The sequence below is a fragment of the Neovison vison genome, chromosome 2, assembly GCF_020171115.1.
Source record: "Neovison vison isolate M4711 chromosome 2, ASM_NN_V1, whole genome shotgun sequence".
Taxonomy (NCBI): domain Eukaryota; kingdom Metazoa; phylum Chordata; class Mammalia; order Carnivora; family Mustelidae; genus Neogale; species Neogale vison.
This window is the reverse complement of record NC_058092.1, coordinates 208,911,646-209,335,358: the sequence shown is the minus strand read 5'-3', so window position 1 is coordinate 209,335,358 and position 423,713 is coordinate 208,911,646. Positions and strand designations below refer to the sequence as shown.

Below are 423,713 nucleotides of genomic sequence, written 5' to 3'. Positions count from 1 at the left end.
CTAGTTTGTTTCTTTGGCTGGGGAAAAACTGTTTTAAAATGTTTTAAGATAAAGCTCTTAAAGTTCTTTTTCTTTCAAATTATTTTCCTAAAAGTAAACCCCCCAAATGTGCAGAATAGGGGGAGAAGAGGAATTTACTCTCTTTATTTTTATTGCCCTTAATATATATTATCACATTTTATACAATATGACTCTAGTCATATTTCAAGATTAAAGATTTACTATAAAGTTACAGTAACAAAGACAATGTGGCATTGGTTTAAAGACAGACAATCAATGAACAGGATAGAGTCAGACTTCTACATATACGGACAATTGATTTTTTACAAAAGTGCAAGAACAATTCACTGGAAAAAGGGTAGTCATTTCAACAAATGTTGCTAGGACAACCTTGAATATCTTCATGAAAAAAATGAACTTCAAATCATATACAAAAATTAACTCCAAATGTATCATAGATCAAGATGTAAAACCTTTAGTTATCAAACTTCTAGAGGAAAACATAGGAGAAATACTTTTAACCTTGGAGTTGGGCAAAGATTTCTTAGAAATGACCCCAAAAGTGCAGCCATAAGAGAACAAATAGGTAAATGTGGACTTCATCAAAGTCTAAAATCTCTGCTCTTAGTAAGAGATAGTTAGGAGAAGGAAAATGCCCTTCTAAAAAGATTTTTATTTATTTATTTATTATTTAATTTATTTTTTAAAAGTAAGCTCTTTCTCCCAGCATGAGGCCTGAACTCACTACCCTGAGATCAAGAGTTGCATACTCGACTAACTGAGGCACTCAGGCACCCCTAGGAGGAAATACTTTTAAATCAAATATCTGATAAGGGACTTGAGCCCAGAATATATAAAGAACTCTCAAAACTTGAGCCCAGAAATAAACCCACAATTATATGGTCAATTAATCTTCAAAAAGGCAAGAATATGCAATGGAAAAAGGTTTCTTCAACAAACACTGTTGGGAAAACTGGACAGCTACCTGCAAAAGAATGAAACTGGACCACTTTCTTGTACCATACACAAAAATAGACTCAAAATGGATTAAGGACCTAAGTGTGAGACCTGAAACCATAGAAATCCTAGAAAAAACACAGCAGTAATTTTTTTTTTACATTGACTGGAGCAACATTTTTCTAGATATGTCTCTTGAGGCAAGGGAAATAAAAGCAAAAATAAACTATTGGGATAAATGTACTACATCAAAATAGAAATCTTCTGCACAAGAAAGAAAACAATCAACAAAACTAAAAGACAAGCTATGGAATGGAAGAAGAAGATATTTGCAGATGACATATCCAATGAAAGTTAGTATCCAAAATATATAAAGAACACCAAACCCCACAAATAATCCAATTAAAAATGGGCAGAAGACACGAATAGACATTTCTCCAAAACATACAGATGGCCAACAGACACACGAAGAAATGCTCAACATCACTAAGCATCAGGGAAATGCAAATCAAAACCACAATGAGATATCATGTCACACTTGTCAGAATGGCTAAATTCAAAAACATAAAAATGTTGGCAAGGATGTGGAGAAAAGGAACCCTCTCTCACTGTTAATGGGAATGCAGACTGATGCAGCCACTATGGAAAGCAGTATGGAAGGTCCTCCAGTAATTAAAAAAGAACTACCATATGGTCCAGTAAATCCACTACTGGGTTTTTACCAAAAGAATATGAAAACACTAATTCAAAAAGATAGATGCAGCCTTATGTTTATTACAGCATTATGTATAGTGTCCAAATTATGGAAGCAACCCAAGTGTCCACTGATAGATGGGTAAAGAAGGAGTGGTATGTATGTGTATACACACACACACACACACACACACACACACACACAGAGGAATATTACTCAGCCATAAAAAAGAATGAAATCTTGTCATTTGCAAGAACATGGATGGTTCTAGGTTGTATAATGCTAAGTGAAGTAAGTCAGTCAGAGAAAGACAAATACCATATGACTTCACTCAGAAATGGAATTTAAGAAACAAAACAAATGAACAAAGAAAAAAAGAGACAATCAAAAAAGAGACTCTTAACCATAGAGAACAAACTGATGGTTACCAGAAGAGAGGTGGGTGTGGGGATGGGTGAAATAGGTGAAGGGACCAAAGGAAACTCTGAGTTCATTATCTTGGTCGTAGTTTTGATTTCACAGGTATAGCTGTATGATAAAACTTACCAAACTATTCCTTTACATTAAGTTATTTCTTGAAATGGATGGAATGCTTTCTTTATATTTTTGTACTATCTCCTAATAAAAATAAGTATTATATGTATTTAAACATTACTAATTATTTCTCATATGTTTAAGAAATAGCATCAATTAGGACAACAAATTTCTCTCTTAGTTTCAATATTTCTGGAAATTTACATCTCTGGAAAATTTAAACATTTTTTTAAAAAGATTTTATTTATTTATTTGACAGAGAGAGATCACAAGCAGGCAGAGAGGCAGGCAGAGAGAGAGGAGGAAGCAGGCTCCCCGCTGAGCAGAGAGCCTGATGCGGGGCTCGATCCCAGGACCCTGAGATCATGACCCGAGCCGAAGGCAGCGGCTTAACCCACTGAACCACCCAGGCGCCCCGAAAATTTAAACATTTATGTCTGTATAGATGGATGGATGGATGTATTTGGATCTCTGCTGGTGCAAAGCCCAAAGTGGCCCTTGAGCTCATGACCTGAGATCAAGACCTGGACTGAGATCCAAATTTGACTGCTTAACTCAACTGAACCACGCAGGTGCCCTGAACAGTTTAAACTTCTAGTAGTTAGTCTTTCAAAGCCTGGATCTGAGCCCTGGCACTGCTACTCATTAGCTCTAATGTTGAGCAAGTCATTTATCTTTTGTGTGACTCAATTCTGCCCTTGGTATAAAGAGGTAGTTAGGTCTACCTCTTAGGACTAGTTTGAGGGTCAAAGAATAATATATATGAATGTTCTTTACACCCTATTAATGGCAAATCATGTGTAAGAGTTTTGTAAGTTTCATTGCCCGATGACCTAGTTCACACCTTAGGCCTTGAGAGATTATATCAGAATGAAGATAATTCCTTTTTCGTTTTCTAATGGCAGGGGGAGGAGTTGCAGAGAAGTTAGGGTAGGATGCTACAATGAAGTGAGATTTTGAGGCTGGTGACACTGACCACACTCATAAACTCGTGGTTTACAGTTTTAAAAATGTGTTTAGGGGCGCCTGGGTGGCTCAGTTGGTTAAGTGTCTGCCTTCGGCTCAGGTCATGATATTTGCGTCCTGGGATTGAGCCCCACATCAGGCTCCCTGCTCAGCGGGGAGTCTACTTCTCCTTCTCCCTCTGCTTGCCACTCCCCCTGCTGTGCTCTATCAAATAAATAAATAAAATCTTTTAAAAAATGTGTTTAATTTACTGTTCTGCGAAAGCCCAAGGTGTGAGAATCAATGACCTAGATTTTAGGATACAAAGAATGCAAAGAACAGGAGGACAAAGTCAGGCCTACGTGCACGCACACACACCCAAGTGTCAAAGTCTAAGAAGGAAGTGCCCCAGTGGAAAGAATGGGTCTTAGTAATGGTCTCATTTCTTCCCCTCTGAGTTCATCTTGAATGTGACAAGGAGGGCAAAGTCGGAACTCATAAAATTCCTTTCACCCTTTTGGCCGCAGATAGTTTTTCTGAATCCTGGTATGCACCTGGAGTTGGGGCTGTGACAGTCTGTCCCTGTTTGGGGATTCAGACTAGCCCTTGACCCAGAAGAGCCACTTCTGTTCAATCTAGACACTGGGCCAGATGCTGAAAACTTGGATCCTTCTACCCAAACCAAACAGAAGATTCCAAATGGAGGCTTTAGATGGGGCATCATAAGGACGTGTGAGGATCCTGGGGGGAGAAACAATGAAGATCCTTGGAAGGGTGTGGGAAATGACTGTTGCCCAACAGCAGGGAGAGGTGTTTGTTGTTTTGTTGTTTTAATTTCTTTTCAGCGTAACAGTACTCATTGTTTTTGCACCACACCCAGTGCTCCATGTAATACGTGCCCTCCTTAATACCCATCACTGGCTCCCCCAACCTCCCACCCCGGCCTCTTCAAAACCCTCAGGTTGCTTTTCAGAGTCCATAGTCTCTCATGGTTCACCTCCCCTTCCAATTTCCCTCAACTCCCTTCTCCTCTTCATCTCCCCATGTCCTCCATGTTATTTGTTATGCTCCACAAATAAGTGAAACCATATGATAATTGACTCTCTCTGATTGGCTTATTTCACTCAGCATAATCTCTTCCAGTCCCGCCCATGTTGCTACAAAAGTTGGGTATTCATCCTTTCTGATGGAGGCATAATACTCCATAGTGTATATGGACCACATCTTCCTTATCCATTCGTCTGTTGAAGGGCATCTTGGTTCTTTCCACAATTTAGCGACCGTGGCCATTGCTGCTATAAACATTGGGGTACAGATGGCCCTTCTTTTCACTATGTCTGTATCTTTGGGGTAAATACCCAGTAGTGCAATTGCAGGGTCATAGGGAAGCTGGGAGAGGTGTTTTGATTTTAATGCAGCCCATGGTAACTTAGTTGCCCCAGAAAGAAAAGCCAAGACAAGGACATGGGTGCAGGTGGCTTCCTGGGGAAAAGGGCAGGCCTAGGGAGTCTGGCCAAGGAAGGAGGGCAAGCCAAGCCGGTTGTGTGGGTCTCCATTGTGGACAACTGGGCTTTGATGCCAATGGTAACAACTTCTGAGAATATACCTCAAACCGACCATCTGAGGGCTGAAGGGGAGAAGCATCTGTATGTCTTCCTCCATTGAGTTCCACCCAGCATTGGCAGAGGGCTGCCCCAAGGGGTTGCAACAGCCTTGCCCCTCTGTGTTGCACATGAGCTAGTGCTGAGCCCGCTCCTGTAGGCACCCCCACCCACCTCATCAGAGGATCCTTGTGGGGTCCGGGAAGACGCATGGCCAGGCAGGCCAAAGCCTGTGTGGAATTGTGCCCCCAAACAAGGTCGGGACGGAAGGTATGAGCAAGAGGGTGTAAGGCTGTCCATACAAGGGCCCAACACTTAACCCATTCCTGAACAAACTTACGTTCCACAAAATCAAGCAGTACAAATAAAAGAGCTGTGGGGAAAATAGGGTTAGAGGCCGATCACTCCTGATCAACGCACGTCTGTAACTGGAAAGCTACTGCAAATGGTAGTGTGCCCATCAGGGGAGAACTTGGATCGCCCAGGCATCTCCGTGTGGCTGGAGCCATCACAGTGGATATTTCAAATGTGCAGCATGACAGGGTGGGAAAATGCTGGGGGAGCTTTACTTAGGGCTGGCCTGGCAGGTGTGGGAGAGTACAGAGGGCAGTGGGCTCTGAGTGCTGCTCAGTGGGCCCAGGAGACGGTGCCTGGAGCCAGAGAAAAGGGCTCTGGGTGTGAGAGCTTATTTTAAATTTCCCTATAGCTGAAAGGGCTTGTGCCATCAGTGCAGCAGCTGGACTGAGGCTTCCTGCTTTCCTGATGATGCTTATGATTTTCCTCTGGCAACGAGTGACTCCCTTACAGAAGTGCACTTTCTAGCGGAATAAGTGTGTTTCAGGTCTCGCTGTATGGCCAACTGTGGTGCATCCTGGCCAAATATTGGTCTGTTGCAGTGCGCCTGTCGGGGTCGGGGCATTTTATGTCTTATGTCATCTAATCCTCCTCAGACCCTGTGCACTCCGTGCCGTTGGCCATGAGGTCAGGTGGGAAGAGGGCTTAGGGAGCTTCGAGATCTGTAGAGCGGTGGAGTAAGACTAGGAACGGTGGAATAGCAATTTTTACAGTCCTAACTATCTTCTATTATCTTCTTCTTCCTTTTTAAGATTTTATTTATTTATTGGTCAGAGAGAGAGAGAGAGAGAACACATAAGTGGGGAACAGGGGGTGAAGCGGACAGAAGGAGAAGCAGGTTCCTCGCTGAGCAGGAAGCCAGATGCGGGGCTTGATCCCAGGACTCTGGAATCATGACCTGAGCCAAAGGCAGACATCCCACGACTGAGCCTACCCAGGCATCCCTCTTCTACTACCTTCTAATGTAAATCAATGAACAATAAGGGAACAACTGGACTGCTAGAACATAGTTAAATTTACAAACATACAAATATACAATATATGCAAATATACAAAATCCATATAGAAAGAAGAGATTAGGGACCTTTGGCCAGATCATGATTGCAAGGTTCTGGGATCGAGCCCCTCATCGGGCTCCTTGCACAGTGGAGAGCCTGCTTCTCCCTCTCCTTCTGCTGCTCTCTCTGCTTGTTCTCTGTCTCGCTCTCAAATAAATAAAAAATGTATATATTTTTTTTAAAAAGAAGATATTAGAGGAAATCATTGTAGCAGATGTGATCAAGCAAGGATCAACACCTGCGCTCTCTGAAGTCTGTGAGTAAGACCATCAGGAAGTCAGTCACCTCTCTTCCTCGGCGCTGCCTGCAGAACTGGCAGCCGTCTCCCCCTTGGCATCATGGCCGCCCTTGAACCCCTGGTGAAGCTCAAGATTGTTAAAAAGAGGACCAAGAAGTTCATCTGGCACCCATCAGACCAGTAGGTCAAAATTAAGCACAATGGTTGGAAACCCAGGGACATTGAAAATAGGGTCCATAGAAGATTCAAGGGCCGGTTCTTGATGCTCAACACTGGTTATGGGAGCAACAAGAAAACAAAGCACGTGCTACCCTGTGGCTTCTGGAAGTTCCTAGTCCACGGGTGTCAGTCCACGGGTGTCGAGGAACTTGATGGTCTGGGGACATGCAAAAAATCTTCCTGTGCAGAGATTGCTCACAATGTTGCCTCCAAGAACCACAAAGCCAGTGTGCAAAAAACAGCCCAGCCCTGAGTCGCCCAGCCCAATCCCAGGCTGCACAGTGAAGAAAACGAATAGACAGACTGCTTCTGTGCACATCGTACTTGTGTCAGTAAAACCATACAATGACCAAAAAAAGAAAAAGAAGTCAATCACAAATACACAAGAGCACAGACAGTATACAGAAGAGAAAATCCAAATTGTAAGTAAGTGGCAAGCTTTTCAACCATCCCAGTAATCAAGAACATGAATTGGGAATAAAAACAAAGTGCAGTTTGCATCCCTAAACGTGGAAATTCTTTGAAAATACAAAACCCAACAGAAATGAGACTGGAGAAATAGTCATTCCTGGTGGCACGGAGAATTTGTAGAACTGTGTGAAACGTAACAATATATATCAAGGGCGATAAAAATGTATTCTCTATTTTGCATATTCCCAGGGATTTACTTTCAGAAAATAAATTGATAGGGGGTGCCTGTCTGGCTCAGTCAGTACAACACGTAAGTAACTTTTGACCTCAGGGTTAAAAAAAATAAAAAATTCAAACTGTTAGAAAATGATTTGACAGAGAGCATTAATTGCTTAAAAGTATCTTATAACCAATTTCCCCAGTTAAAAAAAAAGGTGGAAATGTTTTAAGTGTTCAAAGCTAGAGAAATGATTGTCAGTAATGTCATCTCTACATGATGGAATTATACAGTTGTTTTTTTTTAAGATAAGACGATGAGAAAAAGACTTACAAAACATCAAATTGATGTGTGTACGTTTGATGAACGAACATCAAAGGAAAGTAGAACACAAATTAGTGAGTGCATAAGCAGTGATCACAGATCTGAGAATTAGGCCCAGGGAGGAGGGAGGGAAAGTTGTTGCTTTAAAAAGCTGGAGGCAGGGCGCCTGGATGGCTCAGTTGTTGGGTGTCGGACTTTGGTTCTGGTCATGATCCCAGGGTCATGGGATCGGGCTCCCTGCTCCATGGGGGAGCCTGCTTCTCCCTCTTTCACTCCCCCTGCTTGTGTTCCCTCTATCACCGTCTCTCTCTCTGTCAAATAAATAAATAAATAAATAAATCTTTAAGAAGCTGGAGGCAGATCTGGAAGTGCAATTAAACCCATTTTGCTGATTAAAAAGAAGAAGAAGAAGAAGCTGGAGGCAGAAATTCTCAGGAAGTGAGCTGTCTCTGCTTTGCCACACACTTTCTAGACCCTCGTGGTCATAGCAATCTAGAGCTTGGCTGGCCTGGGTTAGAGCGAGATGAGTAATACAGCATTGCTCTTCCAATAAAGAGAGACAAAATTTTAATTTTGTGGGGCAAGTGAAGGGGGAAGAGAGAGCAATAGACAGAAGCTGGTGGAGATGAGCAGTGAGGTCAGAGAGGGAAAGGTGGGCAAAAGGCAGAAGGCTGGAGACTTCCAGAGAAGAAATGGCCCATGAAAATGTTGTAGGAGCGACTGTGAGGCAGCAGTGCAGGGGCGAGGGAGTTAACGAGAAGCACAAGACGTGGCAAAACAAAAATGTTTCCAGTGAACTGATGAATTTATGATAATCAGGAGGCTGACCTTTAGGTCGTACAGATAAAGGATAGAATGTAAGAGAAAGTATTAAAAACAGCTACTATATCAGAGTAATAGAACATAACTGTAAGCTTTCAAATTTAGTTAGTATTTATTCATCTGTTCTTGGCATAAAATACTTTAAAAAAAATTATTTATTTATTTCAGAGAGAGAGGGAGAGAAAGAATGAGAGAGAGAGAGAGAGAGAGCCCGAGGGGTGGGGCTGAGGGAGAGGAAGAAAGGGTCCTGAGCAGACTCTGCTGATTGGGGAGACCGATGTGAGGCTCGATCTCATAACCCTGAGATCATGACCTGAGCTGAAACCAATAGCGGGGCACTCAAACATCCAGGCACCACCATACATTAAGAAAAAAAAAAAAAAAAGATTAGCATTATAGAAACTTTAGGCATCTAATATATCAAGGCTACAGAAGAATGTCTTCCCATGAATTTCTGTTTTTTTAAAAAAGATCTTATTTGTTTGTCAGAGAGAGAGTATAAGCAGGGGGAGCAGCAGGCAGAGGGAGAAGCAGACTCTCCACTGAGCAAAGAGCCCGATATGGGGCTTGATCCCAGGACCCAGGGATCACGACCTGAGCCAAAGGCAGATGCTTAACTGACTGAGCCACCCTGGCATCCCTTCCCATGAATTTCTTAGCCATTCCCTCACTTCTCAGAACTTGATTCTTCCTTGCAGATTTTTAGGTGCTTTTATCCTGTTCTCCCCAGCTCACCGTCCACTCAAATCAAGGAAAAAGTACTCTCAGAAATAAATCTAAGTATATGTTCTAAGACTACAGGACAAAGTTGCGATTTTTACCTCAGCAGAGAAAATGGTTGGCATGACTGGCTCTTCATCTGGAAGAAAACAAAGCCAGACTCTCTACTTCATGCCCTGTACAAAAATAAACTCGAAAGGGAGCAAAGGAGCAAATGTCACAAAAAGAAACTTTTGAAGAGATTGTAGAAGACGATTTGTCAAACCTCTGAGGTGAAGGTGGCTACTCTCTTATGTAAGGTAGACTCCAAAGCCATAAAAATGATTTATATGGAAAAATAAATGCAGGTAAATGTCATTCGTTGGTGGTGGACTGTGGAAATCATTTTCATACATTTTAGAGACAATGGATTAACATCCCTAGTGTTTGATGAGTTCTCACCGACCGATAAGGAAAAGACACGTACTCTGTAGAAAAAGGGGGAAAAGATACTATGCTGTTTTCTCTGCTTGTTCTGTAGATCTCTTCTCCACCCTGTTTGCCCGCATCTGTGTCCTGGGAGATGCCCTGTGGGCTGTGTCACTTGGAATCCTTGCTGGCTGCCTTGCCCTTTGATCTGGCTGATGCAAAGAACTGGCAGGAGATTGGAGGGCTGAACGAGAGAAAAGTTGGGATTAGTGTCTGGCCGAAGCTAAGGGCTTCCATCTCCACAGCTCTCAGAGGAGAGTGTTCCCTCCATGGTTCAGTACTCACTGGGCTTACTGGGTAACACTAGTTCCCTTTCTGGTCTCTTTGGCTCTCAGAGGCAGCAACAGATTCCCGCTGTTTGGTCTCTGTGTGCCTTGATGGCTTTTTATCTTGTATTTACCCTTTCCATCCTGCCTGCAGCTCCGACTAGTGCCTTCATGACAGTCTTTTCATTAGAACCATCTGAGGTGAATTCTGTTTCCTGCTGGGATCCTAATAGATACAGGTATGAACCAGCAATACACAGAAAAGGAAATGCAAATCATCAATAAAGATATGACAATATCCTTAACCTCACTTGTACTCAGGGAAATTCAAATTTAAGTAAAAATGGGGGCACCTGGGTGGCACAGTCAGTTAAGTGTCCTGACTCTTGGTTTCAGCTGAGCTTCTGATTTCAGGGTTCTGGGATCGGGCCCGTGTAGGGCTCTGGGCTCAATGCAGAGTCTGCTTAACTTTCTCTCTCCCTCTCCTTCTGCCCACCCCCCAACTCTATCTCTTTCTCAAACACATAAATAAATCTTTTCTTAAAAATATTTTTATTTCTATATTTATTTGAGAGAGAGAGAGAACAAGAGAAAGCATGAACGGGGGGAAGGGCAAAGGGAGAGAGAGAAGCAGACTCCCAGCTGAGCAGAGAGCCAGACATAGGGCTCCACTCCGGGAACCCCGGGATCATGACCTGAGCTGAAGGCAGACATTTAATGGACTGAGCCACCTAGGTGCCCCAATAAGTAAATCTTTGAAAAAAATTAAGGAGCAATGAAGTGGAATTTCTCACCCATTCACAGGGGTCAAAAATAAGATCATTAATGATAATATAAGGGAATGGGGACTTTCCTTCATTGCTGGTGAATGTATAACTTGTTATAGACATCTAAGGAAGTAATTTGGTAATGTATATAAAAATAAAAAACACATATCTTTTGACTCTTTGGGGGCAATTCGTCCTACTAAAACAAAAGTTCTAGGAAGCAAGAGTCTGTGAGCGAGCATGTTTATTGGAGAAACTTCATGTGTACAAAAAAAGGGGACTTAACCTGAAGGCCCACAAATAAAAGAGTAACTAAAAACACGATAATTATCCAATAAGGCATTAGATTGGCAGCCATTAAGGCAATTGGGGCTGGATTTATTGACTTGACGGGTTATTATGAAATAAGCAAATTGCAGAGTATAATGTATAGTTTGAGTACCATTGATGGTTCAATGTTCCTCAAGATCCCCCCTTTTTCCTTCAGTAACAGAACCTCTCATTTTTAACCAGGAACATGACCGACCCGCTAAAGACTCTGTTTCCAAGCTTCTTTTGCAGATAGTTGTGTGCATGGATCTAAATTACGGGAAATGATTAGAAGTGATCTGTGCATCTTGAAAGTCTATTCTTTAAGGGGAAGGCATGCCCTCCTGCCACCATGCTTTCCCTTTCCCTTTCCTATTGACCAGAATATAGACATCATATGAACCACCCCGGGAAATGTGATTGATTTGACCCCCAAGGATGGTGGAGCTGCAAGATGGAAAGAGACAGGATTCTAAGTTGACCTCAGAGCACAGAACCTCCTCACCAGTTTCAGACCAGCCACCTCGGGACTGCTGTGCGAAAGAGAAGTAAACTTCAGCTTGTCGAAGCCACAGATATATCGGTCTTAGCAGAATCTGAAGGCTAATTCAGAGCCATTTAATTTTTGTTAACAGACATTGTAAAACACTTGCATATAGGGGTATATGGAGCTTGGAGAAAGATGTGGATGTATACATACCAAATCATGACCTTGGTTACACAGGGGGTGGGTTGGGATGGAATCAGGATTCTGCATTTTGTCTCCACTGAAGGACAGAATAGTCTTACAACTGTGTTCAAGGCACGTTTTTATGTTGCAAAGAGACTCCCTCAGATTGAGCATAAGGACGAAGAGAGTCACATAGAATCTCAAATCAGGAACCCAAATATAGATGGGCTCACGGAAAATGGAAAGTAGTCAGGAGCCATGGCTGGTTTTTAGTTCCTTCTGTGAACTTCTCTGTCTTTCCCCTTCTGCACGTAGTCTAGAATCAACTGTACCTTGGTAATGTCAAGATCGAGATCGGTGGTTCTCCAAGTGTGGTGCCTGGGCTAGCAGCATCAGAGTCAACCGAAGCCTGTTAGAAATGCATGTTCTGGGGCGCCTGGGTGGCTCAGTCTGTTTAGTGTCTGCCTTCACCTCAGGTCATGATCCCAGGGTCCTGGGATCGAGCCCCATATTTGGTTCCCTGCTCAACGGGGAGCCTGCCTCTCCCTTTGCCTGTTGCTCTCCCTGCTTGCTCTCTCTCTCTCTCTCTGACTTATAATAAATAAAATCTTAAAAAAAAAAAAAGAAATGCATATTCTTGGGCCAACCCTAGACTACTGAATCAGAAACTCCACCAGGCCCAGCAACCTGTATTTTTTTAGAAAGATTTTATTTATTTATTTGACAGAGATCACAAGTAGGCAGAGAGGCAGACAGAGAGAGAGAGGAGGAAGCAGGCTCCCCGCTGAGCAGAGAGCCCCATGAGGGGCTCAATCCCAGGACACTGGGATCATGACTGGAGCCAAAGGCAGAGGCTCTAACCCACTGAGCTACCCAGGCACCCCCAGCAACCTGTATTTTTTTTTTTTTTTTTTTTTTTTAGCAACCTGTATTTTGATAAGCTCTTGAGGTGAGCCTTGTGAACATCAAGGTAGGAGAACCACTGCTCTAGGTGATGTTCCAGCTCCAATACCCTCTCAACTGGCAATTGGTATTGCTTTATTTAAGAGAGAAAGACTCTAGTGAATTTGGTTTATCTTCTTTTTTTTTTTTTCTGGGCCAGGCCAGTCACTGGCTAGCAAATGGATAAGGTCAGTGGTCTATTCTTATTCTAATTAGTCTTTGCAAGAGAGCAGGCTCATAATTTAACTGTTTCCCTGATACTGTACCTTTAGAGAGTGCACATTTTTTTGCTGTTTTCAATGCTACTGCAATGAATATCTTCACACACTCACCCCCCCCCACATGCACACATTCACAGAATCAAAAAGAATGTACACCCTGATGGTCTTATGTCATTTCCCACTTCTTTTAGTGGTATAAGATTGTACTAGTATACTAACATTAAAGGTCATAATTGTGTTTGGTTTTGGGATAACTTAGCAGCACCATGTTTACTTGTTTGTTTATTTTTAAAGATTTTATTATTTTTTTGACAGAGAGCAAGACAAAGCAGAAGCGAGGGGAGGAGCAGAGGCAGAGGGAGAATCAGACTCCCCACTGGGCAGGGAGCCCAATGCAGGGCTTGATCTCAGGACACCATGATCATGACCTGAGTCAAAGGCAGATGCTTAACCTGCTGAGCCAATCAAATGCCCCAACAACATCAATTTAAAAACAAAACAATGCATACTTTGTTTTATAAAGGGAGGGGAACTTTGTGGCAAGTGTCAGATCAGAGGCTTGAAAGGTTCATTTCAGAGAGGTCCTGCCTGTGTTGTGAGTGGCAAATTTGTGTGAAGCACAAAAGTGAAGGGATGAGAAATAATTCATTAAGTAGCCCCATGTAGGGATGATGGCAGGGGTCTCAGGAAGAATGCAAGGCAAGGGCGGGGAGTCAGGGAAAGTTCTGAGTGTTGGGGCAAGTGTCCCCCATCAGAGCCACCAGATGGGCCAGCTAAACCATGCCTGAAGGAATCATGAGACGTCTGGTAGCTTATCGGTTAAAAAGTTCATTTATGTATGCTTTATAGATTTATAACTTGCTTACTTAAAATAATAATAATTATTAATATTATCATTATTGGATTGAGGCAGTGTGTTTGTATACATGTTCAGTAACTTTCTTTTTCTGGAGAACATATGGGATGTGAGGTGGGGAAAAAAGGAGAAAAAAGATGGGAGATAATTTTAACTTCGTGTAGATCATGAGGTTATTATATTTGAGCACTAATTTAGCTCTCTGTAAATGAGAGAACAGGAAACCAGTTCTGAAGCAAGTGAGGGTCCAGAATCCAAGGCAAGCATGCAGGTTGTTAATTGTTGTGCCAAAAGTTTGGAATGCTGTTGCTTTAATTTGCGTTTCTTTGCCAACTAGCAATGACAAGCCTTGTTACCCTTCCGTGTCTGTTTACTCTTAGTTCCCTCAGAGCAATTGTCTTCATTTCCTTTGGTTTTACCAACTGGGTTCTCTTTTTCTTTCCTTTTCCTAGCTAGAATGAGACCTTTCTATTAATCCTCTGTCATATTTGTAGTAAAAATTTTTGATCTGATGGCTTTTTATCACTTAGCATCGTGTTTTTTAAAAGATTTATTTATTTATTTATTTGACAGACAGAGATAAGTAGGCAGAGAGGCAGACAGAGAGAGAGAGGGAAATAGGGTCCCTGCTGAGCAGAGAACCCGATGTGGGGCTCCATCCCAGGACCCTGGGATCATGACCTGAGCCGAAGGCAGAGGCTTTAACCCACTGAGCCACCTAGGCATCCCAGCATTGTGTTTTCAAAGATCATTTATATTGTAGCACATAGCAGTAGTTCATTTTTTTATTGCCAAATAATCCCTCATGTGGATAAAAACACATTTTATTCATTCATTCATCAGTTGATGGACATTTGGGTTGTTTTCACTTTTTTTGGTTATTATGAATAATGCTGCTATGAAATCTGTGTACGGTTTTTATGTGGACATAGGTTTTCATTTGTCTTGGGTGTGTACTTAGGAGAGAGTAGTTGAACCAGATTGTGAAGTTTGTAAAATACAGAATTGTATAAGGTCAAAGTCATTTATAATGCTCCCTGACATCCACCAACTTCCAGTGAGCCAAGTACTTTAATATTTTGGAGCATATTTTTCTGTTTCCCAAGCATGTCCATACATACCCCTTTCTCTTCTTTTCTGTTGTGTATATCAGTTCCTTTTTACTGAGGATAACTTTTCTAGTGCAAGAATATATATCACAATTTTTTTAATCTGATGGACATTTGGGTTGTCTCCACCTCAAGTTATTATGAATGAAGCTGCTGTGAACATTCCTGTACAAGCCACTGTGTGAAGATGGGTTTTCATTGATCTAGGAAGTGGAATGTTTAGCTCTTACGTTTGTTTAACTTCATAAGAAACTACCATACTGTTTTTCAAAATGGTTGAAACCATTTTACATTCCCTCCAGATATAAATATATATATATTTTACATTCCCTCCAGATAATATATATAAATATATATATATTACATAATATATATATTAATTCCTTCCAGATAAATATATATTACTTTCCCTCCAAATAGAAATAAATAAATAAATATATATATAAAAATATATATCTTATTCTTTTTTTAGTAAGCTCTAGGCCAAATGTGGGGCTTGAACTCTTGACCCTGAGATCATGAGTTGCGTACCCTATTAACTGAGCCAGCTAGGTACGGTCTGGTAATACTGATTAAAGCCAAATTCTTACTTTCAAGCAGGTCACCATCCCCAGGATGGAGCCTGGTCTACCCCTTCCCGACCTTTGCTTCCCTATGGATGAGTGATAGCCTAAGTTCCAGGAGGAGGAGGGAGGGAAGGGCAGGGAAGTTGTGGAGCCCCATGAGTTACATGCACTCTCCCTTGGGGGCATGGCCGGGGAGATGATGGCACCATGGGGAAGTAGCCCCAAATTCTTAGCTTTGTTCAGCAAGTGCTAAACAAAGGAAAACACTAAAAGAACATTGAAAAGGAAGTAGATAGGGAGGGCCATTGTCCCCTAAGTGAATGACCCTTTATGCTTGTCTTTTACAGGGTGGAATCCTCAGCGACTTTCTGTTTTCATTACTTGTCCGAGAAATGTGTGTTGAAACTCATTTGCTTCCTCCCTCAGCCCTTTGCCATACATCCCAGCTAAAGAAAAACCAGAAGCTCTGCTGCCAGAAGAGGAAGGCAAAGTGATGGTGACTGTCCCTGGACAATAAAAACTCCCATAAAACTAGTTTAAAGTTGACACAGCCCCACGCATCCAGACTCATTGAGTCTAGAGGGTTTGGGTCTTCCAACTGTTAGGCAAAAGGCCCAGGGGCAGGGGTTGGATACCCTTAGTCCCTCAGCGTTCTGCTGTCTTATTAGGTCATCCCGATGTTGCTGAGGTGGACACCAGGTGCTGCTAGAGCCCCCTGCAGGAAGTGCTGGCAGCAGACAGCCCTCACCCCTGTCAGAGATGGCCTTGGCTGCTGAGAGCTGCCTGCACAGGCTGGCTCACCAGGACTGGAGTAGCGGGAGTGTCACTCCGGAACTCTGTGGAGTTCCGGAACTTCAGTTAGCTGAAGCTGTCTGAGACCTTGACCTCTCTGTCTCCCCACTCTTGCTCCCTCTCTCCCTTCCACGGATGGTAGTCCCACCAGCACCTCTGCATAAGCATTCTGCCCACTGAGGTCCATCTCAGAGTCTGCTTCCTGGAGAACACACCTGGGACAATGATTTAGTACAAAGGAAGCTGTGAACTTGTATGAGCCTATTTGTGTCACAATTCGATATATACTTCCAAACGCATGGAATATTTGTGGAAACTTACAGAAGAAGACTGTTAGCAACAGCTACCTCCAGGAACTAGGACGGGCTTCTTTTAGAGCTTATTCTTTACCATAAGCATGAATTACTTTTTTTTTTTAAAATAATAGAAAACCCTCCAATTTTAAAGTAACATCAGATTGCCTCACACATAGTTGTCATGGCTACCATTTGGGGAACACCTACGTACTGTGTACGTTAGCACGCGTTCTCTAATGCTCTCAACAGTGCAGAGAGGTGGGTGTTGTTATCATCCCATTTTACAGACAAGGGAGCTGAGCTTCAGAGGTGCCAAATAATTGGTCCAGAAGCAGTGGTCTCCAAGCAATGAAGCTGGAACAGACAAGGATTCTAACTCCACTGTTCAGGATGTTTCTGGACTTGGTCAGGGTGTGTGTCTTTCTGTCAGTTCAAATGGTGCCCTCTGTTCTGAATGGAGAGTGTGGTGTGGGGGAAACAGCAACAAACTGACCGTCAAGACCAAGCTTCTGGTCTTGTTGCTGTTACTAGTGACCTATGAGTTATTTATAGTTTATGTGCTGCACTTACCTAGAAAAATCCAAAAGTCATTTTGGTGTAGAAGCAAGATCAAGGGGCACCTTGGTAGCTCAGTCATTAAGTGTCTGCCTTCGGCCCAGGTCACGATCCCAGGGTCCTGGGATTGAGCCCCAAATTGGGCTCCCTGCTCGGTGGGAAGCCTGCTTCTCCCTCTCCCACTCCCCCACTTGTATTCCATATCTCTCTCTCTCTCTCTCTCTCTCTCTCTGTGTGTCAAATAAATAAAATCTTTAAAAAAAATAAGCAAGATCAAAAGGCTGTTAAGTTTGACAGAGTTGGGTCCTCCTAGGTACTGTGTGATTTTTAACAAGTTACTGAACCTCTCTGAGCCACAATTTTCTATTTTTAAAAAATTTTTATTTATTTATTATTTGATAGAGAGAGAGATAAATAGTGAGAAAGGGAACACAGCAGGGTGAGTGGGAGAGGGAGAAGCAGGCTTCCAGCCGACCAGGGAGCCTGATGCAGGGCTTGATCTCAGGACCCTGAGATTATGACCTGAGCTGAAGGCAGATGCTTAAGGACTGAGCCACCCAGGTGACCCGATTTTCTATTCTTTAAAGTTGAGAAAATGAACTCTAAGACTCAGAGTTGTTATATGGGTTAAATGACATAATGGAACAGTACTTACTATATTCTAGGCACTCAAGAGATCATCCCTTCCTCCTTGGAATTTAACCTTTTGTTGTTGTTGTTGTTGTTGTTTTTCAAAGTTTTTATTTATTTATTTGACAGAGAGAAAAAGATCAGAAGTAGGCAGAGCGGTAGGCATAGAGAAAGGGGGAAGCAGGACCCTGAGACCATGACCTGAGCTGAAGGCAGAGGCTTAACCCACTGAGCCACCCAGGTGCCCCTAACCTTTGGTTTTTGAAATAAAGACAGCTGTGCCTCATTTTAGCATAAGTAAAAATACTCAGTTTGCTAAAGAAGATATATTTAATGCATGTGAAAGGACTGGTTTGGGATTCTTTTATGGACCAGCCAAAGAAAGGAACCCTTTTTCTCTTGACCATTGTTTTATCCCTGCAAGCTCCCCACGACTGAAAGATATCCAATACATAAGGACTGTCCTGGGTGGGAAGTGGGAAAGTAAGAGACCCTCCTTGGAAAGTGTGAAGGGGAAAAAAAAATCAATCCCTAGACCTGGGAAGAGTGGTGCTGTGGTGGATTTTGTGGTGGCCTTCCAGAAGGCAGGTCCCTGTGTTGACCCCTGGAAGCTGTGAATGTGACCGAATACAGAGAAAGGATCTTCGCAGATGTAATGTCAAGATGAGATTATCCTGGATTATCTGGGTGGACCCTAAACCCAATGACAAGTGTCCTCATAAGAGACACAAAGGGGAGACACTAGGGGAAGGGGAGAAGTCCAGGATGAGACTGCACTTTGGGTTATATGGCCATCAATAATGCCTGATGCCACCAGACGCTGGGTGGGGAGGGGGGAGGGGAGGATTCTCCACCAGGCCTTCAGAGGCAGTGTGGCTCTGCCAAAACCTCGATTTTCCGCTCTGCCCACACCTAGATTTTGGACTCTTGACCCCACCTGTGAAAGAAAAAATTCCTTTTGTTTCAGGCCATCGAGTTTGTAGTCATTTGTCCCAGGAGCCACAGGAAACCAATACAGGTGCCACAAGACAATCTGAGTGCCAACCGTGGGGAAAGAGTCAAGATTACATGACATCAAAGAAGGACTCATTGGACTAAGTGCTTAGCGACTAGGCAATAGGAATATAGACCTAAGAGATGATGTGTGAGTCTTCTGAGACAAGGGCACACAGAGAGGGAAGTGGGTCAGTTCAGGGCAGGAAGCAAGAGAGGCCGTGCTGACGAAGTGAGAGATATCTGCCATTTCAGATTCTGCCTCAATAATGGTGAAATGGATGTCTCAAATGCTGGGTACACAGAGGGTGAGAACGTTTATGTTAGAACAACAAAAAATAAAAAATATAAAAGGAGATGGTCAAGAGGCAGGATAGGCTTTTTTCTAAGGAGCCAGTAAGCAAGTACTGGGAGGTACTGACCTCTCAGAACCAAAGGTCTGAGAAGGACGCCACAGGCCTCTACTGAGGGATCTCTGAGAGAAATGCATCAAAAGGAAGGGTGTGAACACAGCCTGTGCCCAACAACAGGGGACTGACTGAAAACACAGTGACACAATAGGACATAATGTAACCACTAGGGTTAAGGCTAGAGATTCATAATCACCGAAATGAAAGATGTTCAAGACATATTATCCAGCGCGGAAAGCAAGCGATAAAACAGGAAGTACAAAGTTACCCCTTTCCTTGTGTGTAAAATGGAGATGAAGATAAGAATACTTACTTGGTGGGGAGGTACAAGGATTTAATTAATCAATACACACAGAGTTCTGAGCAGGGCCCGGAGCGTGTAGATGTCACGCGGTATCGTTATTCTCATTGCTTCTTCCAGGTCTTCAGGTCCACAGTTCGGACCCTTGAGGGTCAGATATGTTTTGGAACTTGGAATTTCTCAGATTTTACAAAGGTGCCTAATTATGGGAAACCCTCAGCGTGTCTGAGGCAGCAACTTACAATCAAACCCATGAAAATTTCTGCAGCGGAACCTGAATATTTCCTCTAAGGGGGATGAATATATAAGTTGTGTCACATCAGTTTGGGTCGGGTTGTGTAGCCAAATAAGTTTGCTGCAAACTTAGACAACAAAACCACAAGCAGAACAACCTTGTGCTTCTTCCCAAAGTTTTCTCTTCCTGGAACTATAGGGAAGGGTCTCTGGGCCTGTGTTCTATACAGGCATCAGGAGAGCCCGTGAGCATTGCATTGCTAGAATCTTCCTGTGGGCTGACGAGATTGTAGCTTGTTTTTATCTTTGCCTTTTGACTTTGTTATATTTTAATTTTTTCTGCAGTGAATATTCATTACCTTTTTTGAGGGAGGGCGCCTATAGCTTCCTGAATTTTAATCAATCCAGATAGATTATTTAAATTTAATCTGTCCAGATAAATTTAAAATGGGGGAATATTGTATCGCTCCATGGAACCCCAAAGGTTCTCAATCAGCATCAAATTCATAAATTTCATTTTTGGCCCCAAGGAAATATTTCTCTGGGAAGACAGGATCAATGAAAGACATGGAATGTGATTTTCAGGTCTTTTTCTTGTGTCTTTAAGCCAGTCCCAACAGTCAATGGCCTGGAAGATCAAGCCCCCCAGAAACTTTTTTTTTTTTAATTTTATTTATTTATTTGACAGAGAGAGAAATCACAAGTAGGCAGAGAGACATGCAGAGAGAGAAGGGGAAGAAGGCTCGTCGCTGAGCAGAGAGCCCGATGCGGGGCTCGATCCCGAGACCCTGGGATCATGACCTGAGCTGAAGGCAGAGGCTTTAACCTACTGAGCCACCCAGGCACCCCTGGAAACTTTTTTTTAAAAGATATTTTATTTATCCATTTGAGAGAGAGAGCGCAGAAGCACATAAGCAGAGAGAGCAGCAGAGGGAGAGGGAGAAGCACGCCTCTCATCCATCAGGAAGCCCGATGCGGGGCTCAATCCAGGGACCCTGGGGTCACGACCTGAGCTGAAGGCCATCGCTTAATCAACTGAGCCACTCAAGGGCCCCAAGCCCCCTAGAAACTTTTTTTTTTTTTTAAAGATTTTATTCATTCATTTGACAGAGAGAAATCACAAGTAGATGGAGAGGCAGGCAGAGAGAGAGAGAGAAGCAGGCTCCCCGCCGAGCAGAGAGCCCGATGCGGGACTCGATCCCAGGACCCTGAGACCATGACCCGAGCCGAAGGCAGCGGCCTAACCCACTGAGCCACCCAGGCGCCCCCCCCTAGAAACTTAATAACGTTTTACCTGCTCTTTCCTGATACGGATGTATTAGTTTTATGTTAAAAGGTAAAGTCACAACAATAACCACAAACTGGAAAAAGAAATACTGAGAATGTGGGGAAATGAGGGCCATCTGTGTGGACAGTGTCAATGGAAAGGAAGAAAAAGAAACAGGTGAGGCAGACTTTTCTGACCTTGGGGACTGCTGGTGACCAAGGCAAGCGGTGGGGGGAGAAGCAGGTAGAGAGACAGCCAGTAAGAAGCAGAAAAGACTGAACTGTTTCAAGAACTAGGAAGAAGAAGTCGTTGAGCAAAGCTGTGGTCAAGTGAAGGCGAGAGAGGCAGCTGCTGGAGGCTGAATTTGCAGGCCAGGCAAAATGCAGGCCCCAAAGGGGAAGTGTCCCTGTCGAAAGGTCTGTGGACACTCTGCTGAGTTCCATGGGCAGTGAAACAAGGGGCCCTTTCTGCTCAGTGCCTCTGGCACTTGAACAATTTGAGGGAGGGAAATTACAATTTCAGGAGGAAATTTTAATGTGGGTATATATGGTTTTGAGTGACTGTGAAGTTCTTAGAATGATGAAAACCCAAAAGAATATTAAAAGGATATATGCACGTATTATTTTAAAATATATAAATTATTTCTCTATATTATAAAAATAATATTATCATACGGGGTTGGCTGATAGCTAAGGGACTTCTGCCAGTTGACCAGACTTGGAAAGGGAAGTGGGCCTAAGCCAGTGGGAGTCATAGAAGAAGAGAGGTGGTAGGAACTTGCAGAAAACCTAAATAGAAATGGGGCTTTTAATTAGGCAAGTCATGGTGTGGACCTAATGACACTGAAGGGTAGAAAGTGTCAGGTGAGGAGGACATCACGTACCCACAAAACTCATAGGTCCATGCTATGTGCACGGAGCCTACTCTCAGGACCCAAGTCCAACCGCTAATGGAGGGAGATAGAGGAGCGAGGGTCCCAGAGGAGAAAGATCCTCCCTCCAGAGAAGGTTCCAAGAGCAACAGACCCCTCACAACTCATAGAGGGCTCCCCAATGTGCAGCCCTCCCAACAAAGTCAGCAGACTGCCTGGGAGTCTTTTCTTTTTTTTTTTTTTAAAGATTTTATTTATTTATTTGACAGAGAGAGAGATCACAAGTAGTCAGAGAGGCAGGCAGAGAGAGAGAGGGAAGCAGGCTCCCCACTGAGCAGAGAGCCCGATGCAGGCCTCGATTTTAGGACCCTGACCCTGAGATCATGACCTGAGTGAGCCGAAGACAGAGGCTTAACCCACTGAGCCACCCAGGCACCCGAAGTTCATATTTCTTGCCCAGTTACCAAAATTAGCATGGCCCACGTGAGAATCTGGGCCTACATAGCCACTCTTTTGAAGCCTTGGACTGCCTGAGAGGCAAGATTGAGTAAAGGAGGTCAGAGCAGCCCCTCAAAAAGGGCTGGGGTGCAGGTGTGTGACACGCAGCAGGGCAGAGGTTCTTAAACTAGGCCATGTGGAACCCTGGGCCTAGGTACTTTACAGCGAAATCAGAAGTCTTTGCTGCATTGGCAGATAGAATAGGCTCCTTTTAAAAAAATATTGTTTATTTATTGCTTTAAAATTAATATATTTTTATCAGAAGAATTAAAAGAAGTTATCTGTAATCTTACCTCCACATATTTATGTGCATTGCCTTTCAGGCTTTTTTTTGGTGTGTGTGTGAGTATATTGATCAATCATGCATATACATGGTGAGCTCTATACCCATGGGGGTGCTTAGACTCAAAACCCCAAGATCAAGGGTTGCATCCTTGCCAGCAAAGCACCCCTACTACAAATATATTTTAGCTATATTTATGAATAGTTAACTGTCATTATTATTTAATTAATATTTCTTGAGTGCTTATCAAGATAAAGCACCATTCTTAACGCTTTTCAGATTTTTTAAAAAAGATTTTATTTATTTATTCGACAGAGAGATAGAGATTACAAGTAAGCAGACAGAGGGAGAGGGAGAAGCAGGCCTCCCGCTGAGCAAGGAGCCCGGATGTGGGGCTCGATCCCAGGACCCGGAGACCACAAGCCGAGCCGAAGGCAGACGCCCAACGACTGAGCCACCCAGGCGCCCCCCGTTTTCAGATTTTGAAGCATGTGATTTTCATAATAACCTTATGAGATAGAAGTATTCTTATTCCTATTTAACAGTAAAAGAAACTGAGGAACAGAGAGGTAAAAAAATTTGTCCAAAGTCACACAGTAGTAGGTAGGGAACTGGAATTCAAACCTAGATCTGACTGTGTAGCCTACAGTTTTAGACAATATGTACACTGTATTATATACAGTTTTACATTAAGGTTTTTCATTAAATATTATATTGTATTTCCTACATCACAAAAAAGAATTTACTTTTTGTGTTTGTGCCTCATAAATTTTCATAATTATTTTGTTTCCTGTGACCATTTGTTTACCCTAAAATCAAGGAGAAGAAAATATCTGATTTAGTTTAAACCTATATGTTTATTTGGTATATCTGTATATACATTACATATTTATTTAATATATCAATCTTTTAAGGCGTACAAAAAAGAAAGTGCTGCCCAGGAGCTCCATCCCATAACTAAAAACAAACAAACATATCTTAACAAATTTAAAAGAATAGAAGTTGTATAAAGTATGCAGTCAGACCATAATGGAATTAAACTAGTACGAATAACAGAAAGATAGTTGGAAATTCCAAAATACTTGGAGATTAAAAAACACACTTCCAAAAAATATATGAGTCAAAAAAGTAGTCTCAAGGGAAATTAAAAAAATATTTTGAACTAAGGGATGCAGTGAAACTGTGCTTAGAGAGAAATATACAGCATTATATGTACATTAGAAAAGAAAGATCTAAAATCATTAATGTAAGTTTCTACTTTAGGAAACTAAAGAAAAAAGAGGAATAAAAGCCTAAATCAAGAGGAGGGAAATAAATAATAATTGGAGCAGAAATAAATAAACTGAAAACAGGAAAAAATAAAAAAAAACCAATGAAACCAAATGCTAGTTATTTGGAAAAACAACAAATAAAAATGATAAACCTCTTGCCAGGCTAAATGAGAAAAAAAGAGAAATGACACAAATAACAAATATCAGAAATGAAAGAAGAGTCATCTCCCCTGGACATCAAAAGGATAATAAAAAAGTATTATGAACAAACTCTATGCCCACAAAATTGACAACTTAGATGAAATGAACTAATTTTCTGAAAGGTAAAAACTACTAAACTTACAAAAGGAGACACAGATAACCTGAATAGACCTCTATCCAGCAATGAAATTGAACCAATAATCAGTTACATTCCAAAATAGAAAGCTCCAGGCCCAGATGGGTTTATGGGTGAATTCTACCAAACATTTCAATAAGAAATGGTATCAATTCTCTATAATCTCTTCCAGAAAATAGAAGCAGAGGAAACAGTTCTTTACTTTTCACTTTTATATCAGTTTGCATTTATTCCATTTAGAGGAAACACTTCTTTTTTTTTTTTTTTTTTAGATTTTATTTATTTATTTGACAGAGATCACAAGTAGGCAGAGAGGCAGGCAGAGAGAGAGGAGGAAGGAGGCTCCCTGCTGAGCAGAGAGCCTGATGCGGGGCTCTATCCAAGGACCCTGAGATCATGACCTGAGCTGAAAGCAGAGGCTTTAGCCCACTGAGCCACCCAGGAGCCCCTAGAGGAAACAGTTCTTAACTCATTCTGTGAGGGCAGCTTTACCCTATTACCAAGACTGGATAAATACATTACCAGAAAGGAAGACCCAGGGTGCCTGGGTGGCTCAGTGGGTTAAAGCCTCTGCCTTCAGCTCAGGTCATGATCCCAGGGTCCTGGGATCGAGACCCACACTGGTCTCTCTGCTCCATGGGGAGCCTGCTTCCTCCTCTCTCTCTGCCTTTCCTCTCTGCCTACTTGTGATCTCTGTCTATCAAATAAATAAATAAAATCTTAAAAAAAAAAAAAAGGAAAACCCAGGACTGATTATCTCTCATGAATATGGATGCAAAAATCTTCAACAAAATAACAAATCAAATCCAACAACATACAAAAAGAATTATACATCACAACCAAATGGGATTTATTCCAGGTATTACAAGGCTATGTCAATATTCAAAAATCAATGAATGTCACCCATATCATGAATAGGCTAAAGAATAACAAAATCCAATACCTATATAGTATAAAATTCTCCAGAAATCAAGACCGAAGGAGCACTTCCTCAGCTTGATAAAGAGCACCAACAGAAACTTATAGCTTGAATCATTCTTAATGTGAGAGAACCCATGCTTTCCCTCTGTGACTGGGAACAAGGCAAGAGTCCACCACTGCTATTCAAAATCACACTAGAGGAGAACCTGGCTGGCTCAGTCCATAGAGCACGAGACTCTAGATCTTGGGATTGTGAGAGGAAGCCCCAGGGTTGGTGTAGAGATTACTTAAAAATAAAATCTTGGCGGCGCCTGGGTGGCTCAGTGGGCTAAGCCACTGCCTTCGGCTCCGGTCATGATCTCAGGGTCCTGGGATCGAGCCCCGCATCGGGCTCTCTGCTCAGCAGGGAGCCTGCTTCCTCCTCTCTCTCTGCCTGCCTCTCTGCCTGCTTGTCATCTCTCTCTGTCAAATAAATAAATAAAATCTTTAAAAAAAATAAAATCTTAAAACAAAACAAAAACAAAACTGTACTGGAAGTCCTAGCTAATACAAAAAGACAAAAAAATGAGACAAAAAGTATGCAGATTGTCAAGGAAGAAATAAAACCGTCTTTGCTTACAGATGACAAGATTGTCTATGTAGAAAACCCCGGACTTGACCAAACAAACAAATGAACAAACCTTCCCAGGACTAGTAAACTATGATGACAAGATTGCAAGATGACAAGGTTAATATACAAAAGTCCATCGCTTTCCCAAATAGTAGCAATGAACAATTGGAATTCAAAATTTAAAAATAGTATCTTCTACATTAGGACTAGGAAAAAAGAGAAACACTTAATAACAAAATATACACAGATCTATATGAGGAACACTACAAAACTCTAATGAAGGAAATCAAAGATCTAAAAAAATGGAGGAATATTCCAAGTTCACGGCTAGAGAGTCTCAATATTGTTCAAAGTCAGTTCTTCCCAAGTTGATCTAAGAATTGATTTAATCCCAATCAAAATCCCAGGAAATGATTTTGTCTATATCAACAAACTGATCCTAAAGTTTATATAGAAAACCAGAAGATCCAAAACAGCTAACTCAATGCTGAAGAAGAACAAAGTTAGATGTCTGGCACTACACAACTTTAAGACTTACAACAAAGCCATAGTAATCAAGACAGTGGTAAGGACAAAAAAATAGACAAAAAGATCAATGAGGGGCGCCTGGGTGGCTCAGTGGGTTAAAGCCTCTGCCTTCGGCTCAGGTCATGATCCCAGGGTTCTGGGATCGAGCCCCACGTCGGGCTCTCTGCTCCGCAGGGAACCTGCTTTCTCCCCTCTCTCTCTCTGCCTGCCTCTCTGCCTACTTGTGATTTCTGTCAAATAAATAAAATCTTTAAAAAAAAAAAAATCAATGAAACAGAATAGAGAGCCCAGACATACAGCCACACAAATACAGTTACCTGATCTTTCTGACAAAGGATAAAAGGCAAGTCAGGGGAAAAGAATAGTCTTTTCAAAAAATGGTGCTGGAAAATTGGACAAACATAGGCAAAAAAAGGAAGAAAGAAAGAAAGAGAGGGAGGGAGGGAGGGAAATAAATAAATAAAGAGAAAGAAGAATTTAGACACAGATCTTATAGCTTTCACAGAAATGAACCCAAAATGAATTACAGACCTAACTGTAAAACACAAAACTATAAAATTTCTAGAAGATAATATAGGAGAAAATCTAGGTCGCCATGGGTTTGGCTCTCACTTTTCAGATACAATACCAAAATCATAATCCATGAAAGAAAAAATTGATCAATGGGCTTTATTAAAAGAAAAAATTTTATTTCTGTGAAAGACAATGTTCAGAGAATGAAAATACAACCACAGAATGGGAGAAAATATCTGCAAAACACATGTCTGATAAAGACCTTGAATACAAAATACACAAAGAACACTTAAAACCCAACAATAAGGAAAGAAATAATCTGGTTAAAAAGTGGGCAAAATATCTTAACAGTCACCTCACCAAAGAAGATATACAGATGGGAAACAAGTTTATGAAAAGATAGTCAACATCATATTAATGCATCATAACTAATGCAAGAGGTTAATGACAGAGGAAATTGCATAGGAGTGAATATAGAAAGGGAGAATATGAAAACTCTCTGAACTGTCTGCTTGATTTTTTTGTAAACTTAAAACTGTCCTCGAAATAAGTCAAGCGGACAAAGACAACTATCATATGATCTCCCTGATATGAGGGAGTGGTGATGCAACATGGGGGCTTAAGTGGGTAGGAGAAGAATCCATGAAACAAGATGGGATAGGGAGGGAGACAAACCATAAGTGACTCTTAATCTCACGAAACAAACTGTGGGTTGCTGGGGGGAGGGGGGTTGGGAGAAGGGGGGTAGGGTTATGGACATTGGGGAGGGTATGTGCTTTTGGGTAAATTGGAAGGGGAGATGAACCATGAGAGACTATGGACTCTGAAAAACAATCTGAGGGGTTTGAAGTGGCGGGGGGGGGTGGGAGGTTGGGGTACCAGGCACGGCTTGCATGGAGCACTGGGTGTGGTGAAAAAATAATGAATACTGTTTTTCTGAAAATAAATAAATTGGAAAATAAAAAAATAAAAAATTTTAAAAAAAAGGTCTATTTCCTGAAAAACATAAATGTCTGAGAGTAACAAAAACAAATAAAAAAAGAATATGGGGGAGGGAGGGCTTACCTTACTAAATGTGGCAGAGACAAACTAGGTTCACACTCAATATCCAGCAACGTTTAGTTTAGTCTTTAAGACTTCATTTCTCTGCTTCCCTTACAGACATAGGTATAAATACATTTTTTAGTTGGGACTTCCAGAAAAGCCTGTAAAAATGAAATCAGACAGCTGGCATGTACCCTTCTGGCTCTTCCCCATTCTGTTTCCTGCCTGGAAAAAAGGGATCTATGGCTGGAGCTTCAGCAGCTGTCCTGGAGCACAAGGAGATCCTGAGGTTGAAAGTCACGGCTGAGAGTGGCTGAGCAGAATGATGGAAGTCTGGGTTCTTGATGAGCATGGTGCTGCTATGTGAACCCTGGCCTTATTATATGAGACTTCATTTATGTGATAGAAATAAACTTATTTCTCATTTAAGCTTCTATTATTTGCTATCCATGTTACTAGTTGAATACAATTTCTACCTTGTATACCAGATAATAAAACTTACTGTAAAGCTTGTATAGCTTTACAGCAACTGTATGTAAAGCATAGAAATAAATGATACAAGTAGAATAATAATAATAAAGAGTCCAGAAACAAATTTGAACAAGAACTTAATATGAATAAAGATAACATTTCATTTACAAGGAGAAAGATGGATTACTTAATATATGGTGTTGGCAGAACCGACTATCCATCTGGAAGAAAATATGATGATACTTCTACCCCACATCATATGCAAAAATAAACTCCAGATGGACTAAAAGTCTAAATGTGAAAAATAAAAATATTAGATACAAATGTAAGGAATTATTTTTAAAATTATAAAGTAAAGAAGACTTTCTGATGCAAAAGATAAAACTTAGAAACCCTAAGGGTCACCACCTAAGAGGAAGAGGAGGAGAGAGAATCTTAAGCAGGCACCACACACAGCCCAGAGCCTGATGCAGGGCTCGATCTCACAACCCTGAGAGTGACCTGAGCAGAAGTCAAGGGTCGGTCAGGTGCTTAACCTACTGAGCTACCCAAGCACCCCGTGATATATCATCTTTTAAAAATGAGCATGTTTTTATACAGCAAAAAAAACTATAAACAAAATCGGAAGACTAAATACTTAAAATATACATGACAATGGGGGAATGTTGCTAATGTGCCTTAACTCCTACACACAAAAAAAGGCAATTAAAAACTTGACAAAGCATGTTAACAGGTACTTCCAGAAAAAAGGTGTAAATCATCAATGATATGAAAACATTCTTAACTTCACTGGTATTCAAGGAATGCAATTAGCACAAAAAAGTATAGTATTTTGATCCATCACATTAGCAAAAATAAAAAATATATTGGTGAGACCACCCATGTGAGTATAGAATGTGAATTTCTACAACATGTCTGGAAAATGTTATAATAATATGTATTAAAAATGCACATAGTCCCTAATCCAGAAATACTACTTTGTATAATCTATTCTACAGATAAAAAAAAACCCCAGTACATAAAGAAATATATTCAAGAAAATTTGTTGTAGCATGACTTTGTAGGGGCAAAAAGATGCACCTGAAGAAAAAGAACTTAATGGGAACCCCCATCAGTATAGGAGAGTGGATATATGGGGTGTTATGCAACTTAAAAGAAATGAGTACATATATATGTATATATGTAATGACCTAGTCACATGTCTGGACCAATGGACTTTTTCCTGTTTCTTAAACAACCATTTGAGGACTGTGTTTACCTAAGCAACAGAGGAAACAATTTTTAATTTATTTTACTTATTTATTTTTTTAAAAAAGATTTTATTTATTTATTTGACAGAGATCACAAGCAGGTAGAGAGGCAGGCAGAGAGAGAGAGAGGAGGAAGCAGGCTCCCTGCTGAGCAGAGAGCCCGATGTGGGACTCGATCCCAGGACCCTGAGATCATGACCTGAGCCGAAGGCAGAGGCTTAACCCTCTGAGTCACCCAGGCGCCCACAATTTTTATTTTATTATATAAGAAGTAACCCATGGAAAATTGAGCTAATTGGGACCATATTTCTGATTTATCCCTGTGATGTTTCAGCATTCCCAGGGTGATACTTCAAGGAACTGTCTAGCTGATTAACTTTTTATCAGGCTCGAAATGTAGTGGATTTAGCTTCCCGCGACAGAGGAGCACCTCCTAGGGGACCAACCTTCCCACAGATGACATAACAAATAGAAACACTAACAAGTACCTACAGGCACGAACGAATGCGAAGCAGGCAGACACTGGAGGGGAATCAACATTTAGACCGGAACAGTTCTGAGCTTTTCGGTTTTGCATCTTTTTGCCAGAGCACAGTCCCCACTTTTGCCCTGTGGGGCAGCTCAAATTCAGATAGATCACATGCAGTCCAACGGTCTTGAGGAATCAAAGCAGCTGGAAAGTGAGGGGGGGTTATCTCAGAAAGGAAAGGGAGGGGAGCTCCCAACTCCCCCCAAAGCTCTGCTAACTCCTGAACTATAGCTGTGCAGGGCAGACTCTAATTAAAAGGCTGAGATAGCCAGAATTGATTAAAAAAAAAGAAAGAAAGAAAAATTTAATCATGTGCAGGTTACCTTGGAGATATAAGTGAAGTATCAAGATGTGGGTAGGTTGAAGGTTAAATGGATGGAAAATTATGCTATGTAAACAGTAAGCACAGAATGGTAAGATAGCTTTTTTAGTATCAGATAAAGCAGATGTCAAGCCGGGGGATCACCATAAATAGATAAAAGTTTTTACAGAGTATTGGGGTGCCTGGGTGGCTCAGTCCATTAAGCGACTGACTTTTGATCTCAGCTCAGGTCTTGATTTCAGTTTCCTGAGTTCAGGCCCCACACTGGGCTCCCAACTGGGCACACAGCCTACTTGAAACAACAAAAAGAAGTATTTAGGGGCGTGTAGGTGGCTCAGTTGGTTGGGTGTCTACCTTTGGCTCAGGTCATAATCCCAGAATCCTGGGACTGAGATCCATGTCAGTCTTCCTGCTCAGCGGGGAGTCTGCTTGTCCCTCTCCTTCTGTCCCTCCCCCTGCTCATGCTCTCTCTCTGTCTCAAATGAATAAATAAATGAAATTTTAAAAAAAAAGTATTTAAAGAGTATTTACTAGAGTTAAAAGGCTTAATTCATTAGAGAGATGTAACAGTCTAAATGTGTATGTGCCTAATAATGCCTTAAAATGGAGGTTCTGGAACATGAAAGAAAAATTGACAGAATTAAGAGAATAATTAGAAAATAATTTCCCAGCCACAGCTGGACATTTGAAAGTAGATCTCTCTGCAACTGATAGAACTAGATAAAAATTAGTAAAGACATAGAAGATCAGAATAACACTATGAGAATTGGTCTTGATCTAATTGATAATACACCCAACAACTGCAGAATACATGTTCTTTTCAAATGCATCTTATACACTCATCAAGATAGATTATAAGCTGGGTCATAAAATGAATCTCAATAAATTAAAGAAGTTGAAGTCATACAGAGTCTCCTTTCTGACCATAATGGAATTAAATTAGAGATCAGTAATAATAAGATATATATATATATTTTAAAAAATCCAAATATTTGGAGATTGTCTCACTTTTTTTTAAGATTTTATTTATTTGAGTTGACTCACTTTAAAAAAAAGATTTTATTTATTTAACAGACAGAGATCACAAGTAGGCAGAGAGAGTCAGGCAGAGAGACAGAGAGAAGCAGGTTCCCTGCCGAGCAGAGAGCCTGATGTGGGGCTGGATCCCAAGACCTTGGGATCATGACCCAAGCCGAAGGCAGAGGCCCAACCCTCTGAGCCACCAAGGCATCCCGACTGACTCACTTTTTTTTTTTTTTTTTAAGATTTTATTTATTTATTTGTCAGAGAGAGAGGGAGAGAGCACAGGCAGACAGAGAGGCAGGCAGAGGCAGAGGGAGAAGCAGGCTCCCTGCCGAGCAAGGAGCCCGATGTGGGACTCGATCCCAGGACGCTGAGATCATGACCTGAGCCGAAGGCAGCTGCTTAACCAACTGAGCCACCCAGGCGTCCCTCGACTGACTCACTTTTAAATAACCCATGGTTCAAACAAGAAACCACAGGGAACATTAGAAAATATTTTGAATTATAAAATATATTTCTAAAATAATACAATAATAAAATTATAAAAATAAATATAAAAATACAACATATCAAAACTTGGGAGATGCAACTAAAGCATTGAATTGGGGGAAGTTTATAGCTTTACATTTTTATATTAGAAAAGATAATAGGAATAAAATTAATCACCAAAGTTTCAATCTTAGGAAGCTAGATAAGAGCAAAGTGAACCCAAAGTAAGTGAAAGGAAGGAAATAATAATGAGCAAAAAGCAACAAAATAAAAAACAAACCATGGAAAAATTAACCAAAACCTGGTTCTTCAGAAAAATAAATGACATTTAATAAACAACCATCTAGACTGAGAAAGAAAGAGAGAGAAGTCACAAATTTATCGTATCAGGACTAAAAGAGGGACTATCATTCCATATCCTCTAGAATTTAAAAGAATAATAAGGAAATATTATGAATTACTTCATATTAGTAAAATTTTAAACTTACGGTAAGTGGACAAATTACTTGAAAAGTATACCTTACCAATACGAGCACAGATAAAACGCAAAATCTAAATAGCCCTATGTCTATAGAGGAAACTTATATGGCAAAACCTTCTCACAAAGAACAATTTAGGCCTGGATAGTTTTAACTGTTAATTCTATCAAACACTTAAGAAAGAAATAATACCAAGTTTTCTGTACTAGAAAACAATAAAGTGAATACTCTCAAACATGTTTTATGAGGCCAGATTAACCCTGATACCAAAAACTAATAAAAGATATTACAAAAACAAAATTACAGAACAATACCTACCTTTAACACAGATGCAAAAATCCTTAACAAGATATTAGTGAATTGGCAACATATAAGAAGGCTGATGTATCATGATCAAATTGGGTTTATCCTAGGCATTCCAGACTGATTTAACCTTTTAGGAGCTTATGGTAGATTTAGGGGAAAGAACTGCAAAGTTAAAGCATCAAACCATGGAAAGAATTTCTACATTTGCTTTTTTTTTTTTTTTTTTTTTTAACTGATAGTTTAAAACGTAAGTGGTCAGATATAGCTTCAAAAATCCCCAAGAAATGAAAACCCCACCAGATTTGGAATTAAGGCCAGAATTCTGGTCCTGGTATCACCTCCAACTCAATGGGTAATGTTAGAAAGATCATTTAGCCTGTCTTGGTTTTAGTTTACACATGGGTCCAATAATGACCTTTTAGGGTCTTTCCCAACTGTAACACCTTGAGAGTCTATAAGGCAAAGTCCTAAAATTTTTTATCACAGCTGCCTAGACTTTCTGCTTCATCACCTCAGAAGGCGGAAGTAGAAAATGTGTAAGATATGCTTTCATGCACAGATGAAGCACCATCTGCATGTGGCTTGAAGTGCTGAGGGTTCAAGGGAGACCCCTCCCCACCTTGAAAGCACCCATGTGTTCTGAGGAGGTACTTTTAACGAACTTCCTGCAAGCATCCAAGCTATCATGGTGCTATGTATGGAAAGACCATGGAACTTGAACTCAGACTGAGCTGGGTTTGAGCTCCAGTTCTGCTACCTGCAGAATGATCCTGGAAAAATGTTCCAACATCTCTGAATCTCAGTTTCTTCTTCTGCAAAGTGAAGCTAATATGTGAGATGCAGAATTATTGTGGGGGATAAATTGCAAGAGCATTAGGAAATTTGTGGTTACGGTCAGGTCTCAGTAACTGCTAGGTTCCATTCACATATTGGTCAAGAATTAGGTTGGGCTACACGTGGCAGGACATGTAAATATCCAAGTCTCAGATAAGACAGAGTTGTATGTGTTTCTTTTTCATGTAAAAGAGTTCCGGGGGGAGGGTGCGGAGGGACACCTGGGGCTTGTTTGGGTGCTCCGTGGTCACTAGGGAACTAGGGAACTAGTGATAGACTCTGCTCATCTTTCTGCACCACTGTCCTTAGTGTGTGGCTTCTGTTCACACAATCGCCTCAGAGTCTAAGAGGGCTGTTGGCTCTCCAGTCATCTCGTTCACTTTCCTGGCAGGCATTAAAAGAGGGAGAGAGGCAAAGGGAAACTAAAAAAGAGAGGGTGAAAGGGTTAAGCAACCTCTAAAGAACTTCTCTAGAGAGTCAGTGACTTCCATTCACAACTGGATTCCTCTAGGCTCCAAGAGAAGCTGGGGAATGGAATCCTGAGGCTCCAAACGGGATTCTGTTACTAAGAAACATGGGGAAAATGGATATTGGGTGGGCAACCAGCAGTCTTTGCAACACTGCTTTTCCTTGTTACTAAGGTTAATTTTGGGTTGGGGAACCAGCACAGAATGGCTGGCATGGTCTTTGAATCATAATGCGTGGCAAGGGAGGCAGCTTTTGTGTAACCGATGGATTTCAATTCAAATCTAGTTTTGACACTTATTAACCAAGTGACCATGGGTCAGGCAAATTACCTTATTGGAACCTCAGTTTCTTCACCTGGAAAATGGGCTGACAATAATATGGCTGCCTCACTGGTTTGAGTTAAACATTCATGAAAGCTGAGTAAGTGACATCACTGAATAGTAGCCACACAGCAGATTCCTAAGAATATTTTGTTCTGAAGAACTGGAGATTCAGGGCCATTGCTCAAAAGGGTCCAATGAGGAGTCCTTGGGTTATGACCCAAGGAGTGGCCATTTTGGTTGACTAGGGAAGGAGGTTTCCCTCTTGCAAGAAGGTAGGCTTCTAGGTTCTGTCTGCAAAGCTACCTGATCCTAAAAAGCTATAATTGTCCCCCGATAGTCTGCATTGGGCCCACTGTGTTGGGCTGAGACTGTCTTGAGCGGGTAGAAAGGAAAGTAGATTTTATAATTCTAGAGTGTTGACAAGGCTAAACCAGGTCCTTGGTACCCTGGAACTCTTTCTCCCTGCTTCTATCTGTGATGGCCTCTTGGCCTATCCCCTATCATTCGGTCTACACACACCCCACCCTATGTGTATGAACGTGTGGAGTCTCTCTGAACTGAGCAAAGCAAGGAACGAGTGCCTCAGGTGAAGGTTGTGGGGCCCTGGGCAGGTCACTGGATCTGTGTGATTCGTCTTCACCTATAAAATGGGCAGGTTGGCTTCGATGATTTAAAAGCAAACAATGCTCGTTGAACACCTGTTGTGTTTTGCAGCCTGTGCCAGGGACTGGGGACAGAGTGAAGAAAGAGACAGAGCCTGCCTCTGAGAGGCTGAAGGTCTGATGGGACACACATAGGAAGGTGAGCAGGGAGTTGGGGCCTGCCGGTGCCCTTTCCTGATGCAGGTGCTTCAGGAGCGCCTTCCGGAGCTGGAACTCCCAGCAGAGTAGGGGGATCTTGCAGGTGACAGAGCTGTTGTCTGCCTACCTGCAGTGGGAGGTGAGGCCAGTACTGGCCTGTGACTTGTGTGGTTCTTCAGATCACAGCTGACTGTGCTTTAAGCCTTCACCACATCATCCAGTGGGCAGAAGCATGGACTGCAGAGCCCGGCTGTTGGGGTTCAGAACTTGGCTCTCTGCAATAAACTGGCTGTATGCCCTTGGGTTAAGGTATTTAACTTTTTTATCAATAAAATGTGCATGCCATTTGCATCTTCCTCATATGACAGTTAAGAGAATTAAGATGAGGGCGCCTGGGTGGCTCATTGGCTTAAGCCTTTGCCTTCGGCTCAGGTCATGACCTCAGGGTCCTGGGATCAAGCCCCACATCGGACTCTCTGCTCAGCAGGGAGCCTGCTTCCTCCTCTCTCTCTGCCTGCCTCTCTGTCTACTTGTGATCTCTGTCAAATAAATAAATAAAATCTTTTAAAAAAAGGTTCAACGTAAAAAATAATATTTACTCTATTTATTTTAAAAAAAAGGAGAGAGAATTAAGATGAATTAAGAGTATACTGCTGCAGAATACTCCTCCATCTCTACCCTTTGTCCTGATAATTGAGGTCTTGACAACCAAGAAAAAAGGCTCTGTCTGGTCCTCAGTCCTGAGAGATTATGAAAGAACATCTTGAAGATGTAAGAAACAGGTATTTCTTCCCTACTCCTCATCCCTCTGTTCTTTAGATGACCTATATTCATCTCCCTGGCCTTTCCTGTTTACCAAGCCAACAAGAGGGTAGGGCGGCAGTCATGTTGAAGTTCTCCATTCTGCCTGGAACCCACCTGTGGGCCACCCAGTGCTGGAGGGATTGACTGCAGAGCTTGCCCCTAGACCCAATGCCCACGGGCCAGAGCAGGGATTTTCAGAGGAACAGTCACCCTGCCTTCCATCTTCTGCAAAAACTGTCAAATGGAGATGTAAAAACAGACACCACTTCCTCCAATCCAGCCCCACCTGCTGTATAAGGGACCTGGCTGGAATTGCCAGTATTGGGGGCTGGCTGACACCTCACCGAGGGAATGTTGGCCAAAATCCCAGAGGTCCATGCTGTGGAACAGTGGGAACATTCAGAATTTGGACTCCTGACCCAGCACCAGAGACCTTACCCACAACTGACGGATGCCCACTAAGAGTTGTAAGAAGTCTAGAAATATTCCTTCAGTTCAAAGTCGTCCAGATTCTCTTGGTTAGGAGGCAAGAAAGGGCTTTCATCCCCTAACATCCAGAGCTGCATTCGGATAGGACTCACAAGAGAAATACAGACTGGCTAGGGCCCCAGGCTTGTGAAGAGTGAGGGAAGGTGTCGGAGAGGTAGACAGTGTTCAGGCAAAGTTCTCTGAAGAAGAGGGTAATCCTCAGAGCCCTAGCATTTTCTGAGCTGGGATGCCTTCATTGTGCACATGAGGAAAAGGAGGGCTTATGGAGTCATTTGTGTTAGATCTCATTCTCCCAGACTCCTCAGAGACCCACATTACTGACTACCTTCTCAGAATCCTCTTCCTGGGCCTCCTGCTTATTTTGGTCTGCCTCTTATCTTGTCTTTCTGGTTACTTCAGTCTCCTGAGCATGGTCCTTCCCTCAGGTTCTGCCCTTGAGGCCAGGCTTTTGCTCTTCTCTCCTTCACGCCTCTCCCCCATCCACTCATGCAGCTTCAACCCCAAGGGGGTCGACCCTGGTCAGTTGTAGGCCCTCACCTCTCGTGCAAGGACAGAGGTCCAAAGACACCCCACAGGTCCCACAAACTCAACATTTCCAGACTTCAGCTCATCATTTTCCTTATTCTTGATGGCTTTTATTATGGACAACCCATTTTTGATATCTCATATTCCCCTCCTTCAAGTTCAGTGATTTTCAGTGCCTGAAAATTCCCTATCCTTCAGTCTCAAATTGAAGGCTTTCCAGGCCATATTCATTAATTCACTCATCGAAATACTTTCTGAGTATATTAATATTCTCTAGGCCAGAGTTGGCTCCAAGTGCTAGAGGTTTCATGGTGAAAAAGACAAGTCTGGATCCTGCCTCTGAGGGACTTAAAATTGCATGGAGAGGACACAAATTAACATAAGTAATTGCAGAAACATAGCTATATTATTTCTACTAAAAAATAGTACAGGGCTGCGACAATGCCTGATGGCGGGGAGGGGGGGCTGAGTGGAGAGACTGGGAAGGAGAAGGTGTAGCTAATCTGATCTGGAGGCCAGAGAAGGCCTGAACATGGAAAATAGGTGGAGGTATAGCAGGATTGATCTCATCTCCTCTTTCAGAATTCCAGGTCTGAATAATGGTTCATCAAAGATGTCCACGTCCTTACCCTATCATCCATGAATATGTCATGAGATAAAGGAGATTAAGGTTGTAGATGGTATTAGGGTTGTTGGTCTCCCTTAAAAAAGAGGGATTTTCCTGGATTATTCAGGTGGGATCAATGTCCTTAAAGTGGAAGAGGGAGGAAATAAAAAAGTCAGAGAGAGAGAGATGTGATATCCTAAGCTGGGTCAAAGAGATCTTATGTGGCTGGGTTTGAGGTTTTTGGAAGGGGGGCATAAACCAAGTAAAGTGGGTAGTCTCTAGAAGCTGAAAAAGGCAAGGAAATGCATTCTCTTCTAGAATCTCTAGAAAGGAACACAACCCTGCTGACACCTTGATTTTAGCCCAGCATGACTCCTCTTGGACTTCTGAAATCCAGAGCAGGAAGAGAATAAATTTGTGTTATTTTAAGATGTTAAGTTTTCTGTAATTTTTTATGGCAGCCTAAAAAATTATAATTATAGGCCTGAGCCCTGATAGTTCCCTTTCTAAATCCACTTCATTTATTTCCACCTCTGCCTGAACCCGGTCTTTCCCTCATCTCTGCTCTCCGGATCCATCTAATGGATCCTGCATTTTTGAGGACTCCAAGGGCCCAGGGCTGTTTAGATCAGATATAGGGGCAGGCAGAGGCAGGAGAGCAAAAAGCAGGCAGGTGAGTACAAGGGTCGGTGGAGAGCTCTGGCTCTGGACTCAGGCCTGCTGGAAGCTCAGGGAGCATTTATTCCCTATGTGCATATGAGCAAGGGAGCAAGGTGCTTGGCATGTTTCTTCATCTCAAACATGAAGACATGATAGGTGCCACCTCAAAGGCCTAAAAGGCAGTAACTGTATCATGCATTTGTCACAGGAGATTATCCTTCGTGCCATCAGGAGACCAGGTCCAAGGAATTACAGAAAAATCATTGGAGGGTAATTAAGGGCAACGCTAAGCACCCAGGGCCAGGTGCCAGGGGAGGTTCTTCTTCCTCTTCCTGCCCCCTCCCCTTTCCTGCCAGGGTGGCGGCTCAGGGAGAAAGCTCCAGGGGATGGGGAGATAGCTGTGCCAGCTGTGCTCAGATATACCCCCGCCCCAGGTCACAGAGGTCTGGCCCCTCCACCTTCTCCCTCCCTCTCCCCCACCACCCCTTCGCCTTGGGCTGCCCTTTGGCGGCCAGTCAGGCGGGTTTCGCTTGGAGTGGGACGCACGTGGCGCGAAGCCCCCTTGGCAGTGCGGGGAGCCAGCCGGCGGCTCGGCCCGTGTGGGGTGGGGGTTCTCACTTCCCCTCCCCAACGGCCACGGGTGCAGGTGCCACGGGCAGTGCCCCGCAGGCGGGGCGGGTCCTGTGGACACGCCCCCGCGGCCGGTCCTAGCAGCCGGTCGGGAGGAAGCGCCAGAGCGGCGGCTGGTGCTGCGCTGAGCCCGGCGCCGCTGCCGCCCCGCGCCCCGGGACGCCGCCGGGCCCGGCCCCGCGCACGCAACGAGCGGGGCAGGTGAGCTGCGCCCGGCGCCATGGCAGTCTCAGGTGCGTAGGCGGGCCCGGGCCCCCTCCCGAGCCTCCCCGCTGGCGCGCCCTCTCGCCCACCGCCGCAGCCCGAGCACTCGGCCGCTCCCTGCTCTGCGTCTTCCTCGCGGGATCTGTGCGCTTCTGCTCTTCCCCTCGTTCCCGCTTCCCCGGCATAAACCCAGCTTTCCCATGTGCCCCTTCCCAGCCTGTGGCGCGATTCTCTCCTGCCCCCGCCTGCGCCTCCCCTGTCCCCCGTCTTCTAAGTCTCCTTTCCTCTCTCCGACTGGCTCTAGTTGCTTCTGAGAGTTGTTTCCCCTGTTCCTCCAACTCCGTGAACCCGGGTCCCGTGGAAACAAGGCGGAGAGCCCACTTGCCCACTTCTGGGAAAATGCCTCTCTTAGGGCCCCATTGGGCCAATAGGGGGCGCTCAGGCAGTCAGGAGGGCGGCCCTTGGGCCACCTTCCCAGGCCACCTTCCTCTAACCCTGGGTTTTGCTTTTCATCTAGAATTTCCATAGAAATCTAACACCGTTCCGTTAGCTTTAGTTCGCTTATGTCTTTTGCAGAATTTTGGGGAGTGGGGAAAAGTGAAGTCCACTGGGTAATCTACCCATTGAAAGGTGCCAGGAGTCTCTTTTGATTCTTCTTGGGTTCTTCTCTGGTTCATGGGTTGTACACTTGCCAAAGTTACTCACTCTCTGAGATCCAGGACAAACCATGTGATAATGATAACAGAGACAACTGAGGACCACTTACTACGCACTAGGATAGTTACCGTGCACCCACCTGTGTTTTCAGTGGTGACCAGGACAGCCCGTGTTCTCAGTGGTGACCAGGATAGCCTGGTCTCTGCTCGCAGGGAGTTAGTTTACAGTCCTGTGCAAGAAGGCGATGAGTAAACAGGGAATTGCTAGGTGAGAAGATGAGAGTTACTGTATTTGCAAGTGGGGTTGCTTGTATTTTCCTCACCCATTTTATGATGTTTTAGTAGAGATAACATGTATAAACAGGATGTAAACCTCTTGAAAACTAAAATCTAGTCAGCCGGGAGAAGATACTGTGCTTGAAGGATGTGGGCAGATGCTAGAATGAAGAGCTAGCTGTCCCCATATCCCCTGAGGTCTAGCCTCTCATGGTGCTTTGGAAGCTGGGGCAGGGTGGGGGTGGGTGGGTTTTGGGGATTATTGGGGGTGAGAGGTATGGGGTGGGGGGTAGAGAAGGTCAATGGTAAGAGTTCTATTAGATTTGGTAATACAGGCTCCTTCTTTAAAGGGAGTGGGAAAATGGCTAGCTTTAGCCTGTGGCTCTCCAGGGGGTCTCCAGAGGTTAGAAGAAGCTGTATTGTGGTAACAGTAGTCTCAGAGTCCACACGTTCCCTTCAAAAGCTGAAATAGAGTTATGTAGAGGAAATTCATTCATTCGATAATTATTTATTGTGTGCCTACCGTTTCTAGGCACTGTTGTAGGTATCAGGTGTATATTCAACAGTCAGAACAGACATAAGCCTCTTACCCAGGGAGCTTATGGAATGTGGGCGAAGGCAGGCAATATGCTTGATAAGGAAATTCATGATATGTTAAGTGCGTTGGGAAAACAGTAGAGGGGGTGGAGGGGGCAGAGGAGATTGGGTTTAAATTTTATCTTTTTATTTTTTTAAAAGATTTTATTTATTTTTATGAGAGAGAGAGAGCAAGCAAGCACAAGTGGAGGGGAGGGGCAGAGGGGGAAGCAGGCTCCCTGCTGAGCAGGGAGCCCAATGTGGGACTCAGTCCCAGGATCCTTGGGATCATGACTTGAGCTGAAGGCAGATGCTTAACAGACTGAGCCACCCATGTGGCCTGGGTTTATAATTTTAAAGGAGGTGACCAGATTAGGCCTCATGGAGAAAGGGCCATTTGAGTGAAGATCTGAAAGGTCATGTAGGGGAACAGTGCTCCATTCAGAGGAACAGTAAATGGGTGTATATGGTGTATTTAAGGAACAAGGAGCAGGTGGTGGAATAAGTAGGTGATTGGGGGGAAGTAGGAGATGAGGTCAGTGAAGCTCCCACCTCTTTCCATGGCTGAGAACAGGCCCTGGGCTGTTACGTGCAAGAAATAGCAAGCTGGAAGAGCCTTTGGCTAGAGGAAACAGAGAAAACCACCTTCGTCTAGGGTCCTCTGTGCATGACTCCAGTAGGGCATGGCGGAAGGGGCTAGAAGAGTGTGCTCCTATTCAGATGGGGACTCTAGCTCGGTGACCAGACCTGGGGCTATTTATAGGCTCTGTAGTGGCTTCTGCTGATGTCGATAATGGTTAGAGCTGTCAAACCCTGCTGCTCTCAGCATGCACTGCGGTGAGACACCACTTCAGGTCCTGCAAGTGGGAGTTGGGCCTCTGAAGTCCCGGGGGCTCTCTGAGGTCTGGAGGTGCAAGGACTCATGGTGGCCGTGAGAATACCTCTTGTAAGATATGATAGGGTGCGGCATCACCTGGGCCATTCATTCATGCCATCTTTGGCTCCTCGTCTTCCTCCTCTCTCTACCTCTCTTCCCCCTCCTCCTCCTTTCCCTTATTTAAACTGTTTTATTCAGATATAATTCACATACCATACACTTTTCCCATTTAAAGAATACAATTTTTAAAACCCCCAAACAACAAAAAGTATACAATTCAGTGTTTGTTTGTTTTTAGTATCTTCACAGGTGCAAACATCACTATGTTCCGTTTTAGAACATTTTCATCACCTCAGAAAGAAACTCATTTTGAGAAATGCGTGAAGAGGGGTGCACATTTAAAAAAGAGAGAAACTTTCTTTGCTTTGGCTATCACCCTCTGTTCCCTCCTCCTGCTACATCTGTGTCTGTAGATTTCCCAACTCAGGACTTCCATATGAATGCGATCACACAGTCTGTGGTCTTCTGTGTTTTCTTTCATATAACATAGCATTTCCAAGGTTCATCCGAGTTGTAGCATGTGTCAGCACTTCATTTCTTTTTAAGGCTGAATCGTGTGGTCTTCAAATTTCCTTCTGCTGAAGGGAAAGCATTTGGATTTTACTTTTTCGAAAGACATCTTTGTTTATTGAAATCAAGGAGAATCTTGGCTCCTTGTTTTTGAAAGAGCGTGGGAAGCAAGATGAAATGAAATGGAATGAGCCTACCCTGGCTCCTGATGGCATCTATTGCATTTACGCATGGGAGAGAGGAGACAAAGAAGGCATAAGTGACTTCCCCAAGTGACTGAGTCTGTGGCTGGGTGAAGACCAGAATCCTTTCCGCCGTGTGTCAGCCTTCAGATCTTTGAAGAAAGCTTGCATACTTTTTCTTACCCCTTTTTAAAAAAATTGAAGGTGCGTTTAATTTTTTGTGATAGTAACTCCCATCTGATTCTTGAGTTCTCTCAGTATTCCCATCAAGTCTTTAAACTTGAAAGCTTCAGAGTCTGGAAGCTCTTTCTGTGAGTCCTTACCAGACCCCTTCCCATCCTGATCACCTTCCCTAGCTCACAACCCTTTTCAGTAGGGTGCTCGGGAAAGATGACCGGGGAACTGGAGTCACTTGCAGACTAAAGAAATGGTCTGGGCTGGGTATTTTGAAAAGCTGCCTGCCACTTCCTCCCTCTTCTTTTCTCAGATGGATTCTGAATCTTTCTAAGGAAGCTCTTTTTCAGTCACTGTCTTTCTTAACCACTGCTGTTGCTGTTGCTGCAAGCCTCCCTCCCCCGCCTCCCACCCCACTCCACCCACCCCCGCTGCTACCCTATAGCCCAGGCTGTTCTTAAAGCTCTACAAGGACAAAGACCCACCCTCATTTCTGTTTGGGATTTATGGACACCTCTTGGTTCATGGATTTCATTTCTCTCTTTTTTATAAAAGATTTTATTCATTTATTTGTTTGAGAAAACAGGGTGATAGCATGAGCAGGGGGGAGAGGGAGAGGGAGAAGCAGACTCCCTGCTGAGCTGGGACCCAGACTCGGGGCTCAATCTCAGGACCCTGGGATCATGACCTGAGCAGAAGGCAGAGGCTTAATGGACTGAGCCACCCCAGGCGCCCACATGGATTTCATTTTTCTTTTTCTTTCTTCTTCTTCTTCTTTTTTTTTAACATCTTTAAAATTTATATTCAGTTAATTAACATATAACGTATTATTGGTTTCAGAGGTACAGGTCTGTGATTCTTCAGTCTTTTTTTTTTTTTAAAGAATTTATTTATTTATTTGACAGAAAGAGATCACAAGTAGGCAGAGAGGCAGGCAGAGAGAGAGAGGAGGAAGCAGGCTCCCTGCTGAGCAGAGAGCCCGATGCAGGACTCGATCCCAGGACCCTGGGATCCTGAGCCGAAGGCAGTGGCTTAACCCACTGAGCCACCCAGGCACCCCTGTGATTCTTCAGTCTTATGTAACACCCAGTGCTCATTATATCACATGTCCTCCTCAATGTCTATCACCCAGTTATCCCATCCCCCATCCCTCTCCCCTCCAGCAACCCTCAGTTTGTTTCCTATGATTAAGAGTCTCTTATGGTTTGTCTCCCTCTCCGGTTTTGTCTTGTTTTATTTTTTTCTCTCTTCCCCTATGATCCTCTGTTTTGTTTCTTAAATTCCACGTATCCATGAGATCAGAGATTTCATTTTTCTTAATAAACAGACAAACTGGGAGAATTGATTTGGCACGTGTGAGGAAATGACCTGTGGATAAAAGTAGGGGTTTATCCTTCACGAAAGGGGTGTCCCCGCACAAGAGAGAGTTGCTGACAAAGTGTTTGGTCCTGTGATGTTATTTAGCATATCATGGAGGAACTTTAACTTCCACTTTGGAACTTTTTTTAGAATTTCCCCAGCTTTCAGTTTCAGCAGTGAAGCAAAATTCAAGAAGGTGATAGATTTTCTTGTCCTCATTTACACTGAGGCAAAATTTGCTTAGACTTAGTATACTGGTCTCAAGTCACGGCACAAGTGGGTGACCAAGTAGCTTGTCATATTAATGAGTCTGAGGCACTAACCACTTTGTTTTCAAGTACTTTTGCTCAAAGGAGTGTGTGTGTGTGTGTGGGGGGGGTTGAGTGTCAAATTTAACACCAGGACCCCAGGAATGAGACATTTTCCATGTTTTCCATACAGAAGAGGTTAACCCCATAAGTGTTTTTTAATTTAAATTGTATTTTAAAATTTTTATTTTAGAAGTTTTAGATTTATTAGAAAACTGAAGATGTTAGAGTTCTCATATATCCCATAGTCAGTTTCTGTCATTATTAATATTTGCGCTCCCTTTGATGACTAGAGGTCTTTGACGCCTAGCAGATACTGTGTTGCCCTGGTAACAGAGGAATAGGTCGTGTTGAGGCAGGATTCAGGGTGAAATGAATACTCACTCCCTCCCTGATCCCAGAACTTGTCATTTGAAATTGTTGGTTGACTTTGCTTTGGGTCACTGTCTCCTCATAAAAGTGGCATCTATCATGGCCACATGTTCGGGCATTCTAAAGTTGCTACTTGCTTTTCCTGCTAAGTCAGTCATTGTTCCAAGATCTGAGTTGCTTTTATAAGAGTACTTATTATGCTCTCGGAAATACTCTTCTCTCTTCCTTATTTCTCTACCATCCACTGAAAACATTACCAGTGGCTCATCACTAATGTGTGGGACCACAGCCCGCCTTCCCCAAGATCTTATTCTCCTTCCAGCCCATTTGTAAAAAATTGTTGACATGATTTTTTTTTTAAAGATTTTATTTATTTATTTGACAGAGAGAGATTACAGGTAGGCAGAGAGGCAGGCAGAGAGAGAGGAGGAAGCAGGCTCCCTGCTGAGCAGAGAGCCCGATGCGGGCCTCGATCCCAGGACCCTGAGATCATGACCTGAGCCGAAGGCAGCGGCTTAACCCACTGAGCCACCCAGGCGCCCTGTTGACATGATTTTGCTAGTATATTTGTCAGTATAGGTGGGGGGTGTTGGTGGCTCCTGCTTTTTACTTTTGCATTTTTTTAAAAAAATATTATTTATTTATTTATTTGACAAGATCACAAGTGGGGAGAGAGGCAGGCGGGGGGTGGGCAGCTCCCCACTGAGCAGAGAGCCGGATATGGGGCTTGATCCCAGGACTCTGAGATCGTGACCTGAGCCGAAGGCAGAGGCTTTAAACCACTGAGCCACCCAGGCGCCCCTATTTGTATGATTCTTGACCGAATCCCTGATGGGAGGCAGCAGGTGGACTGGTGGGAGGACTGGACAAGGGACCAGGGGACACCCTGAGGTTCAGTCCTGGCTTCGTGACTAGTTTGCTGGGTGTGAGTTTAAGCGAGTCCCTTCATCTTCCCTGATGAAACATTTCTTTTATCTGTAAATGAGGAGTTTGTGCCAGGTGATCCCCCAAAGCTCTTTTTAACTCACTGTTTCTCTGAGGCTTTGGACTCTGTTTCTGGCATTTATGTCTTATGAGAGGAAGAAAGCCTATGTCCATGGTGAGGGACACCCTACTGATGGTATTTTTTTTTTTAAGATTTTATTTATTTATTTATTTATTTGAGAGAGAGAGAGAGAGAGCATGAGGGGGGGAGGATCAGAGGGAGAAGTAGACTCCCTGCAGAGCAGGGAGCCCCATGCGGGACTTGATCCTGGGACTCCAGGATCAAGACCTGAGCTGAAGGCAGTCACTTAATCGACCTGAGGCACCCAGGTGCCCCCCCACCACCAATGGTATTATGTATATCAAAGCATTAAATCACCCACAGCTGCTGCTTACATTTATGCCTTGTTTCTATTAATGCGAGGAGGATGATACCAGCTACCAATTATTGAAGGCTTACCACACGTCAAGTGCTGTGCTTAGCACTTTATATGAAATATCTAATTTAATTCTCACAAATCACTGATAAATATTGCCATTATATTTCTATTTCCAGGATAAGTCAACTGAGGTTTAGACTATTAAAGTAACATGCCTATGGTGACAAAGCTAACAATTCACAGAGCCAGGATGCCAACTCTGGCCACCTGATTCTGTACCTGTGCTTCTAACCACTGTATTTGGGAAAGAGCCAGGTTCTGGGGCCAAACTGTCTGAGTTCAAATTCTGACTCTGTTGGGGCGCCTGGGTGGCTCAGTGGGTTAGGCCTCTCTGCCTTTGGCTCAGGTCATGGTCTCAGGGTCCTGGGATCAAGCCCCGCATCAGGCTCTCTGCTCAGCAGGGAGCCCGCTTCTCCCCCTCTCTCCCTGCCTGCCTCTCTGCCTACTTGTGTTCTCTCTCTGTCAAATAAATAAATAAAATCTTTAAAAAAAAAAAAATTCTGACTCTGTCACCACGGGTAAAATACGTAAGCTGCCACACCTTTGTTTTCTCATCTTTAAAAGGGGGGCTACTAGTATTCTCTACCTTGTAAGGTTGCTGCCATGATTAAAGTTTACTAGGCAATGTGCTTGGAAGGGCGTCTGGAACACAGGAAGCCCTACATAAAGTGCTTGCTTTTGGTGTCGTCATCGTTGTCATCATCATTGCCGTCATCATCATCTTATCTGGCGTCAGCTGTGAGTGGAAGAGCATGGCAGCAGAAGCGACAGCTTATGGAAAGTTCTAGAAATGGCGTGGCGTCTCGGGGCAGAGACAGGGACCTGTCTAGGTCCGGCTGGAACGCAGCCCGGAAGTAGGGGAGAGGTATGACGGCTCCGGTAGGGACAGACTATGAAAGATGGTGGGGCCAGGACCTCGTCTGCATGCTTTATCGCGCAGGGCGTGGGAGCCCTAAGAAGAGCAGGTGTGTCACCGTGCTTCTCTGCCTCGTTCTCACTTAGGGGCGGTTAGAAGATGCGACATCCTCATCGTGTACAGCCCGGATGCCGAGGAGTGGTGCCAGTACCTCCAGGACCTCTTTCTGTCCAGCCGGCAGGTGCGCAGCCAGAAGATGCTGACTTACAGGCTGAGCCCTGACACCTCCTTCTCGGCCAAGGACCTGAACTTCTTCCTCGGCGCCCGCTGCGTCCTGGTGCTCCTGTCCGCTGAGCTGGCGCAGTGCTTCTGCCGGCCGGCCCTGCTGCCCCCGCTGCAGAGAGCCTTCCACCCGCCCCACCGCGTGGTGCGGCTGCTGTGCGGGGTGCAGGACAGCGAGGAGTTCCTGGACTACTTTCCCGACTGGGCGCACTGGCAGGAGCTCACCTGTGACGACGAGCCCGAGACCTACGTGGCAGCGGTGAAGAAGGCCATTTCTGAAGGTAAGGCTGTCTTCTCAAGGAAAGCTAACCAAGCCTTAAAAAAAAAAAAGAAAAGCTCATCCAGGCCCCAGTTTTCCTGCCTGTGAGCTGCTTCCAATTTATCATCAGGGACCTTAGGACTGTTGCCGAAAACGTGTCACTTTGGACAACGTGTTTAGAGAGAAATACCCTTCTTCTCTATTTCCCACTAGCTGAGCTTCTGTCTTTTGTCCTGTTTCTCCTTTTAAAGTGGGAAGGTTCTGGTCCCCTTGGCCAGGGCTCATGACTTCATTGGCCCCAGGAAGTGTGACCTACACTCTGATGAACAGTAGCGGAAGGCGCGTTCTGGGATGGAGGCATGTCACAGCTCTTCCTCTTTTGCTTTCTATTTTTGCCTCACTGTGGGCTCTGAGTGGGCTCTGTGTTTATCTCTGTTCCCTTGCTATTTGAGGTCTTACATACCTGATGCCAGCCAAGAAGCCTGGACAGTTATGGGTTGATTTAACAGGGCTCAGTTATCCCTGCTGCGACTCATCCTCCCCGTCTCCTCTGATGGGCTGAATCAAGAATCCACTAATTCCCAGTGACCTTCCTCGGTACTTTTATCCAGCAATAGGCTGCTCTAAACCAATAAATAGGGCCAGATCTCTTAGCCTAGTGGGATCCTGGCTAATTTGTGATATAAATGACAAGCATTAATATAAAAGATGTCTCACCTGGATAAGAAATTCTTCTAGGGTTTGCTTTTCTTTACTTCAGAGGATCACAGTGATAGAAAACACACATAATCCAGTCCTACATGATTGTTCCTCGTCGCCTTGAGGGAGTTTTGATCTGCCTAAACTTATAAAGAACTGAAGCACAAGTAGCTATTTCTGCAGATGGGCTTCTGTCTCTGCTGGTCCCTTACAATCTTGTGGACAGGTCACTGTGACCCACCATCCCATCATTCAGGGCTCCGTGGACTTATTGTCCCTGTGCTATCTTCTCATGCTGCATGACCTAACAGATTGCTCTTTAAAATATTCCTGTTATTAAAAAAAATACATGCTAGGAAGGATTCTTTTAATATTGTTTCAAAGAGCCTAATGTTTAGATGCGTGGATAAATCGATCGCCTATAATCATTTACTATTTACTAAGGACTCTGGCTCTGTATCCTCTGAGCCTTCAACTTCAGATGTTTCCGAAAGAATGAAGCGTTCCACAGTGTTTCTGTTCTGTGGTGTTTCTGTTCTGGGAACAAATAACCTGTCATCAGAAAGAGATTATTTTTTTTTTTAAAGATTTTATTTTTATTTATTTGAGAGAGAGAGACAGTGAGAGAGAGAATGAGCGAGGAGAAGGTCAGAGAGCGAAGCAGACTCCCCATGGAGCTGGGAGCCTGATGTGGGACTCGATCCCCGGACTCCAGGATCACGCCCTGAGCCGGAGGCAGTCGTTCAACCAACTGCGCCACCCAGGCGTCCCAGAAAGAGATTATTTTAATGGGAGATTAAAATAAGCTTCTCGGTGGAAACTCTGCAGTTCAGCATCAGTGGATAGGTAGGGACAGATGGAGTTCTAGGAAAGAGAAGGAAGAGTAGTGGCTTATGGCTCTGTGGTGTTAGACTTGTGGACTTTGGGATCTGAGGGGTCTGTGTGTGCCAGGATGGCTTGCTTTTCAGGTATACATAGCCAAGGCCCTTGGTCAACCCAGTAATGTGGTGCTGTATCTCTGGTTTTTACACCGGGCAAGCTTCTTTAACAAACTCCAGACTCAAGAGTCTGGCAGTATGCCAGAGAGAACATTGAGTAGGGATAGGGACACTCCATGGCGCTAACTAGGTGCCCAGTATTGGGCAAGTCACTTACCCTCTCTGGGTTTCCATTTCCTTCCCTGTAAGAGGCCAGAATGAGACTTGATCTGAGATACTTTCCAGGGTTGATAACCGATGATTCCCCAAGGCCAGAGAGTCTCGAACATTTCTGAAGCATCACCTTCTCATCACCATTTCATACATGCTCTGACTCCCAGGAAGCTTAGGGTTAAAACAATGTTTAAGAACAGTACTATCCTAAACTAGGTTTCTGATATGATTATGCCCTTAGTTATATTCTCTATAACTTGTGACAACTTATTCTGATACTTCTCTGGTACACATGAGGTTTTCCTAAGGTTCCTCAAAATAAAAGCACAAAATTAAATTTTCATATACCCCACTACAACAAGATGCCCTTCTCTCATAGAATTAAATACATAAATACACGAGACTTGTATCTTCAACTTTCTGTGTTAAGAAAGAAAATCCCAGTAGGAAATGTAATGGGAAATTGATAATGGGGTTGAATTAATAGTAGGGACAGTAATTATGGAGTTACTGATTGTAGGGTTGTTGAAAGTTATAGGGAGACAAATTTCTGGAAACCTTTCTAATGGAGCATGCAAAGGTGGAACAGATTGTCTTTGGAGGTGGTGAGTTCCACACCCCTGGGAGTATGTGAGTGGAGACTGTCGATGTGCCCTAAAGGGATTCAGCTTTGGAGTCATGGGTGGGCCATGTGACCTTCACAGCCTCTTGACCACAAAATTCCCTTACATGAAATTCCTCTTTTTCAGCAAGAACACATTTCTTCTTCTTCTTCTTCTTCTTCTTTTTTTAAAATTTTAAAAAAGATTTTATTTATTTATTTGACAGAGAGAGATCACAATTAGGCAGAGAGACAGGCAGAGAGAGAGGGAGAAGCAGGCTTCCTGCTGAGCTGAGAGCCCGATGTGGGGCTCGATCCCAGGACCCTGAGATCATGACCTGAGCCGAAGGCAGAGGCTTAACTGCTGAAACACCAAAGCGCCCCTCTTTTTTTTTTTTTTTTTTTAAGATTTTATTTATTTATTGGGGGGGGGGAGGCACAGAGAGAGGAGAATAAATCCTAAGCAGATTCCACACTGAGCACAGAGCCTAGCACGGGGCTCGATCCCACGAACCCGAGATCATGACCTGAGCTAAAGTCAACAGTCAAACACTTAACAGACTAAGCCACCCAGCCAGACGCCCTGGAAACACATTTATATTGTAAATCTTGTCTTCCTCCTATACCAGGTCTCCCTGGGGGTTCTAATTTTCCCCTGAAGAAATAGTGGTCATGTTTCTCCTATGACCTCAGCAGAATGTAAATGTAAAAAAAAGACCTCAAGTTATAATCCCTGTAATCCTTAAAAATGGTAAAGCTCCCAGCATATTTGTGTGTGTGTGTGTATATATGTATATTTTCTTAACACTGAAGTACCTTTTGGAAAAACATGACTACTCATGAAGATATACACTGAGACTATTTGAAATTTAGGCTAAGTTTTAGAATATTTAAAACTTAAAGATTAAAACTTTAGAGAGCAGAGCTGGTAATAAGATATTTATTCCAGAAACTTAGAGTAAATGGTGTTACAGGTAGTCAATTATACTTCTTTTGCTGCTGCATTATCTAAACAAGTGATTCTCAAACTTTCCTGTGTTCAGGAGGACCTGGGGATTTTGTCAGTATGCACATTCTGACTTGGTAGGTCTGGGTGGGGCCCAAGAGTTAGTATTTCTTTCTTCTTCTTCTTCTTCTTTTTTTAAAGTTTTTATTTATTTTAGAGAGAGAATGTGAGAGAGAGATCACGAGCAGGGCGGAGGGGCAGAGAGAGTAGCAGACTCCCTGCTAAACACGGAGCCTGATGCAGGACTTGATCCCAGGACCGTGGGATCGTGACCTGAGCTGAAGGCAGGTGCTTAACCAACTGAACCACCCAGGCACCCAAGATTCCACATTTCTAACAAGTTCCCAGATGATGCTGATGTTGCTGGTCAAGGGTCCACTGGGTATGTGAGCAAGGGTCTAAGCCCCTCATCCTTTGCCAGGTCGGTGGTCAGGTCCCTCTGTAGTGCATGGACCATTTTCTCCAATCTCCACTTTTCTGGAAGTAGAGGCACCATCACATCCAGGAGACTGCTTGATACCTGTCAGTTTAGGTATAAAATTCGGCCACTGTTTGGTGCTTAGGCCAACAGATTTCAGAGCCAAGTTCCTGAGTTCTGTTCCTCTGCCCCTACTCACGGATTCGATGTGTGAGCTCTGGCAACTTCTAGTCTCAGTTTTCCAGATGTAAGTGGTCCTGACATTAGAGGAAGGTTATACGTCCATCACGATCCTTACTGCTTTTTCGTTTGATAGGCCTGCTGATCATAACATTCCACTAAAAAGTGTTTTCGAGGTTTTATTTTATTTCCCACCTCCTCTCCAAATTTGTCAGCTACCTTAAAATTGAGCAGATGTTTTAATTAGAGTCTTTAGCATGTTGGAGCAGGCAGTTTGCTTCCTAGGATCTTCATCTGTAAAATGATGGGGTTGGACCACATGATTTGGAAGGTTTCTTCCAGCCCCCAGCACTGTAATATATCATTATAAGTTTTCCGAGAAGATGGCAAATTACTCAGAACACTGGAATTGATTCTGTTTAGTTGCAAAATGTCTGCAGTGATATATACCCAGTGCACAGAACACTGTACTATTGTTCTGGATTTTTTTTTTTTTAATTTGTTGGGTGATTATTTTAAAATAAGGAAGTGAGAAAAACCCAGGTACAGCATAGAAATTATTTCCTCTTTTTAGTGGAGCTGTATTCTTTGCTGCAAATCTCCCTGGAATACAAAAATAGATTGTTAGTCTGTGTGGGAAAAGACTTGTTAGGTGGTGCTGAGTTTGGTTTCCAAAGTTCTCATCAGTGTGTGTGTGTGTGTGTGTGTGTGTGTGTAGGGGGAAGGGAAGCAGTAAACCTCATTCTTCTAATATTATTCAGTATTATACTGGAGATCTCACCTGCTTCTTTATATGCATTGTTTTCCCTCTGTCTCCCCTGTCCCCCATCATGCTTGTACTTCAGCAGTTCCAGGTGGTACCCAGAATTATAGTGTATTTTGCCTTTTGTTCCCATGGGGAACATTTAGAGGCATATGCGCATATCTGGCCTTCCTTTGAATGTTCTAATCTGAATATTCTACTGGAGTTTAGAAGAAAGATACTTAAAAATGCTTTCAGCTCATCATATGGATTCCAAAATCTTTTCCTAAATATAAAAAGGAATATTGTTTTTCTGAAATGAAGTAAACGTATGTTCATCATAATGTTTAAAAAGGTTTTTAAAAATACCTATAGATTATTCTTCAATTTTCCCCTTTTACAAATAATGTTGCAACATATCTTCCTGCAGCTCTGTGCCTAAATCTTTGTGGGTCTATGGATTTCCTTGCTCCTCTCTCTGTAGACTCCTGGAGACAGAGCGGCATCACTGCTCTGGGTGTCTTCCTACCTGTCTCCCTATGACCTGAATCCCCGTCTCCCTGTGACCTGAATCTGTGGCCTCTCTTACTACAGGTTTTTGTTGTTGTGCTTTAATTTTTTTTCTTTCCCTTTATGCCTGATTAAGTCCATTATTTACAGGTACAGTTTTTCTCATAGAGATACACATGTGGAGAAATGCTTTTTTGACAGTTATTAGGAGTAACGCCGAGGGCACTTTATGTGCATTTATTCTCCTCCTCTCCCCTGCCACGACCCTGCGTGGGTGGATAGTTTTATTGCCATTTCTCAGACGAGAAAACTAAGGTTCAGAGAGTGTAAATGACTTGCACAAAGACGGGAACAGCTCTCTTTGGAACTGAGGGCCTTCAGACTCTAGAATGCTCTCCACGTTGCCTTGCTTGCTCCTAAGTCTCCTTTCACTGCCCTTGTTTTCCATGGGGAGACAGGAGGGATGAAGAAAGCTCATGGAAGAAGCAGTATCAGGGATGAGGAAGCTTCCCTGAGTTCTCTAGACCACTTTGTTTCAAGGGCCGGTGAGTGGGCTCCTGCCCCAGATGTACTGAACCAGACTCTCAGGGGGTTAGTCCCAGGAAGGTGAATTTCCACAGGCCTTGCCCGTTGCTTCTGAGGCACAGCCGTGTTCTGGGGGCTCTGCTCTTTGCCTGGTGCCCTGTTCCTCAGCCTTCTGCTTAGAGGAGCAGGCGGCAGCTGAGGCCCCTGTGATGAGGCGGGTCACGGGGCAGAGGTCCCAGGGGCTTGGAGCTTGGCCACATGCATGACTCGCTTCCACGTCACAGGGAGCAGCCCTCAGAGAAGGGGGGAGGGTCAGACCCTTGTAGCAAAGGGGAAGTCACTGCACCCTCCCTCTCTCCTTCGTGCGGTGGCCATACTGATGGTAAGTCATTCACTTCTGGGGCTTCTGTGGTTCCCTGCAGAGGCTGAGGGGAGAATCTGACCTTTGGCCTCTTGAATCCGACTAATTTTGTTCTGCTGCTCTCCTGCCTAAAGGCTGTGGGTGTTTGGATCTGCTCTTTCTCTGCTGTGGCTTAACCACTCTGCAGTGGGCTCCTGAAGCCTCCCTAAATGTCCCCCTGCAAGGAGACTTTCTCCAGTACCCTCATTCCCTTTCCGCAATAATCTTTGACTCGGGGAAGAAGGTGCCCGGCTGCGGTAGCTGACTGACATCCACCCTGCTGTTCGCTAAAAAGTCACAGCGTGTCCCAGGGTCCTTTGGGTTTCCCTTGCCAGGTGCCCTGCCCGCCCTGTAGAATAAGGTAAGTTCACCCTGGGAGCTGCGCCTTAAACAACTAACAAGGGCGAGTCGACGTGGGGGCCCATGGAACTTTCCCCCCCTGAGGCCTCTGAGGTCCCCACGATTATGAATCTTCCCACAGAGCCGTGAGCCCCAGGTGGCGCGGTACAATTGGCCGCCCTGCAGCTTCGTCAGAGGCCCCGGAGGAGGCTGCCTTCTCCCAGTTCATTAGCTTTCCTGTGGCCCCTGGAGGAAGGTATCTGCAAGTCCCTTTGTCAGCTGTGGTTGGTTGGTTGGTGAGATGCAGTGAAGAGGGAGTGATGAATGTTCAAGTTTCCTCTTCTGGGAAAATATCCTTCACACCTGTCTTTGTCTTGATTTTTCTATCACATGCTGGGATGGAAATACTAGATATAGGAATTTCTCTGGTTACTTTCTTACCCTGTTATTTCAGTATGTTTTTGATCTTGCTTCTTCTGGGACTGTTGGTGGTAGAAAATACTAGAACTCAGGAGGAACCTGACACAGGTTTTACCCTTTTCTGTAGACATTCTTTCATTTGGTCCATGCACTTTCCCTGTAAGGAAGATCTTATTTTTATGCCCATTTTAAAGATGAGGAAAACAAGGCCTAGGCAGGTACAGTGACTTATCCAAAGTCATGCAGCTGCTTGTCCATAAAAGGTCAGGACAAGGACCTTCTGCTATCCAGTCCAAGGCCTACTCATGGCCTTATCTATATACCACAACCAGCTTTTCATCTGATATATATTCCCTGGGCATCTACTATTTCCAACGTCCTGTCCTGGGATAGAGCAAGGAAAAGAGAGATGTAGTCACTGCTGTAATGGGGGCTACGTTCTAGAGCAGTGCTGTCCAAAAAAGGTACAATGTGAGCCACAGGTGGAATTTAAGGTTTTCTTGTAGCTGCAGAAAAAGAAAAAAGTAAAAAGAAATTTTAATAATATGGCTTACTTTTTTTCTTTTTCTTTTTTTAAAAAGATTTTATTTATTTATTTGACAGAGAGAGAGAGATCACAAGTAGGCAGAGAGGCAGGCAGAGAGAGGGAAACAAGCTCCCCACCAAGCAGAGAGCCTGATGTGGCACTCAATCCCAGGACCCTGAGACCATGACCTGAGCTGAAGGCAGAGGCTTAACCCACTGAGCCACCCAGGTGCCCCTAATATGGCTTACTTAAGCCAATATATCTAAAATATTGTCATTTCAACATATAATCAATATGAATAGTATCAATGAGATATTTTACATCTTTTATTTTTTTTTAATACCAAGTCTTTGAAATCTGATACGTAGTTTACACTTCGAGAACACACTGCAAATGTTCAACAGCCAGCTGTGGCCAGTGGCTACCGTACTGGACAGTGTAGATCAAGAACGGTGCTTACTTTTCGGAGAATTGGAACCCTATCAGTTAAAATTTAATACGTTGAATGTCATGTGTGTTAACAATATGCCTATCCTGGTTTTTCCGTTCATTCATGTATTTGGTCAATAAGTCATTTAGAAAGTTTTGAATGAACATCTTTCTGCCAGGTGCTGGCCTATATATAATACCTCTTTATCTTTTTATTTCCTTTCTTCCCTTTCTATATTTTGTTAGCTGTTTAGCTGTATTCCCAGGCTCTAGAAGTTCAGTGTCAGTTGAGACAGCATTAGCTTTGATTAACAACAGATTTCTGTCCTTGAAATGACCAGGTTATCATCCGGACCAGTGAGACTGAATTCCTGGCTACCTAAATAAAGACAATCAAACCAGGGTGTTTGTAGATATATAATTTTAAAAAGTTACATTTATACCAATATATGCACAGAGAGCTTTTTTTCTTGGAAGGATACACAAGAAATTTTTTTAAAGAAGATTTTATTTATTTATTTATTTGATAGAGAAAGAGAGAGATCACAAGCAGGCAGAGAGTGGGGGAAACAGGCTCCCTGCTGAGCAGAGAGCCCGATGTGGGGCTCGAACCCAGGACCCCGAGACCACGATCTGAGCCAAAGGCAGAGGCTTAACCCACTGAGCCACCCAGGTGCCCCAAGAAATTTTTTTTTTAAAGACCTTTTATTTATTTATTTGACAGAGAGGTCACAAGTAGGCAGAGAGGCAGGCAGAGAGAAAGGAGGGAGCAGGCTCCCTCCTGAGCAGAGAGTCTGAAGTGGGGCTCAATCCCAAGACCCTGAGATCATGACCTGAACCGAAGGCAGAGGCTTAATCCGCTGAGCCACCCAGGTGCCCCAAGAAAATTTTTTTTTTTTTTAAGAAATTTTTGATAGTAGTTGCTTTTGGGTGGATGGAAGGCTTTTTGTCTTAGACGTTTCTCTGTCGTTTCCCTTTATCTACTATGTTCGTGTTTTACTTTCAGTTAGGAATTTTAAAGGAGAGAAATGATGGAGTTGTGGGGAATTCCAGGATCCAGAGGAAGGAGTTGGGTTTGTACCCAGCTAATCCAAGTAGGTTGAATTCAGGTTAAATTCGTTTATATGAACTCCTTGGCCTTTTTCTCAGCGTCATGGGACTGATCTTCTGGGTAAGGGGGAGAGATAGGGCATTGGTTTGTTTACTGTTGTGATATCTGCACCTTCACTCACTCCATATGGGCTAAAGCCTGCTGCTTATCATTGAGTCATATTTTTACACTTGTCAAATCAAATCTGGATTGATGTCCTCTTAGGGTGCTACATACTGTCTTTATGATGAGAAGTAAGAAAACATGGGTGTATATTTCACAGACTCTGACACTAACTGCTTTTGCCTCCTTGGGCACATCACTTGGACGAGTCACCCTATATCTGTTCTTATCCTTTTCAAAAACCTGTGAGGTATGTGCTATGGTCAGTGCTGTGAATTGTGTAAGACTGATGAATCACAGACCTGTACCCTTGAAACAAATAATACATTGTATGTTAATAAAAAAGAAAAAAGAGAGAACTCTCAGGTTGATAGAAATACTCTATACCTTGATTGCAGTGGTAGTTCCATGACTATGTACCTTTGTTAAAACTCACAGAACTGTGGGGGCGCCTGGGTGGCTCAGTGGGTTAAGCTGCTGCCTTCGGCTCAGGTCATGATCTCAGAGTCCTGGGATCGAGTCCCGCATCGGGCTCTCTGCTCAGCAGGGAGCCTGCTTCCCTCTCTCTCTCTCTGCCTGCCTCTCTGCCTACTTGTGATTTCTCTCTGTCAAATAAATAAATAAAATCTTTAAAAAAAAAAAAACTCACAGAACTGTGTATACCAAAAGTATGAATTTTACTGTGTGTAAATTATACCTTAATAAACCTGACTTGGAAAAAATTAAAAATAAAATAAAAATAAAAAAATAAAAAGCCGGGGCGACTGCAGGTTAACATCTGAGACTTTTACAGCCAATGAAATCCATGTGTTTCCACTGTGTGTTGTTGAACGTGGCTTACTTTGCATTGCTTGGTCTTGGACAGTTTTCAAAATTCCATCAAGGTTTTATTTCAGCTAACAAGTTGTCCTTCACAGTAGAATTTTAGGCAGAACCTTAAACGACATCATAATAGCTTTCAGTTTTATGGACGTTACTCCAAGTTGAGTCTTAGGAGAATATAACATGATGCTGTGGGAATGAAAAAATGCATGTATTTAATATTTTACACATACTGCTTATTATGGTCCATGTGTGGATTTATGAATGTGGCTCTATAGGAAAATAATGGGGCGGGAGGGGGAAATGGAGGCAAATATGCGTGACAAAATAGGTCTGTTAATTTCCCGATTATTACAGGATGTTTTGACAGCTTTTCAATTTAGTTTCCACTGCCATTCACATGACTGAGAGTGTGTCCGAGATGACCAAGGAAGTAGGATGATTTATGCTATACATGACTCTATCTGCCTGTTGGAGAAATTACTGGAACCACGGGAGGCTTGTCATATGGACTTTTGAGAGGAAGACTTCCTGTTTTAGCTATTTTGCTATAGTTTAGGCAAACAGTGGTTGATTGGTTTTCCAAGACACCCAAGAAATGAGCAAAATCTAATTGATAAAATTGCCTTTTCTGTGGGGGAAAAAGCACTTGGAAGCTATTTTAGTTTCACTGTGTTTATGTTTTTAAAGAAAACACTGCTGATATCTTATGCATGACAAATAGAATATCAATTCCCTATCACTCAGTTCATGGGGGTTGGATGGATGTCTGCATGCATGAGTGCTTTCATGGATGGTTGTCTATTTTCCTTACTCTTGGTAGGGAAACTTACTTTTTTTTTTTTTAAAGATTTTGTTTACTTATTTGACAGACAGAGATCACAGGTAGACAGAGAGGCAGACAGAGAGAGATGGAGAAGCAGGTTCCTGGCTGAGCAGAGAGCCCGACTCGAGGCTCGATCCCAGGACCCTGAGATCATGACTTGAGCCAAAGGCAGAGGCTTTCACCCACTGAGCCACCCAGGTCCCCCATCTTACTTACTTTTGAATGCTTCTGTTAGAGAGGAAGCTATCCCTCTCATGAGTATCCTTCTTAGACGCCTGTGCTACTGGTGTCATTTGGATCATCAACCATTTCCCTAGAGCAGGTTTGTCTTGCATCATGTAGTAGGGATGTAGCTACAGAGAAACTTGAAGCTGATTCAAAGCAAGACAGGGTTGATAGAGTACATCTTTTTTATTGGGTCCATATGTAAAAACAGACCATGTATGACATCCTGTTCCCCAAAAGAATCAGTACACTGTTATAGAAACTAACAATCAGAATCGTTTGCTCCGTGAGGGGGTATGGGGTGTCCCTCCATAGCAGAGATTAAATTGGATGTGTCCTCTTTAAAGGAGATCATCAAAGTGAAGATATCTGAAGAGTTCAAAAGAGACCTCTAGATTTGGCTTAGTCATTTTGGAAATTCCTTGGTACTTTTTTTTCTGGGTTTATGCCTTCTGCGTATGTGTATCTTCCCTATCGCTCTTACAGGGCTAGACTCATACCAGCTTCTTGTTTAAAAGAATGCTGGTTGAACATACATATTTTGTCTGCCAAGTTGCCAGTTTCACAAACAGCCTGCTGGCTCTCTCTCGAACATCTGATAACACAGGAAGTAGAGGGGAGGCTGATGATGAAATGAAAGTGCTCTAATTTTAAAAGTGGACTAAATAAGTTTCCTTTTACATGTACAGCTAATGTCTGAGGCCATAATTGTAGTTAAAGCTTGCAGAAAGTCAGACACCCATCAAAGCTAGCAGACAGAAGAATATTCATGCTAGCTGCTGACCCCCCCCCTTTTTTTTTCTTTTTTTGAGCATGTAAAATGTGGGGAAACATTTCTTGTGCAGGATACAGATTTAGCATTCCTAATAAAGTCAACCTGTTACTTGTTATGGAACAGATTTCCCCTTTCATTTTCTAGAACTTTGTGAATATCATTTCTCAAAGCATTTCTCTGTGTCGCCAGAGGTCTCCGGCTGTAATTGTGAAGTGTTTCTGTGTTAGAAGTTTTTCAGGAAAAATGTTAATACTGAAAGAATTGTGCACTCATTTGGCTGCCTGAATGTTTACTTTTGTTTTGTATTCACTTGGAAATCAGAGTCCCAGGGTTTGTAGAAACCCTTCATTCAGCATCATTTCACCCCAGGCCCTTTTATGGGCTGGGGGTTCATGTGGTTATAAATTGTTCATACTCTGGAAATAAGAATCTCTGATGAGAGAATAGGGACAGAGAGCCTCTGAGTTCACAGGATCAAAATATAGAATATTAATATTAGAAAAAGGAAACTTTGGAATGATCTGACCTATTCCCTTTACTTTAAAATGAACGAAGAGGGACCCAGAGGAATTCGAGGACTTACTAATGTTACACAGTTAGTGGCAGAAATGAGACTTAATTTATGTTTATATTTAAAAATATTTATTGAGTTTATGGAGTGGTTGTCATGGGGGTTGCACTCTGCAAGGTCCTGATGTGATGAAAAAGTGAACTTGATTCCTGCCCTTGCAAAGAGTCTGTGTTTAGGAGAGGGCCATTAAACCACTGTTTGTCCCATTAATTACCTAATGCCAGGTATGTCCAGCGTTATGAGGCAGAAGTCTGAGAGCTCCTTTTGAATAAAAAGGGGACCTGAGATATCTTGAGTGCTTCTTTGATAGTTCCTCAATGCATCCATTACGGAAAGAATGAGCTTCCTGAGCAAAGAATGAGTTTCCTGAGCGTCCACCTTGGAAAAGAGAAGGAAGGCTGTGTCTTCCAATGATGGCAGAAGTTATGCAGTTGGTAGGAGACTCGTGTGGCTCAGTCAGTTAAGCTTTTTTTTTTTTTTAAGATTTTATTTATTTATTTGACACAGAGAGAGAGAGAGATCACAAGTGAGCAGAGAGCCAGGCAGAGAGAGAGAGGGGGAAGCAGGCCCCCCGCTGAGCAGAGAGCCTGATGCGGGGCTCGATCCCAGGACCATGAGATCATGACCCGAGCCGAAGGAAGAGGCTCAACCCACTGAGCCACCCAGGTGCCCCAAGCTTTTTTATTTCATCTCAGATCATGATCTCAGGGTCCTGAGACTGAGCCTCGCGTTGGGCTCTGCACTGGGTGTGGGACGTGCTTAAGATTCCCTCTCCCTCTCCGTCGGCTCCTACCCACTCCTCTCTCTTTTCCTGACTTTAAAAAATAAAATAAAAAAAAAGCTATGCGTATGGTTGCCTAATGATAACACAGAGCCCAGGAAACCATGGCTTTCAGGCAGGTTAGTCATTTTTCTCCGAGTAATGGTTAGACTGTCTAAAATTCTACAGTAGCTTTATTCAAGCACTCCGTTTTAAAATGAGCGTTTTGTTTCTTTCCTTAAATTTGAAGACAGCAGTGATGTTAGGGGTTCTACTTCATCTAAATGTGTGTTGGTTAGAAGGGTGGGCTAAAGATAAGTTGGAAATTAGTAAGGATTAATATAAAATTCAGCACAGGGTTCAAGAAAATAATTGAACAGTTGTGCAAAACAGAGCGAAGGAATAAATATTTTAAGAGTAGCATTTGTAAGAAGATGTAGTGGTTTTAGTTGGAGGTGAGCTAAACGTGGTCGACAGAGCAATGTCACCTTCCAAAAACAGTAAATGCCACAAGAAGGTTTATGAACAGAAGGACTAGGGTCGGAGAAGAGGCTATTCATCTATCCTGTGTTAGTCAGCTTCCCTGGAGGCGTGTTTACTGTTTTAATGGAAGGCACGTACAGATATTCATCTGTCCATCCATCCATTACCGTCCCCCCTCAGTAGAGTGGGGATACCCAGTGCCTGGCAGTGCTGCTCATGTATCAGACCCTCAGGAAACTGTGAAATGACTGAACGGAGTGAAGGCGAGAATTTCAAATTCTGTCACATGATAAGCCTTTAAAGGAAATAAGTTTGTGGAGAAAAGAAGTTTCACTGGAGCCATGGAAACTGCCTTCCGAGTTTTGAAGGCCTGTCCCGTGGGAGGCAGAGGGGTGAGACTTTTCTGTTTCTATGGTGGGAAGGGGCAAGGAGCCATCGAGGAAAGTTGCAGTGATGGCAATGACAGGAGTTTAGTTCATAATCCGAAGACAGGTGATGTTGGGAAAAGGTCAAAATGGATATTCTTTTTTTTTTTTAAGATTTTATTTATTTATTTGATGGACAGAGATCACAAGTAGGCAGAGAGGCAGGCAGAGAGAGAGAGAAGGGGAAGCAGGCTCCCTGCTGAACAGAGAGCCCAATATGGGGCTCGATCCCAGGACCCTGAGATCATAACTTGAGCTGAAGGCAGAGGCTTTAACCCACCGAGCCACCCAGGTGCCCCCAAAGTGGATATTCTTTTTTTTAAATAAACATATAATGTATTATTAGCCCCAGGGGTACGGGTCTGTGAATCACCAGGTTTACACACTTCACAGCACTCACCACAGCACATACCCTCCCAATGTCCAAACCCAACCACCCTCTCCCTACCCCCCTCTCCCCCGGCAACCCTGTTTGTTTTGTGAGATTAAGAATCTCTTATGATTTGTCTCCCTCCTGATCCCATCTTGTTTCATTTATTCTTTTCCTACCCACCAAATCCCCCACATTGCATCTCCACTTTCTCGTATCAGGGAGATCATATGATAGTTGTCTTTCTCTGATTGACTTATTTCGCTAAGCATAATACCCTCTAGTTCCATCCACATCATAGCAAATGGCAAGATTTCATTTCTTTTGATGGCTGCATAGTATTCCATTGTGTGTATATATATATATATATATACACACACACACCACTTATTCTTTATCCATTCATCTGTTGATGGACATCTAGGTTCTTTCCATAGTTTGTCTATTGTGGACATTGCTGCTATAAACATTTGGGTGCACGTGCTCCTTCGGATCACTACATTTGTATATTTAGGGTAAATACCCAGTAGTATTTACCCTACTTTGGGTAGGGTAAATTGCTGGGTCGTAAAGTAGCTCTATTTTCAATTTTTTGAGGAACCTCCACGCTGTTTTCCAGAGTGGTTGTACCAGCTTGCATTCCCACCAAAAGTGTAGGAGGGTTCCCCTTTCTCTGCATCCTCGCCAGCATCTGTCATTTCTTGACTTGTTAATTTTAGCCATTCTGACTGGTATGAGTTGGTATCTCATTGTGGTTTTGATGTGTATTTCCCTGAGGCTGAGTGATGTGAAGCACTTTTTCATGTGTCTGTTTGCTATCTGGATGTCTTCTTTGCAGAAATGTCTGTTCCTGTCCTCTGCCCATTTCTTGATTGGATTATTTGTTCTTTGGCTGTTGAGTTTGATAAGTTCTTTATAGATTTTGGATATTAACCCTTTATCTGATATGTTGTTTACAGATATCTTCTCCCATTCTGTCAGTTGTCTTTGGTTTTGTTAACTGTTTCCAAAGTGGAAATTCTTAAGCAAAGGTCAAAATTTTGTAGTAAATACTTAAAAAAAAAGTAAATAAATAAAAATTTAAAAATTGGGCTTTATTTTGGAAAGCAAAACTAAACATTAAGAAAGTAAGTTAATTTGATCATATGACACAGTTTTGATTGTAAGTTCAGCTATATGCTAATTATTAAGCCACACAAAGACTGAACCAGCTGTTGCTGGGTTTTATATAAGAGAGGTCAAATATAATTTTCTGACAGTTTGACGCTAGCACAAGATAACCTTCCTTAGTTCATATTTGACTTTTTAAAAACGGTTGTATTGGGGTGCCTGGGTGGCTCAGTGGGTTAAAGCCTCTGCCTTTGGCTCAGGTCATGATCCTAGGGTCCTGGATCGAGCCTCACATCGGGCTCTCTACTCAGCAGGAAGCCTGCTTCCTCCTCTCTGCCTACTTGTGATCTCTCTCTGTCAAATAAATAAATAAAATCTTAAAAGAAAAATAAAAACAGTTGTATTGAAATATGATTGACTTTTACCATTTTCAAAGTATCCTCTCAGTCATTATGTATTCTTAAAATTCACTTTTGATTATTAGGCAGCATTCCTGTGGACTTTTCCTGTCAGTTGGTACCCTTACCCATGGGCAGTGGCTTTACATGTGATTCAGTTTTCCAACAATACTTTCATCAACCTCATAAATTTCTGCATCTTTTGCAAAATCTTGAATAACCTGATACAAGCAAATCACATTGCATTCATGGTTTGTAGTAGAGAAATCCTAAATCTGAATGAGAACAAGCAATAAAAACATGACTTAATGGATGAGAATATACACCATGATTAAGCAAGCAGAGATGTTTAAGTGGAGACCAATTTTGTAAATGATCATTTTGTTAGTAAATACTTTTATGTTATGAAAAATTGAATTTTCTATGTTACCATAGCTATGGAGACTTGAGATAGGAATACTGGGAAGATGATAAGGCTGTCGGTTAGAAGCCCCTAACAAGCTTTGTTCCACCAAGCAGATAACTGAGGGAATGAATATTCTGGCACATTTGTAACCCATTCCATTGCTAGACTAGTTGGGAACCTTTACTATTGATGAAAGAATCTTAAGTCACAACAGTCTTGGTTGGTGTGAACACTGGCCCCAAGCCAATGCATGATGTCTAACAGTTTATTTGCAATTAGGTCCCAAACCTCATCTCTCCCACCATTTCCACCCCTACTAGAAAACAAACTGGATTATTCCATTGTAGCATGGCAGAGAGAGAAAGTCCTGGATTACTGGTTTCCAGGAAAAAGAGCTGGGGGTTTGAGGTGGCCATATGCTCTTTGTGAATCTGCAAGGTGTCACGACTGCTTTAAGATGCAGTCTTGAACTGCCCTTCTGGATAGTGGTCAGACTGGACGAAGCGGCAGCTTCTTGTATTATACACAGACTCTGTGTTACCCATCTGGAGTAGCTGTTGGCAGAAGGTGGGTGTGTGGAGAGTTAGGTTGGGGGGGCTGGTATATAGAGGGAACAGATAAGCCAGAACTCTCTTCGTTTAAGGCCAACTTAGAAAGGTGTGGGTATTACTCTAGACTTGTTTGTAAGGAGAGAACCCCAAGTTGGACAAAAGGGAAATTAACAAAGAGGAAGGTCAGGAGTGCAGTTGGTCCTCAGAAATAACCTAGAACTAAGGACTTGAACTCTGCATTACCTCTTCACCTCTCCTTCCTGTGTCTCTCTGTATATTGGTGTCATTTTCTCTTTCTTTTTTTCTCTTAGACAGAGCGCATGTGAGCGAGAGCATGGGTGCGTGCACAGGGGTGGGGGGCGGGGCAGAGGGAGAAAGAGGATCTTAGGCGGGTTCACCCCCAGTGTGGAGCCGGATACAGGGCTTGATCTGATGGCTCTGAGATTAGGACCTGAGCAGAAATCAAAAGTTGGACACTCAACCGACTGAGCCACCCAGGGGCCCTAGGACATTATTTTCTGAGTCCTCCAAGGAGAATTCTACCCCCTAGGAGCTGTCCTACCTTACTCTTTCCAGTCCCAACTCTGAAGAGGAACTGCTATTTATTCTCTGTGGTCCAAAATTTAAAAATCCCCACAGTAGGGTCTAATTCGTTGAATTTGGGCTGGGTGCCTAACTCTAGGCCAGTTAACTGTGGCCAGGGGATTGGAAGACTCTGAATGGTCCATACTGATAGTCTGGATGGTGGGGTTTCTAAAAGCTTGGCAGCTTCCATTCAGACCACTGTCGTATTCTTTTTTTTTTTTTTTTTTAAATTTTATTTATTTGAAGAGAGAGACAGTGAGAGAGAGCATGAGCGAGGAGAAGGTCAGAGAGAGAAGCAGACTCCCCATGGAGCTGGGAGTCCGATGTGGGACTTGATCCCAGGACTCCAGGATCATGACCTCAGCCAAAGGCAGTCGTCCAACCAACTGAGCCACCCAGGCGTCCCCACTGGTGTGTTCTTGCGGAGCAACATTTAAAAAACTGCCCTGACACCTGGGTGGCTCAGTGGGTTAAGCCTCTGCCTTCGGCTCAGGTCATGATCTCAGGGTCCTGGGATCGAGTCCCGCATCGGGTTCTCTGCTTGTCAAGGAGCCTGCTTCCTCCTCTCTCTCTCTCTCTGCCTGCCTCTCTGCCTGCTTGGTCTCTCTCTGTCAGATAAATAAATAAAAATCTTAAAAAAAACCCCAAAACCAAAAACCAAAAAACCTGCCCTGAGGCAGCTGGGATCATCCTTGTGCCTGAGGGGTAGGAGTAAGCAGGGATGTGTCGTCCCAGAATGACAGTATTGGGGGAAACAGTGAGAGTGAGGCTCAGCACTGTCAAATGACTTGCCCAGGGATACCCAGCCAGTTAGGGACAAAAGCCCAGGCCTCTAGCACTGAACTCAGAGTTCTAGCCACTGCCGTTTATCGTCTCCCCCCAAGAAGAAAACGCCAGGCCAAGATGGCGACCTTCAAATGTCTGAATGACAGTTATGTGGAAAGGAGGAAGGTGTTTGGTGATGTTCCAGAGGCAGATAAGGATTCATGGATGGCAGTGACTGACAAGCAGAATTCTGTTAGACTGAAGGAAGAAGGTTAATGCCTGGGTGGATGTAAGGATGGAGTGGGCTGACCGAGGAGGTAGTGCCCAGAGGCCCTGTCCCTGGAAGGCTTCAGGCTACAGTTGGATAAAATCTGCCAAAGATGCTGAAGAAGTATTCCCTGAAGTCCCTTCCAGACCAGAGGCACTGTCAGTGACACACCGGGCCCTGGACTATGCTGCTTTTTACTGTTTTTCTCCAGCATCTGCCAGTTGTGCTAAGTGCTGTGCTGACCATTTTCCAGGGATCATCTCCTCTAACCTTCACTCATAAGAGAGACTTTTGTCATCTCTTTCTGCTCATGAGACACAGAGACACTGCTCTTTTCCCAGTGGCACATGGGACTTCAGGTTTGCTCCCCAACTTCTAGCCTTTTCCAGGTTGGTGGCTTCTCAAAAATGATTTGTTTCCAGCCCCATGTGCACCGTGTCTTCTTCAGGTGCTCTCAAAGTGTGGTTCTCCGAATACCTGTGTCAGAACCATATGTTTTTGGTTTTGATGCAGAACCAAACATTTTGAACCTCATGTTTTTATAAATACTTGTGTTCCCCATATATTTGAACCCCACATTATTTGTTTATATTCATGTACCTCGGCCCTCCCTGTGACCCAATGAGCCAGAATATCTGGGTGGAATGGACTAGGAACATGTATGAATGCTAATGATTCTGGTGGGTACTAAAGTTTGACAACCACTGGTCTAGAGCTTTCTGGGGAAGGGCTGGAGGGGAGATCAGATGCTGAAAATGCTCATATTTATCTAAACATCTGAAACTTTGCTCTGAAGACCATGGGGAGACATTGATGGGCTGAATGTTGGTGTCTGACATGATTGGAATTCATCTTCTAGTAAGTTCAGTCTGGCAGCTCTGTGGGCAGGGCTGGAGGCTAGAGACTGGGCAGGAAAAGAGGGCAGCTTCCAGGGGAGAGGGGATGTGGGCCTGAGCTGAACAGAGGCAGTGGGAATAGAGAAGAAGGGACATTCTGGAGGGTGGAAAGCAGGCAGATCCAGAGGCAAGTAGCTTAGTGCATGAATTCAGGACACAGGAATGAAAGATGTAAAGATGTCTGTATGCGGACGTTCGAAAGTAAGGAAGCACTTTCAGCAGGTGATTAGTTGAAAACTTGATGGAAGAGATGGCACTGAAATAGACTGTTGGTTCTGAGGAGGAATTCGTGAGAACAGGAGGGACTAAATCCTAGGATGAGGGAACTCTATGCACAAGGCAGAGGGGTATAAGCATAGGATGTGTTTGAATTTGGGCTAAGAAGTGGTTGGGGAGGGACAGTGGAGGAAAAGGATTATAAAGATCAACTTGAATCAGCGGGCTAAGGCATTTCAATGTCAATATAAAGAGCTTTGTGCCTTTTGTCTCAGCTTTTTGCTCTTGGGGCAGCAATATGACCAAAATGACATTTGGAGAGATGGTTCCGCCCCACTAAAAGACCGACCCTAGGTGTGTGTTTGTTTTTAATTAAAGCACAGTTGACACACCAGGTAGCATTAGTTTCAGGTGTAGGGCCTAGTAATTGGACAAGTCTGTCATCCGTGCTCACCAAAAATGTAGCTGTCATCTGTCACCATACAACGTTATTATGGTACCATTGACTCTATTCCCAATGCTGTGCCCTTCTTCCCTGTGACTTCTTCCTCCCATAACTGGAAGGCACTTTCCTTCACCCATTTTCTCCACCCTCTAACCCCTGCCCTCTGGCCACCATCAGTTTGCTTTCTGTATTTATTATAGATTTGTTTCTCCTTTTTGTTCGCTTATTCCTTCATTGAGAGCCTACCCTAGTTGCTGAGGCAGGCTTTTCCCCAGAGTCGGTTTTGTGTAGAGCCAAATGTAAATAGATTCTACTTAAAGGAGAAATGGGACCCCTATTACAACCTGATGTGCAGATGAAATCTCCATACATTTTCTTCCATAGGCTCTTATGAGTGTTGTACTGAGTTGTACTGAGATGGAGTCAAGCGCTAGTATCCTCCGACTTCTTGTTCTCTTCTTGTTCTCTGACTCTTATCACCAACCCGCCTTTACTATGAGTAGTTACGCCCCCTAGAGATCTCAGGTGGTCTGTTTATAAAAGGCCTCATCTCTGCTGTGGGTGGGGATGGTGGCTGGCTGGAATGAGCAAAGACCGAGATGTGCCTTCTTGCCTCTTGAACAGAGAGTGGAAATGCTAAGGGGTGTTGGGGTGGGGTGGGGTTGTTCCTAAATTTGCAGTAGCTTCCTGGCACACAGACATACAGAGATGTGGTCAGGGTCTGAAATAGTCCTGGCCAGCAGCCACGTCGTGCTGGGGAGTGAATAACTTGAAAGCTGTGGGTGCTCTTATGGATACTGTAGAGTGCCATTTTGTTCCTAGAAGGGGGTGTGGGGCAGGGGGAAGCCCTGTCTTTTTTTTTTCTCTCTTCTTTACCCCATGGCCCAAGTTGCTTTTCCTTAGATTCTAGTATCCTTGTTTTCCCCTTTCTCTGGATTCCTGTGGGACTCATTTGCTAGGACATCCAGAAGTCATGCTCATTTATCTAATCACTTCTTGAATTTCAGCTTGCTTCTGCCACCAGTAAATTCCTTAGGAGTAGATCCCATGACTCTCATTCCATATGATTCTCCATTGTGCCTAGCACCATGTGGGCACACAGGGATCTCAGTAAGTACTCTTTGCTTGGTTGGCTGTTTGGTTGAAGTGCTGGAGCACAGATTTTAACAGTCTCTTTTTAGCTGAAGGAGTGTTACGATGATTAAATTACTCTCTCAGTGGGGTCACAATTATTAGTTGTCACAAATATGCATTGACTGCCTACATGCTGAATTGTTGAGGGGGAAAAATGCTTTCAGAGCACTCATGATCTAAATAAGGACTCAAATGGAGTTTCACCATTTGCTTCAGGTTATCCTGCTGCCCTCCCATCAATACAGAGTTATTGAGTGCACGGTGAATTTGGGGAGGGCTTGTACTCCAACAGATGCTGGAAAGGCATTACAGAATCTGAGGAAAACATAAGTCCTATTGCCAAGAATTCTCCTGAGCCAAGCCAGCCAGTGGGAAGTCATCTGTTAAAGGTCACTTTGGGCATCTGGGATTTACTATTTATTCCCCCCCCCTTTTTTTTAAGTAGGCTTCACACCCAATATGGGGCTTGAACTTCCAACTCTTGAGATCAAGAGTCAGATGCTCTCCCGACTGAGCCACGCAGGTGCCCCTGGGACTTACTGTTTAACGGGACTGGGCACACAATTTAGCCTTGCCAGTCTCCTCACGACCCAGCCTCTCTTGTCCGAGCTAGCTTCCTAGTGCCTTCCTGCTGCATCAGAGGAGGACTTGTATGCAGGAAAGGTGGTTAAGAGGGAAATCAGTGTCGGCGCCAGGTGGGTGGGAGTTCTAGTCTCTCTGAGCTCTCAGAGGCTCCGCTTCGTTACCTGTAAAGTGGGTGGAAATGTGCAGCTCAGGGGACTCTCAGGAAATGTGTCTGAGAGGATGACTGGAGACACATGGGGTGTGCTCCATCTGCCCCCGTTCCCCAGCCTGCCTCAGCCGGGCTCACCTCGCCTCTGGGTCAGCGTCTGTTTGTTCCCCCACTTTCTATTCTCATGGCCACTGCTTTGCTTTTAAGTCCTGATCATTTGTTGTCACAGAAACTGTATCTTTTATTTTATGGTCATATTTTATTTTATTATTTTTTTGAAAAAGATTTTATTTATTTGTTTGACAGAGAGAGAGAGAGATCACAAGTAGGCAGAGAGAGAGGAGGAAGCAGGCTCCCTGCTGAGCAGAGAGCTCGATGTGGGGCTCAATCCCAGGACCCTGGGATTATACCCGAGCCAAAGGCAGAGGCTTAACCCTCTGAGCCACCCAGGCACCCCCATTTTTTTTTGTTGTTACTTTTGTTAAAGATGTTATTTATTTACTTGACAGACAGAGATCACAAGTAGGCAGAGAGGCAGGCAGAGAGAGAGAGGAAGGGAAGCAGGCTTCCTGCCAAGCACAGAGCCCGATATAGGACTCGATCCCAGGACCCTGGGATCATGACCTGAGCCAAAGGCAGAGACTTTAACCCACTGAGCCACCCAGGCACCCCTATTTTAAATTTTTTTAAATATTTCTTTTTTAAAAATTATTTAAATTCTACTAGCCAACTAGCACATATTTCATTTCAAATGTAGTGTTCAGTAATTTATTAGTTGCGTATAATACCTGGTGCTCAGCCCATCGTGTGCCCCCCTTAATGCCCATTACCCAATTTATTTTTTAAGTTTTAGAAATCTCTTAAAAATGATAAAAATCATACATGTTTGTTATAAAGCATGTTTCTAACAATCAGAAGTCTACAGAGGAAAAAGCAAAAATTTCTGTCTACTTCCCCAAATCTTCATTTGCTTCTGTAGAGGTAACTGCCATAGCAGCTTGGTGTATATCTTTTTTAGAACATTTTTATAAACTTATCAAACCCACATGGGCCTTTTTTCATTATAGATAGAACCATTGTATACGTACTTTTCTCCAGCTTGATTTTTCAATCAAATGATCCTTTCCCGTGAATTTACAACATATATACACATATATATTTTTTATAAAGTAGATTATTGTGTACATTTTATTTTGCAGATAGTCTTTTATCTTAGTTCATAGATTAATTGGGCTTCTTGTTTCCATTTCATACCTCTCCACCAAAATGCCAGAATGGTTTTCCTAAAAACCCAAATGGGGGAATCTTTTTTTTTTTAATTAACATGTAAAGTATTATTAGCCCCAGGGGTACAGGTCTGTGAATCGCCAGGTTTACACACTTCATAGCACTCACCATAGCACATACTTTCCCCAGTTTCCATAGCCCCACCACCCTCTCCCTACCCCCCACCAACCTGGCCACCCTCAGTTTGTTTTGTGAGATTAAGAGTCTCTTATGGTTTGTCTCCCTCCCAATCCCATCTTGTTTCATTTATTCTTTTCCTACCTCCCAACCCCCCCATGTTGCTTCTCGATTTCCTCATATCAGGGAGATCATATGATAGTTGCCTTTCTCCGATTGACTTATTTTGCTAAGCATAATACCCTCTAGTTCCATTCATGTTGTCGCAAATGGTAAGATTTCCTTTCTTTTGATGGCTGCATAGTAGTCCATTGTGTATGTGTGTGTATATATATATATATATATATATATACACCACCTCTTCTTTATCCATTCGTCTGTTGATGGACATCTAGGTTCTTTCCATCGTTTGGCTATTGAGGACATTGCTGCTATAAACATTCGGGTACACGTGCCCCTTTGGATCACTACGTTTGTATCTTTAGGGTAAATACCCAGTAGTGCAATTGCTGGGTCGTAAAGTAGCTCTATTTTCAACTTTTTGAGGAACCTTCGTGCTGTTTTCCAGAGTGGTTGCACCAGCTTGCATTCCCACCAACAGTGTAGGAGGGTTCCCCTTTCTCCGCATCCTCGCCAGCATCTGTCATTTCCTGACTTGTTAATTTTAACCATTCTGACTGGTGTGAGGTGATATCTCATTGTGGTTTTGATTTGTATTACCCTGATGCCGAGTGATGTGGAGCACTTTTTCATGTGTCTGTTGGCCATCTGGATGTCTTCTTTGTCTGTTCCTGTCCTCTGCCCATTTCTTGATTGGATTATTTGTTCTTTGGCTGTTGAGTTTGATAAGTTCTTTATAGATTTTGGATACTAACCCTTTATCTCGTTTACAAATATCTTCTCCCATTCTGTCAGTTGTCTTTTGGTTTTGTTAACTGTTTCCTTTGCTGTGCAAAAGCTTTAGATCTTGATGAAGTTCCAGTAGTTCCCAAATGGGGGAGCCTTTGATGATAAGATAAAGTCCTGACTCCTTAATATGACAGTTAAAAACTCTCTACCATCTTGCCCCAGCTGATTGGCAGTTCCTTTGACGTATTCCTTCAATTTTTGTTGCTGTTCATGGCAGAAGCTTTTTGTCCTTTGGAAAAAACCTTCGTACACCCCAATGTATTAAACAGCTTTTTGTTAACCTTCTTTCCTAGATGAAATGAATTTCACATGTTTATTAACTCCTTGTTGACATGTCTTGAGTGATTCTACATGGCCTACTTCAGACATCGAAATTTGGAGAGCCAGTATTTAAGAGCTTGGTTTTGTCTCTTTTCTGTCCTTTTGCCTGGTGAACATATTAGGTATTCTCTTATTGCTGACCTTTTTCCTTTGTCCTGGAGTTATTATTATGTTTATATGAACATGATCCAAAGACTGTGAAGCCTTGAGGATGGGAACAGGCAGACTAAGTAGATGATGGTTGTATTCACAAGCTAAGCTAGAAAGCAAGCTGCAAAACAAAGTGTGTCCAGGTGGACTATCTCCTGTATCTCGGTCAGAGCCTGGTGCACAGGGAATGCTTGAAAAACTTTTCATCCCTAGAACACGTCAGGTGTGAAAATTTCATCTGTGATTGACTGGGCAGGGGGAGATGAAGTTATTTCCATGGCAAGGGGCCCATCAGTGTGGCCTATCATTTGCCGTCAGTCTAACTTGGGGAGAGGCCTCAGGGAATGTTTGCAGGTGACGATGGTCATCTCCTTTCTTGCTGAACCACAACCTGGCAGATTCTGCTTCTCCTTGGTGCAGGGACCTGAACAGAATGGGGGAGACTGGGAGTATCCTTTTGTTGCTTAATTCACACCAGTGATAGATTTGTGTATCTCAAGTTTGATGACCATGGAATGACCACTCGATAACCACACGGGGATCATTTTAGATTCAATGTCGCGGTCATCTAAGAAACTCTGAAAAAAATCAAGACGTAAATAGCTCAGAAGCTGAATTTGTGGCTTTTGTGGATATATTTATTTATACTTTTCAAAAGCAGTAAGTCTGCAGCTTAAGATACTCAAAATGACATTCTTTGCTTCCTCTGACCACAAAAGCCACACATCTACGTCATTACCAGGAGGTTGTGTTGAGGAGGTTGTGATCTTCCTACTGATCTTTCAAAAAAGCAAAAACAAATGAAAAGCCAAGAACTCCCGTGTCAGTTGCAATGCATGTATCGGCTGGGTTCCTCAGCTCTCACCAAAGGATTTTTACCTTATTCGTGGCTTGTCTTGTTACTTGGCAACATGGTGGGTCTGTCAGAGGGTGTCACCTCAAATGCTCTGATCTCTGATTTCTGTAATCATATTTAGGTTTTCCTTTTTTTGTGTTCCTCGGCACATTCTTTTCTAATACGGCGTGTATCTGGTTGGCTCTTGGCCAGGCATATGGAAGGTACCCATTCTGTCTTAAATTATGCCAGTTGTGCCTTGAAGTTTTTCAAAAAGATTGCGGACACATTCATTGGTCTTTGAATGCATTGGGATTTTTAAGTTATTATTATTTCTTTATAGTTTTCCAGGTAGTTAAGTAGCATGTATCTCCTCACTCCTCCCTCAGCACAGCCTAAGCTCCTCCTCCCATGGTTTTCGTATATACCATGCAGAGTGCCTGATCCCAGATCAGACTTTCTTAATGGATCAAGGTAATTTTTCTCACTGAGCTGGGATCAGACTCAGCATTGGCCTTACTCAGGGTTCTAGGCATCCATCCCCATTCCCCTGGAGTTGAAATTTGAGATGAAACCAGCATCCCATTTCTGTTCTAGCACTTTTCCTACACACCTTATCTTAGTATGTAATATTTTTTACTTCTGGGCATATAAAATATTTTAGCATCTATTTGAAAGTTAACTCCTGGGGTACCTGGGTGGCTCAGTGGGTTAAGCCTCTGACTTCAGCTCAGGTCATGATCTCAGGGTCCTGGGAATGAGCCCTGCAGCAGGCTCCCTGTTCAGCGGGGATCCTGCTTCCCCCTCTGCCTCTGCTTGCTTCTCTGTCTGCTTGTGATCTCTCTCTATGTGTCAAATAAGTAAATAAAATCTTTAAAAAAAGAAAGAAAGTTAAATCCCTATTTCTCTCTTGCTCAGGTTGCCTAACTAGCTATGTCATTGGTATTACATGAGAAAGACCTGCCTTTCTTTGCCTCCCACATCTGACTGTTCATTTGGGGGAGGCTTCTTTATCATTTGGGGTAGAATTCAGCCAGATCTCCTAAGTATCGAAGTTGCCTCATTTTTAGATCCAAGAAAAGACACAGAATTTTCAGAAATCTTAAAATGAATAAAACAACAACAACAACAACAACAAAACAAAACAGAAAAAAAACCAAAACAACGATTAACCATCAGCCTAATTTCTGGTATCCAGGCTGGGGTCATTAAAATGAGTGGCACAGTCATGGGATGGGCATCACCTCCCATATATAGTTACAAACTTGAATGTTCATTTTGAGAAAATGTGTTAAGATTTCCATGACATGCTGGCTTAAAGTGACTGCCATACAATGGAGTTAGAAAACTGAAGATCTTGAGGTCCTGGACAAAGTCTCACTCATCTTTATGAGGTGGAGTTCTCAGCATTTGTTGGCATCTCATACTCAATAAATATTTGATGAATAAGTCAATGAATGATTGTAGAATCATACTTATGGTTTGGCTTTAAAGAAATAAGACCAAATTATTTGGCTCATGGAAAAGGACTTAATTTTACTGTCTCGACTGCCAGTCCATCTGATTTGCCCACCATCTGGGACTCTAAGTAGTAAGAGAGTAAGATGGATACCCCTGATGGGAAGGATACTCACTAATTTGTTAGTGGAGCTAGTGTCATAAGTAAACTTTTTTTTTTTTTTTTTGGTCTTAGTAAAATTTTAGAAAGGTCTCTTTTCTTACCTTTTTCTAAATCTGAAATATATTTCTGACATCTACAAATATTCAGGGCTTTTTGTGGTACTGTACTCTAGAATAAGAAAAAAAAATAGGCCTCTTGGGTGGGGATTATCTTATTATCTCTAGCTTACTCTCCAGTACCTTTGCATTCTCCTACATGGCCTTGAACCACGTTCCCAATTGAGTATCTCCTCTAGTCAACATGTGAATCCTAAAAATCTCAGATTTTCCAATTGCACATTGAATAGTCAAGCCAAACAACATTTTATTTAAACACGATACACTTGTCTCTTTGGAAAATAGCAGAATTTTCTGCCAAAGCTCATAGTTCTTATCTTGGGACATCTTTCAAGGAATAATTGTCACATGAGTGAAGCCTTGTTTTGATTTTAACAATTCTCAGCTTAGGGCTGCATCCCTGACACTTCAATGTACAACCATCAGTTGAGGTAGAAAGCATATGGTGCTTAGTGTCCAGAAACCATTTCAAATGCCTGTTCTTAGAACCTTGTTGCAGTCGGTTTAAACGTACTTTTTCAAGATAGATTTTTAATGTTTATTTTCTGAATAGCTCGGATTTGCAACTGAAGAGAAAAGCAGCTCTTGGAAAAAAAAAGATTATATTAGAGAGGGAAAAGTTGTATCTAATGCTGTGTGATGGTTGCTATGGTGATGATTGAATGTAAATTTCAGTTTATGTAAAATCCTGCTAAGGTTTTGATTGGAGACCTGAGGTGAGGCTTGGTGTCAGTTGGTGAAGTGGCTAAAAAGCATCCATTAATGAGGGGAGAGGGAGGGAAAGATGGGATTACACAGCTCTTTCCCCACCCAGGTATCATTTTGTCACAGACTAATCTCATAATAGTGACTAAAGCAAGACAACACTGGAACATGGAACAAAAAATGGTGCTTCCCTTCTCCCTTGACAGTTTCTTCCTAGAGGAGATCTTCCTGGGAGAGAAGGCAGCTCTTGCCATGTTAAGCTCCAATGTGCCTGTTCCACTGGTTTTAAGTAGGTATTTGGTTGTGGGAAAGGTGATTCCAACACCAGATACAAGAGCTGGGCTGAGTGACCTTTGTAGACCTTCTAGCCTCAATTTCCAGTGTTTGAGTATGTGTACATAGCAGTAAGAAGGGGGAAAAATAGCGGAAAGGTTAATCACATCATGTTACCCTAAAGCTTTCAGGCATTAGAATTGTAAATCTACCTGGAAAGCAGGCTTTTTTGCCTCTTCAGTTAAGCGATTTAATCTAAGAAGGAACAGTCATGGATCTGTGAGTAACCAACCTGATTACAAACTAGCATTTGTTTCTTTGAGTCTTACTCTTCAGCCTACCTACTTAACTCTTTAGTATCTATGTGTAGTTACTCTAAGAGTATCCCCCTCCATTTATTTATTTATGATCTGTAATTATGTGTGTATATTTTTTAAAGAGGATAAACTTGAGAAAGCATACCAGTTGCTTTCCATTCATCCCACCTGTAACAACAGGATCTTCAGGTCTCTGGGCAAAATGCCGAGTTATCACTGCCCACCTGGCTAATTGCAGACCCAAATAATGAAGACAGGTATAGTTGATCTGGCCTATAGGCATTCAGGATAATTTTCAGTGTACTGATTGCAGTTGCTGCTGTGCAGATTCTAAGTAAAATTGGGAAATAACTGAATTTGCCTTTTGAGAAACTTCTGGCTCTTTTTCCTTTTTCCTGCTCTACTATGACTCTGCTTAGCAGTTCCCTTCATATCCAAAGTCACCCATTCTGACTGGGGAAACACCCTTGTAGAGATCCTCTTTTTGCTCAACGAGAAACGCTCCGGTTTCCAGAACAATCTTTCTCTTCAGCATTCTCTCAAACCTTGTCAGAATCCTCTCTCCAAAATGAGAAGGTAACCGAATTAATGATTCTTCTCTAATGATCGTCATCAGAGGAGTGGCTAGTAGATTTTCAGAGCCTCTGGTTTTAGATTTCCTGTCCAGTTTTTCTCTAACCTTGAGGCGAATACAGACATCAAGTTTATTAGGGGTTCAGTTATTTCTCCCCCCTACAAATTCATTTGTTGAAATCCTGCCTCCTAGTAGCTCAGAATATGATTCCTTTGGAGATAGGGTCTTTTTAGGAAGTATTTAATGTTCAAGTAAGGGCAGTAGGATGAGCTCTAATCCAAGATGACTGCTGTCTTCACAAGAAGAGGAGATTAGGACCCAGATGTGTGCATTCACAGAGTAAAGACCAAGTGAGGTAGCTGTGTTCTGAGTTGCCAGGTGACGGAGACGTTTGTTCGAGGTGGAAGTTGCTGGCAGGCAGGAGGGATGGACATTATGGTGGAATTTCCAACATCCTTCCGCCCTGGATGATTAGCGGAGCCGGTGAGTGGATGGCATTCCCCCGGTGACAGGTGATAGCGGTTGGAGCGGTCAGAGGGAAGGGAAGAGTTTATATTCCATGCTTGGGGGAATCTTTCTTTTTCCTCTGGGCCTTGTGGCTGGAGTGAACTTGCAGACACCGCACCTGTTGTGCTTCCAACTTGAGAATGAGGCTTATGTGGCAGGATGATAGGATAGAGAAATGGGAAGAACCTGGGGCCTTGATGGTGTCAATGAACTCTTGTGACAGCCAGCCCTCAAATCTGCCCTGACTGCAAGACTTCCTGCTCTGAGAGATCAAGGTCCTTATCTGCTGAAGGCTTTTGAGTTGGGGTTTCCTTTACTTGCAGCCGATCATCTTAATATTAAGACTGTGCAGGGGTCGGGCTGAAGATAAGGATGAGCTTTCCCAGATAATTTGAAATTCCCATTAGTAAAGTAGACAAGAATGCCGCTTTGCCACTGTAAGTATTCAAGTACAGGTTCACTATGATTTTTAAAAAATCTTTTACTGAGTAGAATTTTGCTCTAAACGATTCTTTAGTGTGTTTCAGACATCATGATCTAAGATTTAAAAATAATTCTCACTAAGGTGTGAATGACCTTGAAGCTGAACCTTTCCTCAGGACATTTGCATTATCCCCAGTGTGATAACTCAGATGAAGTTTTTATTAGTAGCATGTGGAGGTGGGGGAGGTTTTAGTGCATGAGAACCTTCCAGGTGCTCCTTGCCCAGTTCAGATGAGCGAACATTCTTCTCTGCCCCTCATGGGGCCTGTGTCTGCCACCCCCACGTTTGGAAGATTGTTGAACCCTGACCAAAGGGGAAATAAGCCATATTGTGACTATTGGATTTGCAAAACACAACATACAGAGGGCCTACAGTGTGTGGAGAGGAAAAGTGAGAAAGAGCAGGGTCTGGTGCCCTGAGAGCTTCTGGAGTGAGGGGCCCAGGGGCTGAGGGGCATGGCGGGAGTGGTGGACACAGGGCTGCAAGGATTATGGGGAAATATTTTTCTATTTGTTGGAACCCCTTTTGACGTCCACCTTTCATCGTTTGTATTATAAAAATAAGTTTTGTTATTTTAAAATATAATGTTGTAATAGAATGTTGACTGTGCTTTAAAAGAGCCACAATTTCTCCATTTGAATTTATGACCCTGGTTCACAAATGTCCTCATTTGCAAATGAGGAGATTTGCAAACACTCCTGCCTTCTCCTCCGAGAAGTGTGAATCACTTGGGTAGATTTTTTTTTTTATTCTGATCCCAATGTTGATTAGGTTTCTAGTGGTTCCTGTAGTTAAATATAAAATCACGGTGAAAACTGTATTTTGCTCTCATGCCTGTGATTCTGAGGCAGGAAGTGTGCCCTCCTGCTATGTATCATACTTACCCAGACTGCGCTTGTTGGGGAAGGGTGTTTCCAGAAGGTCAGAGGATCACGTGGCTGGTGGGTTGTCACCCAGAGTGTCAGGGCTGGACAGGGCCCCTGAAATCACATTGTGTCATCCACGCTGTCTTAACACAAAGGCGGACAACTGGGAGTAGGAATGTGACTCACCAGGGACAGGTGGTTAATGGATCATTGACCTGAGGGTCGAAGTGTGAGAATGCCCAGGTTTTGCTTCAGCGTATCAGTTTTCAAGCATTTCGATTTGCGAGGAAACCAAATCTGATTGATTTTTCAGTTGGTAAGAGGGATCAATGCAAAGGCAATCAATGCAATGCAAGAGGCAGAGATGTGGAGAAGAAAATTACTAAGCCTGTAAATATGTTTACGTGTAGTGTGGGGTGGGGGGGGACGGCCCAGCCAACATTTCTCCCTAGTGGCAGGAATTCTTTGTCCTGGACATCAGCTATGTCTGGTGTCAGGTTGGCCCTCGTGCTTCCCCAGCTCCAGCTAGGGACCCGGAGGGGAGAAAGAAGCCGCCTTTAGAGCTGGGCTCGGTGCTCCCATTGGAGGCCATGTAAGCAGGAGGCTGGCCTGTTTACTGCCGGGAAGCTTTCTTTCCTTTCACTTCCTGGAGTGACCCTCCCTTACCTCAGTTGGAAAGGCCCACTTCAGCTTGATTGGGAAGGTTCAACCAGTTCCTTTATTTTGTGCCCTTGGCCTTCCAACCTCTGACTTAACAAGGCAGCTTGTGTTGGATTCCAGCTCCAACACAGAAAGTTAACGTTTCCTGAAAAAGTCCCAGTAAAATGGAAACTTAGATACAGTTCGATCAGCTCTGTCAAGCTGTTAATTATTAAACAAAATCAATATTTTTTAGTTTAATTTTGACTCTTTTCAGTTAGAAAAACTGAAGGTCATTCCTTCATAGACAACCCTTACCCCCCAAGAAAAAAAAAATCCCAGTGTGTGTGTTTTCGGTCTCCTTCTGGGAAATGGCAGGTTGGCAAAAAGTCCTCTGAGGCAGTGGTGGAAGTCCTAAGAGTGTTTTCCTGCTTGTCTGGGGGTACCAAGGCCTGAGAGCAGCAAGGCTGTTGAGGCCCAGGGTAGCTGAACTGAGCTTTTGCAGCATAAGTGCTCCAGGTCATAGCCAGCCCAAGAAGTGGGCAGGTGTAGGGGCCAGAAGCCAGTAGTAGCCAGGCAATGACTACTAGCAGAAAGCTGGCCAAGGTTTTAAGTGAACAATTAATTTGTCCCAGAGACAAAGGCAAGCAAAGAGTCCCCCAGCTGGTGCTCAGAATGGACGTAGGGCTGCAGAGTCCTGTCTCTCCGAGCTCAGGGATGGTCCTGTTCTTGGCAGCAGGGAGGTGTGCTGAGCGCCCTGTCTTTGAGAGGCAGACAGCTAGCCGGGGACAGGCTGACAACACTGTAGACAAACCATGGCAAATGGAACAAAAGAGGAGGTGCATGTGGCTCAGGGTGGATTCTGGCCCACCACCACCTCCCCTTGGCCTCCCCTCCAGGAAACAGCCAGATAGGGAAGTCCCTGGGACCTTTCATTTGTAGACAGACTGGTTTGGTTGTTTAAATCGTGATACTGCCTAACCATGGCTCTAGGCTTCTGTCCCTTAGCCCTGTAGTAGACTCACAAGACTCACACGCAAGTACGCAACCATGGGGCTATTTTCATGTCCTGATTGCTAATAGAAGGGCTTCATGATTACTAGTAAATGTAGAGAAATGACAGCCACCTCTTAGGAAGCACTCACTATGCGTCAGGCACAATGCACAACAGTAACAATCCTAAAAGGCTGGGATTGTAATTTCCATGGGGCAAATAAGGAAAATGAGGCTTTGAGAGGTTGCACAATTTGCCTAATGTAACCAGCTGGTAAGAGCTGAGATTCAACCTAGATTTTCTGGATCCGGAGTCCAGCTCTCTTAAGGACTACCCTATTGGTGGCTGCCCTGAAAATGGGTCTGGCAGACCTCCAGCTGAGTGGAATTGACCAAGCACCCCAGGGCTACAATCTGAACCCAAACCAGCATTTGCCCAAGGTTCTGACAACACTCCTGCTCCCAGCTAGCGGCTGAGCTTGGTAGGGCTACTACAGCACGCTGGCACCCAGGAGACGTGGGACTCCTCCAGGGGCCACCTGCAGCTTGAGAACTCCTTGAGAGAGGCTTGCGGAACTTGCTTAGACAGCTAGGGGGTCTAGGACGCTTGCAGTCATCCTTCCTTCCACCTCTTCTTTATCTGGCCTCAGACCACGTGATGATTTCTCTGGCTTTCCTCCCCATTTTCTGCCCCAGGTACTTTCCCTGATGTAATCCTTACATGTTTAATTCCACCTCAGTGTTTGCTTTTCAGAAGACCTGAACCAACACCGTGTGTGTACCATGTCAAATTCCCAGGGCAGCTTGGCTCAGCCTGCGAGCATGAACTGGAGAGTCAGACAATTTCCTGCTTCTCTCCAGATCCTGCCCTAAAAGCCCCATGGCCCAAAGCCCAGTCAGTGTTGGTCCTCCCTGTTGTAGTTTCTCCCTGGTAGTTACTTAGGTGATAAGTCTTATCTTATTCATCGATTCATCCATTCATGGAAGAAGCATTCATCGATTTCACTATGTTCTAGGCTCTGGGGATCAAAAGATGAATGTCAGGGAATCTGGCCTCGAAGGAATCACAGTGGAAGAGTGATTTGGTCAACACATCAACAATACTAATTGCTAAGGACTCTCCAGGGCTTGCTCTCTGTCAGATGTTCTTTGGGCGTTGTATATGAATCAACTCATGATGTACTTACGACTATTGTGGGAGATCTATGGTATGATGATTTCTGTTCACACAAGGGGCAGCTGAGGCAGACAGAAGGAAGTGGCAGAGCTCGGGTCTGGATGCAGGCAGAAAGCTCTTGGACTTATTGATTGCTCTGCTCCATGGCTCCTGACCGTGCTGCTTGTTCTAACCGTGTGTGACCATGCCTGGGGACACAGGCTTCCACTGCAACAGAAAATCCCCTCGACTGCCACCATGGTGAGAACCATCTCACTAGATGATCTGGTGCGCTCGGACACCTCTTTTGTTGTAGAGATTCAACGCTTGCTGCCCGGTGTCTGGGAGTAGCCTGATCTCTGTTGTTTCCTGTCCCCTTGGCTACCAGGAGCATCCCTGGGCCTGGGCCGTCTGACCCTCACTTCCTGGGTCTGGCTCTGGACAGATGCAGCAGTACACTCCTGCCCATTTCTACAGGGGCACTTGTCTTGCAGAATTCTCATTCGGTAAATGAGTAACAACAAAAATAACAAATACTTAACTTTGTCAGGCACTTTTCAGTTTTCCAAAGACTTCTGCATTTGTCACTTAATCCCAATGAGCCTGTGCAGCAGGTCGCGCAGGTATAAATAATCTCATTTTAAAGGAGAGGAAATTGAAGCTTAGGAAAGTCATGATTACCCAGTCAGTGGTAGCGGTGGGACTTGAATCTAGGCCCCTGTGGTTTTGCTGACTGCACTCTTCCAGAACCCCACCAACAGCTGCATTTATATTGCTAGAAAATAGGATATAATAGCTGTAGAGCCTTGCCTTTAGTGGAGCAGGTTTTAATTGCTAGGGTGGGAGGCAATCAGCAGCCCCTGGGTTAAAGGAGTTTCTATTTTGGCCCATAATTATTTAAGCAATTTGGAATGCCATTGTGTTTTTTTGTTGTTGTTGTTTTTGGTTTTGGTTTTTTTTTTTTTTTAAGGCAGTCGCTGAGGAGAAGCCTGTCCCCAGCCCGATTTGACTCTTCTGTGAGTCCAGATGCTGCCTTTCAGATTGAGGAGGGAAAGTTACGCTTCCTAAGAATGGAAAGTGAAACTGACCAGTCCAGTTTCCTGTTCTAGCTGGGTAGAATGCTAACGGCCAGCAACAGCGGGAAAAGTAAACGTCACCTTAGCCTTTCTTGTAAGTGTGACAGCGGAGTGGTAGAGAGGAAAAACAAAAGTTTTCTTCACAATGTCCTAAGCTCATTTCTATTACCAAGGGGTGTCTGGGTGGCTCAGTCGGTTAAGCGTCTGCCTTCAGCTCAGGTCATGATCTTGGGGTCCTGGGATCTGGCCGGGAGTCCACTTCCTGCTCAGCAGGGAGTCTCCTTCTCCCTCTGCCTCCTCACCCCCTCCTGCTCTCTCCAACCCCCTTCTCAAAAAAAAAAAAAAAAGAAAAGAAAAGAAAAAAAAAAAGAAAGAAAGAAAGAGAGAAAGAGTTGCCTTTGGTGTCTCAATTCTTGGCCAGGTGAAAATAAACTGCATTTTTGTGGCCAGCCCTAGACAAAGCCGGTTTTTCTATCCTCACACCAGTAAATCCAGACGTCAATGTCTGTTTAGATTAGAATTGATTTCTGAACCAGGAAACTCAGAAGAGGCTGTTTAAAGAGTAGTTATTAATGGCCTCATTACAAGCCTGTGTCCTGCCATTTGAACGAAATTTACATAGAGAGAGGAAGCACATTTATAAGTATCGGAAAGAGATGAAGAAAGAGGAAATCTTCACAGGGGCTGTGGTACCTCCCGCTTGGTTAGCAACACTGGGGTTTCCTGAACGGTGAAACAGGGGCCTGCAGGCCTCCAGCCCCGAGAGTCCTGGCGGAGACCCTTGTCCCTAGTGGTCGCTTTTGGAACGCAGGTATGGACAGTGCTTCTTAAGGATCTTGATAAACTTGGCCCATGAAAACTGTGCTGGGAGCATCCCCAGAGACATGCTGGGTCCAGGATAAACGTGGCTTTCTGCAGCCCTTCCCAGATTTATGTCAGAGACTGGTTGAGGGCAATTCTGTCTATGGCCAGGAAGCAGCTCACCTAGAGGAATTATTTCTCCAGTGGGGTCCTCTTTCTTGAGATCAGCCATTCCTTCAGCCAGGGAACTAGCTAGGGGATGGGAACCTCGAGTTCTAAATGTGGCTCTACCATTAAACCCGCTGCTGGTGACCGAGGGCAAGTCAGTTCACGTCCTGGTGTGCTCCGTTTTGCCGTCTGCAAAGTGGGAGATAGTCACATCGGTCACGGGTACCTGAGGCCATTGAGAGGAAGAAGTGAGAACAAATTAAGCCTTTCTGAGGCACCAAGTGGTGTGAAAACTCCAAATAACCCCTGGCTTCTTGGGTGGGATTGGAGCAGTTTGGCTCACTTACTCAGGGAAGTTTCTAGAAGGTTGAACCTGGAAGAGGGCTGGAGAGGCCAAGCAAGTCTGGGGGGCGTGAGTCCTGTTGTCAAGGTCTCTTTCATTGTCATGGCAACCTCAGCTGTGGGGCTATTTTTATGCAAGCTGAAGAGCAGGTAGGGTACTGTTGGGGAGGGGAAGGGAAGAGCCCTCATCTTTTGCTTTAAAGCAAAACAAAACTAACACTTTGAATAGTTCACTTAGAGCACTGGGTGAGGGTTAGAGATCTGAGAGACCCGAGGTCTCCTCTCCTCCTGCACAGCAGCTTCCTTGTCCTGAACTTCAGGTCCCTGGAGGAGGGCCAGAGCAATTACCCGGTGAAGGAAGGAGGAAGGATTCCTTGTCCATGTGAGTTGGTGGTAACGACTGGTGTTGAGGTATGTGGAGTCCCGATCCAGAGCCCTCTAGCTAGCACTACGGATCCACTGATGTGTGATGAAACTGGGTAGCCTCAGGAACCTGCAGCTGGCACAGAGCATCGGGATGGCAAAGCAGGTTGGATGTGACAGGTGAGCTGGCGAGTGTTGGGAAACTCAGCGGCACCCACTACCTCAGGCAGCGAGCCTGGGCTTGCAGGAGGAGGGGGCTCCTTCTTGCTCCTCCTTTCTGTTCCTTTCTCCTTGTTTCCAGGGGGGCAGAGTGGCCACCATGGGGCTATCTGAGTTGGGGATATGCCTAGAGGACTCTGCCTTACCTTTTTGGCATCATGGGGATGATGATGGTGAGGAAGGTGACAAGGACAATGACTGATGTCACTTTAGTGAACACACACTAACACTGCTAAATGATTCCCCCTACCCTCGTGACTTTAATGCCAGTAAGATATGTGGCGAGTAAGGCATTCCTCTGACTCTCCTACTGTCATTCGGACTGATGACTGTATGTGCCTTTGCCGGGAGTTGGTGACTTGCGGCTTTGGTGTACTTGTTACTGTGTTGGGAGTTTTTTTTTTTTTTTTTTAAGTGAAAGGGGTTCATTGGACAGGAAATTCAGTACCCATTAACTGAGGTGGGTAAACAAGGCAGGAGAAAGACCCATGGGTGTTGACTAAAATGAATAAGCAGTCTTGATGTTTGCCAGGAAGCGGGGAGAGGGGGAGTGGGTATTGAAACTCAAAACCTGAGTCCCACCATTGCAGGCCTCTCACTTCACCCCAGAACCCACATGCTCTCGCAGGGAGAGCAAAATCTCCCTCATCTGGATCCACACATTTGGAATTTGGGGATGAGGCCAGGCCTGAGGTCTCCTTTCGTGCTTTCTAAGGATATAATAATAACCATGACACTAATTTTCTGAGCTGATATCTTAGAAACCAGATACATGGTAGGAGACATGTTTAGTCTACTTGAGAATCATTTCTTTAAGCATTGTGTGAACCATGCTTGTGGGCCAATTTCAGACATCGGGTTAATTATAGCATCTCGTTTGCTCATGAAAGCAGAGCAGGATGTTGGCTTGGTAACAGTTTGTTAGCCACTGGTTTATGTTGTTATATATTTGGAGGCACTGTTTGCTTAGGGTGTGATGGCTGGTCAGCCACTCCCCTTCTCGATTCTGACTAAGATTTACAGAAGAGCTGACATATTCTGCTTGTGTCTCTGGAATTATTCCAGAGAACAAGCAAAGTTCTTCCACTTTTAGAAAAACGAAGCTGTATTTTCAGTCTATATTTTATAGGCTTTCCTTTTCTCATGAAGTGTTTGCTGACAGGTCTTTGATACACAACCAAAGTCCTTGAACGGCATTCAAGCATCCTTGCTGACCCTCAGGTTCCCTTTCCCCTCTCACCCTATATACAAGGTGCTCCCACATTGCTTCCTGTGGCTCAAACACATCATTTGATGTCAAGCCTTTGTGCCTTTAACCATGCCTTTACCTCTGCCGGGAAACTCGCTCTGACCCCCTCATCAGCATTCTCTGTGTCTTTCGAGGCCTTACTTGCCATTTCTTTGGGGATGTCCTTCCTACTTTGATCCTATGGTGGTCATAAACTATATTTTGTTTATAAATTCCTGCTTATCCCTCATAATTTTTTTTCCCAAGTTATTCCTGTTCTCTTTTGTCTCTGGAAGTTGAGAGAAGCTCTCCCGGGTTTCTGGCCTATGTGGTCCCTCCCACTGTCAGGGAGGCCAGAAATGTTCTCACCCCTACATTTTTTGGAGGTCCTAGGATAGGCTTTGAATCTTGGTTATTCATGGATAGGCAATGAGTATATGTTGAAGGAGTGAGCTGATTTATTTTATTAAATTAAATGGAAATGTACCTTTTTCACTGAAGGGTAATCTCAGCCTCCAAGTGCTATTCAACTTAGTTAAAGTAAGTTAACTTGCCGCCTTCATCCTTCAGGAAGTTGTTCTCAACTTCCTAAACTTCTGTTCTATTTTTCGTGTGGCAGCACTTTTAAACCCTTGGAAACTTAACTTACGTCACTGAGGCGAAGTCAGAGTCTTATCACACAGGCTGGTGCTTGCTGGTAAGGGATTTGATAGTTGTCTCAGGTTTTCCATGTGGAGCCTCCTGTTTCTAATTCAGCTGTCAGCTGCTTCTTCTTCTGTTGCTTCTTCTTTTCTTCTTCTTCTTCTTTTAAGATTTTATTTATTTGAGACAGATGAGAGAGAGCAGGAGCAGGGAAAGGTGGGGTCAGGGAGCAATAGAGGGAGCAGGAGAGGGAGAAGCAGATTCCCCGCTGACGTGGGGCTCCCTCCTGCAGACACTTAACCAATTGAGCTACCCAGGCGCCCCATCAGCGGTAAGCTTCTTGAGGCCAAGACTATAGAGGACACACTCTTGACACTCCCCAGTGGGTCCCATGTCAGACATATTGAGTAGATATTTGCTAGGTGATTTGGAAACTCAGGCTTCAGAACATTTTATGTCTGGCTTTCAGGTATCTTTGTTTTGTAGTTTCATCATGGTGGCTTGGTTAGGATGGGTGAGAATCATAATATGTGAGAAGTTTCATCCTGAGTGGGAAAGCCACTGGAAGTTTCTCCAGACTTCAGGCAACTCTCTGTATTCCTGCCTCATCTGTGTGATGGTTAAATTTGGGTCCCTGACCTAGAATGCAAATACAGAAGGAACATGGCCCCTTTCTTTCATGGACCCTGACACTAGGTTGCTTGGCTATTCATTTCTATATTATTCTAAGAAATCTTTGACTCTTCTTCACTCTTTCTTTTATCACCTACACTGGAAATCTTGGATGCAACTGATGATCTCTTATTTCATTCCAGCCCATAGATATATGTTCCCCAGTGACCACAACTGGACTGGCCCCAGTGAACATTTCTGTCTCATTCCTTTTGGGCCTAGGTTGGCGGAAAGTTGTTTCGTGTCTGCTAAAAATGTGCCTCCTTAATTTCTTTCTTTTTCACTTTCTTTTTCCTTTTCACCTAAAACTTCAAGAAAATAATTCAATATATTTATGCTATAGGCCTTCTTCTTCCCTTCCTCCCTTCACTTTCCCTTACTTTAAAAATCACTAATAAATTTAGCTTAATGTAATGGAAACTGTATAGCATAATTCAGCGTTCCTCAAACTTTGGTCAGTTGAGAACCATCAACATGGTTTTTGGTTTATCTTTTTCAACAGACTTATTTATTTATTTATTTAAAACAATTTTATTGAGATATAATTCATACGCCATGCAGTTCACCCATTTAAAGTGTAAAATTCAATTTTTTCCATATATTACATTACCAGTTTTTATTTTTATTTATTTTTATTTTTTTAAAAAGGTTTTATTTATTTATTTGATAGAGATCACAAGTAGGCAGAGAGGCAGTCAGAGAGAGAGGAGGAAGCAGGCTCCCTGCCAAGCAGAGAGCCTGACGAGGGACTCGATTCCAGGACCCTGAGATCATGATCTGAGCTGAAGGCAGAGGCTTTAACCCACTGAGCCACCCAAGCGTCCCAACTTCCTTAAATTTCTGCCAGTTTTCTCATCTGGGAAATGGGCAGAATCATATCAATCCCTTAGTTGTGATAGAATAGAATCACATATGTTAAGGGTTTTGCCTGGGTCCTGGCATATAGTAAATGCTCAACAAATGTGGTTGTTTTAATGAATGATCCTTGTTTACAGTTTTCTTGGAGCTAAGCATTAACTTACAAGAGAAATTAGCTTGTGTATTCTGAAAAAACTCTCCAAGACCAGCAAACTCCATCCTCCGGCCCTGTACAGGCTGTCAAAAGCCGTGGTCCTGACTGACTGCCAGACAGTGTGCAGGAAAAAGACAGCAAACTTACTGGTCTGAAAACTCAACTGGACAGGAAGAGAATGCAGCCTAGGGTCAGGCCCCTTGAGCTCACAGGATCCCGCTGGTTCCATGGGTGTTCAGTGTCGTGTGATTTAAACCCCATCCTTGGCATGTGCCCGTTGGCCCAGGCGGTAGGTCGCAGCACATCTAACCCAGGGTGTCTTGGCTCAGAATGAGGCAGCCCCACTAGGCATCGGCGAGCTAAAGGCTCAGTCACGTCTCCTTACATGGCCACCACAGCCCCACACCAGGAATAGCGAGTGACAGCTGCTTCCTGCCCTGGACCCGGCCACAAACCAGCAGGGCCTGGACTGGTGGGGACCAGTTCCTGCGGGCTTCCTTCCCTCCTTCAGGCACAGGGTTTCCATCTATAAAATGAGGATAAGATATTAGTTCCAATCTCCCAGCGTCGTGGCGAGTATTAGATGAGATTAAGACTATCAAGCAGTCCCCACAGTATTCAGTAACAGATAACTTCTACTGTTACTATTAGTAGGGAGGGGTCTGTCACCAACATTGTCACCGAGCATGCGGGGCTCCACGGGGCGTGGTGGCCGTCCCCGCGCACACTCATGCGTTGCATTCACAATCTGCAGTTTGTTGACCCAGACAATATAGAGACGCCCTCATAAAGGATAAAAATTATGAACCCTTAGTGTTGACAGATTATTCTGCTGTTCTTAAATATGTATAAACATATTCATCTCCTTATGTTTGCTGTTCCTTCCCAACTCGGAAAGCAAAACACGGGCAAGATACTGATGTCGGTGTGAAATGAATAAAAGGCAGGCGGACTGGGCTTCTTTCGCCGGGTGAGGCTGGCTTATTGCCGCAGCACCGCGAGCGTGGCTTGAGGCTGCGGTGCTCGCTCTGTCCACTGAGGGGGCTTGCTGCGACTCCCCTGGGTTATCCTGGGGCTTGGATCTCCCACCACATTTCTCTGCATGAAGTAGTGTACAGGGAAGCCTTCTGGTGTTCGTGGGGCTCAGACGCCTCCAGTGCATATTGCTCTGCCGCCTCTCTTCTTCCCTCATTGGCCCCTGACCTCCCGTGCAGCACTGTATAGCTGCAGACCCACACGCACACGCAGGCACCACAGTCTTTTGGCAGGACCCAGTTATAACATGGCCATCCTGAGAATCTGGAATGTCTTTGCATCTTACTTCAGAGGCACTGATTCTCATAAGGACTCAATGAAAAGCCTGAGCACAAATTCTCATAAGGATGATATCTGAGGCCTTTTGGCAGATGCCAGTTTGAGAAACGTGGATTCACGTCTGGCCTAAATCTCTGGAGTATCTGGAGCAGACTCCAAAATGAAACACAATATTTAAAAAGACTAATAGGCAAGCCCAGGCCCTGGATGAGAGTGTAATAGGAGTTAAGAAAAACGGTCACTGAATTATCTGGCAGAGAGAGCCAAGTGTGAAATGCACATGTTAGCCTCTTCTTGTCTAATAGGAGAAAACAGGCAAGTTCTCTCAAGAGACAAACTTTTCAGGGCACCTGGGTGGCTCAGTGGGTTAAAGCCTCTGCCTTCAGTTCATGATCTCAGGCTCCTGGCATTGACCCCGCATCAAGCGGTCTGCTCCACAGGGAGCCTCCTTCCCTTTCTCTCTCTCTGCCTGCTTCTCTGCCTACTTGTGACCTCTGTCTTTCAAATAAATAAATAAAATCTTAAAAAAAGAGAGAGAGAGAGAGAGACGAACTTCTGCCTCTGAATCCAACGAGTATTTGCCACATGAATCCTTTATAGATGAGACTCCAGGGAGCCAGAGGCACCAAGTAAGTCTTTGTCTATAATTTCTCTAGAGTTCCTGTGGACCTCATAAAAGCTGAGGAAATACTGTTCAATTTTAAAGCAGTGAGGATACTGTTGGTGCCTTAATAATACTTCACAGTGTGTGTGTTGGGGGGGGGGTTCCTCAGGGTTTTCAGAGCACCTTCTCTCAAACATTTCTTGAGTCCCAGGACAGCGCCCTACCCCAAGGTGGGGAGGGTCATAAGGGGTCTGCATCCTGCAGTGGCCACGCGTGGTGCCGTCTCTCTCTGTCAGGTGGGTGCTCTCAGGGGTGCTCTCATCTGGCTTAGAATTTCCTCCAAGGAAACCTTGGGTTTGCTTTTCCCTGGAAGGTAGTAGTGGGTAAGTGGTGGTGTCAGCGCCTCCAGAGTCGGCCTCAGGAAGGATGGCATCCTGCCTGACTTGCTGAAATGAATTCACTGCTGGGAGCGAATTCATTTCAGGTGACTGAATGGATAGATCTACTGGAAGGAACTGTTTATATGGCCCATCTGAACACTGACGAGTATCTGCCAAGTGCCACACTCTTAGGGTCAATCTCATTTGTGCCAAGCTAGTGACACGATTCGGCACAAGATTCAGTGGCTGCTTTCTCTTTACCCAACCCCCAGTATCTGGGTGCTTTCTCCCTGTGTAAACTCACAGAATGTATGAAAGATGGGTAGGTAGGAAGGAAGGAAGAATAGGGGGAAGGAGGGAAGAAGGGTCATGCACAAGCCAAGCACAGATTTTGTTCTGACCTTTTATATGCATTTCTCTTAATATAGTTGATACCCTACACTAGAAGATATATGGTTTTATATCTTGCTGTGTTGCTTGACATAATGTCATAAGCTTGTACTTTAAAACTCTTTGAAAATAATATTTTGTAAAAAGATTTTATTTATCTGTCAGAGAGAGAGAGAGAGAGAGAGAGAGCGGGCACAAGCAGGGGAAGCAGCAGGCAGAGCCAGAAGCAGATTCCATGCTGAGCAAGGAGTCTGATGCAGAACTCAATCCCAGGACTCTGAGATCATGACCTGAGCTGAAGGCTGACGCTTAACCGACTGAGCCACCCAGGATTCCGAAAATAATATTTTTAAGTATTCTTTCATCAGACAGTGAAGTTGTTTTCCACTTTTCATGGATGCAAAGAATGAATTAGTAGACACCTTGGTTCATTATCTTTGTCTACATTTTGAACATTTATTTTCCTACTTAGAGAAATTTGCAGTAGAACTATATACCAAAGGATACAAACATTTTAAAGACTTTCTCTTTCTCTGTATATGGACACATGCCTTTCCAGAAAGGTCTTACCAATATATACCTCCCTCAGCATCAAACGAGAGTAAGTATCTGTCTTCCTTCACCTTCAGACATTTCCTAATTTAAAAAGGTAGACTAGCGATATGTTATTTTTATGTGCATTTCCATGATAATTAGTGATAATGAAGATTTTTTTTTAGATTGGGAGTTATTTGTATTTCTTCTTCTGTGAATTATCTACTTATTTGGTGTTTTTAAAGAGATTTCTATGATCTCTTCATATAGTAAGAAGATTAGCCCCTTGACATATATATTTATTTCAAATTTTAAACCAGTTTATGATATGCCATTGGATTTTTTGGTAACAACTTTATTGAGGTATAATTCACATAATGTTGTACAAGTTACCCAGTTTTTTCAAAATTTTATTTAAATTCTATTAACACAAAAAAACCCCTCCAAAACCCAAAAAATAGTTTTTATTGACATATTAGCATTAATAGTTTCAGAGGTAGAGTTCAAAGATTCATCAGTTGGATATCACACCCAGTGCTCATTCCATCAAACAAGTTACCCGTTTAAAGTATACCATTTAGTGGATTTTTTAGGCTTTTCACAGACTTGTGCAGCTATCACCACCGTTAATTCTAAAATATTTTCATACCCTCCAAAAAGAAACAGCATACACTTTAGCTATCATACCCCAAGCCCTACTTCCCCACCAAAACCCCAGCCATAGGCTACCACTAATCTACTTTTTGTCTCTATAGATTTGCCTCCTATGGACATTATTATATATTTGGAATCACACAATGTGTGGTCTTTTGTGGCTGGCTTCTTTCATTCAGCATCGTGTTTTCAATGTTCAATATTTTTTTCCTTTTTATGACTGAATAATATACCATGTTTTGTCTATCCATTCATTAGCTGAGGGATGTCTGGGTTGTTTTCACCCTTGGCTATTATGACTAATGCTGCCAAAGCAATACAATTTGGATTTTAGTTTTATAAAACTTTGTTTACTGAAGTTTTAAATTCATACCAACCCTATTGCTTGCCTAGGTTGTATTTCTTTAGTTGTTTAAGATGAACAAATCTTTTCCCAAACCAATGATAAAATTTTCAGTTTTTAATTTTTTTAAAGGATTTTATTTATTTATTGAAGAGAGAGAGAAAGAGTAAGAGAATATGAGCAGGGCAAAGAACAGAGGCAGAGGGAGAAGCAGGTGCCCCTCTGAGCAGGGAGCCCTATGGGGCTCCATTCCAGGACCCCGGGATCATGACATGAGCCAAAGGCAGCTGCCTAATCGACTGAGCCACCCAGATGCCCCTCAACTTTTTAATTTTTAATTTTTTTCATCTTTAAAATTTTTAAGATCTGTTTTATTTTTCACTTTAAATCAAAGCTTTATTTTGGAGTATATGAGAGTTAGGAAGCGTCTAAATAGTCCTTCTGTCCCTTCACCGCCACCCCAAATAGCTAAACTTTTCCAGCACTATCTGCTGAGTCATTCTTCTCACCAACGATTTTCTTTATTCTACACTGATTTCTAATGCTTTCTTTATCACATATTAAGTTTTTATGAGACTAAAGCTTGATTTGGGGGTTATCCCTTGTACTGAATTGCTGTTTAATTTTTTATAAACGTAATATAAAATGGGATTAAATTTTATTGTTTCTTGAATATTAGTAAGAGGCATAAAACCCATATAAAGGGAATTTTCCTAGATAAGAAAATTGGTTATTATAAAGAAGAACATTGTTGCAAATATAATTTAAAATGCAGTGCAAGAAGAGAGGTATGTGACTTATGCTCTGAATTTTATTTGAAAACTGAAAGTTTTTCTTCCATGATTATTGATTTTGTCAGATTTTCTGCTTGTTTTGAGATAATTTTGGTAATTCATATTTTTCTATAAAAATTGTATTGAAATTTTAAAAATTCGTAGCATAAAGCTTTCACATCAGTATGTTTCTAAAATTCTTCTCCTTATATGTCACTGTCGTGTCTTTCTCATTGGTTTACTTATATTTTCTCTATAGTTTCCTTGATATATTTATTAGAGCTTTGACTCTTTGGCAAGCTAATAATAGATCTAATGACTAATAATAGCTGACTAATAATTTGGGAAAAATGAAGAGTTTTTCTTTTTTGAAGCAATGGAAGACTGTACAATGGGTCTGTTCCAAGGAGCTTATACCTGTAAAATAACTTAGAATAGGGAATTGGCAAAAGTTGATGCCTAGCACTGGACCATTCAGGGTAGTGTCTAAACAATTCTGGGGGAATTCCAGGGAACTTCGTGCAGTTTTAAGTAACTGATGGGGTGTTTTAAGTCAATGAGGTAATTTTCTTATCCAGGAAGAACCTCAGAAATGGAAAAAAAAATGGGATGGTTCAGGCATCTAATAAGAAAATATTAATGCTTGATGTGATACTATATTCAGAAGAATGCTATTTATCACTGATCTTTTTGGCTCTTTCCTAAATAGTCTCCCTCACTGGGTGGTTGTTGCTTAGGTGGCATGTACAGCTCTGTTTGTGGGGATGGGTCCTGGCTGTTGTAGGAGTCACACATCAAGGAGAAAAGGCAGCAGAGAAGGAGAAAATGGCCGCTTCTGTTAACATGGCTGGACAACAGGGAGGCAAGCAGCTGCTGCACTTAGCCTTTGAGGGGGATAATTAGCACTGATAGAGGAGTCAGTAGGACTGGAAAGGAAAGGAGAGCTATAGCAGATTGATGGCTCTGATGCCTACTGAAAACCAGCATCAACGCTCCTTGGAACATCCAGGGTTTTTGACCTTGTCTCTTAGCCCTAAATTCTGCTGGGATTCGTGTTGCACAAGCAATGTCAGAGACCTGGCTACTTCTGCCAGGCCTTGTGGGATAGTGAGTCATGGGGGAAATCCCAGAGATGGGAAGAGCAGCAGGAGTGTCCCTCCCGCCCATCACAGTCTGGGACCATGCAGAGGCAACTGTCAGTACAGATGTCAGGCTCTAGAATGAGACCACTGTCTCAGGCTGTGGGGTTTTTAAGCTGCATATCTGGGAGGCCTGGGTCCTCTCCCCAGCCTGAGCAGGTCCTGGAGGTCCTTGTCTCACAGTTACAGCGGTAAGACATGATGGTGCCTTGCCCCCTCAGCCCAGCTCTCCCACCATAGCTTTCATGGTCATGGGAGCATGGCCTGTCCCCTTGATGACCTGAGGTCTAGTCTGCAAGTCTGTGGGTGCAGCTTTCTGGGGGCCTGAGGCACCACACCAACATTTTACTAGGACTGAGTGCTGTGGGCTCTGCCAGAGGCCACCTCCTTCCTGGGAGTCCAGCCTGCAGGAATCAGCCAAGAGAACCCCTGCCTCTCACTAGACCTGCCCTTTTAGATCGTGGACTCTCCAAAGGCAGGCTTGATGCCTCATTCATCTTCATGTCCCCTCAGTGCCTGACATGTTTGGCTGGATCTGTAAGTGGTTTAGGATTGAGGAAGAGGTAGCCCAAGAAAGGAACTGGATGAAACTTCCTTCCCTTAATGATTCTTAACCATTTTGTCCTTCTTGGGAGATCTGATAAAAGCTTTGGACTATCTCCAGAGAAGTATAGACAAGCATTGCACGTGCACACACACACACACACACACACACAGAAAATCTTGCACACAGCCTATCAATTGATGAACCCTCGTTAAGAGCCCCTGCCTCAGAGTTCTGGTAGGTTCCACTTACATCACCTCAGCATCATCTCATTCTGTGCCATGCCCCACACATCTGCCCACCCCCTTCACTTGCTCTGAACCCATGCACAGTATAGGTATTGGCTGGGGTACCGATCTGGAACCCAGTTACTTTGATCCAAGATTTGTTGAGAATGATTGCTTTTCACGGTTGTTCCAAAGTGGTGCCATGGCCTAGCCATGACCCCAAGGAATAATGGCTTCCTGCACAGCACAGGTTTTACTTGATGTTCAAAAGATGACCTTTAAGTGGACAGCCCATGCTTGACCCCACCTGAGGAGAAGGGGCCTTCTTCCCTCGCAGCCACCAAAGCCAGCAGTGCAGGAAGCCTGGAGGTAAAGCTTCCAGAAACCTACTGGTTGAAACGAGACTTGCCAGCCTTGGGCAACATCCTGTTTCAGACTTTCTGGCCTTCTCCACAGTCTTCCTCTTGCTGTCGCCCTACCCTTGTGCCCTAATGGGTAATTGACTTTTTCCCAGTAGGTTGTCTTTCACGGTTGCCTGAGTCACTCCCTCGAGCTTGTATTTATTTGACATTCAGAGCCATTTCCTATTTGGTAATATTTGGGGCTTTCATGGGGTGGAACATGTCCATCAGTTCTCCTTCCTTGTGTTCCCATTCAGTGATGTCCTTTGTCCCATAGATTCTGGCTGTGATTCAGTCACTGACACTGAGACTGAGGACGAGAAGGTCCCTTCCTACTCGAAGCATCAGAACCTGCCACAGCAGACTTCACCTGGGAACCTGATGGTGGTGCAGCCGGACCGTATTCGCTGTGGGGTAGGTGCTCCTGGGGCTGGTGGATCCGTGGCAGTGCACAGTCTTTTCAGTGGTTGCTTCTGTTGCAGTAAAGGGAGTGTAATCTTAGCCTTCCCTCAGGGATTCTCTTGTAGATTAGCTGCCCTGGGATTCCCACTACCTGGGCCCTTAAGCACACCTCACTCCTTTAAATAAGAGAAAGGCGAGGGGCGCCTGGGTGGCTCAGTGGGTTAAAGCCTGTCCCTTTGGCTCAGGTCATGATCCCAGGGTCCTGGGATCAAGCCCCGCATCGGGCTCTCTGCTCAGCGAGGAGCCTCTTCCCCCCCTCTCTCTGCCTGCCTCTTTGCCTACTTGTGATCTCTCTGTCAAATAAATAAATAAAATCTTTAAAAAAAAAAAAGAGAGAGAGAGGTGAGCTCAGGAAAGTGTGTGTCATCCCTCTAAGGCTTAAGTTCATAGATCAGAAATATAGATGTGTGGCAGCTTACCAGACATTTATGCTAACCCTGGAGGGAGAGGCCTGGGTCTGTTCCTGCCCCCCAGGGCTGGAAGGAAATGGGGGGAGGTGCATTTTGAAAGCTTGCTTCTCCATCAGATGACCACTCCCATTCCCCAAGTGGATGCTTTGAAATTTGCTGGCTGCAACGTGCCAGTATTGCTTGCTAAAAGGGCTAAGATAAAAGCCAGAGTATAATGGGACTAACATTTTCAGGATGGGACCTATGTTAACAGGTAACTTGAATGTGATGGCCCAATTGATGCGCCACTGTCATGCAAATTCTACCATAGAACTGGTAGTTTTTTATTATCTTTCGTTTCTTGATGAAAATGTGTGATTTTATTAGTTCAGAGCAGCCTGTGGCTACAAGCTCATAAACATGCTGGGTTTAGATTGCACAGTAAGACAGGATCATTGTATGTAGCCTGCTGGCAAGAGATCATCAAGTGAGCGAGGTGAAATAGAATTCAGGTTGTTCCATGCCTGGGGAAAATCAGCCCTCCAGTAAGGTATTTGTGCCCATTCAAGAAGAGTATAAGAAGCAGACTCCAGGAGGGGTCGTCCAGGCTGACGCCTGTCACATCGTAAGGTCCATGTGTCACCCAAGGGTCTTGGTAAAATTCAGTCTTTGATGGTTCAGTGGGTCCAGAGGGGCCTTATATTCTGCATTTCAAACCGCTTCCAAGGCTGTGTCAGCCTGCCGGCTTCCCATGGAGCAGTCAGGCTCAAGTCCGAATAGCGCTTCTCAGACTATCGGTGAAGACCCCTTTTATTTCGTTCTACAAAATTCCCAATTCTGCCATACACCAGTGCTTTTAAAAATGCCATAAAAGAGAAATGCTATAAATGAAATAAAAAGAGGTACAAGCTGTCGGATTTTAAATTATTACATTAGGTCCAACCGACATAAGATTACTCCCATCAAACTGCTGTAAAGCTTGATAAATGTTCACTCTTGGTCTTTGTAACTCGTTCCTTTGGGACCCGTGGCGGTCAGGCCCAGAGCTGGACTGCAGACCCCTCCCTGCAGGCGCTGGGACTTGGGGAACCAGGAGACTCTCTGCCCAGTACCCTGACAGGGCACCCAGGAGGGGGCGGGGACACTGACTGGCCTCCTGTTCCAGGTGGAAACCACTGTCTACGTCATCGTGAGATGTAAGTTGGATGAGAGGGTGACAACAGAAGCAGAATTTTCTCCTGAGGATTCTCCCTCCGTCCGGGTGGAAGCCAAGCTGGAGAATGAATACACCGTTTCTGTGAAGGCTCCCAGTAAGTAGCCCCGTCTACCTCCGAAAATTAGGCGTCCTGTTCAGGAAGAGATCCACTCTTGCTTTCTTTTCTTGTCCTGTCTTTATTCAGCAGCTGAGAAAAGTGACAGCTAAGATTTGGATTTTGTTGTCATGTTCTATTTAAAGGAAAAGGAAGTCACAGAAACATGCATGTACGAAGGGGGAAAAATGGATATTGTAAAATTTTTATCTGTAAGAAGTTAACATATTAAAATTTTTTGAGGGTTACCCAGGTAACTCAGTTGGTTAAGCGTCTGCCTTCAGCTCAGGTCATGATCCCAGGGTTCTGGGATCGAGCCCCACGTCAGCTCCCTGTTCAGCAGGAGAGTCTGCTCTGCTTCTCCCTTTACCTCTGTCCTTTAACCTTACTTGTGCACTCTCACTCACTCTCTCTTTCAAATAAATAAAATCTTTAAAAATTTTTTTTGAAATTAGAGAAAAATAGAAAAAAGTCATCACACTACTACCCTGTCTTTTGTCCTTTGTTCACAATTTTAAAAACAGAGTTGTTTTCAATATTTGTTCTCTCAGCATCCTTTTGCCCCTTGCTGTTTTTTTCCCCTTAAAGATTTTATTTATTTATTTAACAGAGAGAGAGAGTTCACAAGTAGGCAGAAAGGCAGGCAGAGGGTGAAGGGGAAGCAGGCTCCCCACTGAGCAGAGATTCCCATTGTGGGGCTCGATCCCAGGACCCTGAAACCAAGACCTGAGACCATGACCTGAGCCGAAGGCAAAGGCCCAACCCACTGAGCCACCCAGGCACCCCTTGCCCCTTGATGTTACATGGACCTTCTAACTTTCCATTTTATAATATATTTTTTCTATCATAAAACTTATGTGAACTCAATACTGAAAAGTTAAAGAATGCAGGGGCACCTGGTTGGCTCAGTGGGTTAAAGCCTCTTCCGTCAGCTCAGGTCATGATCTCAGGGTCCGGGGATCGAGCCCCGCGTTGCGATCTCTGCTTGGCGGGGAGCCTGCTTCCTCCTCTTTCTCTGACTGCCATTCTGTCTACTTGTGATCTCTGTCTGTCAAGTAAATTAAAAAAAAAAAAATTGAAAAAAAATTAAAAAAGAAAAAAAGAGAAAACAACGGAAAGTAAATAAATGCAGCCAAGGTAAAGGAAAATAAATAGAAAATTGCCTTTATGCCCCAAAGGAAATCAATGATTTCTGTAAATTTTCTGCATCTATGTACATAGCTTCGTACAGTCTCATAGGCCACTTTTGTTACCTGGAAGATACCTACGAGTATTTGCTCATATTAGTAAGTATTCTTTTACAACATAATTCTTCATGGTTCCAAACTAATCCATTGTATAGATGTATCATAATTTATAAAACCAGTTCCTTGTGTTGAACTTGTATCTTATAATTCATCTTGTTTAAAGCTGCATTATACTCCCTTGAAGTATCATCTTTTAATTTTTCGTTTCCTCATTGTTATGTATTTGTGTCATTTCTGATTTCTTATTGTCTTCTTCCTGTTTTAAATTCTGATATATCAAATATCTTTATGCTTGCATGGATTGAGGAGTATTTCCTCAAGATGGAACCCTTGAAATGTGGTGCATTTTGAAGGATCCTGGAAAGCAGGGCTTCTTTGCTTTCAGAAATACTACTCCTATCTATCAAGTTTGCTGTGTCATGGCCAACCCTAGGCATTATCATTTTTAAATATCTTTGCTAATTGGATATCTTTTGAAAGAGTAGCCCATTATTTTAATTTGCATTTCTTTGATTACCAACGAAGCTATTTTTCCATGTTCTCTACTTGTTGCATTTCCTCTTTTGTGAATCGAATCTTTGTGGTTGGTGTATTTTTAATTTTTCTTTCCCCCTCAAAACCCCTTCCTGTGGTGGAGAAGAGCTAAAGAGCACAGAGTCATGACAGCCACAGAGCCATTGAATCAATTCTCCCAGTCCAGGGCTAAGAAAGCACTGAATTCCGCCAGCTAGGATCTTTTCCCACCTTGCGGCCACCGCTGACCTTTGTAGAAAGTGTTTTATTTATTTATTTTTAAAAAAAGATTTTATTTATTTGACAGACAGGGATCTCAAGTATGTGAAGAGGCAGGCAGAGAGAGAGAGAGGAGGAAGCAGGCTTCCCGCTGAGCAGAGAGCCCGATGCGGGGCTCAGTCCCAGGACCCTGGGACCATGATCTGAGCCAAAGGCAGAGGCTTTAACCCACTGAGCCATCCAGGTATCCCTGTAGAAAGTGTTTTAAACTCAACTCTTCTTGTTTGTCTTGGTCCTGGGCCTACTGGAGCAACCAAAACAGATGAAAATCTTCCAAAAATGAAATTGCCAAACCAACGGGGACAGTTCCTCTGACTCTGGGCCTCTCAGGTGCCAGTCTCCTCACTTCCTACTTCTACCCTTCCCCTCACTTCTCTATCCCACACCTACCTCCCAAATCTTTCTTCCAGCCCCCAGTTAATTTCTTTACCATTAAGGTGAATCCACGGATAGTTTCCCCTGGCCCTTGTTCTTCCTAGGCACCTTCGTGGGTTTTTTGTTTTCTTGTTTTTGTTTTTGTTTTTTTTTCTTCTCCTCAGGCCTCTCCTCTGGGAATGTTTCCTTGAAGATCTATTCCGGGGATTTAGTGGTGTGTGAAACTGTGATCAGTTATTATACTGACATGGAAGAGATCGGGAATTTATTGTCCAATGCAGCAAATCCCGTGGAGTTCATGTGTCAGGTAAGGATGTGGAAAGGAAACCTGCATTTTCTGGACATGTAGTTTCTGCTCGTGGTTCTTTGGCTTTGAATCTGCTGGATGGAAGATGGCTGGATTTAAAATCTGACCTTCCTCACTTTTGTGTTCAGGCCTTTAAAATTGTGCCCTACAACACGGAGACCCTTGATAAACTGCTCACGGAGTCTCTGAAGAACAACATCCCTGCGAGTGGACTGCACCTCTTTGGAATTAACCAACTGGAAGAAGAAGATATGATGACAAGTAAGTCAGAAATTCAGACCAGCTGCGGGGTGATTCTAGTCTGTGAGTTTCAGTATCCAATCCCCCCGTGCTTGGACCCTTTTGGTTTCCTCTCTGCAGCTCATCCTTTGAGAATGGTTCCTTCACTGGCAAGCTAGAGTGATTTCTAAATTGTAGATCTGAATACTTCAGCCCCTTGCTACAAACCCTTTGTGGTTCCCATTTCCTTCGATAAAGCCCAAACTCCTTAGCATGTTTGCAAGCCTTCCCAAGAGGTTCCCACTGCATTTCTGCCCTCATTTCTACGCTATCCCTGGGCTCTGCTCTACAGAAAGTCTGCATTTCTTTCACCTCATGAGAATTCTGCCCTGCCTCTTGCTGCCTGAACTCTGTGGGAATTCAGTTTCCTCCTGTCCTCCTTGGTTGCTGTGCACCTGGCTAACATCTCGTCATTTCCGAACAGCGGCCTAGGTAGCACTTCCTCAGGAAGACCTCTCTGATCCTTTGGTAGGTTCTGTCTATGTGCTGTGGGCTCCCCTAGCATGTCGGGTGTCCTCTGTGTTAGTTCTCAGCTGTGTCTGTCTTCTCTGCAGGCTGTCAGCTCCGTGAGGGCTGAGGCAGTGCCTGGGTGGCTAATTGTAGGCTGGAAACAAACATTTGTTCAGTGAGGGAGGAGCAGTCTCCTGTGCGCATGTGACAGGCTGGATAACGGCTCCTGTGGGGGATGGTGCCTGGTGGGCTGACAGGACGCCTGGTAGGGCGCTTCTGTGGATATTGCTCTTTCTTCACGTTGCGTGATGGAGACTGGTTGCCCCCTGCCCCGTGTCCCATCCTTCCCTAGCCAAGAGAGCCGTAAGAATGGGGTTATATTACCCTTAGGTCCTTCTCCTGGGGTCATTCTTGTGTTGTCTCTCCCCATTTTTCTACTGTGGAATGTTCTTGCATTACTTCCTGCAGTGTTGATATTCTCTGTTCTTACACCTGAGGCTCAGGAAGAGTATTTATAGCCTGCCAATGTGGAGTCCTGGGGACATGTTCAGACTTTCATCCCAAGGATCATTTCCTGATGAATAGGAAGCTGGGTTTGTTTTACTAAGAAAAATCTGCATGTGCGTGTGTGTGTACATAGTAGTGTATATCTGTCTGTTTATCTATCACTGTTGGGTTTAAAAATCAACTTTTAGGGCGCCTGGGTGGCTCAGTGGGTTAAAGCCTCTGCCTTTGGTTCGGGTCATGATCTCGGGGTCCTGGGATTGAGTCCGGTGTTGGGCTTTCTGGTTGGCGGGGAGCCTGCTTCCTCCTCTCTCTCTGCCTGCCTCTCTGCCTACTTGTGATCTTTCTCTGTGTGTCAAATAAATAAATAAAATCTTTAAAAAAAAAAAAAAGAAATAAACTTTTATGAAAACAAAAAAAGGACTTGTCCCAAACTCCACAATGCAAACACGTCTATTTTCTTGGTAGAGTTTAGCTTGCTAAATCCAGATATTAGTAGGCGGAGGAGGTCACGAGGATCCAGTGACCCAAAGGAGTACTTTGTTTCTCCTGAATCAAAAGGTTCACGGACATCCTGCGGTTCAGGTGTGTTAATACCAACACTCAAAACCTGTCCTAGGGACGCCTGGGTGGCGCAGTTGGTTGGACGACTGCCTTCAGCCAGGGCGTGATCCTGGAGTCCCGGGATTGAGTCCCACATCAGGCTCCCAGCTCCATGGGGAGTCTGCTTCGCTCTCTGACCTTCTCCTCGCTCATGCTCTCTCTCACTGTCTCTCTCTCTCAAATAAATAAAATAAAATCTTTAAAAAAAAAAAAAAAAAAACCTGTCCTAAACAAAGAACTCACTGAATACCACCATCTTATTAATCCTCCTAGCCCTTTTGAAATAGTTTGGAAATATCTTCTAGTTCAAAACTAAGGGCCACGGAAAGGCTAATTAACATACCTAGGATGACTCGGCATGCTTTATGAAATTTGGAATAAGAGCTAAGAAGATGGACTTAATTTTTTTTAAATCAGCACAAAGCAATTGTGTAAAAATGCTGTGACATTTGCAGAGAAGGTCAAGACATCATTCCTGTTGTACTTCGTGGCTGCTACTTAAGCTTTTAGAAAATCAGCATATTTTGAATTAGTATTATTTTTCAGGATTCTTTGATCCTTTTAGAGAAAAAAGGTGGATTATTAATTATTATATTTGCTAATTAATTAACATATCATTTCTTCCATCATCCGAGGGCAGAATCTTCAGCTGTGCCTCAAAGGAAACTGTCAGATGTTAGGTCAATCAAACCAGAAGTAATGATTGAGTGCCTGCTAGATGCCATGGTAGGCTTGCCAGCTTTGTCTCCATGAACAAGGGTGCCTATGCCTTCATTCTTATTTGTCCATTGTCTTCCTGAACAATTTTCAGATCAGAGGGATGAAGAGTTGCCCACCTTGTTGCATTTTGCTGCGAAGTATGGGCTCAAGAACCTCACTGCCTTGTTGCTCACCTGCCCGGGAGCCCTACAGGCATACAGTGTGGCCAACAAGCATGGCCACTATCCCAACACCATTGCTGAGAAACATGGCTTCAGGGACCTGCGGCAGTTCATCGATGAGTATGTGGTAAGGTCAAGGTGGGAGAGGCCCCAGGAATGGAAATGCACTCTGTGGTCCTAGGGCCTACCTGTTCAGTAGAGATACATGCCTCTTCTCTGGCAGGGCCAGTTTGTGTGGGCTTAAGAGATGCTCCCTGGAGTCCCATGGACCTGGGTCCACATTCCTGCACCAACATTTGTTGGCCTTGTGACTTTGGACATATCATGTACCCTCTCTTAGTTTCCTAAAGTGCAGAAGGAAGGTAATGCTAGTTCTGCTCTTAGGGTGGTTTTCAGGATAAAAGGAAATAATGGATGTAAAGCATTGAGGTCCACCCAGAGAGATTTGCAGAGACATTTAAAGACTGAATATGCTGCAGGTTGATACTGATCCCTCTTCCCCAGCCCCACCCCATTCCCCAAGACACTTTGATGGGATGCTCCCAGCTGCCTTGCTGCCATCAGATCCAGGTGAACTGTTGGGATTGGTTCTCAGCAGAGACCAGAATGAAGCTCTACACTTGAGGTTTCCCGGAGGCCAACTGGGAGGTCCCCTGTTGTGCTAATGGCCTGTCTCTCTTTCTGAGCCTCTGCTGATCCTAAGAGAGATATGCCCCGTTTCTTGGCTCACCTGGTTTCGGACCTCCAGATCCTCCTTGATCATTGACTTCTGGGAACATCTTCGAGTTCTCATCCACTGTCTAATCTTTGCTCCATGCCCCAGTATCACTTCTCTTGTCTTGGAGACCCCCATCCTTCCTGACTCTCCCCTTTTTTGGTTTTCCTTCATCTTCACGAGTCATAGTGGGGACTCTCAGTCTCTTGCATGGGGCGGAGACCTCAAAGGAACCATAAAGACAATCTAGTCTTGCTCTCTATCTCCATAAAGGAGTGAGCCTACACCTCCCCAGAAACTTAATTCCGTGCTGTTATTTCACAGTCCGCAAGGCAGCGACTCGCTAAGGCATGGAGGGGGGCTCCCCACAGTTTGGGGGTGCATAAGTGTGTTGAACAAGTAGAATAGCCTGCATGTCGTTTTGGCCACATTTGACATAAATGAGGCTAAAGAGTACTCACCGTCCAGGAGTATTTATTCTGCTTTACTTTGAAGTCACAAAAGTATAAAATGCAGCGCATCGTTTCCATGCCAGTAGTTTTTATTGGGGACATTCTGTGTTCACAGTCATGACTCCTAGTTATTGAATCTATTTGATTGGCAAATGCCATGTTTTACTTAATGCTCACTGCAGCGCTTGGAAGTTGACAGTATTGTTGTCTGTTTTTAACAAACAAGGAGAAGGTGGGGCCTTGGAAGGCAGAATAATTGTGCCCGGGTTGCACTCTAGCAAGGGTGGAGATGGGACAGGAACCTAGTTTGATGCCAGTTCTGGGGCTTGTTCTTTTGTTCTACGTAACAGGGAAGTGGAACGATGCCTTTTCAGTTTGCACCAAAATTAATCGGGTTCCCATTTCTCATCCCTTCTTTGCTCTCTAGCCGTACTCACCTTCAGCCAATGTGTCTTCCACATTGCTACCAAAAGGTCCCTGCATGTTTTTATGACCTCTAAGGACTGTCCCGTTTCCTCTTTCCACCACATTGAAACCAAATGCCAGACCTTGAGTCTCCCAACATCTCCCAGCCGTCACCTGGGCCAGTCCTTCAGTCGCATCAAGAAACCAGCAGGTTGTGTCAACACCAGATGAGCTCCCTCGAGGTGGTGTGATGAAAATGAGGATTTTTGTGGGTTGTTGCTGAAATAAGGTTGTGAAACACCAAAATTTCTTACCAGGAAAAGTTGTGCAGAGTTTCAGAGAAGCCAGCTTTCTGCCTTTGCCACCACGGGGATGCAGAAGGACGGGGCAGTCTGTCTGACTGCAGGGCCTTTCGGCTAAAGCTGTCTCTCCTCTGGACACACTGTGTATGAAACCAAGGCAAGCACTTGGCAGCAGCCTGCTGGAAGGAACAGGGACTAGGGAGTGAGCTTCTGAGGGCCATCTGACTACATATCAGGGCAAGAACAACTTAGCGGCCACCATTTCATTTGGATGTCTGTGTTGTTGGTCCGTAAAGGTTACCACCTTGGAGATCATTGATTTCCTTTGGAGGAACCAGGGTGTACTAGAGAGGTCAGAAGGGAGGACTGCATGTCCTTAAGTAAGGTGCTAGTTTTTTCTGAGCTGTGGTTTTCTCATGTGTGAACTAGGGAATATTGCAACTTTCTCAGGCAGCTGTGGAAAGAATGACATGAGGTAATGTACAGGCAAACACCTGGCATCGCACCTGACCCTTAGTAGGTGGTCTTGAGGAAGCCCTTAATTTGTACCCTCAGCTCCTCGGACGTTTACTGCCCATCTCTTGTGTGCATGACTCTGTGCTTAGCATTGGGAGAAGACACAAAGATTAAAACAAAGCACACAAGACAAACAGACTTGGAGTCTGGCCTCCAGGAGCTTGCGGGCTGGTGGGAGAGCTGAACGCTGACCCGTGTGAACCTTTCCTCTTTGCCCGTCCCAAGTGCACAAAGGCCTCCCTCTTCCCAGAAGGCCAGAGTGTCTCCAGGTGCCTGTGAGTCCCGTCTTCTCTTTCAGGAAACTGTGGACATGCTGAAGAGTCACATCAAAGAGGAACTGATGCAAGGGGAGGAGGCTGATGCCGTGTACGAGTCCATGGCCCATCTCTCCACAGACCTGCTCATGAAATGCTCCCTCAACCCCGGCTGCGACGAGGAGCTCTACGAGTCCATGGCTGCCTTTGTGCCTGCTGCCACCGAAGACCTCTGTAAGTAGCACAGCCCAGCCTCCATCCTTCTGCTGAGCCATGACTTTCTTCATTCTCGTGGATGGCAGGGGGGAAGTCCCTGCTTACCCCCGCTCCACCCCAGACAGATGAAGATCCTGTTTTGCACAAAGTCAGGGCTGTCATCATGGGCTGTGACAAGCACACTCCTTCTCCAAACTTCCTTTGCTGTGCCTGCTGAGTGACGGGAGAGTGCAGGCAAGGGCTGGAGGTCAGAGTCGATGGAGGCATTGACTTGGGATCTGAGGGGCGAAGTCTGTAGCTCTTAGCCCTGTCAGTCCCAATGGGCCTTTTTTTGTGGCGAACATTGCATGATGTTCTCTTTGGTACCCTGATGTGCCATTCATAAATAATCTAACCTACCTATGCATGAAAATTTAGAAATCAAATATGTGCCCTGATTGAAATATAAGTTAAAGGAGAGGGAGGGTTCAGATTGCCTGCACATGAGGACATTATGAAATGGTCAGCTGCAGGCACCCACACCCAGAATCATTGCCAACGTTACGGCATCAAATGCTGAGCGACCAATGTGAGTCTGTTATATCTGTGACTCATGTACCTCCGGCAACATTGGCACCCACACCTGGGTTTTCTTAAGTAGTAAGTGATTCTTCACACTCTCCATTTTCATAGTAATTGAATTCCTGGAAAATTCCATGCATTCTAAAACCATGCAGAAATACAAGTTGTAGTTATATGTGAAGCAGTTTAGTTTCTAGGCATAGAAATTTATAAGCAGATATTTTTGATTACCTAGCTCTAATAGATTCATATATAGTAAACTTATTTCTAAAATGTCACATCTTTTTTTAATAATTTTTTATAAACTTATAATATATTATTAGCCCCAGGGGTACAGGTCTGTGAATCGCCAGGTTTACACACTTGACAGCACTTACCATAGCACAAACCCTCCCCAATGTCCATAACCCAACCACCCTCTCCCTAGACCCCTCCCCCCGGCAACCCGCAGTTTCTTTTGTGAGATGAAGTGTTTCTTATAGTTGTTTCTCCCTCCCTATCCCATCTTATTTCATTTTTTCTTTTCCTACCCCTTAGAAAAAACTTCCTCATGTCAGGGAGAGCATATGATAGTTGTCTTTCTCCAATTGACTTATTTTACTAAGCATAATACCCTCTAGTTCCATCCACATCATAGTGAATGGCAAGATTTCATTTCTTTTGATGGCTGCATAGTAGTCCATTGTATATATATACCACCTCTTTATCCATTCATCTGTGGATGGACATCTAGGTTCTTTCCATAGTTTGGCTATTGTGGACATTGCTGCTATAAACATTCGGGTGCACGTGCCCCTTCGGATCACTACATTTGTATCTTTAGGGTAAATACCCAGTAGTGCAATTGCTGGGTTGTAGGGTAGCTCCATTTTCAGCTTTTTGAGAACCTCTATGCTGTTTTCCAGAGTGGTCCCACCAGCTTGCATTCCCACCAACAGTGTGGGAGGGTTCCCCTTTCTCTGCATCCTCACCATCATCTGTCATTTCCTGACTTGTTAATTTTAGCCATTCTGACTAGTGTGAGGTGGTATCTCATTGTGGTTTTGATTTGCTAAAATGTCACATCTGTAGGACAGGATTTTTCTTGTAAATTGTTTTAACAAATTTTGCCCATTTGGGGGGTTAACTTGTTTTTCCAATTGTAAAAGTAATACATTCTTATAAAAGCTTAAAAGAAGAATGTTATAACAGTTATTAAAAGTCTATATGACTCCACCCAAAACCAACCTCTGAAGCACTCCTAACGATTTGTTGGGGATATTTGTCCATATTTTTCTTTGTACCTACTGATATTAAATTAAGAAATACATATGCGTATGTATGTACATTTGTACAGATCTGTACAAATGCATGTGTATATGTAAATGTATATCATAAGCAGTTTTTTTTAACCTATATGTATGGCTAGGGAAATCCTTAGAAGTTACGCGGGGCACAAAACACTTCATAGTCCAGCACAGTGCCGTCCATGGGCAGAGTGTCTGCGTCTCTCCTGCTTCTGCTAAATGACGGTACGTAGTCTCCCCTTAGCCAAGGTCTCACCTTCCCATGGACAGCTGGTCCACAAGCCGAGGATCTTCCCTCTGACCCATCTTCAGAAGGTCAGTGCTAGCTTAATGGTATGTCATAACGTCTACATCATTTATCTCATATGTCAGCGTTTTATCATCTTCTGTCATCACAAGAAGGGTAAATACAGTAAAATATTTTGAGACAGAGGGAAACTAGGTTCATATAACCTTTTTTTCCATAAACCTTTTGTTGCAGCATATTGTTAGAGTTGTTCTATTTTATTCTTTGTTATTATTCATCTCCTAATGTGCCTAGTTATAAATTAGGAACTTCATCATAAGTATGTGTGTATAGGAAAAAATATAGCGTATGTAGGGCTTGGTAGTATCTGTGGTTTCAGGCATCTGCTGGGGGGGGCTTGGCATGTAGCCCCGCGAAGGATAAGGGGAACTTCTGAGCTATCCCTCCCTCCATCGTGGTGACAACCTAAAACCCCTTCTTAGATTTTCCAAGCCTCCCCTAGAGGGCAGTGCCGCTGCCCTTGAGAACCACTGGTCTAAATAATGTTGGACTTCAGTGCACCGTATTGGAGCAGGAGGACCTGCCATGGGACCTCAAAGAACCTTCTTTATATGTCACTACCATTTGCTATGAAACGCTAAGCACTCTGAAACACAGCCTAAAACTTAGGCTTCCTTCCCTCTGGGTTATTCAACAGATTCAAGATAGGCGAGACAAATACCCATCAGTGTATCAGCTTTATTGACAGGGCTTTCTGGGACAGTCTGGATCGAGTATTGCCAGTTTTCAGCTGAGAAGAAGATGGAGGGGCTCTGGGTCCACGGGGAAGGGGGATGGGCTTGAGTTTCCCACCCATGAATGGAAGAGCAGGTACCAAGAAGCTGCCTTGGAGTGGAGGGGTGTGGGCAGGTCAGGGGCCAGAGGCAGACCCTGACACCAGCAGGGCCCTTGACGTGGCAGCCCCAGCACCTGGAAGCTGTGGTCCAGTCATTGTGAGGTGCTTGCTAGTTCAACTGGCTGCCTCTTGGAGAGTGGGGAGAATGCGGGAAAGCTTGGTAGAGGCTCCCTTCCTGCACCTGATGGGGGGGACTGGACATGCTGGTAGAAGCTCTTCCTGGATGAGCCACCACCTGCCCGGGGCGGGGGGGGGGCGGTGAGGAGAGAGGGCATCATCCCCTCATCCACATCCTCTATCTCACTGAATCCTTTAAGCCACATAAGAATGCTTTGATGAACCTGCCCTTTATAAATGAGAAAACTGCAGCACAGAGAGGTTGAACAACAGTCCCAGGGTCTCACAGTGGCTAAGTGACAGAGCTCACCTTTGAGCTCAGATCTCTGTCTCTAGGGCCATATTCTTTATTCTCGGTCAGAAGTCTTCATCAAATGCCATAAGTGTTAGTCCTGGTTTCTTCTGAAGAAGTCATCTAGCCACTACAGCCCCGGCCATGAGGTCAGCTCACCAAGTGGCCTGTGGTGGTCTCGGCACTTGACTTCTATCTGTCTCTCCAACAAGCATTTCTGGAGCATCTCCTGTGTTTTAGCTGCTTGCCACTTCCAGGTGTTGGGGTGATGAGCAGGGCCAATATACTTTCCAATCTGGACCAGAGACCCATTCACAAAAGAACATTTGAAGGACAGTCAGTACCTACTTGGGAGGCCCAAGACTGTGTATCAACATTTCTGCCTTGTGTCCTTACTGTGGGGCAGTTGAAAGGTTAAAGAATGCCCCCACTTCACTACCTGTTTCGTGTTGACACAGAGGCTTAACACTTGTTATCCCCCTGCACGCTCCAGCCCCGTGGAAGCTGCGGGTTTTGCTAAAGGCAGCCACAGCAAGGGCAGTGAGCCTCTCCAGCTCTCCCCAGGGCAGTGGGGGACTAGGGAGAGAGCCTGGTTTGTGGCTGTTGGTGACATGTAAAGTTACAGGGGGTCAGGGGGTTCTACTTGCCCTGGAGCTAGAAGGAGACCACCAATAGGCAGGCTATAGAATTTGGTTGCTTTGTGGCTGGGGAAAAGAAGATCACTGAATTTTTCATTTGTTAGATCATATAAACTCTGAATTTTCTGATGCTAGACCTGATTCGGTTTATGTTTCTCTCTCTGTGGTTTAATCTTGGTAAGGACGACTTACCTATTGGCCCAGGAGGAGCAGAAACTTGGACCTGGGGAGGAACTGTTCCTTTTATTACCCGTGACCCTCCAGGAGAGAAGGCAGTCTAGTTCATTAAAATGCAGGACAAACTGATTAATCTCAGACACGTATTTGCAACACCACCGGGCACAGTAATAGCTTGCAACATCTGCCAGGCCTTTCCAGTAAGCAGACTTTCATCTCATCTGTTATTTTGTCCAAGCTTCCTCGGACTTGGTGAAAAGAATTAGCTCTATTTCACAGGGAAGAAAACTAAGGCTCCAAAATGCAGTAGCTTGTGCCAGTCCCACTGAGGGAAAACTGGGTCAAGAATCTGGGTCTGCACATTCCGGGGGACAAGTCTGTCTGCTGCCCCGGAGGAACAGAGGACTCTCCTGGCCTGCCATCCTAAGATCTGCATTTTCCAGCCCTGGAAGAGACCCTTAGACAGGAGCTCTTTCTAAATGTCCCAAGAGCCATGTTGATCAATGTCCCACCTTCGCTACCATTAAACCCTAGAGGCTGAAAGTAAATGTAGTAAGGAGTGGGCTATGTTAATTCCTGCATTTGTTCCCAGGACGAGCATTACGGAGGGCAGGTTTCAGGCGAGCTCTTTACTGCTTCTTTGGAGGTCACCCAGTGGTGTCAGGACAAATCTGCCTCTTTTCTGCCTTGAGTTTTGGAAAAGGGATAGGAATGAGGTCCCCACAAGCACTAAGTAGGAAGGTTGAAAGGGAAACGGCCCTTGTTGAATGAAGCGGGGTGGGGGCGTGCTGTTGGCTTCTGACCCTGAGATTTTATGGTTCCGCTCCAGGCTCTCCTTCCTTTGAACTTGCGGGGGCGTACACACACGCGTGCACAAGCATGCACACCCACACACTCACACCCTTGACACTCACTGTCTTTAGTTTAGCTATGCTGCCACCAGGTGGTAGCTCCCGGTCTTTGTTACCAGACCTTCAACTTCTCTCCCGGTTCTCTGGAGAATTTTTTGTTCAAGACAGATTTAAACCATCAGCTTCCTAACTTTACTATATAAGAAATAAATCTCCTTATTAGGGGTAAGCATATGCAGATGCTAAATAGAAATGAAGGCTGACCCCAACCCAGTGGGGCCCAGGGAGGCTGAAGGCCCTGGCTGGCTGAGTTCTGATGCTTCTCTTCCTCCCGGTGTGCGAGAACTGTGTCTGGGTTGTAGGCGCTTGGTGAAGGCACACGGTACTGACTGTGTTAAAAGCTAATAAGATAAAATCTCCACCACCAGCAGTGACCCTGCTCCCCTCCGGACCTGGAGAGCCATGGGTCATGCTCTCCTGGGGGCACGGCAAGCAGATGACTTCGCCCTCTGGTTCTGGACCTGCTTCTCTGGTTACCGGCTCCCACCTCAGTTAGGAAGCCCGCATCATCCACAGTGATGTGCGAGAGCTCTGCAAAATAGAAAGTCCTCTTGGGTTTTGTGGGGTGGAGTGGTTTTACTGACCTTCCAGTGCAAAGACTTTCCTGAAAGGTGGTGGCGAGACACCCAGTAGACGGCCTGAGTGCAGGACGTCTCGGGTGGGAGCCGCTCCTCCAGGCTGCCCTCTCCTTCCCTGTCTCTCTCATCTGCTCGTGCTGTTCCCACTGCCTGGATTGCAGCCCGGACACCTCCCTGTCCATATTCACCTGTTTGTTCCTCCCTTCGCATACTGCTGTCATTCCTTCAGCAGTATTTCTCAAACCTCTCGTGTGTTTCAGCCACTGTGCGGGGTGACGGGGAGTCAGTAGACAAGCCGGCATGATCCCTGCCTCCCAGAGCTGTCCTTCTAGCAGAGAGCCGGGCATGAAACAAAAACACCACGGTGCTAAATCTAGAACTGCAAACCCCCCACGGTGGCCCGAGGGGGCAGCTACAGACGTGGAGAGTGAGGGGAAGAGGGTGTGTGACTTAGCAAGTCGTGGAGCGCCCCCCCCCCCACATGCGCACCGAGAACTCTGCTCGTGGGTGGATTCCTGCCCAGCAGAGGGTCTGTGGGCTGGCCCGGAGTGCTGTACGGAGGCACTCGACTGCATAAGACATCCTCCCGACTTCTTGTTTCTCCTAGCCTGTTCGTCTCCAGCTCCTCCTGAGTCGTGACCCATGCCTCCTTAGCCCGTCATTTCAGATTGCTCTTTCCCTTCTCTCTGTGTCTGTCTCCGTCTCTGTCTCTCTCTCCCCGGTGTGTGTGTGACCGCCACTCCCTCTCCCTGTCTCTCTTCCTCCCATCACTTCTCCGTCAGGGTGTGGGGAAGTTGGACGGCCTTGCCGACGACGCCCACGAAAGCTCGTTATCCATCCCCTCCATCCCCCCCCCCCCCCCCCCCCCCCCCCCCCGCTGGTGGAACCAGCCAGGTTTGTCGAATGCTTTCCCAGCCTGCTTCTTGCCCTAAGGCTCTTTTTTGGCTATAAAAATACTGGGTGAAAAGATAATTCTCTTGGCCGGCCTTCAGGGTTTGAGAGCCTTTCCAGGAGAATGGCCTCTCGGCATCTGACATTTTACTATAGTAGATACTGATTGGGTTTTATATTAAATTAACAACACAAAATCTGGATGAGTTTCCACTGCAGCTAAATGATCTAGATTTATGTCCCCTGAGGAGTATTGTATGGGCTTCCTTGAAAATTCATTATTGCTCTCGACTCACTCCTTAATTAAACACCTGCCTAAGCTTTCTCTCATCTGTTCAAGCTCCTTTCTTCCCAGGCGCAGGCTCTTCCTGACTGCCATCACTCCTTTCTGATTGTGCCAAATGAGGTACAGCGTAACAATGCCGCTGGCTCTTCCCCAGGGACTTTGGCCCCTTCGTCTCCTTGTTATATGTGTATCTTTTTCCTTCTGTCTCTGCTGAAGTGAAAGAACTTTGTCCTTTCTCCTTAGTCCAGCATGTTTCTGGGCTTTTTAGTTTTTTTTTTTTTTTTTTTTTTTTGTGGTTTAAACAAACTTTATTGATTTTTTTTCCTCCCAATTTATTTATTTTCAGAAAGACAGTATTCACTATTTTTTTTCACCACACCCAGTGCTCCATGCAAGCCGTGCCCTCTATAATACCCACCACCTGGTACCCCAACCTCCCACCATTTTTAGTTTATTTTTAACGGACAGGTGGTGATGGTTAAGTGCTTGGAATCGGAAGTACAAACCTTGAGCATCCAGAAATGGAGGATTCCTTTACAAAATGTCCTTTGTCCGGAACCACACTTGCAGGTCTTCACCTGAGGAATTTAGGGTGTATCTCAGTCACTCTTGTGGCCCTCACTATATGCCTGATTAGTATGTGCACACGGGGTTGTCACCTTTAGAGCTGGAGAGAGTCTTAGTACTCACGAACTCCCAACAACTGGACACTTTCTTTATTATTACAAAGGTAGGGTCTGTTATTACTAGGACTTACTCCCTAATACAGATATGGCAAATAGTGCCTGAAAAATAATTTCATGTGCCAGTGTCTGTTTGTTGGTATCAAGTGCCTGAGGGGCTGGGCTGAGGATCCTGAGACCAGAAAGAATACTATGACTGCTGAGTGTTTGCCTTGAGTGCATGGAATAGGAGGCCAATGTATGTATTTGCTGTTCTTGGTCTAACTCAAGGACACTTATGTTCAATCCAGTATCAAAAGAATCATTTTATTTAAAATATAAGCGGAACGAAAGTCATTTTGGGGTAACTTCATTTGAGGCAGTGTGCAATGCCTACGTCTGGCCAGGGCTGCTGAGTCCCCATGTGGCCATGATGGACTTGCTTGAGGTGGCCCTAATCCCTGCGTTGTATTGCCTTTGGTAGCCTCATATGGGGAGGAAATTTGGGGCAGGAAATTTGTGCTGATCCTGGGTGCCATCTGTGGTAGGCAGAGTGAGAGCCCCTGAATCCAGCTGGGATTAAGGTTGCTACTCAGCTGGCCTTGACATAAAGGGAATGTCCTGAATGATGGGGGGGGGTGGGCTCACATTAGTCACAGGGGGTCCTTAGAAGTGAAAGAAGGAAGCAGCAAACAGACCACGGATGGTGCCACGAGAAGGACTCAGTCCAGATAAGTGTGCTGCCTGGCACTGCTGGCCTCAAGAGTAGAGGAAGAGAGCCTCGAGCTGAGGAGGAGAGAGAGGCAGCCTCTGGATGCTGGAAGGGGCAAGGAGGCAGGTCCTCCCCTAGAGCTCCTGGAAAAGATGGCAGTCTTCTCAAAACGTTGGTTTCAGCCCAGTGAGACCCATTTCAGATTTTCAAACTACAGAACTATAAGGTAATAAATTTATGCTCTTCTCAGCCACTGTGTTTGTGGTGAATTTTTTATAGCAACAACAGAAAACTAGTACACTAGCTGCCTCAATATAATAATGGCATCCATTAATATCTAGTGCCTCGCACTGTTGCTAAATATTTCATAAGCATTGTCTCCCTCAGCCCCTACGTTTTCCCTATGTGGGGGATAGCAGCATTCTTTACCCCCACTTTACAGACATATACAGCTGTGTGATCTCAAGTATCTTGCCCAAGAACACAGAGCTAGTAAGAGTCAGAGCCGGGCCTTGAGCCTGGTTCTCTCAGATACCAGCGTCCATGCAGGTGACCACCACCTCTGACTGTGATGCCGACCTGCCTTGGTCACTCAGTCAATAGTGTCCTCACCTCTGTTGCTTGTCTGGCTTCAGTTGCTGCTTTCCTCTGACTTATGATGGATGTCATAAGTGTGGATGAGTGTGGATGATTCCCTTGGCTCCAGCCCTTGTCAGGGTCTTGACTCGGGATACCCAGACTTTCTCCTGTGACTGAAAACCACCCTCCTTCTCCTCCCTGCACCCTGCACCCATCCTATTCTTCCGGCCATGCCTCATGTCCTCTGGTTTAATCTCTGGCTTTAAGATCAGCCTCTACTACCATCCTGGCAGCATAGGATGGAACCAGAAGGCACTGAAGAGCTACTAGAATTTCCATGTTCATTGCTGAGCCCACAAATAAAGAACATGATGGACCTCAGGAAAGCACAGGATAAATGGGCACGGGGCCTCCAGCTCAGGTCTGGACTGCATGGGCAGAGCCTTGGCAAAGGAGGAGAGAGGCCTGCAGCTCTGTCCGTCTGGGACTTGGTGTTCCAGAGCCAGGGTCCAGAAAATGCCCAGCATGCCTTGTGTGTGAGCCAGATTTCCACACATAAATCTATTATAAAACACTGGCATTTGTTATCTTAAGATTTCCCCTATGCTCTAAGTATATTCAAATAGAAAAATGTTTTATGGGTGTAATAGATGTAATTCTTCTCTAAGAGATGTAATACATGTGATATTTGAGAATATGTGTGGAAATTCAGATATTACTGAATGTAAGCATTTATTACTCTGATGGAGATTTGACTTCAAACAAAGTTACTGTGAAGAATAAATATAGGGGCGCCTGGGAGGCACAGTTGGTTAAGCATCCACCTCTTGGTTTTGGTTCAGGTTGTGATCTCAGGGTTGTGAGACTGAGTCCTGCATCAGGCTCTGCACTCAGTGGGGAGTCTGCTTAAGACTCTTTTTCCCACTTCCTCTGCCCCTCCCCTGCAACATAAAGCAATAAATCTTTTTTAAAAAGAAAAAAGAAGAAGCACAAATTGAGCATAAACTGTTCTCTGCTTAGGACATTAGCCTGGGAATGGAATTTAATAATAAAGACAACAGTAATAATAGTAGTAGTAATAACCGCTTGCCTTACTTAGCACTTTTCTCTAGGCTAGGCACTGTGCTAAGCATTTGGCCGCCTTCTCACGTAATACTCATGGCAAATCTATGAGATACATACTACTCTTATCACCATTTTACAGACAGGAAGAGAGAAGCTGAGAGGATTTAAAGAACTTGACCCAAGAAAATCATGGGCAAAGAGTTAATGTAACAGCTATCATTTCCCCTTTTGCTCGGGAATTTGACCTTGGCTTGACTTTCCAGCTCTGTTACCCTGGAAACGTGATAAGAGTCAAATGTCAACTATGTTTCTAGGCAACATTGCTTATGATAAAAATGACCCCTAATTGGTTGGTAAATTGCATCTGGAACTGGGAGGAGCTATGTGTGCACTATGAGGACCCAGAAGGGATGGCATACTTTGGGCTTCCCTGAGAGCAGTGACTCTGGCCTGCTCGTGGAGACCCTGGAAGGCTGCCTGGGGAGTGGCCATGAGTAATGTCGCTCCTGTGGGCTGGGAGGCTTTTCACTAGGGTAGCTCCTCCACCTGCCTGACCCGGATCTCCTCTCCTTGCCCATGAACTCCTGGACTGGCGACTGCCCTCGAGGAGGAATGCTGCCTGGCACTGTCCTGCTGGCCTGCGTCCTGCATCCTCCTGAGCAGATTGGTGCCACCATGGCCCCTGGTCATCTTGGGAGGCTGAACCAACAGATGGATCTAAGAAGTCTGCTTGGTGTCAAACTGGTGGGTGACTTAGTCCTCTGTCCAGGAGTGGAAGAATCAAAATTGGAGCCTTGCATTTTGACCCTAGTGTCCAAGCCTCTCCTCACCCTTCCAGCTTGGCTCAGGGAGAAGAAATGACTCTAGAAGGTCACAGGACTTCTATTTAGCAGGTCTAGTTAAGGTGTGATTACAAAGGAAAAAGATCTGTCACGGGTGGCCCATTTAGCTCCACCTGGGTCACAGTACCCAATGTATATGGCTCACAGGTGTCTCTGGAAGGTGATATAGTCCATAGGTGAACAGGAAAGGGTGAATGTAGGTCATCCCTGGGGGCCGTGCTTCTTTAGTTTTCCTGTTGCATTTCCTCCTCTGCTTTTCAAATCTCCACTCCTTCTCTCCCCCCCACCCTTTTTTTAAAGAAGCCCTTTTTATTTTTTACTATTTTTAGACTTAGAAATTGCAGAAATGCCAGTGTATCCCTTTCATCCAGGTTTTCCAGATACTAGCTCTTGTATAACCACAGTGTAATTACTAAAACCAGATCAGCTTGGGGCAGTACCACCAACAGACCTCTAGGCCTTGTTCACGTCGCACTAGTTTTCCCTGCCCTGTAGGGGGGATGCTAGACGCTGATGGGATCTCAGATGCTGAGACTACAGAACATCTCACAACGCACGTGTTTATTTCTCCTTAGTCTCCTCCAATGTGTAAGTGTCCCTCAGTCATTCTTTGTCTTGAATGCTAATCATTTATTTTGTAGACTGCCCCTCGGTTTGGGTTGGTTACCTGTTTTCTGTGAGTACACTGAGGTTGTAAATTTTTGGAAGAATACCATAGAAATGGTGTTGTGTCCTCCTCAGTGCATTGTATCAAGGGATCCTGATGTTGATATGTTTTATTAATCGTACTCATTGTTTTTTCCTTTTTAATGCTTTCATCCACAAAACCCCCAGCATATTAGGATGGGGGTCATCATACTGGGGGCAGAAGCCTGTACCCTTGTGACATTAGCACACCAGGTCCAGCCAGGCCTGGTCATGCTGCAGCCAGTTTCTTCCACATTTTATTTTTCTAAGACTCTTTGTAGCTTCTTTAATTGTGCATCGACCTCTTGGATGTAGAAATCAGTTCTCAAATTGAACTTTGTTAGTAAAAATAGCTAGGCTGTTGGGTGACTATGTTGCCATTGTCAAGGGGAATGGCTGGTTGTGAAACTTACACTCTGGTGTTGCCAGCCTGGGGGTTTGGTTATTGGTGATTGAAATTGTCCTGGTGCTCGACTGTGGGGTTTAAGAAACGAAACAGAGGATCATAGGGGAAGGAAGGGAAAAATAAAATAAGATAAAAACAAAGAAGGAGACAAACTATAAGAGACTCTTAACTATGGGGAAAAAACCTGAAGGTTGCTGGAGGGGACAGACATTGAGGAGGGCACGTGATGTAATGAGCACTGGGTGTTGTATGCAACTGATGAATCACTGACCTCTACCTCTGAGACTAATAATACATGTTAATTAATTGAATTTAGAGAAAAAAGAAAGAAAAGAAATTGTCCTGGCGCTGCTCTACCCAGGTTTTTGGAGATGCTGGAATCTGAGGGGGCTGCGATTTCCTAGAGTGTGCAGCACCAGGCCTGTGGAATTTCTCCCTCCCCTCATCTCTAGGGTGTTTGATCCAAGCAAGTCTTTACTTTGGGATGGATTCCTCTGTGTTTTATTGCTGTGTGAATGAGGAGTTTCAAAAGTAGGCTGGGTCAGGGTCAGATGGCTAGGAGGGTGCGGTTTGGGGTCGGAGTGTTTAGAGGCAGAGTAACACAGTGTCTTTGGCATACACCTTTCGTCCCACCTTTCTAACTCCATGGGGGAAATAAAACCACAGTTCAGTGAGTTGAACAGCAAATTTCAAATAAGTAGAATTTTCTGGACTTGAATTTTTTTTTTAAGATTATTTATTTATTTATCTGACAGAGAGCTCGAAAGCACACAAGTAGGCAGAGTGGCAGACAAAGGAGAGGGAGAAGCAGGCTCTCCGCTGAGCAGGGAGCCCAATGCGGGGCTCGATCCCAGGACACTGAGCCGAAGACAGGCACTTAACTGAATGAGTCACCCAGGCCCCCCTTTTGAATTTTTTTTTTTAAAGATTTTTACTTATTGGGGTGCCTGGGTGGCTCAGTGGGTTAAAGCCTCTGCTTTCGGCTCAGGTCATGATCTCAGCCTCCTGGGATGAGCCCCCCACCCCCATCGGGCTCTCTGCTCATCAGGGAGCCTGCTTTTGCCTCTCTCTCTGCCTGCCTCTCTGCCTACTTGTGATCTCTGTCAGTCAAATAAATAAATAAAATCTTAAAAAAAAAGATTTTTACTTATTTATTTGACAGAGAGAGAGCATGTGCAGAGGATGAGGGAGAGGGAGAAGCAGGCTCCCCCACTGAGCAGGGATCCTGATGCGGAGCTCAATCCAGGGATCCTGGGGTCCATGAGCTGAGTCGAAGGCAGACACTTAACTGACTGAGCCACCTGGGCGCCTTTGGCTTTGAATTTTTTAAAAAAGTGAATTATGTGTCAGTTCTTATCACAAACTTAAGTTTTAAAATTAAAACACCTCCAGGTATGTTTCAGAATCAGTTCCGTCACCCTGATGTCTCTGTGGCTTACGTTATAGAACTCAGTGGTGACAGGAGAGGTTCCTTACTTGGAACTGCAGAGCTTTGGACTAGAGAGTATCAAGGTCCATTACAGCCCATGTGATGTCTTCGCCGTGTCAGGAAACAATAAACCGAAAAGGTAGAAAAAAGGAATTGGTTTTTCTTCTTCATTTTTTGGATAGCATTTAAGGTAACATAAACATGACCCAAGCACTTTATTTCTTTATCCTATTTTTTTCAGTAGATTAAAAAACTCAACTCTAAAAGGGTGAATGGTGAAAAATCCTTCTCCAGTCCTTGTCCCTCATCTTTTGAGTTCTGGGAAACCGCTGATCTTAATTTTTTCCATCTACTTCTCAATTAGCAATAATCGCGCCTCGGATAAACCTCATTGGCTACGATACTGCCACTGCGCAAAGCTTTTTCCATCTACTTCTAGAGCTGCTTTTTGCATATATAAGCAAATACAAAAATAGAATCTTATTCTCCCATTCTTGGAGGCAATAGTTACTATATTGATTTTCTAAAATGTTTTATTTGTTAAAGATTCTGATCGATCAAGAGTATTTCTTTCTTTCTTTCTTTCCTTATTGTCTCAGAGTTTTAAAAAATTACATATCATAGCCTGCCCCGAACCCCCTCTGGAGTCTAATTTTCTTCCTTCCCTCTCCAGCGGTAACCATTACCATGAATTCAATGTTTATCCTTCCCAGCATGTACTGTTTTATAGGCCTTAAAACTTTATATAAACCATATCATACTGAAAACACCAGTCTGCAGATTTTTCATTCAATTTTATGTTTTTTTAATGGTCATATAATTTATATTTTGATTATCACAGGAGTATGAAACTAAGAGCTGTGATATGTAATAATGTAATGTCTGGTCCCTAGAAAGTTTAAAATCTGTCATTTTTTATAATTAAAAAAATCAGTTAATCTGATAATTGACAGGTGAGCCACAATTTATTTTTTTAATAACCTGAAATTATTTTTGCTTTGAAAATCTAATTGTATATATTTGATTTAATTATCTGGATCTTTAAAAAAAGTGTTAATAAAGTTTTTCTCATTTATGAAAGCCCCAAAAGCCACCATAGATAATTTGGAAGACAAAGTTATGTATAAAATAGAAAATAAAATGTCCATAATCTATACTACTTCAGAAATAGCCAAAGGTATGTATAAAATAGAAAATAAAATGTCCATAATCTATACTACTTCAGAAATATGCATTTTGGCATATTCCTCTGTAGTCTTTTTTCCTAGGAATATACAGATATTTTGTTTTGGGACACCTGGGTGACTCAGTCAGTTGAGCATCTGCCTTCCGCTCAGGTCATGATCCTGGGGTTCTGGAATTGAGTCCCACATCAGGCTCCCTGCTCTGTGGGGAGCCTGCTTTTCCCTCTGCCTCTGCCTCTCTCTCTTTCTCTCTCTCTCTGTCATGAAAAAAAAAATCTAAAAAAAAATTTTGTTTCAAAACAAGGATTATGTCATATGACATTTATCATCCTTAACATTACTTCATGACCAGGACCTCTTTTCAGTGACTGTTCTTGGGAAATGTGACATAAATAGTTGCTTTGAAGTCTTTATACAACCACCAGATTTTATTTAGCTGGTCCCCAAAGATCAAAGTGGTAAGGAAATGGCATATCTATGTATATTGATTAAATTCAAACCATTTTATTCTCAAAGTTTACTATTTCAACTTCAGTCTACATATTTTGCCTAAGCAAATAAGTCCTCATTGTGTGATATGACTCAGTGATATGACTCAGTGAAAGTGCAATCTTTGACAATATCAAAGCTCTACTTTTAATATAAGGCTGAAATTTTGCTCCCAAAAAGCATACTTCAGATACTTCAGAGACATAAAGTAATAGGCCCTGTTGGTTACTTGGGTTACAGTAGAAAGCTACTGTGAGACCTGAATGGTTTTCATACCCAGTTTTGGTCTTTGTGGGTTGTTGTTTAATAATGAAAACCAAAGATCAGTGTGTTTCCTCCTTATAAATAATCATGTCCGTGGGTGACCTAGAAATAGAATTCTTTTGCTATGCTGTTGAGATGGCACAATGGTGCTAGGAGTGACTCCAACATCTTCTTTTTAATTGTTGCGTACAGTTCCATTGTTTGAGTAAACCAGTTTATCTGTTCTTTGTTACTTCTGCTTCCCATTGGTGTTTGGTTGTTATAAACAATGCTATATTATCCATTTAAAAATGAAACCCATTGTTTCAAATGAAGACGAGCATATTATCTATACCTTTTGAGTCCTGTGGTCTAGGAAAGGGCCTGACGGTTGTGAATGTTGCTCTCCTCTATACCTCACACTCACAGGCGGTTCTTACTAAGTAGATAGATCGTTGGACAGATGGGTGGACGCGTGCATGCGTGGGTGGGAAGATGGATGGATTCGTGAATTCTTGGATCTCTTGGTTCACGATCTCTTGATTCGTCAAATCTTGTACATCCATCTGTAAAATCTCCTTGCCTATGTGAAAGAACAACATCTAAGCTCTTAGTTTCCTTCTCTTATAGATGTTGAAATGCTCCAAGCCGGTACATCTAATCCAATCCCTGGAGATGGTTTCTCTCGGACCACTAAGGACTCTATGATCCGCAAGTTTTTAGAAGGTAATTCGCAACTGTGAGCAGGGAAGCAAAAAGAGGGAAAGAGAAGCAAACGTAAGAACATTGGCTGGTTCCATGTGACGGTTGCTCCATTCGCGGAATGGGCTGCCACGTACCTGGCATACGGCGTGATTGAAGGCACTCCATCCCCGTGAGGTGCCCATCAACCTGTCACAGTAGGCCAGGAAGGAGTTCATACCACTGGAGCCACTCATTTGGGTAATAAGCTGCATCCAACAAGACCTATTTTAAAATGCATGTGGTTATTTTTATTTGACTAAAGTTTATTGAGTACTAACTATGAGCTACTCACTGCTCTGGATGTTGGGCCAGAGGGCACAGAGAAGAATGAAATGTGATCAAGTGCCCTCAGGAGACAACTTTCTGGAGAAGGTGGAGAACACAAAGGAGTGGATGCAAACATTGTTAAGTTGAGCCTATCTTGCGTCATGGTTAAGAACATGAACTCTGATCTGTATTTAGTTCCCCCTTCAGCTGGCTGGAAAACCTTGGATAAGCTTTCAACTACTCTGGGCCTCCGTGTCCTCAGGTGAATGTTGTGAGAATTAAATGATGTATTGTCTAGGGGGCCTCAGAGCAGGGCTGGGCATAGAGCAAGCAACGAAGGTTTATGATTGTTGTTGTTATTGTCATTATTCTTATCATTGAAGGTCAGAGAGGGAAGGTGTTCAGTTGTGTGGCTGATTTCTTAACTCTGTCCAATCATTTACAGTTAATGGGAGTGGGGTCTGTTGATGAAGTAGGCATAGAAAGCAGGATGCTAAGAGAATGGGGTTCAGGATGGGAGAAGCAGTTTTGACAGTGAAGAGGAAAGAACAGTTCTGAGTAGTGGTAAGTAAACCATAGCCTGGCTAGCTGCCTGTTTTTATAAAAAAGTTTTATTGGAACACTTTATATCCATTCACTTACTATTGTCTATGGCTGTTCTCATGCTATAAAAGCAGAAGGGGACAGACACCTTGGGAATCACTGTCACTAGTAGGGTAGCCACCTGCTCCCCCAGGATGCCTCATTTTGTTAACATCAGACAAGCCTCTCCAGAATTTTTTCATGCCCTTGTACAAGATGTTCAAAGATGAACAGGTGGGAACTTCTCCACTAGTTGGAAACTTTCTTGAAGGGAGAGCATTAGAACTCAGAGCCCCTGGATGAGTTGGGACTCTTGGTCAATGAGTCTTCTGGACCCAGGACACAGGGAAGCCAAGAGTGGTCTCCCCACAGCTCAGAAAAGAGGCAACTAAAAAGCTTCTGATAAATCACTGAATTGGAAATCCTGTAGGAAGAAGGCCCAAGCTTTATGCATTTCTGTATCTCAAACAGGCATTTAATAAAGATCTATTGACAGCAGCGTGGTGCTGGGGAGAAGAAGGAAATGAGAGGAGAACCCCTACTATGTGTAGGCACTGAGCTGGGTGCTTTTCCTCTACTGTCTCACTTTGTCCTCACAGTACATTGTGAATAGGTCTCAGAGGGAAATCAGGCTCAGAAAGGGTATATGAGGTGCCCGAGGTCACACAGCTCACGTGGATGAGGGGCGATGCATATGGTCGGGTCTGCCAAGATTCTCAAACCCACTGCAATCAGGTCCCAGCACAGAGTATCGCACCAGGAAGTGGGCAGCAAAAACCTTATGGCTGTGGGACCCCAGGGACAGAGGGGGAGAGGCAAGCATCTTTCTGATTGATGGATGGCAGAGTGGGGGGCAAAGGTTGCAAAAAAACCCATAGAGCATGGAGGTTGAGACAGGTTCTGGAGCCAGCTTTCCTGGATGCCAACTAGCTTTACATAACTATAGGCCTATTATTTAAATCCTCAAGGGCCCAGCTTCTTCAATTGCGAAACAAGAGTGATTATAGTTCTTCCACAGTATCGTTAACACCGTCTAAGGTGACAATGCGGGTAATATACTTGGAACAGCACTTGGCACAGAGAAGTCCACAGCAAGCATTTGCTGTGGTCATTTTGTTGCTGGAGCCATTGATGGCGATGACTCCTGGCTGCCCTCATGCTGCTGCCCAGGCACCAGAGGGTGGTTCCAAGGGTCCTTTGGCTTTGGGGGCTATGCTCCCTTTTCTCTGGTCCCAGTGGGATGAATAACTGAATGCCAGCAATAAAATTAAGATGATAGAGCCTAGTGCTCACTTCCTTTCACTGCATTGATGGTATCAGTGTTTTCTCAGTTGCTTTGCGTGGGGTTCTCAGTAGCTCATACAGGAGACGGTACAGGGGAAGATCTTTGCTGAAGGGCAGTACTGGGCAAATAAGTTATGGTCACTCACTCTGTTCTTATGACTGTCAATCACCCAGTTTGTTTGGTCATTGCTTTCCGGCACTTTTCTCTGTGTTTCCAGGTAACAGCATGGGAATGGCTGGTTTGGAGCAGGAGCTGCACCATGGAGGTCCAGAAGAAGATGTGTATCACACGGTGGATGACGATGAGGCCTTTACTGTGGACCTGGCCAACAGACCCCCTGTGCCGGTGCCCAGGCCTGAGGCCGGTGCCCCTGGCACTCACCACCTGCCTGACAATGAGCCGTACATTTCTAAAGGCAAGTGTGGCAGGGAGTGATGGTCAGCGGGCTCTTCGGGGCTTCTTGACAAGAATTCCCCTCATCCTCTTAGCTTCTGAACCACTGCGCTGAGACTGTGCTTATCTGAATGGTCTCTAACCAGCCCCAGGAGATGGGGTTAGAGCTCAGGGCAGATTCTGGAGCTGGCCCACGGGCCATGGTCAGGGTCAGTTCTGGCTTTCCCAGACATATTCATGTGCCGTATGAAGACAGACCTCTACTCCAGATGGCAAGAATGCTGGTATATTTTTATCTCCTGAAACTATTACTATTATTAATTTTTAATAGTTGACATTTATTGAAATCTACCAAGAGTACTCCATCTGGAACATGTCATTTCATCTTTACAATAATGTATTAGGTAAAGGCTGTTATCATCTCCATTGTACAGTTGAGGAAGACGGAGACCTACTGGGGTGACTATTACCATGTAGCAGAGTCAGGATTTGAACTCAGGACATGAGATTACACAGTCCTGGCTTTCAGTCACTATGCTAGGCTGTCTACCTACATACACTAATACAAACTGGTGAGAGCCAGGTCTGATTTCTTCACAGTGGTCCCCGGGATGTCAGTTAGATGCTGACGCATTGTCAGTTTCGCTCTCTTTTAAGACTCAATTGTGTTGAGAGGGTTACAGATACTGTAAGAGCTAGGAATTGCCAGATCTGTGCACCTGACCTCCATTCCCTTGTTAATAGCATTAAGAAGTTGTGGAAGGTGTGACAAAAGGAGATCACAAATTGGGAAAGTAACCCTCAACCAGAGCTTCAGGTACAGGGTGACCAGCTACATGTGAAATTCAGACAAACAGCAAATAATTTCTATCTCAAATGTTGCATTTTTTTTTTCAGTTTTGATTTTGAGTCGCACTTCCTTTTATTCTCCAGTTTCAAGGTGCTCCAGGCCCAGCCCACGTTCTTGTCCACGTTACCCTTTTCTTTAATGATCCATCATACCCTCTGGCTGGCTTTGTCTTTCTGGCATTGAGATCCTGTCTGTTTGGGATGCCTTTATTCCATAATCCCTCTAGTTTTGGCACCTTTGCTGCCTCCTACGGGAGGTGTGTTTTACAGAACTGCATACGGTGGCCCAAAATGTGAGCCACCATTTCCATTTTTGCATAAGATTTTGGTCATTTTTCCAGTAAATATCTAAAATATTTTGAAGCCCCTTAGAAAGAAATCTGATTTGGCTTTTACCTAGAATATTCTTTATCTCATAGTTTTTGCAGAAAAAAGTCAAGAACGGCCTGGGAATTTTTACGTTTCCTCAGAGAGCATCCGGAAAGGTAAGTCCCATGTGCTCAGCTTCCTTTCGTATGACCTGAACTTCCGGGTGGCGAGAGCATTCGTGTTTCAATAATTCGCAGGTGTAACGACTCCTCAGCCCTGAAACACAGAGAGGTCCAGGGGACACCTGGCATGGTCTGTACTGATGGTGAGTGGAGAGGAGTAGAGATTGGGGCACCTTAGAATAGTGTACAGATTGATCATACCGAAAATACAAACAGACTAGAATGTATCTGTGACAGCACACAAACCAGTGTAAATAGTGAGATTGGTGCCAACAGGATGAAAGTGGGTGGCTTGGTCCCCAGGCTTTATCTAAGGATACAGCCTTACCTGCTATTTACTTACGCCAGCTGTACTGGCTAGGCAACACTTTCATTCATCTTTTATTTAAGAGACATTTTGCTTGCGGTTGGGTAACATTTTTCTTCCCTTTTTTTCCTCCTCAAAAGACTTTTTCGGGAAGTATGAGGAGATATGCACTCCTTTTTTTCTTAATTAACTTCTATGTACTAAAGAGAGACACTCGGGCGCCTGGGTGGCTCAGTGGGTTAAGCCGCTGCCTTCGGCTCAGGTCATGATCTCAGGGTCCTGGGATCGAGTCCCGCATCGGGCTCTCTGCTCAGCAGGGAGCCTGCTTCCTCCTCTCTCTCTCTGTGCCTGCCTCTCTGCCTACTTGTGATCTCTCTCTGTCAAATAAATAAATAAAATCTTTAAAAAAAAAAAATAAAGAGAGACACTCAGTGTTATCCCATCGAGGATTCTTATGAAAAGGAGACACGACACCATCTACGCTTTGGAAGGCATCCCAAGGACTTAGGTAGCAGGAGAGTGGAATTGATGGGCATATGCTTTTTGCTTTCTCCCCACACCCCTTTCAGCACAATTAAAGACAGCCTTGAAGAAGGCAAGTCTGGGAGAAAGGTTTGTAGGTGTGTATAGACAGATGAGTGAATGGATGGGAAGAACGACAGATGAACTTCTTTGAAGTCCTCTCTCATTTTCCTTCTTGCTCTCTCCCTGAATCACAATGTCCAGAGGGGGTCCTGCTAGAGAAATTCAGATTCAGAGATAGCCCTGTGTGAAATGAGCAGTAAAATGTCGGGTCATCCTCATAAGCCCCAGTGGCCCGATCACGTCTGCAGGGAACTCATTCTCCACGGAACTTAATGGACTCACAGCTGGAGAAAGAGAGGGGTTGCCTTCATATTTCCTGAGAATCTCCAAAGCAGAGAACCATGACTTCGTCATGTGGAGGAGAGGTTGGCAGAAGAACAACCCAAGGAGAACCACTTAGCACCTAATTTATACCTGGTGACACTAGAGCTAGATCCTGGTTCCATTGACATTCCAGTCTTCTTGGGCATTTCATGTCCATGGGTCCACAGTCATGGTGCCCATGCAGTTTGGAGGCATGGAGGAAAGTAAAGGGCCGGAGCGTGTTGGGGAAAGCATCCTGCTTTCCTGTATTTTCTCTTTCTCTGAATTTCCTGTATTTTCTCTTCTGGGAGTGGATTTTAGTCTAAAGCAGCAGTTCTCAACCACTGTGCTGCCTCTCAGAGGATGCTTGCAATGTCTGGGATATTTTTGGTTGTCACAGCTGAGGCAGGGGGGGGCTGTTGGCTTCTAGTGGGTAGAGCAATGGCCTGGGATGAGGCTACACATCCTATAGCGTATAAGATGCTCCCCCCAACAAAGAACTCTCCAGTCCAAGGTGTCAATAGTGTCTAAATTGAGAAATTTAGTCTCAATGACTAATGGCTAATGGCTTCTTGGTCATTCAGGTTTGGGGGGTTCTATTGATGTGCCCAGTGGGTGCTGTTCCTGCCTCCTAAAATGCTGTGGCCTTGTCTACTTTAGTGTAACAGGCTTCGAAATCATTAGCTGCTCCCCCCTCCCTGATTCGTTGTCCTATACCCCCCCTCTTCATTCCACATGGAATCATTCTCTTGAGATGCGTCCTCCTGAGCCCGTGACCAGCCTCGTTAACCCCACTTGCCTGCCTGCCAGGCTGGCATCCTGAGCTTTCATCCTGAGTTTTGCCATCCTTTGCAGAGCCTCTCGTCCGACCATGGAGGGACAGGCCTCAGTCAAGTATATATGACCCTTTTGCTGGGATGAAAACACCAGGCCAGCGGCAGCTGATCACCCTCCAGGAGCAGGTGAAGCTGGGCATCGTCAACGTGGACGAGGCTGTGCTCCACTTCAAAGAGTGGCAGCTCAACCAGAAGAAGCGGTCGGAGTCCTTCCGCTTCCAGCAGGTAACCGGCTGTGTCTGGTGGGTTTCAGGTCCGTTTCATCACTGGGCAAAGGGGAGGATGGGGTCAGCGCTGTCTTGTGTGCTGCTGTAATGGAGCCCCTGTGGCCAGGCCCACGATGGGTGTTTTGAGTGTCATTGTGAATCCATGCGTGTATATGTCTGTCCTCCGTCTTCTGTACCCACATGGGCTGAGAGCTGGATGGCTTTGCCAGTTGTCGTGAGTCTAGAGATCAGGAACAAAGACTTACCTGCCAATCCTAATTTTTCAGCTGCCCCTTCCCTCTGCATGTGGCCCTGTACTTTGGCTTTCTGGCCTTTTTTCTTTGCAGAGCCTTTCTCTCTACTCCTAGGGCCAGCTCTCTCACAGAACCACCACACCTTTGAACTCAGAGAAGTTGGACTGTTCCCAAGAAATAGAACTAAGACAACAAAACAAGTCCCAGACCAAAAATCACCCACATTAGAGCTTGCTCACGCACAAACAGTATTTCTGTAGGCACGTATACAAAAGCAGAGCACCCAAGACTCCTGTTATTTTTGTAAGAATCTACATAACTCCATACGTGTACTTCATGCACAATTTAAAGCAATTGGAAGAACTCAGACTTGACCTTAGGAAGCATATCCATGGTCCAGCCCCTTCGTATTAGAAAGAAGAAGCTGTGCCTAGGGCGTTAGGGGACAGGTCCAAGACCCCTCACCTGGGAAGTGGAGGGAAAGGCAGGATCAGAATGGTTGCTTTTTCTCTCCATCTCCCCATGGTGCTTCCCAGAAGGGGTGTATTCTGTCCTCTGTCCTCAGAAGACCTGACACACCTGCTGTTGGGGGGCCAGCACTCACCTACTGCAGAGATGGAGTCCTGTCTCCCTAGCATGGGATAGTGGGTCATCGAGCAGCGTTTGTCCAGCTGGGCCAGCAGTCTACTGACAATGCTCAGCACTGAATGACCTAACCTCTTCTGGTGCTCATGGTGTGCATTGCAAGCAGAGTACCATTGTTCCCATTTTACAGATAACTGAGGCTTGGAGAGTAGTGAGGCAGAGGAGCCCTTTCTCATGCCAGGGTCTCTGCTCCCTTCACTACACTTTCTGCCTTCTTAGTTCTCCCTGAAAGAGGGTCCCCCGCTCTGCTGGCCGGCCTCCCTCCTCCTGGAGATCTGACGGTGAGGTGGTGCTCCAGTGCTGACAGGAACCCGGGGTCCTCCTCTTTCAGGAGACGCAGGGAAGCTGCGGTCCTATGGGGATAGCCTGGCTTTGGGCAAACAACGTTTTTCTTCCTCCTGGCCAGTCACTGGCCCACGGAGCATGGTAGTTAAGAGCAGCCAGGGTTCCGGGGCCTGGCAGCCCAAGTCACATCCTTGTTCTGTCACTCGGGTTGGATGACCTCGGCCTTTCTGTACCTCTGTTTCCCATCTCACATGTGAAGGGAGAACATTGGACAAAGTAAACCACATAAAGGACTCAGCATGCCGGGCACTCAGTAAATGCAAAGCAGATGTTAGCTGTCTCTGTCTGTATCCAAGAGGCTTCTCCTGGTCCCATGAATGTGCCTAGAACTCTTGGGTGTGGTTGACAACGGGGGCTCATATTTGACTGGCAGGCAATCCCAGCCCGTGGGAGCTGACCCTACTCTGTGCCCTGAGAGCCTCTGGATATTTCTAGAGCATCCCCCATCCCAGGACCGGTGGTTGTGAAGACTGTTCTGGGGGCTGCCCCCATCTTCCCTTTCCTCTATGCCTCTGTCCACTTGTCTGTCTCCTTCACTTCCCCTCCTGTGAGTGGGCACCGCCCAGGTTCCCTTCAGGTCCTTCTCTGTGCAGATGGTCTTGAGTCCGTGTCCCCTTTCCGGTCCCACCTGTGGACCGGTGCAGCCACCAGCTGGGTGTGTCCTGCTGAGGGGCTCACGACTTGTAGCATGTCCAGCAAAAAACCATACCTTGGGGCTGCTTCCCTTTCCTGGCTCCTCATTTCTGTTCACTGCACTGTTACCTTCCAGACTCTGAGGTTGAGACGTTCCATCCCTTGGGCTCTTCTCCCTCACTGCCCTGTCTCCAGCCAGCTGCATGTGTTGCTTGGTCTTGCTCTGTGATGTCCTTCCTCTTGCATCAGCTCCTTCCTTCCTATCCCCTCCGGTGCCAGCTTCTGGCACCTTCGTGGGGCCTGCCACATAGTCTCTAGGTGGTGGATTTTCTTGCTACTCATTCCTCCCACCTCCACTCTGTCAGACCTTAAAGCTGTGCCCAGCCCACACCATCCGTGTTTCCCTGCTGTTTCCTGGACCCAGCTCAGTCTCAGCTGTAGTCGCAGTCCAAACACCCCTCCCACGCTGGTCTCCTTCGGCTCCCTCAGGGGACCTTTCTGGATGTCTAGATGTTAGTCCCTGGGCATTTTCTCTCAGATGTTCAGATACTTTGAGGTAGTTGTTACTAAAATAGCAACAAATTACAGCCCTCACATGTCTATTCAACCTTTGCTCAATGACTGATAGACTCGACTGCCTGCTCTCGGAAAGCTATAAGGCCTGGTGTCTTGGCCTTTAAGAGTGCACAGTCTCTCTGAAGATTCAACACACACACACCCCAAGGCCACACACATGCACAAATGAGCTGGGCCAGGCCGCATATCTCAGGGCCAGGTGGCATCTATGGTCACTAAGGCCTGGGGCGGTCTGGAGAGCCTTAAGGCAGAAGGTGGACCTTGACCCAGACTTGGAATGAACTGATGGGGAAGAATCATCATCCTTCACATTCAAAGGGTCTCAGAGACAGATGGGTGCATGGAGTATTTCCAAACACTACAGGACTGGCTTGGTAAAGGAGCCTACAAGGAGGAGGGCAGAGCGAAGGGGAGACTCTTTGTTGTAGGAAAGGGGTCTGCTCTTCAGGCACAACTTCTACAAGTACTTGAATTTCTCTAGGGGCCGATGGCAAATGCACTCAGTCTCATTTGCATGTTGGAGATGTTATTGCAATGGAATATATCTTGCAAACAGCATAAAATCTGAAAGAAACTCTCAATGCCCAGAGGGTATTATTTCTCGTATATACTTTGAAAATGAACTGAATTTTTTTCCAGGAAAATCTTAAACGGCTGAGAGACAGCATCACCCGAAGACAAAGGGAGAAGCAAAAATCAGGGAAGCAGGCAGGTATGAGCTTTTGGGGTTGCTGCATTGTGGGGTCTGCTGGCACCTGTTGTTTCTAACTCTCCTTTCTGCTGTGGCTGGAATGGGCAGAATGCTTGCCCAGTGCCTATCACCCTATTTACAGTTCTGGGTACCCCACTGTACTCTGAGGTTCTTTTGGGCAATGGCTTTGTCTTTTTTTTTTTTTTTTTTTTCTGCGAGAGGGCATGTGGGGTGTGAGAGGACAGAGGGAGAGGGAGAGAGAGCCCTAAGCAGGCTCCACACTCAGTACAGAGTGCGGGGCAGAGCTCCATCCCATGACCCTGAGATCCTGACCTGAGCCAAAACTAAGAGTCAGACACTTAACCAACTGAGCCACCCAGGGGCCCCTGTCTTGTTTATTCTGTGTCTCTAGTACCCGGCCCATAAGACATGTCACCAAGGAAATGAAAGGATTAACCTCTGCATCTCCCGTCCTCTCATTCAAAGAGGAGGATAAAACTTTCTCCCCAGGCACCTGTCTCTCCCCCTTGGCATTTAGGAAGACATGTTTTTTGAGCAGAGAAAGGAGAAAATCCCATGCATATAGTATCTGTTTCTGAATGAAGCAGGGAATGGCATCCCCGGTGTCCACAGCACACAGTGCTTCAGAAGCCAGGACCCAGCAGTGGCAGGGCTGCTGCCAGATGGAGTAGGGGTCCAATAGCAGGGCCACACATTCCAGATGTGTACACGGAGGACCAGGCCTCTTGGCACCGTTAGCCCTGAGCAGTGATAGGCATTTGCCTACATTGAATATTTCCACCAAGAGCCTCTGGCATGGTGGGTCTCTATGATTTATTTTGGCCAGCCTATGCCAAGTAGAGCTGGCAATAAAAGCCTTCCAGAAACTCTCGGATCTTGAGTAGAGCCCAGTAAATAAAGGACTAAGTTTGTGTATAACTTCCATAGTCTGTCTCCAACTGCCATCAATAGCCTGACTTCTCATGACCCTGGCCAGGCAGGTGACACCCCAGTCTTTAAAAATGACATCTTCCTCCTATGGGCCTCTTGCTCATGCCTTTTCTTTCTCTCCTGTGTGAAGACTCCTGGGCTGCAAGACCCAGGCGGCAGCCCCTGCTCTGTGAGGCCTTCCCGGGCCCCTGCACCCCATTCCCTACATGAGTATTTATAGGACCTACTATCCCTTGCATTCATCCAGCACTTCTCTTTTGCTGCCTTTGATTGCTGTTACTTCATTCCTACATTCAAACCATCAATTCCCAGAGGTTCTGCCTCCAAAGTGCATCTTCAGTCTGATGATTTCTGACGGTCTCCCTTGCCACAGCTGCATGCAGGCTGTCATCATCTCTTCCTGGATGAATGAGGCACCTCTTCAATTGTCTCCCCATGTCTACTCTCACTTCTCTACAGTTAATCCTCCGAACTGCAGCCAGTGACCTTTCAAAATAAAAGATCAGATCATGCCAGTCCCTTGCTCAAAACCTTCCAGGGCTCTGGTCCCACCCAGAGTAAAATCACCCTCCTCACTGTGGCCTGAGAAGGCCTGCGTAGTCTCAGCCCTGAGCTCACCTCACTGACCTCCACTTTCCCTTTCAGCCCTGTGCTCTCATCCCAAAAGGACTCCTTTATTGTTCCTCTAACAAGTCAAGAGCAGCCCTCCCCAGGGCCTTTGCACTTGTCCCTCCTCCACTTTTCCCATGTCTTCACTGACTGGCTCTTTCCTCCTTCAGAGTTTGGCAGTAAGTTCTCTTCAGAGAGGCCTTCTCCACATTTCTTTCCAGAGTGACCCTCTGCCACTCACTGTGATTTTACTCACACTCTTTTCACATATCACAGACTGAAATTATGTGCCTATTCTCCTGGTAATTTTCTAGCCCATTCACCCACCGTCATCTCCTGTAAGCTCCCTGAGGGCAAGAGCTTGGCTGTTCTGTGCTTTGCTGAATCCCCAGAATGTAGGACAGTACTTTGATTGGGCTCAAGGAATCTCTGTTGGAATAAAATGTTTGGTAACACCATTCATTCATTCCACAAACATCTACCTGAGCGCCAGGTTCTCTGCCAGACATAGAGACCCATAAAGCAAGATCTTTACCATTGGGTAATTTATGAGTTAGTCTTTTCCTTGTGTAGGTCTGATTTTCCCAGCTAGAGCCTGCCCCACAATGCCTAGTGCAGTGTTTTGCATATGGCACTAGCCTACTGAATATTAATGATTTTGACCATTTGGGAAAAGGCATACAGAGGTTATAACCATGGCAGAAGGTCAGAGAGGTCATTCTAAGATGTCTGCTTGGGTGGCTAGATTTTACATGTATGCTTCTACTACCGAAACTCACACGTGTTTGCCCTCCTGGCTGAAGAAAGGAGAAAGGAGAGAAGGCAGAAAATCTGGTTCAAGATCTGCATAGTAATCTTCAGGTCAGATCATAGGTTCTAGGTAGAAAAAGGGATGGGGTGTTTTTTTTTTAAATTTTTTAATTTTTTATAAACATATATTTTTTATCCCCAGGGGTACAGGTCTATGAGGTGCTTTTTAAAACTAGAATGCATAAACCCAAAGACAGAAGCCTTGATTAAATGAAACATTTCATACTTAGACACAGAGGCAGCCTCAAAAAAAGCTGTGATTTGGTGGTGTGTGAGTGTTTGAAGTCCCAAGAGTTGTAGTGTTGGAATTACAGGTGTTGGGCAGCGGGGGTCCAGAACTGAGCCCACTGGGTGTCTCACACCTTTACCACCCAGACAATGGAGACGTGGAAGCAAGACCCACACACATGGTAGAGAGTCGAAGGGACCAGAGTGGGCCTTGTGGCATTCAGGGTTGGGGTCAAGTTCCTAGCTGCTGCTTTCCCCAACTAGCGGGAACCAGACAAGATAAGTACCCCAACTGAACCTCAGTCCTCATCTACAAAGTGGCACAAATAAAAATGCCTCCCCCATTAGAGTTTTGTGAGGATTGAACAAGTTAGGGGACAGCTGGGGCCTCGTGCAGATGCCTGGCACATGGACACACCCTACGGACCACACACCTGCACAGCAGCTGGCGTCCCCTCAGTCAGGGCCTCCCAGGGAGCATGCGCTGGGCTGAGACTCGCCATCCAGGGTCCAGTCCTGGAATCCTGGGTTTTGGAACATTATACAAAGTTCACCCAAAGCTAATCAGCTCTGAATAAGTGATACCTGTCAGTGTCGTTACACTAGAATGGTCAAGGTCTACATTTTTTCAAAGGAACATGGTTAAATGCCCTCACTTCCCTTCCCTTCTACTCTTCAAGAGGAAGACCCTCTGGCTAGGTTTGAGGGGGAGGTGTTAAGTATTTTACTTTTATATTAGGGGCTTTGATTAATGTCATAACTAGTAGAAAATCAAACCATATCTAATTTGACACTAGACCGGAACAACTGGGGACCACATTCCCCCATAGGGAGAATGTTCTACCCATCAGCCCCAAGATTTTCCTTTCATGTTCACTTTTTTTTTTTTTAAAAGATTTATTTATTTATTTGAGAGAGAGAGAGCACAGTGGGGAGAGACAAAAAGAGAGCCCCAAGCAGACTGTGCTCCATGCAAAGTCCGACTTGGGACTTGATCTCACAATCCTGAGATCAGGACCCAAGCAGAAACCAGGAGTCAGACTTTTAACTGACTGTGCCACCCAGATGCCCCTTGGTTTTGTTTTTTATTGTGGTAAAATACCCCTAACATAAAATTTATCCTTGATCCTAAATGTACAATTCAGTGGTGTTAAATACACCCATATCATGCAACCATTATCATGATCCATTTCTAGAACGTTTTCTTCCCCGACAAGGATTTGAGAGCAAAGAGCTGATGTGGGAGATGATCCCGGGGAACACAGCGGGAGTGGGGAAGTGAGAGAGGAAGAGAGAGGGGCCCAGCAAAATGCAGTTACCACTGTGGAGACTGGAGCTTCTTGTCCAGGGAGACACTGGGATTCAATGGACAGCACCATGGGAGGGGCCAAAAAGTGGGGGCATTTATATGCCAGCTCCCATGTCTGGGGGAAGCCCCTTGGGGGAGGGGTACTTGTCATCTAGTTTCCAGAGAAAGCCTCGGGCAGTTTGGAAGCTAGACCCTATGCTCCATGTTATATTCACTGCATAGCCCCACTGCTGCTTGTGTGTGCTTGTGGAAGACATCTGGGGTGGGGTAGGGAAATGCAGGGGAAGAGATTAGGATTGTGACAGGTTTAGGGCAACCTACTCTGCTTTGACCATTGCATCTCCTTAAAAAAAAGAAATAATCTGTTTTCCACATTGAGCTTCTGTTTTTATCAGAGGAAAGAGTTCTGCTTTCCCGGGCACCTGCATGGCTCAGTTGGTTAAGCATCTGCCTTCAGCTCAGGTCATGATCCCAGGGTTCTGGGATCAAGCCCCACATCAGGCTCCCTGCTCATCAGGAAGCCTGCTTCTCCCTCTGCCCCTCCTTGTGTTTGTTCTCTCAATCTCTCTCTCTCTTTCTGTCTCTCAAATAAATAAATAGAATCTTAAAAAAAAAGAAAAGAAAAGAACTCTACTTCCTCCCCACCCTTGCCAAAAGAAAAAGAAAAAAGAAAAGCATTTAGAAACCAGTGACACAGGGTAACATCGATCTGTAGGAAAATTAGGGCTGACAAATGGCATTTCTGCTTAAAGGACCTTTTCTAGGAACGGAGCCCATTCTAAACATAAGGGCTGTCTCTGTTTATTTAGAAATCTCATTTGCCTTAGGAAAGAAAAGTGGTAACTATTTTCCTTTGATTTGGGTTAGAATACCAAGGATAATTAAAAAGTAAGATTCTGTTCATAATAACGTGCTAGTCTTTCTTCAGCCTTGGGGAGTTGTTTTGTTCTTGCTGGGATGGTGTAGAACATGGATGGTGTAGCTCAGAGGGGCTGGCACGGCCCATGGCTTGTTGGACACCCCAATGAAGAGAGTCCGTGTTTGTGTTCTGGGTGTGTGTGGGGCTCATCTGTGGCAGGACGGGGAGGAGCAGGCCAGGGGCCAGGCAGCCTGGGCTCCCGTCCCTCCACTCCAATCACTGCATCGCTTTATGATCCAGGACAATCCCTTAAACCACTCTGTGCCTCAGCTTCCTCACCCATGGCTGTACCTGACTTATCAAGTTCACGGGGAAGAAGTGAAATTCAGAGCAGGTATAATGACCCCTGTGGACACACTCCGGGAAAAGTACTGTGCAATATAGTACTGGTTGCTAGTCCTGCCATTGTTTCTTTCTTCCAAGAATATCAGGCTTTGATAAACTGGCTCTACTTGATTTTTTGAACTTCTGACTCCTATTTTTTTTTTCCTGTGTATTTTACTTTCCTTCCTCCTAGAACTGGTTGAGGGTGGGAAATCGCTGCCTCGAAGTGAATTAAGCAGATAAGAACCTCCCTTTAAGAGAGTGTTGTTTAAAAAAAAAAAAAAAAAAAACAGGTCAAAGCTGAAGAAAAAAAATAATAAAAGGCTGCCACCCATTTGGGCCCCAAGATGCTCTGGGCCCACACCCAGGTGCAGAACAGCCAGCGGGTCTCTGCCCACGTGTTTCCAGTCAGGAGGCTGCTTGCCGTGCGCCATGGTAATGAGGAGAGCCTGAGGGTGTGGGAAAGATCTGTGTCACACTGAGACCTAGAAAGCTGGTTTAATACTAGGACCAAACACTGCCCTTGGAACCCGTCTCCAGGATGAGGCATGTGTGCAGTCCACGCAAACCACAGTCCAGCTTTGTGGCATCCTCTGTGTGGAGTGTTTCCCACAGGCTCAGTCTACCCTGTCCTCGAACTTCCTCTTTCCTATGGCTGTCATTTCCCTATTCGCGGTTCTTAGGCAGATTCTGGCTTTGGTTTGAGGAGCCACCTCTGCTCCTGGACTCCCTGAACCCCTGGCCACACCCATCCCACAGCAGAGGAGAGGCGGAGGAGGATGTGGGGCCCTGGAGATAAGAGCACCCGGCTGGAAAGTACACGGAGCTCACACCTCTCCCAGAGGCCCTGCACCCGGACTTGGGAACGATCAGGGCATCACGGGAGCCCTGTGACGCCAGCTCACCTGGTGTTCACACTCTCCCGGGGAGGAAGTAGGCAATGGGCCCCCACAGATATTTTGTTCTGCTCAGTCTATAACCCAGGGTGGGAATCTAGGGAGGACTGAAGATCAACTACTGGGCAGGCTAAGCCAGTCAAGAGACCAGTTTAATGCTGTGCAGAGCGAAGGAATAATCTCTTCCGAAGTCTATCGGGTCCAAAGTCACTGATCAGCCTCACAAGTCTCAGAACCTTTTATGGGGCTGATGGACTTACTTCCATTAGCCCTCTGTCCGTTGCTGTCAGTTGCAGACTGCGCACCTAGCACCCATCATTTGTTGAGGGATTCAGAGGCCGTATGAGTAGTGGTTCGGAGCCTGGACTCCAAGCCTGGGTTCAAGTCCCATCTGTCCCACTTACCAGCCATGTGCTATTCCGCTTCTCTGGAACTAGTTTCCGTTGGGAATGGTGATAATACTGTTTACTTCATGGGTGTTGGGAAGCTCCTAGACCTCTGCTGGTGCATAGGATAACCAGCTATTAGGGTCAACAGTGCTCATGGGCCCTTCTTCTGAAAGGGAAGTACTCCACATCCCACAGCTGGAAAGAGAGAGCTGCCGCCCCAGACCTCTCCCTAGTCTCAGGCTCTCTGCCTGACGTGGAAGCATTAGTCTTGCTTTCTCCCATGCCTCCACCCCTCTCCTCTATCACGCAGTGATGACCACACAGGAGTCTGTGAAGTTTCAGTGTTGAATTGGGCAGCCCCCCCTTCCCACACTCTCTCCCTTCCTTCCCCTCCCCAACAGGCACCCACCAGGTTCGGGCCAGGGAGGGGGGCGGAGAGGGAGCAGATGAACAGTTTGTCCGGTCGCAGGTGCCGCCTCGAAGCTTCTCTCTTTTTCTTCTAATTCCAGACTTGGAGATCACCGTCCCAATTCGGCACTCCCAGCACCTGTCTGGGAAAGTGGAGTTTGGAGTCTATGAGAGCGGCCCCAGGAAAAGTGCCTTTCCCCCAAGGACGGAGCTAAGGCGAGGAGACTGGAAAACAGATAGTACCTCCAGCACAGCAAGTGAGCAGGGGAGGGGGTGTGCCTTCACATCTGCATTCCCAGCGGTGCCTTTGGGCTTTGGGAACAGTCTGTTGTGAGCCCAGCAGACCCCAGCTGGAGCCTGATTTAGGTTTGGGGGTGTAAGAAATGGGGGACATTTAGCCTGTGCAGTTTACCTTTTTTCAGAGAACCAAAGATCTTTTACATCATTATGCCCTAAAGCCAGGTTTGTGTAATAATTTAGTATACTGTTCCTTTTATAACTAGAAAAACCTAGTAATGACACTAGTTAATATTTACGGAGCATTTACTATATGCTAAGCCTCTTCTATATATTCTCTGATTTAATTCTCACAATAGCTCTATGGCATAGGCACCATGACCTGTGTTTACTGAGGAGGAAACAGGAGTCCTCATGCCTTGCCCCAGGTTAAATAGCTAATAAGTGGTGGTTTTAGCATTTGAACTTGGGCAGCCTGGATCTGAGGCCCAGACCCTCAACAACTGTCCCTTCTGCTTCCTCAGCTGTGGTAAGGAGAAGGAAAGGGTGCGAAGTCAGAAACATGAGAAAATGATAGACTCACATTTGAGAATCCTAACCTTATAGAGGATTGAAGATCCAATTAGGAAATGTGGGAGACATTTTGGCTGAAAAGCTTGATGGAGTCTGATTGCAACAGACAACACCTGCTTATGGACATGCAGGAGGTGGGGGCTTTGGTTCCACGTCTAGGACCTCAGACATACCAGCTTCAGCAAAATAGATGGCGTTTCCCTTCTTTTGCACAGTTGAGCATTTTCCAAAGAGCTAGGAAAACAAGGAAAGAATAGGAGACTTGGGACTGAATTTCAGGACTTGTGACTTCCTAAATGTCAGGCAGAGAACCCCCAAATGGATATGAGGGTAGGAAGGTCATCTAAACCCAGGGGTTCTTGATCTTTTCTGCATCAGAGACCGTTTGGGAATCAGATCTGTGCTCTGGATGTTCTTCCCAGAGAAATGCATGGGAGCATGTATGTACACACACATGGGTTGCCCATCCATGGCCTTAGGTTAAGAACCCTGCCCCCGTCTCCCTTCTTACTTTATGGATTGCGCAGGTATAATCCAGAGCAGGAAAGAGTTTTGCACAAGGTCACACAGTCGGTGAAGCCAGGGTGGGAGCAGGCCCCGATCTTCTCTCGGCTTTTCGTTCCTGCCACTGCTACCTGTTGAAACAGACCCAAAGCCTATCACGTGACCACGGGGGACACCTCGACCGGGTAGAAGAGAAAACTCCTCCTTCCATAATGGGGCGTGGTAATGTGTATCCAAAGCCCTCCTGAGGCAATTTAGAGAATTCTGACAAGTTCCGAAATGGGAGAGCTTTTCCCGGTGACGGCAGCTGGCTGAGGAAGCACGAGGCAGGTGGCCCATCTCTCAGATGAGAGGTGGAGGAGCACAGCGGTGCAGAGCCTCTGTGCATTCCGGGGTGGAGAGGAGGGGAAATTTAACAAGACAAATGGGAAGTACTCATTTCAGGTTCAGATTAACTTAAATGATGTTATATGTATGTTTTACTTTAAGGTAAAGATGGAATGGAAAGCATAAGGTTTGCTTTTTACTTTGTGCAACAGTTTATGGCCCAGGGATGGCTACCTCGTCTGGTTAGAGAATGTTATGAAATGCCAGATCAGCGGATTTTACTCCAGTCCCTGCTATCCAGTTTCAGTTATCTATTGCTGTGTAACGAACCACCGTGAAACACAGTGGCTCGAAATGTACCTTTATTTATACTTGATACTGCACTTGGGCAAGACTCGGTGCAGCTGGTTTAACTCCACTCCACGTGGGTGAGTTGGGGTCACTCACTCCTGCGTGTGTCCTCAGCTGTAAGCCCAGCATGGGTGGGACCATCCTAGATGCTCTGTCATCCTTTGGGACCTTTCCCCTTATGGCCTCTAAGTCAGTAGCCTGAACTCCTTATACTTATATGGTAACACAGTCCAGAAAGGGAACATTCCAGGAGGATAGACCCTGATGTGCAGGTGCTTATCGTGCTTTGCCTTGCATCGCACTCACAAATGTCATATTGATCAGAGCAGCTGTCATCTCTTGGGAACCACAGAAGAACAGTTGCAGGTTAAATCTGGTCATAACCAAGATTTTAGTTAAGATATTAATGTTATGTTTAACAGAACACAAATTTTATTACAGAAAGACTTTCAACCTTTTTGTAGATTGTCAGGTCCATGATTTTTAAGGGTCATATTATATTTGGTCACTTTTTCCCCTCATTCATTTATCCACCAAATATTTGAGGGTTGCTCTGTGCATTCTGAGTGAGACTACATTGGAGACACAAAGATGAAAAAGAAACGGAGACCATCTTCAGGGGCCTTGTAGTGGAGTAGAGAAAACATAAAACTAGCATGAGCTAGATGCTTGTCTGTTCTTTCTTCTTGGTGACACAGGCCTAGAAGAGGAAGGCACTGCTGCCCCTCCCACCCTGGGTTAGAGGGGTGGTGACAGGGGCCAGAGCCTCCTACCAACCATGCAGTCCAGAGAGGATGTGGGTAAGAAAGTCAGCCTGGGGAGGGGAGAGGGCCAGGACAGATGAACTGGAGCCAAGGTTCAAAGCCAAACTTGGGAGTTCAAGATTTAGGAATACCCAGGGGAGGCACAATGAGAACTGATGAGTGTGAATTTCTAGGGTCCTGGAGCCAGTGCCTGGACAGCTTTCTGCTCTCTCTCAGTGGACAACTTTCAGAAGGAGGCTGGTTTGTTGTGAGGGAGTGGCATGAAGAATGGTGAAGGACAGGAGGCTTGGCTCCATAGGACTGGGAGGGGTTGCTTCCACTGAGGGAATCTGGAAAGGTTTCCATAGCATTTGCCCTGAGCATTACAGCCTGAGGTTTTAGCCTTGTGGCTAAGGGTAGGATGGGGCCAAGTGGACACTTCTGTGTACAGGTGACTGACTAGAAAGGAAAAGGTCACATGCTCCTTAAAAAGCAAACTCTGAATCCCCTGGCTTATTAAGTATTTTGATATATTATTTTAAATGTCAACATCTATTTCTAAGAAATAATCCAAAATTATAATCTTAACTTGCTCTATTTCAACACACATCTGAATTAATTAGGTCAAAATTGATACCATAATGAAGTTGAAACTAAGACTATTTCCTTATTAACTAATATGATGAGGGACTGTTTTAAGGGAAATTCAGTAAACTCAAGATCTGACAATACTGCTAGTGGCGACAGTGGTAAATTAAAGTCAGGTTTTTTTGTCTTAGTTGACTGACTGTTGTTTTTTTTTGCTCCTGGATCATCACATATTTGAGCTTGTTCTAATTCTCTTTGTCCAGTATGGTTGCCACTTGCCAAATATGGTTATTTAAATTGAAGTTAATTAAAACCATTCCTGATATGCACAAGCTACCATATTGGATAGTATACAATAGAATATTTCCAGAAAGTTCTATTGGATAGAGCTGTCCTAATAAGATAGGTAGGTGATACATTCCCAATTCAAAAACCTTGAGCACCTAAACTCACACAATCATAGTTCCTACTGTGAGCATAAATTATGCTTTGGAGTTTGTATTTTGTCTGTGTCAAACTGGCCCCTTAGAAGGTATATACGTGTGTGTGTGTGTGTATGTGTGTTTGTGTGTGTGATTACATGCTTGCTGTAATTCCTAAATAAGTAAAACACTTCAACAATAAGATGTTTGCAGATTTTAGAAATACCACTGAACAAGTAAGAAAGAGAGCATCTCTGCTTCCTTGTCTGACAAACCAGATCACTAATATCAGATAAGATTTTCACAGGGATTAAGTGCAGTCATGTTTTTAAAGCATATAATGTGTGGTAAGCCCTCAGTAAATGGCGCTGATAAAGCGAAGAAAAAAGAGGTAATAAGAAGGTGAACCATTTCATTTTATGCTGAAAGAAAATCTAAACGCTAATAAAATGATATAAGATGGCAGCATTTTGAAGATCCCGTATTCACAGCTTCTGTATTGTTTCTATCGGTAAAAATAAGTAAGTGCTAGAGTCCTGCATTTTATTTTAGCCTGAGAGATTCCACAGTCCAGCTAATTTTGTCTGTACCCTTCAGGCAGTGCAAGTAACCGATCCAGCACCCGGAGCCTCCTCAGCGTGAGCAGTGGGATGGAGGGGGACAATGAGGTGAGAGTGGGGACCCCACCCCCATTTTTCTTGTCTGAGGGGTCACGCCACTGCAGGAAATAGAAATCCAGATGAAAGAAGTCAGACATGGAAGGTCACATACTGTAGGATTCCATTTATGTGAAATATCCAGAAGAGGTAGAATCAGAGAGACAGAATACCGATTTGGTGGTTACCAGAGGTTGGGGGGAGCGGGACATGGGGAGTACAGTGTTTCCTTTTGGGATGATGAAAATGTTTTGAGACTAGACAGAGGTGGTGGTTGTATAATATTGTGAATGTACTAAGAGCTACTGAATTGTTCACTTTAAAATGGTTAATTTTGGGGTGCCTGGGTGGCTCAGTGGGTAAGGCCTCTGCCTTTGGCTCAGGTCATAATCCCAAGGCCCCTGGGATGGAGCTTCGAATCAGGCTTCCTGCTCAGTGGGGAGCTGCTCCCCACCCCCCGCCCCCGCCTGCCTCTCTGCCTACTTGTACTCTCTCTCTTTCTGTCAAATACATTTAAAAAAAAAAAAAAAAACTTAAAAAAAAATCAAGTGGTTAATTTTATGTTAAGTGAATTCTATCTCAATGAGAAGGGAGAGAGGGAAGGAAGGAAGGAAGGAAAGGAGGGAGGGAGGGAAGGAAGGAACAAAGGGAGGGAGGGAAAGAGGGAGGAAAGGAGAGAAATTGATGCTCTATCTGACTGGTTAAGCTAAGAGGGCATCTCTGAGAAGAAGCAGGAGGACTCTCAGGGAATCTGGGGTTGAGATCACATATGGGGCCGGGATCAGAAGCCGTGAGAAATGGTGGAGCCAAGGCTACTGCTCCGTGTATCCCCAGGGCCACATGCTCTTTTGTCTCTTCTTCCTGGACACACCTGCTTTCTTCTCTCACTGTACACTGGCTTTTTCTGCTCCTCTGCATGCATGGTGGCAAATAGTCCCCTGAGAGACACTAGGCCTCTTAGGAGAGGGTGAGCTACTCCCTTAGACTGAAGTGTCTATTCTGATCCAGGGACGAGTGGCTGGGATGAACAGGAGGGGGTCACTGCCAACCCAGGGGACTCCCCGAGATAGGGTCCTTGGGGTGGGCTACCCCTCCAGTGAGCAGCTACTGTTAATGACCCCATGACTGAGAACCACTCATGGTTCCGCTGTCTCGAAAAGGGACTTGGGTTTAAAAACAAAATTTCTCCAGCTCTCTCTGGCTGGACAGAGCAGGCTTCTCAAACTTTAATATGCGTGAGAATCACCTAGGCTTCTGTGAATATGCAGGTTCTGATCAAGCAGGTCTGAGGAGGAGTGGAGAGCCAGCATTTCTCACAAGCTCTCAGGGGATGCTAATTTGATGGCCCACAAGGGGCTCTCTGAGGAACAAGGGCCATTAATGATAATTTGGGCTCCATTGTCTCCTCAGGGAGTGTAGGCCTCAATGGAAAGCTGACCTGGTTTGCTAGGTTCATTTTCAGTTTGCGGATAACCTTTAGCCAAAGCCTGAGGAGGACTGAGAGGCTTTTGGGAAATGGTGTCCAATTATGCCTGTTGCCTAATGTAACTTTCCCTTTTCTTTCTTGTCCTTTTTTGCTGTAGGATAATGAAGTCCCTGAGGTTCCCAGAAGTCGTAGCCCGGGCCCCCCACAAGTGGAAGGAACACCCGCCGTGCCCCTTGAAAGGCCCCCCAGAGTACCTCCCCGAGCTGCCTCACAGAGGTAACATTGATGCCGAGAAGAAATGTTTTCCTCACTCTCTAAATTCCAGCAGGTGGAGAGTAGGATTTGGGCACCTCTAAGATGACCTCAGAATGAGTCCAGAGTGAACTGAAATGCCTACTTTTGATGCGTTTCGACAGGGACTCTTTGTTAATATGATGCTTTATTCAAAAAATATTTATTTAGAAATACCACTGAACAAGTGGTATCTTTAAAAATCTTTAAAAATCTTTTTTTAAAGATTTTATTTATTTATTTGACAGAGATCACAAGTAGGCAGAGAGGCAGGCAGAGAGAAAGGAGGAAGCAGACTTTCTGCAGAGCAGAAAGCCTGATGTGGGGCTCGATCCCAGGACTCTAGGATCATGACCTGAGTGAGCCGAAGGCAGAGGCTTTAACCCACTTAGCCACCCAGGTGCCCCAAATGCAAATACTTTAAGTAGCAAGTACAATATTTTATCAATGAAGTATGTTGGCAAACACCAACTTTTTGAGTAATTTGTATGTTTGCTTAGAATTCAGCTTCCTCATAACTAATTCCTTTGGCTGTATTGTGGGGACAGTACCTTTTGGGGACCAGGAGATAAGAAGGAGTTGGGGATGAAAATAGAGGTGGTGTGCATAGCTCAGTGTGGTAGGGAGCATGGTTCTAGTGCCACACTACGTGGGGACAGTGTCCAGAAGTCACTTGTGAACTTGGGTGAATTATTTCACTTTCGTGTAACTCAATTCTTCATCTGTAAAATGGGGATAACAATAGAATGTCCTCACAGAGTCATAAGGGTTTGTCTGGGCCCATAGTAAAAGCTCAGTAGAATGAGTGACTTTTCTCATCCGGGAGAAGAATGAGCATATGGAGGTTTGGAGATGGGCATTAGACAGACAAGCTGGGAGTGTTTGCCGGGCTCCAGTATCGGTCTTTGTTCATAATGGTTGTCTGGCCTCTTAGGAACCTTTTCAAGGTCTCGTGGAGTAACAGGAAAAGTGGTCAAAACTAGCTTATGCGTCCATCCATGCAGAAAGGGTCCTTGGGAATGAAAGCCTAGGCTTGTCTTAGGTGTTTATTTCTTTGATGTCTAAAGTATAATGTGGGGGGAATGATTAAAAGGTGGAAGTGGTCTTTTTTTTTTTTTCAACCAGTTTCTTTTTTTTTTTAATGTTAAAACTTAAATGAATCTTGTCAATGTAATTTGTTGAGAAAGTGCAACAAGGAGGCTTTTCTTCTGGTTTTCTGGAAAGAGAAGCTGACTTTGAGCTAGGCGTCTGTCCACTTCTCCCTTTGCTGTTCACCCCTCCTGCGTGTGCTCCCAGTAACATTCATATTCACATACGGACACCTGTTACACAGACCTCCCCCACCCCCGTAATCATAAGCGGTATCAGGTTCACCAGCATGTTTCCTTGGTGTAGACTAGAGGTCACATGGTAGAATGTTAGTCCTGGAAGACCTGTAACAATAATCTGGTCCAGTCCCCTGAATTGGCATAATGTGCTGTTTCTTGAAAGTTATTATACAGTTGATGATTGGGGAGGGGTATTTACGGCGAACTATAGTAATAAATGCTAATCTGTTTTGAGTGTGTACTATGTAATAGGTATTATGTTCGACACACTGAATGCATTATCTCAGTTCCTTCCACAACTCTCAGTGATATTTAGGATTATCCTATTTTGCAAATGTACACACTAGGGCTTGGCCTGGATTGAGACTTGTTCTGTGTGGCACATCTGGGTGTGCCTGACTGGAGGCTGCAGTGTCTTAGTCATTTTGTGACATCTGTTCCAGAAGGTCAAGGTGTCATTAGGAGGAGATCCAAGACCTAAGACCTTTTATTACTGAAGATTGAAGAGTTTGGAGGCAGTTGCTAATTGCACCAAGATGAAAATAGTTGTCAAGTTTGAAAACTATAGCTGTAGGACTTTTGTTAATGGAAGAGAAAAAGAGAACAACCAGGAAAACAGGTTCCAGAAATCAAAGGCTAGAAATTGGGATGCATATAAGTGTGTAAAAAGAGATGGCTGATGAAATTTGGGGGGAGTCTAGAAGCATGTTGTGAAAAAATGGGAGCAAAAAGGAGGAAAACACTTTTATTAAAGAAATGGTGTTTGCAAAGAAATTTGTAATTGAGAGAGCTTGGCATTTGGGTTCCTTTTTGGTGTGAAGAAAGACTTGCAAATATGCAGTTGTTTTGTAAGTATGTATGCAATTCACATAATAAAATGAGGAGATGTTTGAACAAATAATAAAGCCAATAAATGGCTTCCATGCTTGACCCTCTGGCAGACAGGAGGCGAGGCTGACCTTGGGGTTCTCCTCTCCACTTCCAGATCTGGGAATCAGTAACTGTTCTTTACCTGTGTCTCCCGAACGCCTTTGCTCTCACACAGCTCTGGGGGTGCAGTGCTTGTGGGCCGCTCCCAGTCCTGGTGCCTTCCTCTGCTCACCCCGCATGCTGTCCCCAGAACTTGAGCTGTCAGTGAGGACTCCAGGCTTCCACGTCTACCTCAGTCCTCTGTTTCCTACTCTTTGCTGGTGACCTCGACCCAGATGCCCCACAGATATCTCAAACAGAGCCGGGGCAAAACTGAATTCATCCCACCTGCCATTCTCTGCCCCAAACTGTCTTCTTCTGGTAAGTTCCTAGCCTGTGATAATGGCACGGCTCTGCACCAAACCCAGGCGCCACCCACCATCCCTGCCTCCCGGGCAGCTCCCACAGAGTGTGTCTCCAGACTCTGTCCGTTCTGCTGCCCTTTCAGCTCTCAGATCCTCCCCCTCTCCATCTGCCAGTGCCTGTGTTCATCCTCGGAGACTCACACTTACCGCCCTCCTCTATATTGTCACCAGAGTGCGCTTTCTAGATCAGAAATTGCTGATGTGATGTCACTTCCTGGCGTGAAAGCCTTCACATTTAATGCTGTAGTTTATAGCGTGCTCTGGCCCTGTCCAGCCTCAAGTCCCACCTTCTCCTGTATTCACTGATGTTCCACCCCTGCATTCCCAGAGAGCCGTGCCATTTAGAACTGTGTCTTTGCCCAATCTGTGCCTTTTGCCTGGAATGCTGTCTCCCTATTCCCTTCCAATCTCTGCTTAGAAGATTCCTGTACACCCTTTAGGACTCAGTCTAGTCATCACCTCCTTTATGAAGCCTTCCCTAATGTTCCTATGCCTTCTTTTGGTTCTCCAAATACTTCTGTTAGATTTCCTTTTATGTTATGGCCCTTGTGTACATATCTGTTTCAAGTGGATGGTGAGCCTTGAAAGCATAGAAACTGTTTTTGATTAAAACATTTTTTTTCTACTGTCCCCAGTCCCAGTGTGTAGCACAGTAACTGGAACATAGTAGGAACTTAATAAATATTTATCATGTAAGGGAATTAATGGATGGATAGAAAGATTGGTACTGTTTGTGTTAGACTACACATCTCTTAAAAAGTTAGCCATCAGGTCATCTGCCACAGGGCAGGTGGGTCATAGATTAGTGGAAAGAGGCTTCACACTCCCACCTTCAAGTTCTCAATGTATTTCAAAGTCAGGGAAGGTGGATGGTGACAAGAACAGGAGCAGATGCATGATATCTTTGCGCAGCATTTCCTTTGAGGGCCATTAGTCCTTAGAGAATAGACAGCTGACAATATCACACTCTTCACAGGTGAGGTCCTGCCAGTTGACCCAAAAAGCCCCCCAAAAAACAAGAAACAAAAAACAAAAACAAGAAACCCAAATCTTACTGAGCCATCGCTGCTTTGTTTTTAAACACATTTTGCCATTCACTAGCGATTTATCAATCACTAACAATTTGTGCACTCCCCTTTAAGGCAAAGCCAAGGTCCTGTAAAATCAGAACACACTTCTGGAGGCCTCCTGCAGTGCCAGAAGCTAATACTTTAGATGCAGACTTGTAAAGAGGTCTGTGGGGTCCCTAGAAGGGGCTGGAGTGGTCAGGGAGTGAGGGTACTTGGGACAGAAGCTATTTACTAATAGGGAAGTTTAAAAGTATTTCCAACAATGTTATGAGGATACAAAAGCAGACCAGCTAAATAACAGTCCTGCTTTAAAAGAACATTAACCAACATCAAGATTTCTGGGTTCTTGAACCAAACTCATCAGCCACAAGACCTTACTCTCAACAGAGAGGAGAAAGCAACCAGTTTTTAAGTGTCTCTGGGCACTTGTGTTTCCAACTTCAGCTTCCCAGTGTCCTGGAGAGGCTGTCTCCCCACACACCACCCTTTGATTCTGATTACTTCCATGGTTCTGTTATGTCTACCATCAGAAATCCATTTTCCTGAGAGAGGACTTCCAATCTTAGGTTGGGACCGTTCATCAGAATAAAATACAGAAATAATTTGCTTGAAGGCCCACCCAGCTGCAGAATGGGACAGCAGAGAGAGGATAAGGGGCCATCAGGAAATCATGACTATCTTCATTGGTGGGTGATAAATTGCAAGGCTCATGGAGCATACATGGGAAAAAGACTAAGAATGGATCTTTATTTATAATAATAAAATTATTAGCTTTACTTCTTGAGTGCCTACTCTAAGCCACAAACTGTGCTACGTACTTTCCAGTTGTCATCTCCAAACCTCATGCAACACTCCAATGTATGTTATCTGTAGGTACTTCTGTTGGGCAGATGGGAAACATGTGCAGAGAAGTTGAACTTGTCCTTCAGCTGTGTGTGTAGTTGCCTTTGCTCTATGTTCCCACAGGTTCTGAATTTCCTTTATCAAAACAGTGCAGTTTACTGATTGTTCCCATTGACTGTTTTATCCATTACTTTCTTAGCACTCTGAGGGCAGGATCCATGTCAGCTGTACTCACTGCTATATCCTATGCCCAGGAGAAGACACATAGTAGATAAATGGTTTTGAGAGGGAGTGAAGGAGGGAAAGGAGGAAGGTAAGAAGGAAGGAAGGAAGCAAGCAAATAAAGAATCCAGGAAGCCAAGAAGCCTAAGCTTACTCAGGTAATAAGTAGAATTTCCTGACTTTCCTCCAGCTTTCTCCTATAAGCTCTGGTTCATAGGGCAGATTAGGGAGGCAGAAGGAGATGGTCCGTTTGTCTTTTCTGGAGGAAGAGGCAACTACACAAAACCATCTACTTCCGGAGGTCACAGCAGGGCTTTCTGAGCATGTTTGTGGCAGGTCCCTGCCTTGTTCCTCAGATAGCCCTTCCTTTTTAATTCAACTCTTTTGTCGTTTCCTTGACCTAAACGTATCAAAGAACGTTTAGTAAATATTTGATCATTGATTCATTCAGTCTTCAACTACGCAACTCCAGGATAGCACAGTTCAATTACAGCACCTGACAAAGCTCTCTTTCTTGACTTATTGACTTGCTTCCGAGAGAATCAAATATTGGCTTTATGGCACACATGTGGAAACACCAGCCACAATTGTTGAGCCTCTCTGTAAACAGACTCACCCAGGTCTATCTGGAATGGCATTTAGGATTGTTTAAAAACCATCCAGAATAACATGAAGGGGGCTTCTAGGAAAAGCAAATGTGGAGTTGGGATAACACACTTAGTGACTCCATGAGGAAGTAGTTGTGAGAAGCACAGAATTCTTTTTTTTTTTTTTTTTAAGCACAGAATTCTTAATTCTTCTCTCAAGGGACCACCTCTTACAGTATGTCTCCCACCTAGCTGCATATTTGTATCACTGATGTTTTAAAATATAGGCTTTATCATTATCATTATAATAATTATTATTATTTTGAAGATTTTATTTATCTGAGAGAGAGGGTAAGAGAGAGAGAGAGAGAGAGATCATGAGCAGTGGGAAGGGAGAAGCAGACTCCCCGCTGAGCAGGGAGCCCAACTTGATCCCAGGACCCTGGGATCATGACTTGAACCACAGGTAGATGCTTAACTGACTGAGCCACCCAGGCACCCAAGACTTTATTATTATTTAGGTATGATTAGATCGACAGATCAGGAAACAATTGTTCTTGAGAAGATAGTTTGTTGTCCTCCTAGACCCCAAAAGGAGGGGGCCACATTATGCCATGGGGACCTGCTGGGGAAGTATCAGGTTTAGTCCCGGAGAAAGGCGGTGGAGTGGGGAACATGGGCCTGAGCTTTTGTTGTGGTTTCTGCAGGAGGGTGCAAGGAAGGTAGGGTAAGCTGATTTAGGATTAGCTAGTTTGAGTAATTTCAATGGACTCTGGGACAAAGGTTCCTAGTTGTCTGACACCTGGCACTCCTGTGATTAGGGCAGGTGGGTAGTGGCCCAAATGGGAGAACCCATAAAGGGACTGGCTGGTTTGCATATGAACGCGTACTCGTCAGTGAGTTGCTATCCTTAGAAATGAGTTTGCCATGGAGGGGCAGTCCCTCCAGGGTTAGCCAGGCTCCAGGTATCGAAGCATCAGAAAATAAAAGACATGGTTACTATAACTTCTTGCGGGAGGGACACAATTAAAGATTTGTGATGCTTGAGCCTTATCCTCTAGAAGTTAGGAAGGAATGGGTCTAGGAGAGAGCTTGGGCATTAGTATTTCTTAAAGGTCCCCTGGTGATTCTAAGGTGCTGCCAAGGTTGTGATGTACAACCGGCAGGTAGGCCGCTCAGCGGTCCATGTGGTTTCACTAATTACAGAACATGTTCTTTGCATAGTCTACCAAGTTTGCAACCAACCATTGGTGCTTAAGAATGAGTTAATCCATTTAAAAAGTTACTTCATCTTTTATTTCAGGCCTCCAACCAGGGAGACCTTCCATCCTCCTCCTCCTGTTCCACCCAGAGGTCGCTGATTTCACCTCCTAAAACCTGCCGATGTCCGGACTTGGTGACTTGCAATTTCAGCCCATTAATGATGTCTTCGCATTGAGTTTCACGGCGGGACTGCTGACCTTAAGACCTCCTCTCGTGGCTGATGTTGTTGTGGCCCAGCTGGTTTGGGCTTTCCTTGGAGAAGATATTATTAAGGCATGAAGAAGTAAAGGCCTTTATTCACCATCACCAAGTATATTGATCCATATCCTTGTTTGCCAAAAGGATAGACTTAATTGGAATATTTACCTCAAATCTGGCATGTCAGAAGCCTGAAAAGATGGGTCAGAAGTGTACTTTACAAGTGATTTTACCGAAATGCACTTATATTAGGACTTACTTATTTGCTAGACTAACTTCTAGAAGTGGTTATGATTTAAGACTTACAATATTTGTGTAAGGAGATATATCCTGCTTTTTAAATGATTCTTCAACTTTTCTATAGAATCAGGAGGGTGTCTAAATGCCAGACCTGGTCATATAGAACAAACTGAAAAAGACTTTAGAGACGGATTAGTCCTAACTCCTTTTCTGTGGAAGGCAAATCTGAGGTTCCACAGAAATTAAGAGTTTACAATTGGTTAGAGGAAGAGACGTGTTCAGTAGAATCTGGGTCTCTTAATTTCAGTCACCACACTTCAATCTCTAGATAGCCAGTCGCTCTCCCTCAAGAAATGCCCACGTGTAGAAATTCGGTCACCAACTGACTATTGACCTTCCAGAAATATCCTTCTTCCTTATCTCCCAGGCATGGGACTATCAAGTATTTTTTTCAACTTGTGCATTTATACTTCGATATGCTTTCAAAATAGTATTTTTGCCAAGGAACATCTGTAAATGGTTGGGAACCAGAAGCTTGGGATACCAATGACCACATTATTGTTCTGCAGCCTTCATAGGTCTTATTAGTTCTGACCATAAGGAGAAAGAAGGATCCTTGACTCTTTCTCTGCCAAGAGATCAAAAGAGAAAGGAGGAATGTAAAATAGAAACAGTTATCTATTTCCTTATTATTACCAGTAGACTTGGAATATCTGTGCAGAGAATAGAGAGCCATTAATATGTCATAATTGTCATATGTCACTAATATGTCATTAATTCTGAGTCACTGGCACAGAAATCTACCTTTAAAGCACAAATCCTTAATTTGATACTTAAACATACAGTAAAGTTAATATCAGACATATTTCTTTAAAAAACATCAGAAATCTGGTGATTTTTCATGAAATGTATTCTCTATCCCACACAGATATATACAAGCCCAGTATTAGTGATCTATTTAAGTACAGTTTTATTGTGTCCTTTTCTAATGATTCAGGGTTGTTGTTGTGAGTTGTTTTCCAGTTTCATTCATCGGTCCAGCAAACAAGGACTCATATTGAAATTAATAGCTTATGGGTTGTGGGTCTTTTTTCTGACATAAAATACACTATTGGCTGTGGGCATTAAAAGAGTGTTTTGCAAATCACCTACCAAAATGCCTGGCACACTGTAGCAATTCTGCAGTGGTTCCTTTAACCTCCTTCTCACTTATTTGGGAGAAGGAGGATAATGTGGGGTAGGGCGAGAACAAGAAATTATAATGTTGGTATGGTTGTCCTTCCTATTATTTATAGATGATCCTTTAAGCACATTTAATTTTGAGGAAAGCTACACTTTTTTTAATATTCAGTATCTGTAGGCCCCTTCTAGAAGAGGCCAAATTTAGATTTTTGTACATTCTCTGATTAATAAGCATTTAGGTCAATAACACGGCAAAACTTACTACCAGCTAATGGTGTTAGCACCTTCGTATGCACATCACTGTTTGTGCAATACTGGAATATTTGATTACATTTTCTTCTTCTGTGAGAGTAATAGAAAACATAAAATTGAAAATGCTGATTAGAAACTTGGATCTGACAAATGTGATACACTTGAGACATGGGTGGAAATGGTCAGGTGTTCACTGCATATCCAAACTGCTCCATGTTGTAAGGAATGGCTCCAACGATGAGGTAAAATTCTTCATTTCCTGGAAACAGAAGTACCCATTATAACATAAACTTATTCTACTTCCACACAACTTTTATACACATTTTTAGGAATACATTATGTAACAAAACCATGTATTTCAGTACAGTGAGGATCAGAAACGAAATTGTAAGTAGATATCCAAAGAGACTGTTAAAAAAGTTCTCAGTATGATGCTCTGGAAGACAACTCAGTGGTCGCCATCCTTCCCCAAGATTTTATGAGCTGGTTCAATAGAAAGAAGCTATTCGTTATAGTCATGGTCATTGCCTTTGCTTCTAACTGTACAAGGCCTACTGTCCTTCAGCTCCTAGGCCAGTATTCTTCCTTCATCTCGTATTAAAACCTGTGAGAAGACAACCCAACAATATAAGCAACAAAGCACAAAGACTGAGACTATAAGAGGTTGGTGTTGCAATCAAATAATTTAACTTGACATATTTAATGGTGTGAATAATCCCTAATGCTTTGCCATAATTAGGCAAAGTGATAGTATGTAAATTACCTCAGTGAGTAGTTTTACAAGTCAAGCTAAGTACTTCTTCTCCCCTCCACTCTTGCTTTGTTACTAAAAAAGGGAGGTTCTAGCCTTTCCTGTATCACTTCACTAGTTGGGATTTTTAGATCCCGCTCCCATATGCACCAGGGAATGAGATGGTTTTCTGTGGTCCTCTTTCAGAGACTAGTGTGTGGTTTTGCAGCTGATTGGCTGAGGAAGCATTAATAACAGATTTGTCTCAGTCTGAGAACCAACTGTTTTAAGTCATTGCTTCCCAAAGAAAGAATTTAAGAATAATTACAGAGTTTTTTCCATGCCTAGGGCATTTCAGGTAGAACAGAAAAGAGAGGTACACAGCAAGGAATAGCAATGGAAGGACTGTCCCACCCCAGAAGTAAATAACTAGAAAGACAAACATAATGAAGCAGAAAGAAGAAACAGACTTTCAAAGAGAAGGTGATCTGAAACTAGCCCTTCTACAAGGCTTGTCTGGAGCAGCCATAAGGCAAGTAGATCTCCCCCACTTGCCCACCAGAGTCTTAAAAGTTCATATAGAGAGGCCTTAACTGGGTTCAGTCACATATACCATCCAGATGATCTCAACAACACCTTACTCACTCAAGGCTATGTTCTTGGAGCAGCTCCCATTTTGGAAATGGTAGACAGAGTATATTTTCCAAAACAGGGAAGGGGGTGAGGATCCTCTAACTGCTAGGGTACAGTGTGAGGGCCAACTGGCGGTCACACTCTCTCAATTACCTTCTCCAACAGTACCTGATATTGGAAATCAGAAGATATACATTGTTATTTATAGACCAAGACTTTTGAAGATCATGTTCATTAGAAATGAAAATAAAAGATTGAAATGGTGGGTTTCTGGATCATTTACTGGTCATAAGCCCTTTAACTAACTGAGTCTTATGAGGACTACCGTAAAAAGGCTATACAGCCATTGCGGGGGGTTCCCTTTCACTAGCATGTTTTCTCCCATTCCTTTTGGTGTCAGGGAATGGGGTCATTAATCTAGATGAAGAAACTGGTGAAATTAGATATATCAATGATTTTTACTCCCTAGTCTTACAGAAGAGCCCTGTTTTTTTTTTTTAAGATTTTATTTATTTTTGAGAGAGACACAGAGAGAGAGGCAGAGACAGACATAGAAACAGAGAGTGGATGAGATGGGGGAAGGGGCAGAGGGAGAACAGACTCCCTGCTGAACAGGGAGCCCACTACAGGACTCAATCCCAGGACCCCAAGATCGTGATCAGGGCTAAAGGCAGACACTTAACCCACTGAGCCACCCAGATCCCCAGAACAGCCCTGATTTTGATGGTACTTCTGAGTCTTAACTTTTAGGGTAAAGTTGTCAGTTTCCAAAGATATTAGAAGCCACATTCCTTTTCCTCTAGCCAGTTATTTGATTCCTATTCTTTCTTTCCATACCTACCATTATCAGACTTTTATCACCTGAAGCCATTTATCATCATCATTTCCTAGTACCTACCAGAATTCCTGGCACATAGCAGAGCTTGGTGAATAGTTGTTGAGTTAATGACCTTATATGCTCTTCCCACCATTAAACTTTTCCAAATACTCCACCAAAATAGGGGTTCCTCTTTTCTACTTGCCCATTGCTCTTACTGCCTCTGGAACATTTGCACAGCTGGTCACATTTTGTGCGGATCTTTTTTTGTACACTGACCTGCCTGTTCTCTGTTGCATGTGTAATTTCCTGGTTTTAAGTCTACACTCCCCACATGGATGCTTTAAATTCTTCTTGTGTCCTCCCCACCCCCAAGCAGTTGCCAACCCAGTGCTCCCCAGTGGATGCTTGCTGCTTCAGATCTGTGGAGGCTGGTAATGGATGTTCAAGCAAGAAGCGACTCATCCATCTTAATTCAGCACTTACACTGCTTGTTCTTCAATTGTGCATCATCACTCGATTCAAAAGCAGTGATTATTCATTCACGGAGCATTTACTGAGCTTTCACTATGAGCAAGTCACTTTGCTAGGTGCTCTAGGGGATTTACAAAGATGTATAAGATGCCTCCTCTGATTTCTATAGCAATTACTGGTGTACGATTCATTCAGCAATTAATCACATACTGCCTTGTGATGTCTTCTAGACTGGCTAGAAAGTGTTGTGTAAATCCTCTATGCAGTTTGACTTTTCACTTATTAATGTCTTCATTCACTCAGCAGATAGTTTGAGTGTCTATATGTGATGAAAGCTATTCCAGCAGCTGGGGAAGGTACAAAGATGTACAAATGATCATCCTTGCCATCACTGAAGGTCAGAATGTAGGGGCGCCTGGCTGGCTCAGTCGGTTGAGTGTCTGCCTTCGGCTCAGGTCATGATCCCAGGGTCCTGGGATCAAGCCCTGCACCCAGCTCCCTGCTCAGTGGGGATCCAGCTTCTCCCTCTCCCTCTTTCGCTCCCCCTGCTTGGGCTCTTTTTTTCTCTTCCTCTCCCTCTCAAATAAATAAAATCTTTAAAATAAACAATATATTCACATTCCTGAAAACTCTACTGGACTAATAATTGTTAAAGTTTTTTTTTGAAGGTGAGAATGTAGTACAGAAGAGGAGATGATGAGTGGTAACTATGGCATAACATATTGAATGCTTTTGGAGTGCCAGAGAAGGGATGCTCAACTTTTTTTTTTAAAGATTTTATTTATTTATTTGACAGATAGAGATCACAGGTAGGCAGAGAGAGAGAGAGAGGGGAGGAAGCAGGCTCCCTGCTGAGCAGAAAGCCCAACGCGGGGCTCGATCCCAGGACCCTGGGACCATGACCGGAGCCGAAGGCAGAGGCTTTAACCCACTGAGCCACCCAGGCGCCCCGGGATGCTCAACTTCTTGAGGGGGGAGTCATAAAAGGTTTCACAGAAGAGATGATAATTCACTTAGGCCTGGAAGGAGAGTATCTAGTAATTGTCCACTTATTTGTATTCTAGGCAAAGGCACACAAGTATTTAAAAAAACAAACAAACATGGTATTTTGGGGAAATATTGGGATGAAGCCAGGACAGAGATTAGTGGCAGTCGGAGTCTGATAAATTGGTGTCTGATTGTGCAGTTGCCTGTTAACAGGGCTGTCCTTTAGCAAGAAATCCCCCCCCTCATTATATACATAGCACATGGTCATTGTAAAAAAACATCCAAATATTAACAGGTATGTACAAAGAAGAAATTTACCTGGTGTGAATGGCTTGCATCATAAACTTTCAGATTGTTTTCCCTGGGTAGAAATTAGGACCACTTAAAATGATATTCTATTCCAGGCACTGGGTGGCTCAGTCAGTTAAGCGTCCAACTCCTGATTTCAGCTCAGGTCGTGATATCAAGGTCTCAAGATCAAGTCCCGCATCAGGCTCCATACTCAGCATAAGTATTGAGTTCTCTCTCCCTCTGCCTCTGCCCCTGCTCACCCTGTTTCTCTCAAAATAAGTAAATAAAATTTTTAAATGTGATTATATCTATTTTGTCAGCATTTTCATTTAAAAGTATCTTTTGAGGCACCTGGGTGGACAGTTGGTTTTGCATCAGGTCATGATCTCAGGGTCATGAGATCGACCCCTGCGTTGGGCTTTGTGCTCAGCACAGAATCTGCTTCAGATTCTCTCTCCCTCTCCCTCTGTCCCTCTTGCATGCACATGCTCTCTCTCTAAAATAAATAATCTTTAAAAAAAAAAAAAAGTAGTTCTTAATATCACTGCATGCCAGTACATACAGGTCTATTTCGTTTTTAAAAATGACTGTAGAGGTGGAGGTCTACTAGTAGTAAGAAAGACTGATTCTGGAAACAGATTGCTTGGGACTGACTACTATTTCAGCAAACTGCTTAACCTCTCTGCGCTTCCATTAATCGTACCTGTAAAATGAACATATTAATAGGACCTGTTACATAGAGTTTTTCTGAGTATTAAATGAGTCAACAGGTGTAAAGGGCTCAGAATAGTGCCTGGCAGATGAAAATTTTAGCTGTGTTTCCATGATTTATTTAAACAAAATTCAAGGAGTGTTTTAAAATAATTTAAAAAAAATAGATTAATTCTAGACAGAGGGTACACGAGCAGGGGGAAGGGTGGGGGACGATGGAGAGAATCTCCGGTAGACTCCCGTCGGAAGGGTGGGGGACGATGGAGAGAATCTCCGGTAGACTCCCGTCGATCAAGGAGCTGGATATAGGCTGGATCCTAACACCTTGAGGTCATGACACTAGCTGAAATCAAGAGTAGGATGCTTAACGGACTGAGCCACCCAGCTACTACTCAGGGAGTGTTTTAAACAAGAGAGTGATATAATCAGGTTTCTTTTTAGAAAGGTCACTCTGGCACTTGTTGGAGAGGATAAACGGGGAGGGAAGATTGGTGGCAGGGATCCTGTTAGATTGTTGCAATACGTTGAGATGGAGATTGGCTGTTATTGGCAGAAGAAAGGAAAACTAGATTTTGAGGCATTTCTAAGATCAAATCCTACTTGTTGACAAATCCACTTGTTGACTTACGATGGTTGAAAAGGGACTGCCCGACTACAGGTTCCAGCGTTTTGGTGCCGTATTTACACGACAAGCATTTTTAAAGTTCCTGCTACGGGCCTGGCACTGTTCTGGACACAGGATCTCTGCTTAGAAGAGCTCGGGTTCCAAGAGGAGTTGAAGTCTGTGGACAGGAGACCAACGGTATAATCGGACAGATAAATGAGTAAGAATTTCAACAAGATCGATTAGTACGGGCCTGATAAATAGTCAAGTGACTCTAAAACACGTATCCACTCCTGTACGGGTCTAACAATCTCCCACGACGATGAGAGGCGCGCGTGATTCTTTCATGGCGGTGGACGGGAGCCTGCAAAGCGCTATCTGATTTGATCCCCCAAGCTCCAGGGGCTGCGGGTCCCACCCCATTTCACAGCCGAGGAAATCGAGGCCAGGAAAACGTAAAACGTTTTGGCCAAGGTCACAGAGCTCCCAGCGCCCGGACGCGGCCCGAAGCGCGCGCGGGTCAGTACCGGCGCGAAGCTCCAGGCCGAGGCCGTGGGTGCGCGCCGCCGCTCCCGAGCCCCAGGGACGGGCGGCCCGGAGGCCCCAGCGGGCCAGGCGGGCGACCGGGCGGCGCGCGGGTCAGCCGGAGCAGGGGGCCCCGGGCAGCCACGGCTCGCGTCTCCCGGGGGTCGGAGGCGGCCGGCGGCGGTTGCGGGCCCGCGTCGCGAGGCACTTCCGGCGTGTGCCGGGGTGGCCGGATGACGTGGCTGAGTCAGAGGAAGAGGCTGAGAGGCGCCGGGGGGCGGGGGAGGCTCGGGAGCGGGCGGTGACGGCGGCGGCGCGGAGGAGCCAGCGGCTGGGCCCGGGCCCCGTGCGTCTGTCCGCGCCCCGTGGATGCGAATCGGCCGCGGCGGAGGCGGCGGCGGCGGAGGAGGCGGCGGCGGAGGAGGAGGAGTCGGTGCGCCGGCGCCGTGCCGGTGGGAGCGCGGAGGATGAGGCCGCTGCCGGGCGCTCCCGGCGTGGCGGCGGCCGCCGCGCTGTTGCTGCTGCTGCTGCCCCGGGCCCGGGCGGACGAGCACGAGCACACGGTGAGAGCCTCCCCCGGCCGGAGTGGCCGCCCCCCCACCCTCGGCCGGCCCGCCGCCCAGTCCGGCTTGGCGCGGCCTGGAGGGCTGGGCGGCCCCGGCGGAGCCCCGCGGCCGCGGAGGACGCCTTCCGGTTGGGCCTGGCGGAGCAGAAACCCCGGGAGCTGGGAGGAGGCGTTTGTGGGCGCTCCCGGGGCAGGACTCCTCTCCCCAGCGCCTGGGCCTCCTTGTCCAACCCGCACCTAAATGGCGCCACGCTGGAGGGCCTGGGGGCCGGGGGCCGGGGCGAGACCGTGGTGGGGGTCGGCGCTCACTTCCCCGGGGAGGGGCCGCCGCCGCCGGCCGCCGGGCTCGGGGCTGGTGCCCCCGGGGGAGAGAGCTGCGCTCTGGCTACTGGGGGCTACGACACAGCGGAAGATGGATGCATCACGATTACCCGTCATACACTAACCAGGAAATATCCGCCGCTCCTTGGTCCTCACTGGCCTTTATTTTCTCTCCTGCCCAAACCTGATCAAGCCCCTGGCGTGGGGACGGCCCCGATAAACTTGGGGTGAAGAGCAGGTTACACGTGTACGTGCATGCACTCAGTGTGCACGCACTCGTTTCTGGGCCTTGCTTGTAACTTTCTGCGCACCCTTTCCAGCCCCTAGATGAGGCTCCCATCCCGGGGGTCTCCGGGCAGCTTCAGGGGGTCTTGAAGTTCCCAGGGTTCATGTGGGCCGAGAACAGTCCCTTTCGCGTTTGGCTTAAAAAGTGATTGGTTGTTTATTTAATTGGCATTTTCACATCAAAGCCTGGATGTTAACTACTCTTCAAATGACTTTCACTGAGGGCTGTAACTCGATGGTTTTCGGAGTGGTAGGTGCGAACCAGGCAGGGAAGTCTTGGGAACTGAGATGTTGCTTAGCGAGTAATTTTTTTTTTTTTTAAATATCGGAACTCATTAATGACGTGATTTTTCGTGAGAGGTTGTGTACGTACTAGATCTGAAAGATTTGGGTGAGTCTTGCTGTCATTCCTGATAAGTGAGGAAGTGAAGCGATCGTCCTTATTTATTCAGTGACCCTACTTTAGATTTTATTTGTCATCAACCAGACTTTTTCTCTAGTTCCTGGGTTGGCTGAGCTTTTATTTTAGCTAATGGAAGCTCTAAGCTTTTGGCTGTTTTACCTTCAGTCACAGCCAGAAACTTCGTGTGTGTGTGTGTGTGTGTGTGTGTGTGTGTGTGTATGTATTTTTTTTGGAGGCACGAATCTGAAATCAGTGACATGTTTTCGTGCTATATTTGTGACTTCACCTTAAGATAATTTTGTTCATAGTTCAAACAGTAAAATTAAAGAACTGTTTCCTGTTGTTTTCTCTGTCAGGTAAAATCTGAAAGTGTAAGAACATGTTCATTTGCAGTGGGCATCCTTTTAGTCAGTTGTATTGTCACTAATAATTTTTCCAGTTTTTTGAACACTCAAGGAAAGTTACCAGATAAAACTCACAGCCCTTTCTTGGCATACAGGCATACAAGTTTAAGATTAGTATTCTTCTTTTTTATCTTGTGTTTTATATAGACCGTTATAAATAGGGAAAACTATTAATATTTCACAAATTTGAGGTATATAGAAAGGACTGAGTTTAATTTACAGATGTAAAGTATAAATACAGATTGCACTGAAATTTTATTGCCGGGAACATTTCAATTTTTTATACCAGTAATAGAATGTAAAATATATGAGAAATGCTTTTTGAGAGGATATAGTATGTGTGGGGTAATTGCTGGGCAGAAAGATTTAGAATCCATTTCATTTTATTTGTGTCTAGATTGAACTGGTCTCACTTGGTTATATTTTATTTATTAAAGGTTTTATTTATTTGACAGAGAGAGAGACACAGCAAGAGAGGGAACACAAGCAGGGGGAGTGGGAGAGGGAGATGGAGGCTTCCTGCCAAGAAGGGAGCCTGATGTGGATCTCGATCCCAGGACCTTGGGATCATGACTTGAGCCGAAGGCAGACACTTAATGACTTAGCCGCCCAGGTGCCCCATTTTGCTTTTAAAAAGCAAAAATGTTGTAGGAAGAATAACATTAAGCCATAAGTATAAGATTTAAATAAGTGTCTTTTTTTTTTTTTTTTTTTTTGCTATTAGCCAAAATTTTTACTTTTCCCAAGTTTCTTAAAAATATTTTTTGAAAACTGGGCATTCACCTTAGCCAGATAAAAGTACTGAAAAGGTTATGGTCAAGTGGATTTTTTTCCCCAAGAGCATGGAAGTAGCTAATGAAGAAAGAATGATATTGAAGGAGGAGAAAAATTGCCAAGGGAATGGTATTGAGTAGGTGTGTAATAAAAACTTGGGGGGGTTGAATTATGAATTAGAGAGCAATTCTCAGAAGTTAGTTTGCCCTTTAGATTAACTTTCTGTGAAGATAGTTTCCAGAAAGAAATAATAACTATTAGGACTGTTGTTGACAACATGTGCTGGGCACTGTTCTAAGTACTTTACATATATTAACTCTTATTTTAAATATAAATAACCTGTGAGAGAGATAATATATACCCTTTAAAAAAAAAGATTTTATTTATTTATTTGACAGAGATCACAAGTAGGCAGAGAGGCAGGCAGAGAGTGGGGGCAGGGAAGCAGGCTCCACACTGAGCAGAGATCCTCAGTGATGCTGGATCCCAGAACCCTGAGATCATGACCTGAGTTGAAGGCAGAGGCTTAACCTACTGAACCACCCAGGTGCCCCATACCCTTTTTATAGATAGGGAAACCAACATTAGAGAGGTTAAATTATTTGTCTGAGGCCACACAACCAGTGGGGAAGGAGGTAGGATTTGAGCTCAGTCTGAATTAATAGTCTTTTACACTTTCATAGAATATGCTCTGCAGCCCTTCATTGTAAAAATAGGACAGTAAAACACTTGGTATTAAATTGAGTAGTTCTCTGTATTGATAATATTTTTAACTTCTTAAAGAAATTTTTGGGTAAGTCTAGCTCCATTAATGGGTTGTTACTGAAGAAATGTTTGGATAGCATTAAGGAAGGATAGGGCCCATTTAATGGGCATTTGACCTGTGCACTCACATACTATGTGCAAGCATTGGATACTTTGCTTGATTTGATGCTCTTCTGTCACCATCTAGAAATTTTTTTTTTTTTAAAGATTTTATTATTTATTTGACAGAGAGAGATCACAAGTAGGCAGAGAGGCAGGCAGAGAGAGAGGAGGAAGCAGGCTCCCTGCTGAGCAGAGAGCCCGATGCGGGACTCGATCCCAGGATCCTGAGATCATGACCTGAGCCGAAGGCAGTGGCTTAACCCACCGAGCCACCCAGGCGCCCACCATCTAGAAATTTTTATTTATTTATTTATTTTTTAAGTAACCTGTACATCCATCATGGGGTTTGAACTCATGACCCTGAGGTCAAGAGTCACATACTCCACTGACTGAGCCAGCCGGGAACTCCTTAATAAATGTTGAACAAGGAGACCTGCATTTTTATTTTTTTAAGATTTTATTTATTTGTCAGAGACAGAGAGGTCACAAGCAGGGGCAGTGGCAGGCAGAGGGAGCCCGATGCCAGACATGATCCCAGGATATCACAATCATGACCTGAGCTGAAGGCAGGAGCTTAACCAACTGAGCCACCCAGGCGTCCTTTTTATGCACTTTTTAATGCAGAGCTCTTATAATGTTCTCACAAGGATAATGAGAAGGAAATACGCTGTTGACTTCTAGAGGCTATATAGTAACATCTAGAATATATAAAGATGTGTCCTTTCACCTTTCTACACTAGAATCATAAATGGATTGCAGGACAGATTGTTTGGAGTAAAAAAATAAGCGCTTTCATGAAACATAGCCCTTAATATGTGATTAAGGGTCATAAAAAAGACTTTTTAGAGTGAGTCAAGGATGTAGAAGGTGTGGCTTATGCTTATTTGGTTTTCTGAAACTCAGAGAACTTGGAAACATCTATAGTTAGAGTACTGTGTCTCCCAAGATTCCAAAGGACTCTGTTAAAAAGATTTCAAATTGAGAATCAGAATTTTAGAACTCCAAAGTCTTGAGATCATTTAATCCAACACACTCATTTTCCCCATGACCTGAAGAGGCCTACTGACTCTCTAGTCCTTGCTTTTTCTACTTGCCTTGTAGCAATAGTATGTAATAGTATGTAAGGGTGTCAGCACCAAAAACCAATAATGAAGGGCACCAGAATCTTAATGCATTTTATGGTTTGTACTGCAGTCTTGAAGTTTTATGGGTTGTTTCCTTAGGGTCACAAAGTTATTTTTTTTTTTCTTTCTTTTAGTCTGTTAATATACCCCAGTTCTGTGCTTGGCACAGTGGTATTTCATCAGTGCTTGTTCAGTGACTGGAGTAATTAGGGAGCTACTAGGAACAAGAACATGCAGTGTTGGAAGCGAGAAACCCTATTGCTTAAAGCACAGTGAACCAATCGAGACCATTGTTCATTTAAGATGCATAGTGTTTGGGATTCCTTTTGTGACTTAGGGCTCTAATTAGGCTAAACTCCCCATTTCTTCATGGCCCATTGTAGCTCTGGTAGATAGTGTTAGAAGGACCTGATCTGTGCGTAGTTTACAATCAGCCTCTGCTATAAACAGTTATACCACTGAGTGATTTTAGCAATAGTTTGTTTGCTTTCCTTTGGCAAATAGCAGCCTTTTGTCTTTGTTTTTAAAAGAATAGCCCCAAGAGGGGCTCCTGGGTGGCTCAGTAGTTAAGCCGCTCAGTAGTTAAGCGTTAGCCTTCCGCCCAGGTCAAGATCCCAGGGTCCTGGGATGCTCCACTGCACTCCCCACCATCAGGCTCCCTGCTGGGCAGGAAGTCTGCTTCTCCCTTTTTCACTCTTCCTGCTTGTATTCCTTCTTGTGCTGTGTGTCTGTCTGGCGAATAAATAAATAAATAACAATCTTAAAAAAAAAAAAAAGTATAGGAACTCTTAAAACTTATTTGAAGATTTATAGAGAACAAATTCTTTACTACAGGTGAAGCTGTGAGTACTTTAATATAGATCAGTTTTAGGAAATGCCATAATTCGTTGTCCTATTTTCAGCTGTACTCTATGATAGACTCAAAGTTTATTTAGGTACAAAGCTATTTTGAGAAAGAGGGAGAGAGCACAGTTATCTCAAGGGACTATCCCAAAATATACTTCTATATTTTATCATTTATTTGTATTAAAATTGTGCTGTGTTTTAAATAAATAAAAGACATTGAAATTATGATTTCTGAAATACTTTCAGAACTAGATTTTTGCTTTCTCAGATACATAGTTTTAAAACATGCATCTTTTACTTCATCCCATGAAAGTAGTGGCATTTGGGTGCTTATTCTGAGCCATTAGTGCTTTGCCTGTATATATAAATTCTTATTTCTTTATTCAGATTTTACATGAGTACAACAGTAACACTATCTCCTAAAGTGTTCCTCCTGAGAAAAAGTAATTCAAGAAGGGAAACCTCTGTGTCTCCCCTTTTCCAGCACATAAACAGTATTTAAGTAAGAGAGGCCTAACATTGGTGACATCTTGAGAATAAAGGTCATGCCTTTGGAAATTAGAACACAAGTAGCTTCCTAGGAAGGTTTTTTCTTGGGGGCAGATTAAAGTTTCAAATGGAAAAGTTGTTCGCTATTCAGTACTGTCTTTAGTTGCTTTGTACAGCTGTACTTTTTTCATATTTTCTTCATTTAGTTTTTGCTTTTTAGCTAATGAAACTGACTAGGGATTAGAAAAAATGTAGTCCCAAATTTGTAAGCATGATACTAATTAGTTATATTATCTTGGACAAATTATTTAACATCTATGTTCTTTAGTTTGTGTAAGTGTGTAAAATGGGGAAATACTAGGATTTATCTTAAAAATTTTGCGAGGATTAAATATTCATGTAAAGACCATAGAACTATGCCTGACACATAGTATGTGTTTATTAAGTGTTAGTTAATGATACTGTCAGAAAAGATGGTGAGATCATGTTAGGGATTGGTCTGTAAAGGCTTTACCTCATCACAATTGAAGGGTTTGAGAAAGGAGGAATTTGAGTGGTTTTGAAGGATAAGTAGAACTTGGCTAAGTGGAGAGAAGGAGGGCATTATAGATTTGGGAGAATGGCATGAGAAACAAGGTAGGAAAAGAAATGAAGGGAAGACCGTATTATAAGCCATTTTGGCTAGAGTGGACAGCTCAGAAATTCATTTTATCAGTGAGAACTGGAAAATGAAAGGAACGGTGAGGTGAAGAAAGCAGCTCGCCTGAATTGGTCTCCTCTCATTCGGCTGCTTCCCAGGAAGGCCTCATGGAAGGAGCCACCACCGTGCTCAGAGATCCCCCCATTCACTGCTGTGCTTCCTTGGCTTTTTTTCTCCCCTTTTTCTGGTTATGCTCTGCAGGGAAGTTACAAAACTCAATCTTTCTCAGTTTCATTGGCCAGCTCAGAGTTCTTCCAAGGAAAGGATTTAAAAGAGCTTGCTAGGACTTCATGGAGTGTTTTGAAAGTGAATGAGGTTAGCCTTTTAGCCATGAGTAGAGAGAAGAGCTTACCTGTTGCTCTTTTCCCGCAGAGTGGTGCAGGTCAGGGACTGTCTCAGCAGCTTTACGGAAAGATTTTTTTTTTTTTCCTTTTTAAAGAGTTGTTTTAAGTCTTTCGATATTTTCTAATTTCAAGATATTTTTAAGATACATTTTCTGTCTTGAAAAAGAACTCTTCTCTTGGGAGCACTTACTGTCAGGGATAATCAAGAACTGCAATGAAAAGTAATATTTTAAATTCATTGTATTGATCAGGGTAGTGTAAAAGAAAGGGGGCATTTTTGACTTAATGTTAACCCTGACCACACCCCCTGTATGTGTCTGTGTCTGTATATGTATGAAGGTGTGTGTATTAAATATGTACATATATTTCTAATTATTATTTCAGTCCTCTTCCCAAAAGGACTCTGTGGCTACAGAATGGTGTAGGTTTTGTGACCGTGCAGTTTCTGTCATGTCATGACAAGCCTCCTGCCCTGTTCAGGTTTCCCAAAAGGCTAAAATAAGTGACTTCAGAATGTGTAGATGAACATACACTGTGACCCTTCAGTTATATTAATCTTATGTTTCAGTTTGTATAAAATAAACGAAAGCCCTATTTTAACAAGTATTTATGTTCAAGTTTTTGTCTATTTTTAAAGGAATTATGAGTATTGGAATTTATAGAAAGTGTTCTTGTGCTTATTTTTACAAGTAACATTTGAACATTGCTGCGTTCTCAGCAGGATTAATGACAAGGTCCTCATTGATGGGTCCTCTTGTTCATTCAAATCTTAAATGGAAAAAAAATCTTAAGAAAATCTGTTGATTTTCTTTCCTCCTTCCATGTCCATATTAGCGCAGTGAATAATGTTGTTTCTGGGCTCATCATTATTTGATGTGCTATTGGATGTTCGTGTGCTGTTGGACTATGTTTATACAATACCTTCTCTAAAACAAAGTGTATTTTGTTACCTCCTCTTACTTTTTTCTCTAAAAGGGTACTGTTGCAAGCAGTGCCACATATCAGTCAGTACACATACTTCAAGCTTTTTTTAAGTCAGTTGCTAATGAACTTTACATTTCACCATTTGTCAGTGTTTTCCCATCGTATTTATTAAATATTTTTTGTGTACATTACACTGTGCCGAGAGCTTTCTGCCTAGCAAGCAGGTCTGGTTTCTAATACCAGTTCTGGTTAGTTGATAATTGATTGGTTTAGCTCACTGCTTTGAGAATTCTTATGCTATAACCATCTATATTTAGCAGAAGGGAGTACCTTGATTGATTGGTGCTATGTGACCATGAGCGTTGGATGGAAGAGCCGTGGCATGCATAACTGAGTGGCGATGTATGGATATATGAGACCTTTATTCATTCCTTCATATGTGAAGATTATATATAATTGTTTTTCTGAATTCACTTGAAACCACTTATGATTTTCTGTATTTTTATTCATTCTGACTCTTCTCTACCAAGGCAGAATTAATCATTCCTTTATTGTTGCTAGAGTAGCCCTTTACTACCTTAATTTTAACACATATTCATTGTTAAGCATTTACTTGTCTGGCTCCACTATGGATTGTGAACTTCTTAAAGGAAAGGACAGTATTTTATTTATCTGTACATTAATCCTTAAACCATATGGGTTTGAACTGCATAGGTCCACTTACATGCAGTGTTTTTCTTCCATAAATACAGTACAGTATGATAAAATGTATTTTCCTTATAATTTTTTAAACATTTTCTCTTCTCTAACTTACTTTATTGTAAGAATATGGTATGTAATACATATAACATAGTAAAATGTGTTAATTGACTGTTTATGTTGCCAGTAAGGCTTCTGGTAAACAGTAGGCTGTTATTTTGGGGGAGTCAGAAGTTACATAATGGATTTTTGATTGTGAGGTGTGTTGGTGACACTAACCCTGCATTGTTCTGGGGTTAGCTGTGTATCCTTAATACCACTATGCTTGGTATGTGTCTCATATATTCAAAAAGTAGGATAGTTTATTATTTTCTTAATGATCTGGATGATATTTTATATGAACAATGAGATATTTATTATATTTGAAGAAGAGGTGATTAGATCTAAGTCATAGGGTACTGGTGGTGTGAATCAAAAGGAAGAGGTAGAGGCTCTGGGTAAGAGTAGACAAGTCAGTATTTTTTGGAATACAGAGGAACTTGGGGTTTGAGACTCCTGTTTGAGAGAATGGTGGTACCATTAGAAAAACAAAGAGGAAAGAAAGGCTAGATTTGGTTGGGATGAATATGGTTTTGGAGTGATTGGATTTTGATCAAAAACATTTATATAATTTAAATGGAGCACTGGAGGTAAGAATTTGGTAGTTTGGTTAGTTGGATAGCTTCCTCTGTTACATGCTCTGTTGCACCTTACTTTATTATAATTGTTCAGTGTCCATCTTTCCAGTTATCTGAGCTCCATAGCACAGGGAACGTGTGGTTCAAAGCTGTATCCTCAGTTACAAACATAATTTATTGGTATGTGGCAGGCACTCATTAAGTAATTGTTCAGTGCCTTAACTTCTGTACTACTAGTTGACTTAAATTGTATCCAGTGTTGTCTTCAATTTATATTGCTGATTAGGATTACTAGTTTTAAAATTATTTGGATAATTGCTTTTCATAGAATCACAGGAATTTTGAACTTGAGATCTTAGAAATCTTTGGTACATCCCCAATGCTGGAAAGGTGAAGTCACCTACCCAAAGTCATTGAACCGCACTCCAGATTTAGCTACATACAGTATTTGCTGATGGGGAGAACCATAGTTTTTTATTCAAAGAAATATGCATACAGTGTATGTCTTTCCGGCTAATAAAGCAGGGCTGGGAATAGCATGATGGCTTGAATGGACTGTGGGGATTCCATAGTGTGGCTTTCTCTTCCTTTTGTTCAGTCATTTCTCTCCTTTCTAGTACTTTGAACAGTGGCCATGGAAAAGATTAGAAAGTAGATGAAATTTTATTTGTGTTTGCTGGCAACATTAGATTTTTTTTTTTTTTTTAGTTTCTAATGATTAACATGGGTTTCGGGTAAGCTATTGATTTTCTTTCTTCCTTCCATGACCATATCAGCACGGTGAATAATAATGTTTCTGAGTTCATCATTATTTGATGTGCTATTGGACTTTTGTGTGCTATTGGACTGTGTTCATATAATACCTTCTCTAAAACAAAGTTTAAGAAGAATCTGCCTGAGACCACAATCAGAAGATAAAATTTTTAAATTCACTAAGTGTCAGGGCACCTGTGTAGCTTAGTTGTTCAAGCATCTGACTCTTGAACTCAGCTCAGGTCTTGATCTCAGGGTCTTGAGCTCTGATTTTGACTTTATTGTAAAATTCACCAAGTGTCTGTTTTAAGGTGTGGGCATTGGTCATCAGATTAAAGTAAACTTAAAGTATTTTATTTTATAGGTTCCCAGAGACAGTATACTTTTGTTTAGCACAAATAACAAATATTCCCTTAATTTGAATTAGATTTTTAAAAAAAGTATTAAGATATGCTTTTTTTGTTTCAGTATCAAGATAAAGAGGAAGTCGTTTTATGGATGAATACTGTTGGGCCCTACCATAATCGCCAAGAGACATATAAGTACTTTTCACTTCCATTCTGTGTGGGTTCAAAAAAAAGTATCAGTCATTACCATGAAACTCTGGGAGAAGCACTTCAAGGAGTTGAATTGGAATTTAGTGGTCTGGATATTAAATTCAAAGGTAAGTAAACCTTAGTAGTCCTTGTAATACAAGTTAGATTGTAGATCAGGGTTTCTCATTTTAGGCCTTATTGACATTGGAGCCAGATAATTCTTTTTTGTGGGAGGCTGTCCTGTACATTCTAGGATGGTTAGCAGAGTTCTTGGCTTCCATCCAGTAGATGCCAGTAGCACCCTCCAGTTGTGACAACCAGAACTGTCTTCAGGCATTGCTAATTGATCTTAGAGAACCACGGCTCTAGACTCTAAAAAATGTTTAATCTACAAGTTAAATGTATTGCATTTAGAAAAGTATGTTAGTAGCAAAGATTTATTTGGAATATTTGTAAAATAATAATAATTGTTAATAAAATTATATTTCCCTATGCTATTTCTTTCTGAAAAGTGATTTCTGGTAAACTCTCTAGTGACTGGATGTATGTGGTCAGGAAAGGCCTTCATAGATTCACAAGTTTTGGAGGTGCAGGGATATAGTGGAGTATATGGGATACCTAAAAATCTTGTGTAAAGCCTCAAGTCCAAACTGTACCTTTAGCTCAGAATGTATTAATCAGTATGTATTAATTTTACTCCCTCAGTTCTTATAGGGTAGTGTGGTTTTAAATTTTAAGTCAGGGACGCTTGGGTGGCTCAGTCGATTAAGCATCTGCCTTCAGCTCAGGTCATGATCCCAGGGTCATGGGATCAAGTCCCCCATGAGGCTCCTTGCTCAGCGAGGAACCTGCTTCTCCCCCTGCCTGCTTCTCCCTCTGCCCACTGCTCCCCCTGTTTGTCCTCCCCCCTGTCTCTTTTTCTGACAAATAAAAAGTTAAAAAAAATTTGGGTCAAAGACTTGTTAAAATTGGAAGAAATACTCATCTGTTTATTATGCTGGCATCTATTTTATCAGGCCCTTTAAGTATGTTTAAACTTTTAATTTTCCTCTGTGAAATTTGCCAGAGAGTGTATTTCCTGCATAGACATTTTTAACTCAGTGAGCAGAAGCCTGAGTAATTGAATTTTTACAGGATCTTTGATGAGGCATCTTGAGTTTTGAATAGAGCTTGGATCTTGTAATCAGGAGCTTTGAATTTTAATCCTATTTCTTTTACTGTATTGATTTTACTGAAGTTCTTTACTCTAATTTTGACTTCATTGTCTGCAAACGTAAAATACTGACTTCTGGTATTTTTGCACTTTATTAGTTTTTTTTATTTTTGCACTTTTGAGAGGAGGATCTAATTGAGAGATTTTACTTATTTACAGATTTTATTTATTTGAGAGGGAGCACCAGTGAGAGAGAGAGCATCGGGTGGAGTGGAGCTGAGGGAGAGGGAGAAGCAGACTCCCTGCTGAGCAAGGAGCCCAATGTGGGGCTTGATCCCAAGATCCCTAGATCACCAACCTGAGCCTAAGGCAGGGGCTTAACTGACTGTGCCACCCAGCCTCCCTGATCTGAGATGTTTTAAAATAATATTTTAAAGATGTTTAGTTTTGGTTGGTTACGTTTTATTCTTGTGTTTAGAGTATTTTTTTTGTTACCGTTGTTCAAAATCGATATATGTATTTGCGTTCTCCCCCTTTCCACTCCTCCACTATATTCTTTGAGGCTTAATTATAAAATTAAGTTGTAAATTTAAACCACAGGGGCCTGGTCTGTAACTTTATGAATTACTGTAAACATGCCCTGAGGCCTGTGTTTTAATTTAATCAGGTAACCTAAATGTTTAATTGCAAGTAAGGAGAAACTTAAGACTAGATAGTGGGATCTTTGAAATCTCAATCCTGCATTTATTCACTTAAATTTCTCCTTTTTCATGTTTGGTGCATGTTTGGAGGAACCAGAGAGAGCAGATACGTAAAAACTCTGAGTCCTACTTTGCTACCATGGACAGATTTCGTAGCTTTTTGAAATCCTCGCCCTATTTACTAAAGAATAGTCATTCAGCTATCTTCACCTTTCTTTTTTTATTAGTTCCTTGAGGCTGATATGGAAAGATTGGATAGAGAGAAACAGTTTTCATGGGCTATAAAAGTGGGGCTTGCTTTACTTTCTGACTGAGCACCTGACGAAAAGAACAAGAACTAGCCAGGTGTTATTCCCCAAGAGTTGGCGGTTCCTTGGAATCTTGTCAGCTCTGTCCCTCCAACACCGATGTGCTAAGGAGCTACTAAATTAAGTGTCGAGATGAAAAAGTAAATGCTGATTAGAGTTCTCTTTCTGCTGTAGTCCCTTGCTTGCCCTGTTCAAAGACATAGTTGATCATGCTTTGAAGAATGTTTTATGAGGTTTCCTGGTTCTTTGTACTATCACAGAATTTTAAAGGTTGGATGCACCTTAGAGATTGTGTCATCTGATTTCCCCTTAGTGAGGCCCAGAGATGAAATGATTTGCCCAAGTCATATTACAGCATATTAGTAATGCCACAGAAACTAGAACCTTTTGTCCCTATGTGAATTATAGAAATATTTATATTGTTAATTTTTCATCTCTCAAGTATTTGATTTTTAAAGATTCTTCTGAGGACGTAAGAAAATAAAATTCTGGAAGTATTTTGAAACTAGGAAATACTGTACACACACACACACACACGAACGTAGGTATACACACACCTTTTTTTAAATTTAGTAGATTCTGTCAGGCTAAATGGATTGGTATTTCATAAAATGAAGGTCACTAAATAGACTTTTAGGGAACTAGTAATAGTTTTAAGTCTAATGTAGGATGCCTCTTACTTGAGATTTTATGCACAACCTTTTCCCTCACAATAATGTTATATACTTCCACTAGACAAAATACTAAATTCAGCACATTTAGAGAAAATTAAAAAGGCAGAATTAAATGGGGTATCTTTCAGCCAGGCCTGAATTCGTTATCTTCTGATTTTAGAGGGTACTTCTTGGAACTTGACCATTGCGGAAGGAACAAGTCTGAGAGACTTGGAGCATCCTCGTGCTGCCTCTGCCTACCTGTGTTGTTGTGGACAAATTCTTCTACCTCTTTGATCTCATTGTCCTCACTTCTGAAGTGAGGGAAAGTATCTGTTTGATAGAATTGTTTGATTTAAGTGAGGTAATTTATGTAGAACATTTATCAAAGTTCCTCATAAATAGTTTACATTTTAAAAATGGTCATTGATATGGATACTAAATAGCACATAACGTAGGTCTATAGTTCTGACTTAATTTGGTACTAGCAGTTATGAAACATTAAATTAGTTTACTGATTGTAGGATTTGATTTATCCTCAAGTTGTTGCACTAGCCTGCTAGGTACTGTAGTTAGTTACGCCAGGCAGGGACAGTGACATTCTTGCTCACTCTCCTGTCCTTAGTTATGAAGACATTGTAAGCTCTCAATAAATTGTGTAGCACGGAGTTTGTGCCTATCTGTTCTTTAGATAACTGGCACATTGTGATCTTTAGATGATCTGGAATAGTAGTTCCTAACCAGGGGAGGTCTCTGTCCACTCCCCTTCTCCTTCGTGTGAGAACTCTTGCAGTATAATGAAGGATATTATTGAAAAATTGATGGCTTCTAAAGGATTCTTTCCTCCCATTTGTTTTATTGATCTTTTGAGTTTTCTTTGTTTGAATATCCCAACTTAACAGAGGGATGAAATTGTTTTATAAGTATTTCTTCTACTTCTCTGGAGTAAAATGATAAGTGAGAGTACTACAGGTAGAGAGAAATACCAGGAGCTGGTTAGAGTCCTACATGTTTTGAATTCAATGATTCTCTTTCTTGATGATTTTCATCCTCAATGTTATAAGATGTATTTTCAGATGGGGAGTTGGGGCCCAGAGGTAAGTAACTTATCCAAAGATTCACAGATGGAAAGTGGCAGAATAAGGATTTGAACCTAGGGAGCGCAGTGCTAGAGTTTGAGCTTTTTTTTTTTTTTTTTTTTTTTTTTTTGTCTTTTGGATTTTTTTTTTCCAATTTATTTATTTTCACAAAAACAGTATTCATTATTTTTTCACCACACCCAGTGCTCCATGCAAGCTGTGCCCTTTATAATACCCACCACCTGGTACCCCAACCTCCCACCCCCCTGCCACTTCAAACCCCTGAGCTTTTTTTTTTTAAAGATTTTCTTTATTTGAAAGACAGAGATCACAAGTAGGCAGAGAGGCAGGCAGAGGGAGAGGAGGGAAGCAGGCTCCCTGCTGAGCAGAGAGCCCAATGCGGGACTCGATCCCAGGACCCTGGGATCATGACTTGAGCCGAAGGCAGAGACTTTAACCCACTGAGCCACCCAGGCACCCCTAGAGTTTGAGCTTTTAACCACTATGCAGTATGTCCTTCCAGATATCCGTCTGGTGGTAAAGGCCTGATTGCCAAAGAGTGGGGAAAGGGCTGGGGAAGTGGCAGTTTCTTTCATTCAGCCTAAAGATTTTTATTTAAGTTGATCCCCCCACCCTATTTTCAGTCCCTGGATTCTACTCTCCCTACCGTCCCAAATTCTGCAGCCTCTGTGGTGGAGTCCTCTAGGGGAAGGTGCATCTGGTCTACTGTAAGGGGTAGTTGAGGTTCTTCATCTGGCTTTGTAATGAGTGGAGAAGGGGACTTGGGCATCCAGGCCTTCCATAAACATATTTTTATACAGTTCCCCTATGTCTTCAGCCCTCCCATCTGTTCTCGGCTTTTTGATGTGTGTCTCAAGTGTCTCTTGGGTTCTGTGACATCAACCCCCTTTCTTATGTTATGGTTTCCTCTGCTTTGCAATCTTCTGTTCGTTTTCAATTTTCCAAAAGTACGTTGAGATCTTTTCTTACCGTCTTCTTTTTGTCCTTGTGTACTACATCCCTTTTATTCCTTTGTTGACATTTTAATGGAGTTTCAGGAGGGAAGAGACACATACTTGTGGTTAATCTGCCTTGTTTAATTGGAAGTCTGGAAACTCAGTGCCATATTTTGTTTTCCTGGTTTCAACCAAAGTGTTTTAGCCAGGCCAAATAATTTGAATCTTGTACTGAATCTTGAATCTAGATGTTTTGTATTCTTGGTGTTAGCAGTTCCTTAAACCTTGGGCTACCTGCAAATTTGAATAGCATGGGCTTTTTATAAATTCTTATTCAAGCCATTGATAACATTGTTCTACTCCAGGTGTCTTTTCTTCCCCCCAAAGGATGTGTATGTATGTATTTTTTTCTGATTTTGATGTGATATAGGATTGGTGTACAAAATTTAGAAACTACAGAGAAATATAAAGAAGAAAATAAAAATGATCTGGATGTAATTACCATTAACATTTCTTCCATCTTTCCTTCTTTCTTTACATTCATCCACATTATTTAGAATATTTTAAAATTGGGTTCATGCTGTATATATGATTTTAAAAATTTGTAACACATAGTGTTTGGTATTTGTCAGATACTAACTACTTACTAACTCTTAATAAGTTATATGTAAATTAGTTTTTACTCTTCTTATTTTAACATCTATGAGCTTATCTTCATATTGTTATACTTTTAAAAAAATGTGCTTATGTAGTATTCTGCAACTTGGATATTGTAATTTCCCCCATTTCCCAGTTATAAGATATTCTGATTATTTTCCTTCCTTCCTTCTTCCCTCATCTCCCTTCCCTTCTCCTTTCCTGTCTTTTCCTCCCTCTTTCCTCCCTTCCTTCCTTGTCCTTTTTTTCCCTGCCTTTTTTCCTGTTGGAAATAATGCATTTGGCTACCCTAGCACATGGGTATTTTAATGCATCTCTGAGTCTTTTATTAGGATAAATTCTTGGAAGTGGAATTACTGAATCAAAGGATATAAACATTTTTAAGGCAGTTCTTGATGTGTATCGTCAATTAGTCATCTGGAAGAATTGTACTGTTTCTATTGCAGATAGGTTGGTCAGTTAATCAGTACTCATATATATGCTTAACATGACTATACCAGATTTTCCAGTCCATTTTTTTTGGTCATTCAGCAGTTTTAAAATGCTCACTGCCTTCCAGCAGCGTGGTAGGCTCTGGATGTACAAAGTTGAACCAGAAGCTATGGCTTCAGGGGTCCACGGGTTCTCTGAAATTGTACACTTAGTTTTTTGTGAATGGGGGACATTTTGGGAGGGACAGGAAGATATTACTTTCTTTGGATTCTCATAGGGATGTGTGGCCCAAGGAAGCTTAGCAGTGTGAATGTATGGACACTTTTAATCCTTAAAATAACTCTAGGAAGGAGATACCATAGATGTTATCTCTGTTTTATGGCTGAGGGTTCTGAGGTTCACAGAAGCTAAATGAATTTTATTCACATAGCTAATCCGTAGTAGAACCCAGACTAAAACTCAAGTTTCTGCCTTTTTTTTTTTAAATAAATTTGTCTATAGTGACTTCATGAAAAATTGTCCAGTGCTGTTGAATTTAAAGTAGAGCATTTGTGATTTCCATTTTGGTAATGCTATCAAAAGAGGAAGCTAATAAAGCTAGGTGTGATATGTTCTTAGAGAACTCAAATAATACCACATTCTTTTTTCAGTGTTTTCACTGTCTGTTCAGTTTCTAGTCTGGAGTGTTAATTGTGAATAGATGACAGACTTATTGGTAGGTAGTTGGTAGGTAGTTTCCAGGAGCTGCACTTGCTTTCTGCTTGAAAAATCTGTATTAACGGTAGTCACTTTCTACCTCCGGTTTTGTATTTTTCCCCTGTATAATGTTTTTACATTGGTGAAGTGTTAATGGTATCCTCTTCAGAATTCATAGGTGTGTATTTCATCCGAGAAAGATACGCCCTTTTATAATTTAATAGCAGTGATTTATGGCGCTAGAGTTTTCAGATTGTTTTCCAGCTCTGTAGAATGATGAATAATGATTGGGCATATTCAGGCACATTACATTAGTTATCTTCAGAGCGGATCCCTCCTGAGAGAAAAGCTGTTTTAGTTAAGCAACCAGACTGTTCAATTATTTGTGATGTTTGTATTTGCCCACATGTCTGCAAGGGGAATTTCATTAACATATGATCAACCAAGATCCTTTTTCTAGCCTGCCATAAAGATAGGTTTTTCCATTGACACGTTTATTTCCTAGATTTTACATCAGTGAAAGATACTCTTCAAGACCTCTTTGTGAATCATTTTGAGATAACTCTGCTCAGAAATTTCATTTGTTTATATTGGCATTTTCTCCTACACACACAGACACACACGCAGACACCCTGATCATACACACATGCATGTATACGTACATACTGTAATACACTTTGTGTTTTCCTTTGCCAAATAAGTGGGAAATCATCTTAAAATTTGCTAAATTTTTTATTTGTTTAGCGCCTGTAGAATGGGCATAGCTAGGGATGAAAATGATGCAGTTATTATAGACATAGCTCTTAAGACCTGATGATCTTTTGAAGAAGTAAGATACTGGTATGAGGTTGTAAGTGGTGTAGACCTAGGTACCAAAGGAAGGTATGGAGAGAAAGCCATAGGACTTAGGAGAAAGGGACAGGCTGTGGGGTTTGAGAGGTGTGAGAGGTGGGGAATCAAGGATTACTCTGTGGAGGAGAGGGTAGGGGGATGGGATGTATTTTAGGGTGGACATTTGTGGTGGACTTTCCAGCACAGGCAAAAAAAAAAATCCAGAGGCCAGGAGAGCACAGGATGCATGGCATCTGCAGGTAGTGGAGTGTGGCTGGCATATAAGGAGAGAGAATGAGAGATGGTTGGGTAAGAGAGAGCTGAACACAGTTCACCCTGTGAGGATTCTTAAAAGCTTTGCGCAGGTCAGTGCTGTATTGTGGATCTCAGAACTTCATACGTAACACTGCCTCATTGTTAATGGCAATTGTCAGTGACTGCCTGATTTTAGCAGCAAGGGATTTGGTGGCTTTGCAGAGTTTTGCTATGAGGTCTCCCCAGCTGTTTGTTGCTACCGAAGCCTGGACCTCTCCGTGGTTCTCTTTCTTCTCTCGTTGCTGTAGTTGCCTCCTGTCCTTTGTGCATTATCACACTCCATGGAAATCCTATCTGGGGACCTCTTGGTACCAATTCTCCTAGCTCCTGCTGGAAGAGCCCTTTATATATAGCCACCTCATGGCCTAATCCTCCCTCCCTTCTCTTCTCAACCTCAGTTTTTGCCATGAAAATCCTAAATTTCTCCCTGCCTAAAAGGGCCATTGATAAAAAGGAAATCTGTATGGGAGCCATGTTGTTGGAAACAAGAAAACAGTGATCTTCTACTTTGGGAGTAGGAGTATTTCCCTATTCCTCCTTTATGGGACTTTAGTGTTTCCATCTTGGTGTTGTGGTTTTGGGATACCCACTCTGAGCTGAGCTATATTATGGAGAAACTTACTTTCTTGTTGACGGTTAGGGAGACAAGTTGTTAGTGTCTGGAGTTATAACTCAGATTGCTATTTGTCATGGAAATAATGCTGTAGCTGGCCCCTAATCATGGTTCAGGTATAGTGTACATTTAAGAAGTTTTGATCAACATTTAAGAAATTTAAAATTGTTTCTTGGGGGGGAATTGTATTTCAAATTCTAAATAACCAATAATACAGTACAGGAGAACTTAAACAACTGTGCTTTCTTTTTTTGTTGTTGTTAAGATTTATCTTTTATTCTAATTGTGTAAGTCACATACGAAAAATAATTTCAGTGGACATCTAGAGTGTTTGCAGGTTTTTTGGATTTTGTTTTGTTCAGAAACTAATGATCATAAGCACATTTTTTTCCACTGAGAAATAAAGACATATATCAGTGTATAAGCTTAAGGCATATAGTGTGATGGTTTGATTTACATATTGTAAAATGATCACAAATAGGTAGAAAGAAGAAAAGAGTGAAGAAAAAGATTTTCTCCTTGTGATGAGAACTTTTAGGTTTTACTCTTGAAGACCTTCCTATATATCATGCCGCAGTGTTAGCTGGAGTCATCATGTTGTACTTTGCATCCCTAGTGCTTATTTATAAGTATGTTTTTGAGAGGTTTATAGGTTAGAGACCATCTGAACAATATTGTGGTAGCAGTATTTTTGAAAGCAGTCAAGAGTTTAAATGAATCATCTCTAGGGGACTTTTGGGTAATTTATAAACAGTGATACCTGCTAGATAGAGATTTATATTTTAATCTTTCTAATTATGAAGAGTCACTGGGATTCCTCATAGAATCTATGGCCTCTAGTGACTTGTATCTCTAAGAATATTAAAATGAATTTGTATCTCAGAGATATTATAGCTAGAAATCGTTCTATTTAGGATCATAGTTTTGAGTTTTTGTATATGTTAAGTGAAAACTTTATTATGTGTCTTAAGCTTTTTTATTTTTGTTTTTTTAAGCCCGGTTACTCATTTAAAATTATTTCATCAGTGTTCTTCTATAAAAGGGAAAAAATTACATACTGAACCCTCATATACTTATCACCCAGATTCAGCAATTATGAATATAGATTTTAACTTCAGGAGATGTTGGCTTTTTCTTCCTGTAACTATCCTACAAACCAGTATGCTAATTTGCAATTTTTACCTTATACAGATGATGTGATGCCAGCCACTTACTGTGAAATTGACTTAGATAAAGAAAAGAGAGATGCATTTGTGTATGCTATCAAAAATCACTACTGGTACCAGATGTACATAGATGACTTACCAATATGGGGTAGGTATTATATTGTGTGTTATATTTAAAGTTTGGGAATATTTGCATGATAAACATGACTTATTGTAATGAGTCTTAAGGTGTTTGTACTCTGAATCAGTAAATGTGTTTTTGGTATTTTCCACAGAATGATTTTATGGTCCCCTATTACTTGAAGTGGTTTTAACATTGCCAAACCTTGTATGAAACTCCCTCAAAATACGACCTTTATGTAGTATAACTTTTCAGATTCAAGGAATTAAAAGGTATTTTGAACAGAAATATCCTCCCTTCTCCTTTTTTTTTTTTTTTTTTTTTTTTTTGTATCTTATTTTGACTTATTCTACCAAATACAACCAAAGGAACTAAATAGGATTTTGAAGTTTTATTTTGGCTTTCTCTCATGGCGAACTGGTAATATGGTTTTTAGATAAGACAGTCTCCTGAATTACTTGTTTCAGTATTTCCTATGTTATTTTCCAAAACACTATATGTTTAACATTTTTTTCATGGGTTTTTAAGAATTTTATTTTTAAGTCATTTCTACACCCAACATGGGGTCAGACTTAAAACCCCAAGATCAAGAGTCGCATGCCCTACTGCCCCACTGAGTCAGCCAGGTCCCCCTAAAAATTTTTATTGTTTTAGCTCTTACTTATCTGTATTAATGGAGAGGAATTATGGTGTAGTTAATACAAACCTGTGTAAAATCCAAACTTTGTATTGGACTTGATAAATTATTTTATATTTTTTAAGGATATATTTACATGTAGCCTTGCAGGAGAACAATATTAGGGAAAGGAATTACATTTATGTACTGTTGAAATGAGTTAGCAAGTTAGTATAAAGTAAGTGAATATTATAAAAGGGGCAAAAAAACCCACCACCAACAACAAAAACCCCAACCTGGGTAGTTGTTTACTTACTGCAGTTGGCAGGGCATTTGGGGATCACAGTTGCTCTTTGTCCCTTTGTTTCTCATATGGGTGACAGCTTGCAAGACACAGGGCTCTGCCAGATGTGTACTAGTGACTGGGTAGGTCCCAGAGCTGGTTTGGCTGCGTGAAGATGGTGAACTTGTTAAGAATCTGATTAAATTGTTTTTAAATGCAAAGCACCGTGAGCTATCAGACAGTGTGTTTGATCATATTATTCTCTTAGTTTTGTTTTATTTTTTCCTTTGGACACCTGTTCTTATATACAATGAATATTTTAATTCTTAAAATTGTTAGCAGACTACTATATTTGTGAGCAGCAACCTGAAATACTGAAAATATCAGACCAGAGTTTAATGTAGTGCGAAGATGAAATTTGTAAGAAAGTCAATCTCAAGATATAATTGTATGCATCATTGCTACTCTGTTGCATGTTAATTAGGTATAAATAGTAAGCATTTCATATAAATGACTGTAATTAGTATTACATTAACACCAACATTTCTGTGATCAGCACGGGTAGCAAGAAGACGTGCTGAATATTCACTCAAGATTTCTGAGCCTGTAGTTCAAGAGAACCCGTTAGTTAGGGTCTCCTCATTTTTTGGTGAGAGAGCAGGTTCCTCCCGTGCTCTTTTCCATTGCTTTTGGGTTTCTTCTCCGGAACCTTAGGGTTTTTTCAGTTTTTTCTGTGGGTCACCTTAGCAACATGGCAACTGTGCTTTCCTGTCCTAAAATAAATCTTTTTTAGCCCTGGGATTCTAGGGTCTGCCATGTTTAGGAGAGTACATTTGGGTGTCTGAGAATGTCTGAACTATGGGAATTTTTGGCAGAAGGAAAATTCTTATTTGGCTTTTTTGGGGGTAAGTGTTTCCATGTCTTTTAAAAGCCCCGTAGAGAATAGCTTACTAGGTGTAATTGTGTCTCCACTCCCAGAGTTTTCACTGTAGATAGGTAAATAAACCTTGGTGAAATTAATTATTAGAAAGATTTCATTATCCCTCTGCAACCCCAAACACAGTGATTAACTGTATTCCTTGAATTTGTATCAGTTTGAGAGAAATTTTTTTTATTAACTTTGGCTAATAAGCAAATAAGCTTAAGAGGAAGAAATGATCTTTTCTTCCCCTAATACTTTAATGAGATGCATTGACCAAAGAGGGAAGGCCCTAAGGAGTCGCTTTTTAGTGGATGAGGCTCTTGGAAAGTCTGTAGGTTTGATAGATAGATAGACATAGATAACTAGCTGACAGTATGAGGGTACAAGGGGTAGATCTCAACTACCACCTGTTGTCCTGACACTGTTTGGGTGTTCTTTCAGTATCCCAAACTATGGTCAAAATTATCATTTTTGGGGTGGCTGGGTGGCTCAGTTGGTTAAGTGTCTTCATTTGGCTCAGGTCATGATTCTAGGGTCCTGGGATCAAGCCCTGTGTTGGGCTCTCTGCTCAGCAGGCAGTTTGCTCCCCACTCTCCTTCTACCCCTCCCCTCCTGCTTGTGCTCTCTCTCTCTCTCTCTCATAAATAAATAAAAAATCTTCAAAAAAACCCCACCAAAACCAAAATGATCATTTTAAACTAGTGCCTCATTAATATTTGTCCTCAATGCTCCTTTTGTTTTGGTGATTTCCCAAGGATAGGTCCAGTACTTGAAGCATAAAGAGGAGGCATTTTAAGTTTTGTTATTGATACACACATAAGTGCAGCTTACTTAGGAAAGTGTAGATCTCAGGCTGTTAGAGAAAGTACTGGATTGGGTCTCTGGAGAACTTGGTTTTAATTTTAGTTTGACTACTACTAACTGGATGACCGTGGCAGATATTGACTATACTTCCCTGAAATTTTCAGGAATTAGGAAGTAATACGGTGATAATTAGTACAATGAAGGTGATACTCATGACAAAACATGAACTTTGAGGACTAAGTTAGTGATGGATTTTGCTGACTGTTCATGGCATGACCATGGTTTATGTTTGCCAAGTAGTTATTTTTTTTAATTTAATTTTATCTTTTCAGTGTTTCAAGATTCATTGTTTATGCACTACACCCAGTGCTCCATGCAGTACGTGCCCTCCTTAATACCCGCCATCAGGCCCACCCATCCCCTGATCCCCCCTCCCTTTTCAGAATCCTCAGTTTGTTTCTCAGAGTCCACAGTCTCTCATGCTTTGTCTTCCCCTCTGATTGCCCCCAATTCACCTTTCCTTTCCTTCTCCTAATGTCCTCCATGTTACTCCTTATGCTCCCCAAGTCAGTGAAACCATATGATAATTAACTTTCTCTGCTTGACTTATTTCACTCAATGTAATCTCCTTTAGTCTTGTCCATGTTGATTTACAAAAGTTGGGTATTCATCCTTTCTGATGGAGGCATAATACTCCACTGTATATATGGACCATATCTTCTTTACTCATTTGTCTGTTGAAGGTCTGCCAAGTAGTTAATAAAGTGTAGAAGTCCAGCCTGTACTTGTGTCCTTTTCTAATGATGAAGAATATGCTTGTTTATAAAAACTTTTTTAATGGGCTTGTAGCTTCTACCATATTTTAAACATTAAGCGATATTACCTTGTATAAAGTGTTATTTCTTTTGTAGGTATTGTTGGTGAAGCAGATGAAAATGGAGAAGATTACTATCTTTGGACCTATAAAAAACTCGAAATAGGTTTTAATGGCAATCGAATTGTTGATGTTAATCTAACTAGTGAAGGAAAGGTGAAACTGGTTCCCAATACTAAAATCCAGATGTCATATTCAGTAAGTATTAAAATGTATAGAAGAAGAAGTGTTTGTGACCTAATAGTAACAGTTAAGTGTGTTTTACTATTTTAATAAATGAAAATAAGGTAAAACAAAATATTATTAAAACTGTATTTCCTTAATGTATATAAGTAAGCCTTCTAAAAGCAGGGAGATTTGCCTCAGGTCTGTATTACAGAATTTTGGCATTTGCTGGACTTACCATTGGCTACAGCAAAGTTTACCATTGCAATTGAGCAGTTAGAGCTAAGCTAGCCATGTCTTTTCATGGTTACATTTTTAGATTGCAGCATACCTTGTTGTTTCTCTTTCCTTTTTACTGTTGCAGATAGAGATGATGCTGTATTGAAAATTGCTGGATGGGTATAGTTTACCATGTTTTGCTTTATCAGTTGGAATAAGATACTCCTGCAGAGTAAGAGCTTCTCAGAGCTCTTTGCAACTGTCAAGTTAATTCTGTTCCATTAGGATTAAAAATAGTGGAAAGAAGAAAAATCTGATGTAGGTAGCCTCTCTTCTTTGCCAGTTTTTTCCCTGATAACTGGAATGAATCCATTGCTAGTAGCCAGTTTTTGAAAGTTTTTTTTTTCACTCATGCATATGTAACTAGTGCAAATGATATTTATGTAACTGAACTTCTAAAGAAGTTTGATAATTGTAGTAAAACTAACGCGATCTAAAGTCAAAAATGGATAGATTCTTATTTTAATTGGGATAGTTAATTCGTTCTTAACGTATTTATCAGGTCAAAGTATACAAGTCAGCAGTAGTTAATAGTCCTTGAAAACTGAAGTGATCCCTCTAGGTAAAGTTGGAATTTCTGTTAATACACAGAGAAGAAAGTTGGTTAGTTTTTTATCTTAGGTGTTTCTGCCTCTCAAATTGGCAGTAGCTTTCTACCATTTCTCTAGCTTCTTGTTCTAAGTGTCCAGATCTTTACTAATTTTACTCAGGGTTTTGTTATAAGCTTATTAATTTGTTTACTGGCATTTACTTTTAAGTGAAAAAATTTTTTTTCAGGTGAAATGGAAAAAGTCAGATGTAAAATTTGAAGATCGATTTGACAAATATCTTGATCCATCGTTTTTTCAACACAGGGTAGGTAAATTGTGTATTTTGAGACATTGATTATGTGCTCGGTCAGTTTAACAAACACTAACAAGCATCTACCATATGTGGGGCACTGTGCTAAGGCCGTGGAGTTCAGACACATTGGACTTGTGATTTCACATGTAAGCTTAGAGTCCTAGGGTGATAAGAGAGTTTTAGGGGAGCAGTCAAAAGCCCCCTTCATCATGCCTATGCTTTAAACCAATTTTGAGTAACACAGGAAAGATGAAACAAACCAAAAACCAGAATTTTACTTTTATTATTAATGATGCTGATACTGAAAAATGTGACTTATTTTGTAGGCAGGTGGCCATGTTAATATTGAAACTCAGAATTAGACTGACTTCTTGCGCTCGGTGCTGGGCTATTTCAAGCTTCTGTATGTGAGCACCTGCCCTTGAGAAACTTAAAATGTGCAGAAACAGAGCAGAATGTGTGCTTCTAGAAAGGAAGGGATGAGAGTGGAGTGAGACCAGAAACTTTTGCTGGTAGAAGTCTTTTCACATAAGAAGGAATATCAGGACTGGGAAGAAATGTCCCCACTTCCCACCAGCAGACTCAAGATGGAGCTCAGTTCTTACGTCCACTGGCATTGTTGCTGATTTTGTACAGGTGGTAGCTTTGGTTCTTTATAGGAAAAAATGGATTTTATTTTAGTGGTTTCCTCCTTCAAGGATAGAGATGAGAGGACATCGGAAGATAATGGAGTATAAGGGGATATATCCATTCTTCTTTCTTCCTGACTTGGATCTTCTGTCTTCTGATCTGATCTTTTGGACTGGAATGCTGAAGTTTATTGGTAATCTAAGTTTTTGTGGTCTAGTATTCATATCATTGCTGCCAGACTTCACTGGAACCTCTCACTACTTCTAATTTTCCTCTGGGTCCTAGCATGTTACTCCTGGAGCTAAAATTTCCTCCCCAACCTCCTCTACTTCCCCTACCAGCAGAGTGTTCTCTTCAGATGTCGTGTTCATGCAGTCTTGACCATGGTTGAGGTATAGGCACAAAGAACTTAAATGTTTAGATAGTACTCGAAAATACGAGGGCTCTCAACTGACATTTTCTATTGGAATACGTGAGCCTGCCTTGTTTCTCATGCCATTGGGGGTTGATAACTTGAGGGTAAGGCTGCCATTTGGCATTTTCACTAGTAGAACAAGGTCCCATATTTCTCCTTTCAGCAGTTATTAACTGAACACCTGCTATGTGTCAAGCATGGTACTAAGTGGAGTACATTAGAGAATGAAAGTCCAAGATTTGCATTCTCTTGGAGCTTACCCTTCTAGTAGGGGGAGACACGTAATAGACATACTAAGTTAAGGGTATAGTGTGTTCAAAGATACGTCCTTCAAGAAAGAGCAGTGGACCAGGAGTGCCACAGGCGAGGCTAGTTGTAGTTTGACTGTGGTGCTCAGAGTAAGCCCCTGAGATGGACTTTGGAGTCAGCCCCTGAGATGGACTTTGGAGTCAAAACTTGAAGGAGTTGATGGAAATCAGGAATATGGATATGGGGGGTAGTGGAAGATTCATATTCCAGACAGGGGCAATACCTTTGAAAAGCCTATTAGGTGGGAATGTGCTTGGGGAGCTTGAGTAATAGCAAGGAGGCCAGTGTGGCTGGAGCAGGGGGAGGGGAGGAGGGGTGGATGAGGTCAGAGAGCAGTGGGAGCTAGACCATCCATGGCTGCTGGGGAGGCTTTGAATGCAAAGAGTGCCCGGTAGTGTTTTCTTCAGGGAATGACAAATCGCACTTCTTTTTTAAAAGGATCACTCAGCTTATTATGTTGAAAAGAGGCCATGTTGGAGAAGGGGAGAAGCAGGGAAACCAAGAGGCTGTTGCAGCAGTGCAGTGAGAGGGGAAGTGGCTCAAACCAAGGTGTAGTGGGGGAGTTGGTGAGAAGATGTCAGACTGTGAGCATATTGTGAAGGGGAGAGCCGGGTGGGATTTTCTGATGGAGAGCAAGATGAAGAAAGGTTGACAAGAACTCTACAGAGTTTTTTGCCTGAGCAACTATTAGTTAGAGCCACCATCACTGAGGCAGAGAGTCCATATTTGGAGAAGGTGCGGAGGGGAAGCTCAGAGTACAGTTGGGGGCATGTTGGTTTTAAAGTGTCCATCCAAAGACATCCAAATGGAGATACTTAGCACCGAGCCCAGTATATGAATCTGGGGTTCAGGAGAGGGGTCTGGGCTGGAGATACGGATTGTGCAGCCATTGGCATATAAATGGTATTTAATAAAGCCATGAGATGGGATGCAGTTACCAAGGAAGAGTATAAATAGAGTATACAGTAGAAATAGAAGGGGACTAAGGACTGAGTGCTTGGGGGTGGTAAGAAAAGATTGGGAGAGTAGGTGAAACCAGTTCAGGCTCTGGGGAGATCCCAGCAAGGTAGGAATGGAAAGCTTTTGTGGTGTTCTGGAAGCCAAGAGAAGAAAGTGTGTCATGGAGGAGAGGGAGATTAGTTCTGCATTGTTGCTGCTGGGTCAGGTAAGGTGAAAGTGACTTTCAGATTCATTTGAAGTCATCCATAAACTTGATAAAGAGCAGTTTGGGAGTAGTGGTGGGGCAGGATATGAACAGAGCTGGTATAAGAGCATGGAGGAGAGGAGTTGGAGACTGCAAGTTTGGCAGCTAAGGGGAGCAGAGAAATGATGTGGTAGGAAGTAGGAAGGATGGAATCAGAAGGTTTTATTTTGAGATGTAAGAAACACTTTTATACGTGGAAGGGTTCAGCAGCGAGTGCAAAACTGACAGTGCAGAAAAGAGAGAGGAGAATTACTGCAGCCAGTTCCATAAGTAGGCGGGAGGGGCAGGGTCTACTGGTTGACAGTAGAGATGGTTTCTGGTACTACCAACACAGGGTCAAGAGCATGAGCTGGACACACAGTGTTGCTGCCACCCACCTAACCATGGGCACAACACTTGGTTCCTCAGCTTTCTGCCTCCTCCATAATGGAGCACAGATCGTAGTACTGTGCACTGTTGGGATATTCCATTCGATAGTGCACATAAAGGCCTTAGTTCCTCTTTGACACATAGCTGGTGCTTAGTGAGTGGCACCACTCGGGTATGTATTTCTCCAATGTCCTAAAATTTGTGACGAACCCTGGGTGCTGCTTTTGGGTTAGCAACACTAGGGGGTGCTGGAGTCAGCAGTTCATAAGATTAGTAAGCCTTTTGTGATATCTGGTTTCTTCATTATTTTTAAGAAATACTTCCCTTGATATAATAGTTTTGAAATCATAACAACATTTTTTAATTTTTGGAATAAAAGGATATTATAAAATGTCAGGTTAATGGTAGTACCTTATAATGGGTATTGGTTTAAAGTTTATGTCTCAGATTAGAAAATAGCAGAGAGCTTTGTTAGAAAGTTTTGCATTTTAGGTGTATCTTTCTTACTATTAAATAGTAACTATATAAAACTACTTTTCAGAAATTTGACAAATTGAGAGAAGATAAGAAACATAAGTATAATTTTTCTCATCTTTTTTTGGATCATTAATTTCTCAGGGTGAGAACAAAATCAAATCTGTGGGAAAGTCTATAATTACAGAATGCTTTTATAAATCTTGAATGATACTTTAATGATAAAATTAAATCTTAAATAACCCTTTTTTGTAAATATTTCAGAATATAATGCAGTCGTCATTTCCTTTGTAACTTAAGTAGGTAGTCAATAAATAAATTATTAAATATAGGAAAAAATGATTTTATAAAGAGGCAGAGGCAATTGGCTATCTCTTGTTTTTCAGGGAGAGTCACAGAGTTTGTCCCTTGCCAGAAGCCTCAGGGTGGGGAACAGAGCTAGGGCTGCCCTTCACCCTAATGCATATACTTAGCATATTAGCTCAAGTTAAATCTTCTGAATATGTACCTGTAGTTTAGAGCAGGAGTACATCTATGAATAATGGAATATGTAAATGAGAGGTTATAGGAAGAGTGAAGGAACAAAAGATCATGCAAACACTTTGAAAGATGATAATACAACAGTTTACAACTTGTAAATTTTCCATGTGCTTTACATTTATTATCTTATTAGAACCATATAACCACTCCAGAGCATAGATACCACTGTAGATGGGGACCTTTGGCAATTGCAGATGGCTGGGTAAAGGTGCAAATTTAGGGGGTGCTAAATGAGATGGGGGGATAGCACCTCAGGGAATGAAAGAGATGTAGAGTCTAGCAGAAAGACTGATTTAAGAGTGGAACAACTTCTAGGAGATTGACAGAAGGAATAGGAGGCTAGAAGGAAAATGCAGAAAAATAAATGAAACTGGGGCCTTGCTGAGAGAAGAGAAATTTTGGAACTATCCTTCAGGAACTTTTGAGAATTAAAATATAGAAGAATTTGAAGTCAGAGGCACTGAGTTCTGAGATGCACTCAGAGATCGTGTACCTTGTGATTATAAACCAGAATCTGGACATAATTCTATGACATACGGGTGAGTGAATCAAAATCAAGAGTCTTGGGAACACTGGGACATGATGGGATACCTCATTGTTCTTTGTACCATGGAGAGCTCATGTAGAAGGGAGCAAATAAGGGTGGTAATAGAGAAGATGAACTGGATGGAGGAAGTGAAGCATAGCATTCCGGAGGGTGGCTCAGATCCATGGCAGTCAACTATGATGGTTCAGTCTTTGGAATTTTGAAGAGTTTTCCAGGTTGTTGCGCAGTTAGAGGGAAAGAAAGTAACATTTATTGAATATCTACTGCTCTGTGTCAGTCATGGTATCATTCTTTTTATATGTGTTATGAAGCCATACAAATCAGGATAGTATTATTGTCCTTCTTTTTGATATAGGAAAGCTGGGGTCACGTAGCTAGAAATTGGCAGAGTCTGGGTTAAAACCCAGGCCTGTTTGACTTCAGATTCCGTGTTCTTTGTGTGTGGTGCTAAATAACATGTACCGTGTGGTCCAATTGTATTTTATTTGTACAATAAAATTGATTGGGAAAATATATGTGTACGATAATCATGTTTTTAATGCATCTGAAATTTACTGTAAAGAAAGCCAGTCTTTTTGCATAGTGACTACTCAGCCTAGTGTCTCTTAAGTTTGGATATTTATATAAAAGTTAAAAAAAAAAACTTTTTTTTTTTCGCACTAACATGCTACTGTTATCATGAAACCTATGAATTTTGTGACTGATACTTAATGTTCATGATATTTTATTTTCTGTTATTTTAGATTCATTGGTTTTCAATTTTCAACTCTTTCATGATGGTTATCTTCTTGGTGGGCTTAGTTTCAATGATTTTAATGAGAACTTTAAGAAAAGATTATGCCCGGTACAGTAAAGAAGAAGAAATGGATGATATGGTAAGCAAACATTTTACATTGTGTTTATAAAAATGATTTAACTCAGTGTTATTTTGAATGTTGGAATGTAGTTTACATGAGTTTCAGAATTCAGCATTTTCGGGTTTTAGAAAGGTGTAAAACTCCCTAAGGGATCTCTAATCATATATATTAATGTTTCTACATGGTCTGATTACCAGCCCCCTAATCAAATATATTTGTTTTTTTCAGCAAAACATATGAATGTTCACCTTAAGTGAGATAAATAAACAATACAAATAACCTCTTCTTCACTCTCAAGTTTTGCCACCAAGTGAGAATGTGGCAGGCTTCTGAAACAAACTTTCAGTTTTCAGAGCTTTTGATTTCAGAATTGCAGCAAGGAAGTTGTAGAGCTATACTGACATCTTTCTAATACTGTTAAATACTGCATAAAATTTAGGGAGTGGGTGAAAGGTTTAGTTTGCATTTAGTTTAGTAGGGTCAGAGGGGGGGTTTGTTTTCTAAATTCTTCTACGGTATTACAGGTAGTGTTGTAAATAAGTGAAAGTGTGTTCTGTAGAATATATATTTTTTAAGACTTTATTTATTTGCCAAAGACAGACACAGCGAGAGAGGGAACACAAGCGGCGGGGGGTGGGAAAGGGGAGAGGAGCCTGGGATCATGACCTGAGCCACCCAGGAGCCCCCCGTTCTGTAGAATATTAATGGCTGTTGTGTGCAGATATGCCCTGTCATTAAGTAAGTTTGGAAAGGAGTTAGACAGATTAAAATTTTAATATGCAAATGTGCATTGTGAAGTATCACAGTGTAAAATGTAGAAAGTACATTTGGTGCTTCTCAAACACATCTGACCAGGATTACCCCCAGCCCCTAAAAGGCCAGATTATTTTAAGGGACTGATACTTGTCAAGAACTACTATTTTAGATACTTGCTTCTTCAAGTTGAAAAGGAAAAATTGAATACTTTTAAAAAAGTGCTATGGAGGGTGCCTTGGTGGCTCAGTGGATTAAAGCCTCTGCCTTCAGCCTTCAGGGTCCTGGGATTAAGCCCCACATGGGGCTCTCTGCTCTGCAGGAGCCTGCTTCCTCTTCTCTCTCTCTGCCGACCTCTCTGCCTACTTGTGATCTCTGTCTGTCAAATAAATAAGTAAAATCTTTTTTTAAGAAGTGCTATAGATAGTTAAATAATATTTAATAGATAATATATATAACTTTGATATTTTCCTCATATATTTTCTTAGAATCCAGAATATAAAGGACTTTTCTGCATCTTTAGGGCATCTAGTACTGGTTTCAATCTTCTTTTTTTTCTTTTGTTCTCCACCTGGCCCCTCATTATATTTGTGCCACAGGTGTGATGTAAATGTTCAGGGAACCAGTGTGCTCCTCTCTTATTTTGAGCATTTCTTTTTGCTCCTAGACCTTTTCTTTTTTCCATTCTTTGATATTTTCTGAGCACAACTAGGAGCCACCTTCCTGAGGCCCAGTAAATGCCATAATACTTTATAAGTTATTAAGACAGTGATTATTTTAAATTTGAAATGTCTTTTCTAGATATTTTGAAACCCTTTAAATAGGTATAAGTGTGGAGGGAGGGAACTTTTTTTTTTTTAAGATTTTATTTAATTTGACAGAGATCACAAATAGGCAGAGAGGCAGACAGAGAAGGGGAAGCAGGCTCCCTGCTGAGCATAAAGCCTGATCAGGACCTGAGCTGAACACAGAGGCTTAACCCTCTGAGCCACCCAGGCTCCCCAAGGGGGAGGGAACTTTCAACTGGAGTTGTAACTTTTCACCTACTTTATGTATTTTAATTTCATTCTGAATGATTTTCTTTTCTCTCTGCATATATATGTATATAGGATAGAGACCTAGGAGATGAGTATGGATGGAAGCAGGTACATGGAGATGTATTTAGACCTTCAAGTCACCCACTGATATTTTCTTCTCTCATTGGTTCTGGATGTCAGATATTTGCTGTGTCTCTTATTGTTATTATTGTTGCAATGATAGAAGATTTATATACAGAGTAAGTACATGTATTTAACTTTGTTTTTTCTTGTTCTTAAACATTTTAAGTCAGTCAAAATTAAATATTTGCTTATTTCAGTTATCTTAGAATTTAAATAGCATGAATCTTATTATTGCAGATAAATTAAATAATGGATAGTTATCCTCAGCTAGGAGTGTATTTTTCTGTCACGTGCTAAAACTTACTAGCCTAACTGAACATTTTGGTTGGTTACAAAGGTTATGTTTCATTAGAGGTTTGAGCAGAGTTATTTATCAGCCATTGCTGTTTGACGAAATGAATAGGCATTTTCTTGAAAGCTGAAGATGCAGTTAGAGCTTTATGAGACACACAAGGAGTTCACAGTTATTGAATTAGTACTTCATGTTTATCTTCTAAACTGGGAGACTCTCTACAGAGCAGAAGAGAAATAATAAATAATATTTAAGAATTTTATATTTAATTTTAATATTTAACTATTAAATAATAATTAATAGTAAAAAGGGTAGTAGAAAAGGCACATGATGTTAGAAAACTAATTGAATGACTTATCTTACCTTTACATAGTTTCTAGTACATTTTCTTCTTTGAGAACAGAATTGGTTACAAGAAAAGTTTTTGGATTATTAGAAAAAGTTATACATTCACAAAGATCTTGTCGTTTTGAATGGTCCTATAACCTGTGCTCAGAGAGCCACAACCTCAGCGAAGCAGACACGCTCTGAGCCCGGGTGGCTGGGGTTCTCACTCAGGCACTTAAGACACTGCCCCATGAAGTTCTCTCTCAGCATGACAGTTGTTTCCAGTTACATTTCATAATACATTCTTTCTTATATATGCCTGGATTTGGTGGACAAACAGTAAATTGTTGCTGAAAGAATAGCTCTTGATTTTTATGTTAAATATTTAACATTAATAAATTACTCTTTCTTCCTCTAGACCAGAAGCTCCTTGAGAGCAAGGATTTGGTCTTAATTTATCTTTGAATTCTCAAAATACCTACTTAAACATGTGAAAGTTACTCAGTGCTTGTGAGCTGGTGAATGTATTAATCAGTAAGGCTATTTCTCTGTAGTTTTTTTTTTTCTTTCTTTCTCTTTCTTTAAAATTTATTTGACAGACCGAGATCACCAGTAGGCAGAGAGTCAGGTAAGCAGGCTCCCTGCTGAGCAGAGAACCCAGTGCGGGGCTCGATCCCAGGGCCCTGGGATCATGACCTGAGCCGAAGGCAGAGACTTTAACCCACTGAGCCACCCAGGCGCCCCTTCTCTGTAGTTTCTGTTATATTTCTTTAATATAGCCTTTGCAATTTATTTACTGAATAAGCTTTAAAATAATTCTCCAAAACCTAAATTTCAGTGTTTTGGTGGGTAGTTCATTTTTTTGGATATAGTATATTTCAGAGGAACTAAATCCCAAGTACAAGAAAAATAGTTCAAATCTGCTGTAAAGGCATGCTTTTCCTTAAATACTGGATTAAATTTGTCACTTGGGCATTGACATTGACTGTACAGTCACAGTCTTCAGAATTACTAGTGGGCAACCTCTCCTAGAATTCAGATTCTTTCCTTGTTCCTTCTCAGATGTCAAGGTTACAGTTTTGACAATTCATTTTTTAATGCAGAATCTCTTTTGCTTATGCTTTAGAAATAACTTCAGAAATAAGAAACTTTCTAATAAATGGCATTAGCTGGCAAGTCATGCACTGTTATTTTAGTCTGCCATTATTAATGGTCCTTCTGTGTTGTTGCTTATTTGAAGTGAGCATACTTAATCATATCATTAGTATTAAGCCTGTGAGTATTATTTTTATATCAAAGTGACTAACATTGTTGAGGTTCCATTACGTGCTTCATACACATTAGCTGTTTTAATTTTCATGCCAGTCATGTGGAGGGGCTGCTGTTCTCTCCATTCTCCACATAAGAAAAGTAAAGTTCAGAGAGGTTAAGTAATTTGAGATCATACAACTGTTTGTAGGGGTATTAGTAAGCTGGGATTTGAACCTAGGCAGCTTCATTCCACAACTCGTTTCCTAATTTGGTCTGCTCTGGAAGTGAAAATAGAGATAATAAAAATGCAAAGTAGTAAGAAAATATAAAACCTTGCACATGACATTTGTAAGACTCACTCCAGAGTCAGAATGATTCTAAAACATAAAAGGCAGATAATGTAACATGTGAACATTTTTTTGTGTTGGTGATGACCGTAACAATCAGAGAAGAAAAAATAAGTAGTTAAATAGAGGATCAGTATCAGTGTAGAGACCTGTGAGTGTGATATTAACTCCTGAGAAGCCATAGTGTGGGAGAAGCTGTGGGTAAGTCTGGAAAAATACTGCTGCTTTCTTACTTTGGGCGGGCAGTGGTGAGCTAGCAAGTGTAAGCAGCTCCTGAGATGTTTCCCGCCTCGAGTCTTAGAGATGTGAACGAGTAGGCGGTTCCCTATGTCAGCAGATTCAGTGTAGATGAAGATGGTGTATTTTGGGTGGAAAATGCCCATAGAATATTCATAAACGAAGAGATGAAGGGTATGTGTGATTTTTAAAACTGTGACTGATAAAATTCATTTAATGCAGTGTCTCTGGGGATTGCAAGCTTAAATCCCTGCTAGGCATTTTGGACTCTCAGTCACACGAGCATTCCTTTTGAACCCTCTCTGCTGATACTAAAAGCTTCTGACTGGTAATGGACAGGTCTTAAACTAAAGCAGCCTTTCAGTTTTCAGCATGGCTAGGCCCGTGTCAGTCTTCACACACCCAGTTCCAAACAGAGAATGGGTCAGATTTTTTAATGATAATCTGAAAGGAGACAGTATTTGAAGTGTTTGAATTGCTGAAAAGACAAATTTTGCTTTTAAAAACTTTGAGACCCACAATCTTTTAACTTTTTTCTTTTCTTTATTTTTTTTTTTTAAAGTAAGATCTGTACCCAATATGGGATTCAAACTTAGGACCCTCAGACCCAGAGTCACTTGTTCTATTGATTGAGTCCATTAAGTGCCCTGAGACTTAACGATTTGAAACATGGGAATGATATATTCTTAAATTACTACCACATTTATATTTAGCTATATATTGGCAGAAATTAAACACTATAATGTTTTAACTATTAGGTATCATACCCACTTTAAGAAGTTGAGTGTAGGTGTTTGGGCGGAGGAGTGCTACATATTTCAAAACTATATGAAATCTTTGTATTCTACATAGGTATACAGTAAAATATAATAATTTTTTTAATTTGGAAGGTGGTTAATTTATGAAAATTGTATATCTTCCCAGTACACACATGAGTGTGATGTTCTTGTAAATTCTCTTTAAAAGAATATTCTTTAGCTCAGACTGGGGAGATTATATGTTCTTTCTATAGACATTATTTTACCTTCCTAGTTATGCTGAGTTTCAAAAATAGTCTTTACTATTAGTGGTTTAAGTACATTTCTATATTATGGCAAATGATAGTCACTTGTCATCTTAATATTTGTCTTTGCAATTAGGCATTTAAAATATTTTGTTCAGGGGTGCCTGGGTGGTGGCTCAGTGGATTAAGCCTCTGCCTTCGGCTTGGGTCATGGTCTCAGGGTCCTGGGATCGGGCCCCACATCAGGCTCTGCTCAGCAGGGAGCCTGCTTCCCCCCAACCCCCGCCTGCCTCTCTGCCTACTTGTGATCTCTCTCTCTCTGTCAAGTAAAGAAATAAAATCTTAAAAAAAAAATAAATAAAATATTTTATTCAGTTTTATTTAACAGGAGAGTTGGTCTGAATTCTCTAGATGTCATTAGTGGAAGATGAAGTTAGAAATTGTTGATCTGAGGGGTGCCTGGATAGCTCATTCAGTTAAGTGTCTGACTCTTCATTTCAGTTTGGTTTATGGTCTCAGGGTCGTGAGATGGAGCCCTGAGTTGGGCTCTGCCCTGGGTGTGGAGACTGCTTAAGATTCTTTCTCTCCTTCTGCCTTCTGCCCCTTCCCTCCCTTCTCTCTCCCTCTCCAAAAAAAAAAAAAAGGGAAGGAAGAAAGAAAAATTGTTGATTTGGGTTAATGTTGATTTATGGACCTATGGATTTTTAAAAAGTAATTTTTAATAGTATAAAGAAAATGGAATAGGAAGTCTCAGTGTTATACTATTTAAAGTAGTATCACTTATATAGACTATATAACTTCTACTTTATTTTTCATTTCTATCAGTGGGCAAGAATCTTAAGCAATTAAATTATAAAGGGGAATATTCTAATTACTTTTCTTAACAGCTGAATATTCCTATCCATATGATGTGATTGGTTTACAGGATTGCAAAACAATTTTAGTGCCAGCTTCTAATATTTTTGCCAAAGAAATACTAAGTATTTGTTTAGACTATATTATGAAATTTAACTGCAGATTAAAAAAATGAGTATCAGCTTGTGCAATATTAACTAGAAATTCATTCACCAGGCAGCCTTTGGAAATCCTTTACAGTCCAGGATGATATTTTTTGTGTTCTTGTTAAATTTATCTTTGAAATTAAACTAATGTTAATGTGATAGACTCGGTGATATTTTCTTTAAATTGCTGGATTTAACTTACCACATATGTTGTTTCGCCTTTTTAGGAGGGGATCAATGCTTAGTACAGCCATATTTGTCTATGCTGCTACATCTCCAGTGAATGGTTATTTTGGAGGAAGTCTGTATGCCAGACAAGGAGGTAACTTACAAGTTATCACTTTGTATTTTTAATTCTAGATGCTAATATTTTACTACTAGGTATTTGGAATTTAAAAGGGACAGATCAGCCATTGTAAAAGACTTTGTTATCCTGTTTCACATAATCTCCACCAAACCTGCTCTGTGGTCTATCTTTTATGGAATCCCTGCATTTTGTTTCTGAAAATTATGAATAATTAATAAGATTATCTCCATTGTCTGCTGTGAAGTTAGCCCTGAGGAACACATAGGAAAGAGTATGTTCAAGTTATTGATACTATTTTGCTTTAAGGTGCCTAACTCCCTAGATGTGCTCCATGGGAGGCTTCCATGCAGACTGCATAGCATTACAGCTGGATATAAAGGCACATTTAATGGCTATGGTTAAAGTGTCTGGACTGGAAGGAGAATAGGAAGGAGAGCTCTTTATTTCTGTTGACTCTTAAATATTTATCAAAGGATCCTGCACAAAGATTTCTGTTATTCTGTGTCATAATCTTGCCAAGAGCATTTCATCTTAAATACACCCTTCCTTCTTTCCTATTGTCATCTGCAAATGATGGGGGATACACATACTATTAAGGTACTGCTCCTTGGTGTTTCTTTCTTTGATGGCACTCAAGGGTCTTCAGGTTATTTTTGTTTTCCCTGTGACTAGGGTCAGAAAAGTACTGGAAATAGTAGATTTGCATATTTCAGTTTATGAATGAAGGGCTGTTGAAAGACCTTAAAATTATATTCCTAAGGATAGAGACTTTCTTGTGTGATATTCCCAACTCATCCTAAGCAATCAGCATTAAGGAATCCTGCCTTTTGGCAACTAGACTTAAAGGTTATTGGCACTCAGAGCATACATAGGATCATTTAAAATTCCTTCCTGGTATCCTGGTTTACCATTGCTTTTTTTATTGGTCCTCCAAGACTTAATGTGGTATGTACCTTCAGTATAAATAATTCTTCAGATTGTCTGAGGGAGCATCATTATGGATTCTTAATTATTTTAGTTATCTGTTCAGTGTCTATATTTTACCTTCAGATATGGGAAACAGGTCTTATATGGGGCTACCATCCTTAGGAACTAAGGATGCCAAAGGTAACTTCTGCTTTGAATATGACCTGGAAACTAGTTAGGCTGTGACCTCCAGAAAAATCTCCATAGCAGAAACAAATTGTTTAAAACAGGAAATTTATTCGTACTTGGACATAAATTTGCTTTTAGTTTGATTACAAATTAAGAACACAGCCAAACTTACTTAAATCTTTTTTTTTGGAGATAAAGAGAGTGCACAGGTGGGGTGGTGGTTGGGGGAGGGGCAGAGAGAGAGGGAGAGAGAGAATCTTAAGCAGGCTCCATACCCAGCATGGAGCCTGCCATAGGGCTCTATCTCATGACCCTCAGATCATGACTTGAGCTGAAATCAAGAGTTGGATGCTTAACTCACTAGCCACCCAGGTGCCCCTAAAGGTTATTATCTGATTGACAACCCCTTGGAAGGTCTGATCATATACTAATGTTTTTGTCTGAGTGATCCCTAAATACCAGGTCAATGTAAGAGATCAACCCAGAGGGGCACCTGGGTGGCTCAGTGGGTTAAGCCGCTGCCTTCGGCTCAGGTCGTGATCTCAGGGTCCTAGGATCGAGTCCCGCATCGGGCTCTCTGCTCAGCAGGGAGCCTGCTTCCCTCTCTCTCTCTCTCTGCCTGCCTCTCAGTCTACTTGTGATTTCTCTCTGTCAAATAAATAAATAAAATCTTTAAAAAAAAAAAAAAAAGAGATCAACCCAGAAAGTCAAGAATTTTTTAGAGTTATCTCAAGGTTATCTTGAAACTCAAGGTCTCCATGTTGTCCTCAAGGTACTGGATAATCCTCCAGACCCAATTTAAAGCTAGAGGTAGCCTGGAACTTGACCAAAATATCCAAGGGTGTGGTGAGCAGCAGGGAACACAATGCGGATGTCTGGGCTTCTAACTGTACCCAGTGGAATGTGTGATTCTTTTTGATTTTGGAGGGAAAGAAGTAATAGGATTGACTATGAAATTTATAAATACATGTGTGAATCCAAGAAGATAATGAAAAGTATAGGAAAAGAGAGAGCTAGGAAAGAGTTAGAATTAAAGAGGAAAATAATACTGTAATTGCCACCCTTTTTGTGTTGTTCAAATGCTGAATACTGAGTCTTTATGTGGAAAGGAGGGGCTCTTGAAACTTACCTGAGAAAGAAATAAAATAAGAGTTGAAAGTTCAGAATCAAGGAATTTTTCTGGAGGCATGTCAAAGTTTGAGGTAGTAATTCTATGAGATAGATGTTTAAAAGAGCTTTACATAGGACAAAACAGAAATTAGGGTATTGCTTGTTTTGCTTATCCTACTTTCTATTTAGGTCCCTATTGGTTTTGGTTGTGGGGGTGAATTCTAATAGTGATCCAGTAGGAAATCTTTGTGTTTTGTTCCTGAGCGGTATGCAGGTGTTTCCTTGGTAGTGCTCTTGCTTGTACACTCTGCTATATTGGAAAGATAGCTCTGTGTTACTCTCTTGATCAATATGAACGTCATCTAGGATTTTTTATTGCAGAGTTTAAAATTGACATAGTTTCCTTTCTTTGATTATTTAAGTAACAGATGCTCACTGAACAGAATTTTGGCAATACAGAGAGATACAAAGAAATAGTGAAACTGGGGTGCCTGAGTGGCTGAGTTGGTTAAGTGTGTCCCACTCTTGGTCTCAGCTCAGGTCTTGATCTCAGGGTCGTGAATTCAAGACCCGAATTTTGTTTTATTTTTTTAAGATTTTATTTATTTATTTGAGATAGAACAAGAGAGCGATAGAGCACAAGCACGGGGAGCAGCAGGCAGAGGGAGAAACAGACTCCCTCCCAATCAGGGAGCTGGATGTGGGGCTCCATCCCTGGTCTCCAGAATCATGACCTGAGCCGAAGGCAGACGCTTAACTGACTGAACCACTCAGCACCCCTCAAGACCTGAATTTTAAAAAAGAAGGAAAGAAAGAAAGAAAAGAAATAGTGAAACTTATAAGTCTATAGTTTTAGTGACTGAGAGAGAGAGCTCGTGAGATGCACACTGTTGTCCCCCCACTTTTTAAAAAGATTTTATTTATTTATTTGAGAAAGTGAGGGGGAGAGAACACAAGCAGAGGTAGAGGAACAGAGGGAGAGGGAGAAGCAGACTCCCTGCTCACCAGGGAGCCTGATGTGAGGCTCCATCCCAGGACCCTGGATCATGATTTGAGCCAAAGGCAGATGCTTAACCAACTGAGCCACCCAGGTGCCCTATTTTTTCCCTTTTGAAACAAATAAATGTAAATATATGCTTATAATTATAATTATAGCTAGAAGTAAATTTAGAGACCCCTTACACCATTTTTTTTTCCTTTTTAAAGCTTACATGAAACTCTAATATGTAAAACTGTTGAAAATGGACTTGTTCTTGTTGAAGCAGGACTTGGGGCTCTTCCTGCACCAGTGACTTCATGGGCACCTCTAGGAAGCTCCTGGACTCCGAGTACTGTTTGAAAACATTTTTTTAGGCCATCTTGTAGCCTGGCAAGATTGAGTGACTTACCAAAGTTCACAGCAGTCCAGTGGCGGGGTCAGGACAGAACACTGAAATATTTTACCATAGTCCGTTGTTCTTTTCCAGTACACCGACTTCAAAAGCTATATTTTCACCAGACATACTTGCATAGCTAGACTGGTCATTATTAGCCATTGTTCTAAAACAATTATTAGAGTGGCAGATTTTAAGATCTTTATATTAGAATTTTATTTATTTATTTATTTAAGATTTTATTTATTTATTTGGCAGAGACACAGTGAGAAAGGGAACACAAGCAGGGGGAGTGGGAGCAGGGAGCCTGAGCTGGGGGCTCGATCCTAGGACCCTGGGACCATGACCTGAGCCGTAGGCAGACACTTAACTGACTGAGCCACCCAGGCGCCTGTACATTAGAATTTTATTTTATTTTATTTTATTTTAAGATTTTATTTATTTATTTGACAGAGAGAGATCACAGTAGGCAGAGAGGCAGGCAGAGAGAGGGGAAGGGAAGCAGGCCCCTGCTGAGCAGAGAGCCCGATGCGGGACTCGATCCCAGGACCCTGAGATCATGACCTGAGCCGAAGGCAGCGTCTTAACCCACTGAGCCACCCAGGTGCCCTACATTAGAATTTTAAATAAATAATTTGATGCTAAAAACAGTTGGGTACCTTATGAACATCAATATATGACTCTCCTCCCTCCCCACCTCTGATTTTCATTGTTTCCTTTCTCTTTCAGGAAGGAGATGGATAAAGCAGATGTTTATTGGGGCATTTCTTATCCCAGCTATGGTGTGTGGCACTGCCTTCTTCATCAATTTTATAGCCATTTATTACCATGCTTCAAGAGCCATTCCTTTTGGGACAATGGTAAGTTGCTTGAATCTTACTTTGAAACTGGAAAAATGCAGGCGTTCGGATATGAGGCCTGCTGTCTCTCTGAAGTACCTCTTAGTAAGAAGAGGTTTGGTATTTGCAGCCAGTCCCTGCTCAGTCCTGGAAAGTTAGGTGAAGAAGATTTTTTTCTTCATTCTGTGAGCCAGTAAAGAGAAAGTCCAACTTAAAAGTATGACAGGAGAATACTATACCTTTTATCAGAGATGGGAGAAACTGGTGACTACATTGTAGAAGAATAAAGAAAGGAGGGTATTTTAAGGTGATAGGTGGGTGCGTTGGTTGAATTAGGTAGTGAATCTTCTCCAGAACACATTTTCTTTTTTCAGTAGCAGTGTACTTATTTTTAGAATCTCATTAAACATTTATATTGATCATATGTGTTACTTTGGACATTAATATCCGATCTCATTATTTTACCTTTAATTACAGACTTAGAAATATTTTAGATTTTTTAACTACAGTAAAACTGTAGCACAGATATATACCAGTGCTTTATAGAGGTAACCCACAGTTTCCAAATTTTTCCTGTTGTTACCTTTTTACTAAAAGCAGAATTTTTGGCCTGGAGTAGACTTTAGTTTTAATGTACAGGGTAGAAACGTGTGCGCCCATATACACATCTGTGCAAGGTGCAGGATGGTTACTGCTTTTCAGAGAGGCTGTGTAATTTGGTCAAGATCATACAGATCATGGCAGCACTGTAACTGGACTCTTTCTGAATTTGTATCTTACTTTGGTTTTCTTTTAGCTATGCGGAAGTTATCAAATGCTTTCATAAAAGTTCCAGATGATTTTGCTTTATAATCCAGGTTTTTCAAAGACATTGGATATATACTTTTACTAAATCTTTGATACTTCTTAATTAGGAATATTTTTGAAAATTGCCTCAAAATTGAAGAAGTTTTTTTGTTTGTTTGCCTGGGGGGGTTTTTTGTTGTTGTTTTTTACAAGCCAAAATGAGTGATAGGGTAAAGTAATTAATTACATTCAGGACTGGAAAATAATTTACTTGATAGTAGTTCCAGGCCATCAGAAAGTATCTATAAGGAGTTAGGGACCTCTTAAAGATGATCTGCTGAATTAATTACTTTCATAGTGCTTTAAAAATGAAAATTCAGATTCTGCTGTAATTTTCCTCATTGAATTGATGTGGTGAAAATGATATTTTAAAGTTGCTTCATTTTACTAAAATTATAAATTTTACCACTCTTAAATGCGGTTTTAAATGTTAATAGTCAATGTAATTTGCCTTTAGATAACTTAATAACTACTAGAATATAGTTCCAGGCTCCATACTAAGCTAGAGAAGGTTTATAAAATTGGTCTGTGGCGTATAAAAGAATGGCTCTTGGTGTTTAGCAGGCTCCTAGAATACCATGTTCTTAAGTTGCATTCTAATTTGGAGTGAAGGAATGCTAAGTGAAAGATACTCCATTGCCCTCAAGTTTCAGATGTGTGCACTAACATTTTTTTTCTCCTTTTAAAAGTATCAAAATTTGTTTAGAACATGAAACTTAAGAACTTGAGTTAATGTTTGACCTAGTTGTTCATTAAGTGTTTAACTACCGAAATTCGTATTTTTAGTTATTTGACTTACTGACATTATGAAGGAAGTGGTTGTATTGTCTCATTAACTCAATGGTTCTCAACCCTGCGTACACATTAGAATCCTTGGGAATTTTAATAATTTCAGTGCTCACGGCTTCATCCTAAGCCAATTAAAAATTATATTTTTTAATTTTTTAAAGGTTTTCTTTAAATCCAATCACTGGTGTTTACCTGATTCTAGTTCCCAGCATCTGTGGATGGATCTGTCAGCTGAGAGGCTCCCAGAGCATACGTTTCTGAGAAGCTGGATGCCCCTACTTAACTGAACTTCTGGTTTGCAAATCAGTCTTCAGATACTCCTATATGCTCTTCCCCAAGGCTTAGCTGTTTCAGTCCTCCATTCCTTCAATCACTTGGACATCAAGCCATTTCTTTGGGTGATCTTGTCTCTAGTACTCTGTTTTCTCAGATACTCCACAGTGAAAGTTTAAGCCAACCTTGGTAAAAGTGACTTCAGGCTTCTGACTTGCCCTGTCAAGGCACCTGAATAATAGGGATTTTGCCCACTGGGATCTCGAATTTTATTGGAATACTGCTCTTATCATCCAGACTAGCCCAAGATAAAACTGAAAGTGGGCAAGGTTTATCTTTGGACTCCAGCTTCTCTGCTCAAGTGTACGAAATTACACATAAAAGCTGTTAAATCCAAGTCAGATTAAACTTGAACAATTATCAATCTTCTTAGCTTAATAAAGATAAAAGTAGAGGGTGGTGGTAATAATCTGAGCTGATATCTACTGCCCTAGGTTTAAGGGATGGTGCCTAAAGTCAAGAGAGTATTACAAGAAGACTAAAGAGAGCATTTAAATGAAATCTGGGGTCATGGACTCTCCAGAGACTCTCCAGAAGTTGGAGTGTTCTGGCCAGAGGTCTGTCCTGGCTACAGGGGAGAGCATGTACTTGAAATCAGATTGATTCTGAGAAGATAAAACCTTCTTTTTGGGGGAACTTATTCAAGAATGATTTAGGTGTTATACCCAGAGTTTTTGGTCCTGTGAGAGTTTCTTGGGAATGAGGAGGGATTTCTCAGGATGTTCTGAAAACAAGTTTTAAGGCATGAAATCTTCTGTGGGCTGTAAATCTCAGATCCTAGGTTCGATGTTATTATAGGCTTTCAAGGGACAAAGGAGCAGTTTTAAAACTCAAAGTTGCAAAATAGCATAGGAACTAATAACCTTATCTCTAGTCTAATATTAAGCTCAGCATGTACTGATAAATCCTTGACTTATTGTACTTTATTGTTTTTTCTCTCCGTGGCTAGAATAGTTAGTAGAGAAGAAACAGCAATCATGGGTGAACCGTGTTGTATCTGTCATCTTCAGGTCTGTTTTATTTTGAATGGGGGACATCTTGAACATTATCAGAAATATGCCATCGGTTTTAGAAAATTATATTTCACAAATATTTAGGGAAATGCTCTTTCATGATCCAAGTCTTGGACCATAACTGGGAAAATGGCTTTAACAATTGGAGGCTCTCAAAAAGGAAATTCATGATATGTGATCAGAATTTACCACAGTGAGGAAACAGTGGAGGCCAAGATTAATGGACAGGTGCTATTTTATATTTTATGATCTCTCAAAGGTTGAGAATACAGTATACCTAAGTGTAAAAGAATAATAAAGATCTGTAAAAATAGTGTTAGAAAAACTCTGTTAACCAACCTGAACTTCTGACAAATGCTAAGACAAGAATTTGTAAAGATACTTTCATAGCAAGACCACAGGCTCATTACATGGGATCAGTGACATAACAGAGTGAAAGAAGAATGGCTCTAAGCCAGTCTTTCTCTTTCTATTCATTAAATAAAATAGCCTTTAAACAAGAAAAAACAAGAGGAAAATAGTCCCTGATAAGGGGGTAGTGAAGCCTAAGACAGTTAAGGAGATTGATTGATGGTACGGGAGTAGCCAGCCACCTTAGCTGTTTAGTCTGCTGCTTATGTAAGTGACTAGATATACGGAAGATCATGCTGATAAGTAGTGTTTGAAATATCTGTGTAAGGGAACAGAAGCACTATGTAACTGGACATAAGCAAATTTACTTTTCCAGAAGGGAAAAGAAAAAAGTGGATTCTGCCTTACAAAATGTGAACTTGATAAAGCACGAGATTTTAGAATATTATTAAAATTTATCTTTTAAATCACAGAAATAATGAACATTAAGAGCTATTATGGGTTTATTAAAACAAAAATGCTAGAACAACTTCATTTCCCCTTTTTGGTAGGTTTTAGTAGAGAATAAAGGAATATAAAGTATTGATCTTGTTGGACAAGATAGAGAAAAGTAGGTGAACAGTACAGTCAGGTTGATGTGTAATGAAATAATTATATAATTAAAGAATTGGGATGATATTCCTGATAATATGTTACATACTCTTTTGCGGTAGACTTTTGACTTTGGCTAGTTCAAATAATTGTTAATGATTTGTATAAAGGCATTATGATTTGATAATTAAATTGAAAAAGACAGTGAGATTGGATGTGTCGACTACAGTAAAAAAAAAAAAAGTAAAGAAGAAACCACTAAACTTTTCCACAGTGGTTTCGTCATTTTACATTCCCACTAGTATTGTATAGAGTTCCAGTTGCTCCACATGATCTCCAGCACTTGATGTGGTCAGTCTTTTTAGTTTTAGTCATTCAAGTGGATGCATACTGTTGTCTCATTGTGGTTTTAATTTGCATTTTCCTAAAAACTAATCGTGTTGAAGATACTTTTATGTGCTTATTTGTCATCTCTATATTTTTTTAATGAATGTTGTAATCTTCAGCTTGTTTTTAGTAGAAAACAAAAACATCTTGTTGAGTAGAAAAGTTCTTTGTGTATTGTATGTAATAGTCCTTTGCCTTATAGTTATTTTGGAAATATATTCTCCCATTTTGTGGCTTAACTTTTCATTCTCTTAAGAGTATCTTTTGAAGAGCAAGAGTAATTAAGTCTAATTAATTTTTTTTTCTTTATAGTTTGTACTTTTCTGTCCTTTGCCAAAGCAGAGATCAGTAAGCTTTTCTCCTGTGTTTTCTTCTGGAAATTTTATAGTTTGGACTCTTAAGTATGATCTATTTAAGATCAGTGATTTTATTTTTAGTTAGTTTTGTTTATTGTATGAGATAAGAGTTAAGGATTTTATTTTGTTTTGCTTATGGTTATTTAGTTTCAACACCATTTGTTGAAAAAGTTATGCTTTCTTCACTGAATTGCCTTAGTATTTTTGTCATTTAATGTGGATCTATTTTTGAACTTTCTGTTCTCTTTCATGGATTAATTTGTCATGTTTTTCTGCCAGTGTCACACTGTCTTGATTACTATAGATATATAATAAGTTTTGAAATCAGTTCTTTTTCAACTTTGTTTTGGTATTTTCAAGTTCTTCTTCTTTCCATGTAGAGTTTAGAATGACCTTGTCAGTTTCTTAAAAAAAAAAAAAACAAAAACAAAAAACAAAAAAACCTACTGAGATTTTGCTTGGGATTGTATTGAATCTGTAGATCAATTTGGGAAGAATTGACATATTAACAATATTGAGTCTTTAAGTTATAGAATACAGCATGGCTCTTAACTCACTTAGGTGTTTTTAATTTTTCTCTTTTATAGATTTTAGTGCTTACATTTTGTATGTCTTTTTTGAATTTACATCTTTTATTCTATTAGTAAATGACATTTTAAAAATTTCAAACTCAGATTGTTTGTTGATGGTGTATTTAAAAACAATTGATTTTTGTATATTGGCTTTGCATCTTGCAACTTTGTTAACCTCACTTACCCTATTTTCTTTTTTTGTAGGGTCCTAAGATTTTTTTACATAGATTATTATGTTATGTGTGAGTAAAGACACTTGGCATTTCTACCTTTCTAATCTGTATACTTTTTTATTTCTTTTTCTTGCCACATTGCACTGGCCAGAACCTCCAAGTGCAGTGTTGAAGGGAGGCAGTGAGGGCAGACTTTCTTGTCTTATTCCTTCTCTTGGAGAGAAAGCATCCACTTTTGTGCCATCAAGTGAGGTATTACCTGTATTTTTTCTTTGTAGATGCCCTTCATGGTTTTGTTTTGTTTTTTTTTTTAAGATTTTATTTTTTATTTGACAGAGATCACAAGTAGGCAGAGAGGCAGGCAGAGAGAGAGAGGGGGAAGCAGGCTCTCCACTGAGCAGAGAGCCTGATGTGGGGCTCGATCCCAGGACCCTGGGATCATGACCTGAGCCGAAAGCAGAGGCTTTAACCCACTGCCACCCAGGCGCCCCGATGCCCTTCATGTTGATGAAATCCTTCTGCTCCTAATTTGCTGAGAGTGGTTTTTTGTTTGTTTGATTGTTTGTTTTGAATGGTGGTTGGATTTTGCAATGGCTTTCTCTACATCTTTTGAGATAATCATTAACTCATTTTTTAGTCTGGTCATATGGTCAATTAATATTGATTGATTTTTGAATCATAAACTGATTTTTCATTCCTTTGATAAACCTCAGTTTGTTATGATGTACTTACCTATTTTATATGTCGCCGGATTCAATTTGCTAAAGTTTGTTGGGTATTGTGTCTATATTTATGAAAGCTACTGGTCTGTAGTTTTCTTTTTTCCTGGTTTTGGTATCAGGATGATGTTAGATTCATCAGATAGATTTTTAACCTCAAATCAAGTGTTTTTCTGTTAGAGTACTTAGGTCCAAAAAGTGGAGTGAGAAGTTACTTACTAGCATATTGAAAATAATCTCATAAAATAGACTTCTTACGGGCATTTGTGTTTGATTTGTAGATCATTTGCCCTGATTAGTAGATCTTATTGTTGAAATGCTTAAACTGAAGCTCAGTAATTTTTATATAGATTTAAAGGCATAAAATGTATGAGGTAGAAAAAGAGTGATAAAAATTGTCTAGTCTGAGCAGATGTTGAAGAAACACATAATGACCGATAAGACAGTATATTTCCTGAGAATCAACTTACCTGAAAGCAGTTACTGTCTGTCACAATAAATAAAATGCATATTTTTAACATTCTAAAATAGCCCATCTCAGAATGCGTTTTCCCTCATTCCATTCACACCATGGATTTCGTAAAAGGCTGGTCTAGAAGCAGAGCTAGAATAAGAACTAGCCAAATTTTTTGTTTGTGACTGAGATTGGGAAGAGCTGACAAGTTGGTTCATCTTTGGGGTATTAACTACTGATAGGCAGTACTTGTTTCTAACTTGCTTTTATTGTAGATGGTGGAGGTGCTCAACCTGGAGTAAGGTCTTTCCTCCCTCCATTTCCTGCTTTTGCTATTGGTCCAGGAAAGGGGGCTAGGGGAGGGTCCTATATTGGTTTGAGTTCCGGAGTTTTCACAGTGTTTTAGACTAATGTTTTTTTTAACTTTTAGCCACTAAATTTCATTTTACTTTTTTAAAGGATTCTTATTTATTTATTTGGCAGAGAGAGAGAAGGCACAAGCAGGGTGACCTGGAGAGGGAGAAGCAGGCTTTCCACTGAGCAGAGAGCCTGATGTGAGGCTTGAACCCAGGACCCTGGGATCATGATCTGAGCTGAAGGCAGACGGTTAACCAATTCAGTCACCCAGGCGCCCCTACTAAATTTCATTTTAAAATGAAACTTTGTGGAAGCCAAATATAGAAAACAGATATAAGCATGAATCTTTTAGTATTAATAAATTTTGCAAATTCAGTATTTTAACATTCTCAACTTAAGGAAGAGCAATAAAGTTGTGATGAATACAGATCTGATATAAAGGGATATGAATAAGAGTTCAGTCATGTCTTCTTCAGTAACCAATTTATTTGGTTGAATGTCAGTCTTGAGAAAAATTCTGACATCATGGATGATTTAATTCATACGATTTTTTTTTTTAATAGCTTGCCTTAAAATCTCAGAGTACTTCAAGTAAACTCATCCAGAACTTGAACATAAAGGAATAGGAAATTAGTTTCACAGTTCAGTCTCTAACAGTTTCTAATAAATTGCTCACATTTTTTTTTTATCATGTATAAGAAAACAGACAAGAAAAGGGGGAAAATTGGACGAATACCAAACAGTTGATAATGTCTTGATGAGACTTTTTATTGATTATTTTTATGCTTTGAATGAGCACACAGGCGATACATGCTCTCACATCATTTGCCACTTACTTGCCTGTCACACACATGTGCTGTAGTGCATTTGCTTATACAACTTTGGGTGAACAAATGAGTGCAGACCTGAATTGGATTGGTGGGAGGGGAGGGAGAAGAAAAGACCAGTGTAGCATCACGAACCTTCCTAATCAATGACTCATTTATAAGAAGTCCAAATCTGTACTCAGAGTTCTTAGCAGGAGAAACTATTCTCAGATTTGTATGAAAATGAGCTAGCCTGGTTATGATAGCTTCAGTGTGTTCATACTTGGTACAGAAATCATTTGGATCTGTATTTTTTTTTTAACCACACTTAATTTTTTAAAAACACTGTTTTCAAAAGAATATTCGAATTAATTTCTTGTGGAATTTCTAAAGCTCTTCAGTAGGACCTGAGGGGTTTGTAGAACAATTTGAAAACCACTTCCTAGACCATGTCATTCCTCATAGGAATATTTTCTTCAGCTTCTCTTCATTTCTTGTTTGAAATTAGAGTTCTGGTAAATTAAGAGGGAAATATATAGAACTCTGTTACGATGTGTTAACACTTACGGGTCTTGTATACTTAATGATATAGCAAATCTCAATAAGAAAGCAGTCAACAGCAAGAATTGAGACAGAATTCATCCACCAGATATGCATGAGACAAAGTAAAATTTGCAGTATTTTCAATGATTAATATATCTCAAAGCAGCTTATTTTCCATGTTTCACGTTCTTATTTTAGGAGTATAAATTCATATTATTAATAGGCCTGAACTGAGATACCAATAATTTGAGTTCCTAAACTTGATCTTTAAAATGGAATTCCAGGACTCTCTTAACTCTCATACATTTATTCAAGTTTTATCTGGAAGAAAGATGATGACCTTTGGCTTGTTTAAAACACACAAGCACATGCACATACACACACACACACACACACACAAAACACACAAGTATATAATGAAGATGTGGTTTCACTAATGTTGCTTCAAAATAGACTCTCTTCTTGTGTAATAACTGGATTTTCTACCCCAACGCTTCTTCATTTTTCTTAGTTTCTTCACAATTTTCTTTCAACTTTTCTCACTTTTACTTTTTATTAGAACCCTAAAATGTATAATAGAAAGTGATCTCAGAGGCAGTTCAGTCCTCCCATTTTACAAGAGTTCAGAGTGAAGTGGTCTTAACCATATCCTGGCTGGCAAAGAGCTTGAGTGTGTGTCCTTGAGTACCCAGATTTATATAAGGAAAAAGGCACATAAATAATTATTTTCCTAACTGACTGCTTTGGTTCTAGAATTTCTATGTGGTTTTCCCTGTAACGTTAGACTTTGAACTGCTGATGAGCAGAAAAATACTCCTACCGGTTTAGTATTGCCCCGCCTGTGCGTAAACAGAACTATGCTTGTGTGAAATAAGGCAGTGTGGAATAGAAACATGCACGGTCTCTGAGACGGGGAGATCAGAACTGAGGTTTTGGTCTGGCCGCCTCCTAGCTGTGTGGGCATGGGAGGTTACTTAGCCTCTCTTCATTTTCTTCATATGTAGAGTAGGGAAATAACATGCAAAGCTTCCTGAGCTCAATAAAATGCAGCCAAATAGATAAGTTGGTTATAACGAGAAAAGATAAAGGATATGTTAGAAGCATGACAGCTGAAAGTAACATCAGGTGATTAAAAAGGACCGCAGCAGAGAGCACTGGGAGAACGGGGAACACGAGCAGCTGTTGCAGGCGAGAAGCAGTTTGGCTTGTATTTAGTTCAATTCTAATACTTTAAGGCACATTCTTTGCCTCTTTTCATTAGTGTATATCTTATACAATTTTAACCTATATTGAACTTAAACATTTTCTTTTGTGGTCAAATTGTGTTTAAATCTTTAAGTGTCCCCTTTATTTTTATTAATGTTATTCTGAGTAATCATACACATTTTAATTTAATTTACAGGTGGCCGTTTGTTGCATCTGTTTTTTTGTTATTCTTCCTCTAAATCTTGTTGGTACAATACTTGGCCGAAATCTGTCAGGTCAGCCCAACTTTCCTTGTCGTGTCAATGCTGTGCCTCGTCCCATACCGGAGAAAAAATGGTAAAGAGAATGATAAATCTTATGTCATTGTTCCTCACAATATAGAAATTTAAGGCAATTATGTATATGTAAATTTTAGAATTGGCATGTATTTATAAGAATGACTGTCTTAAATTTGAACTTAAGAATTCGTCTTTTTGCTTTTTCCTTTGACCTATATTGTTAGTAGTAGTAATCAATTATATCCTTATTTCACTTTCTGAACATTGGTGTGATTTACAGATAAGTTAAATGCTTTGGTAAGTAAACTAGTGCATCTAGGTGGGTGGGAACTAAAGCTGCAACAGTTTTATTATTGTATATAGGACAAAATTGACCTGCTGCCTATTATTTTTTTAAAGATTTTATTTATTTATTTGACAGATCACACGTAGGCAGAGAGGCAGGCAGAGAGAGGGGAGGAAGCAGGCTCCCTGCTGAGCAGAGAGCCCGATGCGGGGTCTCAATCCCAGGACCCTGGGATCATGACCTGAGCCAAAGGCAGAGGCTTTAACCCACCGAGCCATCCAGGCATCCCCTTGCTGCCTATTTTTGAAAGAAGTTCTGTTGGAACATATCAATGCCTGTTCATTCACATATTATTGGTGACTGCTTTCACACCATGGCGTCAGACAGAGACCGTGTTGCCTTCACAACCTGAAATAGTTACTGTCTGAACCCTCACAGAAAAAGTTTGGCAATCTTGGCTTATAATTTAATTTTCCTTTCCAGATATTTTATTATTCTAAATAAACTGACACACATTTATAGCTACATCTATCATACGGGTTGAGGGATGAATTAGGACTAAGACCAGTTATAATTTCCTGGCTTAATATTCTTTGTCTTCACTTCTGGGAGAGTACAGAATCTCTCAAATACATTCTGTCACATCGTATGCACAAAATCTGTTCTTGAGGTCCTCCTAGAATTCCAGATTAATTCTGACAAAAGGTGATGAGTATTTCTGTGAAATGGCTGAAGACATTCTTTAATTGCAGCAGAATGTACGTAGTTTACAATTTCTTTGACCAATCAGCTTTGAAAGTATGATTCTTGACAGGTTTTTAACTTGAGGGAATTTGTATTTTTTCAAATTCCAGACATAAAATGGAATGTCATTAATGTATTTCTATGTCTTGTAATTCAAATTTAAACAAAATGTGAACTCATATAAATATATTGCCTTTTAAAGTTAGTAAATTAAATGTTTTAGAGCTGATTTATGCTATTCTGCTTTCTTCATTTTCCTAATTCTTACTAGTGGACAAAAGTAGAACAATCTTACCATATATACATTTATTACATTCTCCCTTTCATAAGAATTGTTGCACATTAAACTCTACATATCCATAATAAGGGATATATATTGAAAAGCCTCTGTTCCTAGATATTTTACCTTATTAATAGACATAGTTTGCATTCAGATACTTACATACACAGTCTTTTGTAGAGTTGGAGGTCATTAATAGGAGTGGAGGCTGAATAAAAACAGCGCTTTTAAAGGAGGGTGATCTGTTTTAGTCTTAGGATTGTCCAGGTTCCGTTTTTTTCCTTAGATTGGTGATTGTGAGAAATTCTGTAGTTTGTTTTTTAAAGTCCATTTTCTCTTTCAAATCGAGATTAGACTCGAGGTCACTAGGGCTGGTGAAGGAGAGGAAGGAACAACACCTGACCTTGCAAACCCTGGGTCACAGTTAGTTGGAGGAAAGCTCATGTGTATCTTTATTTTCCATATATCATTACATGGGATCTAAAATCTGGATACTAGATCTGGCTTTCATTGATTGTGTTATCTTGGGCAGATTATTTTTAACCTCTGTGGATCTTGGATTCCTATAAAGGGAGGAAAGAAAACTGGATTAAATGGTTTTTAAGGTTTTGTTTTGTTTTTTCAGCATTCATACTCCCAGTTTCTTCTCAGTTTTGTTTTGCTTTTTTTTAGAGAGGAAGAGAGCAAGAGAGTATATGTGTATGTGTGTGTGCATGTGCACACATGTGCGGGGCGGTGAGCAGAGGGAGAGAGAGAATCTTAAGCAGGCCCAGCAAGGGGCCTGATGTGAGACACGATCTCATGACCCTGAGTTCTGGTCTGAGCCGAAACCAAGAGGCAGACTCTTAACTGACTGAGCCACCAGGCACTCCCCTCTTCTTGGTTTTTTAGTTTGTTTATCCCAGAGATAGTAGTTTAGTGTCTTTTATGTGCCCGATATTGTGCTGGGCACTGGGAATACCTAGAGGAATAGCTTCTGCCTGCCAGAGTTTCTAAACTAGTGAGGTGTGATATGGATGTGATCACACAGTTCCGCATGGTGTGGTAAGTGCTGCCACAGAGTTAGGATCAGGAGGCAGGGCAAGTATCGGGGAAGGACCCACCTCTTTCTGGGGGACTTAAGAAGGATTTTACGGGGAGAACACTGGAGTCAGTGCTTGCAGGAGAAGTATGACGAGAAAAGGCATTCCAGGTGGAGAATTACCAATTGCCTTGTTTGTTGAGTGAATGAATGAGGTTTGAATTTTATTTTTTATTCACTCTTTGGCTCTAGCGTAACCCAGAACTCTTAACACCTTAATTGTATAATTCACAGGCAGAGAAATTATTGAACCAAGGAAAGCATGACCACAGTTTGGGAAACATTATTTCAGATAGGGCTCTAAAGACTTTCCTTTTCCCGTGGCTTTCTATAAATAAGTGCCTGTAAAGTCTTTAGAAGTTTTTGAGAGATGTAGAACAGGAGCAAATATCTAGAGTTTTTCCTGAATTCTGTCAGTAGCAAGAATTTCTATTCCCCAAATTCTTATCCCGGCCTCTTATGCCAGAAAGAACTTTGACTAAAACCTATGGCTGATTTGAATCCTACCTCTGCATTAGAACCTGTTTGAATTTTTTTTTTTTTCTTTTTACTGGTTTGTTTCTATCCCTTGGGTTATTTTTTAAGTACCAAGCATCTGCTTTCTGTTACCTGGATTGATATAGTATAATGTGAAAATCATACTAGAAGTTTATTGCCAATTTTAATCTTTTCCAGGTTCATGGAGCCTGCAGTTATTGTTTGCCTGGGAGGAATTTTACCTTTTGGCTCAATCTTTATTGAAATGTAAGTTGTGGCAATGCATTTATGTTTTGAGGGATATAATTGTAATAAGAGAATTTAGGAGTTGGAGTAGGTGTAGAATCATCAGATGGGAAGGCATCTAACAGAGAATAGTCTGATAATTTCATGGCTCCCGGAAAGGGATCTAACATAATTATTTAACATAATCTACCTAAAAGCAGTTTTCTGCTGTGGTCTCAAATATGCAGGTAAAATTTATGTTTTATGTTATGTTCTAGAGCCTTCTTACCTAACAGGAGAGCTTAGAAATCAAAGAATGAATGCTAAATGAATGCTAAAGAGTACTAAACCTGGTTTTCTGGTTTTTATTATATTTTGAAAGTGTTTCTGAGGGTCTGGGGAACTAGGTAAACCATTACCTATCAGTCAGTCTAGATCTTGACATCTTCGGATACATGTATTCCAAGTCTCCTTCCATAGAAGTCTTCAGGAGTGCTGGAGAATGTGTATGTGTTTGGGGGTGGGAGGTATGCACCTGGGGCCCAGGTACTGTGCTTCATACCTGCATCCCTGGTCACCACTGCAAAATATAGTCTTTTCTTTTCTCAGCTCGTATTCCAGTGTTCCTTGATGAGAATGCTCTGGCATTTTAGGCAGGACACTTCTTTGTATGGGACTTTCTCAAGAACTGCAGTCATACTCCTCTGGTTCTTACCCGCAAAATGCCAGTCATTGTGACTACTCAGAACTCCCTTACACATTTCCAGATGCCTCACTGCTGATTGTCTCCCTACAGTGGACACCTTCTTAACAGACATGATGGGATCTGATAATTCGTTAATTGAAAGTTGGATCATGTAAGGGAATTACAGAAGAAAAAAAAAGATTCATACATAACATTTTATTTTAACTTAAAACAGCTAATGGTACATCTTTCACTCATGTTTTTAAAAATGTAGAGCCAAAGTCTTTGATTTATATCTAGTCAATGTTTCCATCATTTTCCCTTTGACATTCATAACATATCTTCTGTGTTTCCAGTGTTTCTAAAGTGGAACAAGAACATTAAGACCTTTCTTAAGCATTCTAAGTGCAGAATCTTTCTAGATTTATACATTTCTCCCCCAGACTTTAATCATTGTTTCATCCACACCTAATTTCATGTTTTTTTGGTTTGTTTGTTTGTTTTTAAATGTACTTGTATTTTAACCATGCTCCATTTTTTTTAAAAGATTTTATTTATTTATTTGAGAGAGAGACAGTGAGAGAGAACATGAGCGAGGAGAAGGTTAGAGGGAGAAGCAGACTCCCCATGGAGCTGGGAGCCCGATGTGGGACTCGATCCTGGGACTCCAGGATCATGACCTGAGCCGAAGGCAGTCATCCAACCAACTGAGCCACCCAGGCACCCCATGTTGTTTTTTTTTAAGTGACTCACCTTGTTAAATTTCTCCAAAACATTCAACATAATGTTCGTAGGAATCATGCATCCTTTTTGCTTTTACATTTGTCAGTGTATGTCATATTCAATTACATTAAATAATTATACTAACAAGCACAATTGACATAGATTTGGACCACCCCTGGTAGTCACCTGCCAACTGTGAGTGTGCTGTGGGTATTAATCAGTACCATAGAGGGACTGGAGTGTGTGTCACTCTAGCTTGTGGTTTAATAAAGCCTGTTCAGGAACCTCTTCAGTACTTCTAGGCTCATATACTGCTTTGTATCCTCACCCTAACTTGAGCTCTATTTTCCTGTCTTACCCTTGTTCTCAGTACCTTCAGGATCACATCTCTTCCTGCTTTCTCAAGTACTCCATTCCATTAGATAGCCTCTCTGCTGTATCCTTAAGTTCTCTTCTGTTTTGACCACCCTCAAGCCCATTTTCCTCTTGGTAGCCACACTGATCTTTTTAAGGTGTTCATCTGATCACGTCCCTTCTTTACTAAAGACTTTTTCATTTTCATTGAGGTAAGGTTCCAACCCCATGACATAGCCAGTGAGGACCTTCATAACACATCTCTTCTCCATCCACATCTCTTAGCTCTCACCCCTTCACTTGAAGTTCTAGCCATATTCAGTAACTTTGAGTTTTCTAAATACAGTGAATTCCCTTATTTGTAAGCTTTGCCTTTGCTATTCCTATTCCTGGAGCATTCTTCTGGCTCCCCTTACTCCCACATGCCTTATTTGATTCTTCTCGCTACCCCTTCTCTCCAGAGCCCTACCTAAACAAACCGATAAGATGCCCCCTTAGGTGCATTGATAGAGCACTTGTCACAGGGCATTATGACTACCTTCTTACTGGTGATCCCCCCTTATAGTAATGTCCTTGAGGGTAGAAGAGAGTCTGCATCGTCACGATTCTGTTCTCACTGCTCGGACGTGTGGTAGGGCCTCTAAATATCTGTGGAAAGAATAAATGACAAATGAATGAGCTAACTGAACAGAAAAAGAGAAAACAAAGAGGCTAAAAGAAAAGACCCTTTTCTGCTGATGATTTGGGGAATGGAATTAGTGTGAGGGTCTTGTTCTTCATATAAAATGTTTTTTTTCCCCAATTTATTTATTTTCAGAAAAACAGTATTCATTATTTTTTCACCACACCCAGTGCTCCATATAAAATGTTAATGCCATCTCTTACTGTCGTCTGGAAACAGCAGGAAACTTCTTCAAGCTTTCTTTTTCTAATTTTATTTTCCTAATTTTGTACATTATTACTCTATCAAGCCTACTTTTTAAAATTTACTAGGGTGTTTTATAAAATATAAAATACATTGCTCAAGTAGTGTTGCAGCTGCAAAAAAAAAAAAAAGAATGAGGGAATTGCCTTTATTATAAAGATAGGAATTTTTAGCTATTTTTCTTTGCCACATTTTACTCCTTTAAGCATCTAATTTATTCAGTTTGCTTAGAGATGAATGCCCTACTAAAAAATCTGTTCTTGAAAAATTATCCAAGAAAATATTTTTGAGAGATTTTTGGAGGATTTAATAGATAAAAAAGAGTAAGAGAGTTGGAAGTTACTTGAAAGAAAATAATAATTGAAATTCGAGTATGACAAAAATGAGAACTAAGATGTGAGCTATAGCAAAAGCGGGTGATCTTCAAGAATAAAGGCTAGAAACTGCGTTTATTGCATTTTGTTTAGGTATTTCATCTTCACGTCTTTCTGGGCATATAAGATATATTATGTGTATGGCTTCATGATGCTGGTGCTGGTCATCCTCTGCATCGTGACTGTCTGTGTGACCATTGTGTGCACGTACTTTCTACTAAATGCAGAGGATTATAGGTGGTAAGTACTTATATTGGGGAGGAACCTCAGGGGACGATCCTATTTTCAAGTAAGATGCCATTCGAAATGTATTAAGTAGAGTAAAAGATCTGTATAGAAATTATGGTCCTTAGGATGGGAATTATTTTTAGTTACAAATTAAAGATTTTGGAGGAAAAGTAGTAACAGCCAAAAAAAGTTTTTGTACTCCTAGTGGTCAGTGTGTTAAATATTTTTACAAAGTGCCTGATGTGGTAAGAACTTTATGAGGACATTGCTACATTTTTTTTTTTTTGACATTGCTACATTTTGAACAAAAGGCAGTTCTGAAGAAGGAAGTGGTTTATTTAAGGTCACTTATAATAGGGCATCTGACAAAATTCAGGATCTCTCCTTCCAGTTCTTAGGCTTTCTCCTTGTAGATATATTTAAATGCCATCTACCTGCATTTTTAAAAAGATTTATTTGTTTCACAGAGAGAGGGAAAGAGTGCAAGCTTGAGTGTGGTGGGTTTGGCGGGGGGGGTGTGCGGAAGGGGGAAATCTTAAGCAGGCTCTACACCCAGCACAGAGCCCCATACAGGGTTTGATCTCATGACCCGAGATCATGACCTGAGCTGAAATCAAGAGTTGGCTGCTTAACCAGCTATGCCACTCAAACCCCCACATGCATTTGTTTTTAAATACACAGGATTTTCAAGGATGTTTTTATAAAATTCTTGTGTTTAAAATCTGCTTCAGTGCTGTTCATTCAAAAGAGTTACCTCTTTTTCAGGCAATGGACAAGTTTTCTCTCTGCTGCATCAACCGCGATCTATGTTTACATGTATTCCTTTTACTACTATTTTTTCAAAACAAAGTAAGTGGAGACATTTCCTCATTTTGTATTTAGGAAACTGTTGTCATTTAAATAACAGAATTTAAGAATAAAAGGTAGAGCCTAGGGGACGTAGTCATTGGTATCGTCCTAAGCACTGTACGGTGACAGATGTTGGCTCCCCTTGCGTGGGCACAGCGTAATGTATAGACTTGTCCAGTCAGAGCTGTGTAGTCACTGTGTGTACACCTGCAACTCATGTAACACCGTGTGTCAACTAACTGTACTTCAGTTTTTAAAAATAAATGTAGAATCTAAGGCCCTCTTTGATAGTAAAAATGGATATACTATATATATATATTTTGTCTTATTTCAGGATGTATGGCTTATTTCAAACATCATTTTACTTTGGATATATGGCGGTATTTAGCACAGCCTTGGGGATAATGTGTGGTAAGTTCTGAAATTTTGGGAATATCATGTGTAAATCTTCGAGATTTTTAGAATCAGAAAAATATAGTAATTGAAAATTACATTCCATTGCTTGGTCAGAATCGACAAAATAATCTCAAGAGTCTGATTTCAGTCCTTTTGACTATTCCTCAAAAATTCATCATTGATTCTTTTTTAATGTTCTGTTCCTAATCTGTATTACACTGTTTTCTATACCACAATTAGTTTCTTTCTCATGTTGAAATTTGGCCGTTTTTTAACTTAGTCTTTTTGGAAAAGATAATGTAAACAAGTTAAGGTTTGATTCTTGTTTGGAAGTTTCTAAGACTGTTCACAGAGATAACCGTGTCTAAGAGGCATTGTTCGGGTTATAAGTACACACTTGGATATCTGTAGACTGGGTTTAAGTTCTGGCTGTGCCACGTGTATGCTCTGCACCTTGATCCAGTTCTCCAAGCTCTTCAAACTATGTAAAATAAGATAATGCCACAATTTGGGGGGTTTGTCCCAATCTTCCATTAAGTAGAAGAAGTAATATTTATCACCATACAATAGAGTCTCTGGCATGTGTGAAATACCTAGAAAAGAAGTTTTAGAAGCAACCTGATCAAGGGAAAGGGCATCGACCTGAGAGTCTGAGAGACCTGGATTAAATTCCCCTACTGTTTTTTGTGTGTGTGGCTATGAGAAGTCATATTGACCTCTCTAAATCTCATTTTCTCATCTGTAAAATGGGCATATCTTTCAGAAGAGTTATTTGTCATAGTATCGTGTGTAAAGCACAAGTGTAATGCAGGTCTGTTATCAGGTGCTAAGAGAGACTCAAGTTTTATGGGAGACACGGCAGGGAGTGGGAAGAGCGGGGGCTTTTGGGGTTGTTAGTTCTAGGTAAGAATCTTGGTGACCCAACTCACCAGGTTACTCCAGCCAAATTATTTAACCTTTCTTCCTCAACATTCACATTTGCGAAACATAGTAACACCTACCTCACAGGGTTGTATTGAGGCTTCAGTGACTGGATGTGGGTAAACAGGTAGATGGCGGATGCTCAGTGAGCCATGGCTGCCGCGGTTCCTCTGCTGAAGAGGCTAACAGTGCCTGCGCTTCTTCTCTTCTGGGATTGTGTCTCTGAGTCTATAGTTTGTTTAGGTTCCGATACCATGTGTTTTCACCTCAGAACAACTTGATGACACTGAGTTTAAGCAGAGGTACCTTAAGGAAAATGCATGCAAGTAACTTAACTTTTCTTCTGATTCAGGTTTCTGCTTGATGAATGAGGCTAATTCCCTAGTTCCCCCATAGGAGTAATGCCAGGCTTAAGGACTAATGACTGTGGACATATTTCTAGATAGTTCATGATTCAGACCCTTCTCCTTTCTCTGATATTTGCCATTGACTTTTTTTTTTTTTTAAGATTTTATTTATTTATTTGACAGAGATCACAAGTAGGCAGAAAGGCAGGCAGAGAGAGAGAGGGGAGGAAGTAGGCTTCCCACTAAGCAGAGATTCCGATGTGGGGCTTGATCCCAGGACCCTGGGATCATGACCTAGCTGAAGACAGAGGCTTTAACCCACTTAGCCACCCAGGCTCCCTGACATTTTTTTTTTTTTTTTTTGGTAGTTCCATCTTTGGCTCTAAGGAGGGCAATAGAATAAGGGAGATACAATAATCTTGTTGAAAGCTAGGTTCTGGTATGGCATTTGTGGCCCTTTGGGGTACAAGATTGCTTTTTACCTCCATCAAAAGAATACGTTCCATAGATAGGTGGTTACCAGAGGCAGGGGGCGTAGGAGTATGGGCAAAAATGGGTGAAGGTGGTTAGAAGGTTCAAACTTCCAGTTATAAGATGAGTGAGTTCTAGGCATGTATGGTGACTACCGTTAACAATATTGTATATTTGAAAGTTGCTGAGAGATTAGGTATTAAAAGTTCTCATCACGAGATAAAAATCATAACTCTGTGCTATGTGAGGTGATGGATGTTAATTAAATTTATTGTGGTGGTTATTTTACAATATATACATATATCAAGTTATTATGTTGTACACCTTAACCTAAAACAAATGTTTTATGTCAGTTAAAATCTGTCCCATTTATATATACCGTGCATGATCGTGCATGTGCATGCACACACCCACAACATTGATTGTAAAGTAGTAAAACTGATTCCACAAGCTATAAGCGGAGACAGTTCTCTATATTATGATCACATATTTTATTTGTAGCTGCTGTGATAACCATCGTTACCCTGTGATAGTTAACCACTTTGAGGGAAAGAGGGCTAGGATCTGCAGGTTAAAACTAGATTTGTATCACAAGGGAACATCCTTGTGTATCTCTAAACAGTTTGCTTTAGTATTGTTATTAGCCTGCCTCCTTCAGAATGTTACTCCTCCAACTCCTCTTTATTTAATGGGAGATACTTCTTTTTTTTTCCTTTCTTTTTTTAATATTTATTTATTTGACACAGAGAGAGAGATCACAAGTTGGCAGAGAGGCAGGCAGAGAGACGGGGGAAGCAGGCTCCCCGCTGAGAAGAGAGCCCGATGCGGGGCTCAATCCCAGGACCCTGAGACCATGACCTGAGCTGAAGGCAGAGGCTTAACCCACTGAGCCACCCAGGCACTCCAGTGGGAGATATTTCTTGATTATCGCCAGTATTCAGTGATGTGTAGAATCATGAGATTATGCAGAGGGTTAAATTTTTTTTCTTGACTCTATATGTGATCTTAGGAAGACCTAGAGAGATAATATCTTGACATTTACAAAGAAAATGAAATGAATTTAGTTAATTTTTTTAGTGCTTTTTCTGTTGAAATTTCATCTTGCTGCCTGAAAATCTTGGCACATTCACAGTTCCCTGCTATCCTGGCAGTGTCCCAGCATGTATTCTTTAATGGGTATGTGTGCCTTCAGTGCTAATCTGTTTTGGCGGGGGTGAGGGGGGAGGAAGTAGTTCAGATGAACTGATTAAAATGTCATCATAATACAGAATTGTACATGCTCCTCAGGTTATATTGCTAAAATGCTTTTTTTTTTTAAAATCAGTGATTGAAAGAAAAATATTTATTGGTTTTTTTAATGCAGGAAAAAGGAATATGTTAAGGTGGAAATAATTAGATTGTTACAGTTTACATATTTTGATCATATCATTTTAGCTTTAAGGAAATTAAAAGTGTATCTGTTATTCTCAAGACAGTTACATTTCTAGGGAGCGTACTTAGTATTTTCCTTTTAGAAAGTCATATCTTTATTTGCTTATTCTTGAGATAACTCATATGATTAGGAAAAATGATTCTCTAGGTTGATACTGTTTGGCTTTTAAGCATCTCTCTGCTCAGAGGGGAACAATGTTTTCTAAGTCTGGAATATTAGATTTGGTTATTGGATTGGTGTGATACTAGGCCAGTTAAATTTTTGATTCTTGTTAAAATTTTACAGATTTCTCTTATGTTCTAAGAATTTAGGTTCCTATTTACAAATTGAATGGTCTTTTTCCTTACTTTATAAGGACTTCTTTTACAACTATTTCAGAATGATATCACTATTTCCAAGCGTAATTGTAATATAACTACTTCATATTATAATAAACATCTATTAATTGCAAAAATAATTAGAAATAGGTTTGCTTTGTTGCTTGGTGGGTTTTAAGAATACTTTGAGGGGGGCCTGGGTGACTCAATCTGTTGGGCATCTGCCTTCGGCTCAGTTCATGATCCTGGAGTCTGGGATCAAGACCCAAGTCAGGCTCTTGCTCAGCAGGGAGCCTGCTTCTCCCTCTGCCTTTGCCTGTAGCTCCCCCTGCTTGTGCTCTCTCTTTCTTTTCTCTGGGGCGCCTGGGTGGCTCAGTGGGTTAAGCCGCTGCCTTCGGCTCGGGTCATGATCTCAGGGTCCTGGGATCGAGTCCCGCATCGGTCTCTCTGCTCAGCAGGGAGCCTGCTTCCTCCTCTCTCTCTGCCTGCCTCTCTGCCTACTTGTAATCTCTCTCTGTCAAATAAATAAATAAATAAATCTTTTAAAAAAATAAATAAATAAATAAATAATCTTAAAAAAAAAAAAGAATACATTTAGTATTTAATTATGGGAGATTTTCAAATACATGCAAAAGAGGGACAATATATATGGATATATATATATAAAATGAAAAATATGTATATATACTGAGTCCCCATGTACCACCTAATACCAGTAATTATCAACACATGGCCAATCTTGTCTTATTCATAATCCCATTTCATCCCTTTTTATTCTCATATGAATCATGAGTCTTTTTTAACTGTAAATATTTCAGTACATATATATGTGTGTGTACATGTATAATAACTATAACATAGTTATGTAATAATTATATACTTACATAATATTTGTAATGATATATAATAATCATATTTCAGTATATACATGTATCTAATTCCTTCATATGTTCAAATATTCAGTTAGTTTTTTACCCCACCAATTTCCATGTCTTTTTAAATATAGTTTGTTTACATCAGGATCTAATTAAGGTCCATGCATTGGTTGGTTAAAATGTTGAGGTTTTTTTTGTTTTTTTAATTTTTTAAGTAGGCTCCATGCCCATTGTGGAGCCCAACGTGGGACTTGATCCTGAGATCAAGAGTCGGACACTTAACCAGATGAGCCACACAGCCCCCTGGTTAAAATATTTCTTAGGACTCTTTTTTAATCTACTGATGTTTCCTCTTTTTTCCCCTTACAATTTCTGTAAGAAATTTGAGTTTTTGTTTGTTTTAATTTTTATAGAGTTTCCCACACTCTGAATTTTCCTGAGGTGTCATTTAATGTTTCTCCATGTGTTTCTCCCCATATTTCCTGTAAAGGGGTAGTTAGAGCCATAGGCCTAATCATACTCAGGAATACTTGTCCAACAGTACTTAATAGGGGTTCGTAAATTTATCAGGAGTTACTGATTCTCTCTGTGAAGTTAGCAGCCATTGTTAATTATTGCCTCATTCAAATAATGCTTTGGTGGTTATAATATTCAAATTCTGTTGTTCCTTTTATATTTCTGGAGTGCTTCTATAAGGATAAACTTCTTTCCATCAACTATTTGGTACCTTGAGGTACAGTTCATATATAGAAAAGGCAGAGTAGACTTCTTTCTTTCCTTGTATACACCAGTTGGGTGAGTAGAAGTTAGTTCAAAAGGTGACTAATTAGGGGTGTGTGTGTGTTGTGTGTGTATCATTATTAACTTATGGAAGATTTACTTTTAGGCTCGGATAGTAAATTTCTAAATCCAACGGAGAATCTTCTCTTTGACCTGTTGACTACCTGTCTTGTTCTGAGGATTCCTTAGTATAATTTGCAGTGAAGAGCTATCCAGTTCATTAATACACCCAGCAAGGATTTACTGAGTACCTTATCGTGTGCCAAGTACTCTCTAGGGTATAGAAAATAAATACCTCATTTAACAAAACAGACAAATTCCTCGCTTTCTGGTGTTCTGAGCCTCATTTGAGGCTAATTATTCAAAACATTTCACAACTCCTGACATACTGAGCTGTCTCTCTCATCCACTTCCTCAAATATGTCTTCTTTTTTACCAACCACAGAGCTTCTACAATTTAAAGATAAAAATTCTGCTAGAAAATGCCTCTTTAGAGCTTCAAATGCCATTGTGCCATGGTTCTCAGTCCTTTTCTGAGAGAATCCCATCACATCTTACTTCCATTAGGTATCATATGATTTGGGGAACATGTTAAAATGGTTTAAATGACCTAGAATAATTTATGCTCAAATTTTTAAAATACATATTTTTTCATTTAACAAAATTTTTGTCATTATCAAATTACTCTTGCTTTGTACGTGATGTATTTTAATTCGTATAGTTATTATACATGTAGTAACTGATACCTAATTCTAAAAATATCACATCAGGTCTAACTTGGTATATGACAGTAATAGGTGATTGCAAAACAAGTGATATAGTTTAGCAAGTTTAGAGCGAACACTAACATAAAAGATGTTATCTTGAAAAAAGATTAACTTTCCAGAGCAGAGAGCATTTAGTATTTGTAAATGATGGATATTGCCTTATATGTGTTAGTTTCAAAACATTTTATTTTATCTTTGCAGGAGCAATTGGTTACATGGGAACAAGTGCCTTTGTCCGAAAAATCTATACTAATGTGAAAATTGACTAGAGACCCAAGAAAACCTGGAACTTCGGATCAATTTCTCTTTCATAGGGGTGGAACTTGCACTGCAAAAAAAAAAAAAGCGCAAGAAGAGATTTGGGCTTTCACACTGGGTACTCTGTGGGTCTCTCTTTCGTGGATGGCTTAAAGTAACATCTATTTCCATTGATCCTAGGTTCTTACTGACTGCTTTCTCCAACTGTTCACAGCAAATGCTTGGATTTTATGCAGTAGGCATTACTACAGTACATGGCTAATCTTCCCAAAAACTAGCTTATTAAAGATGAAATAGACCAGCTCTCTTCAGTGAAGAGGACAAATAGTTTATTTAAAGCATTTGTTCCAATAAAATAAATAGAGGGAAACTTGGATGCTAAAATTACATGAATAGAATCTTCCTGGCACTTAGTGTTTCTACGTTATTGAAAAATGATGTTCCAGAAAGATTACTCTTTTCTCTTATTTTTACTGCCATCGTCAACCTATTGTGGGACATTTTTATATATTGAATATGGGTTCTTTTGACCTGTTTTTTTTTCCCCCCCCAATCCAACTGCATCCTTTTTTAAAAAAAGAGAGAATTAAAAAATATTAAAATCCTGCATGTAATATATCTGCTGTCATCTTAGTTGGACCAACTTCCCATTTATTTATCGTAAAACTATTCAGTTCCATCTTAATTCCATCCAAAGAAGATACAGTCTGAAGATAGAGGTGTACTCTCTACAATGCAATTTACTGTACAGTTAGAAAGCAAAGTGTTAAATGGAGAAGATATTTGTTTTTATTAAACATTTTGAGATTTAGATAAACTACATTTTAACTGAATGTCTAAAGTGATTATCTTTTTCCTTCCCCCAAGTTAGTCTTACATCTTTTTTGGGTTTGAATGAAGGTTTTACATAAGAAATTATTAAAAACAAGGGGGTGGGTAATAAATGTATATAACATTAAATAATGTAACGTAGGTGTAGATTCTCAAATGCATTTGGATGTACAGATTGACTACGGAGTACTTTTTTCTGATGATGATTGGTGTAGAAATGTGTGAATTTGGGTGGCTTTTTACATCTTGCCTACCACTGCATGAAACATTGGGGTTTCTTCAAAATGTGTGTGTCATACTTCCTTTGGGAGGGGGATTGTTTTCTTCTGTTTCTTTTCTGAGTCTCCTACAGGAGCTAAATTTGTAATTTAGAAACATTTAATTTTGTTAATCCTGTCTGGGGCACTTAAGTAACATCTAAAGCATTACTGCTTTAGAATGTTAAAATAAACTTTCCTGACCAAATTGTTTTGTGAAAATAGATGTGTTTGCAATTGGAAGGTATCTTTTCAAAAGGCAATATTACTGAATGCAATTTTTTAAATATACTGTAAACTGTGCTTTTCTAATACAGGAGACCCACACCTTAGTATCTCCAGACTTGCTTACATCTAGATTATCCAGTAGAGTCACAAAGTAAATGATAAGCCTTTCGAATTACATTGTGGCACAAAATCTGTTCAGGTTGGTGGACTGTGTCAAGTGGGGATGGGGTAAAAGTGGTTAGCTTGCTATTGGATGAGCTAATAAAGGTTACAGTTTTCTAAGAGAAGTGATTTAGTTTTGAATACGTCTTTCTGGAGCTATCCATAATGTGAAGTTTTCCTAGAACCATTGAGTTTCTAGTTTAATAGTTTGCTATGCAAATGACCACCTAAAACAATACTGTATATTGGTATTTTTGGAAAGACTCAGAACCGCTGTATTTAAACTTTAATGTGAAACTCATGCCATTTATAGTTAAATAAGCTGTTTTCATTACAAAAATATGTTTCTATAAATTGACTCTGCATCCTATAATGTGGTATATAAGGACTATTAAGAGTGAAAAGTTTGATTTCTTACCACAAGTATGGCTCACATGAACAAACAGGAGTTTGATCAGAAGCTGTAGGTAAATCCTTCTTCAAGCCAAAATGTTGTATTAAATGCAGTCTGTGGCTCTTCCATTTTCTCTTCCTACTCACCTGCCTTTAAGATCTTACAAGAAACTGAATGTCAGCATTTAGTGGCTTATGTAATGTAACTTTAACTACATGTAAAGTAATTACAACATATAGTCTATCTAATGGAGTATTAGTTGGGCAGCAAGCTTTTGTCTTAGTAAAATGAAATCTGTTTCTCATGAATCTTGCGGGTAAGGTAAGGGTTTTAAAAAAACATGTGCTTCAGGTGCTTTCGGGTATACCAATTCCTTTTACTAAATTGAGTTCTATTTCAAGTCCTTTGGAATCCTCAGTGAACAAAAGTTTTCTAATTTCCAAATATGTTGTGTCATTAAAATGAATATAAATTGCCTTGAAAGTGCTTAGAAAATATATATGGATTTATGCCTTCATGGAGGGGCTGGCCATGTGTGTGTCTTGAAGAAGACTTAATCCACAAACAGTTTAGCTCCCTAGCTCTGGGTTATAGAGTAGTAAAATAAAATACTTAAGTTAGTTAAAGGGTGAGGTTCTTCCACTCCTTTAATGCTGTGTGTCTGTCATCCATTTGTTAACATTACTTGCTCAACTTATCAACTGATGCTTTGAACACTACCAAAAACTAAGGATAAACTTTCTCCTTGTATCTGTAAGCATGCTTCTACTAAAATTTAGCTACAGTACTAACTGGCATCATTATTCATCTATCCTAGTACAAGGGTAGGATAAAGTGGAAATGGAATGGCTGGAACTATGGTAAAGCATTCTTTGGTATTTCATGTTGGGCTCCTAATTTGTACTAAGTTTGACCACGAATCAAGGCCCATCCTCTTAGAATTCATTATACTGTGCTGACATCTGAACCTAATGAATGGTATGGTTGGGTGTTTTTCGTTGACAGTGGACAGATCTCTTTATAAGGGTGGTTGCTGCAAATTCTAGTTTTTCCAAAATCCAGTTTATTTAGGATTTACCCACAAATTGTATTCAGTTAGTTAAAGCTTGTGTTTCCTAAATGTTTACAAACCACCTTCTGCCAAATGTCTTGCAAATAATATTCCTTTGAGTAATTTCCTTGAATTTTTACAAATGTAAAAAAGAAAAGAAATGTATTAATGTAATTTGTTCAGGAAAAGCTGCATACCGAAGGGCATCTGTATATAAATTCTGGGAAAGAAAAGCCTATTTGTAATCTATACACTGCAGTTCCATCTGGGTTTTAAGTTTAGGTTTCAGCATGTCGTAGTGCTTCAGTCTATTGATTTATTGGAACGTAATAAATAGGAGCAGTGACGTATGAAAATGCAAGTACTCATTAATGTTTTATGTCTTCATAAAAATTCCATGGCTATGAAGCTGTATTTTCGCAATCAGGATGTTAAAGAGATTAGAGCAGTGAAAATTTATAAAGATTGTAAGTGTCTACAGAAATAGACTACATTTAGAGGTGGGGTAGATCAGAAAGTGAACATAAAGCTGCAGAAATTTTAAAAGGTTTAAATTCAGTATGAGGAGTAATTCTAGTTCTCTCTTAGGAGCCTTTTCTGAAAGCCGTCTGAGTTGACATTCTTATTGGAGCTGTAGGTGGAATTGTGCAAAGACAAAAGTAAAAATTAAGTTTTTATTTTACTGTATCAAGAGATGGAAACAGAAACTGTTGTGAGGGTGAACTAGGCTTGCAGGTAATTGATGGACAAGGCAGTATTTTATGTGTTTACCCCAGTTCCTCATTTTAGGACATTTGAAAGTTAACAAATGTTCGAAGTAAGATCTTCAGGCAAGGAAAAAATAACATGGAATTCTGTTTTGAAGGACAGGAGAGTATACGCAGAAAAGCAGTCGCATGTGGGCTTTTTGTCTGTGTCATATTTGAACCTATAAATCCCCACAGGGCACGGGCAGTCGTTACCAGTGGGAAGGAAACTGTTACTGATTGATGATTACTTCCATTTTGTACCCACCTTTGGTTTCTGTAGGTCTATTTCCAACTGGCTTTTTAGTAATAGATATCTAGTATATACTGTATCAAATACATTTGAGGTTCTAATCTAGACTGTTAATCTAACTGAAGTTGGATTTTTAAAATAATAAAATGTTAAATGTACTTTCCTTGGATGCTTTATTTCTTTCCGTTTTGAAACAAGTGAACCAGGCCTAAGGAATCACCCATTATTACTGGTATGCATATGAAGTGATTACTGATAGCATTTCACAGTTAAACAGGAACCTGCAGACTTTTGCTGTGAAGGGAAGGAGGAAATATTTGAGGCATTGAGGGCCAGATGCCAACTGCTCTAACATTGTAGCACAGCGGCGGAAGTAGATAGGACATAAACCAGCGAACATGCCTGTTTGCTATTGGATGTACAGATTGACTGTCGAACAATAACAGTAACGGCCAATGGGCCACAGTTTGCTGACCCCTGAAATATGAAGGATTTAAAAATTAAGATTCTATTTTTCACCCAACTGCTTATTTTGGAAAAAAAAAATTAAATATATAGAAAGTTGAAAGAATGGTACAGTGTATAAGGTTTGTCTTTACAAGATTATTTTTCTCTTCTATTATCATTCTTTTGTGTACAAGCTCTGACTCCTACACTCAAACCCCTCTATCCCCAGGCCTGTCGTTATGATTGATCCTACATTGTCTAGTCAAAGTAGTGCCACCCATGTTCCCTCACAACCCTTCTGTGAAGCTGATAGGGTCGACTACTACATATTCTAGGAAAGAAGCTAGAGCAGCCAAAGAGTATATTATTTTAGGCCGGAGAGAATCAAGATGAGATTAGGGTCCTCTTGACCACTCTCACTGTGAAATGCAAATACCACAACTCTAGCCTGTGGAGCAGATAATATAGGAAAAGATCGCATTGAAGATGAGTGTTTTATACCAACAGAAGGGGTTATTTTTACTGTGCTACATCAAAATCAGTAATTTCCCCAGGTCTATTGGTACTTCTCTTTTTCATCTGCTTTAACTAGTTATTTCTGTCCTTGTCTACCCTCTTACTTCTTCCCCTAATTTTAGCTGCCTCGGTCAATACAAATACTTGACAATTGCTGTTGGCCAAATAGTTTCACTTAGTACAAATGTGGATTGCTTTTGATCTCTAATGGACAGTTTCTGTGTGGATGGAACATTAAGAGTCTGAGGGACTCTGTTATATAGCCAGCTTTTGGATTTCAAAGTGAGAACTGTTTTCTTAAACTGTTAATCTACAGTTTAACGTTAGAACAGGGGGGAATGTGCCTCCAGTAGGAGTGTGGAGTCAGTACTAATATAGTCTACAAATGTATTTAAATCATTTTCAAAATTTTGCATGTTTAAGGTGTTAAAAGTTTCAAATTTACAAAGTGGAGGAAATGGTTGTATGGAGAAGTTGGATATAAGTCATTTTAACTGGCCAATGTCCTGATTATTCTTAGTGGCTCAGTCTAAGCTACTAAGATTATGGTACTTAACCTTGAAGGTCATTGATGGGAAGGGAGGGCCTAGAGAGTGAAATATGGAAGGTTCCATATTGGAACTTGGTTCCAAGTTGGGAGTTGGTTATAGGTGAGTGGAGTAGGACATACATACATAGGTAAGTGTCATAAGTGTGGTCAGCTTGAGGGTTACGGTAGGTGTTGGCATGAGGATGCAGGCTGTGTGGTTATCAAGTTGTCCCCAGCAGAAACATGGAGGTGTGAAGCAGCAAGGCTCTGTTAGGGTGATGGCAAGGTGTTTAATGTAACAGGAGTGGAGAGTGGACAGAGGTGGAAGGAGCCAAGACTGGAAGTGTGGAAAGAAGACCTGACAGTAGATAGTGAGGTGCAGTGTGTTGGAGGAGCTCAGACAAAGGTTTTGGAGAAGAGCTACAAGGGGTTTTGAACAGCTGTTCAAAGATTATAACAAATATTTTTAATGACCTTCTCTAAGGAACTCAAAGTGCCTTCTCAGTGGTAACGTAAACAAAGGAATGAGCTACCAGGTAAGAGTGCTTGCTTTATTCTAGAGGTTCTTCTCCCTACCCTGGAGGAAATGGGGATGATGTGTAGTGGTCTGGAATGGCAAAATGAGGAGAAAGTGGCCTGTGTGGAGTAGCTGGCCACTTGGAGGGGTTGCGCAGGGGTTTGAGAGCTGCTGCAAGAGAACCGGGCTGCTCTGGGTATCTGGAAATAGATGGATAGACATCTGACTAAACGGGAGGGCTGGGGGGAAGCTTGTATCCACTTGGCAGTTTTTCCACAGTGGGGGAGGAAACCACAAAAATTATGAATAATTATGGATGTAATGGGACTATGCTGAGCCACTTTAGAGCATAAAGCCTTTTACTCTAAATCTACTTCTAGTATTCCCATGGGATTTAAATTTAAAAATACATATTTTAAAAATTATATGGGTCAAGATTAAGGTTCAATATAAAACTAGTGTGTGAAATCAGTAATTGTAGAACTGATAAAAATTATTAACCATCCCTTTTCAGTTGTCCTATCTAACCTCTCAATACTATAATCCAAATGTTTGTTGCTGTTTGTTGATGGAGAGCCAAAGTAGCATGAAAATAAGGCTTCTGACATAAAACTGTGCAGCTTGCTCATTCAGGAGCACCACTGTCTTCAAAATATTTGGACAAAGACTATTGGTGAGAAGACCTGGCAGCTACTCACCAGGTGGGGATTAGAGGCAACAAAGGCTCACAACCTCAGGGCTTATACAGGAGGTCTCCTATAATGTCCTACTTTCTAGAGGAATTCCCTGCTAATGAGGAAGCCAGTTGGCTGTTTACCTAGTGCCATCTGGAGACCTGGAAGTGTCACAGAAGTTTGTTAGGCTTTTTAGATGTTGACTTTGTGGACTTGCCTACTGACAGGTGGTGACCTTCACTGGGTTCAGTGCAGGGAACGATGGCGTTGGGTTTGACTCCTTCCAGCATTCAGCAGAAATGCCATTCAACCCCTTCCCACACCTATTGCCTGTTTAATGGCCACTTGGCCTCTTCACTGCCATTTGGTGGCATCCACTCCCCCCAGACTTCTTTCTTCTACTTAGGAGTTCCAAATCAGATCTTCTTGCCCAATCTGGCTCCATTCTGCATGTGCCCATTTGAAGATGAAACAGGGTCAACTTGGATTTCTTTCTAAGGGTGAAGACAAACTACCCCGACACTACCTTCCAGTAGTTGCTTTAAACCTTTACTAGTTTGAAGGACTTGTTAACCTAGTTAATAGATAGGACATTATCATAATCCAAGAAATTAGAGTCTTGTATATAAAGCCCAACTCTAGTTTGTCATTAGTGGCCGTGAAGTCATGTGGAAACGTAAAAGCAAGTTTAGTTCATATTTTGCTTGCAGTTTAAATGAAAAAATATTCTACTGGGTGGGATGCTGAAAAATCTCTACACATTGATGTGTGTTACTTCTTGATTAGGGTAATTTTGCTTGCATAAAAAGGTCTCATGGTAATAGAACTTTTTATTTCTATAAGTCAAAATGGCTCAGTTCTGACAATTTTTACATTTAAGGTACAACGTGGGAGTGGGTTTCAAATATCTCTTGATTATTCTTCTAAATTATTTGGGCGTATGTTTTTAATTGGCAAAAAATTACCAGACTTCAAAAATTGGTCATTTTTATTCCATCCAAGTTACTGGTGAGTGGCTTATTTAATAAAAACATGTCTGTAATTTAACACAAATAGCACATACAGCTGTTCATTTGTCAATCTTTTTGCCTGAATGAAGCATCTTAAAACAGTTTTGCTGAAGGATAGGGTCACCAAGAGGGGAAATCTGTCATTTTAAATAATTCTTCCCCTAAGGCAATCGCATCAGCAGCCACTAGGTTAGGTGAGGTGGGTGCTGGCACAAGCGTCCTTCATGGCTAGACGAGGGATATTGAAAAGCTGAGAGAATCGTAATCTATTTTTTCTGAGCTGAAAGCTACCAGCGAGAAGATTAACTTCATTCCTACGGAGAAACGATTGTCCGAAAGCACAGAGCCAGTTGGTAACGACGCGGGCCGCTCACACCGGTCTCCTGGTCCCCAGAGCTCCGAGCCACAACCGCTGCTGCCCGCCTTCGTCCACGTGTGCATCAGGGAGTTGTAAAGTGAGTCATGCCGACAAAACAAGGCGGGAAGTCCAGCCTTGATCTTCAGGAGCAGCGTTCTCGGGGGCCGGAGCCAGAGGAGGCGCCCGGAGAAGGGCGCCCTCGACTCGGTGGGAGCCCTGCGGGCCCCCGGTCCTTGCCGGGAGCATCTTCACCTCGCTCCCTTTCCTCCGAAGTTGCGGAGGTGCCGGGAAGAGGAGGGGCCTCGCCTCGGGCGCCCGAGTGATTGGCTGCCCGGGGCCCCTGGCGAGGGCTGTGTGGTCCAGCCGGGTGGAGAGGGGCGGAGCGGCCACTGCTCCAACCACCGCCACCACCGCCACAGTCGCAGCCGCTGCAGCCTCGGCCGCCGGGCAAGTAGCTCCGAGCCGCGGTTTCCTGGGTGCCCCGACGCGGACCGCGGCGCCGCGCTCTGCTCGCCCCGCGCCCGAGCCATGCGCGGCCGCCGTGCGTAATCGCCGCGCCGCCACCGACCTGACCCTCGCGCGCGGTCCCTGACCCGAGAGGAGCTTCCCGGACACGCAGCTCCCGCGGGCTCCGTCGGCCCCTCGCAACCATGCCCCGGACGACTGCTCTCGGGGTCCCGGTGCCACTGTTGCCGCCTCTCCTGCTGCTGCTAGCGCCGCTACCCCGCGGCGCCGGGGGGCTCGCGGAGCTCTCGGACGCCGCCCCGGACTATTCGGCGCTGGAAGGCGAGGAGGGCGCGGAGCAGCAGCTGGAGCATTACCACGACCCGTGCAAAGCCGGTAGGTGCCGCCGCCGCCGCCGGGGAAGTCCGGCAGAAGTTTGCCTTTGAAATGCAAATGAGTGGTGGGCAAGCGGACGCTGCCTTCTGTGGGGCGGGTCTCCCTCCCTCCCCCGAGGTTCCCCGGCTCCCCGGGAAGACAATGCCACTCCGGCTGGGACGTCCCGGCCGCGGGCCTGCGGCGCGCCCCGGGTGGCAGCCTCGGGAGCGTTCCCCCTGCGGAGGAGGGCGGGCGCCCGGGCCGCCTGACAGCCAGGTGCTCCGCACTAGCGGCCGCCGAAGGCGCGGGGCGGGGCGCGCCGCTCCCGGGCTCGGAGGGAGCCCTGGCCCCGGCTCCCCGCGTTTGCAAGTTGTGCGCAAAGTTTCCCGAAATCTCGCGCCTGCTCTTGGGAAGAGAAGAACAAAACCCGAAAAGCGGCGCGGCGGGCACAGGGAAGGTGGTAGCTGAGGGAGAATGCGAGTGACGCGAGTTGCCGCAAAGTTCCCCATAGCCCCCTCAGCGTGGTCCCCGCCTGGGGGTCGCGGAGATGGAAGCCGGCAGGTGCTCTAATCCCTCAGGAAGCGGCGCCGGGACGCGCGGATCTTTCTGGCGCACATTCGGCCCGGGCGCCGCGGCTCCCTTCCCGGAGCCACCAGCCGGCTCGGGTGTCCCGAGGGGCGTGGCCTCCGTGCCCGCGCGCTCCGGGCAGCAGCGCCGCCGGGGCCCGGGCGCAGGTTCCGGAGAGCTCACGAGTGCGGCGAGCTCCGGCCGGGACCCAGGCGAGGATGGGCTGGGAGGCCCGCCTCACCCCTCCTAGCCGGCGGCCCGCAGAGATGAACAGACGGAGCGGAGAGCACGGCCTCCCTCCTCTCTCCGTGCTGTGGCTGGCTGGGTCTGGGGGAGCGCCGTGGCCGGTACCCCCACTTCTTCACTCTCTGGAGACCTCTGCTAGCCTCAGTTCCCTCATCTCTAAATTGGGGACAGTAATTATAGGAAGTCTCATGATGTGTGGGAAAATTCTCTGCGAATGGAGTGATGAGATAGATGGTCCTGTAATCTGGGTCTTTCCTGTAGCGGCTATGGGCAAAGTTGGGGGTCGGACAGATCAGAATTGGCCGAAATCTGGGGAACACCAGGTCACTAGGAGGCGGGAGGACCCAGAGGCTGTGAGACTGAGAATCTTGTGAAGGTTGAAGTTCAAGCCAGGCTTGAGGGGCCTGGTCTTACCCTGCAGGAATAGTCCTCCAGAATACCCACCTATTGCTGTACCTGGTGGGGCTTCTAAGTTAGGAGGGGCAGGAATATTGGTTCCTGGGTCATTTGAGAGAACATCAGCGGGTAGCATGTCCCAACTGAGGCATCCCAGTTCGTCATGGGACCCAGCCCATGACCAGGGAGAGATCTCTGGAGCACTGTTGGAATGGCGCGTGGCCTTGCCGGGAAAAGACAGACACCGAGGCTGTGAAAACCTGGCGGGGGCTAAAGGGATTGGATCAACCATCGATGAACCTGTCAGATCCTGGACTCTATGGTTGCGTGCTGGGGCCTCTGGGCAGCCATGTGGGCAGCTGGGGCCTGGATTTGGGAAGCCATCAGTCTGTTCAGGGATGGACCGAGGCCTCTGGTATGTGGAATGCTGAAAATCCAGGTGAAAGAGACATAGGGCTGTCTGGGAGAGCCCTTCCGGCTCCCAGGCTCAACCTTGTGGAATAACCGGGTGGCAGGTTTGCCTCTTGAAGCCTCCTTTCTGTCCAATAATTTTGTAGAAAATGCTAGATAACCAGGGCATGTGTGTGCTGTGACTCTTCACCCACAGGATGCAATTGGGGGGCTGGGCTGGGGAGTAGAGGATCTTGGGAGCTTGCTTTCCGCCCTCTCCAGGCATGTTCCTTGGCCATCCTTGATCTTCCTGCTGCCGGGGCCTCTCCTCCAGCTGTGCTCATTCTAAGGATGGCCAGCAGAGGGCGATGGCAAGGGAGACCTGGGGAAAAGGTCACCTCTCAGTCTGTCCCTGCTTCTGGGAATTCCCTGAGCCAGGAAAAGTCTTCTAGAAGGACAAAAAGCAGTTCACCAGGGCACTGAGATCTCAGTGGAAGGACATGCCTCACGGCTCAGGGGGAACACTGCATTTCCTGGTTCCACATTTAAATCAAATGTTCAGGGCAGCCTGTCATCCTACGGAAGTCAAGTCCTAACTTCTGGCTTGTCTGCCAAGAAGGAGGGCTTCAGTGCTCTGAAACCTGCTGTTTCTTGAGTGGGGGCCAGTACGTTATGCTGCAGACACAGTTCAGGGAGGAGAGGCTTGAATCTGGTCCTGGACTCGTGGAGCTGTGTTAACCTCGGACAGATCGCCTCCTCTTTGGGTCTCCATTGCTCATCTGCAGGATAAGTGGTTAGACTTGTTAGGGTTGCAAACTGACAGGCTGAGGAAGCTGGTTCTCTTGGTCCACATCCATCAGCTGTCTTGTCCTGTGCCTGCTTCACACTCTGCGGGCATTTGAATATATGCGCCTGGCTCCTTCCTACTTAGTGTTCTGTGGTTCTATGACCTTTGCTTCCAGCTCAGCCTCTCAGAGGCTGACCAGACTGGTAAGTGTTCCACCATTTACAGTTTTACTATTTACTATTTCACCACTTTTATCATTTAAATTTTTTTTTTTTTTTTACAATTTTACTGTTTGCGATTTTTATAATTTCCTCTGCTGTTTACATTCTGTGTGGCCTTGGGTGAGACACTTCAGTTCTCTGTGCTTTAGTGTCCTTTTTTATAAATGAGGATGATTCCTGATAGATTAGAGTGCTTAAAACAGTGCCTGCTATATATGTAGGTTCTTTACAAACAGGTTTTCTAGAAACTTGAAAGAACACCTTCAAGTGGACCTTTGAAGCAAGTTTTAAACTAGAACATTCAAATTTACTAATAAGCAATCTACTTCATGCCCTAAGAAGAGATGCTTTTCAAATCAGATGCTGGTGGAGTGGGAGTGAATGTGTGCAAGCCCTCCTGGCCTGGGGCTGCTGAGGTACACTGGTCTTTCTGGGCACGGTCTCTGCCTGGCAGTCTGCAGCTCTGCCGTTTTGTTTTTCATCTGATACTGTAAGTGCGGCCAAGGCTTCAAATGACAGTGAATTATAAGACATCCTCCCGAGTGCCATGTCTCTGAAAGCAGTCTTCGCAAAGCTTTTAAGAGCTTCTCCTGCCTGTTTGCTCTCACCCACAATGTTTTAGCTGGGTTCAGGACCAGAAGGCCTGGGTCCTTATCCCTTTTACTCCCTGTGAGGCCTTGAGCAAGTCACTTCACCTCTCCATGCCTCAGTCTTCTCATCTACAGAATGGAGATGGGAATAAACCACTTACCTGTGGCGAGTTGTAGCCGGATGCCTCAGACAAGGACTTGCGTGTCGATGGTTTGAGAAGTGATCCCAAGAAGCGGGAAGAGTAGAACAGGGAAGGAGGAAGTCCAACGAAGGAAGTGAATTGAAGTAGCTGCTTTTGTTGGTGGAGTTTTGCACCCACCAGAACCTCTGCAGAGCTTCCAGAAAGTCTCATAGAATTTCTTGCCTGTACAATAGGGGGCTGGTGCATTTCTCCAAAGGCTGCTGTCCTTCACTGTTTGCTCCCTGGTCTTTGGATGGCTGTGTGAAAAACCACCCACACTCAGTGGTACAGAACGACGACCTTTTTTTTTTTTTTTTTTTTGCCTCTCCTCTGCAGTGTCTGAGCCTCTGCTGGCAAGGTTTGCAGGTCGTGGTGAATGGGGCGGTGGTCAGGATAGGGGGTGACCTGACAGCTTGGGGCTGGAATCATCTGGAGCCTTGTTCAGTCACATCTGGCTCAGGGGAGGGCAGCCGGTATTTACAACTTTATTTTCATTCCTGCTTGTTCTGGTGTCCTTACTGATAGGCAGGTGCTGATCTGATGTCAGAATATTTCAGGGCTGTATGGAAATGGACGTTTATTTTCCCACTTCTCCAGACAGGAGCGGCATCTGGCTCATCTCTCTTTCTAATCTGTCACTCCTGAAGTGCACTTGGGCAGGGCCTGAGGCGGTTAAGAGCACAGGCTTTGACACCTGATGGACCTCGATTCAAAATCTGCCGCCCGTGCAAGGCTTTGTGACCTGGAGTGAGTTACTTAGCCTCTCTGAGCCTCCATTTCCTCACTTGGAAAGAACGGCTAACATTCCCCGTTCAGGGGTTGCTGAAAGGGTTAAATGATTCTGTGTTTCTCAAGTGCTTTGCACAGCTTCGGCCTCGGGCATGTGCTCAGTGACCAGCGTGTCCATCGTGTCCATCGTTAGAGCACCGAGCAAGTGCTCAAGCACCGAGCAAGTGCTCCTTGTTGACACACTATAGAGGAACTCAAATTCTTGTAATAGAGGAACAATTGAGTTCATGTTAGAGATTCTTAAATTCAGGCCTGAAAATTATTGGCAAACAGTGTCTCCCAGGTACTTGAAGGGTGAATGTTATGGTGTGTGAGTTAGAGTTCCCTAAACACCAAAAAACATAGGTGAAGGTGGATGGGCCAGGGCTGGGTTGGGGGAGGAGATGCAGGGTCTCGGCCCCTGAGTAAGTGTCATACCGAGACACAGCAACTCAAGCAAGCAGAGCCAGCGTGGTCTGCAGAGTCCCAACAGAGCCCAGCGGTCCCAGCAGCGGTCAAGACTCACATGGGGGTGGGCAGTGTCTGGGAGAGGAGAGGCCTGGAAGGGGAACAACACGTTGGCCTCTTTGGGATGAGCATGATCCCAGAGCTGAGTGATAGCAGGAATGCCACCCCATAGATCTTTACCCAGCCCAGGACTAAACAGGCAGCTGTGGCAGTTCCCATTTTGCCCATGGGGAAACTGAGCTTCATGTCCAGACCTTCTGCCTGACGTTGATGGTCCTGTGACTTCCGGTGTTGTCTTTGTAGACGGAGCTCAGGTTTCGCACACGAAGTCCTCCATGGTATCGTCTAACATGGAACGCTGACTCAGACATCAGTGGAGCCCATTGTTCTCTTCCTTCTCTTTGCCAGTCCAGCAGTGACCAGTGTCCCACACCCTCCTTTGGGAGTGACACGTATGTTGGCAGCAAATCCTTTAATCCTCTGTCCAGTGAGACAGAGAGGAGGGCAGGAGCTGAACCACAGAGGCATCCACAGCAGACCTGGATCTGCAGGGCACCCACCAAGCTCAGGGCTGGGCACGGCCTCCTCAGCAAGAAGATGCTGCTTGATAGAAGCAGGGTGTGGGCAGGCCAACAGGTTGTCCCATTCAGCAGCATCTCCCGTGGTCAGTTCGGGACCTTCTGCTTCTCACTGCTTCTCTGGCCACTCTCCAGCCACGAACCAGCCTGGGCAGGCTCTTCCCCCACCTGCTGGGTCTGCACCCAAGCTTGGGAGCAAATGGAATCCCTCAATAAATGTGAGATCTTGCAATAATCCTGTGGCCCTGGAAGAATCCGTCATGCACAAAAAGTGTGTGGATTAAGTTGAGTCCCAGAACAGCACCGCCTTCCATGCTGTGAGAGACCGGGGGCTAAGTGTGCAGGCTGGAGAGACAGAGCGCCTGACTTCAGATCCTGGCTCTACAACTTTGTGGCTGTGGGACCCCAAACAACTTGCTTCAGCCCTCTGAATCTGTTTCCTCGACTATAAAATGTGGATACTAATATCTACCATGTAGGGTTGTTATGAAGATTACACGAATTAATACAGATAAAGCCTTAGAATAGTGCCTGGAACGTGGTAAATATTCAGTAAATATTATTGTTTTTATTACTATCAACCCACAGAAATTCAACAAGGTTTCCAGTGGCAGGAGACCAAGTAACTGAACAACAGAAGCCCGATGGTTTTTCCAGAGCTTGGTGTTTCCTGACAACACGGATGCTAATCACTCCTCTGTATCTAAACACCTTGGTGTGAAAACAGATCTGCCATGAATGTCGCTGGCTTCCTTGATATTATGCTGAGGCAGGGGTGGAGGGTGGTTCCGTGCCCTGCAAGCCAGCCAGGTATGTAAGCCCCACTGGGAAGCCAGCCCCTGACTATTTGGAGATGTGTGACTGGTGTTGGGCCAGACCTCCATTCAGCCAACGGCTCCCCCCTCCCCCCAGCCACTCCTCTTTCTAAGAGCATTCATTCCTCAGGGAACCCAGGTGGCTCAGTTGGTAACCGGCTGCCTTTGGGTTGGGTCATGATCCCAGGGTCCTGGGATCGAGCCCCATGGACTCCTTGCTCGGCAGGGAGTCTGCTTCCCCTCAGCTCTGCTCCTCCCCATCTCCCCCCAGCCCCCGGCTCACGCTCTCTCTCTCTCTCTCTCAAATAACGAGATAGAAACTTTAATAAATAAATAAGTAAGTAAGTAAGTAAGTAAAAGCATTCATTCCTCCAAGTTGCAAATTGCTGAGGTGCGAGCAGGATTTGAGCCCGCATCACCTTTGATGGTGGCATAGTCCTTCTGCCGTGGACACCTAGTCACACAATCTGAACAGAGGATGTAACTTCACTGATCCCCAAACGTTTACCTTCTTACCCCTCACCATGATTTTCAGAAGGAGAGCTACGATATTAACCTTCACAGTAGTTACAGCACTGCCTTAAAGCTTTGGGCCATACCTGATGATTTTTAAAGTTGTTTTCCTTCTCCTCTGTCCACTGGTCTCTCAGATAGCCAGGAGATGATCTGAACACTCACGGGAGATGGTTTGGCCTCTTACGATCTGTGGCGCTGGGAGATGTGCTCCAGGTGTCACACAGGGGAGAGGCTAGGCCAGGGCATGCATGGGACGCTGAACTCTTACATGGTGAGGCAAGGACTTCCAGCCTCTGTTGTCTTCCCTAAGCATAGGGCCTCTCCAGACCTCGAGCCACTTCCCTTCTCCTGGATCCCTCCATGGTCAACAAGCACCTCTGTGCTGCCCAGTCCGAAGGTCACGTTGGTGAATTTGCTCCCAGAGCACCATAGCCCATCGCCTCCTCCCTATCTTTCTCTCTATTCTTGGCTAGGACTCCAACCAGGATGAGACAAAGTACTCTTAGTCCCAAAGCATCGGGGAGAATGATACAAAGTGCTGAATGGCATCTGTCCCCTCTCTGTTCCTCCATCCCTTTCCCTGAAGGCCCAGAGCAGTGCCTGGTATCCAGTTGGTCGTGGATGGTGGGTCCAGTTTCTCTCTCCACCCCGGAGGGAGAGGACTTAGATGGCTGATCTTTCCCAAGGAGGCTGTGGGTGAGTGGCCATCTGGGAGACAGAGCAGATCAGTAAAGAGACTGCTTTTGGCCTCAGGCAGCCCGTGACATGAAACCTGCCTCTGTCCTCACTATGTGGGTGTTTTTGACGAAGTTTCCTTACCTCTCTGGACCCGTTTCCTCATGTGGAAAATGGGAATGATATGAAAACCCATCAGATAGGTGTGTTGGAGGATGAAAAGAGGCAGTGAACACAAGTGTTTCGCAGGCAGTTATTAACTGTTAGCTCTTTTCTTTGCTATGGTTACTATTACTCCTACTATTGTTCCCCATTTAAGATTTTCTCTCCAAGTGACAATCTCTCTGCGGCCTGTGTATGCTTATCCCTCCCTTTCAGGGCTACGGAGAGTTCTCTTGGGACCCATAGCACGAGGCAAGTGACAATTTCTTGCTCCATAGCTCTCTTGCTCTCATCCATGAAGCAGAGGGGGGATGACAGATAAACCCAATGCATATAAGCAGGTTTCTCATGGTATCCTCTTAGCCTGCTCATAATACAGTTCTGCCTGGATGCAAACATAGCAACAGGAACCGAGCTTTCCTGCTGATTGGTTACAGACCTATCTATGATCACGCCACCCTCTAACCACTTCTGTCAATTACCAATAAATATTCTCAAGCTCGCCCGCACGAGCACTTGAGTGTTGACGTTTAGCCCCAGTCTTCACCCGATCCGCCAGCTGGGCCACTTATCTCCAGGCTCATCCTGCAATTTGCCCCAAGCCTCCTCCCTTTCCTCCCCCTGAGTTACCGGCTTTGAGTCCATGTGAGTCCTGCCTGAGCCAGGAGCTCCTGCCTTTCCCACAGGAGCAGGCTACCTTCCACCCAACTCTTTTTCATGTTCCTGGGTCAGTTCTCCTCCTTCCTGAACTGGCTCTGGTTTGCCATCCTCTCACCCCGGGCTCAGAGTCAGCTCGGCTCCTGAGGGCTGGGCTCTGTGGTGGGAGGTAACACGTGGTACCAGAGTCCATCCAGGTGCTGCAACCAGAAAAACCCTGGGACCATCCCGTATATCTGTCTCTTCCTTCCCCTCTCGTGCAGTCTGACCCAAGTCCTGCCAGTCCCCTTCCCTCCGTCTCCACTGCCACCGTTTGGTCTAAGGTGGGCTCCCCGCTGGGCTAATTGCGGCAGTGCCTGATCCCATTGCCCTGCTGCCCCACTTGCTTCCTGCCATCACTTTTCCGCTTTGTAGGCAGAGCGCGCCTCTTGGAATGCACGTTTGATCGTGTTTATAAAATCAGATCTGCTTAGGATCCTCAGCTTACATATCGCTTCCCCCCACCCCGACGCTCCAAGGCCTTCCTGGGCCCTGATCTCGATCAGGACTCCTCCATCTAATCTCTCATCACCTTTGTCTGCCTGCATGGCACTTTCGCTATCCGTTGCTGGATATAGCCAGTGGTGTGATTATTTATTTACTCAGTGTCTGTCTCCGTGTGCGACAATGAGCTCCAAGGCAAAGAAGGCATAGGAATTAGAACCTTTAGTTTCCCAGTCATCAGCACAGTGCCTGGCACAAGTGGTATTTGCCAAATGAAAACCTGAGCAAATCAGATACCAGAGGGGTTTGGAAAAGGTAGCCATCACCATGAGAAAATCAAGGAAGCCTTCCTGGTAAGCCCCAATCTTAGCCTAGAAGGATGGATGAGATTTGAAGAAGCTGGGGTGCACGTTAATGGAACTGAGTCAAGGTGAAGTAGCAGGAGTGCATTTGATGTGTCTAGAACTGGGGGATCGTTTCTGGTTTCCTTTGCAGAGTAGCAGAAACAAGATTGAAAGAAGCTTGGAACAGTGGATGTCAAGCTAAGACGTTTGAAACATGTCCCTTAAGAAATGGGGAGCTATTGATATTTCTTGAGCAGAGGACTATTATAATGAAGACATATAAGGTTTAGGATCTCTAGAAGCAGGAAATAGGAGGACCACCAGGAGGTCTAGGCCTGGGAACATGAGCACACTTGGGCTACATCCTCAGGGATGAAAAGAAAGGAAGAGAAGATGGGAGGGAGATTGTGGGTCTGTATGTGACAGAGGTCCCAAGCTGAGCTGCATCTCAAGATCAGAGCTGAAGCATGAATGAGTTCAGTAAGCATTGGGTTGTCTTGGAGGTGCAGGAAAGGGAGATTACTTTTTTTTTTTTTAAGTAGTAGGTAGAGAAGCAGGCAGAGAGAGAGGAGGAAGCAGGCTCCCTGCCGAGCAGAGAGCCTGATCCGGGGCTCGATCCCAGAACCCTGGGATCATGACCTGAGCCGAAGGCAGAGGCTTTAACCCACTGAGCCACCAGGCGCCCCAAGGGAGATTACTTTTTAACATAAAATAGTTTTCTTAATTACACAACTAATACACATCCACCGGAGAACATTTAGAAAATAGAAAGGGCAAGCAAGACTAAAAATTTCCAGTAATTGCACAGTCTAGAAGTAATTTTTAACAGTTGGTTGTATATTCTTCCAAACAGGTCTTATGCATGTTTATGTTTTTTCTTTAAATGCTGTACATACTGCTCTGAGCCAGCTGGTGTTTCATCTTCACTTAGTAGCATGACCCTCTTTCCGTGATCATAAAGCGGCTTGTGTAATAAATGTACTTCTGTGACGTTGATTTTTTTTTTAAGATTTTATTTATGTATTTGACAGAGAGAAAGAAATCACAAGTAGGCAGAGAGGCAGGCAGAGAGAGAGGGGGAAGCATGCTCCCTGCTGAGCAGAGAGCCCGATACGAGGCTCGATCCCAGGACTTGATCCCAGGACTCCAGGATCATGACCTGAGCCGAAGGCAGAGACTTAACCCACTGAGCCACCCAGGCGCCCCTCTATGACGTTGATTTTAAGTAGCTCTGTACATTATTGTATAGATGCTCCATGGTTTGTTTAATCAATCCCCTACTGTTGGGCATAGAGATGTCCCCCAATCTTCTCTTTTGCTCTTATACACAATGATGCTGGAGTCATTGTTGCTAGATTTTTCTGTCATTTAACAGGATTTCTTTGGAAAAGATCCCTACATGTAGAATTGCTGAGGCAGACATGTGAAATCTTTTAGGGCTTCTGATCCTTCTTTTCAAATTGCCCTGCACATTTTTTCATTCCTTTCGACTTCCGTGAAGATTAGCATTCTGTAGTCTAGTTTTAAAAATCTTTGCTGGTTGGATAAGAGAAGAATAATTTGTGAGTTCTTCAATTTGCTTTTATATTGTAATTATATGTTCTTTACAAAGGATTTTGAACTTCTAACAACTTATTTTGACCATTTATATTTCTTTTGCTATGTGCATTTCCTGTTTATGCTGTTTATTTCCTCTAGTTTATTTCTTATTTATGAGCTTTCTCCACCGTTCTGTTCCTCCTCATTTTTTTAATTGGATGGTCATTTTTTAACATTCTGTAGAAACTGTTACATTTTAGGAACTTCAACCTTTTATCTGTCATATTTGTCATGAGCAATTTTTGGAGAAAATATTTTTAAAAAGCAGAAGGTTTGTTCTGTACCATAGCATTCATTTCTTTCATGGTGATTTGCATGGCTGTATCAGTTAAGATTTTGGGTTTGCTAGTAGTGGACTCACATTAATTGGCTATGTCTGTAGGGGTCCAGTTGGGAGACTGAAATCACACCGGTAATTTGAGGAATTTATTCAAAAATTTAATATAAAGAATTATAAACTAGCAAAAGGGAAGTGGCTACTGGAGAACTCGAAGGGAAATAGAACCAGCAGACATGGGGAGCAATCCCTAGGGAAGGAGTAAACCTGGGAGAGGCCGCCCTCCCCACCCAGAAGAAACTTCTAACTTCATAGGAGAGGGTGTGACGATGGCTCACCAGAAGTTGTCGAAGCTCACTGAGGTGCTACAGACAACGACTGATGAGTGGGGAGTTGCCCATGGGAGTGTGGGCCAAACTCTGAAGGAAGGACACCATGGTTCTCCTGAACATTGCTGGCAGCCACTCTGGAGGAACAAGAAAGATGAGACCACTGGAACCAGGAAGAAAAACCCCTTCCTTGGGCACTATTCCTCTGGTGCCCTCTACGGATAAAGCCTGATGTCGTGCCAGCTGGCAGAGGAGTAATAGTTTGAGGGTGCAGCTCCAACATCATGAAGCATGACCAAAAAGGGTCGATTTAGAGCTGAGAAACAATATATTGGTAGCTGGAACATGGCTTACACAAGCTAGACGTTTCTTTCTCACATCAGAGTCTGGAGGTTCTGAAATGCAAGGCCAGCCAGTAAGCTTCTGCTCCAGGAAATCCTCCAAAATACAGTCTCCTTACAGCTCACCCCTTCGTTCTCCCAAGCTTGAGGCCCGTGCGTTCATGGCCCAAGATGGAAGCCAGAGCTCAAGCCATCACAAACACAGCCTAGACATGGGAGACATGGAAAAGAAAGAAAGACCAAGAATGTATGAAAAGAAGGTTCACAGGAGATAGCGTTCACCACGTCACCTTCTACTATCTCATGGTCACGTGGCCACAGATAGGTACGTGGGAGTCAGGCAGATGTTCCTTCCAGAAGGCCTGGAACTGAAAAGGAGAGATTCTGTTATTATGGAAGAAAGGAGAAGAAGTTTTGGTGGGCCACAAGCGATCCCTGCCATAGTAGACTAAACTTGCTGGACCTTTATGAAGAAAATTTAGTCACAGTGATGATAAGCTTGTTACTATTACTGAACATTAAACAGATACACAAGGTAAGATTTTAGAGTAAAATCCTGTAGACTGTTAGAGCTAGAAGGAACCGCGGACATTACTTATTCTAAGTTTTTCACATTTCCTGTGAGAATCCTGAGGGCCTGGAGACAGGGGGACAGTAACTTGTCCAAGGTCACAGGGACCACTGTGGGCAGCTATGGCCTGGGGGTAGATGCCAGGTCTCCTTTACTCTGGGCCTGCGTATCTTCCCACTCTCTGCATTACTTAGGATCTCCAGTGCGCCTTTGTCTTGGTATAATTGCCCTGGTAACTTGTGGCCCTATGAAGGATCATTCCACAGTGGAGATTTTAGGGCTTATGAGATATGCCTGGTCCTGGGATCAGCCACATAAGATGCAAAATTATAGCCCAAGAAGCTTCTGGCTCTTAGGACCTAAACTGCACCCTCTCTCCAACACTGAGTGGAGGCCTGTGAGCTCCGGCTGGGAACACAGCAAGTATGAGATCTCAGTCAGTCATATTCCACTGGAGTGAAGCCATGAAAGTGTGCTCTTAGGCCAAAGTAGTCAATCCCCTTACCAGTCTGAATGCCATCCTCCTGTTTAGCTATGGAAATAATGGAAGGATTTTTCTTAGAACAAGGCGAGCCAGGGTCTCAGCGGGAAACAGAGTTTACCCCAGAGGTTTCAGTGGAAGAGATTCAGGAAGAGACTACTTACAGAGGCAGAGTTAAGGAACAAAGAAGAGCTGGAAGCACCCAGAGGCCAGCAAGCCACCCCTGTGGCTGAAGGGATGGGGAGGAGGGGCCATGTTGTAGGAGCTGGAACGGAGGGGGAGGGAAAGTGGCTGAGGGACACACCTGCTGTGGGAGACATGGCATGAAACCGGGGGAGGGAGAAGGGAAGACATGCTTGTGTCTCTCCCTCCTCTTCCATCTCATCTACTGGGCTCTCCTGCTGTTTGAATCCCCGTAAAAGCCAGAGAGCAGGGGGCCGTGGAGGATACAGTCCATAGGATCGGCCTTCCTGGGCAGGGCGGAGAGGGTGGAGAGGAGGTATAAAATAAATAATTGTAATCATAGCTCAGGACTTGCTGCACATATTCCTATACATGGATGGAAGCCCTTGCAGTATCTTTAAAACATACAGTTCCAAATGGCCGACGTGTTGCACCCGGAATGCCGCTTCTCCCCCATGCCAAAGGCAGACATAGCTAATTGACCATGGTGCTCTTTTCTGTGGGCCCAAGTCACCTCACAGTGCTCCAAGAAACATGCCTAATTGAGGGGGCTTGGTGCATGAGATGAAACCTATTCTGAGCTATAAAACTTAAATAACCTTGCAAATACAGCCAACCTTCCTGCTCTTGCCAGTCTAGTGGATAATCCTTTCTTTCTGGGAAATAGGCGAGCAGGTGTTTCTTAAACCAAGCGAGTCCTGCGTGGAAAGCACAGATGTGGCCTGGCTCGCAATGCGCTGGGGCAGCCACAGTGTGATGGAGAGGCAGGAGGCCATATCTGCCTCGAGCTAGGTGGCCACCGGCCCAGGCACCAGCCGGACTCTGTTGGCTCATCTGTGAAACAGGACGGTGCCAGCCAAGGCAGAAGGCAGGGCTGGGTGTTCTCTTGTGGTGGAACTAGGCTTCGGAGCTCAGCCTCTCTATGTGGTGCTCTCCTGGGTCCTGACCGACCTTTAACACGGAGAGCCCTGTGGAGTCTAAGGCCGGCTGTGTTTCTGCTGTGTGCGCCCAGACAGCTGAGTTCAGGCTGTAAGTGACTCTGAATAGAAAATCCTTAGCTGGAACCAATAGATAATAGGCTATGAACGTTGCCAGCCTAGCGTAGGGTGTAGATGGCAAATAGGTCTCAGCTCTATCAATTCGTGCTGGGCCCTCTGCAGCACTGTGTGGGGATGGACGGGAGGGCCGCGCTGAGGGAGATCTGCCCTGCAGGGAGAGGAGCACATGTTTGTCTCGTGTTTGCCATCCCTGGTGCAAACGGAAAGAGCGCTGGTGGAGAGTCCAGAGACACGGCTTCTGGATGTGATATTTTGAGCACGTCGTCTGACCTTCCCGGATCTGTTTCCTCACATGGAAAAGGAGGACATTACTTAGATGACTTTTAAACTCTCTCCAGCTTAGAAGTTCCATGATTCAGATGAGTTTTTTTTAAAGCATGTGAAAGTTGCAATGAATCTGATCCAATTAAAACATTTCCAACTCCCCAGTCCTCTCTGCCATATGCTTGAGTAACGAAGCTATCTGTGCCTCGTGAGGGCCATTTCCCCAAGCTGGAGCAGCTGGACACCCGGAGACAGAAGGCCTCCCATACTAAACAGACCCTACTCTTTAATCTCTACCAAAAGATCCAGGAGGCGTGATTCACATCTCGCCCCGTTTCCTCTCTTCTGTCCTCCGAGAGCCCGAACCTCTCCCCTCGTGCTCTGCAAATGCGCCTGAATGCAGAGTCCTGAAATTTAGGTTCATGGTTTCAAAGTTCATGGTCCTGAGAATAAACAAAAAAACTATTGTGGTTGCATAGAGCTGTGGACCCCATTAACACCACCCCATGAATATTTATAGCGTGAAACTACAAAAGAACATAGAGGCCATATTGTATTTCCTAGAACTTTCTTTCCATGGGGTCCTTTCTCTGTGGGTCACTTTAATGTAAGCTTTGCTTATTTAGTTGCACACTTTAAGCCGATTAACTTTTTACTTAAAAAAAAAAAGAAAGAAAGAAAACCCCAAACCAAAAAAAAAAAAAACCCCTCCCTGTTTGTTTGTACATACACTCCCTTGACAAAGATTCACAGAAAACTGCTTTAAACCTGGTAAATCCCTCTGCTGGAAACTTAAAGTGAACTAAATGTGTCTCTGGGTAGTATTTCCCTGTCACCGTCCCCGCCTTGGGCCCTCGCACCCTACCTGCCTCAGCCTGTTTGCGGAGAGGAATTCCCATGTCAGAATGCGCCCTATTTAGTTCCTCTGGTAATCTCGGCTTCTCTCTAGGCGACTCCTAAACGGAGCATTAGCGCAATCCTTCCCTGCGTGGATTGTCATCGGGATGACAAAGGGCAGGCCCCGGGGGGTGGGGTGGGGGGGTGGATACAGAAACTGTAGGGAAATCAAACATTAGCGCTGGAGGGACCTCAAAGGCTGTGGAAGTAGTTCTCCAAACTTCAGGGAGCACGAGTCACCTGTGTGTGTGTTGGGGGGGGGGTCATGAGCTTACAATGCATATTCCTGGGTCCTGTCCCCAGAGATTCTGATTTCATAGGCCTGGGGGTCATCCTGTCAATACTCTCCGTAGACACTTCGAACCCAAGTGGTTCGTGAATCGTGATTTGGGAAGCGCCGAGCTGGTTCAGCTCTCTCCTTGTTTGGGTGAAGAAAATGCCATCAAAGGGAAAATTTATTTGTCACACACAGCATTCAGACCCCCTCTTTCTGAATATAGGGATGCCTGGGGCTCCACACTGCTTTAATCTGGGCTGGCGTGTCCTGAGATGCAGTGCTGCGGTGGAACGGGGGTGATGAGGTCCCTATGAGGGAAGCTGAATGAAAAATAGATCACCTCTTAGCTCAGGCCCAAGTTGTATATGAAGGTGAGGAAAGGGCCTGGTTGGTAAATGGGAGGGGACGGGGAGGTAAGCACCTGTGGGAGGTCACTCCCATGGGACAAAAGATCCGGGTCTCTGTCGGTTTGGGAGTGAGCCCCAGGATGGAGTGAGGCCTGCAGCTAGCGAGGACTGGGAAGGTCAGGGGCATCCCCAAGCTGGGTCAGCCCCCCTGGGCTTCCCACTCTCAGGGCGCCAGGAAACAGAGTCCCAGGGAGGGTGTGGCTGGTGAGAAAGGGTGATGTCGGAGTCAAAGGTGTCCTCCCCGGACTGGCTGGGCTTCTGCCTGACTCACGGGCTTCCAGCTCTGTAAGACCCAAACCAAGAACCACATAACACCCGGAAGATTCCCGCCCCCCCCCACCAGACTTTCAGAATCTCGGGTGGGAAGGGGTGTGTAGGAGTACCCTGGCCAACCCCTCCAACCCCTGTGTCCCCTCAAAATGCCTTGCTGAGCTATGAAGCCTTTGTCAGGCCAGCAGCTCCTCTGGAAACAGGTCTCTTGCTGCTGACCATGGTATCAGCCCCCACCTAGATCATCTCCACCACGGGATCAGCCCCCAGTTTGAGAGACGGGGTCCTGTGTGAGGTGGTGAACTGAACTCCAAGTTTAGAGCCAAAAGGTCTGATTTCAAGGCCCACCCACTTCTCACAGGTTGTAAATGTGGCCTAGTTGTTAACTCCCCTAAGCCTTACTTTCCCCCATAAAAAGAGGCTCACGATTCTGGTTCTGCCTTCCCCTGTGACTTTAACAGGGAGTGTACATGCCTTCAATTGTCACTTATGAGCATGTTCTGAAGGCCCATAGGAGGTTCTGAGTTAGGGTCTGGGGTAAGTGGTGGCGAGGGGTGAGTAGTGGGGAGGTTCTGGGGTGAGTGGTGGAGAGGAGAGGAGAATCACAGGGAACTGTAAAGGGCTGCACCAAAGTGAGGGGCTGCTTTTGACCAGCTCCACTGTGGGTGCTCTAATAGCCCTAGATTCTGTTCCTGGGGTCTGGGCCTTTCTTCCCCCTGCCCAGCCCCTTACTTCCCATGACCTCACATCCTGCCTTGGTCTTGCTGTCATTGGCAGTTCACATGAATAGGTCCCCCACATCAAGCAGGCTGCCATCATCGGGCCCCTTCTGCTCCTGTCCTGACACTGCTTTGCTGCTTCTCACCACAGGGCCTTTGCTCATGCTGCTTCTTTGGCCAGCATGTCCTTTGTTCCTGTTGTCCACTTGATAAACTTCTGCTCATAAGTCATCCTCCTACTCAAGTATCATCCCCTCTCTGAGGCCTTTCCTGATTCTACCCCGAGGCTAAATTAGTCCCTCTGTAGTCATTCCTCCCTCACAGAGCATCATGGATCATTTCAAGGCAAAGATGGACGGCAGTTGAGAGTGGACTTGAGAGGTGGCCCAGAGCAAATTGCCTAATCACCTGAGCTGGCTTTTCTCATCTGAAGAATGAGTGTGATGATGTGTATTGCATGGAGTTGGCTGTCGGCAGGGTTAAAGGAGTGTAAGAGCTTGGTATCTGGCTGGTACTCAAGAATGATCAATCCCTATATCTTCAGTGCCTTGCTCCTGGAGAAGAACTGAAGCATCAGATTTGGGAGAAAAGGAGAGAGCTGTCCCAAGATAAAGGGGGATGCGTTGGAAGGACAAGAACTCTGTGTCACTGGAAGTGTGTGAGGCCATTCAGGCATGAGTGGGTGGGTTGGATCTGAGGACCAGTAGAGCCCCTTCTAGGCCTCACAGTCTATAATTCCTGGAGGATTGCTGAGCCGTCTCCAGAACAGTCTCCAAAACATTTTCCTTAGGTCACGATTCAGTGAAAATATATTCCAGGGCAAACCACGTTGGGAAAGGCTGAATTTTCTTTCTCTTGGAGACTCATGATATTTGTTAGGGTTGTAAAGGCTCTGAGAAGTTCTGCAGTAAGGAAAGCTATTTAACGCCACATTTCTTATTTAGAATGTGAAACCTCAGGAAGAGTGGCTTGGTCAGGGAGAAATCTGGCTTGGGAATCTAGGAGGCCTTGGTTAACTTAAAACATCTGGGAAGACTTCCCGATATTATGACTTTGACAAAGTCTTCTCTCCTCTCTGGTCCTTCATTTGAGGTTGATGTATAGAATTCATTTGTCCTGGTACCTGAGACAAGAGTGCTGTATGTTTCTGTTGTACATGGGAAAAGACAGGCAGGGCAAGATGCTGTGAGAATCCCGGGATGGGAGCCTTTTCCTGCAAGACTGACTTGTGGTCATTGTTTGAAGCCTTGAGGGTCAGGCATACACCTGGGATCATATGGGGAACATAACATTATAGATACTCCTCATAATTATTACACTACTGTGCTGGAGCTGGTTCTTACCCACAAGCTTGTGAGCGCCCACAGTATGTTCCTTTTCCCAGCACCACATTCTGCCACCTTGAAATCAGCCATGGTGGGAGCTACACAGGGAAATCAGCAAACGCTACAAACCAGGGCTCTCCCCTCCCCTAGCCAATCCTTAATTCTTAGCACATCACTAATTAGCTATCATTAGAAGGTATTTCTTTAAAATTAGTCTCCCTTTTATCTTTGCGAATTTCTCACATAATAACTTTAAAGCTATATCCGACTACTTTAAAGATTTCTATTTTTGGATTCCAAAAAGCATTTTTCCTATTGTATTTCATAATCTATTCCCCACGTGGTTCCTAGCCAGAGCTTCCTAACAAAACACCACCACCTTGTGACAACTCCCTAAATTGCAGGTTGGAGTTCAGTGGGGTGGACCAAGAAGGAAGCCCATGGCTTTTTCACTGATGTGCATTTTAGATGTTTCCTCTGGCCTGTCCTCTCAGGTTTTATATTTCTGTGAAGAATTACCCTGCTTGACCTCGTCGTTACAGCCTTGACAAGCAGTAAAAGAGATTCAGCGGGGCCTGTGCCCCCCCAGGGCATGATGGATTGAGGCAAAATCTCTAGTGCCTTGGGTTCTTGCCTCTCAGACTTGAGTGTGCCCGCGCTCTGCCAGGGACTCTTGTTAACATGCGACTTCTGATTCAACCGGTCTGGTGTGGGTCCCGTGATCTTGTATTTCTAAGGAGCTCAGAGACAGTGATGCTGCTGCTTGTCTGTGGATTACATTTTAGTAGCCAGGGTTGGTGGGGGAAAGAGAAAGTTTACCCCAGTGATAGGAATCTTTCCCGAGCTTCTCTTAGGAGATTGCCAGGGGCCGTGTTTTGCCTTTTGGTTAGAATTCAGTAGCTGTGTGTTTCGAATGCATAGGCTTAGCTCATTTGATTCTAAATGTTGTTTGGCCAATTTGTTGATTTAATTTTTAAATTTTAGTTTTTTGTGGTTTTTTTTTTTTTTACTTATTTGCAATTTATTTTGGTGTAGTGTAAGTTCAAAGCCAACCTGGTAGTTCCTCGAGCAGCTAACCTCTTTGTCTCAACACAATTCATTGGTTAGTCCCCATCTTTCTACAAATTTATGAGCCTGCTTCTCATATATGAATTTTCTTATATAACCTAGGGATTGCTTCCAGACTATTCCATGTTGCAGGGTTGTTATAGCTTTATAACAGATTTATAACATGTATTTTTATATCATATATATTATAACATATAACATTAATTAGTCCAATGAAGCCAGTCTTTCTTTAGTACTCTTTCTTGACGGTTATCACTTAATTATGCAGATGAACTTTAATATCATTTTGTCAATAATAAAAGCATTTTTGGGATTTTGATTGAAGTATAGTAAACCTACACATTACTTTGAAAAGAATGAGCATTTCAGCAACATAGTATGTTTTTCTTTTCATGTCAAGTGACTTTTTATAGCTTTTAGTAGGATTTTACATTCTTGACATAGTATTGCACTTTTTGTATCGAGGTTATTCCTAGATATGTGTTGCTTTTTGCTGCTATTTTAAATATTATTTATTTTATATCATATTATTTATTTCATGATATACATTTTTATTTTATATTATTTATATTGTATTCATAATATAGCCATTAGCCACACATAGTAATTTAAATTTTAATTACAAGAAAATAAAATGTAAAATTCAGTTCCTCAGGTGCACCAGCCACAAGTGCTCAGTAACCACATGTAGTTATTGGCTAACATAGTGAAGAGCTCTACCACCATTGCAGAAAGTACTAGTGCACAGTTGTGAGTCCTAATTGTTGATCCATCACTTTTTCTTATGTGTTGTGACATTGTCTTATTTTATTTGGGAATACTTTTTGGTTTATAACTTTAGATTTCTAGGAAGAGCAGCCACTTATATACCAGACTTCTGGTTTCTTTTCTGCTGTAGTATTACCCAGATTCTCCTCCTAAAGATAAAAGCATCTGATGGCAAACATACCCCCACTGAGGGTTGCCACTCCCACACTTGCTCATGGCAGACATCACTAATCGATCACAGTACTCTTTGCTGTTCCCTGAACTATGGTTGTTTTCAAAACTTATACCTTAGTGCCCTGCTCTTCCCTGGCTCTTGAGCTGGAACAGGACACAGTGGCAGGCAATGAGGTGTCTTCCCCATGTGTACTCTCTGGGGGAGGGCTCTGATTCCACCTCCTGTGAGTAGTTCTCCAGTCATCTTTCCTCCGTGACCCTCCATGACTCCATTCAGGGGAGGGTCTGTCTTTTCTTTTCCCTTATTCTCATTGGCTGTATCTGAGGCAATCTTTTTCAGCTTGGGGGCCCAAGGATCATTTGGGGTCATTTTAAGTCTCAAACAGTTGCAGTCTCCTGCAGGCTGTGCTAGTGGTTCTTCTGGCACAGTACTTTTCTGAAATGTTAGTCATCTTCCTGTTTGATTCAGCTGCACGTGGGGTAGTCACAACATGGTTGTTTTCTAGACATGCCTGTCTCTCTGGACTTAGTTGCTGGCACCTGACATTTGCTAGGCCACTGTGAGGGAACCATGCTTTTGGTCTCCTATCCCTCCCCATGCTTATCCCACTGAAAGAATGTACTGGGAACCATCTTGACTGGCCTTTGCCATAAAGTTGAGTGGTTTATTTTTTCTTACACAGATTTCTTGTACAATTTACATACTGTATAATTCACTATTGTAAGTGTACAATTCAATGATTTTAGTAAATTCATAGCTGTGGAACCATCACCATATTCAATTACAGAACATTTTTACCACATGGAAAAGCTCCCTTGTGCTCATTTATAGTCATATCTCAGTCCTGCATCCAACCCTAGCAATCACTAATCTTTCTAGCTCTATAAATTAGCCTTTTGTAGACATTTAATATAAATGGAATCATGTAATATATAGTCTTTGGTATCTTATGATAAGATTACACTTAACTTTTTAGGAAACTGCCAAATGATTTTCCATAGGGAGTATACCATCTTATCTTCCAACTAGCAATGGATGAGGGTTCCCATTTCTCCACACCACTAAGTTTTAATTAGCCTTTGTTACTTGAATGCCCTCTCAGTTCTACTTTTATTGCTTAGTGTTGAATGTCTGGACTCTCTCTGTGCCTTTTCATTTCCACTATAAACTGCGCAGTTCTCTGTAAAACCCCTTTCTTTCTTGTAATACCTTATCAAACACAGCTAATAACCACCAAGGCGTACTACTAACATTCTGACTCTCAATCCCTTCACTTAAAGCCATAGCTCATTCAGCTTATCACCTGCCTTCCAAGTGAATCTGCCCATATTTTTACCAGACCACCCCATCACTGCATAACATCGGTCACCTCCTTCCAGGCTTCAGTAACAGTTTCCTTGACACCCACTGCCTTGCCCAAACACAGTGGATTTTTGTTACAGAAGCACACTACTCCTGATAGCAATTGCTGTATTTGTCAGGATAAAGACGTTGTGTTCTAGTAACAAATAGCCCCAAATCTCAGAGACTTGTAAAACTAGCAGTTTTCATTCTCCTCATTCATGCTACATATGCACCCGATCGGCTATATCTCCGCCCCACATCATATTTATTCTAGAACCCAGGCTGATAGAGTCACCCCTATCAGGAATGGTGCTTGTCTTTCGGGAAAGGGAAGAGAGGGCATATGAATCGTGCACTAATTCTTGAAGCTTTCTCTCCCGTTTATTTATCAGAGCAGGTGAAGTGGCTAATTCTGACATTAATGGAGCAAAGAAATATAATCTTCCCCCAGGGAAGGGCAGCAAATATTGTGAACAATAGTATCATTTATCACATTATGCTTTTCTTTTATATCCTGGGGACTCTGGAGAAGAAAGAAACAGCTGTCTCTATGTGGTGGTTTTGCCCAGAGCTGCTTAGAGCTCTAGTAAGACAGGGTGCCCTTTCAAAATACCTGACAGTAGGCCTTGATCTTCATGGTGTTTGAGTCCAGCCCTGTGGCTCTGATACACAGAATTATTCTATGCCATTCTTCTATCTCTACCAGCCCTATGTGTTAGGTTCAGGGAGAGATTTGATTGGATGTATTGTCATTTCTAGAGTTTGCTCCCCAATGTCCCATGTCCTCTGGGGCATTAATAAATCAGTTTTTTTCTGATATCCAGCTTAAATGGATCCATTTATTTTTAAAATTTTTTTAAATTTTTTTTCTCCAGCTGTCTTTTGGGGAGACATTGCCTTAGATGAAGAGGACCTGAAGTTATTTCACATCGACAAAGCCAGAGACTGGATCAAGCAGTCGGGAGAGGAAGGGGGACATAGCACAGGTAAGTACTGTGTCCCCCATTTTTTTTTCTGGGGAGCAGGGTCAGGGACTCTGGCAAGGGTGGATGTGGACCCCGAGACTTCGGTATTTGACCTGTCAGTCCCAAGCCCACCTGTCTGGGCAAAACCAGAGGGGTCGCTCTTTCTGCACTGCGGGCTGTGGAACTGGAACCTCCGGACTTGCTGATCCTTGTACGAGAATCTCCACTTGCTTCTTTATCTGGAGGCTCAGGCTCCAGCTCAGAGGGTTCAGGCTTGAGCCCAAGCTGTCAGGAGTGGGATCACTCTGGGCTCTTAGCACTTCCCAAGGTTGGAGAGAATTACTACCCAGGCTCCAAGTTGGTAATGTTAATAAGGCAAGGCTCTGGGAAAGATGTTTGCTTGGGGCACTGTGCATTGTTTTGCAAACAAACCAGAAGTCCAATGGGCTTCAGACTTTGAGTACTCGGCTTCCTCCTTACCTCTATCCTGGGGGAAATACTAGTGGGACTGGTCTCTTGAGTTCTTACCCCCTTCTCTCCCAGCTGGGCTCAGACACCTCAGCTCTGGAGAACCCCCATTCTTAGCAGGAGCAAAAGAGGCTGCACTATGAGGCTGAAGGCTGGTGGGGCTCACCCTGGCTGGCTTTTTAGTGACCAGGGCTCACATGTGCCCAAGGCTACAACTGCCTCTTCTCCCTGCTGCCTCTCCCCAACCCCTGCCTCTCCTTCCTTCCTTTCTTTCTTTCTTTTTTTAAAAAGATTTTATTTATTTATTTGACAGACAGAGATCACAAACAGAGAGGCAGGCAGAGAGAGAGAGGGGGAAGCAGGGACCCAGGACCCTGAGATCATGACCTGAGCCAAAGGCAGAGGCTTTGACTGACTGAGCCACCCAGGTGCCCCTCTTTCCTTTCCTTTGAGACTTTTAAAAAACTTATTATGGTAAGAACACAAGAGATTTACTCTCTATACATTTTTAAGTGCACAAATAATATTATAAACCATAGGCTCAGTGAGGCATGGCGGATCCCTACAACTCATTCATCTTGCATAACTGAAGCTTTGTACCCTTTTTGGGCGGCCCTGTCATGGCAAGTGCAGTACTGGAAAAAGAAGAGTAAGACGGGATCCCTGCCAGCAGGGAGACTATTCATGTCAGGCAGACAGGGTTTAGACCTGGACAAGCTCTTTAACATCTCTAAGGATCAGTTTTCCTGTCCGCAAAATGGGGATGAAACCATCACTCATGCCACAGGGGGTTGGGAGGACCAAGTCCCAGGGTAATGGGCCAGCCTGGTGCCTGGCTCGCAGCCAGTTGTCAGGCAATGGCAGATATTATCACTGAGGTGCTCCTCTCTAATGGAATGAGACAGACAGGTGAAGAGATAAACCGATTCCTCATGGCAAGGGCTGTAATGAACCGAGAGAAGTAGGAAGAGAGAAGAGTGTGGGGACGAAGGCCAGGTGGGCGAGCCAGGAAAGGCACTGTGGGAATGGATGCTCTTGCATTGTGTCTTGAAGGAAGAGAATGAGTTCTTGAAGTCAAGAATTGAGAAAAGAACATTTCAGGCTGTGGAGAAGCCACATGGGGAGAATAACAGGGCCCATCTTTCCTCAGGGAGCCGCGGAAAGGTGTGAGTCACTAGATGGTGGCTCTTTGGGGTAGGCTGTGGTAGAGAGCCATGGAGACCCCAACGAGAGGCTGGGAGCTGCCAGGTGGAGGCCAGCTCCTGGAGAGCTGCCTGCCTGGAAGTTTCTCTCAGGATGCTGCAGTGAAGGGAAGTCTAACAGCTTTGCCTTCGCCTCACTCACAGCACTCCTCCAAGGCTAACATACTTAGCTTCTGGTCTAAGAACTTGAGTCTTCTCTTTCCTTCTTCCCGGTGAACTCAGAGAGGCCAGGGTCTATCTCACATTTGTCTTTGGATCCCTTGGAAGTGTCCCAGACCCCTGTATCTACAAGGCACTGGCCAAGATAGGTGGAGAGAAAGAAGGAAGGGGTTGTCGGAGAGCGGCAGAACCTGGAACCATTTCCTGTGGCCTAAATGATCAAGGCTTTGCTTCCACAAGTGTGGGTAAAGCACTGATTGTAGTCACGGGCTTTAGGATCAGACTGTCTGGGTTTGGATCCTTGACCTGGGCTTCAGTTTCTTCATCTATCAAATGAGAATAGTGTTGTTACTAGGACAAAAAGAACACGTATAAAGTGTTTAGCACAGTGCCTGGCTAATAATAAGTGCTCAATAAATATCAATTCTGCCACCTCCTCATTAGTAGTAGTAGTAGTATTTGCAGAAAGCACACTGACCTGTGCTTTATTATTTTTTTTTAAAGATTTTATTTATTTATTTGACAGAGATCACAAGTAGACAGAGAGGCAGGCAGAGAGAGAGAGAGGAGGAAGCAGGCTCCCTGCTGAGCAGAGAGCCCAATGCGGGACTCGATCCCAGGACCCTGAGATCATGACCTGAGCCGAAGGCAGCGGCTTAACCCACTGAGCCACCCAGGCGCCCGACCTGAGGGGTTTAGACTAACGTGGACCTTGGGGGAAATTCGCTGTGTGTGGGAAGGAACATCGGCAACTTGGGTTTGAGGCCTTTGAAACATATACCTACCTGGTGTTTCCTCCTTCCCACGCTTAGAAAGTTGTTTCTTTCTTTCTTTCTTTTTTTTCTGGTACCCTTTTATGGCAAAGTGATTTTTATCCTGATCACTTTTCTCTGTGGGCCAATAGTACTTCGCTTCCATCTAGAATCATTATTTTATTTTCAGAATGGGAATATTTTTATTGTTTTTGTTGATGAAACTAATACCCCGTTGTTGTTGTTGTTGTTGTTAAGTCCAATAGCTTAAAACTGTACAAAGTAGAATGTATAAATCTCCCGTTCTCCTAGCCCCAGGGATCGGCATCATTATCTGTTCACTGGATTCCTTCCAGCCTCACTGGGCTCAGGCTGTGTGCATACAGATATTTTGGAAACATAGAAGGGATTTTTCTCAACACTGTCTGGTGCAACCTGGGTCTTTCAGTTACCACCACCTTGTAGACATCTTTTCATGGGATACATTGTGGTCTATCACACTTAATGCATACCTCTGCCATAATTCATCAAATTAATCCATACAGACGGACACGGAGAGGGTTTCCCTTTCCTTCCTGTAATTTCTTTCTGTTAGAAACAACGGTGCTCTGAACAACTTTGAGCATTGATCCTTAAACATTTGCTTTGATTAAAAATAATTAAATAAAAATTTTACTCCGTCTTCCTGCTTCCAAATGTGTGGAGGGATGTGCTCTTAGATTTAGGTTATTTCATTTTTCAAGCTTTGGTTAGTGCCCTTGTGTTTTAGGGGAGGGAAGGAGGTTCAAGCGCGGGGGTGGGGGTTGGAGGGGTGGGGCTGAATCCCTGGACGGAGATCCGAGTGGAGAGGGCACAGAACCCTGCAGTGTAGCCCCAGAGGCCTTCTTTTCCTGGTTCCTCCTGTGAGTTTGGAGCTGCTTTCTTGACTTCAGAATGGAACAATCTCATTGGCCTGGATGTGACCAAGGTGACCTCATTCCCTAGGGGTGCCCAATGTCCTAAATCCAGTGAGTGGCAGAACCAGGACTAGAACCAGCTTTCCCAGCTCCCTTGTGTCCTCCACTAGACCAACATGTCCACCATGTTGCCAGTTAGAAGGAACAGAGAACCTAATATGTGTGTGTAATTGTTCCTTTGCCATCGCTTGGAGGGTAGGCTGGAGCCTCTCTGGGCCAAAGGGTGAGCAAAGACCTTGTGCCTGGGTTGGTTTATGAGCCCACATGGGGGCCGGCACTGGCCCCAGAAGGAAGCTGCTGGGACCCCAACCAGGGAGCCGCTCATCATTCACTTAGAGGAATCAGTCTCCCTGCCTCTGGTCCCTCCATCCCCATCCTGCCTTCAGGTGATCTTCCTGGCCCTGACCTTGCAACCCCTTGGAGTGGGTAGAGTAATGTCCCCTCAGACTCATGTCTACCTGGAACCTCAGAAAGTGACCTTGTTTGGAGCTAGAGGATTTGCAGATGGAATTAGTTAAGGGTCTTGAGATGAGCCCTCCATCTAGTGATGGGAGTCTTTAGAATAGAGGGGAGCCCACAGCCACAGCGAGGAGGAAGAGGGCGTGTGAAGAGGGCGGTGGAGACTGGAGTGAAGCATCTAGGAGCCTGGGGATGGCCAGGATTGCCCGAGCCACTCCTGGTTAGCAGGAGGCGAGGAGTACTCCTTCCCTGGAGCCTTCAGAGGGAGCGGGCCTGTGACAATACCCTGATTTCAGACGGCTAGCCCCCAGAACTGGGAGAGGATGGCTTTCTGTTGTTTCAAGCCACCTACTTTGTGGTTCTTTGTTAGAACAGTCCTCAGAGACCCACACAACAGCTACGTCCCATAAAACCCTCCGTGGATCCCTATCCCTTAGCAGAGACATTCCTGAGTCTGACCTTGGGCTGCATTGTCCATGCTCTGTCTACAACCTGGATCTCCAGCCCCGTTCCCTCTCCTTTCCTCCAGCCAAACAGAATGACATCGTGTCTGTACAAGCCTCAACTTTCCCTCTGTTCAGCCTTTTGTTCCAACTGTGCCCTCTGCTTCAGGTCCCCATTCTGTGAAGAAAGAAGGGAAAGCCAGTGACCCCACCAGAACCCTATAGCTGGCGTGCTCTCATGATGCAACTTACTCAGCACGGCTGCCAGCTTGGAAGGCCACCTGGGTTGGCAGCACTATGAAAATGGGCCTCATGTTGCGCTTGAGGTGGAAAGAGCTCTATTTTCTCCCCATTTTCTGACAGGCCCCTGGCCCCACCATGGGAGCTCCCAGAGGAAGTGGCAGCAGCATCTGGGCTGTGTGCGGGGTAAGGAGGCAAGAGCGCATTCTTCGCGGAGAGAAAGTCCTTCTGTGTGCATTTTATTTGCAGATAGAAGAATGGGAGCTCTGAGCAGGCATGGGCCAAGCTGTTCTATGAATGGGACCCTTGAATTAACATTGCCGAGTTTCCTAAAGCAGCTAATCGGATTAGCTGTGTAGTGAAGGAAGTACTTAGCGGGACACACACACAGACACACACGCAGGCACGCACACACTCTCCGACCGTCTTGCATCATCTTCAGTGGGATGGAGCAGAGCCCGAGAGCCCCGTTTCTGAGTTCGGAGACACCTCTTCTGCTAAACACACAAGGTGGAGGGCAACGTGGTTGATGTTTTGGACTTTTGTTTGTTTGTATCTTCCCCAAAGAGTCCAGGAAGCCAGGGTTGCACATTCCCATCTTCTCAAATGTCTGGAAACCTAGAGAGGAAGTCTCGCCTTGCCATTACCTCCATCCGGATGATGGCTCTGATTTCTTGGGCTTTGTCATGAGGACTTGGAAAGGGGAGATGGTTGTAATGACTTATTGGCTCCGAGGGCAGCTGATGGCCCCGTCTTATCTGTTCTGAGCCACTGGGCCATGTCCAGCTCTATTTAAGAAGCCACTTTGCCTCTAAATCCTCAGTTCCTAAATTCCTGCTATCTGTTTGAGCGTGTGGGTATCTGCCTGAGCCCAGCGGTTCGGGCTCCTGAGTTCAAAAGAATGAAGTAGCAGGCATGAAGGACGTAGGTTGGGATGCCTTGCCTCCCTTCTCTGGGCCTCCTCTCCCAATCCTGAGGACCCTTCCACCTGGCGGATTCTTCAAGCTCTTAGAGTTCCTTTTCTCACTCTGCCCATGACTTGGAACGGTACACGTTGCTATCACCTGGCCTCACCATGCCCACTGAAGAGCCACATGAGATTTTCTTCTTATGGGGACCTCCAGACCTTGCAGAACTGCAGTGTAGAAAGGCTTGGATGTTGGAGACAGGTGGGACTCAGTTTTCCTCTCTGGCTCTGTATTGATTAGCTGGGGGGCACAGGGTGACTCGTCCCTTATCTGTAAAATGGGTTATTAGTGCCTGTCCAGCAGTGGGATTGAAAGCGTGGTAGGAAAAGCACTTAGGCTGGGGCCTGACCCCTGGTAGGTGCCCCGTAATCATAGCCTCCGGGGCTGCCCCTGGGCTGCCCCTTCTGTCTTCTCTTTTCTCTTGCCCACCTCTGTGTCTCAGACTCCACATCCCCTCGTGAGCCCCAGAATTCTCTGTCATTGCTCTTTGTGCTCTGCACATTCTCCCTGGGGTCTCTGGAGCTGGGCCATCCTTGGGACATCTCTGTCAGTTCCCTAGCCTTCTCCGGTCCTCCTGTGTCAAACTCTAGGATTGCACTGTTGGCCAGAGAGAGACCTGAAAATGGATTGGATGCTAGTAGCGAGGACAAAGAGAATGATACTAGCGAGCATTTGCTATATGCTGCGAATGTCTTACGGACTCTAAACATGTGATCTCATTTAACCTTCACACAACGGTTCTAGGCGGTGGGTATTCTTGGCGTAGACACGAAGGCTAGCGTTCAGAGAGGTGTGTAACTAACTCTAATACAAGGGATTATTGGCCAAACCCAGATTAGGACCTAACTCTCAGGTCAAAGGCCCTCCTTTTAGCCTCTACACTCCACTGCTTCTGGAAACAGCTGCTGGCCTCACCACTGACGCTGTCCCCTTGAACTGGGGAGACTCGGTCTCCCCATCAGCACCCTTGAGAGCTGATGGGGAAAGACGTGGAAGAGTTCTGCGTACCATCGGGGCTGCACGTCAGCGTGCCCTCGGTGGTCTCCGGTCATGGTCACTCTGTGCCTTGCCACATCCCCCAGCCTATCCCAGCCGTGACTCGTCTTAGCTCTTGTCTCGTCTTCTTTCGTTCTGCCGTCAGGCTCTGCTCGAGAAAGGTGCCAGACAAAACACCTGTGGTCTGTGGATGGGGCCACCAGTCTCAGGAGTGCTTGGTGGCCTCTGCGCCTCCCCGCTCCTCTGCTCCCCCCAGAGGTCAGCTGGGGTTAGGACTGTTTGCTTGAATGCAGGATGCACCTGAATGTGGGGGACCAGCCGTGTGAAAGAGATGCTTAGGGAGTGATGCCCGGAGTGATGCCCTCGGGCTCGGCAAGCCCTGACCGCCTTGCAGGAAGTGTCCGAAAAAGGCATCATTTAGCCATGTGGCCGAAAGCTTATCTTTGCGGTGCCCCTCACATAAATTCGCAGAGGGAGAATGTGGTCCTTAGGTCTTTTCCATGCCCAAGAGGGAGTGCCAGCATTCCTGCTCACTCCTCCAGGGCTCCTTTTATCCCTTCTCCCCCGAGACCTGCAGCCCCTCCCTGCCCCCAGCTGACTGCTCCCATCATCCCTGCCCTCCTCTGAGAATTCTCCTTGCCTCCTGGGGTAGAACTTGATCTTTACTTGCTGAACTCCTACTCTGGCGTGTGTCTGCCTCACAGCACTCCTGACCCTCTGACACCAACGTTCCATCCCTCCCTCCCTCCTTCCTTCAAGTAGCAGATGCTAACGGGGGACCCCTTCTGTGCTCAGTACCAAGGATGCCCACTTTCTCTTCTGGCATTCAAGAGATGGAGCATTAATGATGGATGTGATTATGGCCATGTTTTAGGGTATGGGAGGAATGGGGCAGCCTAGAGTGGGGGGAACTGGGATCCAAAGCCCCTGCTGGTGTGGGGCAGCCACCGATCTCCCAGAGGAGGTGTGGTCCAGTAGGCCGAAGGAAGGCCCCAGGTAACAGCTGTCATCCAGGCAGGAGTTGGTGTTGGGGATCCAACCTGGGGCACAGGGCCTGCCAGGGGGCAAAGCAGGGCCGCTAGGAGGGCAAGAGTGGAGACCCAGGCAAATAGCATCAGAAGGACCTTAGTCGAACTCATAGGAAGTTCTTGTTTTGTGCTGTGAGCTTGGGAGGACAAGGCAAAGACCCCCAATCCTTCTGGGGCATAAATATTAGGGAGGATGATAAGCTGGAGACTTGGTCTGAGAGAATAAAATGAAGACAAGGGTCAGAAATTAGGCAGGAGCACACAGATCCAAACCGGGTCAAAGGTAAAGTGCTGCCGAGACCCTCCCATGTTGAGCCTAAACTCTCCACATCTACCCCCCACCCCACCCTTGACCTAGGACAGGGCTGGCTACAGTGTAGGGTGGGCATGACCCCATAGACTAGAGTCGGCAGCCGAGATGGGGAGGGCAGTGGGGCAGGAGTTGGGCAAGACCTGGCAGTTATTCTGCCCATAAAGTCTTCAATTTAGTAAGATGATTTGAGATGATGAAAAGGCATCTGATAAAATGCACATCTGTTCTTTGGGAAGGAAAAAAGAATGCAACATAAGGATTCTATCATCTCGTTCCCTGGGGCCTCATTCAGAGGCTGACTTATAACTTGGATTGAAGCCAGAGTTCGCAGTGAACTTGAAGTGTTGGGAAAAGTAAATTCACCTTTCGGCTGATTTTTGTTATGACTGCATTTCTCAGAATTTGGGGACACTGGGTGGGCAGTCCACTCGGAGCCACAGTGGGGTATGGGGCTGGGTGAGGGAGGAGCAGTGACCACCCTCGGGCCCTCATCCAGGGGGCCACAATCCGGGGCCCCTCATGAGCCTTGAATGCAGGAGCCTGAGTCAAAATTGGGAGATGTGCTTGAGAAGCCAGGACAAATAAGATTTAACACCTGGCATTGTAGGCAAAGTTCTCTCCATTTCAACTTACAGAATCCCCCTCAAGATAGCTCAAGTGAAGAATTTACTTAAGAATATATTCTCAGGGGGGCATCTGGGTGGCTCAGGTCATGATCTCAGGGTCCTGGGATCGAGCCCCGAGTCGGACTCTCTGCTCAGCCAGGAACCTGCTTCCCCCTCTCTCTCTGCCTGCCTCTCTACCTACTTGTGATCTCTCTCTCTCTGTGTCAAATAAATAAATAAATAATCTTAAAAAAAAAAAAAAAAGAATATATTCTCAGGGCCACCTACAGACTGAAATAGAGAAGAGCCAGCCTCTTGGGGACTGGAGTAGGAATTGGAGAGAAAGGAGCAGAGCTGGTGCCTCTTCTCAGGGACCACAGAGTGCCTTATTTTTGCGTTTGCCTCTTCTTGTACCTGACCCATCATGGCCTGAGTTTCCATCATGATCCTCAACTCAAGTGTCCTCTGCTGGATGTCTGCAGTGACTCCCTAGGTAAGGGGCTGAGGAAGTCCTAAGAGTAGAAGGAGTCTCCCAAGGAGAGAGTATAACGTGAGTTGACCAGAGAGCTGACAGAACCCCAGGGAGGTAGGTGGAGGCACCAAAGCTATGATGGAAGCAAGTGAGTCTGTGTCCGTCACTCCAGAGAACAATGAATGATGGAACAGCCTGCCCTTTGAGGAGGTGATGGGTGAGACCCCCAGGAGTGGAACTGTGAAGGCAGCCCCTTTTGGGTTAACTTGATCTTGGGGACATGCCTGGTGATCTCACACCCACTTTGCCATTGATATTATTTCCATGAGGAAATACTTTATGAGTTCCCATCAGCCATCTTAATACATGGGTTCTGGGAGCACACCCTCACAGGAGCGCGGGATTGCCAGTAGCAGAGGAGGACCCAGTCATTGTCCCTCAGTTTGGCTATCAGAAAGGCTGTGCCTTACCTCCCCAGACATCATTCTTTGGTTCTTCATAATCTGATTCTGTTTCTTACTGCCCTTTAACTGGGTATGTCTTTGTTTGTATTTATTGGATGGAATTCTATGTTGCCTGTTTTTAACTTTAGTAGATCTTGGGGCACCTGGGTGACTCAGTGGGTTAAACCTCTGCCTTTAGCTTGAGTCATGATCTCAGGTTCCTGGGATTGAGCCCCACATGGGGCTCTCTGCTCAGCAGGTAGCCTGCTTCCTCCTCTCTCTGTCTCTCTCTCTCTGCCTGCCTTTCTGCCTACTTGTGATCTCTCTCTGTCAAATAAATAAATAAAATAAAATCTTTTTAAAAAAAGTAGACTTAAATAATAGATCTCTAGAGCAGAACAAAATGAAATAAGTCATCCTTGCTTATTTATGCTGCCTTCCAATCAATCGTTCTAGTATCAGTGACCTAGACATAAAAAATATTCCCCATACTGACTTAAGAGAACCTGGTGGTGAATCCTTTTGGACAAAATAAAGGATGCTTGTATCCAATAAAGAATCGCCCCCAAATACTTTTAAGTTAGTATTTTCAGTTTTCTTAAAGCTACCCACCTTTGCTTTTGTAATTGGCCCTTCTAGATGTGTGCATTTTGTCACAGTGGGAAAACGACCTCTGTCACAAATGTACTTTTTACTCAAGTGTTTTCTTCTTGGGTGTGATAATGAACTCAGTTGTTTTGGGCAAAAGGCCACAGCCCTTCAAAGTTAGCTGCTATGACAGAACTTGGCCATGTCACTTTGCTTCATGGGACTTTACCTTGCTTATCTATAAAATGAAGGGTTGCATTCTAAGCTTCCTGAGGACCACAAAGGCATCTCTTAGTTTTTTTGCCAATGATAATCTGGAAATGTCTGGAGACTTAATGTGTGCTCTCTGCTGCACGCACCGCTGCTTAGAGAACCACAGGACCTTTGGCTCCTCCTTCAGCTGATGACTCCCAGAACTTCAGAATGTTCTGCTCAAATTGTATCGAACCTGAGATGCTCCAGTGGGCTCCCCTAGGTGTGGGCAGAAACCTGGCTGTGGCCTCCCTACATCCTTTCTTAGAAAACAGCAACACACAACAATGGGCAGGAGAGAGGTCAAGGGAGCCGAGACGGTATCCCACGGCAAAGCCACCAAGCACTAGTGACAAGTGTGGGTGGGCCCCGAGAGCTGGAGATGCAGCCTCAGGGGCAGCTGGCGGTCCTGCCAGTGTGTTTGTGATGAGACTCCTGTTTCCCCTGCATTGTGCTAACCTGTGGCTGATGTGCAGGATGGCCGGGGCAAAATCCCATTTCTCTGGGGACTGTTTATAGCGAGGTCTGCAGGTCATTATTTCTGTGGTTTCCAAGGAGGTCCAGGGAGAGGAGGTGATGATGGTGGCGGAGCTGCCAGGGAATTCTCCTCCTGTGTTCTGGTCATCTTATTTCTCTTCGGTGTCCTTTAATGAGCTTGTTTGCCCGCAAACAGTGAGTGAAAAGCCCCAGCTGGCCTTGGCACTGAGCCTCTAATTCGCTTCCGCTACTCCTTGCTTTCTGCTTCCCAGGTTCTCTGCTGCCCTCCTGCACCCCTAGACCTGGGCTGCCATTGCCTGAGGAAGGAACCCCTGTCTCTTCTGACGTTGGCACCCCCTAGAGGCATGGCTTTCCCATTCACTCGGCTGCCCAGAGGTCCTAAGCCGTCAGCCCACCAGCCAAATCTGGTCTGCAGATGTGTTTTGTTTGTTTTGTAGTGCTCACATTTTTAAACTTGCTGCCAACATTTGAAAAAAATCAAATTTCTCATAAAAATCCGGAACTAACTCTGGCTTCTCTTGAAAAGTTGGGAGATCTGGCCACGCTGGTCCAGCATTTCCACGTGGCAACAATCAATGGAGTTGCATAAGGATGGGTTGACCTGCGGAGAAGCACGCGCTCTGTGGCTTGCCACAGACCCCACTAGCCCTCTTCATCTCTCCAGGCTTAGGCTCTTGCACTCTGATGTGTTGCTTGCCTGTCCCCCCAGCTCTAACATCTGAGTTTGCATACTGGCCAGTGGGTAAAGGACACCATCCTTGGGCCCCAAATCAGCTCTCATGACATTGACCATGCCGCTTCTCTCTTCTCCACCAAGGAAGGAGTGTCCCAGAGCTTCAGCTGTTGCCTGGCAATGTGAAAGAAGATCCTTCTTTTAGAGACTCTTTTCTTGAACTTTCAGTCTCTGGCACCTCCTTGCAATACAGCGTGCCCTGTCTGGGGCTCTGCATGGCACTGAGGAAGAAACACAGGAAAGGGAAGACAGGGCACACTCAGGGCCTTGGAGGGCATGTTTTATGGCCCAGCAAATGCCCTGGCATCAGAACAGGGTCTTTGTGCCCTAGTGAATCAGTGAGATGGAACCATTAATAGATATTAACTGCTCTGAAGCAAAGGGGCCATTACACTTCACCGACAAATGCCTTCACCTAGAAAAACCCTAGTCACCTTAACCTCTGTTTAGCTGTATCATGTCCTAACGATGAAGCCATTGCCCTGCAACTCTCCTTGAACCGAGCTGACTTCTCCCCAGAAAGGTCAAAGACAGGCCATGGTGCTCTGTGATCCCTTCTGCTTTTCTTCTCCAGTTCCCTGGAGAGGGCTTGGGTTGGTCTTCTCTGTTTTCTTGAGTTCCCTGCTACTCCTTCTGTGATCCAATCTGTGGGGCTTGCTCTTTAAGACATCTGTAAATCTTTACCGGTCATTTGATCATCTGTGCAAAAGCCATGTGATAAAACCCTTCTAAGATTGTTCTATGAGGACACACATGTGCCTCTTCTGAACTTCTTACTGCGCAATGAGACTCCTACCCCTCGTGTCTAGGTAACCCTTTCTTCAGTCTCTGGGGTTTCCCCTTCATTCACTGCTCCTGTCACACAGTAAGGGACAGAGCCCAGAGGCAAAGACCAAGAGCTGGGGGTTAGACCTCCCAGCTCTGCTGCATGCGGGCTGCTGACCCAGATCAAGTACTTTACGTCGCAGGAACTTGGTTTCCTCACCTGTAAATGGGGACAATAGCAAATCCTCACCCCTGCAGGTGCAGTGAATATTGGTTGGGATAACACACGCCAACATTCGCCAGTCCCTTCCCGTTCAACTCGGATGGATGTATTTGTTAAGCATGTGTCATGAAAAGGAGATGTCATAAAGCATGGACGAGAGGATACTTCCTGGAGGAGGCAGAGCTGGGTTTGGGTATTTTGACGAGGGCTGTAGCTGGAAGGATTGTGCGCTACAGGGGGAAGGCAGAGGTTGAATGCTGTCATTCAGGGGGAGCTTGGCAGGGAGAACAGAGTGGTGCGGGGTGGCTGGCGGGCTGGTGGGACATGGCAGGTGAGGGAGAGATGTTGGGATGATGCATTGGGAGCACACTCTGGTGGGACTTGGGCTAAGGTGTCCCCCCATAGGCTGTCCTCTTCCCTGCCCCATGGCCAGCAATGTCTTTGCCCCCTAACATCCTCCTTTCCCTCAAACTCTTCCACCCCTTCTCTGGGAAGCCCCCTCATGGGCAGATCTCTTCCTTTCCTGCCAGGCCGGGCAGTGAGCTCTGTGAACTAGCGTGTGTCTGTGTGTTCCTAGTACCTAGTCCTGTGATGTTCACTGAAGTGGCTGCATGAACAACTCTTCACAAAGGGAAAATCCCATTTCCCCCCAGACTCAGCATAATTGTTACCATTAACCTGATTACTTTGCCACTTAAATTGTTGGGAAAATGATACCTCATTTTGCTTTTATTTTCATTTCTCGGGGGTAAACGTCTGCATAATTACCTACCGGGTAGATTTTTCTTCTGTGGTGTGTTCACCAACTTCCTTTATCCAATGTCTACTGGATACAGAGTTTTTCTCATTGACTTGCTTGAACTATTTGTATAATAAGGATTGTACCCATTGTCACCGTCAGTCTAGACATCTTCCCCTGTCTGGGTGATTTGTTTCCAATTTAAGGCATTTATCTTTCTGATACACAAATGTTTGAAAGTTTTTAAATTGAATGTGTTAAACCAAATTTTTCTTTTTCTTATGCTAATGAACATATAGAATTTTTTCTTCTATAACTTTGGGAAATAATATTTTTTCTAATGTTTTCCTATGGTTGGTTTGTTTACACTTCACTCTTTCTATCCATTTGGGTTTTCTCTGAGGGTAGGCTCAATACCCTTCCCCCTAATTTCTAAATAATAAGCTCAACACCGTCTACCGCATATTCTTTCCTGGTGGTTTGGCGATATTTTCCTTTATCATGTAGTGTGTGTTTTGTGTTCCATTCACCTATGTGTCTTGTCATGTTAGTTTCTTCGTGTGTTTAATATTTGCGTTATTCCTCATCGCCCTTGCTCTGTTTTTTTTTTCTTTTTTTTGAAAGTCTTAGATAATCTCACTTGTTTATTCTTCTAGGTGAGTCTAGGAATCACATTTCTACAAAAATCTAAGAGGATCCCAAGAAAATCTTCTTAGAATTTGCATCATGTTTGCATTAAATCCTTAACTTCCTTTGGAGAAACTGACCCATTTATATCATTTACTCACTCCATCCAGGAACATAGAATTATTCTTCCTCACTTACTATTATCTTTACAGATTGCAATAAAGTGTGTAATTCTCCCAGTGCAGTTAGACACATTTCCTGTTAAAGTTACCCCAGGTCTCTTGCATTGACTATTCTGTTGGGTCATCTGAAACCAATGGCCTATTTTGGCATGATGACTGTGGAAGGGAGTGCCTTGATCACATCTCAGACCAGACTTGGGCTTTCCTCTACCTGCTTCTCTTAGCCAGCTGTGCCCCGAACATAGCAGTGTTTGGAGTGCCATCACCTAATGAGCTCACCTAAGCACCCTCCTCTCCATTGCTATGGACTGCCCTCTTGAGGATGTTTTCACTTCTTCTTTGGAGTCCAAACTCCATGTTCTCTGGCCTCCCTTGCTTCCCTCCCTCCCTGTCTGCCAGGCCCATCCCAGGCCTGGGATGCATCATGGAAGATGGAGCTGGTGTTTTAGAGGGTGTCATGGAGGCAGGCAGTTAACACACAAGCACAAAACCAAGATCCTTGTTGATCATCTGAATTTTTACCCCCGTGTCTCTCTAGTGCCCCACCACTGCCACACCTGACCACTCCCTGCTTTAGAAGCACCCCTTCAGAAGCTTCTAGAAATCTATGCATGGGAGAAGCCCCAAATCACCCTATGTTATAAAAGCCTCACTGGGGCCTGGGATTGCATCTGAGTTTTGCCTCTTTCTGGCTGTGTAACTGAGGATGACTTAGAGTCAATGGTGATCATAGTAATCGTGGGAGTAGCTAACTCTGAGTGCTGGTTTGGGGCCAGTCTTGTTCTATGCCTTGCTGTATTCTCTCTCTTAATCTTCATAACAACCCTAGGAGGTGAATCCTCTTACCCTCACTTTATGGATGAGGAATCTGAAAGAGCAAGGCGTTCAATGACTTGTTCAAGTTCACACAGCTAGGAAGTGGTGAAGTAAAGGCTGTATCCGAAGCCCTCTGGCCCTGGCACTTAAGCTGCAGGTTCATCTTGCAAACCCCCCGATTTCCCAGAACCTTAGGCAAACAGAGATCGGGGGGAGGTAGGCGGGAGGTAGGCTGTTACGTTCATGCTGCCTGACAGACCTCCCCAGGCATTGCCGTTCCCTGGTACTGTCCTCTCCCTCTGAGACCCTGGGCTCCAGTGTGGGACCTGCTTGGCCAGTAGAACCCTAGAGGGCGTGATGGAAGCAGGGGCTTGTACAAAGCAGTGGCACACTGGGACGCATCGTTTTGGAATGCTGCCTCTTGGAAGCATCCTGCCCATAGGAAGTCCAGGAGAGCCATGCTGTTAGGAAGCCCAAAAGGACTGGACATAGAGGCCAATGGAAGAGAGCTGAGTCCCCAGACATGCAGCTGCACACGAGCCTTGTGGTCCTCCCCCAGCCCTCTGAATTCTCCCCGCTAAGGCCCCAGACGCTGTGGAGCAGACAAGCCAACGCCATTGGTTCTCTGCCCCCAATTCCTGGCCCACAGACTCAGAAGCAAGCGTAAAATGATGATTTTAAGCCACTCTATTGAGAGGGATAGTTTGCTCTGCAGCAATAAATGATGGAAACAGCCTTCAGAGAAGCCAAGGCCAGGCTGGGTGTGAAAGGTCTTGGGCCACGTGTGTGAGAGTCCCCAGAGCCCAGGCTCAGGAGAGCACTGGAGGCTTGAAGCCAGGTGAGTAACAGGGAGCACTTCGAGATCACACCTAGGCTAGAGGTCTGGCCTCATTGTAACAACAATCAGGGACCAGGAAAAACGCAGGAGCTGGCATTCAGGGTAGGAGGAGGGTCCAATGCCAAGCTGAGTGGCAGTCTGGCTAGAGGCTCTGGAAAGAGAGCAGCTCTAATTTGCGTGATGAAGAAGCTGTCCATGAGCTGGCCCCTGGAGCCAAGCAAGTCCCGAGGCCTCATCAGCCAGTGCTCCGACACGGGTGGGAGCCAGGTGACTGGCTGGAGAAGGGAGGGCCGGATCTGGGAATCGAGTACCCAGCACTACCTGAGGGAAGGTTCTGACCGGCCCTCTCACTCCTCAGCCATGAGCTTTCCTGCCTTCCATCTTGCCAAGGTGCGGACTCATGGCTTTTTCCTTCCATGGTCAGAACAGAAAAGCAGAAAATACCACAGGCCCACAACATTTCCATCTACAGAAACACAACTCTATTTCTTGTAACTATGTTCCCTGTTCCCAGCAGGGAAGGGTTTTCCTGGCAGCCGCCTCTGTGTGTGTGTGTGTGTGTGTGTGTGCATACATGTGTATATGCACGTGTGTGTGCAAATGTGCATGACAAAGTCAGAGCACATGTCATAACCAAGTGTGTGCTATATCTAGCTCTTTTTGGGTGGGGATCCCTTTATTTCCTGACTATAAAAGTAATCACAATTTGGAAATTACAAAAGGTATGTAGGAAAATAAAATTCACCCAAACATCATCAACCAGAGATCTTCACGATGAGCCTTGTGGGTATTTCCATCCCAGTCTTTTCTCTCCCATCTTTTTTGTGATGCTTTTCCAGGAAAGAGGTGATCATACCAGTTCTATTGGAATCACCCTGGGCATTATTTCCTTACCTGTTTTTTGATTTACAATATGAACATTTTTCCCACTTGGTAAACTCTCTTCTAAAACAGTTTTTGAGGTTACATAGTGTTCCATTACATAGTAATTCATTTTACTAGCCCCCCCATTGGGGCTGTAGTTAGCACAGTCTTTATTGTAAAAATGTGGAGATGAAACAGTCTTTGTCTTTATTGTCAATCAGTTCCTTTGTGCCCATATCCAGAAGTCATATTCTTGGGTCAAAGTCATTTTACTGCCTGTTTTGATACATCTTGCTAAATTACCTCATAAATGTTACCAATTTATATTCCTGCCCCACCAGCAGTGTCTAAGAATTCCCTTTTAATTATACACTTGCTGATATTAAATCATTTCATTAACAAAAGCTGGCAATGATCTTTTAACTCATTTTCCCTTTCCCTTCTGTAGCATTTGAAATCTGGCATAGAGATAAAATTTACTTGGCACCAAATTGCTGAGGATTGCACATTGATTACCATAGTGGTTGACTAGTTCATTCCCAAGTCAACCTGTTAAGGGGTCTTGGCCCCCCCCCTTTTTTAATCTAATGAAAAATGAAAACCTCCGCAGAGCAGGTGTTTCTTATACTGACGGAGGTGGGCAGCTATGTCATCTGTCAGCCTGGCCTGAGATGTTCACTCAGACCACACTCACACAGGTGTGGGCTAGAGGGCAGAGGAACACGGGTTCTGGAGTCAGATGGGCCAGACTGGGAATGCAGATCCCATCACTTAGCCGCTGGGTGACCTCCAACAACTTACTGCTGACCCTCTCTTTTCTCTTCCGTAAAAGAGGAATAATGTTACTTACTCATGGGATTGCTGTGCATTACATCTGACCAAAGGGCATGGCAAATTAAGACCGTTTAAGGCATGGTTGTGAGGATCAGAAAGGCTCACAGGAGCTGGCCATGCATTCCTCAGGCCCTCCAGCCATGCTGCCGGCCCTCAGCCCTGGCTCCAGCCAGCAAGACTCACTTTTACTTGCTGGATTTTTGTTTGCTTGTTTCTGCTTTGGTTGTGTTTTGGTTTTGTTTTTTCGCTGGAGTGCTCTCCCCAGATGGAGGTCCTTCCTTCCTTCTTTAGGTCTCAGCTCAAATGCCATCCCTGGGCTCTCATCCTCCATTGCTCTTTCATAAAACTGTTCTGATTTCTTCAAAGTGCTTCATCCCTCCGTGGAATGATGTCATTGTTTATTGTTGATTTTTATGCTTTGCACGAGAACCATGAAGGCCCCATAAAGACATGCCCTGGTTGTCCTGTCTTTAGGAGCCCAGCCCCGTGCTGCCCAAAGCAGACCCTCAACCAGGATTTATTGAAGAGACTAGTAATAAAGCGATTTTTAGGATCTTGTGCTAGATATTTTTTAATTATTATTATTAGAGTAAAGCAAAGCAGTTTCATGATAGATTTACCCACCTCTGGTGCGTCAGAGCTATAAATACAGGTGTATTAAAAGTGAGTAAATGGAGGGGACACCCAGGTGGCTCAGTCGGTTAAGAGTCTGCCTTGGCTCTCTCATGATCCTGGGGTCCTGAGATCAAACCCCATGTCAGGCTCCCTTTAAGTGGGGAGTCTGCTTCTCCCTTTCCCTCTGCTGCTACCCCTGCTTGTGTTCTTTAGCTCGCATTCTCTCTCAAATAAATTTTTTTTTTTTTAAACGAAATAAAAGTCAGTAAATGGAGAGTGTAGGTTGCCTGGCAGGGTTACTTTAGTGTGTGATGTATATTAAGGCATTTGATACCAGACTGTCTGGAGAGAATCTCAACCTTTCTAACCAATGGCTGTGTATGTCCAATGATATCTTAACTGCCCTAAGCCTCAGTTACCCTGCATGTAAAATGGGAATGATACCTACCTCAGAGAGTTGGCTTGAGGATTAAATTGATTAACGTCTGTATAGTACCTGCAAATAATCAACACTTTAAAAATGGTAGTTATTCAGCATAGAGGTTCCTCAGAAAGTTGAAAATAGAGCTACCCTATGAGCCAGCAATCGCACTACTGGGTATTTACCCTAAAGATACAAATGTAGTGATCCGAAGGGGCACATGCACCCAAATGTTTATAGCAGCAATGTCCACAACAGCCAAACTATGGAAAGAACCTAGATGTCCATCAACAGATGAACGGATAAAGAAGATGTGGTGTATATCTACAATGGGATACTGTGCAGCCATCAAAAGAAATGAAATCTTGCCATTTGCAACGATGTGGATGGAACTAGAGGGTATTATGCTGAGCGAAATAAGTCAATCAGAGAAAGACAATTATCATATGATCTCCTTGATATGAAGAATTTGAGAGGCAACGTGGGGGGTTTGGGGGGTAGGGAAGGAAAAAATGAAACAAGATGGTATAGGGAGGGAGAGAAACCATAAGAGATTCTTAATCTCACAAAACAAACTGAGGATTGCTGGGGGGAGGTGGGTAGAGAGAAGGTGGTTGGGTTATGGACATTGGGGAAGGTATGTGCTATGGTGAGTGCTGTGAAGTGTGTAAACCTGGTGATTCACAGACCTGTACCCCTGGGGCTAATAATACATTATATATTAATAAAAAATAAAAAATTTTTAAAATGGTAGTTATTCTTGTGTTTACCAAGGACTACATAATGTTAGATTCTATGAATGAGGGATAGAAGGAATAACTGATATCAAGTTTTGTCTATAAAACCATATTAATAAATATTAATTCATAGTCATTATGCATGAACATATATTCAAATGATCAGTATTGATCTTTGGGACAAGGCTCTATCCTCCTGGGCTTTGGAAGAGCCCATCCCTTTCTGCCTAGATGTCTTTGGATGTATATAGTTAATATTTCATTAATTATGGTGGAGGAGTGTTGTGTATACATCAATGTCTCGTATGATGCATATAATTAAGCTACTTTTGTTGGGAGCGGAAGAAAATTGGGCTTTCCCAAAGAAAAGCAGCTTGCTCCCAAAGTTGCTAACAGATTGCTTCTTAATTGAACTTGGGAGGTGAATTATATGGTGAATTAGAAAAAAGAACAACTCTGAATTTAGTGAATTGTTCTATAAAGGAAACTGTGGGATTGAATTGCAAATGCTGGATAGAAACATTTCAGCCTGGCCCCATGCATCACGGGCCGTTGACCTCTGCTGTGTTTCAGTGAGAGCGTGAACAGCCCTGTAGCTCTCTTTTCAAGGCCTGGAGGGCATTCTTTCCCAGAGACCAGCTGTAAGCCTGGGTTTCTTATGCAAAGGAGACGTTTGAATAAGCCCCTGTGACTAATGAAATCTACAAGGTCTTTGCATATCCTCTCACCGAGGAGTAATTAACCAAAGATCAAATACGGGCGTATATATGTATTTTTTTTTTCAAATATTTTTTGTCTTGCAGGTACACCCAAGGAAAAATATAGCCCCACACCCTGAATGCTCCCTCCCTCATTGTCCCCATCTTTGTCTCGGGCAGGCTATATCTCCCTTCCTTGTTCCATGGTGCCTGGGGCTGTTCTTCCAGCCACTGTCACACCTGTTTTACTCACTTGCTAGCTTTTACTGGAAGAGAGCAACATTTTCCATTGATACAGATGTGAGAAAGGAGTTTTGTTGTTGTTGTTGTTGTTGTTGTTGTTGTTGTTGTTGTTGTTTTTAGTGTTTGATGTGTTTCCAGCTCCACATCTTCATTCCTGGGGCGCTTGGGAAGGAAGAGTTTGGTTGTAAGAAAATTTAAGATAAGGCTTCCTCTTACAGGTTCTCTGAGTAGAGAATCGCAACCTTGGGTGTACCTTAGACTCCCCTCAGGAGCTTTTGAAAATCCTGAGGCCCAGCCCAGGCCCAGACTGATTCAATAAGAACCTCTGGGTGGGTGGGTCCCCGCCTCCGTGCTTGTTTGTCTAAAAAGCTTCCCAGGTGATCCCAAATTGCAGTGAAGGTTGAGAATCATTGTCCCAAGAATATCTACTTCCCTTTCTCCATAAAAGCTGATGAAAACCAATTTTTCCATCTGTTAGGCTGAGTTAGAAAAGATCGAGTTATCTTTTTAAAAACTGTCTACCTGACTTGTCCATCCATCCATCAGTCCATTTATCCGTCCATCCTGTATTTTACTGAATGTCTGCTATCTGCCGGGCTCAGTGTTCCTTGTTGGACAAGACAAGGGCCCTTTCATCAAGATGCTAAAAACTAGAAACCAAACTGAAGGATCCTCTGAATGGACAGGAGAGGTCCACACCTTGCAGTTTGGGACATGAATCAGCCCGAGCCCAGCAGGAGCACACAGAGTGCTTCTAACCTGGGAGGAGCTGTGGGACAGTGTCTTAGAGGAAGTGGTGTCCCAGCGGAAACTTAAAGCACCAGTCGTCTCCGGCCAGTGGAGAGGTGGGTGTGGCTGAGGAAAATAGAAATGAAGGTGCTATAGGTGAGAATGGGTGGCTGAGTAGGACAGCAGGGAAGTAGCAGGAAGCCCCAGGGCACCAGGCAGGAGAGGCCTCAGGGAATTAGAACTCATCCCAAGGGCAGTGGGGAGCCTCAGGACGGGTTTCATCAGGGAGAGCGGCCCAGGCACAGCACTTGTTCTTTCTGGTCCCGAAGCTGAGGGGAAGGAGCAAAGATTTGGAGGGTCGGATAAGAAACCCCCCCCCCCTTCATCCATCTCCCTTGCTAACCATCTCCGTTCCCTCGACACAGGCAAGTCGATTCACCTTTTGGAGGCTTGTTTCCTCCCTGGAAAATGCAGATGGTTATGGCTGTTTTGTCATTGTGTCTTTTGAGAGGAGACAATCATTAAACACAATACAAGGAGGGCATTTAGCCCTATTCTTAGTGCGTGTTCAGCTCCATCACTGGACTTGGTAAACACTGATCCTTTCCCCCTCTAGCTACTAGGGGGCCCGTTCTGGCCTCAACCTCAGAGCTGGAGCTCCTTTTATAGCTCTGAGCACCAGGGGGCCGAGTGGGTCAGAAGTCCTCCACCCCGGCCCTCCTCTGCCCACTGCAGAGCTGAATCTCTGTCTCTCCTGGCCTTTGCTCCCTCAGCCACAGCCTACAGCTAACCCTGAACCCAGGCTGTGCCCGGGGGTCCTTGCAGCTTTCGTTCGTTTGCCTCCACCCCTTTCGCAGGAGCCAAGCACATCTAAACTGACCGACCTTCTCTGCGGGACTGCTGCTGTGTGGAGTTTCCTTCCGAAAGCCAGCCTCTGAGTCCCCTCCTGTCCACTGCTAGTAACCCTGGTCACATTCAAACTGGTGCAGTTCCAGAGCCCTCTCGTGTTCTCTGGCTCTCGCCTGGATTCCTCAGAATAAAAGCCAAATCCTGGAAATGGCACCACACAAGCCAACCCTCCAGACTCTCTACTGCCCTCTGGCCACACTACCTACTACTGTCTCTCTCACCTGCTCCATTCCAGTCATACCTCCTCCCTAACACCAAGCCCGCACTCCCACCCCAGGGCCTTTGCACCCCCTGTTTTTCCCAATTTGAAATGTTCTTCCCCAGTCTTTGGTAGACTCTCTCCTTCACACTCTCCAGGCTTCTGCTTTTCCGTCTCCCACGAAAGAGCAACCCCTTAACCCTAGACTTCCTTTTCCCCCCTCACCCTCATTTATTTTCTTTGTAGCGCCTCTCAGCAACCGACTTAAATATTTAGTCACCTATTTGCTTATTGTTTTCTCCCCTCCCTTCCATCAAATATAATTTCCATGAGGTCAGGGTAGAGTTTGTTCTGTGTTGTATCCTGAGCAGCAGAAACAGCATCTGGCCTGTAGCAGGTGTTGGATAAATATTTGTTGAATGAGTTAGTGCCTAAACAAATCCATTACCTCATTTGGTCTTCAAAACAAACAGCCCATTTGACAGATGAAAAATACAAACGCCCAAGGTCTTAGCCACAGTTACGCAGCAGAGACAGAGCTAGTCCCGGAGCTCTGGCTTCAGGCTCCCCCTCGCTCCTCACAGGCCACATTCCTCTGCCGGCCTGTGATTTTCATACCATCGGGATTTCCCCTGACCTTCAGCCCGAGAGGAAATGATACCGCAGCTGGAAGAATACCCAGAGGGCTGGGAGCTGGCAGCCAACCCCCCGGCAGCTGCAGGGAGTGTGTGAGTAGATTCCGAGTTGGCCAGAGAGGCCACAGAAGGAGCAGGATGAAGGCCCGCAAAAATGTCAGCGCGCGCCTGGTCCGCCGCCAGGGTCGTGGGCAGGAGAGGGAAAGAGGCGGACTGTGTGGTGGAGGCCCGGCTGCGGGGCCTCAGGGCCGGCTCCCAGGGTTGTGCCGGGCCAGGTCATTGGGTCACCTGTTTGGGACCTTACCTTGAGCATTGCTGGAAGCTGGTGGACTGTGGAGCACGGGGAAGATCCTCAGGCTTCTGACCAGGAGACGGTGTCCTGAGCACGACCCTGGGCCACTCATTTTGTGACTTGATTTTCTCCTCTGTAAAATGGGGTTACACTCGCTCTGCCACAGAATGTTTAATGAGGGAGAAACAGCTCCATAAGCTGCAGATTTCTAAACAGATGCAAGAAATTATTTTTGTATAAGTTGATTATCCTGTAGGTGCTTGGATGTGGTTTCATATGCACAATAGTCTCTTCTGGACATGGGCTCTGTCCTCAGATCTGCTCCCTGGTGTCACGGCCCACCTAGTTGTTCAACCCCCAAATGTGGGAGTCACTGGGGACCTCTCTCAGTCCCTCGTATCTAATCCATCAGGCTCCCTGCTTCCCTGCATGCAACTATATTCCTCATATCCCTGTGGATCTGGCCTCCCTCGCTGCCTGGTTCCCCCTTGTCTACCACCATGAGCCCCTCCGTGGGGCAAGCTCATTCCCAGTTCAGATTCTTTCCTGGTCCTGGCCCAGACCTCTGCGTCCATGGTCAGGGAAGGCCCCTTTTGAGCACTCTACCTTATCCTGCATCCAAGCTTCAGATTTTCTGAACCCACAATGACTTCATCCTTTTGTTCTCTTACATTGCGTTTCTTGTCCCGCTGCCCATTTGACCCATCTGTCTTAGCTCACTGCTGAGTCCCCTGGCTCCTGGAACCGCACACAGGTCTAACACTCACCGTAGGTCTAACACTCACGGCTGATTGACCGCCTTCCTGGTGGGGACAGATGTGAACCAGGTTTATACACAAGGGCTACTCGCAAATAAAGACAAGCATGCCTGTCCTTGACCGAGGCCGTGTTTGCAGAGTCTGATATATAAAGTCAACAGAACAATTTCTAAGATGAGACTCACCCCAAAGAGAAAACCCAAATGCCTACTTAAGCCAAGGCAGTAGCTGACCACATGACGTATTTAAAAGCAGTGTTGAGGCTCCTCCCTGCATTCAGAAGCCGGTGTCCTGTTTACATGCGCTGCGGGCTTCCTAATGGGGGTGAGCGCAAGGAAGCTGACTTCCAAGTTGACTTTGGGATTTGCCTCCTAACTTTGTATATTTGACTCCAAGTACCCTTGAACTGATGGAGGAGAGTAATACATTTCTAACTGGTGAATTATGTGCATGGTTATGAAAAAGCGGGTTCTTTTCCGCCCTAGCATCTAGAACGGTGCCCCGCCCGTGATGGACTCTCAGTCAACCCGTGTTGTCAAATCTTTCCTGCTCTGCCAGGGATCCTGGTCATCCCCCAGGGGATCAAGTTTGCTCCCGAGCTCCTGGTGCTCCTACAAAGAAGGTTGATGCATCCTCACTTTTCTTTCTCGTTCCTTTAGGTGGACTGGAGGAACAGCCATCTGAGGGCTGGGAGAATGCAACAGCCGCCAACACCAGCAGTGAGGAAGCTAGCAAGGGTAATGACAGGCCCTCCCAGGCCTTTGGGGCTTTTTTTTTTTTTTTTTTTCCCCATTTCAGCTGTGGTAAATTTCACATAATATAAAATTTCCATTTGAACCATTTTAATGTGGATAACTTAGTGACCTTAAGTGCATTCACAGTGTTGTATGACCATCCCACTATTTCATTCCAGAAAAATTTTTGTTCCAGAAAAGTTTCATCACCCCAAAGGAGACCCCTTTTCCCCCTGCCCCTGGCTTTGCAAATCTCTTAAAATTTTTTTTTACCTTTGTTGTGAGGTGTGCTTAACCTAGCGTTAACTGTGGTCTAAAGTGTTTAGCTACCAAGTGGATTACCTTTGTTGTGAGGTGTGCGTAACCTAACGTTAACTGTGGTCTAAAAATTTTTTAAATTTGAGAGTGAACGAGAGAGAGCATGCGCATGAGCAGGCAAAGGGGCAGAAGGAGAGGGAAAAGCAGACTCTGCTGAGCAGGGAGTCCGATCCGGGGCTCGATCCCAGGACTCTGAGATCAGGACCTGAGCGGACAGCAGATGCTTCACCAACTGAGCCACCCAGGTGCCCCAGCTTTGGGAACCTCTTATTCCACTTTTTACTTGCTATCTTAGTGGACTAGGAGCACCAAAGTCTCTGGGCACGGGGGAGTGTGTCCTTTTGTTGAGGACGGACTGGCTGAGGGTGGTGTTCGGCTACTTAGGGACGGAATGGTCTTCAGTCTGGCTTTGACCTTTCTCACCGCTGCTTAGCTTGTGAGTTGCAACCCCCAAGGGCTGACAGGAGGGATCATGGGGCTTTGGGGACTAGATGTCTGAACAAGAACAAGAACAAGTGGGCGTGGGAGGCAAGGAGGGAAAATAAAGCTAGGATGGGAGCTGTGGAAAAGGTGTAGCCCAGAGACTTTGTAAGCTGCTGGGGGAGGGGACAGGTGAGGTTGTGCCCGCCTGTGGGCAGGGACACTCATCAGCAGGTGCCTGCCTGGAAGTCTGTCTGTCTACACACTGATGCTCACACATGTGCGCCTTCCAGGGTTGAAGGGAGGGCGTCTCACTGGAAGCATCTCCATGTGGAGGAGTTTTTCCCGCTCAGAAGCCATGCTGGCTGAGAGAAGCTGCTGGGTGGGCTTCTGTCTGGCCAGCACCCTGCAGGAATCAGGGCTCGCTGCTGCCGATGGCGCTTCTTCTACGTAAAATAAATGCAGGGCAGAGGGAATAAATTTTGTTTATTGAAGTAGAGTTGACACAGTGTCAAAAGAAATAATTTCTAGAATCTTCTGATCTACAGTCAGATGCGTTATCCATCCCGCCACTGGCCCTGTCAAAAGGAATAATTTTTACATGCCAGAATCCTTGTTTTCAAGGATGCCTATTTAGGGATAAAGTAGAAATCATTATTTGCTTTATGTTTTCGCTTTAATGAATGCTAGTTTGTATTTTATACATACATATGCATATATATCATTTCACACAAATGCATACGTGTAACGGTACCATCATATCCTTTCTTAATTTTTTTTTTTTAAATTCTTTTCCCTTTAATTGGGCTACCTTCCTTCCTTCTTTTCCCCACATCTCGCTCCTCTGCCCTTCCCCAAGTAACCCCGGCCGATGGTTCTGTGAGCACCCTTCATATTTTCCTCCATGCACGTGTGTTCACACAGACACTTCTGTAGGGATGTAAACACACATGCAAATATAAGCTTCATCATTTTACAAAATGGGATCATATTCGATACGTGCTTTTTATGAATCCTGCTTTTCTCACTCAGCAATATGTCATGGGAAAACCCCCTAATAACACACTGGTGATAACTTCGGTTTATTCTTCTAAATATTTTGCAAAATATTCCTGGCGTGGATGGGCCATAATTGAGCCAATGGTTCCCTTATCTATTAACATTCACTCCCTGTCAAGTTTTTGCCATCACCAGCAATGCCACAGTAGATGTTCCCAAACCTAAATCCTACACATTTGGGATGTTTTTAACAGGTGTTCCTGGAATGGGCTTAAAGCTGCTCACATTTCCAGAGTGACTTGTGAGTGTGCCCCTCTCACCACATCTTTTCCAGCACTAGGTGCTCTCTGTTTTTGATAATGTAAATAGGAGTTTATTATTATTGAATTTGGATTTCCCTGCCTGCTGCTGACTCCCAGCCTCTTTTCCTGCCTTTGCGTGACATAGGGGTGCACTTCTGTGATCTGCCTCTTCCTGTCTTTGCCCATTTTTCTGTTGGGTTGCTGATCCCCCTCCTTACCAGTTTGGCCTCTTTCAGACAAAGGCAGATCCATCAGCTCCCACGCCGCACCCCCTCCTTTGTCAAATGTACATTTGTTTCTCCCTCTCATAGCATGTTGCTGGGACCATGTGCAGGGCTTCCTTGAAAATCTGTGGTTTCCTGCTTTGCTTTTTCAAAGTATTTTGACTTGTGCTTTCTCAGATTCCCCAGACATCTCGTAATCTCCATGGCACTCTGATTTGGCCACAGATGACCAGCACGTTGTGCCGACAATGGAGCCTAGGAGGTGGGACTGAAACTAGAGGGGTTTGCTAGCACCGCAGTAATGTAGATGCCACACCTGATTTTTCCTTCCTAAGTGATTTATCATTGCCTAAAACCACTCCCAATCTTAGTGACTTCAGACAGTGATTTGTTATCTTTCACGATCCTGTCGGTTGACTGGATTCCGTGGGGTGTTTCTCTGGCTGACATCAGCTGGGTCACTCACTTGACTGCATTCATCTAGCAGCTGGCCTGGGTTGGCCTGGATGGTCCAAAAAAAAAGCTCTAGTCACATGGGCCTCCATGTGGCTCTTCTCGCCACATGGGTTTTCATCTAGCTGTCTAACTTGCCATTTTTTACAATATGGCGGCTGGCTTCTCAGAGGGAAGAGCCAGAAGCCGCCAGTCTCTTTAAGGCCTGAACTCAAGAGTACCCAGAATGCGCCTTCTGCCATAGTCTATTGGTCAGACAAGCCAAAAGGGCTGCTCAGCTTCAAGAGGAAGAAAAGAGATTCCACCCCTTAATGCGAATAGCATCATGAGCTCACGGAGAGGAGAGCTGTGACCATGCTTAGAGACCAACTCCAGCCTTCTTTCACTGCCTCTTACCTGCCCACCAGCAATGGACAGGGTCAGGGTTTGTAGTATTGCCTCCTTTGTTGGTGTAAAATGACCCAACCAAATAAACTTGGACCATCAGACGCACATGGGTTTGTCCTTCAGCTTAGCCACTTAGTAGTTAGGACCTCAGGTAAGTGTTCACATGAGGTTTGGAGAAAATTAGAAATATTCATGCAAAGTGCATAGCCAGGTGTCTGGAATTTAAGAGGTACTCAGTGGCTGTAGCTTCTCCACTTTTTCCTCTCTACCTCCACCTCCAAGAATAATGTAATGCAGCCCTGGAAGGACACCCTCCACCTCTGGACTGGGATACCACAGCTGTGCAGCAGCTGCACAGAAACACAATTAAGGGAGACCGGAAGGAATATGGCTGCCGCAGCTCATTACCATGCCGCCTCTGGTAGGTTGCCTTGTGTCTGGCACCTGCACAGAAACACGAGATCTCCTTGGGCTTTTTAAGGAGGACAGTGAAAGCACTGCCCTAGCCACCATGCCTCACACCCCTACAGTGGGCTAAATCCTAGTCTGCAGACCGTCCAGTGACCCCGGTTTTTTTTGAAAGAGAGTCAAGGCTAGGCCAAGTTTCTCCACACCGTATTGCAGCAGCAGACGGACACATCTTTAAGCATCTCGGGCAAGCCTGATGGGGAAGGAGACCCTTGGCACCCTCAGAGGTGAGCCGCAGGCAGGCCGTTGTAGCCTGTCCCTCCAGCCTTCCCTCCATCCAATTCATCTCTCCAGGGCCCTGTCAGGCTCCAGCGAGGGTGCTGCTTGTTTTGTTTGAATTAAAGATAAGACAAGTTGTGTCAATCTCAGATTCCCCTTTCATCACAACCCGACCCCCTCCCAACACCCCCAGAAAAAGAGACCGCCCAAGCAGGAGAAAGGATCTGAGGGAAGCTCCCCTCCCCACCACGGCCCCCTGGCTTCAGCAGCAGGCTTATTTCCTGGCATTATGTGGCTCCCCTCAGCCCTGACGGCAGGGATTTGTGCTCCCAGCTCTGGGAAGGGCGGGGAGGTGGGGGGCGGCTCAGAGAATTGCTCACTCAGCATCCCCCTGGCAGACCGTTTGGTCCGAGGAGTCTCCCTCCCCTGGAGACGAGCGCTCAGCCTGCATTTCAGGGCTGCTAATGGGATTAATGAAATGGAGTGTGTAAACTGCTCCTCCAATGAAGCTGTTGACTGTTACGATAGAGCCCGATTTCCAGAACCATCTTCATAGATGAGAATGGACCTTTCACTCCCAGTAACAGTTCCTAAGGGCTTTGTGCTGCAGGAAATCACAGTGGAATCTTGTTTGCACTGTTGGCACTTACAAAGCACTGCCCAGCACGCAAACCCCTGAATGTCACTAATGTCAGTAATGGGTGTTACCACTGAACCTAATTTTAGGCATTCTTTCTAGCCCGTCCCCAAATGCAGACCTGGCTAGCCATTACTGAAGCTTGCTTGGAACCCTCACCATGGCGGGCGTTTGACATTCATTACCTCGTTCAGTGCCCACAACACCAGCATGCGGCAGGAAGGAAGATTCCGAAGGCAAGAAGAGTGCCTTATCCAAGGCCACACAAGTAGCAAATGGCAGCATTTATCTTGAACTTAAGTCTCTCCAGACCCTAAACAATCCCCTGCTCTTAACCTTATCTATGGTTCTCAAACGTCCCTGTGCTTTGGAACTACCTGGGAGCTTGAAAAACTATCATGCCTGGACTCCACTCTTGTTTGATTGAGTGGCAATCTCGGGGTAGGGGGCGGACACCAGAATTTTTAAAAAGCTCCCCAGCCGATTCACATGTGCAGCCAGGTTCGAAAACTGTCATGGAGAATAATTCAGTCTCCACTTTCACGGAGGGCCTCCTCAGGGAGGAGGAGCCTCTCCAGGTTTGCAGGCAAGCTGCTATGTTGCCCACCACCCTGGGGTGGGGGGTGTTGTGGACGGCTGGACTCTCAGGATGTTTGCTCCCAGTGTGGGGCTGACCAGTCGAATCATGGAAAATTCCCAGTGCCTCACTTGAGAAGGCTGGGGTGGGCCTGGTTCTGTTTATGACACGCCTGTGCCTTCCGCTGGAGATGGAACCTTGAAGAGCTGTGGCCGCAGAGGACAGGGTCTGCTCCCCAAGCCAGAGAATTTAAATGGACTTTATCCCCCAGTACCCCCCGCCCTCCCCCGCAGCGTCTTAAATCCTTTCAGATGCCCCCGAGCTCCTCTTCAAATGTAGGACTCTTGGCCATAATCAATAATTACATCCTTCTCTGTGGACTCTGATTCCAGATAGTAGTAATCCAAGAAAATCCAATAATGACAGTTGCATTAAGATCCTTCTTCCAGGCTCAGCAGAACATCTGTTTAGACATATTTTTAATCGGCAAATGCTTCCTGTGTTGAGTCCTCGGCAAATTAAATTTCTCACTGGACCGAGGGGGAAGCTGTCATTCAATAACCCATCTCTGGAAATTACAGCCCCGTCTCCTTCCAGGTGCACTTCAGATTTTCCCACGCTGACTCGGCCGCAGCCCAGCCCTTGCCAGAGCGGCCCACGTGCGGACGCAGCCCAGCTTGTCTGAGAAACATGGGCTGTCTCAGCGCTGGTCCCTCGACTAGGGGACTATTTCTGCCCATTCTCCAAAGGAGAGTTGGCGGCAGAAGAAAATTAAGAGACTTGTTGAAAACCCTCTGGGAAATGAATAATAAACTTCCACTTGCTACATCGCTGCCTGTGATTACTTCAGACATGATGATTCTCAGGGTTTAAACATTAAGGGCCTTAGGGCTGCCAACATTTTGGAGGCGTTTCCGCCACGGAATTGTTTGGACTGTTGGGCTGTTTATTTTTAGAATAACTCTTCCATTCTTTAATTAATTCATTCAAACTGCAAAAGCGGTGCATACTTACCAGCAAGCATGCGCTGTTCTGGGTGTGCCTGGAGTACTGAGCAGGCCTGCCGGGATGGGTGCCCTCCCTGGGGAGCTTCCCCGCCGATGGGGGCAACTCACAATTGAATGCATTTGGATGCAATTTGTTGTCTGGTGTTGGCAAAGGCCCAGCTGCAAAGGCCCAGCAGGTAATGTGGCAGGGGTGTGTGTGGGCTATATAGGACAATGGGAAGTGGGGGAGAGGCTCCCACAACCAGGACAACATATGCTGTACCTATGGTGAGCAGGTACTACTGAACTCGAAGGGGTTGTAAATGATGGTGGGAACGTGGGCCCAGTGTTGCCACATCTTTCTGTCTTTAAAGAAAAACTAGAAAATCTGGATCCTGATGTGAAATCCCTTGATTTGTAAACGTTGGCTTCTAAAGTGATATTAAAACAACAACAACAACCAAAAAAAAAAAAAAAAAAAAAACCCATATTGTGGGCCAAAAGTGTCCAGGCCAACCAAAGCACATCTGTGGGTTGGGTTTATCCCAAAAGTTGCAAGTGTATGACTTCTGATCTAGAAATTTTACCAGTAAAACAATTATTTTCATGTTTAAAAGGTATTACATGACAGGCTTCTTGTTCGTATGACCAACTGAATTAGTAGGAATCCCCATACAGAAACAGAACTGCTGAAAATGATATATAACCTTCCCAACATCCCAAATAAAAGATACAGAGTTAAGAACAAAGGATAGAAAGAGAAATTTCCATGATTAGAAGAGAAGAGGGAACACAAATCCACAGAATTAAGCTTCAGATGGTGGCAAGAATGTGTAGAGGGCATTCAAATTGGGCTAAGATTTGGGGGACGGGGGCTGGTGTCTTCATGCCTATAAATATAGGAGAGATGGACTTAGTCCATGTGAAGCACAAGATATTGCATAAAATGAACACCCTCAAAGGGCTTCATACTCATTAAAAAAGAGAGAGAGTAAAAAAAAATTCTGCCCAATGGTTAAGAGGAGTGGCAAGAAATCTTGTTCTCTTTCCTAGGCTCTAAGTGTGGGTAAAAATATATCATCTATGAGAAACTGAATCTGAAATCCTGTTCCCCATGTTGGTATAAGTTCTCAAATTACATTTCCTAAATATGGAAACCCTAAACTTAGAAGTTAACATAAAAACTGATCTAGGACCCTAAAATCCCCACAGCACCAAAAAAAAAAAAAAAAAAAAAATAGGCTCACAGTCATAATTGATGGCATATGGGGCATATGGGGCTCTTTTAGAAAGGAATGATCTCCCCTAAAAATGAGATTTAAATAAACACATTAGGAACACAAAAAGTTAATCCATTGAGGAGAATCAGCAGAGACAATAAATTGGAGAATTGGTACCCAGAGATATAAGAATAATAGAACAATCTGAAGGAGATTAAATAAGTATATATAACAAAGGAACCAATGGAAGAATTTGAAACTATAGTAGAGAGGAAAAAAGAATTGACAGATTTAGAAGCCATTAGGGCTTTTAGAAATGATAAATATATTGTTGAAACTGAAATTGGATAGTATATTGAACACAAATGAAGAGAGAATTAGTGAAGTAGAAAATAGATCTGAGGAAACCACACAAATTTCACCATTGAGAGACAAAGAAAATATGGAAGAAGGGAAAGAGACACAATGGGTAAAGTGAGACTGTTAAGCACATAATCAGTAGAAATTCTTGAAAATGAGAGAACTTTCATAGGGATACTGGGAAAGAAGAGGCAGTGGTCAAACAGATGAGGAATTAGGATTTTCCATGGTTGAAGGAAGAATTGTACTGGGTCTCAAGCAGAGAATTCATATAAATCCATATTTAAACAATTATAATCATGCTGAGAAAGACAACAAAAGAAGGAGAACAGAACAAAAGATAAGACTGATAACAGGTGAAGGAATGACCATCAAACTATAAGGATATCTCCTGTTGTTAATAATGAAGACTGAAGTATACTGGAATACTATCTTTGAAGAAAAACATCTGTCAGCTTAGGATTTTGTACATTCCCAGCTAGACTTAATTTCTAGAGTGTGGATAAAATAAACTGAGGGAAGATGAAATAGATTGAGGATAAAATAAACTGAGAGTTTATTGTCATCATCAAAGAATAATAAAGAATGCATTTTCAGGAAGGAGATTTGGAATGCAAGAAATAGCAGTAAGCAAGGAAATGGTAAATATGAAGGTAGATATAAATCTGTCTTAAAAACAAATCATTGGTAAATAGCAATTTATTTGGGGTCTTAAAAGCAAGTAAACAGTAATGTGAAACAGCAAAAGGTCTCTTTGTAAATTAAAATGCCTTAAAATCCTTGTATTCTCAGAATGAGAATGGAGATTCTGATTTCTTCAGATCTATCCTGTAGTTTGTGAATTCTTTGTACTTTCTTAAGTCCAGTTTGGATGTTAAAAATTAGAACCAATGCTAAAGACTAGAAAGGAGATAATGGAAATAAAAACCAAATACGGAAAATATCTTAATCCTACAAAAGCAGTCAAGGAGAAACAAAAGAAGCAAAGAAAAAAAATAGCAAATAATGCACACACACACACGAGGAAGGAAATAATGCCAGGTATGTCAGTTATAAAATAACTATAATTCACCTGTTAAAAGAGAGATTCTTGGATTGAACAACAAGAAAAAAATGTAGATATCTGGTGTTCATAACAGATATACTTAAAATGTAATTATAATTATATGCAAAAATCCTCAACAAAATATCAAATCAAAACCATCCACATGTAAAAAATAATTATACACCATGATCAAGTGGAATTTATTCCAGATATGCAAGGCTGGTTTGACATTTGAAAATCAATCAGTGTAACCTTACCATATCAATAAACTAAAAAAGAAAAACCCCATGATCACATCAACTGAGCATTTAAATGAAAAAAAAAAAAAAAGCATTTAACAAAATCTAACATTTATAATAAAAACACAGCAAGTTAGGAATAGAGAGAAATTATCTTAACTTGATAATGAGCATCTGCCTAAAAGCTACAGCTGGACACCTAGGTGGCTCAGTTGGTTAACCATCTGCCTTCAGCTCACATCATGATCCCAGAGTCCCTGAATCAAGTTCCACACCACACTCCCTGTTCAGTGGGTAGTCTGCTTATGTTCTCTTTTGTTGCTCTCTCTTTCAAATAAATAAGATTTTAAAAAACAAAACAAACAAACAAACAAACAAAAACCCAAAAACAAAGCAAAAACCTACAGCTTACATCTTACTTAATAGTGAAAGACTGACTACTTCCCCTAAAACCAGGAACAAGGCAAAGACATCTGCTGTCATACTCTTACTCAACATAGTTTTGGAAGTTACAGACACTGCATTGACACAAGAAAAATAAATTAAAGGCATGAAAATCAGAACGGAAAAAATAAAACTGTTTCTATTTCCAAATGACTTGTTTGCTATGTAGATGATCCTAATGAATCTAAAAACAAAACAAAACAAAACAAAACTTAGGGCGCCTGGATGGCTCAGTGGGTTAAACCACTGCCTTCGGCTCAGGTCATGATCTCAGGGTCCTGGAATTGAGTCCCACATAGGGCTCTGCTCAGCAGGGAGCCTGCTTCCCTCTTTCTCTCTCTCTGTCTGCCTCTCTGCCTACTGTGACCTCTGTCAAATAAATAAATAAAATCTTAAAACAAAAACAAAAACAAAACAAAACAAAAAATCCTTAGAACTAGTAAGTGAATTTAGCATGGCAGATACAAGGCCCAAACCCCCAAATTGCTTACATTTCTATAAACTAAGAATAATTATGCAGAAATAAAAATTTAAAACATAATACAATTTATAAGTACCCAAAGAAAATGAAATTCCTATACATTTTTAAAAAACATGTACAATATTTATATACTAAAAATCACACAAGACTGATGAAAGAAATCAAGAAAGACCTACATGAATGCAGAGACATACTATGTCCAGGGATTGGAAGACTGAGTACGGTAAAGATAAAGTTATCTCCAAACTGATCTATTGTTTTAATGTAATTCCTATCAAAATCCCAGCATGTTTTTTTTGTAGGCAGAGACAACTTTATTCTAAAATCTATATGGACAGCCATAGACTCTATATGGAAACATAACTAAAAGTCATAGAAAAGAAGTCTAAAATGGGAGTAATCCCTCTCCCAGTTACTAAGGCTTACTATATAACTGCAGTAATCAAGACCATGTCCTCTTAACAGAGGGATAAACACATAGTTCAATGGAACACAATACAGAACCCAGAAATCAACTCATTTACCATCAACTACCAATCCAGCAATTCCACTCTTGGGTATTTATCTCAGAGAAATAAAAGTTTATTTCCACACAAAAACTTGTATACGAATGTTCATAGCAGCTTTATTTGTAATACCAGGAAACAGCCCAGATATCTTTTCTCAGGTGAATGGTTAAAACAAGTGGTGGTACCTGAATACCATGGAATATGACTCAGCAATAGAAGGAAACTATTGATACATAAAACAACCCTGATGAATCTCCAAGGAATTGTGCCAAACAAGAAAAGCCAATTCCCAAAGGTGATACACTGTTAAATTCCCTTTATGTAATACTCTTCAAATGAAAAATTTTCTAAATGGAGAACAGATTAGTGGTTGAGAGTTTAGGGATGGAGGAGAGGAGAGGGGCAGGGATGTAGAGAGGAGAGGGGCAGGGATGTGGATAGGATTATAAAATGCCAACATGAAGGATTCTTACGGTAATACAACTGGTCAGTATCTTGAAAGTGTGGTAGATAAACAAACCAATACATGTGATAAAATTCCATACAACTACACACACACACACACACACACAAGTATACATGATGCTGGGGAAATCTGAATGCAATCAGTGGAGTACAGTAATGTCCATATCCCAGTTGTAATATTGTACTATAGTTTTATAAAATGTTACTATTGGGAGAAATGGAGTACAGGGTACACAAAATCTCTCTATTATTTCTTACAACTGCATGTGAATCTATAAGTATATCAATAAAAATTTCAATTTACAAAAACTATTTCATATATAATAAAAAAATTGAACCTCAACCATAAGACCATTGCAAAATTTGTGTTATTGTTGTGGGAAATGTAATTTTACTCACAGAATAATGCCTGTTGAATGACTCATTTAAAAAAACATAATTACATAAAAAGATTGAAAATAAATGAGTGGGAAAAAGCTCTATGAGGCAAACAGTAATCAAAATTTAACTGACATAGTAATATTCATATCAGCCAAAATAATCTTTATTATGGATAAACACTATTACAGATAAAGAGGGTCATTAATGATGAAAGAAATAATTCACTGGGAACATTTAACAGTCCTTTACTTGTATTACTTCAACAACATAGCCTTGAACAATGCAAACAGAAATTAAGAATAAAGGAGAAAATGGCAGTCCACAATGTTAGTTGTCAGGGTTGTTTAAAGCACTTTTCTCAGTAACTGATACACCAAGGAGCCAAAATAGTTGTAGGTAGAATATGTGAATAACATATGTAGCATCCTTTAACCATCAATTATAGAAATGAATACACATTATCCAAGGACATTTGGGACATTTATAAAAACCAACCATGTACTGGGCTGCAAAGGAAGATTCAGAATACCAAAGAATTGATACCTTGGAGCATAGGCTAGTCATCTACAGCCAGGAGGCCAAATCCAGCCTGCCATCTGCTTTTGCAAATAAGCTATTATTGGAACACAGCCATACCCATTCATTTACATATTGTTTATGGCTGCTGTCACACTACAGAGGCAGAGCTGGTTGGTTGCAACAGAGAATGTATTAACTACAAAACTTCAAATACTTACTATTGTTCTTTTTCAGAAAAAGTTTGCTGACCCCTACTTTGGAGAATGGGTCCTTGGAACACAAAGCAATGTTAGAAATCAGTAACACCCACAGAGAAAGAAATATTGAGGAATTTTAAAAATCACACTTCTAAATAACTAAAAGATCAAAGAAGAAAGTCTAAATGGAGCTAACAGAATATATCAATGTCTAACATTGACATATACATGTCAAATGATGGAATGCTGCTAAAGAGGAACTCAGAGAAATTTTAGCCTAAAAATATCAACAGTAGAATATAAGATAAATTGAAAATTATGTGCCAAACATTCAACTCAAGAAGCCAGAAGAGGATGGCTAACTGATTTGTTACAAGAGTGCCAAGACAGTTCTATAGGGGAAAAACTAATCTTTTCAACAAATGATGCTGGAAACACTAGATATTCACAGGCAAAAGAATGAAACTAGACCCCTACCTTACACCATATATAAAAATTAACTCAAATGATTAAAGACTTAAATATAAGCACCAAAACTATAGAACTGTAGATATAAATAGATATAACATAGTTATAAACATAGATATAAATCTCTGTGAGGTTGGATTAGGCTGTAATTTCTAAAATATGGCACAAACACCATAAGAAACAAAAAAAATGGATAAATTGGACTTCATCAAAATTTAAAACTTTTATGGTTCCAAGGATACTATTGTAAAAATGAAAAGATAACCTACAGAATAAGAGAAAATATTTGTAAGTCATATGTCTGGTAAGGTCTGGTATCCAGAATATACAAAGAATAATTGTAACAGTAAAAAGACAACCCAATTAAGAAATAGACAAAGGCTTTGAATACACATTTCTTCAAAGAAGATATGCAAATGACTCATAAGAACATGAAGAGATGTTTGGCATCAGTAGTCACTAGGGAAATGCAAATCAAAAGCACACTGAGATGCCAGTTCACCCATTAGGATGGCTATAATCAACAAGCTTGACAATAACAAGTGTTGACAAGTATATGGAGACATTGGAACCCTGATGCATTGCTGATGGGAATGTAAATGATGCTTTGGAGAGCAGCCTGCTAGTTCTTCAAAAGGTTGTTAAATGTAAAGTTCTTGTATGACCCAACAATTCCAGTCTGTGGTGCCTACCCAGGAGAAAGGGAAACATATGTTCACACACAAATGTGTACATTAATGCCCATGCTAGTATTATTCATGAAGGCCAAAAAGTAGAAACAACCCAAATGTCCATCATCTGAGAAATGGATAACCAAAATGTGGTAGATACATGCAATGGAATATTATCCAGCCATAAAATATAACAATGTATGAATACATGGTATGATACAAGTGAACCTTGAAAACATGTTAAGGAAAAGAAACCAGACACAAAATACCACATATCGCCTGATTCCATTTGTATGAGACATCCAGAATAGGTACATCCATGGAAACAGAAAGTAGATGACTAGTGACCACGGACTGGGGCAGGGGCTAGAAATGGGGAGTGACTGCTAATATGTTTCTTTTGGGGGCGATGAAAATGTTGTGGAGTTCGTTAGTGCTGATGGTTGCACAGCTTTGTGAATATACTAAAAACCACTAAATTGTATACTTTAAAAGTATGTCTATTACGGTGTGTGAGTTATATCTCCAGTTTTTTAAAAAAGAAAAGAAGATAGAAAGGAAAGATTGGAATAAAATAAGTGCAAATGGAAGGAAGTAATAAAAGAAATAAAATTAATGAATAATAAAAAATGAAAGCGATAAAAAAAAATCAAAAGCTGATTTTGAGGGAAAAGATACAGAAACTGAAGAGAAAATGTTCCAAGTGAGAATAATGAGGGAATCTACATAAGTAGGCTGAAAACAAAAGCTTATGTTGTCTGAGTGATGGACAAAATGAACGTGGATTTGATGATTAGGGCGCCACAGGTTCAAGCGATTCTACCCCACTTGTCTGTCTACTATTTCCGGGGCCCCACCGTGGACTCCGAACCTTAAAAGGGCCTCCACTTCTTTTCCACCTCCCTCTCTTAAAGGTCTAGCTGTGCCAAGAGACTGGGAAGAGCTGGGGGATTTTATGAGGCGCTGCTTTTTCCAGGGGCTCATCTTGCAAAGAGTATCTGAACCATCGCAAGCTGGTTCACTTTGTCAGACTGGCCAAATTATTTTCCACATTTGCAGCATTGATGGGCATTTGGTCAGGGCTGGGGAGATTGGCTCAGTAAGTTCCCTCCGATATTCCCAGAGAAGATAGCGCATCCCTGACTCGACTCCATCCCAAAGGATGCCTTGTTCGGTCCCTGCTTGATTCTCTCCGGCTTCCATGGAGCCCCACAGGGTGTGCAAGGCTTCCAGCAAGCCAGCCTCCTTCCATCGTAGCCCCGGCACCCTTCCTGACAGTCAGGGGTTCAAAACCCCGAGCAGACCGAATACCCCCTTTAGAACACATGTTCTTTGTGGATTCATGGATAGTATAGTCTTAACCATGATGGACAGAAGGAACTAAAGGCAGAGTAAATGGCAGCATGCCTCTCTTGCAGATGGCGAGGACAATGCCATGCTCCTGCACAGCCCCCGGACCTTGGATGCCCGAGCTGAGACCTTTTCTCCACGAGTCCGAAGAGCCACAACCTCGAGGACAGAGAGAATATGGCCTGGAGGGGTCATCCCCTACGTCATCGGTGGGAACTTCACTGGTCAGTAGTCCCAGAGGAGACCTCCTTTGGGGCTGTGTCCTCCCCGGGGGGTGGAGCAGAGCCTGGGACACGGCTGTCCTACCTGCTGGTGCTCCATTATGCCTTCAGGGCTAGTGCTCTAAGCCTGGCAAAACTGTGGTCTCTGCTGGGACTGTGTCCTCAGTGGTGATCACCTAGTCCCCAGGCCTTCATGCAGGGGGTGACACATGATCCCGGTCTTGAAAGAGGGACAGGGTTTGCACAAAGCCCTCCAGGCCAAAGCCACACAGGGTGGCTGACCTGTCTTCTGCCTGGGTGGGCACCCACACCGGTCGCATCCCCGCAGCAATATGCAGGGTAAGCAGAGTGGGCCCTTAGATGTGGCTAGTCCCGGCTAGTACTGCTTGCCGGCAGTACACCCTGTGGGAAGGTACTTAACCTTGCCAGGTTAAGTCCCTCTTCTGTAAGTGGGGATGATAATATTTTCTAGCTTGTAAGGTTGTTTTGAGAGCTAAACGAGTTAATTTAGATGAAGCCTTGACTAGTACCTGGCACATAGTAATTAGTAATTATTTGCTATTGGTATCATTATTTTTAAAATACGTAGGTCAGCCAGTGGCTTCCCATCACTTCTAGTGAAACTGCAACTGCTGACAATGGCCTCCAAGGTCAGCCCTTGCCCCCTGTTCCATCCAGTCTCCTACCCTGCTCCTGCTCTCTTCTCCCCAGTCTCTGTGTGCTGACATTACAGGTACCTTTCCCTTCTGGAACATGCCCAGCTCATTCCTGCTTTAACACATCTGCACCTGCCCTCCATCTGCCTAGAACACTCTTTCCCCAGACCTTCTCATGGTTTCTTCTTATCACTGCATCTCAGATCAGATGACACATCCCCAGAAAGGCCTCTTTGCCTCCCTGATACCCCCGATATCCCACTGGCCACTTGTTCTCTAGTCTGTACAGTACTTCCCATTACCTGAAATGCGTTGACTTTTGTTCCCTGGTGCTTAACCGCGCTCTTTGAGATGCGGTGTGCTTTTCTGACCAAAGATTTACACAACCTTCATCAAAGTTAGCTAATTTTATATAGAGAATTCTCTTAACGTGGTGGTTTTTCTTGTTCTCTAATTAGTGGGATTGCTATTTTGGTGAGTGATTGAGCTATAAACGATTTGAACTAAAAATATCAAGATGTAAAAAAAAAAAAAAAAAGTGGACAGCTAGGTTATTCTTTATTCTGTCTGTTTGTTTTTGGGGACAATATGATATCACACCCAGGTCTTCCAGACTATGATGGAAGCCTCCCCAGTGCTTTGCTTGTTTTTGGCAACAAGGTCATTCTAGAACTCAGACACCATCCCCGATTGTTTTTTGTAGTCCCCAAACACTATTTTTCTAGATCCTTCTCATTGTTTCTAGGAAAATCAAAATACTGTTCTTTATCTCAGATTGAGAAAGAACAGATTGATGTTTTCTTTTAGAGAACATATATTGACTGTAAGTAACTATCAGCCAGTTTACAACTACTCTGTTCTTCTCCCAGACAGTTTACTTACTCTTCTATTTCTCAACACATTTCCACTCAAGGAAATATGAAGATGTGCTCAGAGAAAGCATGAAATTCACCTGTTTTCAAAGGGCTTATAGAAAAGGACGCTCAAGGAGCCACCAGAAAACACTGTAGCCCCAGGCAAAAGTAGCATGAACGTACCTGAAAACAACCTTTTGAGAGCATATGGACCCATACTCCTGTAGATAGAAAATAAAATGAAGCCTCAGAATGCAATGCTGGTGAGCTACATCAAAAGCCTTAAATTTTCCAGTTGAATAATCTGGGTAAGCTTTTTTGTTTTAAGTTTAGATGCAAGTATCCTCCATTCAAAGGAAAAGCCGGAGAGTCTGGGATAGTCTGAAAATCTACTTTTATCCTCTTTTCCCTTCACGAACTCTTCCTCCCTGAGTTTTGGCAATTCAGGAAATTTATATTCTTCGCAAGGGAAATCCTTATTCCTAGCGCATTTCTAGTCTGGGGGACCAATTCTCATTGGAAAAAGCGTTGTTGTGAGTCAGCATGGTGTATGGCCTCTGAGGGAGGCAAAGACCCATCAGGACAGTGATGAGACCTGCCCTGTCATTTCAGGAAGCCAGAGGGCCATTTTCAAGCAGGCCATGAGACACTGGGAGAAGCACACCTGTGTGACCTTCGTAGAAAGGACTGATGAGGAGAGCTTCATTGTATTCAGTTACAGAACCTGTGGGTAAGTAGGCACCTGCAAGGCCACTTCAGTGGAACCTGAGCCAGACAAATCTGATGGCTCCTGAGAGTTGAATTTTCTCTGTAAAACCAAATATTTCCAAGGAGCTATGATAAATAGCAACGTAGGGTTTGTCAGAAACTCCCCTTGCCCCCAATGAACTCATAATCCCAGGACAAAGTAGACCGGTCAAGAAGAAGATTCTAGAAAGACAAGGAGTCTGGATCTCCTGTCATGGGAGCAGTTGAAGGAATTGGGGTGTTTCATATGGAGAGGTGAGATTCCAAACCAGTTGGAGGCCCGTGATCGTACTGAGACTCTAACAAAGCTATGGCTTCCTCATGATGGATATACGTTTATGCAAAATTCTGCATGTAATTTTATGGGCTCCCTGGGCTAAGAGACTTCCTCCAGAAAACATAACAAATAATAAGGTGCCCGGATTATGACTAAATTTAGCCGTTATGCCAGGAAATGTAAGTGTGATGTCCTCTCCTACTGAAAGAAAAAGTTTCCCATAGTGGTTCATATACTTCAACCCAACTACATGGGGTATGCATGAAATGACTACTGAAGAGAATGACCCAGAAAGGTTACAGGCAAAAGGAAAGACGGCACACAGGCAAATGCTAACAAAAAGAATGTTAGGATGGTAATTTTAGTTACAGAGAAGGCCTTTTTTGTTTCATTCTTGTTTTGTTTCATTTTTAAAGTAAGGGAGTGTTTAAAAAAAAAAAGGTGAGACGCTTTATAATGAGAAGGAGTCCAATCTACAGTGAGAATATAACCATCATAAATCTTTATGCACCAAACAGTGCAGCATTAAGAGTCATAAAACCAGCCCCAGGGAATTCACGGGGAAATTGACAGAAACACCAGCAGCAGGCGACTTTATTTCATTTCTGTCCACCCAAGGAGATCAATGTCGAGGTGACCAAAAAATGAGTAGAGATTTGTAGCGGACTGGAGAAATAGAATAGAGTTGATCCTATGGATCTATCAGATTCTGCAATCTGATAACAGATCTTTTCTTCGTAAGTACGTGTTGAACATTTATAGACATTGTCCATCTGTTAAGCATGAAACACACCTCGATGGATTCTCAAGGGCAGAAAGAGCATTAACATGTTCTCTGATTGCAGAGCAATGAGACTGGACATCATGACAAAGAGTAGAGTAAATACCTGTGCATTACCTAGTAAGTTAAAAGCTCCATTTTTTGTTTGTACAACTCTTAGGTCACAAAGGAATCAGGATGAATATTATAACTTATCCAGGTAATAAAAGCCCTACAATTCTAAGTTAGAGAGATATGGCTAAAGCTGTGTGTGTGTGTGTGTGTGTGTGTGTGTGTGTGTCCCAACAGCCCACATCAGATTTAACAGTGATAATTCTAGAAGCGTTTCTGTTAGACTCAGGAACAGGTTGAAGATCTTCATGATCACCACAATTATTTTACACGTTTTGGAAAATGCTAGCTAATATAATTAGATAAGAGAAGGAAATGCACACAATAAGTATTGGCAGGAGTCAGGCAATGTTTGTGTGGTTTGAAGTTAGTGCAACATGTACCCCAAAACCCAGAAAAACAATTGAGAAACTTAGAAACAAAAGGAGACCCTGATGAGGTGACTGATTACAAATGTAACAAGAAAATTAATTACTTTTCCTTATAATGAAATAATCTGATACACTTTTGTAATGAGAAAAGTATCACTTTAGTAGAAACATAATAAATAATACATCTAAGAATAAACTTAACAAAAATGCAAAAATATGCCAGACCCATAGGAAGAAAATGCTAAGGAAACTTAAAAAAAAAGTAAAAATGGAAATGCATACCACTTCCTGTATAGGGATACTTAACATAGTAAAGATGTCACAACTCCTTGAAATAACCTATAAATGCATGCCATTGTGATGCAAATATCTACATTTATACATATGTAGGTATATGTGTATTTATGTTTTTTAGAAATTTAACAAATGATACTAAAGTTTATCTGGAGGAATGACCATGTAGAAATAGCCAACAGAGGAGAGAGACAGAGACAGAGGCAGAGGGAGAGAGAGGGAGAGAGAGGAGGTGGAAAGAGAGGCACAGAGAGAGAAACAGAGAACAACAGGGACAGAGGGACAGAAGTAATGTGGGATTATGGGAAGAGGTCTGATGGTCTAGCCAAACATCTAGGGTTTAAAATGCAAGTGAAGATGATAATAATTAAGACCTAGAACATAACAAAAGAGTTTAAAGTGAATATGCCTATACACAAATTTAGGTAGCATTTTAAATGAGTATTACTTAAATGAGCTATATTAGTCATTTGGATATTTTAACAGTGGGGTAGAGAGCTCATTGTGAAAAAAACAAAGCTGGATGGGGCACCTGGGTGGCTCAGTGGGTTGGGCCTCAGCCTTCGGCTCAGGCCCTGGTCTCAGGGTCCTGGGATTGAGCCCCGAATCTCATCAGGCTCTCTCCTCAGTGGAGAGTCTGCTTTCCCCTCTCTCTCTCTGCCTCCCTCTCTGCCTACTTGTGATCTCTGTCTGTCAAATACATAAATAAAATTTTTAAAAAAATAATAGAAAATCTGGATTCCTACCTCACTTCTTACATCAAAATGATTCTAGCTAGATCAAAGATGTAAACATTTTTAAAAGGATAAAGAAAAGAAAAAAAAAGAAATTTAAAAAGTATTAGAAACAAGACTGAAGTTTACTTATAATCTTGGCCTAGAGATAGCCTTTCTAAGCAGGGCAAAAGAAAATGAAGTCATTACATACGCTGAAATTTTAAAATTGTTTATGGTGAAAACAAAACCAAAACAACACATAAGCAAACAAACAAAAAGCCAAATAAGAAATAAAGTGAAAAAATATATATAGTCAATATATTTGGCAATCAAAAGACTCATTTCCTTAATTCATAAAGGGTTCTTACAAATCAATAATAAAAAGATGGGCAACCCAAAAGAACATAGGGAAAAGATGTGATCACAAAGTTCACAAGAAAGAGAAATACAAATGTCTTATAAAACATGGAAAGCTATCCAATCTCGATGTGGTGAAATACCATGTTTCACCTATCCAGTTGACAAAAAAAATTTGATAAAACCAGTGTTGTCCAGGTTGTGGGGAAATAGGACTTTTTAATATATTATTAGTGGGCATGTAAGTAGACACATTTGGGGATTGCAATTTGATAATATCTATCGAAATCTAAATGCATATACCCTTTTATCTATCAGTCCCAATGCTAAGAATTTACCCTGACATGAACAAGAGTCCAACCATTACTTGGTTTCCTTATTATTATTTGTTTATTTGTTTTCTCTTCCTCTCCCATGAAGCTTTGTTTAAATAGCAAAAATTGGATGGGGCACCTGGGTGGCTCAGTGGGTTGGGGCCTCTGCCTTCGGCTCGGGTCATGATCGCAGGGTCCTGGGATGGAGCCCCGCATCGGGCTCTCTGCTCGGCGGGGAGCCTGCTTCCCCCTCTCTCTCTGCCTGCCTCTCTACCTACTTGTGATCTCTGTCTGTCAAATAAATAAATAAAATCTTTAAAAATAAATAAATAAATAGCAAAAATTGGAAATGTACACTATTAGGAGCCTGATTAAATAAAAGTTAATTGTACTTTAAAAAGAATGAAGGAGGTCTTTATGCACTATTATAAAAAGATCTCTAAATTAAGGAGGAAAAAATATAAAAAATGAAGGACAATATACATAGTGCATTTTGTAATTTAAAAAATGTATATCTAATTTTTATGAAGGATGTCTGAGACACTGTTAACAATGGTTATCTTTGGATGAAGAGATTAGAGGGATGAGAGACAATACTTCAATCTTCTGAAGATATATATTTTTTAAAGATTAGTTTATTTATTTGAGGGAGAGAGAGAGGGAAAGAGAGAGAGTGGGGGAGGGTTAAGGGCAGGAGGAAAGAGAGAATCTCAAACAGACTACCTGATGAGTGTGGGACCTGACGTGAACTTACCTGACGTGATCTTAGGTTGCTGAGATCACAACCTGAGCTGAAACCAAGAGTCACTTTACTTAAACAGCTGAACCACCCAATTGCCCCAACTGTGTATTTTTTTTTAATGTTTGATAGAGGTTTTCTGGGTGGTAAAGGCAGTAGGACTGAGGGCCATTTTAATTTCTTAAATCTTTCTATATTAGGAATAATATATAATAATATATTAGGAATGAATGTTATTTGAAAAAAATAATTGTGCCCAGAAGAGGAATCATTTCTAAGGCTCCTCTGATAAGGATATCAAGACTCATCCTTCACAGAAACTCAGCTTACTCCATTTATTATCTCTTTTCCTTGTCATCAGAGATGATCCAGCAGAGACTTGGGGTTGCAGGGGTTGGAAAGGGTGTGGTCTTTATTTCGGGAATCTAGGCTTTATCTTTCCTTGGGTTCTCAAATAGATCCATGACCACCAAAAAGGTGAACCATTTTTGGAGGGTATTTCTGTATTGGGAGGGAACTCGGACAATGAGAGTGCTTTCAGCTCTGAAAGTCTGTTTCTTTTAGATACATATGTGTGTGCACGTACACACACACATACACACACACACACACAAACACACACACACATTGGGGAGGGCATTAGACTCTTCCTATTCTCTGACCTGCTAACCTGGGTATTTCTGCAACTGTCCAGCTGTTGTTCCTATGTTGGGCGCCGAGGAGGAGGCCCACAGGCCATATCCATTGGGAAAAACTGTGACAAGTTTGGCATTGTGGCGCACGAGTTGGGCCATGTGGTTGGGTTCTGGCATGAACACACCCGGCCAGATAGAGACCAGCATGTCACCATCATCAGAGAGAACATCCAACCAGGTAAGGAGCCAGTATGGAGTCCGGAAGCCACTAGCCAGGAAGCTGGCATCCACCAGGGCAGGCAGGTGTGAAGGGGAGGGGTTTCCGGGAGCCACCAATGCTCATTTGTTCTGTAAGGGGGCAGCAACCCTATTGTGCAGGCGTTTGTCACCAGCATTGCCAGTGTCCTCTGTGGTCCTTCCTGGGAGGAAGCCCCAGCTTGTAGGTTACTGCAGAAACAAAATGACTTTTTACGTTGTAAAGGACCATGAAATCCAGCTCCATTTCCCAACAGGAACAGAATGGACCAGAAAAAAGAGGAGTTCTCCTGGTTGCTTTTCTAAGAGCCCCTTTTGCTGACTTCAGCAGCCCATTTTTTTGAAACAAATACAGTTAGGACATGAGTACATGTAAATGCAGTATTTCTGCCTGCAGAATTTCTGCCTGCCCCAAGGCAGATAGGGTATCTAGATTTAAAACAAAACAAAACCCCAAAAAACCAGAAAACAAAAAACAGAAATTCTCATGTGAAATCATTTTATATAGAAGTCCATAATGAACTTGAAAGTAGCACTGAATCATCTGGTTGCCTCAAATGCTTTTGAGAATCCGAATAGTGAATTCTTGGGGATTGAATTTAGCTCTCTGATTTTTCTTCTTTTCTTTCAGTAGCAAGATCAGAGATCTGTTTTTTAAGTTTATGAGCAATCAGATCAATAATGAACCTGTCTACAAACTTAGAGTAAGGGTTTCCAGCGGCACCTGGGGAGGGGCTGTTGGGGAGTGGGGTTGGGAGAACACAGGGCTGTTGGAAGTTTCAAATTTCCAGTCTGTTAAAGACAAGGAGGATGACCACAGCCTTGCTGTTTGATTGGGCCAACCGAAGCTCTCAGAAGTGGCTATGGGCCCTCCTCCTCCCCCTCTGCCTCCTTTCAGGGACCTGCCTTGTTTTCAAAGGCCTTAACAGAGTGTTGTGTCACAGGTCAGGAGTATAATTTCTTAAAAATGGAAGCTGGGGAAGTGAGCTCTCTGGGAGAGACCTACGACTTTGACAGCATCATGCACTACGCCCGGAACACCTTCTCAAGGTCGGAATCTGTGCTTCTGCCTCATCTGTGTTTTACTGTGCCTGCCGTGGGCTTGGGTCGGATGCCTGGAGGTGTGCGGAGAGTGGGTCTCTGCATGCTCTTTGCACAGTTGGCCTGTCTGTCCTTGAAATACAGTGGCCTCCGGGCTGCCATGAAATACAATCTAATCAGGTTCCCGCTAATAAGATTGAATCCTGTCGCGAAGCTGGCGTTCCATCACGCCCTAATGGCACAAGCAACAAACTGTAAAGGGGAAATTATTGAGAGGTTGGCCAGGATAATAACTTAGGGGCTCTGGGTAAAATATCCAGAGGGCGGGGGAGTCTTCCAAAGCATGTCCTTGGTGTAAGCCTGGTGACGCTTACCGCTTCTCTCCAAGAGGTGTGCTTTATTGGAAACTAGAGGAGGGCTGGGAGGATTGTAAATCATGGATTCATTTTTGAGGGGAAGAAAAATGAGGCTCCAGCCGGCTCGAGGGCACACAGGTAGCTGGGGTCAGAGTGAGAACAAAGATCCAGGTTTCCTGCCTGCTGGTCACGCTCGATGGTAGCCCGTGTACCCAAGGATGGCCAGACCGGTGATTTATGGCTGGCATCAGTGGGATTTGTTTTAATGAGTTATTGCTGTGCTGGACTGGGTGTTAAGTATTGCCAGTATTGCCCTTGCTTCTAGACCATATGAGTGTTTTGTATAGAGAAGTTTTCTCTCTCTGGTCCCAGTGTTGTGGGTCTTTCTGAAACCTTCGAGTTAGAGGAGACACAGGGTAAATATTTTCTCTCTTGGCACTTTTTTTTTTTTTTTTGGTCAGTTACCTCTTAAAACTAGCTTGTTTGCTTTTTATTTATCTATTTGATCACGGAGGGGAAAAAAAGATTTGAAATTGGTTCAAGTATATACATAGGACAAGAAACAAATAAATGAGGGAACTTGAGGGTGGGGGAAGGGAGAGTAAGGGTAGAGAGCTACGCTGAAGCTTGGAATCAGCTGGCTATTGGGAATATATGCCATGAAGTCACGTACACTTTGGTGGGATCGGCAGCAAACCTCGCCGTGCGCTTCTTAGCAGTTATAGCAAAGACGGAAAGAATCAATTTCACGAGTCCCTGTGTCCATAAAGATCAATGGAAGCCATTCTTTCAGGTGACATAGCACTCTTGGAGTGAACAGGGAACTGGGCACCCAGGGCTCGTTGGCTCTTGGGTAGGGCTGCTGGAAGCCTGCTGTTGATGAGGTCACAGGACTGGGGGAGAGATCCTCCAAACCTCCCCATCCCAAGCTCTCCATTGCGGGGGGGAGCTTGGTGCCGTCCCTATGAGCACACAGCTGATTTAGCTGTGATCTCCACCCTGCATGCAGCCAGGCGGGATCTCTCTGGAGCCTGGTGGGTGGAGTTGTGTCCAAGTCAGCATCTTTGAACACCTGGCATGCGACTGACTGACCCTGTTCTCATTACTCTTCTCCTGGCTCTTTATCAGAGGACACAGAGGGCACCATATAATGAAGAGACCCCTGAAATGAGAATCAAAGACTGGGTTCCAATCCTAGTGCTCTCACACATGGTGCTATTGAGGGATGTGTAGACAGTAACTGGGGATAGATAGCTTTGTGCTGGGTCATATCGCCACCTCCCTGGACATCAGTTTCCTTGTGAGAGGGTGGGACTAGATGTTCTCTGAGCCCCTCCCAGCTAAGACATTTCCTGTTGTGCTTTCTGAATCTGGTGCAGACAGGTGAGGCACCGACAGATTGGGTTGCCTTCATTGCCATGTGGACATTCGAGGCTTCCTCTTGCATGTTGGGAAGCAGAGACTTTGAAGGACCTATCTTGGGGACCTCTGGGGGGTGGGTGTCTCAGGAAACAAGGGGATAGGCAGGATGATAGCCCACCCTGCAGGGGTCAGAGCAGGATGCTTGAGTGTGGAGGCTGGGATGAGTTTCGGGTTTGGGAAATGGTGTAGGAAATATGGGGTCACACCACATCAGCCCTGGGGTTACAGGCTGCTAAATAGAGACAAAGTGTTGACTCTGTAGAGAACCACTGTCAAGGTGGCCCAAGTGAGCAGGTTGTACCTTGGATCTTGTCTCCATAGCTGTCCTAACTCTCCATATTGCTTTATCATTTGTCTGTTAATAATTCTTTTTTTTTTTTAGATTTTATTTATTTATCAGAGAGAGAGAGGGGGAGAGATCAAGCACAGGCAGACAGAATGGCAGGCAGAGGCAGAGGGAGAAGCAGGCTCCCTGCTGAGCAAGGAGCCCGATGTGGGACTCGATCCCAGGACGCTGGGATCATGACCTGAGCCGAAGGCAGCTGCTTAACCAACTGAGCCACCCAGGCGTCCCTGTCTGTTAATAATTCTTATGCATTCATCTAAACTCCTCTCTCTCCCTAGACTAAGATCTTTGAGGGGATCCTCTTTTAATTCCCAGCACCATATGAAGCCTAGAACACGATGTTCAATAAATATTTCTTTTTAAAAAAGATTTATTTACTTACTTACTTACTTACTTACTTATTTGAGAGAGAAAGAGCACAAGCAGGCAGAGTGGCAGGCAGCAGCAGAGTTGAGAAGCAGGCTCCCCACTGAGCAAGAAGCTCCATGTGGGACTCGATCTCAGGACGCTGGGATCATGTCCTGAGCTGAAGGCAGCCGTTTAACTGATTGAGCCACCCAGGCGTCCCTCAATAAATATTTCTTAAATGAATAAATCAATGAATCAATCAAAGGAGCCTGGGAGATCCCCTAGCCTGGGGACTAGGTGAAGGAAGAAACTTCCATTATCTTCAGGCATTTCTGTCCACATACCAGAGACGTGGTGGTCACGTCATAAGGAGAATCTACATAGCATCTCCTGTGCTGGGGGGTTGGGGATAAATTACTTCCAATGGGCTCTAGAAACTGCACTGCCTCCTTGGCACCTACCATGTGCCATTTACTAGGAGAAGCTCTGAAACCAGAGGCCAGGGCCAGAATGCTGCTAGTGGCTTCTGGCACCAGCATTTCTTTCTTTCTGTTTTTTGTTGTTGTTGTTGTTGGGTTTTTTATTTGTTTGTTTGTTTGTTTGTTTGGTATGTTTGTTTGTTTTGTCTTTTTTGTTTGGTTTGGTTTTGTTGTGGGCTCCATGCCCAATATGGAGCCCAGCATGGGGCTTGAACTCACAACCCCAGGATCAAGACCTGAGCTGAGATCAGGAGTCAGACATGTAACTGACTGAGCCACCCAGGTGCCCCATGGTTTTATTTCTCCACCCAGCGTGGGGCTCAAACTCACAACCCTGAGATCAAGAGTTGCGTGCTCCACTGACTGAACCAGCCAGGCATCCCCTTTTCTTGTTTTTCTTTTAAGAAAAAAAAAAAATCTTTAGTTTTTTCCCTGTGATCTGTAGTTCGTAATGCCATCCCTTTTGCCCCTCAAGGAGATAACCCTTATTAACACTGTTGTCAACATGGTGCAGCTTATCGGCACAGACCAGTGGAAGCCCATGGACCGAACCCCTGAAATAATAGCTCCCCACCAAGCGTACCCAGAACCCCTCAGAGGGAGACATGGGCGAGGGAGCAGCCCATGGGCATGATGGGCAGCCACATAGGAGTCCAGCAGCTCCCCTGAAGGCCTTGAAGGGAAGTGGCCATCTCCTTCTGCCACCATGATGTCATCAGTGTGACGGAACAGTCTATCCTCAAACCAATGGCTCACAGCAACCACTTATTTTTGTGACATTGCGGGTCATTCTGGCTCATTCTCTGGTTTTGCCTGGGATCATTTCCATGGCAATAGTCGTGTGGCCGTGCCACTGGGCTGGGAAGTCCAGGATGACTGGTCCCATGTGTGGTTGTTGTGCTGCCTATCCGACGGGGGGCCCCCTTGGTTCTCCTCCCTGGGGCCTCTCATCCTCGACAGGCTAGACTGGACTCCTCACTGCATTGGGACTCAGAGCTCCTGTAGGACAAGCTGGAGGCTGCAGGACTCTTAAGACCCAGGCTCTGTAACCCGCAGGACATCATTTCTGTCTCGTTCCATTGGCCAAGCAAGGTGCAAGGCCCAGAATATGGACAATAGGAGGCGCCATTCATTATTTTGACAGCTACATGCTTACCCCTGCCCGAGAGTTTGGAATGATTTTTGGCAAATCTATTTTGTGGCAAGTGGATCCCTTCACTGTCCTTTCTGCCAGTTTTCTGCATGGATTTTCAGGAAACTCACTTGTTCAGTGGGACATGGATCAATGGCCTCCTTACTGATGGTCTTTCCTGGCCCACTTTTTGTCAAGTTTCACCATCCCTAACTCCCTAATTCCATGTCGTTACTCCCTGGAGCCAGCCTGCACATCGTCTGAGTTTGTTAAAGAGCAGAGAATGGCCCATCAAGCATTTACTGGTAGGAAAACCCATCTTTGTGTGTCTTTACGATTGATCTGTCTCCTTCCAGCTTCAGTTTCTAGTTTCTTTCTTTCTTTTTTAAATATTTTATTTATTTTCTGACAGACAGAGATCACAAGTAGGCAGAGAGGCCGGCAGATACAGGGGGAAGCAGGCTCCCCGCTGAGCAGAGACCCCGATGTGGGGCTCCATCCCAGGACCCCGGGATCACAACGCGAGCCAAAGGCAGAGCCTTGAACCCACTGAGCCACCCAGGCACCCCCAGTTTCTAGTTTCTTGCCGGCCTTCCCTTCTCCCCCGTGGTTGGACCCGGGCTCTGGGGAGTGGTATCTCTGCAGGTTTCGTTGGACAGGTGTCCAAGAGCTGAGGATGCACTTCTGTGGTCCAGGGACCTCTTTGTTTGGAGAGCTCAGAGCCAACAGCTTTGTTCCCTAAAGCATCTGCCCAACCTTTTCTTAGTTTAGCAGAATGTCAATGCTAAGAGTTGTCCTACCTAAGAGGGATGTCACTGCAGTGGTTCATGCAAGGGACGCCTCTTGTGGTAATTATCTTCCAGAGCCCACTGCCTTGCTGGCAGCTCAGGGGAAAGTTGGGGAGGGAGTCCCAGCCCCCTAGTGCTGTCCGAGCGTGAGCTGATGTGTTTCCTGCTGTTTTGGTGTCTGAAGTCGCCCTCATGGGAAACACTGGCTGGAAGGAGGAGGATGTGGGAGATGGGCTCCAGGCCTGCCTGCGCCCCAGGGCTGGCTGGCCATTACTAGCTCTGGACTCTGGAAGAGATGCTTAAGCTCTGCAGGCTTTTTCTCACCTGTGGGGAGGAAACCCTAATAAGAATGGCACCCACACATCACGTTCCTGGCAGAGTCACCTGTGTGTGTGGGCTTTAGTGGGGTTGGCTGGCCTGGGTTGCTGAGAGATTGTGATGAGCTTTACATTTTGTGCAGTGAAATTTCTTCCCTCAGGGGAATCAAGAAAATAATTACAAATGGGCATATTTTATGTTAGGGCAGAAGTGCCTCTTTTTAGATTTAGTAGGTGATTGAATTTAGAATTTTATGGGGAGTCATTACTTGAGGTTTAAAACTTGGCAAAGTTGGGGCAACTTTCAAGGTAGTACAGAATTTCAGCTAATACATAGGTAATGTGGATTTTCACATTTCCTTTGGGGGGGTACATTGCTTTGCAAGATTTTTTGAAGACACTGCCTTACCTTGGTTACATAATTTAATTCAAAAAGCAGTTCTTGACCTGTTATGCTCCAGTCCCTGGTAACATAGAGATGAAGGTCTTGGTGTCTCTGCTTGAGGAACTTACTATTGAGCAGAGAAGACAAATACCTTCATCCTTCAAAAAAGATAATAGAGTATGAGACAAAGAGACTAGACAAATAAGGCCCAGATGTAGCCCAGAGAAAGGAACTAGTAACTCGAGATGGTTTGGATAAAAAAGGTTCAAGAAGACTTTTAAGAGGGAAAGCCATCTGCTGGGGTTTTGGCGAATGAATAGGAGTTTGCTGGTGGACAAGAAGATGGGCAGCATGTGTAAGGGCACATTTGGGGCTAGCAGCAGTTTGGTGTTGCTTCAGACACCAAGTAGGGTGGAGGGGTCAGAAGTGGCTGGAGAGGAAGGCAGAGGCCAGTGGGCCAAGAGCCTGGGGATCCAGGTGGTGACTGGAGATCAGTGGAGGCTTCTAAGCAGAGAGGATGCAAGCCTGCACTCGAATTTCGGGACAATCCCATTGTCGTGTTAAAGGGGCCCCACAGAGATGGCTGAGTCTACCGGGAGGGAGGCCAGTTGAGAAGCTGCTGGGAAGAAGTCAGGAAGGGGATGCTGTCTGAGCTGAGGCAGTGGTCTGGAATGAGGAGGAGGGCATGGATTTGAGGCATGTTGGAAGGTGCCATGGCACCTTTGGATTGAGTCTTGGGAGACAGGGTTCATGGGTTGAGTGTGGATGTCAGACCCAGAGGATAGTGTGGTCACTGGGAAGGGTAACCGGGCATCTGGGGCTTAGCAGGTGATTCTGGGGCTCAGAATCAGAGAGTTTTCTGTATACCTTTCCATGGCAGGGGAAAACCCTGAGAAGCCAGTGGAGCAGGAGAGGAGGAAGAAGGCAGAACCTCCACGGAGAGCCCAGAGAGGGAAACGGGAAGTAGATGGATGTCCCCTTACTGCTCAGAGACATCGGTGTCCTGGGAGCCAGGGGAAAAGAGAGTCTGAGGAAGGAAGGAGCAGCTGATGTCAGTGCTGTCGGGGAGGGTGTGTGAGGGGTGACAGGTGTCCATCGGGGTCATCAGTCAGTTGGTGGCTGTGGACCTTTGTAGGAAGGACAGTCTGGTTGCAGTTGCATTGAGGAGTGAATGGGAGGTGGGCAGTCAGACAGAATGGAGATAGTTCTTTCCGGAAACCTGGTTAACAAGGGAGGGAAGACACAGGTAACTGGAGAAGGAGCTGGTTCGGAAGGAGGCCCTTCCTTCCAGAGAGGCCCTGAGTCAGGGGTCTGGAGGCAGAAAAGGAGGCTTGGACAGGGGTCTACCAGGCCCATGTCATGGAGGTCCAAGACTGTGCTCAGCCCGGCAGTCTGCCGTCTGCTCCTCTCTTGTGGTCAATTTCAATTTCCTTCATGTGGGAATAGAATAAGATGTTAGAACTGGAAGGGACTGCCAGGACTGTCGGGGCCAGTCTCTTATGGTCAGAGAAGTAAACTGAGGCTCAAGGAAGGGATGGAGCTTGTCTGAGTTCACCCAGGTGGCAGAGCCAGGCCGTACATGGAAATATTTAGACCAAGGCCCTCACAGCTACCCTTTGCTCTCTGCAATCATCCCCATGGCTAGAAAGGCCCCCAAACCCTGATTCCCATGATTCACAAACTCGTCAACCAGCACTAACTTTTGAGCCCCTGAGAGCCTCGCACTGTGCTGGTTCCCAGGCTCTCTGTGGAGCCTCTCCAAGACTTATCCATGCTCAGTGGTTCCCGCTGCACAACTCCAGGGGGCTCCACGCACACCAAGGTCTTTCTGAATGGTACTCCCCGAAGTTGTACGATGTGGCGGCCTGGGGGCCTGGACCCATCAGGGGCTTCATGGCAATACTCAGTGCCTATCCATAAGGAAGCCCCGAGGCCAGTGGACTAGGGTAGATCGGCAAACGTGGCAGAGTCATTCTCCCATTGGAAGTGAGTAGGCCGCGCATGAAATAGAAAGCCCACATGCCAGGATGAGTAAAGCAAATCTTTTCAGTCATACGGGTCTGTGGAGAGGCAGCCCAGGGGCCAGGGACGTCGAGGCAGTTGTGGGCAGGGAAATAAAGACTGTACATCCCAGCGCGGCCAGCCAGCCAGCCTTGACCTGTCTTTCTCCTTTCTCTCTCTCTTTTCCTCCCACAGAGGAGTTTTCTTAGACACCATCCTCCCCCGCCGAGACGACAATGGCATCAGGCCGACCATTGGCCAGCGCGTGCGGCTCAGTCAGGGAGACATCGCTCAAGCCAGGAAGCTGTACAAATGCCCAGGTAACTGAGTCCTCGGGAGTCCCAGGGCTGTGCGGGCACCCTCGGAGTGTGACTTGACCACGCTTTGCAAGCTCGCCTCTTTGCTGGGAAAGCAACTCGGGGGACCTGACGAGGCTGCTGTAATTTCTGGCGTGCCGCTCTCAGGAAGGTTCCAGACAGCGTAAGAGGCCCAAACTGGGGAGGTGACTGCCAGGAGTGACACGAAGAATAGGTCTGGGAGCTCACAGCTTTATCTGTGGGAACCTTTGGAATTCTCTGGCCCAGCCCTGATAGCCCGAAGAGGAAGAAGGCCTAGAGGAATAGCAGCAGTGACCATGGGCCTGGCGCAGGGCGTAATTCTGAATGCTCCTCCCTTCCTATGGGAGTGAGAGATGGGGGTTTGTTGGAATAAAAACCAAGGGTTTTGCAGAAAGACCTTGAATGAAGAAGTTCTTAGGGAGGGGGAGTCAACCTCCCAGATCCTCAGTGCTGTAAATGAGGTTGTTTCTATGGCCTTGGGGCTTCCCTAGCCATGCAAGGTGCTGGTCATTGGCTCTTAGAAATCGGCCATCGGAGCCTGGACAGTACCCTGGGGTCTGAGGAGTCTGCTTCCCTGCCCAGCCACAAGCCCCTCCCCTTGAAAGTGCCCTCTTTGCCTTCCATCCCCTTGGCTTCAGCACCCCCCCCCCACCTCCCCAACCTGCTGTCCTGGGAGTGAGCTCACTTTGACCCCTTTAAGCTCTTGAACTTCAGTGCAAAGCATCTGTTAACAGCAGCCCGGGGTTTACCACTGATGGAAGAGAACACAATTCAGTAGTTTGGGGAGGAAGAAGGAAATTCATGACCCACAGGTCCAGTAACATTTTCCAGACCCCAGACCAGCCACACAGCTGAATCATGGGACAGCATATTTGAAAAAGGGGCCATCCTAGAAAATGTAGGCTATCACATCACCCTACTAAGGGGGATCACAGAGCATGCAAAGGACTCTGTGGGGTTTGGTCCATCACAAAACTCTAGGAAACATGTCCATCCAGCTATTACTCATGTGGGGGCGTGTTCGGGCTACAGTGCAAGACGCATATATCATATAACCTAGCTGAATTGAAAGAGAAACATTATAGCATTCTCTGGGAAGTGCCATAGTATTTATTTAGTTATAATGTATATGCCTCTTACTTCCCCAAAGGATTGGAGGCAGCTGGTAAATACCATGGAGCCATAGAGTAATGTATCTGTTCTTGCAGAATGTTGATGATTATTCTAAAATAATTTCCATGGAACCCTTGGGGGTGTTGACTGCTGGGCATAATCCTCGTGATGCCTGGCAGTTGTTCAGTAACATGATATCGAAGCCCCAACATCCAGGATTTCCTGAGGCTGATGACGGGACGCTCTCCAGCTATTCCTTCCTGCAGCTTTAAAACTGCAGCTTCCAGTAACTTCAATTAGTAGCTAAGAGCAGGGTTGTTGCCCAGTGGAGGTTGAATTGCATGGAGGCAGATACGGGTAAGGATGCTTGTTTCCCACACTCTGGGGGTGACCCGTGGGAAAGATTTTTCACATATGTAAGGACTAGTTTCTAGACTTGCGACCAGGCAACCCTCCAATATTCAAGGGCAGAATAGCTTCCCATACCTCTGGTCATCTTGGAGTTTTCTTGAGTGTTTATTTGGTAGCTCATTCAGAGATAGGCAGCAGAAAAAGAAGAGGCAAGATTCAACCCAATGAGTTTCTCATGAAATGGGTTTCCGAGTGTTTTCTTTGTCTTGTTGCTTCACCTACTTGTACTTTTCTGTGCTCGCTGCCTCAGATGTTAGTCATAATGACAATGGCCGCTGTGTGTGGAGTGCTCACTGTGTGCCAAGCACTGAGTGGATCCATGTCATTAACCCTTCAGGAAGCTCCTGCCCATTTTACAGAAAGGAAAACTAAGGCCCAGCAAGTCTGGGAAACTTGCACCCCACTCGAGTCCATGCTCAATCCTGAGAGCCTCAGGAACCTCAGCAACCCCTAGGTATTGCTCTTTGGTGCCCAGACCCTATTTTCACTTCTATCAGCCAGAAGAAAATCGTCAGTCTGACTGACATGCTTCTCACAGAGGCATCCTGGGGGCTTTGGCTGGTCACAGGGTGTTGACGGGGCCTGGCACAGGGAGCTTCTGGGATGGGGAGCGTGTCTGCCTGAATCACAGTTATTGTTTTACTTGTGCAGCATGTGGGGAGACCCTGCAGGACACAACAGGAAACTTTTCTGCACCTGGTTTCCCAAATGGCTACCCTTCTTACTCCCACTGTGTCTGGAGGATATCGGTCACGCCAGGGGAAAAGGTACGTGTGAAACCACCTCAGGAAGTGACATAGCTTTTTTTGAGGTGTGGGGTTGTACTATTATTGACAGTAGTGAAAACAGCTGCGATGCTATGAGCACCACTGTGCGCCAGCTTGCTTATTTCTGGACTTCCGACTGGTGCCATACAAATAGAGGCTAGAAGCAAAATGTCCGTGTGAATTATAAATCAAGCTCACAGTTTGGAAAACAAAGTAGACTCTAGCCTTTCTCCTTAATAAGGACACCATCAGAACGCCTTGGAAGGTGAGGATCCAATTGAGAATTCCTCGACATGTCAGAGTGTTGCTCTGGGAGGTAGCAATGTAGGGAGAGCTGGCCCCCAACCCACAGCTGGCTCCTCCTTCTCTTCTCAGCACCCCCATTTCATCTCAGGAGCACCCATGGTGACACCCCAGCCTACTCTCCCAAACTCTCTGCACTCCCTCCTTGCAAACAGTTATTCCTCCAGCAGGAGCAGATTGGTTAGACATGCTGTCTACCTTTGGGAGGGTGGGTTCCAGGGCCGAGATCTCTGCATGCTCTAGAAGTAGGCTCAGGACCATTTGGACAGGAACTCCAGGGTCCTGGGCACTTGCAGTGAGGTCTAGGAGCTATACAAGCTCTGGGTGAGCATGATCCTTTGGGTCCGAAGGTTCTGCGATTCCCTCCAGATTTCCTCTAGAGCTGAGCCAGGGCAGCAGCGTCTTTTGTTGTGGTCCAAGGGGGCTAAGTTCTCAATCCTCTGGCATCTCTTCACATCCATCATATGGATAAGGAATTGGAGGCTCAGATACTTAAAAAATTGCCCCAATTCACAGTAAAATATAGAACTGGAACCTGGGGCTTCTTCACTCCTAAAACGTGTGTGTGTGTGTGTGTGTGTGTGTGTGAGAGAGAGAGAGAGAGAGAGAGAGTTTTCACACCTCCCTTCAAATCCAAGAGTTCTTCAGACTAGACACTGCCATCTTTGAGATGCCCTCTCTGTCCCTTGGGTCAGGCTTCCTACAGTCATACCTGCCATAGCTTGCCTCACAATAACATGATTGCTGGTTTATCTGGTTGTCTACCTTCTAGACCCTAACCTCATTGAGGACAGAGACTATTCAGCTGGAGGTCTCCAGCACCCAACAGAGCCCATGGCACAAAGTCACACAAAAAGTCTTTGTTGAATGGGCATGTGAATGGATGAGAGGCCAAGTGACAAATCTGCAGCTGGGGGTGCCGTGGGGTGATGGATTTCCGGAGGCCTGACGCCAACCTTCAAGTAGCCCTAATTCGTAACTGTTAATAATGTCCACTTAAATGTTTTCTATGGCCTCGGTGCTATTCTCAGCATATTATGTGGTTTATCTCTTTTAATCCTCAGAACTTCATGTGATAGGTGCTATTAGCTCATTAATTTTTCTGATTAGGAAATGGACTTGCCTGAGGCTACTCGGTTTGTTGCGAAGTTGGGATCTGAGTGCAGGTGAGAACCTAGATGCTTACCCATCATCCTGTATTATTTCACAAAAGGGTCAGGCGAAAAGGCATCTGAACATGCGTTCACGTGCACGTGCTCTCGTAACATGTGCTCACACACAACACCCATACGCAACTCTTATTCCGGCTCTAAGTATTTATGACACTGTGGTTGTCATCCAGAGCCTGAGAGACTCCAGGCTTGTCCCCTTCGGGTTCGTGCGCTGTCTCTGTGCCTGCGGGAGGCAGTAATGAGAGGAAGGCAGGAAGAAGGAGGAGGAAGAGGAAGTGATCCAGCAGTCCCCAAATCGTTGAATTGTCCTACCTAGCAGAGGCTATGGGATATGCAGAAAATCCCTCCAGCCTTGATGATTATTGCTAACTGGGTGGGGGGCAGGGAAAACATACATCATTGAGATTCCTGTACCAATGATTTCCATTTTGGCTTTACCAGCCTTCCCCGAGCTGCTAGTAATTAGCAAACTTGATCGATTCAAGTGTCACTTCTTGCTTGTCACCTCTTTTCCTATGGTCTTTATGGTTCCCTTAACGTATTTAAAATAATCAGCCTGAATGATTATCCCATTCATTTCGATCATGAATGTGTTACTAAGGAAGTTGTAATAACATTTCCTTTCTGAAAATTTGAAAAGCCAAAGAATTATATCGCAACCAGCTAGTCAGTATGACTGAGCTCTTCTGCCCAAACGCGAACACTGGGGGAGCTACAAAAGAATGATCATTTATTATCCCTGTCTTCAAGAGACTTAGAGTTTAGGTAGGGTCCCCCCTTACCTTTAGGGAGTCTGATTTCATTGAAGGAAGAGTATTTGCTTGGCCCAGTATTAGTTTTTACATTTTTGAGTTGGTACTAATCAGCAAGCAGGGTTGAGTTTGAAAGAATTTTGACCTCTCTCTCTCTCTCTCTCTCTCACACACACACACACACACACACACAAACACACCCTATACAACACAGGAGCACAGGAGGGGAGCTGGCCTATTATATTCTCCCTCTTCATTTCATAGATGATCAGAAGGCTTTGTGGAAGAAGGTACTAATTGTCCTAAGACTTGAACACCGGGTGGGATTGGCCCAAAGGAGGGGTGGACACGCTCAACGCTAATTAGGACAGGCAGCTTGTGAAAAGTGCTTAGTGTGTAGGTTTGTGGAGCACTCAGTGTGGCTTGATTTTTAAGACCGCATTTATCGAGTGCCTATCGTGTGTCAGAGCACGATACGCTCAATATACAGTTTCTCGGGCTGCCCATCAGTAACCCAGTGGTGTGCATGTTGTTTCGCAGATAAGGAAACTAAACATCACTCACCCAAGTGGGCAAGTGAGAGGTAGAGCTAGTAAGTGGTAGAACTAGTAAGTGGTTGATCTAGTAAGGGGTAGTAGGATCTCAGAGCTAGTAAGTGGTAGAGCTGAGAAATCCAGATCTGCCTGACTCTTAAAGACGCCTGCTCTGCAATCACCATAAGAGGCCAAGGAAGGGGGTCCCAAGGAGGGAAAGGCCGCGTCTATTTGGGCAGTCAGAAAGGGACTCAGGGCAGAGGCAGGGGTTGCTGGAGCTAGACCTGGGGAGGCTTCCATTAGTGGGATCCCTCAGGGCACACAAGGAAATAAGTTCACATAGGATGGATGCTGGAGGCTCTGGGAGGTAAGTAGAGAGTTTAATTTATGAGATGGTGGCAGGGGGAGCCATGGAAGTTCTCTGAGTATAGGAGGAGTTTGACGAACATAAGATGTCAGAGCAAGATAGATCTAGAAGCCCAAGTGCTCAGAAGGGGCCAGGACGTGGCAGGAGCGATGCAGACAGTGCTGCTGAAGGGACACCAGACTGGCCTGCAGCAGGGACACAGATATCTTAAGGGAAGGAGATCTGTCAGCTTCGGGGATAAACAATAGGGGTGAAGCAGACATGAGAGCAAAGGTCTGCACCCCAGTGACTTGTGTCACCTGCGCGCAGGGAAGCTGGAAGGGAAATGCTGCTGCACTAAGGGACCATCACAGTCACCGGGGAGCAAGGAGGGCAGGAGCCAGCCGAGGCCAGAGAGCAGCGGAGAGAGGACAGGTGTGCTGAAGCCCAGAGAGAGGCGTTCAAAGCAGGGGAGGCATGGAGAATGGGACAAACGAATAACAGCCCTTTCAGTCTGGCTGGGAAGGCCCTGGAACTTTGACCTGCAGCCTTCCAGCCTGGGGCTTTGCTTAGAGACAGAGGGACCTGGCTGCAATAGTGGGGCAGGGCTGCCTTTATGGGGCCCCTGGTGAGTGAAGAGAGCAGAGAAATGATGGAGCAGAGACAGGCTGAGCCTGGCAGACATGGCATGGGTACCCTACATGGCGGGGCTGGATGGAGTGAGGAAGGAGGGATGCCCGAACTCTGCTTTGGGCCATCTGCCAGGGATGCCCCAAGCTGGAAGGGTAGCAGGTTTATGGGAAGAGTACCTGTGTGCCAAGTCCACAGGGCCACCCACCTGCCTCCACTCTTTGTGGACAAGGGCATCCACAGAATGGCCTCAGCATGTCCAGAAGAACTGAAACCTTCCTTTTTAGTCCATCTGAACCCCAAGCTCCCCAGCCTTCACTCACCAGTCCAGAACCACTCAGCATGACCTGCACAGTTCTCCAAACTCTCCTTGCCTGAGCTCATGTCAGTCCCTCTCACCAAAATGTGCTCTTGCCCTGTGTCTCTGCCCACTGGGCCCCTATTCCCCTTAGGTTAAATGCCACCTCTTCTGAGATGTATCCCAGGCAGCCTCTAGTTCTCCCTCCCTGGCGCTGCAGGATTCCCTTCCTGTGCGTCCCTCTCTTTTCCACATTTATTCCAGAGTGTTCTGTCTAACTGGCCTGAACCCTCTGTGTTCTCTGAACTCCCTAAAAGCAAGAACCCTCTCTTGTTGATCTTTCGATGTCAGTTGGCCAACACAGACGGACACACAGTAGGTGGTCAGCTAACAATGGTGTGATGAACGAAAGAATGAACGAATGCAGGAATGAACGAACACACAGACTGACTCTAGGAGAGCTATGGACTACACCCCATCTCAGAAGAGTGAGGTCATGGCCGAGGGAACAGTGATCACGGTGGTTGCTCAGATGTACCCAGGCTAACCCCAGGCCTTTGGAATGATGGATGATGTTATAAGATCTTTCTGTATCTCTGAACTTCACTGACCCCTACCTCCTTCTAAATCCCCAGTCTCAGTGCGTCCCAGCCCATCGTTTTAATGCATTCTGTTTCCTATAAACCACCGAGTGACTTCAAAAGCTCCAGGACAGAACCAGGGGACTCATCTCCTCTGTTTACTCCCCATCCTGCTCAAGGTTTATTATTTCATGTCACGAGGTTTCCTGTGAGCGTGTCTTTGTGAGGACGCTCCCACTGTGGTCTGAGAGCTCTGTATGCCAAGAGGTAATGTGAGAACACGGGCATGCGAGATGGGTCTTCAAGAGTCCTCGGGCTCTGCTGCCAAAACTCACTTTACGGTCGCTCTTTACAGATCATCCTGAACTTCACATCCATGGATTTGTTTAAAAGCCGCCTGTGCTGGTATGACTATGTGGAGGTCCGGGATGGTTACTGGAGAAAAGCCCCCCTGTTGGGTAAGTTGACTTTAGAAGGCCTTGGGAGAGGGGTGATGGGCTGTTCCATGGGATGCCATTAACATGCGGAAGGGCCCATCCCGACAGCGGACACAGGAAGCTCGCAAGGGTCGGTGTCGTTTTAAAACTCCGAGCACTCCATTTGGCAGCACATGTTAAAAGCTTTTAAGACCGAGACTGCCCTTCAACCCAGCAATTCTGCTTCTTGGAATGTATCCTAAGGAACCAATTAAGGAAGTGTGCAAAGTTCTAGCTCTGGGGGTATTCACTGGAGCAGGAAAAATGGAAAACAGTTTACATGTTCAACAGTAGGGGTTCGCTGAAAAAACTGGGATACAACTTTCCAGGGGAAAACTATCCAGCCACTAAAAATAAAGTTGGAGGTGCCTGCTTATTGATACAGAAAGGGGTTCCTGTATGTCATTACACAAAAAGGTGTTACAAAACACAACATGAGGTTGACTTCCATTTTAATAAAAATACTGTTATATGTATATTTTGAGGCTTTGCAAACTCAGGTGCCCTCAGAAATAAGGCATACGTGAGGACGAGGGGGTTGGATAATAAACGAAGGAGTGGTGAGGAGTGTGGCCAAGTGAATATCCTGACCAGAATTACTCAAAACAAAACTACTTAAAACATGTACAGGTTGGATTCCACTGGAAGAAACCATTCTGTGATCTACAGTACAAATATCAAGTAGAATCATGAATATAAATAAATAACATACAGTGGTTATTTCAGAATGACGGAGGTTTTTTTTCTGTTGGTTTTTTTGTTTTGTTTTGTTTTTTGTTTTTTGTTTTAGTTTATTCTGGGGGCTCCTGGGTGGCTAAGTCGGTTAGGCGTCTGATTCTTGACTTTGGTTCATGTCATGATCTCGGGGTCATGAGATCGAGGGCTCTGCCCTCAGTGTGGAGTCTGCTCAAGGATTCTCCCTCTCCCTCTGTACCTTTCTCCTGTACCCCGCATACTTTCTCTCTCTCTCTCTCTCTTAAGAATTTTTAAATTCTTTTTTCCTTGTTTAGCTATATTTTCTAATTTTTCTACAATAAGCATGTACCCTTTCTGGTAGATGCACAGTGCATAAACTCATATGTGACAAGGCAGCTTGGACCTTTCCACAAGAGGCAGTGGGCAGGTGGCACAAGGAGAAAAGTCCGTTCATTCAGGATTGGTCACCAACTTGCAATCTCCCATGGGTGACCTGAAAAGATGAAAGTATAGGGAATTAATGGCACAGTGTCCTGGAAATGGACATAGGGACTCATCTGGCTAAAGAATAGCAATGGGGGAGCCAGAAAGGGATGTAGATTTATAAGGAACCAGATGGAAGGGTTTTGATGTTAGTGGATTGTCCTCATTTTTAGAGCAATAGCAGGGTGGGCTTCCAGGTTGATAAATCTGAGCCTTCACTGAGGTCTTTGTCCCTGGCATATCCTCACAAGGGCAGAAAAACCGCTCTGGTTATTCTTTGACTGTCTGGCCTGGGAGTGAGCTGCTGTTGGGACAGCAGATGAAAGATGGAAACAGGAGGAGAGGGGGAGAGTTAACTGGGGGAGAGTTCCGTAGCCAGACCACGCGTGCCTTCGCGTCAGATTCTGGGTAGGTCAGAAGAGATTGGGACAGAGGGTCTGGGTGGCCCCGAGAGGGCTGGCAAATACTAAGCTCTGTCTGGCCACAGGGACTCAGCCAGGTCAGCTTTCATTGGGAAGATCACATAAACCCCTTCTGTCCAGAAGACCATGAGTCTCAATTCCTAGAGGTCCAAACAGAAAGGAATCTGTGTGCACTGGTGCTTAAGAAAGCCGCCATGGCAGGCTCTGAGAGTGGGTGCCAGGTTACCACCACCATCGGTGGCATCGGTGGGCTAGTCTGCCATCTAGGTAGGCAAGCCAAGCACAGCCAGGAGCGTGCACACTATAGGACAAAGGGGATTGGTTACCCGACCGCAGGGCGGCGGCTGCCTGCCCTGGATTTCCGCTTCCTGTCTCAGGCAAGCAGACACAGCGCATGCTCGCAGCCAGCAGGAGGCGCGGCCTCCAAGGTAGTACCGACTGGGTGTGGCAAAAAGACTGAGGGCTGTGTTCTGGGTTAGCAGAGGTTCCTGAACCCGGTTCCTGAACCCTGTTCCTGAACCCGAGTCGGCTGGGAGGTTTTCTGTGAATACAGATCCCTGGGAGACCACCGCATCAGAATCCCCATGAGCTGGGTCAGGGAGTGATCTTGCTTCCCCATCAGTGTAGGTGCGTGGGGACCTGTTTAGCACCACATAGAAAGGGGACGGCAGGGGTGCTCATCAAACAACCGCAGCTGGGTACCTTTGAGAAAGGAGAGGAGGCACAGGTAAGTCGGCAGCTTGGAGGTCTGGTTCGTATACTTTTGGATCATTCTACATTTTTTTTTACAAGAATGCATTCAGGTAGTATTTTCTAATTAAACTAATACAAGGGGTTGTGTGGGGTGGGGGAGTTTCCATGACAGCACTGAATCATGCACCCCTGGACAAGGCAGGGATCACAGAGTCCCTAAGCCCACACCTTCACCAGGAAAGTGAAGAGTCCACACTCTTCGAACGTGGACCAACTCGCTAAGTCCGCACAGCCAGTTAGGGGCTGAGATCAGACCAGAACTCCGATGGCCTCGTCATGAGGAGTGGGGACTGCTGCCTCTGAGAAGGGTATCCCAGTAGTAGGACCGTCAGATAAAATGCATGATTCACTGTTTAGCTGAAATTCCAATGCGACTGGCCTTCCCGTATTTTTGTTTGCAAAATCTGGCAACCCTAACGCCCCCCAGAGGAATGTGGTAGACGCAAAGGGCTCAGGGAAGGAAGCTCTCTGTTACTGAGGTTCCCCAGAGAGGGCCAAGACACGCTCCTGAGACTGGGCACAGCCAGAGGCATTTCCAGGGATTCCTCTTCTTGAACCTGAAACAAGAATTTTCTCACTGCAGATCCTGGCATTTCTGACTACACTTCCATTGATGAGATGGGGCTTTTGCCATTCATTGTTGTTGGTGATGGTTTGCTTTGTTTGGGTTGGGGGGGGGCTCATATTTTACACACTTTTGCACTGTGTGTGTGTGTGTGTGTCCGCGTGCTGCAGCCAAGGCATGGCCCAGTGCCTGTAACCGTCATTCTTCGTTTGCGGGAATTCTCCTTTGCCAACGACTTGGCCCTGCTCTGATGTTTCCAAATGCAGTTGTTAGTGCACTTTTGTGTTTGGAACAAGTGCATTGTGTGGGCCGAGCTGGTCCCTGGGAGGGGTCAGTGCCATGAAATCTGCTGGGAGGAGGCAGGTCAATGCCCCTTTGGCAGGAGGGAGAGCGGATTAGGGCTGATTGTGAAAGTATGCATCTTGCTCTGAAAAACTGTGCGTTGCATATTTTCCCAGGGCAGTGTGTGAAAATCCAGGCATAATGGACGCATAACTTTTTATGAATGAACCCTTTATGACTCCCCACGGAGTCCACTTGTAGTGTCCTCATCTGCATTTCCTCTTCTTGATATCCTTATTAAACTCCTCCTCGAAAGCCAGGAACCAGAATCAGTTCGGGGATTTGCCACCTTTTCTCTAGTCCCGCTTCTGCCCAGCCTGTTCGTTCTCTTGGAAGGGGGCTGTTGGGGACCCACTTTTTCACAAAGTGATTAAAGAGAAGTGTAAGTAGAATGAGAATAGTTCACCATTGGTTAAAGGTATCACATTGGTTTTTCAGTTTCAGGGGTCACTCATGAGATTGCACCTGAAGTGGGGAGGAATGGGGGTGGCCTACAGAGAGAATTTACCAGTACTCTTAAGTACTGTCATGTTAATTGGATTCCCCTCCCTTATTTCTGGTGGAGGAATTACTCAAACAATGCACTCTTGTATGCAGAACTGTCTTTGAGCACTCTGTACCACCACAGTACACACAAAGCCCCTCTCCCCACTTTTCCCTGAAGTGGGGAGGGAAGTTCAGAAAGGCCAGGCTGGCTGATCAGAGTCGCATGGCCCCACTGCTGGGGCGCCCTGGGCCAGGGGCCGTCTCCCAAGTGAGCAGGAACATTGGTGGGAGTCAAACAGCCAAGGCTGGCATCGCCACAAGCTCGCTGTATGGCTGGAGGCTTTGACCTTCGTTCCTGTCTGTGTCCAAACGGGGAATGATGTGTACATTCCCAGAGACCAGATTTCCTGTCTATTCATCCAAAAGCGGACCGTGTCCAGAACTGCACCTCAAATACTGAAGTTTCCTTTTGATGATGGTGGCAGTGGTGATGAATTAGGAGATGAAATTGATGGTGAAGGTCAAGATCCCAGACCGCTGAGGTTCAAATCCCACTTCACTTACAACTTAGACTGTAACTCCAAGTGAATGCTGCTCAAGTCAAATTCTACAATCCTTGGTTTTCTCATAACCCAGACTACGGATAGTACCTAATTTAGGGGTAGCAGAATGCAGTTATATAATCTATGTAGGGTACCTAGGACAATGTCAAGCTCAAAAGCAAAAGGCTTTCCTTAGAACCATTATGGTGGAGATGGGAGTGTTGAGAAAACAGGGGACAAAATAGAAGGTTTTAGTTAAGAATACACAGCGATTGGGGGAGAGAAGTTACTTAGAAGTAATGTGTAATTTATCCCAGCCAGTCTGTGTTTGCCAAGGCAGTAACTCCTCCCTCCTCCAGAGCAGTGAGCGGACCGGGGCTGTCCTGTGGTCTGGTGGTGGTGGGTGGTTCGTGTCATCTGGTTGGGTTCTTAGGCAGCAAGGCAGGCATGGGAAGTCGCTCAGTTTTTTGCAAACAGTCTCCAGTGGCCGTGACAGCTGGGGTTTTAAAAGGAGAAACTTGGACTTGAAACTCGGTTTGGCTAAGAAGGAATTCCTTTTGTGATCCCACGTTGTTGAACGGCTGTTCAGCAAGCCTCTCTCCTCACTGGTAAGCAGTACTTCCCCACGTTTCTGTAGTGTTTTCCAAGAATTAATTGACACTAATTGGCCATGCCGGAGTAACCATTACGGAAAATTTATGGGCTTCTGATGGATTGTTCCTTGCCAAACTCTCGGCAGAAGTTTCAGCTCATCTCACTTAATGTTAAGCTCACCAGAGCCAGAGAGCTGCAGGTGGCCAGAATCGGAAGGAAGCAGAAGGAGATTAGCAGCTTCTACCTCACGTCTCCGCAAAGAATGTATCCACAGTTGGCCATCAGGAAATGGCCACAGTGGCCTTTATTCCTCCCTGAACCTCACTCCTCCTATTTCTCAGAAGGGAAAGGAGAATTATAACTTCAAGTGGTGTTGGCGATATAGGAGTGCCCACCACATAACTGTTGAATAGACATAAGAAACATTGAGATATGAGTCACATATAATACAACTCACTGTCTAAAGTATTCACGTCAATGGTTTTTTGTATGTTCAGGGTTGTGTAACCAGCCATCATCATAGTCAGTTTCAGAACATCTTCATCACCCCAAAAGAAAACACATCCCTACTCATCAAGAGTCCCTCCCCATTTCCCCAACATTAAGTGGATTTTTGAGTGACTCCACAGTCAGAGCTTGAGAGAACCATGACCACCAGTCCAAGTAGACCTTGACTGGTCTGTGTTGTGAACTGATAGTACAGCTCAGCTCGTGTCCCACCCCACCCCCATTCCTATCCTGCCATGGCTGCCATCTTTTTTTAAATTAATTTTTTATTTTTTATTAACATATAATGTATTATTAGCCCCAGCGGTACAGGTAGGTTAATCGCCAGGTTTACACACTTCACAGCACTCACCATATCACATACCCTCCCCAATGTCTATAACCCAACCACCTTCTCCCTACCCACCTCCCCCCAGCAACCCTCAGTTTGTTTTGTGAGATTAAGAGTCCCTATGGTTTGTCCCCCTCCTGATCCCATCTTGTTTCATGTTTTCCTTCCCTACCTCCCAAGCCCTCCATGTTGCCACTCAAATTCTTCATATCAGGGAGATTATATGATAATTGTCCTTCTCTGATTGACTTATTTTGCTTAGCATAATACCTTCTAGTTCCATCCAGGTCATTGCAAATGGCAAGATTTCATTTCTTTTGATGGCTGCATAGTTTTCCATTGTATATGTATACCACATCTTCTTTATCCATTCATCTTTTTAGGGCATCTAGGTCCTTTCCATAGTTTGGCTATTGTGGACATTGCTGCTATAAACATTCGGGTGCATGTTCCCCTTTGGATCACTACATTTGTATCTTTAGGGTAAATACCCAGTAGCGTGATCGCAGGGTCATAGGATAGCTCTATTTTCAACTTTTTGAGGAACCTCCATGCTGTTTTCCAGAGTGGCTGCACCAGCTTGCATTCCCACCAACAGTGTAGGAGGGTTCCCCTTTCTCCACATCCTTGCCAACACTTGTTGTTTCCTGACTTGTTAATTTTAGCCATTTTGACTGGTGTGAGGTGGTATCTCATTGTGGTTTTGTTTTGTTTTGTTTTAAGATTTTATTTATTTACTTGACAGACAGAGATAAGAAGTAGGCAGAGAGGCATGCAGAGAGAAGGGGGAAAGCAGGGTCCCTGCTGAGCAGAGAGCCCAATGCGGGGCTCGATCCCAGGACCCTGAGATCACAACCCGAGCCAAAGGCAGAGGCTTAACCCACTGAGCCACCCAGGCGCCCCTCATTATGGTTTTGATTTGTATTTCCCTGATGCCGAGTGATGTGGAGCACTTTTTCATGTGTCTGTTGGCCATCTGGATGTCTTCTTTGCAGAAATGTCTGTTCGTGTCCTCTGCCCATTTCTTGATTGGATTATTTGTTCTTTGGGAGTTGAGTTTGATAAGTTCTTTATAGATTTTGGATACTAGCCCCTTATGTGATATGTCATTTGCAAATATCTTCTCCCATTCTGTCAGTGCCTCTTTGTTTTGTTGACTGTTTCCTTTGCTGTGCAAAAGCTTTTGATCTTGATGAAGTCCCAATAATTCATTTTTGCCCTGCTTCCCTTGCCTTTGGCAAGGTTTTTAGGAAGAAGTTGCTGTGGCTGAGGTCGAAGAGGTTGCTGCATGGCTGCCACCTTTAGACGGTATTAGGAATTATAGGGTCAGATTCCTATATACCAGGAAAGGCATGACCTTTGGCCTCTTCCTGTGTAGAAGATCCAAATTTCAGACTTAGACCCAAGTGTCTGAGGAATATATGTTTATTTCTGTTTTTTTTTTTTTCCAATAACAGAATTTCAACAGCAATTATATACCTTTCTGTCAGATAGTGGGAAGTTACCTTCAATTAGATTGTGTTTTCTTCCTTCCACGTGGGGGTCCGATAAGGGATTTACTTTGTCCCAAGGCATGGTGGCAGGGGAGGCGTCCATTTCGCCATCCCAGCTGGCTTTGCGGTGTGTCCTCCTGCCTGGTCTCCAGCCCTCTGTCTGAGCAAAGAATCACAAGTGGCTGCTGGGCCTCCTTCTTATCTCAACTCCAGGCCAGTTCAGATCGGTGCCAGGTCCACATCTCCCTAGAAGACATACAGTGGGTGATGTCCTGTGGCTCCGCACACCCTCTGGACTACGGGAAAGTCACCTCCATACCCGTCGGCCTAAAGAACTCTCCATGCCTGTCTCCCACCTAATGTCTAGATGAATGTGTCGATGCTTCTATTCTGACCCCAGGTAGGACATGGGGATCTAAGGTCTTGTTGCCCCTCCAGGCTCTGCCCAGGAAGTGGGGGCACAGTTCTGTCCTTCTCCCAGATCCTTTTTTAATTTTTATTTATTTTTATTACTTTTTAAAGATTTTATTTAAATTCAAGTTAGTTAACATATAATACATTATTAGTTTCAGGTGGAGAATTTAGTCATTCATCAGCGGCATACGACACCCAGTGCTCATGCCATCAATTACCCTCCTTAATGCCCATCATCCAGTTACCCCATCCCCCTACCCACCTCCCCTCCAACAACCCTCAGTTTATTCCCTATGGTTATGAGTCTCTTTTTGTTTTAATTTTTTTTAAGATTTATTTATTTATTTGATAGAGATCACAAGTAGGCAGAGAGACAGGCAGAGAGAGGGGAGAAGCAGACCCCCTGCTGAGCAGAGAGCCCGATGCGGGGCTCGATCCCAGGACACTGAGATCATGACCTGAGGCGAACGCAGAGGCTTTAACCCACTGAGCCACCCAGGCGCCCCCGGTTATGAGTCTCTTAATGTTTCCCTCCCTCTCTCTTTTTATCTTCCCTTCCCCCATGTTCATCTGTTTTGTTTCTTAAGTTCCACATGTGAGTGAAATCATATGGTATTTGTCTTTCTCTGATTTATTTTGCTCAGCATAGTACCCTTCAGTTCCATCTACATTATTGCAAATGGTAAGATTTCTTTCTTTTTTTAAAGATTTTTTATTTTATTTATTTGACAGACAGAGATCACAAGTAGGCCTCTCTAGGTGGGCAGAGAGAGAGAGGGAAGCAGGCTCCCTGCTGAGCAGAGAGCCCGATGCGGGGCTCGATTCCAGAACCCTAGGACCATGACCTGAGCCGAAGGCAGAGGCCCTAACCCACTGAGCCACCCAGGCGCCCCAGATTTCTTTCTTTTTTGATTGCTGTGCAATATATGTATATATGTGTGTGTGTGTATATATACACACACACACATATATACATATATATATGTGTGTATATATATACACACACACACATATATACATACGACAGCTTCTTTATTCATTCATCTGTCAGTGGACATCTGGGCTCTTTCCATAGTTTGGCTATTGTAGACATTGATGTTATAAACAGTGCAGGTGCCCCTTCAAATCATTATTTTTGTATCCTTTGTATAAATATCTAGTAGTGTGATTGCTGGGTCATAGGGTAGCTCTATTTTCAACTTTTTGTGGAATCTCCGTACTGTTTTCCAGAGTGGCTGCACCAGTTAGCATTCCCACCAATGTGTAAGAGGGTTCTCCATTCTCCACATCACTGCTAACATCTGTTATTTCCTGAGTGGCTAATTTTAGCCATTTTGACTGCTGTGAGGTGGTGTCTCACTGTGGTTTTGATTTGTATTTCCCTGATGCTGTGTGACGTTGAGCATTTTTTCACGTGTCTGTCGGCCATTTGTATGTCTTCTTTGGAGAAATGTCTGTTCATGTCTTCTGCCCATTTCTTGACTGGATTGTTTGTTTTTTTGGGGGGGTGTTGAGTTCGATAAGTTCTTTATAGATTTTTGGATACAAGCCCTTTATCTGATGTGCCATTTGCAGATATCTTCTTCCATTCTGTATGTTGCCTTTTCGTTTTATTGATTTTTTTCCTTTGCTGTGCAGAAGTTTTTTATCTTGATGAAGTCCCAGTAGTTCATTTTTGCTTTTGTGTCCTTCTCACAGATCTTTAAACCCACTTGGGGTCTCTATCATCCTTTTCCATCAAGGGTCTTAGCTCAGGGTGCGACGGTGTACGGGGTCCTTCTAGAAGGTCCATCATCCCTTCTCTAATCCTCTCTCTTTCTGGTTCCTGCACTCATTCGTCCTAGCAATCTTTCTAAGACTACAAGGGTGAAAATGGAAAATGTGCTCTTCCTCACTGAGTGTTTTTCCAAAACTTTGAGTGTGACTAGGCTTATGAAATTCAAGAGCCTACAAGATTTGATTTTTTTTTTTTTATCATATGTTCTCTGGCATCCCTTTTCTGAGGCAAGAGAAGCAGAATATCTTCCCAAAGGCAAGCCGCCCGCAGAAGAAGGGCATGTATGTAGTAGGAAATACCGAGGTGGGGAACGTCCATCGCTGTTTCAGACCATTACCCACCACACCTGTACCAGACCCACATGGCAGAGGAGGGCGTGTCTGGGCTACAATCTGAGTTCTTCGATTGACTGGTGTCTGGAATCCTCTAGAAGTTGGTCCTTTATTCCTCTTTGCATGACAGGGTGAATCGCCACAGCCAAGGCTCCTGCTCACAGGGCGCCACATTGAAGAAACGCCGCTCCCTCTCTCTGTAGTGAGTTTCTCGCTGTCTGCCGGCAGACTGACCTGTCTTTTCCGTTCCCAGGTAGGTTTTGTGGCAATAAAGTCCCGGAGCCCCTCACCTCCACGGATAGCCGGCTCTGGGTGGAGTTCCGGAGCAGCAGCAGCATCTTGGGCAAGGGTTTCTTCGCGGTGTACGAAGGTTGGTTCATGATGAGAGAAACCCACAGGGGAGCTTTGGCTGTGCTCTGACCTTCCCACGCAGCCCCCATCCCTCTTGCACCCAGGCCTGCATGGCAGCTGCCAGGGCCTCGGGGGTCGGGGCACCCACCACAGCGGCTGGGCCGAGGCGTCCCCCCGGGGCCCCTTCCTCCACACGCTGGAAGCAGAGAGGGCAGCTGTGCTTCCTTCAGAACAGGTGTCATCGTCTACCTGTCACCACCCCGCTGAACCCCATTTCAGTGCAGCTGGGGGGCCCATCCAGGGTAGTGAACCCGAGGACATGAAAGCAACCTCTGAATCTGTGTGAGCCCAAGCAAAGGACCCATCCACTCTGGGCCTCTGTTCAGAAAAGATCAGGATGTTTACACCGCATTTCTTGAAAGGGCCTCCGAGGCCACCATGGGATTGGGTTGAAGAAACAAATAGGTCTGGGCTCTAGGCAGCTGCCACCAGCGCATTTCTGCTAAAGTTCATTCCACATATTGGGTAAATTGTAATTATGGAGAGGCCAAGGTTTTCTTTCTATAAATGAAATAACTTGTGTGTGTGTGTGTGTGTGTGTGTGTCCCCGTCTGTGTCAGTGGTCCCCTGGCCTCTACATTAGAATCCCTCGGGGAACTCAGACATCACTGTTACTTGGAACTCCCCCAGACCCCCTTGCGTCAGAACTTCTAGGGATGCAGCCCCTGCTTCCACAGCTCAGACCATTTCCCAGGTGATTGTGATGCACAGCATTGATGGGGAACCACTGCCTTACATGGTTATTTTCTCTATATGGAAAAAATCCCAAGTTGCCAACAGATCAAATAGTGCCTTTCCGGAGGCACAGTGCCGGTTAGGTGGAGATGAAAATGTTGCCACGTGGAGCCACCTAGTGGTGATCCGTGGGGTCACTTATTTCCTTCCCAAGGTCTGACCAGGGACCCCATTCCTCCTCTCCTGGCTCTCTTCCTAAAGCTACGTGTGGGGGAGACATTAACAAAGATGCTGGTCAGATTCAATCTCCCAACTACCCCGATGACTACAGACCTTCCAAGGAATGTGTTTGGAGGATTACGGTTTCAGAAGGGTTTCACGTGGGACTTACCTTCCAAGCTTTTGAGGTGAGTACCGCTCGGGTTTTCCCAAGGATGAAGTAACTGTCAACTTCTAGACGCTCTCTGCTCCATAAAGATGGGTTTCCATTGAGTGGGTTGCAAACAAGAACCTGAGAGACCATTTCAAGCTCACGATGCATCATACCTGGACATTTGGCTTCAACATCTTTGCAAACTTTGAAATTGCATCCACCTCCTTTCTAACAGCCATCCAGGGGTTGGGGGGAGGTGGCGGGGGCGGGGGGACTGAAGGTCTAGGAGCAGATCTCAGGAAGTTGCATAGAACCGGTCTTCTGTGTGTATTGTCTCTTAGTCTGCACAGTTTGGTTCTCCCTGGGCTTCCAAAAGTAAGGGACAGCTTGGAGAACCCAGGACACACTTGGGTCCCTCTGCCTCCTGGTTAGATCTTTGAGAGTGTTGCTTAAGTTCCCTTCTCACATAAAAAAGCCTTAAAGCCAGACCATCCATCACCTTCCATGTTGCCTCTGTTTCTCTGTTTAGATCGAAAGGCATGACAGCTGTGCCTACGACTACCTGGAGATCCGCGATGGCCCCACGGAGGATAGCGCCCTGATTGGCCATTTTTGTGGCTATGAGAAGCCAGAAGATGTGAGATCGAGCTCCCACAGAATGTGGATGAAGTTTGTGTCCGACGGCTCTATCAATAAAGCGGGCTTTGCAGCCAATTTTTTCAAGGGTATGAATTAGCAGCTTCTTTCCGTTTTTAGTCACAGGAAGAGGTATTGCCCCCCTGGCTTAAGAATCACAAAACCCATATGGAACCTTAGCACAAACAAGGCTCCCTGCAGGGAGAAGGCAGTGACCCATTTTCAAGTTGCCTCTTACTGAGTTCACCACTGATTCATGAGCAGGCACGGCCTGGGCAGCTACAGGGCAGAAAGTTCTGCCACTGTGGTTGGAAACTAGATTTAATAAGTTTACCCTTAGTAAACCTCAGGGAAACTGAGTGTTGATAATAAATATTCATGTAGTCACTCTTGTTAATTGAGCACCTACTGTGTATCAGAAACTGCAAGGTGCTTGGTGGACATGATGTCACTTAATTCCCAAAATAACCCTTTGAGTTGGGTTTGGATCACATTTGATTAGGATTGAGAAGGGTTGCTTGGGGGTCACTCAGATCATTAAGTGGCAGGTCAAGAAGCCCAGTGCAGTCTGACTCCTGAGCCCAAACCCCTTTGGCAGTGTTGCCTTGCAGTCCCTGATGTAGGCCCGAGAGGCAGCCTCCCTCCTCAGCTGCTGACGTACCAGCCTCCGGTGTACAAACCTCCCCTTGAGTGGCGAGGAGAGTGAGGGGTTCAGGGAACAAATTTCCATGTGGTCTTGGGGACCTGCTGTGTTGCAGAGTCTTCATGAAAGTGACCCAGAATGGCATGGGAAGCACAGTGTGCCTGGTCCTGCAGAAGGGGCTTCTCAGGACTCCTCTGTTGGGGGCAGGTCTTCCTTCCCTGCTCTCTGGGCCCTGGAAGCCCCTCAGACCACATTGTAAAGGGGGGCCCAGATATTCCCCAGCACACTGTGATCGGGTGCCTGGTGGTACACTAGCAGCCACTGAATAGTGTTATCTAAGCCACCTCTGAGCTCTGTAGCTCAGTACACCACTCACCTCTGGGAGGAACCGCTTTCCCCTCCTTCCCTCCTCTCCAGGAACTCTTGGCTGTGCCAGTCCAGAAATCCTGGTCCCTCTCTTACTCCCACTCTCCGCATCTGCCCCCTCTTTAGCCCTTTGTCTCAGGTTCTGCGTAAGTGCGTGGGTGTCAGAGGAACCCATCTGGAGCCGTGTGGGCCTGAGCAACTCTTGGTCTTCACTGAAACTCCAGGTTTGCTCTCTGTGAAACAAGGGGAAGCAATCTGCCCATTTTACCTAACCCATTGTGAAGCCCCCCAGAATGATGGCTGCAGGGACACTTTCCAAGCTGAAAAGGGCCCCACAGATGTGTGGGGCATCTTCTTTGATCTCGGGGCATCTGGGAGAGTGAAACCCAAGCAGAACCAGAACAAGAATCATAAGACTGTGGATAACTGGAGGAAAAAATGTGGTCCCTTCCTTCCCAAGGAAAGAAGCCAGGCTGCAGCAGGTCAGCTTGTGGTTGAGATGCCCAGAAAGTTAGTCTGTGCGACCTGCCCCACCCCCTGCCCCGGCCCAGACCACACATGACCTAGCACCAGCGACGCTTGCTGGGTGGCCTGAAGCAAGTGACCCGAAGTCTCTGAACCCCAAATCGTCTGCTTCTAGAAATGACATACGAGGCTATTGTAGAGCTGTTGGGAGAAAACCAAACCATGTAGGCAAATGCACATTGTCTAATGGCTAGTCCCAGGAACTGTCTTTGCTAAGGAAGGAGTCTTTGAGGTGGTTATTGTTACCTTTGGCACAAAGGAAGTGACGATTTCTTCTTGCGGTTGCCATGTATCAGTTTCTTGTGGCTGCTGTAACAAGTTACCACCATCGTGGAGGCTTAGAACAATAGAACTTTCTCGTCTTCCAGTTCTGGAGGTCAGATTTCCTTGCCTCTTCCCCCGTCTAGAGGAGGCCTCCGCATTTCTTGGCTCGGGTGCCCCCTCCATCTTCAAGTCAGGGCTGGCCGATTGAGTCTGTCTCCTGCAGCGTCACACACCTCTGTTTCCACGGCTGCACCTCTCTCTCTCTCTGCCCCTGACTGTCCTCCTCCCTCTATCAGTCATCAGGACCTGTGAGCTGACACTGGGCCCACCCCCAGATCCCAGGATAATCTATTTCAAGATCCTTGATGTAATCAAATTTGTGAAGTCCTTTTTGCCAAGTAAGCTCATGGATTCACAGGTTCCGGGGACTAGAATGTGGACGGCTGCCGGAGGCCTGATTTTGCTTAGCACGTGTCACGCATGATTAGAAGGATTTATTCAAATACTGTCCCTCTCCTCTGACGTCCAACTTCCGCTCTGTCAAATTATGAGTTGCAGAGTTAGTAATCCCGTGGCACGGACCCACCCACACCTCATTCCTGGTACAGCTGCTAATCGGTGGTGCATGGTTTTGAGAGGACCAGCTAACGCTGGAGATAAGGGCAACCAGATTAAAAAAAAAAAAAAAGGATGCCTCGTTAAATTTGAACTTAAAATGAAGAATGATCTTTTAGTATAAGCATGTCCCAAATATTGCACACGTGGCTAAGAAGTGATAAGACACATTCATCTTAAATTCAAAGGTAGTCAAGCCTGTTGGGTGTCTTTGTGGCAACCCTACCAGTGAGGCCGCAGTGAGGCGCACGTCCCTCAGGGCAGCTACGCCGGCGTGCAAGGCACTGAGTCAGCTTGCTCTGGGTACCCACGAGACCCAGCTGCCTTTGCAGGTTGGAAGACCCCTCCTCCTCCCTCCGCCACAGTCAGCATTCATTCAGCGGTCGTCAAGCCATGCGTCAGGTGCTGTGCTAGGCGCTGGGGACACAGAGGAAAGCACAGTCCTTGTCCTCCAGAGCTTAAGCCAGTGAAAGAGGACTACAGGCAAATGGCGGTGGCCTGGCTGCAGACATACGACCTCAGAGGCCCTCAGCCTGGGGGCAGGGCTGCATTGCCCAGCCTCGGACTCCAAGAGCATTTCAATTCTCAGCTTGCAAACGTCTCCTTAGATGCCCATGAAGGCATTACCCGAGGCTCACCTACACTAACTTAATGCACAGGTCTGGCTTGACATCCCTTTTACATCAGAGAGCTTGACCCTGAATCCTAAAAGAGGAACCAGGACTGGTGGAAGCTTTGGGGACCTTTTAGAGGGGAGAGAAAGGACTGTATTGAGTGTGCCAGAAACCACGTGAGTGATCTCACGTTCTCTTCAGAACAGCCCCATTCAGAAGTTGGCGTTAGTATTACCCCGCCTTTGACAGTTGAGGAAACAGAAGTTCTGAGGGGGCAGAGCAGGAACAGACCCAGGATCTGAAGGGTCCCCCAGTGCCTTCTTCCCATGAGAGACCCGCCGTCATAGGCAAGTCAAGTGAAGGGGGAGTTGAATTTCTCCTTAGTGTTTGTGATTTGATTCTCACCCTGGTCGCCTTTCTGCCCTCCGGACACCATGGAAACATGGGGAAAAGGGCCTTGGACATAGCACCCCAGGTTTGGATTTTTGTCCTGCCTTCATCCCTCACAGGTGTCTGCGGTCATTTTCCTTTCGGAGACTGGGTCGTACCTGCTCCGTGCTCCCCCATACTCCCAGTGCCTGGCCCGCGCCGGGCTCAGTAGGTGCTCCCTGCGCCAGGAATGAATACATGAAAGAGGAAATGAGGCTCAGGTTCCTCGCTTGTGGGTTGGGCTTCCTGCTGATTTCTCTGCCTCCTTTTCCGGGTTCCCAGGAGGAGGAATAAGGCGAGACCGCATTTTAGAGCAGTGCTGTCCCACAGGAATAGGAGGCGTCACAAAGGTGAGCCCCCGATGTCATTTCCAACTGGCTAGCAGCCACCTTTCTCCCTCCTCACCAAAAGAAACAGGTGGAGTTATTTGAATATATCTTATCTAACCCAATATATCAATTTTATGATCATTTACCATCACACACAAGACTGTCATTTTAATAGGTAATTCATATACACAACCTTAGTGGCATATTTTATGGGCCGGACAGCCACACGGGCTGAGGGCGATCACGTTGGTCAGGACAGGCCTCAGGACCGGACACAGCCAGCTTCCTCTGCCCAGTCTTTTTCCAGAAAAGCCATCGGTAGGCTGTCCTGGGAACACACAGTGTCCAGGGCGTGTGTCAGGACTTCTCCCATGACAGAAGCTGGAAGAGGAACTACAAAGTCCACGCAGAAGAGTTGGACCAAGCGAAAGAAAGTCCTGCCTTGGTGCCAGTTAGCAGGAGGCTCTGCCCGGAGCCCAGCTGGCTCGTGGCACTGGCCGCCGTGCCAGTTGGCCTCCGCACCCCCCTCCCGGTGCCAGATGGCAGTCTCTCTCAGAGCCCACGGGCCTGGCAGCCGGCAGAGCTCGGTCTCCGCTTACTTCAGGAGATGGCGGCATTTGAGGGTTGGCCATTTTGGTTGTATGATTTCCACACTGACCCCCACACCCCTCTGTCCCAGTGCCAGCGGACCCCCATGGGGTGTCGACAAGGGGGACCGGCTTCCTTCAGGTGTTTCTTCAAAAGCTTAGGGATGTGTCCTGCCTTCTCATTCCTTAACTCTCTCTCTCTGCAAACAATTGTTGCCATCTTACCCGAGCCAGCTCATTATCTAAACACGGAATGGTTCCTTCTTTTACTAATACCACTTGAAGAAGGCAGAGAAGACAGAGCTATGACTCGGCAAGGCCGAGCCCTGCCTTTTCAGCTTTTTCTCCTACCTCTCACCATCTCCCAGATTTTTCTAGGAGGCTTGGCCTTGACCATTATGGCCCAGAGCAAGCATGAATCTGTGGGCTTGGAACAGATGCTGCTTCCTCACTGTGGAGGTGATTCCAAGGATACCCAGTCTCCCACTGAGGGCAGGGCCCCTGGTACACTTCCACGCCATCCATTCAAGTTGAAGTAGAGTTGAAAATGGCCAAACATCCCACGGCTCTTGCTGGGAGAAGCTCAGATGTGACTCTACCACTTTCACCCACCTTCCTGGGGCAAATAAATGTCCTACCCTTCTAGTTCCCTGGAGGAACTATATTCCCTTTGCCTTCGTCCCAAAACCAGTCTACCATCTTCTCTCCCTGCACATGGTTAAGATGGCCCCTGGACATTTGTCCATCTGTGGTCTTCCCTTTCTTACCTGTGACAAATGTGTGTCCTTCCCATAGCCATATCACCTTCTGGCATCAGAGTCTCCCTCTGGCCCCGACATGATCCGTGTTTATCTTGGTGTATTTCGATGGGCTTTTCCCATCATTCTTTTCTACCCTCCCCCTGCACCCACCTGCCAGTTTCTTCACTCTGCTGTGCTGCCTTTCTGCCCATCTCTTTTCTTCTCCACTGGCCCATCTTTGACACACTGTCCTTCTTTCTGTTTCTGCCTTGTCCCTCTCCCCTCCTCAGGCCCGGACTACTCCGCTCTCACCTGATTCAGGTATGCCCAGGTGACCCTATCCCTTTCACTGCCCTCATCATTGTGTCTCTCCACCCACCGGGATTTTGAAAGCAGCCCCACTGTTGTCTGTAGTGAGATCCGTTGTGTACTGGATGTCATTTTCAGCTCCGACCACGCTAAAAGCAGATACTATTCTAATTTTAAAGGAGGAAGAAGGCTCAGAGAGGTTAAATCATCCAATCTGTTGGGGGCATGATCCAGTATGGATCCAACTGAGGTCTGTCTGGCTCACCCTAGGAGCCTGGACTCTCCATTTCTCCTTATTATGGATCCTCCCTCCTCCTATTCTTTCTAGCAAATGCCAAAGAAATCACTTTGTCTCTGGTAAAGCAATAAGTAATTGGAGGATTGTTACTATTTTAGCATACTTCATATTTACATTTATTTGAGGCCATGAACAAGTTCAACCCCCTGCCTAGAGCATGTCTCCTATACTCAGTTCCCCTACAGGCCAGTTCATTTAAGCTTTGGCTGAGCCCAAAAACACATCACTCTTAGCATCACCCAAGTTTACTGCCCACTGTGTGTGACGATGGGACATTCACACGCCGTTCTTTACCCAGTGAAGGGTGAGCAGGTAGACGAGTATGTTGTGCCCCGTCGATGAGGAAGGCTGGAAGGAAACGGGTCTGTTTGAGTGGGGAAAGGGCAGTGCAGAGGGAGCCAGCCTGGTTGCAGGGTTTGTGCTGCAGGACCAGTGGGGTGGACGTTGCAAGGGGCCAGAATTTTGACAATTCACATTTCAAAGGATGAGAAATACTTTTGGAAAGCAGGGAGAGTCCTAGGTCTCAAGGATTTCAAGCAGGGTCTGCAAAGCCATCCATAAGAAATGTTAATAAGAGGGTCATGGCGTAAGGGCAGGACTGGGGGGGTCTTTCCTGGACTTCACCAACTCTAAGATGTCCTGATTTCTCTCATTTTATGTGTAATGTGGGCTTTTGAAGATTTTGTGGCCAACCCTGTGCTCGCTGTATTCCTGCCTTCTGTGCTGTTAGGAATCAATGCCACCCCTTCCCTTTCTTCCTCCCACATCAGGCTTTTTCGGTTTTGTCTTATTTTGGAAGATACCTCGGGGTTTTGTTGTTCCTTTGCTCGGCTCTCTGGCTTGGCCACACTGTCTCCTCTCAGGGGTAGATGCACCCAAGCTTGACAACAGAAAATGATTAGTTTCTCCTTTTATTTCTGATTCTCTTCTTGGAGATGCCCATGGCCCGGGTTTTTCTTTCCTCCAGGGATGCACGGATTTACATTTCCGGGCAGGTTCTCCAGTGACCCCGGGTTCCTTCTCAGGACAACTCTCCTGACATCCCACCTGCTGTTTTCAATTGCCCCCAACATATCACTACGCACTTGTCAGCGCTGAATCCCGTCCAAGTCCCCTGCTAACTCAGTCTCACTGTGGCCCCTTCCTGTACTTTCTCCTGGGAGTTCTGGCTAAACTAAGAGCTCAGCATTTTCTGTAACCTTGAAGGTCTCCCTGAGCACACTGTTTCAGATTATTTCTAAAATACTAAATCACAAGTCCTGATTCTATCTCTAAAAAATACTTCTACATATTCATCTAGAAATGGGCCCCTTTGTTCTTACCCTTCGCTTAATGTCCCTATGAAGTTCCATATTTGGGGAGAATCCCAGTTCCATGGCATTAAAACTGATGACGTTTTTGGTGTGGGATTTTTAAAAAATCACCTTGTATTCCCTGACTGAACCCTTCAAAGAACAAAATCATCCAGGCCTGATCTCCTCCAGAGAGGCCCTGCTTCTGGCTAACAAGATACTCTTCTGTTCTCAAGACCTCCGTGTTGGCTAGAGCTGCTTCTGGTTTCTGAGACATTGACGTGAGGCTCCTGGGTAGGAGGTCACCAAAAGCTGTTCTTGTTCTCAGAGGACATTTTCCGGGGACTCTGCAATGGGCAATGGGATGGGGAGCAGACCAGGGGGCTTGGTGATGATCTAGTCGGGTCCCCTTCCTCTCCAACAGAGGTGGACGAGTGTTCCTGGCCAGATCACGGCGGGTGTGAGCAGGGCTGTGTGAACACTCTGGGCAGCTACAAGTGCTCCTGTGATCCTGGCTATGAGCTGGCCGCCGACAAGAAGACATGTGAAGGTTGGTGTTGGACCTGCAAGGCTAGAATGGGAAGGGGTCAGGGACAAGTCTCAGGAGATGTGGAGAGGTGAGGGGGCTGTGGGCTCTGGGCGAGGTGATGGGATCCATGGTGGGGGATGCCCCTGGCTCTTGGAAGGAAGAACAACCCCATCGAGTCACCAATGTGAGAGGGCTGCCCAGATTATAAGAATTCCACCCCAGACACAGCAGCCGGAGCCAGGTCTAGTTTCTTCTGCAGCCAAGAAACATTCACACAATTATTCAGATAAAAAATAAAAGCAAAGGAAAACTGCAGGCACTTTCACGGGATGCAACTAATAGCCCATTTCACTCATTCCGTTTCTACGGAGATGGTGTTCTGTCTCCCTTGCCCATCCGCGTGACGCTGCTTGTTCATGGAAGCAGGTGAGGTGCGTAGCTTGCTGCAAACATTCCTCAGTCACCTTTGGTCCAAGTCACTTGGTCCCCAACTCTGCCACCGAGTGACCGGTAAGCACAGAAGCATGGTCATCATTTCACAAAGCGGCAAAGACTTGTCCTCAGCGTCATCCCTCCAGTTCCTCCATGGAAACAGACTAGAGGGAAAGATGCTGGATTAATCAGTTCAGGTTATCAAACTTTTTTTTTTTTTATTTTTTATTAAAGAACAGCAGGGCTCATCGCTGCTTGGGGGAAATCGCAGTCACTTGGAACTAAAACCAAATGAATTTTCCTCCTGTTTCTCCCGTGCAGTGGCCTGTGGTGGTTTTATTACCAAGCTGAACGGGACCATCACCAGCCCGGGGTGGCCGAAGGAGTACCCCACCAACAAGAACTGCGTCTGGCAGGTGGTGGCCCCTGCCCAGTACAGGATCTCCCTTCAGTTTGAAGTGTTTGAGCTGGAAGGCAATGACGTATGCTCCTGCGCTCTAGCTGACTGTGTCGGGCGGTGGCTCGGGACTGCAAAGCCGTGAGGGGCTCGGCGGGCAGGGAGGTTGCGTCCTACAGTCGGGGGCTGAATCCAAGGGGAAGCAGGACCAAAGCGAAGGAGGCAGGCCTTGGGGGTGGGAGGTGGTCAAGACAAGTATGTCCCCTTGAGGTAGGAGTCTGGGGGTTAGTGTCCAGCTGAGGGGAACAGCCGGGGTGAGATGCAGCTGGGGACCAGGATGGTAGGAATGGCCTGTCCCCTCCCTTGGGCAGTGGTTGTGGGATGAGCAAGTCAGCCAAGGCCCAGGTAGAGCTCCCCCACCCCCAGAGTGCTCTGCGTGAGTGCCCCCACGTCTACACCTTGGGCCAGAGGGATCTCAGTAGGAGTTGACAGGACACTCCCCCCGACCTGGCGGAGGGTGTGGCTGTCAGGAAGGGGTCCTGTAGGGAGTCTGGGCTGGAGCCGTGGGAATACCGGAGGGCTCCCCACCACGCTGTCTTGTAGGTCTGCAAGTATGACTTTGTGGAGGTCCGCAGCGGCCTGTCCCCTGATGCCAGGCTGCACGGCAAGTTCTGTGGCTCCGAGATGCCCGAAGTCATCACCTCTCAGAGCAACAACATGCGTGTGGAGTTCAAGTCAGACAACACGGTCTCCAAGCGTGGCTTCAGAGCCCACTTCTTCTCAGGTGTGCGGGTCTGGAAGCGAGGTCACGGGCTGCAGGGGACAGGTCTGGGCAGGCTCTCAGCCTCTGGGGCACCCGCCTACTCCTCTCAGCACAGTCCTTCCTGGCCTCTAACTAGCTTATGGTCCCTGTGCTTAAGTGCTGGGTGGGCTTCACCTCCTTATTCTTTAAGGAGTCTTCATTGTCCTCGTGAAACTAAAGCACACAGTGTTCGGTGACACATTATCACCAGGTATGGCGAGGGCAGGGAGATGTCAGTGAGCCCCGGAGCGATCCCGGTGTCGAGGGCTGGGGAGGGAGGCCTGTGCTCGACTGTCACCAGAAGGAGCTGGCTTGAGCTACAAAAACCACAGTGACAACAACAGCTAGAACTTGAGCTGGGACAGCAGAGCAAATACAAGCTAACGCTTACTCTGAGCTGGACTCCGTTTTAAGCCCACATACCAATTCAGTTCCTCCTCCCAATAGCCCTATGAGGTGAGGACACATACTGACTCCATTTTACAGGTGAGGCAACTGAGGCACAGAAGTCAAGAACGGCCCAAGGGCACAAGACCTGGGAGTGGTGGAGCAGGACGGGTGTTGGGCCGTCCTGCCCGGGGCCCACACGCTTCCCTCCTCCACAGGCCAGAGGGGACATGGGGTCAGGGAGGAGGAGCCCAGGCTTCCGGGTCATGCAGGCTGCTCAATCACTGAGTGGCCCTGAGCACTTTCGTGGCCTCAGCCTCAGTCTCCTTATCTGTAAAATGGGGACAGAGTCACCTGGCTCCTCAGGTTGTATGAGAACAGACTTAGATGCTACATGAAATTGCTTTGGGGAGTGCCCATCACATAAATATTCAATCCACGGCAGCTCCTTGTATTATTGTTCCTAGGACTATTCTTAATATTAGCCTCCCCTTTAAGGAGCTCCTTGTTGGGGCAGGCAGTAGGATTAAAGGACACAGAGATTTGTTCAAGTGTTTTAGGAGTATGGGGAATTCAGCACACGGCAGGACCAAGGACCACCCAGCAGATGCTGCCCCCGCCCACCCCTGGGCAATCGGGGAGCCTCCCTGGTGGAGGCTACCTTTGAGTGGAGCTCCAAGGTGCGAGGGGATTGCCCTGAGAGCCTGTCACTTTCTGCAGACAAGGACGAGTGTGCCAAGGACAATGGCGGGTGCCAGCACGAGTGTGTCAACACGTCCGGGAGCTACCTATGCCACTGCAGGAACGGGTACCGGCTCCATGAGAACGGGCACGACTGCAAGGAAGGTGAGGCCCCGCCGCACCTGGGAGGCCAGGCTGACCTTAGCCTCCAGAGAGTACGTGTGAGAGAGTGCGAGCGAGGGGCCTTTCCCTGCTTTCCCTCCTCCCGAAGCGTGGTTTTCCCCAGGGCAGCTCCCTCCTTCTGGAGGCTTCAGTGCCCTCAGGTACTCTCCTGGGGTTACTGTTACAAAACGGGTACACCCCCAGGCTCCAGAATCTGACTACCTAGGGTTAAATCCTGACTCTGCTACTTACCGGCTGGCTGTGTGACCTTGGGCAGGTTCTTTACCTCTCTGAGCTTCCATTTCTTCTGTTTAAAAGGGACTAAACAGACCCTCTTCTTAAAGGTGTGTGAGGAGTAAATGAAAGCATGCCTACAAAGAATTTCAGACAATTTGGGCACCTCTGTAGAGACCCTGACATGTCAATAAATATCAACCATCTGTTTCATATTTGTTTTCATACATAGCTCTAATAGTAAAATAGAATTCTAAAAAGATTGCTTCCTGCTTCATTTACCATTGGGAGTTCAAGGCCAGATGCCTTTGAATGTCCAGTCGTTCTGGAAAGAGCCTCCCTCTGCTCTCACCTTACCCTGTGAAGGGAGTTTGAGCATCTCTGATAAGCACACAGGCCTAAGGTCTTGGCCCCAGTACAGGGCCCTGCAGAGGAGGTTGTTGGGAGGGAAGTAGTAAAGACTTCAGGCCCCCCCGCTCCAGGATAAGCCTTTCCAAGGTAGGAGATCTGATGGGGGTGCACAACATATGGTCAGGCCGGCCTGGGGTGTTACAGAATGAGCTGAGACAGCTTCGGAAGCAGGGTGTGGCCACCGTCCAACCCACCCCAGTCCTGTGACATAGACATGGGTGGTCGTGGGTTGGTATAAGGCTTGCCCCCTGTGGCATGGGGGAGGCCAGGAGGGACTAAGGTCCTGCCATCCAAACACTGGCTGCCTTCCTATGGGCTCCTCCAGGAGTGGGACATGGGTGTAGCAGCAAATGTCCCAGATGCTGAGCCCCTGCCCCTGTTGGCATTTGTCCTCTGTGTAGCTGCAGGGCCGAGGCTGCGATGATCAGGAACCTCCCTTCAGCTGCTACTTGCCCCCTCCCCTTCCTCCTCCCCCTGACCAGCCCTCCACTGCCCCAACTGGCACTGGCACCTCCTCCTGCAGCCGCAGGGCAGTGTTGGGATGCGGTGAGGGTGATGGGGCTGATGAGGCCCTCAGCTCCCTCTGTTTCCTGTCCTTCATACCAAAGGCGGGCCCGAGTTCAAGTCCCGATCCCACCCCTTACCAGCGAGTCACTCTCCATCTCTAAAGTTCTTTTCTCATTTGCAAAGTGTTAAGAGCGGATAAGGGAATGCATTCAAAATGCTTAGCGTCGTGCCCAGCACACCTTCTAGCTGTTGACTGAGACACTGCCCACTGAGCAAATCGTGGGAACCCTCTTTGCTAGCAGCACCATAGCCAAGGCAACATCTGTGGCCTTTAAATGAAGCTGCTTCAAAAATCTACAACAAATATACATGGGAGGCAGGGTGATGAAGGCCTCTGTTGGCACTTGCTAAGCCTTTTGCACGCATTGTCTCATTTAGTCCACATATCCCTCTACGACGTGGGTACCCTTTTTACAAATAAGGACACCGAGACTTAGGTAAGTGCCCAAGTCCCACGGCTTGCAGGCGATGCACCCAAGTCCATTTGACCCCAGTGCCTGTGGTCTCAACCACTAGCTACCCTCTTTCCAAGGATAGCCATGACGTGAATAGGAATAGTAGGGAAAACAAGCCACTGGAGTGCCTCCAGGAAGGCAGCAAATCCAAATAAACTCTCTAGCCAGAGGACACTTGACTCAGGCTGACCCCTGCCCCCACATTTGATAATGACCCCATCACGAATGAGAGATGGAGGCTCCCCCTGGAGGTTCCTCTGGGGCTGCCCACCAGTGACCTGCTTCTCTCTGCATGTGTCTCCGCACCCCGCTCCAGCCGGCTGTGCCCACAGGATCAGCAGTGCGGAGGGGACCCTGGCAAGCCCCAACTGGCCTGACAAGTACCCCAGCCGGAGGGAGTGTACCTGGAACATCTCTTCCACTGCGGGCCACCGGGTGAAACTTGTGAGTCATTTTCATAGTTGACGAGCAACACAGACTTTGGTTTCAGACCCACAGAGGGGGGTTGCATCTCTGCTCTGCCCCTTCCGGGCTCTGAAACTTAAGAAAGTTGAAATTCAACCCTTCCAGGACTTGGTTTCATTATCTGGAAAATGGTGTTGCTGATGAAGCCTTCCTCGTGGGCCGCTGCACAGTGATCAGGGGGGAGGGGGCAAGGAAATCTCTCTAAATAGCACCTATTCGAAGTGGTACCCGTTGGAGGGGGCGTTCCCTGCACAGATCGAAAAAGCTAACATTCAGTTGTTTCCAGCTGTAATTTTTGATGGAACAATACATTCTCAAGGGGGAAAAAAAAAAAAGTAAACAGTACAGAGCATTGGAAAGTGGAACTCAAAAGCTTCTAGACCCCCCCATGCCCACTTCAGAAATGAAATCTCTGAACTTTTTTTGGTAAATTCTACCAGACATTTCCTATGCAAATACAATAATGTACGTACAAGCATGGAAAAAATATATATCCTTTTTCTTGCCCAGACTTCTTGAATGGACTCTTATCATTCATCTTCCTCTGTAACTTACATTTAAAAAAATTAACAATAGGAGGTTAGGTTATTCATACGTATTCTCTCTTGAATTAAAAAATTAAAGTCTCTCGTGCATATGATTGTCGGTGCGCACACTGTGCTCGGTTATTTCAGAGGAGAACTTGAGTCTCTGGTCCAAGTCTTGTTTCTCAGCCCCCAGAGGCTCCCGGATCCTGGAGTATAAAGCAAACCCTCTCGCCAGCCGGAGGAGGTAAACCCCAGACAGACGGTTTCTAACTGGTTCTTCTGACTCTGGCGATTTGTAAGCTCTCCAGAAAGCATATGGATGTTCCTCTGAAGTATGGGCCAAAAATGCAGGGAGAATGGAAGGGAACAAAGGAGAACGTGATAATAAGCAGACGATGGCCCGGGGACTTGCCAGGGTGTTTACTGGCGGGTGAGGGCGGTGCGGAGGACAGGTGGGTCAATGCGCGCCCACAATAGAGCGCAGGTGCTGGGGTCTGTCTGTGCCAGGCCCTGGGCAGCGAGGGGTGGCAAAGGCAGAGCCCGTGACCACAGGGTGCTCACAGAAGGCACCTCATATGCACAGCTGCCCATGTGGGAAGTGCTGTCGGTGGCTTTCCTGGGTGTGAGAACGGCCTTGAATCTGGGGGATTGGGTAACGCCCCAGAGTGCGCTGATGTAGTGCGCCCCCCCCAACGCTGCCCTCTGCTGGAGAAGGTTCGCAATGGCAACATACAGCTCCGGTTTCGGCGGTGGAATGGCGCCCCCTGGAGGTGGGAACGCGCAGCCTGTGCAGTGGGAAATCGCGCTTCTGTCCCAGCACCACAAGGTTTTTGTAGTTGCCCAACATCTATCTTCCCCTTCTTTACAGTGCTAAGGAACTAAGGCAATTGATCACTGGGGCCAGAGTTAGGCCAGATCTCAAATTTATATGACGTTCATACGTATTTGTGCTAGTTAAAAAAAAAAAAACTTCCTTGGGAAGTGCATGGTGGATGTCTTGATCATGTTCTTTTTGCTACCAGAATATGTGAATTGAATACTTTCCAAAAAGCTCGTGTTTCACTGTATGGGGGGCAGCAACAGGGTGTCCCATGGGTGTCCCTCCCATTGCATCACCCACCCTGATGCTGCTGGTCTCCCCTCCTGCTTCTGCCCACTGTGTCCATACCATCCATCCCCAATACCAGCTCCCCTTCTATAAGGTGTGAAGAGCTTTGCCTGTTTCTACTGTTTGTCATTCCTGTGAAAGCCCACACTGCTAATGAGCCCTCTCTACCAACATCTCTGTCCTGTCTCTCCAGCAACTCTTATAAATTCAGACTCCCCTCACCCCCCACTAATGTCTTCTCTTCCTGATCTGTCCTTTGGTTCAAGCCTTCATCTAACCCTGTCGCCTCTCACTTGTCCCATCTTCCTGGCAGCTGTGGGCAGGCTGTCAGTCATTCAGCTGCCTGGTCCCTAAGAAGCTCTGCATTTGGAGTTGTGAAGCTTGGTGTATGGCCTGGAATGGAGGGTCTCCCCTGGCCAGCTTTGGGGGACAGGGAGGAGGTGGGCAGTAGAGCCTGGTGAAGGTTAGAAGTGTGGGCTGGAATCAGGCTGGCTGGGGACTAAGTCCAGTTCCAGCCTCCTCTAGCTTGGAGGAATACTCTTGGGCAAGATATTTCTCTAAGACTCAGTTTTCCCCTTCTGCATGTTGGGTCTAATACTAACTCTCCCTCTTAGTCCCAGAATTAAGTGAGAAAATGCTCATGAATATTTGGCACAGGAAAAAAACTCTCCTCAAATGCCAGCCACTATGAGGATATAGATGAGGAACAGTGTGCATTTCATACAGCCTTGTCCCATCATTTGTACCGAAGGATTGCATAGCACAGCAAAGGTAGAGGGCGGGGGCTCTGTAGCTAGACCTCCAGCCCTACCAGTGGGTGACCTTGGGCAAGTCACCTGACTGCTCTGACCTCAGTTTCCTCATCTGTAAAGTGGGGATGGTAGAAGTAGACAGAGCACAGGGAAGTGAGGATGATATGGTTATATTTGTAAAGCACTTTTAACAGCTCCTGACCCAGAGGGAGTACCTGATCTTTGCTCCTGTCCCCATTAAGTGAGAAGGATCCTTGTGATGGGACAGAGGAGACCGGCCATCTCAGCTGCGAAGTGCTCAAGCAGCAGTCGCTCCTGTGATTACCTTGTAGGGTTGTTTGGGAACCAGAAGAGAGTGTCCCATGCACCCCGTCCTCTCCCAGCCTCCGGAGAGGCGGCCCTTGGCCTGGCTGAGCGTGAGGCCCCTGCTTCCCTTCTGCTCTTCCATCCCCAGACATTTAACGAGTTTGAGATCGAGCAGCACCAAGAATGTGCTTACGACCACCTGGAGCTGTATGATGGGCCAGACAGCCAGGCCCCCCTCCTTGGCCGCTTCTGCGGCAGCAAGAAACCGGACCCCGTGGTGGCTTCAGGCAGCAGCCTGTTTCTCAGGTTCTATTCAGATGCGTCTGTGCAGAGGAAAGGCTTCCAGGCGACTCACAGCACAGGTACAGCCTGCTTGGACCCGCGGGGGTAGGCCTAGATGGCCACCGAGGCAGGGAGACAAACGCCTTTCCTGCTGACGCTAGGGGGTGGGAGGTGCGTGGTCACATGTCCCTGTAACAGTGAAACTGTAGGGGGAAGAGTTGTTTTCTTTGAATATCCTTAATCGACATTTAAAGTGGGCAACCCTTTGTTGGGGCCGCACTTCTTTCCTCTCGCCCTCCCTCTCTCCCATCCTCTTTCCCAAACATATTTGTAAGCTTGCTGGTCCATGAAATCCCAAAGTCTGGGAGCTGAGGGGCAGAGAGCAGCCCCTGTCATCTCCTAAGGGCCAGTTCTGGAAAACGGAAAATGTTTCTACTACCCATTATTTTCCTTCCACTTAACATGTCACATCTCGGGAATTCGAAATTTCCCAAAGACAGCTCAGACCTGGAGGAAATTCTCAGCAAGAGCACCTGGGGCCGAGAGTCAGCAGGTAGGCAGGACTGGACCACACAGAAGCCACACCATGGGGAGCTCGGCCCCTTGGAGGCGTGGAGCACATTGAGGACAGGCAGTGGAGGAACTTGCCTTCAGGATTTCTGCCAGTTTCTAATTGGCGCTCCCTCTCCTTTATCCGTTTCTTTTATGTGGTCTCTAGTGGCCTAGACAAGATAGCGTGGGACCCAGGCCAACCAGAGTTACAGTCCTAGTCACAGACTCAGAAGCCAGCATTGCAGAATACAAGCCCAACGTATGAGGCTCACCTCACTCGTGACACCCCCAGGAGCCTCAAAGTCAGTCTATTCTCACCACGGTCAGATGCTGGAGGAAGTCAGTCTCTAACCTGAGGTTTCTGGGTTTGAGAGTGACCTGTGGTTCGGGTGTGCTTTGGGTGCCCTCTGTTGGCAGCAGTTACAAATTACAGTAAGCAGCTGGGGCTCGAGATCCCCCGGGTGCTTCTAGAACTTCCAGGTAATTAGGCGGTAGAGATCCAACCAGCCAGTTTTTTCCAGTGGCTTGCTTAGGAATTCCCCGGAGGCCTTATGTGACCCAATCCAGCAACAGAGGACATTGGCTGCGAAGGGCCAATTCGGACCGCCCCCCCTCAGCAAGCTCTAAAACTCAGACCTATCGGCCTCTGTTTACGCCTCTGTAAAATGGGATGAGGAAACCTGCCAGACTTTCCTACAGGGCACACGCAAGGTCCCGTAGAGAAAGCGGGCTGGCGTCAGGGTTGAAGAGAGAAGGCCCGGGCCGGGAAGCGGGTTGGGGTGGCCCACGGGTCTCTGTGCCAAGGGGACGGGGCGGCTGTCTCTCTGCTCCAGAGTGCGGGGGCAGGCTGAAGGCTGAAGTGCAGACCAAAGAGCTGTATTCCCACGCCCAGTTTGGGGACAACAACTACCCGAGCCATGCCCGCTGCGACTGGGTGATCGTGGCGGAGGATGGCTACGGCGTCGAGCTGATCTTCCGGACCTTTGAGGTGGAGGAGGAGGCCGACTGTGGGTACGACTACATGGAGGCCTACGACGGCTATGACAGCACGGCGCCCAGGCTCGGCCGCTTCTGTGGCTCTGGGGTGAGTGCACAGGGTGCCTGAGACACCCCAGGTGCCAGACCGGGGCGGGGGTGGGGGTCGGGGGCGGCCTCTGCTGCTGGAGCGAATTGGAGAAGGGGAAAGGGGTCCAGAGAGGAGGCGGGAAGTAACCTGGGAGCCCATCAGGGGGGGTCCCTGACTGATGCAGGCCCTGTCAGAGCGCCTTCCTTGAGGCTTTTCCTCCTGTGTTTGCAAAGGGCTCCCTATCCTCCCCCACCTCCATTTTGATTGGGCTTTGAGGCTCTTAAACTTGTTTTAAGTCATGCTTTTGTATATCTCATGTCTTCACAAGTCTCTCCCCAGGCAATCCAAATGCCTGAGGGTATGATGAGTCTTACTGGAAACACACACTTGGGCTCCAGGTCCTCATCATTTTTCTCATTGTCACCTCTCTCCTCAGCCCCCTACCCTGGACAGGGCAGACCTGGGTTGGTCACTGTTTCCCTGCACCTCACCTAGAAGCTGGCACCTGGGGCAAGTGTGTGAACGGGCCAGTATGGGGTCCTGGTCAGGCTCTGCCTGAGGCACACTGGGCGCCACTCCCACTGGGCCCCTGTCCTCTCCTTGTCTCGGCCTCCGGGGCTGTCCGCATAAGCTTCTTTGCTGTCAGCTGAATTTACATCAGCTCATTTTGGAGTCAAGATTGCCTCTCGTGCTGATCCGAACCTCAAAATGGCGTTTATATCGGTCTCTGAATAATTTCCCATCATCTTCCCTCGCCTTCCCGAAAAGAAAAGATGACAAAGTGTGATCTGACCAACGCCATGCCTTTGATAAAGTCTTTCAAAGACTGTGAGGCCTACCTGCAGAGGAAAACTTTGGAGAGTCCCAACCAGTGAGTGGTGTGGGAAGCCCAGTTAGGTCCCACTGCGCCCTGGAAGACAGCAGCCTCAGAGCCTGGCTCCCCTTCGTCGAGCCCTTGGTGACACCTCTGTGACAAATACAGAGGCTCCGTGCCGTGTTTCACTCCTGGACAGGGTCTGGGCCGCAAGCATGGGCTTTGGTGTTTGGTCTGCTGGGAGATCTATCCCAGGAGTGACCTCACGGTCAGAAAGACCTGAGCTGGGGTCCTGATTAGCTGTGTGATCTTGAGTTTCAGTTTTCCGTAAGTGTAAAATGGAGATAACACTCCCCTGGTCAGATTTACATGAGGTAAGATCTGAAAGCCGTCGGAATAGTCCCCAGCCCATCTGTGCCCTTCATAACCCATAGAGTCCACATAAGCTGTGGGTCTAGGACTGTCTTTGAAATCATAGGGCCTGGGGAGCTCTTCTCTGGAGCAGAAAAGGCAATGTTTTCCTTTGAAAAGGAGCTTGTGTCAGTGCCTTTCAGAGTCTCTGGTACCTGGGACGCCCTGTGGCAGCACAGACCTGCCCGTGTTCTCATGTAACCTCTGTCTCATCCTCCGTATTTAAAACTCCAGCCACAGCCAACTGACCTGATGTCCCCCTGGTTTTCTTCTGCCCTTTCCTCAGCCACTGGAAGAGATCTACTCTGCAGGAGATTCTCTGATGATTCAGTTCCACACGGATGACACCATCAACAAGAAAGGCTTTCATGCCCGATACACCAGCACCAAGTTCCAGGATGCCCTGCACATGAAGAAATGACGTCAATGTCCATAAAAGACGGGAACCGAGAATGTGTTTTATGACAATAGCACCTTGTGAATCTGCCCTAAACCAGTGTAGAGTTGTGTTTTTTGTTGTTTTTTTTTGTTGTTGTTGTTGTTGTTTTTCTTCTCAAACAAGAACTAAAAATCTAGTCTTGGAGGTATGTATCTGGTAAGGTTCAGCCAAGAAGGAGGAGGGAAGATGTTTCTTTGATTCTGGTCATAATGTTATCAATCATGGACTTTGAGAGACGATTAAGGTTTTGAAATCACCTGCCACTCAAGCTATGCCTGGTCATACTCATTCTCCTGTCCCTTTCTCCTGTGGGGCAAGATGCCTGCCCTTGGATTGGTCATGCCTCTATTTCTAGACATGCTTTGCCAGGTGCCAGGCAATGTGACTGTGTCCTGGAGACTCAGGCTGTCTTCTGTCTACACTGAGCAGTGAGGATAAATGCTGGGCCATGGCTGTTTTGTGACTCACAGCTTTGGCTGGAGACTTTCGCTTTCTGTCTGCCAGGGACATGTCAACCAGGAACCCTGAGAATATAGATCTCAGGCCTGGAAAAGAACTTGCAGGAGGCAGTGCACAGAGGGACCTGGATTGTGAGCATCACTTTCACCACACTGGTAGACCCCAAGCCTTCCCTCTGGGTCATTGGCTCTCCTTGCCACTTCGGGCTTCCCCCTTGGGAGGCTAAGGCAGCCACTGTGAACTCTAACAACATATCTGCTGGTGAGACTCCCCAGTGTGCTGAGAAGAAAACACCCTGGCTTCTCCTGACACCCCTCCTGGCTGACTTCAGAAGACCCCCACCATGGACTTGGAAGACCATTTCCTCCTCCAGAGTTGGAGACACTTGCTGTGGTTGACCTTGACTTCTAGACAACGGATTCAAACTGCGTTTGCAAGACGTGCAAAGACAGCCCATGAAGGACGAGTTCAGGTCCCCGTGGGGCAAACACTGTTGAAAACAGAATTGTAAGTCATGTAGGACTCATGCATCATCTGTGGGAACAGTCAACCTGCGACTAACTTCCTGTCACCAGTCAGGCTGCGGAGTGCGTGGGTAACTTCGCTCAGGCCAACTGGTACTCAACCCCCAGCTTGCAATCAGAATTCACCACACTTGGCACTTGTTCTAGAGGAAGTGTAGAGGATGTTGTTTACATAATTTTAGAACCTCCATGTGTACTTTTAAGCAGTGAGGTAGTTTTGAATGGCATTTCATTAAGGCATCTATGGGCATTATGAGCTAAAAGCTGTGGTATGTTAGCTTTAAAAGAGTATTTATGTTGGAATAATTTTTAAATAATGTTTACATAACTCTAAGTCCTGTGGGGTTGGTATTGAACACAGGACGGCACACGAGAGTGTTTCCCGTGTGAGACCCGAGATAGCTCCCGAGCACCAGAATTCCTCTGGGATGATATGACGTCATTGTAAATGAAGTATTTGTGAAAGCTTAAAAGTTATATTTTTTGAAGATCAGAATGTGCCCTCAGAGGACTCGGTCTAATTAAAATGATGTCTGGGAGTAAAACAAAGGATAATACAAAGAAAGGTAGAAGAAATGCATGGAAATATTTTTTTCCTTAAAACAGAGAAAAATTCAAAATATTATTATTAATAATAATAATATATGTGTGTATATATGTATGTATGTAAAGGACCAGCTGTCAGAGCCTTAATCGACGCAGTGTGACCAGTGCCGACCCGCTGACCGTAGCTTCACCGTGCGGGCCCTCCTGGAGCAGCCCTGCGTTTTATGCATGTCGTTCCCCAGTCCCTCTCTGGGCCCTGGATGGAGATTCGGTCCGTGTTCTCACATCCAGACACCTCCCAGGCCCTGCCCCGGCGGCACTCGGGCTCAGCCGCGGGAGCCCCTGGTCTTGTGGTCCCACCTGCCCGCTAAGGTGGATCCCAGCTCTCAGAGTATTGTATTTCCTGGGGTTTTACTTTGTCTCATCGAATCTGCCCACATTGAAGCTGAAACCAGAATACATGGGTGGTTACGAGAGGTCTTGCTCCAGCGACAGAAAAATCCTGTCTTTCTAACATTTTAGACATCTGAATAAAATCAACGAATTCTATGGAAAAGTGGGAGAGAGTCAGAAACGGAGTTGGCTCTGCCTCAAGGTTGGCCACCCTCGTGAAACAATGGTACTTATTTTTATCTCTGTAGTAGGAATATTTTCAAAAACACCCAACTTGGCCAGCTTCAAACAATGGGACGCTTATGAAAACGTTTAGTGAGGCCTTCTGTGAGTAACATCAGACAAGACAAGCCCTGATTCAGCTGGGGCCGGCCAGCCCGGGAAGCTCACTCGGGGACTAATGCCTTGGCTTGGGAACAGAAGGTCCCCTCGGCAGGAAAACCCAGGCCCACTGCTGAAGGTCCTCTCAGGGGACCTTGTACTAACCTGCTTTGTCCTATAATTGGGTGCTAGGCCTTGGGGATGTCATGTTCACAGAATTACCTTGGTAACCTGATGAAATACTTGGAGTCCAGGTCATCGGCCTGGTCCAGTTCTGGTGTGATCTGGTCTGGCAGAAGCTAGAGCCTGAATTCCAGGGCAGGGTGAGGGTCTGGAACTAACGTTAGCTTGTGGAGTTTCTCCAAACGGACACGAGGAGTCTGTGTACTGATTCACTCTAAAACCATTTTCCTTAAGTTTTGTCTTACTCATGAAACCCTCAGCCTGTATAAATTGTTTGTAAAACCCTAGTAACTAGCGAATTCTCATGGGGATTTGCCACTGATCTGGTCCAATCGAAGAGTCTCAAATAACTTGCAGTATTGTTGTTCAGTTTTCGAACAAATGTTCCCTTGGCTTCGGCTTCCTTGTTTTTCAAGTTTCCTTGGTAGATTGGACTTCTGAAAAATAATCTCAAATGCCTAAAAGGTTTCTTTTTAAAAAAGAAAAACTGTTTAGAGTGCTATCTATAAATATGTTGTACTTTTTATTTTGTTTAATTTTGCATTTCATGAACTGTTAGTTTCAAAGAGAAAGTGGAAGGGAGCTAACATATCTGTCTAGAAAGAATTGTTTCATTAAAGAATGTGGATTTATGGATGTGTCCTGGGTTTGTATCACTAGTCCAGACAAGAGTGGTCCTCTTGGCAATAACTTCCTCTAATGCCACTAGACTTGAGGATAGAAAAAGGGGTCATCTTCTCATTGGTTTTCTACTCTCTGGTGAGTACCCAGTGCCTGGTCCAGAACAGAGCTTCCTATTGGACCCAGAAAGTCATGAGCAAAGCTGAAGACAGTTTCAAAGTCATGCCCATTCTTGAATCCAAACAAGTTGGAAATCTGACAGCATGCTTGTTGTGGACTGGTTGCTATGGTGACCGAGCTTGAGGTGGTAGACTCCACCCATTTGTCCCTCAGCACCTCTTTCTACTCATCTCCACCTGCCTCTGTGCCTGAGGACCACAGCTGGCATCTAAAACTAAAGGTCAGACCTCCTATAATTTGTCTCTCTCTCTCTCTCTCTCTCTTTCTGGGCTCTGGCAGCCACTCCTATGCCCCACTCAGGCCTAGGGCTGGTCACGACACCAGCTTGTGGAATCCTGGGGCACTTTGTTATCCCCCAAGGAGAACCCTTATAAGTAGTCCTTGGAAGAAGTCCTCGTCAAATACAGCAAATCTGTATCTCACTTATTTCCTGTGATACAGGCTCATTTTTAACCCAAGGACAGAAGTTCCATCGAATCAAGGACAGTCTTCTCAGGTTGACCAGTTGAGGAGACCGTGGGGGTGTGTTTAGGATTTTGCGGGTCCTATCAGGGAATGGTGATAAGGAACTGTGTTTTTTTTTTTTTTAAACACTCAACCTCGTCTTTTTTTTTTTTTTTAAGATTTTATGTATTTATTTGTCAGAGAGGGAGAGAGAGAGCGAGAACTAGAGCGAGCACGAGCAGGCGGGTGTGGGGCGGCAGAGGGAGAAGCAAGCTCCCCGCTGAGCAGAGAGCCCAATGTGGGACTCGATCCCAGGACCCCGGGATCATGGCCTGAGCCAAACGCAGACACTTAACCGACTGAGCCACCCAGGCGTCCCACTCAACTTGATCTTAATGCAAAACAATCCAAATGCAGAACTCTTTCGCAACTGTTTTGTGCTGTGTGTGGAGGGTCAAGGTTTTAGGACTTTCTTTCTTGCTGTTACCAGTACCTCAAGGATGAGCCCCCATGGGACAGGGGTATGAATGCTTGATGGATCAGTCAGGGTAAGGTAGTTCAGGCAAGCAACCCCCCGATATCAGGAATTACACCGGAAAGGCTGACTTCTTGTTCTTACTACATGTGCATTTCTGGCATCTGGAAGCTCTTCCACATTACCCTTGGTCAGGATGGGTTGATGGGGCCGCTGCTACCCGGAGCTTTGCTGATTTCTCTGGCCGAGGGAAACTGACAGATCACGCACTGTCTTTGACCACTGCCAGCGAGGGCCACGTCGCTTCCACTCCCGTGTCCTTGGCCAGAGCAGCCCATACAGCTACTCTCAGCTGGGAGTCAAGAATGAGATGAAATAGAAGCATCTGGTGGGCCACATTAATGACTCTCACATGTGACATTCATAGATAGAGACATGACCAGAATCTTTCTGTGTGTTTTGACATTTTACTTCATCGCTATTTCCTTACTGATGTTTTAGATACAGATTTTAAACAATCAAGAGTAAGGCCATTTATCATTCAGAATGTTCCAGGAATAACTAACCAGTTATTGCCTGGCAAACCATTCTATGTGAGGATACAAATGATGAGAGCGTCTCAGCTTCGGTGGCCATGATCTCTCACCCACAAAAGGACATGCCTTCTACAGTTTCTGAGAAGATAATTCCCAGGCCTAACACTGCCAGAGGAGGAGATGAGCTCCACTCATCTCATCCATTCCCTCGTGTTTTGAGTAATGGTGCCATGTTCCTTTGGCCAAACCAACCACCTAGTTTCAGTGGGAGGGAGTGGCCTCCTGGGGCACATGACCCAAGCCAGACCAATCAGATCATCTTCCTGGAATTGAAGTTTTGATTAAGGGGCAAAATTTTGATCATGGGGCAAAAGGGCTGAGATGTGTTGGAGCTCATTTTCCCTGGGAAGAAAACCTGAGGAGACGGTGGAGGGTCTCTGCTGTGGAAGCCTGAGGAGCACCCTCGCTCCGCCTTCCCAGAGCCTCCTTCCCTGGCTTCTCTTCTTTCTGTGAGCTCTGCTCTACCAGGCCAATAAAGCCCCCTTCTTCTTAAGTTAATCACAGTCCATTGGATGCCTGTGACCCAAGAACCACAACTGGCCTGGACACTTGGCCAGTGCACCACCGACTAGAGGTCTTAGCAATTCTCCTAAAGGAGCAATTAGAAGGAGGGATATGGTCAGTGGATGTTGACAATTTTGACAAAGAGTCAAAAAGGACCTCACTGGCCTTACCCACCATAGACAGCCTAGCCATAGAAGGCGGGGACCATGAACTAGAGTCCCTCGGTGCAGCTCTCTGGTCCAGGTGGGAGTCAATGCCCACCAAGTGAAGTTAGAGGCACACCCTGTTCCAGTTGTACTGATTTCACTAGCCTGGTCATTGTAAACCTTATTAGCCCCACTTTACAGATTGAGACTGAGACTGGAAGAAGTTACTTTACTTGCCTAAGACCACGAAGCTTCCATAATGGCAGCTAAGGGGTTAAACACAGGCCTGTCTGAACTGTTGTCTCCATGATATCCAGACACCAGGACGTCAGCGGAGGTGTCCCTGTGGAGTCTTGGGACCTGAAAGCCCCGTGAAGCAGCAGCCATGTGGGTCTTGCTCGGTCCGGTCTCCTCAAGCCTGGATCCCTGCGCCCCAAATCCATTTTCCAATATCACCTGCCTGAACACACAGGGTCCCGTGCCCTCTGTGAACCGAGCCCCAAATCGGGGCGTCAGCTTCCTTCTGCACATTTTGCTCCGCTGTCAAATCTGACTGCCTCTAGCTCCACAGGAAGTCACAAACCCATTCACTGCTCTCCATTTCCACTGTCCCCCGTCCCAGGGCGGCCTCCACCAGCGCTCACCGGCCCGTGGCCAGCCACGCGGCCCTTGTCATCCAGGCTTCCCAGGGAAGCCAGGTCATCTGCGCCAACATCACCTAGCTCCTGCTCTGCTCCCACTTTGACTCCTGAAAGCCATGTCACCACCCCACAACAGAAGTCTCTCTGTGCCCTGCCATGCTCACCGGTCAGGCCCCAGCTCAGTCTGTCCCTTGTCGTTGTTGTTGTTAAGACATTCTGTCTGTTTGCAGTACAGTTAACATGCCCTGTTATAGTACAATGTAGCAATTCAGTGATTCTGTACATGACTCAGTTCTTCTCGGGATAAGTGTGTTCTGAATCCCCGTCACCAGTGTCACCCCTCCCCCAACTCCCCTCCGGTAACCACCAGTTTCTTCTCAAGCGTTAAGGCTGTTTTTTTCAATTTGTCTCTTTTTTCCTTCGTTTGTTTTGTTTCTTAAACTCCACGCATGTAACTCACGCTGCCTTATTCCTTCCGAGGGCACTCCCCTGGTTTATGCTGCCTCAGGAACTCCTTCCAGGCCTCCTTCCGGGCTGTGCCCGTGGTCATGATGCCAGGGTCCTGGGATCAAGCCCAGCATCGGGCTCCCTGCTTGGTGGGCAGGAAGGCTGCTTCTCCCTCTCCCATTCCCTCTCTCGCTGTCTGTCAAATAAATAAATAAATAAATAAAATCTGTAAAAAAAAAAAAAAAAGAAAGAAAGAAAGATTTGTTAAACCATGATGAATGCATTCATTTAAGTGATCAGATTTATCGGTTGGAATTCTGTTGTTTTGTTGGCATGGGACTCCAGTTCCTTCACTGTTTTAAAGAAAAAAACTCCTAACAATGGCCTCATAAAAACTAGAAAGCCGTCCTTGTCAGTGGCTTCCTCCAGCTCTGTGAGGGTCCCCACTCAAAATGTGAGAACAGAAAGGGGGTGAGGCCAGACATGCCGCCAGGCCGCTCACAGACCAGGGAGTATGTTTGCTGGGGCAGCCACAGCCCCTGCCCCGGACACAGAGCAGGCTCCAACACCTGTCACGCGGCCAACCTCTGTGTTGACACCGTTGGCACACTCTACCATGGCTGCAGGGACAGCGGTCCACGAGGGGGAGGGAGCGGCCAGCCTCAGAGTGGGGATCCCATTGTATTCTAAAGGGCTGCTGGCCGCAGAAGCCACTGAGCTCTCGAGCCAGCCGTGGGTTCTTTGCTGAGATGGGGGTGTAGCTGAGGAAGGAGCCTGGAAAGTAAGAGGAGAAAAAGAAAACAAAGGGGATGGGTGATGGGGCCATCCACAGTGGCCTTGAAGCAGGACACCATCTCCCTGCGGGATGGGCAGACGACTCGGCTACTCCCCTGCCCATAAATGGCCAGAGCTCCCATGGGGCCACCCCTTTGCCCCACCACCCTGGCTCTCCCAGGCTGTTGCTCCTACAAATGGGAAGCACAAGCCAGCAACACTAAGAAAGGAGCTCGCCGAGGGTGTTGCTGGAGAAGGTTCTTGGGAGGCCGTCAGAAATGGTGAGTAGGCTAGCATCTTTTCTCACCCTAACCTTCCCTTCTCGCTATAAGAAATGACTCCCAGGCATTGAAAGCTCACATCTCATGCAAATATGACTGAACCATCAGTGTTAGGACTTCAGGGGGCTTGGGATTTTTTAAAAAATTATTTTCCTATATGCAAAATACTAATCATTAAAACAATTCTCATCTAATATTTGCTGCTCTCACCATTTATTTTACTATTAAGGTTTTGTGTTTAAAACCCTACAAACAGCAAGGGTGCTAAGTAGATGTTTCGGCTAACTTCATTTCCTGGGTGAAGCAGGGGGTGTCATCCCTGCCTTTGTCCTCATCTGCTCAGTCCGCCTACCGTCACAGATCAGCAATGGTTAGACACTCAAAAGTTGCACTGGAAATTTTCTGATTTCCTTCCTGGCTTGTGACACGTATTTGGGTGTGACTCAATCAAATGAAGTTTGCTGAGTTAGAACAGGCTTCTGGGAGTTTTTTTATTAAAGAGATTACGAAAAGGAGTTGAATTTCGGCGTTGGAGTTAGGAAGATCCGTGATCTAACCAGACCCAGACCACTTACCAGCAACCTCTCTTGCTCTCAGTCCCCACACCCATGAGGTAGGGATGACGGGGTTTCTTTCACAGGGTGGTTGTGCATGCGGGGTCTGACCCACAGCATCCCCTCAATAACAGTGAGTAATTACCCTGCCTCTCCCTCCTTCCCCTCATGAATGGGAAGCTCATAATGAGGGACACTTGGCCACTGAGGTCCTCAGGTGCCTTTAGAACCATTATGTAGATATTATATAGCGGGTAGACTAGCAAGAAATGTAGCAACTTCCAGTACTCGGAATGTTGCTCATCTAGGCACGCAATTCCATCCATGAGAACTTCTCAGTGGCTTCTTTGTGCCTTTCTCCGTGCTGGCCAGACCATGAAGAACATGACATCATGTGACAACCCCCCCACCCCCACCGTGGATTTTACAGTTCAGAAGGAGCTATCAATGATGTTTTTCCCTTTGGGCTTCTGGGCAGGGCAGGTTGACATTATCCCTGTTTGAAGCCTGGGAAGATAGATTTGCTGTGAGGGAATGGAGACCAGAGACTCTGACTCACTTTTCCAAGACCACACAATTCCTAAGTGACTGAGTCTGGACTGGGATCCACCTCAGGTGACTCCAAGCCCTGGGCTGCCTCACCCCTCCTGGCAGTCTCTCTAAAGGACACTGCCTCGGATTCTCCCCACCCAAACTGATGTGATGTTTTTCTCTCCACGAGAGCACTGGAGCGTTATTTCTACAAAATATGAATGTCTTTCTGAAATTGGCCAAAATCTTCGTCATCCCAATATTGATAAACAGCACATGCAATGGCCCATTTGTTGCTGCTCTTCTCCTTCTGCTGTCCCCCCAAAGGAAGCTTTGTCTTGGGCTTGCTGACATCAGTACCCAGTATTCACTGATGAGATAAGGCTCTGGGCAGCTGTGTCCCATACAGTAGCCACCAAGTGTCCTTGCAGCATCTGTGGGCTTGGTTGGTGTTAGTGCAAAGGGCAGCGGTTGAGTCCCTTGAGTAAGAAGCCCCGAACCTAAGGTGGCCCAGATATTCCTTTTGCTCTAACATTGTCCTAGAAGAGTGTCTATCTTGTTGTCAGGGAAGAGCAGCCTGGAAAGACTGGCATGGGCTAGCCCAAACTCCAGTGACAGAAGATGGGGACGGGGAAGAAGAAGGAGCCCGTGGAAGCTCTGCAGAAGCTAACAATTTGGTGTCCCATGGAGCTCGCGATCTTTTTTTTTTTTTTTTTTTTTTTAAGATTTTATTTATTTATTTGACAGAGAGAGATCACAAGTAGGCAGAGAGGCAGGCAGAGAGAGAGAGGAGGAAGCAGGCTCCCTGCCGAGCAGAGAGCCCGATGCGGGACTCGATCCCAGGACCCTGAGATCATGACCCGAGCCGAAGCTCACGATCTTGATATTGACTCCATATCTGGGGGAGAGCTGAGGCTGGGTGCTGAGTGAGGGGAGGGAACAGAACGTGACTCTCTCCTCTGTTGTCCTAAGCAGCTCTGTCCCGGCCTGGAAGCTTTGTCTCCGACCCAGCAGGCACATAAGCCTTGTGCTGCTCACACCCTCTCTCCTGGGGAGGGGGTTTGGAGCAGGTGTTCTTGTCAGAACTTGCCCCTCGTGGCCTTTACTTCTTACCCAAGCGGAAAGTACCAACTACTTCTAAGCTCACACCATTCCTTCCCTCAAAAGAGTTCTGGGGGAAAAACAAAACTTTCAGCCCTTTGCTGAATTTCTAATGTGGTCTTTGCTGCCCTCTGGGCTGGGACCCATCAGGCAATCACTGGCTGGCTCCTTTACGGGACCCTGCTTGGGTTCTGAGAAGGGGAGAGGGGCCAGGATTGGGAGCAGAGGTGGGGGTTTGATTGATCCTGTGGAACTGGTGAATTTTCCTGAGACCCACCAGGGTGGGTGACGGCCAGTAGTGGGGTCAGTCTCCTGACCAACTGACCATTCCCGGAGCATTAATGTTTCCTTCTCTCTTCCAGAGTTTCTCACTGAACTTCACGCTGCTGGCCAACACGGTAAGTGCTGCGGGCTCCCCGTCACTGGGCAAGTGGACCCAGGTGCCTGCAGGGGTGAGGAGAGGCGGGCAGAGCTCCCTCACGTGGACCTCAAGCTGAGGGATGAACTGCAGGTTTTCAGACCCTTACAAGAAGTTGTGGGGAGAGGTGTTGAGACAAAGTTCTTCAATTACAAAAATCACAAACATTTTGAAAGTAAAATAGGAAAAAAAATCACAACATCTAAATTCCGATCAGTAGAAAACATTGGTGTCGCTCCTTCTAGTCCTGCTTGAGTTTACGTATATTCTGACTTTACATATATTTTGACATTTGTTGTCTCTTGCACCACGTGTTCTTACTCTGCATGTGATTTTATATAGACTTTATGATGAATATTTTCCATCAGCCCTTTTAACCATAACTGAGAATGGTCACATGATATTCGTTCAAGTGAACTATTTCTTTAATCGATTAGCCACAGTCAAGAGTCATTTGGTGATTAATAGAGTTACAGCTAAATCCTTGTCTGCATTTAAGGTGATTTCCTTAGTCTGTGTTCTAGAAGGGGCGTTGTTGGGTCAACAAGAATGAACGGTTTATGGCTCTTGAGTACAACATTTACCTCCAAGTCCGACAGAGACTATGAGTTGAGGAGGGCATATAGTTTCCGTCCACAGCGAATCTTCTGTCTTCTGTGCCCACGTTGCGTGCAGAGAATACAGCGGGGGGCTGTTCTCCGACCCGCAGTGTTGTTATGATTGAGACGGGCATTTTCCCCGCCTGGTTTTTCAGTACGTTTGGCCGTGCCAAATTTTTCTGATAAGTTACATTGTTCTTCAAAGAGAATAAACTGAATCTACCTGGTAAGAGGATGCGTGAGCCAGCCATCCTTTCTACCGTAGCCGGGGGGGGGGGGGTGGGGGGGGTGGGGGGGGTGGGGGGGTGGGGGGGGTGGGGGGGGTGGGGGGGTGGGCATAGTCCTGGAGAGCCGCGGAAAGGGGTCACCTCCTGACTCACTGCCGGCCTCTGGCGCCCACTACTGGCCGCCCTGGATCTCTGTCCCACCCACTCTGCCCTCCCAGTAGGGCCCTGCCTCACTGTTGCCCTCACACAACTCCCCCCAACCCCCAGCCCTCTCTGTACCTGTCAAAACCCTTGATATGGTCCCAGCTGGAACATTCCCCCTGGCTGCTTGAACTTAGGTCTGTAGAGACCTCAGGTTCTGTCTTATTCTGGTTTGGCCTACCCTGTGAGAGTAACTCAGAGAAGCTTGGGAACGCGGAGGTGAGGGAGAGCGAGAGGGGAGCCTGTAAATGCTAGTCATCACTGTGTGTAAGGCCTTCTCTGTTCATAGCCCATTTCTCTGAGAACTGTCCCCTCCCCCTTTGGACCTATGTAGGGCAACCAGCCATCCCAGTTTGGGACTGTCTGGTGTTAGCAGTGCACATCCTGTATCCTGGGCCAGTTCTCTGGATGGTTGGTCACCCTATCTGGCAGTTATGTTCTATTACATATCCCTTCCCTTGGGGACACCTGGGTGGCTCAGGAGGTGGGAGGGGCCTGCTCTTGATTTCAGCTTCCATCATGATCTCAGCCTTCTGAGATTGAGGCCTGAGTCAGGCTCCACACTCAGCAGGGACCCTGCTTCAGGATTCTCTCTCTCCCTCTGTCCCTCTCCCTGCTTGCTTGTGTGCTCTCTCTCGCTCTCTCTCTCAAATAAATAAATGAAACTTAGAAAAAAATAATAAATAACCCTTCTCTTTTGGTGCAGCTGAATGACTAGAAGGCCAGTGCCCAGTGAAGTAGGTGAGAGGGGAATACGGGGCTCATCAGAGCCTATCTGCAGGGGGGGGTTGGAACAAGGATACATATGCAAGTCAGTCTCTACTGAGCCATACCGAACTATCAAGTACAAAAACTGGGTCACGGATGGCAGTGTAGCCCAGCGGTGAAGAGCACGGACCCTGGATCTTCCAGTTAGGGCATTTAGGCATTACAGCTTAACCTTGGGTGGGCTGTTTGTATAATGTGCATTGTGTGGTTTTATTTTTTTAAGACGTATTTTTTTTTCCCACACAGACTTCCTCCCCACCTGCTACAAGTGGGAAAGAAGCAGTAAGTATGTCACATAGAGCCTCGGTTTGGTCACTTGTAAAATGGGAATAATAATGCTCTAGGCATTTCCTATCTTTGTTTCGAGGAGTAAAGTTCAAATATGTGAACTGTCACCAAACACAGAATCTGGCTCAACAATTATTCTTACAACCAACTCAGCTCAAAAATGAGGGCAAGCATGCAGAAATCACAAGCAATTTTCCCAAAGTGTTAAGCAGAAAAAGCTAGACATAAAACCATACATATTTTTCATGGCCATCTAGGTGATCCTGGAAAACAAAAACAAAACTAATCTACAGTGACAGAATTCAGGATAGTGGCCACACATGCCTTTACTGGGAGTATAGGGACAGCTTCTGGGGTCCCTACCAGTCTTCATCTGTGTGCTGGTTAGCTACGTGGGTTCCACATGTCAAGTCGTCCAGCTGTATATTTATGATTTGTGTACTTCTTTGTAGGTATGTTACATACGAGAGTTGAGCATTTATAGGGATTCTGCAGATTATCTTTGATATTTCCAGGTAATCTGAAATTAATTGCTTAATGCATGTAGTGCAAATAAATGTATACATTTACATCAAAATGATGTGGGATATAGCTTTTTACTTTTTGCCAAACTGATAGGTTAAAATAGTATCTAATCATTTTGAATTGTTTCTCAGCTTTCACTATGTTGATGAGACATCTGTATTTCAGTTTGTAGGAATGACCTGTTCATATCCTTTGCCCATTTTTCCTCCTGGATTATCATCCTTTTCCCATTGATTTAAACTATATAAATAAAGTCCTATGACATGAGTCATTTGTCATGTATATTGCAAACACCTTTTTCTACATTATTTTATTAATCTTTTGATTTTGTATATGACACTTAGAGGCTATACAGGTTTTTGTTTTGTTTTATTTTTAATCAACCTAACTTTCCCTTTATTCTTGGAGAATAAAGCTCTGCCCTTCTCTGTATGGCAGGATTGTGGGCCCTCGCTTGGATTAGCTGCAGGCATCCCATCCCTGGTGGCCACAGCCCTGCTGGTGTCCCTACTATTCATGCTGATCCGCCGAAGAAGAAGCAGCAATGATTCCTCTGAGGTGATGAGCAAGCTCCTTTGGGTCTGGTTGTGTTGGCAGGAGTCAGTATTTCAGTGAACTTGCTTTGGGCTGAGGGTGTCAGGATCCGCATCTGTTTCCTGGGGGACATGATGGGGGATGTTCCTGCCCCTCAATTTCTATCTCAGACTCATGATACTATTCTCCGGGCAGAGCTGATCTGTCACCCAACCTTCACTTTAGGAAATCTGTGGCAATAAGGATGGTATTTGGGGTGGCAGAAAGTAACTGTGGAGAGGGACAGGTGTTGCCATGGCAAATGCACACCTGTACTGTGGGTCTGTTTTCTGAAGTCAAGGACAGAAGGGCCTAAGCTTAGTAAAGAGAGTGGGGACAATCTCAGGAAAGGTAGGAGACAAACAGCTGCTGAGGGGTCTATGGTAGGTATAGGCTCTGTTTATCTTTGCCCTTTTTCTATATCAGAACACACATCAGCCCCCAGGGAATCTACCAACCCCACCCCACCCCTCCAAATGCTGGTTTGCTCTGGAGACCAGGCTCAGAATTCAAAGGCCACCCAGACAATACCCAAGAAGTTTCTGTGGTTGTAATACAACCGTGTTGTGTGGACTCTGGGTTCTAATTCCATCCTCTGTGAACAGTCCTGTTTGTTCTCAACACTGATAAGCATTAACGGGAGACAGACCACCTGGCCTCTACACCTGGTTCTGCCACTTATGACTTATGTGACTCTGAACAAGTGACTTCACATTTTCTGGGCCTTGGTTAGTTCTACTCCAAAACAGAAGTCATAAAAAATACCCTCCCTATTTTAGGAGGTTGTGAGGATGGACTGAGATCATGGTTGTACAGATGTGTTGACAAGCTGTTAAATTTAAACACAGTAAGGTGTATTGTGGTTGGTGGTGGTGTCATTTATTTAAATCATAGTTTCTTAACCTTTGGTGCACTTTAACATGCATCTAGGAGGCTACCAATACTAATACTATAACTACAAATACCAATCACCAAAACCAATTAAATTAGTATCTCTGAACAAAAGGGCTGTGGCATGAGGGATTTTAAATGTCTACTATAATAGAGAGAATAGTATAATGAACCCAATTATCAAAATGTGGCCAATCTTGTTTGATCTCTACTCCTACACACTTCTCTCCACTGTTAATCCTGGATTATTTCTGAAGTTAACTTACAGTGGTATCTCTCATTTATGGATTTTTTTGGGGGGATGGTTATTATCCGTTTGGTTACTTTATTTTTAAAGTGTTCTAGTGATTCTTATGTGCATGCAGGTTTAAGAACCATTGATTTTAATCATTGTCATAGGGAAATGCTGTGACCCTTCATTTCTTTTTCATTTTTTAAATTCTTTTTATCAACTTAGGAAATTGAGAGGCCATGTGAAATTTCAGAAATCTATGACAATCCCAAGATTGCTGAGGTAAGCACTCTTGGTTAAAATCTCTGTGTATCAACGCGGTGCCTGGGTGGCTCAGTTGGTTAAGTGTCCAACTCTTGATTTGGGCTCAAGTCATGATCTCAGGGTTGGTCATAAGATCAAGCCCCACACTGGGCTCCAGGCTCATCGGAGAGTCTGCTTGAGATTCTCTCTCTCTGTCTCCGTCTCTCCCTCCCCACTGTGCTCTCTGTCTCTCTCTCAAATAAACCTTTTCTTTAATCACTGTATGTCATTAATCACTGTATGTCATTAATACATGAAAGCTAAGGGTTTTTAAACCTTCCATGTATGGAAGAAGTACAATGTGGACTCATGTGGAAAAGAGCCAACCCAATGAAGCTTGGGCACAAAGGAGATTCTCACTATATTTTTATTGGCTGGATAGGAATTCAAGGTTGATGTAATATTAGAAAATCAATTTAATATTATTTATTTCACTGACAAATTAAAACAGGAAAATTGTGTGACCATCTCAATAGGAGAAGAGAGTCTAAAAAAATTAAACAGCCATTTGTGATGTGAACTCTTAGCAAGTTGAAAATAGAATAAGGAGTTAACTGGAAAGAAGACTTTTTTTTTTTTAAAAGTTACAGCAAACATCATACTTAAAGGTCAAATGAATTCTCTTTAAGATCAGAAACAAGGATGCTCAATTCAATACAGAATAGAATTCCATTCAATACTGTACTTCAGGTCCTAGTCAATGCAGTAGATTAAGAAAAAGAAGTAGAAATTAACTCAATAAGGGAAATCCTTTCACAATGTGTATGTATATTAAAAAATCACATCATATTCTTTAAGCATCTTATAATCTTGTTTGTCAATTATACCTCAGTACAGATTAAAATACAAAGAAAAAGAAGAAGAAAGTATAAAAATGGGAAAGAAGAAACAAAACTATTATTATTTGCAGATGATATGATTATCCAAATAGAAAAGTCAAATTTATCTACAGATAAATTATTAAAATTAAGGAGAGATTTTAACAAGTTTCCTGGATATGATAAAGTACTTTGTATTCTAAAAATCAATAACAATCACCTAGAAAAAGTAATTTTAAAAAATACCACTTTGTAGTGGTAATAAAAATAAGTAGAATGCTAAAGAATAAGTCTAAGGAAAGCTGTAACCCCTTTGTAGAGAATAATAAAACTTCAGTAAAATATATTAAATAAGACCTAAATAATGGGAGTTATATACCAAGCTCCTGGATATGAAGACTGAAGAGCATAAAGATGTCAAACAACCTCAAAGCAATCTATATGATAAATGTAACTCCAATATAAATCCCAAAAGATTTTTTTTCATGGACCTCTATAAGATGCTCCTAAAATCTTTATGGAAGAAAGCAGAAAAAAATTTTAAAAGTAGTAATAAATAGACAGAACAAACAGAAAACAAATAGGAAGATAGTACATTTAAACCCAACCATGACTTCATTAACTATAAATGGTCTAACTACCCCAACTAAGAGGTAGAGATATAAAAATAAAAAAAATTTTTTTTATCAGTTTGGATATAAAAACAAGATCCAACTGTATGCTGCCTGCAAAAACTCACTTTAAATATAAAGAACTAATAGATTAAAGGTAAAAGGAATGAAAAAGGAACACCAAGCTAAGGTTAAACAGAAGAGAGTTGAGTGGCCAGAAAAAATCTGCCAAGACATTGAACTTGGCAATTGTAGACCTCCTCTCATTCGTTCTCTGTCTCTCAAGAATTATATCCTTCCTTGCCTGATGTCCAGCATCTTGAAAACTATTGTTTTAATTTTTTGGTTTTTTTCTGATTTTGGTTATTTCAGGTGGGAGGGTAATCTGGTTGCTGTTGCCCCATTTGGGTCAGAAGCAGAAGTCTTTGCTCTATTTTTGAAAAACCTGTTTGTTTTCTCAAGAATCCTAGGAGGTCACCCACACATGAGAAGAATCTGATGGGAGCAGAAGGAGCCCATGTATATGTGAAGACTGTAGCAGGAAGCGAGGAGCCCATGCCTGACACTTACCGTCCCACTGTTGAAATGGAGAGAAGGAGGGGACTGTGGTGGCTTATGCCCAGGTTGAGCCTGGAATGATACAGTTCGATCAAGGAGCAGAATCTAGAGCTGGAACAGAGCTGAAAACCCAGGGAGTTGTGCTCAGAGTGATAAGAGATGCCAAGCTGCTTCTTAACCAATCCAAATTTCCTTTGAAGATCTGGAAAACTTTTGGGTTGGTTTGTCTCTGTAGGTGACAGAGCTAAGGGTTCATTCCAACACTCAGATCTTGTTGTTTAATAAGCAGTGAATCACCAAGTGAGGTCCAGAAGGAGCCTGTGGATTTTAGTCTTGTCCTATGCTTTCCTTTATGATTTTGGGGAAAGGGTTTGATTTCTGTGTGTCTTGCTTTATCATCTTTTTTCTCAAAAAACAAAAACAAACAAACAAACAAACAAACAAAAAACAAAACCCTGAAACCCATCACACCTGGCTTCCATGGGAAGGATTGCCAGGGCTAGTATGGTGCAAGTTGGGCTATAAATAAAACATAAAGGGGATGTATGAGAGGAAGCAATTTCTTATTTCTGAATGTCTCAAGGTAGAAATCATGTGGAGACATCTGTTCCCTGACCACAAGGGTAGCACATAGCTGGACGATTCATTGCTCCCATTTGTGTCTGTGATCAGACAGTACTTAAGGAAGGTGATTCTACAACAGACTCTGTGTGTGTGTGTGTGTGTGTGTGCGCGCGCGCGCGCGCATCTTTTGAGGGAAAACAAGGTGGAGTGAAAGCAAGCGTTGTTCCAAGAGATTATTAGAAATGAAGGCTATATCTACTTGTGGGAGTGGAAAGAAAGGCCTCCACTGCACTCTCCAGGAAAAGAGAGCAAGAAGACTCATGAGTGAATGAACACAGAATCAGAAGGGTGGGCTAAGTAGCAATTTGCTTGCCATCTGAGGAAAGTCTGTGAACGGCCGTAGCTGGCTCAGGTCAGGCCTTCACCATGGCTTCCAGGAGTCCTGGTTCCCTCATGCAGGGAGGACCACTGCTAGTGAACAAGCAGGGTCTCCTAATGGAAGAACTTGGGTCCATAGTGTCTCAGGATCCATCCACCAACTCCACTTTTATATGCCGTGGAGGCACTTCCTTCTCACTCAGGGCCTCTGATTGCTCATGAACATGTCCCCTCTTCTTCAAATAACTAAGTACACAAATCCGATGAATTACTGCCACCTACCAACATGTGCTTTCAAAGCTGCTTCCCTTACCCTGGGTGTCCTAAGATGAAAAGATCAAGAAAGAGCATCTCCCTGAGAGAGAAAGGGCCACTAAGATCCAGAGAGAGACTCAGAGACAGAAAACAGGGAAGATATTCCTTTGGCATTTAGGAAACTGCACTTCTGAGTGAAAGCAGTGGGAATACATCCTGTGTGTGGCCTTGTACTAGGACACCTAGAGCACAGCTCCACTGTGATCAGAGGAGCAGACTCTGACCTGAGCGCAGTGAGTCTAGAGTTAAGACCCCATCCTCCAAAAGCTCCAGAAGGGACCTAGAACCCCTTCTGGAATCTCTGATCTTCTCATTAAAACTGTTTCTCTCCTCAAGATAAATCTTCAACTCTTCATTCTTTCATTTTGTTACATTTTTGTTTAGAATATTTTATGGTATTTGAGTGAAAAAGAAGACTCCACCATCTCTTGTTTCCTTCTGTTTTTATTCCAAATATACAGTATCTCAGCTACCCTGTGGGCAAAGTGGGTTTTGATGAGCTTCTCTGGAAATAAGCCACCCATTTCAATATCATTTCTATGGAAAAATGCACTGTGAATTCTAAGCCCCAGTCATACAAATGGCCTACTAGAGCATAACCCATTGCCAGGTGCTACCTTATCATGTTTTCAAAACTATTTCTAAAGGCAATCTGTATTTCAATAAGGCTTAAAGAATCTCATATTTTTCTAAGGCATCTTTACGATAATATGAAGCATAATCTACTTAACCTAAAAAAAAAAAAAGGCTGAAAAAAAGTTGACAACTTTTTCTAGGCATTTCTTTCCCATGGTTCAATGTAATCCAATCCCAGATGTGCAAAAATTTCTTCTTCACTTTCTGCTTTGAGAAATATTTTCTGAAAGTATAAAAAGAAATATGTGCATTTAGATATTTTTAAACATCTTGATGCTGACATAGTGAGTTTTACTTGTAAATTGTCTTGGCAGAATGAATTGTTACCAAAACATAATTCCCTGCTTCTGAGTATAAAACGTCATCTAACTGGCTTCTTTTCTTTAGATCTTAACTGACTTCTGTAATTTTTATATTTTCTAACCCCAAAATATGATATTTCATAGATTAAGGTAAAGTTTTGACAACTTTACATATTTAGTTACAAGCAGTTGGTATTTTTTCTATGGATCTGTAGTTCTTAACTACTGTTGTTCATTAGGACCACCTGATGAGACTTCTAAAAAAACATTGAAGCCTGAGCCACACCCCGGTCCAGTAAAATGAGAATCTCAGAAGAGGTCCTATGACCAGTCTATTTAAAGGCTCTGGGTAATTCTCAGGTGCAGCCAAAATGAGGCACTCCTGTCCCAGGTAATGAGGAGAAGCAAGAAGCAATTATAGGATACCTGTATATGTTGGGTTCTCCCTCTGGCCTTCCTCACCTGCCCCACCCCAAACCCCACCAGGCTTCCAGTCCATGATCTCTTTTAGACCAAGCACCACTTCTCTGTCATTCCTTCTTGCCTATAGCACAGCGTAGGGCATGTAAGATATACTCCGTTATGTTAGACTATTTAGAATGTGTTCATTTGTAAGTATTCTTAAATTGTGTTATGTGAATGTGCCTCCACTCACATGCTTGACAGGTGAGGCTTTCCTGCCAATCTACAGTCCTCTCATCTGACAGCATCACTTTGACTTTTCTTTGGAAAACCACCACTCCCTCCTCTCAGTCCACGAGGACCAGGTGTGGAACTAATTCCATCTCAGCGTGATCCAAGCCTGACCAATCAGAGCCACAGTAAAGGGTTCAAGGTTGGGCACACAGCCTAGGCCTGGCCAGTGAATATCAACTAGGACTCTTGCCAGAACTATTAGGAAAGAGGTTCTTCTCTGTCAGGCTGGAAGGATGGGAATCGTGGGAAGACCATGCCTGAGAAGGAAACCAACACTGAGGGAAACCTGCATTAGCAGCTGGATGCAGCCACACCTGAAGTCAGTATTGCTCCCAGATGCTGCAATTATAAGCCAAGCACCCTTTTTTTGCTGTGCCATCTTGGAGTGGGTTTCTGACTTTTAACTGAGATAGCTTCTAAATAATACAGCTCAGCTGGCCTGTAAGCTCCTAGAGTGTCAAGATCATTACTTTTAGTTATTTTGTGTCTTATTCCCCTCTGAGCTTAGTTTAGTGTCCTTGACCACTGTAAAAACAGTAGACTTTGGCATGTAGATTTAACAGATGAATATTTAACTCTTTGTAATTCATAGAGTAATTTTTCATTTTGCTGAGGCATGAATTTGGATCATGACCAGTGTACATCTAGCATACCGAGTGAGTTCCATAGCTGGGGAGTGAGCCCAGCTGACTGCTTGTCTACATCTCAGGGCAGCTCTGTTGCTCTCTCTCTTGCAGTGCTCTCATTAATGACCTATGTGATAACTTAAAATGCTACTGCCCATTGCACTTAAGGGGTACTTGAGTGGTATTTATGATTGGTTTCCTTTGGAATTATTCACTAAAGATACAAAGATACACCAAACTCAGCTAATGTTCACTGCTGAACTGGTTCTCAGGGCCCAACAAGCTCATCATCTTTGAGCCCAAAGCCCTTGAGGTACATTCCAGGCCAGGTGGGGAGCATGCTCCCATCAGGAATCTTCTAGCTGTCCTCAACTGTGATCTGGGAGAACAGGACACTCAGGGCAAAGGAAATGGAACCTGGACACTAAAATCAGTTCACGAAAATTGCTCAGAGAGCTAACCATTGGGATGATGATCAAAGAAGCCCATCTTGGGTAGACAACTCTACCTTGGTCTTGTCATATAACGCATGGTTATCCAGGATCATCTTGCGCTCATGCGAGGCATAACGTCGGAGGTCTCTCTCAAACTGCTGGATGAGATATAATTAAAATAAATGACTATCGAGCCTAGAATGTCTTTGATATTATGTGTTTAGAGATATCTAACTCTCTACAGTGAGATATCTATTTATCTCCACTAAACATTCTCAAAGCAATTTTCTCCCTGGGAGCAAGGTTCTGTGATGACAGAGCTCTGTGATTGTCCCTCCACACCATAATGTAAGCTCCCTGAAAATAGAAGCCTGGCTTGTTCATGACCTCATTCTCTTCTCTAATAGTGCCTGGCACATAGAAGATGTGCAGCAAATGTTTGTCAAATGAGTAAATAAATGTTGGGAGGGTTGTCTCCAGGATAATAGCTGGCCCCAAGTAAATGCTGGATGAATAGTAGTTTTGTTTTGGAATATCACTATAGTAAGAGAGGATGAGGAGTCAGGAGACCCAGATTACAGCCTGGATTTTGTACCTATTTGGCTGTGCATCTTTTGGCAAGTCACCCAGCTTCTCTGATCTTGATTTGTTGAACAGGAGGATGAAGGAAGTGAGTAAGTAAGGTTCCCTCTCAAACAGTCTCTCAGATGAGATTCTGTAAAACTGATGGTTTGAGCCACTTGTCCCAGAATAGCATGTCCCATGGTCAAGGGTGGGCTCTAAGGCTGCAGGGAGTGAAAGCTGAAACCTGAGATAGAGGGCAGTTGCCATTCATGTTGTTTTACCTGAGAGCAGCACAGATCTAGAAATGTTGATCCTCCCCTGTGAGAGGAGGAAAGCGTGGAATAATGGCGCCCTCTAGTGGGAGGAGCCATCTCCTACTTTAGGAAAGCTGGCTGCTGTGGGGACCTTCCCCATCACCACGCCATGTGTAAGAAAACAGACTTTCCAAACAGAAGTCTTTGATAATGTGCCACAGGGGGAGCCAGGGTTGTGGACAAACAGGGTGAAGCAGATTCTGGATGCAGCAGCTGCTGGTCTGTGAAAATATGACGGTGTTGTTTGGCACTGAGCTTCCTCCCAGCCCTGGGACACTATCTTCATGGCCCCACCCCTGCTGCCGCCCCCAGGATTTAGAGCAATAGCTGCTCACAATGTGTTGGGAAAGGTTGGGGAGGATGGAGATAATGAGGACAGTGAGAGACTGTCCTCAGCTCCCTAGTTATGTGTGTTGACAGAGGTATTCCTGGACTCCTCTGCTAAAACCTCAGAACATTTCCCCATAGGCTGTAAGAAATGATGTCTTTTATTTGGAGAATAATAATATTTACTGAACACGTATTTAGCGAGCATCTGCTATGTGCCAGGTATGCTCTCTGTGCTTAGACCATAACACGTCTACCCTGGTGGAGCTTGGATTTGAACAGAGGACACAGAAAAGACACAAGAACGGAATAAATAAATTACAGGATATGCTGAAAGGTAAAGGCAGGCTTCACTGAGAAGGTGGGGTTTTGAGCAAGGAATTGAAAAACATGAAGGAGTTAGCCAAGTAGACTCTGGGGGGAGAGCTTTCTGGGCAGACGAACAGCTAGAACACAGCCTTAGCGAGAAGTAAGCCTGGCCCCTGAGAGCAGTAGGAGTTCAGAGGCATTAAGAGGGTGAGAGGATCCTGCAGGGTCTTACGAGCCACTATAGGACCTTCCACATTTACTCTGAATTAAATGGGGAGTCTCTGCAAGGTTTTGGACAGGGGAGTAACCTGATCTGATTTATAACGGGATCACTCAGCTGTACTGGGTGAGGACCAGTCAGGATGGCCATGGCTATAAACCAGGCAATGATATCCTTCTTAATATTTCTGGAGAGTTTACCTTATGCCAGGCACTGGGCTGACTTCTTGCTTTATATTAATTTTCTGATGTGCTCTTTTGCTGTTAATATTTAACAACTTCTACAAGAGTCTGAAAGACTCTTTAAGTACCTCAAAGGGAACAGTTTTAAGTACACAGTTGGACTCAGAATTGTGCTGAGATGAGGGCAATGTCTCGTTAAATGCTCATTACAATCCTGTAAGGCTAGAGCTGTTATTAGCCTGTTTTTCAGATGAAGAAAGGACGCCTAGAGAGCTTAAGTCATTTACGTCACCACACAACCAATGATAGAGCTAGGACCTAGACTCCTGCATCCCAAAGCTCAGGCACTTTACCTGAGACAGTTCTGCCTTTTGCTTTAAAGCCTCTTTAGTTTCTCACAATGACCCTGTGAAACAGGCATGGCAAGGACAATGTCTTGTGTTTCAGATAAAGAAAGGCTGGACACTGAGGAGGGGTAATGGTATCAGGCTTGCTGTGTCATTGGTCACAACAGACTTCAGAGATGGATCCAGAGCTGCTGCATACAGCTGTGCAAGTTGTGTACTGCAAAACTCTCAAGGGCACCGTTCACATTTGTAGGCGCCAAATTAAGGTGAGATTAATAGATGAAATGTGTGGAGAATAATTCATAGGCTCTGAAACCTCTGGGTAAAAAGGTGAAAATGAATTTCTCACCTATAGAATTTTAGACTAGAACTAATTCTGGTCGCCCACCAACAGGTATCAACCTGGAGACAAAACACACTATGTTTAGTGACTGCATAAATAGGGCATAAAGATAAAAACATAAGTAGCTACCATATGCTGGGCGCATGCCACATTTAAACTCATGCAGCCTCTCATTTAACCCAAATGGTGACACTGGAGGTGGGCACCACTGTTACTCACCACAGAGATGGCACAATTGGGGCTTAAAAAGGTTAAATCATTTAAAGTGGCCCAGCGAAAAGCTTAGTGTTCTATCAACACCTGCAGAACTAATAGCAGTAATTTCAAGGATTCTGAGAGAAGAGACTAGAGTGTGCTGGAAATACACCCATCTTCAAAACTTTTTTTTTTTTAAGATTTTATTTATTTATTTGACAGACAGAGATCACAAGTAGGCAGAGAAGCAGGCAGAGAGAGGAGGAAGCAGGCTCCCTGCTAAGCAGAAAGCCCGACACAGGGCTTGATCCCAGGACCCTGGGATCATGACCTGAGCTGAAGACAGAGGCTTTAACCCACTGAGCCACCCAGGTACCCCTACACCCATCTTCAAACAAAATGGACAAGAGGAAACCATTTCTGCTAGTGATTCCTAAGTGGCCTGACCTTGTGTAACCTTGAACTTCCTTTTGGAACTCTCCCCTTTCTCAACAGACTCTGTGTTCCCAAAGATTCAGGTCAACAAGCTGCATTTATGATATATTGTTCCATCAGTTTTTCCAGCTTTCATGAATGTAAACGTCAGCCAATATTTCTGGTGAGAGTAAGAAATTCTAGGACCGAGACCCTCTGTTGAAACAATTGCAGCTCAAGCAAAGGCACTGGGCACTTAACTCAAGGTTGAGGACAATTAATCTGTGTTATGTCATTCATCTACACAAAACCCTCTAAAGGCACACGTCACCAAAGTCATAGCTAGCTACCCTGGGACACTGATAGAAGGGAGGGGTGCTTACATCAGAGTGGGGAGCTCAAGCTGATGAGAATCAAATCGGGGCACCACTGTTGTGAATAATACATGGTGGGAGTGAGAGCTGCCACTTGGCCAGCACTGACCACGTGGCCCACGTGGTACTGAGGGCTTTGCCAGCTTCATCTCACCTATCCCGGCAGCCCCTCAGCAAGAGGTGGTTGAGGTCCCTAGGACCTGATGGAAAAACCAAGTCTTCAAGGACACAGGGAACTCATTAGAGATCCCCCAGCTGGTAGGAGGGAGAGCAGTGCTTCGTGACCAGCTCTGGGAGAAGCCAAACCTGTACGCTCAGCCACCTTGCTGCTTTCTCTGCATTGGTCCTCACACTCTAGCTACATCAGAAATATGAAATATGTGCAGGGCTTTTTTCAAACACAGATTCCTGGGCGCCATCCCCAAAGTTTCTGATTCGGGAGCTTGGATAGGGATGGTGGGATGGGGGGTGGGAGATGGGGGGGTTATTTACACATCTCCAGGTGAGCAGCTGCCAGCCCGGGGCCATACTGTTCTAAATTAATTAGTCTCACTTGACTGCATGCAGGTAGAATGCCCGGATCTGGAGGTTTCTGGGCACTCCTCCCTGTTACCCTGCCTCCACTGCCGCGGTCTCTCTCCTGGACCCCTGCAGACCCAGCCCATATCTTTTGGACCCATATAGCACTTACCCGCGAGCCAGTCCAGCCCAGCAGGGCAAAGGCACGGCGCTCGTAGGGGCACATGACCAGGTCCACGCGGATGGCCTTCCAGGTCTTCCCCTCCTGCTGGCTGCACTTGCCACTGTCCACTCTCTGATGGTGCAATTTTAAAATCAGAAAGCATTTTTGAAAATGATCTAAAGCATCCACCTTCCTGCTAGGCAACTTCAACTTTTCAAATGTCGACTCCACAAGGTCACAGTATAAAAGTAATCCCTGAAAACAAACAGAAAGACATCAGGAAGACTCCCTGGTGGATAGGGTCTACCGTTTTATACTGGGCTCTTAATGATCTCAACAGAAGCTTCACAGATTTGAGCAGAACGTGGCCATGTTTTGTCCTTGCTGTATGAGTCCACTTGACCACACTGGGAGAGGAAGCCAGGAAGTGGGTTATTATCCTCTCTCTGCTGCAGAGGAATTTAGCAATTAGGCCAAAGCTCCCCAGAACCCTTCTCCTTACTTCTGAATTACAAGTCAGTGCTCAGAAACTTGCCTTATCCCTTTGAGGACAAAGACTGTCACTCTGTCTGCCTTGGAGAGTGGCATAATGTTAGTGATAGTTATTTCACCTACTGCTCCTGAGTCAGAAAGAAAGGAAGTGATTCTAAGATGTGCCCAGCGATGCCCCAATTTGTCTGCTCGGGGGACAGGCAGGGAGATGGCAGTAATAAATGCTAAATCTGAGTGTCAACTAAAAACCCAAATAACCTTGAAAGAATTCAATCATAGCTATTAGGGTATGTGATTTGTTGTCCTTAGGTCAGACGTTCTCGAATTTTATCATCAGAAGCATTTGGACAGTTTGTCACAGCAGAGTTTGTAGCACAGACTCTGTGCCCAGGGTCATTCAGTGGAGGGAAGGAGGGAGGACGAGATTCTGCATCTCTAACACGTTCCCAGGGTGCTGCTAGTCCAGGGACCACAGTTTGAGCACTACTGGTTCCGTTCATTTTGTTATAAGGAATGCTTTGCATTTCTTCTGCAGCCCTCCAAGAGACATTGTTTCGGTTCAGCCAAACGTTGAAGGGGATCCTTTTCTGACCTCAAAAGAGGGAACTCTAGCCCTTCAGTGGCTCCCCCAGGAACGCTATTAGGAAGAACACAGCATTTGGAGGGGACTGAGAGGGAAGCACTGATGTCCGGGAGACCCTCTGGGGAAGGTGGCAAATGTTGCCCTAGGGTGATCTAATCACCAGCTGAGGAAAACACAATTCTGCTTTTTAATGAAACTTACATAAATTAGTGCATTACAGTAGCCTTTCTTGTAAATTTGAATTATGTACATTTGAAGAGTGAGCTATTAAAATATTCACAAGCCTTTCTTTAAAGTTAAATTTGCAAAAATAGCCACCTCCCACCAAAATCCACAAAACTGTCTTTCTAATAATTGTAAGCTGTGTTTGCACTTCTGCCACACTGTCTGGTCCTAGACAATGGGCCATCCTTGGGAGGGGTTTGCTTTGAATCTTGCAAGGCATTTGGGAAGGCATGCCTGGAATAAAATGTTGCTGTCTGCTTATTTAGGCACTTCCCTTCTGCGCTGCTGCAGGGCTTATTTAGGCACTTCCCTTCTGCGCTGCTGCAGGGCACCGTTGTCACACACACACACACACACACACACTCCCTGATGTTGCTTCCTACTCTCTAGCCTGGGCTGTTTTGGGGCTCTATGTTCTACTGTTTCTTTCCTTGTTGCCCCCCATTTCCCTTTCGGTAACTTCTTTCCTGCTTTGAAAATTCCTTTGAAGTTTCGGGCTCTGGCTGTAGATGGGAACATTTCCTACCAGCATGTTCTTTACTTCTACTGGAAACTGACTCCTGACAAAGAAGGAGAGGGAGGCCTTCCCCTGTTCCTTCCTCCCTCCCTCCCTGGGGTACCGTAGGAGAGGAGCGCTCAGCTCCCGAGGTTCCACTTCTCACAAAGAGGGAGTCCCCGGTGGCCCCAAGTTTAGTATCAGGTTCGCCAGCGGAGCAGGGAGGGTTGAGAGGCTAGAGGGTGAGGCCCTCCCCTTATGTGAGGGCCACGATCCATCCGCCCTTGTGTTCTAATTCCCTGCAACCCCTTCTCAGAAGACTCTACATCCCCTATTAGAAATCTGTTTCTCAGCCGGAGTGAATATATTCTTTTCCCTAAAGAGTGTAAATACTTTCAAGCTCTCAGCCTTCCGGGAGGAGTGAGAGGCCCCGACCAAGGTCCCACCCACCAGGGCCCAACCCCCACCCCTCCCTCCAGCAGCCCTCCCCTCCTTGGGCTGAGGGGTGCTGGCCAGGGAGATTTCAGGCTGAAGGAGCCTTGGCCATGGGGAACCCCACCACAGAACAGTGCTCCAAGCTCCTTTTCCTCCCTCTCCGTGCACTGTCCCAGGGGTCTTCTAGAAGGCTCGCATTCAGAGTCAGCTGACAGGCGGCTCAGACCAGCCCTGCCAGGGTGTTCTTCACAGTCAAGGAACGTACTGTAACGTGACGTGATGTAACGTAACGCGTGCGTGCTGTGTGAGTATGCGCATGCGTAGGCCTGCATGGGCGATCACCCGGATAATCTGGAAAATGCGAGTTGGGGTAAGAACGCGTGTGGAGTGAGGAGCGAGGTTGAGGTGGAAGTTAACGCACGCAGAGTTCCCAGCCAGGGTGGGAGGGACAGGTCCCAGGCTGTGAGGATGCGGGCAAACCTGGGACACCCAGCTGGCCCTCAGTGTCTGCTTCCGGAGGCCTGTTTGTCCGCGAGGGAAGAGCAGCCGCGCCCGCTTACTTCCGGGTCCCCTTACCTGGCGCGGGGCCTGGCTCTCAGCAGAGCGCAAGGGACAATTGCGCAGGCGTGATCACGCTGACAGCCTGTGTTTAGCGGGCGTTCGCCCTTACTAGTCACTGTGTCAGGTGCTTTATCTGATTCTCCATTCATCCTCCCCGTTAATGAAATGGCGGAGCCTTGATATCCCTGTTTCGTAGATGAGGAAGGATTCAAAGCGCCCCAGGTCATGCAGCCAGTAAACAGCAGGGTTGTCCTTTGAACATCCTAAGTAAAACCCACAGGCTTAATGTTGGCCTCCACCCGCTGGCCCATCTCTTTGCTTGGAGGGCAGACATATGACGGCCTCAAACGGAGGAAAGACAAGAGGAAGGAAGGCTCCTTGTCCCCATGTCCCCATTCCTCCATCCTTGTCTTAGTCCGGGACAGCCTCAGGGCATGGGGCGGGTGGTGTCTAAAAACCGAGGCTGAGGGGCACCTGGGTGACTCAGTGGGTGAAAGCCTCTGCCTTAAGCTGAGGTCGTGATCCCAGGGTCCTGGGTTTGAGCCCCACATCAGGCTTTCTGCTTGGCAGGGAGCCTGCTTCCTCCTCTCTCTCTGCTTGCCTCTCTGCCTGCTTGTGATCTCTGTCTGTCAAATAAATAAAATATTTTTAAAAATAAATAAATAAATAAAAACCGAGGCTGTATAGGTCCTCACAGGGAACCCTGGCCTTGCAGTCCCCACCCAGGGCCTTAGTGCACTGTCTATGCAGTGTACTTAGTGTACTATCTATGAGAGAGTCCCACCTTTCCTGCTCAAGTAGAGCAGAGGGGCCCGTGTAGGTGGGGCTGACTCTTCTCATGCTGCCTTCTCCTGGTTTGGCCTGTGAGGATCACTCTCAGGGTCCCTGGATCCACTCTTATGAGAAGGACAGAGGGGGCTGGGGATGGCCTTACAGATGAATTTGGATCTGGTTCCCTTGTTGGGTCCTTCTTTCTTGCGCTCTTGGTTCCAGGGTGTTGCGTTTCTGACTCTTATTTTCACTTGATCTGAGGTGTCTCTCTTTCTGCCATATCAGGGAGCATGGCCCACACCCAGCAGGGACCCGCTTGCTCAGGAAGGATGCATCTGGGCCAGAAAAATACCAGCCCCAGGCTTGTCAGCCCGCCAGTCCTGTAGGTCCCTGGGGTGGATCCCTCTGGTCTCTTTGGGAAGTACAGTTCTCACTGGAGTGGGGCACCAGTCAGGGCCCTGCAGGAGGCTCTCCCTGCTGCCCATCCTTCACTTCCTCTGCTGGGCAATAGGAAGCCTAGGAGAAGTCTCATCTCCTCAGTGGGTCGGTGCTTCTGAGCTCATCTTGTCTTCATGAGTTTCTTTTTTCCCATCTCAGGACAAAGTCAAGGTGGTTGTTGAACAGAAGAGAGTTCCAGGCACCAGCGACACCTCCTGGCTGCTTCTATCCCAATCCCAGCAGTCCTGCCCGATGCCTAAACTGGGCTGGCCATCTCATACTTCCCAGGTCTGTGGCATGCTCTCCATTTGTTTCGGAGATGTAATGCTCCTGAACGTCCAATACAGAGACATACACACCCTTGGCCCCGTTGGAAACAAGACAAGTCTGTATATGCAAGATTGATATTCACAACATGGACTCTAGGACCCAGGTGGATAGGTCTCATCGGGTGTCATGTGCTATTGTGTAAGCTGCTGCAAATCATTGACAATCAGATAGTCATTACAAAATTATGAGGCAAAAAGCATGCAAAATTCAGTAGTATTAATGGACTGCTTGAGTGTCCAAACATCTACTTTTGATCCTTCTTCTTACCTTCCTTTCCCATAAGTTTATCACTTTCGGTAAAAGTTGTTCCTCGTCTTCATCTGTTGATCCGGGGCTGGTAATTAAAAAATCTACATCATGCCCAATCTTCTTACCTCTGAACCAAAAAAGTATAAAATGGAAATGAATTAGTTTTTTAGCTCCCAATTTTTAAAAGTCACCTTTGTTTCTATGTCCTGTGCTCAAGCTTTGAGCATCACAAAATGGATATGATAAATTTTTAAAAAATATCCTTGTTGTACAACTCTACTCTTCATAGAATAACTTTATGACAGAAAAAAAATCTCACATAGTACGTATGTGATTACATATGTGTGGGTAAAAAATAACAAAGGAGAGGATTTCTTCTGCACTCACCCCCACATGTCCATACAGAGACGAGAATGGCGACAAGCAAACCAAGAACTATGATACAAGAGAGGACTCTCAGAATTAGGACATTGACTGAAGGCATTTTCTTAGATTTGATCTTCCTCTCCCACTTGCTCCCTCACTTCAGACTTGGCTTGCCAGGATGGCCAAAAGCAAGCAGGTAAGAGGGCCACAGGGAGAGCTGGAGGAGTGGAGGGGTGGGAGGCAAGGAATCTCTTTCGGGAAGGAGGCCTCAACATCCAACGAGGCACACGTTTCTGTGAAGAGTTTGTTCATTCTACTCATTGATTTGGCCAATATTTCTTGAGTACCTGCTTTATGCCAGGCTCCTGGTTCTCACAGAGCACTAATGTCTACAAACTAAGTGAGGTAAAGGATGTATACAAACAAATTACTTGGCAGGTAGCCCTGAGGTAGTCTGTCTGGTCGAGCCTGGAGGAGGTGGTGGTATCTGAATTGAGTCTTAAAAGATGAGGAGAAGTCAGCCAGGTGACAATTTGAGGAAAGCTAGTCCAAGCAGAAGGGACTGACGAGCGAGTCATAGAGGCATGAAACAGCTCTGTGTGTGCAAAGACAAGGCATTTGGGGTTGCTGGGGTGGGAACGTGAGGTACAAAAGATGAGACCACAGAGACAGGCTGGTACCAGATCACCAAAGGCCTTTGTGCCATGCTCGGAAGCCTGAACTTCTGAATATAGGGAGCCACTGAAGGTGTTAGAGCAGGAGAGGCAAAAGGAGCTCTCATTATCTACCTCCGGAATCCTCCTGTCATGGTGACGAAGGCTTCAGGCAGAAATGTCCAGACGGCCTCTTTAACCAGCATGCCAACTGCCTCTGCTTCTGCCCTGGTCACACAGCTGACAAGGTCTTCATAATAGAGGAATCCTGAGGGGCCATTGAGCAGGTCAATGGAGAGAGTGACACATGACATGATCCCCTCTGTGGGAGGGGATTCTGCCCCCAGATAGCGCAAACATGACCACAGGCATCACCAAACTCTTTCCCCAGAGACAAGTGTGTTCTTTATACTCTTGGTTGTGAATTTTTCATGGTAACGATGACTCTGCTTTCTGACTTGTAAGAAAGAGACTTAAAATTGCCTGGCGAAGAAAGAGCCTATATTTCATATCCACCTGGAAAGCAAGCTGTAGGACTTCTTACTGAGGAACCAGCCTTCTTGACCAATAAACTGTGTCCTATGAATCTTGAAAGATAATGCATATAGATTTAGGAGGGGAAGATTCGGAGTTGGAAAGTGGTGGATGGAAGTTCAGACACAGTTGTGATAATGATTTGGTTAGTCCCACAGACCCGTGGAGGGAGCTTCCTCCAAAAATTAAAAATAGAATGAGTATGCAATCCAGCAGTCCTGCTTCTGATTGATATTCACAACATGGACTCTAGGACCCAGGTGGATAGGTCTCTGTATTCTGGGAATACACCTGAAGGAAATGAAAATGCTATGTCAAAGGGATTCACGCAGCGCCATGTTCACAGCAGTGTTATTCACAATAGCTAAGACTGCTGTCTTAGGAAACAACCTAACAACAGTGGATGGATAAAGGAGTTGTGGGTGTGTGTGTTTGTATGAATATTATTCAACCACGGAAGTGAGGATATCCTGCCATTTGCAACTATATGGATGTATCTTGAGGACATAATGTTAAGTGAAATAAGTCAAGAGAAAGACAAATATTCTATAATCTCACTTAAGTGTGAAATCTAAAACCAAAAACTTGTAGAAGAGAAATCAGATTTGTGGTTATCGGAGATGAGGGTGAGTGGTGGAGGAATTGCAAGAAGGTGGTCAAAAAAGTATGAACTTCCGGTTACAAGAGAAATAAGTACCAGGGATGTAATATACTACAGGATGGCTATACTCAACACTGCTGGATGTGGCTTGCTCTCTCCGATTGCAGTTTTATCGTATTTCTATTACATGTTGAAAGTAAATGTTTAAAACACGTACATCTTTTTGGGCCTTATTTGCATTTCTTCATTTAAAAAAGTGTACTACAGCCCTCCATAAATGGAAACACCCAAGCCACCACCTTCAACCTGTAGGAAGTCCTGCCAGCCTTCAGCTGTCTCACCATAGTCTTGTCTTCTCAAGCTGGTGGGTCCTAAGCGGTTAGATCAACCATCTGTCTAGATTTGCACACTTTTCCTTCTATTTACTGGTGTCTTGTGGTTTCTAAAGCAGATCCACATTTGTGCCAGCAATGACTCTTGGTTTGCTCAAATATTTTTTACTCCTCTATCTTTACATCCATTTTCTGCCCTTGACTCCACTCCCACACCTTAAGCATGATCTGATTTATTTCCCATTTACTAGCAATGTTACCCCCCTGTTATAGACATGGTAGCTTAGGCTTAGAAACTTGAACAGGCTTGCTCAAGATCATGCAGCCGCCCAGTGTTGGAGCCAGGATTTGGATCCAGGTCTGTCCGATTCCAAAAGCTTGTGCTTTTAACCAAGTACAAAAAAAAGAGAGCAAACAAGTGACCCAGGTTACCAGCATTGGAGTTGAAGTTCAGCTGACTTAGCTCTACCACCACCTGATGAGCCCCTGACCACAGCAGGAGATCTGTAGGCAGGACAGTTTACCTGCTTTCTGCATTGGTGTGAATTTCAGGGTTTTGTCCAGCTTTATTTTATTCAGAGTTCTGTAACCCATTCTGAACCATTTCTCAGAAGTCTTCAGTCCCACTCCAAATACAGAAGTAAAGAGCTGAAACAGAGGGTAAGGCATGCCTTTAGTTTCTGAAATGACCACTATGACAATGAAGCAACACTTTTCAAGGTCAAGGGATTAGGAAAGCACATAAGGAAATTTCTGACCCAGTTTCTCCTGAATATGACAAGCTGGTGGGTGATGGTAACTTTGGGCAAAGTTTTAAGAGCTTTAAGTTTCAGGAGGGTCCTCTCCTGACATGTGTTATGAAAGGGAACAGAAGTGAGGAGGCGGAGCCTGGCACCTGCCCAGGCTTCTGTGTACTCTGATGGTTGCTTGCCTATGCAGTCCATGAGTGACAGCAGCTTCCTCTGTTGGGCACTCCTCTTGGCCCAGGGTCCCTTACACTCACTCATGCTCTGCATATTTTAAGAGGGATGCTCATGTAGGTTGTATGCATTCCTGACTGTCGCCCAGCTGATAGCCCAAACTTGAATCCAGGCTGCCTGTACTCTTAGCTTTGGCTCCTGCCTACAAGCACCTTTAGGCCTGTGCCTCACCCCAGAACCGAAGGGCTGAGCAGAAATCTCTGTCACCTGCAACTCCAGGATGGGGCACACTGGGGGGTAATAGGCCCTGCTTCCAGGAGAGTAGGATGCAGTGAGGAGCTTCTGACACAGGTTTGCTCTTTACCAGCAGATTTGTTTTGTCCCATGGTCCCAGTGTCCCCATGATATTTGTACCCATGAGTGATAGATGCTAGAAGATAATTTGTACCTCAGCATAGCAGTAAGCTCATACATCCGTATTTATCTGGGCATCTGCTTCCTAGACCACAATTTGGACTGATTGTGTCCCCCTCCATCCATTAGTTGAAGCCCTAATGCCCTGGTGGTGGTATTTGGAGATGAGGCCTTAAGGAGGTGATTAGGTTTATATGAGGTCATGACAGTAGGGCCCTCATGAGGGGACTAGTGCCTTAATAAGAAGAGGCACCACAAGGGCGCTAAGCGTCTACCTTCAGCTCAGGTCATGATCCCTTGGTCCTGGGATCAAGGCCCACACTGGGCTCCCTGTTGAGCAGGAAGTCTGCTTCTCTCTCTCCTACTCCCCTGCTTGTGTTCCCTCTATTGCTGTGTCTCTCTCAAATAAATGAACAAGTAATCTTTTTTTTTTTTTTTTTTTTTTCAAAAAAGAGGCCCCACAGGACTTCCTCTCCATGTGTGTCTTGTGAGGGCACGTTGAGAAGGTGGCCATCTGCAAGCCAGGAAGAGAGCCCTAACCCGAACCTGACCATGCTGGCACTCGCTCTCGGGCTTCCAGGCTCCAGACTCTAAGAAAAGTAATATTTGTTGTTTAATCCACCCAGCCTGTGGCGTTTTGTCATGGTAACCCAAGCTGATACAACCACTTAGAATAAGGATTAACTGAGAATAGTTTTAACTGAAAAAACATTTTCTTCTTCTTTTTTTTAAGATTTTATTTATTTATTTGACAGACAGAGATCACAAGTAGACAGAGAGGCAGGCAGAGAGAGAGGAGGAAGCAGGCTCCCAGCTGAGCAGAGAGCCTGATGTGGGGCTGGATCCCAGGACACTGAGATCATGACCCGAGCCAAAGGCAGAGGCTTTAACCCACTGAGCCACCCAGGTGCCCGGAAAAAACATTTTCAAGGAGTGCCTGGGTGGCTCAGTGGGTTAAGCCTCTGCCTTGGGCTCAGGTCATGATCTCAGGGTCCTGGGATGGAGCCCTGCGTCGGGCTCTCTGCTCTTTGGGGAGCGTGCTTTCTCCTCTCTCTGCCTGCCTCTCTGCCTACTTGTGATCTCTGTCAAATAAATAAAATCTTAAAAAAATATAATTTTCAGTAAATACATCTAAAATTACTTACTTTGAAGGACTGATATCGTTCATCATTTAACACAGCTTTAACTTCAGAACTTTCTCCATCTTCAATAATTTCCTGCATGGACGGTTGAAAAATATTTTACAGTAGTGATGGTGAAAAATCAGAGAGTCAAGGGATCTCAAACTCCCAGATATAGTAGCTTGATTGTTCAGGAAATGTATCCCTGTTCCCTCAGAATGTTTCCCTAGCCAATCTTGACAAAATAAAGAGACTTCCTGTAAGTTTAGAAATCTCAGCTCATTCTGAGTACTCCTTTATATTTGTCAGGGATGAAGGCACAGAAGGGTCTGAGTCCAATTCCACAGAAACCAAACCAAAATGTTCACCAATAGTATGCCTAAATGTCTGTAATAATTTTCTCTTCAATGGCTATGAACTAGCTGAGACAAAAGGACTTATCACCTGAGCAGGTTAATTTTGGAACCATTGAAAAACCAATCCAAATTCAAGCTCTTAGGACGTCTAGCTCTAAATAGAATTGAGATGATTTTCCTTGAATACTTTACCTTGCACTTAACTTTATTGAAACTTACTCGTGGATGGCCAACTTTGCTAGGGAATCCTTAAACATTATTATTACATAAATAATCCCCCATTCCTGGCTCTCTTGTTGGAACACACAGGGAGAGAGGCAGAATCAGGTAAACTGCCTGGTCACTCCTACCATCATTCTGGAGGGCAGCATCCGGTAAGAGGAACTGCAGTCCTTCCCACAGCCTGTGTTTGAAGACGGACCTTCCCCTGCTGTCCAGCTTTTAGGACACTTGAGTCTTTTACTGTGATCAATGATAGTATGGGAGAGTTCTGTTCCCACTACCTTTGCCCAATGTGGCCCCAGCTGTGAAAATACTGGAGTATGGAGTCTGTCTGTCCATCTCTCTGTCTGTCTATCTATCCATCCATCTATTCGTCTGTTCATCCCACATTTACACAGTTGACAGGAAAATCTGTTAACTGCATTTACTTGCCCCTCTTCCCTACATATTAGGAAATAGGACAAATCACATTTCACCCTTACCTCTATGACACACTTCACTTTGTCCTCCAGGCAGGGAATTCCTTCTGTGTCCTTCATACTGATGATTGTGAATGGCAGGGATTTAAGTACGGAAGCTGCTCTCATAAATGCCAGGCAGAAGACTTCATTTTCTCTGAACTCATAGTTTTCAGCCAGTACCTCAAAGGCATCCTAAAGAATGAAACCAGGTAAGCAAACCACCATCTGTTTCTGGCCCCTGGACTAGCTAGCAGTCACCTGCAAATGCCTCTTGCTCTTCTTTTGTGTCGAAATACCTCCTGAAGGGTGAGATTGGCTCTCCCATATCTTTGCACCCCTACCTTTTAATGAAAGGAGTTGAATTGAAAAGACAGCTCAAAAACAAACAAACAAACAAAAAAAACAAACAGAGCGCTTCCTAAGGAAACTTTGCAGTTCACTGCCATTAGATAATTAGGTATTCAGGAATGATTTAAGCAAAGCCCGATCTCATGCTCACTGCATCCTACTAGTCATTACTAGTCAGAAGCTGCCCTCTTTCCCTGGAGACTTCCCCACCAGCCTGTGGCCAGGATTCTGCCTTGATCACTGGGCACTTTCATCTCTTAGCTTGTATTTAAAACACAGTCCTCACCTACCATGGGCATAGTGAATGAAAGAAGGGGTGTGATCAGAGTGCCCCAGACCCAGGGCAGGTTGTCTATAGTAGGGCGCATTTGCATTTCAGTAGCTGTAGCTGTGTGGCATCCTGCTCTCACGCCCAGTACTGCCGTTCCCTGGTCTAACTTGTACAGGTGGGGCTGGAAGTCTAGACACGAGAATTTTGTGTTTGATAGACTAACTGCATGTTTTAACTACTTGACTACTTTCTCTAGGCTGGGAGACAAACAGCTGTGGGTGTGTTAGGGTCATTTGAAACACAATTGCCATACTTCAGGACTGGGTGGGGCTTTAGAGACAATCTAGCTGATTTATAGTTGAATGGATATGGCTCAGAAAGAAGCGACTTGCCCAAGATCAGAAAGGCTACTGTCTCTGTTTGGCTGCCCAGGAAGGGCTGTGTATGCATTATTGTTGTTTCTTTGGAACTTGCGCTAACTATGTTTTAGACTAATTATAGTATTCGGTTTTTCAAATACTTGTGTTTGACAACTGTTGTGCCCCAAAGTGTCAATTCTCAATAAATAGTAATTTTAAATCATCTCTAAAAAATATACATATATTTCCAAATGTATTTGTCCATTTCTAGGACAGAAGTAGATCCATTTTTGACAAAAAGAGGAATTAGAGATCAGGCAAAGGGGGTAAGTGAGTGGGGGGAGAACATTCCTAGATTTTTCAGATTTCATTATTGGATTTGTAAATCTGTGGAAAGAAGCTGCATGCCCTTCATTTGCCCTGGATGTTGTAAAGCGCCTTACCGTGAAGATTTGGTTATAGTTGTTTAAAGTGGTTCTTCTCTGACATGCGTATTGAGAGATCTTTTTTATAACAAGTGGTGGAGTCTTCTGGAGCTCTGGGTTGGGACTAGCTGAATAGTCTCTTTTCACCTAAACAAATGCACAAACATCCATTTTTAATAACAATTGATAGTAATAATAATAGATATTATGAAGAAAAAAATTAACAGCAGTTTGATGGCAGTTGTCTCTGGAGAGATGATAAAATTATTGGAGAGTCAACGTTTATGGTATGCACATCTCTAATATTCAGATTTGCTATTGTTAACATGTAATATTTTTGAAAATTAAACATTAAAAATAAACATGAAAAAGAACAATCAATTAAGTACCATTTTCCTTTTCCATGAACTTAAATAGTCATGGTCTGAACCTTCCAGACAGTTCTAACATGAATAGTGAAGGACTTGGAATTAAGGGTCCAACTTTCCTTATTTTTTTCCTTATGAATGATAATAGTAAGAAAAAAAAAAAAAAAACAGGTGCCCTCTGCTCTTCTGGCCACCAGAACATCAAGGCTTCCACGTTTTGAAATATTTGTATATAGTCTTATTCATAAAACTAGCTACCATTTATTGAATGCTGTATTTCTTTTTCTTTCTTTCTTTCTTTTTTTTTTTTAATTTGACAGACAGAGATCCAAAGTAGGCAGAGATGCAGGCAGAGAGAGAGGAGGAAGCAGGCTCTCCGCAGAGCAGAGCGCCCAATGCGGGGCTCGATCCCAGGACCCTCGGATCATGACCCGGGCCAAATACAGAGGCTTTAACCCACTGAGCCACCCAGGCACCCCTATTGGGTGCTGTAGATCAGGCTCTGTGGTAAGGGCTTTGCCTTATGTGACTCTAGTTCTCATAACCATCTTGTCAGGCAGGTCTTACTGCTATCTTATATTGTAGAGGAGGAAAAGGAAACTCAGGATAGGTGAGTCACTTTCCCGTGGTCACACAGGGAGTAAGCAGAAAACCTGGATCTAACCCAGGTCTGTTGATTACTACAGCCCATGTTCCTAATCCTCAAGTGAAGGGCAAAGAAAATCACAACCATTACACTTACAAGCTGGTGTTTCCCTGTCGTCTCCACTGGTGTTCCTGCTGCCATGGATTCTATCAGCCAGGAGACATCAAGGAGTTCTAGCTGTGAGCTGGCTTTATGATTCTGTCCCTGCAGCCACTCCAGGACCTCTGAGCCCGAGTTGTTTTCTGCCACAATGTGGGTGATGGAATCACTGCAGAAGGCAAGGCAGCATTAAGGGCTGAAGGGAATTTCAAGTGAGGGGTGCTCCTCTTACCTCAGGGTGTTTGGAACATTCTGTCTAACGAAGAAAAATGCATACTAGACCTGACCATAGGCACAGAGAATTTAGGCCTCCACGGAAGGGATTCTGTATTAATTAGTGTAGCCATAGTGGTCTATGTTACATTAAGAAAACATTAACAAGATTGTGGTCTTTGGAAAACCAAAGTCCAGAGAAGTTGGAAGATAAGAAATTGTTAGTAAAAAAGCACTCTTCGTGTGGCTTTGGTGGGCCATTTCATTTTTATTTGTAGAGGGCTTCATCCTGATGCCTTTCCATCTGACCCGCAGTGAGAAATACATTTTATATCATGACCTAAAATAGAAAGAGATACATGTAGATATGTTTGTAACATCCCATTAAATTGATCTCACAACACATTAACAGATGGTGACCAGCTTTGAGGAAATACTGCTTTCCATGTTTGTCAAAGCACGGGCTAGTGGTGGAGGATAGGTGGGAAGCTTCCCCCAGTAACCACTGAGCCTGTACCATGTTTCAGCACAATCCTGGTATCTTTCATCCATCATCTCATTTAATACTCCCAAAGCTCCTCAAGGAAGTGTTAACATTATTCATACTTCAAAAATGGGGAAACTGAACAACAGAGTTTACGTGAAAATCTGAAGGTCACACAGCGAGTAAATGGTATTTATCCTTTTTGATTGTCTCTTTCTGGGTCAAGTATATTATTTCTGGTTTTCAAAAAGTTGTCACAGTCAGTATCATATCATTGGATCCAATGTTTTTTAAGGCTTTTTCCATTCAAATAATCTATGAATCTGGGAGATAGTAAGATGCATGTCTAGGCATCCAAGAGAAAAACAGAATTCTTTTCTCTTGCCCACTTCTCTTCTTTGACTTCCTCTTTCTCTTTCTCCTTTTATGAATTGACTCTTGGATTCATTGGGTGTTTTTTGGTTCACTGTTATATTCACAGCTGTAGGTTCCTTGTGATGGTGTGGTAGGAAGTTGGATACCAAAGAAGAAAAGGGAAGTTTCTGGATATTAGTATCTTATGTGAAGCAGACAGTTAATAATATGACAAGACATGAGGCTTGGACAACATCTGCAAGTGGTATGCAGAGAAGGAGAAGAGCTGATGTGAGCTGGTAGAGGCAGGATGGCTTTGTGGAAGGAGAGGTTTGTGTCTAGTCTGGATGGATGGGGAGGAATAGGGGCCTGGAAGGCAGAACTTCAGGCCCTCCTGGAAGAAAAGATTCAGAGACCAGAAGGAAAGTAAGAGAATTGTCTGGACCAGAGTGAAGAGTTTATGTTGGGAAGTAGTTGTATACATGGCTGAGTCAGTTAGGACAACCATGTTATAGAAGGTCTTAGAAGCCTGGTTGAGGAGGTTGCATATCATTTTCTGGGGTTGTGGAACCAGTGAAGGATTTCGTGAGCAGATCATGCATAGCCTCAGTATGTCATTTTAAAAGACTAATCTGGGGGCACCTGGGTGGCTTAGTTGTTAAGCATCTGCCTTCCGCTCAGGTCATGATCCCAGGGTCCTGGGATCGAGCCCCACATTGGGCTCTCCACTCAGCGTGAAGCCTGCTTCTCCCTCCCCAACTCCCCCTGCTTATGTCTCTCTCCATGTCAAATAAATAAATTTTTTAAAAAATCTTAAAAAAAAAAAAAGAAAAAGAAAAAGGCTAATCTGGTCCACACAGTAATTTGGAGGGGAGAGTGATGGGTGGGAAGGGTTGGGAGCTGCTTAGAATGAAATCATGAGGGGTGCCTGGGTGGCTTGGTTAAGCAACTGCCTTTGGCTCAGGTCACGATCCCAGGGACCTGGGGTCTAGCCCCGTGTTGGGCTTCTTGCTCAGCGTGGATCCTGCTTCTCCTTCTCCCTCTGCCTGCCACTCTGCCTGCTTGTGCTCTCTCTGTCAAATAAATAAATAAAATTGTAAAAAAAAAAAAAAGAAGAAGAAGAAAAATGAAATCATGACCACATGTGAGATGATTCTCACCCAGTCTGGCTCCTGTAGCACCAGGAAGGAAGGCAGAGGAGACATAGGAGGGGCCTCTGGCATTAGTTCCCCTCCAGCAGCTGAAGCAGAGAGAAAATACTACTTTCCTCTGTCTATCAAAGTACAGTAAAAGTGTTTTTGGTAGAAATAGGGATTTAAGAAGTGTGTTTGGGTGGGGAGTGGAAATGAAATTTGTTTCAGGCATGCTGCATGTGAAGGGAGGCAAGAGGTCCTAGTGAGAATGTCCGGTTGTCAGTGGAGATGTGAGGCTGGCCTGGGAGAGAACTGGGGCTGGAGGCCAGAGCGGAGCCATCTGGATGGCAGGAGGCACAGGGGCCAAAGCAGAAGTTCTTCATGGTGAAACCACATCTGTCAAGAGTGGGGGGAGACAGCTCACTGCATCCTGTTCTAGGTCCTCATCATTCCAAAAGTGACTCTTAATAAGCTTCTTGAAAAGTTCTTTATGTGCAGACTTTAAGAAGACAACAGAAGGGTTAATAGAGGTACACAGGAGGTGTGATTCCATCTAGACTTCTGACCTTTGGAGGAAACTTTATTATTATATTATCATTAATTATAGTATTTGTATTATAATTAGTATTAAGGTTCTGTCTTAACTTCAGGGTAGAAGGATATGCTGAGGGGGAGCTCTGGGGCTCAGCTTCCAAATTCAAGCCCCTTCCCATCCACTCTCCTGCTATCCCCACCCCCACTGTGGCTATCCCTGGGGCAGTGTGGCAATGTCTGAGCTCACACTATTGGATGAGGACCACATAATTTTTCACAGCATTCATCTAAGCACATTTCCAAACAAACCAGCCATACACCCTATGGAAGAAGACTCTGATTGAACTTCCAACCCCGTCTCGCTAAGCAGTTAGCAAACAAAACCAAACAGCAACAACGGGGGCAATAATAGAGCACACACAAAATCAAACAGGACCTTTTCTGCCATCCACACAGGGCTACCCAGAGTTCGGCACTGCTTATGCCTGGTTCCCACACAGTAAACACAGAAATTGAAAGTCAGCATTTAGGAAGTTTCATTGTAATTTAGCACTATCATAGTAGCTTCTTATAGGTTGTTTTTTGATGAAAGCATTGATCATTAAAAGTTTTTGAAAACTGGTTCTTTACCACAAGTAACTTAAGAAACATGGTCTGGAGAATAATCTGCTCTAGCCAGTCTCCATCCCCTGTCTTCTTGAGTTACCTGAGTTTGGCTCCCGCGGGCCAGCTGCATCTAGCCTACGATGTGCTTCCTGCCCCAGGCTCATCCTGCGTCCTTTGCAGACCATGCACAGTCTCTGTGCCCTTTGCTCACTTTCAGTTCTGAGCCCTTAGCAACAGCACTAAGGAAAGCCACTGCCTCCCATGTGTTCTGCCGACAATTTCTTAGTGTCATGTTCTGGTGGCTTTTTGTCTGTTTGCTGCTAGAGTAATTTTCTCTCTGCTCTGACCATGCCAGTGTTGGAAATATTAATAATATGGGACTATCACTATGTGCCAGACCCTATGGTAGGTGTATCTCATGCATTCTCTCATCTAACAGTCAGTAACACTATGAGAAAAGAGACCTTGGAGACATTAAAAGTTCACCCAGCTGATAACTGCTGAAGCAGGGGTTCAGTCCCCATTCTGTGCTGATCCACAGCCTGTGTGCGGGGCTACACTGAGCTGCCCCCTGTGACTTTGTGCTTCTTCCACAGCAGTGGAGAGTGCTGCACCTTTCCACAGAAGGAAGAACATCTGGAAGGGAATCATCATCATCAAAAACCCTGATTCTCTCCAAAACGCAGAAACAGAGGTCCAGTAACACTTTCTGTTGACCATACTGTCCCTGCTGCTGCCAAATGGAATTTGTTGTTGGTATTTTATGTCCAATAGCATGTGGACTTCAGTGAGACATGGACAGCTGTCCCAGGAAATCTGAAAGAATAGTTGCCATAGCTACACACCAAGATGGAGAAGCCACACGGAGGCTGTCAGGTTCTCTGAGCTCTGAATTTTAGGTGAATTTTACCTAAACCTCACAGAGAGGCAAAAGTGCTGAAGGGGAGCCCTGGTGGTCATCTTCCAAATTCAGGCCCCTCGCCATCCACTCTTACCTCCCCTGCCCCACCACTGCTCTCTCTTCGCTGGGGATGTCTCTGGACCCATCCCTGCCTCTAGCAGAGTAGCCAGAATGCCTGGGGACGTGTGGGGATGCTACATAAGGATCCACCAACATTATAACATACAGGTGTACCCAGAAGAAAAGACCAGAGAAGAATATTCCACAGTACTCCAGACTGTTAGGAAAAAATACACACACACACACACACACACACACACACACACACACACGTACGTTTATTCTTACTCAGTCTTCGCAAGTCTTATGAGGTGGGCAATATCATTTCAGATGAGAAAACCAAGGCTTGTGGAGGCTCTGTGAAGCCAGGATTCAAACCCAGCTGTGCATGACTCAAGCAAACTCTTAACGTTCTACTAGACTGTGGTTAGACCCCTGAGTGAGGTGTTGTTTGTTTTAAGTTTTTTTTTCCTATATTTTCCCACTTTCTGTCATGAACCATCTATCATCACTTTCTACTTAGGGGGAAAAATACACATGAATGTCATTTTTAAGGGCAAAATCTGGGTCTGGGGCTGAGGTGGTAACTGCCTTGGCCCTGGAGTCCTCAGTTCTTTCCTTATACTAAAAGAGACAGTACCCCAGGCAGCAGCCCCAAACTTCTCCCAAAGACCCCAGGGTGCTGTGGAGATGACTGTTCCTGAAATGTCAGTGGATTTCTTTAAGTGCACCTAGTTTTTTTGTTCTTTCTTTCTTTTTTTAAGATTTTATTTATTTATTTGAGAGAGAGAGTGAGAAAGAGAGAGCAGGAGAGGGGAGAACCTCAGAGGGAGAAGCAGACTCCCCACTGAGCAGAGAGCCCAACTGGGGCCTGATCCCTGGACTCTGATCCTAGGACCCTGGGATCATGGCCTGAGCTACATTTATCCGACTGAGCCACCCAGGTGCCCCAAATGCACCTAGTTTCTTAGCCAGGGCCAATTACTGATGTCTTGGATTAGGTTTAAGAGGGCTTGAATCAATTATAACAATTCTGAAGTAGGATTTGTCCCTCAGCTTCTCATAATGAAAATGAGTCTTCTCTTTCAACTAGTGCTCAACTGAAATGTGCTTGGCTTGGCCCTTGGTGTCCCTGAGGGCAGGGACAATGTTATCATCTGCTTAGTTATTGTCTAGATGATAATTATACCTGGTGCCCAGCACATGGCCAGATTCAGAGCAACAGTGAATAGATAGACCATTGGTGGAATGAATGAATAAATGGATTAATCAGTAGCTCTAAGGGAAATAAACTCTAGTGTCTACCAGAGACACCCAAGAAGCTGGGTTAAAATCCAGGTGCCTGGACCCTATTAGCAGATTCTAATTCAGTAAGTCTTACCTAGAGCCTAGGAATATGCTCCTTTGGTAATTCTCATGTAGTCAGTTCTAGTTATTCATTGGTGCATAACCAGCTCTCCCAAAATGGCTTAAAAAGAGCAACAATTTTATTATATCTCATAATTTTGTGGGTCAAGAATTCAGGCAGCTGTTGGGTATGGTGCCCATGGGAGTGTGACCTGCCAAATGGCTCAGTGTGCCTGCACATTGGTGAGGATGGCAGGGAGACTGGGTTCGTGCATCGTCAACCTAAACACCTTCATGTGTCCTCTCTCAGAGGGACTCAAACATCTTATGCGAGGCTGTGAGATCCAGGGAACAGCAGAAGCCCCAGGGCCCCTTATGACCCAGCATCAAAAGTCACATAGTGTCACTCTATTGGGTGAAGTAGTCACAAGCCCTCCCAAATGCAAGGGAACAGAGACTAGTCCTTGCCTCTTCTTGGGAGCAACCGTATTTCCAAACTACCCCACAGCCCAAAAAGTATACTTTGAGAAGTGCTGCCGTAGAGAAAAATCTTGAGTGGCCCCCACACTGCACCTAGGGCTCAATGGCACCCATGTTTCCAACATAGTACTCATTCCTCTGTAGGTATGTGAGATAGCTTTAGCAGGTACATAGCAGAACACTAAAAAGGCATATGTATTTATACCTACACGTTAAAATGATGCATATCAGACCCATGGTTTTTATGGGTTTCACGGTTTTTATATGATTCCTTAGACAAGGTTAAGTTATTTTTAACAATTCATCTTAGAGACAATTGAAGGAGACATAGTAAGTATATAATAACACATGCAGTAAAAGATAGTATAAAAATTGTGACTGTGGCATTCAGATGTCCAGAAAGCCCTGAGTTAATAGAATTAATTCACCCATTTTGGTTCTGCTTTTTTTTTTCTTCTGATAACTGTATCTTCACTGTTCCTGTCTTTCTTTTCCTAGTTGGTCCTTCCTCACAGTACAATTAGAAAAATTCTTCATGGGGGCGCCTGGGTGGCTCAGTTGGTTAAAGCCTCTGCCTTCGGCTCGGGTCATGATCCCAGGACCCTGGGATCGAGCCCCGCGTCGGGCTCTCTGCTTGGCAGGGAGCCTGCCTCCCCTTCTCTCTGTGCGTGCCTCTCTGCCTACTTGTGATTTCTGTCTGTCAAATAAATAAATAAAATCTTGAAAAAAAAGAAAAAGAAAAATTCTTCATGAAGAAAGAGACAGCCACCTTTCTTTGCCTGGAGACAGACTGACCCCCTATCTGACTTCTCCAGCCTTCCCGGGTGGTCACCTGCTTTTATCTTTGTCTTTAAAATGGTTTTTTTCCCCCTAGAGAGGTCATCCCCAATTCTTCCCATCTGATGTAGGGCTTATCCTGTAAATGGTAATTTTAAACAATAATTTACAGTTAAACTGAGCTGTTTACTATTTAAAAACCCTCCTGCCTCCCTTAGCAACTGATCTGTTTCAGAGTCCCTGACATAGAAAAATAAAGAGTTTTATTTGGTTTTATCTCACACTTAAACTACCACCAGTAGGTAGTTTTCTATTTCCAGCTCTGACATATCTAAAAACAAAGGGTCTTGCCTTGATTTTTTTTGGTTACACCTTGAATGAGATTATGAACATTAACTGAGAGTCCACAGATTTTGAAATGTGAAGTAATTTGGACCGGAGAAGGACTAGAACTTACAATGCATGTTCTCGAATTTATAAAGTCTTTATTATTTTGCTGATTACAAAAGTGATACTGGTGCATCATAGAAAAAAATTTTAATTACAAAAACTAATCTTGGTAATCACAAGTTCCCTTGGCTGGTTTTGTATTCACCAGATAAATCATTCTTGGAGCAAATATTTCCTGAAGCTACTCTGTAGAAGAAAAATGTCAAAGGTCTGAGGGTAAGCTCTACAGGATGGCCCCCATGATGCCCTTGCCCTTGTGGAGTCAGTGAGGAGGAATTGGATGAGGTTAGTATTAAAGCCAAGTGGCAGAGCTGTGGCCAGCCCTGTACCATGGATTACATCCAGGTACTGGGAAGGAAGTTCTGTCCTCTGGGAGGGTTTCCAGGGGTCTAGGTCTTAGACGCAGGGAAGTGTAGGGAGAAGGGATTCAAGGTTGGGTTGCATCTTGCATCAGACAATATGTTCCAAAGATATCCTTGTGGGTGAATTAAGGAGGTTTGAGCAGGACAAAAGCATCATCCACTGGGTTTCTACTGCTCCAACAGTGGAACCGAGCGAGTGTTAGGCTGCTGAGGGGAGGCACCCTGGGTGCGACCCTTTCTAGCCATAGCTCTTTCTTCTTCGACATCAGCGGTTTAGGTCAAGACATAGTGGATTCACTATTGTGTTCATAGAGGAGGGTCGATGACAGAGTTTTAAAATAGCTCAAAGTACTGAAACCAGGAATGAAATAAGAACATGACAGGCACTAGATTCTCATCCTCCTCTGGCTTGACCTAGATAATTTGAGGATTATGAAGTTGCTCTAAAATTTAGAATGTTAGTCATGGAATAAAATTCATTATCATTTTCATGAATGTGCAAAATGCCCCAAATCACTTGACATCTCCCCTGATTTCTATTGTAAAACCCAACTTCCTATGGGCCATTGACCAGCATGTCTTCTGAAATATAACATTAATATAACATATAATATAAGTGAAACCAATTCCAAATATAAGGATACAGGGCACATATGCTGGAGAATGAAATAGCTCCAGATAGGTCAGTGGGTTCAGATATGCCATTTCTAAGCTATGGGTTCAGATCCAGCTAAAGTAGGTGTCAGATTTTTTTCCTCATATGTAATCCTCCTGGCAGCCAAGAATGTACTAGAAACTATGGAGATTGCTACCTCTTTTCAGAGCATATATATGTTTTTAGCTCCTCTTTTTTTGAATCTTATATACTAGAAAAGGAAGGGATAGTCTTCGTTATTGAGAAGTTTCCTTTCTTTTAGATATCAACTTTCTTCATTTTTATTTAAAATACATACTATTGTAAAAAAAATTGGAAAACACAGAGAATAAAAGCAACCATAATCCCTTCCTAATAACCCCTTTCTTATCAAAATAACCACTTAAATTATTTTGATAGGTTTGTTAGGTTTCCTGTCTTTGTTATGTTTGTTTTTATCATTTGGCCCAGTCCATATTGTGGAAACAGAATCCTCTCATTAGGGTTTTGCTGTAAGGGTCAGTGGATCCAGCTTATTAACAATAGGACGATCACACTTTACATCTGTGTAACTGTTTTTTAAGTTACCAGAGCACACTGATGTCCATCATCACATTTGGTGATTATCTCAGAGAGAACAAACCATTTTTCAGGAAGCTAAGTTCATAGAGTGGGGAGAGGGTCTGGCTCCACACTTCATGGCCGGGAAGGGTCAGAGCCAGAACTGGGGATCTCTAGACTTCTGATCTCAAAACTTTTCCCTACCACAATTTCTAGTGCCCTTTCCAATGAAAGACTATGTATTTGTGCACAGAAATTCCGTTTGAGAGCTGGGACTTCTACTTCCTGTGGTTTCTTTTTGAGCCATCACACACATTTGTATTTAACGTGTCTTCTGGGCTGTCAGCCTGGGAGCTTTGCCACCATCATATACATGGGAGCCGTTTGCTCACCATGCACCACTTTCCTCTGTAGCCTGAGCCCTGGGCTTGGTCCTTGGCAGCGGGCATCAGATGCACAGAGCTGCCTCTCTGGCTCTGTGGCCAAAAGAAGAAACTTGCCTCCTGTGTCTCTCCAAGTACCTGCCTCAGCCACCGTGTCTATACTTGTAACTGCGCCTGTAACTAGTCAGCCCTTGCTGGAGGTGTGGACAAGAGCTTTTCAACTGAGAGCTTTCTATGTAAGTGGTACCTTGACCATCTGGCTGTCGCTTTCCTGTCTGGCCCTTGTCAGATTTCTTTACCACAAAAAATAGTTCCATATTTGCTGAGGCTTTTCATTTCTTCTTTTTAAATTTCCTTTTTTAAAATTCTGGGTTTGAGCCTCTTTACCTACATCATCTTTTCTTCCCCTAATTCCAACATTTTATGTAAGTCTGTAAGATTAGGTAGACTTAGCAGGTGAAATCTACAATTCCACAGAAGGGATGTTATGATTTGGGGCTTAACATCCTAAATGAGATAGGGGTTAAAATGAAAAAAAGAGGCAGAGGTGGGGAAAGGAGAACACACCAAGAAAAACCAGATGGAGGGAGAGACCATGGGAGACCCGGGAATTTCTGATTAGGGCATTTTAGTAAAAATAAATAAATAAATAAAATGTTACTGTGATCTTGAATCTTCATATGAATTATGAATATTTTGCAAATCATTCATATCTTATTATTGACTTTTGACACGTTTCTCTAGCAATTTGAAGTTGGCATTTCTTCAGCAGGAAATGCTTGTTAATTTTATTTTTGAATATCAAAGACTATTTTTAAAATAAAATTATTTTCACATAGAATTCTCACAGTTTTTCCTGAGAAAGTTGTGGTCAGTCTCTTCCTTGGACAATCAAAGCCAGCCAGTTGCTTTGATTATCCTTTATCCATTGCAAGCCTCTGGCTGTTCTGCAAAGAGCTAATTTAACAGTGAGAAAAACAACAAGACTAATTGCTGGGATGAGTGGGGTTGTGCGTGAATGAGTCTAGGGGGTCCAAGAGGTGGCTTCAGTTGCCCCTTTGTCTGTGCTCTGACCTCGTCACTCAGCACCATGACTACCAGCCCTGGACAGAGCTGTCCTTGAATCTTTAATCAGTGCTCCTTCCCCTGTGAACCCCACTGGGACAGCTCATTGGAAAAGCATGATCAAGGTCACATTTGGGTGCCTGTGGAGAGCCAGCAACAGTCTCTCATCCTAACCCATCACAGACACTGGTCACCTCAGCACAGTCAGGGATTTAGTTTAATTGCCAAGAACCCAAACTATTCTTTCTGCCTCAGAGTAGCTGAAATTTTTTTATTGAACTCAGTGGGGTTTTGTCCAGTTTAGTCAGGAACAAAATTGAGTGGTTTCAGCATTAAATTTTCCAATTAAGTTTCTTTCATCATTCCTGGAAAACTCATGTCATAATGGTGAAAGGCAAAACAAAACAAGCAACCAAACAAAAACCCCCCAAACCCTATCTTTTGGTGCCAACAAGTTTTAGTATAATTGTATCAGTCCACACTCATCTTATCGCCCTTAATTAGTTGGCTCAAATGTGTTCTTTGATTTCAAACCCATTTTCCCAGTGGGAGTATCACCTTTTCTGTATGTGGAAGAAACCATAATTTCCTTGGGTTGCAAAGAAGCTGTTTACAAAAGCCCTGCTTATTCACAAAGTGAAATCGGTGATGTCCTACCTGAGCTCATCTTCAACTCTGAATCCTTTCCTTCGTGCCAGCGCCATGAGGAAGGCTCTACGAGTGGTTCCCATTTTCTTCTCCAAAATATAGAGGACCAAATCCTGAAATTTGATGTCATGAGGAGGACAGACCACCGAGGCACCCATTTGCCTGGGCCTCTTCTTTCGAGGGCCCAAGTGGACCATTTGCAAAGGATTCGTGGGAAGAGGCATCTGAGGCTTCTGTCTGTGCCATCAAGCAGTGTCTCCAGAAGTGAGGGAGAGCCTGCCCTCCTTCATGAAGAGTTCTGATGTCATTATACTAGAAGATTCTCATTCAGGGCAAGGTTTCCTGGGCTCTGCCCTGCTGACAGCTTCCTGCTGAAGAGGAATGAAGAGTGTTTATCTCTGACTAGCTCATTTGTTCAATGTGGAAATCATAATGGAAACAGTAAATTAACTTTGCTTCCCTGTGCATTATCTTACCAGATCCTTAGAATAACCTCATGAGGAAGATAGGGAAGCATTTTTACTCCCATGTTAGCATCTGTCTATCCATTAATTAGTCATTCATTCATTTAGGCCCCTCTTGTCTTTATTTTTTATTCCTTTTTGCATTCTTGCTTACATTCTCTTCCAACTTGCTTGCATTCTCTTAGGCAGTCATTATAATGCTTTGGATTTCTATAGTTTCCATGGGTGTTATATGTTTTGTATAGTTGTTTTGATTTTATGTAAGTGGCACTGTTAAATTTCTCATTCTGCTGATCACTTTTTCACTCAAAAAAGTGGATCACATCCCTCCACATTATTCTGTGTTCTAATCTGTTACCTCTAATTGCTCCACAGTAGTTCATTATGGACATTTTAGCTATGTTGGTGCATTTTGTAAGTGAGGAAACCAAGGCTCAGTCAACTTACTCAAGATCACAGAGTAAGAGGCAGAACCAGGTCTTAAACTCAGGTCTTCAGACTCCAGATATTACATATTTCAGTTTTCTCAGTGAACTAAGGTTGCCTGGAGAATAGTCTATTATGTAACTCTAATAGTGATCTTTTGGGATGGAATGGGATGATCTTCAGGTAAGAATTACTGCCATAAAAAGACATTTTCATAACTTATATGCAAAGTAAAACTAGTGTCTCTCATCAATATACTTTATAGATCTCATTTCTCACATCTACTATGTGATCAAGGCAAGAACTTACAAGCCTTAGCTGACTGAATCCTCATAATATCACCGTCTGGTAGGTACTAGCATCTCCACTGAGGTAAACACCTTTATCAAGGTTGCAGAGCGAGTATATAGTTATAGGTAGGAAATGATCAAGCTAGAACTTAAACTCAGATTTGTCTGCTTTTAACGCCTGTGCTCTTAACTATGAAGAAACATTTCTCTGTGCATGTCTTCTCCAATGAAAACCAAAGTTCTGGTCACCCATTGGCTATATTATTTGAGACTTTTGCTACCTCCAAAAGTGCATAAGCTCCTCACCACAATACTAGGGAAGAGTGATGTGACAGTTGCCTTCAAGCATTTGCACAGTTGTGTTGTCCAAGAGAGCCAGATCAAAAATTTCAGGTGGAACTTACAGAGTAGTAGATTTTAAATCTCTGAAAACACGAACTTTTTATTAACTAGAGCTGTCTAAAAATACAGGGAGATTGCATTATACAGTGGGATATTACAGGTTGTGAGAAACGTTCAAATGGGGTCTAAACAGTTGTGCATTGAGATGTTATAGAGGGACTTAGACATCTGGTAAGGACCTTTAATGCCATTCTAGTATTCTGTGATTGTTTATTAAAGACAAAAATCTGGGCCCTGGAGCCCACTTTGGACCTCACCATTAGGTGTCTGGTTACTGATGTGCTGAGCGCTCTGTGTGGGAACACAGCCTTAACTACCAAGATCCCCCACAGCATGGAGAAGCAAGACTCTTGTAAGAGCCTGGGGTTTTTATGTTCATCCCCATGGCATGGCCAGAGAAAGAATGGGTGTCACCTAAATGGCAGAAGAGATGGGAAACAGGCACAGAAATATGGCTGAGAGCTCAAGTGTGATGGCAGGTTGCTGGCCCAAATCCCGTGTCTATCTCTTTGAGCTGTGACCTTGACCACCTTGCTTCCTTCCCCAAGCCTCAGGTTTTCCCCTCATAACACAAGGGCTAACTGGGATAACCCACACAGCCTGCTGAGCAGAGTGCTTGGCACAGAGGAAGCACTTCAAATAACTGTCAGCTGGTAGTAATTTGGTGTTTTGTTTTTAGAGAAGAGCCAGTTGGATCTGAAATCAGATCTTTGTTTTATAAAACTACAAAATTATCAAAAGATGATGTTGACCAATATTTTACTTAGTCTGCTTTGAATCACTGGTATTGAGAAAATTACCACAAAAATTTAAAATGTGATGATGGCTGTCTGGTTTTCAGGCTATTTTCTCTCAGCCCTGAATCTTTTATGTTGGGGTCTATGAGGTTGGGGCTGGGAGTGCGCTAATGCCATTTCTCCTGGTAAGCTCGCTCTGTGCTAGGCTCCACCAGTAGGGGGCACTAGAGGGACACTGCAAGGCTTGGCAGAAGGGGCAGGTCTCGATCCTTTCGGTTGGCTTGCTGATAACTCCTGGTCTTCTCAGTAATGGTTTTTCACTCTGGCCACAGCTGCTGGTTCCACTCTGCAACATTTTTAAAAAACGATTTAAGTTATTTATTTTGAGAGGGAGAAAGAGAGAATGAGAGCATGAGCAGGGGGAGGGGTAGAGGGAGAAACACACTCCCTGCTGAATGGGAAGCCAACATGGGGCTTGATCCCAGGACCCATGAGATCATTACCTGAGCCAAAATCCAGTGCATTGCATAACTAAGCCACTCAGACCTTTTATTTTTCTTTTTTTTTTTTTTTTTTTTTTTTTTTTTTTTTTTTTTGGTACAACCAGGCATATCTTCATCATGTCCTTCAGAGATACTAACACCAGCTAGACACATGTCCTTTTCAGGGGTCTGAGTCTTCCTGTGACGTACAGGGCAGCATCCCCTCCTCAGAGACCTGTTGTCACAGCTCCACGGAGACTCCCTGTTCCACGTGTGAGATTCCAGTAATCTCAACTTGGCCTCTTTGTCCCCACATTCCTAGAAACAGGCCGTGCTCCCTGCAGTCACTCTCTGACTTATCTCAATGTCCTTTTGTTTTTCAGTCTTCAAACCTGCCTGTCAAACCAGTCCCTTATATTAAATTCTTTTTGTTGAAATACCTAGTGTGTTTTTCTCTTTCGTAACTGGACCCCGACTGATACACTGTTCAGTTAAAGTGAGGCATAGGAGATGAGGACCCACCTACACTTCTGGAGCATCTTTCTAGAAGGAACTCTGACAAAAAAAAATCTTTAAGACATCCAAATCCTCTGAAGCAGCATTTTCATTTTGTTAGGAAAGACAAATAAATATGAACGCACTAAGATGTTCATTGCAACCTTTTGCAGAGAAAACTTAAAACAACATAAATGTCCAATCACAGCAGGGGTGGGGGTGATAAAGTATAAGAGGATATTGTGTAGCCACTAAAATCGCGTTATGAGAAAATACTTTAAAACATGGGTAGAGTGCCTGGGTGGCTCAGTGGGTTAAAGCCTCTGCCTTTGGCTCAGGTCATGATCTCAGGGTCCTGGGTTCGAGTCCCGCATCGGGCTCTCTGCTCAGCAGGGAGCCTTGCTTCCTCCACTCTCTTTCTCTGCCTGCCTCTCTGCCTACTTGTGATCTCTCTCTGTCAAATAAATAAAATCTTAAAAAAAGATATGGAAACTCTCCAACCACAACCTAAAAAAAAAAAAATGGGTAAATGGGGGCGCCTGTGTGGCTCAGCCATTAAGCATCTTTCTTCAGCTCAGGTCATGATCCCAGGGCCCTGGGATGGAGCCCCACATCGGGCTCCCTGCTCAGCAGGAAGCCTGCTTCTCCCTCTCCCACTTCCCTTGCTTGTGTTCCCTCTCTCGCTGTGGCTCTCTCTGTCAACTAAATAAATAAAATCTTAAAAAGAAAATAAAACATAGGTAAATGTTTGCAATCTGATAATTGTAAAATCAGCGTACAAAATTGGAGTTACTATGTGCCATCAATTTTGACAGAGAAGACTAGGAAAATAAATGGCCAGCCTGATATAATGGTAGATATCGCTGGTTGTGAGTTTATGCGATTTCTGTTTTCATTTTGTGCTTTTCTGTATTTTACAAATATTCTGTAATAAACATAAATCATATTTTCCACCACAAAAACAAAGGACTTCAAAAAATTACCTTGCGTTAACACCATGTGGCTTTAGTGGAAGCTGTGATTCAAAGGTAGTGAGGTGGCTCTGAGTAAGGTAAATCACAGGTAAACATGTTTTCTCATAATTATAGCACAGGGCTGAGTGACAAACCCCTTTATATTTTACATGAAAGTCCTATCTCACTGCCAGGCAAGACTCCACTGAGGAATGGGAGGGGCTGTGTAATTCCACCTGGTTTATGTAACTTACTGATGCTGACTCTAGGGAGGAAATCTGTGGCTTCTAGGTCCTTTTTCCAGCCTCTGGGGGTCCTTTTCAGTGGTATCACGTGACCTGTGCTAGGATGACAGTTATGAGAGCTGCAGCCATTATCGTGGCTTAGGAAAGGGAGGTGTGAAACTCCTTAGCCTTACTTGAAATGGGTCTGAGTATACTGACGTCTCATTGTTATTTCAGGAATCAGACTGAATTGTGCTCATAGTAAAAGTGCCTGGAAAATCATGAACTACTGTACAAAGGTCAGTTGTTCTTGTTATTCTCATTGGCACTGCAGCTAATGGCAGGAATTGATTAATTTCCTCTTACTGAGCCATCATTTTCTGGAGCTGTTTGCTCCAGATGTTGAGCACACCCTTGGTCCGGTATATGGGTCAATCAGCCCCAAATCTCTGTGGCTTAGCACAACAAAAGTTTATTTTCTCTCATGCTACTTTTTGGTAGAGGGTTTTTCTTCACTCAAGACTCAGGCTGATGGAAGCTTTTCATCGTTTTGTACCTGTACTGTCTGGACGATGAAATTTTCTTAGTCGCCATGGCAGAGAAGAGGGCGCTGGGGGGTCTTTGTCTCAAAATGGTACATATGACTGCTGGTCATAGCCCATTGGTCAGAACTAATGACATGGTCCTACCTCATTGCATCAGGGCTTGGAAATGCAGGGGAGCACTGGGAATTTGGATTTGGGGGGAGCATTCCTGTTTCTGCTATGCCTAGGATCAAACTAAGTGCTCATTGATGGTTCTGGAGATGCCCAGTCAATGGGATGTTACTGCATCTACACTAAAGCCATGGCAGAGATTAAGGAGGACCAGAGCCTTGTACTTCCTAGAGGAGAAGCTCAAGAGAAGGACCACACTGTCCAGTAGTCAGACTATTCTTGGACCTCCTAAGAATTCTAAGTTATTGGTATTGTCCTGGGAACAAGAAGATCTGATCTCTCTGAAATTACCTCCATACCAACTCTTCCACCTTTCAAGCAGTGTATTAGAGAAGAAAGTCCTTTATCACATGTCAAAGTCTATCCTAAATTTGGGTCAGGTGCCCTCCCTGCTCGAAATCTTCTGTGCCTCTTCCCATGAGAGCATGGGTCACTCTGTATTGCAGTGCTCTAATCCCCTGTGTTTACCTCCTGTTGGGGCAGGACTCATGTAGGTTGTATTCACATCAGAATTCCCAGCTTCTACCACAACACCTTGTATAGTAGACACCAATTAAAGGAGAAGAAGCTAGAGACCAAATGTAAGTTGATATTATTATTACTATTATTAAGCTTCTGTGCTGTTTGGGTAATTGTGATGTGAATCTTCTGCCATGACCACCCTTTTCCACCCTACCCATTCCTGATTAAATGTCTCTTCAGTATGAGCAAGTATAATACATTTCTTAAGGAGCCAGACTACCTGAATTCAACACCCAGAGATTTATGAACTGTGTGACCTTGGGCACGTTACTAAACCTCTCTATGGCTCAATTCCCTCATCTGTGCAATGGGGATTATAATGATTTCTATCTTATTGGTGGTCAGGAGGACTAAATAACCACTTCAAAGAGTATTGGCATGCAAAAAGTCTTCAGAAGTGTTCACTGTTCCTGTAACAGCCCAGCCTTCTTGTTCCCCTTCCCTCCTCTGTCCATTGCTGTCCTTCCCCTGAATCCCTGTACACTTGAGAGGTATTTTCTCAGAGTACTTCCCACTGGCCTTTTGATGTCCCTAGACTCCACCAAAAGTGGTATCAGATCTCAAAGAGACTAAAGGAGTGCTTGCCATCTTCCCAACATGGGTTCCGAGGAGCGCTAGTCTCATGAAGTGTTCTAGGCCAAACAAAAAGTTCTGTCGTGAATTAAGTTTAAGAAAGCCAGACAAACTTTATACAATATGCATTAGAATGTGAACGTTTTTGAGAAAACCTTGCAATCAAGAAACCTTTTATATTTTGCTTAGCTCTATGTATTCCCAACTCACTTGTGTTTTTGTTTGTTTGTTCTCTAGAACACTTGCAGCATCTTGTTGAACACAACTGTTGATGACTACATGTGCACTAAGCCTGGGGGCCTGGAGTTAGGCCTGGTAACTGCCTGCCACTCACAAGGTATGTGATCTTGGGCAAGTTGCTTAACCCATGGGATTCTCAGCCTCCGATTTGTAAAATGACAATTATGGTACCAATTTTATTGCACTGTAAGTGAGGAATAAGAGAACATAAACATGTCGCCCGGCCCACTGGGGCTAGTCCCTATTCTACTCTTGCCTTCACCCTGCCTCTCCCAGGGGCTGGTGGACATGGTTGGTGCTCGGCTTGGGTAGGCAGGGCCAGACTGCTGGAAGGAACACACCTGGTCATTGGCTGCCATTGTCACACTCCTAGGCAATGCTGCCCTTCTTAGCTTAATGTTGACTTGTTCCTCCATTTTGGATAATACTTGGTCTCCTTATGATCCTTCTTAGAGACCTTTATGAGTGTGAGCGTATGGGGCGGGAAAGAAGGGAGAGGGTGGTTTGGTGGAAAAGTGGACCTCTTCTCCTCAACATTATTTTTATCCCTAGCGGTCCCGTTGCTCTGTTTTTGTAATTTAGAATAAGTCAGTTTGTGAGAGAAAACTTCTGCTTCCGGTAGTTTTATTTTCTTTTATATATCAGATATCTTGTATCACCTACTCATTTCAGCTGTAGGACTGGGAACTCTGCCATCCCCAAACGTGCGGCAGAGTTTTGTTTTGGTTTGGTTTTTTACCGAGCACCAGTTTCCTCTGCCACCTCAACAGCTGTGCTTGGTTCTTGGCAGCAGATGTCTTCTGGAGCTTCGAAGAGCCTCCTTGGAAAAATTTGTAGAGCTCCTTGAATGACAAAAGTCTTAGAAAATGTGCCCCTGAGAAGCAATCTGTAGCTTAGTTAGTACAAGGAAACTCCATATTTCAGTTATGATTTGGGATTTCACCTTTGTCTACAAGGTGAGAAAGGATGGAAAGAACAAGGAAATTGGTGGAAACAGCAGCTTATTTGTCTTAGTATTTATTCAAAAATATTTATTAAACTCGAGCTGTGCACAAGATGGTGGATGAAAGCATGAGTAACCAGCATGGAGAGATAAAGCACAGGTGCTTGCCTCAATGGAGAGTTTAAAAGAGAGTTGGAATTTTATTTGCAAAGAATTGGGAGCCATTTGAGCAAAGGCAGAATGCAACAAAATGGTGCCTTAGGAAAATTAGTCAGGCAATAATGAGTGGATGGATGGAAGGGAAGAAATTAGGAGACATTGTGATAATCTAGGCATGAGGTAATCAAAGACTGAATTGGGAAAGCCTAAGGAAGTCTGAACCGAACCTGAAGGGGGAGCCACAGGAGCTGATGACTGCACTGTTGGCCACTGGATGGGACGACTGGGGTTACTAGTGGCCCCTGGACACCTGGTGAGAAGTCCTCTGGTACTGCCAGTCCCCAGATGATTTCCAAGTCTTTATCTCCAGCCCATTCCTCTCTCTTGAGTGCCAGGCCCCTTAGGTTCCTCTTACAGGTCTTACCCAAAGTGCCTAAAACAGAACTACGAGCCCACACTCCCCAAGCTGCTCCTTCATCTCTTCCCCAGATCCTTTTAATCATCTCCTTGTCACTTGATGGTGTTTCTGAGATAACCAGTAACGTCTCTGTCCCTTCTGCATGACACACCAGCAGTAAGGACAGGGGGTACATAAGCACCCAGGATGAATGTTAGACAGCTGACTGGCAAAGTTCCAGAACATTTAGCCTTTGGCTTTCGTCAGCAGGCACTGGCTGGCTCCACCGTGCCACCATGACACCCTCTGAGATGAGCTTCATTTCTGTAAACAGGAGAATGGAGCTTGGTTCTTTAGCTCCTACCTTCGGGACACTTAAAAGGTCATTGAGAACTTTTACGGTATCATCACATTATGATGATAGAGTAGCCATCATGGTCCTCTGGAAAGGTGTCAGGCTTTATGAAGGTCTTCAGTGGCCATCCTCATACTCCTTCTTCAGAGAACCTGGAGGACATTGAAGCTGCCCCTCTTAGAGTCTCCTGCTGGCAGAATTCAAGGAAGAAAGGGGAGGGGCCAGAATGAGGCTCACAGAGGACAGAGCCTGCCATTCCAGAGGGAGGAGGGAGGCGCCAGATCTCTGAGAGCGCTGAACACTGGCCCTGAAGTCAGCACCAGGAAGCTGCGAGAGCTTCTGAGCAGGACAGAGGCAGGAGCGAGTGAGCCCAGCAGTGAGGTGTAAAGCATCAGAGGGGACTCCTCAGACATGTGGAGATCCAGAGCTCTGACTCCAGCTGTGAGACCACTGCAGTCAGTCAGTAGAGAGCTGATGAAGGCTGAAACTGGGGCCATTCATTCATTCACCAATATTTATCGCTTGGTTACTCGGTTCCAGGAACTCTTCTACTCAATAAAAGAGCAGAGTCAATAAGCCGAAGTATCCCTGATCTCATGGGATTTACATTCTATTAAAGAGAAACAGACAATATATACAGTTAATAATTAACTAGAGTAGGCCAGATGGTGGTAAGTGCTATGGAAAGACTCGGGTGGATAGAGGGGGCAGTAGGGGTGGCAGTTATATCTAGGACTATCAGAAGGCCTCACTGAGGAGGTGACATTTGGGCAAAGACTTGAAAGAAGCTAACGGCAGTGGGGCTGGGGACCGAGGGCAAATGGGACAGAAGGAGGCAAATCAGGAAGGAACAACTTTGGAAAAGAAAGAATCTGGAGTCATTTAGACAGTGAACTGGAGGACTATAGGATCACAGCCAAACTGTAAATGGGTAGAATTAAACCAAATTTGAAATGTGTTTGGCCTTTATCCTTTGAAAAGAGTCAGTTGAAGAGTTCAGTTATTCTTTATCAGATTTTATGGGGCCAATTCTATGCTTTAACAGTATTTATAAATCTAGGGATTTGAGATGGTCTCAGGTCAGAGGAGCGGAGAAGCAGAGGCTGATGTTAGCAGAATGCTTCAAACTCCCAGATGTTCCTCATCCCTTAGGGATGGACTGTTCCTCCCTCCTGCTGTAAACTTTACTACGGTCACAGATGTCCCTGCCATGGCTGCTTGCTATGCTGCCTACAGCCCCCCTTCAGGCCTGAGGCACATGTTTCCTCCCCTGCAGGGAGGGCTTCGAGCTGGTGGCTCACTGCCAAAGGGAGCCACCTGGCCTAAGGGCAGAACCTTCCCCGGGGGACAGCCACATCGTTACTGGTGGTGGGGTGCAGGGCCAGTTATGAAGGCCAGACCATCTTGTTTCAAGGGATGACAACTCTGAACTCATCCCCATTGCCCCCAGCTCCAGAGCATACTGTGGGATCAGCTGAGGCCTGGGTTCTGTCTACACTGTGGAACAACTGTCCCCTCTACTTGGGTCATTTCCTTCACCCCCAACAGCTGTTGATCCCACCGGCATCCCTGACACGCTTCCTGCACACAAACCCTCATTTCAGGATCTTACAAACTTGTCCTAAGAACTCGCATTTGACACTTAACCTATTTTTATTGTCTTCTAACCACCTTTCTTTAAGATAAGCAGTGCTTATCTTCCTACTGAGCTTATAACCTTCTCCACGATCAGGAGACCACCCTTGACCTCTTTGTATATCCCAGGGGGTGTAGAACTTGTCCTCGTGGGAAGGTGGCAGTCCCTAATGACAGGCTTAAGAAGCTTTCTTCTTCCATCCAGAGAAGCCAGTGAGAACTGGTGCACAGAAGAGAATAGCTCAGGCCCACAAATGTTTGTGCCAAACCATTTCTCTAAAGCTGGTTTTGCTGGGGATGCAGCCAAAACCCTTTTATTCCCTGCCAGGAAGTGAAAGTCTTTTATCACCACCTGGGAGGAAAAAGGGGTTCAACCGCTCAGGCTTAGTAGAAACAATCTCACATTGGTGAATAGGAGATAAAACTCAGTTCTGGGTGCAACAACTTTGAGAAATTTATACTGAATGTGTATTTCTCAAAGAGAATAGGGAGAGGGGCAGGCACTCACTTTTGCCATGTTAACCTTTTTTCATGAAAGTTTGTGAGCAATTGTTCACTTTCTAAAAGTAACAGAAAATTTTATATTCAATATTTTTAAATTATGGAGACTATAGTTCAGCTTTGAGTTATATGCTAAGTGATGTGATTATATTTGACCAAAGTGTTTTAACTTGTATAAACTTTATGCTCAGTTGTGATGCAAAAGAGCCTGGTTCCTTTCAAAAATTTTCTGGGGTGGCAGGTTACTTAGTCTCAGAGGAAATAAACCTTTGTCTGAGCTCTATTAAAAAAAGGCAGAAGAGAATCTGACCTAGAGAACTTCAGCTGGAGCTTGCCTCAGCTTGGGAGGAGGACACAGGGAGAGAATAGGGAGAGTTCCAGAAAAAATCCAAGAAAAGCCCGGCAGCTCTGAGAGGAAAATTCACTAAATTATAGATGTTAAATTAAGAGTCTCCTGGGATACCAGGGCATGGTATGGTGGATGTCTTAGTCAGTTTGGGCTGCTTATAATAAAAATACCATAGACTGGGCAGCTTAAAAAAAAATCAGAAATTAATTTCTCACAGTTCTGGAGGCTAGAAAGTCTGATATCAAGGTGCTGACCAATACAGTTCCTGGTGAAAACCCAGTTCCTGGTTTGCGGATGGCTGCCTTCTCACTGTATCTTCACATGGCAGAGAGATCTTTAATATTTTTTCTTATAAGGATACTAGTCTCCTTCATGAGGGCTCCACCCACATGACCTAACGGCCACCCAAAGACCCCCACTTCCAAATACTACCATATCAGGGATTAGGGCTTTAGCATGTGAATTTTGGGGAGACACATTCAGTCCACAACAATGGGTAAAAAATAAAAGTAAAACCAAAAAAACACTGTTTACTTGTTACATGCAAACATTGCTACATAAATATTTGTTCTCTACTGAGAACTTTGGTTTGTATCCCTGACTACAGTAGAACTACCTGAGGTTTTTTTTGTTCTTGTTTTTTTAAAGATTTACTTATTTATTTTAGAGAGGGGGAGGGGCATGGGAGAGTCTTAAAGCAGAGTCTGCACTGAACATGGAGCCCAACATGGGGCTCGATCTCATGACCCTGAGATTATGACCTGAGGCAAAACCAAATGTCCAACTCTTAACTGATTGTGCTACCAAGGTGCCGCAAACTATCTGAGTTTTTAAAACATCAGGAGCCAGGTTCCATCCCAGGATAATGGAGGATGAATCTTAGAAGGTGCTGGTAGGCCGAGCATCCATGGTTTTCACCAAGCACCACAGTTACCCTGCTGTGCTGCCAAGGCTGAGGCAACTGCTGGTTTAGGATTTCACTGTGGATGACTGCCATTGCTAACTCTACTTTGTCTGCCTTCATAGAAAGCTGAAAAGATATGGAGACATAGCTCTTTTCTTACTCCCTTTAGATATTTGGACTTGTTAAATGAAATCACTACTTTTTTTTTTTTTTAGTTGACATATAATGTATTATTTGTTTCAGGGGTACAGGTCTGTGATTCATCAGTCTTACACAGTACACAGTACACCATAGCACATACCCTCCCTGATGTCCATTACCCAGCCTCTCCATTTCTCCACCACCTCCACTGCAGCAACCCTCAGTTTGTTTCCTGAGATTAAGAGTCTGTTTTGGTTTGTCTCCCTCTCTGGTTTCATTTTGTTTCATTTTTTTCCTTTTTTCCCCTACGATCCTCTGCCTTGTTACTTAAATTCCATAAAGCAGTGAGATCCTATGATAATTGTCTTTCCCTGATTAATTTATTCCCTTAGCATAATACCCTATACTTCCAACCACATCATTGCAAATGGCAAGATTTCATTTTTTGATGGCTGAGTAGTATTCCATTGTATATATATTCCACATCTTCTTTAGCCATTCATCTGTCAATGGACATCTGGGCTCTTCCATAGTTTGGCTATTGTGGACATTGCTGCTAAAAACATTGGGGTGCAGGTGCCGCTTCAGATCACTACATTTGCATCTTTAGGGTAAATACCCAGTAGTGCAATTGCTGTGTCATAGGGTAGCTCTATTATCAACTTTTTGAGGAACCTTCGTTCTATTTCCCAGAGTGGCTGCACCAGGTTGCATTCCCACCAACAGTGTAGGAGAGGTCCCCTTTCTCCTCATGCTCACCAACATCTGTTGTGAAATCATTACTTTTAATGTTTTCCTCAACGTTCCTTACAACTTAAACTTGCTCCACCCAGCACTTACCAGGCAGCATCAAGCAGGGCTTTGGGAGAAGGCATTCTTGTCATTTGAGTCATAGTTCCACTTTGTCAGCACCCCGTGAGCCAGTGGCCACATGCTTCTCCCCTAGACCCAGGCGCCATCCTGTTCTGGAGTTATCCAAGCAGAAAGAGAGTGACTTAATGGGACAATTTAGATTGGGCTGAGATGGCCAGATGGGACTAAACTTTAGTTCTTTTCCCACATTCCAGCAAGAAGAAAGAAAATCTGCTCTTCTCTTGTCAAAATAACAAAGTTCACATTCTCTCTGTACGCACAAGGTGAGTGATGTTGCACCCTGACACATTAAGCTTATAAATCCATTTGCATATGCCCCTGGGTATATACACATCCACGCACTGTAAGGCATGGTAAGGCGAGGCCCTGTAAACAGGTTCCTAGAACAGGCCAGCAGTGGGCAGCACCTGGCATCAGGGAAGGTAGGCCAGCTTGAAGGCAAATCCTGACACAGACGTATATGAAATGCTGCAGAATGAACCCCATCAGTGGTGCTGTTAACATGCCAATTTGCCAGGAGCTCCCCCAGCTGTTTAGTGATCTGGTCAGATACAACTGAGCCTCATTTCCGAGGACTTGCCCCATGCATGGAAGTTCTAGTTGCTTCCACTTGGTGTCAGCATTTTCTGTCTTAGTAGGTTTCTGGGTAAAAATTAAGCAAAGTTCTATTAAAGAAAGTCTAGAGCATTTGGTTGTGAATAAACTACTTCACTTAAAAAAATGTTTCATATGCTTCCCCTGGTTTCACAACTCTTGCAACGCGAGGGGGTAACTGTGGTGCTTGGGAAAACGACGGATGCTCAGCCTACCAACAGCCTCTGAGACTCAGCCTCCCTTGGCTTGGGATGGAGCCTGGTCCCTGAGGTTCTAAAAACTCAGATAGTTTTATGGCAATGTACAGTTGTAGCAAGCAAGCAGGATTTTTGGTTTTGCTTTTGTTTTTGTCCATTATTCTGGACCGAATATTTGTATTTTCCTGAAACTTGCTCCTTCACTTCCTGCTTTGTAATTTCTTTTTTTCTCTATGCAGGGAAAGGGCAGCATCTTCTTTATCCACAAAGGCCAGCATGGGATTATCCCATCCATTCATTGGCTTAGCAAATTTTAGGGATCTCCATTGTGTCACATGGGTTCCTCCTTTTGTGGAGCTTTTGGGATTTCGGATGGCAACCTAAAAGGGCAGAGGAAGCTGCTGGAGGCAGGGGTTCTGTAGGGAAAGAGGTGGGTTCTGGTTTTGAGCCTGGATTGCCGCTTAGCAGCTGTGTGGCCTTGGACAGGCAACTTAACTACTCTGAGCCACAGTCCCCTCATACATAAAACGTGAATATTATACAGTTTCTTCCAGTTTACCAGGAAAGTTAAGGGTTACTTATATTCACAGGTACTCACTGAATGTCTGTTGAACATATAGGCAGGGGCTGCTCTGGCCTTGGCCTCCTCCAGCTCTGGTGCTGAGCGACAGCAAGGTTTGGAGCCAAGTAGAGGTTCACCATCCATCCTTGGTGACAGGTAATTGGCGGAAATCCTCCAGTGCGCATTTAATTTTTTATAGATCTTGCACATCTGCAAATTTCTCTCCATTTAGGATGTACTAATTTACACTTAGGTTTGCAACAGAGAGGTGGGAATGGACCCATTTTTTTCATCCTCTTAACCCCCAGTGTCCTTATCAGACTTTGGGGTCTTTGCCAATTGGACATGTGGGAAAACGTATCTCAGTGGAGTTTTTATTTGTATTTTCCTTAATATGAGTGAGTTCATGCATCTTTTCCATCTCTTTAATTCTGCAAAGCATCCATTTATATCTTGTGCCCATTTTTCCACTGGGTGTGTTGTTTTTTTCTTATTGATTTCTGGGACTTGGTTACCTATTGCAAAATTAGCCTTTTCCTGCATATAGGTCGCAAATACTTGCCCATATTTGTTCTCTGACTTTTGATTTGGCTAATGGTGGTGCTTTTTAAACATATAGATTTTTTTATATTACCAATATATTGATCTTCTCTTTTATGACTTTTACATTTTGTGTCAGATTTGGAAAGCCCTTTCCCACACTGAGACTCTGAAAGGAAAACAAAATTCATGTTCTCCTTTAGTTTTTTTTATAGTTTTATTTTCATGGTTACATCTTTAATCTGCTTGGAATTTATTTTTGTGTAAAAGTGGGATATTGGATCCAAGTTTCTTTCCCCCAAGTAGCTTCCTAGTTGTCCTAGATTCTTTTATTAAATAATCCATATTTTCTCTACTGATTTGAAACCTACTTAAGTTTTGAAAGAAGGTCAGAGACTTCTAAATTTGGCAGCAGGAGGATATCCAAGCTGCAAGACTTTAGATGAGGCTTGTAGCTCTTTCTGAATTGTGTCTCTTGTCATTTGGAAAAAGAAGAAATACAGGTCCATTGTTCTGAAAATGTAGTTCAACAACCAAATGTGTGGGAGAATGGAAAGAACACAGACTCCCAGGTCAGAAAACCTGACTTCACTTCTGTTGAGTAATGGCGGGCCAGTAATTTAACTGCTCTGTGCCTCAGTTTCCTCCTCTGTAAAATGGGTCTAATAATAGCATCTATGTCATACTATATTGTGAAGTTCACATGCATTAATATATATGAAAGAGATTTATAAGCGATACCGATCTGTGGGCACATTTGTTATTTGAAGTTTTACAAGTTGGTACAGCATTGCCAGTTAATATAGGCAACACAGATCTAGAATTTTCAGTTTATTAAGCTTCTGGAAATCCTTCCAACTTCTTTAGAAATGGTTAGCTTCTTTCTCCCTACTGGTGAGTGTTGTGGGTTTGCTGCTTTTTTGCTTATTAGTCTGTTTTCTGACAGCATTAGAGTAGAGGAAGGAAGAGAAGACTAGGAAGTTAGATCATCCATTGGGTTTTGAGGGAGAAGGAGGTGAATCAGCAGGACTAGGGGGAAGACCTTGGTGGAGGAAGGGAGAACCAGAAGGAGAGTGAATGCATTTATTTGCAACCTTGTAAATATAATTATTTCCTAGAAAATGTTAAAAACTTGCTGCTTTAAATTTACTTTGCAACAAAGTTTTTTGGGCAGTGCAGAATAAAAGCTGAGCATCAGGTAGTATAGTGCTTGGTCAGAGTCCCTTGTCTTCTTAAGGTGCCCAGCTTCCTCATCTCTGAAGCAGCGATACTCATAAATGCAGGCCTCATGTTCACGTGAGACTAGGTTGAAGACTGGAGTAGGCAATTGAGGAAGAAGTGTAAATATATGATGGTGGCTTGTGTTTGCCCCCCCCGGGGAATGCAGTCTGCATCAGTCTGCATCATCTGCAACCAGTCCTGCTGGAGACAGGTGTGCCTTGGGTCTTGGCAGTGACCCTTCCCCATTCCTGGGGACAAATGTCCCTCCCCATTTTGAAACCAGCAGAAGTCTGGGCAGAGGAAAATGCCACTGCTATTCTGCCAAGTTTGCAAGAAAGGATGTGGGACAATGACTCCATTATCACAAGGGGAAGAGAAATTGCCTAGGAGGACAGGGGTTGGGGGTATTGGATGGGGACTTGGTAGTAGTTGGTGGGGGATGCGGGGGAGGTCCATGAGACCAACAGCAGGAGTTGGCAGTGGCGGAGGTAAGGGGCTGGTCCATGAGACCAGCAGCAGAAGAGCCAGGAGAGAATGAAACTACCGTTTGAGTAGTAGGTGTGGGGCACTTAAGGAAGAAAAATATCACTGTGATTTGAGTTGTTGGAACCAGAGAAACCTGTTCTTCAGAATGCACTCAGCTGTGAACCTGGCTATACCCGTGCCTGCATTGATCAGTTACAATGACGCAGTGGCTAAGGCAGATCTCAGTTCCCAGCATGCAGAGCTCTTCCACACACCTTATTACAGATGCTTCCAGCCCCGGGGGAAGGGTGACTTCAAAATTCCTTCCAGGCTTTTGCTTCAGCAGCACATATACTAAAACAGGAATGATACAGAGAGGAGTAGCATTGCCCCCACACAAGGATGACTTGCAAATTTGTGATGCCTTCCGTATTTTTGAGAACACAAATGCTGCAAGGCTCCAAGGACAAAATTCCTTCCATGTTTAGCACATTTTAAGTGTATTTTGTTGTGTTCTAAAAATTTGAAAACAGATCACCTAGAACACCCAATTCATCAGTTGGCCCAGGTGCTGTAACGAATTACAGTATTTTCTCTGTGTCAGTCATTATAAATAAGTGAATTCTCAGGAAGTGTATTGGAAACCACCAGAGGATGTTTGCACTTTTTTGTGAGATCACATTGTTACATTTTCACCATGAATTTTTGGTTAATTCTATACCAGCTTAGGGAATTGTGCTTGGGTCTATGCATGTGTACTCTCGTTCATAAAAACCCTCCAGCAGGGCCAGCTCCACAGGCGTGTGGTCAACGAGGGCCCCACCCTCAAAAGAGCCCTCTGCTTGGTTCAATATTCTGCTGTCACTGTCTTGAAATTCTTAATAATTTTTGAGCAAGGAGCTTCACATTTTCATTTTGTACCAGATCCCACAAAAGATACAGTCAGTCCTGCTCACTATGAAATTTTGGACTTTGTTCAGAAGGGCAAGTAAGGTTATTTTTTTAAATTTTAATTAGGTCTTTATCAGTTTTCTTTTTTTTTTTTAAATGCCTGCCATTCAGAGAAAGAGGAACTCTCCTACACTGTTGGTGGGAATGCAAAATGGTGCAGCCACTCTGGAAAACAAAACAGAGGTTCCTCAAAAACTTAAAAATAGGACTACTGTAAGACCCAGAAATTACACTACTAGGTATTTATCCAAAGGATACAAATGTAGTGATTCCAAGAGGCACCTATACCCCAATATTTATGGCAGCAATGTCTACAATAGCCAAACATGGAAAAAGCCCAGATGTCCATTGATAGATGAATGGATAAAGACGGTGTGGTATATGTGTATGTGTATGTATATGTATATATGCACACACACACACACACACACACACACATATACATACAATGGAATATTACTCAACCACCAAAAAGAACAAAATCTTCCCGTTTGCAATGATGTGGATGGAACTTTCACTTATGCTAAGTGAAATAGATCAGTCAAGGAAAGATGACTACCATATGACTTCACTCGTATGTGGAATTTAAGAAACAAAGCAGATGGATGTGAGGGAAGGGAAGGAAGAATAAAATAAGATGAAAACAGAGAGGGAGCCGAACCATTAAGAGGCTCTTAACTATAGGGAACAAACTGAGGGTTGCTGGAAGGGAGGTGGGTTGGGGGATGGGGCAACTGGGTGATGAGCATTAACGAGGGCCCTTGATGGAATGAGCACTGGGTGTTATATGCAACTGATAAATCACTAAATTCTACTTCTGAAACTAATAATACAGCATATGTTAATTAAAAAAAAAACACCTACCATTCAGGGATGTAGAAGTTTACGTGGCAATGTTTATGGGGGAAAAGTGCTTCATCATGTTAACGTATAGACAAAAGTATTAATCTTGAAAAAAACAACAGCAAATAAATAGTTGTGAAAGGAATAAAAACGTAGTTGAAATAATGTCTTTGGTTTAGGAGCATTAATTTCAACCATGTCATCCCCTCTACCTAGAGGAAATGAGAGAAAAATAAAGAGGCAGAACAGAGAAGGTCAAGGTATAGCAAAGAGTGGAAGCAAGGGTGGGAGAGTGAAATGAATCCAGTATTGAGCCCAAGAGTCTTCTTTTGATGCAAAAGAGCAATTTGCATGGTCACCCTCTCTGATGAGTGCATTATCTGATGCTGTTGACTTCTCAGGGAGACAGACTCTGTGCTCTTTCCACTGTGTGGTTTAAAAACTTTGGTGTGTCCAGATTTGCTTTGCAGTGGACGAGCGTCCTCATCGTGGTGACTGCTAGACTCAAAGTAAAACAGCTGCTCGGTGGCTTTGACACCTCTCTCTCCATGCTTGCAGGTGCCTTACTGTTTTGCCTGAGCCTGTAATAAGAAAGTTAAAAAATAAGTTAGCCTCTTTTCTTATACTCTGCAAATACATACCTCTCTCCTTGAATTCTCAGCGTTACTATATTATATTTTTGGTCCCGGCTATTTCTTTCACCAATTTTCTCTTAAACAGATCTATGTTCACCCAAGAGATGATTCTGTTGCTTTAAGAAAGAAAAAAATGTCACACTTGGTTGGTCTGAAAATGTAGCACCTGGCACCCATATTTAGAAATGTTCAGACACACACACACTTACCAGCCTTTCGCACTGAAGTGTGCAAAGCATCACAGGAAGCTCGTCGAGTTCAGTCATTTATTTGTAAGTTGGTTGTTTGGAACTTGAAAGCACTTTTTCCCATAGAAGCAAAGCTATAAATGGGGCTTTGGTCCCCAGGCTTGAAAGACTGTTGCAGAAATGTCTGCTATGGAGATACAGTAATTGAGCCAAAGGGAAGAGCTAAAGCGCTAAAGAAGTAAAGCCTGTTTCCTTTGAGTGCTTCCCTGGAAGAGGGACGGGTTTCATGTAAGGAGGCAGTGGAAGCAGCTGGAGGCTTCCAAGGAGCCTGGGGGTCCTGTCAGTGACCCAGACCCTTGGTTGCTCCATTTCAAAGCCCGGGTGCTCTTCCTCCCCTGTGCAGGGCTGTACCACACAGTGCTTTGGTGGCACTCCCATGTGTGGGTCTATTTGTGGCCCAGAATGGAAAGGAGAGCAAGAAAGAAGGGGAAATTTTCTTGAGGTATCTGGAGTTTTGGAAAAAGAGAGCAAATGAAGTTGGGTGACCTTGTGGTGCCAGAGCTCATATTTATTCCCTTAGAAGACAAAGTCCCTCTTTGCTCCTCTCCACAAGCTTCCTATTTGTATGGAAAACTCCAGCCCACAGGTCCTCTTCTCTGGGGAGCTGTCCCTGTTTTCCGAGCTCCCCACTAGCTCTCAGTGCAGCGGCTATCTATCTATCTCTGTGAAAGCATACTTCACATTGTTGATAATTATTTCTCTGTATGTCTCCCCCACTTGATTAGGAACCCTTTAAAGAAAAAATAATTTAAGTTCATTTTTAAAAATTTCAGGAACCTACTCAAGAATGTGTGTCTCCTTTGTCTATGTTGGAAGCAAACTCTGAACAGTAAAAACGGGGAACTAGGGGAACTAGTGGGAACATCATCCCACCGCAGGGGAAGATTGGAGACTGTGAGGAAGAAGTCTCAGATCAGAACCTACCCATAGGTTCTTGGTTCTCTCCCCACATACCAAGACCTTCACTAGTCCAGAACCACTTGCCTCTTATCCATGATGTATAGAAGAAAGACACCTTGAGGTGGGTTGGGGACATAGATACTAAGTGTAAGCTCCTGCTTGATAAGCCATCGGGGCTATATTTTGAGGGTCTCTGGTAGCCATTCTCCCTTCTTCCAATGACAGCCCCTGACTTTTGTGTGGGGATCAAGGGTGGGCCTCTGACCCAGCTTCAAGATGGAAGATGGGTATCACTTCCCCCTTGCCTTGGTGTTGGCTCTAGGGATGGAGATGTGGCCAAAATATTCCACATGGTGGGGTGGACCTCTCATTTTTCAGGGTGCTTTCACCATCCCATTGTACTTGAAACTGAGGTTGGAGCAGCTGGAGTGATGGTGTGTTGGTAAAAGTTTAATAATTAGCTTTCAAACAAAAACCTGAACAGTCCTGTTTTTTAGTTTCTGCCAACTCCTGTGGTGTAAATACTTTGGCTGTGGCTGCTTTCAAATTCCAACAGTGTCATTGAACATGGAGTTAGGAAGAGATGTACCGTGGCCGACTGCTACGTCGTCTTCCCACCTTAGAGACTGATGCTGTAGGGGTGTGTAATCTCAAGAGCACAGAGATTAGTAAAATATATTAAAATAATCAGAAAGAGATGAGTTTTGAATATCTACTGCCTTTGCTTTAAATATAACTTATTGAAAGCTTATTTAATTTATTTTTCAAATAATGGCTACATTAACAATAGGTTCACAACATTTCTGAAAATTTAATGGTCTTCCAAGAGCTGGGATGAGCTAGATCCAGCAACCCACTGAGCCAGAGCCACCTGGGCACCTTGCATGTTAGTTACTACATTATTCTTAGATGATTACATCATTTCTTATTCTGCACTATTGTAAATAACTCTACACTCAGGAAAATTTTCTAAAATTTTACTTTATTCTTTTGAGCATCTTAACATTTTAAGATCCAAATTGCCTTCTGGGATGTTTCTTTTGATCTGTAGTCCTGCCTGCCACAAGGGTACCCATTTAATAGTGCCTTTGACAAACTTGAAGCTGATCACTTCTTAAAAGCTGAACCAATTTGATAGATTCAAAAGATGGTACTTATACTCGCTTTAATTCATTTCTTTGCTTTAGTGAGACTGTGAGCTTCCTTATCAGCTATTTGCCCCTCTTCTTTTGGGAGCTAACCTTTTGTGCCCTCTGCTCACTTTCTACTGGGTGATTAGCCATTTATTGATTGATTTGACAGATTTCTTTAAATAGTAACATTATAGAACATTTATGATGATTTCTTTATATAACATAGCTTTCCATAAATATTTGTTACATTTGACATGAGCGGTCCTCTGACTTACAGAAGAGAAAAATATTGAGGAGTTCCTGGATGGCTTAGTGGGTGAAGCATCTGCCTTCAGCTCAAGTCATGATCCCATGACTTGAGATCTTGGTCTTGGGATCGAGTCTCACATTGGGCTTCTCTGCTCAGTGGGGAGCTTGCTTCTCTCCCTCCCTCTGCCTGCTGCTCCCCCTGCTTGTGCTTTCTCTCTCTCTCTGTCAAACAAATAAATTAAATATTTTTTTTTAAATGTTGAAATCACAGGAGACAGGAAGTCATGCTCTGGGAGGATGATAGTGATGTATTGAATTTTCTCATTACAACTCTAAGGCTAGCACAGGCGTGCTTGGTTGTTCCCAGTCTGTCAATCCCTGATACACCATTTCTTTTTTGTTTTTTTTTTATTTATTTTTTAATTAATTATTTATTTATTTGACAGACAGAGATCACAAGTAGGCAGAGCAGCAGGCAGAGAGAGAGGGGGAAACAGGCTCCCCGCTGAGCAGAGAGCCCGACGTGGGGCTCGATCCCAGGACTCTGGGATCATGACCTGAGCCGAAGGCAGAGGCTCAACCCACTGAGCCACCCAGGCGCCCCTGATACACCATTTCTTAAAAGGGAATTTGAATTCTTCCATTCAGGTAACCTGAGGTTGGAGCTGTGAAGATTCATTTAAGCCATTTCACTTTGGGAACAAAATTATTAAGTTAAAAAATTATAAATAGAATAAATAAATAGAAAAGCATGTACATTTTTCATAAGCAATCTGATTCCCTGCTCTAATTCAAAATGTCTTGCCCACAGACGTCTTTGCAAAACAGAACACTGTACATCAGTTGGGAATAAGGTGGTCTTCATTCTTTCTGCTATTGCTTTTTTTCTGGTTTGTGGTCTTTCTCTAAAGTGGACTTTTGCAAGTCAGTTTACCTTCTGGGCCTTGATTCTTTGTCTTTGGAATGCTAGATAAAATACAGGACATGATGCAGTATTCGGGACATGCTTTTACTAAAAAAGTATCTGTTGGCCATCTGCAATGATCTGGGCATTCTGTGTTGTGTTGTGTTTTTTTTTTTTTTTTTTTTTTTTTTTTTGGCTGAATCTGGTAACTCCCTCTCTAAGGCCTATTCCAGATTTGACAAACTATGATTTGACAAACTCCCTCTCTAAGGCCTATTGCAGATTTGTCAAACTATATTTGACAAACCAGATTTGACAAACAAGGCCCTCTGTAAGGCCTTGAAATGTAACCAAATTTATAGGCACTTTGCAGTCTGGGTAATCTGGATCCTGCACTACAGTGGAATACCACTGTCCAGAGAACCATCCCAGGGCCAGCAGGAAAGGAGATGTTGGTGAGGCATGGGGAGGCCAGGGCTCTGGGTGCAGACAGGTAAGACATGCAATGGGAAGCAGAGCAATAATGTGCAAGAGACTGTAGGACTGACAACCACTGATCTTTTTCCTTCGCTCCATCATTTAGCCTTTTCAAGAATGTCATCTAGTTGGAACCATACAAGATGTAGCCTTCTCAGACTGGCATCTTTCCCCTGGGGATTTCAGGTGCATTTCAGGTCCCTCTGTGCATTTTCATAGCTTGACATCATTTCAGAAATCCTCATACATATGTTATTACTCAGACTCAAAGGAGTGAGTGGAATTTGAGATTTCTTTGCAGTTATTTTCATTCTTAGAATATATTTTATTGAGGATATACAGAGGACTCGGTCCAAGAGTCAAGATAATCCTCTTCTCAGGGACGCCTGGGTGGCGCAGTTGGTTAAATGACTGCCTCCGGCTCAGGGCGTGATCCTGGAGTCCCGGGATCGAGTCCCACATCAGGCTCCCAGCTCCATGGGGAGTCTGCTTCTCCCTCTGACCTTCTCCTTGCTCATGCTCTCTCTCACTGTCTCTCTCTCTCAAATAAATAAAATAAAATCTTAAAAAAAAAAAAAAAAAGATAATCCTCTTCTCTGGGATACGTTACCACTTACATTCATTTGTTTCTGTTTATTTTTATAGGTATCGTTTGCCTTTTTCACAATGTTTGCCATACTTTTGTTTTTAAGTCATGTCAAACCTAGTTTAAAAGTTGAAATACCATAAAAATATTCAGAAAGTCTAATCCTTATCACTTCTGCTGTTTCCAGCTCCCTTTTGCCTCCTGTTGGTGACTATTTTCATTAGCAGCTCGTTTATCCTTCCCGGGTTTATGTTTATTTTTACAGTAAGTGTGTGTCTATAAACTTTCTCTATCTTCTTGATAAAAACAAAAACAAAAGCAACTGACCCTGCCCAGACCTTGAGAATCCTGGAGCTCACACCTTTTTGTATGGTTACGCTGAACTCTCCCATAAAGATGGGTCAAAATTTATTCAGTTAGACTCCACTAATAGCCATTTAGGTTTCCCGATCTTTCGCTGTTGCAAGTAAAACAGTAATAGCTGTGTGCAGATGTGGCCTGGGTGGGGGGGTGGCGGGCATGCACGTGCATCTGCAGGGGAAGGCCCTAAAGGTGAGGTGGCTGAGTCGGAAGGTCAATTCATGCAGTTTTGTTAGGCATGGCCAGCGCTCTCTGTAAAGACTGTCACATGCCGTCAGCAAAGGGTGCCCGTGTCCTCAGAGCACCCTGCCATCAGGCTTTAAGATTTTTGTCAGTCTGATACGTGAGCTGTCTCTTCAACCTGGTGATCGTCTTTCTTTTCAGAGGAGTGTGAGCGAGCATCTTCTCATTCGTTCAGAGACCTCTTGCCATTCGTGGTCATGGTTTTTGATCACCTTGTATCTTGGTTTTGCTTTTTTCCCATTTCAGTTTGCAGGAGCTCTTTATCTAGTAGAGATGTAGATCTCTCTGATCTCTGTACGTAGTGTTAATATTAGTATTATCTCTAGACATCTCTGTATTTGTTATCTGTGATGCTTAATGCAGTTCTTTACTCCCAATGTGTTCTTTGTCTTTTGATGCTGCTTATGATGTTTTTTAAAAATTTATAATTTTTTATTAATATATAATGTATTATTAGGCCCAGGGGTGCAGGTCTGTGAATCGCCAGGTTTACACACTTCACAGCACTCACCATAGCACATTCCTTCCCCAACGTCCATAACCCCACTACCCTCCCTACCCCCGTCCCCTCAGCAACCCTCAGTTTGTTTGTGAGATTGTCGCTTATGATGTTTTTTACACCATGAAAAATTTCTTTATGTTTCTCTGTTAAATTTATCAATCTTTTATTGCTTCTAGATTTAAAGTCAGAAGGTTGTCAAATTTAACTGTGTTTTCTTCATTCTTACACTTAGCTCTGATCCACTGGGAGTTGTTTTTGGTAGGTGGTTTGAGGTTTGAATCTAGTTTTATCTTTTGGCATCATATTGAATTTATATATTAATTGGAGATAATGGACACCTTCATGATTGAGTCATTCTACCCAAGAATATGAAATGTCTCCCCATCTGCTCAAGTCTTCTTTTGTTTTGCAACCCTTTAAACCCAGGTGGACTGCCTGGATTGGAGGACTATGAACTAGTTAAGGTTCACTTTATAAAAGATAACAAAAAATAATAATCAGTTAGAGCATCTGCTACCAAGGACTTCTGGCCTCCGGAAGCTCAAAGTCCTGGAGGCTGTGAGCCTTACCTTGGCTCTCCATACCTCTGACGCTCCCGTTCCTTGCCCAGAGCACTCTGCATCCCTACTCTTGCCTGTTCTCTGGCTTCGTCACAGCCCTGAATGATGGAAACAACCGCGCCTCCTAACTGCCACAGATTCTTGCGTCTGCTTCCCTCCCTGTGCTGGGCTGGGCTGTGTCACTGATGAGAAGAAAAGAGTGTTTGAGGACCCCCAAAGGGATGCTCCCTGCTGGGACATAGTGAGAAATAAGATGGATCTGAAGGTGAGACTGGGTCACAGAGGAGCATGAATGACGTTCAGACTCGGTTCTAGGAGAAAAGCTTCTGAATCCTTAAGAAGAGTCATCAGCTGGGAATGTGGGCTGGGAACAAGAATGAGGGTGGATCTGGCTACCAAGGAGTCGTAGGAGGCTGAACGGTGATCCTGGTGAGGACTCAGGCTGGCATGAGGCCGCGGTGACCATGTGCATACTACAAAGGAGAATCTGGTTAGCAGATTGGCTTTCAGGCTGGAGACAAGGGAGGGGGCGATGACAGTGGCCCAGGAGTTGTCCATCCTGACCACAGGCTACTCTAATGTCCCTGCCAACCAGGGACCTGGACGATACAAGAGTAAAAGCTGGTAAGGTCCAAGCTGGTCTCCTAGTGAAACAGATCTTGTCCTCCAGGCCAATTTGACATACAGAATTTTGAGTTTACTGAATGGGTAAAATAGGAGGGGATTCGTCTCACAGAAAGTGAAGCCTTGAGCTGCAAGGAGCCCGTGTGCATTTGCTCAGGTCACCGATGTGCTCTCCTCTTTCTTCCTCCTTCCTTCTTCCCTTCTTTCTCCCTTCCTGACTCTACTCCCCACAAAGGAGGAAAACAGACTGTCTGCATCTGCCACACTTCCTTTTCTCTCTCTGCCTTTTCTGGCCTTTTCTGCTATTTTTTGCTCTCGAGGCCAGGCTTCCTCCCTCAGCTTCCTCCCGACCTGCCTCTGTCTGGGCTGTCCATGAGCTCTGCCCAGTTAACCAGGCATAGGCCTGACCAGCAGCGACTTTGGCCTGCAGTGTCAGAAAACTGCCAGGGCCACTGCAGCTACAGGACACCCACCTCATCCCATCCCACAGAAGAGAGCCAGCACAAGAGAAGGAAAAAGAGTGAATGGTTTGGGCATTAGGGGGCTGGGCTTAGGGAGCAGGAAGACGAGGTGGGCTTAGGTAAGTTATGTCACCTTTCTGAGGCTCAGACTTCACATTATGAATGACAATAGTAGCCCCCCCTCAGAATTGCTGTGAGGCTGACTACCGTGGGAGTAGGTTATGGTTAGGAACACAGAACCCAGCTGCTTGGGAGGCTCAGTTGGTTAAGCACCTGACTCTTGGTTTCGGCTCAGGTCATGATTTTGGGGTGGTGAGATCCAGCCCCATGTCAGGCTCCACGCTTAGTGGGGAGTCAGCATGAGAGCCTCTCTCCTTCTCCTTCTGCCCTTCCCCTTGCTTGCATGCACAAGCTCTCTCTCTCTAAAATAAATAAATCTTTAAAAAAAAAAAAAACCACCATACTACATAGTGCCAACATCATCACTTGCCTACTTTGGCAGGGTGTCTAAACCAGCCCTAGCAGGAGAAAAGCCATCAGCAGGTGGATGGCAGAGCAGAATGGCTGAATTTTCAGTTCTGGTGAAGACTGATACTACTTCCAAGGCTCTGTAACCTGCCACAACCACCTAGTCCCTCACTGGGAAGCAATCTAGTAAAGACCATCTCAGGCTTCTCTTCTGGAAACTGTTCAGGTGTTTCCCCTGGTGGAATCCAGTTTATGTACATATGGGCCAGTGTCCAAGATGCCAAGTCAGAAGGAGCCTGAGTTCTCCTTGAATCCCTTTTCTGTTCTCTAAAGATGAGAAGTTGAGGTCAAGGAGACTAAGTGATTCACCCAAGGTCATGGATAAGTTGGTGCCTCTGTTGCAGAGCTGGACCCTCTGCTGAATCACAGACCTCTCTTGTGATGGGAAAGCCCTGTGATTCTCAGCTTTGACTACAGAACAGGCATGGGTTTGAGTCCCAGCTCCTCCATGTATGAGTGGTGGAACTCTGAGTCCGTTACCTTACCTTCCTACAAATCGGTTTCTTCCCATGTGAAGTGGGTGTCATCATATGGAAACATGGAAAGCATTCAGTAGCATGTTGTTGTTTGTCATCATTCACAGATGCAAGGAAAGACCCAAGAGAAACTAGGGTTGGTGGGGTCTCATCCCCAAGCTCCAGTGTAGTGCGTCTTCTTACTCTCAAGTCTCAGCATCTCATAGACTAACTGAGACCTAGGCGGTCCTGGCTTTGCCCCATAATTCTAGACCATATCTTCTTTTATTTATTTTTGTTAAATGTTTAATACCTATAGTAGGTATCTATAAACCTGCAAATCAATGTAAGAAGTAGGACACCACCATTGCCTTTGAAGCCCTGTGTGCCCCTTCACTCCAGCACTCACCTGATGACCACTCACCTGATTTTTACATTTATCATTCCCTCCCTCTGATCATATGGGTGTGTGTCTTAAATAATGTATTAGTTACTTTCACATGTCTTTAGCCTTACTATAATTGGAATTATGATGTGTGATCTTCTTTAACTTGCCTTTATTGCACAAATTATTTTTGTTATTTATCCATACTGATGCAATTACACTTCACTCATTGTCACTGTTGAATAGGACTCCATAGCATCGATATGCCACAATTAAAGTATTCTTTCTCCTGTTGATGGGCAATTGGGTTATTTCCAGTGTTTTTAAATTTTCTGTTAGAAATGGTGCTTCCAAAACAATTTGCACATGACCTTGGTGTACATGGTATATTCGTACTGCTTTGTTATGTCTATGACCCAAATTACTTTAGTGCCAGCCTGTTTCCAGAGTGATTGTACCTATGTGAATTTTATCAACAGTATATAGAGTTCCAAATTTTCTCTAAGGTTGGGATAATCCACTTTTCATCTGTTCATCTAGTCATTAATTTTCATGTCCGCTGTGCTGTGTAAATTGAGACAG

General features: G+C 44.2%; 5 protein-coding genes, 1 non-coding gene and 1 pseudogene across 6 annotated transcripts; 5 read left to right on the top strand and 2 right to left on the bottom strand.

Moving 5' to 3' along the window:
- The first annotated feature begins 53,100 nt into the window (after positions 1-53,100).
- On the top strand, positions 53,101-153,359 carry PIK3AP1 (phosphoinositide-3-kinase adaptor protein 1). Its single transcript, XM_044240227.1, is given in 17 exon segments — positions 53,101-53,188; positions 53,191-53,220; positions 94,903-95,039; positions 96,642-96,786; positions 99,365-99,507; positions 99,636-99,768; positions 102,155-102,351; positions 104,913-105,102; positions 120,892-120,987; positions 123,357-123,554; positions 124,801-124,866; positions 126,923-127,128; positions 130,202-130,274; positions 137,198-137,353; positions 141,439-141,509; positions 143,081-143,199; positions 149,902-153,359. Coding segments are annotated over 17 exon segments (2,106 nt in total). The 3' UTR covers positions 149,960-153,359.
- On the bottom strand, positions 118,681-118,766 carry LOC122901433 (annotated as a pseudogene).
- A 4,593-nt stretch (positions 153,360-157,952) lies between the features above and the next one.
- TM9SF3 (transmembrane 9 superfamily member 3) lies at positions 157,953-226,772 on the top strand. The gene is made up of 15 exons (XM_044240226.1): positions 157,953-158,068; positions 168,149-168,344; positions 177,802-177,924; positions 181,434-181,594; positions 182,618-182,695; positions 187,915-188,046; positions 189,891-190,057; positions 194,627-194,721; positions 199,014-199,144; positions 208,816-208,955; positions 211,964-212,032; positions 215,145-215,291; positions 216,045-216,128; positions 216,463-216,539; positions 222,636-226,772. Exons 1-15 carry the CDS (start codon positions 157,973-157,975, stop codon positions 222,701-222,703), a joined length of 1,764 nt encoding a protein of 587 aa, XP_044096161.1. The 5' UTR covers positions 157,953-157,972; the 3' UTR covers positions 222,704-226,772.
- Positions 226,773-231,315: 4,543 nt separating this feature from the next.
- Positions 231,316-346,686, top strand: TLL2 (tolloid like 2). Its single transcript, XM_044236640.1, has 21 exons — positions 231,316-231,505; positions 253,558-253,668; positions 278,006-278,083; positions 292,488-292,643; positions 294,763-294,880; positions 299,552-299,730; positions 300,692-300,797; positions 308,558-308,682; positions 310,876-310,991; positions 315,962-316,064; positions 326,073-326,189; positions 327,167-327,312; positions 327,808-328,003; positions 335,350-335,475; positions 336,208-336,368; positions 336,887-337,067; positions 338,193-338,318; positions 340,299-340,426; positions 343,289-343,502; positions 344,808-345,058; positions 346,552-346,686. Exons 1-21 carry the CDS (start codon positions 231,316-231,318, stop codon positions 346,684-346,686), a joined length of 3,063 nt encoding a protein of 1,020 aa, XP_044092575.1.
- A 7,192-nt stretch (positions 346,687-353,878) lies between these two features.
- OPALIN (oligodendrocytic myelin paranodal and inner loop protein) lies at positions 353,879-363,983 on the top strand. Its single transcript, XM_044240225.1, has 6 exons — positions 353,879-354,239; positions 356,788-356,823; positions 358,885-358,920; positions 359,890-360,009; positions 361,373-361,429; positions 363,342-363,983. Exons 1-6 carry the CDS (start codon positions 354,237-354,239, stop codon positions 363,516-363,518), a joined length of 429 nt encoding a protein of 142 aa, XP_044096160.1. The 5' UTR covers positions 353,879-354,236; the 3' UTR covers positions 363,519-363,983.
- Positions 363,984-364,071: 88 nt separating this feature from the next.
- On the bottom strand, positions 364,072-395,951 carry DNTT (DNA nucleotidylexotransferase). The gene is made up of 11 exons (XM_044240224.1): positions 395,737-395,951; positions 384,733-384,904; positions 383,641-383,769; positions 382,241-382,411; positions 381,205-381,276; positions 379,250-379,373; positions 377,394-377,526; positions 376,258-376,366; positions 371,669-371,914; positions 367,463-367,546; positions 364,072-365,553 (listed from the first exon to the last, which is right to left on the bottom strand). Exons 1-11 carry the CDS (start codon positions 395,949-395,951, stop codon positions 365,467-365,469), a joined length of 1,542 nt encoding a protein of 513 aa, XP_044096159.1. The 3' UTR covers positions 364,072-365,466.
- A 16,470-nt stretch (positions 395,952-412,421) lies between these two features.
- On the top strand, positions 412,422-412,524 carry LOC122901530. Its single transcript, XR_006383542.1, has one exon. It is a non-coding gene; the product is annotated as a U6 spliceosomal RNA (small nuclear RNA).
- The last annotated feature ends 11,189 nt before the right edge of the window (positions 412,525-423,713 follow it).

Bases quoted from the DNA above. Each gene is read 5' to 3' on its own strand.
- OPALIN (XM_044240225.1), top strand. The intron at 358,921-359,889 runs GTAAGTATGTCA...TCTGTATGGCAG, and splicing joins CTACAAGTGGGAAAGAAGCA to GATTGTGGGCCCTCGCTTGG. The intron at 361,430-363,341 runs GTAAGCACTCTT...TGTTTTCTCAAG, and splicing joins ACAATCCCAAGATTGCTGAG to AATCCTAGGAGGTCACCCAC.
- TLL2 (XM_044236640.1), top strand. From the start codon at position 231,316: ATGCCCCGGACGACTGCTCTCGGGGTCCCGGTGCCACTGTTGCCGCCT. The intron at 231,506-253,557 runs GTAGGTGCCGCC...TTTTTTCTCCAG, and splicing joins CCACGACCCGTGCAAAGCCG to CTGTCTTTTGGGGAGACATT. The intron at 343,503-344,807 runs GTACAGCCTGCT...TCTCTGCTCCAG, and splicing joins CCAGGCGACTCACAGCACAG to AGTGCGGGGGCAGGCTGAAG.
- DNTT (XM_044240224.1), bottom strand. From the start codon at position 395,951: ATGCCTCTTCCCACGAATCCTTTGCAAATGGTCCACTTGGGCCCTCGA. The intron at 379,374-381,204 runs GTAAGTAATTTT...CCTCTGTTTCAG, and splicing joins AACGATATCAGTCCTTCAAA to CTCTTTACTTCTGTATTTGG. The intron at 376,367-377,393 runs GTAGATAATGAG...TTTTTGGTTCAG, and splicing joins ATGACAGGAGGATTCCGGAG to AGGTAAGAAGATTGGGCATG.
- TM9SF3 (XM_044240226.1), top strand. From the start codon at position 157,973: ATGAGGCCGCTGCCGGGCGCTCCCGGCGTGGCGGCGGCCGCCGCGCTG. The intron at 177,925-181,433 runs GTAGGTATTATA...TTTCTTTTGTAG, and splicing joins AGATGACTTACCAATATGGG to GTATTGTTGGTGAAGCAGAT. The intron at 208,956-211,963 runs GTAAAGAGAATG...AATCTTTTCCAG, and splicing joins CCCATACCGGAGAAAAAATG to GTTCATGGAGCCTGCAGTTA.